General features: G+C 45.7%; 25 protein-coding genes and 3 non-coding genes across 39 annotated transcripts; 10 read left to right on the top strand and 18 right to left on the bottom strand.

Moving 5' to 3' along the window:
- Positions 1-9636: 9636 nt before the first annotated feature.
- On the bottom strand, positions 9637-147570 carry LOC128303123 (titin-like). Its single transcript, XM_053039980.1, has 45 exons — positions 147331-147570; positions 133370-133492; positions 131979-133298; positions 131183-131533; positions 129886-130050; positions 129045-129806; positions 126758-126949; positions 125115-126693; positions 123607-123767; positions 119774-121631; positions 118912-119291; positions 117828-118376; positions 115449-117200; positions 113067-114579; positions 101104-101256; positions 86342-88091; positions 86043-86272; positions 84604-85980; positions 81732-84530; positions 75821-81667; positions 75506-75740; positions 75267-75438; positions 75024-75210; positions 73279-73606; positions 71877-73203; positions 71059-71188; positions 57070-63512; positions 56673-56997; positions 55996-56070; positions 43867-51327; positions 35502-43646; positions 35212-35412; positions 33660-35017; positions 28508-32441; positions 28218-28418; positions 23257-28023; positions 17859-22973; positions 16964-16993; positions 16808-16900; positions 13932-16715; positions 13723-13864; positions 12324-13651; positions 11587-11886; positions 11044-11349; positions 9637-10979 (listed from the first exon to the last, which is right to left on the bottom strand). The coding sequence occupies exons 1-45, from the start codon at positions 147568-147570 to the stop codon at positions 10795-10797; spliced, it is 68673 nt and encodes a 22890-aa protein (XP_052895940.1). The 3' UTR covers positions 9637-10794.
- LOC128305016 (titin-like) lies at positions 52378-55376 on the bottom strand. Its single transcript, XM_053042287.1, has 5 exons — positions 55235-55376; positions 54926-55030; positions 53404-54458; positions 53180-53228; positions 52378-52949 (listed from the first exon to the last, which is right to left on the bottom strand). The coding sequence occupies exons 1-5, from the start codon at positions 55269-55271 to the stop codon at positions 52897-52899; spliced, it is 1299 nt and encodes a 432-aa protein (XP_052898247.1). The 5' UTR covers positions 55272-55376; the 3' UTR covers positions 52378-52896.
- Positions 147571-149132: 1562 nt separating the features above from the next.
- Positions 149133-159092, bottom strand: LOC128305011 (SEC14 domain and spectrin repeat-containing protein 1-B). The gene is made up of 8 exons (XM_053042283.1): positions 158923-159092; positions 158656-158851; positions 154891-155004; positions 153991-154165; positions 151788-152426; positions 150963-151722; positions 150216-150432; positions 149133-150137 (listed from the first exon to the last, which is right to left on the bottom strand). Exons 1-8 carry the CDS (start codon positions 159090-159092, stop codon positions 149427-149429), a joined length of 2982 nt encoding a protein of 993 aa, XP_052898243.1. The 3' UTR covers positions 149133-149426.
- Positions 159093-165412: 6320 nt separating this feature from the next.
- LOC128305024 (protein G12-like) lies at positions 165413-166191 on the bottom strand. Its single transcript, XM_053042300.1, has 2 exons — positions 166074-166191; positions 165413-166009 (listed from the first exon to the last, which is right to left on the bottom strand). Exons 1-2 carry the CDS (start codon positions 166074-166076, stop codon positions 165413-165415), a joined length of 600 nt encoding a protein of 199 aa, XP_052898260.1. The 5' UTR covers positions 166077-166191.
- Positions 166192-166546: 355 nt separating this feature from the next.
- Trnal-aag (transfer RNA leucine (anticodon AAG)) lies at positions 166547-166628 on the top strand. Its single transcript has one exon. It is a non-coding gene; the product is annotated as a tRNA-Leu (tRNA).
- Positions 166629-167443: 815 nt separating this feature from the next.
- On the top strand, positions 167444-168043 carry LOC128305025 (protein G12-like). Its single transcript, XM_053042301.1, has one exon. The coding sequence runs from the start codon at positions 167444-167446 to the stop codon at positions 168041-168043; it is 600 nt and encodes a 199-aa protein (XP_052898261.1).
- A 706-nt stretch (positions 168044-168749) lies between these two features.
- LOC128305009 (uncharacterized) lies at positions 168750-175307 on the top strand. The gene is made up of 4 exons (XM_053042278.1): positions 168750-168875; positions 169283-171031; positions 171908-172132; positions 172428-175307. The coding sequence occupies exons 1-4, from the start codon at positions 168809-168811 to the stop codon at positions 174398-174400; spliced, it is 4014 nt and encodes a 1337-aa protein (XP_052898238.1). The 5' UTR covers positions 168750-168808; the 3' UTR covers positions 174401-175307.
- Positions 175308-175428: 121 nt separating this feature from the next.
- Positions 175429-175500, bottom strand: Trnae-uuc (transfer RNA glutamic acid (anticodon UUC)). The gene has a single exon. It is a non-coding gene; the product is annotated as a tRNA-Glu (tRNA).
- A 336-nt stretch (positions 175501-175836) lies between these two features.
- On the bottom strand, positions 175837-181757 carry LOC128305026 (uncharacterized). The gene is made up of 3 exons (XM_053042303.1): positions 180566-181757; positions 176861-177399; positions 175837-176793 (listed from the first exon to the last, which is right to left on the bottom strand). The coding sequence occupies exons 2-3, from the start codon at positions 176871-176873 to the stop codon at positions 176510-176512; spliced, it is 297 nt and encodes a 98-aa protein (XP_052898263.1). The 5' UTR covers positions 176874-177399; positions 180566-181757; the 3' UTR covers positions 175837-176509.
- On the top strand, positions 178535-178606 carry Trnae-cuc (transfer RNA glutamic acid (anticodon CUC)). Its single transcript has one exon. It is a non-coding gene; the product is annotated as a tRNA-Glu (tRNA).
- Positions 181758-183047: 1290 nt separating the features above from the next.
- LOC128305020 (leucine-rich melanocyte differentiation-associated protein-like) lies at positions 183048-185922 on the bottom strand. 2 transcript variants are annotated; one of them, XM_053042295.1, is made up of 4 exons: positions 185342-185920; positions 184099-184197; positions 183878-184021; positions 183048-183808 (listed from the first exon to the last, which is right to left on the bottom strand). In XM_053042295.1, exons 1-4 carry the CDS (start codon positions 185365-185367, stop codon positions 183226-183228), a joined length of 852 nt encoding a protein of 283 aa, XP_052898255.1. In that variant the 5' UTR covers positions 185368-185920; the 3' UTR covers positions 183048-183225. The 2 variants fall into 2 exon arrangements, with proteins under 2 accessions (XP_052898255.1, XP_052898256.1); XM_053042296.1 differs by lacking the exon at positions 184099-184197 and having other exon boundaries at positions 185342-185922.
- Positions 185923-186601: 679 nt separating this feature from the next.
- On the top strand, positions 186602-224415 carry LOC128305018 (germinal-center associated nuclear protein). Of its 4 annotated transcripts, none has more exons than XM_053042292.1 (4): positions 186602-186787; positions 186860-187039; positions 187107-187857; positions 224309-224415. In XM_053042292.1, the coding sequence occupies exons 1-4, from the start codon at positions 186729-186731 to the stop codon at positions 224315-224317; spliced, it is 999 nt and encodes a 332-aa protein (XP_052898252.1). In that variant the 5' UTR covers positions 186602-186728; the 3' UTR covers positions 224318-224415. The 4 variants fall into 4 exon arrangements, with proteins under 4 accessions (XP_052898252.1, XP_052898250.1, XP_052898251.1 ...); XM_053042290.1 differs by lacking the exon at positions 224309-224415 and adding an exon at positions 187994-188094; XM_053042291.1 differs by lacking the exon at positions 224309-224415 and adding an exon at positions 187994-188094 and having other exon boundaries at positions 186602-186791.
- On the bottom strand, positions 188086-198121 carry LOC128305017 (carbonic anhydrase 7). Its single transcript, XM_053042288.1, has 6 exons — positions 197974-198121; positions 191653-191697; positions 190517-190681; positions 189558-189696; positions 189152-189485; positions 188086-188821 (listed from the first exon to the last, which is right to left on the bottom strand). Exons 1-6 carry the CDS (start codon positions 198119-198121, stop codon positions 188483-188485), a joined length of 1170 nt encoding a protein of 389 aa, XP_052898248.1. The 3' UTR covers positions 188086-188482.
- Positions 214755-221452, bottom strand: LOC128305013 (protein yellow-like). The gene is made up of 3 exons (XM_053042285.1): positions 221234-221452; positions 216213-216612; positions 214755-216150 (listed from the first exon to the last, which is right to left on the bottom strand). Exons 2-3 carry the CDS (start codon positions 216587-216589, stop codon positions 215007-215009), a joined length of 1521 nt encoding a protein of 506 aa, XP_052898245.1. The 5' UTR covers positions 216590-216612; positions 221234-221452; the 3' UTR covers positions 214755-215006.
- Positions 224416-224644: 229 nt separating the features above from the next.
- Positions 224645-251418, top strand: LOC128305012 (opsin-2). Its single transcript, XM_053042284.1, has 5 exons — positions 224645-224840; positions 224908-225064; positions 226572-226757; positions 247525-247655; positions 247729-251418. Exons 1-5 carry the CDS (start codon positions 224645-224647, stop codon positions 248658-248660), a joined length of 1602 nt encoding a protein of 533 aa, XP_052898244.1. The 3' UTR covers positions 248661-251418.
- Positions 237672-241266, bottom strand: LOC128305015 (sarcoplasmic reticulum histidine-rich calcium-binding protein-like). Its single transcript, XM_053042286.1, has one exon. It carries the CDS (start codon positions 239307-239309, stop codon positions 237906-237908), a length of 1404 nt encoding a protein of 467 aa, XP_052898246.1. The 5' UTR covers positions 239310-241266; the 3' UTR covers positions 237672-237905.
- On the bottom strand, positions 243069-243946 carry LOC128305023 (uncharacterized). Its single transcript, XM_053042299.1, has one exon. It carries the CDS (start codon positions 243872-243874, stop codon positions 243143-243145), a length of 732 nt encoding a protein of 243 aa, XP_052898259.1. The 5' UTR covers positions 243875-243946; the 3' UTR covers positions 243069-243142.
- Positions 251419-256389: 4971 nt separating the features above from the next.
- Positions 256390-266974, top strand: LOC128305021 (uncharacterized). Of its 2 annotated transcripts, none has more exons than XM_053042298.1 (5): positions 256390-257408; positions 263108-263332; positions 263408-263682; positions 263891-264061; positions 264142-266974. In XM_053042298.1, the coding sequence occupies exons 2-5, from the start codon at positions 263167-263169 to the stop codon at positions 264328-264330; spliced, it is 801 nt and encodes a 266-aa protein (XP_052898258.1). In that variant the 5' UTR covers positions 256390-257408; positions 263108-263166; the 3' UTR covers positions 264331-266974. The 2 variants fall into 2 exon arrangements, with proteins under 2 accessions (XP_052898258.1, XP_052898257.1); XM_053042297.1 differs by having other exon boundaries at positions 263105-263332.
- Positions 266975-267576: 602 nt separating this feature from the next.
- LOC128305010 (neurexin-4) lies at positions 267577-288230 on the bottom strand. 4 transcript variants are annotated; one of them, XM_053042280.1, is made up of 9 exons: positions 287620-288230; positions 282313-282432; positions 274534-274730; positions 272577-272718; positions 272141-272511; positions 271550-272070; positions 269604-271153; positions 268864-269523; positions 267577-268790 (listed from the first exon to the last, which is right to left on the bottom strand). In XM_053042280.1, exons 1-9 carry the CDS (start codon positions 287696-287698, stop codon positions 268600-268602), a joined length of 3831 nt encoding a protein of 1276 aa, XP_052898240.1. In that variant the 5' UTR covers positions 287699-288230; the 3' UTR covers positions 267577-268599. The 4 variants fall into 4 exon arrangements, with proteins under 4 accessions (XP_052898240.1, XP_052898239.1, XP_052898242.1 ...); XM_053042279.1 differs by lacking the exon at positions 274534-274730 and adding an exon at positions 273319-273515; XM_053042282.1 differs by lacking the exons at positions 274534-274730; positions 287620-288230 and having other exon boundaries at positions 282313-282403.
- LOC128305019 (L-aminoadipate-semialdehyde dehydrogenase-phosphopantetheinyl transferase) lies at positions 277136-282424 on the bottom strand. The gene is made up of 2 exons (XM_053042294.1): positions 282313-282424; positions 277136-278389 (listed from the first exon to the last, which is right to left on the bottom strand). Exon 2 carries the CDS (start codon positions 278210-278212, stop codon positions 277319-277321), a length of 894 nt encoding a protein of 297 aa, XP_052898254.1. The 5' UTR covers positions 278213-278389; positions 282313-282424; the 3' UTR covers positions 277136-277318.
- A 3250-nt stretch (positions 288231-291480) lies between the features above and the next one.
- On the bottom strand, positions 291481-294139 carry LOC128303181 (chromatin assembly factor 1 subunit B). Its single transcript, XM_053040048.1, has 4 exons — positions 293859-294139; positions 293600-293792; positions 293015-293528; positions 291481-292950 (listed from the first exon to the last, which is right to left on the bottom strand). The coding sequence occupies exons 1-4, from the start codon at positions 293991-293993 to the stop codon at positions 291825-291827; spliced, it is 1968 nt and encodes a 655-aa protein (XP_052896008.1). The 5' UTR covers positions 293994-294139; the 3' UTR covers positions 291481-291824.
- A 411-nt stretch (positions 294140-294550) lies between these two features.
- On the bottom strand, positions 294551-298437 carry LOC128300154 (uncharacterized). The gene is made up of 4 exons (XM_053036119.1): positions 297145-298437; positions 295065-295543; positions 294837-295002; positions 294551-294764 (listed from the first exon to the last, which is right to left on the bottom strand). Exons 1-4 carry the CDS (start codon positions 298378-298380, stop codon positions 294714-294716), a joined length of 1932 nt encoding a protein of 643 aa, XP_052892079.1. The 5' UTR covers positions 298381-298437; the 3' UTR covers positions 294551-294713.
- LOC128300155 (vacuolar protein sorting-associated protein VTA1 homolog) lies at positions 295978-297168 on the top strand. Its single transcript, XM_053036120.1, has one exon. The coding sequence runs from the start codon at positions 296090-296092 to the stop codon at positions 297020-297022; it is 933 nt and encodes a 310-aa protein (XP_052892080.1). The 5' UTR covers positions 295978-296089; the 3' UTR covers positions 297023-297168.
- Positions 298438-298624: 187 nt separating the features above from the next.
- On the top strand, positions 298625-304098 carry LOC128305122 (integrator complex subunit 14). Its single transcript, XM_053042428.1, has 2 exons — positions 298625-298867; positions 302278-304098. The coding sequence occupies exons 1-2, from the start codon at positions 298676-298678 to the stop codon at positions 303919-303921; spliced, it is 1836 nt and encodes a 611-aa protein (XP_052898388.1). The 5' UTR covers positions 298625-298675; the 3' UTR covers positions 303922-304098.
- On the top strand, positions 299118-302269 carry LOC128305121 (dnaJ homolog subfamily C member 2). 2 transcript variants are annotated; one of them, XM_053042427.1, is made up of 3 exons: positions 299118-299971; positions 300052-301426; positions 301595-302269. In XM_053042427.1, exons 1-3 carry the CDS (start codon positions 299610-299612, stop codon positions 301889-301891), a joined length of 2034 nt encoding a protein of 677 aa, XP_052898387.1. In that variant the 5' UTR covers positions 299118-299609; the 3' UTR covers positions 301892-302269. The 2 variants fall into 2 exon arrangements, with proteins under 2 accessions (XP_052898387.1, XP_052898386.1); XM_053042426.1 differs by having other exon boundaries at positions 300052-302269.
- LOC128305123 (homeobox protein PKNOX1-like) lies at positions 303745-354051 on the bottom strand. Of its 2 annotated transcripts, none has more exons than XM_053042429.1 (8): positions 354012-354051; positions 312767-313461; positions 310490-310640; positions 310138-310407; positions 309981-310065; positions 309299-309918; positions 309120-309185; positions 303745-309034 (listed from the first exon to the last, which is right to left on the bottom strand). In XM_053042429.1, the coding sequence occupies exons 2-8, from the start codon at positions 313045-313047 to the stop codon at positions 308954-308956; spliced, it is 1554 nt and encodes a 517-aa protein (XP_052898389.1). In that variant the 5' UTR covers positions 313048-313461; positions 354012-354051; the 3' UTR covers positions 303745-308953. The 2 variants fall into 2 exon arrangements, with proteins under 2 accessions (XP_052898389.1, XP_052898390.1); XM_053042430.1 differs by having other exon boundaries at positions 309299-309915.
- A 5822-nt stretch (positions 354052-359873) lies between these two features.
- Positions 359874-381345, bottom strand: LOC128303646 (E3 ubiquitin-protein ligase AMFR-like). Of its 2 annotated transcripts, XR_008287396.1 has the most exons (12): positions 381218-381345; positions 379940-380513; positions 374815-375480; positions 371750-371842; positions 370181-370264; positions 369915-369995; positions 366213-366368; positions 362852-362942; positions 362444-362789; positions 361549-362376; positions 360361-361480; positions 359874-360297 (listed from the first exon to the last, which is right to left on the bottom strand). XR_008287396.1 is itself a non-coding variant. In XM_053040683.1 (11 exons), the coding sequence occupies exons 3-11, from the start codon at positions 375334-375336 to the stop codon at positions 361213-361215; spliced, it is 2469 nt and encodes an 822-aa protein (XP_052896643.1). In that variant the 5' UTR covers positions 375337-375480; positions 379940-380513; positions 381218-381345; the 3' UTR covers positions 359874-361212. The 2 variants fall into 2 exon arrangements, 1 of the variants encoding a protein (XP_052896643.1); XM_053040683.1 differs by having other exon boundaries at positions 359874-361480.
- A 2931-nt stretch (positions 381346-384276) lies between these two features.
- On the bottom strand, positions 384277-398341 carry LOC128305717 (uncharacterized). Its single transcript, XM_053043301.1, has 4 exons — positions 387638-398341; positions 387189-387576; positions 386553-387118; positions 384277-386482 (listed from the first exon to the last, which is right to left on the bottom strand). Exons 1-4 carry the CDS (start codon positions 398339-398341, stop codon positions 386279-386281), a joined length of 11862 nt encoding a protein of 3953 aa, XP_052899261.1. The 3' UTR covers positions 384277-386278.
- Between the last annotated feature and the right edge of the window lie 16523 nt (positions 398342-414864).

The raw sequence follows: 414864 nt of genomic DNA, 5'->3' as shown, positions 1-414864 counted from the left end.
GGTTTCTCGCGTTGCTCTCGCGCAAGTCTTTTGATGTAATACCATTCGCCTGTTGCTGGGTAGCAGGGTGGAGGGAGCGCAGGGCTTTTTATGAGAGGCTTGTTTTGTTGTTGTGGTTTCTGCTCCGTCGAGTTTGTTTCCCACATAAACCAATGGTGGCAATAGTGCATACGGCGGGGGACTATGGTAAGGAATGCTCACATGCACCAAATGTGCAGCCACAGTCACCTTCTATGGCGACTGTCGATGAAAGTGTAAGTGTACAGTAATGGATGTCACATTGGGTGTTTCAAGAAAAGCTTTGGCCGGTTTAGCATACCGCTTTGTAATATTTCGTTTTTTCGTCTTCACTGCTGAATCGAGAGTCTCAGCTATTGGTGAAGTTTTGCGCATACTCGGCCCCTTTTTGCTGCTTTTTTTTTAGCGCAGTCAGTCGGTCGGTAGGTCTCGCTAGCACGTTTAGTCGCCCATTTGGGAGGGACCTACGACACAGTTCGTTGCTGACGCATCAGAGAAGGGGAGCCGGTTAAGTAACATGTGCACTTGTTGCTTGCGGTTTGAGTCCGATCCTTCGGACCGGTCCAATGTCTTTTGGAGGATGGCTCTCCCACCCCTGTGCAGCCCTATGTAGCTTCATAACAGACTCCCTGAAACAAAACGACCTCGACGATGATTGTCAATCGATGACGCTTTTTTTGCTGAAAGTACTTGTGAACTTTCGTGTCTCCGACAACCTGTCTCGAATGCCGTATATGATCTGGATCGAACGAAAGAGAACGAACGATATTGTGTGGAAGGTTGTTGAAAGACACAAGGGAGGCGAATTAGTTGTGAACTCAGAATACAAAACCCTTCTCCATGACCGCGTCCGAGCAATTTGATGCGCTTAACAAGCGTGTTTCGGATGGCTGGAAAGGCAGGTTATCTAACTTCTAGGAAGTATTGGCTAGTGCAGAAATGTCACCCCCTGTTATAGAGGTAAACATCTAATGATAATGAAAGTTTGCTCACATAATCAGATTAGAGGAGTCGATGGATTCAAGATGTATCGTGAAATTATTATTTATTTAATTTATTATATTATTTTTCGATCTCTGGATACCATCCTGCGGAATGATAATGATATCGTTAGGTGCAGGGTCACGAGAGTTGACAAAAATGCTGACAAATTTGTCAAGTGACAAAATCAGTTGGTCAACTGCGAAAAACCTTTGCCGCGTACACAATTGTTTTCCGATTTCCAATACCAGCAGGAGAGCATGTTCTTCAAGAGCTGACACCTGCAGCGCGGTATAAATTTACCCATCACTATTGCATTGCATATAATTTTGTGTAAATTTTAAGTGAGAATGTAGCGTAATTAAGTGAAACTGGTGGTATTATTTGTTGCTTGTTTGTAAACTATCATACGGTTGTTATTAGCTGCCGATAAATTCATTAATGAATGCTGATAATGTCTGTGGTTCTATTCGAAAATCATCCGCTATTTAGTAGTGTTATTAGCCAATAAAACTTGTATTCTTTTACTAGTATTATTAAACACCTAAAAATAATAAAATAAACCTAATTAGCTGATAACAGCTTGTAATAACAACCCTGTAACAGTTCTGCTATAACAGTTCTCCTGTATGTTATTATCGTGTGCGTGCTTATCAGTACATGGAAAACCTTATGGAAAGAAGGCATGTCATCGCTCTCACTTGCACTAGTGATCGTTCTCATGAGTTTGTTGGTATGCGATAGTGGTGGTAGCCAATGTATTAGGAGATCTGCTCTCACGCTCAATGATAACATGCGAGAGCTGAACGGCTGTGTCCACACTGGAGGGGAATTGATGTCACCTCATAAAAACCATGCTCTCTTGGTATCCGAAATCGAAAATCGGTTCGTTTGTATGGGATTTCGGATATGCACTGTTTTCATCTACTGGTGGAGATTTAAACGAATGGGCAAGAAACGAAAATAATATGCGTGGAACGATCGACAAGATGAGGATAGAGTTCTTACAACAGAATGTTCAAAATTAACCACGATTATTAAATAATACACTCCCATTATACTTACATATTGTTTAATCAATAAAAATACTTACGGATGGTGCTTGTTGCGAAACGAAAATCGCCAATTCAAGAATCGAAAGACAATGTTAGTATTTTCGGTTTGATTTCATTTGTTAGTTTGTTCGTTTTTTTATTACACACTTGCCTTTACAACAAAGTAATTTTGTTTTGTTCTTTGTTCGTATATTTGATGAATGTGGTAATTTTTCGCATTCCTCCCCATTTGTGTTGTAGTGGTCAGGGTGTGTTTCGGCATTTATCCTTCCATTTCGACAAAATGTACTTCATTTATCCAACTTGTGATGCTTTGTGATGCTAATTGAGATGCTTTTAAATGATTGCATGACCGTGCGGGAAAACTTCTACTAACGCAGGCGATTTATTTGTTCGGGAGTTGCGTTTCTGTTTCTTCTTGTGTCAGCGCTTCTTCTTATGTTATATGAAAAAAACGTTATTTTTCACAAACAATTATATCGCAACAATTCTTGCTCAAACTAGAACCAAAACAAACCCGCTGTTGATTATCTCAGTCGTCCATACACACGCTACACATAGTCACATAGGGGGATCGTACCGTACAGCAAACAGCACTACTCGCGGGAGCAAAACGTGGGTGTTGTCCAGTGGAGGATCAATCCTTTTGGAGGCCCAGGGCGGAATTATAGTTGGGGCCTCTAATTTTTAAAATGATGAAGGAGGGAGGGGAGGACATATGCGCAGTAATAAGCGGCCTACTCCGCCTACCGTTTGATCCGACGTTGGCCGCCACTAATCATCTTTTTCAAATGGTCCGCCAGGGCCATCATCATCTTCGAAAACAATATCGGAACAAGCTATATCACCACCAACACCAGTTACCACTGTATCTGCACACTGCTAAATAAAGCTACAATCATACGTGCATCTACTTCGAGAAGCTACACGTGGTGGAATTTACAACTACAGCATCCAAGGAGCACTTTGCCATCGAGTTTGGCTCGCTCGCTGTGCTTCCGGGAGATTCGCCATGCAACACTCAGTTATACTTCTTCGTTTTAACTTAACTTAACAAAACACTCAAACACCAGCATTTGGCGGTGAACTTAATCGCTATTGTCTATCCTGCATCCTGGGTATTTATCATACGCAATCCACTAACATGGATGTTCAGTCATACGTATGAACGCATGTCTTTTCGCGATGAGCTGCGCCTTTGTCTCCTTTCACGTATACCAGGTATTGACCAGTGCCGGAACAACGCACCGACTGCAGGTGAGATAGGTCATGTGCAGTGGAGGATCAATCCCCTTGGAGGCCCAGGGCGGAATTTTTCAAGGGGGGCCCATAATTTTGCTACGGCATTATCGGTGTTAGGGAGATGTACTTCAAACATGATGTAACAACACTCGCAAAGCGTAGCCCTGTAAACGGGCCTAGTAAGCTAGTCTCTATATATAAACGTTTGTATGCGCTAAGGAGAACGATAACGCCACTACTTGGATCGCCATTAGCTGGTACGAAATTCCATACAAAACCAGCTGTTTTCAGATTGCCGATACCAGGAGAGCATCCACGGAAGAGGTAGCACCTAGTACAGCAATTTTGCTCGAAAACCGCCGAAAGGTATGCAATGTTTAAACACTAACTTTCCCGTTGGTCGAGAAAAATTTCTTCTAAAACTACCTGTTTCCGAATGTATAATACCAGGAGAGCATGCACGGAAGAGGTAGCACCTAGTACAGCAATTTTGGTCGAAAACCGCCGAAAGGTATGCACTGTTTAAACACTAACTTTCCCGTTGGTCGTGAAAAATTTCTTCGAAAACTACCAGTTTCCGAATTTAAAGTACCAGGAGAGCATGCACGGAAGAGGTAGCTCCTGGTACTGCGCCGTAAGGTATGCAATGTTTATACACTAACTTTGCAACCAACTTGCAAAGCAATGCGCCGTAAGGTATGCAATGTTTATACACTAACTTTGCAACCAACTTGCAGATGGCAACCAACTTGCATCCGAGCAAGATGGCGTGCAAGATGGCGCCCAACTTCGTACTTGCATGCAACAAACTTGCATGCAAACTTGCATGCAAGTTCTTGCAAGCAAATTCTTGCATGCAAACTTGCATGCAAGTTCTTGCATGCAAGTTTGCATGCAAGTTCTTGTATGCAAGTTTGCATGCAAGTTCTTGTATGCAAGTTTGCATGCAAGTTCTTGTATGCAAGTTTGCATGCAAGTTCTTGCATGCAAGTTCTTGCATGCAAACTTGCATACAAGAACTTGCATGCAAACTTGCATACAAGAACTTGCATGCAAACTTGCATACAAGAACTTGCATGCAAGTTTGCATGCAAGAATTTGCTTGCAAGAACTTGCATGCAAGTTTGCATGCAAGCTTGCATGCAAGTACGAAGTTGGGCGCCGTCTTGCTGCAAGTTTCTTGCATGCACTAAACTTGCATTGCAAGTTGGTTGCAAGGTTAGTGTATAAACATTGCATACCTTACGGCGCATTGCGTTGCAAGTTGGTTGCAAAGTTAGTGTATAAACATTGCATACCTTACGGCGCAGTACCAGGAGCTACCTCTTCCGTGCATGCTCTCCTGGTACTTTAAATTCGGAAACTGGTAGTTTTCGAAGAAATTTTTCACGACCAACGGGAAAGTTAGTGTTAAACATTGCATACTTTGAGGCGGTTTTCGAGCAAAATTGCTGTACTAGGTGCTACATCTTCCGTGGATGCTCTCCTGGTATTATACATTCGGAAACAGGTAGTTTTAGAAGAAATTTTTCTCGACCAACGGGAAAATTAGTGTCCTGGTCCTGGTGCAATTTCGTTTATACTTTAAAGTCACAAAGTCGATATTCTTCTCTGCATTTAATTTATCACATAGAAAAAAATGTTTTATACAACCAAGGAAGATATTTTTGATCAATTTTCTACCTTGTAAATTAATTTTTTTTGCTATAATTTAACTTTGTTTTAAAATTTTCAAAAATCGCACAATAGGCACAAATTGTTTGGGGCCCCCAACACGGCGAGGCCCTAGGCGACCGCCTACTCCGCCTACCGTTTGATCCGCCGCTGGCAACACTTAAAAAAATTCTCAAATTGCGCGTTCATTTGGTTTGGTCCATTTGGTAAAACCAAAGTATACATGGAAAAATAAATTGTTGGCTCATAGAGGGGGATCATAGAAGGCATAGCGAAAGAAAGGATTTTAAAGAAGAGATGTGAAATCAAAACGCTCCACGCACAAAAAAAGATCCATGGATGTGGGAAATAATGTTACCATGGAAACGTTATGCGTCGCCTCCAACTAAAATTTGTATAGCGATAGCAATTGTGATGGGCAAATTTGTCCCAAGCTGCAGATGTCACCACTTGAAAACCATGCTCTCCTGGTATCGGAAATCTGAAAACAATTGTGTGCGCGGCAACGGTATAATGGTTTTCACAGTTGACCAGTTGATTTGGCCATTGGACAAATTTGTCAACTCTCGTGGCCCTGCACATATTAATGTGAATTTCGATCGTTCGATTAAATTTCGCTTATTAAATTTGATGCTCCAATTTTAGGTCGGTTGTCCGTGCGTCAAGAAATCCAAGAATTTCTGGGCCGATCTCTTCGCTCATTGTGAAGACACTTGCGATAATTTCGTGCACATTTACTTGCACATTTACATCAGTATGAAACACACTACGTGCTCCTCAGGCACAATTTGATAGTCAGTAGCCAATTATAGGGATACAACACCACAAAGCACTCACTAATTTTTCTCAAACAAACTGAGTTTTCAATGCAAAAAAATGAGACCGCCTTCAGCACGCACGACAATGTTTTAGCAAGACTACTATGATAGGTTCTTCACTTAACACATCGTTTTTATATCAATGCATACTTGATTTCTTCAAGTATCTTTTTTCGTGTTCTTTTTTAATTTAGATCAACGATTTCGCGGCGATAATCTCCAACTGCAGTATTCTACAAGGGGATATGATGAAATATTTGGACAGTGTGGGATGGGTGGACATAAGCTGGACCTACAATCCAACTTCGAATAAGTAATATTCAAGAAAGACAGAAATGGTATTCCAAAAACCATGAGGTATGAAATATCAGACGGAAAAGAGAGTTCTAATGATTGCAATATGATTTTATTCATATTCTATGTCAATGCTAGCTATGTCGTAGTACACTGACAGATTGTGTCGGTTATAACATCATTACCGGCTTGCAAACTTGCAGAAATTATGACAATCGAAATACTAAACACAATACTCCACCACAATACTGTTTCGAATCACGTAGGCTGGACATTTTCACGGTTCAATCGGTGAGAGAAAACAATACCACACCACGAGTATCGCAATGGCAATAGCTGGTAAATATTACGTAAGTGAAAACAAGCATTTCTATTCTAGCAACTAACGGTAGGATCATTCACGAGCAGATGAAAAAATCTCGTTCAAGAAATATAATACATGAATAGGGCATATAAGGGATCACGGGGCGGCCAGATGGTGTATTGGTAGCGCTGTCGGTCTGTACGAGACAGTACCACGGAAAAATTTCATTTGGACCACCAAACCTTCGTACGCAGCACTGACTATCCTACGGGTAAATAAAGTAAAAAAGAAATGGTAGGCTTCAACATCCTGAGGAAGTCGTGCCGATAAAGAAGAAGGAGTTTAAGGAGTCGTGCGCAGCGCACAAATGTTTTATATAACCAAGGATATATAAAATCCAAGGATATTTTCGATATACCAAGGATATTTTTGATCATTTTTTTACGTTCTTAATTAGATTTGGTGCTATAAATTAACTCTGCTGTAAAATTTCCAAAAATCGCACAATCGCCCCCAACGCGACGAGGCCCTAGGCGACCGCCTATTCCGCTTACCGTCTGATCCGCCGCTGGTGTTGTCCACACACACGCAACACAAAACCACACAAGACGATCATACCGAAGAGCAAACAGTTCCTCTCGCCTGAGTAAAATGTGGATACAGATCTCATACACGCTACATATAGCCACAACATGGCGATCGAATCGCTCGAATGGTGTGAGCGAGATCGGCTGCCGTTGCTAAAGCCGAGCTCACTACCGCGCGATTGAGAGAGGCGATTTTCCCCTTAAAGCGATGCAGGGTTGGCGTCGTCTGTATTCACAAGCCGTACTCGGTGTTGTTTTGGTCGGGAACAGCTAAGCTAAGCTATAATATGCGTAGACAAATTCGGTAGAGATATCGAGTGACCGTCAAATGTTGTTGCTGCCAAAAATAACTTGCTGAATGAGTCAATTATATGAGATACCAAATGAGCCAAACAACATCACGCTGAACATGTCGAAAAAGTCCCCAAAAACCCTGCAAAAATATCTAACATAGGGGAAACTCCTCTCTCACGCGCAATGATAACACGCCAGAGCGGCTCAGCTATAGGCACGCTGCAGTGACAACATGTTAGCTCTTGTTTTGGATGCTCTCTTGGTGTCGCAAATCTGAAAACGGCCGGTTTTGTATGGAATTTCGCAGCAGCCGATGAAAAGTTTGGGCGAGGATGCCGTTTCATCCACCTTCCTTACCCTAGCGATCGCTCTCGCGGGTTTGATGGTATGCAATGCATTACGGATGGGCAAATTTATGCCACGCCTAGTTTACACTAGCGATCGCTCTCATGGCTTTGATGGTATGCAATGCAATAGGGATAGGTAAATTTATTCCACGCTGAAGGTGTCATCTCTTGAAAATCATGCTCTCTTGGTATTGGGAAACTGAAAACAATTGTGTGCGCGGCAAAGATTTCTCGCAGTTGACCAGCTGATTTTGTCATTTGACAAATTTGTCAGCATTTTGTCAACTTTCGCGGCCCTGTGACCTATTGGAGGATGATGATGATGATGGGAATGGCATCTGGCTAGTTGATAATACTATAAAAGATTTATTTAACTTACCCACTCTGTTTTAAATAATAAAATGAAAACACAAACCGGTTTGTAACCAAAAAAAAAATGATTTGAGAGCTAAAATGAGCGCAGAAATATCTCGGAGAAACGTAGTTTTTTTGCAGGATTTAGTTACTTTAAAATGTCTTGGAGAAAAAGTGACAATTGTCACCGTCTGATAACACGGTCAGCTAAAATCCAATCCATCTGACCACTCTATGATAAATATTTTCACTTATCGATCGTACAATATTGTGAATATTATTGTGATATCAATGGGATACGGAAAGAGAATATTAGAGGATGATCTTTCATGATAATGTGTGAGTAATGAAACATTTAAATCCTAGTTAGTAGAATGGCAAACGATGCTGCTTTCGTAGTCTCCACTGAAATCTTAAATGATGAAATCGGCTGTTTCTGGAACGAACAATTGATTCGGAAAAATGTGCCAGTGCAAGTTTCATAGCTCACAGAAGCATACAAATGAAGCAATGGTAAACATGTTAAAGCAGCAATTGTTAAATTGTTTTGGGTAACCCCTCACAGTTCGTCCCACTTAAGGGCCGGCGTATCGTCACCTAAACTGTACAACGGTTTTAACAGTGCTGAGAAAGATGGCGAAAGAACGATGAGCAAGTTTAAAGCAAAAACCCACCACAAACGTGTCGAACAAAACATGCATACAATAATAGACCACCTAGCAGACAGCAATGGGCTGGCAGCGACGAACCCTATCAGTTCGCGATTGGTTCGCATTATGACACAGATTATATTGTTGTACAGCTTATGTAAGGATTGGCCGACAAGTCTGAGCTATTTTTCGCCTTTCCAAAACCCTTCGTCTTCGTTTCGATTGATGTGCTTAAAGTTTTGTTTGAGTTTAGTCAAAGTGGGACCGATACATTGCTACTTTTCAACATATCCACCCCAAAACAGACGGTAGACGGCCTCCCGCGTACCCCGCGCATGTGTAGACAGATTAGCCAGAAAGCAACTGTGAGAAACCAAGTGAGGGGATTGGACCGATTAAGAGGGTTGTTGTTTTAATTGAAAATTTTTCGATTAACTCGCCCTAGCCCGTACCCGTGAGTCTACGTGCGCCATGAAACGTGCGCAGCAGCATCAGGCGTGTATGTGTGTACTGGGGCTTTGGCTTACTGCACGCAAAAAGGCGGTCGCGAAGCATTATGCAATAATTGCCACACTATTAGCACGGCACATAACAGCGTCGAGCATGATGCATCGGGAGTGGTAAAGACCGTGCAGGCACACCGCTACTCCCAGCCATGAGGTGATAATGTGCTGTACAAATAGTGCAACAACTCCTATCAATCGGTATCGGTACGCGTGTAGGCGAAGAATTTTGCTCGAATTTCGTGCGTGACATTGAACTTCTTTGATTTGGGTCACACGCCTCTTTGGCGCCTCTGGGGATGGTTGCGCAACAGGGAGAAGCAGCAAAACAGCCACACCACATTGCGGGGCGTTCGATGTGTCGGAGTAGGTTAGTGGTGCGCATCACGTAACTTCACAATTGCCGGTTGAGTTACTTACCATTTGAGGACTGGGTCTGTGGGAAATCCCACAGTCGGAATGACTTTTTCGGTTGGTTGGATGACCTCAGGAAGTTTATTACACCAGGTTTCGAATAATAGCTTTAAAAATTGTATTTTATTCAACACACAGTGTAAAAATTGTTTCAACATGCTAATGCTTTGGATTCTTGAAAGAAAATATAAACATGATAGAATAGAAAACATTCATTTAAAATAAATTATCTCTCTCTCTCTCTCTCTCTCTCTCTCTCTCTCTCTCTTCCGCTCATTTGCTTCATGTGTCTCTCTCTCTCTCTCTCTCTCTTTCTCTTGCTAGTCGTCAAAGAATTCAACAAAGATCATAGATAAATTGATAAAGAAAGTATTTTTTCATCTCGTTTAGTTCGCTTCTCCATGCTGATTCGCTTGTTTGGCATGCCCGGTCCAAAGTCGTACCCGCCCGATGAAGGATAACATTCGCACCAATGTTATCTCCCTTCGGACGTGGTAACTGAATATGTGACGGCCACACCATGTGGCGCGAGTTTCCATCCGGAGTAGCCTAGAAGCAGTACAAATGTTCCAACGCAGCCAGGCAGCAGATAGATCCTGCGGATGCCCTGTCGTATTGCTGCGTGTCGTTGCCGGGATGTACCGGCGAGTTCGGCCGAGTGTTGGGGGTTTCCTCTAGTCATTTACATTTATACGGTTACGTTAAACGCCGCTCAACCCACAGACACAGTGACCCCCTCGGGGGATTGTGGATAGGTGCCACTGTGATGTGTGTCAGTGCGTGTACTTCTTCATCTACTTTCGCTTCATCTCAGAACTCAGCCAAGTGGGCCGTTCTCTCTATGTCGTGCGATAGCACTCTGTCCTCTGTTCTGAGATAAGTTCTACCGATAGGGTTACTGGTGTTGCTAGCTTGCTCTTTTATCACAGTTCCATGAAGATTCTTACAGATTTCCCCGGCCTTTATGGATTGCTTATTGCTGGGGCTGGGACACAGACGGGTAGCACAGGACGTTCGTATATAGACATCTTCGGTTTGAGCAACATTTACACATACACATAGCGTTTCACTCGAACGATCCTACCAGGAGCATGGAACGTGTTGTCCATTTCCAAATGAACAAATTGTTAGAATAATGATTGTATCTCTCTTCAAATATCTTCGTCTAGTTTTAGAAGCAATATACATCTACGTCAGCGTCGTGCACGCGGAAACTGACGCCTGATTTTTCTTTATGGGCACTCGGAGCTACGAGCTTTCTACTTGAACAGATTCTTAGCGTTGACCCATAGCTTGAAGAAGTATTCGCTTCTCCTCAGCAGCTTATGACGGGCGTAGCTGTTGATATCAGCCGTCATGTTGTGTTCTCGTAGCCAGGATGACGTGTTAGTGCCGGTAGGCTCCGAGAAGTCTCTCGTCGTTTCATCGTGCACGTCGTCCGGAGCTGCAATGATCGTCGAGCGGTATTATGAAGTGAAACAGTCGTTAAGCTCACAGTTGCTACTTACCGGCACCAAGCTGCACAGTGTACGGTTCCTCCGATTCCAACGGGTCGCTGATACCGACCTCATTGCGAGCCATGATGCGGATTAGATAGTCTTCGCTTTCCTGCAGATCCTTAATGTTGAACGACTGACAGTCAGCCGCAACCCGACCAACTTCCATCCACATCGTCTTCTTTGCGTTCCGGATGGCGATGTTGTAGCCCTCGATCGGTGCACCACCGTCCGACTCTGGAATGCCCCACTCGACGATGTTAATGTTGGGTCCTAGGTAGCGTACCTCTAATGGGCCAGTTGGTGGAGACGGAACAGCTAGGGTGGGGAAAAAGACAATTCGTGAGTATAACATCGCATACTATTCGGCTACGTGGTAAAATAAATCTAATAAGTCAGAAATGGCAGGCATGACCTAGTAGGTCATTACGCCAAGAAAAGTGAGAGAGAAATGTTTCATTAAGGACAGTAGATAGAGATAAAGAAGATGAGGAAGCACATAGAACATAGAGAAAGTGAAAGATAGTACATATATTGTGGATATTGGTATCTTACTGGCATGTGTCTTCAGCACAATACTCTCCGACACCGTTGGCGAACTCAGTCCGACCGCATTCTCGGCAAATATCCTAAATAACAATTCGGTCTTTTCCTTCATATTGTCCACACAGTATGACAGACAGTTGGACTCGAGCGTCTTGATCTTGGTCCACTGCTGTGCGGTTGTCAGTCGCTTCTCGATGATGTATCCGGTGACGTCTGAGCCGCCATTTGTTTCCGGTTGCTGCCACTCGAGCTTCACGCTCTTGCTGGTGACATTCATGATGCGCAGATTTCGCGGTGCAGATGGTGGTGCTGTTGGTGGTGAAGTTGGTGTGTTGATGGCGCACGACATACACGATGTACATAGATGTGGGACGATTTAGATTGATTGAAAGTGTTCAGAATACATTTATAAACTTGCTAGTTTCACTTGTGTTTAGTCGAGGTAAGTTGTTTTTTGAGTTGTTTTTAGTTGCAGCTTATAGTTGTGGGGTGTTACAGTTTGGGTCAGTTGTTTACATTTGGTTAAGAGTCGACTAGGGAGGTGGTCAGTGGATTTAGATTTTGGGTAGAATGTTTTACGAGATGATTATTTGATGACATATGATCTGATTCTAGGGTGAGTTATTCTAATTATACCAACAGGACAAAGGACAGGACAATTGTTACAACAAAACAAGGTCACTTGAGAAGCATTAGCATAAAGTAGACGCCAAAGTTGGAGGTATTCGCATGTCCACCATACTTACTGATTTCCTTTCCGGCAACGATAGATTCCACCGTCTGGAGTGGTTCACTTGAGCCAACCTTGTTCTTGGCAATAATCTTAAAGTCGTACGCCTTGTTCATGGCTAGGTTTTCGATCAGCAGCGAAGTTTCCGAGGCGCTGGTCGTTCCGGCCACCTTCCAAACCTTCTTCTTCGCTTCCTTAACCTCAACGACGTACTCGGTGATCTTGCTGCCACCATTCGATTCGGATGGTTGCCACATGAGCGTGAACGAGTTGCTTGTCATTCCGGATGTTTCAATTGGACCACGCGGTGGCGATGGTGGCTCGATCGTCTGCTGAATCTTCACCGTAGCACTTTCCAACGGTTCCGAACAACCGACCGGATTCTGGGCAATCACGCGGAAGTGATATTGCGTGCTATCGATCAGCTTCTGGATGCAATACGACTTGATGTTACGCTGCACGTCCGCCACCTTGATCCAGGCGTTCTTGTTCGCATCGTCGCACTTCTCGATGGTGAACTGCGAAATTTCCAGACCACCATCATCGGATGGAGGCTTCCATTCGATAACAACTGCTTCGGGGCTGAGTTCGCGCACTACAATTGGTCCTTCCGGTTTGCTCGGCTTGTCGATCACTTTCAGCGTCAGCTCGACCGTTGCCGAACCGGCGGAATTACGCGCTTCTACCGTATACTTGCCCGTGTGCGCACGATCCAGCGAAGAGATTACAATGGTCGATGATTGACCGACGGTCACAATTGTATGCTCTGCCGTGGAAGTAAGTTTCTCGTCCTCTCGATGCCAGATTAGTTCCGGTGCTGGATAGCCAGTAAATTCGGCGATCACCTTCCATTCATCGCCGACACGCAACTTCTGCACAATCTGCTTCTTTTCAACCGTCAGGGTCGGTTTTTCCTCGATCACAACCTGACAGTTGCTCTCGACACTGCCAACCTCGTTGGTTGCACGGCACGTATACTTTGCGCCACTCTCCACGGTGGTAGATTTGAGCTGATATTTGGCAGAACCGTTCTCGTACGATACGACATCCTGCTTGATAGGCTGTCCATTGCGGAACCAGGCGACATCCGGTACGGGTACTCCAGTCACTATACAGCTCAGCGTGACCGACTGTCCGAGTCCAACGTGCACATCCTTTAGGTGCTCGCTTACCGTCGGAGCTTCCTTCTGAATCGGTGCCACAATCTTGTAGTAGGGCGAGTTCGGTGATGCCGGACCCTTGCCCACCTCGTTAACCGCTGTGGCACGGAATGTGTACTCGGAATTCTTCGTCAGCTTCGTCACTGTCGTGGTCGTTTCGGTGATGCTTGTAATCTCGGTCCACCTGGAAGACGTATAATGAAAACGAACTGTGATTGAGAAAGGAATGGCGCGTAACACCACAATTGTACTTACTTCTGTTGGTTCTTTTCCTGGTATTCAAGCACGTACTGCGTAATGGGACTGTTGCCATCGTCGCTCGGTGCCTTCCAGAACAGTGTGATGGAATCATCCGTAATGAGGGTTGCTTCCGGTGCTTCTGGTGCTCCCGGTTGTTCTGAAAATGTACCACAAACTCCAGTCACGTAACTTTCCACAAAATGCTATTTACAACTAAAACTCACTTTTAATTACGAGCGTAAAGGAAGCACTCGCATCACCACATTCATTGGTGAGCTTCAAGGTGAACTCTCCAGCATCAACTTCAGCAGCACGTTTGATGGTCAAGCTAGCCGTCTCTTCTGCCACAGTCGACACGAACTTTGCCGAAGGGATGATGACTCGCTTGTTGACGCGCCACTCTGCTTCAGGTATTGGTGTGGCGTTAAACTTAACGCTGAATGTAACGTCTTCATCCTTGCGGATAGTGAACGCACGAGGTCCATCCTCGAAGATCGTGGGAGCGACCTTAATAATCTCAACCTTCAGCTTCGAAGAGGTTTTAGCATTTGACACGGTACACGTGTACTCATCCTCATCATCCTCGACGGTGTTTTTGACGATCAGTTTGCGAACGCAGTTTTCGACAACCACTTCGTACTTGCTGGTGGCAGTAATGATCTTGTTGTTACGGTACCATACGACATCGGCTGACTCGGAGAGCTCCACCGTGAATACGGCATCGCTATCTCTCGTAGTCAGAGTAACTTCTGGCAGACGTCGTACAAAATCGACAACCGGTTTCTCCACGGTCAGCCGAGCTTTGGCCCGTTGTTCGCCAACCACGCACGTGTATTCTCCAGCGTCCGAATCGACCGTCTTGTTAATCTTAAGCGTTTGCCGCTTACCATCGATCGTCAGTTGCACGTGTCCATTGAACGACAGTTCATCTTCGTTGCGGTACCAACGAACCAGAGCATCACCCTTGGTCAGCTCTAGCTCAAAGATGGCATCTTCACCCCGGGCCACGGTTACGTCACGTGGAGCATTGATGATCTCTGGTGGAAGCTCAATAATGGACACTTCCGCCGAACACTCCTGATCCGCAAGCGCACAGGTGTACTCGCCTTCGTCATGAACTGAAGTGTTGCGCACAAAAAGCACGCGTGATTTACCCTTCTTGGCGAACTCATACTTGCCAGTGGTTTCGACTAGCTTCCGACCCTCCTTGTACCACGTAACGTCTGCAGTCTCCGAGGTAATCTCAACCTCTAAAACGGCGGGTTCTTTCTCCTTAGTTTCGATATCTTCCAGCTTACGCAGGAACTCAGGCTTAGCTTCGATGACCGTTAAATTACATTCGGTCTGCTGATCCTTGACCGTGCACCGGTACACACCCGTATCGTTGATGGTTGGGTTCTTGATGTTTAGTTTGTGTACCTTACCCTCCTGCACTATCATACGATGATCCATACCACTGAGCTCTTTGCCGTTGTGGAACCATTTGGTGGAGACGGTGTGCGAAGTCTCGCACTCCAGCGTTACTGCTTTGCTTTCCTCGACCGTGATCGTCTTCTTGAGCTTCTTCGTGAAGGTAACCTTGTCTACCTCCACCGTAACACGTGCACCATGCGATGCCTTGCCGATCGTATTGGAAGCGATACACTTATAGTTGCCCGAGTCTTGTTCGGAATCGGCATTGTTGATCAACAGCTCTATGCTTTCGCCGTCGTACGCCTGCTTGACGCGTTTGGAAGGCAGCAACGTGTTGTTGTTGCGCAGCCATAAAATCTCCGGTACCGGATTACCCGTCACCCTTGCCGGAAGCTTGATTGTACCTCCTTGCGGTACACTCTGCTCTTCGAAACGCTCCAAGAACAGCGGTGCCTGTGGGTTACCGACGTTCGACTCATCAACCGTAAGGAAGGCACTTGTTTCGACGCTTCCTGCAGGATTCTTCGCTCGAACGGTGTACTCGCCTGCATTGTCGTGTGTCGGTGCCACTAGCGTCACGGTATAGATGTTACGGTCAGCTTGCGTAGGTACGTCCAAAGCAACGCCATTCTTGAACCACTGTACTTCCGGTGCAGGATTACCGACGATCTGTGTGGACAACATTACCGTCTCACCCTGGCGGATCGTCATACTCTTGAGCGGTTCCAAAATCTGGGGAGGTTCCTGTACACCGGTCTTCACCTTTACCATGATGTCTAGGGACGACTCACCTTCGCGGTTACGAGCTACTACCTGGTACGAACCTTCCTGTACCTTGTCGATACCCTTGATGTGAACCACCGTGCAGTACATGTGCATGTCCGACTCAACGACAACTTGCACATTGTCCTTGCTTTCAATCTCCACCCCATTGTAGTACCAGAGAATGTCCGGTTCCGGCACTGCGACAAGTCGGCACTCAAGCAGTACATCAGAGCCCGCATCGACGTACTGTGCCTTCGGTTTGCGCGAGAAGGTTGGCGGGATGCCTTCGAGAATGTCGGCTAAAGAGGACTCGCGAGACATGCTTTTGCGTGACAGTGTTGCAACGTCCGAACCATGGTCTGAGCTGAACGAGTCCACGACCAGTTCGGTTGCACTTGACGCAAAACCAGCAATGTTCTTCGCGACACACGTGAACGTACCAGCATCCTCTGGGAATACTTCACGAATAATCAGTGTAGCCACGTTGTCATCATCGTAGTATATCTGGAAGTCTTGCGAAGGTTTAATGACAGCCGTTTGACGGAACCAGGTAATGGAGGGTCTTGGGAATCCTTCGACCTTGCACTCGAACTGCACGGTATAGCCATCCTGAGTAGTGATTGGTTGCAGTTTCTCAATTATCTTCGGAGCAAGAGGCTTTTCGCCAGGGCCTGGCCTTTCGAACACCGGCAGCTTGTCGATCTTCTCGTTCAATGTCTTCTGTACGTACTGCGGATAAGTGACCGCATCCATCAGGTATTCTCGACGGACGAAACCGCGCTCTTCACACCAGGAACGTTTCACATACCACCATTCCGAGTTGCTGTGTTCTGTTGAATCGTTCGTACAAGGCCCCACAATGAAGGGTATACGTTAAGAAGAGTTTGAACACTGTTAATCTCAACTACGCCATTATACTTACCGATGACATAGACCTTCTCTCCTTCCACGATGTGTAGTGCCTCTTCATTTTCGGCTTCTACTGCCTGAATACAGTACATATCGTTGGCATCTTCTGCAATAGACAGACAAATAGTAAGTTTCGCAATTCTCGAACAAACCTTCGACGACAATTTACCTTCTCGAACAATTTTCAGCGATGCCGTTTCTAATGCAGATGAAACATGAAGTGAAGATCGGATAAGACGAAAATCATAAAAAATATATCAGTTTTGAAATATACATATTGAATGAATTGAAAAGAAATTCATAGAGAAAAAAACTGTCAGTATCAATGCAAGAAAATCTTGGTTTTAGTGTACAAGTGAAGTAGGAATGGTAGTAGTAATAAAAGTAGTAAAACTGTAAGATAGTGAGCAATCGTTGCAGTCGTTTCTAGTCTACCAGGAACGCTAGGAGAAAATTCAAAACCAATCACCACACGATAGGATTCACTCCGAAGGGATAGAGATAGAGTGGAAAAAACAGATATAGAGTAGGTAATGTATAAAGGAAGAAAAATAGAGTAGCACAAGATCAATAGTTGTGGATGGAACGAGGGTAATATACATTGTTTTTTTTTTGCCTAGAAGGAGTAGCAGTGCAGACGCTTTGTGTGGTTTTGCTTAAGAGTGTTTCGCTGTTTTATTTTTACAAAAAACTCGTGTAACATCCGTGTGCATGTTTTGTTTAATGCTGAAGCTGAAAAGAGTAGAAGTAGAGTTAAGCAGACTAAAGGCAGGGTGGCGTTAACCACCGTGCTGCAATGTGGAAGAAATTCAGATAGAGAATGTAATTGTAATAGAACGTATTTCACGGGGTGGAATGTTCTTTGACCGATAAGAAGCTTGTGAAAATCAGCATAGTAATATGAGCTGGTAGCGATAGAAAAGGTAACAATTTCGCTTCAAACCCATTCGCCAGCAAGGTAAGAAAATGTAAAGTAGAAGAAATAAAAAGAAATAGATAGATAGAGAGAGAGCGAGAAGGAGAAAGTGTCAAACAAAACGAAGTAATAGGAATTTGATAAAAACCTTCTGAGTATGTTGGTAGGACTTTCTTGGGCTGTTTCAGTGTGAATGATTCATCTTCGTGTGTGGTGGTGGTGAACTGTGATCTGTTCCGTTGCGTCAGATCGAGTGAGATTTCTTCCTCGTGGTGCATGATCAAATTCTCGAGTTTTTCGCGTCGTCTGCGCAGCTCGATCACGACATTTTCGGTGTCTTCCTCCTCGAACCGATACTCTTCCTCCACGTCCTGCTCGCTATCGTCGTAGATTACCTCATACACGACCTCATCATCTTCATCCACCTGTTTGATGATCGTGATGTGAGCCTCACCGGTTTCCTCACCGTAACTGTACGGTGTCGGCAGCTTCACCCGGCCGGACATGGAAATTTCCTCGCGCGCGTACGAATCAAGCTGTATCTTGAACTCCTGCTCAATGTCCTCAATGTGTTTGGTGCGCTTCGGACGGAACGTCACATTTTCCGGCTCAATGTCCTTGAAAACTGGACGCGGCTGGCGTACCTTTTTGATTTTCTTGATGCGCACCTCCTCCTCGTCCAGTACCTCGCGACGGAAGGCAGGCTTTGGACGGGGACGCTGTTTGCGCACCACAACGTGCTCGGTGATCTCTTCCTCTGCCGGTACTTCTTCTTCCCTGGTGATCGTGATCGATGCCTCCACGTCTTCGGACTGTTGTGGTATGGAGGGCTTTCGTGCCACCTTAAACGTAGCTTCCGCCTCCTCTGGTTCCACAATAGAAGGTTTCTTCCGGGACAGGGACAGTTTCGTCTCTACCTCTTCCTCCTCTTCGACCGAAGGTTTCGCTTTCGGTTTGCGCTTGACCATCGTAACCTCGTCGATTATTTCCTTTGCTGGTTTCACAATGTCTAAATCGATTTTTTCGTACTTTTCCAATTCAGTTTTCGGCACCTCCATCTCGAGAAGCTTTTTGGTAATCTCGTCAACATCGTCATCCTTCTTTTTCTTCGGAACAACCTTCTTCTTTGGTTTTTCTGGTTTTTTCTCTTCCACCTTTACAGGTTCAACCGGTTGTACCGTTTCTGGTGTAGCGGGTTGTTCTGCTTCACGGATAATCTTAAGCGATGCTTCCGCTTCATCGGTAGTGTATGGTGCTGGTTTTGGTTTCAGCTTAATCGATTCCTCCACATCTTCCACCACTTCCGGTTGGGGAACAGCCGGTTTCAACAGAACCACTTCTTCAGTGGCCGTTTCTTCAACAACTGGAGCAGGCTTCCTAGGTTTCTTCAATGATACTGTTGCTTCCTGTACCGTTTCTTCCGCAACTGGTTGCTTTTTGGGTTTGATCTTAAACTCTACCTCAGTTTCCTCGATCGTTTCCACCTTCGGTTTGCTTTTCTTACGTGGCAATTTCACCTGCGCACTGTCTTCGGGTTCGATCGTCGACTCTACCGCTTGTTGCGGTTGTGGTTGGTCTTCAACCTTTACCTTCTCGCGCTTACGTAGATCCACATCGACGCGTTCATACTGTTCAAGTTCGGTTTTTTCAATCTCTAAATTCAACAATCGCTGCAGCTCTGAATCATCGTCGATGCTTGTCTTCTTTTTCTTCACAACAACCACCTTTTTCTTAGGTTTCTCGGCCGGTTTCTTCTCCTCCGCTTCTGGCTGAGGTTCAACCGGTTTGAGTGAAACCTTTCGCAGTGGTGTCACCGGTTGTGGTTCTTCAACGATGGGTTGTATCGGTACCGAAGCCACCACCGTTGGGAGTTCTTCTGACGGAGCCTCAATGACAGCATCTTCTATGATAGGCTGTACATCGTGTACTTCTTCCACCAAAGGTTGAACCGGTACAATTTCTTCTTCTGGGGCTTCCGTTTCAAGCGGCTCTTCAACCACTGGCTCAACCGTTTCTAAATCTTCCGCAGGCTGTGATTCATCCGCTTCGACCTCTTCAATGGTCGGTACTTCGACCGGCTCCGGTTGCTCTACCTCAATCTTGATGATTCGTTCAACACTTACCGTTTCCTCCGTTTTCAGTGGTGATGGTTTCAGAACGATTTGTTCCTCCACTTCTTGTGGCGCTTCGGGCAACCGTGGCTTCTTCGTGATCTTAAATTCAGCCTCAACTGGTTCCGGTGCTACTGGCTTCTTAACGGTCTTCTTGGGCTTTAGTGTAACATTTACCGGTTCAGATTCTTCAACCTCCGCCACCTGAGCTTTTCTAGACTCTTCAACCGTTTCGACCGTCTTCTCTGGTTTCTTGATGTCCACGTCGATTTTCTCGTACTTTTCAAGCTCGGTCTTTTCAACTTCCATGTTCAGCAGACGCTGCAACTCTTCATCATCCTCAATAGATGCTTTCTTGGGTTTCTTTACTACCTTCTTCTTGACCACCGGTTTCTTCTCTTCAATCGGTGCTGGCTCCACCGGCAATGCGACCGGTTTCGGCTCCACAGGAATGACCTTTGGTTCGTCTGTATGAACAACAACCGCCGGTTCTTGCACAGCGGTAACAATCTCCTCTGGTACTTGTTTCGGCACAGATTCGATTGGTTTCGAAACTTCAGCAGGTGCAATAACACTAATTTCCTGCTGCTCAAGTACTTCTTCGATAATTTGTGCTTTTTCAACGGCTGGTGCAACAACGGCTAGCTTTTCAGCAATCGGTTCCACTATCTTTGCTGGCACTTCGACCGACAGCGAAACAGGGACCGGTGCTTCTCTCGGTTTCGGCTCGAGGTCAATCTTTTCATATGTCTCCAGTTCTGTTTTTTCGACCTCTAAGTTTAACAATCGCTCCAGCTCGGCATCTTCTTCTGGTTTTTTCTTTGGTTTCTTTACAACTTTCTTCTTGATTAGCTTTTCCTTTTGCTCCTGTGCTTCCACCGGGATCTCTTGTTTTACCTCCGGTTGGGGTTCTTGTACAGTTTCGATTGGTTTGTCTTCTGGCACCTGTGGGACAGGAAGAACTTGTGTCTCTTCCACTACCGGTTGTGGAAGTACCACCTCTTTCGGTTGCTCCACTTGTACTTCCTTAGGTTTCTGAACTTCTTTGGTAGGTTCTGGTACGACTTCTTCGACTACAGGAGCAGGTACCTCAAGTGGCACTGGTGCTTCTGGCAGTTGCACAGTCTCTCCAGGTTGAGGCTCTTCCTCCGCAGGCACCTTTGGTTTTTTAATAACCTTTTTAACTATCTTTTTCTTAGTTGTTTCTGTATCTGCATCATTCGGCACGTCCTTCGGAACTGGCAAAGCCATGTCACGATCACCGTCACGCTCTTTAGGCTCTGTGTCGGGTGTTGGTTTTGTGAAAGGTTTCAGCTTGATCTCTTCCTTTTCCTCCTCCGGTTTAGTAGGTACCGGTTTGCGGAACTTGAACTCATCTTCTGGTTCCGGTTCCGGTTTCTTACCCTTACCTAGAACAATCTTATGCTCTGGTTCATCTGGAATCTCCGGTACCTTAGGTTCTTTGGGAACTTTCGGTTTTTCTGGCTCCTGCACCGGTGTTTCTTCCGGCTCAGGTTCCAACTTTATGTACGGTTCCAGCGGTGTTTCATAGTCTGGAATATCGGTTGGAGTGAACTTCGGCTTCTCAACAGTTCGTTTTTTAATGTCCAGATCTTCTTCCTTTGGTTTTTCTTGAGTTTGTTTCTTCGGCTTCACTTCTTCCACAGTTTCCTCCTTAGGTTTGGATGGCGTTTTCTTCAGCTTTACCTCTTCGTGATGTTCTTCGTCCTTCTTTAACTTACCCTTACCCATCTGCAACGTACGCTCTTCCGGTTCATCCTTTGGAGCTTCCTTTGGCTGCCGCTGGTATTGTGACTTTTCTTCGTCCTTGGGCACTTCCTCTTTTGGTTCCTTTTCATATTTTTCAATGTCCAGCGTTTCCAGCTCGGGCTTTTCCTTTTTGATAATCTTTACCTTCTTGATAACCTTCTTCGTACGCTCCACTTCGTCCTCCTCAATGCGCGACAACGTACCCACGCCCGGTCGGGTGTCTAGCTGCACGATCTCAGGCTGCTGTCCCTGCACGGAAAACTCCACATGTTCGATGCGGCTCTTGAGCAGTACTTTCGGTACAGCGACTTCCTTCGCTTCCCGCTTTTCTGGTACAACGGTTTTGCGCAGTTTAACTGTTTGTGGTTCTTGTGTGTCAGTGATTTCGGGTTTAATCGGTTTCTGTTCCTTACGTTCGATTTTAATAGGCTCTAGTTTAACAATCTCACCCTTCTCCGGCTTGACTCTCGGCTTGCCATCCACGTCAACCTTCTCGTACTGCTCCAGTTGCGTTTTCTCAATTTCCAGATTCAGCAAGCGCTGCAGTTCCTCGTCATCATCGATGGACTTCTTAGTTTTCTTCGTTACCTTCGTTACCTTTTTCACCACCTTCTTCGGGGGTTCAGCCGGAGCAGTTTCAACGGCTGCCGCTGGATGAAGCTGAGCTTGTTCCGTCGGTTCGGTACGCTGTTCTTCCACGGGGACAAGCTTTTCCGTCTCCAAGTGGGTCTCCTGCACCGCTGAGGTCTCTTCTAAGGGTTGCTCCAGAAGTGATTCGGATGGGGCTGCTGCAATCGTCGGTTTACTCTGTATGGCAGGTACTTCGGTCGCTCCCACCGTTACGTCCACCGGCGTCAGGTGTTCTTCGTTCAACGTTAGCGATGCGACGGTGTCGGCTTCCTCTACGGACACATCAAACTGATCATCCACGGGGGCCGCTTCCAGCAGAGGCTTTCCTTGCACCGTAGGAATCTCAGTTGCAAGCTCGGATACATCGCTTGGTGCCACCTGAACGGTGTCCAGCGCCAGCGAAGGTACATTGTCTGTCTCTTCAACCTGTGGTTCAAGAACTTCTTCGATTGGAGCTGCTTCAAGAATAGGTTTACTCACGATTGGTGTTTCCGTTACGACTGACGGGATTTCAGATGTAGCCGCCTGCTCTTCCTGTGGCAGTTCAGCCGTTACTACCTCCGTCTGTTCCATTGTTTCGTCCAGTACCTGTTCGATAGGGGCGGATGTAACCTGAGGCTTCAGCGAAACCTCAGGTTTCTCCAGGGCTGCTTCCGGTACGTCGACCGGTTGCACAATATCACCCAATGGTCCAGTTTCGACAAACTCATTCGTTTCGAACGTGTCCTCCTGCAAATCAACAGTGGCTGCACCTACGGTTGTTTAGAAGAATGATAGGTATTAGTGTGTGACAAAACTTCTCGTTCAAGAATATGTACACAAATAAAATCAAAGAAACCATAAACAAATGATCGTTTGTTTAGATAGCTTTTTCAAACATCTCGTTGATGGTTTCCTTTGTCTTGTTTTTAGTTCAATAAAGCTCGCAAAACGTTAAGAATAATAGTAAATTTGAACTACACAAACGGTTAGCCTACATCCAGTATCGATCAACTGCTAGGTGCAGCGTCTTCTCTGGTAAAGTTGAATACTTACTGATCGGCCGTCTGTCTTCAGTGTGTGTGGTATCGAGTGTCTGTTGGGTAGCTTCGTGTCCAATGGCTGGTTCGAGTGGAACTAATGATTCTGTAGGTATTTCTTGTAATGGGGTGACTTGGTGTTGATTCTTTGCTTTGGTCTTAATCTTCGTCTTCTGAGGACCAGAGGGCGATGGAGTTTGCGGCTCAGCTGATTGAAGTACAGGCTCTTCCACAGACTCGTCCTTGGCACGCTTGGTTGGTTCAAACTCTGTCTTTTCGTAAACCTCAAGTTCTGTTTTTGAAATTTCCTGATTGAGCAATCGCTCAATGTCAGCCTCCAGAGTGTCCGGTTTAATCGTTTTCTTGATACGAACTTTCCGCTTCGCACTTTCCGGCTGCGTGCTACTGTCTTCTGGGGTCACTTGTGTTACTGTTACTGTTGCCTCGGGAATATCATCTCCTTTCTGTACGGTAACTATCTCAATGAGCTCTTCCTTGTCATCTTTCTTCTTTTTTATGATGCGCCTCTTGACTGTTTGCTGTTCGACTTCGCCTTTTTCCGTTTTCACTTGCGTCACTTTAACCTCTTCGGGAAGCTGTTCTATTACGAAATCAACCTGTGGTTTTGGTGTTAGGTCCAACTCTTCCGGTTTTTGGAACAAATCATCCGTGATTGTTTTAGGTACGACGGCATGAACGATATCGGGAACATCTTCTGCGACATCAGGCACCGATTGTGGAATTTCTTCTTCAACTGGTTCCTCTGCACGATCTTGACAATCTGGTTTTTGTTTTGGTTTAGTTTTCTTAACAATTTTCTTCAGCGTCTGTGGTCTAGTGGTGTCAACATCAGGTTCTTCGGGTTTTTCAGTGCTAGCTGGTAGCACCATTTCTCTGACAGCTTCCTTATCAGGTTCTTCCTCTTTAGAGGCAGGTTTGGTGAATGGTTTCAGCTTGATGTCTGTTGGTTCTTCGTCTTCCTTTTTACTAACTGGAATTCTAAATTTAACATCATCTTCTGGAGTGTCAGGGCTGGGCTTACCCTTACCCATGACCAAAGACTTTGGTTCGTCTTCCTTTTCATCCAACTTTTTAGGTTTCCTCTTGGGCTTAGGTTTTTTCTTCGTCTCCTCGTCCGGCTCGTCGAGTGTTGGTTCCGGAGCTTCATATTCTTCCATTTCTATATTATAATCTGGTATGTCAGTCGGTTTGTACACTGGCTTTTCAATATGACGCTGTTTATCATCGCTTTCAAGCTCAGTCGGTTTTTGCTTCGATTTAGTAAGGGACTTTTGCTCTTCCGGTTCATCATCTTTTGGTTTCTTTGGTGTTTTCTTTAGTTTAACCTGCTCCAAATCATCATCTTCCTTCTTAAGTTTACCTTTACCAAGCTTAAGCTTTTTCTCTTCTGGTTTATCATCAATCGTTTCTTTAGGTTTTCGTTGATATTTATGAGCCTCCTGGTCAAATTCTTCCTTTTCTGTCTTTTCCTCTTCGTATTCCATGGAGTGTGGTGTTTCCAATTCTAGCTTATTGCCTTTGCTGGTTTTTATTTTCTTCACCTTCTTAAGATTATCAGTTGTTTCTTCTTCTTCTATTCTCGTCATTTGACCAACGGCTTTGACCGGCGTCAGGTCAGTAATGACTGGTATTATCGCTTCTGGTGGGTACTGCACAGCGACAATGCGACTCTTGAGTAAAACCTTGGGCACAACAACTTCTTCAATTTCCTTGCGATCTGGTATCTTTACTTTTCGAAGCCTAACCATTTGGGGTTGCTCTTCTGGCTCTGAAATTAGCATCTTTTGAGGTTTTTGTTCTTTGCGTTCAATTTTTTGCGGCACCAATGTAAGTTTAGGCTTCTCTGGTTTGGGTTTGCCTTCAAGTTCAATTTTTTCGTACTGTTCAAGTTGTGTCTTTTCGACCTCTAAGTTTAACAAGCGCTGCAGTTGTTCATCTTCTTCCGGACGTAGTTCCTTTTTAGGTTTTTTCTTCACCTTCTTTTCCGGCTTCTTAAGTTCGCCTTGTGTCTCTGGAACCGGTTTTGTTTGTTGTTCTTGCAGTTTCTTAAGCGATTTTTCTTCGTATGTTAGGAACGATCTATCAAACTCTTCCACATAGGCTTCTTGTGAATGGGGTTCATCAACTGATATCTCTCGAACGACATCTGTTTCAGTAAGCTCATTGTCAAATATTTCTACCGATTCTGGAACATTGGTTGCTAAGGATGGTTCCTCAGTTGATGAATCGGTCGCGTTTAACGGTTGACCTTTGCGTAAAGATTTTTTAGCTAGTTTCTTTTTAGTGATCATTTCAATCGGCACCGTTTCTTCTTGTTTTATAATCGTATCTTCCGTTAATGTAATTTTCTCCGGTACTACAGTTGCTTCCAATGGTTTAATTGTGAGCGGTGCAAAATCTTCCGGAGTTTCAGCCACTGTTGATGATGTTGGTTTCTTTTTCATAACAGTTTTCTTCGGCTCTTCCGTTACATGCTGCTGTGTGATTGAAGACTTTCGAACAATTTCAGGTTTAGGTGAGTCTATCATTTCTAAAATAGCGAATGCCGCTTCTGGCCTTTCCAAGGTTTCTTCGATCATCGTTTTGTGACGCTTTTTTAATTCGACCTCCACTCGTTCATAACATTCCAGTTCAGTTTTCTTTACCTCGAGGTTCAGTAACCTTTCAATGATGTCATCAACCTCGTCTGTAGTTTTGATAGTTTTAACTTTCTTCTTTTTTAATTTACGAGGCTCTTGCGGTTGAATGATGCGTTCTGTATCTTTTTGCTCAATAATAGATGGGGATTCTGGTTGAACTTCTGATTCAATGATAGTGATGGTTGTTTCGGGCTGTTGGCCTTCTTCTTCAACCGTAACCACTTCTACAAGTTCTTCCTTGTCTCCTATAGTCTTCTTCACAGAACGTTTCTTGGTGGTTTGTTTCTTTACTTTGCCGCCAAGTGACACCACCTCATTTACCATAATTACTTCTGGCAACTCCTCAATAATAGGCAACTGCTCTTGAGGCATCTCATAAGCAAATTCTTCAGCGTGCTCGAATGTTTCATCAGTGTCATGAATTGATTTAAGATGTCCCGCAATATGAACTGCCGGGTGTTGTTCATCCATTGGAACAATTTCAACATTCTCCTGTGGTTGTTTGGATTTTACAGATTTCGTTTTCATTATTTTCTTTACTGCGTTTTGTACAGGCGCATCGGAAAGCTTTGCAAATTCTGGATGATCTTCAATAACAAATTCCTCAGTTTGCTTAGTTCTGCACTTAAACTCAATATCAAGTTTTTCGTATTTTTCAAGCTCAGTTTTCTTCACTTCTAAATTAAGAAGCTTTTGAATAATCTCATCGGTGTCGTCTCCCTTCTTTTTTATAGTTTTTACCTTCTTTTTCTTCGGTTTGACGACCTCAATCATAGGCATCTCGTCCGATGTGCTTTGCATAATCTGAGGAGCTGTTTCTTCTTCAGTCATTGTGACCGTGGTCTCAGGTACTTGATCGTCTTCCTGCACAGTCACAATCTTCACCTCCTCGACCTTGTCGGCCGTCTTCTTCTTGATGATCTTGGTTTTGGTGATCTGCTTCTTGGGCTTTCCTTCCTTGGTGACAGTCTCAACGACCTCAACATGTTCGGGAAGCTCTTCGATAACTGGTTGTTCCAAGGGAGCCTGTGCGAGGATCAATTCGTCAACCTCTTCCTGAGGTACTTGCTCGCTGGTTGCCTCACTTTGCTTGAGCTTTTTCACCTTTTTCTTGATAACCTTGGTACTCTTCGTCTTGAGAGTAGCTTCCATCGGCTTAGGATACACATCCACAATAGCTTCGAGAGGTTTGAGCTCTTCCTCGAAAGGCTCTGTTACCTCGTAAGGTACCTCATGCTCGCTGATCGTGACCGTTGTTTCGGGCTGCTTGCCATCTTCCTGTATGGTAACTTCCTCAGTAATCTCTTCCTTGGGTCCGACACGTTTCTTGATGATCTTCTTCTTGACGACCTTCTGCTTGACTACGCCTGAGTCAGATCTGACCTCTTCGACGACTTCTGGATGCTCCTCGATCGTTGTTTCCTCTACAGGGCGCATACGCTTTTGTAGGTCAACGTCGATTTTCTCGTACTGTTCCAGTTCAGTTTTATGTACCTCAAGATTAAGGAGTCGCTCAATGATATCGTCAGAATCGTCGGTGGTCTTGATGGTCTTGACCTTCTTCTTCTTGGGCTTAGGTTTGTCATCCACTGGCTTGGAATCCGGGACCTCCTCTTCGGTGACAGTAATGGTAGTTTCTGGAGCCATGTCGTCTTGCTCAACAGTGACCACTTCGATGTGTTCCTCCTTCTGGCCGACGCGTTTCTTGATGGTTTTCTTTTTCGTGATCTGCCTTTTCGCTTCTCCCGTTGGTGTAATTATTTCTTGCATGGAAACTTGTTCAGGAAGCTCAGTAACAATAACAGCTTGTTCGGGAGCGGGAATGAGCTGAACTGGTAAAGGCAGCTCCTCATCGTCTTCGACAACAACAGTTTCAGTGACCCCTTGAATAACAGTAACTTTGGACTTTTTGGATTTAGCCTTCTTTGAGACTACTGTACGTATTTCAGCGGTATGTTCTATTTCGTCCGGAATCGGTTGAACTTGCTCAACTGTTACAGTCTTGGATTGTTCGTTTGCTTGTGTTTGTGTTTGTTTCTTCTTGGGTTTATGTTTTGTGGCGACTTCCTGTTCGATTTGAGGTGTTTCTTCGAGTTGTGTGGTGTGGAGTGATGGTGCAGATTCTGTGAGACAAGTACATACATTAGTTTGGGAGGAAAAGAGTTGTTGTAATGTTTCAATTGCAAGTTGTGAAGTATAATATGGAATGTGTACAAAAATACGATATATATTGAAGTAAATGAGCAATGCAGACAATGTTTAACCATACAAAATATAGAATGTAAATTCAGCATGTTTTGCGTGTTGTTATTTTTACCTTCAATTTCCTCAATCAGAACTTCTGACGGCACATGAGAGATAGTTTGAATATCGGCATCATCGAATGTTTCTTCGATTACTGCGCCATGTTCCTTAATGATTTTAATGTTTCGGGACTTTATGAATGTCTGGTTGTTGTCTGTGCATGTTTCAAATGTGGTGATGTATTCTGGAGATGTGTGTTCGTGAGCTTCAGCATCTAGAATAATAGGTAAATTGTTGTAAGATGTTGTGATGGCGTAAAAAGAGTAAAATATGATGCAAGGAAAAGCGTAACTATTCTCTTACCCAGAGGTTGTGGTAGAATACATGATTGTGAAAGTGTGTCTTGTGTGTCAAGCTGTAAAGTGGTTGTGTGTGTCTGCTTCTTGGGTTTGGCTTTTTGTGTTGGTTTGATCGATTTCGGAAGCTCACTATCAGCTGATAAATGTTCTTCAGTCTCCTCGATCAAAGGCTGGTCATACAGTGCCGTTTCAGATACCGAAACGTTTGAATGCAGAAATTCTTTAACTATATCTTCCGTATCAACACCCTTCTTCCGGATGGTCTTCATCTTCTTTTTCTTCGGTTTGACGACCTCAATCATAGGCATCTCGTCCGATGTGCTTTGCATAATCTGAGGAGCTGTTTCTTCTTCAGTCATTGTGACCGTGGTCTCAGGTACTTGATCGTCCTGCTGTACAGTCACAATCTTCACCTCCTCGACCTTGTCGGCCGTCTTCTTCTTGATGATCTTGGTTTTGGTGATCTGCTTCTTGGGCTTACCTTCCTTGGTGACAGTCTCAACGACTTCAACATGTTCGGGGAGCTCTTCGATAACTGGTTGTTCCAAGGGAGCTTCTGCGAGGATCAATTCGTCAACCTCTTCCTGAGGTACTTCCTCGCTGGTTGCCTCACCTTGCTTGAGCTTTTTCACCTTTTTCTTGATAACCTTGGTACTCTTCGTCTTGAGAGTAGCTTCCATAGGCTCGGGATACACATCCACAATAGCTTCGAGAGGTTTGAGCTCTTCCTCGAAAAGCTCTGTTACCTCGTAAGGTACCTCATGCTCGCTGATCGTGACCGTTGTTTCGGGCTGCTTGCCATCTTCCTGTATGGTAACTTCCTCAGTAACCTCTTCCTTGGGTCCGACACGTTTCTTGATGATCTTCTTCTTGACGATCTTCTTCTTGACTACGCCTGAGTCAGATCTGACCTCTTCGACGATTTCTGGATGCTCCTCGATCGTTGTTTCCTCTACAGGGCGCATACGCTTCTGTAGGTCAACGTCGATTTTCTCGTACTGTTCCAGTTCAGTTTTATGTACCTCAAGATTAAGGAGTCGCTCAATGATATCGTCAGAATCGTCGGTGGTCTTGATGGTCTTGACCTTCTTCTTCTTGGGCTTAGGTTTGTCATCCACTGGCTTGGAATCCGGGACCTCCTCTTCGGTGACAGTAATGGTAGTTTCTGGAGCCATGTCGTCTTGTTCAACAGTGACCACTTCGATGTGTTCCTCCTTCTGGCCGACGCGTTTCTTGATGGTTTTCTTTTTCGTGATCTGCTTTTTCGCTTGACCAGTTTTGGTGATAACTTCAGTCACCTTGACCTCTTCGGGAAGCTCTTCGATTTCTAGAGCTTCCACAGCAGATTGAAGCATGATGGGTAGAGTGGGAACATCGTCATCGAGTTGTTGATATTGTTCTGGTTCAGTGCTCTCGACTTCCAAACTGAGGAGCTTCTGGACAATGCGATCAGTATCTTCACCCTTCTTCCGGATGGTCTTCACCTTCTTTTTCTTCGGTTTGACGACCTCAATCATAGGCATCTCGTCCGATGTGCTTTGCATAATCTGAGGAGCTGTTTCTTCTTCAGTCATTGTGACCGTGGTCTCAGGTACTTGATCGTCCTGCTGTACAGTCACAATCTTCACCTCCTCGACCTTGTCGGCCGTCTTCTTCTTGATGATCTTGGTTTTGGTGATCTGCTTCTTGGGCTTACCTTCCTTGGTGACAGTCTCAACGACTTCAACATGTTCGGGAAGCTCTTCGATAACTGGTTGTTCCAAGGGAGCCTGTGCGAGGATCAATTCGTCAACCTCTTCCTGAGGTACTTCCTCGCTGGTTGCCTCACCTTGCTTGAGCTTTTTCACCTTTTTCTTGATAATCTTGGTACTCTTCGTCTTGAGAGTAGCTTCCATAGGCTCGGGATACACATCCACAATAGCTTCGAGAGGTTTGAGCTCTTCCTCGAAAGGCTCTGTAACCTCGTAAGGTACCTCATGCTCGCTGATCGTGACCGTTGTTTCGGGCTGCTTGCCATCTTCCTGTATGGTAACTTCCTCAGTAACCTCTTCCTTGGGTCCGACACGTTTCTTGATAATCTTCTTCTTGACGACCTTCTGCTTGACTACGCCTGAGTCAGATCTGACCTCTTCGACGACTTCTGGATGCTCCTCGATCGTTGTTTCCTCTACAGGGCGCATACGCTTCTGTAGGTCAACGTCGATTTTCTCGTACTGTTCCAGTTCAGTTTTATGTACCTCAAGATTAAGGAGTCGCTCAATGATATCGTCAGAATCGTCGGTGGTCTTGATGGTCTTGACCTTCTTCTTCTTGGGCTTAGGTTTGTCATCCACTGGCTTGGAATCCGGGACCTCCTCTTCGGTGACAGTAATGGTAGTTTCTGGAGCCATGTCGTCTTGTTCAACAGTGACCACTTCGATGTGTTCCTCCTTCTGGCCGACGCGTTTCTTGATGGTTTTCTTTTTCGTGATCTGCTTTTTCGCTTGACCAGTTTTGGTGATAACTTCAGTCACCTTGACCTCTTCGGGAAGCTCTTCGATTTCTAGAGCTTCCACAGCAGATTGAAGCATGATGGGTAGAGTGGGAACATCGTCATCGAGTTGTTGATATTGTTCTGGTTCAGTGCTCTCGACTTCCAAACTGAGGAGCTTCTGGACAATGCGATCAGTATCTTCACCCTTCTTCCGGATGGTCTTCACCTTCTTTTTCTTCGGTTTGACGACCTCAATCATAGGCATCTCGTCCGATGTGCTTTGCACAATCTGAGGAGCTGTTTCTTCTTCAGTCATTGTGACCGTGGTCTCAGGTACTTGATCGTCCTGCTGTACAGTCACAATCTTCACCTCCTCGACCTTGTCGGCCGTCCTCTTCTTGATGATCTTGGTTTTGGTGACCTGCTTCTTGGGCTTACCTTCCTTGGTGACAGTCTCAACGACCTCAACATGTTCGGGAAGCTCTTCGATAACTGGTTGTTCCAAGGGAGCCTGTGCGAGGATCAATTCGTCAACCTCTTCCTGAGGTACTTCCTCGCTGGTTGCCTCACCTTGCTTGAGCTTTTTCACCTTTTTCTTGATAACCTTGGTACTCTTCGTCTTGAGAGTAGCTTCCATAGGCTCGGGATACACATCCACAATAGCTTCGAGAGGTTTGAGCTCTTCCTCGAAAGGCTCTGTAACCTCGTAAGGTACCTCATGCTCGCTGATCGTGATCGTTGTTTCGGGCTGCTTGCCATCTTCCTGTATGGTAACTTCCTCAGTAACCTCTTCCTTGGGTCCGACACGTTTCTTGATGATCTTCTTCTTGACGACCTTCTGCTTGACTACGCCTGAGTCAGATCTGACCTCTTCGACGACTTCTGGATGCTCCTCGATCGTTGTTTCCTCTACAGGGCGCATACGCTTCTGTAGGTCAACGTCAATTTTCTCGTACTGTTCCAGTTCAGTTTTATGTACCTCAAGATTAAGGAGTCGCTCAATGATATCGTCAGAATCGTCGGTGGTCTTGATGGTCTTGACCTTCTTCTTCTTGGGCTTAGGTTTGTCATCCATTGGTTTGGAATCCGGGACCTCCTCTTCAGTGACAGTAATGGTAGTTTCTGGAGCCATGTCGTCTTGCTCAACAGTGACCACTTCGATGTGTTCCTCCTTCTGGCCGACGCGTTTCTTGATGGTTTTCTTTTTCGTGATCTGCTTTTTCGCTTGACCAGTTTTGGTGATAACTTCAGTCACCTTGACCTCTTCGGGAAGCTCTTCGATTTCTAGAGCTTCCACAGCAGATTGAAGCATGATGGGTAGAGTGGGAACATCGTCATCGAGTTGTTGATATTGTTCTGGTTCAGTGCTCTCGACTTCCAAACTGAGGAGCTTCTGGACAATGCGATCAGTATCTTCACCCTTCTTCCGGATGGTCTTCACCTTCTTTTTCTTCGGTTTGACGACCTCAATCATAGGCATCTCGTCCGATGTGCTTTGCACAATCTGAGGAGCTGTTTCTTCTTCAGTCATTATGACCGTGGTCTCAGGTACTTGATCGTCCTGCTGTACAGTCACAATCTTCACCTCCTCGACCTTGTCGGCCGTCCTCTTCTTGATGATCTTGGTTTTGGTGACCTGCTTCTTGGGCTTTCCTTCCTTGGTGACAGTCTGAACGACCTCAACATGTTCGGGAAGCTCTTCGATAACTGGTTGTTCCAAGGGAGCCTGTGCGAGGATCAATTCGTCAACCTCTTCCTGAGGTACTTCCTCGCTGGTTGCCTCACTTTGCTTGAGCTTTTTCACCTTTTTCTTGATAATCTTGGTACTCTTCGTCTTGAGAGTAGCTTCCATCGGCTCGGGATACACATCCACAATAGCTTCGAGAGGTTTGAGCTCTTCCTCGAAAGGCTCTGTAACCTCGTAAGGTACCTCATGCTCGCTGATCGTGACCGTTGTTTCGGGCTGCTTGCCATCTTCCTGTATGGTAACTTCCTCAGTAATCTCTTCCTTGGGTCCGACACGTTTCTTGATGATCTTCTTCTTGACGACCTTCTTCTTGACTACGCCTGAGTCAGATCTGACCTCTTCGACGATTTCTGGATGCTCCTCGATCGTTGTTTCCTCTACAGGGCGCATACGCTTCTGTAGGTCAACGTCGATTTTCTCGTACTGTTCCAGTTCAGTTTCATGTACCTCAAGATTAAGGAGTCGTTCAATGATATCGTCAGAATCGTCGGTGGTCTTGATGGTCTTGACCTTCTTCTTCTTCTTGGGCTTAGGTTTGTCATCCACTGGCTTGGAATCCGGGACCTCCTCTTCGGTGACAGTAATGGTAGTTTCTGGAGCCATGTCGTCTTGCTCAACAGTGACTACTTCGATGTGTTCCTCCTTCTGGCCGACGCGTTTCTTGATGGTTTTCTTTTTCGTGATCTGCTTTTTCGCTTGACCAGTTTTGGTGATAACTTCAGTCACCTTGACTTCTTCGGGAAGCTCTTCGATTTCTAGAGCTTCCACAGCAGATTGAAGCATGATGGGTAGAGTGGGAACATCGTCATCGAGTTGTTGATATTGTTCTGGTTCAGTGCTCTCGACTTCCAAACTGAGGAGCTTCTGGACAATGCGATCAGTATCTTCACCCTTCTTCCGGATGGTCTTCACCTTCTTTTTCTTCGGTTTGACGACCTCAATCATAGGCATCTCGTCCGATGTGCTTTGCATAATCTGAGGAGCAGTTTCTTCTTCAGTCATTGTGACCGTGGTCTCAGGTACTTGATCGTCCTGCTGTACAGTCACAATCTTCACCTCCTCGACCTTGTCGGCCGTCCTCTTCTTGATGATCTTGGTTTTGGTGACCTGCTTCTTGGGCTTACCTTCCTTGGTGACAGTCTCAACGACTTCAACATGTTCGGGAAGCTCTTCGATAACTGGTTGTTCCAAGGGAGCTTGTGCGAGGATCAATTCGTCAACCTCTTCCTGAGGTACTTCCTCGCTGGTTGGCTCACTTTGCTTGAGCTTTTTCACCTTTTTCTTGATAATCTTGGTACTCTTCGTCTTGAGAGTAGCTTCCATAGGCTCGGGATACACATCCACAATAGCTTCGAGAGGTTTGAGCTCTTCCTCGAAAGGCTCTGTAACCTCGTAAGGTACCTCATGCTCGCTGATCGTGACCGTTGTTTCGGGCTGCTTGCCATCTTCCTGTATGGTAACTTCCTCAGTAACCTTTTCCTTGGGTCCGACACGTTTCTTGATGATCTTCTTCTTGACGACCTTCTGCTTGACTACGCCTGAGTCAGATCTGACCTCTTCGACGACTTCTGGATGCTCCTCGATCGTTGTTTCCTCTACAGGGCGCATACGCTTCTGTAGGTCAACGTCAATTTTCTCGTACTGTTCCAGTTCAGTTTTATGTACCTCAAGATTAAGGAGTCGCTCAATGATATCGTCAGAATCGTCGGTGGTCTTGATGGTCTTGACCTTCTTCTTCTTGGGCTTAGGTTTGTCATCCACTGGCTTGGAATCCGGGACCTCCTCTTCGGTGACAGTAATGGTAGTTTCTGGAGCCATGTCGTCTTGCTCAACAGTGACCACTTCGATGTGTTCCTCCTTCTGGCCGACGCGTTTCTTGATGGTTTTCTTTTTCGTGATCTGCCTTTTCGCTTCTCCCGTTGGTGTAATTATTTCTTGCATGGAAACTTGTTCAGGAAGCTCAGTAACAATAACAGCTTGTTCGGGAGCGGGAATGAGCTGAACTGGTAAAGGCAGCTCCTCATCGTCTTCGACAACAACAGTTTCAGTGACCCCTTGAATAACAGTAACTTTGGACTTTTTGGATTTAGCCTTCTTTGAGACTACTGTACGTATTTCAGCGGTATGTTCTATTTCGTCCGGAATCGGTTGAACTTGCTCAACTGTTACAGTCTTGGATTGTTCGTTTGCTTGTGTTTGTGTTTGTTTCTTCTTGGGTTTATGTTTTGTGGCGACTTCCTGTTCGATTTGAGGTGTTTCTTCGAGTTGTGTGGTGTGGAGTGATGGTGCAGATTCTGTGAGACAAGTACATACATTAGTTTGGGAGGAAAAGAGTTGTTGTAATGTTTCAATTGCAAGTTGTGAAGTATAATATGGAATGTGTACAAAAATACGATATATATTGAAGTAAATGAGCAATGCAGACAATGTTTAACCATACAAAATATAAAATGTAAATTCAGCATGTTTTGCGTGTTGTTATTTTTACCTTCAATTTCCTCAATCAGAACTTCTGACGGCACATGAGAGATAGTTTGAATATCGGCATCATCGAATGTTTCTTCGATTACTGCGCCATGTTCCTTAATGATTTTAATGTTTCGGGACTTTATGAATGTCTGGTTGTTGTCTGTGCATGTTTCAAATGTGGTGATGTATTCTGGAGATGTGTGTTCGTGAGCTTCAGCATCTAAAATAATAGGTAAATTGTTGTAAGATGTTGTGATGGCGTAAAAAGAGTAAAATATGATGCAAGGAAAAGCGTAACTATTCTCTTACCCAGAGGTTGTGGTAGAATACATGATTGTGAAAGTGTGTCTTGTGTGTCAAGCTGTGAAGTGGTTGTGTGTGTCTGCTTCTTGGGTTTGGCTTTTTGTGTTGGTTTGATCGATTTCGGAAGCTCACTATCAGCTGATAAATGTTCTTCAGTCTCCTCGATCAAAGGCTGGTCATACAGTGCCGTTTCAGATACCGAAACGTTTGAATGCAGAAATTCTTTAACTATATCTTCCGTATCAACACCCTTCTTCCGGATGGTCTTCACCTTCTTTTTCTTCGGTTTGACGACCTCAATCATAGGCATCTCGTCCGATGTGCTTTGCATAATCTGAGGAGCTGTTTCTTCTTCAGTCATTGTGACCGTGGTCTCAGGTACTTGATCGTCCTGCTGTACAGTCACAATCTTCACCTCCTCGACCTTGTCGGCCGTCCTCTTCTTGATGATCTTGGTTTTGGTGATCTGCTTCTTGGGCTTACCTTCCTTGGTGACAGTCTCAACGACTTCAACATGTTCGGGAAGCTCTTCGATAACTGGTTGTTCCAAGGGAGCCTGTGCGAGGATCAATTCGTCAACCTCTTCCTGAGGTACTTCCTCGCTGGTTGCCTCACCTTGCTTGAGCTTTTTCACCTTTTTCTTGATAATCTTGGTACTCTTCGTCTTGAGAGTAGCTTCCATAGGCTCGGGATACACATCCACAATAGCTTCGAGAGGTTTGAGCTCTTCCTCGAAAAGCTCTGTTACCTCGTAAGGTGCCTCATGCTCGCTGATCGTGACCGTTGTTTCGGGCTGCTTGCCATCTTCCTGTATGGTAACTTCCTCAGTAATCTCTTCCTTGGGTCCGACACGTTTCTTGATGATCTTCTTCTTGACGACCTTCTTCTTGACTACGCCTGAGTCAGATCTGACCTCTTCGACGACTTCTGGATGCTCCTCGATCGTTGTTTCCTCTACAGGGCGCATACGCTTCTGTAGGTCAACGTCAATTTTCTCGTACTGTTCCAGTTCAGTTTTATGTACCTCAAGATTAAGGAGTCGCTCAATGATATCGTCAGAATCGTCGGTGGTCTTGATGGTCTTGACCTTCTTCTTCTTGGGCTTAGGTTTGTCATCCACTGGCTTGGAATCCGGGACCTCCTCTTCGGTGACAGTAATGGTAGTTTCTGGAGCCATGTCGTCTTGTTCAACAGTGACCACTTCGATGTGTTCCTCCTTCTGGCCGACGCGTTTCTTGATGGTTTTCTTTTTCGTGATCTGCTTTTTCGCTTGACCAGTTTTGGTGATAACTTCAGTCACCTTGACCTCTTCGGGAAGCTCTTCGATTTCTAGAGCTTCCACAGCAGATTGAAGCATGATGGGTAGAGTGGGAACATCGTCATCGAGTTGTTGATATTGTTCTGGTTCAGTGCTCTCGACTTCCAAACTGAGGAGCTTCTGGACAATGCGATCAGTATCTTCACCCTTCTTCCGGATGGTCTTCACCTTCTTTTTCTTCGGTTTGACGACCTCAATCATAGGCATCTCGTCCGATGTGCTTTGCACAATCTGAGGAGCTGTTTCTTCTTCAGTCATTATGACCGTGGTCTCAGGTACTTGATCGTCCTGCTGTACAGTCACAATCTTCACCTCCTCGACCTTGTCGGCCGTCCTCTTCTTGATGATCTTGGTTTTGGTGACCTGCTTCTTGGGCTTACCTTCCTTGGTGACAGTCTCAACGACCTCAACATGTTCGGGAAGCTCTTCGATAACTGGTTGTTCCAAGGGAGCTTCTGCGAGGATCAATTCGTCAACCTCTTCCTGAGGTACTTCCTCGCTGGTTGCCTCACCGTGCTTGAGTTTTTTCACCCTTTTCTTGATAATCTTGGTACTCTTCGTCTTGAGAGTAGCTTCCATAGGCTCGGGATACACATCCACAATAGCTTCGAGAGGTTTGAGCTCTTCCTCGAAAAGCTCTGTTACCTCGTAAGGTGCCTCATGCTCGCTGATCGTGACCGTTGTTTCGGGCTGCTTGCCATCTTCCTGTATGGTAACTTCCTCAGTAACCTCTTCCTTGGGTCCGACACGTTTCTTGATAATCTTCTTCTTGACGATCTTCTTCTTGACTACGCCTGAGTCAGATCTGACCTCTTCGACGATTTCTGGATGCTCCTCGATCGTTGTTTCCTCTACAGGGCGCATACGCTTCTGTAGGTCAACGTCGATTTTCTCGTACTGTTCCAGTTCAGTTTTATGTACCTCAAGATTAAGGAGTCGCTCAATGATATCGTCAGAATCGTCGGTGGTCTTGATGGTCTTGACCTTCTTCTTCTTGGGCTTAGGTTTGTCATCCACTGGCTTGGAATCCGGGACCTCCTCTTCGGTGACAGTAATGGTAGTTTCTGGAGCCATGTCGTCTTGCTCAACAGTGACTACTTCGATGAGTTCCTCCTTCTGGCCGACGCGTTTCTTGATGGTTTTCTTTTTCGTGATCTGCTTTTTCGCTTGACCAGTTTTGGTGATAACTTCAGTCACCTTGACCTCTTCGGGAAGCTCTTCGATTTCTAGAGCTTCCACAGCAGATTGAAGCATGATGGGTAGAGTTGGAACATCGTCATCGAGTTGTTGATATTGTTCTGGTTCAGTGCTCTCGACTTCCAAACTGAGGAGCTTCTGGACAATGCGATCAGTATCTTCACCCTTCTTCCGGATGGTCTTCACCTTCTTTTTCTTCGGTTTGACGACCTCAATCATAGGCATCTCGTCCGATGTGCTTTGCATAATCTGAGGAGCTGTTTCTTCTTCAGTCATTGTGACCGTGGTCTCAGGTACTTGATCGTCCTGCTGTACAGTCACAATCTTCACCTCCTCGACCTTGTCGGCCGTCTTCTTCTTGATGATCTTGGTTTTGGTGACCTGCTTCTTGGGCTTACCTTCCTTGGTGACAGTCTCAACGACCTCAACATGTTCGGGAAGCTCTTCGATAACTGGTTGTTCCAAGGGAGCCTGTGCGAGGATCAATTCGTCAACCTCTTCCTGAGGTACTTCCTCGCTGGTTGCCTCACCGTGCTTGAGCTTTTTCACCTTTTTCTTGATAATCTTGGTACTCTTCGTCTTGAGAGTAGCTTCCATAGGCTCGGGATACACATCCACAATAGCTTCGAGAGGTTTGAGCTCTTCCTCGAAAGGCTCTGTAACCTCGTAAGGTACCTCATGCTCGCTGATCGTGACCGTTGTTTCGGGCTGCTTGCCATCTTCCTGTATGGTAACTTCCTCAGTAACCTCTTCCTTGGGTCCGACACGTTTCTTGATGATCTTCTTCTTGACGACCTTCTTCTTGACTACGCCTGAGTCAGATCTGACCTCTTCGACAACTTCTGGATGCTCCTCGATCGTTGTTTCCTCTACAGGGCGCATACGCTTCTGTAGGTCAACGTCGATTTTCTCGTACTGTTCCAGTTCAGTTTTATGTACCTCAAGATTAAGGAGTCGCTCAATGATATCGTCAGAATCGTCGGTGGTCTTGATGGTCTTGACCTTCTTCTTCTTGGGTTTAGGTTTGTCATCCACTGGCTTGGAATCCGGGACCTCCTCTTCGGTGACAGTAATGGTAGTTTCTGGAGCCATGTCGTCTTGTTCAACAGTGACCACTTCGATGTGTTCCTCCTTCTGGCCGACGCGTTTCTTGATGGTTTTCTTTTTCGTGATCTGCTTTTTCGCTTGACCAGTTTTGGTGATAACTTCAGTCACCTTGACCTCTTCGGGAAGCTCTTCGATTTCTAGAGCTTCCACAGCAGATTGAAGCATGATGGGTAGAGTGGGAACATCGTCATCGAGTTGTTGATATTGTTCTGGTTCAGTGCTCTCGACTTCCAAACTGAGGAGCTTCTGGACAATGCGCTCAGTATCTTCACCCTTCTTCCGGATGGTCTTCACCTTCTTTTTCTTCGGTTTGACGACCTCAATCATAGGCATCTCGTCCGATGTGCTTTGCATAATCTGAGGAGCTGTTTCTTCTTCAGTCATTGTGACCGTGGTCTCAGGTACTTGATCGTCCTGCTGTACAGTCACAATCTTCACCTCCTCGACCTTGTCGGCCGTCTTCTTCTTAATGATCTTGGTTTTGGTGACCTGCTTCTTGGGTTTCCCCTCCTTGGTGACAGTCTCAACGACCTCAACATGTTCGGGAAGCTCTTCGATAACTGGTTGTTCCAAGGGAGCCTGTGCGAGGATCAATTCGTCAACCTCTTCCTGAGGTACTTCCTCGCTGGTTGCCTCACTTTGCTTGAGTTTTTTCAATTTTTTCTTGATAATCTTGGTACTCTTCGCCTTGAGAGTAGCTTCCATAGGCTCGGGATACACATCCACAATAGCTTCGAGAGGTTTGAGCTCTTCCTCGAAAGGCTCTGTAACCTCGTAAGGTACCTCATGCTCGCTGATCGTGACCGTTGTTTCGGGCTGCTTGCCATCTTCCTGTATGGTAACTTCCTCAGTAACCTCTTCCTTGGGTCCGACACGTTTCTTGATGATCTTCTTCTTGACGACCTTCTTCTTGACTACGCCTGAGTCAGATCTGACCTCTTCGACGACTTCTGGATGCTCCTCGATCGTTGTTTCCTCTACATGGCGCATACGCTTTTGTAGGTCAACGTCGATTTTCTCGTACTGTTCCAGTTCAGTTTTATGTACCTCAAGATTAAGGAGTCGCTCAATGATATCGTCAGAATCGTCGGTGGTCTTGATAGTCTTGACCTTCTTCTTCTTGGGCTTAGGTTTGTGATCCACTGGTTTGGAATCCGGGACCTCCTCTTCGGTGACAGTAATGGTAGTTTCTGGAGCCATGTCGTCTTGCTCAACAGTGACCACTTCGATGTGTTCCTCCTTCTGGCCGACGCGTTTCTTGATGGTTTTCTTTTTCGTGATCTGCTTTTTCGCTTGACCAGTTTTGGTGATAACTTCAGTCACCTTGACCTCTTCGGGAAGCTCTTCGATTTCTAGAGCTTCCACAGCAGATTGAAGCATGATGGGTAGAGTTGGAGCATCGTCATCGAGTTGTTGATATTGTTCTGGTTCAGTGCTCTCGACTTCCAAACTGAGGAGCTTCTGGACAATGCGCTCAGTATCTTCACCCTTCTTCCGGATGGTCTTCACCTTCTTTTTCTTCGGTTTGACGACCTCAATCATAGGCATCTCGTCCGATGTGCTTTGCATAATCTGAGGAGCTGTTTCTTCTTCAGTCATTGTGACCGTGGTCTCAGGTACTTGATCGTCCTGCTGTACAGTCACAATCTTCACCTCCTCGACCTTGTCGGCCGTCTTCTTCTTGATGATCTTGGTTTTGGTGACCTGCTTCTTGGGCTTACCTTCCTTGGTGACAGTCTCAACGACCTCAACATGTTCGGGAAGCTCTTCGATAACTGGTTGTTCCAAGGGAGCCTGTGCGAGGATCAATTCGTCAACCTCTTCCTGAGGTACTTCTTCGCTGGTTGCCTCACCTTGCTTGAGCTTTTTCACCTTTTTCTTGATAATCTTGGTACTCTTCGTCTTGAGAGTAGCTTCCATCGGCTTAGGATACACATCCACAATAGCTTCGAGAGGTTTGAGCTCTTCCTCGAAAGGCTCTGTTACCTCGTAAGGTACCTCATGCTCGCTGATCGTGACCGTTGTTTCGGGCTGCTTGCCATCTTCCTGTATGGTAACTTCCTCAGTAATCTCTTCCTTGGGTCCGACACGTTTCTTGATGATCTTCTTCTTGACGACCTTCTGCTTGACTACGCCTGAGTCAGATCTGACCTCTTCGACGACTTCTGGATGCTCCTCGATCGTTGTTTTCTCTACAGGACGCATACGCTTTTGTAGGTCAACGTCGATTTTCTCGTACTGTTCCAGTTCAGTTTTATGTACCTCAAGATTAAGGAGTCGCTCAATGATATCGTCAGAATCGTCGGTGGTCTTGATGGTCTTGACCTTCTTCTTCTTGGGCTTAGGTTTGTCATCCACTGGCTTGGAATCCGGGACCTCCTCTTCGGTGACAGTAATGGTAGTTTCTGGAGCCATGTCGTCTTGCTCAACAGTGACCACTTCGATGTGTTCCTCCTTCTGGCCGACGCGTTTCTTGATGGTTTTCTTTTTCGTGATCTGCTTTTTCGTTTGACCAGTTTTGGTGATAACTTCAGTCACCTTGACCTCTTCGGGAAGCTCTTCAATTTCTAGAGCTTCCACAGCAGATTGAAGCATGATGGGTAGAGTTGGAACATCGTCATCGAGTTGTTGATATTGTTCTGGTTCAGTGCTCTCGACTTCCAAACTGAGGAGCTTCTGGACAATGCGATTAGTATCTTCACCCTTCTTCCGGATGGTCTTCACCTTCTTTTTCTTCGGTTTGACGACCTCAATCATAGGCATCTCGTCCGATGTGCTTTGCACAATCTGAGGAGCTGTTTCTTCTTCAGTCATTGTGACCGTGGTCTCAGGTACTTGATCGTCCTGCTGTACAGTCACAATCTTCACCTCCTCGACCTTGTCGGCCGTCCTCTTCTTGATGATCTTGGTTTTGGTGACCTGCTTCTTGGGATTACCTTCCTTGGTGACAGTCTCAACGACCTCAACATGTTCGGGAAGCTCTTCGATAACTGGTTGTTCCAAGGGAGCCTGTGCGAGGATCAATTCGTCAACCTCTTCCTGAGGTACTTCCTCGCTGGTTGCCTCACCTTGCTTGAGCTTTTTCACCTTTTTCTTGATAATCTTGGTACTCTTCGTCTTGAGAGTAGCTTCCATAGGCTCGGGATACACATCCACAATAGCTTCGAGAGGTTTGAGCTCTTCCTCGAAAGGCTCTGTAACCTCGTAAGGTACCTCATGCTCGCTGATCGTGATCGTTGTTTCGGGCTGCTTGCCATCTTCCTGTATGGTAACTTCCTCAGTAACCTCTTCCTTGGGTCCGACACGTTTCTTGATGATCTTCTTCTTGACGACCTTCTGCTTGACTACGCCTGAGTCAGATCTGACCTCTTCGACGACTTCTGGATGCTCCTCGATCGTTGTTTCCTCTACAGGGCGCATACGCTTCTGTAGGTCAACGTCAATTTTCTCGTACTGTTCCAGTTCAGTTTTATGTACCTCAAGATTAAGGAGTCGCTCAATGATATCGTCAGAATCGTCGGTGGTCTTGATGGTCTTGACCTTCTTCTTCTTGGGTTTAGGTTTGTCATCCACTGGCTTGGAATCCGGGACCTCCTCTTCGGTGACAGTAATGGTAGTTTCTGGAGCCATGTCGTCTTGCTCAACAGTGACCACTTCGATGAGTTCCTCCTTCTGGCCGACGCGTTTCTTGATGGTTTTCTTTTTCGTGATCTGCTTTTTCGCTTGACCAGTTTTGGTGATAACTTCAGTCACCTTGACCTCTTCGGGAAGCTGTTCGATTTCTAGAGCTTCCACAGCAGATTGAAGCATGATGGGTAGAGTGGGAACATCGTCATCGAGTTGTTGATATTGTTCTGGTTCAGTGCTCTCGACTTCCAAACTGAGGAGCTTCTGGACAATGCGATCAGTATCTTCACCCTTCTTCCGGATGGTCTTCACCTTCTTTTTCTTCGGTTTGACGACCTCAATCATAGGCATCTCGTCCGATGTGCTTTGCACAATCTGAGGAGCTGTTTCTTCTTCAGTCATTGTGACCGTGGTCTCAGGTACTTGATCGTCCTGCTGTACAGTCACAATCTTCACCTCCTCGACCTTGGCGGCCGTCTTCTTCTTGATGATCTTGGTTTTGGTGACCTGCTTCTTGGGTTTCCCCTCCTTGGTGACAGTCTCAACGACCTCAACATGTTCGGGAAGCTCTTCGATAACTGGTTGTTCCAAGGGAGCCTGTGCGAGGATCAATTCGTCAACCTCTTCCTGAGGTACTTCCTCGCTGGTTGCCTCATCTTGCTTGAGCTGTTGCACATCTAGCTGTTGAAGTTCACGACTACTTGAATCATAGACGGCATCATAAACGACTTGAATGTTTTCTACATCGTCAGGCATTGTAAGTTGTTTTTTCGTGTTTTCGGTAATGAGTATGTTTTGTGTATCCTCAGTGTGTGAGATTTGTTCTTCTTGTTGTGTGGTGGATTGACTTGTGATCTGTTTGCTGTGTGATGTAGTGGTACGTGTTTTGTGGCCAGTGTGATCTGTTGAAATAGTGACAATAGAGTGTTTTGTAAGTTAGACTGGGAACTTGTTTCGACAAAGAATCGTCGTGCCCTGTACAATGCGTTTCGAGAAAGTGCGCTTGTATTTGTTAAGCATTTTGTATACGTGTACGTGTTTGGACATAGATAGATTAGGCTTACAGCTATTATGGAATGATAAATGGTGTGTACGAAAGTAAATTTCCGGCTAAGTACTTACCCTTTGCTATCACAGGACAAGACTCCTCGTACGTAAGCAAAGCAGATTCTGTCAATCTTGCAAACCGTTGTTCTGGCTCTTGAGCAAGCTCAATCCGATCTGTGTACTCGTCGAGAGTCGTTTCGGAAACATTGACCGTTTGGTTAGTGATAAAGGTAACAGATGCTCGTCTGCCAGACGCTACAAAGTCTACGGCGACGTCGCTCTGTTCATTACTAGCTACCTCTAAACATTCAGGTGCCTTCAAACCTTCCTCCAGCGTCGCAGAGGCAAACTTACGTGGCTGCGCGGTCGCCTCGAGGAGCTGTGCCGAATCAGATGTGTATGGTTCGGATTGCAGGGGCGCAACTGTCATGTCGGTAAACTTCATGAACGCAGTTTGGGCCTCCGACTGTAGACTGTAATCAGTTCTTTCTAGCCCTTCACCTAGCACCGTTTCGGTTGTAGACGATACACATAAATTGGATACCTTGCGTTGCGCCTGTTGAGCGGTGGTTTCCTTCGCTGTCGATAGTTTGCCGTATGAGTCTTGACTCACAGTTTCCGTGATGGAAGCCGCAGGAAGCTGTTCCATGAGAATGGGCTTAGCACTAACCGCGGCCTCTTGGATTGGCGCTAAATTACTCAAAGCAACTGATACATCTACAGTGCTTTGAACGGGAAGCTCCAGTCCTTGCATATCGAATACGGGATACTTTTGATCCATAGAGAGCGTTGATGTCAGCTGTTCTATTCCCTCGAATACGGTCATCTGCTCTACGGTAGTCTGCAGCATTTGTTCTGGAGTAAAGGATGCTTCAACTGGTTTAGCACCGTCCAGCATAAACGAGTTCGATTCCTGCAACGTCATTACTTGCTCCACAAGAAGTGACTTCTTGATTTCCTTGTCCGCCAGTGCCTTAGCCGTTTGTTCAGTCAGCTCCAGATTTTGTTTGTACTCGTTTATGTCTTCCAAAACCATCGTCTCAATGATGGTCGTTTCATCGATGGTGTCACTTTTGATTAATGCCTTTGATTTTGGTGTTTGGTCTCTCGGGACATCGGACACACTTTGAAGTGTGTCCACTTGTAGGACTGTGATGGACTTCATAGCATCACTCGGTACAAGTTTTGCCTTTTGACTATCCACTTCCGTTAGATCAACGCCTTCCTTTGCTTTTTGTTCGGTGATCACTTCAGTTATGGTTACTCCAGTTATTGCATCCAAACTCGGTTCTGCTCGATGTTCTACCGGAGCTAGCCGATCTTGCTCCTGTCCTAAATTCTCGTAGACCAACGTTTCACTTACGATTGTTTGTTCGAGATGATCTTTGATTGTGGTCGCCTCCTGCTTTTGGTCAACTTTCGTTGATAGGTTAGGCGTGTCATGACTTGCATGGACTTCTTCTACTACAATCGATCTCATTGGTTCAGCAACGGAAAGGGTTTGTGCATGGACATCTTTAGCGATTGTTTTAACGTCGTAGCCTTCCTTTTCTCTTTGTTCAACAACTACCTCCGTTACCTGCAGTTCAATATTTGGTAGAACGGTTGTTGTGGCAGTCTTTCCCGTAGGACGATCAGCTGGTACTATGTTTGTAATGTCTTCCAGTACCGTAGTTTCTGACCCGCTCATTTCTTGCAAGCTGTCCGTTTGTGAAGTAGCTGTAGCGGTAGGAATACTTGTAGCTAGTTCGGCAAGGTCATCTGATAAGTGTACCTCTTGTATTGCAATGGATTTAAGTAAACCGGCCGTAGTTGGATGAGCTGTGTAATCTTTCGCTATTGCGTGTACATCTAAGCCCTCTCGTTCTTTTTGTTCGATGACTACTTCCGTAACAACCAGTTCTTGCACCGGTTGCACTTCAACGTTTGCTAATATTTGTTCTGGAGTCTGATCTGTTGGTTTCTCTGATAACATTTCGTAAACCATGGTTTCTTGTACCGTTTTCTGCTCATGTTCCGACTCGTTTATCAATGCCCGATTCTCAGTGGGAATTGTGGATTCTGCCTTCATCTCGCCGTGCATCTCGACCGGATGAATCTGTTCCACCGCAAGTGATTTGTGTATGTGTGATGGAACAAGATGCGCCGAATAGCCGCTGGCAATTGCATGCACATCGAAACCTTCCGATTCTTTTTGCTCACTTACTACCTCCGTAACAATCAGTTCTTCACGAGGCTGCATCGAGGTGGATGCCGTTTTGCTCTCTGGAACAGTTTGTAGTTCAAAACGGTCGGTTGCTTCGAGCACTACCTGTTCGGAAATGGACGTTTCTTGATGTTCATCGCTCCGCACTGTGGCCAGCGTGGTGGGTACCGCTTCTTTATCAGTAATATCCTCAGTCGCATTTGAAAGCACTACTTCCTCGACCGTGATTGACTTAAACGGTTCAGTGGTCACCGTTTTCACCGACTGTTGTACTATTATATCTGATAAGTTGTATCCATCCTTCTCCTTCTGCTCCGTGATCACTTCCGTGACCTGTAATTCCGTTTGGCGTGGCAGTACTGTTTCCGCGTATTTTTCCTCCGGTTGTCCTGCTTGTTCAAGTGTGTCAACATTCTCCAGCACAACCGTTTCCGCAATGACACGCTCCTCTATCTCATCCGCCAGTGGTTTGGCATGAGATGCATTTGGTGTTTCGAGGAATTGTTTTACATCATCTATGGCATGTGTTTCTTCTATGAGTGCTGATCGTAATGTGTGGGAAGGAACTTCCTTAGCATTGTAGTTGCTCGCGATCTGCTGAACATCGTACCCTTCCAGTTCTTTCTGTTCGGTAACGACTTCTGTCACGAGTAGCTCACTAATGGGCTCAATGTTAGAAGTAGCAGATTTGTGGGTAGGTTTTTGTTGTTCGTCAAGTTTCTCCAGGCCCTCTAGTACTAATTGTTCCGTGGTGGTTTGTGATTCCAGCTGCTCTTTTCGTACACTTGCTTTGAATAGGACCGAGCGCAGTTCCTCCACATCTTCCACAACGTCCGATGTTTGCACTTCTTCCACGATGATCGACTTAAGGGTATGCGATGGAAGTATTTTGACAATATGCTCTTGTGCGATATCGTGCACCGAGTAGCCTTCCTTTTCCTTCTGTTCCACCACTACTTCCGTCACAAGCAGTTCAGTCATAGGCGTTACGTTTGGTAGCGCTTGCTTTTCCGAAGGAGTGAAGTCCATCGTGTAGTTATCGATGGTCTCTAGCACAAGCGGTTGCCGCACTACAGTCTCCTCCAGTTTGTCGTCTGTACAAGTGGCGGAAGTGGCTTCAGCTGTCTGCTCGTCTTGAAGCTTGTCAACGCGTTCTTCCGTCAGTGTTTCCTGAATAGTAACGGTTTTGAGTGAGTGCGTCGTTACCGATGTTGTTGCCGTGTGGTCACGAGCCAGGTCATCCACATTGTATCCCTCTCTTTCTTTTTGTTCGCTTACGATTTCGGTAACCACCAGCTCAGCGTTGGGTACAAATGTGCGATCGGCAGATTTTGCTGCTGGTATCTCATCCACCGGCAGCTGCTCTGATCCTTCGTAGACGGTTGTTTCCTGTACTGTTGTTTGTTCGTACTGTTCGCTACGCACAGAAGCTGAACTGAGCATTTGCTGTGGCGACTTGAACTGATCAATCGTGTCAGATACTGAGACTTCTTCTATTATGACCGTCTTAAGCGCATGTCCTGCGACTGGTATGGCCGTGTGATCTTGGGCAAGCTCTGCCACACTGAAACCATCACACTCCTTGTGTCCTGTGTTAATTTCCGTTACGATTACTCCGATCTGCGGTTCGTACAGAGATTCGGCTGATTTAGGAGCGGGTTTCGGAGTCGCTTCCAAAATAGGCGTTTCTTCAAAGGCAAATGTTTCAGATACGGTGGTTTGTTCCAGTTCGTCACTCTGGGTCGTTGCTTTCGTTACATTATCAGTCGCGTGCGTCAGTTGGGAGGCATCTTCACTGGCGACAGTTTCCTCCACGAGGACCGATTTGAACGAATGTGCCGGTACCTGTTTCGCAACATAATCCTGAGCGATATCCGCCACACTGAAACCTTCCCGCTCCTTCTGTTCAGGCACGGTTTCACTAACGAGAAGTTCATTGATTGGAATAATCGTCAAATCGGCACGTTTTCCCGTCGGTTTATTCTCTTCAACCATACCGGCAGTGGCTTCGTAAGGAATCGTTTCCGAAACCACCATTTGCTCGAGCTGATCGCTGCGTACGCTTGCCAGGCTTTCGACTGAAATGGGTTGCTGCATGGTATCAAGGCTTTCAGACGCTTCAACCTGTTCTACTGTGACCGTTTTGAGCATGTGTGTTGGCATTGACAGCGCGTGTGCATCCTTGGTCATCATCTCGTCAACCTTTTCTTGTTCTTTCTGCTCGATCATTACTTCCGTTATCGTCAGCTCGGTGTTTGGTTCGAGAGCTGGAACTGCTTGGCGCATGGAGAATGGTTCTTGTTCGTACTGATGAACGCCTTCTAACACAAGTTGTTCACTGACAATCTTCTCTTCTAATTGATCACGCTGCAATGTAGCAAGATACTCTGGTATAACGGGTGCAACTATGTTAGCTACCGAATCGACCGTTTCGGTGGTTTCGACCAGTATAGATTTGAGGGTATGTGTCGGCACGGAACGAGCAGAATAGTCTTTAGCTATTTCGACCACATCAAAACCTTCCCGTTCGCGATCTTCAGCGATTACCTCGGTTATGGTGAGTTCTGAGCGAGGCTGGAGAAGTGCTTCCGCTTGTTTATGCTCGGGTTTAGTATCCTCTTTAAGTTTGTTAACATCTTCTAAGATTAGCAGCTCTTGCACGGTAGTCTGTTCAAGGGAATCTCCAATCATGACGATTGCCCCAAAACTGTGTGCCTCCAAAGCCTCCAGTGTATCGGCATGGCTAGACAGCTGTACTTCTTCGACGAGTATAGATTTGAGTGCTTCGGTTGGTATGGCTTTTGCTGAGCAATCTTTGGCAGGTTGTATTGCGTCTTCCTGTTCGCGCTGCTCCGATACTACCTCTGTCACGGTTAATCCTTCGACAGGACGCTCAACGTTGGCAATGGCAGACTTTTGTGCGGGAGTATCAGGTATCGTGTACTGTACCGTACCTTCCAATACGATCGATTCTGATACAATGGTTTCTTCCAGTTCGTCACCCTTCACACTAACTGTGGTGGCGCCGTATGTCTGCTGAATATCCAAACATTCCACCCCTTCACTGGTAACCGTTTCCTCAACCAGCACCGTTTTGAGCGAGTGAGTTGGGATGGGTTTGAGCGTTTGATCCTTTGCCAACTCATGCAATTTACATTCATCACTCGCTATTTGCCCACTGATAACCTCCGTCACAATCAGTTCATTCGCCAAACTGGGCAGCTGAAGTTCTGCAGTTTTCTCTTTCGGTTTCACTACTTCTTCTTGGGAACGTAGCGTTTCATAGATGGTCGTTTCAGAAACTATCTTCTCCTCGTGTTCACCAGAACGTACGACACGTGCCAGCTGAGATGAGGGAGTGACATGTTGTAAATCACCAGCGGAAACGTTGGCTATCGTTTCCTCTATCAGCACTGACTTCAGACTGTCAGTGGGCGTTGGTTTTAGTACTTGATCGAGTGGCATGGTCTCGGGTTGGAAAGTGTATTCACGTTCAGCTGTTAAATGTTGCACAACTTCGAGTTGATGCTGAAGGTTAATCTGCGTCTCAGCATAGGCCGAGGGCATGAGTGTTTTGGCGGCAAGATCAGCTTCTTTTTCATTCGCTTCCACCATCGCGACGGTGTGCGATTGCACTGGAACAAAGCTGGCTGATGCTTGTTCTGAGCGATCCACAGCTTCCGGTGAGAATCGACCGGCAGTATCGGCTGTCTCTATTTCAGTGACAGCAAGATTCTGTATGGGTTCGAGCAGAGTGGAGGCAATAGCTTCGTTGGGCCGAGGAGCTCCCTGGTGCTGGGTTTCCTTCTCGTGGATAAACTGCAGCATCGATTGACTTACCGGTTTGAGTGCGGTAAGAGTACTCTGTGCCATTGCGGAATCCGCAACTGTAAACGGTGCCAGAGATGCTTCAGCTTCATTGCTCATTACTTTCGACACCGAGATACTCGTACGCTCCAGGAACTCCACATTAGCGCGTTTATGCTCGAATGGCAGAGCCTGCAAGTCTTGCGTGGTGATATTGTCATTAACAAGTTGCGTCGTGAGTTGGTTTTCGAACATTGCGACGGAACCGATTGCTTGGTAGGAGCTTACTGTTGGTGTAGTCGAGAACTCAATCTCAGACTCCTCTACTTGTTGTGCCGTTACGGACAACGGCTCTTTTGTTAACAGTTTCACATCAGCCCATTGCTGCGGAGGTAAACGACCGGGTTGATAGGTGTCCTCCTTTTCCGGAGCGTTCATAACTTCGGTTGTGTAGGATTTCTGTTCGACAATAGCCGGACGAGCACTTTCCGTAGGCACGACTAGTTCAGGGTAGTAGCGGCTTGGTGCGTCCTGTGTGATGGTCTCTTCAGTCAGAATGGACTCAGAAGGAAGTATCTGGTAGTGTGGTTGTACGGTAGGTAATTTCAGATGACCGTCGAATATGTCTTCCTTCTCGATACGACTTACTTCAGTTACTTGTAGTGATTCCTTTGATAGTACGTTGGAGTATGCATGACTGGGTGTTGGACGTTGCAGGACCGATAACTCTTGCTCAGACTGTGACGACACGGTTTCTTGTACAATAGTTGCATCGTGCGTCAGAAGTTGCAACGTAGCGCAGCTGACATTCTCGATTGCTTTCAGCAACACAGCTGTTGAATCTTGCGGCGTAGACTCGCTGACAACAAGCGGTTGCACGGGTACAAAATCGGTAGTGGCTAAGGCCTCCTGCGGCATGGCTATCATACCCTGGTCTAGTGAACTTTCCTGCGGACTCACCTCGGAAACCTGAACCGGCTCATTCAGACCAAAAAGCTTGTAGTGCGGATTTGTCGCTAAACGCGTACTGTTTAATATCACCGTGTCCGATTCTCGTTCGGACAAAAAGATCTCCTCAGTTACTAATGCCGTTTCCGGCACGACCTTCACCGTAGCACTAGTGCCGACGGTAGAATCAGGCTCGACTAGGTTTGACACCTGGCTCAACACGGTCGATTCGCTTGTTACGGACGCTACTTCCAAAGGAAGGCTGTGCGTTTCCCGTACAGGCGAAGTAAGAAAATCGGGGGCCAATTCTTCCACAACCTGCTCCTCGCTGGGCAGCACAGGCCGCAGCGTTTGCAGGGGTTGTCTTCGACGTTGCTGTGATAGCCGTCTGCGTTCCTCGATCGATTCTTCGCTGTCGACAATCTCTGTCTCTTCTTCGTGTTTGTGCTGTTGCCTCCTGTCGGAGCGAAGTTTTTTGTGTTTTTTCTTCGTGACAGTGGTGTTGTTCGTGGTGATGGTGGTAATCGCAGTGTTGCCGCTAGTGCTACGAGCGTCTTCTCTGAGATCGGGTGTTTCTGTGGAATCATGCGAAGGTGGAACAATAGGATTCAGTGGATTTATGCAGCAGAGCCGCACAATGTGTCGGACAATAACAGTGTGGACTATTCTAAACCGTACAGAACTGTAATATAATTCAGTGCAATTATGTGTGTTTGATCTCCGAAAAGTAATATGATGTGTAAGAGTAGAGCTGAACGTGTGTTGGTACAAAACAGAGTGTTCAATTGAAGACTACCGAGAGTAGGAGATGTTATCAATTCGTGAAACGTGAAGTAAAGACAGAGTTTGTTAAAGATAGCTGATTATAGAGACAGAAACGAAAATTGTAGAAAAAGGACGACAGATTGTGAAGAAACGAGAAAATGCTTAATTTCGTGCAGTGCAAGTACCACCACAAAGTTCGTTCCAATTGAGACAGAGATAGTGAAGAGGCTTCGCAACTAACTCATTCACATTATCATTAGACAGGCAAGACAAAACAGCCATTCCGGTGATCCTAATGTATCGGATGCGCAGGCTTACATTGGTTCGTATAGCACGACTAGAAACTAGTGTTTGAAGACTATGGCGAACAGGCGGTTGCTGATTATAGGGAAACCACAGTGTCGTTCCCCAACGAGCATCAGCGTAATGGATTGGCATTTGGGCCACCCTTGCAATGCACCAGCGAGTAGAACAGGCAGAGTATAGACGGTAGCGAAGAACGTAAAACGATAGACGCCGAAACAAACATTCCAAACATTCCATCAACACTATTCTACTTTGCCCGAGGAAAGACAGATCTTAGGGTACGTTGGCATTTCAAACTAGTAGCTTCGACAGAGGTGCAGATGGGTTTTTAACCGAAGGATGCAATCGTTTTTGAAAGGTTTGCTAGTAGAGGTAAATTGTAGCTTGTACTTACACGAAAACGTGTTGTGGTCCAGTTCGACGTGTCACGGGTGTCATGTATCTATCCTTCACACTATAAATGAAGCATTGCATTTAAGGTTAAAGCTAAACATAAATTCAGCAAAACAGCGAAATTGCAAACATTGAAGCAAGTTAAAATTGCAGAAGACGGTATAGACGAGTAGTATTTTATTACATCCATCATAAAGCAGCTCGCTCATGGTGATGAGATCTTTCTACGGTTTGAGAGATACCAGGAACGATCCATTCGTCGTATCTTTATTTTAGGTAAAGAGACGCTTTATTCCTTAGCCGAAGCTGAGCTACGCATATTACAGCTCTTTAAAGCAAATCACACATCGCAATACTTGCAACTACTGGGTAAGTTCTGTATGCATTCTGTTCTAATTGAAATAATCATCTTGCTTTCTAAATAACGATGAAAATATAAAAAAAACGAACGTTCACTACTAATATACTAGCATTCGAAGAGAAATCTCGAAGCAGGAAGAAAAGATGTACAAGAAGTAGATAGACGGAGTTGGAGTAGGCGATGGCCCGGATGGGCCATAAGTTCTGCAAGCAAGCGGGCACAGGCAGGGCGGGCACACGAGTTGGCGGTTGGCAACACACAACACAATACAAGTGAGGAAAGAAGAGTAGGGCGAGCACAGGGGAAGGCGAATGGGACGTTATGATTGCAAACCTTTGATGTCCAGTTCCTTCATCGTTCGGACGGTAGTCTCTGCAGATTGGCCGTAAGAGCGTAAGAGCGGTGACGAAAGTGCCATAAGGGCGTTGTTTGGAAGTTCATGCGACAGTTGCGAGAGCGGGTAGTTAATTTGTTGGCGGGAAATAGAATGGCGCCCGTTGACAAAGTTAGACCAACGGATTTTGAAGAAGAAAAAATAAATAGAAAAACACGTTATTAGCATCGACCGTACTGGAAAGGTTGATGTGGGTATAAACAATTACCAGTCGTGCGCACTTCACTCGACGAAATCAAGCGCGTTTCTTCGTGTTTCTAGAATTGAAAAGATAGTATAAGCATAGCAGATCGCACGATCAGAGTTGTGGGAGGTATTGGGAAAAAATAAGGATCAGGAAGGAATTGGGTAATGCTAGTTTTATGGGAGCTTGAATGAGCAGAGCCGTTGTTAGTAGGTCGGAAGGAATAATATAGGCGTCGACTAGCGCACCTCGAATGCCGATTCCGTTTTCCATTCCTGCACGACAAAGTCGTCCGGGGAGAAGTGAGCGATGATCTCCTCCACACTCGCGTGGTTCACCTCGATCATACGCATGAATGCACGGAAGCCGGCCGTAGCTGCCAGCTGCGTTTCGTCCATATCCGTCTCGGTGAGGATCTCTGTGACGATGTTGGCGTATCCTTCGCGTTCGAGCAGCAGTACCATCGCCGACTGTGATTCTGGCTTCTGCAGAGCTGGGAAGTGGCTTGCCTGATAGAAGCTGGTAATCTCACTGACTGTTACACCGTGCTTCACCATGAAGGCAATCGTGGCAAGTTCACGCAGTGGTGCTTCACCCGGTCCAAACTCACTAGCCTTGAGATTGGTGAGGATTTCCTTAACCTCAACCGAGTTTTTCACACTCTCTACATCGGAAACGTCAAGCTTCTCGTGAATGACCATCCGTTCGATCTCCTGAACCGTTTCGGTGGTCACAATCTCCTCGACCAGTGTTTCCACGTGCTCCTTAAACTTCACCGTCGCACGGTCTTTGGTGAGCTTCACATCCTGCGTCATCTCAGAGGTGGTGCTCGTTGTCAGCGTGGTTGTCGATTCCGAGCTAAATTTGATTTTTTCCTTCAGGGATGCTTCCATCTCCTGCTGGACAATCTCTTCGATCAATTGAGACTCTTTCTGTTTACGCTTTTCCTCGCGCTTCTTGCGCTTTTCAGCCTTCGCACGGCGCTCTTCCTCGGTTTCCTCGACTACCAGCTCGATCTTGTCGTTAACTTTTCCGGTCTTAACGCCAGCACGACTACCCCGTCTCGGACTGCGTGCTGCATCCAGTTCGGCTTTCTCATCGTCCGACAACGTTGGAACAATGCTTTCGATCAGCTTGGCAATAGATTCTGTTGTGCCGGCCTCGTTCATGGCCTTACATTTGTAAAAACCAAAGTCGGATACCTCCACCGGATAGATGGTGAGCGTGGAAGTGTTTTCACTCGTGCGAATCTTTGTTCGATCGTTCGCTATGATGATCTTTCCATTACGGTACCACAGTATATCTAGAATATTAGAAATCAGTGAGTTGTACCTGGAACTCTATTATCCCGTGTATTGACTTTCTATTTTCCTACATATTGTTCGAGTTGTGTTTTCATTCGTCGAAGTGATTTCTATTGTTGATGTTTCATGCTTTCATGTGTCACGGTTTCTTTCTTTGTGATGCAGCATACTTCAAATCATTCGAACTAAAACTTAGAGATTGTTTTTTTAAACAAACCCTCAAAGATTCGTATGATCCTAAGAATACCGGGAGTTTTTTGAACGTGTGACTTGAGTTGACCAGGATGCTTGCACGGTTTCAGAATTTACTGGTGTAAACAGAGATTGTTTCATTTGTTGGATTGAATGTCCTGTTGCGTGCCCAGCTACATGTCTGGCTATATGTAATTGATTCTCATCTGTGTCGATTATGTTGTTATGTTGTATTCATGTCATGGAATGCACAGTGGAAAAACGATTGTCCTACCTGGCTTAGGATTGCCCGCGAAGTGACACTCGAAGAAGCCCTTCTCACTAAGCATGGCGCGTGAATCTTTGATCTCAACCGAGTACGATGGCGTAGAATAAGAGGCTGAAACGTTGTTTGTTACGCAATTTGCATAGCACCAAGGCAAGAAATGCAGAGTAGGAAAGGTATTGATTAATAACTAGAAGCATACATCGATATAAACGTCTTTAGCGTGGCTAAGAAGGAATGCGAAGTTGCTATGATTTTACGGTTGCACCAAGTGTCATAGCTAGTGCGAATGCAAAGTGTACTATGTGCAATACTCACCTGTCAGTGTATGCCTTGATGAGTAGTGTACGCTCATGGTCGAAGAGGATGAACAAGTGTTTTTGTTGGTGGGTAAACTCAAATAATTACGTATACTATTTATACAAGTATTTACATTACAACACTAAATGCGGCATGCATCAACACAGTTAGTAGTGGAACACACGTCGAACAGCAAAGCATGCATCTTTGGCTATTTTTTATCTAGTAGGAGGACTGTCACGACAGTACGCTTCCAACTGCAGAAATTCATCCAACTCTTCGGTGCTACTTTCTGCGTGTGAAAGAAGGTGTAAACGGTGTTAGTAAACAAAAACCATACCAATATTACAAATAGCAACGTTATAAGGTGTTGAACACTTGTAAAGTTTTAGTGAAATTTATAAGGTACATTACAATTTGCACATTACGATTTACGTTTCATTCGACAAAAAATGAGACACAAACATAAACTCGAGAACAACATAAAGAACAGAGTATAAAAGGATTTAACAATAGCTTTCACACCATACACAAAAACAGATGCACATGCACAAAAACAGTCTACTTGAAGCGTAGTTGAAGCATATCGTAATAGATTGTGGTAGCTTCAACTGGTAGATTGTGGTGGTCGTTAACCGATCGATGGTGAACATGAATAAGTGAATTTGAAATTGTGCATGGTTGTGAAGGTGAACTAAATTTTGAGAAACTGATCCAAGTATACTTCGACGTATTGTGCTGATGCGAAATACGTCGGTATCGGTAGGGAGATATTTTACCTTGGAGTGCCTCCTTCAGTTCTTCCATATGCTGTACCCATTCCGGTTTGCGATACGCTTTGGTTCCGACAATTTCTGCAAGCGTACAAGAGATTAAGTATTAGTTCCTTGCAGTGATGTGCTCTGGCGAGTACCCAGTGTATGATACTGTGGAGCTTGACTATCATGAAGTATTGTTTTATTGATCTTGCAATGGTGTGAGTGCGTTTTGGAATGAGTTTTAAAATACTGTCTCTAGAAAATGACGCATGTAGTAGATATAGTAAGTGATAGATATAGTTCGGTAGTGTTTTATTTGATTATGTTGACAGGGAAGGTTTTTCCGGGATTTGTAGGAGAAATAGGAGGAATAAGAAAGAGGATTTTAAATAGAAAAGAAATAAAGAGAGAAAATTGAAAATTAATGCATACAGTTCATTCGTAAATACTACTACAAGCTGTAAAGGAAGAAATAAAGATCGAAGAAAATTAGAGCTCGTTAGAGGAGTGAAAGCAACCTGGAGAATATCAGACATAAGCCAAAACTATTATCTACACAGTCTTCTAGAACCATGAAAAAGAAGAAAGCGATATTAGTGAAGCATATCTACAGTATCCACCAACACCAATAAATAAGGATGGTGGGGTTTTCCTTCAAATGTTTGTCTCAAATGAGAATAGACCCATAAAATAAGTACCTTCCACCACCAGTTCTGCAGTTGTCAGCGCCACTCCGAGTGCGTTATGTGCTTCGAACGTAATTTCTCCTGAGTCATCCGGGTAAATATCGTTGATGATGAGTATGGAGGTTCCATCATCAAAGTTCTCAATTTGAAACTCCTCCGATGGAATAATCTCCTCGCCCATCTTTAGCCAACGAATCTGGGGCTTCGGATGGGCAAGTACTTTCACCTCTAGCTTGGTCAACTCGCGTTCCTGCGTGTGTATGATCGTGGGCAGTTGTTTCACAATCTGCGGCGCATACTCGATCGGTTCCGCATACTCTTCGAGTGTTGAAATAGACTGAAAGACATAGGAAAAGCAAGAGTTAGCATTACAAACGAAAAGTGGCTGATATTCGATACCGGTACCTACCTTATCAGTCAACAAATCTTCTTCTGAACTACGGAACTGCTCCGAGTCGGGCACATACTCGAACGGCTCTACGTTGACAGTAGTGCGACATATGGCCTCGCCGATTTTATTGGTGGCCACGCATGTATACTCACCCTTATCCTCGGGAAACACTTCGCTAATTGTGAGCACACAGCGCCCGGTAGAGTCCTGCTGTACCTGCTTGTCCTTTGTCTCTTGAATCAGCTGCGAATTGTGGTACCAGTGAACCTTTGGTAACGGCAAAGCCACCACCTGACACTCGAGCGTTAACCGCTCTCCATCCATAACACGCGTCGGTTTGATTGTCTCCAAAAACCGCGGTGATATGTATTCGGTAACTTCCTCGGTTTCGATGGTGTCCAACGTTTGGACGGTTGCAGTAGAAGTTACCGAACCGGCTACATTTTCCGCTCGGCACGTATACGCGCCTGTATCCTTGCGGGTGAACGACTCAATGATCAGAATCGAGCGGTTCTCCTTCGTAACGATGCGCTGCTCATTGGTCGACTTAATGGCAGTGCCTTCCTTGAACCACTGGAAGGTTGAGGTGGGATAGCTCTCGACTGATGCTTCTAGAATGCATACCTCGGCTTCGGCGATTAATTTCGGCACTAACGGTTCAATGAACCGCGGTGCTTTGGCTTCGTCAGTGTCAGTAGCATCGGAGATAGCAACGGAGGCAGACGATTTAGCCTGGCCAGCCTCGTTTGTTACATTAATCTCATACTTGCCACCTCTCTGACGGGTCACTCGACGAATTTCCAGTCGGCTGTAGTACTCTTCGTTGGTGATGATGACTTCTTCCTCCTCTTCCACAACCTCTTTGCTATTGCGGAACCATTTAACAGTGGGCTTAGGAACGCCGGTGTACCGACACTCGAACACAAGCGTGCTGCCTGTACGTACAACCTGTGCCTCCAGTGGTTGCACAATCTGTGGAGCAACTGCTGATGGTTTCACCCGTTCCAACATTACCGACTGGATGTACACGTTTGCTTTACCCACAGCCTTTCCGAAATTGTTCTCCGCCAGTACGGTAAACACAACCGGTACGTTCTGCTTCGGCTGCTTCACTGTCAACCGCACATGTCCTGTTTGTTCTACGTAGTATGTTTCGATCTCTTCCTCCTCCTCCTCAATGATCTCTATATCATCACGCAGCCAGCGTACTTTCGGAGTGGGAATACCTGCCACTTGACATGTCACGGTCGCAACCGTTTTCTGTGCGTTCAGGTCGATCTTCAGCGGAACAACAAAGCGTGGTGCTTCACCATGCTCTGGTTTCTCCTGGACGATGATGTTAGCTTTGCTGATAGCCACGCCGGCCTCATTCTTAGCCTCGCAAGTGTAGATTCCGACATGGTAGGGTTGCACGGTAGCGATTTCCAAAGTGGCCACATCCTCCACCACGTTCATGATGTATTCCGAGTTGGCGAACAACATCGTATCGTTAAAGTACCACTGCACCGTTGGGAACGGAATGCCTTCAATGCGACAGCGTAACAGTACCGGTTTGTCAGTTTCGCATATCTGGGGCTGCAATTTCTCTACTATGTTGGGAGGTTGGACTTTGGGTTTACTAATCTTCAACGTTTGCTCTTGGATCTTGGTTTCGGCGATATGCTGTTGAGTCGTTTCCATCAACAGACGGTCCTCGCGAATATCCTCTTCAGCGATCTTATCTGTGACTTCTTGGATGCGCTTCTGGGTAATAATTTCCAGTTCTGGCAGCGGTTGACTATCGTCAATAAACACACGCCGTTGTTTTTCCTTTTTCACCACGTTAGACTGTACTCGCACCTCCATTTCTTTGCGGAACTCAGTCTGTTCCTCAATGTTAACATCTTCAATGGGTGCGGCCATTGGCTTGGTCTCCGGAACGGGACGCGTAAGCGTTATGCTGGATCTAGAAATCTCCTGTACTTGCTCCATTTCTTCCTCGTCCGCTTCATCTTCATCTTCGGGCTCCATCGCAAATGTGCTGAGTTCTTCCTTGAATACAACGTGCTTTTTGTTGCGCGACTTTCGCTTCTTAGCGGTTTCACGCGGTGCCAACTCGGGAATGAGATCCAACACTTCCTCTGGTACAATATCAACGATCGTTTCTGCCACTCGTGCCGGTTCTTCGGATTCTTCAAATGTTATCGATTCTTCCACCTCTGCAATACCCGACTCAGGGAACTTTGGTCTGATGATTTGCTTTTTGATGCGTTTCGTTTTTTTTGTGACCGTCTCTTCAATCTTCACATCACGTACGGGCTGTAGTTCATGTGGCGCGGGCACTTCCTCGATTACCGCCTCTTGCGCAGGAACTGGCTTCAGAATAACTTCTTCCTGAACCATTTGGTCTGGTTCAACGCGTTTTGGGATGGGTTTAAGCGTAACCTCTTCCTTATGGACCTCCTCCATGGGGAGTTCCTTCTTTCCACGACGCCATGGTGCAGGTTTTGACTGTTCCGGTTCTGGAAGCTTAGGTTCCCGCTGTATAATTGTTGGTTCTTCGGTCGGTTTTGGAGTTTCGTCTTTCGACGGTTTAGGTATCGGTTTGAGTACTACTTCCTCTTGTGGAGTTTCCGGCAGAGGTCTTCGTTTTCCTTTCGGCCATTCCTTTGGCTCCTCTACTTCGGGAAGGGGCTTATCCTTCTTTCCACGGCGCCATGGAGTTTGTTCCGGTGATGCTTCCTTTGGTACAGGTTCCGATTGCTTCGGTTGGATTGTAGCCTGCTGTTTTGGTTCTGGTTCGACGTCTTTAGTTGGTTTTGGAATTGGTTTTAACACTACTTCCTCTTCGGGCTCTTCTACTGCAGGACGTCGCTTACCGGTAGGCCATTTCTTTTCTTGCTCTTCCGTTTCAACTGGCTTCGGCTTCTTCGGAGTTCTTCTCCAAGGCGGTTGTTCAGGACCTGATTCCTGTTCTTTAGGCATCTCTTGAGCGGCATATTCCGTCTTTTCCAACTGTACGTCTTCCTGTTCTGGAATCTTCGCATAGACTGGCATTTCCAAAAGTTCAATTTCTTCCTTTCGTTTTGGTTTCTTTACTTTCTTTGGGACGATTTCTTTCACCTCAGCAACTGACACCGTATCGGCCAGAACATCTTCAATCTCCATTTGCTGAGGCACAGGTTTCAAGGATACTTCTTCCATTGTTTCTTGAGGTAATTCTTTAGTCCGCTTCGGTGTGGGTTTTAGTGTGACCGTTTCCAAGACAGCAGGTTCGGGAGCAGGGATTTCTCGCTTCGGGCCTGCTTTCTTTCCCCGCCGCCATGGTGGAAGACTGGTGTCTTCTTCTGGTACAACGGGTTTGTCTAGTTCCTGCTCTGGTTCAGGTTTATCATCGAGTTCTGGGATTGGTTTCGGTTTAATAATGGGTTCTTCTGCTACCTTAGGTTCTACTTCTTTCGTTGGTCGAGGAATTGGCTTGAGGACCACCTCTTCCTTAGGTTCATCTGGAAGAGGACGTCTCTTACCCGTGGGCCATTGTTTTTCCTCCGGAACTTCTTCTTGCGGCTTTGGCTTTTGTTGTCTACGCCAGCTTGGCTTTTCAGCCTCTTGTGCTGGCTCCTTGGGTTTTAATTCGTCCAACTTTTCCGGTAGTTCCATCTTTTCAATCTCGGGTACATCTGTGGGAGTAAATTCCAGTTTCTCCAACGATTCCTGTTGTTGTGGCCCAGATTTTGGCTTTTTCTTCTTAACGATCTTAACCGTTTTCTCTTCGACTTCCTCTTGCTCCACAACAGGAACTTCCTCCACAGTTGCCCTCTTGGGTACTGGTTTCAGCGAAACCTCCTCGATAGTCTCTTTTGGAAGCTCCTTCGTTTGACGTGGTGTCGGTTTAAGCATAATCTGTTCAACCTTTTCTGGCTCTGCTGGAGCAGGAATAGGTTTCTTCTCAACCAGTTTCTTTCCCCGCCGCCATGGTGGAAGACTGGTGTCTTCTTCTGGTACAACGGGTTTGTCTAGTTCCTGTTCTGGTTCAGGTTGATCATCGAGTTCTGGGATTGGTTTCGGTTTAATAATGGGTTCTTCTGCTACCTTAGGTTCTACTTCTTTCGTTGGTCGAGGAATTGGCTTGAGGACCACCTCTTCCTTAGGTTCAACTGGAAGAGGACGTCTCTTACCCGTGGGCCATTGTTTTTCCTCCGGAACTTCTTCTTGCGGCTTTGGCTTTTGTTGTCTACGCCAGCTTGGTTTTTCAGCCTCTTGTTCTGGCTCCTTGGGTTTTAATTCGTCCAACTTTTCCGGTAGTTCCATCTTTCCAATCTCGGGTACATCTGTGGGAGTAAATTCCAGTTTCTCCAACGAATCCTGTTGTTGTGGCCCAGATTTTGGCTTTTTCTTCTTAACGATCTTAACCGTTTTCTCTTCGACTTCCTCTTGCTCCGCAACAGGAACTTCCTCCACAGTTGCCCTCTTGGGTACTGGTTTCAGCGAAACCTCCTCGATAGTCTCTTTTGGAAGCTCCTTCGTTTGACGTGGTGTCGGTTTAAGCATAATCTGTTCAACCTTTTCTGGCTCTGCTGGAGCAGGAATAGGTTTCTTCTCAACCAGTTTCTTTCCCCGCCGCCATGGTGGAAGACTGGTGTCTTCTTCTGGTACAACGGGTTTGTCTAGTTCCTGCTCTGGTTCAGGTTTATCATCGAGTTCTGGGATTGGTTTCGGTTTAATAATGGGTTCTTCTGCTACCTTAGGTTCTACTTCTTTCGTTGGTCGAGGAATTGGCTTGAGGACCACCTCTTCCTTAGGTTCATCTGGAAGAGGACGTCTCTTACCCGTGGGCCATTGTTTTTCCTCCGGAACTTCTTCTTGCGGCTTTGGCTTTTGTTGTCTACGCCAGCTTGGCTTTTCAGCCTCTTGTTCTGGCTCCTTGGGTTTTAATTCGTCCAACTTTTCCGGTAGTTCCATCTTTTCAATCTCGGGTACATCTGTGGGAGTAAATTCCAGTTTCTCCAACGATTTCTGTTGTTGTGGCCCAGATTTTGGCTTTTTCTTCTTAACGATCTTAACCGTTTTCTCTTCGACTTCCTCTTGCTCCACAACAGGAACTTCCTCCACAGTTGCCCTCTTGGGTACTGGTTTCAGCGAAACCTCCTCGATAGTCTCTTTTGGAAGCTCCTTCGATTGACGTGGTGTAGGTTTAAGCATAATCTGTTCAACCTTTTCCGGCTCTGGTGGTTTCGGTATTTCTCGTTTCGGTCCCGGTTTGCGTCCACGCATCCATGGTGGAAGTTGCGTTTCGGGACGCTCTTCTACTTCTGGTTGCAGCTCTTCCGGCGCTGGTTCTGTGGGGATTTTAGGTCCTCTTCGCCAGGCTACCGGTTGTTCGTTGGGTTTCGTATCTTGTACAAGTTCCTGCTCTGTTTGCTCCACAACGAGCTTTGCAGTATCTTCCTGTTCGGTTATTTGCACGGGTGTGATCGAAGCTACTTTCGGCCCTCGGCGCCATGGAGCTGGCTGAAGCTCGGTTTGTTCTTGTGGTTGCTTCCCTTCTTGCTCGATTAAACGATCTAATCTTAGCACAGCAGAGGTTTCTGTCTGCGCATAAGGTTGGCATTCTGGCTCGAGGCGTTTACCTTGTCTCCAAGCTACACCAGCTCCTTGGTCCAAGGTAAGCTTTTGTTGCTCTTGCTCAGTGGTGGTTTCGTCTCTATCCACCTTAAGCATAGTGCTTTCGTCGGTCTCTACAAACTGTTCCCTGCCCATTTGAGCTTGTTCCTTTTTAGCTCCTCCTCTACGCCAGGGAACACCTTCAGCCCTTTGCGAATCCTTACGTGTTAGTTCATCTACTTGCTGTTGGATTTCAAGAATGGATATATCCTCATCATGTCGCAATTTTTGAACATGATAGTCCACATGATCGATGTCTTCCTTCTCGCCGATAATAGCTTGAACCATCTCTTCCATGTGATGCTCGGATATTTCCTGCTGTTCGCGTTTCACCGTCTTCAGTTCGACTTTTTCCAGCTGCTCCCGCTGAATCTGTGGCTTCTGGATTTGGGTTGGTTTTAATTGTACCGTTTCAAGTTTTTCTTTTTCGATTTTTTTTCGATCTTTGGTGGTTTTTTTCAGTTTCACCACCTCTGCAGTCCATGGTTTTATTTCTTCCCGCTTATCGATCGACAACGATCGGTCGCGTGATGTACGGCGATCCTGAGACGCACGTCGCCAGGGAGCAGTAGTAGTGGTGGGACCGCGGGATAAGCTTCGAGAACGTCTCCAGGGAAGACTCTCGTCACCTTGTGGGACGAATTCGGTGTCTACTTCGCTCGTCCCGGTGCTGCTATCATACGATCCATCACTCAGCCCCTGGGCGAGTACTGTCGCCTTAGAGGATGATGAAAATTGTTGCGTCTGTTGCACATCCTGTTGATTTTGGAGCTGTACCTCTTTGGCACCGTGCACCTGTCGCATCTGCTTTCGGCGCTCTAAATAGAAGAGGGAAAGTACGAGAAGGTGTATAATTTAGCAGCCGATCAACGCTGTGATCTGTTCGATCGTATCGAGGCCAACGTTAGTCAATGCTTACATTTCACCAAGCAAAACACACACGCGTCCTCCTGGCACGTGTGTGAGGAATGTAAAACGAATTTAAGAGGGAATCAAAATTTATGAAGCCAACAACTCCAACTCCCGGATGCCAAGGGTGGTTGGAATGCTAAGCGTAAACAGATGGCGTTAGGAGGTTGTATACGGTTGTGTTCACCAGCTTCTATTCTTTGTGGTGTGTCTTACTGCAGTTTGTTATTTTTTTGCATTTTTGCGTAGCGTACGAAGGTGTTGCAAAGGTGAGATGATAGGTTATTTTTAGCGGCAGGAATTTCTGGATTAGCTCATCAAGGGGGTTGGCGTTAAAAGTGGTGTGCAATATGGCCATTTGCAGTGAAGCAGTTTCGTCATGCTTGGTGGAATTTAATGGTACTGTCATTATTGTACCTGCACGAGCAATGAATTCTTGGTCGCAGATATGTATCGTTAAGAAACCCTGTTGGTGTTCGACTCATGTTGTTGTTCTTTAGCGTAATGCATCGTAGTTTGGACATGGTCGAGAAACAGTAACGCGTGGGAAGACTCGTGGTGTCCTACATCAAGAGCTAGTTCTTTTTAAAAAAGTCCTTCAATTAACATTCCATGGCTAGGGAAATGAGTCTAGATCAAGTTGATGGCCACTTTGCAACACAAACGATTAGTCATGGTCCGCAAATGGCGTCCGCCTCGATGACTAGTTTGTGTGTCATCTGTTTTGTTTATCTCGTTGATGAAACAACAACAGCCGCATGATTCACTGTGCTGCGGAAACATCTTCTGAGTAATGTGCAAAGCCGTGACAATTTCGGACACCCGTCGCTAGGACACCTCCAATTTTGATAGGTAACACGGAAGAGACACGTTGTTTCGGTCACGTGTTAGTACCACGTTAGATTGTATAGTCTATTACAACGTCTACTACCTCCCATGTATCGACAGTGTAAATTGTTATCAAGCGTTGTGTAATCAATTTAGGACAAAATCATGAAATACGAGACCATGAATGAACCATTCAATATTTACACTCTCAGGTCATTGTCATGCAACCTTTTCTTCTTCCCACGAGACACACCGTCGGCGGATTGCTACGCTGACAGGGAGCCGTATAAATAATTTTTCATTTCGGCAAATTATCCCCGCTATTCCGCCTACCACTTAGTGAGACTTCCCACCTAGCAGATACTAGAAGGCCGACCTACGTTCACAACATTTTTCCCCACGATTAACGCTAATCTTGTAAATTTTGTTAGACATTTATCACTCGAGCTGAGTGAGCTTCCTGTCTAGTGGAAAATGTCCCAAAATCAACCCAAACAAGAGAAGACACGAGTCGTCTCATATTGCATCAAAAATAAGTTGCGCTCGAGCTTTATCGTTGCGTCTGTGAAGGATCAACGAAGTGAACCAAAAAAAAAATAGGAAAAACCCGTACAACGCTTCTTGTTATCATGCATGCAAAATGAAAGTCAGTGTCGAAAAGTGGTAAGATAGGAGACGAAAAGGTACTTATAACATATATTCCCGCAGGTTGTATGCTTGTTCGTAGCGAGGAGGGAGTGCACTCGAGTCCTCGGTTTCAACTGCGGGAAATGGGGTCATAAATCGCCCCACTGCGGACAATTGTGCGTTGAATGTGTCATGTCGGAAGACGATCCTTCCACTCAGCCCCGCTTAGTAGTGCAAAGGGGGAATACGTACGGCACAAAGTTGACAAGCACTGACAGCATCCGAAATACCCGGGGGTTAAAACCATGAACCGGTTCGTCAAAAAAAAAAAAACAAAAATTGGGGAATTAGCCACAATGGCTGTCGAACCGTTTCGAAAGTGACCAGGGCGAACGTCGCGCGTTTAATTTTAGATACCAGCTCCGGCGTTAGTGTTCGTTCCCGTTCGCGTGTGCGATTCTCTCACCGGAGCAGAACCACCACACCACGATCGTGGGGATGAGCGTGAGTGACCCTTATTAATTATTTTCGGCATTTCTTAAAATATCTCACTGGTGAGTGGTCGACCGGAAGTTGGTGCGCATGCGCCGAGTGGGACGACATTAGGCCCCAAGTGCAGACACTAGGCGCTCTCTTTTCAACCGATCGGTCACTTTAGTCGACATAGAGTGGTTAGCTCGGTTGGACGGTTTGTGAACCGGTTCGGTCCAGGTAGGGCAAGGGCTTCAAAGGCTGGATCGGAACAGTTACCGCGTGGCAGAGGGGACACCAAACAAACTCCGGAAGATAGGGGGATTTGAAAGAGGCATCGAGTGTAGAATTAATTGAGCTCGGGGAGCTTCTAATCGCATGACGTTTCAACTCGTTTCCTGGTGTCATGCGGTGTGGTTGTGAGGTCCATTGTGTGTAGGAGGTGACGCGCATGACATGTTTGTCAACACTGTTGTCCTGCCGAAACGAAAGTGTTTCCTTAATTCACTAAATTTTTGTGTCACCATTGCGGCTTTAGAACTTCAGTTCCCAAGCGATCGGTTCGAGTTAGTGAACAAAGCAGGGAAAGTGGATATAGGTTCGGGATAAATGTCAGAATGGAATCAGAACCATTTTAAATGAAGTGAGCGTGTGATTTTTTTTCTCGTTTTGTTACAAACGTTTTGCTCTTCACTTCGGTTTTTATTGCTTACTTACAAACGTATAAAAACATACATATAATTAGTCTCTGATCGCGCAACATAGTGACAAACTGGGATTGGGAAGGGAAAGGACAAAACCTATTTGTTAATGCGCGTTTAAGTCATCTTAAGTGATACACACTGAGTGTTTTGTTTAATTTGTTAATAAATAAATCTTAACTAAAGCGAAGTAACATGACAAGCTATAACAACGGAAAAAGTGCTGGAAGCGAACGCACCCACGATCGTTCCCTAGTTCATCGATCGCGCTCTACTCTGCTCGCTGTGTACACGAGACTAAGCTTATTAAATCGTCCTGCTCGAGACTTCAACCACCGAACATCAGCGATGAGAATACACATCTATTGAAAGCGTAACACAACAAGTATAACACCGAGTGATCAGTAGTGCATGCGGTAATAGGGGCAGGAGCCTCTAGCTGCATGCAGCTGTCAGGCGATGCAGCAGGGCGTTAATGGCGGCGCAAGATCCTACATGTCTGCCACGAGTTGACAAGATAAGTATACCGTTTCAGAAGCTTGTATTGTTACCAAACAAATTGCTGCAGCGTTAATTTATTGTCACCCTCAGGGTAAACGGTCTCCTTGCAAGAAATCTGTATCGCGTTAAGCACAGAAAGATCTATTACATTTGCCAGATGGGCGCCATCATGATAAAGATTTTGAAAGCGTGTTGCACGCCTTTGACTTTCGTAGAACATTCGGGGTCATTCGCCCGGTTATACGAGCGGTGAAGAAGCAAACAGGCACTGTATCACACTAGCAGAAAAGGAGCGGGTTAAAGGACGACGACATTTTGTCAAAAGAAAAACCACAAACGAAACAAAGGACTATTTTTAGCGATTTTTTAAAAACACACAAGAAATTTGGCATTTTGTGTTGTGGCTTTTTCTGTTTTGATTCGGTTGTTGATGCCATAAACAAGCGGCTTGTACGCATCCAAACTGCAACCATCTTGAGGACGCCTGCAGCAATTCAGTTTTGGGGACGGTTGCTTAAAGTTCATCCTGACTAATGTCTTGAATTTCGTTTCGTTTTTGAACAGGATACATGTGATGGCGAGTTCGCGTCAGTTGGACGGGAGGAGGCCCTATTGAATGGTGATAATTGAAGACTTTTAATTACTACTACCTAATCTACCATGAGGAACCGGCCATTGGAATCAGATATCTCAACGGGGCAAGTGCATACATCGACGGCAATGCAAGTCTACAAACAACGATCCTGAACAACATTTGAGCGACCCGGTTAGGCATCGTCAACAATAGCACACGGCACGTCATCGTCCAAAAACAAGCCTTAGAAACACGACCTCAGTATACGCGTGGGTAGCGTCATTGTGTTCTAACGGAGTGACTCAACCACTGACTCTCGGGATGTGTTTACTAAGTAACGCGATGGTTCAGACTGTCCGACCAGAAACCCGGAGAATATTCTAGAATACCTTGAATATCGGCAAATCTACTACATGTCATGGTTTACCAGCCGATGCCGGAACGGAACAATGCAAACGAGCAAATGCTATAGAGATCGATCGATCCTTCTAAATCTTACAAAAGATCAAGTCGGATGGCTATAGTTCGATACACGCTCCATGCCGTACAGTGTTCATGTTCTATCCATTTCTCTTTTTGTTATGTTCAGTACCAGATTCGAATGATCATTCCTCTCGACCGCTTTTACTTGTTTGCAATGCCCTCCTTGAGCGCGAGGGGTTTTGTGCTAACGAAATCTATTTTAGTAATGAAATCTTTATTGCTAATTATTCAGCTCGAAGAAGCACTAGACGCCACACAAAATTTGAAGCATTTTCTGGGGGGAGGGGTTACATAATTGTTTCCTGCACGCTATCCTGTCTTCATCCTTCTTGAACTTCAACTCAATTTCCAACTTCTGCACACCATTTTCCGTGCCTGCTATTCTTGGTACTAATGCCTATCTCTTGCTCCCTTTTGCCAATCACTCTCTGTATCTTTCACCGTAATGATATCGATCGCTCCAAAGGTAAGTAATAAAAGTAATAAATCTCATGTTGTTCTGGTTTTTATCTTTCATACGCAATAAAGTAAACTACTGAATCTTGAATGTAAACTTCCGAATACACACCAACGAAAAGCAAATCGAGCAGCCTTTAATTACAGTGCGCCTTCACTCATCATCCGAAAATCAATCGAAAGAACTTGTACTATAAAAAAAATACATGCGCGCCCTGCAGTTAAACCAAAAGATTAAAAACTCCCAACCTCAACCCGAAGGTCAACATGATTCATGTTCCAGAGGCGGATCTCTCCGTGTCTTCCGGGAAGCGTGCGGGACGCGATGCTTTTCCGTGTGCAAACACACGATTACCATGTGGTCGACGTAGGTGATGTGGCCGTTAAACAGAACGCCACACGGAGCACACGGCGTCCTATAATTAGAACGATCCGTTTCTTGCCGTGTGAAAAAACTCACGCCTCACGATGGGGTGTGCACCAAACCATCACACGTCAGGCTTGTCATCAGCGTCCGCTCACCTCAGCACAGCATAAACGCACCGGCAATTCGGGAGATGTGGCCTACGAACGGTGTTGCGAAGCGTTGACTCACCCGATGTTGGAATATTCCAAACGTGTGCTCACACCTTTACAACTCACAAACGCTCAAAATCGCATTCGAGCTGCACACGGTACGCAACCGTATGCCCAAGACGAGAGGCCATGTATAATTAGGGTAGGCATCGTTATTATTCCTTCTTTTTTTAGTGGTGCTCTTGATGTCGAGATTCGCCTACCAGAGCGATGCATAACGACACACCGCTCAGGGACGTTGCAAAATTCTTCATCAAAAGTCAGAATGCATCTTCACACGGGACGGCCATGAATGTGACGTCGATGGTCTTCACATAGCCGAATGAATGTTTTCAAGACATTGTGATGGACGCTGGCTATTAATCTTGGTGAGCGTACCGACCGCGTTACGGTGGAAGATACTGAACTGTTTTTTGGTGCATACATTTCGGCCTCCCACCCGCAAAGAAAACGAACGAACGATGGGTCGACGACATGTGAATTATGTATATCCCATGTGGAGGAAGGAGAGGATCAGCATGGGAAATGTGTATGTGTGTACAAGACTTGTGGTGTATCTGTGATTTTTCCGAAGAATAATTCAAATAGAGTGATTAGAAATGGAAATGGGATTGATTATTCAATCCGTACATTGCGCGAATGTACTGTTTTTTTTTCTATAAGCCGAACATTATCATGCCGGACGTTACACTTGATGCCAATCTCACAACGGATGGTGTACAGGGTTGGATTCGTACACTGTCGGGGTAGTTTAATTTTTCACGAATTAACGGAGAAGTTATGAAGACCGGGTTGGAGAAGGCGATCGCGAATGGTTGTCCATCGCGTTGTCCCCCCGGGGGAAGAAGATCAACTCCCGGGAGCACACAACTATTGGAATTTGGAAATGGCCACGGAGTCGAACCGGTGGTGCCGGTTAACACAAAACGATTCCTCGCATGTGTACGCATGTGTGTCATTCGATCTATCTTCATTGCTAAAAATAGCGAAGACACTCGTGGGAAGGAGATCCCCGGTGGATGGGATCTCGTTCCCCGTTCGTATCGTGTGCTCGTGCTAGTGTGCATGTGTTGTACAAGTTCGATCATTGCGGTATCAAGATATTGTGTTGCTGAGGATAGATAGTGGTTTGCCCATCTACCTACGGAACAAATGGTATAATGCTTCTTATCAAAATTCGTTCGTCTGCTTTGCGGAGGATGGAGGATTCATGTGTGGGCCAGTGTGCCGCGTCCCCTACTGGTGACAAAACGCTTTCCTTTCCTTTAGCCTTCCTTTTTTATTGTGTTAACATATCCTCAAGCTATAAAAAACTAAGCTGGCCTAATTATGCGTCGTGTATAATTGTCAGTTAATTCGATCATTAAAATCAGCAAAGCTATATATCATGTAGGTGTACTATTAGACGTATAAAAACAGCATCAAAAACATGGCGCGGTATTATAAATATGTAAATAGATATTCTCTTCATTTTGGCCTCTCACTCTTGCTTTTCCAACTCAACGTGCTTCTACTAATCTGAATGTATCGGTATTGTAACTCTTCTTTTTGCGCAATTATCTTGTGATGTATGCACTTGCACTGTCCCCCTCTGATAGCTCTACTCTTTCTTTAGCTATTAAGAATCGGATGTCATTTTAACATTAGCTAATGAGCTATTGCCCAACCAATATACGCTTGCATCTTGCGTGATAGTCATTGTGGCAAGAAATTAGCATCATCCTGTATCCTTTGCTGTATGCTCGTTACGTCCGCAAGATGGTATCATTTTGCCGCGAGTTTCTGCTTTTGGTACAAGACTTGAACGATGCTTTACTTTTTGGGTTAATAATGGTCTTGTACTAAAGAGCTGCAGCAGCAGAATTTAGAGCGCAAACACCCATCTCGGTAATGGGAAGGGAACAGTAAAGGCTAGACTATAAACAAACAAACAAAGTAGCACAACAGCAAAACAACAATCTGTCCGTCCATGAAAACATCCCGCCGGGTTCGCTGGTGTTTGATTATCGGAAGACGGGATTGACGCTTACCGATCGTGTAGCTAAAGACATTTATGAGTTCGAATAAAATATCCGAGAGGCGTGTATAAAGTAATGGAGAGTAGTTTGAAGGGGGGGCGGGTATAAGGATGTACACAGCTTGCAACGCGTGGCAGGACTAAATTATTTACTGATGGTGTTTTGCTGTTTTGTTTTGCAGGTTGGTTGGTTTTGTTTTGGTTCTACTGAGTATTCTTACTTTTGACTATCAGTTTGGCGGACGTTTCAACCTGCCCCGCGGATGTGGTCACACGGCAGGTGAAGGTACCGGAGTCCTCCTCGTAGGTCGTCCCGATCAGAAGCACGGCATTGTTGCCCTCGTTGATCATCTGTAGATGGCGGTAGAGAAAAGAAGAATGCCAGCATTGGAAAAGCATTAGCAACAAGGTCATTTTAACAGGTAAGCAAATGTAGAAAGAAACCGAGAGACAGAGTTCAATTAGTAATCATGGGTTAAGGTTGTCAAATTTGGATTCAAACCGCCATTGGCAATGTTTGCAATTGGGACGTTTGCCAACACAATTTCGAAACGGTTTCAACGCACATCGAACAAACTTTACACGAGAGCACGCGTAGGAGTGTTGACGGACAAACAAGCCGACCGATGAGAGACAAAATGTCTGCCAAGGCAATTAAATGGCTACTACCTTGGCATGGGCCCATCAGCAGCTGTCCCCGTTTGTCAGCGGAACGGATCGGAAAAGCGTAAAAAATATCCAAATGGAAAGTGAGGTCAAACGGAACGAACATGACTCGCTCAGATCTGGTGGGTGTGACATTTAACAAGATCATCAAACACGTGTGCCAACAATTTTAGATCGATCGTGGCTAGTTCTGTTTGTTCCAGCGCGATGATCCAACGACGTTAATTAAGACACATCGTTCGCGGTCACACTTCTGGCACAGAATCAAACTCCAAACGAACGGCTATTAGATGAGCTGCCGTATGGCACATTTGGGAGATAAATTATTATAATGATCGGTAACTCAATTTCGCAGGGGTGGATTATAGCTTACCTGAAAATCGGGTGACTCCGGAATCAGAAGACCTTCACGCAACCACTGTACGGTCATTTTGGTTGGTTTGCCAACAATCGTTGTCTTGAACTGAGCCGGCGAACCCTCGTCCACGATGCAATCTTTCATCTCACCCAGCTTTGGTCCGGCATCGGGCATTTCTGGGGCGACCACCTTCAACGTGGCAGTGGTGTGGACTTCACCGCCCGGGTTTGACGCGATGCATAGATACTGTCCCTCATCCTCCGGGAACGCTTCGGTAACGATCAGCGTAAACGCATCTCGATCCTTGCCCATTTGGAAGTATTTGGAGGGTTTAATCTGCTTATCGCCCTTGAACCACTGCGCGGTCGGTGTCGGCTTGCCAGTGACTCGAGTACGGAACTCTACCGATTGTCCCTCGGGTACCGTTTTGTCCTTTAGCGGTTCAACCAATGTTGGAGGACGCTCCGTTCCGGGAGTGGCCGGCTTCTCGATGATGGGCGTCACGGGTGTATCCACGGTACAGACCGCATCACAACGTGCCTCCCCGGCACTGTTGATGGCAACACACTCGTACTTCGCACCATCTTCTGCGTACGCCTCAATGATCAACAGCGTGTAGTTGTTATCTTCCTCGAGCATTTTGTATTTGATGTTCGGCGTGAGCTTTTGGCCATTCTTCAGCCAGTACACATCGAGCGGTTTCGTACCGGTTACCTTTGCGTCGAAACGCGCCAGCTGTCCGGCCGTTACCGTCGTGTCGCTAATCGTGCTGACAAAGCTCGGCGGAATCACTCCGCCACGGCCCTGTTGCCGGCGCTGTTCCACCACCAGGTTGGCGCTACACTTAGCAGTACCTCCACGGTTCTCCGCAATCACTGCAAACACGGCCGAATCTTCGAGGAACACCTGTCGAATGATCAGCACCGACTTCGTACCGAACGTGTGGATCTGGAAGTCTGCCGAATTGTTAATTTGGAAGTTCTCGCGGAACCATCGCACTGTCGGCATGGGTTCTCCATCGAACTCAACCTCGAACCGTGCCTGTTCGTTTTCGAATGCACGGCACGGCTGAATCTTACGAGTGAACACTGGTGGCTTGGTCGGCTGTACCGGTCCTTCCACCACGCGTTCTTGCGTCGTACCTTTGTGCTCCATTTCGGTCGTTTCCGTGGCGGTGATTTTACGGATGATTTCTTTGTCATCGTACACCTCCTTCTGTGTTTGCTTCTGTTGCGATACGTGAACTTCCTTGCCCTGGACGGACGTTTCGGTCGGTTCCGGGATCAACTTCTTCTTGGGTGCTTCAATCAGTTCGACGTTTTCGCTCTCTTTTGTTTCCTCCCTGTAATGTGTAAGCATAGGCGCATTGAGTGGTTATGTTATTGAGATTGATTTTCATTGCATATTCTATACTTACAGCGTCTGCTCGTAGGCGCTTGCCATACCCTTGGCAATCGATTGACTAACAACCTTTTCACCAGGGATCGCAAACTGATGTTTATCTTCACGCATCTTCTGCTCTTTAGTGATCTGCTCATTTTCCAGCTCAGCCAACTTGCTGTAATAATCCTCACCCTTCTTCTGTTTGACCGTCTTTTGCCATTCAGTTTCACCTTCCTTCTTGGCCTTCGCCTTCTGTACGACCTTGGTAACGCGCTTCTTCTTCTTCTCTTCCTGCAGCGTCATTTCCAGATCCGTTTCCGTGCGTCCCTTCTGATAGGCGACTAGATCATAGTCGTACCATGCTGTTAATCAGATAATTAGGGTTGGAAAAACGGATGGTGACAACAGATCGCAGTTCATGAACAACCGTACATGGAGGGGAATCCCGTCAGAAGGATCTGTGGGAAAACCCCACCGTGTAACGTTTTCTTCATCGTCCTCCGCTATGATACACTACACAATCACCGAGCCATATGATAGCTGTTTTAAGGTGCGGGAGTAGAAGATCCATTCAGGGAAGATTGCGTGCATGCAAACATGCCGTCAGACTTATGGGGATCAATTCCGTTAAGGTGCATCGCAATTAATGTACGGTTAATAGCAGATTGAGAATAAAATTGAAACAGTTACCAATAAGTTAAGGACCCGGCGGCATTAGACACCAAAAGGCTTTCTTGTCATTGTTCTCGCTTTCTTGTATTAGGCCTTACCTAGCACCAGCATCTACGCGACTGTGCACCATTAAGCGAGAACAACCCAAGCCCCATACATTCCCAAACATAAAGAATCAAATGATCAGTTAATCAAAGCAAGCAAGAAATGGAAGGCGTTTCGAAATTCACAAAAACTATAATACAAGCTGGATGTAGTGGACGATTCCATCAAGGGTGCCAGATATATACAAAACGAGCAGAATAGATAGAGAAAAGTTTAGTTCCATACGGTGATGTACGGCTTGCAGTAGAAAACAAACACAGCATAGTGCAAATACGCGATAGAGGTGCATTCTGAACCCAATCTGATGACGATCTTCTGCACAGAAGTAAACGATAACTGTTTCCACATCCCAGAACAGGAAGCTGCAATGCTAGGTGAGACGAGTTCCATAGAAGATCCCAGGTTCCTTTCTCTCTTCCTCTCATATAAAACAACTGGACCGGGAGCAGCAGTGGCTTATGCTAAATCTGCTTTGATTAGGGGGAAGAATTGTAGGCGACTGTTCTTCGGGAGGAAACTCCCGAAAGAACGGAAGAGCAGGATTGGGGAAGGGGAATTTGAGGGAGTATATTGCTTGAAATGATTTGATTGTTGTTGCTGGTGGATATCATATGTGGTACGGTTCTGTTCGCGAAGTGGCCCGATGGAAGGCTCCGAAGGACGGCAAAGTTTTAACATGAGAAAAAGGGAGCCGTGGATATAGTGAAGCGTGTTCATCACCGCTGTGTTAGTGTAGTAATATGGAGTATACGTGCTAGTCACACTCCATTCAGTAGTGGAGCGAACTCTACCTAAAGCAAAGCACCAGCCTCCAGTGTTGATTTTTCGAGTGGCCAGTGAGTAGTAAAGAGTAAGTGTGTGAGTGGTAAAAGTGGCAGTAATAGTAAGTAGATAGAGTAGCGAGTAGCGATAGGTGTGTCTTTATGGCTGACACTGCCGCGAGTAGGAAGAGTACATTGTTGGTGCAGTGAGATCGATTGATGGCTGTGTCAGTGTACTTACGTCGTGGCGAGTTCTTCAGCACACCGCGGTAGTCATCACGACGAGGAGTAATCTTCAGTTCACAGCTAGCAACGGCCTCACCGACGGAGCTACGGGCGATAACTTCAATTTTGCCGGTGTCATATTGACGCGTCTTCGGAATATCGAAGTGATACATGCCATCATAGGTAAGCTTGTAGCGTTGACCCTGAAAAGAGAGATTGTGTGAGAACCGTATAGTGAATGATTTCCACGAAAACTTACATTAACGACGGTATGTCCATTGATGAGCCACATGACACGGGGTTTTGGATGTCCGGTAACACGACAGCAGAATCGAGCCCATTCACCTTCCTCTACTTCGATGGACTCTGGACGACTGACAAAGGCTGGTTCCTTCTTGGGCTTTTGTGTCTCGTCGATCACCTCGGGGATGCTGCAAGCAAAATAGAATACGATTAAAACATAAAGCTTTTTAAAGTGCGAGTTTTTTTGAAACATACTTCAAGTTCCACAAGGCTTCCATTTCGCGGATCTTCTGGATACTCTTCATGCCCTTTGGCAACTGCGAATCGTAGACGATGCCTGGCTTGCCGGTAGTCTTGATGATTGCACGAGTTTCGTCCATGCCGTACAAGTTCGTGGCACGGCACAGGTACTCGCCACTATCCTCCGGATAGATCCAGCCGAAGTTCATGGCAACGTAACCAAAGTCGTAGATCGGTGTGAAACGGTTCTCTGTGAAGATACAAAATGTTGTTTAAATTGATACCACCCATAAATAGAATACGGGTATCCCCTATCTAGGCGACACTCACTGTATGGCAGTGGTTTGCCGTTGTAGAACCATTCAACCTTCATGTCTGGATCGCCGACTGGTGCCAGTTGGCACTCGAACTTGGTGGCTTGCATCTCGACCAGATTGGTCTGATCCTTGATCTGAACAACGAAACGCGGAGGTTGTTTGCGGTCTGGATCGAACAAGTCGTCCTCCGTAAGGAAGATTTCCTCCGTGTACTTCTTGATTGTTGCTTCCATTTGCATGAGTGTCTCCGACTTCTGCATGCCCTTTGGAATCTGGTTCTGGAGCACAATCGAGGGTAACTTTTTGCAGCTGATGTGGGCCTTGGTTACGTCCTCACCGTGCTCGTTGAAAGCACGGCAAGTGTAGTCACCCGCATCCTCCGTGTACACCGAAAGAATGTCCAAGGACACGAAGCCCATATCGTAGATTGTACGGTATCGGTGACCGCTTGGCAGAGGTTTGCCATTGCGGAACCATTCCACTCGCAGCTTCGGATCTTCCTTCGGTTCGACACGACACTCGAAGCGAATGGTTTCACCCTCATCGATCGTTGCAGACTGGATCTGTGACACAAACTTCGGTGGTCCGAAGGTACGCTCCTCTTGGGTCGCCAACGTTACTTTTCCACGTTCCAGTTCCTTCAGCTTGGAAGCAGTCATACCTTCAGGCAGCTGTGAATCCAGCACGATACCACCGCGAGCCACCACAGTCACCTTGGCGGTGGTTGACGCGGTACCCCACTTGTTGGTGGCTCGGCACTCATACACACCAGAATCTCGGACGTACGCATAGTCCATATCTAGTGCAATGAAACCGAAATCATTCAGCATGTGCACACGGGAACCGGTTGCAAATGGCTTGCCATTGTGATACCAATCGATACGCAGTGACGAGTCTCCCACCGGTTCGACGCGACAGTCGAAGTGGACTGGTCCACCCTCAGGAATGTCCACGTTGTCCTTGATTTCGACAACGAACTTTGGTGGGCGGCCTTCTTCCTCATCAGCCATCAGCTCTTCGCGCTTGTGCAGCTGCTCTTCTAGCTTTTGGATGCTCTCCGTGCCAGTACGGAAGTTCGACGGCAGTTGCGGCTCCATGATAATACCCTGGCGACCACGCACAGTTAGCTTGCATGAAACGGTTGCCTCTCCGTGACGGTTTGTAGCCTTGCACGTGTACAATCCTGAGTCACGCTGGTAGCAACCGGCAATCTCCAGGATCACAAAACCGAAGTCGTTGATCGTCTTGATGCGCGAGCCTGCCCACAAAGCCTTTCCGTTGTGGTACCATTCGACACGCATGCTCGGATCGTTGATTGGCGTTAGGCGACACTCGAAGTGCGCCAACGAGTTTTCGGTCAACGTCATGTCCGAAGGTGTGGTGATGAATTCTGGTGGCTTGCCAGTGTCGTCGTCGGGCGATCCGAGCCCACCGTGTGGAATGCCAAGGCCCTCCAGCTCGGCAATACGTTCAATGGTGCTCTCCATGCCCTTGGGCAGTTGCGACTCAAGAATGATGCTACGCTTGCCCTGCACACGCATGGTCGACGTAGTGACCGCCTCACCGTACTCGTTCGTCGCACGACATGAGTACTCACCCGAGTCCTCGGGATACACTGGCGAGATTTCCAAAATAACGAATCCAAAGTCGCAGAACGTGCGGAATCGTGAACCGGTCTTTAGTGGCTTGCCGTTCCAGAACCATTCCACCTTCAGCTTCGGATCGTCCGTTGGTGTCAACTTGGCTTCGAAGTGAGCGCTTTCGCCTTCCCGCAGTGAATCGATGTTCGATAGTGGTGTCGTAAAGACTGGAGCACGACCGCCCTCGGTGCGTTCACGCTCATCACGGGTACGGATCAATGAATCCTCCAGCGTCTGAATCTTCTCCAATCCACCCTCCATTCCACGGGGCAGCTGTGAGTCCAGGATGAGGTTGGCCTTCGAAATACAGCGCAGCGTAGCCTTGGTGCTGTCCGACCCATACTTGTTCGTAGCTCTGCATTCGAATTCACCCGAATTTTCTTCGTAGCAGTACAGAATATCGAGGATCACAATTCCGAAATCGTGGAACGTACGGTAACGATGGCCATGTGGCAGCTTCTGTCCATTCCAGTACCATTCCACCACCAACTCGGGGTCGTTGATCGGAGTCAGGCGTGCCTCAAAGTGAGCGCTCTGTCCCTCCACTAGCTTCGTTATGTCGCTGATCTTTGTGGTGAAGCGCGGTGCTTCGCCAACCGGCGAACCTGCTGCAGTCTGTTTCACACCCGATTGGCTTTCGAGCTCGCGAATTCTTGCCAGCGAGTCTGGTTGCAGAGACTCCAGATACACGCCACCCTTTCCGAAGCACTTAAGTGTAGCACGGGTCGTGTCTTCACCATATTTGTTCGACGCACGGCATACGTACTCACCCGAGTCGTGACTCTGTACGTACGCAATGTCCAGCAATACGTAACCAAAGTCCGATACCGGCTTGATGCGGTTCGAATGGCGCATTGGTTTGCCGTTGTGGAACCATTCTACCTTCAGGTCCGGATCGTTCACCGGTACAAGAGTACACTCGAAATGAGCCGATTGTCCATCCTTCAAGCCCTCCAGCGATTGCAGCTGAGTGGTGAAACGTGGCTTTTGTCCAGCCGACTTGTCAACACATTCCAGATCGACGCTGATCTCAGCCGATCCAAACCGGTTTGTGGCACGGCACGTGTAGCTGCCTGAGTCCTCGATCTTAGTGCCGAGTATCTCTAGCACAACCATTCCGAAAGCGTACACCGTGCGCACACGGTGGCTTGCTTCAAGCTGCTTGCCATTGTACAACCATTCGATGGTCATGGATTGATCGCCGGTCGGAATGAGCGTAGCATCGAAGTGCGCTATCTCACCCTCGCCGACATTCTTTAGCGTGACGAACTCCGAAGTGAAACGTGGCGCATGTCCGGCATCCGATTCTGCCTGTCCACCTTCTTGACGGCGAAGAGAATCCTCCAGATCTTGGATCTTTTCCAGGCCCTCCGTGCCCTTTGGATGCTGTGTACGCTCGATCAGGCTCTCCTTAGTTGCGCAATACACGGTCGAGGAAGTGAATGCCTCGCCGGCCAAGTTGTACGCCTTGCAAGTGTAAATACCCTGATCGCGTTCATACACCTCCGTAAGGTCAAGCGTGACGAAACCGAAGTCACTTGTCATCTTGAAGCGTGATCCATGCTCCAACACCTTGCCGTTGAAGTACCATTCAATCTTCAGATTAGGATCGTCCTTGGGTTCGACCTGGCCTTCCAAATGAAGTGCTTCTGCCTCGTTCAGCCGGAACTCCGACTGCAGCTGTACCGTCCATTGTGGTTTCGGGAAAGCAGATTCCGGTTTCGATTCCTGACGGCGGTAGCGATTGGCCAAAGCTGCTTCGGTGTCTTGCACTGCCTCGAGTCCAGCCTTGCCCTGTGGATGTTGCGTATCCAAGTACATGGTGCTGGTGCTGGTACAGCGCAACGAACCGGAAGTCGATGCCGATCCCTTGCTGTTGGTTGCTTTGCACGTGTAGATACCCGAATCCTCGGCGTATGCACCAGTCAGATCCAGTGAAACAAAACCGAAGTCATACGTAGTCTTGAAACGAGCACCAGTTGGCAGCGGCTTACCATTGACGAACCATTCGATCTGCATCGTTGGATCCTTGGAAGGTTCCACGCGACATTCGAAGTGTGCATTTTCTCCTTCCTTGATCTCCACATTGTTCAGGTGACTAACGAAGACTGGCGATTCGAACTGATCCTCTGGTACATCGCGCAGGTTCATGCGTGGTGCCTCCAGATCCTGGATCTTCTGCACAGATGATGGATGCATGGTGTCACCGAGCAACCAATGGCTGGCGTCGATCTTGAGCGTAGCTGTAGAGACAGCTTCGCCAAGATTATTCGTAGCCTTGCAGGTGTAGATAGCTGAGTCGTCCGCTCGCAAACCGTTGATCGAGAGAGTAACGAGTCCGAAGTCGAATGTGCTGCGGATACGTGCACCGGTAGTGATGGCGATACCATTCTTGAACCACTCGATACGCAGGTTTGGATCCGCGCGTGGTTCCACCTGGGCCTCCAGATAGACATGCTGACCTTCTTGTAGCTTGTCGTGGCTCTCGAGATGCGTGGTGAATACCGGGGCCTGCTGTGGCGTCGTGTCGACAAACATGTCTGGCACACGGTTCATGGCGGCTTCCTTCAGCTGTATCTTTTCCCAGGCTTCAGGCAGCAGCGGCTCTCCGGCGATCGAAGCCTTCGACTTGATCTTCATCGTGGTCGATGAAACGGCTTCTCCCGCGCGATTGATTGCCTTGCACATGTACACACCTGAATCTTCCGCCACAACCGAATTGATGTCCAGCGTGACAAATCCGAAATCGTTCGTAGTGCGGAATCGAGAACCCATCTTCAATTCAACACCATTTACGTACCACTCATACTTCATGCTAGCATCACCCACCGGCACAACGCGTGCCTCGAAGTGTGCATGCTGACCCTCCCATAGTTCTGACGGTCCGGTCAGTAATTGCGTGAATATAGGTTTCTCGAAAGCTGCCTCATGGTCATCGGAACGCTGCTGGTGCGGTTGCTCTAACGCAATAATCTTCTTCATGCCCTCCGGATGCTGCGAATCCATCTGAATGCTTGCCTTCGTGCGGACACGCATGGAAGCGGTAGTGACGGCTTCACCCAGCGGGTTAATTGCGCGGCACATGTACACACCTTCATCCTCCTCGCGCACATGCTGCAAATCCATCGAGACGAAACCGAAATCGTGCTGCTTTGCAATACGCGAGCTATCCTCCAATGGCTGCTCGTTGCGGAACCATTCTACCCGCAGGTTCGGATCGCCCACCGGGATCAAGCGGCACTCGAAGTGCGCCGTTTGTCCTTCGGCAACATAGTCGATGTTTTGCAGCGGCTGAGTGAACACAGGACGTTGCTTTGTGACAGCGTCTTGTACCTCCGGACGACGGAATGGACTAGCGCCTTCGAGCTGCTTGATCTTATCCAGACCCTCAGGATGCTGGGTGTCGGAAATGATCGCTCCCTTAGCAGTCACCTGCATCTTGATCGACGATTTACACTGGCCCTTAGCGTTGATGGCCTTCACCGTGTATTCGCCCGCATCCTCAGCAACGACGTGCTGGATGTCCAGTGCGACATAACCAAAGTCGAACGTAATATGGAAGCGGGAAGCCGATTGCAGTGGCTTACCGTTGTGGTAGAACTCGATGCGCAAGTTCGGATCGTGGATCGGTTCAACCTGCGCCTCAAAGTGAGCCGTTTGTCCCTCATGAATCTCCGTAGTGCCACGCAGCTCGGTAACGAAACGTGGTGCAGTAACTTCCGGTTCATCCAACTCCAGACGCGATGGTCGGACGTGCGCCTCAAGCTTCTGGATCTTCTCCAATCCATCTGGATGCTGTGAGTCGAAGATGATGTTGCGCTTGTTTGTAACGCGAATGTTGCACGTGCTGACCGCTTCACCGACTTGATTGGTGGCCTTGCACATGTATGTTCCGCTGTCCTCGCCATACACGTACAGAATATCGAGCGCTACGTAACCGAAGTCGTGCGTCGTGCGGAAACGATGTCCGGCGCGGATTGCCTTGCCGTTAATAAACCATTCAATTTTGAGATTTGGATCGTTGATCGGTTCAACGCGGCATTCCAGGTGGGCGTAGTCGCCTTCCTTCAGATTCTCCAAGCTAGTCAGTGGAGTGAGGAAGACTGGTTTCTGCTTGGCCGGTTCAACATCAGGGGTGTGCGGTTTCTGGTAGCTCTCCAGTTCCTTAATCTTTTGCAGCCGCTGTTCATCGAGCGTCTCCAAATATAATCCGGCATTTGCTGAAGGGGTAAACGATAAAGCGTTACTCTCAATGTATACAAACAAATGGTTGATTATGCTCACCTGTGACTTTAACAGCGCATGTCGTAACAGCCTCTCCTATCGCATTCTTAGCCTTACACATGTAAGTTCCCGTGTCCTCAGCGTGCGCATAAAGGATGTCGAGAGCTACGAAACCGAAATCGTATGTCGTTTTGAACCGGTGGCCCTGTTGAATAGGGCGTCCATTGCAGTACCATTCCACCTTCATCGTTGGATCGTTGACCGGCGTCAACGTAGCTTCCAGATGTACTGGCAGTCCTTCGCCGACACTAGCATTCTTGAGCGGTCTGCCAAACTGTGGCTTTTCGGCCACATACATCTCATCTTCTCCCTTACGACCGTAGCGGGCATCACATTCCAGATACTGAATCTTCTCCAGTGCTCCTTCGTGCTGTGTCTCACGTACAATACCAGCCTTCGGTGTTACGTTCAGCGAGATCGAAGATGTTTCCGATCCGAGGTGGTTCGTCGCACGGCACGTGTACTCGCCCGAATCCTCTGCATACACCGTCAGCACATCCAGCGCTGCAAATCCAAAGTCGTATGTCGTGCGGAATCTATGACCAGTAGTAAGAGGTTGACCGTTGTGGAACCATTCTACCTTCAGACTCGAATCCGGATACGGCTCGATGCGACATTCATAGTGAGCACTTTGGCCTTCAACCAGATTCGTAGGGCCGTGCAGCTTCGTGGTGAACTTAGGTGGCTGGGTAACAGCAACATCCTCCTCTTCACGACGCTGGAAGCGGATAGCATCTTCGAGCTGATGGATTTTCTCCAGTGCGCTCTCGTTCTGAGTATCCAGATCCAATGATGCCTTTGACTGGACAACCAACTTCGCGGAAGTAACAGCTTGGCCAAGGTCGTTGGTCGCACGGCATGTGTAAGTGCCCGAGTCCTCAGGGTTAACATACTTCATGTTCAGAGCCACATATCCGAAATCGTGCATCGTCGTGGTACGGTTCGAAGCTTCGATCGGAACACCGTTGCGCAGCCATTCCACGCGCATCTTTGGATCACCGACCGGTACCAGACGAGCTTCAAAATGTACGGCTTGATTCTCCGCCACCTTAACGTCCTTTACAGGCAGCGTAAACACTGGAGCCTGTGTGATAACCTCATCCACATCCGTTTCGCGTTGGTAACGTGAATTATCTTCAAGATACCGTAAGCTAGTCAGAGCATGTTCGTGTTGCGACTCCGAGTAGATACTCTTGCGCGTATGCACGACACAGGTGGCTGAAGTAACTGCTTCGCCTAGGGCATTCACTGCACGACACGTGTAGGTGCCGGAGTCATCTGCCAGACAGCCCATGATATCCAGTGCCACAAAGCCAAAGTTATTAGTTTCGGTGAAACGCGAACCAGTCTTGACTGGAGCCTCGTTGTGGTACCATTCCACGCGCAACGTTGGATCCGACACAGGAATCAAACGACACTCAAAGTGAGCTCGCTGACCTTCCTTAATCTCGATGTGTTTCAGCGATGTTGTGAACGTTGGCGCTTGCGTCGTCATCTCATCAAGATAATCCGACCGCTGTTGACGCGCCTTTTCTTCGAGATACTGGATCTGTTCCAGACCCATTTCGTTCTGGGTGTTGGTAAGAATCTGTTGCGAGCCACGACACGTCAGCTGCACCGCAATTTCGTCAACACCGACCAAGTTCACGGCACGACACATGTAAGTACCGGTGTCTTCCGCAATCAGATCGATAATATCCAGTGCAACGTAGCCAAAGTCATGAATCGGGCGGAAACGGTGGCCCACAGTGATGGGCATGCCGTTCTTGTACCATTCCACCTTCAGGTTCGGATCCGTGACCGGTTCCAGCTTACATTCGAAATGTGCATGGCCACCCTCCTGCGCACGGTCGATATTCTTCGGCTTGGTAAGGAAGCGCGGCTTCACGTTCACGATTTCATCGACGTACTCAGTTTTGCGGTAGCGAGCAATATCCTCTAGATACTGCAACTTCTCCAGCCCGGCTGGGTATTGCGTTTCCAGGATCAAATCCTTCTTCGCCATGATACGAACAGAGCAAGAGTTGACCGCCTCACCAAGCGAGTTACGTGCTTGACAGGTGTAGACACCCGAGTCTGCCGCATACACACCGAGCAGGTCCAAAGCGACGTAATCGAACTCGTACGCCGGTCGGAAGCGATGTCCAATCTTAACCGGCATACCGTTTACGAACCATTCCACTCGCATGGTCGGATCACCGACGGGTTGCAGACGGCACTCTAGATGAATGTTGGTTCCTTCATACGTTTCGATGTTGTGCAATGAGCGAGCGAACTGAGGCGGCGACATCACCGTAATGTCCTCAAGCACATCCCGACGCATACGCGATGCGTCTTCGAGATACTGCATTTGCTCGACGGACATTTCACTCTGAGCCTCGGTGATCACGTCCGAGCGTGTGATAACGCGCACGCACGCAGACGTATGAGCCGACCCGAGCTGGTTCGTAGCACGTACCGTGTATTCGCCCGAGTCAATCGCCGTCGAATGCAGGATGTCCAATGCTACGAAACCAAAATCGTAGTACGTTTTGAAGCGTGAACCCACAGTAATCGGACGTCCATTGTGGTACCATTCTACGCGCATTGTTGGATCACCGAGCGGTTCCAGCTTGCACTCCAAGTGAATGTTACGCCCCTCGCCAACAGGCTGTGGATCGGACAGCGGTTGGGTAAAGATTGGTTTGGACTTGCACAGCTCTTCAACTTGATACTGTGGCTCAACGAACTGTTTCTCCACCTTCTGCTGCGAACGTTCCACTACATGGTGCATGCTTGTTGTGTCGATAGCGGCACGGGCTGAAAAGAGAAAAATAGGGGGCGTTTGTGTAAGGTACTGTTCCAATTTGTACACCGAGATTTTGAATCTTACTTTCCACCACCATTGTAGCTTCAACCTGTGCTTGTCCAGAGCTGTTGGCCGCTACCAAAGTGTACGTTCCGGAGTCTTCCGCACGAACGTCCAAGATATCCAGCGCAACGTAGCCAAAGTCATGGTAGGTCTGGATGCGATTTGCACTCATCAATGGACGACCGTTGTGATACCATTCGACACGCATGGTCAGGTCCGACTGTGGTTCCAGACGCGCTTCAAAGTGTGCACGTTGTCCCTCGACAATTCGGTTCGTACCCTTGAGCGGTCCAAGGAATCGTGGCTGAGGTTGCACTACCTGTTGTTCGACCTGTTCCTGGGTGGTGCGCGTGTAGCGCGACGAATCCTCCAGATACTGGATCTTCTCCATGCCCATGTGGCTTGTTTGAGAATCGACAATGATGTCCTGACGAGTCAGCACCGTCAAGCGAGCAGACACATGCGCTTCACCAAGAGAGTTGTAAGCACGGCACGTGTAGGTACCGACGTCGTGTACGGTAACTTGCTTGATGGTAAGCGCCACATAACCAAAGTTACAGAACGAGGTAATGCGCGAGCTTGCCTCTACCGGATGACCATCCTTAAGCCACTCGACGCGCAGTGTCGCATCACCGACCGGTTCAAGACGGGCCTCGAAGTGTGCAAAGCCACCCTCTCGTACATTGAGCTGATCCGAGATGGGGCTCTTGAATTCCGGCCGCTGCGTACTTTCGGGTGTCTCCTCGTAGAACTTCATGTTCTGGTACTTCTGGTACTGTTCCAGTTCCTCTATCTTCTGGATGTAGTTACGCTGCTCCGAGATGCCCAAGTCTCCGGTAACCGGCGCCTTGCTCACCACGGTGATCTTCGCAGTGCTGATCGCTTCACCAATGCGATTCACTGCCCGCACCGTATAGGTACCAGCATCCTCCGCTCGCAGATGCATAATGTTCAACGAAACATATCCGAAGTTGAAAATGGCAGTAATACGCGAGCTAGCCGTTATTGGGCGTCCATCCTTGTACCACTCGACGCGCATCGTAGGATCGCTGACCGGTGTGATCTGCGCTTCGAAATGAGCATTGCGACCTTCCTCTAGCTCACCCAAATCCTGAAGCGGTCTGGTGAAACCTGGCTTCTGGTTAACCACTTCCTCGATGCTCTCGGTACGCACGTATTTCGAGTAGTCCTCAAGGTGTTGGATCTGATCCAGCGATGACTGGTGCTGAGTCTGCTGCTCAATTGGTGGGCGTGGCTGCACGCTAAGCATGGCACGCGATTCTGCCACACCAGTCGAGCTGGACAAGCGACATAAGTATTCACCGCTATCCTCCATCACAATCGTCAAGAGATCCAAAGCCACGAATCCGAACTGGAACGTCGTATTTGCTCGAGAACCTGCTCAAAGGGAAAAATCGTTTGAAAAAAATGTTTGTTAGCAGCAGCTAAGCAATACTTACTTGCTTGAATCAGATTTCCATTTAAGAACCACTGAACGCGCATCGACGGATCGGAAACGGGTTCAATACGTGCCTCAAAGTGTACCTTTCCACCTTCAACCTGCGCAACGTCGCTCAATGGGACTATGAACTTCGGTGGTGGATAGATGCGATCCTCCTCCTTCGGTGGTGCATGTGGAGCAGCTCGTTCCACATGACGCAAGTAGATGATTTCCGGTTCCGGAACAGCTCTGAAAATAACAAAAGACCATCAGGTTACCATTTCATTCACCCGTTCATCCGCTCGCTTAAATACTTACTCTGGCTGAATGACCTTTGTAGGCCGTGGTAGATTGAGACGTTTTTGCTCCGGCGCCGGTCCCTTCGTAGCTTCGACAAAGAGACGGGCGCGTGTTGCCGTGGTACCGGCCACGTTCTGTGCCGTACACTGATACCACGCGGCATCCGACGCCTTCGCTCTCGGGATGTCAACGGTAGTGCAACCGTTCTCGTCGTTGCAGATTTGCACTTCCGGTCCTGGCACAAGCGGAATGCCATCCTTTTGCCAGGTAATACGCGGCATCGGTGTTCCGATGGCACGTGCAAACAGCCGTACAGGTTCGCCTTCCTTCACGTTAACCGTGGTAAAGCGCTCGACGAACTTCGGCGCAACCACCTGTTCCCGCTCACACACGACCAGTTTAGCCTGAGCAGCTACTTCGCCGCTCTTGTTACGTGCTACGCACGTCACAATACCATGATCGAAACGATTAGTGCTGGTGATCATCAACGCATGATTGCCAGCCTCGTTGACGAGGATCTTGTGCGTTGCATCATCCGTCACCAGGTTGCCGTTGATGTACCAGGCAACCTCCGGATAAGGACGACCGGTTACACGACAGTCGAAACGGACCATCTTACCCTCGGTTGTCTCCGCGTCCTGGATCAATGTCATAAACGACGGAGACAGCGCCTTGGTAGCCTCGGACGAGGTCTCAATGACCTGCTGTTGCTGCTGATGGTACTGCTGTTGTTCCGTGAACGAGGTAGCACGTTCAACAGCAACCTGTTCCTGAGCAGCCTCGACCGCCAAGACAGCCGACGATACCTGGCAACCTTGTGGATTTTCAGCCAGCAGGCTGTAATGTCCGGAGTCGCGCGCATTTACGTTCCTGATGCGCAGCGTTGCCTGCTGGTTTGAGTACCCCATTTCGTACTTATCCGCCGACGGAATAATGCGTTGACCGTCCTTAAACCAGGACAGTCGCGGACGTGGATTAGCTACGACACGCGTGCTGAACACTGCATCCGAACCCTCGGAAAGCTTCGAGTTGCGTGGCTTCTGACCAATCTGCGGTGCCGACGCCGGACCCAGAGCGCGATCTACTGTTGTGATCAACTGGGCGTCCGTTTCCCCGGCATAGCGTCGTGTGATCGATTCCCTGTAGGAAGTCTCGCGCAGCAACCGGTATTCGAAGGTATCTACCTTGAATTCTTCTTCCATGTGGGAGTATCCATTGGTGTATTGCTGCTGCTGCTTAACGCTAGTTTGCTGTTGTTCGCGACGTACCTGCTGGAACTGTGGAGTCGGCATGCCCTCCGGCTGGATGAACACCGAACAGATCGCTTCTCCGACAGCGTTACGTGCCTTACACGTGTACTCTCCCTCATCGCCCGGTCCGATCTGGTTGATCAGCAGCGAGACAGCTCCAGTTGCCGGATTATAGCTCAAGCGATGTTTCGAGGAATCGAGAAGGGGTGCGCCTTTTCGAGTCCACGAAACTTCTGGCTTGGGATTACCCTTCAGCTTGCCCTCGAACAGCGCGTTACCGCCCTGGGCGAAGCGAGAGTTCTTGAAGATTTGTTCAAATACCGGCGGTGAGTAATCACCGGGACCAGCTGAAACCGGAGTTGGAGCCGCCATGCCGTACGTTGGTTGCGACTGCAAGGGTACTTGCTGCTGTGGCTGCTGTTGAAATGGAGCAACTCCAGTTGGTGTCTGGAGACCGGGTGTTATCGATGCCAACGGTGTAGTACTCTGCTGAATATAGCCACCATGCTGCTGTTGCACTGTAATGAAAAAAAAACATTGACCGGTTAGAAATCATTTGAAGAAATCCGACAAGCACTAGACGATATCCCGATAATACATTCGTCTTTCTATTTACGAACGGATTCAAAGAGAGACTGCAGATGGCAAATCTGCTGTCAGTAATATAGCCCTGACTTCTGAGGAGCGCGTGTACGTTATGCGTATATTTTTAGAGCCATATCTGCTAGCACAGGTGTACTATAGTACATGCGGTACAGCAAGGTGTGCCAACTAGGTCGTTCAAGTTCATGTGTACACCTTAAGTTCGACAACCGCTCATGAATGAAAAGGAGCAACGATCACAAAGGGACGGGATCTTGCTGACTTGTCACAGTTTGTGGGTCAAGGTCACACCACCTGTAGAACTTGCTGTCTCGTTTGTTGTTGCAGAATTATTAATTCTTATCGCTGCTCCATTGACTCACGATCTGATGATACCGAATGGTCACACTTTTGCAAGTCTATTGAACCCGGATGTTAACGGTGGGGGGGGAGCCTTCGTCTCACAGTTGAGCACCTCAAAAACAGCTGCAGTCGGATCGCTTTCACATAAATTATACCGTACAACCGGGACCGACCATCTGCGTGATGTAATTTTAGGCGGATCTGGCAACGCGTCGGGAAATAAGATTACGCAATGCGACAACCATTGCCGTTTGACTATTTTTAACCTGCAGCGACCCTTTTTCCTTGGTCGGTTAGTCCGAGTGCGCGACGGTTGCGCTAGCCCGGGTGTGTTGAATCCGTGTCCGTGTTAGCAACAATCCGGACCGATGTTCCCGCTTCAATGGGGTTGTAGTATTCTTTGTGCATGCGTACTAGGAGTATACGCAACGGTGATGTGAGAAGTAGAATTATTTACATTCGAAATAGGAGAGTTGTTTTCTTTTCCGAGCAGGAAGAATAGTTGCTTATTCGTGCTTCCTTCGTTTGGTGAAATGATACCGATTGACACTTCCTGCATACATCCACAAGATCGAGTTGCAAAACACGTTCACGAATGACCTTATTTAATCATCAACACATTGCTTAATAGTGCTCCATTTCTATATACACCTTTTCCCGCTGGTCTTCTCTCTAAACTAAACACAGCTTACGCAATGATATCGCTTATTCATAAGCCCTTGTATCACCTCTTCCTACCGTTCTAACGCGATAAGTTAATTTCTTGCACCGGCAAAGAATACGCAAATATTATTCCGATTCTCAACCACAAGTTCGCAGATAAGCGCCTGCTTTGATGGGGCTACTGGTACGGGAAAAAACGGTGCAAACGGTGCTGGAGCAGACTACAAACTAGCAGTATTCTATCCGTTCTGCTGCTAATGACCGATTACACTTTACTTTGCCGCGCTATGTAGCAAGATCTGCTGCCGATAGCGTGGTCAGACGGATAGATAGCGTGTGAGCACCTAGCGATACAGTTACTGATCTTTATGGTACGAAGATCAGCGCAGCGTGAAATCTGCTACTCCCGTAGAATTCAACGTAGGCTTTCTGGCACTGTCGAAAGGAAAAAAACGAAGCTAAATAAATAAACTTAGCTGTGATGCATCAGCAAGCTCAGCTCTTAACAGACGGGTAAGGTAAGTGCATCTCGGATGTGCATCAGCTCTACAGCTTTCATCCATTCAGTTCAGTCTAAGGCAAGGTGAATTTATTTGTTTATTGCACTGGTACTTTTTTTTGTTCCACGCTACACATGGGCAACCTTTGGGATTTCCATTTCCGGACAATGAACGTCTTTAGCTGGCATCCCTAAGGTCCACTAGTAAATCATTCGTGCGTCACTTACAGCGCGTGCCATCACGAACGGACGTCACTAAATAGAAACTCAAGAGCGCACACTCTTAGTACACGATCCGTTGCGATCGCAAGAAAAAATTTGAACGTACACGATAGTTGAAAAACCATTAAGTCCAGATGAAGCGTAGAACAACAAACGAGTAGTTCTAGTTAGCTAGTTCTAGAACGCTTAAACAGCGGAGAAGCTCCAAATAGGGTCGGCTTGTTTGTTGATGTGTCACGATGGACGAAAATGGTATTACGTACTAGTTCTCTTGCATTCTGTATGAATGTAGACACACCAGATAGGGTAGTGGAAATTTTGCAGTATGTAGCTTTTATGCAGATGTAAACAAGTTTTTTTTTTGTATGAAATGTTGCCGTGGTGACTGAACATTGCTTTCGTTGTGCACTCAATTCAATTAAAAATACAGTGAACAGTATGAAATGGTATTATCATACTACGCATAATGTGATCATATCTCGCACAATCACATCATCGATCATTTGTTTCCACTCGAATGATAAATCAATAACCTCTTCACGTCAGTCGGTTTAATTTTCGCATCGAGCCGATTTCGTTATAATATTCGTTTTCATTTTCATTTCAGACTCGTGTCGAATGGATTAACTTAATGAATTCCTTCCAGGTGCATATTAGCAACCAGCGGAGCGTACTTCGTGGCTACGGTTTACGGATATATACGACCGTTTCCGGTTGTTCTGGGATCGTAGGGAGCCAAAACGCCACTGTTACTCTACCTGCCGGACTAATGGGTATACTATCAGGCAGAGCGCGAGGAAGTGAGGTCATTCGGAAGGGTGCAGTGAGATTCGGTCGCAAATATGCACGCACGCCACAAAAACCTCAATACCTCAACACCTTTCACTGCATGAGTGGGGGGCACACCTCAGTGCCTAGATCGTATCGTACAGTGGCGTACCGTTTTTTGCAACACTTTTCAGTTTGCGGCTAACTGGAAGAAGACGAAGCGGAAGGGTGCACAACATCCGTTAAAGTGTGTATTAATTTTCTACTCGCATGGATGGATGCCGGACCGTGCGAGACCCTGTGCCCTTTGGATGGGGAGGGAAGCACAAGCTCATTATTGCTCTGCTTTCATCCATTTTCTTTGCCTTGTGGCTTTTTAAAATCGATCATCGAGTTGGTTCATTCACTGCATGACTGATAACCGCAAATCGGATTGATGCCGAGGGTATAAAGTTTATTGAATGTCTGCGAAAATGCCTCTCGGTGCATGGATCAAAATGGATGCATGATAAAATTGTAAAAAAAAAATCTAGTAGATTCCACGCAAACCCAGACAAGAATATCTGTCTTTTTAAATAAAAATCAATTGTGGAAACTCCAGAACCGTCATATGGAACACACTCTTAACGAATCAAATTGCCGACTAGAATAAACAATCAATCACATGCCCACAACCCCGATGACCTCTGGTCATCGTGCCATTTGGCATCATATCAATAAGGCGAGAACAGTAATCGGTGCGTCGTATGCACAGCAAAACATGATAAAACATTATCGTTGCAACACGCTGATGTTCGTCAAAGTGATAGTCCCCGCCGGACGCCCTGCACTGTGGTCCTTCTCTGTCCGATAGTCTTCATCAATGACATAGTCCCCGAAACACGCTCTAGGGAGCAATTAAGCTCGGTCCGTGCATCATGCGGGGACGGACGCACGATCCAAACGATCTCTAATCAACAGTTCTAGTAAAACGAGGCCGCTACACTTGCTGAACGCTGCCACCCAACAGGGACGGCATGGGGCGACACGTTTACCGACGGCTGCCAAATATGGCCGAACCGGTCGAGGGCAACGCCTGCGAAGGCAAGCCGCGTCGTAAGAAATTTGATCCCACAGTGCGCCACGGATGGACAAAAGTGAAACAATTTTTTCTACTCGTGTCTCTCTCCCGCCCCGTGGACATCGGTCCCTATACAGGCTTGACCTAGAATGGGGAGGAAAAACTTGGACATCCGCGATCAAGGCTGACGCCATCTCAATGATATCGTTTGGAGTTTTTTTTCTATGGCTTTTTTACTGTTGATGCTATGTGTGATCGATTAGTGCATTGGCAACATGACATACTGGAGGAGTCTAATTTCCCAATGTTAGACAGAGTCGATAATTGGAATTTAATCATACTCTTCGCGAGGGTGGCATTCCAACTGAAGGTAAACGATTTTATTGAGTCATTAATAAGCAGCGCTGACAGATGTTTAGAATGTAAAGCCTAGTATGACGCACATGGTATTGTTGGCGTTGTTACAATTTTAAATCTATGCGCTTTAGTGTTTTTGGTATTCTATTCCTAAATGTGGCGTCATATGTAATCTGTCAAGCAAACTTGGCGTCTAAACAATCCACCGATGTTTGCACGGAAAGGCCATCTTCAAATTGGCGCGTTGGCTTTCGATCAAGTAGTTTCGCTCCAAAACCTGTCATTATAAAACATTTTGGAGGATCACTACAAGGGACCAACCACCCACTCTATGGCAAATGTTCGGTACAGGACGGTATCAAATAAATGGTGACAGCCCCGAGGTTACGGTGTTATTCATCACGCGGAAACGAATTCCACCACGTCCCGCTAGTGTCACGGGGACAGGATGCACATGGTGGAAGGAATCATTTACGCTTGTCTTAAAAATAATCTCTATCATCTTTCGGCTGTGTGAAATAAAAGTGCCTACGGGATGTGATGTGATTTTCTTATTTGGCTTAGCCATTCATTTTCATTCAACGGGCACCATTCTTCTGCCATTCCGCTCAGACCACGCAACGCCCACGTATACTTGCTTCCGAAATACCAGTACGATGGTAGGGCGAAAGAGAGCTACAAGCAGCGCGGATGTTCTGTTGCTGGTGGTGGTAAGACAAATTGTTCAGCTTGGCTGACAGTGGGCAGGCAGCCGAGCAGGACGCAGCGAAATTCCTGATCCTGCGCGTACGTGTACGTGGCGTGAAGATCGGTGGCGATCCACCGTTCACCGAGTGAGCAGTATGTGTGCAGTTTCGTGTGCACTAAAAATAACGTTTTTCAGCGGAGGCATATTTTTAGCACTTTCGCGGCCGTGCAGAAGACCGTGCGCTCGCAGTCTCACTGTCACAGCGCACTGGGCAATATAGTACGAGCTGTGTGCGTGTCAGGCCAAGAACCGGGCCGTGAGGTTGTTCTAGATTTTCCCATCGGCTGTGATCGTGTTCCATCACAACCATTTTGCTCCACATTGGAAACTCTCCTTCAGGCACACCCAGAATCACTGTCGTAAAACGTAAAGAACACCGCCCACCGTCACAGCACAAGACTCCCCAATAATTTGTGAATGAAGGAGATCCTTCCGTTCCACACGCACACGCTTGAGACCGTTTATTCTCGGGCCAATGTAGTAAGCGCGTTATGTAATCTTCGGTGGCAGTGTAAAAGGTCACGTAGTTCCACACACTCGTTCGTTCCCATGGAGGTCCGACGTGAACTAACCTCGCTGCTGAGTGACTTGATGGCTTTGCTGCTGCTGATGCTGCTGCTGCACGGAGTGCTGCTCCGTGCGGCTGCTAACCCGCTGCTGCGAGCTGCTAAATTGCTGCTGCTGCGAAAATTCCTGCCGCTGCACAAACTGCTGCTGCTGCTGGCGCACCGTCGTCGATGACTGTTGCATCATCATCGACGACTGCTGGTGCACCTGCTGCTGCTGCTGCTGCTGATGTTGCTGCATCAGCTGCTGCTGCTGCGGTTGCAGCTGGAACGGTGGTTGGTTCGGATTGGGTCGTTGCATCCTTCAGTAGAGAATGCACGAGTCGCTATCACGCGGCACAATAACGTTGGACGGGTCGAGTTGGTTTGTTTTTTGGGGTTTCTTTTTGTACAAAACACACACACAAAATGTAAGCGAAACAAACTTAACGAAACACGGCGAATAACTCGTAAAACTCAAAACTTATACTACTAAATCCTCTTCGTTTGGTATTGGATTTTGTGTTTTCCTTAAACTACTCCCTCCCCGAGCACTATAGAACCCTTTTTCTTCCTTTGTGGATCTGCGAAAGAGCGCAAGCAATCAATCACATATATCCACCACAATAACAACAACACTTCCTTTTTTCGATTGTGCCTTCACGGATGTTGGCACCACTAGCTTTGGGCTTGAATTGGCTTTTTTCAAGGGTGAGGGAGAGTAAGGTCGGAGGCTTCACTTGTATTGCTCTGCGTACTATTTATCACTAAATTTCGCTTGCCTCCCGGCTTCTTATACGATCAAGACGTGCTCTTGATGATCAGACTCAAGTTATAAGTCCGCTGAATTCCACTGACTCAAACTGCTGCGAAAAACATTGAAGAAATAAATACACAATTGTAACGAAAATTATCATCACATTTTAACACCACCGAAACAATACACTAAATACACCAAAAATCTCAAAAAGAGCTTATTGGAATAAGCTCCTTCAGCATAAAAATTGAACACTTGTTTTAATCCGGTTTCAGAAGGACCAAACCGAGTTTTCACAGAAATTTTATTTGAACATAAAAACTTCTTAAAGAATTCTTTAAATGCCTCATTGTTAGGCACACTTTACACCAAAGCCTTTATGATAACAAGTATAAATTCCATTATTCCATCATGTGTCTTCACAGCGACGGTGACAATATTTCACCAGTAGCTCCACTGTTCACGATTACATGGCCGATGCGAAAATTTCTCTAACACCCGTTAGCAAAGGGGACTTAGAAGAATTTTCACACTCGGCCCACTTTACACACTCGTGCGCGCGCGCCACACAGCACAAACTCCCAACCCGATGGCACGGGGTACGGTGCCGAATGGGGGAAAGATTGCCACCGAACCGTGGGTACGTACGATTTTTCTTTCCCGCACACACTTTTCCACACAGGCGCAGAACCGAGTTGTAGGAAGGAAAACAGTTCAAGTCATCCCCGAGACGAATAACTGAAGACGTCGGTCGTTTTTGAAGAGCGAGCGAAGAGTGAAACTCTGTGCCGCAAAAATCGTCGCCACAGTCCCGGGAAGGATCCGAACGTTTCCGTCGCGGTCGTGGCCGGTGCGTGACCGGCTTTGCGCATGTCCCTCGCGGAACCGACCGTTTTGCGCCGGCGCTGTACCAACGAACCGTCGGTGGATCGATGCCAAAAATAATGACACTTTTCACGAATGTTTTTTTTTTGTTTTTCCTGTTCGGCTTCTTTGCACCGTCCGGTCGGTGTGTTGTTGATGGAAAAACTGACCAGGAATGCCACCAGCGAAAGATGGTCCACAACCCACAGCGCACAAACGGGGTACGGGTTTACTGGTCGTGCAGTTTTTTTTTTCCTTCAACAAACATGTCTTACCCAGTTTTCCAACGTCGTCCCCATCGACGGGTAGGGTCGAACGAGGGAAGGAGGATCGTGCAGAGGGAGGAAGGATGTGTAGAGAAAGAAGTGTTCTATGTGCGCCACACGCCACACCTCAGCGCGCTCGAACGTCGAGCATTGGAATGATGCTGGCTGATGTATTGTGATCGCTCCGTGCTACGCATGCGTATCTCCACTCGGCTCCAAACACCGGAGCAGAAGCGCGAGAGCGACTTGTGACGTGAGCGATGGTAGAAAAATATTCACCACATAGAGAAAAGTAGCCACCCTTTGGAGAAAATACCCCTGAGCCATAGAGCGTGAGAGAGGCAGAGAGGGCTGGTGAAAATTCCTCTATAAGCCTCTCCGAAAGGATGGTCACTTTCCCGGAGAAGCGTAAAAAAACCTAAAAGGCTGGTTTATGTTTTGTGTTTTTTACTTACTCCTCTTTCAAAATGTAACACCATCTTCAGGGTAATGGGAGGTGTGATCAGGTGGAAGGGAGACTTTGAATAATTCATCGCACACATACCGTGCGTGTCCGTACTATGGCCGTTAAACTGAACCGCCCCGTGCAAATGAAAACCAAAAAACACGTCATGAAAAAAAAAGGAAAACAAAAAGCTCCTTATCCTAAAAGCGGCACAAGATGGCCTGTGTTTTTTGTGTTCGCGAGAATCGTTTGTCCAGCGTGGAAGACCAATCACCGATCCGACGAGGGTCCCAGCCGTAGGGTCCGTAGGCCATTTTTTAACACCTACCGAACCGCATAGACACGGTCAATTGATAATGATCTGTTGCTAGTGGGCTGTAAAATGCTGCCTTACGGAAGGATGAGGATGCATTTTAATTCGGAGGCATTGTTGCGGACCGGTTGAGATCAATCGGCGGGTGGGGTCTCTTCCAACCTGATGGAAGAAGCGTACAAACTGTCGTCACAAAAAAATGATACCATGATCAAGAAAACGGACATCCTCACACCTTTCGCTAATGATCGCATATATCACAACGCTCAAATGGTGGAGGAAACGTGATCACTGAGGGATTGGAGAAGATCTTGGGGTTCGTAAAACCAACTATAGACGTGTACCACAACTGGAAAACGTTGAGGTGGCTTTTTCAGATATTTTTGATATTTTTGAGCGCTATTTTTGAGAATAAGTACAGCTCGTCTAAGTATTTTTCTCACATGATTGGAGATAGAAATTCGAAATCCGTAAGCATACCTCAAAGATGCAACTAGAGTACTCAGAAATCATCATCTATATGGTCGGAGGAACTAGCTTGAAACTGACGCCTTGGATGACGTCGGAGATTCAAGAGAGCTAATTGTAAAACAGACCCTTTCTGATAGTAGCGGGTAGTGTAAATGTATAAAGTCTTGATATAGCGGGTAGTATAAATGTATAAAGTTTGATGAAGTTTTGATGAAGTTTGGTTTGATGATCATAACCACAACTTATGGCATATCATCATTATTTTCAATTAGAATATCACATAATTTGATAGACATCACATCAATTCGACAACTGAAAAGTGCAGTAAAACTTGATGTAAACTAACAAAAGACTTATTTAATTCACTAACACACCACATTGGTTTCAATATTTAAGCAACTAACTTCAATTCATCAGATGAAAAATCTCACATGAGCTTGGCGGTGGTGTGAACCTCTCATGGACAACCAATCTCCATCGTAGTACTAACAATATTTCATGTTATTAATAAACGTGACACGACCCCGATGAGATCTGCAGAGTCTTCGTTTGCCACTTTTTGCAAACACAGAGTACACAGAAAATTAGCAGACCAAGCGTGGAAATATTTGGAAGCAAAAATATCTCTACCTTCATCATCGTGCGCATCAGCATTAGAATGGAAGATTTATTCCGGCTCGGTCGAAAATATTCCTTCACCTTTCAGGTGCCGGTGTTGATGATACCTGTTGGCCGTGTGTTGTGAAATTTTCCGCAGCACTCTCACTGAGGAAAACTACTCACACATGTACACGCGTGAACACCACCAAAAGCGCCGTTGCGAATGTGTTGCGCGAATCATTCAAGAACAGGTGAAAATCATCGTGGCCGAGGTTGTTGTTTGCTTTCCCATGTATTGCTTTTGCTTTCCGAGTGCATTCCTGCGAGATGACTTCAGCCACGCCACGAAAGGTCGGATGAATCATGGTCCGATCGCCAGGGAGGATGCTCAAGGAGGATCATGATTCGTGTGCTGTCAAAACACGGTGTCAGCGAGTGGCCCATGTATTTTGCCTCATAGTCGGTACAACGACAACGCTTAGTCAGTCGGCCAGAAGGAACCTGACGGGACGATCAGTGGTGATGGGGCAATATTTTTAGCCAGTTGCATGTCATACACATGCTGACACACTCTGCACTAGAAAACATACGGACGACGATGACGATGGTGAATGCCTTGTACGATGGTAAACTCTAGCGAGCACTGCAATAACCCTGTGGTACGCCTTTCCACCTACGAAGCGTTCCATTTAGAGCAGCGATGAAAATTGGATTTGATCGGTGTCTGTGGGATGAGTCAACCGGATCGGATCCTTCTTTTGGTGTATAAGGGAAATATATTCGAGGAAATACATTCATCGCTAAGCGAAGTGGATGTTTATGGTTCATTAAACCGAGAAGGTTGAGAATATTATTTTGGCAGTGAAGCTCTCGGTAAATGTCAAGAAATTACGTGGTGGTTCTATTATTTAGTCTAATTTACTTCCTTCTTTTTGTTACAATGTCCGTTTACATATTCCTCCAAAATCTCTGATCTGCTTCTCTCTCAGAAACAAGATCAGAGCGGACATTGAAATATGATTCGAAACGAATAAACAACAATCGCTTCTATGTCAATTCTTTGGCTTCTGTCCACGAGCGAATCTCTCAAGGTCTGCCTCCATCGTTTAGGTGGGCGGACAGATGTACTAACCACATCCCAAACCAAACACTAGCACGGAATTTCACAACCGTTGATATTTGGGTATCTCGGTTGTACCACACTAATCCTTTCCAAAACACAACCTCTTGTGCACATTTCCACGTTAGAAGCGTTTTTGGCTCCGTACGCTTCTATGTAGTGTACGTCTGTGCATACAGAGGATTTCATTCCCGATCGTAACGATTCTCCAAGTGTGGCATATTTGTGGTGAAATGATGCCGTTTGCCGTGCATCCTGCCCTTGCCGCTACTAGCCAGATCATTTCATGTTCACGATCGTTTTGCACTGCACGCAAGGCGATCGCGTGAAAATCCAATGGAGGCACACGCTAAGCTTAAAGATTGCCAAAGACCATTTGCCGCAGTTTAACCACACTGATGAATCTTCCTTTAGCGAGTGCTTTTTTCGTATCAGCAAACCCTTTCGACACAATGGTTGAGACTTGCAAACGCTATCATTTCAGCACATCGCACCTACTTGATGGCGGCGTTTAATGGGCAAAACACTGATCGGGGGTGATTCTTAACCAAACAAAACGGTTCACCATTATGTTATCGCTCGAACAGGAAGCACAGGAAGAGCAGGTATGAGATTTAACAGCAGTGCATGTCATCTTGGCATTGATCATCGTCATTGGTTACTTCGTTGTTACAACTATTTCCGCAAGACTGCGAGAAATGTTATGTTCCAGTTTAAGAGATCATTAAAGCAAGAGAGCAGTTGCTTATAGTTTCAGCTTGTTTTATTCCCATGCTGTTGAGAGGATATTTATGCACAAGATGGACTGCTATCGCACCCCTTCCAGCAGCCTAAAAGCAGTATCGAACTCTTAATAGTCCAGAGCAGTTTAACAAAACGGAAAATTATGTTACGCCAATATTACTTCGACAGCTGACACTCCGATCGCAGCATTTAGCACCTGAGTAGAACAGGTGGAATCCACCTGCCGATGTATTTTATGCAGATCATTAAAAGATTGATTTATATCCGAGGAAACATTCTATTGATTCATTCATAAGACAATAATTAAAGCAATAAAGAGTTCGTGGTAGAGAAACGGCTGGAGACATCGAGAATTTTCATTTGAATGTGAAGTGAGATAAGCCGACGTTAGGAATATTCGACGGAAAAAGAAAATAATTTCGCAACCTAGTGATTCATTCTTTAGTTATTCTCCTGACGTACCTAACCCAACTATATTAAAGGATATTGAAAACAGTGATAGAAATATGTGAAATACAACCTGATATGATTATTTTTTCCACATAGCTTTGTCGTACATAGCTTACCTGGTTTGTAGATGAAATCGGTTAACAATAACATCGTTTCTCACATCATATAAATCAATCACACCTCATTTTCCCACACCAATTTATATGAAGTTACACAAAATAAAGGCAACGTTTGATTAGAGCTGGTGCCCCAGTAAACATGTACAGATCATCCAATATCCCGTTCGCTGTTCGGCAAAACTGTGACCATAAAATCAAGCAACCAAAACATGAGCAGCAAACGTCCAGAAGATGCTTACTTTCTTTCGGTGCCCCTCTCGAGAAAGCAAGGCCGACAAACCCCAACCAAAAAAAAAGGGTAACAACTTGCGTGACACAGTTTCGTGCCATAGGCGCTCGTAGAAGTAAAAAAAAAAACAAAACCTCCTGGCCTGCTGATCATGCTCGCACGCCAGAAAATCAACAGGCCGATACGTTGGGTATAAATATTAAACAGGCGCAAATAAAATAACAGGCGGAGAAAGGTATCAGCAAAAAGGCCACCATGATCTGAACACCCCGCGAACGGTGCCATCGGAACAGTGTGTGCCAGCGTGCAGAGTTTTAGGGGTTAAGGTCTAATTGTTGCGGTACTTTATGCTTTAGGGCAGGTGAGTTGATCCGGAAGGAATAAGGTGAAAACTACTTGAGGCTTAATTTATGGCGACACGTTACGGGGCGCTGACTTTTCGGTGGTGGCGTGTGGAAATTAGGCTTGTAAAGATCGAGCTTTAACTTATGGGCAATACTGGGGTAGAGGCGTTTGGAGGGTGCTTTTGCTACAGTTTTCTAAACGCATCTAAACCAATAGTGCTGGTGAAGAGCGGTTTATTATCATCTCACTTGTGCTAGAGGTGTTTATCATCTGTACAATATTACTATGATTTGCGGAAAGTGATACGGTTCGTTCCACCTTTTGCCACTGCAATGAGATACAAGAGAAAAACATTCGTCGTGTGATTTGCAAAACCAACTTCTCTAGGTTCTAATGAACGTGTATGGTGGTTTAAAGATGGCTTCATTTTGGAGGGACAGAAATGACCAGTGAACCAACATGATATGGATGCAATAGACTCGATCATCAGTACAGGACATGCAAAAGACTTGGAAACGAATGAACCATGCAGTTGCAGGAAAGGTTGTTGCGAAGTAGACCCAATGCATGCCCACACACTTTTGAGATCGTCGACGGCCCGAATGTCTCAAGAATCCCATAAAGCGAAGATCACGATGAAAACGAGAACCATTTTCCCACAAATATGCGACAGAAAGAGTGCGATGTGCGAAAAAATGTAAATGAACATCAATTTGAACGTTGGCAAACAGTGCCGTTGATTAAATTGGCCATGGGGCGCGTGTTTTGCTCCATTTTCTGCCACCATGATTAAAATGAATGATTCGCTCGTTGGTGTACAGGAAAACCCACTTCAGAATGCATTAATTTGCTAATGTCAATGTTGCATGAAACGTTAGTGGCGTCCACTTTTTGGCCGTGTTAGTGTACTTCATTACTACCGAAAAATTAGCAGCCCGAACGCTAGTTCAAAAGGTGTATGGTTTTGAAAATTAATTAAAATTCCACTGTCAACGCTTACCTTCGCACGTCTGTATCAAGCAGATAGAACGATACGTCTTCTCGATCGTGTCCGTTTCCTCCAGAATCGTACAAACCGTTCCGTTCGTTCCGCGATGGTTTGGCTCCAGGGTCCCGTTCGGCTTCAGCTCCTTAGAGCAAAGGAATGATGCTTCTACAGACATCGAAATCGAGAAGAAAAAATATCGCAAAAGGATTAGTGAGCGGTAGACTTCTCAACTACAAACATATTTTCGAACATGGGAGGACATTTCGCAACTTCACGAAAACTCTCGACGAAAGCAGAACTCTTTTACACATGCTTGTGATACAAGAGGAGACGGGAGATCGTTGAATTATTTTACTCGAGTAAAAGACACCTCTCCGGAAGATTTTCTCATCCTCGGTGAGGTGGGTTGAAATGTTTCATAGGTAAACAATTATAATGTGATTTTTGAAGGGAATTGTATTCAAGGAGTTTTAAGAACTATTCTTTGTAGTACTTTTAGTGTAATTGATTCCAAACGTTGAAGAATTTCTGATAGTCTTGCTTCGAAAGGAATTCATGAAAAACTATTTAGCTTCTATTTTAACTTGTACTTACATACGAGTAACTTTTTAATCCTGCTTTTGCGGATAATTATACCATAATTGTTAATTCAGAAAAATGTTACAAAACCTTGATGATGTTTTTAATGTATTCTTTTCCTTGTGATTGCTTTTCCATCCACCCATTTGGCGCCCTCAAAAGCAAGGCAGTATTATTACGACCACTTTCGTGCGCATTTCGTGTTGGGGTGTTTCCCCGCATAAAGTGTCAATTTATGGCTCCCTTTGCACGTTCTTTCGTCGTGCGGAGGAAAACTTTACACCGTCAATGGGGCAGCAAAGGGAGGACACAACATTACCGTAGTTCAGTAAACGGATGCGGTGTTGGAAAAACCGTCACTAGAAGCGAACGAAAGAGCTAATTTTAGAAATGTGTTCTCGTGCCGTTTTTCCCGCACGATTTAGGTTTACGGTGGTGGTGTTGGTTTTGCATTTTCCACCGCGTGCGTGGTAGTACAATTTCGATCGTTTACAATAGTCTTTTTGAGCGGAGGAAAACCTGTTTTTGTTTTGCAGCAGAAGTTGGTCGTCTAAAAACTTCTTCTCAAAAACACACAATGCCCACATCCACCGATCGGTTTGTGTAGGGTGCAATTTTGCAATGGCTGGCGTTCAGGCGCTGCTCGACAATGGGTTTCTGGCGACTGAACGACGACAACCGGTGGAAATAAAAATAGAAAAGCCACTCTCTCCATCTCTCGTGATTCGTATTTCGTTTTTTTCTTTGGCTACCGTTGTGTATACGATCAAGCGAGGATTTTATGTTGGTCGATAGCGCATTTGAACGATCAGCGAAGCGGAGAATGCGGAGACATCAATTGTCAAGACACCAATGAACTAATTAAGAGCCATTCCGCTTACAAGCATGCGTGATCAAGTTACGCTTAACAATGTTATGAAATAACCGTTTATCAAGGAAGGTCGATAATTGACATGTGTAAACGAAAAAAAAAGGGACGTGACACATTAGACACTTCTTTTATTTCTTAAAGCAATTTAAGCATCAGATTAAACTAGAACGTCTACTTGCGATTATCTCAAGCATCTTGTGTAATATATTATTCACAGCAGGCAATGATTTGAATGGAAACAGCAACAGGTGGATTGTCGTATGAAATGTAAACACTTCTTTTATAATGTTCTTAATTTAAGCACCTTTCATTGGTGGCCTTGGTGGCCTTTAAACTCTCTTAAAACAGTTAACTGTTTTTAACTGTTAACTGTTAATTCTCAAAAATCTTCAAATGACTTTTGAACATTTTCCTTGACTGTGAGACAAATATTTTGTAAAGCCACTCTCAATAGAGCTGTCAGAACTGTATTATCATAAAAAAAACATTATTAGAACTAGAAAACTATCAAGTTGACGTTTATCTGTGACGCATTTTCTGTAAAAAAAGAGCGTCAATCTGGAAGACACAAAAATCAACGTCAGCGTTATTTGTTCAAACGAACGTCAATTGTATCTTTAAAACCGATCAGCTTCTAACGTGCTGCTTTCCTTTTTTCAAGCTGCCTTTTTTGCAATCAACTCTCATCGATCAAACAGTACCTGGTGCTGTCGGCGATCCCCTGACAGCAATTTGTCAACATGCACATGGCACACATCGACACTTGCTAACGGATCGATTATCAACAACCGACAAAGCAGAACAGTTTGCCACCAAAAGTTACCCCAGAACCTGCAGGCCCGCCAAGGAAAGAGGAAGCACTAAGGCAGGGCTTAAATTCCTTCCCGTAACGACATTTCCTATTGCTCGGCGTGATAATTGCTACCGTGACATAATCGTTCTTTCCGCGCAGTGCGTGTGTGTGTGTCGAGATTTTCATGATCGAGTGTAATTTGAGCTGGCATAGCATGTGAGCGATCTGCATTTTCTTGCTTCTTTTTGTTGTTGTTTGAAACAGACATTACTTTATTTATACGCTGCCTCTGGGCTGAGGATTTCAATAACAAGAATAACCCACCCCGATAGCCACGAAGGAGCAAAAGAGCAAACCGTCCATTGATGTTTGCCATCAAGACTTTTGTCACTTATCGCACCGGTGGGTTAGATGATGGCGTGCTCAAGCAAACGGGGTTATAGCTTTTTACATCTGCTGCCTGGGTGATGGGATGCTCTTACGGTGTTTAATGGGTGAAAAGCAGAGACATGCGAATAATTAATTCACGCAACAGTCCGTCCAAACCACCCAGATCGAAGTCTCTGCGAGTCATGTTTTGTTAGGCTATTGTACTTCCTACTTTTCTTCTAGCCGAGCATCTGTTGCTCTGATGATTCGAAGGATAAAAGTAATCTAAATCATTTTACGATCGCTGGCAAAGAGATTCGTGGGATGGCATAGAGAAACAAGAGAAAAAACAACTTCACGTACGCTTTTCCTACAATCTTAAACGAGAATTGTGAAAGATTTATATTCGGCAAAAAAACTTCTCGTGACGAAATAATTTTCTGCACTGAAGAACGTGTGCTTTGTATAATCACCGGCTAGGGGGCGCCACCTTACGGATATCTTCACCAAGTCTGATCGAAGATACTTTTCACGCACACAGCCATCTCGATCATCACAATAGGTGGCCAATATTTTTAAAAATAACCCCTCTTCCTATCGTTTCTCTCTATCATCAGACTCTACCTTGTAAAGAAGTCACCTACGCGTTTTAACGGCACACACTTTTTAAATGTCCCTGCCAAGAGAGGAATTTGTCAACTTGCCAAATCGAAACAGAAACTAAGATGAAAAAATAGAAACACAAATATATTGTGGCTGTTTAATTGATGTGTTTTTGTTTTACCACCCTGACCTCCAGACCCAGAGGTTTCGACATTTGAGTGGTGGGCCATTTTTCATAATTAACCTATCCGAGGGCGTCACCAGCGTGTGTCGCGATATCGTTAGGTCTTGCATTCGCACTTCCCTTAATTGAACGCCACTCAATTTACACCGGACGGGACGAAACGCAATGAACGCAATGAAGAACTTGCCTCAATCCCGAGTTTCTTCCTCCATCCCATACACATTCCAACTGACTACGGTATGACAGCCAGTTGTCACGTAAAAATTGTGACCAATATTGACCTTAAATTGGTTCAACGCTCTTGCCGTACTCGCTGGGTAAAGGATACGGGACAAACAGGGTGTGCGCTCACCCACATGCATCTTCCAACCCAAACATGAATGAGCAATGGCGCCGGTGCAATCTACCCGGTGGGATTACGGTAATCATTGTAAGATGTCAAGGTAAAGGAGATCGCACAACCGGTTGTGGTACTGCCAGCAATGTGGGACGCGGGTTTACGCATGTGTGTGGTTACACGTTTTCCACGCTGTGACAGAGGAACGGGAAGATGCCATCGGAGGGAATGGAGGAATTAGCCATCGACTAGTGCGCAGGATTACACGAAGTATCTCCGAAGATTCTCGAACATCCGAGTTACAAACTCAACTTTTCACGCTCTCCCGCTCCCGAAATTTCCGAAAGCTACGATGTTTCCCGCAAACTGATGGGATCGGGAAAACAACTTGTTATTGTTGTCATCACAAGAACGTAAACAAATATGGCCGAAGCCGGCCGCCGGAATTTCTGATCTTGTTTGTATACAAGCGGGCGTTCTTCAAACACCGGCTAGACGCTAGACGCATGCGTCAAAAGGCAGTGAATTCTGATTTTGCGCAATAGCCGTTCGTGAAAGATCTTACTAACATTAACATACATGATCGAGATCTCTTTGTAGACATTAAACAGCTGATGCAGTGTCGATCTTTGGACGTTCCGGATATATAATTGCTCTTCTCTCATTTATGCGCCACTAGAAGCGATGACTAACACATCGTGGCTGTTTTTCAACGTTCTTTGCCGAGCGAATTCTTTTTGCACTGTCTTTGAATGTTGATATGTTTTCGTTTTACTTTGGAGAGATTTTCCTGTCCCAGTGCCAAAAATAGCTCCAGTGGAGTTAGGTGAGTGGTATCCGAATACGGCATTTTCACAATGGCTTAAGAGGTTGTAATACGAATGCAACATGTCTGGTTGGTGACTAATGCAGATCGGAATGCGAGTTAGATTGAGTCTGGAGAAGATGCAAACGTGCAATTTATTTCGCAAAAAGAGAAACCTAGGAAAATCTCACTCGAATATATTTAGCATACAACCAAAAAAATCGTTGCTCGAGGCATCTCTTTATCTGGAGAGATCTTCCGAATGCAGACAAATTTCTCTACCAGCAAATCAATTATCGTTTTTAAAACCTGACGAGTTGCTTAGGCACGCTTATCACGATCAACGTCATGGAGGCATATGTTTATGAGACCACTCTTACCCCACTCGTCCTATGATGCATTGACACGCATCACATTACACTTTCCGCAGTCTAATGATACGCATGTTTATTTGCAAGCGCAAAATGTAAATCAATGCACGTTTTTTGCCTTGCCTATTAATTAGAGCGGCTTATCATTGGGCAGACGTTGTACGGTACTGTGTGGGATGGAAAAGCGAATCGGAGTGCATATACCTTTTCAGCACCGCCCGGCTCGTCATAAATCAATCACACGGATGATTCACCTCCGGTTTAGTCGAGCTGGATGCGCATAATGCGAAGACTTCCTTACTTTTAATAGCGCTTTTTTGTATCGTTCAATACCGTAACGGCATAATGATGACGATCGTGCAGGAATGAAGTGTTAAGTTGATTATTCCAAACGAAAGAAGTCGATTTCTTGGAAGAGTCTTCGACTGATCATGCCTTGAGAAGCTAGATTTACGTAGTATTTGCTTGGTGTCTATTTATCAACAGTAATGAGTAATGATCATGAAAACGATGACCTGAAAATGTACCAGTATGTTAGTCAGTATCTCGTGAGTCACAGCTTAATATATCAAAATAGAACATCTAAGCTGTTGATCACTTCTGAAGGTACCAATCAGCCACTGTTGCTATTTCAAGGTATATGCACCAAAGCTCCATCGTAAATAACATATGAATCAAAGGATCATAGATCATGCCATGCGCCAAGTACTAGGATATGCAGGGGTTTTCGATGTTCCCTTCTAAGACCAATAAGTATGCAATAGTTTTATCTTTTCAGATATTTTAATGATGCCCTTCCCAGATACACACTCAGTCTTTGTTCAAAACTCGAATGAACCGTAAGCAACTTCACCAGGACTGACTGCTGTATTTGACAGAACTCGTATGGTTTGTCAGAAATAATTAAAATTTAAACAAATTTTGCAATGAAGAATTTCATTGTACATATTTGCGAGTACCGTGTTCGAATAATTTTAATTATTAATTTTTTTCATGATACAATATTAACATAAAAAAATACAGAAAATATAAACATTGAAAAAATGTTGAAGGAAAAACTTTAATCTGTCCCCAAAGTATGGTCAACAATGCCCATTGTGTCTATTTCACCAGCTAGCGCCCCATGCGGTGAGTAGCAAAACTGATCAGACGCTTTTCCGATCTCATAGTAGCGTACACATGCTGATCTCATGAACAAATGTTTTTGTTGGTTAAAACTTCAAATTTGATGTACAATTCTCCAAAAAATCTTTTAAAATGTAGTATTATAAGTACTGTTCGACTAGTGGTTTGCATTATCTTTATGTGCTGCAAGAATTCTAAATATTTTGCAGCGAACTGAATGCTTTCAGCATTATTGAAGAAAGAGAAAATCAAACCCAACATCTTTTTTCTCACTGCGCTTTGTATGAAACGTAGAAAAGCTGTCGAACAATAGCTTTCACGTTTACTAAGCTCCATACGTAAGCGCCTTGCGACGGAGATGTCGCTAGCATATTCGAGGAGAAACATCATAACGTTGGCGGCGAGATTGATGTTGTGCAACGTGAGATCATAAATCATTCACAGACGTTTTACCAACATCATGTCTGGTTCGCATCAATCCAACCGAGCGTTGTTTATCTGCAGATGGGAATAAATCATCCTTCTATGACGCGTAATACCAAATTTGTTTCTAATTAATCATTTATTTCCTGTTCATTTCGTACATTTGCATTTATTGCGTTGTGTTTCACATCATATTAAAAAAAAAACAACTCGTATTCACTTTCACTTCGTTACATTATATAGTTCTCCAATATGTGACAAATCATTTAGCGGACAGTAAAATGATTGGGGGAAGAGGGATGGGTCGGTTCGATGCAAACAGCAGGATGATGCGGGAGAAGGAATAACAGTGGGAGTCGGTTCGAGTTAAATACAGTTGAAACATAAACATCAAACACGATTTCGATTGCTCAAAGAACAAAAACTGGTACAATAACACCACTCGCATCCAATCGAAACAGAGTTTCGACAATTCGTAATTATTAAACAGTTGCTTCCTTATCTTCTTGAGGCCCACCTTTCCAGCGAACGTCACGTTACGCTGCTTGACAGATCATGCTTGATGTCGGCTCGATATATCGGTCAAGCGGTTCGAGATTATCTTTTCAAACTTTTGCTATTTTTTTAATTGCGTTATCTTCCGGTAAGAAGCACAAAAAAGGCTCAAACATAAACAGAACACAGTGACTCTATGATGCAATGAAGCAGACAGACACAGTCACAAGTTCTCACAGAACAGTTGTGTTCAGTGGGTGTGCTTTGAAGCGGATTCGACATATTTTAAAGCGAAAGGCGTCATAACAAACCGATGAACAGATGAACAGAAAAAAACCCTATACGTATAGATATATAAAGCAAGAGGTGATCAATAAAAGCAACACAGCGTTTACAACTACATGATCGAATATTACACGTCGAGGTCGCGAACGGAAATTTGGCAAATCTTGCTTCCGCTAGCATCATAATTTCAAAAACCAAAATTAAACTTCTTATCATTGAAGCATGCCCATTCGAGTCTAGCTGTTGTGTTCGCGGAGGCGATTCCCTCTCTATTCGACGTGTGGACGTGGAAACTGGACCACATTTACTGCATGATTCTTTTAGAGGGACTAGAATTCTGTCCGATTCCTCTTACTGGTTCGCTCTCCAATCGCTGTTTGCCACCGTCAGCTCGGCACAGGTGGCCGCATAGCCGAGATGGTTCTCGGCCAGGCAGCAGTACCGGCCTGCATCACCTATGGAGACAAATTATACGAAAACACGTTAGTCTTGCGCAGTGGTTCTCGGTGTTAGTCTCCTTTCGACTCGGGCAGCTTCCTAACCTTCATAGGCCACCGGCAGCGATAGACGGCAGACGCCGTTGCGATATTCTGGCATAAACTTGTACCCTTCCTCGATCGGTGCCTCGTTCTTCGTCCAGCGAATCGATGGTGCTGCATCGCATGCTACGATGCACTCGAAACGCGCCGGTTGTCCACTGACAACTGCGATGTCTTTCAATGGCTAAAAAAAGGAATAAACCCACAACGTTGAGAAACACAATACAATTTCAGCTCGATATGCTAACAGGCGAGAGATACTTACAGCGACGAACAAGGGCGTTTTGGTAGGAACTCCTTCTTCCTGATGCTTCACGTTTGGCGTGCTAGTCGTGGATCGATTTAATCCCTGAGCTGCCGGATCTGGATGCACGCAAAAGTGTGGACGTACGAGATTAGCCCATTGCAGTTTTTGGAGTCACAACGTGGAGCGATGTTTTACAGAGCGTACTACATAAACACACGCACACAGCATAGCACAGCATACACACGAATAGCACTCATATGTTAACAGGTGGCGATACGAAAGCAACATGATCATGCGCAAAAAAAATTCGATCGACGGACGATCAGTATGTTCCAGACCAACTCGTATTCAATGCAGATAATTCTGATAATAATTGGTTTTGAGAACTTGGGAATTTGAGAGTTGTTAGAAACTTTGCCGCAGTACGAGTTGGTTTGAACGTTACTGTATAGTTTGACGGTTACTAAAGGCACATTTGACAGTTATAAGCTCAGCACTTACCTTGTCGTCTGCATTGGCTCTTGGCTCAAGTTGGACGATGCAAGCACAAACGGCATAATAAATTCATGTACATAAACATACAGCAGTAAACATGCATGCGAATCCTTGTCTAGATCTAAGAAGGTATCGGTGTGGGAATCTTGAGAATGAATATCGCAATGAGTAGCGCTGGGTAAAGTGGATGGTTTCGCGGAATAGATTCATCATTCCCCATCCGAGAAATACTTCGTCTAGAGGCAAATCTTCTTGTGTGGTTTCAGTTGCAGAAACCATCAACATTTGGGACAATAACAGAAACCCCTACCCAGCAGAGTTGCGCACACATATGTCGTGTAGTTCAGGCGGAAAATGCTCATGTCCCAACAATTGTGCCAATAAATTATCAAGATTTCCCTTGCGTTTGGTTCTGCTAGGGTAGAAGGAGAAGACGATGATGTTGTCGCACCGTTAGTACAGTGTGAGCAGAGCCACTGTTCCCATTTCTCGTCCGGCTCCTTCACCGCGCAGTCGTGCTACTGTGGGGATGGTCGGAACAGGCGAGAATGGGTGGGATAGGGTGCTGAAAATACTTTCCGAACGAATTTCCCGACCCTAGCCAGTAACTATCCGGAGTGTTTTCTAGCGCTGTTGATCGTCGGTGTTGTAGTATTTTCCTCATTGCTTAATGTGCACCGCGTACCATCATATCATGTTTCTACTACCAGCCATTCGTTCGACAAATGATAAAAAAGGAACAAACATGTTGGCGCTGGCAAACAAGTACCGAGCGAATTAGGAATAAAGAAAAGAAATATAAAATCTACACCATCGAGGGGTGCCCTCAGACATCTACAAGAAAACTCTTTTTAATTGTCATTATGTAACTGTAGGCCATCAAGGCATCACACACCCGTACGTCACACAATTTGCGACATAAGACACCGACGGCGACGCATCTGGCGACGACGATCCGATGTGACAATTTGGTCGATTCTCGGCGCCCGTCAGCAAGCTGATTTACGCAAAAGTTCTCCCCGATTTCGTTGCTTTCTCCCCAGTCGCAAAAGGCGTTTGCGCTATTGCTATGCTGTGACCTCTCCCTTCCGGATCCTTCACGGCTGTCGACAGTGTGATTAGTTAAGAGGCCGCCACTTGACAGCCTGCTTCCCGTTCAAAAGAGATAAGAGCCGCGCTTAAAGAGTTGAATGATCTGCTAAAATTTGAATTTGCAATCCACCCTAGCTAGGTGGAAACAGATGCACACGGCTAGTCGCCATGTGTTCTGGGGAAAATTCTTCTTGGACACCTGATGTCTACTGGCAATGATATCACGAGACTGATTGGAAAGTATTAGTTGGACGACATCAAACATGCTGACAATAATAAGCTTTGGAGAAAAAGCAACATTCTCCTCTAAGATTCACATTCCAAGCTAAACCCTCATCTCCAATTCATTTAGACACGACGACAGTAACTGAGGTTTGACATTCAAAGCGCATCACATTTAAGTCACGCCCGTCAAGCTTTCGCTGCTAGTGTGGCTTCAGCAAAGTGCAACATTGTGTGCTGTTATGAATGGCTCAACAGCAACAGCCTCGTAGCGTGCTGGACAATATCGATATCTTGAGATGGAGCGAACTACCTGGTGTGGCACAATAGCTGTTCCTGTTGCTATGGCCGCGTGACGGTGTCGACCGACCGCTTCCTTCTCCACGGAACGCAGACTCAGGCGTAGCAAACGGAACTGGGCCGTACCGCGCGCTAGCGTGCATTTCTGTCGCCGGTACCGAGGCAGACCGTACACCGTACGGAGTCGGTCCAGGCATTAGACCGCCGCGATTACTGGTGCGGTAATAGTCTCTGGTGCGCTCGTGCTGTACCGGCACCTCGATGTCACCTGCGGCGAACTGCGCTGTATTTTGGGTGTACCGCGGATGTTTCCTACCGTTACCACCACCGGCACGTCCGGCCACTATTCGGTGGCCCTCTCCCGGAAATATGATGCCGAACTCGTACCCGAAATCGTACTTGAAGTAGATGATTCCAGTGTCGGGATCGACGTGTTTCGTGCCTGATTATGTATTCGTTCGTATAAAGAAACACAACACAGTTCATCAAACATACCCCACATGTCAGGAATAGGGCGGTATTTAAGTGTATAAGGTAAGTGTGTTACAAATAAACCATATAAACTGCTGGTTATGTAACTTTAAAAGCAGAAATCACAGATATGTTTATGTTAATTGGTAATATGTAAGAGAAAAGATAACAACGACAAATCATAAAAAACAAAAATAAAACTCAAAATCAAAACTCAAACGAGCAAAACAAAGCAATATCATCGTAAAAAAGGTGGTAAAGGCTGAAAAGCAAGTCGTACCAGCTACTAATCGATGAACATTAAGAAAGGAAAAAAATACCAAGCAAGGAACAAAAATAAAAACAACCACAATCACTTCGCAAAGAGCGATTTTGATGATCATCGAAACAGTAGCACCAGCAGTGGGTATAGTAGTAATTGTAGCAGTGGTAGTAGTAGATAGTAAAAAAGACAACAAAATTGAGCAGAGCACTCTGATGTAATGGCTAATGGATGTGGCTATGACAGAAGAGGCTAGGAAGGCAGAATTATATAGCGGTAGTTAAACAGGCGCAAGCAATGGACATCACACCGTTGCGGATGGGTGGATGGGACCCGTGCACCTTCCACCCAAAACTCAACACGCGCGAGGTGAGCGAGGCAAAATATGATTTTTCTCAGCGGGTAAGGCATGTTAAAAATAGATGCTGCCTCTCTCTACACACAGGCTCCCAAACTGGCCGGCTATTCGAACCCGGACGAGAACGAGCAGGAGATGTTCGATTCGGGCGAGGGAAAATGTATGGGAAAACAACACAAATCCCGCGATGTACGCGGTGATCTAGAGCGTAGAAGCGGTGGCGATTTTCTTCATCTCAGCGCTGTCGATCATCCCCTGGGGGAGGCGAACAACAGGACAGAACGGCACGACATGTTTTTATGGGAAGGGAGAACACTCAACCCGTCTGCCATGGTAACCGTCAGCCTCGATTACACGCCGTTGTTCACATTGCGCCATCGGAACACAGTCGTCAGGCGGAACGACTGGGAGAACCGATAGAACAACGATCCACACGGAAGTTGCGAGCAGTGGTTTTTATTATTTCGGTGTGGCTGTTTTATAATCGTTCCTTCATCTGTAAGAATCTGTGGTACGATTATGCAAGCAAGCGAAAATGTCTAGCTTTCACACGGGATTTGACAATTTGCAAAGCGTTTGCCTCGAATCGAACACAACATCCTGCACCGCCTGTCCAAAGGTGAACCGCTGCCCGCAGTCGAGTGTGAACTCGTATTCAGGTTGGTGACCCAATGATCACATGAGGTTCGAAACAATAACGAAGGGGGATAGATATGAAGATAGAAACTTGGTGGGAATGCAGTACTCACCATATTGCGATACTCGTGACTCCTCCCGGTAGACCTGTGGTGGGGCAGCAGTAGCCTGCGGTTGCGCTATCGGCTGTGGCGGCTGTGGCTGAGCCATCGGAGCCCCGTACGCATTCTTCAGGATCGGCTTGATCGGTGTCTTCTTCATGTCGGTCATTACCTCGTTGTTGAAGTGGTAAGCCTTCGTCTTAAACGTCTGTGCCATACCGTCCGCCTGCTTCTGGATGTAGTTGATGGGCGCGACCCGATGCGCCTTGACCGCCATATCGTCGCGCGTGTTCGGCACTGGCGTAGTGGCCAATCGCTTCGATGCGTACCGATCCAGCGTTTGCGTCTTCAGCGTTTCCGTCGTCATCGTAGTGGTTGTCTCGATCTGAGTGCTTTGGCGGGAGAGCGAACTGCTGCGCTGATGCTGACTCGACTCCACACCGGCGGACAGGTCGATCTTGGTTGGCATCTGTACCGGTAGCGTATCGAACTCCATCGGCGTTTGAATGCGTTCGTGCTGACGTGGCAGACTCGCCGAGCGCGATTGCTGGAAGTTTGGACGCACGCTGCGATAGTGCGGCTCATCACTGTCCGACGGATTCGGTGTCCACATTGGACGAATGCGTGTACCATCGCTATCGTAACCATCGCTGTCCCGATACTCTCCCGGTGTAAACCGTCCCGGTTTCTGCATGAACACAGACGATTGTTGGTGCTGTTGTTGGTGCTGCTGCTGTTGCTCCAAGCTGACCACACGCTTCGTCTGCTGCATGTTCACAACCCGGTTGCTGCTCTCCGTCATCTCCTTCATGTGCAGCGAGTTGGACGTCTCTGTGGCGATCGTGTTGTGCACGGGCTGAGCCGTCACCGAGGTGTAGTACTGCGCCGGCATTGATTGCACTGCAGGCGGGAACGACTGCTGCTGTTGCTGCTGCTGCTGCTGATAAGACTGCTGCTGATAAGACTGCTGCTGGAAGGAGGAGGTCTGCTGTTGCTGGTACGACTGGTATTGCTGTTGCTGTTGCTGCTGAACGTAGCTGATTGCTTTTGGCTTCTCAATCTTTGGTGCATCGGTTGGTGCGCTGACTTGGTTCGCTTGAATTTTGTCGATAGGGTCGAATACTGACGGGGGCGGTGCAGCCGGGTCCGACGCGAACTCCTGCTTTGGTGGCGCAAACACCGGATGGACCGATTTGTAACCCGCCAGCGATGGAGCCGCTGCGTCACTTTCATAGTCCGACAGGAATGGCTGTGCCGGACTGGGCGTCGGATATCCATTCTGCTGCACCGGAGTCGGGGCAATCGGATCGGGTTGTTGCAGCTGCGGCTGGAGAGGCTGCTGAGGCTCCACAATGGCAGGTTCAGGAGCGGGTGCCTGCTCGGGCACTGGCTGTACGGCGGCCGGAACTGGAACATGCTTGAGTGTCGGCAGTGGTTCCTCAGTTGGCAGTACCTTCACCGGTTGCAAGTCCTCCGGCAGATCGTTGTTAACCAAGAAGCTGCTCTTGCTCTCCTCAACCGTTTCCTACAGTACAGCGAAAGATAGTCCAAGTCAACGTTACAAAACGTCGAGGAAAGGTTTTGAAGGAATACAGAAGGATACAAAGTAACGATACACAAGTCAAGAGACAGGAAGGACGTTGATAGAGAATAGGCGGACAGGAAAGCAAAAATGTAGAATAAAAATAAAACACAAAAACAGAAAGGGAGAAAAAGAAAGACATAGATTAGCAAATAACAGACACCATTGTACGAGCAAGCCAATTAAAATAACGCTACACAACAGTTCGGAACGAAAGGAATTTCACATTGACACACAAATTTCGCACATCGTCGCGCGCGCAGCACCACCGACGCCATGTCGTTTGGGTCGGTCTTGGCTGTGCGAGGAAGAAGCATCTTGACGTATCGTGTCGCTGTGAGCAACCCCGACAGGCCACTCTTTTGACGGTCGATCGTGAAATCGAGGAACAGAAAAAGAACACAAAGAACGCTAAAATAAACATTGACATAGATCGATTAGTTCGTAGTCACAGTAACAGATTCACGCACCACACGCAACGAATCGAGATACTGCCTGGTTTGCCGCTCTGACGGTCACGGTCCTCTTGGTGGTGGATGGTGGTTTTGAGGGACAAATTTCACGGCGATTCTACCAGCTACACGACCGTGCTAGTTGTTGATTAAGGATTAAGCGAAACGACACTCACGCATATTAAGGCACACCAGAGAGGAACAATGTTAAACAGCGATAGGAACCGGGCTGAACAGCAGCCTCGGAAAAGGTACCTCTGGATTAGACTACGGGTGAGCACCGGTAAATAATCAGTTACGAAATTTTGGGAGGAACTTTCGCACACATACACACACAACACAACATGCGTTTTTGCGAACCTTCTGGACGGTTTCCGACGATGAGATAATCACTTCCTCGGATTGTTGCTGTTGCTCCTGTGGCTGCGCCAGTTCCTCTGTTGCGATCGGCTGTTGAGACATCTCCTGGAACACCTGCTGCTGCTGTTGCTCCTGGCCCATCTGCTGCTGTTCAACCATCGCTACCTGGGCCGACTGTTGCTGGACAACCTCACTGACGACCGACGAGTGAGACTCTACCTTGCTCGAGGTGCTAAAGCTCTCGATCGTCTGCTGCTGCTCGAACGATACGGCTGCCGTCTTCTGCACGACCTCCTCCGTGTCGGCCAGATAGCCGTTCTGGCGCCGGGCTCCGGTACCGTCCAGGTCACTCTCGTACTCGCTCTCGGTGGCGGTGTACGGACTCTTGGTCTTGGCACCCAGGCCCTGCTGCAGCTCTGCCGGCTGCTCGAACGGCGCAGGCGCTCCTCCAGCGGTGTCCGATTGTCCCACCGCCGTCGGTGACGGTTTCGACTTCTTGCGCGGACTGGGCGGGATAATCTTGACACCGCCTGCCGGAACACGCTCCGGTTCCTTGTCCATGCTCTCCAGCAAGGACTGCTCGATCTGCTCCCGGTAGTAGGAGCTCTTGCGCTCGTTCGAGGCCTTCGGAGCGTAGCCCATCGTCGGCTGGGGCCCTGGCTCGAGACCGAGTTCCGCGATCGCACCGTACCCAAAGTCTGGTGGTAACGGCGCTGCCACGGGCAAACGAACGCCCTGGACTATACGCGGTGCCTTCAGTTCGCCGTACGCGGCCTGCTGCTGCAGCAGTGATTCTTCGAAGATTTTCTTCGTCTCCTTCACGGACTTCTTCTTGTAGACCTCTTCCTCCTGCTGCTGCTCCATGTAGAAGTGTTGCTGCTGCTGTTGCTGTTGGTATATCTGTTGCTGCTGCTGCTGCTGCTGCTGATACACCTGCTGCTGGTACATCTGTTGTTGCTGATACAGCTGCTGCTGCTGTTCCACCTGTTGTTGATACTGTTGAGGCGGCTGCTGCTGAGTGGGCTGCTGATAGCCCAGCTGACCAGGATACAGTGGCTCAACGGTAGGTTGAGATGAGAACGAAAGTGGCTCCTGATATGGAGGCAACGAAATCGGACCAGTAGGCTCTGGAGCTGGTGGTGCGTAGGCTTGTGGTGGCGCCTGCGGTGGGGCGTACGCTGCCTGACTAAACGTATCCGGTTGCAGAGCAGCAGCTGGAGTAGAGCCACCTAGAGCACTAGGCGTAATAGTGGGTGGCGGAAGTGGCTTAAACGGTTGCGGCGTCTGGTTGTAGGACGGACCAGCCAGGAAGGCTGGAGTAGCTCCAGCAATCGGAGTCAAAGTGCAGCTTGGCGCAGGTACTGCTGCATTGAATGGCTGAACAGCAGCTGGAACCGGAACAGACACTGGAACCGGTGCTGGTGCCGGTGTTGGAGTGAACATCGCCGGTGCAGCGGAAGGAGCTGGAGTCGGCTTGAAGGGAACCATCTTCGGTGGGAAGCTCTGGGTTGGTGGTGGAGCTGCCTGACTCGGTACGAAGGTCGGCACCGGGGCTGGTGAAGGTGCACGAACAGGTGCCTCCACAGCGAGCGAAGGCTTGAACGGTTGGTACTGCATCGATGACTGCGAGTATTGTTGCTGTGCCAGCGTCGACGACGCTTGGAACTGCTGCGTCGAGGAAAAGGATGAGTACATCTGGGTCGGGGTTGGTGCGTTGGTGGCAGCTGACGGTGCGGGTTGCTGGTATATCGGCTGAAAATCGGATCGAATCGAATCGGAACGAGCTTTAGCGGTGTTGTGCACTTGGTGCGGTTTCGTTTGCTTGCGTGCGAACGGAAGTGTCGAATAGTGGTGTTGTTGTAGTTGTTGTTCTTGCTGTGGTGGTTGCTGTTGTTGAGTGGTGGAAGTAGTAGTATGCTTGGTGAAAGAGGATGAAGATGAAAAGACGGTCGGCGGTGGTCGGTACTGCCGGTACACTTGGGACACTGGCTCTTCAGCCGCCCGCGAACCAAACGACCCGAACGCCTTCGGAGTCGACCACAACCGTTCCATTGCGATCGCGTCAGCCGACGGTCGAGGGGAACTGCTTCGGGCACGTGCCTCCGGCAGGCTCGAAGGTCTCGGTCGGTAGGCCGGTGTGGGGCGGTGTTGGGCCACAGCGATTTTCGGAACCTGCTCGGGATGCGGAAATTTCGGTGGTGCCGATCCGTCCACCTCCGACTGAAACATCGTTCCTATCGGGGGCGTCGGGATCGTTTCCGGCTGTGGCTTCAAAAAGTCCACTCGCTTGCCCTCCACTGCCGGCGGGTAGTTCTGCATACCGTGACCGGCTGGTGGTGGTGGCGGCGGTGGAAGGTTTAAAGACACCTCTGCACCTACCAACTGTGCCGTGAGATCACCGTTGACCGGCGGTGGCGGCTGCTGCAACAGAGGTTCGAATGACTTCGGTCGATCGCGCACAACGGTGGTACTGCTGCTGATGCTGATGCTGCTACTCTCCCGTTTCGATTCGGACTGAGCTGGGAGCCGAACGTTCGCCATCGTCGGTGGCTGAGCCGGTGCCGGTGCGTGTTGCGCCGGTGTTGGTGTGATCGGTACGTCGACCGTCCCCGTCTGCGTTGCGTCCGACCGGGTCGCTACGTGCTCGGTATTGGTGCCCATGCTCTGGTGCGCCGACGGGTCAGCAATCGGACTCGTGCCCTCGGTCACCGTCGGCACCGTGGGCGTTTGCGTGCGTTGCGAGAAACGCACCGGCAGATCGGGGAAGCTGATCTTGTGCTCCATGCGCATCGTCGCCTCGGTCGTGCGGCGCGTTTCCGTGACTATCGTCGACTCCGTCGTCGGTCCGTGCAGTTTCGCCTCGCTCGCGTACTCCTGCCGGGCACTGAAACCACCACCCTCGCCTTCGAACGCCTCATCCGATCGAGGCTATCGGGGCGGTGCAAGGCAGTGGAGGCCGGTGCGACAGCAAGCACGAAGCGAGTGCGACGAACGTGACACGATTGAGCGAGGTGACATTTTGCGATTGCGAAGTGCGTGTTTTATTATTATTATTATTATTATTTTTGGGGCGACCAGTGTGTGTTTTGAGTTGTCGAGATATGTGCAGATGTCGGGGTGGAATGGCGTGATAACGATGAAATTCGATTCACAAAAACATATCGTGAATGAAACGATAGATAGAAAGATCAGAACAGAAAGAAAGAGAAAGAGAATATGTAGATGATCGATTATGAAAGGTGATATTCCGAGTGCTTGTTTCGAGGATTGCTGGGAAGTCTTCATGAATGGCGGACCACTACTTTGCTACTAGATGGCGCTGGAAAAGTGGTGATCAGTCACAATATTGTGACCACTAAGCAAAGCACACACGCACACCTGCTACTGATGCACTAGAAAGCAAACACACGCAAGCACACTCCCACACAGGCCCACCGGCTTGGGCGGCGTGTCTCGTATTTACCTGCTGCTGTTGGACCATGTCCACAAACGAGACATGTTTCTGGGGTGCGGGTTGTGGTGCCGGCTGTGCCGCACTTTCACACTGTAGCACGGCAATGTCGGCCGTGCTTTGCGCTTCTCCGCCGGCATTCGTTGCCACCACCATGTACTTGCCCGTGTCGGCCATTGTGACCTGCTCGAAGACTAGCTTAAAGCAGCAGCCCACCTGCTGCAGTGCGTAACTGCCGGGTGCGAGCGCATCCTGAACCGAGCGGCCATCCTTGAACCAGGTGACGCTTGGTTCGGGTGTGCCGGACACTTCCACGTCCAACACGATCCGATCACCGTTGCGGGCGGTTTGCGCCTGCAGACGTCTGCCAAACACCGGCGGAAAGATGGATTCTGGGGAATCGAGGGGTTGAACACGAAATGTACACCGCAACAAACGAGATGCAGGATGGGAAGGGCGATCACGTGAAACCAGAGAAAGGGGAAATATGTGGTGAATATAGGGAAAGAGAAAACCCCGGGATGGAACCCAGGAAAATAATCAATTCGAGAAGGTAACAATAGATACCGATAAGCTTCCTGTACATTCAAAGGTTTAGCTCCAATTTACGATCCTTCAAAATCCTTTTCAATATTTTCCAAAAATGTTCCCAAAATGAGTTTTGATAAAACTCTTTTTTCCAAAATTTAGACAAAAATATTGGACTCCTACAGTCAATTGTAAAAGGCATTTCTGGATCATTTCTGCCAAGAAATGATTCGTGTCTAAATATCTCAAATGACGGCAAACTAAGCATCGTTATAAATAATCAGGAAGCTTATCAGATTCTCCAGGAATTGAGATTGGTTGGAGTAAAGCAGACAGGAAGGCTTACTTTTGACTACCAGATCCGCCGTAGTGGTAGATGCTCCAGCCGCATTCGAAGCAGTGGCCGTATATCGGCCCGCATCGAGCGGCGATACATTGCGCAGTTCGACGACGATCTTATTGAGCGAATAGGACACCTGGATCCGTTCACCATCCGGCTGCAGCTCAACGTCATTCTTCGTGACGTGCACCTCGGGTGTCGGATACCCATCGACAATGCCCTCGATGATAACGTCAGCACCCTGGTCGACGATCTTGCCGTTGAATGGCGTCACAAACCGTGGCGCCATGTTGCGTCTCGCCGGTTTGCCCGTGCTGATTTGTCCCGAGTTTGCAATGATCGTTTCGAGGTTCGGAGCGACACCGACGTACGAGGACGCCTCGTGTTGTACGGTCGGTGGTTGATCGTTCACTTTATCGTAGCACTGATGTTCTGTCGCTTCAGCGATTTGAGGGGCTTGGTCACCTTCCTGGTGGAACGAGCGGTCCAATTTGGCCGACTCTGCATGAACCTCCGAATGCGTGTGAGCCACACCGTTCTGCTGGACGGTGGCCATCGAGGAGGAGGAATAGGATGACGATGAGCTGGTCGTAACGTGCTTCTGAAGTGTCACACACGAAGAACCGCTCGTGTCAACCTGCTGCATTGATTCGGTCATCGGTAGGTTTAATTCCGGCATTGGAGCAGGACCGATGGAGCCTAACTGTTCGAGAAGCTGTACGATCGCGACACATTGTGCATTGCCTGCTTCGTTCTCTGCGTAGCAGGTGATCTTACCGGTTAGCTCCGGGCGTACCTCGGGTATGGTGAGCACCTGTCGATCGCCGCTGGTCGACACGAGAAAATCATGTCCCTGCACTGGCTGATCATTGAAGAACCAGCGTATCTTCGGCTGTGGTTTGCCGATAACAATACACTCGAACTTGGTCGGCTCGTGCTGACGTACGACACGATCCGCAAACAGCTCACGGAACGTCGGACATACCACACTCTCGGTGAGGAAGGCGGGCGTGCTCACCGCCTCGAATTCGGGCGCGTTGATCGACTTCACGATCAGGTTGGAGAAACACTTTGCCTCACCGGACACGTTGGCGGCCTTCACCGTGTAGACACCCTTATCGTCCGGCAGTACCCGCTCGATGATCAACTTCACTACACCGTCGTCTCGCACCACACAGTGTACGCGCGGTGACACGGTCACATCGGTTGGGATCTCGCGGTTGTTCACGAACCACCGGATAGTTGGCCGCGGGTCCGCACTCACAGCACACTCGAACTGCACCCGTTCCCCTTCGTCCGCGAGGATGTCGCTTAGCAGCCGTTCGAAGCGCGGCGGTGCACCGACCACCGGCAACACTCGCTCGGCCGGCTGACGTACCGCCGGTTCAGCCGTGTTCAGCGGTGTGACCAACACCGAGCATTGGCTCGACGCCTCACCCGCGCTATTAATAGCGACCACCCGGTACTCGCCCGCGTCCTCGAGGAAGGCCTCGCGGATCACCAGCGAGCAGCGATCGCCCTGGAAGAGTAGCTGAAAGTCGGTCGACTCCTTCACTGGCCGCTCGCCATGATACCAGATCACTTCCGGCTCCGGCTGTCCCACAATCACACAGTCCAGCCGCACTGGTTTACCCTCGAACACTGACACATCCCGCAACGGCAGCTGCACCGCGGGCTTCACTGGCTCCATATCGCTTGCTAGTTCCGAGTCGCTGGTTTCGTTCGGTAGCCGACCCTTCACCACCACATTACACGAGCAGCACTTTTCACCGGCGATATTCTTGGCGGTCAGCGTGTAGACACCAGCATCCTTCAGGAATGCCTCGTCTATGACCAATTGCGCTCGGCCGTTTTCGTAGAAGAACTAAAATGAAGAACGGGACACATTCAGTAGCGAACTCTACTCCCCCAGGGCCATCATCAGCGTTGTAGTCGTGGTGAATGGTTTGCCGGTGTAGTAGTCACACCGTTGCGCCTGTCGTCGTAATGCCCGTTGGTGGTCTATCTGCGAAGCATATCCACGTTCAGAAAAACCTCCCAACCCCAGGCCCGGAACCAAGGGGACAAATATTCTCGTCTCACTCTGTACCAGATCGTTACGAGATTGAACCGAGCGTAAACCGAAGGCTAATCCTCCTTCAAGACATATACTGATTTATAGCCTCAACACACGCATACACACACAAAACAAGCGCGTAGAAATTAAATCTCGCATTGGATCTTGTGGAACGAAACGATCTCAACCCTCAACGCAAGTCTATCTGCGGCGGGTGAAAGATGAGCCGGGACATTATGGTGAAAATGAGCGAAAGAGAGAAGACGTTTTTTCGAACCGTTTTTCACATTTCCACCTTTGCCACTGTAGGACACTTGTTTCCATGTTCAGATTTTAAAGACCCGTGGGCCCCTTGCCTGGATAGCTGGACGGAGAGAAGTTCATTCAACCGACCAATCTCCTCTTTCAACGTGTCACTGCTCCGGTTACAGCTTCACATGGGCTGGGTGGAAGTGGCGAGTTTGATATTGTTAATAAATTTGTTTATGCAAACATTTACGACAATAATACGCATGTCAAGAAATGCATGTTGGACGGAAGCAAAATCAAGGACATCGTACGATCGTTCGAAGTGATAGCAATAGCTACAGTTCTTGGAGTTCACGGTACTTTTAGTTCATTCTCAGATTTTACCTCCCTTGTTGGGGGTGCTGTATTTCTCTCTTACGTTCAGGTATTGCAGCTCATGATTGTGCACGGACACACAAACAAACCGTACGTGCAACACCTTTCATCTTCTGGAACTGATCCCATTTTTCACATACGACGGCACGGCTGCGCACAACACCTTTTGAACAACATCAGCCGGTGTCATAACATCGCCCAGTGCTATCATACACCAGCATTTGCTAGTGTTGGTGGCTGCTTTCCTCCCTCATCTGGCACGACAGACTCGACAGTTTGTCACCAGTTCAATCTGCGCCTGTATGCATCGTCTACTAACCAGTAAACCGGAGCATGCGCGAACACCTCTTCACATCGCTCACACCGATAGGATCTGCACGTCTAGTCCGGCCCGACGTCTCCGGCTAGACCGAGAGAGAAAATTATCTATTTTTAACCATTATAATTAAAATCTACAGAATTGGAACATATCGTGGAATAAATAACGATAAACGCTCGTTGTTACGGCACCCAGCAATCGGAAGGAGAGGACGTTGGAGTAGTGCGATACCTTCACATTACCCAACGATCAACAACAATAGTACATTACAAAACAACAATACAAGGGACTTTAGGAAAATCTAGCAAGGGAAACAATCAAACTACAGCAGAGGAGTGTTCGGGACCACTAAAGCTAGGAATAAACGCAATATGTACAGCTAGCCCTAAGTACCACACAGACACACGCACACACAACGCACGCCAGGGATACAAACACAAACAAACAAGGACTATCCAATCCTGCTCGGTGGTATGAGGATGGGACAGAGAAAACTGGCAAACGCGCGGGAAATGTGACGCGAATGCGCTAATTCGTTTGACAACCCGAAACGATGTCCGCACTGGATGACTTAATTGAAGCGCAGGCGGCGAATGCCACCGGAAAAAATGTACGCATCATCAAGAATCATGTAAGGGGAATGACGTTTTGAAGGCTTTTGCTGTGTAATTATGCTATTAAAAAGGCATTGATGTGTTTTCTGCTCTCTGTGTACATGAGAATTCCACAACAGGAGTTGTACTTTTTGCTGAAAGCTATAGCGCTGTTAAAATTCAAACCTACATAAAAAGATTTATTGTGACATTTAATGGGTTCCTCGTGGATCGTCCAGATACTTACTTTAACTTCGCGGTTGGTGAAGTGTTTGCCATCGTGCGTCCACATAAGCTCCGGCTGTGGTGTACCGCTGACTTTCGCTTCTAGCCGTATCTTCTGTCCCACTCGCGCCATTACATTGGAGAGCGGATCCGGGAAGTCGGGAAATTCGGTCGGTTCCAGCGCTGTTAGGAAAGAAATTAAATCGGATTTAGTATCGGGATTAAAGAGCACATTGAGCAGCATTTCATGTGTTTGTCAGTAGCGACTTAGACCGACAGGTGCGAGCAGCTGATCGTTCGTTGTGTTGTATGTGCTAAGCGCCATTCTATCTTTGACACACCACCACCTACAGTAGCTTCGTTTTCGGTGTGTTTGCCCTATCGGTAAATACTAACAACGGACGCGCGCACTTTCAGGTTCTCAAAAATAGCTTCATGTATTTGCGTACCTTCTCTGCCTTCGTTCTACTGCTTAGAAAACCCTCGAGGAGGTTTGTTTTTTTTTTGCTTCTGGTAGACAAAACTCAAGCATCACATATCGCTTTGAAACCCCTTTCTTCTTATCGGAGGAAAATCATATTCCACCATCTCATACATAATCATTAGATGCGATGCATCGCAAGTCGGCGTGGCTTATGGCTAAGCCGCTACAATGTAGCGACCCAACCCATGCAGCCAACACACGCTGACGGTCAGAGGTACAGCGCTCGCACAGATAGGAATGCGATCGAGCGTGTAATTTCAAATGAAACCGAGAAGATCGGTTCGGGCAAGACGTACCGACGCTCGGACGATGCACGATTCTTAAGCACGCACGGCTAAGTAGCTTCCCATTTACCTCATCTGTCTTCTTCAATTGAGTGCAGGGAATTATTGCAAAAGATTAACGCACCGTTAGCTACGATGCGTGTAATTTCTGTGACGGAGCATCGCTAACGAGGCGGGTGGTATGCCCTTTGCCTTCCTGATCGCTGCGAATCATCGGACTTTGTGGTGGATTTAGATTGTAAGTGGATAAACTAGAACCGTCAAGTGCAAAAAGTGTTCCGATACTCCAATTCGTGTAAAGTGTAGTAGCGCATTTCTATTCGTCCCTCTTACGAGACACTCTTGTACCACTTGAAGCATCTAGCTATCGGCAAAGCTATCGGAAATTTGTTAACTTTGCAAGATTATCGCAAAAAAAACTTAATGCCCATTAGACTAATAATGCAAACACATTTCCCTCAAAAACCACTCAATGGAGCCGCATGGTCACTTATACATAAAACACCAGGCGTCTCCATCATGAATTTCACTAACATCACTACCTATCGCAACCATCGAAAATGCAACAATGAACTCAGTTTACGTTCGATACACACGTACTTTCTGGTTCCTTCTTTCGCACTGTTCCAATACATCGCTTAATAGAAGCGAAGCACATTCTCTTGCAACACCAACTACTGCACCGTTATCCACCAGCACACTCGAAACCCGAACGCCAATCTGATCGCTCAATCGGTGAGTCAATCGGCTTTCAATACTTACGCTTGACCGCGAGAAACGTGCTCGTTTCATCCGATCCACAATCGTTCACCGCCCGGCAGGTGTAATGCGTCTGATCCTCTAGGTAGACCTGCTCGATACGCAAGGACGCTACACCCGAAGCAGGATCATACGACTGACGATAGTCGGGCGAACCATCGATGCACTGATCGCTCTTGTACCAATGTACGGTCGGTATCGGTTGACCACTGACAACGCAATCGTACTGGAACGGTTGACCCTCCTGTGCAACACCACCATCTAGAAGACGCATTGTGAACGTCGGTGCCGTACCGACGGGCTTCGGTGGCGGTGGAGCCTCCGTCACGAGCAAACGGGCGGACGTATCAGCAATGCCAGCTTCGTTTGCAATGCGACACAGAATATCAGCACTGTCTGCAGTGACGGTTTCGTCGATCATCAGCGTACACACACCACTGGCCGGATCGAAGCTGGTCCGATAGTCGGGATTTCCCTGGACGCTGATGCCGTTCTTGTACCATTCGATCGTTGGATCCGGTACGCCCGCTACTACACATTGCAGACGCACCCGCTGACCTTCCTGCACGCACACATCGGCCAGGGGTTGAATCACGCGCAAGCTCGTCTCCGGCTGCCTGGTGGTTACGACTTCATGAATTTGCTCGTGCACCTGCTCCTCAACGGTTTGTATGACCAACGGAACTTGTGGTTCCTGAAGGTATTGTTCTTCGTCGATGGTTTGTACATCGAACGACTGTTGCTGGTGCGGTAAACTAGCGTGGGAAGTTGTGGTGGTGATTTTCACATCTTCCACTACAGTTACTTCCTGTTCATTACGCTCCATTCGAAGCTGTTCTTGCTCTTGCTCCCGCTTCAGCTGGTGCAGACGTTGTTGCTCTTGTTCCTGTTCCAGCTTCAACTGCTCCAAACGTTCCTGTTCCTGTTCCTGTTCTCGTTTTAGCAACTCTAGACGATGTTGTTCATCCTCTTGTTGTCTCTTTAATTGCTGCAATCGTTGTTGCTCTTGTTCCTGCTCCTTTTGAAGCTGTGCCAATCGCTCCTGCTCCTGTTGCTGATCCCTCTGTAACTGTTCTAGCCGTTGCTGTTCCTGCTCTTGATCCCTCTGCAACTGCTCCAAACGTTGCTGCTCCTGTTCGCGCTGCAATTGCTCTAAACGTTGCTGTTCCTGTTCAAGCTGCAACTGCTCCAAGCGCTGTTGTTCCTGGTCTCGTTGCAACTGCTCCAAGCGTTGCTGTTCCTGATCACGCTGCAGCTGCTCTTGACGCTGCTGCTCATCGCGTCGTGCCTGCTGCTCTGCTAGCTCCTTCGATCGTTCATACACCTCCGTCTTGATCTTGTAGAACGTTTGGAACAGTATCGTATTTTCCGTGTACAAGGTGACGGTCTTATCGGAACCGTACAACTGTGTCGAAAGGTTGGCGATCTTTTTTAATGCATCCAGCTGCCGCGTCTCATGCGTACGAATCGTATCGTCCACCTGGGTAACCAGATCGTTTGCCACGTCCACGTTGTTTAGTATGGTGAGCTTATTGTTGGCATTAATCAGTTCCGCATTTAGTGTGCGATAATGATCCTCAATCTGTGGAGAAAGACAGTATAGTAGTGTCAACCCCGAACAGGACCTTTAGCACTAAGTAGCTTACCGTGGTTATTAACTCGAAGTATTCGACCGCGATACTGTACAGTTGACGATGTTCCTCCAGTTTGCGTAGCAGGTCGGCCCATTCGTTACGTATCTTGTGCGTTTCCGACTCGATATATGGGCTTGTCTCGGGATACTGACGTACCAGCTCCGTTCCTGTGTTGATAAATGCATCGATTCGACGCTCGAGGTCCTGATGATGAGGATATAAATCATATGCAAAGAGTGAGCATGGTTCAGAGGCGAGATGCACACTAAATCCGATTAAACTATTATCAATCAATTCATTAACATTCATCATACTAGAGCGCTATTAAAAATCCTTACATCAATGCACAACCATCGTCTAATAAGTCATCCAACTGAGCAAATTGACAAATCTTGACTATTCTTCGTCCATTTTGGCAAGTATCTTACTAATCTCCTTCACCCATACCCAATTTCCCCGCGATGCTCTGCTCAATTCAAACACCCGAAACATGACATCCTCCCTTCAAAAGGTGGGCGTAGTAATTAAATGTCACGCATGATCACGCGACGCAAGTGGAAACCGCACGTGGAACCCGCAACAGGTGCGCCAATCGCTAATTGTTAGTGACAGAGAAATGAGCGCTTGATGGCGTGTACCCGAAACCATCGGATGCGACCCCAGACGACTCATTCGTCATTCACAGATCGGCTCGCCGCACCAGAACGTTCGGCTTTCCATCGCTCCGTCTACGTCCAAATGCTCAAGCCGTGGGTCGTCCCAGAACAAACAAATCTTTCGGTTCTATAAATATTTACATAGCTCGGTATACACGTCGCGTACACTGTCCCTTGTCATCGGGCACGATCGCAGCAACCGTTCACCAAGAGCCGCTTGCCGAAACGTTGCACTGCATCTCTGGTTGATGAATCTAAGGATGAATGCTTGTGGTGGCGCGTTTTGTGCGTACGCTACCGTTACGGGTATCCCGAGCGTTTTGGATTTAATTTTGAATCGGAAAACCAAAACATTGTTGTGTCGTATGTAAATGTTGTACGCCCGTGTCTAAATAATACAACACTTCTCCATCAACGAAACGTTTGGAAATTGTTGGTTTCTAATCAAATTTAGCCCTAAGCTGCTGCCAGCTTCCCGGTATAGCGTTGTAAGTGCCAAAGATGTTCGCTTTTAGTGCATGGGAGGGATGTAAAATTGCTTTCCTTCCCTAAACAATGATGAAAGACGCTCGCTCGGTACTGTAAACACTGCACAGCCTCTGCCTTGTACTTTGACCCAACACAACTAAAGCATAACCTCAACCGTCCCAAGCGAAGAAACAAAAACAAACGTTTTCCCGCCCGCCCATTTGCACAACGCCTTTGCCTTCAGTTCATATTGCAAGTGCAATTCTACCTAGTATGTACCACCCTACTGCAGACATAACATTTTGCATCACCCTGTGTGCGTGAAGCGCCAAGCATTTGCTCGATCGCACGTATTTTATTCGTTGCTATCTTTAGCGGAACTGTTTGCGCTTGGCCCACTGAGCTATCGATTGCTTCATCCACGACGATTACTTCGTATCGTGATATTAAAAATAGGCCCCCAACCCTGCGTGTGCCAAGGAAACACCAAACACCGGGTGTGCCCATCAATAATTGGACCAATCAACAGCTGTGCGTTGATCGGGTGGACATCCTTCATCGGACGTGAGCCGCGGTCTCCATCTATTTCTAACTCCACCCGTCCATTCACACCTACGCGCAGGAAGCAAGACGGTGGTAATCCAATTTATGACATCCAAAATGTAACGCCAACAAGCTGAAAGCCGAGAGTCAGAGTTTTGTTTGCTTTGCTTCATTTACGCGATACTCCGTGGGTCGCTTTTTTTTCTACCGAGGTGGAGAAATCAAAAACATTAAAGCTTGGGGTTCAAAACATACCGAAATCGTGACAACCTGCACTCGTAGGACGTTATTTTTTATCGCTTGGTCGGCAATTAGTGTCAGCGGGAGCGCTATTCAAATGCAAATGTGTGGCTTGGCACGATCAAAAGGTAATGATAGAAAAGAAGTGGCAAACACATGAAGATGGCGCCTGTCGTACTTGCAGAATGCAAGCGACGAGATAAATTTGCACGATTAATCGCGGGTAGAAGCGACCTTGTAAATTGCACCGTAGATGACCTTACATTTGTGTTGGTAATATCTTGAATTACGTCAGTAAAATTTGGGCGAAGGATAACTATCGCATCGAAACAATAATATAAGATTTTTCAAATATACAAAATCTAAACATGTAATATTCAAGTCGTACTCACCTGCAGTGCAGTTGCATGCTCCTCAAAAGCAATTCTGGTTCTTTGAGCGTCATTCAAATTTTCACCATACTGGCCCCGTCCACGCTCCAGCCGATCAACTTCCGCACGCAATGCAGCACGCACCTCACTTAACTCACGATCAAATGCCAGCACGCTGTGCTGCTTCTTCAGCTCACAGTTCTCCGATTCAGTCTGCGACTCAAAGTACGTACGCAAGTTTTCCAGCAACGTGATGATCTTGTCCGTATCGAGTTCACGAGCGCCCGGTGGTTCCAGGGCTTTTACACGCTCAATAATCTGTTCACTCTGCTGCAGCAAACCACGGAAATGTTCCATCGTTGCCTGCTTGAACTGTTCGTAGCCTTCTGCGATTGCTTCAACACTACCTGGATCGGTCACCACGTGCTTGGTACCGAAGTACTCCCGGATACTGTCACGGCACTGCATGATCGAGCGCAGGAAGTGTTCGGTCGCATCCGACAGCTCACCAAAGTCGGCTCCAAGCGAGAAGAGCTTCGTCTTGATAGAGTTAAGATTGTTCTTCACCGCCACTATATCCTGCTCGGTGCCGGCATCACCCGCCAGCTCTAGCTGAGCGATCGTATCGAAGCGCTGCGTCAGATCAGCCTCGGCAGCTTTAACATCCTGCTGCAGCTGAGCCCGTTTGCGACCAATAAACTCGATCAGATCGGACGGGTTATCGAGCGCGGTGCTAAAGATTGGATACAGCTGTTCCTCCAGCTTCGACGCCACAGCCAATGTCTGTCGGAAGAGGAGTCGCGACAAATGAACATTTAGCACGGGTTTGCAAGAACTCTTGTGCCATTGTGCATTGACTTACCTCCATGTTGGCAGCCATGATTTCCTTCAATGTTGTCTCCGTGCGTCGTCGACTGTTCCAGCTTTCCCACTCATTACTGACGGCCGACTGACGATCGGCAAATTCGGCGAGTGTCCGCTCGACGCACTGCGCTGCGCGAGTTTTCTGCAAGTATGCGTCGCCGATCTGTGCCGGTACAGTACGGATACAGAAAGAGAGACGGAAACACCGTTAACTATAAGCAAGTTCAATGGAGCGTGAGCAGGAAGGCGAAACTCGCAAACCACCCGAGCAGCCAGGAATAACGATATTATATTCGCTTTCTCTCGTGCGCGTAGCTGTGGCTGACACCCGTTGGAAATAGTGCGGGTGGCGACCGGAATGGTAGACCGCCGAGCAAATGGTCGATAGTATACACCGCTCTCGAAGAAGGAAACCGCGTCACCGTACGATTCGAAGCAGAGTTTCAAATTTTCTGGAGCAAATCATACAGAGCAACAATGCAGCGAAAATGCGAAGATATAGCAGCATCGAAGGGATCGCTTTAAGCAATTAATAAGCTGCTGTGGACTTAATGTCTTGCGAGTTTAATTAATACAACAGCTATTTTTAATCAGTTACTCTCCTACATTCTTAAACCTCACGAAAAGCGCTAAACACGTACAGATCGTTTAACACCTTTTCCTGCGCGAATCTAATGCCAAAGTTCGTGCTAAAACCCTCTCGAAACCAGGAATAGGACTGCGAATATGACACGATACGGGATGCGAGATTTGGTGTGTTACACACTGCCGAAACATGAAACTATCCCACTGACATCGTTCCAATGTCTAACCGATCATATTACAAGCACAAGAGGGTGAGAATAAGCAAAAAACCTGCATGCAAAGAAGCAAACCCCCTTGGACATCAATTTTCTACCACATCCCCTTTCTCCGTCGCGCTTCCATCGTGTGCCCAATGAGAAGGAAAGCATTTAATTTATTTTTACTAACTACTCGGCTGTGATATTTTCCACGACTTTGCCCGCGTTGGCTCATTATTCAACGGCAGTCATCCGTTAAAACCGCAAGACCACCATGACCGTTCAAACCACACAAATCCAAACACGCACACAGCAAACAGCAAGCAGCGAGAAAACCCACACCGAGCTTCTCCAAGCAATCAGGCACAAACAGCAAACATGCTGAAACTCGGTTGGCAGTGTTCCAACTACTCCCATTTTCCTCCTCCCAAAATCGTTATTTAGTATCGTTTTGTCGTCATTATTTTCTATGCTAGATGACAGGTGTTTCTCGGTGTACTACATACAACCTACCTGCTGCAGCTGATCAAGACACTGCCCACCAAGAGGGCGCAGGCTCTCCAGCGTCTGGCGGATGTTCGCGATTGCGGCCAGGATGAGCGAATGATCCGCCGGGTTGTCCTTGAACGTGGCGAACTGGATGGCGTGGGCATCGAACTGGTTGCGCAACGTTTCCGCTTCCTGGTGTAAACGGATGTACAGCTTCAGCAGATCAACCCGCTCGATGACGCAGTTCTTCAACGCGATCCAATGCTGACGGATGAGATCGATCTTTCGTTGCACGTCATCACGCTGCTCGTCGGCAAGATGCTCCAGACTGGGCGTCAACCGTACGAGCAAGTTATTAATAGCGTTGCCTTTGATCTGGAAAAAAGCATGAAGTAAAAGAAATAGGAAAGAAAATGTAACAGAGACTGTATGGGGCGGGCGGATTAATGAACAGTTGTCAAGTTTTCCAATATGCTTCACGTCGCGAAAATTCTCAGTAAATTCAGTTCATTCGTATCCGCAACACGCTCAACATCTGTTACATGATGATTGGTTCCGCCAACAGGACGGTTTTATCTGCCGCTTCTGCTTCCTCTTTCGAACTTAAAAAACGTTGTCATAAGTCTATAAATCACAACACACATGTGAACAATGTTAATCGATTCGTTAATGATCAATGTAACAGACTTTATGCCTTCATGTGTTCATGTTCGACTTGCATGCAACTTGTACGTTGTGTATGCGAGACGATCGCTAACAGAATGTACCCTGTGCTGTTAAACGTATAAAGTCATTACTGAAAAACTATTTCTTCACCCACCTCGAGATCATTTAGAAACTGATGATGAAGCAGCAGACAATCTTTCGCCTCAACCAAATTTTCACCCATATAGTGGATGGCATTGCCACGAACAAGCCGTTCATCGCGCGCTTCCTCGAGCCAGGCGAACAGTTGACCGTATCGTTCCAGGAAGTCGTTCAGTGCTTGTGCCGTTCGAACATTTCGCTCGCTTTCCTCGTTGCAGTAACGTTCGAAGTGAAGCTTCCTTTGCTCGATACGCTCGATCATGGTCTGTACGCCGGCCACCTCCGGTTTGGTTCGTCCAACATCATCTACCAGCGAATATCCCATCTGCAGTACCTCCCCGATCGTCTCACGGATGTCCTGCAACAGTTTCTGATGCGCCGGAAGATCGTTTGGTGATGCCGGTCTTATGGGTGCTCCGGCCACTTCCAGTTCCACCTGATCCAGTCGCTTAAGGATTGCACTCGCCCGGGAAAAGAAGTCACGCGACTGGCCCAACAAGGATTCTCGGTGATCGATCTCTTCCAGATGCTCCGAGCAGGCGTTTAGTACGGAGTACGCTTTGGCGCACGCTTCATCGCCAGCAAAACATCCACTCGTAAGCAGCTCTTCGGTAGTTTTGGTGATCTTCAGCGACTTGTCACGAAGTAAGGCGGCTTCCGACTTGAGATTTTGGTACGTTTCTAGCAGATCACCGGCCTGTTGCGCTGAGTCCCCGAGTGTAAACGAGCTCAGCGTTTGACTGCGTACGCGAGTAAGACATTGCTCAATCTCTTCCAGCTGCTTCGCTAGAATGGCTAACGTAAGGCATTGCTCTAGCTGCGTCTTGCGCGAGATCCACGCTTGTTCCAGCTGGTTTCGTCGGTTCGAGAGGTCTTCCAGCCACGCCTCCACCTGACCGATCGCTTGCACAGCGTCCAGTTTGATGTGGTTCGGGCGGGAATCGAGTGATCCTATGTCGGCCAGCACTCGCAACCGATCCAGCATTTGCTGACCTGCCTTAAGTGTTGTCGCTACTGCACCGAGCATGTCACCGCGCAAATCCCGGAACGACTCCAGGAACTCTCGTACCGCGTCGATTTCGATCGGGATCATCGTATCGTTGCAGGCCACCTCCATCGAGGACATTTTACCGTATGCTTCGCCTAGTCGCTCGAAGAAAGCCACATTCAATACGACGATCTCTCGACGTTCGGCCAGCATCTGCTTGATGTCGTGCCACACGGCATTCAGCGAGGCGGCCATCTCTTCGATTAGTGTCGGGTTGGGTCTCTCGTTGGATGCAATCTTTTCCTGTATTTTTCGGTAGAACTCTTCCAGTGGTGTAGGCATGTTCTAAAATTAATGAAAAACGAAAAAAACAATTAGCATGCGATAAAAACTGCAAGCAATCAATTTATACCAACCTGTATCTGCCGCAACAATTCATCGTGTTGGTTCTGGAGCTTTAGTGCATCATCCAAACTGGGACCGAGAAATGTGAACTTTGGCAGCAGATCTGCCACCTTTATGTACAGTTTTTCTCCACTCTGCAATAAGAAGACGAAAGAAAAAATGAAAATTACTGCATTTACTATTCATATTAATTAACCTGTCCATGACCGTCAATCAAATGGCAGCGATTCTCACATGAGATTAACACTGTCCCACCGTGGAACGAACAGGTTCTTCCTCCGCAAAAAAGAAAGAGGTTAATTAATGCACAACCAACCTTTGCATTCCAATTTCCTTACTTGAAACCGTTTTATTGCACAAAAGCAAACAGTTACGTAACTACCCTAACACGCTAATCCAGCAACGTGAGTCTTTGACGCGCAAAAACGTACATTTGGGGGCCATTTTTGCGATGACATCGATCAGTACACCGTGTAACCCGATCCGGATTGGTCCTATCTTCACATGCATCTCCTTGACCAAACAGCGACGAGCGCCCAAGCGGATGCACCGTGGATAAGGTTGCTAGTTGTGCTTCGCCGTAGGCGACGTTTGACAGCGATTTGTTTGTCACCCGCAGCGTGGCCATAGTGGCGACGGTACTGACACATGATCGCACTCCGGTGTGATCGTATTCCGGCTCACCTGATCAGAGCGCCAAGCACATCCGATCTGCGGAGGGTGAATGAGCGAACTCGACCCAATCGCCCTAGAGCGTTGACATTTGCATTTCCTTCCGAAATATTACAACGCTCTTCACAGTTGGAAAGGTGCTACCGGTTTAGTATAACCATAGCTCATAATCGTTCCCAAATTACTCAGTTATTCATTAACGAAAGGTGAAACAACATTAATGGCCCAAGTTTCGGTTTCCCGACGACAGAGACCTTCACGCAGGGGTAGCTGACATTATGTCGTCGATACCACCGTCATCATCTGCTTCCTTTGCGTTGATAGTTTTCCGCTCTTGAATGCAGGTCAGTACGCACGGAAAAACGAGCGGGATAATTTGTCTCTCCCCACTATATTAATTTTACAGTTCCATTTCACCGATTCGCACCGGTCGATTTCCCCCGGTTCGGTCCGAGCCCTCAAGACTTGTTGTTGACTTTTCGTTGCGGAACGTTGGTCACGCTCAATCAGAGCAAAAGCTGACGCTTTAAAAAGACGACCAATCATTTGACACAAATGTTTCTATGCTAGCTATTTTTTTGTTCATGCCCCGAGCACGGAGGGCATACAAACCGACAAGAAAGTGTGTCCGAGATGTGAAAGCCTAACCGAACGGTTAAACGTTTTCTCCAGCCATGGAGGTTATAATTTCGTAAAACATGTTGTCGTCAATGACTTCGTCATGCACCGTTTAAGAGTCCCGAAAAGCCCCAAGAAAACGAAGCTAAGAAGCGGAGCACAGAACTACCTTAACTAACGCCAGATGGGTCGAATCCCCGTGGAGTTTTCGATGTTTCCTAAACAAGTGGAGCATATTCCGCTGTCAGCTTCAGTAACTCTGACCCCAACAACAATAACAATAACAGCTCACTCACTGTTCTGCGGCCACAGCAAAAGCATATGTTTATAATTATCTGTCTTCAACATGTCCCGCCCACACGCAGTGCTTGTTCATTCACAAAGCAAAGAAAGATAATTCACGCTGAGAACTCGTCTCGATCCCTTTTCCTTCGTTACATTCTTTATCGATTCTTTCACACCGCTTCCTTTCTAAACACGCTTAGAAGCCGTTGAAAGGGTTCGAAATCGTAAAGAAAATGCATATTGATGAAAGATATCAATTCAATAGCGGTGAAACGTCAAAATTGAAAGTCTTTTTTCACTTTCTAAACCTCCATCATGAAGCGCTTCTTCAAAAGTCACCACCACCCAAGACGAGCCAATCAATCTCGACGATCGAAAGACAAAATAAATTCCCAGCCGTACCAACTACGAATGTTATGCAAACCACGTCCGGCTCGGGTTCTGTTTTCATTTAGTTCGAACGGTATTTCTTCGGTAACTCACAAACAGCCCATCCGATGCACGATTAAACGGGCACCGATGGGTTCCGCCGGCCGGTTTCAAACCACCGACTGTGCCCACGGTCACGGTTGATCCCGCTATCCAAACGGAGGAGCTACCCCCGGGGCAGTTAGCGGCAGTTGATAAGGTGTAATGGGGCATTACAAGATGTTTACTTCATAGCTTTTCTGCTGCTTGTTTCTCGCTGCCAATAAGCAACTACCGATTTTCTACCCCACCTCTCCACGTAATGTCTTTGCCGGTTTGCCACACACCGGTCGGGCCCGTTTCCTACAAAATATGTTTCCAGAGCGTCGACCTTAAAAAAACATCTAAGCGAGAAAAAGTGAGTCTAAATTGCGCAATTACAAATACGCGGTGTGTGTTGCGGTTTGGAGCTGTAGTTTATCGGTAAAGTTTAATAATTCAACCAACTCGCTAACGAATCAATTTACTGTTGGTCGAGATCTCTTTACTTGGGCTTTAGTTCCGGTGAGTTTTTGTTTATTTATGCTGGTAGGAACTCACATCCAGAAAACGCTCATCCATGTTCACATAATCTAGAGAACCGCGCTGTTTTCTGCAAGCAGCACTAGCTAGAGTCATATGACAACAAGCCGAGCACCATATAGGACATAGACTCATTAACAAAAACTGGATCCATAAACACAACTCCAAACTTCGGATGTATCACAACCATCCCGCACAGTGTCAGGCCAAATTTATCTGAAATCTTTTACCTCTCATTTCCCCTTTCACAGTACCCCTGGTCAGAGAGACTCCCATCGGTCGATTATTTATGTCCTTCATTTAAGCACCAGTTGTAAGCTGCGAAACGGAATGGACCGAATGGAAATATTTATTGCCCCGATTACATTTCCGATAGGAATTAATGGGATAATTACGGGCTACGAGTAATGGAAAACCGGAAAGCTATCTGGCGAGTAGAAACAGAGACTTACCACATTTCGACCTACCACATTGGCAGTCTTCAACAAACGCCCTCAGAGGAGAACAGCCCAACACACACGGTAAAACCCCGTTGCAAAGGTCGGGACATCTTACGGATCAAATGCCGAGCCACTCGTGGCCTTTTGTAATCCTTGAAATTCTACAGAGCAAAAACCGCAAGCAATTTAGATTTGTAGAACAACACCGCGAAAGAATCTCTCAAGTCAAGCCAAGAATTCTGGCTCCTTCCTCGAGAGTCAAACGCCACCAAGACATCCGACTGCATCCCTACATTCCCTGATGTACACAGATTTTCCCAATTACCGTTAAACATTCTTCCAAGTTGATGCGCGTAGCGCAATTCAACTTACACCAACCGGCTCACATCCGATCGGTGTAGATGAATTAAAATTAGATCCCCTCTGTCCGGAGGGGACAACCGAGAAAAGGGATGGTGGGTACCGATTAGAGTGAGACTCCCGAGATCACTCGCGAAGCGGTAATCCACCCATGCGGGACATCATTCTTATGCTAAGCGCGAATATATCGGAACGATTCATTGGATCTTGCTCGATAGAGAACGCAGCGGGAGAAAGTGTAGAGTTACTGATCACACCGTACCACACAAAGCTGGGGTAGGTAACACGAAGAATGAAGGTTATTTTTACGCCCATACCCTCGCGGTATGGTACGCCTGTTTTCGTCGGTATGGGTGGGGATGAGGATGAAAAATTACATACACGAAAGTGAACAGGGAGAAGCAAACGGAGGGAAGGAATTTTCCAGCATTGGAAATGGAATTCTAGTTGAGGTAGCGTTTTCACCAACATGACTGCTATTGGTAGAGGCTTTCTCACATGAGAAATATTGTACAGCTGACTTGTTTCGGTAAATGCCATGATCTCAGGGAGGATTGCCGCTTAATAGGGCAAGGTCGCACTGCCTTCAGCGCGCGCACAGCGAACCGATTGCAATCCACGTGTTGGGTCGCATTTTCACATCGAAGTTCGTGAAGGTGATGTAATCCGCCATGATAGCGTCATCAAATTGGAAATAATCTAGGCAGTGTGGTGAGGTTTCCAAACAAGAAATTCACTTTTTAGTAACGTTCGTCTAAAGGCAAGGACCACATCAAGCAGGGGGCCGATGAAAAATACGCCATTAAGCTATCACTTCAAACGAGTAGCGATCGCAAAGCAGATCTCGGGAAAGAAAATCGGATCGATTATGATTCATGGGCTTCAAATCTGTCGTGCCCTACCTTCCAAACAGTACCTAAAGCGGCTTCGTTGGAACAGCCTTTGAGTTCCCGTTTGAGTGAATGTACTGCAGGAAAGGTTGATGATTCGCGGTTCGCGGTTACGCCAAATCCATCATGTTCTCTCACCTTCGTCCTGTGTGCTTCACGCCATTTCTACACACCAGCATGAAGCCATTGCCAAACGGGCGGCTTTTTTCTGTCCGTCAACAGCTGCACACGTTTTGTTTGTTGCCACCATTCGCAAGGCAAGTTGTTGTGCTGAGCATTAAAAGTAGAAAGCACCACAAACGCCAATGCCTCTTCGCACATGTTTTTCGCTTACGGCTTGAAGAAAACGAACACTACCGAGGAACTTCGAAAGAAGCGTTGTTTTTATGTTAAAATTGTGAAATGGGATGGTTTCGAGGATTTGATCGGTCAGGGAGCTCGATTCCCGTATGCTTTTTCGAAAGGGAAGGTAGGTGAATATGCAGCAAATCTGGCCGTATGGTAGCAATGTCCCATAATTTTAAGCCACTCTCCATCCTTTCCGTCCCCAACCTCCTACAAAGCGTTCATAACTCATTACGAAAACTTCCACTTCATCCCAGCTGTAGACCCCGCTGCATTGTGGTGCCCTTTTCCACGCGCGATTTACATACGGACACATGCGAACATGAACAATTCCCATCACGAATCTGCTTCCGATCAGCAGCCGGCCACAGCCGCCAGCCAGTTCTCGGCTGTGTGTAAGCCCGACGGAAAACTCGAAGATTAATTTTAGAACATTGCAACATTTGCACGAAGGAAGCATGTAACCCCAAAACGGCCACCATGACGTCATTTGCTAGAGGATACGGTGGCCAAAGCAATGCCGTGGAGTTGCACGCACGATACACGGCACATATGGATATTTTATGGAGCACTCCTCAGAGTGACTTTTGATTGGAACAACTTCCCACCAGAAAGCCCCAATCTGGTCGACGGTTTAAGAACGAGCCAGCTTTAAAACAAACAGAAACCCGGCAAAAATGTACGAGGTCACTCTAGCTACGGAATTGGGACAATTTTCTTTGGTGCTTAACTTTGCATACGACTTGTGACTTGCGAAAGATCTTACCAACACACACGGCTGCAGACTCCACATCAAAAGACGTACACACATATACAGGCACCACCCCCGAAGCCATCTGGGAGCCTCGACTGATTCAGCATAACAGACTTGAGATTGCTTACCCAAATATGGCCATCTCGACGGATGGCGACGAGGCGAAAGACAAAACGAGTCTGTTTACCGAAAACCACGACCTCGGACGTTGATACACTTGGTTTCACTGTACGATATGAATGAACGTGTGGCAGGAACAGCTTCCCCTCTCAGCCCGCTCTCTCCAAGATCAGGTATCATGTCAAGGCGTTAAGACTGGAACCAACCCCACCTGTAAACCTACAACACACAGGGGTGGTCGACGGCCCGCACGTAAGCAAGGGTGAAAGGGTTCGAGAACAGGTTCCACCGATAACGACCTTTGTTTACAAACACACTCTGGCGGATTGCATGCGGCTGACAGTTCAAATGTCATCTGACATCCGCGGCATTTGATGCGCCATCTGCTGTATCTGCGTAGTGGTTTGCAGTGAGTTGCTACAGCCGCATGCTTCAGCTAAGACTCTTCAAAGCTTTGTGACCTTCATCCTTCCTTCGTAACGCGTAACAAGTTTTGATTAATGGACACCTTCAAGCAACACGAAACCGCGGAGCAACGGTTTTACGCTTTCCCGCATCATTGATCGGTGTTGCTTTTCCAATGCGATACGTAAGCTTACGATCATTTCCATATGTCCACGACACGTAACACGCTAACTTCCATTTCTCCTGTCCGCAGTTTTAGTTTTCGCATTCCCATCAAATGTTCCGGCTACGGGAGCAATGGACAAGAGAATGCGCTGTTCCAACTCTCGATGCAGCATAAAGATCATCCAATGCCAAAACGCCATGTAAGGTACGTGGTGACTAACACGAACACTGCACGATTTAACAAGATGCCATTCTCCAGACGAAAGGCCCGTACTACCCTTGGGGTGCTGGTCACTGAAACGCGGGTGGTGTGAATTAACGTGTGTGTGTGTGTTTGTGTTTGTGCAATTCAAGCGCAAGACACGACCGGGCGCAAATGAACCTTACGTTATTTTTTACCTTTTGCTCGTACATGTGACGGCGTTATGTTTGCGATCGCCTGGTACAGCGAGCATTATTTATGAGCTACACGCATTGTGGTGTCTTGCCTGTCGATTATTTATACCCGCTTGCAGGATTTGTGTATGCGCCGAGAAAGAGCGCTCGTACCGACCGGAACAGCGAAATGGTGTACTCACTGCCAATCGTTTATATTTATGAGTCGGGTGCTCTGCATGTCAAACATCCCCCCGACCATTGCGTACAAACAGTGCTACGCTTATTAAATTTTAGTCTCGTAAAGAAGCGTAAATTGACATTCTATTAGCATCGAGGTGATAACCAACTCCTCCGTAGTAACACTCTTTCAGCAGAAAATCCTCTTCCGTACGATAAATTTAAACCTCAAACCACAACGATTGCTCAATGATTGACCTATTCACCAGCCAGCATTAGGCCAACTTAAAATAACAAACACCGCTCGATGATCAATTACACCCACCCATCGTACTGTAACGCATCATTTATCGCATCGCCAAGAAGAGCCAGAGAAGAAATGAAACAAATCCACATGGCCACTTGTTCCTTCTCGTGAAACAGCTCCATTCAAACATGCTCCAGAAGTCGAATTCTGGATCACTCCTGCACCGAGTCGAAATTCGGCATCCAAATCGCAATTGGTTCACCAGTTACCCGAAACCGTTGCCCAACGTCTGGCACATTGCCCCCCGTCTCAGAAACGGTACATTCTCGTAGGCATAATTATAAGCATGCCCGAGAGCATGAGCCAAAGATTGAGCACAAACTTTTTCCTCCTTCTTCTACTGCCGTCCGGAAAACTATTGGAGCACAAACGCACTCCGTTACGGGTATTGGTGCTGCCCGATCAGCCGTCATCGTGATCGGGAATTTGGGACATGCTCAGTGGAAAATCGGCTCAGATTTGCCGAATTTCTTCCAAAGTGGCCTCAAAAAAATGCCCAGAATGCATGGAAATTTTCATCCGGAGTTTCAAGATGTCGAGCGTTGTAGAAATGTGCCTTGGTAATCGCTCAATGGTCGAACGTTTTCGTTTCGTTTTGTTCGGAGCAATTTCCTCCCGTTTATCGTACGACGCTGGCTAACCAGTTCTGCAGTTTAACATTTTAACTGACACACATCTCCCCGGGGCAACACTGTCCAATTGAATATGTTTTTGTTTACTTCCGTCTACAGACCAGCACAAAATAAACACATTTAGTGCGTCCAATGCTGGTTACGCTGGTGTCCGAGTCTAATTCTAACCTAATTTTCTGTTGAGGCAGTTGCGGTTTGAGATGGGAAAATTTTCCCAAACTCCCAGTTGGTTGTTCTGCAGACGCTGTCACGATTTAACAGCTTTTACTGTTCTTTTACTCCCAATTTCAAGGAAAAGGGGACAGATAACTTTATTACCGTTCGCTTCGGGTGGACATGTTTATTTTACAAACTTCTCCACAATGCAACTCGGTACAATTTATTGTGCAATAAAGCAACATTTCTGCAACATATTATTTGTTTCGCGGTTCCCTTTGCTTACCACTGGAAACTTGGGAAATTTAATGAGACCAGAGACCGAACAATTCCTGTGCCGTTTTCCATCACACGCACGAGTTGCGTGTAGAGACAGAAAACCGTCGCGTCTCGTAGGCTATATGGGATTTTATTTTGGGAAAATGGATGCAAAACCACCCGCGGTACACCACCAAGGTGACATCAGCATCGCCCGGATGGTTGGGTGGAAAAATAGCACGATGCTCTTGTGATTGGTTCCTCTGGGGTCTGTTTCGTAGCTGGAAAGTCCGATGTGTTTGTGCAGTTTTTATTTCCACGGCGTAGGAGGAACATACATTGTTCTTTAAATTTGGCTTTTTATTTTTCTACCTAGTACATTTCAAGGTACCGTTTGAAATATTGTAATCTTTTGCATTGCGTAAAAGAAGAAAAAAAAAGCTGCTGGTCCGTTAAACCATCAGCTTGATAAAGCAGTTTGCAAATTTTCTTTACAAATCATCTCCATCATCATCATTACCATCCGGTGCCAAAATCCGGTGGAAAACGATTATGCATAACGACCAGTTATGCATACATTTTCTTGCTCGTGGTTTGTTCTTCCAACAGCTTTTCATCCTCCGCAAACCATTTTCTCTCCGGAAGAATAGCTTCACACCACAGCGGCCAAATGGCAAATCCATTCGGCCAACGCAAGGAAATTAGCAAAACATTTGCTTCGCCACATGCACGCATGATGGCTTCCCGATGTTTGAAAATGGAAAACTGAAGACTGATCGTGCGGACCTCAACTCCAGGGTGTTCCCTGGGACTAGAGACATAAAGAGAAGCATGCACAAATCCTTTGCCATTAATAACAAATAATACCATCGTAGCTAAACATTGCCCGAGGTCTACATTGTTTACGCATCCTTGGCTACGCCTCCGCAGTCTCCTGCTCGACCCCGGTCGAATTCAACAAAGTCCACAGAAATGACGAAGAAAATGTGAAATTTATCGTCACACATCTGGGCGACAATTCAATTCCTCTGGCAACACCGTTTTCCATCCGTTGCCGATGTCTTTGGAATGTGCGATCGTTTGAATAAACTAGGAGCCGTCTGTTGTTGAAATTGTTCACTACAAATATAAATTCAACGAATATTGGAGCACATTCTTTTCCTCCTGTATCCTCATGTCCATTGAAGTAACAAAAAGCCGGATTCAATTTAGTAGCATCTAATCTTTACTCTGCAATTAGTTTGCTTTCTCAAGCAGAAACGTGACAATAGAGCACGGTATTCGGGGTTGGTGATTTAATTAATTTATAACAATAAACAACTATCTTGCACCGAAACGAAAAAACCTTTGAAGCAGAACGCTCTGCTTGTATTTGGGCGGGAAATTGGAGACCCAGTATGAGATGACTATGATTGTTGTATATAATTTTCCAATTTACCTTCTTCTTTTTAATATGCATATTTTCACTGAATTACATTTACATTGAAATTAATATATATTTTCCAACAATGATACAAAGTTTTTAAAGCGTGTTAGGCGTGTCTTTGTGTTTTCTTGTTTGGAGAAATTTGGAAAATACCTACAAGGGAGAGAAAAGATAAGAGAGTTGTTAGCAATATTACCTTTGCATCAATTTTGATTCCTGATTTTGTTAGTTTCATTTTGGATTAACAGCGGAATTGTTTTACGGACAGGACCGTAACTATGATACTCAACTATTCAGATATACAAAATAAAACCTGCAGAGAACCTTTTAGCTATCCAATAATAAGAATTTATGTAACTTTCCGAATAAGAAGCAGCTCAACAGAAATATTTGGAGGGTCACTGCAGAACTTCAAAGCTGATCAAACTTTCTACAGAGAGTTGGTGGTTTACGTTTACTAGCTTTACACAAAGACACCAATTACAGCTGCAAATTATTGTATTAGAAGAAAGAAAAGTAACATTATTCCAATCAGCTTATACAATTAACCATTGTGTTAGAAAACGGTTTCTCCAAATATCAATCACGCGGAGGCGGAAAGGCGGCTTGTGTAAAATTATTTGCTTGCTTGTAAACTACGCAAAACATCCTACCACTGTTTATAAACGCCCCTGGAATTTCCCATCCTTCATAGGTCATTTCTTTTAGGCGCATGGGAAAACTACTATTAGAGATTTCTATTTGATAATTCTGCTCCCTAATGTGTATTTACATCAAACATTTGCCTTGTATTTCGCTCGCAAAAAACCGTGATCCCTTTCTCTTTGCCCTGCTGTATGCTGACGTCAAGCCGGTACTCTATCGGAAGTTGCCGTTCGATTCACTTATGACCTGATTTTTGCATCCGAAAATCGTAACCGCCGTGCGATAATTCCAGAGTCCCTCACTCGAGGCGGCACTGCAGTTGATCATTCTTCTTCACTATCTCTCGACGCAGCAACGAAACGAAATCTGCGCGCAAACTCCTATACTACTCGCGCAGGGCGATCTTGTGGCGAATGGGGCAACATTGTTTACATTCTCTTTCTCCAATTGCCTCTGCGCGTCTCCGCGTGTGTATGCGGCGTTTAAGGGTGGTTTTATGTGGATAAGTAAAATGAACCACGAATCGAACCGAACCAACCGACCCATGCCCAACATTTGCCCAACAGCAGACAGACAACATGGCCATAAATTATGCCCCGCGCGATCGCTTCATGGGAGGATGCAACAATTTTATTCGCGAATCTTTCGCTGTATCTGTTCCGTGTTCCACGCTTTATGTCGGGTTTGCTTTGTGTGGCTTCTAGTAGGGATTGTAGAAGAAGACCAAGTAGTTGGAAAGTTATGATTTCGAAAAACCCCAAAAAGAGATCTTTTTTATGGCATCCCAAGCTTCGCCCAGGTAGCGAGAATTTGTTTTGAAACCCTGTTAACCTCAAACCGGTGCGTTCTGTATTCTTGGTATGTGGTTTTTGGCAAACCACGCTCCGAGCACGACGGTTTCTCACATAAAGGGCCAAACGACGCGCCAATGTGAGAAAAAATGGCCATCGTCAGGCAGCATTATCACAAACTCCCTCGGTAGAACTCATCTTTCCCTTGCAGGGCTCTCCACTCAAACTGTGTCTCCATCCCCGCGCTCTCCTTTCGCGAAACATTAAAATAATAATACCACACGAAAAACCGGCTTCTAGCTGTCCATACTCGTGCGAACACACACACAAATACAGAAATCTTGAAACCCTTCCTCAGATTCGGATTGATTCCGATTGGCGATCATGTGTGTTTGTGTATGCATATTCGCGATTTAAAAAAAAACAACGCGAGAAAAACGAGCCCAGTCGAAGGAACGAGTTCTTTCTCCAGTGCCGCTGGGCTTTTAGCGATTAATGGAGTGTTCATGTTAGCTGCTGAGGTACCTTCTTGCGGTTCGAAGGGTAGACTGTGTGATCGGTGTTATAAACGAACATGTTAAGCCTGCATCTCCATCCAATCCATCCTCGACCAGTGCTTTCCTGGTGAAATCTTCAAATGAAAACATCACACTCGCAGCTATCTCTTAAGGGCACACTTAAGGGTGATTAAGCAGGACTTCATAAACGAAGAAATTAACCGTTCCGGCACAAACTTTTCTTTTGATTGCATCGTAAAATTATAATTTATCGAACAAAGTCTTCGCCTGTCCGGATTTGGCGTGAGGATTGCTTCTAATTAGTCGGAAATGATTCAATGCACCGGTTGGTTAGTGTACCAGGGCAACCCCATTTACACCAATCGACAGCATAAGACATCGACCCCTTTCGAAGGTAGAATTCAGGTACGACGGGTCGAGCATAAACCGGTAAGCCAGGGTAAGGCTTATCGTAAAACTTAACTGTGCCAGGCATGTCCGGTGACGGGTACGGGTGTTCCAATTGAAGCTCCGTATTTTTTTTTCAAACAAAAACGACCATTACTAACACCTCCCATCAGATCCGTCTGCGACATTCGTCTTTCTCAACCAAAATCAAAACCAGAGCACATACAGGGGTGATAAAATGAAAAGTTCTTGCTCTAATTTTAATTACGGTATCTATTTTGTTTTACGAGCGAGGCACCGCTTAATTGTACGCTTTCTAGGGATTGGTACCAGCAGACCCTCATACTCCCCTGTGGTGCGTTATATGGACTATGAAACCTTTCGATTGTGTAAATGGTTGATTTAATACTGGAAAAGTTACGATCGCCTCAACAGCAGAATGTGTCATTTATTAAACTATTTTTTTCGCTCCCGTTGTGCTCAACATGTGCTCCAACATTTCTACGCCTAATGTACACTTTATCTCCACCTCCAGGCATTGGATCATCTTTGATTTTAGACGCCGGCGCCGATGGTTTTACATACCACCCAGTTCTAGTTTCATGTATTCGGACCTCGAGCTCGTGTGTTTCACGATTGCAATTAAAACGTCCGCTTTAATAACAACTCGGCTGCAAATAGCAGAGCGAAGACGACGCATTAGTATGCAACACACTCGCGACGATGAAGTTTGTTCATGCGCACGATTTAATAACTCGTTCACAACTGGTCGCGTCATCCAAGTTTCCGAGAATGTGGACCAGAAGGGCGGGTCGTATAATCGGTCCCCCAGAATGCGAAACGAATTTTCTGCACGCAGCAGAAGGTGCTGCCCCTGCGTACGAAATTCATGTACCATCACAAATATGTTGGCTTCAATGCAAACAATGTGACATATTTCACACCAAAAGTTTGCTTATGTGTACAACATTGAATACTTATGTATTTGAATTGAATCAAACAATCAATTTGTTTTTTACGTTATTGCATGGCGAGTGAAGTGAGTAAAAGTGATAACACTAGCCAATTATTTATATTCAATGATTAATCGAAGGGTTGTTGTGTCTTCATGAAGACGTTGAAAAGGAATATGAATGGTAAAGCCAAGCAGAAACTCTACTACACAATGAGCTATCCCAAATGCCCTAAATAGCTGTAGGGATGATGTCACAGGAAAATCAACCAAAGGTATATTGGTTAAGGTAAAGAATATCTGAACCAAAGGGCTATGATCTAAATACTCTCTTTTTGAGGATATTGATCAGGGGGGTTTTATATTCTAGAAGTGTGTCATGAGATTTGATTGAGATATAAAAGATGTTATTGAATCATTTAGGAACTTATATTACATAAAGTAGTCATTGTCATTCTAAAGTATTTATACTTTCCACATATTATTCTGCGTTTCTTCATCCATTTGACACTGAGGAAAGCCAAACCGTTTATCAAACCCGGTCATTTCATGCGACTGCCTTATGCCGAATGCCACATAAAACCATCCAAACATCAAACGTGGTAGGAATTCGAATACATCCCAAACAAACCAGTTGACGACCTTGACGGAGAGTTCAATTAGCATACTGGGTGAGTGTGTTTGTTGTGAAGACTCCGTCTTCGAAGTCGAAGTTACTTATACAATGTCTGCCAGAGTGAACTGCAGCAGATCCCGAACCGTTGCATGATGAGCAAACATTACACTTTTCCTACATCACACGGTACAGTGCGTACGCACGGATGCGAATCCAGCCGCAATACGCACACGAAAGAACACACAAACCAATTATCAGCGAAAGAATTAATAAATAAGAGCCTCGCCAATCTTCTCATAGATCACTAATTGATTGTAGCTTTGGAACGTATCAAGATTCAAAGAGGAAAACCGAGGAAATCTGATGAAGGTATCAGGCATGTTCTGCATCTCAATGTGAGCCCTGTACGGCACGCGATGCATCCCCGTTCATGATTCTTTATTCCATTTTTCCTCCGGTTCTATCATTCTGCAAGCTAGCTCAACCATGTCTGCAGGTGTATCTTGCTTAGGGTAATTCGCTGGATTCAAAACACCAGTCCAGCAGGAAAGGCAGCTAAGCAACACGACGAATGATTGATGATGCGATCCACTGTGATCTTCGATCTTACGCTCTTTCCCCAACCCAATCCACCCGGTTACGGTGATCTGACCCGGGTCAGAGTTCTATACACACAAAAGCTTACCTTCAGAATCGCCACAACCAGCTGCAGTGGACCACCCTGGAGCACAATGGTGCTGATGGTAGTAGCGATCGTTGCACTCGCTCCAGATGATGATGCTGCTGCTGGTGGTGTGGCCGTAGCGTTCGTATGCTGAGGTGAAGCCAGCGGTCCGAGCGTTTGAGCGAAATCTTCGTTAAGCTGTCGCTGCAGCTCATCGAGCGAGGTGAACTTCCCGTCTCCACCCGGCGGCTTCTGCTCCATGGCTCGTTATCTCCTCGGTAGGCTTCGAAATGCGAGACTACGCTGATGACTACAGTCTCCCAATCTTTCAACACTCAAATCAAAACTCTCGCTTTCGTTTGCTGCTTCGTTTTTTTTCTTTTGCACTGCAGAACAATATAATAATTCCCCCCGAGAAGTGATTCGCACTCACATCGCACCCACTTTAGCACAAACAGCCACAAATACAGTTGATGTAATATATACGATGTAGATTGCTATTATCTAACCTTATCGGTCGGTCGAAAATTAAAATTAATCAAATGCAACTCTGCAAGAAAGCAAAATATTATTATAAATTTAACACTTTTAGATTACAACACAGGCAACATCACACGAATCTCACAAAAAGAAGCACAAAATCGCTTCTTTTTAATTCTCGCTGTACACATCTAAGCTAAAACAACGCACGAATATTCGGATCTGTGACACGGTTGCGCACGCGCATGGTAACGATCCATCAGATCGCACCTCGACTAACGGAACATCCCGGGCGTCTTTTTTCATCGGAACACATTTGCGTTGAGTTGAAAATTGAGAAAACTAATCTTCTTTCCAATTCGTGTGCGTCTGTGTGCTTCAAGCTTTTTTTCTCTTCGAATAACCGGCTAAGCGTTGTCGACGACGCCACAGGCGCTACCACATTTCATTCGCACTGGCCTTCCGTCTTCAAGTTGTACGTAACTCTTCCCTTTAGTATAACAAGCATTCCATGGTGTATGGTGCTGTAGACACTTCGGAAATTAAAGATATCCAAAATGCGTGGTCGAATATTGGTACTACAGAATGATACTCATTCAGCGATAATCCATCCAGCGTCAAGTTTGTACAAAAGAACTGTGCATAGTTCACATCGACTACCGATCAAAATACGCACACACGTTCACTCTAAGATACAATGGACAACATCAACGATACGCGTGTTCATCACTCTGGACAGCTTCAACAACTTTAGAACATCACTTTCACTTGTTCCCACTAGGACCCACGCCGGGTGCACCTTTGTCTTTAGGCTGTATGCTGGTTATACCTTGATCTTCTTGCGTGGCGTTCAGGGCGATCCACACTGGTCGGTTGCATCCGAGAGACTGTGGGTCCCCCTTGTACGGAGAGCGTCTCCTCCTACTGTTTGGAGGGAGTTGTTGCGTGCGATCATATTCAACACATTTTTTCTCTTTCGCGCCAGATCAGTAACGTGGCTCTCCCGACTGTATGGTAGATGGTGCTCTCGCATGGAGTAAAAACAACAATCTGGTGGTCAGCCGTGAACTCTCTCACAGTGATGGTGAATTTAAAATTACCTATGCATTGCATACTTTCAGGCGGTTTCAAAGTATGCTGCTCTACAATGCAGTCTCACAGGCGTATTTGTTAACGCGAATAGGGTTTTCATGAAGCGTTGTAATTGTATTACACGTAAAAATTGTAAAAATACAATGGCTGCATTTAAACACAACGAACAAACCACACACAGCAACATACACTCATTGTCAACACGTGCTACTTCATGCGAAGAAAACTTTTATTTGATTTCACGACCAAAAACACAACAAATCAACATGCTTAACAGAACCAAACATTCAAACTGTTACAATGCTAGTCTACCTTATTTTAATCAAACGCTAAAATGCCACACTTCATCATGCAAGCTTATTTTCTCTATGCCACAGCAAACGTTTGTTTCTTTTACCTTCATAACACTTCTATGCTCAAATTCGTTCAATAAAACCTATCAAGCTAACTAATTCTTGGTTCTCTCTGGCAAGCTACAGTTGTTGCAATACCGGCAAGCTATGGAATGGCTTCTTATATCGAATATTGACGATCGGTTTCCTTCTTCAGAGACAACTCTTCACCGTATGTTTGGTGATGATGTTCTGATAGTAGTACGTTAACCCGGAGATGTCCGAAGGGCCCTTTACCGGCTCGAATCGTGTGGCATCCTCTACATCCAGCTTAACGCTACTGGTACTCACGTTACCGCTATCTTCACTAGTTGGTGTCACCTGGGTGCTCTGGAGTTCCTTCCCCACAATATCCACAGTACTAACCGACGCCAACAGGTTGTTGTTGCGGATATCGTTTTCAATCTGCTCCAGTTCCTCCGGGGTCAGAGAAAGAGCGAGATTTTCCCGTCGGTTGATCGAGTTCAGAGCGGAACTTGAGGCCGAACTGGTTGCTATCGGACTAGTCTGTGAACACACCGTGGGTACTGTATCGTCCGAGTCTGGATGTGAGTCAACCGAACCGTGCGAAATACCCGCGGTTGGAAAACTGTGTTCCGACTCATCGAACGATAGGTTCGCACTCGAAGTTATCACCACACCCGATAGCAGCTTGATCGACGGGAATGCTTCCGGATCAGGATCTTCGGCTGAATCGTTCTCCAACGAGCTTTGACGTTCGATCGACTCTACACCCCACCACGGCGACGCGCGACATTCCGAAGCGGTATGGTAGGATGACGACCTTGACTGTGGTGTACAGATACAATCCGACGCCGTCACAAACGATCCATCATCGGTAGACTTTATGCTCGAGCTCCAATCCTGAATACAACAGTCGAAAAAGGAAAAACATTCATATGAAACTCTCGTAGCTGGCACTACAGGCAAACCATCACTCACATCACTTTGATTTCCACTGTCGTTCCGTTTGCCGGCCACTTCCGGTGCTTCGGCACTTGTCAGTTCTTCTACCTCGTCGTCAAAACCACCCTGCACATCGCTTAGCACACTGTCCAGCGCTTCCGCCACCTGGCCCACCTCCGCCAGACGGCTCGATATTGCTTCACACGCCATTATGTTATCACTTTCGGTAATGATGTTCTCCGGACTGGCCATCCTGATGGAAAGACAATTGAACAATTACGTTAAGCTAATTTCTGTCTAAATATACACGACAAATTGCCCAGCTAGCTAACTTTAAATAGAGAGAAATGGTCGTAAAGATTGACACAAGATCCGTGATAGCGAGACGAACAACAACTGAGCAAGAACATTCAAAACATGTGCCGGTGCTCCCCGGTAAGATGTTGGGTTACATAAAGTTTGGACCATGGCAGGATACAAATGTTAAATTGGCTAAAATTGGTATAAAACACGCCTTTTAGAGATGAACATTTCCAGTGATGTTATACTATCAGATTCGCTTCGAGTTCTATTTTCATTCTGCTGTACTAACTACTTTAGTGAAGTTAACAGGCAATACGTATTCCCAAAAATCGCTAAACTCTACTAGGTAGATATTTCAACCACTATGTCTATGGGTACAAACCCACTGTCCCAGCTCATTAGCTCCCAAGCGCACTCTTCCGTGCTAGGAAAGGTGCGACGTTTTATTAATAAATCACCGTCGCCTTGCACTATACTTACGCATCGAGCCGGTCGTCCAGGAGAAATGGCTCCCTCAGACGCGTCTTGAGCAGACGTCCGAGCCGCACCATCCGACCCACCTCTAGCAACAGACGCTCGCGTGTAGCCAGATACTTGCGCAGCCGTACCCGGCGCCTGCCCTGTTCGGTAATTTCGCCGATTCGCAGTACACACTCGTGCAGTTCACGCAGCTTCACGCACTGCTCCTCGACGCTCCGGTGAAAGACGGCCGATACGCGCAGTCGCGTCATCTGTTCCTGTGCGACGGCCTGGAACGATCGCCAGGTGCGTTGCAGTGATTTGGTCATGGCGATGTTTTGCGACGTTTCGAGCTTGCACGACTGGCGCAGCGCGAGTGAGGCATTCAGCAGCTGACATCCATAGTTGTACGTGCCCTTGGCCGTCTCCTGGAGTGTTTGATGTTCATCTTTTTGGGCTTGAATTTCCCGCACACTCGCACCCACGTGAGCGTGCGATCGTAACATCACCTGATGCAGATCACTCATCCACTTTACGGCGGTACGTGCGTCCTGTTCGTATTTGAAAATGTGCGTGATCTGGTCGAGTGTTAGCTTCTGGAGTTCGACACTGTCAGCGAAAATACGTGACCGGGATCGAGTCGCATCAAGGATATCTCGCACATTACTGATATCCTCACTGTAGTCCACATCAATGTCTCGTCCGACCGCATCCTTCACCGGCATCAGTAGTACATCGCTAAGCTTTTCACCCTCTTTGATGATCTCCTTCTCCAGCATTTCTACAAGAACAGAGAAGGAAAACGTTACTGAATCTGCTCCATTGTTTTTGAACACCCATTCTCACCAAGCATTCGTTGATTTGCATTCAGTTTCTGCAGATTAGTACTAGCCAGTGCGTAGTCCTCGACTCGTTCACCCATAATCAGTGATTGAAAGACCTCACTCGTACGATCGAAGTACTCAGCCACCAGGCGGAAGAATCGCACCGACGTTATCAATACATTCCTACGTCGTTCCAACCGCTGAGCAAAACTACGACACACAAAGTCCATCCACTCACGCTGCGACTGTAGATCCCGATAAGCTGGTGTATCCTTGCGACGTGGAAAGTGGTCGATCTTGTGCAACAGCTCAGCGTAACATCCATAAGTCTGCCAACACTGTAACTCCAAGATCTCATGCTCCAGTCGGAGCTGATCGGCCGTGCTAACATCGTGACCAACGCGTAGCTGGGCATTTAACATAGATTCAGCCGTCGTAAGAATCCAGCTCGTCACGTGTGAGACACCTTCCTCCAGTGTAGCCAGCTCCTGCAACACTTCCACCGTCCGTTCCAGCTCCGTCCACGCTTGGTTGGTGGCCATCTGTTTGCGATCAAGTGTATTCAACAATCGCTCGACCTGCGCCTTCCCGTCGGCGAGGTCCTGTGGTACGGCTGACTTCGCACTATGGAGGTCGCTTAAGTGGGCCAGTAGCTTTTTGCCTACAGATCGCACACGTGTGCGCAGGTGGACAGACGGAAACGAAAAATGGAAAGCGGTATTATTTATTAAAGCCGATGGTTTTAATTCCCCACTCTCAATCTACCACAGGGGTGTATTGCTCGCATCTGATAGATCTATGCTTTATAAATCTCTGGACGGAGTGTTTCCCCTCCCAATAAAGCAAACAGTACAATTAGAAGGCACCACTTACTTTACGCCCAAGCGTGGTGCGTATATATTTATATGATTTATAATTTTATCAGCCACTTTAATGTATTGCTATGCATTCAATTAACGCTTCCACTCGCATCAAATTGCGTCCATTTACTTTAAATTGTTTCTTTTGAATGGGGTGCGATTTATTACAACCATTGTCTAAATTATTGTTAAACCCGGAAGAAAAGAAAACCAATTTTGGGGGCAGCATCTCACACTGGCCAAAAAAAGCATTGCGAGCTGCAAAGTGTTTAGTGGATAAATTTAAATTAGCTACCAAATAAATTCCGTTTTTTTTTGTTTCACGGAAGCAGGAACTCACGGAACTCGAGTTAAATACTTTTACTATTATCGTTCGAAACATTTTCCAAAACAATTTATTTTAAACACTATCTCAACTCACGATCAACCTGTCCACAAAAGACCCATTGTTCATGCTCGCATTACACTGAAACTGACGGTCCTCGCACGCAGGGTCAGATTGACCATTAGCGTACACCCCTCTGTTATGGAAATTCTTCATGCGCGAGCTCCACACGAAACTGACCCAGATCGTGGCACGGTTCGTGGCGGTTGTGTAAACTCAACTCTCCCGAGTTTGTTTTGGGAAGGCAGGTCATTTGCTAAGTGGTCGTTTTATTTGATAGGGAAAGCAGAATTTCATGTGAACCTTTTCTAGAGCTGCGAACGCTTATTGGAACGAAGCTCGGCGGATTATGGCCAGGGCCCGCACCGACCAGGTGTTGGTCGCGTACTGCCGATTAAGCAACCTAGCATTAACGATGTACTAGAGAGACCAACACTCTTCAACATCAGCATTCGAGTTATGTGTTGATGCGAGTGGCACTCCTTACGGAAGCAAAAGATGTCTACACTGTGACATGTATGGCTGGTTGCTAATGAGGGGTGCCAGCTACCACCATGTCGAAACGAGCGGAAATGATAGATCAGTCGATCGATCGCTGCTTTTGCGCACAGCTGCCAACTTCCGGTGGGTACGGCCCCCTGTCATCAGTGACGCGAGAGAAATTAAGCCTTCATCGACGCATCGCGTCGATTGTTCAATTAACCAAACATGGTCGCAGTTACGGAAGATCAGGGAAAGAGAGTCAACAATGCTTTCCCCCAAGTTTGGTAAGCAATATATGGAAGCCCTTTCGTTCCTGAGCATATCAATCTTCTCGGCCGTCTTCTGGAGAAACTTATGCATATATGCGTCGTTATTCCCTCATTCCTGCCCACCGATAAAGCTGCTTACTCATGCCAGCTCCAAACCGGTGATTCCGGTGTGATGGAAGCAGTTGAAGAAGGAAAAAACAGGATCTCCCCAGATCGCTGCACACTTACCGCCGTCCATCACAAGGGAGAGAAATTTTTGCACATCCACGTTAAGCTGCTGGCAAGATTTGAGGGCCGTCGTCGATTCGCTTGCCCGTACGGTTCGGTTGTCTAGCAGGATGAGGTACAGGTTTTCTAGGTCGCCCATGGCTTTGTCGTAGGATTTTCGAAATTCTTCGATACGCTGTCGGTGTGTGCGAGTGGGCGGTCGGAGCAGCATCCAAAGATGAAGAGCATCATATGACCCGTTGGTACGAGATGAAAGTGGAAAAGGAAACAAAAAAAAAACAACAGTTTACAATAGTTAAACCTCATGACAAGAACCATCAAATCGATCGGTCAAGTGGACGATGAAACGAACCATACAAACACACGCACACATATTCTTAAAACCATATAAATATAGCCCCTCGCGATCGTCAATAGAGTGAGAAGCTTTTTTATGATCCCTCGTTTGAAGCCGGATTGAAAATGGGAATTTTATCACCGATCGGGTGTTGGAGATTACGCTGGCCTACAGATGGCTTGGGCGGGGAAGCGAAAGGGTCGTTTGTTGGAGCGTCCGGGAGCGATGTAGAAAGTTCTACGCAAGACGAGACAGGAAGTTGGGAACATAATCTTCACAAAAAACCCCTGCTCAATTAGCATCGGAATGGATATATTAAGGGCATTCGAATCTCTTCTTTAACGTTATTGGTTCTTTAATTATTTGGTAAAAGATACAGCTAGAGTTTGCTTTAAAGACGATCATTTTATGTTAAGAAAAAGAGATTATCAAATTTTAAATATTTTACGATACCGCTCTTAATTTTGTGCTGTACGGTACGAAGTGTAAGAATATTTATTATTCTGACAATGGATTACCGAAGAAGGATCAATCATTGGTAGGTTTGTACTCAATCTACTTACCTCCCGGGACTCTATCCACTGTTCGTGGTTGTACGCAATGATGCCGCCAAGCTCCTCCGGTAGCTCACTCGTGTCGAAATACTTCACCAAACGGGACTTCGAGATTATGGTGGGCTGGGAAGAGAAAACATACAATTAGCTAACGAACAAGCTGTAATCAACAGGAACAATGCCAAATGAAACAACAATACTGCTCTCAATTAGCAAAAGAAAAAGACCAATGGAGTGAAAAAGAACTCGACATAATGAGCATGAGCAGCTAACATGATTCTGTAGATATCCCTAAAGATGATCCTATACATGAAAAAACCATCCACCATTGAACATTAATTATTAGCGATGTCAAAGCGCGATGTCAAAGCGCGAAACACACAAAACCTGTCACTAAGATAAGGATTTGAACCCACACACACAAACACTCGTTATCGTTAGACAACCCAACATACCGGCCTGTATGGAGCATATTTTACGAATGGCCGTGAATAATTGAGCTGCAAGTGGAGTTATGAGCCGACAACGTCTCCACGCAACGTTTACGATGAGCCAAGGTTCGGGCAATTTCGATCAAATTGCACACCTATTCAGTGCATCGATTAGCACACATTAAAATTATCCACTTTTCGCCTCAAACACTCCACACTGCCTTATAGCTCGAACATTGCACAAACGCCCATTGAGATGCGCTAATTTCTCTCAATCGATGAGCAATTATTTCAATTCGATCAAATGCCGCACTGCTGTTTTTGTTTGTGTGTGTGTGCATTTTTTTGTTTATTTGAATCGTGTACAAAGGTAATCGGTTACGAAATTCGCTACAGACGAACGTGCTGCATCTGCTGAGTTGGAAAACCTGGCAAAACACTTTCCGTTTCAGTTTGGCGTCGCTTTAGCATGCGATTTTGCTTTCTCCGCGCACTTGTTTGTTCTTCACTGCCCAAAACGGAAAGCTCGTTGAGACAGGTAAACAGTTCCTTGTTTATTGATTGCCCCGTTACACCAAAACCCAATCCCGAACATAAATGCAAGTGCTCAACCAATTGTGCATGCAGCGACAAGAAACCCGTAAACGATCAATATTAGCGTGCTCTTGGTTGATGTGTACAGTTTCAAGTACCACGGAGCCTGAAAGCCACGAAGGGTCGTTCAAGAGTCCCGCTGGAAACGATAGCAAACGATGTTGCTTTCCCGCAAAGCTTTTGTACGCAGAATGAGAGAAAGTACAACGGATTTTGAGCATTTTTTTTCTATTTATGTTTTGTCGCTTTTGACGTATGTGCGATTTTATGCCAGGCTGAGTGCTGGGCGAGGAAAATCGGCTCACCGGAACCAATTTTCTCGCCGCAGTAAAGACTCGGGAAGCGTTGGAATCACGTCCAGCATTGAAACAGTAATTGGTCTCATGTGGATAATAATGTGTATTGAAAGACAACAAAAATAGACAAAAGCCTATTGACAGTCGGCGAGGTAGCATACAGAAAGGTAATTTATTGCTAGGGGGTAATCTATTCATAAAGCAATGGCCAAAAATGAAAACTTAGCTAGTATTTATTTATATTGTTCCTATTACGGCTCTCGCAATTTTGTGATTTCAACAATACATCTAAAGATTCTTCGAAAATATCGTTACTTAACTAACTGTAACTTCACTGCCAGTGAACTTTTGCTCTAAGATTACAACAAAGTTTAAAGCTCGAACCATGACCTGAATAAGTCAAAACTGTATCACCCACTATATGCAAAAACATGAATACTAATGTGCAGTGCATCATTAATTTATTCACTCTGACAACCATTAAAAACATGAGACCCTTTTTTGCCATGCCTCAAATGCATGACATGCTCGAGATGGCTGAGTTCTATACTCTCATCGTTAAGCTGCAAGGTTAATTTTTTGCAGTCACTGGAGCGCGTAGCTAAACGCAAGCGCCAGGAAAAAAATACGCATAAGAAAATAAAAACATCACCACTGTGCGCTTCACGCATTAGCTACTGTATGTAAATGCTGGAAAGGAAAAGCGATCCGACAGCTTATTATGCGACACTCATGTAAGCCGTCTTAAGAGTAGAACAGCCCCTTGGCGGTGAAAAAAAAATCCCCATATGTACTTCCCCCATTGCGTAGTAACGAAGCTCAGCAATGGAAAGCTGTGACGCCTTCGACACCCTTCCAGTCTGTTAAGAAAGGGAAAAACCATCCCAATCGTCACGTACGAGACTCTGCTCACGCTTCCTCCCGCCGCTATGAACGTGGAAAGAAAAAAAAATACACCCCAGAAGGGAAAATGGAAATTATCTACCACCCCACATCGTACGTGTGTGAGCCTTTGCGTCAATGGCAGACCTAATAGAGGGCTAATTAGACTGACGTTTCTCCTTGTTTGTGGTGCCGTTGAAGTATTCCAGGGGATAATCTGTACGAGACCCTTAGGTAAAAGATAGCCCAAAACGGAAACCAAGGTGTTGAAGACGACTAGCCTAAATCGACACTTCTCAGCGAGCAAGATGATGATGATGATGGCACTGTAACGAGTTCCGTATGCAATGCCTGCAGCACAGTGTTTCTGTAGCACGGCGTTGTGCGTGCTTATCGATGTGCATTGTGCGTCCTTGGGTTTGTGTTGAAAACGTAAATGGTGCACGTGTTGATAGGACTATTCCCAGAACCTGCTGCTAGGCTGATCTGTAATTCGTCATGACCATTATAACATCCCAAATTAACCCCCAATGCAGTAGTATCCCCGGTAGCTCCCGGATTCGATAAGCTATCTCACTCGGAGCATTCGATAAGGAACCGATTGTAACAACCGCTGCAGTAATCTGCACAATCTGACACCCAATTAATTACGAGTCCGCAATTCAAGGTACCTCGGTGGCGTTGGGTGGGCATTGTTCACATTACCGCACACGCAAAAACTCCCAACGAACAATCTGGAAACTGGGTACCGGGAACATCAAATCGACCGGTTCCCTACAACGGAGGAACGGCCACCGTAATTGCGTGTTCGCTAACCTCAGGTCACCGCATCGAACGACCGATAAGAATAGATCTTGTACCGCGATGATCGTGGACGATCGATGAATTCGAAAACATGGCGCACCATGGTATCTGGCTTTCAATCGATAAACAAACAAACCAAACTCCATCGTCCCCACGGACCCTTGGCCGACAGCAGCCCTGATATTATGTCATACGACCGCACGCCCTCTGGGCAAAGTAGTCTCCGCCTAACCTCCACACCCGGACACACCCCGCTTTCGGACCACTGTCACACTGTAGCTTTTGTACAAATGCGTAGAGTTCAATGTCACACATAGCCTAGAGGTTGGGGGACTTGGCCACCTGCACGGAGATGTTCCGAGTGGAGCACACTGTAACAAGCGTGTGCACGAGTGATGATAACATTATCTTTATGATGCTTGCAAAAGATCGCACACCTTTTTGACAACTACACGTCGCAAAATGGGTTTATACTTGCCGACGCCGTGTGTTACCCTCACCTAGATCGCACTGCAACGCATGCAATCAATCACATTCGATCGGTCAAATTGTTATTCTTCAATGTCAACGAAGGCAATACCACCCCGCAATAGAAGATGCAGTGAGGTACGATGTTTTGAAGATTTTCAGATGATGATGATGATGATGATGTTGATGGCGTCCCACCTATTGTTGCTATTGTAGCTGTTGTAAAGATGATTTGCCAGCATCTAGAGATATAGATCATTTTGGGATAGAAATCCCAGCACGAGAGTCGATCTACCTACCTCACCCTTGCGATGCTGTCGGGCACAGTTTTCCACCCGGTTTTTGTCCCAGAACGCATCCGGACGGATGACGAGAAAGCTGTTCATCTGCTCACTTAACAGCTGCTGAACGTGCCGTATGTAGTGACGGGTGGAGCGCCACGAACACTTTTGCGCGTCCAGAATAATCGCCAGCCCACTGCTGACCGTTTCGGCACTAGAAAAGCAAGGCAAACAATCGGTACACTTGTGTACGTTGGAGCATGTCCACCGCTGAAGGATACCTACCTTAAGCTTGTCAGCAGATACTTGACCGTCGTCTCGAGGAACCCCTTCATCCAGGGCAGATTGTCGTAGAACGGCACCGGTATGACGACCAGCGGATGGCCATCGCGATCTCGTCCGCCCGGCATGTACGCCGTCTGCGTGTTGAGCGCGTTCAGTACGTCCGCCTCCATGGTGGCTCCACCTGAAGGATTTCGTAAAGTAACCGCTTTCACCTTATACCCGGGTATACACGCTCACAATGATTCCACTAGCGCACGCGTCCACCGTATTCCAAACACCTAACCAAACACTGTCACTTTCGAGCCCGTGCGCACAAAACAGTCGTAGCCGGAGCCTAATGTTGGACCACCATCATCATAACCCCCACTCGCACATCGTGAAACATGATCGCGTTGCGTTTCTCTTGCTGCATTCTTCGAACTACAAATTCCACTCGATTCTCCTACGCAGCACCACGTTCACGTTCGTTCTCTTCACTCCGGGAGAAGCTTTCAAATCGCAACACAGCCTAGGGTCGCCGCCATTGCAGGAGTGCCTTTGGTCGCGCGGAATCTGAAGGGCAGGCAGGCAGGCAGACAGGCAGGAGTTATGGAGAGATCCGTTATGTTGCAAATCACTGGCACGTTAAAGCTGCCAATGGTTTGTGGTCGTATGCAGATGATTTCACTATGTTGTTGTGTTGTACATGTTGTGGACGGGGTTTTTTCTGTTGTCACTGCTTTTTTATGTTTCTCCCTCACTAGTACTGTGCCGCGATACGGAACAGTTCACGCTATTGTTGTGGGCTCGCTGCACATTCTTGTTTGTCACCATGCTACAGCTATGTCAACACACTGCAAACGAAAACAAACGAGACGCGCTGTGAGTTATGCTGCTTTTTCTCTTGTTAGTTCGGTTGTGTTTGTAGCAAGATAACGTAACCCTGGCAGCCACAACCACCTGACCATTCACTTCCAGCATGCTATACATCTTAACTGATATTCAACAAAACTAGCCCCCTTCTATGTGATCGATTCGGCTTTGCCACCACAGGAGCTTACTTATGGTGTCGACTCGTTTTACAAACACTTCTCAACCTGACCGTGATCGATCGTCGATTTCCAGAGGGACCCCATCCCAACCCCATGGTGGATAGTGTTCCTACCCTTACACTCAGTGGGGATTTCTTTTTTGTCTTCGTTTCACTCGTTTCGTTCGCTTCCTGTTTTTAGGTCATGCATGCAGAAACATTCTGCTTGATTGCTGTACTCTGGCGCGAAGCGAGAGGAAGTCATATGCGGACAGTCGAATTTCCCACCGGGGGCACCGTTGCAAAACCAGAAAATTAAACCCAGCGAAAGGAAGGCAAAATACGTACACATACAAACGCGCGCGCACCGTAAATTCACCCCGTTGTCATGGTAACCGGTGTTGTGAGATGTGGAAAGGGTGCGAGCGTCAGAGGCATTTAATTATAGCTAAATGTGAAAATTCTACCCAACGATGTGGTGGATATGTGTAATTAAGACCTTATCGTTGTCTTGATCTCCCGAACGATAACTTTCTCTTTCAGTGTCCACGCTTATTATTAAACGATTGTACTTATTATCAGTTGCGGTAAATAGTCAAAATTCACAACAAAACCCCATTTCGTAGGATGCGGCCAATAACGCTGCGACAGACAGTTGATAGAAAATTGTTGTTTAATTTATTCCATCATAAAATATAGTCCAACACAGCGAAACCCGTTACAGCGGATGTTTCCGTGACGCGGTTTCCTTCTATCCTCGGTTAACTTCCCGTGGATGTAACCGCTTTTTTGCGTATGGCGAATTCCGCTATGCTTTGCAAAAACACGATCACTTCCAACGTATAACGCGAAGGAAGAACCGTTCGCCGGACGTTAATTCTTAGCTCTCAGCCCAACCCTACATCGACATCGACTTCCGCGGCAAGTGCAATCACATCATGGAACTTATTACCCGCCTTCCCGCGGTTCAAAAGAGACTGGACGCAAGTGCAGGCGGTGCCTGAGGCCCATGCCCATCTGCAACCCTGTCCTATGTCTACAATATCAAGAATTGCATTGTACACTTCTCGCAGATAGAGCCGGTCGGTGAAAGAAACAGGGAGAAATTCATTATTCCTCTTTCACCGAAGGGAAAAGTGTGTCAGCACTCTGTGTGCGCGGACTTCCTGGACATTGCCGGTGTGCAGAGATACTGGAAACCATTGAAAACTTGTCGAGAATTCATAAATCAATCGAATTTTCATGGCAAGATAACGAAGGTACAACATTATCCCTAAAAGTCCCTTGCTCCCTTGCACGAATCCTTTCCCTTCGACGTAGGGAACCCTACTGTGTCCCGATTTTGGAAACACAAATCAAAATTGAGTCCTGCGTGCCCTCAATCTGCCACTTATGGTACGGGAACGATGTACCTTGTCCTGCGCCTTCTGTGCAAATGTATTAATTTATCATACATTAAAAGAATTCATGCGCAGTGGAGTAAAAGGTGTCCTTCCCGGCACACCCCAAGTTGCATGATGACTAGCCCCTTTTTTGGGGAGCGTAAAAGAAATCTTGAAAGTTCATCTCCTCGACCTCGTTCAACGATGCATTCGAAGGGTGCCATCCCCTACCGATGGAATGCTCAGTGACACCGTCATCATCAGCCTCAATAAAACATTCCAATAACGACGATACTCTTCACATTCCGTCGACGGGCCTATTCGCAATTGCACGATTTCTCATATATTTTCAACGGGGTGTCGAGGGGTAAAAATATTCCCCAACAAACAAATCAACCGTTACGAGCCACGCATGCAAATTGTGAATCATACCAACAATAAACATGATAATTCCCAAAAATCCCCAAAAGGGCATGTTCGAGAGGTCTTGTTGTCGAGGACGTAAAGATGATGTGCCTCTTTTTTTCTTTTTTAGCAACAAGGTACCATACCGTTACATACAAGATGCCATCCAAGTCTACAAGATGTCAGATTTCATCCAAACGCTGATGCCTACCTTCCTACGTTGCATTTTATGCAAATGAGCGAACTTGCATTAGAGGTCTCGGACAGCAGCACACACGCATCTTGGAGAAATGGGTGTTTGCTTTCGAAATTGACACCACCCTAGGAAATGGGCAGACAGGCTCTTCGCACCCTTAAGTAATGCTTACACAGCAATCCATTGGTTTTAACGATATACCCGAACCATTCAGGTGCATTTCAGTGTCAGATTACGTGACAACGTGTCCGCTGCAAAGAGATTGTAGCAAAGCCAAGCGTAAAGTGGATACGCCTCGGCGGAAACCGATCGGAACCTGTTGACCGTCGAAAAACATTTCCATTCTAAATGTATCACCTTGATCGATACCTCCGATATACACAATGCACTTATTGATGCTGTCATCGTGTTTAGGATATGTCTAAGCGAACCATAGCACAACAACTTTGCTATCCACAGACGTAGGGCTGCTTTTACAGTGTCCCATTTCCCAAGAACGAAAGAATAGCCAGTTATCTATCTACAAACGAACCCCTGCAAACGTCATTAAAATAAACGAAACCATTTTGGGTGGTGTTTTGCGTTCAACAGTGTTATCAAATTGTTTGGATGTTCTTTTTTTATTCGACTGCTTGCAACGACACCGTTCACACCCGAATGCTAAGTGTCGGGGGGTTCAGTGGGGTTGTTTTATCTCTGTTTTACACCACATTTAGACAAACGATAGACACAAGAATTTAAAGACGCTTCAGTGTCGTTTAAAATTCCGCTTTTTACTTCACCAGAAAAGGCTTATGTTTGGGGGCTTTGTGGGGGCTATGTGCTTTGTGTAGGTTAATTGGGCAGCCAATGGCTAGATATGGTTAAGCTAGAAAGATGTTATGTACGCTAAACGCTAGAAGAGCTATCGAAATATATCTATCATTACATCCAATCAGCTCGTCCTTAACGTGGATTTATGAAACGAGGTTATAATCCTCTTAAAATTCATCATCAACCGCCAAATCAGATTCCAGGGCGGAAACCCATCGCTGACTAGATAACGAAAATGTATCCATCCAATATCAAATGAAGCCATCTAATGCAGCGTCCTTCCAACGTCCAGCAATCTGTATCACTGAACGATCACCCCTCAAGCTATCCTCCTGATAATATATTCCACCCATCGTGCTCATCATCCCAAAAGGAAGTGTCCAGCTGTGGTCAGCGTAATGTGATGAAGAGAACTAGACCACATTTCATTACGCTTCCTCCTATTTTTTGCGCTGCGTAACTGTTCTGCTCTCTTTTGATTCCTGGTTTTGGCCAAACGTCAAATGAGTGTGGACCGGAGCGTGTTCCACATTAAAGAACGGATGGTCGTGGTCAGAAACAGGTTAAACAACCTGATGGCTGGTTATGCGGCATGTTATCTCAATGCTCGGCGGTGACGCTGCTGTTGATGACGCTCCACTTTGATCGTAACTGTAAAAACCTGTACAACTTCTTGACAACGATAGCACGTCGGGTGCACACAAAGCCTGACCAACGCCGTCGAAGCAAGAAGAACAATGCAAACCAAAAGGGCACGTCCAGCACGTTGTTGTGGAAGGAACAGTAATTAATTCTTCATCGTATTTCGGTGTAAGTGTGGCAATACACGCGATCGTGTGAGAGATAGCGGCGGTAAAGGAACTGGAGATTTCTTCAAAAGGTTCCTCAGACATCCTCACAGAGAACCTGCACGAGGACGGAACTGTGATCTCCTCTAGCCAAATACTCATTGATACAGCCAACGACGACGCCAAGAGAATAAATCGTCAATTAATTTTTGTATTTGCGGTTACGATCGTTTGAAAGCCTTCTCAAAGCTCCGATAGAACCACCACAATTTGGCAATCGTTGAGAGATGACAGGCTGCAGGAAATGGGGTTTGTGCGGTTATGCTAAAATTCGATCCACAACGGCGGTCCCGCTGATCGATGGGAAAATCGTGTCTGCACAGTCTACACGCCATCTCGACCAAGCTAATTTTATGCTAAACATAATCATTTCCCTTCAGACCTTTTTTTGTTGTTGTTTCACTACAGTAGCTATGGGAAGATTGCACCGCTCATGATATCTCCATACCTTTTAATCCCCATCGGGATTAGCAGAACCCACTTGTTCTCGGCGATGGCACGCCATTTCTCTCGAACGCATTAATTGTAGAAAGTTTGCGTTCGGTTCCTGCATCTTCAACGTTGACCTCAAACACCACCCAGCCTGGAGAACTCTAACGAGATCGAATTTGCATTCCTGCTTCACGGTACAAACGGCACGCGAAGAACCGTTGGGTGGTGTGGTGACAACCTAACGGTCAATGATCGCGCGCGTTCCGCCACGATAAGACGCTCTCTTTCCTCCGCAACCGGTTTATCAAATTAGCCACGCCTGTCACTGCAGACACCCCCTGCCTGCCAGTTCGCTATCCTGCGTTCGGTCGGTCTATACGATCTCGCGCCACAGATCAGCGATCTTATTTTACGATCGGCGTCGGGAATGCAAAGCCATTAAAAATAAAAAACGAACTTGAACGGCGAAGACTAAGATGCAAGCATAGAAGAAGGGATAAAACTGCAACTTAAATTCTGAAATGGAGCAATCTAAGGCGCACCCGGGCTTGGCGGATCAAGTCACACTGCACAACCACATTTACACAGACACACACGTTAACACACCAGATCACCAGCGTTTGACACGCATCGATCACTTACAGTATGCCACAAGCTGCGGGGCACTCCCTAAAGTGCACAGGAATTTCTTGGATCAAAGTTGAGCTCACGTACCGAGTTTAAGGTTATAAACCGCATCGCGATCGTACAATCTCGAGTCCGCAACTACGCTCAATTTGGCTGCGCAAACACCGTACACCTTTTCCACGCCACACTCGCGAAACTAAGCGGCGCGATCGTGTTAGGAAACTACGATCATCACGGGACACCGCGTCACGCGACCGTCGGAGATCGCGGTTGCCGAGCTTTTGTTTTGAGTGGAGCAATGCGTGCAACTCGCAAGCCAGCGCCACTCGATCTCCAGGTGAAAGAACCTCGACTGCAACGGCTAGTTGTCTCTTGCGCACTGTTGGAACGATCGCGCCCTGTCGTGAGAGTCTTTGGAGTTCTGATGTGTGAGTGCCTGGTTTGGTTTTAACCTAAGCCCAATACCGCTGAAACCTGTTTAACTACTTTCCTGCCTTTCGAATTTTGTTTCTACGCATGGGTAAAGCAGAGAGGAAAACATTGAGCCAGAGAGTACGACCTTGCGGACAGCAAGGATGTCCGGCAGATGACACGTGAACCGGAGTCCGCGTCACGCCGCACCTGCTCAAGGACGTTAACGGTTTTCCGTTGTTGCAACAACTGGCGCAAACAAAAAAAAACCAAGCTGCAACATAGTACAAGGGTACACACAGAACACCTTTCATTTAGGAGGTTTAATCACATAACAACATTTATTCGACAGCCAACGTACGTCGCTTTAGTTCCAGCCGAAGAAGTTTTGGAAGCGGGTAATGATCTGATCAACGTCGACGCCGAAGGCGCGCAGCTGAGCGGAGAAACGGGTGACATCTGGGTTCGTGAGGAGAGCGGTGAAGCCAGAACGACGGGCCTGGGTCATGCGGTACAGCTCACCGAACTCGCTGGCCGGGTTGGCGATGAAAGTGCGGGCCAGAGCCTCGGCGCCCTCCAGGTTGGTGACGGCGCGGATCTCGTCCATCATCGCGTTCCAGGAGCGGGAGGCCGGCGACTTGGCGTTGGCCGAGCGGGTGATCGGGGTCAGACCGAGCATGGCGGCAATGCCGTTCAGGTAGTCGCGGATGCTAACGCCACGGACTTCCGTCCAGGCGCTGATCTCCTGCAGCTCCGGGGTGCTGATCAGCACACGCCAGGCAGCATCGGTCTCACCCGACTGCAGGAAGCTCCAGATCTCGCCGACCTGGGCGTCGGTCTGCACGTAGCGTTGGTAGATCGTGCGCACCTCATCCATGTTCAGGAAGGGGAGCAGCTGATCAACCTCAGCGCGCAGGTTCTGCCCGAAGGCAGCACCGAACAGGGCCAACAGGATGAAGAATTTCTGAGGAAGGATTCCCACTTGTTAGATCTAGCGCACATATATTGCATTGCTTCCTGTTGCTTACCATTTTGTTAGACGAGACTGGAGGACTACTCTGAATGCAAACGCAAATGAAAGGTGGCGATGGAATAGCCGAATCTCCTATTTATACCAGACTCGATCGTGCCCGACCTAAGTGACGCTTGACGATAAGACCTTTTCCGGAGAACGCTACCGTATTGCAATATTGTCGATAACATCATGTTACGATAACCGACGACAAGTGGGCTCGTTATGGCTATTGAATAATAAGAAAAGGGAAGGCGAAAGAAATAAAACAGAATATCAATCGAATAGCGAACAAGATAAATCAATTCGCACTGTTTGGCTAATAACATCACGATGGCTTCGGTTTGACCGTACTAAATTGGTTGTTTGCTGTTGTTCAGCAATCCCACTGTCTTGCACGCATGCACTCAGTTTCGCGATTCGTCTTAATTACGTATTCATTCACATCTAAGCAACGCGCACGCACTTTACACGCACTGTTGCCAACAGGGTAGCGTGGCCGAGCGGTCTAAGGCGCTGGTTTAAGGCACCAGTCACTTCGGTGGCGTGGGTTCGAATCCCACCGCTGCCAGCTTTATATATTTTCCATTCTACTAACAACGACTCCAATATATAATGTTCACGGATGTATTAACTCAGAAATTCGTTATAATAAAATGTACAAAATAATCTGTGCTGGAGCTTTATAAACCAAAAACATTACTACTCGATTTGTAAACGGTGCTAAATTTTCCTAGAAATTTGAGTCTGTGGTCCATTGATGGGGTTGTAAATTTGAAATTAAGTGATGAAGTTGTAACATTGACTTAATGTTATCATTATTTGTAGTATTCAATACTCATTCGGTTGCGTTAAAATTATATGAGAGTAATTACAGAGTAAATACAAACCCACTCTTCGTTAACCTTGGACTTTACAAAACGGGGACTTTACGTCCGAGTTAACTTTGGACTTTACAAGAAACTGATTGCATGTAAGGAAGGGGTGCACTGATATGACGTAGATGCGATCTGCTTAATCCAATAAGAAAATGTACAAATCTACGAACCGATTAAAGACCTCCTCGGAGTTGTCGTCAAAGCAGACGCGATATTATACTACGGCAATGGTTGGTGTTAACAACCAAACCTGCGATAGCGCAACCGATATGATTGATGGGCACCGCAGTAGGATAACCAAAACATCACACGAGCAACATGCCCAACAACACCACCTATGAAGCTCACAAAAGAAAGGATTGATATCGATACATATCAACGTAATCGAAAACAGCGATCGTTGTCGTTACGCTTATCAGTAACCAGAGCGGTAGTATAAAAGCTGCCTCAAGTTCAGCAGTTGCTCAGATTCAGTTGACACTCGAGTTCTACCTGAGACTGTGCGAAAATGAAATTCTTCATCCTGCTGGCCTTGTTCGGTGCTGCCTTCGGGCAGAACCTGCGCGCTGAGGTTGATCAGCTGCTCCCCTTCCTGAACATGGATGAGGTGCGCACGATCTACCAACGCTACGTGCAGACCGACGCCCAGGTCGGCGAGATCTGGAGCTTCCTGCAGTCGGGTGAGACCGATGCTGCCTGGCGTGTGCTGATCAGCACTCCGGAGCTGCAGGAGATCAGCGCCTGGACGGAAGTCCGTGGCGTTAGCATCCGCGACTACCTGAACGGCATTGCCGCCATGCTCGGTCTGACCCCGATCACCCGCTCGGCCAACGCCAAGTCGCCGGCCTCCCGCTCCTGGAACGCGATGATGGACGAGATCCGCGCCGTCACCAACCTGGAGGGCGCCGAGGCTCTGGCCCGCACTTTCATCGCCAACCCGGCCAGCGAGTTCGGTGAGCTGTACCGCATGACCCAGGCCCGTCGTTCTGGCTTCACCGCTCTCCTCACGAACCCAGATGTCACCCGTTTCTCCGCTCAGCTGCGCGCCTTCGGCGTCGACGTTGATCAGATCATCACCCGCTTCCAAAACTTCTTCGGCTGGAACTAAGACACACGATTACCGGACATCTGCTTGGATGAAATAAATTAAAAAGAATTTGATATAAAACTTCTTCCCTTTGCGCCGATCATTGTGATATCTGCCTGTCGCCTTTGGGGGGGTGGAGCGCTCCGTTACGCACATGTAAACAAACAGCGCGCCTTGACAGCTGGTCGTCGTCGGAATCCGGTCCGATGCACAAGTGGTCGTCTCGGAACTGTTCGGATCTATTGGCGGATGCGCAGAATCTGCCACAACGCTAAATCACCAGCGCAAACGTAGGGCGCAGGGTATATTTAGAGTTTCCCTCCCCTTAAGCGAGACGATCGGGAATGAGCTGTTCTTGCCGCAGTATTCGACCAGCTTGCGCTCCGGCGGTATCGAGCGTGGATCCGCGATCAGGTTCGCTTTGTGCCTGGCTGCGTGCGTGTTTGTGTGAGTGTGTGTAATAGAGAGCGCACCCATTCACGGTTGCCGTACAGTAGGGCGACGACAACGACGACGACGAACAAAAATGTGTCCGATGTACAAGTTCTGACGCTTGCAAAAGTGAAAAATTCCTTTCCGATTTCGATAACTCTGCACTCCTCCTCACACATGCACAGTGCTTCGACGAGTTCTGCTCAAAACGAACTAAGTGTTCCAGTGCGTACCCACCCAGAACAAATTGTAGTAAGCGATAGTACTTCGATGTAAATCATTCGATCGTGTGAGTGTGAATAATATACGTCATATAGCTGTCTGTCGATCGAATTTCCCGTTCGCAACTTTAAAATGGGAAATCAGCCTACTAAACACACGACAGCGAAACCCAAGAAAGCGGTGCACTGGAAGTCAGCAGGTAGGTCTTGTCCGAATGAGCCACGGGAGCCTTAGCTTGCTTTGATCCAAGCTTAATCCGTCAGCTCGAACGCAACCGAACGGGGTTTGGATTTTCAGTTGGACGTCTATTTTTAGCCGGTTCGTTCTTCGAGCAACGAGATACGCGCCCATTCATCTGCCTTTCTGTTCCTCTTGTATTCGTGGTCTATCGTCTATGGTTGCGGTTCTTGTTTCTCCCCTGCTAAACCGTTGACCTCACTGCCAGAACGTGTAATTCGAATAATTTGCCTGGTTTTCTCTGCTCATCTCGCGTTTCGCATCATTTCGAATTGTCTCGATCTGCACGTTCGTTTTTTTTTCGCTATTTGTTATTCTTATTTTTAATTCATTTCCCAATGTCTCTTCTTCTCGCACTTCTCACTACAGAACCACCAGCACCACCTGGAAAGCCGGCACTCGTTCCAGGATCACCATCTTCCGCACCTGATATCGTAACCATCCGTTGGAGTCGTCCGACCACTGATGGAGGCTCACCAATTCTCGGGTACGTGGTGGAACAGAGACGGACCGGTTCACCGCACTGGGTCCGAACCTGTCCATCGCTTGTGCAGCAAACAGAAGTGTCATTGAGCGGCCTAGAGCCAGGCTGGCGTTATCAGTTCCGCGTGATGGCAGAAAACATTGTCGGACGATCAGAGAGTAGCGAGTTATCCGACCCGCTAACTGTAACGCTGCAGCGAAATGCCATCTCGGCTCCACGGTTCGTTCACGAGCTCTTCGATGCGACCGCCGTCGAGAACGAAAAGGTAGAGTTTCGTGTGCAGGTGGTTGGCACACCAGCGCCCCAAATCAGTTGGTTTAAGGATGGGTTCGAGATCTACAGCAGTCGGCGGGCGAGAATCATCACCGAGGCAGACGTCAGCGTGCTTGTCATACATCAAACAGCGCTAACAGACGAGGGTGAGATAAAGTGCGCGGCTACGAACCGTGCTGGTCACACCGTAACCCGTTGCCATCTTACAATCGACGCGTTTCCGAAAATACGTCTGCCACGTCAGTACGAAGATGGGCTGCTTATTGAGGCGGAAGAGGTCGTTCGTATGAAGGTGGGCCTAGCAGGACGTCCGCCACCGTCCGTAGAGTGGAGCCACAACGGAGAGCCATTGGAGAATGATAGCCGGCACGAGATCGTGACCACGGATAAGAACTCTACACTCAAGATTAGTAGCACCAAGCGAGCCGATCGTGGAGAATACCACATACGTGCCCTCAACAAGTTGGGCGAAGAAAATGCTTTCTTCCTGGTAACGGTTACAGCTCGACCAGAGCCTCCCGGACGTGTTACGGTAGCCATCTCGTATGGTAAAACCGCCACACTAAGCTGGTCCGCACCGGAAGACGATGGCGGATGCAAGATCGGTAACTACATCGTTGAGTACTATCGCGTTGGCTGGGATGTGTGGCTTAAGGCGGCCACCTGCCGTCAGCTGACAGCCACTTTGAGCGATCTAATCGAAGGCTCCCAATATCGGTTTCGTGTAAAGGCAGAAAATCCGTACGGATTGAGTGACCCAAGTGAAGAATCGGACGTGCTTTTTGTCCCTGATCCGCGACGAGGTATTACCGACGCTACAAAAATGCAACAACAACCATCCACCTTGCCACGCAAACGACGAGATCATTCTCAGTCGCCCCTTCGCGAACCGACCTCCAAGCCCAAGAAAGCTTTCACGCCGGAACCATACGGTCGGGACGAAATCATGCGCGAGATGTCCTACGGCACTCCGCTGGATCTTGGAGTGGGGCATGGTTACACTAGTGGGGCCTCTCCAGTTCCTGCCTTAGTCATCACGGAACCAGCCCCTCTAGCCGAACCAGAATCTGAGTCGGAATCTATCGGTCCCACAGCGAGTGTGGATCGTGCGCCTGTTGCGAATATGCCATCATCCCTCAAGGCAATGCAGAAGTTCTCCAAAGAACCGAGCCCACTATCGTTGAAACTGTCGGATCGGGATCTATCTTCCAACGGTAATAGCTCCGATCCGATGGGGTCTGGCTCTGTAAGCGGCGCCGAGCACCAAACCAACCAACAGCCAAGCCAGAAAGCGGCCATCCACAACAGCTCAGAGTTCATGTTGGTCCTCTACAACGAGCAGGAAGCGAAGAAATCCACACGTAAGTACCTGGCAGCATGGCAGAGCTAGAGACGGTTGTTTATTCTCCCCAGGTGGTTTTGAGTTTGTATTTTGCCGATTCGAAACATTTTCCCTCGGTGCTCGCAATCAATGGATGCTTGTGTTGCATGATTATTGCGCTGCAGTGCTGCGGAAAGATCACCGTGAATGGCCGTGGAAGGGGTCGGTGGGAAAGTAGCAATTGCAACACATTCAAATACAATTGTGTTTGTGATCGTTCCATCTGGTATTGGATTAGACACCGTTCTAATAGCGACATAAATCTAAACGCAAATTTAATTTTTTGCTCGCCTTAACTTATTACAAAAAAATGTCTTTCAATGCTTTTTTAAATGTTTTTTTGGCCAATTCTAAGTAGTGCGTGTGCTAACACCCTTCAAATGTTTGGATGAACGTTTGACGGACGGGCGCTTCACAAAAACGAAAACAATAGAACCGTTTTCGGTTTCATCCGTTCGACAATTTGTTATTAAATGCGATAGTGCGAAATAGAATTAATATTTATTATCCATTCACAAGAAAAATTAACTTACAAAACACCTCCATAAGGTATTTTGTCACCGCCATCATGGTGATTTGATAGTTTCATGGGAAAGAAATTAAAAACGTCACCAACAATGGGGTTTGTGTTGTGGGGTAGGGAATTGTGTTCCGTTTATTGAGTGGCGTTATTACCATAAAATGATCATCACAATCGACACCTCACAATGCCGTTTCTATTGTGCCACTTTTTGGCTTTTTCTATCTAGTTTTCTATCGTCGTTTTGCTTTTTGTTGTTCACCAGTACTCTGCACACCGTCGGTTTTCGTCCCCATCTACAAGCAATACGTTGTACAGCTAATTTATTTGTTACAGCAGGCTGTGCCGATGGGTTAGTACAATCTGGACCAGTACCGTCGGGTGTTGAGAAAACACCTTGGTTTCGCTGGAAATTTCAGAAGGATAGGTACTTCATCGAAAGACTTCTTACGCGACGAGGTTACCCAGGTGCGGTATCACGCATGTCCTTTCGATGCTCCCGGACCGGCTCCGGTAAGGTGTTCGACCCTGCTCGTAGACGAATCTTCAGCATACTGCTAGGTGGTAGAAGATGTTTGATTCCGACATGTTAAGCACGCTGCATGGATTCAATCGTATCACATTAACGAGCTCGCCTTGTCGAACTATGTTCACTATGCCCGTTCCACATTCGAGAGAGACCTGTTCGCTTAGATTTGCCAGTTCTGTAGAATTCCATTGTTTTATGGCTAATTTAAAAGTGCAACGAGTTAGTAACTGTATGCAGCACATTCAATTAACAACATTTTTTAACAACATGAACATAATTTGTAATGCGCATATTATTGATTTCTGACATTTCCTCATCCTATCACAGGTAATTCTACCTTCGACTTTGAGTTGGATGAGCTGGTGGCTCCTCCACCGCCCCTTTCACTATCTGCGCCGGAGCTCAACGTGGAACCTCCACCCGCACCGACCATGCGTGTTGGTGTGAGTTCGACGGAATTGCTGTACGAGCGAGCTATGGCACGCTTCTATCAAGCCGTGGCGTACGAGGAATCGGAAAATCAGCGTAAGGAAGCCGAACAGGAACAGGCCAACCGACGCCGTCAAGCAGTGGCTCAAGAGCAACCACCTGAAGAGAAGAGTAATCTTGTTACCACCACATCAGTCAGCAATCGGCTGGCCGACCGTAGAAGCAGCCTGCGCAAACGACTCTCGGGAGATAAGGAGTCAATCGTGAAGCAGTCCAGCTTCGAACAGGATCAAGTAATGTCACAATCACAAAACCTATCCCAGCAACAACAGCATTCACATTCCACACTAACCGAGGAAACGATCGCCGAAGAACCGTCGCAAGGTGTGGAGCAGATAGAATCCTTTACCTCCCTACCGATTGGATACTCCGAAGGGGAGGAGTCCGTCTCGTCCTCGATGAACTCGATGATTGAGGAGCTCAAAAGACGTGAACAGCAGCAAAAACTTCTCGAACAGCAGGTGCTCGTCTTACCGAAAAGACGCGGCTTTATGGATGACGATGAAACAGACGAAGAACCTTACCATCCTGGTGGAGAGCGTATGCGTTCACCGTACCAGAACCCCGATCCGAGCCAGGCAATAGAAATCCTCACTAAACCGATGCCCTTGCCGGATCCAAACTTTGTACCAAAGCCCATTCTCAAACGCCCATCCACCGAGATACTGGCAAAGGCAGAACAAACTGCTAGTAGACAATCGAACACCAATCTGCAAGTTGTTACACCTCCATCACCAAAGCAACCGACTCCTGAACGGGAGAAATCGCCGGTGAAAATACCTTCTCCACCTCAAAAAACGGAAGAAAAGCAACAACCATTAGAACCACAGGAAGAAACACATCCTGGGGAGTATCCTCTTGCACAGAAACAACCTCCAGAGGGGCAGGAGATCGAGCGTGCGATCGTCTCCGAAGCGGTTCGTCAGCGCCGACTCGAATCTCGTCAGAACTCCATCGAAGAGTCCCGTGCTGTGGCCGACTTCTACAGCGATATGGTGCAGCAGATCGAGAGCTCGAAGAAACCTCGTAAACTGCCGCTTTATATGAGCCCGGACGAGGTACGGCGGTTGAACGAACGTGAGTACTCGCGAAATTCTTCACGAGCTGGCTCACGATCGCCACTACCGCTGGAAGATATGCATCTTCTGCGCGGACGTACTTCCCGGTCACCTTCACTATCTACGGATCATCCGATAGTTGTGCAGCGCGGTAATAAACCAGCCCGGGAAAGCAAAATCTTGCGGCAACGATCAGCTTCCATTGAAAGTGATGCTACCGCTAGACCGCCGTCCGTTGCGAGAGACACTATGGGCAGTCCAGTGCCGCTTCGGGAAGAAGAAAATGGACGGGTTAGTAGACCAGCGGAGAAGAAACGTGGTCCAATATCTGGTTCTGCTGTTAGAAATCGTTCAAGATCGAATTCGGCCATAAGGGCGAGCGCTCAGAGTACGGGAGCTTCGAAAGTGTCATCACCAACAGCTGCTCCTTTGCCGAACACTAACTCCCGCAGCATCGCGCACAAGCAACCGACTCCAGAGCCGGAACCTCCAAAAGCCAAACCTCTCGTGGCCGCCCCAGAACCGATCGAGCCGGAACCAAAGATTGCGGTCGTCCTAGAGCAGGAAGATATTAAGCCTACCGTTTCCTACCTGACAGATGTGGCACTGTTCGTGATTGCTTGTTGGTTATATTTGTTCAAGAACCCGAAGCTAGCAATCCCGGTCATCCTGCTGATCATGTATCGACACATCCGGGAAGCGATCAAGGACAAGATTCCTGCCTGGATGCGACGAACCGAGGTGACCAGCTGAGAGAGCCATAGCGCATCTCCAACATCGCAACAACCTTTCCGATAAAGACATTGTTTCACTTGCCCCCAGACATCGCGTCCTAGGGCATGGGTTTGTTTTTAGTGTTCCGTAGCCAGCACTACCAGTTGGGGACCAGCCAAGTAGTCGTGGGTGACGCTTTACCATGCCGGTTCCGTGTTCAGCACCGTGTTTGCGTTCTTTTGCTGCACCACTTCACTTGGTGTGTATATACTTATTCTGCAGTGCTTCAGCAGAACTGCACTTAATCACATCAACGAGAGCTCCGACATCTCGTCCACGATTAAACATCTCGGCCTCTGTCTGTCTTCACCAGCTCCCTCCAACCATTTGCCCTCTCTCCACGAAAAAAAGAAACATTTACGCTTAAATTAATATTACACGACATTAAATGATGCGCATGCGATGCACAGTCACTGACACGTATATTACATCGGTGTTGTATTGCACTTGGGAGTGGGATAGAACCTCAACCAAAGGATCATGCTTATTCCCGGACGGAACCGGATCAACGTACCGTGCCATCTCAGCAAAGTGCACCGCATGTCCCGAGTGTGCTCGCAATGGCACGCACACACACATACACACACTCCACATAACTATTTTTGTTACCTCAAATTGTTGCACTTTCACATGGTGAATCAGTTTCATTCATTGTGAACCACGGGTTCGTGTTGTTCTCTTCATTTTGTCGGCATTGATTGCTACCATTTCGTTGGGTGGTGGAAATGACGACGTCTTACACAATTCCCGCTACCACCAACTAGTCGTTTACCATATTTGTATTTTATATCGTTTACGTTAAGTATGGATGTGTATGTATATACGTTTTTGAAAAAGCGAATCGATAAAATCGTAAAAATAAACATGATACAAAAAAATCGTTCTTAAAAGCTGACTAATGTTCGTTATATTATTATGCGCCATTAAACAGTGAGTAATGAATGACTTTTCTCTTTATTCAAACGAAAAATCAAACAAATAGCAATAAAAAATGAGGAAAAAGGATTTTCCCATACCGGGAATCGAACCCGGGCCTTCTGGGTGAAAGCCAGATATCCTAGCCACTAGACCATATGGGATACGTACCTTACATCGTATGTGTTTCAATGGGAATACGGAATCTTATAAAACGATCTGTGTATTGCGCAGGACCTGCAAGATGCATAATTGAAAATGCATATCAGTGCAACACTTCCGTGCACTCAGTGCACACTTCAGTGTGCAGTGAACGATTTGAAACTTGCGCCCAAATGTAGGCAATGAAACGAACGCGTAAAGCTTCACTGCGCCTTCTCGGAAAGCTTCTTCATTGTAAGCTTTTGTACGGCATACCTCCCAAGAGCGGACACAAACAAATTCTTACCCAGAAACTGTCGAAGGAAATTAATAAACACAACACCCTTACTTCATATTCTACATATTTGTAAGAATAATACAACCTTTATTTGTTGTAAAATTATTTTCTGTTCCCCTTACACCATCGAACTTATTTGCATTTGTAGGCAACAAAACAATCGCTATTACCCAATGCATGTCGTTTTCGATACGATAAAATGCGCCGTATAGATTTGTAGGGCATTTAGTGACTGTGTGTCTGCATTATTTCATTTTTAACTAAGACTTAATACATTGCCTATTTTCACTCGGTGCGTTTGATCTACCTTAAGTTGCTGGGTAGGGATATGACTTTCCTTCATCACCACCCTGTTTCCTATCGTATCACGGTGAGTCAGCTTCTATTTACACCCCAGCAGGACATTTCACCATATTGAGAGAGTGACAAACAGACCAGTGAAGAAAAAGCAGCTTGGCCATCACCTTCACCGGTCGATCTGTGCAGTGCGATTAGTACGTCGGACACGTCTTACCTTACGGGCTAGTAAAAATTGTTTTTGGGGAAAAAATGTCCCTAACACCTCACGCGCGGCTAGGGACAGCTATCACAATCGGGTTGCTCGGGATGTGTAGATCCAACGAGCGATTCACATCTTCTCATGCGATTCCCACCACCCTCATAACTATGCGCACGATACTTTCTCATCAATGACATAGCGGGTGTGGGATCGTTCAGTTCCAATTCAGCCAGTTCTAAGCCGATCCGATCAGAAACCACGGTAACACCACGGTGACGGCAATGGCCGCAACACACGTCACACACACGACGATCATGTTCGATACGGCCCCCGCTTGCTGCTGCTTCGTCCGATTCATCTCACTGTCGGTGATCAGTAGCTGATCTTCGTACGGATCTTTGGTGAACTCTAGTACCTCCACATCGTACCGGAACTTCACCTTTGATGACTCCCGGCGCCAGAACAGATGGCCCGAGTCCCGCCGGTCCAAACACCAGACGGGTTCTTGTGGTGGAATTGCTGCAAAGCAGAGGGAAATGGCATTCATTACACGGTTCAAGACGACCGGGACGTTAAGTTATCCTACCTGAGATAGTCATGCTTTCCTTACGTCGTACAATACTCGAACTCGAACCTCTCACAGCGAACGTCCAATATTCCACACCACAGCACGCAGTAGCTATCGCGATAGCGATGTTATCGATTCCGGCGATTCCAGCCTAATGACGGTTCGTGTCGGTTCTAGCAGCACACTCGATCGACCTTTGTGCACGCGTTTCGCGAAAATACACAAAAAAATCCACCCCCGTCAATTCACTTGAGCACGGCGGGTGGATTTCCTGCCACTTCAAGCCGTCTGACGTCTGTGACGTTTAGGGGATGGGTGGGTTACGATAAATCCACGCTTGGTAAGGGAGCAGTTTTTGGGCTGCTCAAATTGCAATTTGCTGATAGTGACGATAGTGACGGGGACGGGCCAAATTCCGTACAATGATGGTTGAACCTGTATGCTTCCGAAAAATTCTCCCACAGGGACGGAAAGATAGTGGGGTGCTCCGATCGAGGTCACTCCTTGGGACCGAGACGTACTAGATGACTTTCAACTTCAGGGCCGTTGGTATATATCTGCGGAAAGAAACCATGAAATGAAAGAGGAAAGGCATAAAAACTCACATCAATATACGCCGTAATCTCGATGTTTGGGGTTGTTTTCGTGTTTTTGAGTTTTGTTTTTCCACGAGACGGGTTCCAATTTTCATCAGCATTTTACCCATCACACGGTACAAGTTTGCTGTTGAATGCTCTTGATGCTTCCCCACATTGCATGTCACTGCATGTTTATCAATGAGCGCTTTCGAAAATATTTAGTTCACGAACAGGGTAAAGATCTGTTTACTTTCCTCTCGCCTAGCGTCATTTGCATGCTACTGGAAAATGAAAACTGTGCAAAACTCAAGCTGCGCCCTGTGACTTCGTTTGCGGATCGGGAAAAGTAAACAAATACTCGCAGAGAAGCGTTTCGAAATCCATCAAATTCTACCGAGACGCAGTGTTTATTCAAAGCGTCAAGTTCACTGCTTGATTAATGAGTGTTCTAGCAGAAGTACTCCGTTACAGTTTCATGATGCGTTGGAGATACAATTTAAACTTCTAACAAGCAAAACAGCCCCAACTGTCTGCCCTAAAACCTAAAGACATCTGATCAAATAAACTTGCCTGCGCGTCATCCTGTCTCTCCCCCTTTTCTCAACGACACGCGACGACCACCATCATTCCAGTGGTATTCATGAAAGCACTGGTTGTGTCTCACTTCCGGCATGGCGGTCAACAATGGATGGGCTGAGCAACCGTGCGTGGAAAGTATTACATATGATAATACCGTGCAAATAACCTAACCATTGGCGCATAAATACACTGCGCAGTTCGCAAAGAAAACCGGGAAGCTGAAAAGACGCAATAGACGACCCCGAACCTCGGGGGCGCTACTGCCTTCGCCACTGCTTCCCTAATGTTTCCATGTCAAAGATGAAACGAGTCGGACAACTTTGTAGTTATCGTTATCGAGCTATTAATAGAGAGGAAAATATTATTGGCGCTTGTTATGTGACTCACGAGGGGTAGAGAGAGAAATCTTCGAGCGGTGGAAGGGAGGTTGTAACAATGTCATTTTCAGGTGCGTTTCGGAAGATATTTCAACCTCTTGCAGATGTGAGATGAAGATGAACGATTTTTCAACATGCAGTTAGTTAAGAAATGCAACTCCCGTATTGTCTAGTGGTTAGGATATCCGGCTCTCACCCGGAAGGCCCGGGTTCGATTCCCGGTACGGGAAAAATGCTTTTTTATTAGAGAAAAACACTTGCAAAAAAGACCTTTAGAAGTCTTCGGCAACACCTTTTTAAAAAGTTAAAAATTATACCATTCGGTTGTTTAACCAAAATAATTCCATTTGATCGAGGACGCGCTTGGAAACGAAGGAACAAAAATTGCCACGAAACAACAACTTCAAGTGGGTTACGTTATTTCCCATGTTCAAATCCCCACACACACCCGTTCGCCCATTCCTCTTATCGATACCCAAGAACAGGAATGCACCGCGTACTGCAGCTATTGCATTTTCATTGTCACGACTTATCGCATCGTCTATTGATAAAGAGCTCGATTGCGTTTAGAAGAAGCAGCAAAAAAAAGCACGCAAAGGTACACGAAACGAATTATTGTTATGCATGCCGATTCGAGTTTGTTTCAATTTGTTTTAGGGGCAACGAAACACAGCATGACAATGCTTCTTCGTGACTGCGATTTTGTTTAGAAACGCTTCTCGCTTTCTTTTCCACTGCTTAGTGATGGCTTTTGTAAACGGCGATAAACACAACCCGGCTTGGTGGACGTTCGTCAGGGCAGGTCAGGGTTGAACACGTCGATTCGGTTCATATCATGGATTATTGACCAGGCGGACAGGGTGTCTGCCGTAAATTGGAAACCCTTTCCGGTGTCAAAGAGTTTGGTCTCTTTATATTACGAGGGCAGGTCAAGCGAAGTCATTGAACGCTAAACTAACGTGGCTTTTAGGTGCAACTGTGTGTTTTTTCTGTTTCACTGAGACCCTGTCCGGACGTTCAGCAGGTCACAGGCGGCCGTTGGAAATCGCTTCGCTCGGCGTAATTGAGCTCAATTGGTTCGATGGCCGGCACATGGAACGGCACGTTGCTGGTATGCCCTTCAGGTCGCCGACTACCGGATCGATCAACCACAGCGATACTCGGACGATCGTGGCCGCTTCCGATTAATTGTGCATAGTACGCCACAACTGACCCAGATCCAGCTGAGCTAAGCTGTTATAATACCAGAGCGCAGAGAGCTACGACACCAAACGCCGAATGAGATATGGTGTTTGAATGAGCTTTTACAAATTCAAGCAATCTGGTTTGGAAGCGAGTGTATTGCGCAGCATATCACATTAGCCGCAGGCTCCAAGAAACGCTAGGGAATTACGGTGCCATTTTGCAAAACATCCTTACCACGTGCTGCCATGGCTTACTGAACTGGGTAAGAGGACGGAAAGTAGCCAAACGACTTCTATCCAAACCAACTCGGTACGTACGAGGGCACCGTGATTTACAACCGCACTGTCTATTCGCTCCTCGACCGTATCATCTTTGCCAGCTGTTTATTTAACACTGTGGTCCAGTGGTCATCGAGATCACCTCACTCGCACACAACCTCCAGGCTGGTGGTCCAACGAGCTGATCAATTCCCGTGCCATACCAAACAACACCGACGGACGGACGTTGTTAATTACGAATTGCAAACGCGTGCGTGTGCCGCCGCGGAATGTTGGCTGATAAAAATGTGCATAAACACAAACAACCCCTCCGGTGTGTGTTTGTGTCTGTTTGTTACATAAATACGCACACATCTGTGGTATGCGACGTGATAAGATTGACACACTACACAGTCAGCAGGATCCATTTAATTGCCTAGACATCTCGCGAAGATGTGAGATGTGAGTGTACGTGGGTACTTGTGTGTGGTTCGTTTTATCATTCCAGATGAAGGTCACAAGACCATTCTCACATTCTAACGTATATTCCACAAATGTCAGTGTGAACTGCGACGTAAAGTTCCAGATAACGTTCATTTATACGACTTTTGATCTACAACATAGCGGTCCTACAAAACTCAAACAACATTCCAATTCAAAGTCACTTGTTACATGAATTCTGCTGCGAAATTATATCTTTCTAACACTAACGACCTACAGCACCGCTTCCGACACGTCATTACTTACTTTGTATTCACTGTCGCACCGGAAGTTGAGCCCTTGCCTCTGTAATTCTCCTATACGATCACCTTTCGATCATCCGATTTCAACCACACCGCGATGATCATGCACTCAGACGAGATCACACGCTTCGAAACGGGCGAAGTTTATCAATGACAGCGAAAGCTCCTGAGCTGCACACCTGAACTCAACCAAACCCTCCAGACAGCCGCGCCGAACGACGCGTCGTACACTTTTGCGCGCGGTTTGCCCCACAGCAGGCTTTGTGCGGCCGCGAAAGGGTCGATTCGATTGCGACTCACGCTTACGTCACGCAGCGATATATTGCGTATCACTCACACTAGAAAACGGCTTTATTTACCTTCCTTTTTATTCAGTGCGCGGTCGAGTGAAGGAACAACTTTTCGAATGTGCGTGTGCGTTGGATTTTGTTTGTTTGTTACGTTTGGTGTTTGGCTTTTTGGGGTGTTTATTTTGTTTTTCTCTCCCCCACACTGCTGCTAATGACTGCGGTTCGTCAGCTGGAATGAAACCGATGCGCACAGACAACGCGAGATCACATTACGGGCGGGCACACTACAGCCAACAGAACCTTCCGGAGTCGCGGGTTGCTGAAAACCGGTTTTCCAACCCGCTGCTTCTAAACTCTCACCCTTAATCACAATCTTTGCTGGAGTTTTCTTTCCCACCTTTCTTGCCAGCTTTCGGCGGTTTGCAAACGGTAGGCAACTAAAGGGCAGGTCACGCTGACAAGCCTCGTGCACTAGAACACCTTCTCACAGCAACGGGCACTTGCACGGGGTAAGGGTTGAGTTTCAAATTTGCATTTGCAGACACGCACTTGCACTCCCGGTTCGATAGGTCACAGTGGTTCCGTATTGTCGCTGCTTTCATCACGGTTCAGGGGTGTTTAAAAATCGATTAGTAAATCGACCACGGTGCAACAATTTTCCCGTCCCCACCACGACACCTTTTACCGCGTGACACAAACCCACATTGAACTTTCAAAACTACGCACTTGCAACTTTCGTAGCACTTGAAGATTCTGCATCAACAGTACACCGTTTCGCGTTCACGTCCCAACGGCTTCACAAAGCGAAATGTCCGACCCGGTTACGTCCAACTCGCTGGGAAGCAGTGCTACGATGGAGAGCGTTTCGGCGTGTGTGTCACTGTGAGCGTGCGTATTTTTTCCGCGCATCACAACGTGTTCGTCGTCGAACACGAACGCCAAACACGACCCATGCCTCGCCCTTCGGTCCACTAATGGGGAGGCTGACTCGCAATCATACCACCGCCACGTTGGTGTGGTGATCGTGAGCTACGGTGTTCGACCGATCGATTCACCGCCACACAAAGGGCCGCATGCGAATTGCATCGCATGAAGGGCACGTGCATCGTACACGAAGGGCAATCCGCTACCATCGATCGATGACGATACGATCTGGCCCCGGCGATCGCGGTGATCGAATTTGGAAAGTTGATGCTATCACGCCAATACGATGGAGGGATATGGTCAGACAATCAGGGGTTTACTTTGTTAGTTTAAAATGGCAACACTGCCAAACAGGAGAGTCGTTCAAGTGGTTGAGAGCAATTGACACAGTGGTGGCCATAATTGTTTGCACAGGTAATGGAGAACCAAATGTTCGGCATTCGGGGTTTCGTTGAAGGTCTGGACCTGTCGTTTATCAACCTCTCATTAGCAGTAACACGACAAGTGACGGCACACTTTGGAATGCTTGATCATCCACATTGAAAATCTTGCTAATTTCTCAAACCCCGGCAGAATTCTCATCCCAGCCCGAATGATATCAGTGCCGGGGTGACAATTGCGCACCGATATCAATCGAAATAATCTACTTCCATTCGGACGACACACGCCATAGTAGTAGTCCATACATCACGACCACACGTGAGCACGTCTTGCATAATTGCCATGCGTCGCCGTCAATGCCACGACGTTAGCGAATGCGGAATGAAGCATGCACCAAGTATATGCACATCATGACCTTAAAAATAGCTTTAGCTGGATGGTCTAAGACCCTTCCTAACCTTTCCGCAGCGCCTTAACTGGCGAGCACGTGTCCAACATTCAGTAGCACCTGTGGTTCGATGTAAAGTGTTCCCTCAGGGACACGAGGCTACCCTCAGGAGGAAACGTCTTCGATTACACCATCCAAGGGGACCGGAGCGATGAAATATCAGTCGCCAACTTCTTGCGAACTAAACTCATACGCGTGATCTGTTCCCGGCTGTTCACGACCACATAATCAGTAGCTACGATTGACGTCATTTAATTCAAGAACTTTCTTACAGCACGCAGACAAGAGCGGGACGTTGACCGGCTGCAAATCACTCTAATCGATCAAAACAAAACATTACCATCCCTGATTCAATTCTGGCTGTACGCAAATAGGTCATGCCTTACGTTCGCATTCAAAACAATCTTAAAAATAATCCGCGGAGCGTTAAGCGTGTCTGATGATAGTCAGCATTCCATGCCTGAGGTCCATTCTTTATTACAAAACTTAATTGTTAAATAGAACAGTACATAGCACCTTGAAAATGTGCTGTTACGTTGTCCATGGTTCTTGCGTACCTGTCGTTATGTGCTACGGTAAGATTAAATATTGCAACATGCTTTGTCAGCGAGGTGACATATTTTACGAATTCTCCGACTGTGTGCCGCCGCCACGACGTTTTCGATGCTTCTTCTGTGGATTGGAAATTTGAGGAGCTGGTTTGGTCGTTGTTATAGCCGTTGTGGCCGTTGTCGAAGGTGCTGGGGTTTCCGTTGACGCAGGAGCAAGTGCACCTGGTAGAAGTACTGGCTGCTGGCGACGTCCTACTGTCTCGAAGATGTTGTAAGGTCCTTGATTAAGGTTGTAGCTTTGTTTGAAGTTTTTCGCCTGCGTTCGTTGAGCTGGCGTCACTTCGCTATCGTCCAGGTAGCGTAACTGTGGCAGAATACTGATCACGAACAACCGGTAGTCGTTGTGTTCTAGGGTAGAGTTACCGTTGAAGGAGGAGGTTGCTCCCGGGTTACCCATCAGCGATAGGTACTTCAGCGATGGACAACATTCTCGGATGCGGTAGATCCAGTTCTGTAGGTTATTGATATCACAGTGGTTGAGCCATAGAAGCTCCAGGTTGGGAAGTGTAGGTAATGTCCGCTCGTCCGGCTGTACGTTTTTGTCCAAGATGAGCGTGTTCAGCTGCCGGAAGTGTGTCAAGAAGGATAAGTCCCTGTAATTGCATGAAAGTCGAATTACGTTATATCCAGTGCCCGAATTCTTATCTATAATTTTATCTTACTTGATCTCGTTGTAACTCAAATCCAAGATAGTCGTCGTGCGAGAGAACTTCTCGGCGATTTTGCGCGGGATCTGAGACAATTGTTCATAGGCCAACGAAAGCCGCTCGCCGTTCTGATCAAAATCATTGGATCGACTTGAGTCACTGAAACCGAACCAAAATAAACAACATTTTACATTATCATCAAAACCGTCACCTTCCTCTTCCCCACTGAAACCCACCTTCCGGCGCTTTTAATAGACATTGCGTCTGATGACCAGTCATAGCTCAGATACAGCTCATCGTCCTCGTCCATAGTGGAATAATTGTCGATGAAAAATCTGGAAACAAAACGCACGGAAGGTTTCTATCAGTTTCTATCATCCTAAAGTCGCACACGGGTTTCATGGTTTGCGTGAAACGAATGGGACAATTTGTTTTCTGATAACGGCGATTTCATGCTACACGAATTTGATGCTTCAACGCGCCATTAGGTGCGGGAAACGAGGTTAACCAAATAGGTCATCAGAAATGTTTAAACTTAATACAGCTTGGGTTTAACGATCCCACAGATCTCACAGATCTCACAGATGGAAAATGAGTAACTTTACATCATACTGAAAGTGTGTAGACGATCCTCTCGATGCACTAACGTATGTTCTTTGGGAACACCATCCACACACGGGCTTGGTTCACTGCTGAAATGCGACTGAAGAACTACATCATCATCACGCTTTTCTAGGCAGCCCCTAACGTGACTGGTGAAGATGTCACAAAACAACCATATAAAAATGAGAAAACGACCCTCTTCATGAAGATAACGCTTGGTTTCGTCGTATAGTCGCCCATCTTCAATGATGGCTTAGTGGGTAAGCCGGCACTGCATCCATCGAGTGGGTCGAGTACGGCGAAAAGCGCATGCATCTGTACTTCAAGCCGAAAAAACTTGTGCGTGGTGGCGTTTGAGTTTAATCTAAACGGTGTTCTTAATTTGAAACAAACTGATTAGGATTATTGAAAACATAGTAGAACACTAACGTGATAAGTATGATGGTGAAGGTGAGTAGAAACTGTTCTCATTCAACTTTCTATCACAGGTTCTAGAAGGGTTCTATACACAATTCAATACACTCCATTTGGAAGTACTAAATATATGTGATCCGTGTGATACGATCTTGTTCTAAAACTTCCTCACTACCAACGCACGTAAAGCAGCACTTCAATTATAACTGCGCTATTAACGTAGTACATTTTCTGAACCTTCTAGCCGCTTTATATTCCCCTTCTGCACGGATTATACTGTAACAGATTACAAGGCATGGAAATTTCAAGGAGAAGTACTGATTAAAATTGTGCAAACCATTCGATTATATTCCTTCGCACACCTAGAAGCTGTATAAGTGGCTCGAAAATGGCTTTTCCACCATCGCTTGGTGCATCGCACTTTCACAAAATGACCCCCGAACTTTTAGATCGCACACTTACCGCTCATTGTAACTGATGGCTTGCATTATAGACACTGTGATCGACAGCGATCAACGTATAGATAAGCTTTTTTCCTTCACTAAACAACACAAAAACCTTAGCTGGTCCTTGCAGCCGGTGCGTTACACAGGTTTTCGTCGATCTTCTACAGGAGCACTGCGTTCAACTGAGAAAACGCTCGTTTCTCGTCAGAATGTTTCAGAAATAGTCAAACGATTGTTTCCTATGCTTGCTTGCTGAGTTGTACAGCATAACTTTACAGAACTACCTAACGTTTAATCTGAACGAACAATGTCGAATCGGTTTGTGCCCGAATGGTTACAATAGTTTTGCCGCGATAAGCGCGGGCTTCCTGTCGCGTGCTACCGCTTTGCGTTGCTGCCACAGTCCAAGTGACACAGTCTAGAGTGCGCTGCAGCTCAATCTTTGCATACAGACGATGTTACTACTTGTTTGCGTGAGAGTGTACAAAACAATTCCCATGTTTTACGACCGAAAGGAGCTCCCGAAGGAGGGAGGCACAATCAACACACCGACAACCTTGATCGGTGTTGCTGTGCATGCGTTTCGCATTGTTGACCATTGAATTTTTTGTTGTACTTTAATAAACCGCACCAGAATCCTTAGGAATGCCTGCCGTGTTCGACATTCTCGTTTTTGGTGGTTAACAATTAAAAGGGACACGGTAGCATTAATTTTTAACCTCCAGTTCGTAGTTGAAAGCGTGATAGTTAAGCCAGGTAGCATTTGATCGGGGGTTGGTCTGTTTGACCATCCTGCAGTAAGTGGATTAGAATTGTCATTTTCTATATGGAATCGGTCTCACAAACTGGAAATATTAACACTATGACTAACGATAACGAGTAATTCGCAAACGAACCAATACTCCGAGTAGAACAAAATATTGTTCGTGATGTTAATACTTTATGTTAAAAAAAATTGGCCATAGAAACTATCATCATGTTATTTTGTTTAGAATTCTATTTGCCCTACAGTTGTAACCTTTTTCGCGAATTTTGAAAACATATTCAGAGTACAACTGTAGCCTCATCCATCCACTCTTATTTTTTGAAATATATTTGTCCGGTAAGTCAATCCACTGTGCGTGGTTCAATCTTTTTTTAATCATTGAAGTAACGCATATAAACACAACTTTGACTCTTCCCAATCAGCGCGTTGTGTAGCCGGCGTTGTCCAAACAAAACAACGCCTCGTGCGCCAGGCTTTAACATTTCGCTTTAAATACGGAAATAACTTGTGTAAAATATACTTTGATGCTAGTCACGGCTTTTGTACTGTTCCGTAGTATCTGCGTCTATTGGAAGGAATACTGTTTTATCTTTGGTTTTTGCTATTACCTACGTAATCGGCCCGTTTCGATCGCAACATGAATGAATTCATTCGTGGAACATGTGAAGAAATGTGCCCCAAAGCTGAGATCGACTTGTGGGTATAGTTTGAGAATCACGCAACCTTATTTACCCTTTGTGCTATAATGCAATCGTCTTATCTTTCCAGACGAATCCGGGAGAAAATAGTTCATTTCTTCGAAACCGATATCGCGCGACCAGGTGTTCCGGATCGGGAGCGAATGGTTAAAGAGTTCTCCCGGTCAGCAGCCGATCGAAGACAACCAAAACCATGGGAGATACGAACGCCCAGCATGTTGCTAGAAACTGTTCACTACTTGGTGACAATGTTTGTATTGCGTAGTTTAGTTAATGTAGTTTATTGTGGATATGTAATTGTTTTCTTTCCTTTACAGAGTGCTACCCGATTCCCGGCGTCCGTATTATCAACGATTTGAATTTATCTTTGATCGCATGCGTGCCATCCGACAGGAAATGGTCATACAAAATCTGTCTGCGGGCGAAGTGTTACCGATTCTAGAGCCGATCGTACGATTCCTTTGTTATAGTGCCTACCGTCTTTGTGAATCTCCGATCGCTGAATTCGATCCAAAAATTTGTGCCCAACACTTACAGGAGTGTTTGAAGAAAGTACTTCGTTGCTACGAGGAAATTGACCAAGCAAACACTGCGGTCCCTGATTCAAACCGTTTTGAAATGGAACGTTTGTATCTTTCCTTCAACATTGGCAGTCTAGAAGCAACACAATCGGCCATTACACGATATGGTGCTAGCGAACCGAAGCTACGGCTTCACATTACCACCCAGCTGCAGTGCCACCGCGGAAACTATTTCGGTGCGATGCAAAACATGTTTAAGTTTGCTCCACTAGAAGCTGCCGTCGCATCGTTACAGCTTCCCTGGTTCAGGCGTCAGATTCTGCAACAGTTCTCTATCGCGTACCAAAGCCGCGTGCAAACGGTACCGCTCGAATGGTTGGAAAGCATACTCCATTACGAGGGCAGCGAGCGCACGTGCCTGCTGGACGACTGCCGTCACTATAACCTTCAGCTAGCGCACAGAGACAATGAGCAGCGGTCCGGAGACGGCAACCGTAACTGGACGGTGAAATTCGAGAAGGCTCAGTTCGATGCTCAACGATCCGCGGTAAGTTTTTACGATCATATCTACCTAATCAATTGACTTGATCTCCGCATCGCGCTTTACGCGGAGGCAGTAACGCCGATAGTCGTTTGTGAGATAGCGATCTGTACCGTGTATCCGCTGTGCGTACCTTTTTTAGATCCGAGCACGAAAAGTTTCTCCCATCGAGGATGTATTAGAACGTTGCCGAAATATTTCGAGGATGTTGCTTGACGGGGTTTACGAATAGTTGTATCGGTGCATATTTATAGTGTTTGAGAGTCGCATCGTCAATTTGCTGACGACTGTGATATTTTAATAAAAACATAATATTACTAACCCTCTGCTAGCTTCGGTCCGATGACCATTCAAAAAGGTAGGCATTATTTAAATCTTTAGATAGTTTTATGCCAATTTTTCTAAGCGGTTAATCTATTCTAAAATCCTTATTTGTGATCCGAATATGCTATATTTTGTAGATCTAAAAATTTGCTCAACTTGTGCGCATTTTGTTTATATCACGGTTCTCTAGCAGCTCTGGTAACAGTGTAACGGGTAGTTTTTTTGGTCGGAACTAACACCAGCATTTTTGCCATATGTGTGCTTGACTGTCTATTCACTATATTTACAACATTGGTGATCGGGTCATTCAGCAGCGATCCGAGCAACAAAGCACGGTCCATATCACCGCTAATGCGGCACCTAATACTGACCATTGGGTCATGAATTGCGACGAAGCTGCATTGCGAGGATGTTTCCTAACGCTAGGATCCTTCGGCGAGTGTATCGCTTCGTCCGATTTGGGGGTATCAATTTTGTTTGTGTCAACACCTTCCGGTTCTACGGGATGTTCTTTTTCCAGATCGATCTCCTTGATCAGTTCATCCGTGTTGTAGAGCACCACTCGGTCGCCTAGCGGTTGCACAGGCCGGAAGTTGTGTGTCAATGGATGGCCCTCCTCGTTTTCCAGTGCTCTGAATGCTTGCACCTGCAATTAAGTGATAGATTTTAGAACGCTGTCCTCTCCTCTATATTCTATACTTTTAGTGTCTAAATTGTATCTCGTGGATACCAACCGTCGTTTAATTATTTTGCGGTGTTAACATTGATCGTGACAAAATGATTCGTTGCAGAAGTAAAAATAGGATTAGTGTTAATTGAGGCGTCACAAATACGTCGCTAGCTAGTCTTAGACAAGATCGCCCAAGTGAACCGCCTTGAGTTAGATCTTTTTATAGATAAAAGATTGTTCATAGACTGGGCGTAATTGAATTAACAGCGGGCTACTAAGCAAACTGTTCATCACACTCACACTCACCTGTGCGTGTGACAGCAAAATCGGTTCCTTGAAATCGATCCATGTGACCACCTCACTGCAGGGTGGTGTCGTCAGTGAACCATCGTATGTGTAGTAATGGAGCAGATCCTTCGCGATCAAGTCCTTTAGCGATGGTGGTGTGTCGAAACGCTCGGACAGATGGCTTCCAGTGACATTTCCAAGCAGCTCAATAAACTCCTGATACATGGGATTGTCTTCTGGGGCGATTTCGTAGAAGAACGCCAGCACAGTCAATCCATCGGGATGGTTAAGTGCCGTTCGAGCATTTTTATACTCCTGCTTGTAGAACACAATGTGCAGCTCCATGGGAAAACTAAGCGAAAGGATCATAGGATCAGGATAATGTTGTAGGCAGGTTTGGCATCGTAAAGTTTCTTCCACCTACCGATGGTTATCGATCATGTCCTCGCTGCCGAAGGTATCATTGTCGCCCCAATGGAAATGAAGCTGGGAATATTCGTAGACACCGGAGAGTGGTCCACCGGACACTGTCGGCGTCACTTCCGACTCCATCGTGACTACCACTGCGAACAGAGAAGAGCATAGGGTTGGCTGTTTAGAAATGGTATGGTGATGTGGAAAGCTAATGATGCTAATTCAAAATACATCACGCTAGGCGTGACCGTCACTATGCACAATGGCACGTGGCGCGATCGAAGACGCCATCAAAGATCAGCAAAGGATGTGTGTGCTGTGTGGTCGTAGTTTAACATACTGGTTAGCAGATTCAGGGTTGACAGCTTCATACTTCAATCATACCGTTCGTCATACACCAAATCGAACTTTTGTGCGTTTGGAAGGAAAAAGTGTAACATTGCTATTTCTTCTGCGAATGATCGCAACTCCAAGTGACGATTTTTACAACACTTGCGCAAAAACATGTTTTGCAAGTAGCAAACGAGCTATGATAATTACTGTAAGCAATTTACACACGTCATAAAACGTATTTCTTATCATAAGCTTTTAATGCATAGCCATCATGCCATTGAAAAATGCACTAACAGTTATCGTCTTTACCTAGCGATCGTCCCACTAACCTTCGTTGGTCAATTGGCGGGATACATAACATTTGACGCGTACTAATTAACCTTCACCGTGCTGACGGTTTCCTCGACAAGGCACACCTTATCTATACACCTTTGAAAACGGCCAATTTAGAGTGGGTTCTAATTAGTTTTTTAAGCAACATCGAAGGTAGCTTAAGCCTTTCCGTGCACTATTTCGTCTGTTTCGTCTTCATAAAGTTGTCTTTAATAATCAGAACGCATGCCTAGACCATGTGCAGTTATTAGAAACGAAGAAACCTAAGTCGCTGCGTAACTCTCCATAGGGGCGGCCACTTACCTGTATGACCGTTGTTGGTCAGGTTCGTTTCCCGAGGTGCGACATCGAAACCCTGAAACACTAGCGGTGGTAGGTTGACCTTCTTCACGTCCAAAGAGTTAATATTGATGGGGCTCTGATGTTTGCCGGTACAGGAATTATACTGTTCACCCCAGTGCGATGGTCCTGGGAAAGTTGACAGAAGCAAGAAATGTCTGCTAGAGAAGCGTATTAAATGTTGTGCTACAAAATAGCCGCAACGATCTTTTGTTAGTATGACGCATATCAGAGGAATAGAACGCATCACGTGAAGCACGTGGAACTTCTAAACTGCTTGTTTTCATTAATCGTTTTATCTTCTTTGTAACATTCCTACTGATTCCTACTACACCACAGCGTCTGTTCAGATCACCACAACGATCGCACAAGAGCTAAGTGAACGATCGCAATAGTGACGATGTAACACAGGCTGGAGAGAACAACTCGAATCAATTATTCATAACTCGTACGCGACACAACATCGACAAGTGTACAATTTAATTATCCCACGCAAATGGAGCACATGTGGTTCCAGTTGCGCATCTGGGGGGCCGTCCAGTGTCCGATTGGTCCGATTGTGAAAGCAGTGCAGTGCAGTGCATGTGCTGCAGTCAGGTGCATGACAATGCACTTGGAAGACACGGTGTGGGCAATATTTGTTCTGCCTGCACAATCTCGCATCCCTCTTCCGGTGTTGTGAATCGAATCCATTTATCTGATGATAATTTCACGTGAGCCCTTCGATGTGTGCTGGTGGTGGTGAATAGAAGCACCTGACTTCCCCAACACCAGTCCTGCGGGAATCGTTACATGAAGGCACGCAGCAAAATTTCCCGAGCAGTATAATGGCCATCCGTTCGCTTCCTTCTTCTATCGTGAATCGGTGTTGTCCCTCCACAAATAGTGTTGTGACAACTGGATGGAATTAGATTTTAATGAAATAATTGTGCATGGCATCGGAATTGGTAGCTGTAATGCATTTTTTACACTACCCCCTGTAAATTCTGTATGTGCGTGTTACGATGGAAATAGATTACGATGGTGGTAGGCACAATGTTCGATGATTATCTCACGACGAACGATCAACGGCGTAAGAGAAAACTTTGTATTAACCTCACCCTTATCGCCATCATATCCAAAATCCTGTGCATGGCCGTAATGAACTGTAAAGAAAGGAGGCAGGAAGGAAAAAAGATTGGTTAAAAAGGGCCAAGAAGACGGACAACCAGAAACTAAGAACTATCGACATGAGGGTTGCATACAAAAATTGACCGTAAATTATGACGACTTGGTTAATGGTTGGTGTACATGATCGATGTTTTTTTTTTTTTGATGCTACTATACATAGCACGTTTTGTGACCGACCTACACAAAGGTTTTTTGGTTCCAGCGGTCATGGATTTACGACATGGCCACATCCAATCTACCTTAAAAACCATGACATGGTGTTGGAAGTGCAAAACCACCAATCCCTTGTGGTCGTACACAAAGATATTGCATACTTGGCAGCACTGGAGTGCAATGGGCGCTTGCATAGTTCGCTTCACGTCATAGCGATTCCATGGCCGGCGCAGATGCGAAACATCCGGAGATTTTAACAGTCACTAGCGAAGGTAATGTCCCACAAAAGACATCATCACCGCGTCCACCACGAGAGTCTTACGCTTACGAAGAAACACCGACTACAGTTAAACTTTTCATGGGTTTAGGACAACTATGTCTAGCCCGGCACATCAATTCCTGGGCATGTAGTTAATAGTGAATATTTTCTCCCTCCTTTCCCCGAGTTGGCGTTGCATTACGTCGCCATAAGCCGGGTGGAAATTGTTTGTTTGCCCGACGCGCGCTCTCTGCGCGTATTGGAAAAATCAATTTGGCTTCCTGATTCGTGCCGCTCCCGTCTGGGTCGTGATCGTGGCTCACATGCACCAACTGTTTGTGGTAGCAATTTTCAGGTAGCGAACCTGCAAACCATCACAATCGTTGCGCGGTGCGCTGTGCTGAAAAGCCGCGTGTGATGAAATTGCCACGACATGAGCGCGAGTTTTTGGTACTACCGCGTGCATGACGGCTCGTGATCGCTGGCGTAAACATGCGTGCTGTTGCGCGCTTGGATCTGTACACTAAATCTCGTGTCACTTGACCTCGTCAACGCTGGCCAGAGGTTATTGATTAACCCTGAACCTGTGTGCGGAACATCCCTTCCGATCATTTGCGACGAACCCTTGGGAGCCAGTTGCGTTCTAATGTCTCGGCATAATAAAGTCATCCGGTAAAGTGATAACACACCAGTGTCCAGTGTAGGGCGGTGTGATATTGATCCCCTTATGCACGACGCTCTGCTTGCTGATGATCTTTATTGATTTAATTGAATGTAACCATGAGAAGCTGGGGCACGTTCCGGCAAGTCACTTGATATCCGAAAGGCTTGGGATGAAATCCAAAAACACTGCGGAACCATTCGCGACTGATGACAATCACCGCCACCGTCAGGAGGAGAATGGATCACAGTCACATGCAGAGGATACGTGAGCATTCAAAGCCAATACACACACTGCATAAATGCTTCCCGTAGATATATGGACCGTTCGCTGTCCATTGCAACAGCTGGTGCAACAAGATCAAGTGCAAGTGTGCGATTCTCCCTGGACGCGGCAATCCTACCGCATCCGCGTAATTGACAAGGGACACCCAATCAGACGCTTGTTTTATGGTTGTTTTGATGTACATTACCGTAGGCGTTTGATTCCATTTTGTGACCATTCCGCACAATTCCGCAAGGAAAAGTGACACTTGTGCCGGTGGAGACAAAGTCCGACAATGCGGCTGGGAACCGCCCCCACACGTGTAACAATTGCTTCTAATGACAAATTATTAGCGCAATTGACACTCCATCGTCGGCTTATTGAGTGTGATGCGGGTTGGATCTTAATGACCCGTTAGTGAACGTTTACTTTCTTACGCGGTCTTTCTTTCCTGAGTCATAAATCAACGCGTCGATCGTATCGGAGGAAAGAAGTTTCTGTGGTTGTGAGATTTCCACTGAGCGGGGCAATCCTCTGCGATGTGACGCGTTGATGCCAGTTCGTCTGTTGTCTCATTAATTCGCTTTTTTTTTGTTGCAAAAACAAGAACCCTAGGTAGCGATCAGTTTTGGTGCGGATGTAGGCGTTTTTGTGACGGTCGTTAGGGCTAGAGTCGTTGAGGGCCGTGTTCCAACGCTTATCAATGCAGCTTCGATAATGCATCATTTAGGACACATCCGGGAAGGGCACTCGAGGAAGTTGAATATTTTATTCTAACGATCTGAGGGGTTGTGTATGTGTGATGGGGCACTAATGGTATTTGGTATTCAGATGTAATCAGCAATTTGATATTCAATCTCTTTTGACAAGTCATCGCCAAGTAAGGTGTGATGTGTATAAGGCTGTCTTAATAGATTTGCCATATAGAGTTTTTTTTGATTCTTCTGTTGTACTAGAGTCGAGATTCCAAAATTGTTTGCCATTGAACTATTGGAATAACATTAAACGCACAGTATTAAAACTCACTATGAAACTCATAACCGATAATTAATCAACGATGGAACTTTACGATCATGAACAACAAAAAATATCTGAAAGCTCATTGTTGAAGGTTTTATTTCAAAACTAATGTCAACCGTAATTTCGCCCGGTAATTCTGGGAAAATTGTTTAAAATATGTTTGATGGAAATAGTTCGTAAGCCCCTGGATACCCTTAGTATGTTGGATGATAGTTCCGTGGGACTCTGATAGCTTGTTTTGATAATGCAATTGAGTCAGACCCACTTGAAACATTACTTGCTTTAGTAACGTTATGTCACTGTTTGGTTTTTTGCTAGGCAACTTATTTCTGGGAAGAAATAATATATTTATCTCCATGATGTCACTCTCATCTGAGAGTACCACGTTGAAGCACTTCTTCAACCTTGGCGTAAACCTTAAAGAAGAAGCTACTTGGAACTAGTTTGCATCTTGCAGTGCAATTGGAAAATTGCAGATCTTCTTTAGTTCTCATCCATTCTACAGTTAGCACAATAAATCATAATACGTTCTCAGACAGGTTTGGTGTCCAGCGTGCAGTAGCAACCTCCACCTGTACTTTTATCACACATAAATTTGTCAACAACAGCAATGCTGAGCGTTTATAAAAGTCTTTTCCCCTTCTCAACTACATAAGAGGTGCTGAAGTTTTCCAACATTGGTGCATTTTCCAGTGGGAAAGCTCAATCATGAATGGCATTCGTTACTGTGGCACCTTTTAAAGGGCGTCGGTACAACTTGCCGCTGACAAATGTGACCATCTCGCAAACAATGAAGCGAGGGAAATAGTCAAATGATTTAATGTGGAAAACGTCGCTTAACCTTCCGGCCTCAGGTTCAATGTCAACTAGTCAATCGTTTAACATGCAGGGGAGATATCGTGACGTTATGGGTAAAGAAGCTTGTAAATGATGAAAGTCACGCGGATAGCGATGAAAAATTGCATCAAAGACAACGTCTTCCGAATGATGCGCTCAAATCCGGAAGTTTACAGTACAATCCGGACATCTGAGGTGGCAAGGTAGACAGCTGACTGTTTAACTGATCGGCTATGGGGGTATTATCGCAATCCCTTTTGGCAGTGGAGTACAAGTAATCGCCTACAAATGTGCATCATCAGTCAACATCTCACCGGTGTTTGTATCGTTTTAATGGGTTTTGATTTGGATGATGTTGTTGATATTATTTTTTTGTTTATCTTGTTTTTATTTTTTTTGTGCAGCATCCTTTCACATTAGTACTTCCCCTTCTTAATGAAAGATGGTGAAATATTTCCTTACCGAACCGGTGGCAACTGGTAGAAACTGATAACCTCTTCAAACGTGAACGTTTGTGAAGGTGCCACTTTTTATAGTGTTTTTGGGTCGTCCTACATATTACGATGCGTATATATGTTTTTCAACCTTAAAGTTATTCGACCTACAAATAAGCTGATATTTTTTCACTTTTATCACTTCATTCTTATGAAAGAGGAAGCTCTTCGTGAGCTATAGCATGCACCATTCTTATGTCATTCTGCCAAACCGGTGGTATTGTCTAGGTCTAGGTGTTGAAGTTCAAGTTCATTTTTTGTTTCATTACATTATCGTGTGCTACTCTCTTCCCCCAAAAATATTATGTCACAGTTTGGCACCAGCACAGCAAAAACTAAATCCCATTCATACATATGACGATCGCAGCTCACAGCTGTTTGATCACGGTGTGGACTGTTGCCCAGTCTACGGTAGGGTTTGTTCTAGGTACACTCACAAACGTCACATGCAATGAATATTCACATGAGCAATCGACAGGAAATGAAGTACGATAGAATAAAATGAAAAAAGTTAATTTTTATTCAATGCAACAAGTGCGACAAATTTTGTATAGTGAACAGCTGACGCGATCATGTGCTTGACGCATGATCTGTCTGATTCGTTATGTTATGATAAAATATATTTCGCAACATTTGTGAAAAGTAATACGTATACAAAGTAAAATAACAGTAAATCAACAACTGATATCAGAAGATATTAATGAATTACTTTAGATAATTCAACCATTGTTTAAGTAGACAAATTGGGCTTTTCGTAAATGCAGATCTCCACACACCACCAAATCAATTACTATGAAGTAAGATAAAAATAACAATTACTGCTTCTAGAGCGCACATTTTTCTTCACCGTTGCTCATAGAACAGGAAATTCCGCACCGAACTAGTGAGATATCACTAAATCCCCAAACTAGATCACACAATCTTTACGTTGAATTCTCAAGCTGTCGTGAAATATCACAGTCTTTCGGTGCTATTTGTATATTTTTCAGTCATCGATAATTTTTTCACACACGTGCAATAATTATCAGACCAGAAATTTTAGTTGAGCTTCGATAAAATTTATTGATTTGTATCCAAAATCAACAGTTGGTTTGCAATTGGTGAAGGGAATCCTAGCGTGTGTGATTCATCGTGGAAAACTTGCCTTCAATGCAGTACTAACCCAGTTGATCAAACGCTGTTCAAGTTGCTTGTGAAGAAAATGTACTTTGTAAATTCGAACGGAAACAGTTGATTTTTTACTCTTTTCCAAGGTTTGTGTGCCCCATCGCAAGCACGCACGGTTCACTGGTGTTTTACAACCGTGCCGTCAATTTTCGTGCGGCTCATGTTTCGCATTATTATTTGCAAATCCCTGACTGTTTGCCCACAGCCAAGCAGACGGGGCTAGCATTTGTACAATACCGAAGTGATGGTGCTACAGTAGGCCAAACCTTCACTTTAAGTCTGTTTGACAAACTACCTCATGAAAAAAATTCTCCCAAAATAACAAAAAAAGCATCTCACATTTGGTTCTTGGTGCTTCATTGGGGCAAATTATTTCTGGGTGCGGCACCGTACCGTGCACCGAAGTTCACTACTATTGCGAACCCTATTTATAGCAAAAGTGTCGTAAATAATTAAAGCTGTCAGCATTTGAGACACCAACACACGGATATAAGGGCCGCACCGTCACAGCAGTGTTTTGGTTGGCGCATCGATCAGTGATCGTGATGCGCCTGTCAGCAGGATGTGATTATGCTTAAATACCGCTCAATTTCATTCGGCATCAGCTGATTAGGGTACAAGCGGAACAACAGCAGGGAAGCTGTGCGGAGCGATATTATGTAAAAGCGAGCATCCACCTCCTGTATGCTCCTGAGCTAGTGAACGCGATAGACTGCGCGATCGCATGCGTTGTCAAGAGCGTGTATAATCCCAATGCGTTTATTATCCCAATCGTATTATTTGCAAGCTTCCTCCCAACTGGTCAGACACTCGGACGTGGTGTGACAGTGTGTCAACAAGCTTCAATTGAATGAAATTTTTGCAAGGCCTCCAAATCCGGCCCCATTCTTGTGCCCTGAACTGTCTGTAACTTCTATTTCGGTTACCGTTTCTGGAGCTGCTCATTTAAGGTTAGTTCTTTTTTTGGAACTAAACGACTAGCGGCGTTGAAAGTGCAGTATGTTACTTTCTAAACGGTGAATTTACGTAGGACTAGTACCCGTTCCAGATAGAGAAGATCCTTTCCGGGCGGGAGCAAACAACGAGACGTTACGTCTACTCCCGCATTGCATGATTGTTGGAAGCATGTGGAGCTATTTGTTTTGCATATGGACGACATTTTTCCGGTTCGTTTACTGTATCCTCCACCTAGCCACCGTCCATACAGCGTCCGTCAGAACACTCCCCCATGTGCTCTGCGGGAAACACAATGGACCCGTAAAATAAAAATAAAATTTAAAACTCCAACATCAGATGTTCTTCGCCTCCATCCATGCACCTTGTCGGGGAGGTCCCCTTTTGGGAAGCGCAAAGTCGTGAAGCGTGCGGAGAATGTGGTGTTAAATTGGAAAATTACCTGATAATACCAAAATTGATGCGATTAGCATAACACCGCCACTGCTGGCACTAATGCCTCTTCTTCGGTGGCTTCTACTACAATGGCTGACACTGGTCGTCGCCGTTGTTATTACTGTCGTCTTCGTCGTTGCCGTCGCCGCCGTCATCATGAGATATGATGCTGGTGGTGCAGTTGATTCGGCAGATACGGCTTGAAGTTCTTTAGCCACGGTCTTGACCAATTCTCAGACCCGTGATTACACGCGATCGACACTCGAAACAGATGTAACCTCACTCTGTAATGACAACAGATAACCAATCAAACAAAAAGTACACTCACTCATTGGATGTTCACTTGAGTTTTCCACCCCGGTTCCATTGAAGAAATGTGCATTCTTTTTTAAGTCGTCTCCACCACTATAAATCGATGGCTAAATAGGTGCCTGACGACTATTCGCGAAACGATTAATCAATAAAATCAATTTATTTCAACACACAATCGTCACAACCGATGCACGGACGGTTCCGCACCGAGCTACACGTGGTTCGACTGTGTTGTGTTCGGCTACGTCCGAAAGTCCCTGCAACGACGAAGACACCATACACCCGCTTGCAATCGAAGGAGAATAGATATTATCGCACGCACATCGACACTTTCACCCTCTTCGGAAGTCGATTCGCACAATTTAACGTAACACACACACACACACATGCGCACGATTGCACCAAAACTTTTTACAATTGATCCACACGCACCGATTCTGGAGTGTTGGGAATTTTGGTGGTCAATTTTTAAGCGCTAACAGTTTGCAAAGCGCAATTTCCAACTTCATTATGTATGCCTGGGCCCAATCACCTTCCGACCAGCCGCCGAATGTCCGCCTTTCGCCCGGTTATTATTTCTTCGCCCCACTGCACTGGTTAGGAAGGTGGAAAACTGTTGAATCACACATCATTCCCTTCACCCATGAGAACAATTCTATCTTGCCCACCTGTGGTAGTCGGATGTGTCCGAGCGAGCGAGATCAAACCGATGTTGGAATGTCTTATGTCACGATGTGTCCTAGCCGTACGACGTCCGGTGAAGAACTGAGCCGTGTCTGGTGGAACACCGTCACTGATAAACCCCTGGCGCGGTAGCGGGGGTGCCGTGAAAAAGTGTCGCACGTTTCCCGTTCCCGATCTCGCTCGCCGTTCCAGCGGACGATCTGATTTTTCTCCCGAGACACGTGTACCCCCTCTCTTTTTAGCGCGCCAACAAACGGAACAATACGTTTTGTCGCCCGGATCGAATGATAAATTGTCGCCGCGTACAGGTCTTCAGCTGCTAGCGGGACGATCGTTGGCCGAATGACCGACAGAGTCGGCGGGCGCGTTACCATGCCGGCATGTAATGGATCGACACGAAGCGATTTGAGAAACACTGCAATGGTTCTTATCGCCGGTTGCAGGAAGGAGCATTGAAATCTCCCTCGAACAGCCTAATCATATCGGACATTTTCGACATTATTCACTTCCCGGAACAAGCTCTTCTTATCTATCAAAAAATTGTACCTGCATTTAATGTACCCGGTTTAACTTCCGTTCCATTTATATACAAAAAAGCTTTTTAAAAAATTCTTCTCTGCAAATGTGTCTAAGCTCAGTACTGAGCGGTAATTGAGGAGTGATCGCCTCAAACCAATATGACATCACAGAACATACACAATTTGGTTAGTGGCATTGGGATAGAAGCTAAATGGTACCAGGCACTTCAACACACATGGCCCAAAATGTGGATCGTCCGGCAAACCGCTAATTTATTTGTTGATTGTTGCAATTGCCACGTTTGACGAATTTTCGCGCGAAACGAAAGCATGAGTGTAATATTTTGTTCTTGTTGTTTTTAAAATATGTGACTGTATGTTTAGGCTGAAGGGAAGAAGAATATTTATTAATTACTTCCTCACTTGAAAAAGCTCTAATCATTACTAATTAATCCTGAATGATCCTACAAAAATCAGCCGCAGTTGCTATTTGTTTCATTTGGTAAAACATTTAAATATATAACTAAGTCAGTCTAGGTAAAAAGTGTAATAATTTGTTAAGTTTATGACTTAACTAAAGAATCACACTTGAAATTGCTTATTTACTTCTCCGTCATGTCTCCTCCACATGAGGACCTGCTCCACCGCTATTTCGTTATTTTATGGTGCTAATTTTTGTGACAACAACGATAACTCCAATAGCGATGAAGACATACCCTCGGATGGCTCAATATATTCGGTAAACGACTAATTTCAACACGGATTTCATGTCAAATGTGAAAAACGGTACCTCACGGGTGGATTCGACAAGCGCATTGTTGTAAGTACTGCTTTTACTGAGTGCGTCAGCTGTTGCATTCATTCCTACACTCGTGCCGTTCGCTAAGTGCTTGGTTCCCTCTTCGTGGCCAACGGTGATTTATATTGTTTTCGTTGTATCTCTTTCACCCGCCATCGGTCTTGTTTGGCGTTCGTTTCTACACCCCCAACAAGACACACAGACGCCCCAACAAAGTGCAACATTTGCTCCCTCGACCATAGCTGGGCTTGGGAAACTAACACGAACGCTTCTTCCACCTTTTCGGCGCCATCGTCGTCCATTCTGGCGGGGCTGATTGTTGTGTCCATCGGCACATTAACAACGTCACACAAGCGGAGGAACAAAATCCTCCCTGAAGGGTTGGGAGAAAGAGTTGTTAAAGAGGATTAAAAATGCAGCATGCTTCCTTTCCTCAGCCCGATGAAACCCAATGTTTACGAAGATAGATGAGCGTGCACGTGGAAATGCAAACAGGACGACTTCAGGACATTCCACCGGCCCCACTGCCCTTTGCAACAAAATGTGGAACAGCAATTTATTGCAAGTCCACCGGAAAATTGAATAGGATTGTCCTAAATGAATAAATGAAATCTTTATTCAATCATCGTTTGTCTGTGGCATTGGTAAGGTCAAGGATGTGATTCTACCTGCTGCTAGTTATTGCGCGTTGTATGATTTGAATCACAAATCTACCTATCAGTGAAAATGAAATCACAAGTGGTAATGTAAATGAACTAAAGCTAATGGGCTCTTAGATTCCTTACACAGGATACATTTCACTTGCACCTGACCTAAATCAAGGATTTTCCGTTTGAGTTCGGAAAAATCCTCTTTGGATTGTTTTTTTTTTTTTTTTTTTCAAACCACACTTTATTATTATTTTGTTGATCATTGTATGTTAAAGTCAAAGAATGCTACAAGCCTAGACCTGTTGAGGCTATTGTGCCAATAAAAAAGAAGATAATAGTAGATAGTAATTTTTTAAATCATGATTAAACATGAAAATAAAAATAGCACGTTTTATGACCAACAGTTTACCCACTATGCAACGCTTCAGTATGGCAGGTTGAATGCAAAACTTGTATACGAGAAAATTAGTTCGATGCAGTATGGCGTATGAAAAGTCGAGAGTGGCTTCACTGGGTTAACTGTTTGTTTTTCACATTCAAAAGCTCGTTTTTAATATTTTTTTTAGCTACTGACATTGACGATATATATAAGGCTTCCAAACCGGTAGTATCATCCCACCTTCTCTTTTATTGTATGATTTTCCGTTTGAATTGATTTGCCTCAAATTCATCGGAATCAGATAAGTTCCAACGAATTAGGTGGCCGTAATGTAGATTTTCTTGAATCAACTTCTAGTGTGTAAATTTCACAATCGAGAAAAATCAAACATATTCATTTTTTATGTTCTTTGAAACCATCTTCTGCTTCCTAGCTCGTAGCAACATCAAATGTAGCTGAGAATGAAACCTAACACGGGTACCAACAGAACTGTTTACCATCCGTTCTCGTAGGCAATCCTTAAACAGTTTACTAACGTGTGTCCTTAGCACATTCGACTTCTGAGAAATGTTTCGGAAGGATCGTAAAGCAATAACATTTTTTTGGCATCGCTTATGGTAAACTGGTTTGGTTTTATTTTATTTTTTTTTTTAATTATTCTATTTCAATATTTCATGCCAAAAATGGAAATCTAACCCCTAAAAATCGAAAATTTAGTATCGTTAAAGATGAAAATATCCGTTTGTTGTGTATTTCTCAGAAGCTCCAAAGTGGTGCTTGAAAGCACAACACTACCAATCCAATGAAACAGTGTTTTGCCCCATTAAAATCGTTCAAAACAAACAGTTTAAAGTAGCAGACTACCTTGTACCTGTAAGTGCAATGCAAATCTAAAGCAACAAGCTGGAAGGACCTGAGAAATTGAGCGAGGTTTAAGAAAACTTTATATTTCTTTGAGTCGTGCCGATCGAGATCATTTCATGTCTTTGTTCGATGCTAGCATGTCTGGCGAATGATTGTGCTCTGGGATTCTTGACTGAAATTAATTATCAATAGTGTTTGTCTTTGAATGGTGCAATGGTGGAATGAGGATGTCACAAGAGTAGCCGGGGCAAACTTTTTGTTTTTCCAAATTACTCTCCATATCATTAGTCCTCACCTCCTCCGAGCGACTTCTTATTAACGCTTATCCTCACATCCAATCATCATGATACGATAACTTGATGTTCGATTTGTTGCGTTAAGGAATAAGCCCTATTTCTTGTCCCCTTGCCTTGGGAGAAAAAGTTTCGATGCGTGTCTTCCAGCGGCGGGAACACATCGGAACATTGGTTCAATATCGTCAAACAGGAATGGGAAAAGCTAACGTTGACAATCGCCAGCGTATTGCCCTGGGAATCGGAATGGAAATGATGCGCAACAGCTTGCCATCCGTCGTTCCATCCCGTCTGTCTCACTGCGGGTCAAGAAATCGTCTATTTCCTATACGTTTCCTTGTGTGCGAGGTGTGCTGTTTATGTTTGCGTTTGGCTAGCTAATGGACTTTAAGCTTTCGGGTAGGTTATGTAAGGTTCCTTCACTCAACCAAAGTGTGTAGCGATATTCAACCATGGTGGAAGAAGTTATTGAGTGAATACCTCTCTGGAGACATTGACCCGAAGCACAGAGACGAAGGACACTGGGGAAGGATTCTTTTGATTTACTCGACCACAAATCATCGACGATCAATCGAAAATGATCAAACGTAATATGATTAGACCTAATTGGAAAAGTTAGACGTACTATTGGAAAACGGTTTCTTAAATAACATCACACCAAGTATTCTAGTTATTAAGCTATTGCTGACATTACTGTCTAACATTTTCTACTAAAAACTACACCACAAACTATAACTCTACACCACATGCAAACTAGTGTTACCAAGTTTACCAACCATGTTTACTTGCAACGCAACGCAAACAAGCGCGTTAAATGTTTAATGAACGTTTGTACCACACATTCATCCCACACAGACGTTTCCTTTGCTCATACGTGTGAATAAGCTAAAATCAAATTATCACACATTTTCCACACCAACCATATTCTTTTCTCGCGAAATGTTCCCAACTAAAAGCTCATCCGTACCGTAGATGGTTGAGCATGAAGCGAAATTCTCTTTAACCCTATCTAAGTGTACGCAAGATAAAGGTAGAACATCGGTCTGTTTACATCCGTTCGATCTCGCTTACGTTACGAAAAAGTTTCACGACGCTACCAAGGTAACAGGACGCCAGAACAGGGGATGTTTTCCAAAATGTGATCGATTGGAAAGCGTTAACTTTATTCGCTCAAGAAACTAACTTTTCTTCCACGATTTTTGTACACCCCAATAGAGAGGGAACAAGCATTAGCGCGAGTTTAGTTGTACGAAGTTGTAACTTTGCTGTCTCTTTTGGCCGTTCACGGTTCATTTGTGGATTTATGGTTTTGAAATGATAAGATTCCCTTTTCCCGTGCGCTTTAAACATTTTCGCAATCCATTCTGCCAATTATTATGCTTTTCCCATTTACACTTGTGCTCAATAGCATCATTTGTATTGCCATCTACGCGCCATGATACGTGCTTTGATTTTCTTATCTGCCTGACCTTCGCGTTTTTTTTTCCTTTTTGGATTTACAGATTTGTCTTTCAGTTGATCCTTATTTTCCTTTAGGTTTTGCTTAGCTTCTTATTTAATTTTACCTTTCCCCTATCCATCAGTACATTAGCTTTTGCATTCTGGAAATAATGTTTTAATAAATTAATATGCTTCCCCAACTCCAATTCACCACCCTTTCGGCGGTAGAATCTAATCCAATCTCATTCGAATTCGTTATTTTCTCATCCATCCAATCTCTCTTGCATAGAATACCTCCCATTTCACTGATCACTGATTTCACTGTGGTTTCGGTTGTTACATTTTATTCAATTTCGTCTCATCCATCATAAAGGTGAATTCTTGAATATTCTGCCGTATTCTGCTCGTTTGGTGTCATTTCAAACACCCACACTACCGTACTGAAACAAACAATTTGTTTTCATCTTGAACAACTGTGTTTCACTACATGCGGCGTTGTGTTTTTACTACGAGCCTTCTATTGCTGAAAATGTTTTGGATTTGCTTTTTGCTAAGATTTTCATTCGGTGTTTATCTTGAAGTATGCTAATCAAGAAAGAAGCAACAAGCTAGCATCTCTTACGTTTTCTTAAATACTGCTACAACGACCGTAGTCTTCTCCGGTGTTACGGTTCGTTAATTTCATCACGAGAAAAACGAGATGGAAAAGTCGTCAGTTCAAAGACGCAAGGCAGAATGATACTCACAATCGAAATAGGAGTAACCTTTAACCTCGTTTTTGTTCCAAACAACTGTTGCGGCCGATGGTGATAGGAAGAAAGCTGTGAGGATTAGGATGTAAAAAGTTAGGAAAAGTTAGCTGTCAAGTGAGTCAAAAAGATCGTACAACCTCATACGAATTGTTTGTATATTTCTGTACCACGGTTCAATACGGTTGTCCTAGCCGATAAACTAAAGCATGACATCTTGCCACTGGAGAAACGGTGGTAAGCTCAACGAGGTAAGGTAATGAAATTTGTGTTCAGTCAATGTCAGACGGATCATTGATACGGAGCCTGTTAAACGATTGATCTTTGCTTTCTGTTTTTCTCTTGAATGGTTTTGAGTAGCCAGGATGTCGAATTCTTCAGAAATTTGGCTCTCGGAACTGTTTTTTATCCGCAATTTATAGATGGACGAGAATACCGTAGCACCATCTGTTCACCCAGAGCCGATTATTCAAATTGACGTACCAGAAAAGCGTCTCGGCTATGGACAGTATGCGAAGTCCGTTTGCTCGCGACAACGCTACATGACAGCTCTATTTACAATATTGGAGCATTGAAGCATTGGAATATTGGGATGAAGTAGAATTCGAATCCACGAACCACTGTGCGATACCGCCAGAGCAAGCTTTAACGAACTTCTGCTTGTTGCTTCTTGTCAAACTTGATTGTGTTTCTTTTCTCCACGGCTTCGAGTGACTAGAAGCTCTTGAAACAAGCTAAGCGAAGAACTGAAGCAAGCTAAGCGAAGAATACTTCAGCAACCCCTTCCTAAGGCGGCTGATAGAGCAGATGGATGATGTGGTTTTTGAAATTAGTGACCGGGTTACTTCCGGCTTGCTGTGGTAACTTCTCGCTGGCAGGAGGTTCTGAGGAGCAACTACTGAAGGTTCCTTTATCATCGACAAGTGAGTCTAGAATAAGGGCACTTGGACGATTGATATCGTGTTATCGCGGTGCAGTTTTGCGAGAGAAGAAAAGCGAGAGAACAGCAGAGCTTGCAGTAGAGCATGCGAATGTTGCGAAAAGGGCCACCACAACATACACACAACCGTAGAGATCCTTTGCTGAGCGACCGAAATGGAACAGCATCCACTCTCGCTCGGTTGCTTCAAGCAAGGCACCAAACGAAGGACAGCAGTCGGAGTAATTTTCTCGCGTTCGGTTTCGCTTCCACGCGCGAGAGCACGACTCGGGCAGGTTGGAAAAGCGAGGAAAAAGACACCATGCAGGAAGGGACGACCAACAGCAAGAGTCTGCAAATGCTTGACTATCGCTGCTGTTGCTGGTGGTGCTAGATATTCGCTGACGTTGGACAAATTTCAGTCAGTTCGCAGTCACGCTTTCGCGCGCAAGGATCACACTTGCCTGACACGTCCAAGGATCGCATCACTGTTAGCGACGTTTGTGTCTCGCGTATCGAAGCGCTTCAAATTTGAAACGACATACTGAATCGTGATTCATCTTTGCTGTGGAAAGTTAGTTGGAAACGGATTCCTAACCTTACAAAGAATGTGTTGCAAAATGGAAATTAATATTCCAAATTGTTATAACGGTTGTAAGCTAGTGTGAAGGGTCATACCGACGGATGGTAAGGTGAAATTGGAAGGATAAGTGGCTAACCGCAAAGACGTGAGCTGCTAATGAGCATTGGGCGCTTGTAGATGCTGACACCTCCTCACACGTGGATTTAAACGCTTTGGTGTCACTGGCTGTGCTCTTATTGCGTTCGTGTTTGCCTGTGAAGTGTCAAACGATTGTTCTCAACGTAACCGACTCATCAACGAGGCGAGAAGAATTTCTTCAAGTTGGGTGACACTTAGTGGAGAAGCCACTGTGAAGAACAAGGTGAGATGAGCAACTTTCATTTTTTTTTTGGATGACAAAGCGTGCATGATGAATAAGTCTATCGATGCTGACTAGGGAAATTCCATGGCAGGGTATAATTTTGCTGTGTGATGCAAAAACTTGAACTAAACATTTGAAAAACCGCTTGAACTTTTCTTTCAAGTATGTGTCAACGCAACGCGGCTAGTTCGTTTGCCTTTTCGACACGATTGAAGTGACCTGGTCTGCATGTTCCTACAAAAACCAACAATGCTTCCTTAGACGACGAACACGTGGATTTTGTTGAACTTTCCGGCTTTGCTATGCGATTTCCTGTAGTTGAATATATTTGTCCAACACTCATGATAACGATCGTGCATTTTGTTTACGCTACACAGATTCACTTACAGAGTGTGACACAATTGACAGATATTAGACGGACTCATGTACACCAAAATGTCCGAATCAACGAACCAGCAAAGCCATCACTCGGACCTTCACGTTCAATTTGTCAGCCCTCTCCCAGTTGCACACGTAATTTCCACAGTTGCCCACCAAACGGTTCCCGGTTATGAAATTCTTCCACTGTTCACTGACAAATAGCCTGTATCTGGATCTCGAACAGAACTTACTGCCGCCCCATTCGGACATGAATGCGGAACTTCTGTAACTGTTCTCGACACGCCTCCACATCCTAGGGGGCATTTTTCGTGGAAAATTGGAACAGGGAAATGCTTCGTTCTTCATCTCCGCCACTACTTATCTAACATTTCAAACCCATGCCTTCGAGGGACGCCGTACGGCACTGATCGAGTTTTATGTTTTGCTGATGGACATCCGTTTCGCCCACCAACAAATGAATTCCAGCTAGCTTGCAGCCTGGAGCTAATGCTCCATGATTTATGAAAATCCCCATCGATACTGCTGGTTGAATGTTCATATTTTTTCGTAATTGAAACCTTCAATCGCTGGAGTATGCGGCATTGCGATTTCCACTAGCGCCACTGCCAAACACCGTTCTTACCCTTCCCGGAAGCGGGAAATCCATGTAAAAGCATCAATATTATCGCACGGTTTTTGTTTTCCACGCCGTGTTCCTTGTTGTGTCCAAGCAAGCGTTCTAATGCTGCTAAATTTACTGCGAATAAATAAATAAACCAGAACAAATCCTGGAATGATGGGGGAGACAAAGCGCAAATCCTACAACTTTGCACATAAACGCGTTTAAATCGAACGCTTAATCCGATAGCGTATTGTACTCTGTTTGTGATTCCCATATTTCTGTGTTGCCAAGTTCTGTACGCACAACATAACCTTCAATCAACAGGTCGGGAGTGTGTAGGTAGAAACTGTTCGTGTTGCCATGGGTGATGATCATGTTGTTACATTTTTCTTTACCATCGCTTCTGAGATAGACTCTTTTTCTGCTCTTTAAAGTATTTCTTAGTCGGGTGTGCTTAGTTAGTAGCTTGCCAAACTTTCCCGAGGGCTCGAGTTAGGCGTACGATGTGGCTTTTCCCGTTTGTGTTGCTGTCGTTTGAAGCTAACGAATCTCTTCTTCGTACAAATTAAATCTCATTCAGTACGTCAAAGCATGATGTCGGTTGAGTAGATCCTGTGTAAACAGATGACGGTAAGGGTCCACTTTCGCACCCTCATACTTTAACAGTGTTCAATAATTGTTAGGTTTGGTTGGGCTATGGCGGTGGTTTGATGTGATGTTTGACGCAAGAGGAGTGATTAGTTAGGTGTAGGTGGCTGGCAAATGTCTGTTTTCAGACGTTTCATGAACCTGAAGCAACACTGGGAAACGAGAATCAGTTTCATTCTTCAAACTAACCCATGTTATGCATGTTGACGCTTGATGATGTGTATTCCCAGGCCGCTTGTCAAATAATTCGAACACTTCAAAGCAATGCGTGACGTCTATCGTTACATGGCCCGTGTATTGTATCTTTTAAAATCCTTTTTCAGTTTTTTGATGTGGAAGTATCAGCAAAAAAATGGAAGCAGGAGTTTTGCAAAGAAGACGACCCTCTCGTTATACGTTTAAACATTTGATGTTTTCGCTCTGTGAAAACTATCCACTACAAGAAAAAAGGAAGAAGAAATACACACGATTATTGGAATTTCCTGAAAGACAAATAATGTGCATGAGTATCCACTACTTTCGAAAGCATTTTTTTTTTTTTTTTTTTTTTTTAAAGATTTAAACAAAAACTGTATTTCAATATAAAATATCTTAGTCTAAAATTCTATACTTAATAATTCCTCACTTATGTCTACATCGGAGTTATGATTAACTGCATTTATGTAATTAATAAATTGTTTGAGAATTGCTCTTTTCTTCGTGGTATCAGGGAAAACTAGTTCTTCCCAGCTTTGAGTTTTTGTACAAATTGATTGTTTGGTTAGATTTAGAAAAATTTCCCATTTTTTTTTCATCATGGGACAAGTTGCGTATTTATGTTCTAGCGATTCTATTTCATTGCATTTTTCACATAGTTCGGAGTTTCTAATTTTCATTTTTTTAAGCGTTTCATTGTTGTGTACCTTTCCGTGAACTAAATAGAAGTAAAGGTTTTTCTGGTTGCTTGTCATATTGCTATTGTGTAGATTTCTCCATATTTGCTTCCAATTTTTGGACGGGTATTGTGTACATATTTTCGGTTGTGGTAGTTGTCTTAAATAATGTTCGTAAATGCTCTTACTAGATAATTTTTCTCTAATATTCCTCGGAAGATATGCTGTTTCTTGTATAACGGATTTTATGCAGGGAAGGTTTGAAGCTGAAATATTGGGTGGATTGTCTGTGTTTTGCAATGCAAGCTTGGATATAGTTGTGAATTCTATCGTTTTTGTGTATCTATTTGTCAACAGAGCTTTACTCTTCAGATCTGGCATCTGAAGACCAAGGCCACCTTCTTTAGTTGGTAGCGCTAACGTTTGAGCTGGAATTCTTAGTTTCCCTCTGTCCCAAACAAATCTCATTATTTCTCCCTTAATTTTGCTGATCTGTGAGTTCAGTGGAGAAAACAGTGCGGCAATGTACCATAGCTTGGGTAGAATGTACTGGTTGCAGATTTTGACCTTTTGAAACGAATTCAGAATTCTGTGATTGTGGAGCCATATATGATACGTTATTTTTTTTGACACTTCATCCCAATTCTTTTTGCCCATTAAACGTACATCATTTATAAACGTTACTCCTAATACTTTTATGTTTTGAGTACTATTGAGCCACGATATTGATATCTTGTTGCGATTTGCTGTGTGTCCTACGTCTAATCCTTTGCATTTAGTTACGTTCAACTTGGCCCCAGCTTCCTCTCCAAATTGTGCGATTAGCTCTTTAATTCTGTGAAGTTTACTTGGTGATGACGATATTACAGAAATATCATCAGCATATACTGTGATGCAGTCTTGCTCTCCAGAGCATATTTTCTCCAATTCTCTTATTAGAGGATTTAGGTAGATCACAAATAGAAGCATAGATATGGGATCCCCTTGTCTTACGGAAAGCATGACATTCAAGCGGAGCGAAAATGCACATAAAAAGAGTAATCATGAACTATCACCCAACATGAACCAGAAGCAAAGAGAAGCTAGAGCAAACAATCCTCGATATGAAATGGGAATGCTGAAGTCATTGAATTTTATTACAACGATAAAAAAAACCCAAAACAGCCAAACATTTAAAATTGCGAGCATATGCCTCGAGCAACTCCATTATGCAACTGAACATGCTCTAGTTTTTTGTATTCTGAAACGATCTATCGCAATATTCAGTAATCCCACTCATTACTATTACTCTTCCGCGTACATTTTGTGCTTTGCTTACATTATCCAACTGTAGGAGATATTTCACATCGTTTCCAAAACGAATTTCAAACATTTCTCTAATCGAGTGGATGTCAATTTAACACACACCACCAATTGAACTCACCAGATCGGAGAGTTCTCCGTTGGCATGTGCCCGTAATTTAGCGCTCGTTTTTAGCAGGAACATTTTAAAATGAGATATTTTATCTATTCTTTTTTTCTGGTCTATCTTTTTCAATTTAACACAATATTATAGTATCGTTTGTGCCATTTTCTGTGCTGCTCGCTTTCTTTCTTTTAAACACCAAACGCTCCATCGCAATAAGATTGTTTGAATGTCCTTTTCCGTGTTTCATGTTCTGCGTGTTCGAATCTATTTTTATGACTGTGAAAGTAAAATAAGCGTTTCTTAGATAGGCAGCACTGTGGTGACGATAACTTACCCGTACGTCCCTATTTTTTGTTTATTACGCCCCGAGAAAGGGTTTATGGAATTAATCTTTTCGTCAGTGCAGAACGACGATCTGTCTGTCATTCTTGATGCTTTTGTCTTATTAAATTTCTGCATTTTTGTTTTACATTGCTTCTAAGGGCTTTCTTTTTTATACTGTCATCTTGTCATGATTTGAGAAACCAATTGGCTGGCGCATAACAGAAAGCATCATTTTGATTCTGTTTTCTTCCATTTCATATTTTTCACCCTGTGTTTTATTATATTTTTATGAAATAAACAAAATGAAACATCACAAAGCAAAATCCCGAAGCGAAACCAATCGTCTTGTCATTTACAATGGCAGATTTAATCATTGACGATTGTTCCCAATTCTTCCCACTGCGCTGAGACCTAGCTGGGACAATAATATGACCCTGCGGTGCGGTTAATGTGGTAGTTGGAGAAAATGGCCTGCCTTTCGATGAAATCGGGGGCACATTATGCTACGCATGGCATACAATAGTGTGATCTGAGTTGTGAGGCACGTTCTTCACTTATAACGTTTTATCGTTTTTATCAGGAAAAGAATCATAGAGAATAGCATCGACTAACACCACGATAAGTCTACTCCAAACCGAAGTGCGAGATTTTCCCGCAAGCTGATGTAGTGTCGTAAGTTAAACAGATTCCATATGCTGTACTGCTCCACTGCCTTGGCGGAGCAGCTCCCGAATGCTTTTCTTGGTTCGAAGTGGAAATTTCCTACAACTTTCTCGAATTTTGCTGCTCAATTTCTTCTAGCTGCTAAAATTCAACTCACACACACGAGTGATCAAGACTTTCGTTTGTTTTCCGTCTTTTTCCGTCCGACCAAAAGTCATACCATAAATCATTTCTTAGAGTAGTGCTAAGGAAACCTTGCCCCTAAGCCAACAAAAAAAAACAACTTTCAATAAAACCCACAACTTAGTCTGGGAAAAGCAGAAAGAAGCCGCAATTTCTTATGCACACGAACTTTGTTCCGTCGGTAAGGTAGTCGGAATATCCAAAACACGAGTAGAAAAAGGCTACGCCACTTTGGTTATTTTTCCGTACGTGGTTTTCCTGAGAACATTTACTGGCAGTACTTGCATAGGATTAATTTTCCGTTTACGCCTTGTTGCGCCTACGCAATGACACATCCGTACTTTGCCCGTACTGTAACTTTGATGATAGATTTAAGTCAGTTTGCCTTGCAGCAAAGCTCGTGTGGTTTATGGATTTGCCGGAAGCACGTCTCAAAACCACTGCTCTGTGGGCAGTAGATTTAGTTTGTAAACCCATCCGCTTACCACTAAACCTTGTGTTATAACGGTAAACGGCACCTTGTAAACTTGATACTAGAACGTTTTTGCCAATTTCATCATATTTCACATAATGAATTATTCATTTACAATTCTCCAATACGAGCCCCGTGCCGTACCTCCACATCATCCTTAACCATTCGTGAATGAGAGTCGGTTTTTCTTGATGAATCAATTCAATCTTCTTCCTGGAACAAAGGCACACGCTAACCCTTAAAAATAAGTAGGTATCTCTATAGGTACCCCGCACTTTCCTCCATGAATGTGTTAGCAAATGATCTTTTATGGAATGAGCCACATAGCACCGAAAATAAATCGTAAAGAAACTGCAAGGTTTCTTCCGAGTTCGTCAAATCCCCATTCAAACCCATGATAACAATATTCAGGAAGGCTTTTTCCCTGTTTCTCCTCGTCATCTCATGGAATAAAACTGGTTGATAATGTTACATTTTATCTTCAAAGACAAACATTAACATGAAACATGGGGAGATGTTAAATATGCTTAATTTAATGTGATCTTAATTGAAACCCAATTTTTACAGAATCATTTATCATTTCATGACGCCGTGACCAGGATTGCTCACCGCAAATGTATTACAATTAGTGAGATGTTTTGTTTTTCGTTTTAAAGATAATTACATTCCAGAAAACATTTTCTATCTCATTTGCGACACTCCTCAAAACACTCGATACACTCCTGATGTCCTCCTGTGTTCCTCTGAAACGTTTTTTTTATGGAGCAAAGACTGAAAAGTTCCAGCAAAGACTAGCGAATGACAGATTGCACGGCATGTTAAAACGCCACACTTTTCGAAAATCATTCATTATTTCAGCATCACTCAACGAAGTTGTGACCTGCAATTGTGCGCACGAAACATTCAGTGATCAATTATTGCAATCAAAAATTGATTCCCATTTTGTGGTGATGAACACTGCACTCCATTTGTTTTATCATTATTAAATATACTCTCCAGGCGAAAGTGTTTTAATCGGGACGATAAATGAGACAGGAACCGCAACCAATTGTGGTCCTTATATTACTTTCCGACCACAGATGTTGCTTGCATACGAATCAAATTAAAGTAATTTGTGGAAATGTTGTAAAAGAAGGTTGGTTTAATTGCATAAGTTAGTAATGTCTCCATCAACACACTCAATTTATATATATAACATAACATTTTTAAAGGTAAAACGTATTAATGATTATATCTGCATTACTAATGCAGTAACGCTCATCTGCTAACGAAATGTGTCCTTCATACTCAGCACAGGTAGCAAAGGAATGCGTTGGTAGTTACTCTCTGGTAGCTATTAAACTTGCCCAAAAACTTTGATTGGATGGTATTCATATTACCGGGATATAGTTAATTGCTTTGATGCAATAACTCGCAACGTCGAATTAACAAACTCAACACAATCATCTCTGCTAACGGTTCATCCGTCTCTTCAGTTTATGAACGCTGGCTTGAATCAAAAATGTAAAACAGCTAAAATACTCTGAATGCTGTTGAAAGGAAGATGAATTCAGGAATACAGCCACAAACAGCGCTGCCGCAATCCGTCGTTATGTTGCACGACGTCAACATTGAGTGATGCACTCGAAAAGTATGACAAAGGTAACGAGCTGCATAATGCGCATAAACTGCATAGCCGCAACAAGGTCCGGAATCGTATAACAAAATACTTTCCCATCGAATTTAGTTGTGTATAATTGAATAGGGTGCGAGTGGTAGCAATTTTTTTTCAAGAGTGAAGAGTTTTTTTTATGAAATTTCGAAATTGGAATTTTCTTCAAAATGTGTTCCGTTATTTGTCAGTAACTGAATCAACGTCGCTTAGTCGAATTGGATGAATTCCGCTATTTGAGTGAAATATGCGAAGATAACCTTCACACACGCACACATACACACACGTACACCCACAATCCCATGCAACCAATCATCCATTGATCCAGATGGCAAAAGATAACAATCCATCTCTGTGGAAAGACCATCGGGACGTTGTTTTCTTCCAACTCCAGCAAAAAAAACAACTCTCGGTGAAATGCATGATTTGCTGAGCCAAACCTATCATAACATGTGCAATCCCACTCGCGACCCCATGACCGATACTGAATTGATAGCAACCTGCCCTGTCTTCTTATTTGCGGATTTACTTCCAACCCTCTCGTACAGGTGAAACATCTTTGTCCGTCTGACAGTTTACGGCGCGCAATAATGTCTTCTGGATTGCACTGATGGGAACCGACGTATCGATGGAAAAATGATACGTTTTCCCCTTTGGTACCGTACACATGGACGGCTAACCTATCCGCCGAATTTCACAATTGAAACGATGCAACTCCGCTTGGAGATGATTAACGTTGAGCTATAGCGAGCGAAGAACTTTGGTCCAATGGACTTCTCCAGCAAAAGGAGCAATAAGAAGCACACATTGTTCGTTGCATTCACAAGTCCTGATTAAACCCCGCCTTTTGCGTCTCCGAAGCCTTGTTGTGTCGTTTCCATCCGCATTACACGGAATATATATATATATATCTGCGACCCCTTTGGGAAACTTTGTCATCCATTTCGTCCCATTCATCCCTAGCGGTGGAAATGTTAAAGAATGTTTCGGATTCTATTGACTTGCCCTTTAAGTGAAGGTAGAAGCGTGCCATAAACCTTAGGTAGAGGAATGTATTTCGCCAATGGCTTACCGCGCTCGAAGGTGTTCTGTAGTTCGAACGGGTAGTGCGATAAAGTTTGGAAGTCCCGAAGGTAGATAAATAAGGATCATTTCGGGAATTGGTCCAACTGTCGAAGTAATGGTAGTTTTGGCTTCACACCCGTGTCAGGGAAGCTATTGGGAGCTCTAGTAGTCGGTGGAAGGGAAGGCAAATTGGAACGTGGATCCAGCTCCACGTCCCTTTCTTACAGCTCCAACTCACACTCGAGCTGGGCAGCATCGAAGGCCAAACTTGGCGGTACGCGTGGGTCACACACCGTATTCTCGATAGCTTTCCGGGCGTCCGCCATCAGCACGCGGAAGTTAGTCTGCGTGTAGTCGAGTTTGTCGTACAGGAAGACGGGCAGCTTGTTGCTCATAACCCACAGCGACTGTTGAGGCTCTCGGTCAACCTTCAGGTCGTTCGGGAAGGTTAGTTTCTGTGCGTTCTTCTCCACCACGCCGAGGTTGTTGCGGTTGTACGGTTTGCCAAGGTCCCAACAACCGACACCCGATTGCTGGACGAGTGTGAAGAACTGTACATTGTTCTTTCCGACGCCGGCTGTTGACGATTGTCCGAGGCGACCTCGGGTGCCCACCGGCTGGAACGCCTTCGCCGCCAGTCCGAATCCCTCCCATACAGTTTCATTGCGCAGGATCGAGGCTGGCACCTGGAACTCCATGAAGCTGGACATCGGGTGGAACAGCAGCATTCGATCGCCGGAGCGGTGTACCGGTGCGAGCGACATACCGAACACTCCATCCGACCACTGGAAATTAAGCTCCTGATAGTTGTAGTCACTGGCGAGCGGGTTCGGGTTGTACAGATGGTTCGTCGTGCGCCAGCTCTTGAACTTGCGCATATCAAACACGGTGATACCGTTGCGCCAGACATCGGCAACGTATGCGAACGCATCATCACACTGGCCGTCGCGCACGTCCACCACAATGTTCGTGTGCAGTGAGTCCTCCTTTACCTGTTCCGCTGGCAGTACGTACGTGAACAAAAGTTCATCGTTCTGCAAGTCAAATGCCATAATCTTGGGTGGGCAGACCTGCTGCAGGTTGGTGAGTGTGTCGGTTACACCCGCATCCAACACCCATAATCGATCGCACTCATCCACCTGGATGCGGTACACCGACATCATTTTGGAGCAGTCCGGGTTGCGTGGTGACGTGTGATAACTCCAGTCCGGATACGGCATCAACGGTTGGCTACGATCCTGGGCAGGCAGTGGCAGATAGGACAGAGTGGCCGGTACCCCAGGGTTCCATCGTGGTGTCGTAATGAACAACCGGTCTCGGAATCGATCAACACCGAGCGGAAGATTGTTCTCCGGAATGAATTCGCTGTGGAGTGGTTAGACATATCAGTAGGATCGTGAACAAAATCGCATCCATCATCTTCTTACCGTGTTCTGATGGCATTATTACGCAACTGGAGCGAAGGGTACATGAAGTCGATCATCTTCCAGTGGTATACGGTGTCAAAGACGTTCTTACCGACATCCTCAACGAAGTCATTGGCAGCTCGCTTTCCGTTCGTTTCTAGTCCCACCAGTGGACCTACGTAAGGTATTGCCAATCGTTCCTGTTCGCGTTCCCGCTCGCGCTCTCGCTCACGTTCCCGTACCGTACCACGTTCTCCATTCGCTGCTGACGTTCTAGTGAACGAACCATGTTGTGGTCCCTTCTTGAACGGCGAATGACTACCCACCGGACCGGTAATCACGGCTAGAATCAGCAGTACACCGGCCAGTGCCAACCACAAGCATCTCCCGTCTGACATTCTTCTTCCTTTAGTTGTGAGCGCTGTAGGTGGAAAAAAGAATGCTATTAGTTTGTGACTAGTTTTTTTTCATCCACGGGAAGGAAAGTAATTTGTTTCGAAAGATTTCAAACAACGGAAAGCACACGGCCAGCTGGGAAAACTTTGACCTCTACCGGCTGATAGCCATGAGTTGGAAGTTAAGGTATTGGGACGTGACGTGGGCCACCTGGTGTGATCGGATCAATATCTGGCTTGGTTTGAGATAAATGACAAACCATTTTGTACCTGCTGCCATGTTCAATCGGAAAAGGGGACACCTGTGGGTTGGGCGACATTGCCGCGGGGTTATGTGTTCCTTACAACATCTGTCACATTCAATTATGACTGAAATAGCTACATTCTGCTTACAACCTGCTCTCATTCACGTCCTCCCAAAAGCCTTGCGGAGTGTTTGAAGGTGATCGATTCCACTCAGAAACTTTGGTAAGAGATTTAATAAAATGGAAAATGTTAAATTCCCATCAGCTGCGGGTTAAAGGATCCTTTTTCTGGCTATAAACGATGTAAGGTCTGTGGACATATGACCCAAAAGAATACTAATAAATTGGATTGGATTATTGTTTCTTTACGAAACCCTTAAATTCCCCACGAACAGCACCCACCCTAATATGTTAGCCATACATTGCTCATACACGCGCCATTTCATATGAAGGATGGTGTAGTAGTGCAGCATTCACACCAAATGCCGTGCACGTTTTCACTGGAAGGATTTAATTTTCCACCAAAACCACCCAAGGGTTTATGACTTTCGCTCAAAATCACCGTCATAATACGGGCTCTCTTTTGTTGCGAGTTTTACTACCTTCCGTGTTGCAGACAAAACCAACAGGGTATGAAAGCTAATTACCTTCCAGAAATATGCGATACCTTTTTATCGTCTACCAACTACTGGGACATTTCCCAGCTGCTTCACTAATTCATTCACTGGCCTGTGGTGGTTTTATGTTGCAGCACGCAGTTGACGGGTCGCCAAATTTATCCAGAGTCTGATCTGAAGCGAAGTTCTCGTACAGTGTGGAGCGGCAGCACGTTAATGGTTCCCTTTACAGGAGCGAACAATGTCAATGGACGCTTTGACATCGAGCTAGACCGAGTTATATGAAGCTCTTATTTAGAAAAATCTTCCCCGCTAACAGGTTATGATCCCGCTGATCACATTGGCGGAGGTTTAACATTTAATAAAGCACCACCATTCCCAACGAGAAACAAAAAAAATACATTAGAGGTAACGCGTTATGGCGACTACTAGGAAATCGGATTCCAAGTGTACTGGCTTCAGTCGGTTCCTTGGAAAAGCACTAATAAAGATTCAATTTTGATTAATAATTTGTTTCGGCATAGAAACCATTTTGCCAGCATTTTGAACTTGCTCGCGAAGCGGTCAAAAGCAATGGTGTTGGTTTGTTTGTTCATTTGGTTGGGATCACATCTAGAGCTTTTGTTGTCCAAATTGCTCGGTCTCATATAATATTTTCATTTTCCAAGTCGTTTCGTAGCCAGTCAGATGAAGAGAGAGATATGCGCACAAGTGTTGTTTTATCAAACAAAAGGGAGTTACTGTTGCTGGAGAAAAATGTCAATGACATAAACAGTCTCCGGCAGTCCGGCACAAAGGACTAAACAGATTTTTGCATGTTGAATCACACGATCCCTAACTACGCAAAATCCGGGCAAATAAAAACCCAGAGGAGTCGCAAGTTGCCTTTTTGATATCCAAAATGCAAGTCGTGTTTGTATTATTTTCTTCTCCTGGATTTACTACGAGTTCCTTTCCTTCGTGTCCACTGTACAGAAGAGCGCGCGTTGGATGGAATATTTTCAAGCTAAAACGAGTGCTTGTTTTGCTGGGTAGGAAGCTGCACACAGATATACCGAAGGGAAGCAAAGACATCAAAATCAAGACACACCGTACTACTGTTGGTAAATGTTGATTCGTCCATGCGATGTTCACCATACTGGAAAATTTTCGGAAACATCCTACTTCCATGTCGATGATCCTACGGTAAACACTACAACGACTGTCACTAGGGTTGCCAATGCTCCAACATGGTACGGCAGAGCTCTCCAAAAACTGACTGATAGCGTATTTATTCACCGGAACATGCTCTCTATGGAGCAAAGGAAGTCCGGATGTGCTGGGCGTATGACCTCCAGCCACCATGGATCCCTAATGGGAGTTGCAACCAGGTTGGTTGGACACCGTGGTTGGACATTACCATGGCAGATAGTAAAACCATTTCGACACAACGACCCAGGCTGGTGGAGGAAACTCTATCAGAAATGGGAAACCTTCCGGCGTAGGAATTAAGCATTATGTTGTGCACCATTACTTTAACATAATTACACGGCCTTCACCTGAAAAAGTGGATGGATTCTTGTTTCTTTTTGTCCCAAGCCCAACCTGGTGGTTGCGTTGCCAGTTGGAAGATTACTTACAATTTGGTAGTGTTAAATTTGCGTTCATTAGAGGGCGCTTGTTGCTGCGCTACACAAAGAATCTGTTGGACCGTAACTGCCGATAGCCATTTATCCGACCAAAAAAACGTTATTCTAATGGAGTCTAGCACCGTTTCCGTACCATTTTGAGAAAAGTTTAATTTGAATGTAAAATCTTCCCCGTCACGAATAATTTAAAAAGCAATTTTAAATTGTGTGGATGCTGCTGGGTGTTGGAATTACATATTTTACACTCGAAACCCCCAGACCAAACTTTCCACAACCGGCTGCAACAGCTGCATATTTATTCGTGCAAATTACTGCCAATTCGTGGAGTGCGATTATGCAAACCATTTTTTTGCTGGTTTATTGGTCATTTTTAAATCTTCAATTTGACCTTGCCACGTACAAGACTGGTCGCACAATCCGCCTGATCAAAGGTACACCCTAAACGTAGAAGAAGCAAATGCAGAACGAAACTCTTTAGACTCCTGAGCCAGTCGTGTACCACGCACGAACGCGTTCTATGCTCGCAGTAGTCGAACTCGATGGCCTTGCGCCCAGATATTGGCGGCCGTTTACTGTACCTCCAAACCAACTCCACACCAAGCAGCCACGCGAGAGTTATTCGATGAAGCCGAACCGAAAACAGCCGATGTGCCCGTTGGTAAAAACAGGTCGGCCGCCGTGTGATCCACTTAAAGCGTCAGTCCATCTACTCACAAATGTCTTGAGTAAGGTCGTGACTCTAATATTCGGGCCACATGGAACATGACAGTTCGGATAATGCAGAGTTGATATTGTTTAAGTATGTGCTGTAAATTAAATCATGCTGAGTTTATGAGCTTTCGAAATGGGGTTGTCCATCAATAAGATCCCCCTAAAAACCGTTGTGTCCACCTTTCGCGAACCACCTCACTGTACAGCGAGCTAAACTTCAAAACAACCCGCATGCAATTAATCGTACCGGCTTCCATTTCGCGTCTTTTCGGTGCGGTGCGTTGAAGGTGCGCAATAAAATAAAAGAGGCTTGCGTCGAAATCTAAATCAAACGCACTCCTATTACACACGAAGACCGTTCACTTTGTACGTGTCGCGTGACATAAGTGTGAGTGACAGAGGATAGTGTCAAAATGATACACACCGAAGGCTGCTTCCTCGCAACGGGGTTTCGGTCCAATTAATCCCGAGTGTGGTTGAGCAATTTCGGTTGACAATATGCCACCGGCACAGGCATTGTTTGTGATGCCGCGGGAAAATGCACCCGAGTGGAATTCTACTCGCCTTAGTAATGCTGTGCTGCATGGAAATGAATTGTTGTACGTGTTGAGGGATTGCTTTTAGGGTATGCTTTAACGTAATGCCAGCAATGCGAAAGATGATGCTCCCGCATGACAGCAAGTGTTAGAAATAAAAAGCAGAAGAGAAGTTACGGGAAACCACCGAATAATCACTCAGAGTCACCAAATAAGCAAAAAACCGAACATGCTCGCTTTGCGACCTGCAGCTTCTCGACCTGCAGCATGCATTATTTGCATCGCATCGTTTTTTTTCCTCTTTCTACACTGAGCACTTGATAGTAGGTATATTCTTAATCCGTCCTGTTCACCTGTTTGCCTGTACGCGGGAGTGTGTACCGGATCTAAACACCGAGTACCCTGCACAGGGAGTTGGCATGTTGGCAAGCAGCCAAAACATTATGTCACCCAGATAAGCTTTGGACGGAGCGTTGGCCGTTGGCTTTGCAACAGGAAACCTTCCGATGCAAGTTCGTCCCGGTGTGGGTGAATAATAAATCTTGCACCACTGTTGCGCGCATTCGAATCGTCTGTTTCCTAATGCGAAACCGACAAAACTGGTTTCTGCATACGTAATGTCCGATGCACTATTTCCTGCATTTCATTTTCAGCATCGCGTGCCCAGCTCTGTAGCTGTTAGTTCCGCCTTACTTTACGCCTAACCAGATGTACAAGTGTCGATATTGATATTCGGATAAAATTCAATATTCTTGAAGGATCGATGACAGAAGTAGAAAAAAGTCACTAATCGAAAAACTATCCTTTGCACAAAATGGTGTCTTGTAGGCATTTTTACCAAACCAACTTCATTTTTTTAGGAACACACATACACCCGAAGCGAAAACTTATAAGAATAATGCTCACTTACGCAGATTTGTTTGCTTCTTGTTCCGAATAAGTCGTCAAGTAATTCCGAATGTTGGCTTACTACTTCGCTATGGTCCCACGAAAGTGAGAGCCTTTGCACACATACACGTTCGCACAATGGTACACGGACGCACACACTACAGCTACACGGGCCACAAAAAAACCTGTCGGCGGATCGTTGTGTCCGATCGCGTTCACAACGCACCTCCAAATGATGCCGCCAGACGAGTTGGGCTTCGGTTTTAAGCTCGTTTGACCGAAACGAGTAGCCTCCCTGTGCGTGTACAGATATTCCCGCATGCCTACCACCATGTGCAGAGCGCCGGCTTATGACGCCATCGATCTGCGGAGCCCGTCTGCGCGATCTACTAAACATGAAGCCCGCCGGCCGAATATTGTCGTGTGAGCTCGCTTTTGCTAGGTCAATTATCTACAGTAGGTGCCATAGCAATATGTTTCGCTTAGAAGATTTTTTTCTAGAGAACCTTTTGTTTTACGCATTTTAAAACAAACCTTACGCACGTGAACACTAGCTGTGCGTAAGTACAGATACCATGTTTGTTTAGCCAAAGACGAAAGCCAAAGCAATTGCCCAAGATTACGCGTTGCCCCAATGGTTAACCACAAACAGACTTAATTATTTTTTCAGCGGGCTGTTTTTCGAAGTTTCAAAGTCGAACTTCTGGACAATTATCGCAGGCCTACCGGTGCTAACTGTCGCACCACAACCCACGGCAATCTTTGTGTCAGAGCTACGGGTACGGTCCGCGACTGTCAATCGGTTCTTGTTTGCGGTGCCAATCGCAATTCCTTCCTTTAGGGCAATAATCTGTACCGCAATATATACCTGAAAATTGAGAAACCATTCTTTACACTTACACTTACCAAAATTCGTAACCACTTGCTAATCCGTTGCTTTAAGACAATCTCCAGGCAATTTTGCTTTCGGGGAGAAGCTGTATTAACCGTTCGGTTTGTTAATTTTTCATCCTTTTGAATAGCAGCCCGATTGCGATCTATCTCGAACATTCGAAAGTCCGTCACGAAGGAAACTGGATGTCAGATTCATCAATCACCTCTACTTACTACAGCTAACAGAATTTGGCTAGTTGATGACCTATTGTACCAACTACCCTTGCGTAGTTACACTCCTTCCAGTGCAAAGTTATGACAGCCGCTAGGATGGGTCATGGCTCTCGGTTGAAGAGGTCGGTAGACTAACTTCTGTTTTGACAAGGGGTTAATAAGCTTCCAACTATCCGGTGCGGGTCACGAAAGAATTTAACCACCGTGAAGCAATGATAAATCGTTGCCCTCAAGCTGAAGGCCACAAGTTACAACTAGAACACGGCTTGTTCAACCAGCCGTCCGGTACGCAGACATATCCTCCACAGCCACCTCCGCATGTCTGTGAAGTGTTCTTGTTTCTATTACAAGAAATTTTAATCGTTTTTTCGTAACAAAACACAATGCAAGATGCTTCCTATTAGTTAGGGATGCGCTAACATGAAGTAGGTAATTTTACTTTCTGTCTGTTAAAATTAAAAATCAAAGACTACTTGATTTAATATTGTCCTGCAGCTTGCTAGCTCAGTGAGGTGCACGTGGTGAAGATTTTAATGAGGCGTCTCTGTAATGTATGTCTTTTTCCACAACCACCACGTTGTGATGACCGCAGGTTCATTATACGACTGGCCGAGGAGGAAAGTTTGCTAGGAAATCATACGGCACGCATTTTAATATCGGAGCACCAGCTCCACAGTGTGGGAGGGTGGGTTCCGGTAACCCAGAGCTTTGAGGGAAAGTGGTGTGTGGCTTACGTCAACTAACACCAATCTCCAAAAGCTGTCTCATGCAAAAACTGATTCTTGTGGAGCAACCGATGCAGGCAATGCAACATAATGATGCGGGCAACATAATCCTTCAACTACACTAAACCATCTACCGAACTGAGATGAGTGGAAATTGTAGTTCAAAAAGAATGCGGAAACAGCTTATGTTATTAGTGCCGTCCGGATGTAACTTGTAAAACATCGAGCAAATTGGACGTCAAAGCCCGTACATACAACCGACAAAATAGATAAGTATTAGTAAGCGGAGAATCAACCAAAACTGAACATACCTCCAACTTTTTCGAACAAAATCGTTGGTAGAAAAACCATAAGAGAAAATCAATTCTCTTATCACTCCCACACGGCATTCATTTATGAACTTTTCTGTGTGATTTAAATGTTCTGTTGATGCCGTTTGAACGGTGCCTGTCAAGAGCGTTATCTCAGTACTTCTACCCTTGTGAGCAGTCAAGCTATTATCTTGGTGACTTCGCTGAGCACCAACATAGTTAGTACGACGAATGTGTGGTGCTTACTTTTAGTTGGACCCCTTACTCCATAATGTAATGCCCATCTGAATCTATTGTATAATGTACATGGACAACTGAATGGTTCGGTTCAACTGAATCGGTTTTGTAAAATGAATTGTTAAAAAGATAAATATATATTTACTTCAACAACGTTTTTCGAATTCAAACAACGACAATGTCGGATTATCCTCAAAATGTGTCAAGCTTGCTCATTATAGTGTAATCAACTGAAAATATTTTAAAGGATCATGAAGTAACCTAATCATACTTCTCCAAAGTTAATCATTCTTGCTCTTCACCATAAAACAATAGATTGATGTATCGGACTCACTGATCCTATGAATTTTGTTGCATAACTCCTTCAATACATCCTTCATTTAACCACATATGCGGTTGTAGAAAGTGAAAAAGCTTTGTTTGCTGTTCCGTAAAAAGCACATGAACAAATCCTGAAAAGCAGACAAAATGGGATGTATCGGTGTGTGGTAGCGTGTGCCTTTGTTCTTACAGCATCATCATCGTCCCATTCAATCCCCTGAGAAGCGTTAGCAAATTGAGTGCTTCGTGGATGGTGGCTTCTGCCTATGGGAAACCATGGATTATATATGTTACAAATATGCTAATGATGGTATGACTACCGATTATGTCCTGTTTGAACGTATGCCCGTAATACACTTGCTTACTTTTTTGTTTTTAACTTTTTTAACTTTGCAGGGGCTTTAGAACAAATTCACCACAAACCAGAGGAAGAAGTATGGAACTTCAGCTTCACTAATCCATCCATCGTAAAGACACCCTCTCGAACCCCACTGTATGGAGCGGAGCAGTGTAGAAGCGCTATAACAGGGGCTCATCTATTGACACCTTCACTGTAGTCTTCAGCAAACGACTTAAAAACGTGATAATGCTGGTGTAATTAAAAGTGTGCAATTGTACGTAAAGGTATAACACACGAAGGAAAGCAGGCGCTTGAGAAAAAGTATTAGCAAAGGCTTGTAGCGATTCCACGCCAACAAAAACTCCGGCGTCCATCGCGTACGCGTACGGAAAATGAATAGTCCTCTGTTCAGAATGTCAGCCAACGCATGGATCGTCGTCGTGCTGCTGGTTGTAGGACTTACGGTTGCCAACAGCAGTGCCAGCTACAACATGGTGGACCCTCAACGTGTCCTCAGCAATGCTGGCATTAGTCTCGGTGTGAGCACCGGTAGCGGTATAGCAAGTGGAGGTACACTGAACGAGCTCGGTAAGAACGCTGCAGGATATTCATTCATCACTGCTTTACAACATACGGTCCTATCCTTCTTTGACAGGCGCAATACAACCAAAGCCAACGGAACTGTTCCGAAGCATAGCCGCTGCACCGGCTGTAAGCGTGACTAGTGAAGATACCACTGACCTTACGTCAACAACACCGTCCGTGTACAATGAAACCAGCAGTAACGCCACGGACAACAGCGTCCTTTGGAGGTGAGCTAGACAAAAACCATAACAACAGTAGCAACCAAAACAAAAAGACCTGCTATTTTGTGATTGGAAACAGGGAATTTCTTGGCTATTCACTAATTGAACGGAATACCGCGATGGGCCATGCATTTTCTTCAAATCGTTTAGCGTTTGGATGGATTTTTAATTTTTTTTTGAATCTCAAACAATGATCGATGGGATCGTTAGAGGAACTTCAAAGAGGAACAAAACAAAGTCACAAAGATTCCACTTCCTGACGCTAACAACGCTTCCTCTTACGCGCACGCTAACGCTGCATGCCATGAACTGCGCGGGTTGTGCATCATGAAAAGTTATCCTGTAAAGTGATTCCTTTCTTCAAACCCTCTCAACAATTATGCGTTTATTGGTTTCATTTAGATCCGACGCTTTGAAACTCTAAGAACATGGTAACAACCCGTAAACAATAGTATAAACAAAAACTTTTTTGAAAGATTTCGGTTTTCGTTACTTCCGCGCCCTACCGTCGAGGTGTGCTATTACATTTGATGTGACGCTGCGGATTCCGAGAAAAATCCCGCAGAGAGTTGTATTTTGATAGCGATCGCGAAAAAATTTGTGTGAAACAAATTAACAACTTGCAGATACAGGAGCCTCAATTCTGGCAAGTTTTTCGACCCAAATCGTCACATAGAGAGATGGAGAGGAAAATGGAAGGTTTATATGCAGCGTACAGCACTTTCTACAAGGACGATAAAAGTTTATATACCTGGCAAGGGGGATTGCTATCAGATAGGGAAGACCATCGAAATACAAGGCACCGTAATAACGATGCGAAATACACCAGCTCGGTGCGAAGGGACTGTTGCGAAATTAATGTTTTATGGTAGTTCTTCGGCACAGCAAAATTGCCAGAGCACCAACCGAGTATTGTCATACTCCCGATGCGGTGTACCGTTAACGAATGTCAAACTGCGTGTGGAGGTATTTATTTTTAGATAACATTATCGTTTTTTGGACTAGCGCTGTTTTGTTTCCATTCCATTAATCTCTCGAATATCCTCCCGACACTTGCGAAGGACGCTTGTGATCTCTGGTAGAAGCGTAACCATCCGTACGCGAATTGGATGTTGCGACTGGTTTTGCAATGTCTATAATTTGCCACTATTATCACCGTCGGCTTCACCGTTTGTCCATTTCGTCTGCTTTTGTGTGCCACCAGTAACGATTCGAGACTTCGAACGACGTGTAGGACGAATTCTTGTGAAACTCAATCAACACAACGTTACCAAATCAACGCTGCAAACAACACACGCAGAGGGTGTTTGACGGTGGCCATAGCTTTTTTTGCTACTGGACCCTGACATGCTTGTCGTTCGGCGGGTTGTAATCAAAATTTATCCCTAAACCTAAATTCCGAATCCTTCCGTTTGTCGTCCGTTTGTCTACAATCACGCAACAAGCAGGAAATGCGGAACAATTTGGAACGCGCCATATTTCTCATCATACGCTCTTTTCTCTTCCACCACAGCAAATACATCGTCCGGTCCGGATACGCGCTCCCGGTAGATCCACTGTTTGTGGCCAAAATCAATCCCTTCTGGCTTCAATTCGAACCACCGTCGGCCGGTGAACATTACGGGCTGGCGGTGTTCTACTTCCTGATGATGCTGTTCGGCGTTATCGGAAACGCGCTGGTGGTCTTTATGTTCTACAGGTAAGTGGCCAGTATCCCAACCGTGCATCTATCGTTTCATCTTTGTCAACGCAACAACACCGCCGTCCCTTTTGACGACGTCCATTTCATTGCAATGAAGACAAATTCACTACCGATTGTGAGTTTTTTTTTTGTCTTGGTTTTGGTGGTTATCGCTACACGCTACACTCGTAACGGAAACAGATGCTGTGATGAATATTTATGTAATGGAGAACCACTGAGTAAACATGTTCCATGTTTTCATTACAATTTACCCGTTCGGTGTGTCGATCTGTTTATTCTGCAGGTGTGTGTTTATTTTAAGCGCCTTTAACACGTTGACTGCCAAGCCTTTTTGAGCGAAATTCTTCGTAAGGCCACGGAAATCACTATAGCGCGAGTGCAACTTCCGCATATGCCTTTGTGCGATGCTGATACGATAAGAGCTTTATTCTTAAAAACAAACAATTCAAACATACACAAACGAACATATATTCTTATTATTGTACCGGTCTTATTATGCTTAATTAATGTTTTATTGTCAGGTTTCGTGCCTATGACCGAAACAACAGTAACAAGGTCCGGTCAAAGGATCGTAATAACGTAAAAACTCCGCCACAGATGTGTGAAGGATGCTTCACCATCTTATACCATAAATAATACTCCTAGGTGGACCGAGTACACCCTGGATAAGGTGTTCTTTCACTGTTTGGAGAAGGAAATGTCTTCAAACGAATGTGAATTGTACAATAGATTAAGTTACCGGCAATACAAGCAATACGGCACTGGCCGTTCTTGAAGAAACAAAAAAATATATACTCCTAAGTAACTAAGTATTTACGTTATGATACTAATTTATTTATGTAAAACATACAATTTTACAAAGGTAAAATAGTATGTGCAAATGGAAATGCTATAACATCGTGATTTGTTTTAGAGCGCTGTCCGTATTAGCACGTTCATAGTATTAGTGTCTTTCGTTCGCGGTACGTTTAGCGCTTTTGTCATCACCCAAAAATTGGGTGATGTGGCCCCCTAGGAAATGTTACTATCACCCACGAATAGGTGATGTGGCTGTCAACGTGTTAATTGTATGTGAACAGGAGGTGATATGAGGTTTTGAATAACACTGCTCTAAACATGTTGATCGACTTCAAAACCAATTTTGATTGCAATTGAAACAAAGCTTTGCACTTGCCTGCGTGGCTCCAGAAAAACGAGATATAATTCTACCAAAGTGCTGTGTCGCTGACGGAAGGCGCGGTTCTAGTTTAGTAGGTCAGCATAGCCATCCGCCCGATCGGACGATCGGTACGGTTTGGCTACGTTGCACCTTTAATAAACAAATAAACATCGCAATGGTCACATGCGCGACCAAGAATGATCGGTATGTCGACAACATTGCAAGTTAGCAATAAGAAGTTTAAATTTAAAACATAAATTAAGGTATAAAAGCGTAAGATAGATTTAAATAAAGACAGTGTTAATCAAGACAGCAAGGTGTTCCCTTAATTCGACCTTCCAGTTGCTCCGGAGTTTGCTCCGTGTGCAACATTTTGGTGGCTCCAGAGAGGAACATTCGAACGAAGGCCGAAAAATATACACCTTGCTGATCACTCCGGAGCATACTCCGTGTGTGTAACAGTGACACTCAAAATCATAAAGCAAGTGCGTGGTACTTATCACTAGAAGAGGCCACCCACTTGCAACAAGGTAGGAGCACGCAAGCTCCAACGTAAAACCGGCGGACGACCGGCACCCCGAGCAAAGGGAAGACAAGGCAGCGGAACCCCGCAGCCATCAGTACCACCAACCACGGTGGGACCTAAAACCGTCGATAGAGACGGAACTACCTGGCGGACGGCCAGTACCCCGAGCAAGGGGAGGACAAAGCAGCGGAAACCCGCAGCCATCAGTACCACCAACCACGGTGGGACCAAAAAAGCGTCGATAGAGACGGAACTACCTGGCGGACGGCCAGTACCCCGAACAAGGGGAGGACAAGGCAGCGGAACCTCGCAGCCATCAGTACCATCAACCACGGTGGGAACTAAAACCGTCGATAGAGACGGAACAACCCGGCGGACGGCCGGCACTCCAAACAGCCAGGAACGCGAACCGGCGGACGGTCGGTAACTAGATCCAGAAGAGCAAACCGGCGGACGGTCGGTTGCTCGAACCAGAAAGACGAACCGGCGGACGGTCGGTAAACTCGATCCAGAAGGGCAAACCGGCGGACGGTCGGTAGCTCGATCCAGACTAGCGGACGAACCAGTAAAAAACCGACAGCTCCATCAGCACCAAGTCAAGCCGAGTGCACACCAAGCATCAACAGCGCCAACTGAACTCAGACCTCAGGTGAGTCATGGAGTTTAAATATAAAACTAACCCAAACGGAAATTGTTGGCTGTGTACCAACAGAAACGAATGGGGAAAACTGATAGGGTGTCACATGTGCGATAGGTATTTCCACAAGGAATGCCTAAAACTAAAAACAACTCCAAAGACCCTTACCTGTCCAAAATGCGAGGCTTTAATAGAAAAGCACAAGGAAGAGGTTAAGGCAATTGAGGAAAAAGCCAATAGGGCCGTTCAAGAAAAAGAGCAGCTCGTCCAAATATTAGAAGAAGAGGAAAAGAAAAATTCCGAACAGAAACTCCAAATAGTAGAAAAAGATTCAGGATTTAATTCAGAACAATTAAAAACACAAATTGCAAACTTAGCAGAAGAGAACAAAAAACTCACTTGGCACTTAAATGAACTAATTGAAAAGTCAGCAAAAGATCAGAACGGTCAAGTTCACCAGCCGACGCAAAATGAGGACGCCAGTAAGCTAAAAAGCGAAGTAGATCAATTAAAAAACCAGCTAGAAGAAATGATGGCTAAGGCGAATCAAGCCGCCATACAAATTGCTGAAATGCCAAAAAAAGAGTCAATAGAGCCTCCTCAAGGTAGCTTTGATAAATTAACCGCAACTTTGGAAAAAATGGTTTCGGCCATAAATCTGAAAGGAAACAGCCTAATGGAGTTACCTAATTTTGATGGTAACTACAGGGAATGGCCAAAATTTAAGGCCATATTTGACGAAACGACAGAAAGGGCCGGATTTTCGAATCTGGAAAACCTTAACAGATTGCAAAAATATTTAAAGGGAAATGCACTAAGAGCAGTTAGCTCATTGATGCACGACCAAAATAATGTCACTGCAATAATGGAAAGGCTCGTAAAACGCTACGGGAATCCTGAAGCTGTTTACGATGCCTTGCTCTCAGACTTGGTCAATGCTAAGGATCCTAACTTAGACACCCCTAACACAGTTATCAATTTTGTTAATGCATTGAACAATATGATTTCAAATATGACCATACTAGGTAGAGTGGAATATTTAAACGACCAACGACTCCTTAGGGACCTGGTCGCAAAACTTCCATCCAACATACGCAACAAATGGATAATAGAAAAAGGAAAGAGTTCATCCTTAACACTCTCCAATTTAGCGGAATTTTTAAAGCCGACAGAAGACTTAGCCATTACGCTAGAGTCACGGGATCACGGTACCAAAAAGAATAATACTTACAACTCCCTTCGATCGTATAGTAAACCCTTTTTAAAGGATAAATGTTGTATCTGCAACAATCAACACAAAACCGTTGATTGCAGGCAGCTACGAGAAAGCTCTGTGGACGAAAGATGGTCCATATTGAGAAACAAAAATATTTGTACTAATTGCTGCAAACTTACAAATCATAATGCACATAATTGCCGACTTCCACCGCAATGTACCGCATATGGATGCAGGGAAAGACATCACCCCATCCTCCATAAATCAAGGAATGAAGGCCCGAGAAGGGTTAATTTTCACCAAAATGACACGCAACTCTATTATCAAATTGTTCCAATAACACTCATTAGTGGGCAACAATCCCTAAAAACATATGCCTTCATCGACCCAGGTTCCTCAACCAGCCTGGTACTCGAAGAAGTAAAAGTTTTGTTAAAAGCAGAGGGGCCAGTACACCCTCTAGCGCTGTCCTGGACTAATGGCATTATACAATACGAAGACAGTAGCCAGTCCATTGCTGTCCAAATAAAGGGAGAACAAGGACGCACGTATGATGTAAAAAATCTACGTACAGTGAAGAAGCTCGATCTACCTATCCAATCTGTGGATGCTAAGATGTTGGCAAATAGATACAAACATTTATCTGATATCGACATTGCGAGCTATGCAAACGCAATACCAACGGTACTCCTAGGTCTACCACATGCTTATATTACTAGAGGAACCTCACCTCGCGAAGGCAAACCAGACGAGCCTATTGTTCATAAAACTCGACTGGGTTGGGTGCTGTTTGGAGGAAACACCAAACGAACTGACACGGGAAGGATGTTCACCATAGTAGAGAAGCAAGAGGAAGATGAAAAGGCATTAAAACTAATGATGCGCGAATATTTTTCCACTGAGGAATTTGGAGTAAAGGTAACTAACACGCCCTTGAACCCTAAAAACGATGAATTAGCCCTAAATATCATGCAAAACACACTAAGATACAATGAAGGAAGATATGAGATTGGTCTTCTTTGGAAAGACAAAAGTACCACTCTCCCCGATAGCTATGGGCAGGCCTTGAGAAGACTTAAAACACAAGAACGAAAAATGGAAAAGGACAGTTTGCTGTCCTCATGGTATCAATCGAAAATAAAGGAATACTTGGACAAGGGGTATGCGCGTAAGGCTACACCATATGAACTCCTAAGTATGGATCCAAAAATAAACTACATACCCCATTTTTCTGTCTCCAACCTAAATAAAATAGACCCCAAGCCAAGGTTAGTTTTCGATGCCGCAGCAAAGAATCTAGGAGTATCACTTAACTCCATGCTCTTGTCGGGTCCGGACGCCACCACGTCTCTCTTTGGAGTGCTTATACGATTCAGAGAACATAGTATTGGATGTTCTGCAGATATTCAAGAAATGTTCCATCAGATAAAAATCAGAGAAGAAGACCAATGCGCCCAAAGGTTTTTGTTTAGAAAATCGCCTGAAGAGGATCCCCAGGTGTACGTAATGCAAGTAATGACGTTTGGCGCTACATGCTCACCTGCATGCGCGCAATACGTCAAAAACCAAAACGCGTTGAAATACATTGAAAACTATCCAAAGGCAGTGGACGCAATAATAAGAAACCATTATGTTGACGACTACTTAGATAGCTTCCCCTCACTTGAGTTGGCAACAAAAACTGTGTGCGAAATCAACTTCATCCATGATAAGGCACATTTTTTCATGAGAAACTATATTTCGAATTCAAGGGAGATGATAGGTTCAATCCCCAAAGAACGAAGATCTTCGAGGGATTTGCTGAAAATCTCGGAAAAAGGTCATACCTTTGAAAAGGTACTAGGACTATACTGGGACACCCAGGAGGACGTCTTCAGATATCAGATAAAGGACGAAATCAAAACTGAGTGGAATAAAAGAGATATGCTCTCGTATATCATGAGGATATACGACCCGTTAGGCCTGTTGAGTAATTATCTGATTGAAGGGAAGATAATTATGCAATCATTGTGGAAGTCGGGACTCAACTGGGATGAGAAAATTCCACAAGAAATTAAAAATCAATGGGATAAGTGGATAAAACGAATTCACGTTGCCAGCACACTGGCCTTCCCTAGGTGTTACTCAAGAGGAGAAAAATGCTTAAAAAGGGAGCTCCATATCTTCGTAGACGCATCAGAGCAGGCCTTTGCAGCAGTAGCATATCTACGGACCACCTATGAAACAGAAGTAGATGTCGCCATAATCGCAGCAAAAACTAGAGTGGCTCCCACAAAACCACTATCTATACCCAGATTGGAATTACAGGCGGCAGTGCTAGGTGTACGACTTGCAGACACAATTAAAAGGGAAATGCGTTTGGATTTTCAAGAAGAACACTTCTGGACGGATTCCAAAACTGTTTTAGCCTGGGTAAATTCAGAGGCCAGAAACTATCAACAGTTTGTAGCCCTAAGAATAGGCGAAATCTTGAACAGCAGCAGCTCTTCTCAATGGAAATGGGTAGCTTCAAAGGATAATCCTGCCGATGAAGCTACAAAAATTACAGTAGGAAAATCCCAATGGTTAGAAGGGCCAGCATTTCTCAAGTCTATTATAGTAGAGGTTGCGAAGCCAGATCTGCTGGTTACGTTAGAGGACATACGACCAGTCCTAACAACCAAAATCATAAAGAAAAATGATTGGGGCACGCTTTCCATCGAATGGTGCTCCGATTGGAAAAGACTGAAGCGGGCAGTAGCAATTTCATTAAAGTATATAGACTGGCTAAAATCAAAAGTTAAGAAAACCACATTTTCGCGGGAAATTAGTAAACACGATCTGGACAGAGCAGAACGACTCCTAATAAGGAAGGCTCAATACGAAGGTTACGAACAAGACATTAGCAAGCTGATCATGAAAGTACCCCTCTCAAACCAAAGTCCGATCCGGAATCTTTGTCCTGCTTTGGACGATCAAGCGGTACTAAGATCTAGAGGTAGATTAGAATCAGTCAATTTCCTTCCATATGCAACCAGAAATCCAATCATCTTACCCAAGAAGCACCATTTGACGAATCTGATAGTACAAAACTATCATGTTAAATACAAACATAGCAAGAGTGAATCAGTCATCGCCGCAATAAGACAAAAATACTGGATAGTAGATCTGAGGGCAGTTTTAAAACATGTTATTAACAAGTGCCAATATTGTTCAAATAAAAAAGCAAAGCCAAACCCTCCCGTAATGGCGCCCTTACCAGCCTGTAGAACGGCTATTCATAGCAAGCCATTCACGCACACGGGTGTAGACTATTTTGGCCCTCTGTTCGTCACTATAGGACGACGATCAGAGAAACGTTGGGGAGTGATATTTACGTGTCTTACCACGAGGGCAATACACATAGAGATTGCTTCAGATCTCACCTCGGATGCATTCATCAGATGCCTGAAAAATATGCAGCATCGACGTGGAAAGATAGCAAATTTATATAGTGACAATGGCACGAATTTTATAGGTGCAGACAACGAAATGAAGCGATGTGTGGAGCGATGTGCTTCAGATGGAATCACTTGGAATTTCAACCCGCCAGGAGCCCCACACTTTGGCGGCGCCTGGGAAAGAATGGTAGGAGAAATAAAAAGTTTGCTGCCCTTAACTGACAGTTTTAAAGAGGATGTTTTACGTTCAATTTTAACGGAAATTGAATTTATTACGAACAATCGACCGTTAACACACATTCCTCTAAACCGTGAGGATGAAGAACCACTAACACCCGCTCATTTCCTCCTAGGGTGTTCAGGAGAAGCAGAACCTAACCTAACTGATGTCAACGTAGCCGAGGCCACGCGGGCAGGTTGGAAGAAGGCACAGTTAGTAACACAGCATTATTGGGCCCGGTGGATTCGAGAATACCTACCAAAACTAACGAAAAGGGAAAAGTGGATAAACCCCACCAAACAGATAAAGGTAGGAGACATTGTGACGTTTCCAGAGGAAAATAGGAAAGGGAAGTGGTCGAAGGGAAGAGTGGTGGAAGTCCACAAAGGAAAAGACGGACTTATACGCTCCGCTAGCCTTCAAGTAGGACAAAATATACTAAAGAAACCAACAGTGAAGTTGGCCATTCTAGAAGTAAAGGCTACTAACTTTCTAGCTATCCAGACTGGGGCTACTAGCTTTCCAGAGTGGGGTAGGAAAAGAGTGCTTGACATCAACCTTATAAAGGAAACAGCTGCAAGGTTAACCTCACAGCCTCCAAAGAAATGCAAGCGAATAAGACCAGTACAATGGAAATTGGGAAATTAATTTTTATCATATCCTTGCTGGATTTGGTAACAGGTTTTTCCGTTGCACCAATTAACGAATCCGGACTATTTTTCGACCACAAAGGTACCCTTCTATTAAAAAGAGGAAATTGGGAAACCAAATTTTATACAGGAATAACACCACAAAATGACTCGGACACTCTGAGCAAGCTGGAAGAGAGTCTCGATTTTGCATTTAAGGAAATCAACACTACCGACCGAAAATTGCTCCAGATTAAAACACTATTACAAAGGAATTGTGGTCATGCAATGCGAATGATTCATGAAGCTACCCATTCAAGGACAAAACGATCTAGTGGAGTGTTCGGAATTTTGAAGGACTTCATCTTCGGCGGAGACGACATAGACGAGCAGCTAGCTCTATTCAGGGTTTCTGAAGATGAAAAGATGGCACACATATCTGATTCTCTTAAAAAGACAAATTTACTTCACGAGGAATTAGCAAACGAGGTAGCGGACCGAGTCAAACAAATAAATGCCGGAATAAGGGTTCTAAGAAATCAGTTCAACGAGAACAAAGAAAGGGTGTTAAGCAAGTTCATGGAAGAGACCATCGCAATAGCAAATATGCTAACACAAGGAATAATTAATAAGTATATGGAAATCGAAATAAACCCTCTAAATCCTGAAGAGGAAGGGAAAATCCTCGATAAAATTAAAACCAAACTACCGTTAGGGTACATAGTGTTAGGGAATCCGGTAGTCAAAAATAAGAAAATAATAAAAGGCGAAATAATGATGGAAGTACATCATACCATCGCTTCAATAAAGAGATACGAGATGTTCCACGTTTTCCCTATACCAAATATAAAAGATCATACAACGTTCGGCATATCGCATAACTTGATAGCCGTGAACGAAAACGACTTTTTATACCCCACAGATATAGAAAAAATCAATAGTACGCATAGCATTTCTTCCGATATCTCAACACTCAAGCAATTAGATTGCGTATCATCAGCATTTTTTCATAAGCAGACGAATCAGTCATGTCACCAGGAACAAATACCAACACCGTATACGGAATTCTTCGAATTAAGCAAACCAAATAGCATTCTGTATTATACGTCGGACCCAAGTACAATCCATTTTAAGTGTAACAACACCATAACAAACCCGTACGAATTTGCCGGGATAATAACTCTATCCCAAGATTGTATCATACAAACCGCCCAGGAGGAGATTCATCCAACTCTCGAACTTAAAGACGACACCTTCCGTACCTACTTTAAGCCCATTGGAGACCGCTCCGAAGTAATGGAAAAAGAAAAAATCGACAATGGCATCAATTCCCAAAATAGCTACGCGACGGTTATAGGCCTAAGTGTTGCGATGGTAAGCAATATCGCACTGATGTCTACAATAGTTATTATTCTGGTACGCAACAAACGAAGGGTCATAATTCCCAAACCTCCTCCACTTCCGTCAGACGTAGAGACACCTTTGTAACCCCTCAAGAGGAATTACGGGGGCGGGGATGTCACTGACGGAAGGCGCGGTTCTAGTTTAGTAGGTCAGCATAGCCATCCGCCCGATCGGACGATCGGTACGGTTTGGCTACGTTGCACCTTTAATAAACAAATAAACATCGCAATGGTCACATGCGCGACCAAGAATGATCGGTATGTCGACAACATTGCAAGTTAGCAATAAGAAGTTTAAATTTAAAACATAAATTAAGGTATAAAAGCGTAAGATAGATTTAAATAAAGACAGTGTTAATCAAGACAGCAAGGTGTTCCCTTAATTCGACCTTCCAGTTGCTCCGGAGTTTGCTCCGTGTGCAACATGCTGTCACGTAAGCGTTCCGTGAAATGTAGTCGATTCTAATGTTTCCAATGCTTTATACACTTCCTATATGCTTTCCTATATGCTGTATATACTTTATTCTTAATTTCCTAATACTATATATATAATTAGGTAGAAATAAAGTACGCACATGTGTACACGACAAAGGTTAGGCACAAAGAGACTGGTTCGCTTCACGTTATACGTTGACCTCTCAACGCAGCTGTGCTGCCAACCTGTAGTGTTTATTCCATTCCAGTTTATAAAGTCTCGTTGTATACTAGCGGTGTTGATACTAATGGTGATGATGTTTCATTATAATTATATATTAAGCGTTCAGCTTAATAGCAGTATTTCCTAACGACACACTTGTTAGCTTTTGAGCAAGGAAAAGATAGCTGTTTCCCTAGAAGCACGACGATTTGTTATAAACGCCTCAATGTAGGCAAGTATGTTATGCTGTGATTTATTTCATGGAAAGAATTAAATTCAACGGCGGGCCTACGTTCATAGAAATCAAAACACGTTAAAGCAAGCGTATTGCTAACGATAAACATTTGGCGGTGATATAATTTATTTTTTTCCTCGAACTTCTTCTACTGCATCTCCTAATCTGTTGATCATATTAGTCCCTTGGATTAACTTTCTTTTTTATGGGTTGTCTGGCCGAAGTAGCCATTGGGTTTGATTTGCTTTTTCCGGAACTCCAATAAAAAAAATCCGCGAAAAACTTTCATAAGAAAAAGCATAAATCCCGGAAAAATAAATCTGACGCTCAAAAATAGCCTGCAAAACACGGAAAACATGAGAAACACAGCGTACACACGAAAGCAGTTGATGTTTACGGTCAAGAAAATGAGTGAACTGCTCAATGAAGTGTGGAGAATTGTTCACTTTGTTGTCCTTTTTTGCAAATCTTCAAATTTGTAAACTTTTGCTTAAGTCAACACAGCGAAAACACCCGGAAAAAATGAACAAATTTATTGAACAAGTGATAAAGCGAAAACGTAAAACTTGTTCTGCCAAGCACCCCGAACAAACAACCAATGTCATATTTGTTCCTTGTACACCGAATGCAGATGCAGCCGGAAGATGATCCTTTTTTCCATGTACTTTCCCTATGCCGTCCTTCTCCAAGTACAATTAATCATATCGATTTTTATTTCGGAACGTAAGAAGCGAAGAAGAAAAGCATACTTGTCAACGAAGAAATTTTCTTTCGGTTCGAACATTAAACCTTAATTTCTTTCTATCTGTACATTCCCAATGAAAAGCGTTTCAATTTAAATTGTTTTAAATTTTTTTCTTCTTTTTTCTGTTGTTTTATATTCGCCATCTTTTCTATTTTTTTTTCCTTTTTTTGATACATTTTTGTCACCACTTTTGTTCTTTTTTTGCTGATGGCATGATTAGTATTGTCTAATCTATTATAACAATAACACCGGTGTAATAAAAAGATTTTTGTGGGTTCGATTCATGTGTTGAAACAACTGTAGAATGATCTAGTCCATTTCATTCGATCAACTCGGGATCCGTCGAAGGATCGTTGGGTGACGCTTGTTCCGCTTGTGATGGTGCACTTGGTTCGTCCTGCTGCTTGCGATTTCTGCGACAACCTCGCTTTCCATGTTGATCCTGTTCATCCTCATCTTGCTGATGATGATGGTGGCGACGATAGCGTCGTCCGGGGCCATGTCGTTTGTGGCAGTGTTTGGCAATTTCACGGCGCATAAACTTTTGGAATTGTCTATCACCCTCCTGGTCTGTCGTAACTTCAAACCCCGAGTAGGGAGAGGCGTTGCTGGAATCGCTGCTGCTGCTGGTGCTGGTGCTGCTGCTGCTGCTTGAAGACGAGCTTCGGCGATGATGATGGTTTCGTTTGCGCCATTTTCCGCACGGGCGGCCGTGACGTCCAAAACCTTCCATCATGGCGGGGTAACCAAATGGATGACTTCTTACCTTGTGTCCACCCATCCACGGTCCGGCCGCCGGTCCAAAACAACGTGGCGGCATTTCACGCCCATGGTGGCCACCTGTCCATGGTCCCGGTCCAAAGGTTGGCGGCCCGAAATGACGCCCCGGATGTACCTGATGTCCATGATGTCCATGATGTCCATTATGTCCATGATGATGTCCATGATGTCCATGATGTCCATGATGTTCATGATGATGCCCATGGTGTTCGAGTGGCCTTGGTGAATTTTGATCCGAATGATGATGCCGATGGTGGCGTCCGTGGCGACGATGATGGTCATGTCCACCGTGTCGCCCATGTCCATGATCCCGGCCAAACGGATGCGGATGTTTTCCATGTCGCCGATGTCGTCTACCGTATCGCACATCATCAATAACCAATCCGGCGAAGCCGTGGGCTATTTCCTCGTCTCTATTTTCCTGTCTCAGTTCCGCTTCCTTAGTTGCTGCCAATGTGACCGCACGGTCAATGCTGCGTAGCTGATCAGCTTGCTCCTCGTACAGCCGGTTCTGCACCGGCCCCGGCAACAAACCGACCACAAACCGATCCACCATCAGCGGTTCCAGCACGCTCTCGTCGAACTTGCACTCCATGGACAAAGTCTTCAGCCGGGCGTACCATTCCTTAACGCTTTCGCCACGGTGCTGCTCGGCCCGGTAAAACAGTGCACGGTGCCGGAAGATGGCAATCTCCGGTATGAACTGACGGGCCAACACACCGCACAGCATCTCGTAGGTCATGTCTTTCGGTGCTGCAGGATGGCAGAGACTTCGCAGCGTCGCGTACGTTGTCTTGCCGATCACACTGATCAACACCGGAACTCGATCATTTCCGGCGATACCATTGGCCCGGTAGAACTCGTCCAATATCTCTTGGTACACCTTCCAATCGTCCGTCTCACCGTGGAACTCCGGTAGAATAGTAGGCGCCTGTTTAGCCATGATTCTTCCACTTCAGGCTCTATGATTGTTGTAAGCACTTTGGAGAGCTTCTCTTCGCTAGTAGCACTTGCCGTTGACTGTAGAAAGTTCTTGAATCGCTTGCTAACTTTACTTCACTTTGCGTACGTTTGTATTGGCGACGTTGTTTGTTGCAACAATCGAATGCTTCACGCTTGTTTGATGCATTAGTTGCCCTTCCAGTCGGCTTATATACTCGATGCTACTTTCCCGTTCGCCTATCTTGTTTGTTTTTGTTTTTGTTGCTCTGCCCTACCGGCAAAACGCATACAATCGCACGATCCTCCTCCCAGCTCCACCCACCACCCTGTCACCAGCAGGCGAGGAAATTGTTGATGAGTCATTGTGTCCAATTTCACCACACACACCGAGCGGTTGCGTCAGTGTTGGTGTTTAATCTTATTTCCTGAAATCATCCACCAAAGCGCACACAGCCAAAAAGGGGTAGCTGGGGAGTAGGGGATGCTAGGTGGTGCGTGCTTAGATAATAACCGGCTTCTGGTTTCGTAATGGGGTGGGAAAAAGGGGTGGCATTCTTCATCATGTGTGGAGGTCATAGGGTGATCGTCAAGCAGGGCGGGGTAGGGGTGGTAAATCTTGATCGTTCATGTTTGCTTACAAAGCCACCGGAGTTTATAGGGCAAAAAAATGGGTGAATGTAGCAGTGATGGTAGTGGGAAATAGTTTGCATCACGTTTTTGTGCATCTTGCTAAAGCCTGTCCCAACGTGTTCCAACTTGTCGAATCTCGTACATCAGGCCACTCAAGAATGTCGGGCTTATCATACAAAATTGACGTCATGTGTTCATGCCATTAGCGCATCCTATCGTTTAAATTGTCAACTATCAGTAAGTCTGTGTTTTTTTAAAGCTTAAGCTACTGATTTTATTACATTTGTTTATTAATAATGTACAGAGAAAAATAAAATATTTCCTGCATGACTCATCGCCGTAATTTGCAACGCCCTGCATTGCGTAGCTCGCCAACTACACACGGGCCAAAATTCTTCAGGCGTGAACAATGATACGCGAATTTTCACATAGCCGCACTTACTCAAATGCGACATTCAAAGCGACCAAACAAATGGAACATCATCCATCATTACACTAACAATTTGTGGCCTGTTTTTTTCTGCGTCTATTCTCCGGGCATTTAACCAACAGGCGAAAAGGGGGTTTTTCAGCAAAATTCAACACTTCTGAGCAAATTACATTAGCACATGATTAAAGCACGCTTTAAAATCCGGAACTGTATTCAGGGAATTTGGTTATGGTCGCACCCGTACACAAGTTCACCATACACCCATATATTCGTCAGTGTGGCATCAATTGTTATTCTCACTCTAGTTGCTGCCACGTGTCATTCGATTAACGCGTAAAATTCAGGCACGTGCACATTATTTGTATTGTGGGGGAGGGAAATTAAGGCGTCACTTGTCAATCATAGAACCTTGTGAAGTCATCTCAACACAATTATTTCATAAGGGATGTTCATTAGATTCATCAGGTTTATTCTGCTTCGTTTAAGCTCGTCTACGGACAGAAGTGGAGCAGCAACTCATCCTCCATGGTCTCATAAAACATTAAAATCGCCAGCAACTTCACCAACATTAAGCGCTTACCGCAACACACATTTTCTTTCACCATCTTATCCCCATCGGGATATTCTTAAGTGCCAACTCCATCAATTCCACCTTCTTCATCAGCGGCAGTAATAAGAACACACGCTATTTTTATGGCTTCACTTATTGCCTCCATCTAGCGAGATCGTAGGCTTTTATTAACGTAAATACTTAGGCTACGTTTAAATATCTATTCAATGTATATAAGTATGCTTAGTTTAAGTACGACTCGCTTCACACTTTCCACCGACCACTTCCGCGCATGCATTCACAGAACCATCTCACAGTGGCCTCACCCCGTTTTGCTTAAACCGCTAACATAGCTTAGAATTAGCAAATCCCGGTAGCTCCGGCCACCTCACTCTTCAGGGCACACTCCTTGTTCACGGCCAGCTCCAGTGCCAGCTCGAGCGTAAGGCCCTCGTTCTCCTCGCACAACCTGTCCATGATCATACCGCTACGCAGTCCGGTCACGAACTTGTCCAGCAGTATTGCCTCCAAGTTCTCGCCGAACCGGCAATCAACGGACAGCTTCTTCAACCGCCCGTACCACACAGTCACCGTTTCGCCCTGCTCCTGACGGGCATTGTAGAAGGTGGTTCGCTCGCGGAACACAGCCACCTGCGGGCTGTACTGCTTGCGCAGCAACTCACACAACTCCTCGAACGTACGGTTCTTGGGCAGCACCGGATGGCACAGGTCCCGAAGCGTTTTGTACGAGTCACTGCCAATGACCGAGATGAGCAGTGCCGTGCGCTTCGTGTCCGGAATATCGTTCACCTCAAAGAACTGCTCCAACCGTTCCTGGTACACGTTCCAGTCGTCGATAAAACCGTCAAACTCCGGAATCGAACCGACCATCGCTTGACCGACCATCTTGACTTTCGTAACCTTTTGCCGCGAGGGAAATTGTTCCGAGCCGCTATAGACTGCAAGACCGTGGACGTGTTTTCGAACGAGAAGCGCACTATACGGTTGCGAACCGGGATGTGTAAGACGTTTATAACCGGCTGGTGTGCGGATCCCCACCTAGGTCAAGTGGCGCGGCTGTGTTCGTGGAACCGGCGCCAACCAAGGGTGTACGATACAGTCGGTGGCCAGTGTGAGTGCTGGGCGTGCTGGCGCTGTACACTGTGGGACACACGGCGAATGACATCATCGTCGTCTAATGCGCCGTTGAACTTGAAGCAAAATCGATGGGGATGGATGGCCACACGCACACAGACCAATCCAACCCGGCCGGCGTTCGACGAATGTTGAAAAGGGAAATGACTCACATACAACTCCGTTGCATTGGCTCCGTTGGTTCCCCGGCAAAGGGAATTTTTTAGCTACATTCGTTCCTTTAAGGTACAGTTCTGCATTCAACTGTATCTTATCGAGGTTACTCTGGAAAAGATAGACTCATGGTAGCAGCTAATGCGGTCTTTGTGTCTTTCTTGCTTTTTTATATCTCTTTGGTATTATTGTTCCAAGATTTAGTTGCAAAAATAGCTGCACTTCGTAGTTCCGTCTGATTTCATGCTATAATAGTACACTCTGATGTTATGCAGCGATGCGACCAAACCAATAATGACTCAGCCTACCTGTTGCGCAACAAGGTTTAATTCATTACAAATGTACCCTCTTATCAATTCACATCATGACGTATTTGCTAAACGCAGGTCCCCATTGCCCCCTTCGGTTCAGCTTAGTAACTATGTTTTTTTAATGGTAACTAAATAATTAATAGAAAAGTGATCAGCAAACTCCCACATTGAGATAATTAAAACAATAATTCTCTTTAAATGGCTGGAAGATCCACTCCAGAAGCGTTACTTTCTAAATGTCATGTTGCTTTTTCGGACCGCTCACCGTAAGGGCAGCGCATTTTCAGAAACCGGTTTTAAGCCATGGCTATGAGTTAAACCGATTTGCACTGAAGGCACCCACACTATTTTCGCCTTTGGTGCAGCAAATGTGGTGGTGAACGAAATTTGCAACAACCCCTTTTGGTGAAGAACGCAAAACATCTTCTTTAAAATGGTTTGGTTTTCTTTCGTACTTTCGGTAAATTGAGACCCTTTTTTGTATCATGTTTAAAAATACTTCTCGTACGTTTTTATTAAATACATTTCCTTATTCTTCTTATCCATCTATTCAAAAAGTTGTTTATAGCTTTATCCCTCCCCAGTGTGTGTTCTTCCTCCCCCCCTTAATCTTCCGCCCGGGACTGATTTTCGTCCTCATTCTTGTCGGCATTGCGTCGTGCATTTCGTCGACGGTTCCGATTTCGTCCCTGACCGCGACCCTTAGCCTGTTCACCGCAGTTCGAACCATCCTCGCTCGGTGCGACGCCTCGTCCACCGCAATTACAACGTCCACAGGCACCAGTAGCAGGAGGGTTCGCGACCGGATTTAGATAGGCCGTTTCCCGTACGGCACACTCCTTGTTCACAGCAATATCAAGAGCCTGCTCAAGTCGAATCGTTTCATTCTCCTCACACAACCGATCCAACACCTGGCCCGGTCTCAATCCCGTAATGAATTTATCCAGCAGGATTGCCTCCAGGTTGGAACCGAACTTGCAGTCCACCGAAAGCTTCTTCAGCCGTCCGTACCATTGGGTCACGTTCTCTCCGACGCTCTGTGTGGCGTTGTAAAACAATGTCCGCTCACGGAAGATTGCCACTTGGGGACTGAACTGTTTGCGTAGCAGCTCGCAGAGCTCCTCGAACGGACGGTCCTTGGGCAGCGATGGATGGCACAGATCTCGCAGACTCTTGTATGCATGACTACCGATGCAACTGATCAAGAATGCGCTGCGCTTTTCCGGTACAATTTCATTAACCTCGAAAAACTGCTCCAACCGTTCGTAATACACATTCCAGTCGTCTATATTGACGTAAAACTCCGGTATCGTTCCAATTAACTGTCCCGCTGCCATGGTGAAAATATCGCGCAGAAGACTCTTCTGTTCCCGGTCGACGGTCACTGCGTGTTCACGATTCGACGGAGAGTGAATCGCTACGACCGGATGGTTTTGTTTGCCGGTATATCTTTATACCCGGTCGAGTTGAACTTCTTCGGTGGTGTTTGTTTTGGTCGAGTGTGCGTATGCGAAAAGTATCGCCATGCCAACGCACACCAGCATAGGAGCTCTAAACTACTACAGTAGCACACCGGAAAAAGAACCGGCAAATAGATATTTTGTCACAAAGCACACACACAAAGCTGGCGATGAACTGTCAACTGGCGAAAAAAAGTGGAAAATGAATCATGTTGTATGATGTCATTGGATGCATTTTTAAATAATTGACGCATATTTTTAGGGGGTTGAAATTGAGGGGATGTAATGATGAAGGCAATTTAATGATGCATGAAGGCGCCAAATTGTCTGAGGAAAACATAATCTTATCAGGAGAACCAATTTTGAGTGGTTATGTAAAGCTCGTTACATTCTCTTCATACGCGGCGGATGGATCACTTAACAAAATACCTTTTCTGATGTTGTAATGAAGAGTTACAGAGTACATCTTTCCCTTGTTTGTCTAACAATATCTACGTGACAGATAGTCATGTTAATTGTCATCAGAAATCATACTCCTAATCCCCTTCTCTTCCCCTTTTGGGGTGGGGGAGGATGTATTTATTTATCTTATTATTTATCTCTACGCGTCTCAACATTCGATTAGCCCATTGGCCCACTTAGGCACACATATAGCGACTTCTCCTTCCAACCCCCGAGCGAAAGAGTAGGGTGTTATCATCTTGCTTTCTTTTCTCTTTCTCAACGGGTAGATGGGGATGGGGATGCTTGACCATGGCTACACGCATTTAGTTCTTGAGAACACACCTCCAGTGTAAGGTGTAATTGCACGCGCCTTATTAGCACAAAGAATTGTGGTGTTGTGAAATATACGACTGGATGTTATATATGGCCATGGCATACCCGTCGATTGTGATCAAACTTTGGCGTATATTGCAGGCGGGGGGCTACAACGTACCCATACAGCTGATCGCTTACTTGGCCATTGCCTTAAGGCTGGTGGAGTATCAGGGAGCAACGGATGAAATTTTCCAAAAGCCGCCTGAAAAATAAAGTGTTTGGTACGTTTTTATGGGCAAAAGATATGGAAGTACAGCATCTTTAATAACAATGTCGTATTCTTGCATCATGCAGTTCTTCAGAAAACGTATTATTAGTGACAAACTCCACAAAAGTGCAAAAACTGGAACTGTAGAAGTGACCATTCGTTGGCAGAAGAAACGTGTTCGTTCATGTTTTGCTTGGCAAAGTAGAGGGTGCATTGTGCAGGTGAAAAACATATGGTGAAAAACACGCATACTATTGAACGCTGTGAGGCACCAACACTCGGCCAGTCGGAAGACGGTCAATGCGTGGTGTTGGTGCGCGAAGCAATACAAACACCACCAAAAGGCGATGTATAAAAGTGAGCTCTGTGGCCGTGGACACGTTAGTTCAATCGTTACATTCCACCAGAGCGTTTGGGGCGTACGTCATCGTCTACGGAACCGGGCCCGGGGCCATACACTTGGGCTGCCCTTGGCCCTGGGCCGGTCAACCGAATGCGCGGACAGCAACCGTGTTCGTGCAGTACACTAGTGTGAAACGTAGAACATCCGGGTGGAACCGATATCTTCCCGTTCGTCCTGGCTCCTGACCGCGTACAGGATGATGCACTTCATTCTCTACGTTAAACTGGGGCCTTTGACTGCCGGTAACGCTCGCACCCGTGCCCCACGCCTCGCTTCCATGCCGCTGGAGGTGACCCAGATAATTCCTCCCGGTTTGCGTGGAAGGCCGTGCAGAGAAGAAGACACCAAGCTGAGCCCCGTGACTGAGCGTTGTTGTGCGAGGAAGAAGTTTAAGATGGATCGCGGGATGTCGCCAGCGCGCAGAACCTAGCCCCCCTCAAGTGCGTCGTCATTATGACTCATCCACGTGTCGTGTAGATGGCCGCAAATGCGTCCCTTTGTATGAGTGACAGCCAAACTGGATGCTCGCAGAGTATACGTTGCTGCTTCCATCTTGGCGGCCAGCAATTGTGTGTGTGTTTGTGTGTGTGTTGGAGCTTGTGGATCATCCACAGAGGCGTGACTCGCCCATGTCGATGGAGACTATCTACACAACCCCTACGCACAAACCCCTTTTGTCGTGCCGCAAAGTCATCGATTACAGCTGCTGCGCGAAACAATCGTTCTGGCCCTCGGTTGACCCTGCTTCTATACTCCCCCGCTCGTCCTGTCTGTGAGGTGCCTTAGTTCCGGAATTGTGTCAGGCGAACGTTTTAGGTTGCTTGCATACACATGCAAACAATTCAGGATACGCATAGTTCTTTCAGAACACATGCACTGCGTGCCCCGGGACACGCGTTATAAACTCTCCCTCTGCAACTGAATTTCGCCACTGCTGCGGAATTCACCAACCACTCGCTGACCGAAATGGTTAGCATCACTTTTACATTTGCACCCCCGGGTGCAAATGTGCCAACAAAGAGAAACGCAAATGGCAGCTAATGATGGCGAACGATACGGCTGAAACACAACATCATTCGGACCGCACCACAGGTTCAATTTTCCTCCATGTGTGTGCAGAATGGTTCGACGTCTCGTCAGTGCGGTGCTGCTGCATCCGTCGATGGAACCCGACCTCCGGAGCATGTTAGATACCCTGGTGACGTTGATATTCTGCTGCCGTGATGACTGTGAAAAGGGACTTGGTGGGATACGCCGTCATGGTTGCAAATCGTTTGCCGACGCTGCTTCGATCAGTGGCACAACGCTTGCCGTGGATCCGGATTCCCCTCGCCTTCGGGATGGGTCGAGTCCCCCAATGCAGACGAACTTCAGGGTACCGGCCGGGCGATTCGATCGCCCCTTCGAGGTGAAAAACAAATCTAAAAAAGGATAGAACCGTACCTTTTGGAGTGTGCCTCAGACTGGAGTAGTGTCTACACCTCGGAGTCCACATAAAAAGTCCGGCCTAGCACGATGAAGAAGACGATAGGTCAAGAATTAGAAAAGAGCAAATAAAATGTTCACCAAAAAAATAACTTATTGATGTGCAATTAATATCCTCGGCAATTATAGTTTGATGACAAGAATTTACTTGATATTTATCTGTTTTGATAAAAACGATTTAATGCGACTGTTCGGCTTGTAATTTAAATTTCTTTACATGATCTCTTCACCTTCGAAATATTTTTTTTATTGTTTTAGAGAAAATGCAGCTCACAAACGTGACTTAGCTTTACACTAGGTGTTATTCAATTAAATAAATAATATTATTTCTTACGACTTGAGCTATTTTGTTCCTTTGTAGTTGCCCAGTGTTCAAATTCCACGACGAATGGCGCAACTCGTTGGACCAGAGCTTTTTCCTTTCAAAAAAGCATCCTTTATAGGAGAGTAGCGTTACTATGTAACACTTATATTTCTTGAGGCTTTTGGTCATTACTCCCTGCACATGTGTAAATATCGCCTGTTGCAGTAGAATTGATGATGGAATAAATAGTTAATATTTCTTCAACTGTAAGGTGGTCTATTACACATGTTACCTACTCTCTTCATCAGATATCGCTCACTGCGTACACCAGCCAATTATCTCGTCATGAATCTAGCTGTGGCCGATTTCGTCATCATGATGGAGGCGCCTCTGTTCATCTACAACAGTATCCATCAGGGTCCCGCTCTCGGGTCGATTGGTAGGTATCCTGGATTGTGTAAAAGTTCCCATTGGCAACTTTTTTTAATCGTTTACCCTTTCAACTACATTAGGATGCACGGTTTACGCATTGATGGGAGCACTTGGTGGAACTGTTGCGATCGCTACACTGACAGTCATCTCGATTGACCGTTACAATGTAGTCGTGTACCCACTCAACCCGAACCGATCAACGACCAAACTGAAGTGTTACATCCTGATTGCCTTCACCTGGGCGTATGGATTGTTCTTTTCCAGCTTCCCAGCGTTAGAGATTGGGCTAAGTCGCTATACGGCCGAAGGCTACATGACGGCATGCAGCTTCGACTACCTCGATCGCACTTACAAGGCCCGTGTCTTTATGTTCGTCTATTTTCTGTTCGCCTGGCTGCTACCGTTCGTAATCATCAGCTACTGTTACGCACGGATCCTTATGGCCGTCATCAATGCTAACGCTATCCAGTCCAGCAAGAGCAAGAATAAGACGGAGGTAAAGCTGGCCGGGGTCGTGGTGGGCATCATCGGACTGTGGTTTGCCGCGTGGACACCGTACGCTGTGGTTGCGATGATGGGTGTGTTTGGGTACGAGAAGTATCTAACCCCACTCAACTCGATGATACCTGCCGTGTTTGCTAAAATAGCGGCCACGATTGATCCGTACTTTTACGCCATGAATCACCCACGCTACCGGCAGATGTTGGAGCGCATGTTCTGTAACCGTGGTGCCGACCAGGGTAACTCGCAGTACCAAACCTCACACTATACCCGGGGTGCCTCGCGTGCCGGCGAATCTGATGGTGGTGGCGAAGAATCCGGTGGCGTTGGACGTGTACCGGGCGGTGGTAATACTGCCTCCGTGCGGGGCACCGGAAGAAGTGGACGGCTAATCACGGCCAAGGGAATGGCTGGAATCAGCGGTAATGGTAACGGTGGTGGCGTTAAGGCGCTCAAGAAGCAGATTTCCAACGGCGATGAAACATCGCTCGAGGTATCGCTCGAGATGTAACAGTGCTGCCCGCGAGGAGTTCAGCTCCTTCGCGTAACGGACGACTACGAAAACAGTGCCTTCGTGTAGCCGGCGTAGCGGTAGCAACAGAAACCAACGACGAGCGTGGTAATGGAAGAATTGGCAGAACGGAGAGGTACTGGTGAGCGCCGTAATCATAGAAAATTACCGGAAAACCGCTGGTATCGCTCATTAGAGTGGCGACAAATAAGTGTCTTTCCACGATTAGGGAGGCATAGGAAATTGGGATGAAAGAGTGGAATACATTCTTTGCTTTAAAAAAATACGCGTCCTTTTTATCATAAGGTTTCATGTGTACGTGTCAAACATGGCTTCAAGCCTTTACGGATACAACTTGCAAAAAAAAACTTTGAGGTATAAAAGTGAGAACTCAAGTCTGAACAGAGCAGAATGATTCGTAGAAATATGTAAACAGCAGACAGGAATAACTAAGGATCAGATCGTCTCAAACGCGTTGATAAATCAATATTTTTCTCGCGCATTTGGTTCTTTCAGTTACCGAGAACTTGTTTTTCAAACTATCTATCTCCACAATCACTAAAACCCTTACGCTTTCGATTGGTGCGGAACAAGATAGTCGTAAAATAACACATTGTTTTCGGCGCGTCCTTCCCGTCTGCTTTCCATTTTCCTCGTAAAACTTTCCCAATATAGGAACACTTCAGATTGATTGTTAGTTACTTTTTCATTCTGCGTGGCACTGCTGCCTACGTTTGCGCTTCTTGTGATAGATTCCAAGGATTCGAAGGACCAAACCAGAATAGGATGAAAATCGAAGCAAAAGACACATTGTTAGTATTGATAGCATTTTTTGGGAATCTATTACGTGTGTCTTCTTGTTTCGCTATCCGTTATTTATCGACAGTTGTACAGTTAAGAGCGAAAAAGATTTAAGGACAACCAGGAGAAAAAGGATACATCCAGTAACGAAGAATGTAAAAGAACACCGCGTCCTTAAATAGTACTTTGCGCAGTGTTTGTCGTTCTTGGAAGCTTTACGAAAGGGTAGTCAAGCGAACAGTGGTAACCACTGACCGGGGACAGCCATTGGGGGTGACAAGGGTAAAAACATGATTAAGTGGTTGTTTTTGCCACCGTGCCAGCAGTTATCATGCTAAGTGATATTCTTGTAAAAAGAAGCGTATGTTGGAACTGCGGTACACGTTAAGCTCCTCCTTACCGTGGTTAAGTGTGGCCCAAAGTTCAGCCAAAAATCTGCCCTTTTATTCCTACCTGCCCCCTCTCTCGTACAGTAGTTTCTCTTACTCCACCCACCGTCCGTTGATTAAACCGTTGCACTTATGTCGAAATGGTTACTGCTGCTGTTGCTAAAGGGAAAACAGTTCTTCTCGTACAAGCCAACTGAACCAACAACTGTCTCGCCAATGGTCGTAAATCTTGATGTACCATCGCACTTCTGCTATCCGTGTGTGGATGCCTTTCGGAAGAAACCTGCTGTCAACTAAAGGCCAACTGTTGGATGAATATCCATCCCTTGGAGTTCGTTTATCGATTGAAGGAGACGCCATGTGATCCTCTCGTTGTGCGTCATGAGTGTTCGATGTCAGTTGTTACTTTTCACATCGATATATATATTTATTAAAACACTAGATCACAAAATCCCCAGAAAAGAAAAATATTAAAAACGAAGAAATAGACCGTTAGTGCTGTGGTAATCAAGGTGTGGTAACCCGTCATAGATGTTATATTTTTCCTCACGCCCCACGTTCCATTATAGCCCAGTTCAGGCACATGTAGTAAATGTTCAGAAACATATGAAGCTAATAGGATAACGTGTTACTCAAGATGTCTTTGTTGTTAGAATTTCACCTAACAACCGCACGCCGTCAAAGGAGACGAACTGAGGTGTTCTTCGACAACACTCCACGTAAACTCAAAGTATGACTTGCAATGAAGCTTTAAGCGTACGCTAAAGCTTTCGCTGTTGTGCTTCACACACAGAGATATACTCACACATATATACATTGCAAATGGCGCGCAAGCTTTTATCGGAGAATATTTTGGAGAAAATTTTCAATTTTCTTGAAATATTTAATTCCATTGGGGAAATTGATTCAACGCCCATTTGCAAATAAATACGAATTCGTTTCTAACGAGTCAAAGGACGAAAAGAAATCAGAAACGTTAATGAAAAAATTGTGCCTTAATTTTAACCAATTGGCTGAACCTTTTTAAAAACGCTAGGCTAGAAAAACGACAGATAATGTATAGTTTGAACCGAAAAATCCCCAAAACACATCAACTACGAAACTTCGCCGATATCAATCCTTTGTTTAGCTGCATTACATTCTCAAAATAAATAGACGCTAAGAAGAAGCAAAGAGATGGAAGTGGAATGCTAGGAAGATGAAGAGGATAGTAAACGAGCTTAGTGATGCATGAATGAAAAACGAAAGTATAAAATAAGAGGTAAAAGAAAGTACAAAGCGATGGTTCGTGTGCGTTGTCTGGGCGTCAAAGAAACTGTTTCACATGTTCTATCAATCCACAAATAAGCAAAGTAAAGGATAACGAAATCACTAAATGTTTTCTGTTAGACAAAAGACAAACAAAACTCTTCCATATACACATCTATGACACATAGCAGAGAACAAAATCAAACCGAATCAATAATGTGCAACCGGTGTTGGTTTGTGTTTTGGTAAACGAAGCAAAACAGTTTTTGCGAAACTTTGTTAAAAACAAACGTAAATGTGTTGTTAGTGTTTTAGTACAATTAGCCGTTAAATCAATTATATATTTAACGAAACAAACATGGTTAAACATAGTCAGTCACAAAGCACTAAGCAAATCATGTTAGTCGATATTTTACTGTAATGCCGAAATTTTTCTTAGTTTCTGTATTATGTTGATAAGCTATTGTTTTAATTGTTATTTCGGTTTCTTTGCGCTTTATTAATATTCCTTATTGTAGAATTCCTTGCAGTGGAGGATCAATCCCCTTGGAGGTCCAGGGCAAAATTATAGTTGGGGCTTCTAATTTCAAAAACGATGCAGGAGGGAAGGGGAACATTGAGGGGACTTGAAATGAGACAAGGCGCAAAGCGCGGTAAGAAGGGGCCTACTCCGCCTACCGTTTAATCCGCCGCTGGGCCGTCCCTAATCATCTTCTTCAAATGGTCCGCCAGGGCCACCATCATCTTCGAATACAATATTGGAACTGGCTATATCACCACCAACACCAGTTACCACTGTATCTGAACTCTTCTAAATGCAGCTACAATCATACGTGCGCCAACTTCGAGAGCTGCACGTGATGGAAATTACAACTACAGCATCCAAGGAGCACTTTGCCATCGAATTGGTTCGCTCGCTGTGCTTCCGGGATATTCGCCATGCAACACTCAGTTATACTTCTTAGATCTTAACTTAACAAAACACTCAAACACCAGTAGTTGGTGGTGAACTTTATCGCTATTGTCTATCCTGCAGCGGGTATTTATCACACGCAATCTCCTAACATGGATGTTCAGTCATACGTATGAACGCATGTCTGTTCGCGATGAACTGCGCCTTTGCTCCTTTCACGTATACCAGGACCTAAGACCTTGGTCGTGCGTGCTGAAAGCGGTCTCGTTTTTTTGCATTGAAAACTCAGTTTGTTTGAGAAAAATTAGTGAGTGTTTTGTGGTGTTATAATTATAATTTGCTACTAACTATCAAATTGTGCCTGAGAAGCACATAGTGTGTTTCATACTGAAGTAAATGTGACGAAATGATCGCAAGTGTATTCACAATGACCGAAGAGGTTCATAATCTGCAAGAAACTCAGCCCAGAAATCCGTCCAGAAATTCCTGGATTTCTTGACGCACGGACAACCAACCTAAAATTGGAGCATCAAACTTGATACGTGAAAATCAAGCGAACGTTAGAAATTCACATTAATGTGTGCAGGGCCACGAGAGTTGACAAAATGCTGACAAATTTGTCGAGTGACGAAATCAGCTTGTCAACTGCGAAAACCCCTAAACCGTTGCCGCGCACACAATTGTTTTCAGATTTCCGATACCAGGAGAACATGTTTTTCAAGAGGTGACATCTGCAACTTGGGACAAATTTGCCCATTACTATTGCTATTGCATACTATCAAACACGTGAGAACGATCGCCAGTGCAAATGAGATGGATGAAATGGGAAGTATTCCTCATCTCTCGCTCAAACTTTCCATCGGCTGGTACGAAATTCCATACAAAACCAGCTGTTTTCAGATTTCCGATTCCTGTCCATTCCTGCCCATTCCTGCCCATTCCTGTCCATTCCTGTCCATTCCTGTCCATTCCTGTCCATTCCTGTCCATTCCTGACCATTCCTGCCCATTCCTGCCCATTCCTGCCCATTCCTGTCCATTCCTGCCCATTCCTGCCCATTCCTGTCCATTCCTGCCCATTCCTGTCCATTCCTGCCCATTCCTGCTCATTCCTGTCCATGCCTGCCCATTCCTGTTTATTCCTGTCCATTCCTGTCCATTCTTGTCCATTCCTGTCCATTCCTGCCCATTCCTGCCCATTCCTGTCCATTCCTGTCCATTCCTGTGCATTCCTGTCCATTCCTGCCCATTCCTGTCCATTCCTGAGCATTCCTGTCCATTCCTGTCCATTCCTGCCCATTCCTGTGCATTCCTGTCCATTCCTGCCCATTCCTGTCCAGCCGTCAATTAGCCGACAATTAGCCGTCAATTAGCCGTCGATTAGCCGTCGATTAGCCGTCAATTAGCTGTCAATTAGCCGTCGATTAGCCGTCAATAAGTCATCGATTAGCCGTCAATTAACCAATTTTGCTCGAAAACCGCCGAAAGGTATGCAATTTTTAAACACTAAGTTTCTCGAGTTTCGTGCAAAATTTCTTGGAAAACTACCAGTTTTCGAATGTATAGTACCAGGAGAGCATCCACGGAAGAGGTAGCACCTGGTAATTTTGCCCGCCTAAAGGTATGCAATGTTTAAACACTAACTTTCCATACAAACCAGCTGTTTTCAGATTTCCGATACCAGGAGATCATGTACTTCAAGAGGTGACCCTCAGCCACTCAGGCACCTGAGCCCTTGAGTTACTGAGTTACTGAGTGACCGGCACTCATGAGTGCCGGTCACTCATGAGTGCCGGTCACTCATGAGTGCCGGTCACTCATGAGTTCCGGTCACTCATGAGTGCCGGTCACTCATGAGTGCCGGTCACTCAGTCACTCATGAGTGCCGGTCACTCAGTAACTCAGTAACTCAGGGGCTCAGGTGCCTGAGTGCCTGAGTGGCTGAGGGTCACCTCTTGAAGTACATGCTCTCCTGGTATCGGAAATCTGAAAACAGCTGGTTTGTATGGAAAGTTAGTGTTTAAACATTGCATACCTTTAGGCGGGCAAAAAAACTGGTAGTTTTCCAAGAAATTTTTCACGAAAAACAGGAAACTTAGTGTTTAAAAATTGCATACCTTTCTTCGGTTTTCGAGCAAAATTGCTGTAGAGGTGCTACCTCTTCCGTGGATGTTTTCCTGGTATCGGCAATCTGAAAACAGCTGGTTTTGTATGGAATTTCGTACCAGCCGATTAAAGGTTTAAGCGAAATGAAGGATGCTCTCCTTTTCATCCATCTTCCTTACACTAGCGATCGCTCCCACGGGTTTGATAGTATGCAATGCATAGTGATGGGCAAATTTATTCCACGCTGCAGGTTATTTCACCTGCAGCGCAAATTTATTCCACCTTTTGAAAAACATGCTACCCTGGTATTGAAAATCTGAAAACAATTGTGTGCGCGGCAACGGTTTAGGGGTTTTCGCAGTTGACAAGCTGATTTTTTTTTTTTTTATTATCGTTAGAACGGCCAGGCCGTATATCTTATAGACTACGACTTAATATCTAGTAGTTCACAAATAGGGGGTGGGACATTTCCTTCTCTCACCATTGCGATGCACCTTATCCCGGGTGAACTCGGTAGGAATATCGGTTATTTTGGAGTCCCTCTTGTCCTCCTTTTTCGGTGGGCTTTCGTATTACTCCGACATTCAGACAGGCCGTCTGCGGCGTCCTTTAGTCGGAGGTGAGTTTGATGATCGGCATCGTGACCATCTTGCCAGTCTTTGGAGCCTTTGATTCGCTGTCGTCCGTGTGGGCTGTCGTCTCAGACGTTTTTGGCATACCAGACTGCGTCATGGTAGCGTCTGTCCCAACCTACATAGGTGCGACTGTCCAAGCTTCCCCAATGTATCCTCGACAACAGCAATAGAACATATAACAGTAAGGACAACAGAAACGAGGGACAAACATCTGAAACAAGGACTAAACAAAAGGAAGAACAAATGGTTTCTATTTTAGCATCTAACAGTAGGATCATTTACGAACAGATGAAAATCCCGTTCAAGAAATAGAATACACTGCATACTTCTCTTGCGTAGCCGTGTGACCTGGCCGATATAGCTAATCAAATAGAATCAAATGTTTTATATAACCAAGGATATATAAAACCCAAGGATATTTTCGATATACAAAGAATATTTTCGGTCAATTTTTTACCTTTTTAATTAGATTTTGCGCTATACATTAACTCTGCTGTTGAATTTCCAAAAATCGCACAATCGACACAAATTGTTTGGGGCCCCCAATTCGGCGAGGCCTTAGGCGACCGCTTACTCCGCCTACCATTTGATCCGCCGCTGATTCCTTGTCATGATTAGCATCTAAACTTGTTTGACAGTTTCTACGAGCGACCAGGCGCCTCCATGAATTGTTGCGTTTTGCTTGCGTTTTTAGACGGAGAATTCCGTCACTAGAACCACGCGAGACTCCATCGTAAAATACGATGATAGTCTTTGCCAAGGAATGTGAAACTCACTGTCAAAACATTCCGCCCAATTATCGAAAGCACGCCACCACCAACAACAAAAACCACGAGAGCGCGCGTGGTCAGGTGCAACTTGTAAGCAAAATTATCCACTTCACACCTAAACAGCGCAATGTCGAGAGGCAAAGGAGGATCGTAAACTAAAGCCCTCGGTTGATAAGGCCCTTGCCAACTTCAGTCACGACATGCAACAAGCTAAGAAAGGGGTTAAAATCCCGTACGCTCGAGGCAACCCTAGAGCAAATGTTTGGCGACAACGGGCCCGCAATACAAACAATGAAAAAAAAAACCCACCCATACATATGCCTCTGGGTGAGGGGTGCACGAAATTATTAGCATGCAAAGGACGCGACGTCTGGCGGCACGAATGGCCAAGCGGTGACGTAGTGACGCAGGTCACAGACCGGGACAGTCCTCTTCAAAATTCAACCACTTCTGGTTGTCCTGCTGTGTTTATGAATGCACGTGTATGGGTGTGTGTGGACCGTTGATTTTGACACGTAGGCGCACACACTCGTCACCACCATCTGTTTTTCATTTTGCACAACGAGAGCGCACGCTGTGCATAATTATCATCGTTCAAAAAACAAAAAAGAAGCAAGAGCGAACCGCGAGCTCGCTCACCAAAGATGCGGACGCACACATCTTCGCAAGCTGATGGAATATTTTGACAGTTCAGTGAAACATGGAACAACGGGCGCGTTACTTTCCAGGTAAAACGTAAACAAACAGCTCTTTCGCTCTCTCGCTCGCGCTCTCTCGTCTGCACTGCTTCTCGCAGGAGTCCGCCACTAAGAGCGCCTGTGCTCTTAGTAGAAGTATACACAGTCTCACTCTGTAAACGTCGCGCGATCGAAGAGGACGCCAACGCCAGGGCTGGCACTGCAGCACAGTAGTGCCAGAGTGAAAGCAAACCTTCTTACTTCTGGGATCATACACTTGCACCCGGTGCAGTGTGCTTGAAGTGCTTCCAATTTGCAACCGAAGTTAGCCAAACATCGAGCAGAGTGTGTGCTAAAGCACTTGAAAAAAGTCGTCTACTTCTTGTTGCCTGCAGGCGGTCGTGTGTGTGTGCGTGTGTGCGTGTGTGTTACGAAATGCGACTAATGGCTTGACAGATGCGAGCAGAAGCCTGCCAAGCGCTATCACTTTTTCGGTGCGTCGCCGCGCTACGTCACTTCCGCGTCATCGTTATCGCGTCCGTGCGTAAATCGTGAAGGACGTTTCATTCGAGCGTCCTCACTTTTCATCAGTTTTGTGTAATCAGTCCTCTTCCCTAACCACACTCGCTTTCCTTTTTTTGTTCCATCGACGGTAAACGGGGGTGTGTTTTTGTGTGTGCGAAAAATTTGCCCACTCCTCACTGTGACGGGCGTGTGAACGGTGAGCCTCGAACGCGGCCGTGAGATGTGAGAGCGTGAGATTGAGTCGTATATGTGTGTGCGTGTGTGCCGATGTGGATAATGCAATCACAACGTCAAAGTAATCGTCGCGTCTTCCGAGGGGAGCATATGGTATGATGCTGCGTGCGGGTATCATAGTAACGCGACGCCTTCCTGAGCAGCTTGGCTGTTCGGCTTCCAACTGGCGTTGCTGTCAAGGCGGTGAGGACATGCACCCACGCGAATTCGTATTCAGCAAGTGAGCGTGTAAGTGGCTCCAGTAAAAGGGCAGTGAATCTTGCAGAAAAGGGAGACATCCATTACATCCATCGATCAACAACAGTAAGCTCGTGTGAATGCTTTTGAAGTGTGGCCGCATCGGAGCTAAACACGGGGATGTCCCGTGCTGGAGCGGATAAGGTTGCAAGTGCTGGACCATAGTGTGTATCAACTTGGAGCAAACATCCTCACACAACGACACGACACTCAGGTTAGTGGACAAACCAAAAAAAATCTCTTATTTCTAGAGACACAAAAGCAAGTCACCCACGTTGGCTCGGTCGTTTTGACAATAAATCGTCCGGTGTCACAGCTCTCCGCCCTCCACAATAGTCCTTTCGGCCAATTCGACCAATTCGATATAAAACGTAAAGTTTTGAACAAAAAAAAAACAGGAGGCTCATAGAAACCAGCAAGCTCTTTCCACTGCCAACTAGACCTTTGAAAAACGCCGGCAGACAATTCCGGTGACCTGTTTGCATTTCAATTAGATTCCTTTTGTCGACGCCTCCGGAAGGCCAGCATCGAAAGGCCACACGTTCTACGATTTGGTTCGGAAAAGGCCAAAAGACTTTGTGGCGTCGTTTTTTCTGTTTGTGCCGAAATGGCGTTTTTTATATTTCAACGGCTCAATGGTGGTGGGATATTTCAACGGCTTTGGACGGCATGGCATGCGATGTGATTGTAAAGCCCCTTCGAAAAGGCATACATTTACTGTGTTTTTTCCACTCTCTGGCGAAGGTATCTGGCTGCTAATAGACGATATACATTCTTACAGAACAACATCCTTTTTCCTCTTTAACCGTGGAAAAGGAAATCATATTACAGTTCCACAATCACCCCTAACATGTAATCGATTGATCTATTTAGTTGTGTGTTGGTAAGAGAAACGCCAAGATCGTTTCGCTCTGTTCGCATTTATTGCTAACTACAAGTGGAAACAATACGCCCTATTGAGTCGGGACCTCACTGAGGCGCATGTTGCCTTCCTGCATATTTAAAATTTAATTCAAATCGAACATATCGTATCCTGTGTGGGGGAGTGAAGTTTTGGAACCATAATTTGATTAGTTATGATCAATTTCCTCCCGTCCTGATTGATTGTGTTCTAACTGGATCTTGAACTCTATCCAACGAAACTGTATGAGGAAGCAGAAATTTGATAAAATTCGTCCAAATAGTGCGCCTGGTTTAATACATCAGTCTCCCGAAGTTATTACAAATAGTTGAAGTTGAGTAGAGCAAAACGAGATCAACTCCCATGAATTTCCCGACAGGCGTGTGTGATCGAACGTCGTTCTGCTTATTCTCCCTCAACAACAACAAACTGACCTGCAAACAAACTGTGGGAATATTTACAAAACAGGCGCAATAAACAGTACGGAGCTCGACTGGATCTTCCCATGGTCCACGGGAGGATACAGTCTGCTACAGAAAATTAAGCAATCGCCCACTCCGCCCACCATCATGATGAAGGTAGATTTACATTAGGAAACGTCGGCCAAACCCCGCCGCGTGTCTCAATTCCTTTGCTCCATCCTAAGCTCGCAAACAAACCGCAAACACACCAAAGCAAGGTGCTAGATAAATCTTTCTGATTCTGATAAAAATAAACTCCAAAGCGTACGAGAAAGCGTCCGTTCCACAGTTCCAACCGCCAATTTTGCGGCGCGCTTCACACAACCGGTGCGGTATGGTGGCCATTTCTGGCTGGCTTTATGGGACCCGCATATTGGGTGACTCAGTGCTTGTGCACCCGAACCAAACTCAACTGCCGAACGTATTTTTCATCCATCTGCCAGTTTTATTGCTTGCCGGCTGGTGGGAATTTTTCCTGATACTGAAAAACTGGAACACACCAACTCTGCTGTCTGCGGATGATCGGGCATGATCGTGCCCGGTTGGTGTTTTGCGTTCGGCGCAGCAGTTCGTCATAATTTATCACGCACGTATTAAATGTTTCATCAGGCCTCTGGCATCTGTAGGGCCTGGGGATGGAGTAGTCCATCTTGAAGTCGCCGTTGGGACACAAAGAGGGGATTTCGTTTTTAATTAAAGCCAATTAAAAGATGTCTAATTTGTGTTGATCGAGACATTCTTTCACCAAAGAGACTTTCAGTTGGTTAAAATATTAACTAAATCGACTTAAAATTAAAACTAATTATTTCTTCGGGTGGTCGCCTATTCCAAGGTTATATAAACTTGATACTGCCTTACTTACTAATGTCACAGCCAGCATCTTTCTAACGTACCGGGGTAGGGCAGGTATTTCATTCAAGTTTATGTGATTCACTACACTCTAGAATTAACTGTACTCAACCTACACTTTCACCCCCAACAACATTGTTGTGGCTACGACTTTGTTGTTTAATCGATAGTCGTCGAACCGAACGAGGGCGCCTTCGATTCTGGGTACCTTCTTGCGCTCTCATACCACCCGCCACCCACCAGTTCAAAGAGGGCAACAAAGAGAGCTTTCACACACGCACACGGCACACAGGTGCAGTGGCCCCTCCGATGCCTTGCTGCTGATGCACCTGCAGTGTTCCGCCGGTGGTCGACCTACTCATTGGCAGGCATATGAGCACAAGAGTCGTCACATTTTGTCACATGCGTAATACAACAGAAGCCGTGCGACCATCGCCTGAACTCCGACGGATGAGCGGATAGATGGTTAGCTATAATTAGCCGCTGCCAAAATACCATGACCTATCCCATTCATCGGTCGGGCCTTGATGATGCTGGTGACGTACTTTTACTCTACATTAGCCTTTGCGTCTCGCGGCACAACAAAGTCCAACGGTTCCGTCGACAAGGGGAGGCGGAAAATGTTTCGAAAATAAATCCACTTTAAACCATTTGTCGTAATTAAGTGTCGCACGTAAGAAAAAAAAAGAACGGGCGCGACGCCACAAGATGGGTAGGTAGGGTGAATTATTTGCGCACCATTTGCGTGCCAGCCTGCCTGCCAGGAGAAGTTCAGCAGATTTGCAAGAGATATGTACGGGGAAACCATTGCCAAGGAATTACGCTCCGAAGCTAAAGAAGATTCCTTTGTCAGGGAGATTGTGGTTTTGTTTAAAGGTTGCGATAAGATGGCATACCGTTGGGGAAGCAGTAGTTTAATCATCTCCGCATCATCTGTCCGAAAGGCCGAAAGATTATGTAGACGTGTTTCTTTTTTTGTGACAGAGGAGCCCATCGATCACTGTCATTCGGAAAGCAAACGATTTACAGCGTCAATGTAGTGGTTTGATAATTTCTTTTGGATATAAAGCTAAAGCAGCTAAAGCTGGAGATGGACAATTTTGTCATGCAGGTTGCATAATTCTAGGCGTATTTTATCATGCGTAATTGCCCTATGAGCAATGTTCCTCAAGGTATGCATTTTCAATTTCTGCTGAATAAATTAACAAAAATACCCACCAGGAATATTTAATCCAATGTTAGTAGTGGCTTCCCCATTGGATTATTCATCCAAAACATTATTCCCTCGTGGCTCTATCTATCTATCACTTCCACTTGCTGCAGAAGGTGAGCAATGAAATTTAATTCATTAATGAATTATTAATATTTATCCGCGACACACTGGTAAATCCATTTAGCGAGGAAATTGAATTTCCTCCCGTATTAATGCACACACGTACAGGGTTAATGAAATTTCGGTTACAATTCTGCTTGCACAGAATGCTTTGCTGAACATATGCAACTGCTGCTGCGTACAGTGCCGACAGTGCCCGTGCTGGTCAGTGGAGGAGTGTATGTAGAATTATTATTTTTGGCCAGCCTCATTGATGCGTACAGCTTACCCGAAAAGCACGTCACTACATTTTGTGGCGGCTTGCTTGCTAGCGTTACGTTTTTGGAGCTTTGCAATGGAAAACCCGCAGGCAGGAGGGGGACAGATTAGGGAAAGAGGCAAACGGCTATTTATAAATGCATTCCACGGGTGTTTTGCCGGTTTCGCTTTTCCGAGTTGTAATTACACATGTTTGGAGCGGCGTTCCTGGAAGGGGACGCATTTCCGATACAAAAGGTTGATGTACTGATTACTGTGTAGCTGCTGTTTTGCAGCTGCATTTGCCTAACCGACCGGGGCTGGTGGGGAGTGTTCCATTCAATTTAAGGGATGTCTGCAAGATAATTTAAGATGTATGTGCGCTCCTTGTTTTTCAGTTTTAAACAACATGCCAACACAGCATAATCCACGACCGCTCCTCCTAATGTGAAAAGCACCAGTTGCAATTGCACTTACCGTGATTCCCTCCCCCATGCATGCCAAGTGTGCCATTGGGAACTGCATCATCAGCGATTCGGTTTACGTTCCATTGAACAATTTTGAAACCCTTGTCATCCGTAGTAGTCAGCCACAGACACAATGCATTCCGCTCAGTAAAATGCAGTAAGCGTTTTACCCAGTTCGAGTCCGTACGGTTTGTTAAATGTTGTATCACAGCTTTTGCACATTTTTATGCCATTCTTTGTGTGGTTCATTTGGGGCTGTTTTATTGTTGTTTTTTAACCTAGCCAAGGGCAAATCAAGGGTTTCTTTCAAGGGCCAATGGTTTGTTTTAATCAAGGGTTTCATCGTTGTTTAATGTGTTTATTAAATTCCATTAATTGTTTAAGCGCATAATATATATTCTAACGGTATATATTTATTAATTCTGCGTACAATAATGGGCAAATCACCACAAATGGTTACAACGGGCTTTTCAAAAAACAAAAACAATTGTAGCATTTTTTGATCACATTGGAATATGAATAAATTGTAAAGGTACAAAGGTCGTAATTGTATTATGCACATTTTCTTTTCGCTTTCCCGTGATGCTCGGCAATGTATGGCAGCTTAATATGCACAATGAAGAAAGTGTGTGCAATCATGTTTCCCAAGTCGTGTTAATTTTTCAACGGTATTGTCCATTAGGACTAATGTTGAACGGTGGGTAACCAAAATACACTGTACATTAACAACCTACAACATAATAAACGATTACAAACAGCAAACAGTGTCACTTTCTCAGTACCACAACGAAGATGTTTGAACTTGTTGATAATTAGATTGTGAGTGCGTGGCTTATTACTTTCAGTTTCACACAGGACTAGTACTTTTCGTCTGGTCCTGATGGGCTACCCATGTCTGTGTTAAGTGTTGTGTTATTGTTCCGATCCTGTTAATTTTGGTCCTTGCAAGAGTCTTGCGATCCTTCCTGCCGGTTAATCAGAAACTAGAAGAAGGGCAACCGTAGTATTGTGTTTAATTATAGAGAAATTACTAAGCAATGTGCGTTAGCTACAATACTCGATTACATTGTCCACTGGAAGTTAAGTCTCTGCGTACATAATAATGTTTCCCTCAACCAACACGGATTTATGCCCAAAAAACCAGTTGTGTCTAACCTTATGTACTATGTTCCAAAGTTGTTTTCCCATTTGGATGCTGATCGCCAAGACGATGTTGTACACAGCGACTTTAAGGCCGCATTCGACTGTGTCCCTCTTTGACCAAAATTAGTCATATGGAAATCACACTGTTACCGACGAAAAAATTGTGCGGCTACCTGTATGCCATGTTAAAATGAGCGGGCATGAAATTTCAAGCTGAGCTATATTAGTTTTTTACCGTTTTGGGAGCATTTATGGCAACAAAGGGTATCTTTATAGCATTTCTCATCCGTGCTTACTTTGAAGTGACATGAAGACTGAAAACTCTCAAGTCACGTAGTGTCTCGCTGCAGCTCTTCGGTTTAATTTGATGATTTCTGGCCAGTCTGGTGGGGTAGGTGTGACTAATCTTCATATCCCTAAAACCCTTTAGTACCTTTTCTTTATGAATGAAACCGTCTCAATGGAAACTTCTGCTACATTGCTATGCATTTGTCTAAATCTTTTTCGTGCTCTCATCAGTAGGTACACACCGTCTCGCGTGTAGCGTGTATACAGGCATCCCAAAATCGAAAGGCTTCAACATGAGGATGGACGTGTTTCGATGGCTGCCCGGTGCCTGCGGAAGTCTCGGCCCGGCCCTTATACCACCGGCCCACATTGCCGTGCTGTGGTACTTCTGGCAGAATTACTCCCGGTTCGTCGACAAGCGGTTCTGTTCCTGCTCCTGCTGGGATACGGTATTCAAAGGCATGTCCCTTCCATAATCTTTTGTACGAGTTGTCTTTCATGTTGGCTAATCGTAGCGTTCCATTCCATCCACAGGAACGTATGAGTCGGGCATTGCCTCATACAAACACATGTACTTCAATGCGACCCAGAACACGATGAAGATGTGGCTGCTGATCGTGGTTGGTGTGATCGCACTGTACGAGTGTACGAAACATTTGGTGCAATTACTGCTACAGTGCAAGGTGCGCTACACGATGATCGTGCTGTTCCTGTTGTCAATCTTCTCGCATTACTACGCGTGGTGGGCGTATCTCAATTATTACAACGACGAGTACTACCACCAGTGGAACCATCAGTTATTCTTCACCGTAAGTAGCGACCTTCTCTTCGGGATTTTTATATACTCATACATTGCTATATAAAAGGTTATTGCTGACATCTAGACGCTATTTAAGGAATGTTAAGCCACTAAGCTGAATCAATTGTTGGTTTTGTCTTGATGGTCTTACTGTGTGCATTTGCAGTGTCAGGGAATGTATGTTTTATCGTCTCTATTTCTTGGCTTTTCATCTACAGATCACCGAGCTCATATCAACCAGTGTCGTACTGCATTTAGCCAACGTAGAAAATCAGGTTACCGCCCGTAAAACACTTAGCATTGTCGGCATAGCGTTGCTACACATCCTGGCCAGCGGTGTCGATCAGTTCATATCAAACGTGTTCCGAGGGGAAGGTTATCCACATCAGGTAAGAGGAGGAGGAGGAGGAGGAGGAGTTGTAAAAGTTCCCTTTATTAACAGTTTATCTTCGTTTACTTCTGCTGGCAGGTCGTGCGGGATCTTGGCTTTATGATACCGGACGTGATGCATCTGTTACTTCCACTGTGGTTGCTGCGTCAAACTCGCCTCGAAAGCTTCAGCACGCGACCATTCTACCGTGATCGTAACTTGCGCCGGGACGTCGTGCTGATGTTCTTCGTCGTTACAGTATTATTCACCATCTGTTCATTTCTCTAGAAGGAGGAGTTCCAGGAGGCGGAGGCTAAAGTTGACTAAGTAGCGAAATTTCTTCCCACCATGCGCAGCATTTTATCCTTACCATTTACTCTAAAAAACATACATCACCACCACCACTACCACCACCATATTTATCAACGAACCACCGTCCTCGAGAAAAGGAAACTTTAAGCCAAAATCAAAAGTAACGTAATCGCCTCCCAATAACCTACTCCAGATTGGGAGTAGCCGGAAAACAGGACTGCGAAGTGGAATGTTTTAATGGCTTTCTCTTTTTGCGATCGTCCGCCAAGCTCAATCAACGTGCGCTACATAGCAGCAGTAGCTTCCATATTGGCGAGAGAGAAGGAACGGTTTAGACGGTTTTAACGACAAAACAAGGCTTCCATCGAAAGGGTATCAGCGTGTGTAGGAACAAAACCAGAAGACAGGAACACATATCCAGCAAAGACGCATCAAATCACGCGAGCGCATCAAGTGGAAATTCTTATCAGTAGTAGCATCGTAGTGCGTCATGGGTCGCTTGCGCAGAGGATCGGAACAAGTGGGGTGCAAGTGTTTATCTGCTTCCCGTTTGTCAGAAAACAAGGCTGATTTTTACCACCAGTACGCGACTGGTTCGTGTATGAGCTTTTAATATGTGGATGGGCTGACGAAAAGAAGAGCGGGATAGAATCTTTTCCCAGCCAGTTGCCTGTTGTTGCTCCGTTATATGCCATATCATAGTGTGTTTGCCTGGTTGTTTTAAAGGCATGCAGCAGCAGTCCGTTTGAATGGTCAGCTCGGCGAACAGTTTTGCTGAGATTTGTCAACAAGTAAGACACGTTTGTGTCGTGCGTATTGCAAGCATTTAGAGAGCTTTTTGTGTTATGAATTGTAAACTTCCAGAGTAAGTGCGCAATCGGCAATAGAAACACGCTCACCGATAAGCAATCCGCACCACAATCTTGGCTTATTTTACTTAGCATAACTGTTAACGACGCTGCGTTACCGCGTCCGCTCTTTGTTATCCGCATCGTGTTTTAGAAAAACCCCGTTTACGTTTGCCATTAATTGTAACGTTTGCGATAGTGCGAATAGTGATCAGTTTTAGTGAAAAGGAAAAACAAAACCGATAGCGAAAGTAGTGCAACTCATCTAAGAGAGAGACATCTTAAAAGGAAGGATGGACTAAAACAAGGCGAAAGAATCGTACTAGAATGTAGACAATAAATAAAAACACATGATTAAGTGTAAGTGTAAGAGAAGAAGCCTCCTGCCTCTAAAGGAAACAGACAAGTAAACCACAAACAAACTACTACCGCTTACAGTTAATCGAAGATATAGGATAATAAGCGAAAGCCGGAGGAGCACAGGTATAGGAGTGTAAGAAGGGTAAAATAAATGGTAAAATAAAACCCCAAAAAAGAACCCATGTCATAGATTAGCCCACGAGATCAAGCGAATAAGAGTAATCAAGGGAAACCAAAAACCCCCGAAGATGTATAGAGCCGTATTTATACATATATATATATTTATTATTTATACAACCGTTCACTTCCTGGACAAGTTAAATGAGGCTAAACCGCAGCGGAAAGCATCATCGTTAGACTGCCATACTTTAAAAGTAACGCATAAAAACGAAGCGATGCTAAAAGGGATTAGTAAATTGTCAAGTCTGTAGGCAGAAGTAGGAATTAATTAATAAAACGACCACAAAATGACCACTCCATCACCTTTCCCGTTGGAAGCGCTGGATAGGCTGTTGAAAGCGCGCTAAGCAAGGAGTTTTTTTGTTATAACAATTGCATACTATCGGGCATTTTACCGAGTGATTACAATCATAAGGGCCTACAAGTATGCGACTGGTATAGTATCACGAACCCATTTACGCGGTGCTGTAGAGAGCTTAGCCATTTCTTTTAGCAGGAGAAACAACTGTTCAGCACTGTTTCCCTTCCCATTGTCCCAGTGTGGATGGTTGTTGGGCCGAAAGCGATGGAAACAAAACAAACAAATTAAGATTAAAGAAAAAAACAGCCCGAACTGAACGTTTAAGTACTTCCTTGCTAGCCCATAGAGCAGCCATTTTGTTCCGTTTTATTGGTTTAGTATATAGAGGTTTAGATCAAGGCAGAAAGCGTCGTTCGGTATGTGAAACCTTAACCAAAAACCGAGAAACTGAGCAAAATAGAAAATAAATTGTATGCGAAGAAATGAAAGGGCGAGTGCAGGGATGTGTTTGAATAGTTTGTAGCAAAGATACCTAATACAACGCAAGTTTGTGTAGATCGGATTTTTATTCAGTTACTGGGGACGTATAATACGGCAGTTAGGTATTACGGGACGTTATGCTTTTCTTTACACAGAAATGTGTGGCAGCGTTTGTTAAGTTGTGATTTAATGTATAAAGACCCCCGTTTGTTCATTTGGCTCGAAATCGGCAAAAGAAAAGCGTAGCGAAAGGTAGCTTAAGCTTGGAACCAAACGGCGGATGGGTGTAAAGAAGTAAGGAATGAGGAGGAAAGCGGTGAATTTCTTTCCCTTTTATCGTGATTTTTAAGTATGTATTTATTTTAGTGTAGTACACGGTTAAACATAGTTGCTGTATGAATTTTGTGCAATTCTCGCGAATAAAAACTGCGAAAAGCTCAGTTGATGATAACGAAAGAAAACCCTCAATCCCGCCACCGGGTGTTTTGAATTTCGCATTTTTTACTTGCTCCGAAATGTTTGACCATCAGCGATTTCCATTTTCTGCTGCTTTTCTGGAACGATGAACGTCGTTTTGCGATTTTCTAAAAAAGATGCATAATACTCAGCAGGCAGCTGCAACGCGCACACGAAACGGAACCCGAACGGTAAAAATCACACCAATTTTCGATTCCAATACAACAAGAGAGCATGACGCTCAGCAGGTAGCGCAGCAATATAGCGCGCTCCGGGTTCATGGTATGCGTCTCGCTCTCTCGCAAAACGGAACCCGAACGGTAAAAATCACACCAATTTTCGATTCCAATACAACAAGAGAGCATGACGCTCAGCAGGTAGCGCAGCAATATAGCGCGCTCCGGGTTCATGGTATGCGTCTCGCTCTCTCTCTCTCAATTAAGCCGAATATACACTTTTGCAGGGTTTTTCGGCACATGTTTAAATATTTCTCACATAAAAATTAAATCAAACTTGAACCAGGCAGGGGTTTTCGGAAACGTTTTTAATATTTTTTTTTATTAAAAAAATCGAAATCTATGAAATTTTGCAGGGGTTTTCGGACATGTTTTTAATATTTTTTTCATTAAAAAATTCAAAAACTATGCTTTTTTGCAGGGGTTTTCAGTAGCATTTGGATAATTGGTTGGAAAATTTTCAAAATCAATACAATTTCTTTCAGCAATGCATTTTCTTCCTCATGCACGTGTTTCGTTTTCTTTTATTTTTAAACCTCTTTCATTCTTCTTTCTTGATTGGTTCGTCTTCAACTAACTGATACGCATTCAGTTAGCTGAATTGCTGTTGCACAGAAACGTTCACGATCGTTCTGTCATTCTGTGTACATGTGTGTGTCGTCGTTCGTGTTCACTTTTCGAGCAAAAAAAACGTACAAAAATAAAGTACTAAGGGACGGATTAAATGAAAGGAAATGTTTAAAGAAAACAAAACAGCCGGTACTCTTCCCCCGGGGAAGAAGGAGAAATCGATCTTCTCGATTGGTTGGTGAGATTCTTTTCGCAGGCCACGGGCTCCATCTTCTTTCTCCTGTTTCCTACCCTACGGTTTGGTCGAGCACCTTTCTATTTCGAATTGTTCCTTGTGAAAAAGTCTACAAACTAAAACCTTAACTTTTACGCAAAATAAAACAATTAAAGAAATCCTATCATCCCGCTTATCATTCCGCAACTCCTTTCGCGACTGCTGTTTCCTTGCCTGTTTCATTACCGCTTCGTTTCGAAGTACCTTAATGGACGGGTCTCTGTTTGAGTCAAATTATAAAACGAACTTCCTTAACTTAATACGCATCGTAAACAAAGTGAACAAACGCCGCGCGATTAGCGAAATGCAACCGTAGTACAACATTCGAACACGGAATGGCCTTCTGTATGTTTTCATTATGTTTTCGGTTTTCTTCACTCCAAAACTCTTCTCTTCTGTCTCCCTTACCCCCTCTTGTACGATCTTTTTGTTTGTGGAAGGGGGGCTGGTAATGATGTCGATCCTACCGCGATTTTAACAGTATTTACAGCGGGGCGAACTAACGCTTCAAGGAAATTCCGGTCCGGACGTGGAGTGTGTCTAGATGAAGAATTCCTTTCGCTTCGTAACTTGATGGCCCGTGGTCGACTGCACGACCGCTTCGTCTGGATCGAGTGCCGCCTCGGCTCCCTTGTCCTCCTGGGTCAGATATTCGCCCTTGTGTCGATTCATGTATCGACCGATCAGTATCGCCATCAGTATAATCAGCAGCAAAATAATGGCCAACACACCTAGAAAAGATATGCAGGATATTATGGGTAAAGGAAATTGCTCGTATTTTGATTCACTGTTTCCTACACGTACTTCCAAGAATGGCCGTATCGGGTCCATACGCATCACGCAGCTTATCCTCATCGATCAGAGGCGGTGGTCGGGTTTCGATCTCGAGCGGGGGATGCGTCACTGGCTCCACACCACAAAAATCTTCCGTCAGCGGTGTACCGAGCGATCGGACGTTCGGGGGCGGATTCTCCTGGAACAGGAACTTCAGCGGATAGATATCGTCGAACTCGACGCGCGAAATACATCCCACAAAGCCGTCCTTCATCGATTCGTTCTTCCCGATGTACATGTACTCTACGTTGTTAAACTGTGCGTCCGCCGAACCCTTGATGTCGAAGTTATACTCCTGCGGTTCGTAATTGTCCACCGACAGCACTACGGTAGAACCTTGATTCTTGCGCGAAAAGCGCACATCGTGGTACTGGCCCAGGCCGAAATGTTTCACCGGATAGATCAACTCCTGTCGCTCGAACCCAAAGTCAAACACCACCTTCAGATGGCCCGAGTTGGACACCATGAGCGTGAGATACTCTTGCGTGATGTTGGAGAACAGACCCAGCAGGAAGCCCTTCGGATTAGTGGTGGTGAATCCCACACGGATGTGCTCGGATAGGGTCGATCGAAAGGCACCTTGGAAATCGTACTTAATCATCGACGATGATCGCATATTAACACCGATTTCTGCAAACCGAAAGGGAAAAGGACATTAATAATCAATGTACTTGATTGTGATTAACGCTGAAGGACGTAATGACACTTACCATCGGCACAGATCGGTCCCTTGAACGAACTCCAGCGGCAATCGCACGAGAATCCATCGTAACGCTCGGTACACGTTCCATTATTGAGACACGGGTTCGATTCACACCTTCCGACACATCCAGGAGATACACCGTACAGTCCACGTTCGGCGTACGATCGTAGATCCACAGGATCGCCGTTCAACAGCAACGCTCTGATACAACCGACATAACCATCACGATAATCTAGCCTTGCGCCGATTGTTAGCGTGGAATTGAGATGCAGTGCACGCACCGGACCCGGAGGTTCTCGCACTTCCGCTTTGGTCGAACCATCCACCACGAGCCGTGCCTCCTTTCGGTTGCGTTCCACGCTCACCGAATGCCACCGATCGTCATTCAGCTTATTGCTCATCTCCACGTACACCTTCTGCGTGCCCGTACCGGCCTGATACTCAAACAACAGCTTCGTGCCGGCCACAATATCCAACCGGATAAAGTCGGTCGGTCCGCGGGCATGCAGCATTACCGCATTTTCGATCGTTGTCTTAAACTCGAAGTAAATATCGCCCGAATGGCCCATATCGAACGGTGGCAGATCGATTGTAGCATCCGCAATACGGAATGTCACCTCGTTATTGAACAAACTGTCGCCCGCGCAACGCAGCGGTCCTAGCGTGTACCGTCCGAGCTTCTCATCGACCGGTGTACCCGTGTCGCCGAAGCGCAATCCTCGCACGGGCAAATATTCCTTCTCACGGATATCTCCCCCATCTTCCTGCCAGTCGAGGCTGTTCGAGTCGCAGTTGCACCACTTGGTGGGATCGATGCAGTTACCCACCACTCCGCACTGACACTTGCGCGATCCGGGCAATCCTCCGGCCCAATAATCCATCGGTTGGTTGTGTCGCGATACCCACCACGCGTATGGTCGGAAGTTATCAGGCTCGGATGGAGAGTTAAACAGACGCGAGGAGCGACACGCGTACGTCAGCGTCTGCCAGCACTCCGACGAACGGTTCAGCAGTGCTTCGATTTGCGGCAGCTCCGCCTCATATATGATGTTCTGCTCGAATGAACCAGGTTCCGCGAACCCATCCACACGCGTCGTATGCTCCGAGCTGTGACTTAGCATCGTCACTACCCGACCGTCCGAGTAGAACTCACACGTCACCGGGAAAGGAGCGAGCGGACCACTGCCGTCTACATCGATCTCGATACGCTGCCGCTGTTTCACGTCGTGCACGTTCTTGTACGCCTGGCAAGAAAGGGCATTCATCGGAGTGTGGCAAACGGCTCCGGCATAACCCGTTCCCGCACAGTCGCACGTAAATTCCATCGATGTCTGCTTACAGATGCCGTTGTGTTTGCACGGGTTCGGATTACACCGATCAACCATATGGCAGGCATCGAACAAAATCTCTCCCTTGCAGCAGTACTCTTCATCCTTCCAGTCGGTCGGGATGCGGTAATTACCATCGATTGCAAACGATCGCATACAGCCAACGAATCCGTCCTTGGTCTTTCCACCTCCGATGTAGTACAGCGTTCCCGTCGTTATGTCGATCAATCTGTTGCGGAGTAGGATTCAAAGCACACGGATTTACATTATTACAACGTTCTAAAACAGTGACACTTTACAAAAATGCAGCCCGCCGTATATGCTCAGGATTCTCGCCCTTCTGTGGCTTATACGGTATCAGTTCACGCGTGAAAGCATCAACAAAAACCTCAACTCTTTCAAAACATGCTGTTACCTGGAACTGTCCGTACTATTTGATTCATTTTCGCCATACGACAACCTAAACAGGATAATAATGTGCGTTTCTTATTGACCAAACTTTACTTTAACGCTAAACTGTTATAATCATCAGACACTAAACGATGGCTTGACTGCACTTGCTAATCACGTTGCTCCAACCTTCCACAAGCTGGTTTGAACTGAATAACGTTATCTGAATACTCACTTTGTTGTTTCCATCGGTCGATCATCGATGCTCAGCACAAGACTATTCTTCTTGATCGTCAGCATCATATGGTGCCAGTTGCCATCGTTAAACTGTTCCTCATAGTTGTCCAGTATCGTGCCCGGATTATGCTCGTAGTTGTCCTCCTTTAGGCGTACCTTCACCTTACCATCCTCGAGGAACACCTGCACGGAACCTTGCAGGAAGTCATGGTGCAGCATTAGACCCTTCTCCTCGTACGTCCGGAAGGCGAAGCTAACGTTAAACTGCTTCGAACTGTAGTAACCCTTCAGTTTGGCGTGGGAACCACGCGTCAGAAACGTGACCGGGTTGATCGGTGGTTCGGGGCAGTTGTAAGTAACGTGCGTCATCTTGTAGCGCAAATGTTCACCATCGTAGAACGCATCTTTCATCTCGCGGATGAAATTCGTTGCATTGAAATGCAGATTCTCAATGCAGCCGGTAAAGTTGTGCTGAATCACAAGTCCTTCCTGAAGATTGGGCACACCACCGATATAAAACTAAAAAATACAAAAAAGAGAGTGTGTAACGATGTCTCACTGAGAAGAGGATGCGGAGCTCAGAGCTTACCTCACGGTTCAGATTAAGCTTGTCGAACTCGCCCTTAATGCGCCGCTGCACGATCACACGATCGACACTGAAGATGATATCACGACGATTGCGGGATATTACCACATCGTGCCAGATGTTATCGTCCAGCAGACTGCCCACCGATAGTGAAGTCATAATCTTCGCACCCAAATCCACATTCAACACCATGCGGTTGTCCTTTATCTGGAGCGCGAAGTAATCGCCCTGGGTACCGCGCGAATACAGCAGCACACCATTCGGATGGGCAGTTTTGAACCGGAACCGTATCGATTCGCGTGTTGCCGCTATTGGATCTCGCAGCAGATCGTATCGCACGAGGCCTGTTCCGTTGAAGTAAATGCTTTCCGATTCTAAAACGAAAAAAGTGCGATTGGAGTTAGTACGGAGAATATCTTCGAGGATTTTTAGCACTTACCATAACGGCAACCGTACAGTTCCGCACGCAGGGAAATTCGGTTTTGCCAGCGTGTCGGATTGACACGGACCCACTGTGCGATGATGGGTACCTCGAACGAGTTCATACGGACGGAATCACCGTCTCGATTACCCTTAAATAGCTGGATCGGGGAGAAAAGAATCGTATTAATAGACTATTCCTCTTTCGCAATATTTGGGCAACTTTGGGGAGAAACGAAGAACATTGAACGGCGATTTATCGATAAAGAAATAGACAGTGATGCCTAAACATTGGGGGATTGCAAAAGGTATCTTATAAAGCTTTTACGATACGATGATTACATCCATGTTAATGTTAATGCATTCAGCTAATGTTAGTGACTTCTCATGCTAAGAGAGTTAAAGGATTTGTCGATTATTCTACCAAACTCCTATTTCCACTGTTAGTTACAGTACGGAACGGTCCTACTCGTGGGCTTCAGAGTTAAATTCTACAGCAATTTGCCAAGACGCTACCGTTACTTTACATCCGGCGTCACAGTTTAGTTTAGTTTATTTTGGTCCTCTAGGAAAGGATGAGACATAACTGAATTTCTCAACAGCACATCCTCTAGCTCAGTTTGGCACGACAGAAACACGGAAATACACACGACAAAAAATGGTACACAACATGGCTGGTCGATTAATGCTTCCGGATTGATGCTGCTTGTACCGGCCTGCTCTCTCTCTCTGTTGGTGAGTTCTTCTCCCATGTACTTTACCTGTTCCTCTCCAGTACTGTCGGTGACGGATTTCCACAGTTCACCATCGTCCGAGTATTGGACGATATACTCCGTGACGCACTCGCTCGTTGTCGCACGGCCAGCCGTTGCGATCTTACGAACCATCTTCCGCTCACCCATATCGATGGTCAGAAAGTGGAAGTACGTGTTCTCGATCGGTGTCCATGCCGATCGGCCTGGTTGGTTGTCCAGAAAGGTGGTGGTAATCGGAGAATTAGTAGTCGATGCAACAACAACAACAAAAAGGCCCCGGCAATGGAATTGCGTTTGTGGTTAGAGTGCGTGTGTGTGTGTGTGTGCGTGTATGTTGGAAGTGTGGGTAGGCAGATACCACACACATCAGATATGCCAACCCAGCACAAAATGGGGAGGTAGAGGGTAGGTGTTAGTTGTGGCGCGCAATAGTTTGATCCAGTTGCAAGTGTTGATGTTCGATGAGAAGTGAGGTCCCGCAGCGTCCATTTGCATTCCAGTGTTATATGTCGATGCACCGTAAAACCCCCGATCATCCGATCATTGCCACATCATTCCCATTCGCACAAACAAACGCAGCAGGGTAAGAAATGTAAGAGAAAAATGTTGTCCGATTAGTTAATAGAGTTTTCGTAATGAATCTAGTTGTTAAAATATATCAATCATCTGAAAGTAAGAATGCAAGTTAGGATTAAAATTCGTAAATCATCCATCACACCGTTAAGCACAATAAAAAACTTCAACAACACTGTAAACAGCTATCACCAAACAGCGAACCCAACACCAGTAAAATAGAAGTAGAAAAGCAGAATAGAGCAAAGAAAGCAAAGCGGTTAACGTGGGAAGAATGAGTGTTTTGTCCGATTGATAACCCAACAAAAGGGGCCGGATATGAGTAGCGGAAAGTGTTTTATGCCTAAGAATGGGTTAGAATGTCTACGCAAATTCAAGATCTCAGCGACACACTAGACAGACACCACCACGCGCAAGGCATGCCTACAAACAAGAACGTCCCAATTTGCCCATTAAACCGTGCCGATTGGCGTAAGCTACGCATTAGGTGGGGGGGGATTAGATGGTTCCACACTGGGGACACGTCACTGTGGGATGCATTCACTCTCTGCCTTTCCCATCTCGCTAGAAAGCACAACTCATGGAGATCGCGCACATGTTCTTCGCCCAATATTGCACGGTTTGGGACGCTTGGTCGGCTGGTGTTACCTTGGTGTTGCCACCTGGCTCCCGGTAGTCGATGTAGTCGAGCCCGTTGAAACCATAGCTGATGCTGTACTCGGTTAGGTACTCGTTGCTGTGCGGTCGGCCCTGCGTTTCGATGCGGGTTATGTTGCGTACGTCACCCAGATCAATAATGAACTGCTGGTCGAAGTCGGACTGCTGGGCGGTCCAGGAGTAGCCACCTTTAAAGTTTGTCATGTACAGTGGAGCAAATAGGGGATTTTAGTACGGGACACGACACAGTAACACAAACGGCGAAGATATGGATGGAATGAAAGAGAGATGGTGGGCATGCGGTAAGCAACGATCGAATGAAAAAGTCATGGAATTAGGAACGAAATTTAGCGGATTAACTTTTACGGACACTGCAAAACTACAGAATACTTTCTCACTTTCTCACGCTAAACAGGCAAACTCCTGACGTTGGATTTTATCCAAAACTACAAGCGCCCATAGAAACCGACACGACAGACTTGCGGTCGTCAACAGTATTGAATTTCGTTCCCCTGCTTTTTTTAGGATTTATTTATTTCTACAACCGCAACTCCCTTCACAATTTTCGTCGGCACGGTGTAAAGAATACGGCACGACCTTTAAGGGTGGAGCACTCGCTAGGATCTTTCTTTCTTTTATGATTCAATAACAATAAACCATCCGTAATAAAGCAACGCACTCGTCTGCTATGTCTGAGGCAGCCAGAAGCAACCACTTCCCTAGAAGCCGATCGTCCATGGAAAGCTGTCCAACCCCTTTGAAGGACCCTCGGTACTGGCGACATGCGACAGCTCACCTTTACGTACACTATTATTCGAAAGGGCCCTTAGACATTTCCCAATCGCAAAGCGAGAAGCAAAAGAGGTGTAACAAAGTTCAGTTCATTTTAAACAGAAAAAAATCCTCCAAGAACCCTCCTGAAAAGCTGATCACGTATCGATATCTGAAAGAGGTAGTAAAAGGGGTTCCGCACGGTGTAAATTGAAACATAAGAGCGCTCAACCGTTACAGGAACTAATCGAGGCAAAACTCGGAAGCAAATATAATTTGTGGCGTTTGTGGCGTCAACAACGTTTGGAAACAATTTTCCACCAAGCAAGGGGGGTGAACTGGGAAAACACGAATAATAATGCACCCAGCTTAAGGTTCTTTGGGGGATGTTTACGGTGATGAAAAGATCACTATAAAAGTGCACCTAGAGAACGAGCTTAAATTTATGAACCGCAATAAACGATTCGCACCGGGAATCCCTTTTTCGCTCCCTCACCTCTTCGTCTAGAAAATGTTTCTAATAAAATACTCTCTTAGGGAACGATTTTCACTGTTTTCCAATTTAAAACCGTTTGCCCGAGTTGAAATATAAATTGTGGCCGGTCCTTGTCACGCCTCATCGAATAAACGCCCGGGAGTTCGATTACGGCTGTAAGAGACGTACTTAAAAGGACACTCCAAACTGGGTGTATATCACAAGCTTGATTGGAAACAGCTGCGCCAACATACACACACACGGCGGGAATAATCAATAGGCGCCATCAGACTGAAGATGTCGCTTCGGATGGTATCCCAGCACCAACGGGTGGGCACACTGCCAGATGGTCAATGCTTTAATTTCCGCTATTCCTAGCATATGTAAGGCCTACCTGCGGTGATCAATACGAATGCGGCAAAATGTTTATTCGTCCAATGTTGGACGATGAGTCTAAAACTTCAACTACATACATCTCCGCCCGCATGACGTTAAACAGTAATGTAAGGCACCACACCACTGCAGGCCATACGCGATCGTTCTCACCTGATAAGAACAACCAAATACTCCCGCGTCATGCGTTCTATCCCCATTCAAATGCACATCAGCGGCTCATTTCCCAGGCTGGAAAAGCTTGCCAACGTGCTATGATGCGAGGTGGAGAAGATAGTGATCTCGCACACCTGCCACAGCAAGTAACGAATAGTTGCGGAACCGGTGCAAACCTGATGCAAATATTGTGCGCGCTTCACAGAACGATTTGTTTTATATGAAACTAGTAAACCACCACAATGACAGCCAATTGCGTGACGTATCGAATTAACTTTTGCCTACAGCGGCATGAGTGTTTAGCAAACATTTAGACGGTTCCCCTTTCTCCATCGGATGGCTCTTCGTGTTGGAAGAGTTGAAGCGTAACCACCAAACAGACAGCACAGACGTCGACAGCATGTCATAAAGCTACCTTCGCCACATGATTGAGTTTGGTTGTCATGCGAAAGGTACGCGATTCCATTATGGATCCAACAGAGTCCAAGGCACCAAAACAAAGGAAAAAAGGACCTCGGAATTCCTTACTTTAGACACAAAGATAAAGCACCACCAATGTCCCCGGGGGTGTAGCTGATATCTCGAGGTTGCGATCCAATGCGACGTAGACTTTTTCGTGGCTTACGTTTCCATCCTCGCGTGATGTTACTGTCAGAGACTGGTACAATTTATTGCCAGAATTCCTTTTCCGCCAAACACTTTTTCCTTTCTCACATTCGTTTTACATTTTTCTATTTACTGTAGCTCGAGCAATGGACGATTTCTTTCTGGGTCATGCTTGTTGTCAAGGCGGGAAAGTTCGTTTACCTTCTTATAGGCTAAACTCTTGTATTTTACCATAAAAAATCAATTTCCCTCTGTAATGGCCTCACGAATGTTAAATTTTGTGCTTACACGTATATTTATCGACTAAATACCTTTCATACCCCGCTACCCATCACCACATGCGAAATTAGCGCATAAAATCTGAACCATTTTGCTCTACTTTGACTTCTTATACTCCTTGCTTATAATACCCTCGCAATAATTCTCATCAATTGCCAGCAGCGGTCTGTGACCCTCCACTAGCGCTTTAAAATCGATTAGCTCGAAACAGTTGCCACACAGATCTTGATCCGTGGGAACATTTTCCAATGACACCGCCACACAATGATCCCGATCGATCAGTGACTCCTCGAAGCGCCAATTACTCATCGGTTCCGAGTTTACGCGCAGTGTCGTATCGCATACGACCCGATCCCGTGCCAGTACCTCCGTCTGTATCCGGAAGCTAATTTTCCTCAGATCGACCGTAATGCCCACACCTACATTCTTCACGTAGCTCTCCTTCAGGCACCAGTTACGCATGAACGCTTCCAGCTGTGCATTATTATCTGGACGCCCGCGTATGTACCGCCACTCGTCATCGGAGAAGTTGCGCGTCATCAGGCGGAAAAACTCGTCCAACGGTTTGCCTCCACCGTACTCGATCTTCATAACATCAACACCAATCTTGGGAGTAGGCTTGGTGGTGGAGGCACATGTAACGTTCGACGTAACACTCGTCGCCATTCCGGCCAGCACAGCGTACCGACCCTGATGTGATACGTTGAAATCCACCGCCACGCCTTCGTTTTTTAAGAACGGTTTGCCTTTCGAATCGCGCTCGAACTTGATCTCGTCATACGCCAGATCCGTGGCCAATTGGACGAACCGGCGCATCATCAAACGTCCGATGAGGGATGCATTGAAATCGTCACGAAACACGAACCGCTGCAAAGTGTTCTTTTCCTCGGGCTGTATGCAGGACGTCGCTAGCAGCAGGTCTGCCAAACTAGGTCGCCATCCAGCGAGGTCAAATGCCCAGCGAACGTGACCCCCATTCCGTAGCGACATGCTGCTGCTTGCGGTGAAGAATGGAAGACACACCGTGTAACGCTTCACTAACTCGCTCACAAACAGCCAGAGATTCTCGGATGCACAAGTATTCAGATTCTTACACACAGCCTCCGGATGTGCAGCATCGTTTGCATCTCCGGCTCTGCACTTTTTTATCTGTTTACAGCACAATTTCTAACAACAAAACTCAATCAGTACCGTGTTGTTTTTGTTTATTTTTCTACCTTTCGTTTCGTTAAGCGTCGAGCACGCTTGACGTTTGCCTTCGTTCAACGTTTATGACAGCGATTTCGCCCCGTTTCGCTCAATTTCGCTCGGAACCGTTTCGGTTTGTTTCCATTTTAAAAAATACATTGAATAAATGTAATACAAAAATTTAAAGTGTGTAACAGATTTTAAACTAATTAAAATCGAAATAAAAACGCTCTTGTTACAAATACGGAGCAGGATATCGTTACCATAGTTGTAGTTATAGTTAGTTAGTTATACAGAGTGCGTTTCAAACACTATGAACAATAAATCCTTACTGCCAGCAGATTTTAAAAAGGGAGCTCACACGTGATTCGGCATATTTTACCGTTATTCGTGTGCGTGTTTTTTCACACCCCTCGTTGATAATAATTGCGGCTCATTTAACACTCGTGGTCAAACCATAAAAGTGTGTACATGCGTAGAGACACATATAGGGGTAGCAACAGCATGGTGGAGGGAAATGAAAAAAAGGAAAACCTCCAAACATTATCACCCCTTGACCCCTATTTACAGTTGCTACAGTTTTTCGAAGCGCTCAGGTCCCACAATGGTTGAGGTTAAATTAAAGTAACATCTTAAAGCCACGCCAAGCCTGACCTGACCTTAATCTGATGAGAAGATTTAAGGATAGCAGCACGACGATCGGGGCTTGTTTTCATACAAGCGTTAAACTGCCGCATATTATTACCGGGCGGGAGGATGTCTTTTGTTAATTAATTCACCTACACAAGCTAAGCTTCTCCACCTCCTGGTGTAGGGCATGGCGTAGAAATAGATACACTTGACTGGGGCCCGCAATCAGAGTATAATGATGGCACGCAGCATAACGTCTAGCAGGGCTGTGACTTTCATCCGTCCGTAAGCGATGTATCAGTTTCATCCAACCTCAAACACCACGACCATTCAGCCGTAAAAATGACATTCCAGAAAGGAGAAGGAGGAAGGACATGTTTACGCGGCATACGACTAAACGCAACACCATCCTTCGGTTCGGGAGTACACAGCGTCATTCGCGGAAAACGAGTTCTTCGACGCTACAATGAAAAAAAAGGAACTTTTCCGTCAATTATGACTCATTGCTTGTATCATATTTAAGTCAAATTTACATAATAACCCGCGTCTCGCACGCTCAGCAGACGTTCTTCGCCTTGGAAAAACACCGAACCTCACACATCCTACGAGGTTTGCTGTTTGTTCGGTGGAAAATTGTGCTAATTTAAGGATGAAACCACACCCGACCTACGCGATGGAGACAATGTTTTATCAATTGTAACACGCGCTCCACACACTAACCCACTTTACTCGGGGATTAGTAGTAAAATTCGGTCGTATCCAAAGGTTTCCTTTTGGGTAAACACATAGCAGCGGTAAACGACCCGAAGCAGGTTAGAAGCAAAGGCACGACTAATGTTACATCCGACCCGAGCAAATGGGTGCATTTTCGTGCGATGGTGGTTCTATTTTTGTTTGCCGGTTTGTCACACAAACCCTGAGAACTTCATTCCGCGGGACTTGGTTGCTTATCGAGCGGTGAGTTGGACATATTTGTCATAAAATTGTCATCTCATTTTCTGAGCGATCCAATTCTTCGTATGCCAATACAAAATCTGCTACAATTAGGAGTTCTCCCTACATTAAATCTCCTTCTGTTCATAGTAAAAGTATAACAAACACGTACTTCACTTTATGGGTACATTCAAACATACATAGCTAACGATCAAGATCTAGAGAGATTTCTCTTCCTCTTTTCTAAAAAAAATCATGAATCTTCAAAGATATACACTCGGCCGGATATAGGATAAACTTGCGTACAGATTGAACCCACTTAAGATACAATTTCATATCTAGGATGGATCTCTCAATCTCACCCTAACAAAGTAGATACGCTTTCCTTCCTCCCTACCAAACATCACGCTGATGGCAATTAGATGATCTAATCAAGATCTGTTGAATGAAACGTTTCCAACATCAACTCGTCTTGCCGTCCAGTCCAGAGTTGGCACAAAAAAAACCAGGGCCTCATTAGCATATGGACGTAAAAATTTGGAACGTACGTAGCACGGTAACCACGTCTCTTTTCAACGGAACCGACATCTCGACATGTCTCTTCTCCCTGCACTTTCTGCAGTTACCTATTCGCACCGGTTGGAACACATTGCTCCCTGTCGATGGTGAACTCAACGTATGTGTGTGCCTTATTCCCTGTCCTTCAATGTTCATATTGCAAAGCAGTGGCGCGATGATGAAGCACGGTGACACATCCAATCATTGACGTAGCGTGCCACGCCACGTACGGATCCCTCACGGCACCCCAACGCTTTGTCGCCATTGTGTCCGGATAATTGCAACGCCGGAAAGTGCGCAAAGGGATACAACACCAACAGCATGTCTGGTGGTCATTCCAGCGGAACTAAAAAGCAGATCAAAAACAGAGTGCGCTGCTGCCACTGTTCATGATGTGGGTGATAATGAACTGTCTCTGGTTGTGCAATTGCATTTGAACCAAACACCCCCAAAGAGCACCCCGTTGCAACCGGTGGGTGCGTCCAGCTGTGCGACGACGCTAGTTGCAGTTTTCAACTATAAGAACTGGAGAAAAATACACCACAGGAAAACCATATGGTAGGTTTGAAATGCACCACTTTAGTTTCACGGGGAGGTTGCGTTACAAAATTAAATAACTGCCACAAGATGGGAAGATGATACGTGTAATGGTTGCACTAATTCTTCTGATCACTGCTTCCCCCATCTCCCAGGCAAAGTTTTATGTATTTGCCAACAAATTTACACCCCCCAAAAGACGAGGGAACCATATGGAACGGCACGGATGCGACCAGCAAAGTTGTGCGCGCTTCAATCCGTTTAATGCCGCGACCGAGAAGAGCGATGAAATGGTAATAAAAAGTAATTTGCCGGAAAGAGGAGGTCGTGTTTTACGCAATGAGCGACCGATGGATGAAAACGGCATTTAATTCATTTTCCGAGGGTTTAAAAATAAAATGCGATAAGATTCAAAACTCACTGACTGCCAAGGACGGCCTCCTCCGCCAGCAATGCATAAGAGGGGGCAGCTTATTTTTATTCTTCCTCTGCCCGTGTTTAATGCACGTCACATAAATATTTCCAAACAAAAACACAACACACCGGAAGAAGATAGTAGAGCAAATGGGAAATGGGAGCCAGAACAGTGGCAAATTTTACAAGAAACACACGGAAAATGCAAATAAAAATGTAACACACACAAACACACACACAAAAACATACACACATGTACACATTTGGGAAAATGTAAACTAGGAAATTGGAATAAGATGGAGGGAGTGGGAGGGTTGGGTGGGGAAGGAAAATCGAGATATAACTTCACAAAAGCAAACAACACATAAATCATACGAATATGCAATACACTGCACGGAACTGGGGATGTGTAGAAGATGCCCTCGTATACAAGACATAAACAAGGCGTAAATAGTTCCAATTCCCCCGATTCTAATTTCCTGATATTCATCGGAGGACATCGACAGTGAGAAACTGCCAAGACATCGAGTTTATCACTTCTATTTCATGAAGATGGTGGGAATACGTGCGAATTAAACTAAGTGAACGATGGCGAAGTGAAAGACCCTGGAATTTCGGCAGGAGATGAAAACCCTCCGAAGTGGACTGGAACAAGGGCATGATTTTAAACAATTTTTCACAGAGCAGTGATGATGGATACCGCATCGAATGATGGACAACAACCAGAATGCCGCTTTGATCGATCATATCTGCCGAGCGGTCAGGCATGTCCGAAGATGATCCAGACATTTTTGAACTAATCACCACCTGCACCATCTTCGTCTACTTACCGTTTAATCGAGCATTTTCCGGCCCCCGTTCACGCAGCTGGGAAGTGGCCGAAAGGACGGCGTGCTCCAGTAAAGGTTCATTGCAGTCATACTCGGAATAGGACTCTTTCTGATAATACTCTGTAATGAAGAAATGGACGAATATTTAGACAAAAGAAACGAATCTGAAGCATGCTCTGCAAGAATCTGCTGCCAAGAATCTAGAATTGATGGTGCCACCAAGCGATTGTGAGGTGGACCAATATTGCGGCTATGTAATGTTTATTGTGTTCCCGAAAAATATTGCGTTGTTCCAAAATAGAAAAATTAATAAAACCAATCAAACAAGCTTGCCATTGAGATGGCAATGAGTTCCGAAATAATGTTAAAGTCAAACGAAACAAGACATGACACCACTATCCTCCATACACCGACTTCAAATTTCTATCCATCCAACGGAGATGGAGGTTCAACCATAAGCGACCATACGACTTTCTAGTTGATTCTTTCGGCTAATGTAGTGAACCCGCATTTTCGCTCACTCCACAGCCACCATATCACTTTAGCCTAAACAAATGCATTAACCTTCGTTCGAGCTAATGGACAAACAATAACTTCTAAAAGCCACCTTCTACCCCGGTTGATGCTCAGCTTCCTGTGCCATAATGCGATTTCAGACATCCTTTTAATCGGTTCCGTACTTCCAGCAATGTAGCTTTGTGCTGGTTTAGTGTGATTGGATCGTCGAAAAGATCGATCAACTGCGGATGATAACAAACGACGGAAAAGAAGCCGTTTTGAGCATCGCTCGAACTCATCCGCTCGTCATTCGATTCGTTGTAATTAAAAACAGATTTTCCACCAGATCAACGAGCACGTACTGACGGCGGGAAATTCAATCATCCCTTCCGGCACGATCGTAATCGTAAAGTGAGTTTATTAAACTGCGAGAATTGAAGCGCCAGTAGTAGCAGTGCACATCCTTGGGAGTTGTGGACGGGTCGCTCGGAATAGACACGCACGAGGGATGATAGTTCCTCTGGCCGTATTAGGGGAAAATTGGGGGTTAATAAATTTTACGCTATTGTTTTTCTCCCTTTTCCAAGTGGGTTTTGATGGCTTATCGGTAAAAACTAGCTTACTCCAAGGAAGAAGCGACGAAAAGGAGGAGATAATGTTCAGCATTGCGCTTCGGGGTGTTATCTCGTTTGATGTTGTTGTTTTTTGTTTTGTTCTAAGACAAAGGAAAATCAATCCCTTTGGATGGATCGATTGAAGCCTTGTAAAAACAAAATGCAACCCATTTCGTAGAATAATAGAGAAAATAAAGCATTCACCATATTCCCTGCCCCGAGTTAAGCGTTCTAGGATCGTGTGTTGCTCTAACGGAGCTATAGTACTTGGTCGTCCTTTGTGAGACAATGTGCGAATTGGGCTTTGCTTCTTACAGCTAAAATACCAAACCCCCAGTAGTGAAAGAGAAAAACCCCTCGTTCGAATTTTGACCCTTATATTTTTACCCTCTGCTCTGCGGGAAATATCACACATAAATCACAATACTGCTCTCATCATGGGGTGGACTGGATGCTACCCCACGAAAGCCGTCGGTCACCGGTTATTACGCTGTGTAACTGAAGAACCTTTATACATAGGTGTCGATGCAACCGGGGGCATTGGCAAGAATATGTCCACAGCAAATTCAATCCCATCTGGGGTGGCGTTTTTGCGAGTACTCGTAATGCCCGAGGGCTACTTTTAGTGGCCACAGAAGCGCAAACAGCACGAAAGCGACCGTTACCTTATTTTGGTGCAGCAAAAAAGGGGTTGTCGTAGGGGAATAGCAATAAAAAATGGCCCCTAAATACCAACAACTGCATCGGAAAGAATGTGTAATGAGAGAGAAATGGCCCTCTTGAAGTGGTTTTATTGTCATAGAGGTGATCGTTTTCTTCCAGTCATTTTAAAAGTACTGCAGAAAACCTGAACACACAAGCGCCGTAGCATTTTGAAACTGATCCAATGATTTCCCAAAGAGCATATTTTCATTCTTGGCACGATTCTCGACAATTGTCTTCACTTCACGGTACGATATTACGATTGCAATGAATATTAAATTCTTAGCATATTCTTACATCCGAAAACCATGACCAGACACAACGCAAGTCTGGTTTTTGAGACATTTAGCAACAAATCAAACAGATCAAACTAGGGCACAGCCTTGCGTTGGGTACAAATTCCATGCAGTATCGCCAATGCTGGTCCCTTGCCATCCTCAACTAATGGTGCAACAAAGGGGTTGAACGAGTTCCGATCCCCGCATAAAGTACAACGTTTGCTTTAGAAAAACAAGCAGCCGGAACCAACTAAGCCTGTGCAGAATAAACGAATGTCCCGGGACTGTTTACACATGCACAATGCACTGCAAGGGGAATTCAATCCCTTCCGCGCTTTGGCAGGAGAAATATTGGCCATCGATTTAGGTTAACGGCTTATGTGATACGGCTGTTTGTGAGGTGACAAATTGATTGGAATCTTAATTCTTAAAGCATTTGTTGGCTGACAGGATCTACGACAAATGTGATCATATTCCTTGCCATCCCCTCTGCAGATAAGTTTGTGGGAGAGAAAGGCTTGAATGGTACTTTAAAAAATAAAATCCTAGGGCTATCCTCAGGCACTCAGGCATCCTTAGACTGATTAGGCATTTAACTTGATTGCCAATGTTTTTTCTATTGTTTCGACGAATTGAAAAAAAAACATTCTCAGAGCTTGGTAGGACATTCTTCATTTTCTTCTTGGCGAAATGGATTACCATTTCTGACTTACAAGAGTTATTACTTACATGCTACAGGAGAACGGCCCGGATGGGGATTTGTGTCGGTCCTGTCGTGTGGGACCAAATACTTCTCTTCTCCAGCATTACTAGTGAAACTATCCCCTAACTAACTGCTAGTGAAACTAACCTTTTGGTACCAATTTGGTAAATAATAATTGATTGCTCTCCAAGAAACTGCTGAACTGTCCTGTAGTTGACTAAAGGAGAGAGAATTAGACACACCTATTTGATTATCCTTACAAACCCTGATAACAAAATGCACTTATTGTAAAATTTTGCCACTAACGTGGAAAGCTCATCGCCGTTTCTTATAAAACCAACTTGCCAGATCACTGACGCATCAAATAAATCTTTATTGACAGTTTGGCAAATCGTTACATGATGATTAATCCTCCGTTGGCCAACGACAAACAGCTGTTCCATTTCTCACCAGCCACCGGATCTAGCAAAACCCATCGAAACCTCGATGATGCTATCCTTCTCGATCTGCGCAAGCTGCGGAGAGGTGATTAATATGCGGTCTCATTTGTAAGAACAAACGCTAAACATCATGTTTTTCCGTCAATGCGGATTTCGCGGAATATTTTTTCATTTGCCTCTACGGACGCGTGCCAAACATCGATTTTGGACAGCCTTGTCGTCTTCTTGGCAAGACAACAAGAAAAAAACCTCCGACCTACAACTGCACAAACGTACTTTAGTAAGCAAGCGTGACTATCAGCGGACGTCGCCATGCAGCCTGATACAACGCCGGATCCGACTTTAGAATCCGATAAGGTAATAAAAACAAAACCTCAAACATCGCAAGGGACACGTGCGGGAGATTAATTCCCGTGTGACAGTCCGCACTAACCTCCTGAAGTTGCTTTTTTTTACAAAATATTGTGCCATTTATGTAGCGGCACACGATGAAAGATATTATTGATTTTCCACGTACCGGCAAAATAGGAAAAACTCATCCCGGCGCGAAGGGTGAGAGAATTTTCCCATTTTGCTCTTTTCACCGGAAGACCGGGTGCCGGCCGGATTCTGTTGCCGGTATATTTGTTCTGCTTGTTCCCCCATTTCCGTGGCGTGGAACATGCGCCATTCGAAGTACAGAGCATGAGATGGTGCAACACATAAATGAATGAAGATAGGACCATCACAGCGGCCCTTAGTGCGCAGCATCCGAATCCGAAAGTTTTGACAGCAACCAGACGCCTCTTCCGGGATTCGGGTGAATATTCGAGCTGGCAGTTTAGGGCAAGGTGGGTAACAGGCGCATGAGTCGAGATCACAAACACGTGCTCTGCTTACGAGACCGTGCGTCTGGACGGGGAGTGTTTGATTTAACATCACTCACATCGAATGAGTCAGATGGGTAGATCACAGTACCGGGGGACATGAATGGTGGCCCTGCAGACACTGACAAGTGGCTTTGTCATTTAAAAACAATTAAGAACGCACCGTTCTTGGGTGCGTGTCTGCCTACGTCTGCTACCTTCTGCTACACAAGAAATCATTACGGAACTGGCAACTGAGCTCTTTCTTACCGCCAAGGCGACAACATGTTCAACTCTTTAGACACCACTGCCTCAAAGGGAAACGCAAACATACCCCAAACACACGGGAGACAACATTTGCTATTTTAAGCTTTTCCATTGCAGAGTTGTTTTGTTGTGACCATACCAATTCCCAACCTCGTCCGAACAGCATTCTCATTCGAACACTTGTTTGTACTTTAGATCATTCACAATTAACCAGCATTGTTCCACAAGATATGCCAATGGGATGCTCCCACAATTGAATTAACCTGTTGTCACAGTGTTGCAGACGCCGAGAGATACACGCCCATAAAAGACTCACGACGACTACTACGATCTATGGTCGCGGTACACACGTAACAACACAACCACCGTCGACGCATTCCGTTGACAGTTTGTGAGTCATCCAGCCATTCTCGGTGGATTCATGCGCGCAACTTAAACAATACGCACACCTTGCGCTTGCAGTTTGGTGGAATATGCGTTGCGATAAGATAGGAGAAAGAGCGATAGAAGCGGGAATACGTCCCGAAACTGGTGGTGTCCCGTGGTGGTGCATTATTTACAAACATTACGCGCATTCTAAATCAGATTCCCATCGGATCAAACATATCTAGTTGGCACAGGTTGTAAATAGGGTGCCCATTGGTAAGTACGATGGTGTATTGGTGTGGTCGCGCGCGAGACGACCGTTATTTTGTTGGCGCTCACCTCACGCATACACGCACCACCACGGGCGAAGACACCTCGCATGCCGCAGAGTTCTTTAAAGGCGCAACAGAGTAACTTGAAAGGTAGGTTGGGTGCGGATGGGGCAGAGGAGACATAAAGAAATAGACGCAGTGTTCTGCCAGGTGCGTGGATGTGTGGATAGTGCCTCCACCAACACCACTACATTCGCACCTCACGGACCAACTCCCTAACTTGGTGCTGTGGGCTAGTACAAACAAGCTTGTATTGCCTTACCTGCGGAAGTTATGCTGACAGTGACGAACAGTATGCAGACGATTAGACCAAGCGGCAAGCCGCCCAATGATTTTGTCATGTTTAGCTCGATGCTTCACGTTTCGGGTTTCTTTCTACACCGCAGTCACACACCGAGACATTAGGAATGTGTTAAATGCCACGCGCTGCAGTGCAACAATCGAATTTCTCGGCTTCTTCCTCACTTCGCACAGGAGAAACTACGAACATTCACACACACGCACAACGAATAGCGTTCCCGCTTTGTACGAAAAGCAGCTAGGGAAAACAGTATTTTGCAAGGAAAACCGGGAAATGATACACGCTGGAAAATGCAAGTTAAAACAACCGTACACTCACACACTCACATCCGTACGCACTGCCGAAACGAGTATACAGAGAAAACAACAGTTAGCAATGTTGCACAATGAGGTGAATCACACACACGCACCGACGCAAAACCCCTTTTCTTTGCTAAACACGACACGATTGTAGTTTATTCCTTTGTCCCGTCGTTAATTGTGCACTCCTTCACAAACGAACAAACTTTGCTTCGGGGAAAACGCCACAAAACTGCAGCACGCTAACGCGAGACCTCGTAGTACGCACATCCGCACGCCTCGACGAGTGAGCAAGGAATGATGAAGTTGTGTTGTGCTCACTGCACGCATCCCTTGATTTGGGACGGTGAAGTGACGCTTCTGTTTGACAGGACATTCTATACACGTAAAAAAGGATCTCATTTTTAAAAACAATATTTTAAACAGTCTCCGCTTACGTGGAGATTGCAAAGTTAAATTATTATTTTTATTCAACGGGAAAACATCTAAAATTATTACTGGTGGATATCTCACTGTGCATTACACTGTTGAAGGTTTATCGCTACTTAACGAAACTTTTCGTTAAGTTCATCATTGGACATTGAATCGAACAATTGTATGAAAAGTTAACGTGAAATATTTCATTGCTTGAAAAGAAAGTTCCAGCGTTTTGCAGAAATAAATGAACAATAGCAGCATCCGTATCGAATTTCAGATCCTATTTCAATGTTTCTGTCTTGCTTAACTTCCGATTGTAAATTGTATTAGGTTATCATATTATATCAGCGGCGGATCAAACGGTAGGCGGAGTAGGCGGTCGCCTAGGGCCTAGCCGTGTTGGGGGCCCCAAACAATTTGTGCCGTTTGTGCGAGTTTTGGAAATTTAGCAGCAGAGTTAATTTATAGCACAAAATCTAATTAAAAAGGAAACAATTTGATCGAAAATATCCTTGGATTTATGTATTCTTGGTTATATAAAACATTTGTTTCTATTTGACTAGCTATATCGGCCCGGTTACACGGCTACGCAAGAGAAGTATGCAGTGTACTCAAACTCCTTCTTCTTTATCGGCACGACATCCTCAGGATATTGAAGTCTACCATTTCTGGCTTTTTTTAGACGATTTTATGAGATACCAAACGAGCCAAACATCGTCACGCTGAACATGCCAATATAGTCCCCAAAAACCCTGCAATAATGGCCAACGTATTAGAAACTCTTCTATCACGCGCAATGATAACACGTGAGAGCGGCTCAGCAATATGCATACTGGAGGGGAATTGATGTCAGCTCCTGTTTTGGATGCTCTCTTGGTATCGGAAATCTGAAAACAGCCGGTTTTGTATGGAATTTCGTATCAGCCGACGGTACGCAGCTGATTATCTCAGCTGTGCATACACACGCAACACAAAACCACACAAGGCGATCATACCGAATAGCAAACAGTTCCCCTCGCCTGAGTGAAATGTGGATACAGATCACACACGCTACACATAGCCACACACGGCGATCGTATCGCTCGCTCTCCACGAATGGTGAGAGCGAGCATCGATCCCGCATCGGATGCGAGCACCGCGTGATAAGACTCTCGCGTGATAAGCCAGGTATGCGAATGAGGGAGGGGATTTTTCATCTTGAAGAGAGCGATGGTGTGCGTTGCAGGGTTGGCGTCGTTGGCGTCGTCTGTATTCACAAGCCGTACTCGGTGTTGTTTTGGTCGGGAACAGCTAAGCTAAGCTATAATATGCGTAGACAAATTCGGTAGAGCTATCGAGTGACCGTCAAATGTTGTTGCTGCCAAAAATAACTTGCTGAATGAGTCAATTATATGAGATACCAAACGAGCCAAACAACATCACGCTGAACATGTCAAAAAAGTCCCCAAAAACCCTGCAAAAATATCCAACGTAGGGGAAACTCCTCTCTCACGCGCAATGATAACACGCCAGAGCGGCTCAGCTATAGGCACGCTGCAGTGACAACATGTTACCTCTTGTTTTGGATGCTCTCTTGGTGTCGCAAATCTGAAAACGGCTGGTTTTGTATGGAATTTCGTAGCAGCCGATGAAAAGTTTGGGCGAGGATGCCGTTTCATCCACCTTCCTTACCCTAGCGATCGCTCTCACGGGTTTGATGGTATGCAATGCAATACGGATGGGGAAATTTATGCCACGCCTTGTTTACCCTAGCGATCGCTTCACGGATTTGATAGTATGCGATGCAATAGAGATGGGCAAATTTATTCCACACTGCAGGTGTCACCGCTTGAAATCCATGCTTTCATTCAAAATTAACCACGTTTATTAAATAATACACCCAAATAATTATACTTACATATTGTGTTATCAATAAAAATACTTTCGGATGCTCCTTGTTGCGAAATGAAAATCGCGAATTTAAGAGTCGAAAGACAATAATTAATTTGCATTGCTGTTAGTATTTTCAGTTTTGTATCATTTGTTTTTTTTCGGTTTTTTTATTACACTCTTGCCTTTACAACAAAGTAATTTTGTTTTGTGTTTTGTTCGTATGTTTGATGAATGTGGTAGTTTTTCGCATTCCTTCCTATTTGTGCTATAGTGGACAGGGTGTGTTTCGGCATTTATGCTTCCATTTCAACAAAATGTACTTCATTTATCTAACTTGTGATGCTTTGTGATGCTAATTGTGATGCTTTTAAATGTTTGCATGACCGTGCAAGAAAACTTCTACCAACGCAGGCGCTATATTTGTTCGGGAGTTGCTATTTTGTTTCTTCTTATGTCAACGCTTCTTCTTATCTTATGTTATATGAAAAAAAACGTTATTTTTCACAAACTTTGTAATAATTATATCGCAACCATTCTTGCTTAAACTAAAATCAAAACAAACCCGCTGTTGATTCCCTCAGTTGTCCATACACACGCTACACATAGCCACACATGGGGAACGTACCGTACAGCAAACAGCACTACTCGCGTAAGCAAAACGTGGGTGTTGCCCACACACGCGCAACACAAAACCACACAAGACGATCGTACCGAGGACCACACAGTTCCACTCGCCTGAGTAAAATGTGGATACAGATCTCATACACGCTACCCAAAGCCAAACATGGCGATCGAATCGCTCGAATGGTGTGAGCGAGATCAGCTGTCGGTGCTACATCCAAGCTCACTACCGCGCGAATGAGAGAGGGGATTTTCCCCTTAAAGCGATGCAGGGTTGGCGTCGTCTGTATTGACAAGCCGTACTTGGTGTTGTTTTGGTCGGGAACAGCTAAGCTAAGCTATAATATGCGTAGACAAATTCGGTAGAGCTATCGAGTGACCGTCAAATGTTTTTGCTGCCAAAGATAACTTGCTGAACGAGTCAATTATATGAGATACAAAACGAGCCAAACAACATCACGCTGAACATGTCAAAAAAGTCCCCAAAAACCCTGCAATAATGGCCAACGTAGGGGAAGCTGTTCTATCACGCGCAATGATAACACGCGAGAGCGGTTCAGCTATATGCACGCTGGAGGGGAATAAGTGTTACCTCCTGTTTTGGATGCTCTCTTGGTGTAGGAAATCTGAAAACAGCCCGTTTTGTATGGAATTTCGTATCCGCCGGCCATAAGAGGCCCCTGGCGAAATTTGACCGCGAATTACCCGTGGGATGATTCAAAGTGAGTTCAGGAGCCCCTTCTTACTGCGCCTTTAGCTTTTCCTCATTTCAAGGGTCTCAATGCCCCCCAATTCATCTTTTTTAAAAATAAGAGACCCCATTTATAATTCCGCCCTGGGCCTCCAAGGGGATTGATCCTCCACTGTATTATATCATATTAGCTCACATGCTTAAATTAACTCTAATCCTGGCTATCTTCCACAAGGGAAAGTTGGACAACTACCTCACAGTCACGTTCATAAAAGTTTCTTTTTTGATTTCGGCGTCGATATCGTTCGAAATTCCACTCGTCGCGGTGTTTTCTGTGCTTCGGTGTCCGACTCCTTCGGCGGTTCGTTTGCAGAAGCAGCAACGGGCAACACATCATCCTCCCCATCGGATTCCACCAACAGCACAATGTCTTCCGTTTGGTCCGTTTCCATTGGACAGGGCACTGTAATCGTGTGTTTCTTTGCCCCAATTACGGCTACCGGTTTCGGTTCATCGATGGGCCAAGTGTCGTTAGCATCTTCCTCAGCGGTTGGTTCGATGACCGATTTAGCGACACCGGTCTCCAGTGATCGCGGATATCGACGGACAGCAATAGGTTTTGGAGAATTCTTTCCCACCGACGAAGCAGCTTGAGTTTGCTGTGGGTCACTCGATTTGTCTGCAGGTGTTCTCGGATGTCGTCGTACTGCAATCGGTGTTACGGGTCGATCCTTCTTCGCAGGACTGTCGAACTTTTCTGCGCTACTGATAATTTTGTCCTTTTCAATGACAAATTCCACCGCTTGTAATTCAACGGATTTTGCAGACTTTCCAACTGCTTGCTGCCCCTCGACATCATCACTTCGTTTTGATGTGTTTGCTTCTGGATTTGGCTTTCTTTTGATAGCAATCAATTGGGGCGATTTTTGATCTCTCTTAGCAGCATCAATGTCTTCCGACGAGTCCTTTTGCTTCGCTGAAGGTGACGGTGATCGCATGTTGGCCTTTGATAGTGGCGGAGGCGTACTTGGATTGTCTGCAAGAGATGTTTCAGACGCTGACGCTTCGTATACCGTTCCCAGCTCACCTTCGGCAAAGAAAATCAACGAACAAAAACCATCCGTACTAGAGACGATAAGAATTTTCCCTTCCGATGACCACGACATATCCGTAAGCCGGGTATAGTGGATGTTGGATATCAGTCCAAAGGGTGCAGCCTGTTGTGTGTCGTACAAATAGACAGAACTTTTGGTAGCCACCGCAAACACCATTCTGTACGGGAGCGGTATAAGAGGTGGCTTGCTTTCTGCGTGTGGGCGATGTTGGAAATACACCGGACAGAAGCGAACTGCGACCGTGTACTGATCAGGTGAAGGAAGCGTAAGGCAGGGTCTAAAACAGAACAAACGATTATAGTTGATACAGAATGTCTCATTATCATACGCCTTAAACTTACTGCCGAAGAGAGTTCCGTGCGAAAATGTAGGTAGTGTTCAGTGGCTTTGGAACGCCCTCGATTTCGGCAACTCCGGACGGTGTGACGATCAGATTTCCATCAGGACTGAAGCACAAACGCCGGAAGAATGTCTGCAATGTGTCATCGTGAAACAGCCGAACGGTTTTATCTCGCAGCGGATGCGCCTCCGGTACGGGTAGTACACATTTATTGCACCTGGAAACAACGCGTTTCGTTTGTACGTCGTACACCCGGAATGAGCGATCTGTGCTAAGTGTGGCCAGGTACTTGTTTTGCGGATCCCATGCAACACCTTGTACAAAGCCCTTGTGCTCCTGCAGAATCGCCTGATTTTTTCCACGCTGCACGTCCCACACGATCGCCGTATTGTCGACCGAGCCACTGATGAGAAATTGCGAGTTAGCCGACCACGACAGATCGTACACATCCTCCATGTGTCCACGCAGGATCTTCAGTGTCAACCACGTTTCCTTGTCCTGGTCGTTGGTCGTATCTACAATTCAACGACAACCGATACATGATCATCAGATAATTCCCATTGCCCATAGCAGGTACGTTACTCACCAAGAATGTTCAGCGTCTCCGTTTCTCCCTTCTGCTTCCATATGAAAATTACGCTTTCATCGTCTCCGGAAGCAAGCAGTTCCCCCGAAGGAGACCATCGTACCGCATTAACCGCTCGCTGATGTCTGGTAAGATCGGCCGCAAGTTCCAGATTAATAGTACCACACGTTGGGTTTTGAATCATGTACCAGATCTTGTGACAAATTTAAACAATTACTAGTCTATCGTACAATCAATGCCAGCAGCTCTATCTACTCACCAGCACATGCGAATCAGTCCCACCGGATGCCAACCGATATTGATGATCGCGATCGTTTGCTCCTTTCGGTTGAATATCCACGCTCAACACTGGATCGCGATTGTGCCATGATATTTCCGGAATTTGGCACTTCATTGCTAGCTGTTTCTGGCCGATTAATTTGAAAGGTTTAATCGCTGAAGAACAATTTGTTTGATCACCTTTCCTACAGCTGAAGAAAACAACAAATTGAGCGCGCAAACTTTACAACTGACAAACCAGCGCGTACTGTGTGACAGCCGTATGTCAACAAACATTTCGTTGCCAAGGTTACTACAGGCAATTAATCGATCTACAAATGTTTGGACAAATTCTGTCTCTCAAATTAAATTAGATGAAGAACATGCGGTCATGAATTGATCAAAATTTTATCCAGTCACGCAAATAAGCTGTAAAAGTTGCAAAAAAAACGATTCAGCACATGGTATCGTCTCATTGTAATATGCTCTCGAACAGATTGTTTATCCATCTTTGACCATACCAAAACGAGACGTAGAAATCGATAATTGTTTCGTTTCATCGATAAACTGTGCTTGATTTTTGTATCCCCTCCACTCAGTCTACGTTGTTTTAAAGCAACTTATAATAAATTACGTTCAAAATTTTCACCTGATAAGAAATGTTATTCACAAAAACGTTTATCTATTGTACAGAATTTAAGTAAAATCTTTATTCAATGTGAACTTCATTTCTGGGAGATACTTTTCTGTACACTTAATCCACAGAGCCGATCTCTTTCGTTGGCAACTTACGAGCTTGTAAATGTCTAGCATTTTGAAAATAACATCCAATCTGTATAAATTGTACCCCTCGTCGTCAATGATTTTTCTCGAAATACTTAATTTTTGCTTCTGGGTTCGGTACGATCTGGAAAAATGCATTACAACAGGTTAGAATACGTTGAATAATCGAAACTATTGTTTTACTCCAAAGGTTTACCGTATCCTGGCCTGGTTTCCATCCGGCAGGGCAAACTTCTCCGTGCTTATCCGTGTATTGGAATGCTTGCACTAATCGTAGCGTCTCATCGACTGACCGACCGACCGGTAAATCATTCATGGTAATCTGCCTCAAGATACCGCGATCGTCGATGATGAACAATCCACTGGAATTTCCAATAATGATGTTAACTGTAACCTTAACTATTTCCAAACAGAATATGCTTACCGCAAGGTGTGGCCCAGATCATCCAAAAACACTCCGTAATCCTTGGATATGGTGTGCGTAATGTCGCTTACCAGTGGAATGTTGATCGTACCGAGACCACCCTCCTTTCGCGGTGTGTTGATCCAGGCGAGATGGGTAAAATGAGAATCAATGCTGGCCGCAATTACTTCCGTGTTTAGCTTCTTGAACTCATTCACCCGGTCGGAAAAGGCAAGAATTTCTGTCGGACACACAAAGGTGAAATCGAGTGGATAGAAGAAGAACACCAAGTATTTGCCACGGTAGTCCGAAAGTTTTATCTTCTTGAAGGCACCATCCACCACGGCTGTAGCTTCAAACTCCGGTGCTGGACGCGAGATGACGGCTTTCGTGTACTGGAGCTTGTGGTCGACAAATCGGGGCGCTTCCTGTGGGTAGACATGTCCACCACCGAACGAGTGGCACGATCCTTGATCTTCCGGCACGGCTGCATCGCTTCCCTGTACAATAATGGCGAACGAAACCAATAAGCAACAGGCGGCAATGCCGGTTGTAATGATAGCCGGGAAATGTTTCTGCATCGTAAGATTTGCTATTTTGCTGTAAAACCGTGTTCGTCGAGCTTCCACGGCTTCTGGGGAAAACCTTTTTTAGATGTCACGATTAGCCACGCGTACAAGTTTCCCTATCAACCGCTGCAATCGCAGCAGGCGTCGACACTTTAGATCCCGCTTTTCGATTCTATTTCTTCTTGCGCTGGTGTACTATCGCTTATCATTCGCACGAAACAACAATAGCGCTGTTGCTGATTCACTCCCCCATACGCTTCTTTACGGTAGTAAACGCGCTCTGCAAGCAAAAACGAGAAAGCACATACCGACTATCGACGGTAAACAAAGCAAAAATACAACTGTCAAACTTATTTTCAGAAACGTCAACTCGAAGCATCATTACTCATCGCTACGAGTGGGCTATTATTGGCTTCAATTTTGTGTTGTGTTGTGTCTGATTTGCGTATTGACGGAGGAGGACGAACGAAACCTACAATGGCCGCAAATTTTCCACCCGTTCCACCCGTGCTAAAGCCCATTCAGCATTATCTCAAGACGGCTCAGGAGCATGATAACCGTGATCCAATCGTCGCCTACTGGTGCCGCCTGTACGGACTGCAGCTTGGCCTTAAGGTATCAAACCAGGGAATAGACGAACGAAAACTGCTGCTGGCATTGATGGATTGGCTGGAATCGACCAAGGCACAGATGGCAGACAATGAATCTATCACGAATGATGTGGCCGCTCAGGCATACTTGGAAAACTACGCCCTCAAGTTGTTCCTGTACGCCGACAAGCAGGACCGTGCGAGCAACTTCGGAAAGAACGTTGTTAAAGCGTTTTACACCACCGGTATGATCTACGATGTGTGTCAGATATTCGGTGAGCTGACGGAAGAAGTAACACAGAACCGAAAGTATGCCAAATGGAAAGCATCCTACATTCACAACTGCCTGAAAAATGGCGAAACACCTGTCGCGGGTCCTCTGCCTACCGAGGATGACAAAGAATTCGACCAGGATGCCTTTCTGCCGAACGTGGATCCTCAGCCCGGACCGAGCAATACTCCTGCCGCATTGCCGCGACCTCCGGCATCACCGCAGCCGCCACCGGTTGGCCCAACAAATTTTACTACTACAGACCCGTTCAGCAACGTAAAAGCACCGACCCCACCGAGCGAACCGGAAAAACCACCGGGAGGATTCCAACCTTACACGGGTGGACCTGTGGCAGGTGTGGCCGGCACACCGGTGGAAACGAATCGGATGATAACACCAGCGGGCGTGCAACTCCGACCGGAACAAATCACTAAAGCGCAGAAGTACTGCCGATGGGCGGAAAGTGCACTCAACTACGAGGATTTGAATACGTCGATCGATAATCTCCAGAAGGCGCTACGTCTGCTGCAAACCGGACAGGACGGCTAGACCAGTGGGGCAGCCGGATCTTTCTTTTGTTGTTTTAATGCTTAACCTAAACCGCTTGCATCTGTATTATGTACTCAGAGAACTAATCAACATTTTGCTTAATAAATTAAAACTGCACTTACCTGTGCAGGGGTATTTCGAAGAGACGTCGACGTTGCTACGCGGTGCTTTGCTTGCTGTGATGTCTTAATGATGGTCACCGACTTTTGCAGCAGTGGAATTGAATTTTCATCTCGCTTTTCTTTTGGCGATGCAGCCTGACTTTTCCGAGGAGGAGATTTTGTTGCGTCTTGTTCCTTCTTCACCACAACTGTTTGCTTCGGTGTGCTGGCCACGGCCAAACGCGTCCTGAATGTATTCATTTGTTCTTCGCTCAATCTTGGCTGATTCTTTTGAGGTACAACTCGCAGTGTTGTAGGTTTTGCGGATTGCTTGGCCGTTTGATTTTCTCGCACTTCTGTGGCTCGTTGTTTCGTTACATTTACGGCTTTAACGGGTGGCGAGCTTTCCAGAACGTTTCGTTTCTGTACCGTGTAGTATCCTTCTTTAATGCTAACAAACTGAATTTCGCTTTTCTTGCCATCGTCTTCAAGCTCTTCTTCGCTTTGATTTTCGTCATCTTCCAAATCCAACAAAATTTCATCGTCCGAAGCAGGTTTCGTCAACGGTACATCATCCGGTTGGTCTTCCGACATTTGTTCTGCACCTTCCTCTGCATAGAACGGGACTGGCTCCACCTGATCAATGTAATCGACAGAGTTGATCACCACCTCCTCAACTACTGCCCCATCAGAATGTTCCAACGAACTGCTTGACACCACCTGCAACCCTTTACTATCACCATCATCCACATTAACGATGCAGTACGTGTCATACTGCAAATCATCCGAGTGCTCCTGCTTCAGGAAGCTTTGTCTGACCTCGGGCGGCACATAGTGGCACATCTGCAGGATGTGATAACGCATACGCGTCAGGTTCAAGATCGTGGTCCATTTGCAGAACACACACTGCCGCTTCCGATCGTTGTCCACCGATTTGAAAAAATCATGCACAACCTTTTTGTTGTGCGACGTGAAAAAGGACTGCAGTTGACGCTCTTCCGCATCCACTACCGATGCCGATATCTCGTCCCGCGCTTCCGACGTCGCATCATTACACCGCTGCACGATGTGCTGCACCATTCGTGTGGCATTTTCACGAGTTTCCCAGCCGCAGAAGGTGCACTTTTGCTTGGTAGGGCCAGCGGACTGAAAATACTTGCGCACCTGGTGCGCATTTTTACGCTTTTGCTTTACTTTCAAGCCTATGTCCGGCTTCTCGTCAATGATTTCCTCTTTGGGGATTTTTAATTTCGGCATCTCGTTGAGGGAATCACAAATGAGCTGAAATATTTCAATTTAAAATACCCTCGCGGTACGCTTCTTGTTTGGAACTACTGATGAAAAACAACAAACAGCGCGTGAAAAATGGCGGAGACAGGATCTTGACGTTGTATCAGCGCTTTGACAGCTATTGTTTGACACATGCAAAAGCAATATCGCGCATATAAACATTGATTCACACCTCAAATTCAGAGGTTTTATGTGGTTTGCAAGTGTTTTTAAATGTTGGGTATAATTGTCTAGCGTGCAGTAGAATCCTCCGATCACCAGCATGCCTACAATCATCGCGTTGGATGTGTCGCTTTCGATGTCGCGCCCCATCCCAAACCAACCATCAAGCACCGGTGGATCTGGTAGTGTGGAATCGGATAATGTGCTGACCTATCATCACCTGGCCGTGCAGGGCATCAATTACGTGCTGGATTATCTCACCAAGCATGCCCGTTTGGAATACGTATCGTTGGTAAGTGCATAAATAGAAAGGTTTGGTAGATGTTCAGGGCATTGTTTACATTGCTTTGTTTGCGTGAGCGAGCGAGAAAGAAAGTACCGCACTACACGAAAGGAAAAAAGGGAGATAGACTCATTTCGAAAATGTCTGAGAAAAGATACCCCATGTTCGAACGCATGTTCGAAACCGTGTCGTTTGCAAGCTTCAACCTGCACCTCTAAACGCACGTGTGTGCACCAGTTTTACGGACCGAGCCGCGCTACCTATGTGTGAAGGTTTTCCGCGCTATGTCAAGTAAATTCTGTCTGTGAAAAATTCCTTCGCTCTTCGCACCCAAAAGCCCGGGGATTTGTGTGTTCCTGATTAACTGAAACGCGTCGAAAGAAGGTGGGTCTAACCGTCGCCCGTGCAGCGCGCACCATTAAAAGAGAGGAAATGTGCAGCAAACAACCCGATCCGTCGCCGTAGTTGCAGCTGTCTGGTGTGTCGTTTACATCGGTGCGATCACCCCACGTGTTTGAGGTTAGGTATCGGTACTGCAGCCCGTTTGTGGGATTGCGGCTGTGAAAAAGTGAGACGAACATTCGTAACTGTCTTATTGGTCGTCGTTGCTCAAGACAAAAAAGAACCGCTGCCAGAAGCCGACCCTACGATCCCCCCGACGGACTAGTTGTCGGGTGTTACATAAAAGACGGGAGAGAAAAGAAAGACGCATATTACACAGTGCGCTTCCTCGTACATCGTCAGCACCACCATGGCAGCTGCTAGTGACAAAAGCATACGGGCTTCTTCGGCCGTGCTAACCGTTGCACTGAGAACTAATTACGATCTGCGACGCTGTTCAGCGGGCACCGAATGGAACGAAGGTTTAGAATATCTACAATACCTTCACGAAACGAAACCAATCGTACCGAAATGCCCACCGACACGGGATGAACTGATCGCTTCCGGCGTGCTGCCGGCAGATGCGGCACAAGACATGACAACCAGCGCTGTCGATCCGGAAGCCCTGTTTGATGAGCTGTTCGAAGTTGACATCGACTATCTGAAGAGTTTGGACCCCAAGGATTGGAAAAATCAGGACCATTACGCAGTGCTTGGACTGAAAAAGATGAGGTAAGCATACATCACCATTCCTGCACGATGTGTACACGATTGCCTTTGTAACGCGTTTTTCTCTCCTCCATATTGTGCAGATTTGAGGCGACCGATGACGACATCAAACGGGCGTACCGCAAGATAGTGTTGAAGCACCATCCAGACAAACGAAAAGCGCTGGGCGAAAATGTAAAGCAGGACGATGATTATTTTCATTGCATCACGATGGCGTACGAAACGCTTGGCACCCTGAAGAACCGTCGTGCCTTCGACTCTATCGATCCCGAATTTGATGATGCGCTTCCGTCCCAGTCCGAGGTGGAAAAGGATTTCTTCGGCTCGCTCCGGGACGTGTTCAGACGCAATGCACGTTGGAACGAATCACGGAAATCAGCACCCCAGCTGGGCGACGATAATACGTCCCGCGAGGCGGTGGAACACTTTTACGACTTTTGGTATAACTTCCAGAGCTGGCGTGAGTTCAGCTATCTCGATGAGGAGGATAAGGAGAAGGGTCAGGATCGGGAGGAACGCCGTTGGATCGAGAAACAGAACAAAGCCATCCGGTTGAAGCGCAAGAAGGAAGAATCCGCTCGGATCCGTTCGCTGGTGGATTTAGCGTACAATAACGATCCACGCGTTGTCCGATTCAAGCGAGAGGAAAAGGAACGCAAACTGGCCGCTAAGCGGGCAAAACAGACCGCCTACCAGGTGCAAAAGGCGGAGGAGGAACGTGCGGCTAAGGAAGCGGCAGAAGCAAAACAGCGTGCCGACGAGGCAGAACAGAAGCGCATCGAGCAGATACAGATCGAGCGTGAGCGGACAAAGCGTATACTGAAGAAGGAGCGCAAACTGTTCCGCGATACAGCCAAGGGCAAGGATTATTTTGCGACGAACGAGAAGGAACGGTTGAAGCATCTGGAAGGCGTGGAGAAGCTGATCGATTCGTTCAAGCTGCTCGAGCTGCAAGATTTCAACAAGGAGCTAGCGACGGGCGGACGGGACGTTTTTGTTAAAGCGCTCAACGAGCTGGAGGCTAAGCGTGAGCAGGAACGAGTCGTCGCCCAGCAGACGGCACAGATACCGAACAATGCAGGACTGAAAGTGGTCAATCGGAAGGCCATGTGGACACACGATAACGTGCAGTTGCTGATAAAGGCCGTGAATATATTCCCGGCCGGAACGATTTCCCGTTGGGAGGTGATAGCGAACTATCTGAACCAGCACGGCACGGAACTGGGCGATATGCGGTTCTACGCGAAGGACGCCCTGAACAAGGCAAAGGAACTGCAGGCAGGTGATTTCTCCAAGAGTGACCTTAAGACGGTGGTTAACCAACAGGCGTACGAATCGTTCGAACGCAGCAAAAAGGATCTCAAGATAATCGACAATTCGGAGATCAGCATGAAGGAGGCAACCGAGGCAGCAGCGGCCAAGGAGAAGGGACAACATGAAAGTAAACCTAAGCCGGCGGTAGAGAAGAAATCGGTCGCCGCTTCACCGATGGTAAATGGCGGACCGAAGGGCCATGTAGCGGTGGAAGAAAATGGTGCCGCTGCCGAGGGCAAGGAAAATCGCAACAAGCAACCGAAGCAGGCTGTGAAACAGGATCAACCGCTGGTGAACGGAACGACGACGGAGGATAGCAATAATAAACTTAATAGTACTGCCCCGGTGACTGGTGAAGGGAAAACGAAACCCGCCGGCGGTGGTACGGCCGCCAAAAAGGAGAAGGATGCGAATCGGGTCTGGAGCAAGGAGGAACAGGCCCTGCTTGAGCAAGCCATCAAGACGTACCCGGTGTCGTGCGGTCCGGATCGCTGGGACAGGATAGCGGAGTGTATACCGAATCGGACGAAAAAGGATTGCATGCGGCGAGTGAAGGAGCTGGTCGATCTGGTCAACGCCAAGCGTGAGGCGCAGCAGAGTGTAAAGTAGAGGTGGGACCGGCGAGCTGGATGAGGCTTGTATAACATCTTCCCGCATCCTGCACCGTGTCGGACAACACCTGTGTACATAATGCTACCTTTTGGAACTTATTATAGCAGAACTAACACACATCCACATATGTACCAGAGCACACACACCCCGCCAGACAAAAATACAACTATTCTTTATTACAATACAATTGCGACCAACAGAACGCCTCAAGAAATTTGCAGACAATGATCGATTAAAATACGAGAACAAATCTCCAAAACTTTTTTTTCTACAGTCGTGTAGTGAGGAGTTGCTTTCGAAGGAAATGGCAGGGAGGGAAAGCTAGGGCGGAACGTATAACCTTTTTCTTGTTATTTGCTGAACCTTGTACTTCTTTCCGACAGATAATCTATTCGTCGTTGTACGAGGTGGTGGTGGATTTTACGCGCGATTACGACTCCATCCGGAATGCATTGCACAAGATCGAGCATTACGACAAGACGTGTCTGGAGAATGTGCTGGTAGCGGTGAACAATGCGTTTAAGGCGCACTGGGGCAGTCAGAACTACTGCCAGATCATCTTCATCACTGACTGTGGAGTGGGAATGGGTCCGAGTTCGCTCAAGAATACGATTATCAACTTACAGACATACAAGGCGACATGTGCGGCTGCTGCAGCAGTTGCCGCAACGACCGATGGGTCAAAGACAACGGTGACGGTCGGAAGCAACAGTGCCGCCATTCCGCCACCGGGCGAAAACCAGTGGGTTGGTTTCTCCTACCCAAGCAAACTATCGTTTATGTGCCTCGGGAGTCTGTCTACAGATTCCGCCTTTCGATGTGGCACGAAGCTTTACATGCAGCTGTTGGAAGTGAGCGGCCAGAAGGGACAATTGTTTATACCACGCATGAAGATAAAGCATGAAGAATCGGGTGGAGATGATGCGTCACCGATCACCGGAGATGATGGTGAGGACATTGTGAGGCAGCTGACGCGAGCGTCTGCGTTGGAATGCTTTGGAACAATGTGCGATATCAACTATCGACAGTTCGAAGCAACACTGCGCTGTGGAGGATACTTCCGGCTGGAAGAACCCGTTACCGTGTGGCCAGCTCCACTTCCTTACATCGCACGTGATGTGTTGGGTGCAGAGACAACCAAGCTGATGTCACGTCGGCTGGAAGTGTGCGGGTTTCTCCGAATGTCCGACATTGGTTCTCCAATGTCCGTTAGCAGACACTTGATACTACCACGCAGCGTTGCCGGGACGGTTGGAGCTTCGGACCAGAACGAAAGTGGAAAGCAGTCAACTAATGGTGGATTGAAGAACGGGCACGGCCATTCATCCGCCGAAGAACGTCTCGAAGCCGACATTAAGGCATTCTACGCCAAATCGGACGCAGCAGAACATCATCAGCACGAAGATCACGGACTGGACGGTACGGACGTGAACAAGGAATCGGTCTGCGTGCTGTTGCATGGCGCTCTAAAGGTAGAAAACATGGCCGCCTTGGTTTTGGTGGGAGATAATTGGTACGGGTTCATCTACTCGTACGCAGATGGTAAGAAAAAGTGGAACCTCATGCTGAATGTGCTCCCGCCCGGCAGTGACGTAGTACCGTGGTTGGGAGATCTTCGCTACCTCGGCACGCTGGAGGACGCTTTCCAGGGCGAAAACCCATCGTTCCCCATCAAGGCAGACAAGCGCAGCTACTCGCAAACTATTGTCGTTTGGATTCGGCACGCAAGTCTACAGTCCGACATACAGAAGGTATTGCGACATGCGAAGAAATTGCCCGAAAAGACTCAACACTTCTACAAGGAGCTGAACCGTATCCGACGGGCCGCATTATCGCTCGGGTTTGTCGAATTGCTCGAAGGGCTGGCACACATTTTTGAGCGTGAAATCAGCACCCTTCCGCTAAACGCTTCACCCGACTGTTCAATGCAGCTCACGCATGCCGCCATTGAACTTCGCAAAACGAACAATCGCGATCTGAAGTCCGTTATCCACGCACTCCCAACACAATACAATCAGCTGGCATAAAAAGCAACTAAGGTTTTGTCAAAATACGCACGACTGCAAAAGAAATAGATAAGTTATTTTCTACCAACAAACAATAACCAATTTCTTTCATTTCCGTCGTCGGTTCGTTGTGGTTTCTTTCCGCTTAGATTTCAAATAGTTTTATTCTCAGCTGTCATTTCTGGGTTTAAATGAGGCAACTTCTGTTCGGTTCCGCTTTTCTTGCGCTAGGTTTGCTTGCGTTTGCGCACACGAAGGGGATTTTCTTCTTCGCGCATTCACTTGAGTTTTGTAATGATCAATTAATAATATAATAGTATACATTTTCTTTTCGTTTGTTTGTTTTTGTGGGGTAACCATTTCCTTCCGGCATTAGTCAGCATTGCCGATGCCATCTTTCTTTGTAATTTTTTTCTTTTTACACCGATGTTTTCTTCTTTCCTTCACCCGCCCAGTTACTATTATTTTTCTTTTGAGTTTCGTCTTTCTTTTTCGTGTTTGTTACTCTCTCTTTGCTTTAGTTTATTTTGTCGAAATAGTGTAAGCTAAACAGGGTGTTGTGTACCGATTTTCTAAATTTTACGTTTAAATTTTTCTTTCTTTTTTGCAAACAAAGTAATCGTGTAGTGTGTTGGTATTGGGTTTCCCTTTACATGTACATTTTCATAAAGCGCAAACAAATAGCAAAAAACAAGCATAAACGCTCCCCCAAAGCGGAAGAAAGTGCGCGTTGCTCTAGGTTCGTTCCCATGGTAGGTATTTTGTTATGCGGTATACATTTTGTTGTCTCTAGATCTAAAGTTATGTTTTACGTACTTTTTAACTGAAGGTAGTTCTGTGTTGTCACCGTCAAGCAGCAATCTTGCCTCTCATCGCTATTCTACACTAGTTTTTTCATCTCTTAATTATCATATCCCCTTTTACTTCTCTCTTAATGGCACGGACGTTAAGTTATGTGTTTGCGTTTGCATGGCCTTCAAAATGCATTCATCCTTCTACAAAAAACAACATCTGGATCAGTGTGTTGGCTGTGATATTTGAAATCAACAAATAAACAATTCCTTCCTGATGTGAATTATTCTTTGGATTTATGTATGGATCTTTCGAAAAGAAATCTTATGAGAAGGAAACCGTTCTACCAAACAGTCAGTTTCGCTCTTCACTTCTATGGCCTTTATGGAAATAAGATTTAAAAGGACTCATCGTCCATCCGTTCACCTTCCTCTCTTCGATGAGACTATGGTACATTTAAATTAAAAGTGGTACTTTGAACAGGGAAGGAACGTGCAAATGATTATCCTTCATCCCCAAACGCACACCACCGACAAACACAACAAGCTTTCTACACACGTGGTTCGTGGGACCTACAGGCTAACGTAACATGGTAACATCTTTGTTTCTCGATTCTGGAAGAATGACCACGGGTGTTGAATGGGAGTTGTGTTGTGGAAAAAAAGTTTGTTTGGAAGAATGCTTCGGTGTGACGGGTTTCTTCCACAACTTTACACCGTTTAGCTTATTTTTTTGGACGGTGCCTGTTTAATGAGTTTCACCATTTACTATTTAGCTAACAATGGTTGCATTTTTGTTTGTTTGTTTTTTTTTAGTATACGTTAGTTAGTGTTCTGAGTGTGGCCATTGGAAAAAGAAAATAGTAAATTGTTAGCTCGAGAAAAGAAACGTTAAAATAAGTTGACGGTTCGATTCGAGACAGGGAAATTAGTGTACCTTTCGTTTTCCTTCTTTTCCATTGCTTTCCGCGCACAGTTTGTCGCTTTCTCTTCCATTCTCTTAACTGTATTAGGAAATGTTAATAAAAACCTTACACTACTAGGAATATATTCATGTATGTATATATATATATATATATATATATAGATATATGTTAATGTTAGAAAATAATAACGTAAATTTGTTATCTTCTATTATTTCGTTTGCCTCACTCACAATATGAATTCTTTGTTCTTTTGTTTCCTATTACGTATACAAGGTTCGCAGCAGAGACGATGGTATTTTGTAGTTTCACATTCTTCCTTCTTCAGCAAATTGCATCGTTTCCTCGCCGTTTGTTGAGTTTTGTTGTTTGCACTAGATACACTAAACAACGAAAGTTTTGTTTCGCTAATTTTCCAACACAAAAGCTTTACACACTTGGCATTCTTGGTTTACTTTCTTCTTTTGTGTTACGTCTTTTGTAGTTCACTGTTTTGTATTACTTTTGCTCTTGCTCTTTCTTCCTTCTTCGGTATACTGGGTCACTGGCCGTTGCGTTTCTGCTTATTTCAAATATGGTATACTTCAGTTACTTCGATGACTGGTTGGTTTTTGTTTTCGTTCCATTCTTCACACCTCGAGCTTGTCTTCTCTTTGTTTTAAGCTTAAAGATTCCTTTCGGAACATTCTATCGTTTAAGAGTGTGTGTACTAGTACTGGCATTTTCACTTCTTTTTACAACGGACACTTCATTTGGACTGTCCCAAATCGGTAACGGCAGCAGGTTTGTGTGGAGATGGGAAAATTGATAATCCAATAATGCAGTGCATCAAACAAAATGGTGATTTTTTGTTTCAAACTCAAGAACACTACTATTCCAACTGTATGGGGTGCTTTCTCTTCTTACGCCATTGCACCCTTCGATTGGAGCGTATTGGTACTGGTTTCTGATGCTGATTGCTGACGGGACCGCTTTCTGTTTCAACATTCCTTTTCTCGCTTTCGTTTCTTTTCATGGCGATATGGAAATCAAATAAATCTATTATCACAGACTTCACTCGTCCTTCCTTGCTCGTGGTATCAGCGTGTTGTTAATTTCCGAATCGCTGTTTTTCATTCACACCCATTCGCTATGGATCGCCAATTCGATTGTGAAAGAACCGGCCAGAGTATATTTCTCCTTGTGCATTTTCTAATTGTCCTTATTCACCGCTACTGAAACGCCGATTCCGATAGATTCATACTTACTACATAGTTTAACTTGCTTAGTTTTTGTTGTTTTGTTTCATTTTTCCTTTCCTGCTCTTAGTATACTAGTGTACGTATATCTGTTGCTTTGTTTCATTCTTTCACAGTAGTTTCATGTCACCAATTTAAACTTAGAAAACGGAACCTAATATGACACTTAAAAGTAACTTTCTTTTGCTTATCTCGTAGTGTATGCAAACGATCGTTTGCATCGATATATATTAAATAGAATATCTTTCCATTTCGATTTCCATTTTCTTCTAGCAGGATTGAGTGTTTGTTTCATTTACGTATACTTGGCTTGTTTGTTTTGTATGAGTTATCTTCGTCCTTGCCCTGCTGAGTATCTCCACGTGCTCGTTTGGAAGTACTATTTTCCACATTTGGGATGAAAAACTTCGTAGGAAGCAATTTAAGTGCTCTTTTTTCTTTCAATTATGCACCGCCTTAAAGGAAACAGTTTGAAATCTTTATCGGGCTACCTTTTTTAAGTGCATCATTCGTAATCATGCGGTTATCATCGTTGAGGGATTTTAATCTAACAGTCCACTCTGTGCAGGTTGTCGAGTTTGGGAGCTTACAAGCGTGCCTCAAAATGTATGCAAATGATATTTATTTATGTAATCGTCATCCGATTACATCGTCCGCTGGTCGCGATGCTGCTACCGGTAAGGTATAATCGAAGCATTCAACCAACCCCGAAACGCACAAATCCATTTCAATTCCGGCTTCTTCCCAACGGCGTTCGAACATTACACGAAACCACCTTCCGTTCACGCATTGCCGGTTCCAGATTTCGGAATACCCGGTACCATTTCCTCCATCCTCGATAATTGAGTTACCCTTATGCCGGGTGTTTGAAGACTTCTCAACACCCCAGTGCCAGGGAGGGGAGAAACCCGAAAAATAAAACCCACAGGTCTCCTGTTCCGTCGTCCTTTGCACCACGAACGGGGGTGGAGGCTCATTACGAAGGTAATAAATATTAATCAATTCAGACCTCATCATAGCGCACCGGCACGCACGAATAGTATCCTCGCTGGGCACACTGTCGTGACTTTTTTTTCGCTCGCTCACACATTCACCTTCACCATTAATAGCATTAACCGATGAAAGGATAGCGAAGCAGCTTGCAGTCGGGTTAATTAATAACCCACTTCACCCGGTTACGGAAGGAACTGGGCGGGCCTTTTCTCTGGAATCTGTGCTGTGACCGAAATTCGACCGTGGGTAACGATTGTCGCTTCCCGTGCGCTTGTGCGGGGTAATTCTGATTGGGATGAATTTGTTTGTAAATTGCATTTCTATTCAAATCGGATGGCACGGTACCACTGGTACAAACGGCCCAACACCAGCTGGCATGGCACTGTTTACCCACATTGATTGGAGCAATTACTCGACCACTGGCTCGCTTTCTACTGCTTGAATTCCATGTTGTTTTTTTTAAACAGTGAACGAAGGAAGGATTTTTTGTTTGCTCGACAGTCAAGCTGACAAGTTGATTAGAACACTCCTACCACGAAGGGATGTGAAAAAATCCCTCAAGGAAATGGGATAAAATCACGCCAATTTTTCCCCCTATTAATACTTCATCTAAAAATAGAAATCAAATTGAAACAGTTCAACACGGTCGAGTAATTACGCGAGTGGTTGTTGTTGTTGCGCATTCCTAACGCCCCTCAATTAATCGTAAAACATCGATTACGGTGACACTTGTTTGTGAAACATAATCTCGCGTACAATACGATGCTTCAGTATAAATCTAGTAAACAATGATTAGGCGCCCCTTGGTGACTTGATGACGAACAAAGGAGAAGGATTGTTTTCTAAAACACATACTTCGGTGCGCCTTAATAGACCATCCGTGTCGATCGGTAACGTAGAGCTTAGGACTTGATTGTTAGGCTATTTTTAACAGATGATGGCATGTTGCAAACAGTATTGCGGATTGGGTACATATTTCCTTCCAGTTTTCCATGTTGAAGATTTTTTTTTGTAGTTCGCCGTTTAAACCTGAGGTTGACACTCCATTCTGTAGTGGGTCTTTGGTGGACTAGGGTTGGCATTCAGCAAGATTTGGAGTTACACAATCTTACTCCCCAGAGTTGTCGGAGGCATTCTCCAGCATTGGTAGCAAGATACGTCGACGGGCATTAATGAACCAATTGTTTACCTGCAAACCACCCAGAACAAACATAAATGTCCATGACAAATTTCAAGCAAGTTCCAGCATTTCGAATTATCATTTCTGAGAGTACCTGCAGCAAGGTGAGATTGGTTTGGGCTGCTATCGCACGCTTTTCGTCCTCAGTAGGATAGGGATGCTGATAGATAAGGCCATGCGGTAAGACAGCACCAGGAGAAAAGAGGAGGAACAAAGAGAAAAAGATCAAAATTAGTTGAAAACATTGCAACGGCACGTTGGATTCATACTAACGACTAGATGCTGAAATAACCAAGCGCGCATTACGCTGGTAGCATGCTTCGGCAAGATGCCACGCTTCTGCCGTTTGCTCGAACTCGAATCACCGTCCCCGAGTGAGTCAAGCTCGGAATCTAGCTCATCGGAGCTCCCACACGGTGACAGCTGACCGGCGTATATGTCTAACGGTGAGGTAAGCGCAATTGCCGGTGGACATCTGACCGTGCTGAGAGGCATCGTATCGGTGTTAGGATGGATGGGTAAGTGGAACTGTTGCTGCTGGAATGCCACAGCGGCGGCGGTTGCTGCTGCGGTCAGATCAGTAGGTAGCAGAGTTCCAGTGGTACCGTCATGCAATGAAGACAATCCGGCAAGTCCGGGCATTCCAGCACCTCCTCCTAGTGGGAGCGAGTTTCCCGTGTGTGACAAGTCTTCAAGCGTCGAATTCTCCAGTATGATGGCACTGTTTGGTGACTGTATTGCTGACGATGTCTGCACTTGCTGGTGATGATGAAGTGAGTGCTGATCTTGCTGCTGCTGCTGCAACGCTGGATGGGGTAGCGAATGTTGTGGATTCGATGTCTGAATACCCGGACCACACGGACTACTGCAGCTCAGTAAGCCTCCCTTACCTCCTTGGAAGATTATAAACCCAATAGAACCAGTGTCTGGCTTGTGACCTCTACTAATAACCTACCTTGCATGTTACTGTATTCGCTTGTGTCACTTCCTTGCAGGTAATCCGTGTTCTGGTAATAGCCCTGGGCACTCCCGGAAAGATCCTAAAAGGCATTGTCAGAAGGAGTGCCTTGATTAATGCTGTCCTAAAAATGTCTTGGAAATCTTGGACCAACCTGTTCCGGACTGTTGATTGGACTGTTGGAGTTGGACAGATTGTTGTTGTGCTCGAGAGCATAGTCCGATCGTAGCAAGTTCTCCGACTGCATCTTACTACGCAGGCAGGCAATGTAGCGTGTGCAAAAATCTCGACACAGCTCCTGTACCTTCTCCAGTTCGAGCAGGTGTATTCGTAACACTTGCAGTGCCTTGATCATTAGTCCATCCAGCTCACTATTGTTCGTTAACAGGGGACGCTTTTCTTTCTCCAGCAGTTGTACGAAGGCCTACGGTTCGGGGGCATGGAGCAAACAAGGCATAGCGTTTTAAACCAAGTTAGGTTGATGCTCGCTGAGACCTACGATTTACCTGAATATCGCGGGAGAAACTATCTCCATCACTGGTGCCATTGTTGGATGACCCGTTTGGACTAGACGCGGAAGACGAGGAAGGAATGTAGCCCTGGGTGGCTTGTTCACATTTTTCTAACAGCAATGCCAGCAGGGAAAACAGAGGATGTCTGAAAGGGGTCGTACGAATGATGTTAAGCTGTTAGTAATTATATTAGTACATCGAATCCTGAAAAAAATGGATACGAAGTTAAAGCGTTACTCTGTCTTGGTTAGTCTCTGTCTCTGTTACTTGGTTTAGCTGTCAAGCTTATACTAAAGTCGTAATTTTTACAAGGATAGCCTACACCGTCCCTTATCGCACTCCAGAGATATTGAGGGAGATTTTCCTTCATGTAATAAAGCCATTACTATCGCATAACGCAGCGTAGATGCTATATACTTTACAATTTTCCTCCAAGTTCGTGACAATGACTGACAAGGTGATGCTGGCGACAACCGCCCGAGGAACCGGAACGAAAGGCGATTATCCTTCCTTTCGTCCTTGCGCTTTACGGCAAGGCGATGGCGGAAAACGTCAAAGATCCATTTCCAACTGACAACAAGCCATTTGCAGTCGTTGCAGTTCGTTTTTCTCTTTCGTGTTTTGTTTTGCATTGGAAATTTCTTTATCGTTTCAATTCCGCTCCCAGGACTCCTTCCCCCGTCCTTGTCCCCTCCCCCCTTGTCCCATTATGCGTCGATGCACTTTTGCTTATTATATATGCCGTAAAATCGTTCTTCTTGCCACTCCCTTTCTTCGCTATCTTCGAGAAAACTTGCCTGCTGTGCCCACCGTGTGCCGGACAAGAGAGGAAAACTCTGTCATCGTGTCATTTGTGGCCATTTTCCGTTCGATGAAGTGATGCAAAACGAGCAGCGACCGGGACCGGGACAATTTTACAATGTGCATAATACATTGTAGGAGCGAAGGCGGGTGAACCTCTCAAACATTTCCACCCATCCCGGTCAATCGTATCCGTATGCAAATCGTGCCACTTCGAAAGGGCTGCATTCAAATGCCAGTTCGTTCCCGGATCGAACGGTGGGAATGTATCCGAGAGTATGGCCCAAACACCGGAGCGTCATCTCCGAGCGGATATGCGCGGTAGTGATGGAGGAGGTGTTATGGTAAAATGTGTTCTTTTCCTCCGGATTTGACTCTCAAGTGCCGGTCATCGGATCGCTCACGTAGCAACGGTGGTCGATCACGTCTTTGAGATGCATTTTCACAAAACCATATGTGTGTAACAGCTCGGTTAGCGTTGGACCGTAGACGAAAGCGGTCGATTGCAGGTTGGTGGAAACCGTCGCCACAGACGACCCCGATTGTCTTGCTCCTATTAGCATTTCCATCTGTGTACGACTTTTTCCAACCGTGTAGTTTCATTCTTGTTCGAGGGGTTTCAGCATTTGTTTCGCGTTAGCTGCATTTGATTATTTTTAGTATATTGACGAATATTGCAGTGCCGGCGGTGGTCGCTGTAAGTTATACTTCGCCACGCTAATGTTTGGCCTTTGTTAGTTTCGCTGCTTCAAATTCCAAAGCATTGTATCATTCGCCATTGAGGAGCACATCTCGCATTCGTTAGCTGAAGAACGTCTGTTCAAGAGGCTATACACTTTAACGTGCCGTTATCGGAGTTATATTCATCATAAGAACTAATAGCGATACGAAATTTCAAATGATTAAAGAAAGAAAGTAAACCATAATCAGTACAATAAATTTGGTTTGGTTTGGTCGACTATCTTTTTTGAAGTCTTTGATGTTGTACAGGCCGGCGTTTGATGCTTTGATCTCCTGAAGATTTACCAACTATTGCATAAAAACTTTAGACTGATTTAAGGAATAGTTTGAGTTATGACGCTTAGCAGCATTTCGTCCGTCCGTCCGTCCGTCCGTCCATCCGTCCAATAGTGCCAGAAGTCTTCACATTAAAATTATAGTCAGTTTGAGAATTATCCCGAGAATATCTTCATGAAAGAAATTGCTTTTAATCAAATCATCCTTTCTATTCGATTCAGAGGGTGGGCAAGAAGCTATTGTTAATATATTTCATATTATAAGGAAATAAACTGTTGCTGCCTTGCATTCTTTCTGTTTTCGTCTCGCTGATGTCCTGAAGATGACATCATTCCAATTTAATGCCAAGATGCAGTAGACATGCAAGTGTTCAAAAGCATGGTCTTTCCCAAAGTCAAAGTCGTCCCACCACACAAACACAATAGAAACGGCAATAGCAATAGTTCTACTCACTTGTAGACCGCCCGCTTGTCAGCCTCGAATTGTGCCTGATCGATGTCGCTGAGGCCGTGTGGTGAGATGGTCGAACTGCCGGAGCCTGTGGAGGCCGTGATTGGCCCACTGCCAGCACCGTTGTTGCTCGTACTGCCGGTACTGCCATTGCTGTTGCTGCCACTGTTCACTGTGTTTCCGACCACGCCAGCACCGGTGCTTCCGGCACTGGTGCCGATTGTGCCCAATCCGGATGCCGTCACCGCCGACACCGGAACCGCCGTTACGCTATTTTCTTGCATTGTGCAGTTAGGTGCGCTGTATTGAAGCTTGACGAGGAAGGAAATATTGCGCCACCTCCACACGTACGAATCAGAATTTGAATATCCTTTTTTTAATACGTTTATCACAATATAGTATTTTACTGCAGGTGTGTGATTGTGTCGCTGTGTGTATTTTTCTTCTAATATTCCTGGATGCGATGTTTCGGGACTCAGCTGCAGTTTTTATCACCAGAATCAGCTTGTTTTGGATGACTTCACAAACTCATCTCGTAGCACAGTGTTTAGCCATTTTTCCTTCAAGTTATTTCAATTCCTTATCGAATGAGTTCTCTCTATGCCAACTACATTGACGTCAACTTGCAAATCGTCCAGCGATTGTTAAGACATTACTACCACCTGGTGAACAGTGCAGCAACAAGCATTAAACAGAATCTGCAATGAAATGGGGGAAAAATGTCAGAAATTAGTTTACGTTGATAAACCTGGCAATAAAGTTGATTATTAAACACAAAACAGGCACAAGGCATCTCATCTCCATTTGATTATTCATTCAAATTGACCCATTTTGCAATAGATCCCGTATCGCATTGCGCATCTCGTTTTATTGTTTATTTCTAATCTATTGATCTCTCTAAACAAGCACCGCATGTCTATTTAATATCCCGTTTTGTGATCGTTCATCCCTGCTGGAACCGTCACTTTGGGGACGCTCGCATATCGCTCTCTGTACAGCAGTCAGTCAGTGCTATCTGCGCGATTGAAACAAATTATGTACTACTCGTTGGAGACCACAAATCCAAACATAAAGGGTCATGACATGATGTCCTCCCAAAAAGTAGACTTCCCCCATTGTCCCCCGTCCCATAACCGTGAAGCAAATCAACCGAAATAAATTGTTATCGATGCACCAAAGCATGTGGTTTTTCGCTAACGAATACAAACAAAAAACAACCAGTCCCCAACTCAATTCCACGGCCGCCGAACAACCGTCGATAAATCTAATCCTAAAATCAGCGACCTGAAAAAAAAAGAAGCACACAGTTCGTCCCACAGTTCCCAACCCCACCCAGAGTGATAAACGATTCCCCACAAATCGAGAACCACCGGCGCTGGGTGAGTGAGTTCGCGGTTCGGAACCAATCAACAAACGCTAAAAGTAAAAATCCTAGGCACGCACACGAGCGCCAGTAAATCATTCCGAAATTCATCCCCATTCGCGAGGGGCGAGGAAGAATACCAAACAGGACAGGGGGTGGAACCGGAAGAACTTCACATGGGAGAGGGGGGGGGGGGGGATGTCTCATAAATAAACACTGTACAAGCTATCAAATTCAAATCAATATCGGGCCATGATTTTGGGGGCAGTGACGTTTGGAGGTCCTCGAGAATGCCGCATCGTGGAGCATTCCAATTTTTTTCCATTCTTTTTGGCTATTTGGAATGTTATTTCTTGCAAACTGTGTATGACTGCAACTGAAAGGACAGTTTTCCTTTCCCGCCCATGCATTTCCCTATCTTATATGGCAAACAGATTGTTGACTCGTTGCTTCGTCAACTACGCCTTTCTCAGTTCGTCCAACCGGAACCGTATGAGGGAAATCGGAACGAATCAAACTTGCACAACAAAAACGTAACGAAACGAAATTTCGCCTATAAATCCTTACCGAGCCTCTACATTTAAAGCAACAAAAAAAAGCCCTAAACATCATTCGCGATCATTGTGTGTTATCGGCCATGCTTCCACCAGAGTGGAATGACACACAGCACAGGAGTGGAATGAAGTTAAAGTTTATTGTTTTCGGGGGCGAACTACGGGCGATACACATTCTAACTCTCAGCTCTTCAATCGCAGCAACATGCGCCCTTCATTTCACTGGCATGGAGCAAATCGAAATGGTGGGTTTTTGAAATTTTATTCGATCAAGAATTACTTCCCATTTCGCATGAGGGAGGACTCGTCCTCCAAGGCATTTACGAACTTAAAACACGATTTACGACCTAGTGAAAGTCGCCAGTTTTGGCAGCGAAATTGGATTGCATGGGTCGAAGCTTTTAATGCGCCGTCAGGATGAAGTTTGGCAATTGTTTATTCGCTTTCACTCTCTCACTCTCGCTCCCACCGTCTGTTGGGATGGCTGTCCGATGTTTAGACCGATTGTTTCTCCACCGAATGCCCAAAAACACAATTACCCACAGATTGGAGTGGAGGGATACGGCAAATCCGTTTATGCTTTGTCAACCTCCCGCGCTCAGTGCAGTGCAGCAATAAACAATAATCGTTGTTATTATGACAAATGCAACAGTGAACCGGGGGAGGAACCCGCAAGATAGTAAAGGGTTCGTAATGACCGAAGGGTTTTTTGTGTGAGTGTGTGTGGGTATCCTGCGATTTGATTCAGTGCTGGTTCGATATAAATTGTCGTTGCCGCCGATCGTTCGATGGTGCACCTAATCCTTTCGAACAATCGCCGGGAAAATATTAACCCTTCAATGACCCAAGCATTTGATGTCCTTTTGGGGGGGAATTCTTCAGCAGAGAAATATATGTCAATGTTCATTATTTTTGTGTTGGATGGTCTAGGACTGAGCCGTCCGATTTTATTATCGTGAGAATAAATCATCGAAACCAGAACGTAGAACTCGTAATTCTCGTCAATGTTGGCCTTGTCCAATTTCCAATACTTAAAATTCGAACTATTGAAACCTGTAAATCCGTTATATCAAACAGCCCATATTATTCAAACTTGTCGAGCACTCTGTGGACCAGCAGGAAACGCGCTATAAAAAGGATAGCTTTTATTTGGATGTACAAACCGTACACAATTATCGAAGAACCCACGAACTTTCCACCTAGTTAGTGTTAAGCACACTCCCAAAGTCACATTGGGCTATTGACCCGCAAGGGTTAAATCACCAACCACTAGAGCCAGCGCAATTTGGCACAACCAACCGAAAATGGTGCCTCAAAAAACACATCCAAACGACACATTCGCTCCACCGCAGAGGCGGCCACGTATCGTGATGGTTAGTGGGTGGCATCGTACACTCCGCCACCCACCATCCTCGCCCTAATTCGTCATCTCGCGTCATGTCCTATCCCCGGTTACCCAAGCGGTACCACACACACGCACCGACCATGGCGCGCAACAATTTGAAGAGGTTGATTGTGATTTGAATAATTTTGGCTAAATTATGATTCCACATTGCCCGGGCCAGCGCGGATCATTCATCATTGAACCGCACACACCGCTCACACAAATACCGAACCGTTCGATGGGCGATCCGTTGGCAGCCGAGCAACGGATACGGTGCGACAGCATTTCATCAGATAATATTTTAGCGAACGCGCTTCGCAAATGCGAGGATAATGGTGTGTGCCTTTACAACTGTACTTGATGGAGCACATTTTGCTTTAATTATCCTTTATTACTTATCGTAAATCACCGATCGGTCCGGATCGGAGTACTTGTGTGACACGGGATTTTTGCATTGCTTTACCGCTTACCGAACGGACAACAGATCGGATAAGCGCCTTTATCAGAATGCCATTTCGGTCTGTGGTTTTATCGTTTCATTATCAACTGTAGTACTACAAGCTGTAGCTGGCAGTTATTTTGGGAGATGCTTTTGTATTACAGCCGCACCGAACTAATAAGGAGCAAAAATTAATTTACAGATACAGCTCCAGTTCAGTTGTATCGTTATGTACCGTTTCGCATTAATTCGAACCGTCCATTCCGTCGACAAATCGCTTCCATTTGCAATGAGCTACTTCACGTTCAAAACATACAATCAATTCAGCAAACCAAACACTGACGGTCGAAAAATCGTCCACCCGAAACCGACTTACCGACGTGAGGCTCTCTATCTACAAACGTTAGCTGAAGCGAAAAAATAAATAAATACATCAAATCGCCACCAACGTAGCATTAATGGACGCCACTTAGACCTGATGTTGCCTTTCCCCGCAGGACGTCTGCACCTCGCAATCGGACCGATAATTGTATCTATTAAATCAATGCTCACCGTACAAATTATCTCACTCCGTTTGGGAGGTTTTATTTATGGCCAATCAAAACGCCGTCGTAAAGTAAGGTTAGGGTCAGCCAACCGACTCCTCCTGGGGGCAAAAAGTTTTTGCCTAATGGATCTTCGATAGTGAACAGCCAGGGTTTTGCTTTTTTAGTTCGAATTTGAAGTTCGCGGGAAGGCAGGGGTACAGGGGGAGAAAGCGCTGGATGGAAGGTATTTTTGGGGCGTGTGGCATGTTGATAGTGCAAATGGTGCATAGTTAATTTAATGACGTACAATTCACTACCCTGTTCGCGTGCTCGACGTCTAAGTAGACTTCTCTCGGTTAAGCATTTCCTTTTCTCTCCTTCTCACTACGCACTAACTACTAAACAGTCATGTTGTGCGGAGGATATGCCACCGGTTGCTTTCCCTTTTTGCACAAACTCGCTTCAAGGAAGAGCTACAAGATCATGCCTTGTTCTAAGCCAATTTTGAACTTTGCGCCCCTATCGGAATGTTGGCCCCAATGGCATCATCCCGGCCCGGCGGCGATCGAGTCGGGGGTGATTTATTTAACATTTATTTCACGGCCTAGTTAACCAACCGCCCAGTGGTGCCTTTTTCGATCGAGTAAACAAGACTGCGCGCTCTTATCATCCGGCCAAATTCGACGGTGTGGTCCGTGTCCTCGAGTCCCTGACCTTAGCATTTGAACGTCACTGTTGAGTTCCGAGAACCGGATTAATCGATCATTCGCGGTGTGCCTCTTCAGGAGCTTCTTATCAAAAAATGCCCATGGGAATGAATTTCGAATGATCCCTGGAGTGCACAAATGTGGACGGTACAATCAATTTGGCCGTGTGTAATGAGAGTTCATTATCAGCCACAGTTATTGCTGTCCATACTCTCTGCACGCTGCACATCCTTACTTGTTTTACCATGGTGCGAACATATTTGTCTGTCGAAATTCAATTCCAGCTCTGTTTATTTTTCGCCAGTCCTAGCACAGTCAGGAGGCGAGAGAGATTAATTTCTAGCATGCAAAATACCACAAGCTTGCATAATCTGTCCAGCAAGACCCGGCACCCAGAAACCCGTCATAATGTAGCACCATCTGCTGCGGGAGCATGATTAAAGAAAAGCCAAATTTAATGCTGTCGCACTCGCTCTTCCACGGGAACCGGGCGCATATCAAGTGTTTGTTTCTGCTGACATCTGCAACACATTTCGTACATTCGTACGTATGTATGTTTTTCAATTAAGAGTAAATGTGTTGAGCACATCTATAAAATGTCCTACATTAAGAAGAGCGAAGAATTATGGCACAGCTCAACTTAATATATTCTTACGCAGACAAACCACCCACGCAGAAGTGTGCACAGTGTTTCTGCAAACAAAGTTGGGTCTTCGCAGATGCATCCTGCACATGAAGTAGTAGGTACGTATTTAAAATTCTAAGTTCTCTAAAAGGCACCTCTCCAAAGCACCTCAAAATAACTCTCATCGCCACCTTGTTACTGTCTTCTTGTCTGGCAATGTTCCTCGAGCTGCAAGCGTTGATGTAATCTTTTTTTTTGTCATCTTGAAGCTGCTTTTACCATTATCTTGAACGAGAACAAACTCTGCTTTTCTAAGCGCTCATGGGAAATTCAATCGAGTTCAGCGTCCGTAAACAAACCCCCACAAAATGCACAGCGCTTCCAGGGCATAATTCCCTGCGTCGAACGGCAAAGAGCAGACCTTGCTACAGCAACAAAATAAGCTGCAAAAGCGTGTAATTTATGCTAAAATTTTAGCGCCAAAAACTTTTGCACCGACGCCGCTCCTCCCGAGGAACCGACGACGGGCCAGGATGGCTAGAATTGGGAAAACTTGCATCGTTCCACTCTGTCATGGTGCTAAATTTATCGGCACCGCAAAGCCGCAAAGGACGACATATGTCTGTTTAAAAAAGACGCCGTCCAGGGGAAGGAGTGTACGGGATGGGCGGTTTATGGAACAGGCGGGCACATGTGGTATTTATTGGAAGTGAAAGCATTTAACAGAGGCATGTGTTGCTTAAATGAATTTCGGAGGCAATGCTTAGTGCTCGCCCGTTAGCCGTCGGGTGGCTGAAGGCTCATCATACTGGGTTGATCAATTTGGTACGTAAACATTGGCGTTTAGGTGTTTGCTATTGAATACTTGCCCTTAAAGGGTACTCTAGCAATTCTTTTAATCCATTGCTGGGCAACCCATCTGGTAGAGAAACAAGTATTCAGTCACCCTATTTTGACTCATGTGTTCCACCAAAAACATACTTTTTTTTAAACATCGTCAGAGTATAACAAGTGTATCAAAGCGTGGGGGTTTTCAGCGTGCTCAATTCTTTAACCCCGATGAACTTCGGTTTAACGGCAGTGAAATCAGAAATATAACACCAATTAAAAGGACATTCGATGGCCCATCAATGTCACTGGAACGGGACGCACACGAACCATTGTTGCGGTACACAGCTCGTAGTTTATTGATAAGCACATTCCATTCCATATTGCCACCATCGAGCGGCGGGAAGTGTGGTCGCATTATACCAACCAGTAACCTTTTCGCGAGGGCACGAGGAGATTGTGTCGCGCAACGCGATCTAAATACAATAAAACTTGCCCGTGCGCCTTTTTTTTGTTGCCTTGCGCGAGCACGAGAGCCCCCATTTGCTTGCGGCGGTGTGTGCGCTTTGAAGTTTACATCGTTCTCGGTTATCTTGGAGACGCAATGTTCCGGCGAAGTACGCGACCGAGAGAGTGAGTAACGTTACAGTTTAAACTGCAACGCTTCGGGTTTCCCTTGTGGGACCACAACAAGTCGGGCAATGCGTCGAGTAATCTCTTCTTAAATAAACGGTCACTTTGAGTGGAGCCGCATCCGAGTCACCGTGCTGCCAGAAGTTGCCACACATAATCCCTCCGTCAACAACCGCGGCCGGTCACGGGCAGAACTTCCCGTTTGAGATACACCGCCACAATTAGGCTCAATTAAACTCGCCAAACCCGTGGGTTGTGTATTTGAATATTTTATCGCGCATAAGTACGTCGCATCTTGGGAACGCGCTGAGAAGATATGGTACCATAAAGGGCACGCTGCTCAATACTGCCACCATACCATGTCGGCAGCCTTCAGTTTCGGCTGCAATAAATCGCTCCTTTTGCGGAAGAGTATGTTGAGCAAACTATTATCACTGTAATGCAGTTTTAAATTGTTATCTTGTGCTCCAAACCAGCGATATGATAAATAACCTATTCGTTTTCTAATTTACGCAACACAACGGCAACATACGGTCTGTTTATGGGAACAAACATCTCCAACACTAAAGCTGACATAAAAGACACAATTCACAAGGCGTTTATATCTCGAATGACGAAAGATTACCCCGGGCAGTCGAAAGCAGTCCAATAAACAGTAGCACAACACCAATAAACCTTAACCGAATCGCACTGGAACGCCAGCATCGTGCTGGTAATTCCGGACAAAACACGGTGCCCAGTAAAGATAACAACGCGTGTTGGTATCGGGTGAGAAAAAAAGGTGTTTACTATTTCTTTGCACTTTGTACTTACGCGATCGTAAAGTGACGGTGGCGAATCTGGTAGACGGTAATTATCGGGACCAGCTCATAAAGCGTCTGTCCTTCCTTTTATATGAGCGATTATAACACTATGAAGTGGCATTTATTACACTATAGAAATTACAGGGCATTCGGAGGAAAAAGACACTCGTTCAAGGGAAACATAACACGTCGGATTATGAATTTGTGAATTATGAATTATGTGATTATGAATTACTGTTCTGACCACAATTTCTAATCAATAAATTAATCGATAATATTATTTCCTAAGGTCAGGCGCAGGCTTATATCATTTAAAAGTCGTTGTCTAAGTTGTTTGTTTTCGAACACTGTTGAGAAAGCAGTAAATGACACCCCCACCTGTACTCTAGTCTCTCCGGTTTCTTCAGCAAAAACTCACAAACCAAAATCAGATGAAACGAGTCAGCGTGCTGCAAAAGTGACCCACCAAGTAAGATGACTCCCGCACGCTGGGACTCCATGTGTTCTCACTGTATTTATTTCTTCGTACTATAGAGCACGGAAGAAGCAGCTGAAACGACTCCCAGGGTTGCATAGAAATGGGGCGAAAAGCGCTTCCTTGCCGCACATCCTAAATTTCCATTCGAATTTTCTACTCCATGCAGGGAACGTGAATGACGTTGCCGCTTCATCCCTTTCCGTCCCGATACAATGTTCGGTAATGTGTGAGTATGCGGCGCTCATACATAATACATTCAGCGCTAGGAAGAGGGAGATTTCCAAAGCAAACCGCGTCAAACATTCGACATTTGCTTCCATTCGCCTTGGCCAAGCTCTGCGCTCAGGTTCCTTTCCAACAGTGGGTTCCTTTCATCTAGCTTATTGCAACTATTCCTGAAATTTTGCATTTTACACCCTTTCTTTGGGAGACTTTTATAATTTACGTCAAGTTTAAGATGAATATTTATTCATTGACTCACCCTGACTTGCCATTAAAAGAAAATGCATTTCTTCATTTCGCTTCCTCCTTCTGCCCATTTTACCCACATTCAAGTCATACATTTTCCTTTCCGTGTCTGCAAAGCAGAAGCTTATCATTATGCCCCATCATCCCAAACACGCTCCTTCGTCCGCAAACAAACAAACAAACAAACAAACAAAAATCGCCAGATCACCAGCCACCAAAACCACAAATAACAATGCTCCGAAAGCGAAAGATAACATTGAGAGGTGCGGAATCATAATGCAAGCAACCACCACATGCTCCTCCGGCATCATGTCCTCCGCCCGTATTCGCATGAAAGAACGTGATGGCGTCCACGTACCCACACGCTTGCCAAGAAGCGCCATGTCGGTAACGTTTTTGATGAAAGAACTTCCAGCGCCGGCAGAGCTGCAGCTGAGCGAAGATGACAGCAGGGAAAAAATGGTATCCGCATCCTTCCCTTGGCGCAAGAAGCGCAGGGCAGGATTCAAAACCTTCGCAAGCATAGCAGTGTGCACCACTGTTAGCTACGAATTGGCGATGATGCGCACGGAGAAAAAGCGAGAGCGGAAACAACGACGGTTTGGCCACTGTGTCCAGAATGAAAAGCAGGATTCACCCCCGATCGCATGGAACGGTGAGAATCCGGTCGATGGTGACTTCCCCAGTCGAGGTACGGTTGCGCGATTGAAGAAAGGAGACAGCCGAAAACGCTGTTGCGGGCAAAAACCCAAGAAAAACTGCAATAAAACGCAAATGTTACCTTTAATATAGAAAATATTCCCGCCACCGCCACGGAAAATGGAAAACGGATTTGATAGAGGAGCAGCGCAACGGATGAAACAGTTCACGTGAGGTTGAGCCAGAAGAAGAGCGACATGATGGTGAGTGATTTCCTAACCGAGGCTTTGTTCAAGCACTGACTGATCGTACACGGTCGGTTTCGATCGGTAGCCATGAAATATTATTAAAATACTACAAGTTGCCACTACTCAGCCACTGCTTGAGGAAGCTCTAACATTCGACACGATTTTTTGCCAAACACTCAATCACACTACACCACGGAGTTGGGTAACAAAATTTCGAACCACACAAAGCTAGTTAAATTAACCTCCAACGCAATCGGCACCAGGCATGATCCGCAAAAACTCGCTCCGCTTCGATCTCCCCATCCCATCTCTGTCGGCCTAATGAGCTGAAATCTCTTTATGCAAACGTTAAAGGCAAAAGGGCACTAACTAAGCACGAAATATACAGCAAAACAAAAACAATCAACCTTCCCAAACAACTTGCGATCCTGGCCGTGCGGTTTAACAGCCCCCCGAAAAACGATCCCCTTTTCAGTGTGTTTTCCCAATGTGTAACAACCTGGCGTAGAACTTCGTCACGCAATCGAAACTAGCAACGAACCGAAAATTGGCTCCAAACGTAGGCGAAAAGCTAACCGGAGCAGGAAAAACTATTTTCTCTGCTCACGCAAAAATACAATCTCATTATCCTCAAACCCATTGGCCGCACCGGCTAGTGGTAGACGCTTTCTTCCCTCCTAGTATTTTTTTTATTTTGGTTTGTGTTTAGTACACCCCGAAATATGGGACGGAGTGACCAAATTATCGTAACCGACCAACCACCATCACACACAAAAAACAACAACAAGAGAAATCGGAATATTCAATTATTTATAAAGATTCAGATTATCCAATTAAGGGCTGGTTCTCGCATCGACGAATAGGTCCTGCTCCTTACTACGGTCTATGCGTCTGCCAATAACTGATACACGGGAACGACCCTGCTCGTTTGGATGCGTGCGGTATCCGAGCGTCTGTTCGGTTCAAACGGTAACCGTAAGCATATTTTACACATTTACAAGAAAAAACAATGGCCAATAAAGTAGAGTACGGGTGCTTTATATTTTTATTGCAATTTTCAAAACATTTTTGCTGAAATAAACAGCTATCAACGACAATTTGAATGCGTGTACAAAAGGCACAGCAACACGAAACCCCGTACACAATCACTACAATTCTGGTCAAACGTGGAAGCGACATTACTTCGTACAAATAGGCACGACACTTCCCTCTCCTGGTAAAGAGGAAATTTATGTTACATCCCCCAAAGAATGGAGGCAAATTAAGCGAAGCCTATCAAACGAAAACTCACCCGTCGGTCAGAAAATAGACCGATCTGAAACAGTTTTGACCACCAGATCTCATTCGGTAAGCGGTCTGTTGGAGCACAGAGAACGACCGAGGGGTTTGTACCTTCACTAGGCATGGGGATTAAACTACACCTAAAACTCTTTAGTATTTAGCGTACCCCTTACCCCGAATCCTGCATGATCGGACGAGCCAAACCTCAGGAAAGAGATATTTTTTCTCCGCATAACAACTTCTATTCCGTAAGCGAGGGCGAGATAAGGGAGTCGTTGGGTTGGGTAAGGTGATTGTTGATGAGCTTCTTAGCCAGTGGAAGACTATTGGTAGAGATTACCAACCGTCTTAACCACCTCCATGAGACCAGGGCAACCCCCAGAGCACACGGGGTGTGCAAGTAACTGACACCGGTAATAACAAGCACTATATACTCACAGTGGACGGGTAAATTGAATGACTACAAATGAAATGAAGCCCAAATCCCTGAAAGCATGTCACATTCACCCTTCCCCCATCGGACAAGGGACTACGGATGATCCCGTACCAATACTCTGGAGATGCTCCAGAGCTCGGAGTTTTTGCTGTTAATGCCCAACGCAATTTCCACCATCGCCAGTGTCCCAAAAATACGGTGTGTGTGGACTAGAACTCATTGCAACCATATCGTCCGTAGGTGATCTTGATTCTCGTCCAAAGTGAACATTCACGGGGCATGGGGTGTACAGGCCTATGCAGCGAGGGTGGGTGGATGGAGATGATATTGAAAGTCCTGATAATCCTTGACCCAACTCCGTCCCCCGAGGCGCCGAATCTGACGATGCTCGTTCATAACTAAATAGGAGGATCGAATTTTATCGAACAGCAGCAACAGTACGAAGAATGAGATTTCGTGTCCCTAAGTCTCCTGCCCCTCCGGAACACCCCCTCGAGAAGAACCTAATGCCCATTACAAGGTTTTTACCCTTTTTGTGGCTCCCGTGTCCCCGCTAGCCATCCGACCATCCTCTCGCCGTTAATGCCCCTGGGTTTCCCAAGGATCAGAGCGGGTTTTAGTGTGGCACGTTAAAAAAAAAGAATCAAACTACGATGATGACACAACAATGTGGTAGCTTTTTGGGAGAACGCTTTCCTACCAGCAACTCGGTCCTGCCCGTTCCCTTGATGCTGCCCACTGGATGCTTTTAGCGGTGCGGAGCGGTGGATGGAGCGACCGAGAGTCCAATTGATTATGGAAAGTTTTGGCAGCCGTTTTCCAGCGCACGAGAGATTGTTCAAAGTGGACTACTTTGCATATAAATGACGGTGAAGTTTTTTGGGCCGAGCGTGTGTCCTGCGAGATGGAGAGCGAGTGGGAATTTTTGTGTGAAATTAATGTAAAAAATACGAAACCAACAATTTTGTATCCTTCCACTCCTCGGTTCGGTTTTAATCAACGCAAACTAACGTTAAATACGCCCCGCTCTGGTACTGGGTGCGAGCTTTTATTAGTTCGAAAATCAAACAGTTTATGTGAGGCAACCCTTTCTGCATCGCAACCGGCAGTTCAGGGTAATGAAGGCATCCCGAGGCCTGGAAACGAAGACGCTATGCTTCATTACGCGGAGAAAAGGGAAGGATGAAGTAGCAAGTAGCAAGTCCTTCCTTCCCGTTCAATTGGCGAAAATGAATTCTGGTTCTGCCGGAAGTCATCAGATTATTAAAACCTCACAACTCCTAAAAGTGTTCCCGCCTTCGATATAAACTAATTAACGCGGTACGAGATGGGAAAAAATTAAATCCACTCAGTAGTAAAACCGAGAACAAAGTGAATTTCTGTGTTGCTACAACGAAACGATACTACGGTAGGACGATTGTTTTGGGACTGGGAAGGCAGATGGTTCTTGTACTGGCACATGTTTTACATTAAAATTTGGCCAAAAGTACTCGTCGACGTAGTTGTGCTAGGACACGTTGCAGCGATGTTTGCTTAATGGATGGATACATCCAGAAGAGAATTCGCGGAATACTGTGCCTATGTAATGCAATGAAATTAATATTCAAAATATTATTCCACATTCCGGTGCCTTAAACATAGCCCTCTCATTTAACACTAAAAAGATACTACAACTGTCCGCTAGTGGCTTTTAGCAGTACTATAAAATCATAAATAATGTTATGTGGGATTTGACAATTAAATAGATCGAGATGACTCAAGGTGGCTATCTAAATATCTAAAAATATGTATAAAATCTTTATTTTTTCGATTTACGCTATGTAACTTTTACACGCGAAGGAAAATAACCAACCAGAATTAAACCAAAACCCACAGTTACACTACTTTACATTAAAATAAATACGCCAACTCTGCGCTCATTCCACACCACATCCCAACGATACTTAATATGACGGCGTAACCTTCCACCCGAAAACAAGCCACAGCAAACACAGGAAGGGTGTTAGATATGATTTATGTACCAATAACCCACCAATTGACATCGAAATCACCCTGTTGGTGTCGTCCTGTCGAATGCCAACGGCTAGATTCCCTGCCGCATCCAAACCATGTCCCCAGTTGGAGAGGATATGATACCCTTTCTCCCAAGGAAAGGTCATTAAATACATCAAACCATCGTGTCGTCGGGATGACGGAAGTGGAAACATTTTTCCATGTCCAGCACAATTAAGCCTTAAATGTTCAGTGGCACCAAGCAGGGGGGAAAAGGAGGTCACAAAAAGGGAGCTGGAGAACAAGCTTCTTCGCTCTTTTTCTTCGCTAGTACGATTGTGCTGATGGGACGAATGTGGTTCCATGTGTAAATTATGAGCGCCAGCCAAAACGAGGAACCAACCATCAACCGGCACAAAAACAACCCCGAAACGTCGTGTACTTCAAGGTTGACCATTAGTTTTAGTCCGGTTCACAAGTTCGGAAAAATGAAAGATCTTGGATTCGAGGCGAAGCTACAGTGGAATGTGAACCGGAAGAAGTTCAGACAAGCCACAAAGAATTCGACGCTGCTCGTGCAAGAAGTCCTGCCAAATGAAGAAAGTACTGCAAGGGATAAGTCAAAGGGACGACTCGGTGCTGCCTCGGGAGAAGCGACCGTGCAAGGGGGACGGATGAAAAGAAAGTTGTACAAGTGCCAGTAAATCATATTTTTGTGTAAAAATCACATTAAAACCACATGCTACTCATACTGCACGTCGCTGCTTGTGGGACTCGATTGCCGCAGCGCGCGCGCCATCATCAGCCGCCATCACAACATCGTTCATATATTAGTGTGATGCCGTCGGTTTTATTGCTTTTGCGCTTCCGCCCACTCTTTGGTGGCCCCTGCGGTTGATCTCTCCGCGCCTCGGGTGGAAAAACTTCTCCGAAAGGATCTCCACACGCTCGAAGGGGTGAATGAAGGCGAATCGAGTATGTTCACATTTCTGCTTGATGTACCCTGAATTCCTCGCCCCAGCCGCACTAAGGACAGTGGTGGCCAAAAGAGAACGCGGAGGGAAAACCGCATTTTATTCACCCCAAAACAAAACGAAACCCCATCGGTAAATGTGTCGCACGGAAAAATCGTCATTTAAATGTTGCGAACCAAACTTTTCCTCCGACCCAAGGGCCATCACACCGTGGTCTCGGGCCTTGTGGCTCCACAGTATAGAGCGCACAGAAAAAGCACATAAATATATGCTTGACTGTGGTATGGAGGGATAGAACATTAGAACATTTCTTTCCAGTTAAAACCCCTTACTGGACAGATTACACGTCGATTCAAAACCGGGCCAGATCACAACCCAGATGGAACGGCGAACAATAGTATGCAAACGTGTGTTACGCTATATCACCCTTTTTGATGCCCGATCTTTGGTGGTCTTGGTCAGCGGCCAAAAACCACCCCGAAAGCACAACAAAACCGAAATGTTAACCAAACTTATGTTACCATTATTTACGGGTGTACGTGTGCATTTGACGCATGAGGGAAAAACTTTGTTCTTTGGGCCTGGAATACGGAGATACTGAAATTGTACTTTTGAAACTCTACTTCGTCCAAGATAGATAGATCTCAGATAGTATTCCAAGTTAACAAAAAGTTTTAACAAAAGCGATCAAATGATGTTCAAAATGGAGTACTCTTATAATGTTGGTTGAATTGTCTTCATATGTATGCATGATCTGATAGAAATGTACTTCCCGACTTTTATGCTTTAGTGAACCGAGGTGTTCCTAGTCTTATCTCTGAGTATTAAAAATAATGTTTTGTACTAATTCTCCTTCCAGGTCTTTGGCATGAAGGATTGCAGACCATGATGGAGCTGATAAGTCTGCAACTCGCAGATGACTCTTCTATCGTCTCACTAAACATTAAACACACAAATCCTTCTAAATAACGGATCGCTGTCAAACCTAGAATGTTCCAGGTTTATCTTCAGGTGATCGACATCCAATTGTCAAGGAATCGTGAACACGGAAAATATATTATTAATATTCTAACTACTTTTAAATTGTAATACCAACGCCAATGGTCAAGTTTTCAACGTTCAATAAACGAATGACAACTAATTTACTACCTCTGAGGAAATTTTGTTGCCAAAGCATTGTTGGTTGATTCTTTTAAAATAACTGCATTAGCATTTATCTTATCAGCTTAACATCGAAATTCATTCTCACTGTAACTTTAGCTAAACGCCGAAAGCTTATCATCAAAGCAAGAGCATAACAGTGCGAGGGAAAAATCTTAATTAATTAAAATTAAGTCATAACAAAGTCCCGCTTCATGAGCATCCTCTACATTCCGAGGACTTTGACTTCAGCAGCGAACAGATTCCTAAAATGGACACGTCGCGAGACGCAAGAACAAAATGGGATTTGTCTGGTCAATCGACTTCAAAGATAAACCCCCACGAGCTCCATTATATCTCGCTGGCGTAGCGCACGGACTCACGGGTGTTAGAAAATGACAATAATCCAATGGAAACTCGCAATGGAAATGGAATCAACGCGCGATCTGCCACGTTTGTGCCAGCGCCACATTACCGCTCGTGGTGAGCGCATTTTCTCATGCTTTGCTTTAAAAAATGCTTTAATTAATGTTGCAAAATGTGCCCTTGGCAAAAGGGTTTGCTCCACCACGAGCAGGACGAAACCGTACCAAACACAATGGGGAGGAAAAATCCTTTCAGCGAAAGATCCTTAATCGCCCAGCGCTGTGCCGTGCTGATTTTGTGGAAGAATAAAAGTAGAACGAACAAGGCGAGTAAAGTGAGTTAATCTAACATCAGGCACCGCTGCATTGCAAAGTGGCAGAATTCTATCACGTCCGGAATGTGTTTTTTTGTCCAAAAAATAATTAACTTAATTACGGAGTGGCTGAGGAGCAAGCGCGCCCAACCTGCAAACACAACATGCAAACTATGTACGAGGGAAGGCAAAAGTAAAACCTCAAAAAAGGAAATCACAGAAGGAGTAAACCATACACTGCACGAATATGGTTTCTACTAAATATCGCCCTCACAGCGCTTGATTCCCTCCCAGAAAGGCGTTTGAAAACTTCGCAAGAGTGAGATTCTATCGCCACCTTTAAGCGGTCGTCAGAAAAGTTGAAGGGCTCTTCAGACTTACCACTCAATTAAATTTGACAAATTCCATATTCCATCGGCAAAGGTGTGCGACTCAGACACGGCGGATCAAGGGGTTGCAGTGTACGGGACACTTCCTACAGAGAAGAAAACGGAAAGAAAATGTGTCTTTATTGTAAGAGGTTACGAGTTTTTGCAACATGGGCAGAAGAGTTCATTAACTCGCAAGTAAAGCACGGTTCGACTGAAGCCTGATGTAAGATGGGTTAGAGAAGAGGAGCCCATTTGAATTATTAACAAGCATGTTGTCATGACGACCCTTGAAGATGACGTTTCAAGTGACTGTTGTGAAACATTTTAAGAATAATCAATCGAATGACGAGGTTTGGAGCAACTTAAAAGCAATGTCCGTGGCGGAACGAACACTATGCAGAAAAAGTGTCCAAATAATGTCCAAAGAACTAACTTGCCTTTCCGTCCACCAGAAGAAAACACTCGGCACATGAGTAATGGTGTTTCATTTTGCACTTTTTCCGATCAAAAGCGAACCAAAAACACGCCGAAGTATGCGCGTCTTGTGGAACAAAGTAATAATCATAAACCAATAGCCCCACACACAGCCCCAGCACAGCACAGCAGTTCCTCAAGTCCTCCACCAACCATCCGCAACACACTGTGGAACCAGACCAGGCCCAGGCCCTTCAGATAAGAAAAGAAATGCAACTCAAAATGACGTTAGCCCATGGTCGTTTTCTGTTTGTTTCCTCAATCATTTTGTTCTCCCCACTGTTTCACTTTAATATTGCCCTCCAACAAGATGAACTGTCAAAACGATGGTTTTGTACGCCGCTCCGCTCGTTATCTCCCGCTGGGTCTGGTCGGTGCCGGTGTCTGATCTTCGCTCTATTTAAAGCAAATAAATAAATGCAGCAAAAACGCGCAACGTCAAAACGCACGGAATTGCAGGGCAGAAAGGAGAAAAAAGAAATGGCCACAAAAATTGGCTCTGACTCAGATCGATCCACGGCGCGTGGACGTTCTTTTCGTTTTCGGTTTGGTTTAAGAATTATTAAGTTGCCTCCAAACGAAAGCTTGTTAAATCTCTTCTCCCCTTTCCTCGCTTCCCTTTACCGCGATACAAATCCATCCCAGAATCGCTTTAGTCCAACGCGCGGGCGATGGAAATTCGTGATGCCATGACGTGCATTTTTAATCGACACCAGCACCGAGACTGTGGAATAGGCGAGGCTTCAAAAGTTGAAACGTTTATTAAAGTGTCCGAAGTTGTACCGCGTACAGTCAAGACGTTGAGGTGGAGTCCATCTTTTAGGCATTGTACAATTCACCATTGTTTTCTTTGACGGCTTATTGTTGCAACCCCAAGCTGTATCCGTTCGAGGAGAGGCTTACACAACTGTATCTCAAACAAGTGTCAGAATAAAAGCATTATGCCCACTCAAGGGTTAAATGTCTATGCGGTGTGGTGCATTGCGCTGTGGCTCTGCAAAGGAAGAACACTACAGCTCAGAGTTCTCCCACGCCAACTCCACACGCAAGTCCTCCAAACCATGGACGTTCTACAGAAGCCAACCGCGTTTTTGGGTTATTGTCAATAGGTTTTTTCCACCGCTCGAGAGGGTTTTATGGAGAGGTTTTGTGGATTGCAACGCGTACCCTTCAAGAATCGTCATAATCATCGGACGCGACATGGGCAGGTTGGCAGGCAGGTCGGACTCGAGTTCTCGGGTCCCGGGCCTTGGTGGATTGTTTCACTCCCAGGGAGCGAAACGTCGCGAGGCGATGGCGCTAAAACGGTTTTCGAAAAACTATTAACGGTAGTAAACATTCCGGACACGTTTTACATGGATTTCGTTCGCTTCTCGCGGCGGTTCCTACTCTTGCTGCCATCCATCTCCTGGGCATGGAAGGCGGAGAAGCCTTACAAATCTCTCTCCCGGGCGTACGTTGGATTCCGACGTTCGTAATAAGGGGTATTTTGGTGTACGCCGCTATCCTCGTTCAACAACTCATCTTTCCCAGCAGCTGAACCGGTCCCCACGTAGGCTGGCGGATCGGTGAAGGACACATATATCCCACGTTGGATATCTTCCTAAGCGCTACGCTACAGACCCATCAAAAGATTTCCGCGAGGATCGGATGTGGAACTAAATTACGAACGCAACGAGCGATGCCTTTCTCCGGCAGCGACGCCTCTCTGATGCGTACCGTACGTTAGTCATACTGGCGACATAATTTCCAGTTTCGCCTTTCTCTGAGGTTTGTTCGGGCGGACAGGACCGCAAGGGGGGAATGGGGGGATGATAATTTGACGAAATGAGACACTGTCCGTTCGCTCGTTTGCATATCTAAACGCAGCGCTGTTCGTAGCTGGCAATGGTGTTGAAGATATGGACGTGTCTGCGAAACGAATCACGAAAGACCTACCACTCATTGGAGTGAAATAATTAGTTTAACTCGTCCCAGCAACAGGGTGCAATAGAACAAGGGAACTGGGAACAAAGCGTGGCTGCTTTGTGGCGAACACTGGTTTGACATTTTCGGTTTGACTATTTTTCGATTGAGATAAGTTCAATGCAAAGCGGAATCTCGCGCGCAATCTAAAGATTATCCTTACGTTCTTTAACCAAAAATAAACTCATCGTACATTCTGACAAAACCTGTTAACACCTTGCTAGTCTTGTGGAAACTGTGGATGTGATGGGATGGGATGCCGAATTACTGTACACTGTCAAACAATTTACTGCCAGTTTAAACAAATCATTATCCGTTCAGGAAAAAAAACCATCCACAACATGTGGCTATCCACATCCTATACCCAAAAATACCTGTTCGAAACATTTACACAAACAATTACCATCTGGTGCGTCCTCGTACCCAAAATGCCCGGTAGCAGCTTCCCATGGCAAATTCGACACTGTTTAACAACACATTAAACGAGGCGCTAACCAGCAGCGCAATCGAACGGTTAAGCAGCACGATTGGTGGCTCTGGCAGCTTTCTTAACATTGACATCCCTGACAGCCCGCAGTGCCGTACGTTTTTGAGTGAGACGTTTTTTATCCAATCCACAAAACGGAAAACATCCCAATTAGTACCAGACTTTACCTATTTTCGGGCACTGCAAACACATGGGTGGAGTTGATATTTTTAGAGAAGTTTCTCGCAATCCATTTCTCTCGTTACTCTCGCGACCGATAAGCATCGGAAGTTTGTGTTGACAGTTGCATTTATCGAGCAACATTATGGGTCTAACTCGTTCAGCTGCTGAGTTTTTTTTCCTCGCCTACTGTTCAACTCAATCTTCCACGTGCAAGAAAATATTTAAGAAATAAAAATAGAAAAAATGAAAAACCTTACTCATTAAAACAACAAAGTCGCATAAATAGAAGCAAAGTTTTAAGGACAGGCCACAACAACAAAACATCCTTTTCTTGTTCCAAAAAACTGTACTGCATCGATAAAACTAAACGAAACAAACTTCAGCTTCGTTAAGATCACGTAATCTAGGTGCAACAAAAAAATAAGAAATGAAATAAAAACAGCACAACAACAGCCAACTTGTCGATAGTGTCTAGCTAAACCAAATTTAAATTATAATAAGAAGATGCGAAAAATGGCTAAATGGAAAGAAAATCACGAGCAAAAACCACTCTCTCAACAGCACAAAGCAGTGAAAAAAGTGTTGAGATTTCGCCCATCATCTTCCCTTTTTGGGTTGGGTGTTTGTGTGGTATTGGCACCGTAGCAGAACCACACACTGTGAGCTCCGTTGGGTTGCGTTTCCAAAAAGTCATCAAGATGCCGATGCCGGATAAACATCTTATCTTCCGAGGGCATCCAGCAGCACCGGATGATACGGGGACGATAGTACGTTTCTTTTAACTTAAATAATTTCACACAGCATTCTCGAAGAATGCTGGTGCCGTGACCAGGATATTCGCAAGCCTAAAATATTAAGAATGTTGTTGTTTTAGCAATTGAAACAATTGTCTATGTCTTTCCCCTCTTTTCCACATCCAGAAGTGAGCATCCGCAGTCAAGATTGTCCCATATATACATACATGGACACCGTGCATTTATGCGTTCACATGTGTTTGCATTTTCCGAGCTGCGAATTTCGTTTTTGGAATACGCATACTCGCCTTTTCTTCATCGTCTTGGCCGACAAACCATTCGGATGTGTTCATTTTCACAATTCATAAATTTTTCCCAAAACCAAACCCTATAAAATAACCTCACTGCTGTGCGGAAAGATTTTTCGTTCCATTGCGACCCGGCGTGTTCTTAGCTGTGTATTTTGCCTTTTGCTTTCCCTTTTTTCGTGTATTTATCGGGCGTGTAGAAGAAAATTGTCTCAGCACAATATTCCTCCCTCTCTTTTCCCTTTCGATAGAGAATACAGAGAATTTTTTCAACCAAATTCGAGCCACCAAGCGCAAACGGAAAATGATCTCCACAACCACCTGCATTTTCACAAAACCCTCTGTGCGGGGCTGTGAAAATTAGGAAAATGGGAAAAACAGAAATACAAACACAAACACATACACAGTTGATGTGTACGAAACAAAAAACAACCTCCAAAAACACAATGTCGGGATCGCGATGACTGCGGTACGGGTGGCTGGTCGCAAAGAAACTCATAATGGCCAATCGGAGAGATAAGGATGGGGCCGGCCAGCCTGCCGGCCGGTCGGCGGGCGGGTGCCACGATAAAACCCAACACTCCGAAGCGTCGAACGCGAAAGAGTAGGCCACGGTGTGAAGGGAAAGAAAAGAAATCATCGGTTCCGTCACCAAAGGCAGTGTTGGTGAATGTGACATTGCTCCACACGAGCACACCAGAAGGGACGACGACGAAAGGACATCGACGTTGTTGTTCCAACTTTCGGTTCCGTTGCAGAAAGAAATTCAAATTCAAATCGTTCGTAAATAATTAAATAAGAACAGTTTCGGGCACGGCCAAGCAGCAGCAGAAGACGGGCACGGAAAAGTGGACGAAAAATCTCATCTTTTTCGCCTTCTTTTGCTGGTTTTTACTTCCCTTTAAGAAAACTCTATGAGGCATTTTCTTGCTGGTGGTGGCCACTTTTCCCCCCTCCACGAGGGGAATGTTTGCTCAACTGGCACGAGATGGTTCCGTGTTGGGTTTCTTTTTTCAGAGTTCATACCCGTCCAAAGCAAACATCGAACGAGGCGAGACTTTGGGGATCGGAATTTTCCCAAGTGAGACACAAAAGTAGGATAAACAAAAACAGACACACGGAAACGACACCGGCCAGCCCAACGGAACCGGTGGAGCCTTTCCGGGTGGATTGTGAAGGCGTTGCAGGCCATTGCCGGAGGCTTTCACAGTCCTCATCGCCCTTCGATGGATGCTTTCGAAGGGGGCACAGATGATAATACTGCCTGCGTTCTTCGGCAGAATGCAGATATCACCGTGTACGGAACACGGGTGAACGATTGCGGTTCTCGTTTGCGTTCGGGAACCCATTTGTTCTGGGCCCGTGCTCCTTTTCGAGGGAGCTCTGTGTTACGCCTTCAATGAAATGTTTCATTGCTCCGGTTCGTCGCTTTGCCAAACTACATTCCTACATTCCTGGCGGTGACTACTTTACAAAGCTTTTCAAAGTCTTATTGCGATTGTTGTTTTTCTCCTCATTTTCAATTATACAGCGTTCAACTGTAGAGTTTTATCCTATTCGCGTTCGCTAACAAACTATTTTGAAACATTTCATCATTTATTGGTGCCGTGACCAGGAGCCTGCATTAAAGTAAGTCTTGGGAAGATTATTTTTTTCCGCTCTCTTCGTGTCGGCACAATAGCGCGAAGAACGCAGCTCAACTATTCACACTTCAAAACTCGGTTCCAAACATTCCAGACACTTCCGAGTTCGACAACGATCCGGCGAAATGTTTGTTTATTTTCCTTTTTCTACGTCCTTCTGGAGCTTGGTGAAGGAGCCAGTGAGCCCAAAATGGTTGAGAATTCCCAGGGGATCTATTTTGCCTTCCGTGCCCACCGAGCCTTCCCGACAACCTGCGCCTCATCCATTCGACATCCGGTTGCTGGTCTTTGGTGGAGTCCTTTGCCGGGAGCACATGATGTCCCAAAACCGAGCCACACAGACGCACCGAACCAATAGTGTGTTTGCGTTCTCGTTTTGTTTGGCATGGGAAGGAAGCAGATGAAACATGGCCGGCCGGCTGGTGAGGTGGCTCATGCTCTCTCTGTGCGTATCTTGTGACCAGAATTTGGTTTGAAGAAATTACTAGCCAAGAAAACGCAAACTAATAAAAAGACAACCCGAATTTTAACGACTTCCGGACGCCATTCCGCCAAGCCAAGGCGTCCATATTGCGACACAGCAAAACAGCTCTAGAAGGAATAAATAAACACGGTTACACTGCTAGAAATGTGGCAACAACAAATGGCCAACAGCAATGTGAAAATGTAAAAGATTTTGGTGACGAAAGAAGGGAACAAACCAAACAGTTTGTGTTCTTTTCTATTCTTCTGTCTCGTTGCGTTATCTGAGCGCACTCAAGTGGAAAAATGTTATGGAAATTCTTGCGCTGCGTTTCTTTTCTAGGTCGCCGATGGTGATGTTCGTTGAAGGAAAATCGAACCAAGTTTACTGGTGGCTATGAAAGTTTCTTTTCAAGCAAGAGAATTGAGACAATTCTTTACCAAACCAACAATTTATACGAAACGCGACGATACAAAATATATTGCGAACTGAAGTCTATCCCCCACTTCCCATCGCAAGTCGGTCAATCAACGCGAACGCTTCTAATAAATCCCATTAAATTATCATGCTTTTGCACGTCATCGCATCAGGCAGAGGATGCGGTTCCGCCGTCCTATGTCGTTTCCCAAGGACCAATATTCCCCCGTGCGCAACCGTTTAAAACATTATCGACACAAAAGCCATCGTCCGCTAAATCTGCCCAGCTCAGCAGCAACCTAATGACATCCTTCATTGCTCGCCTCGCCCCGCGTTTGCCGCGTCCGTCGCACAATGATTAACCGAAAAACAGTCAGTTTTCTTCTGCCGTCGAACAGTTCGCGTCGAACCGCGAATTGAAGGAAAATGTTCACGAAAGGAAGAAAAACACAGAAGGAACGACTTCCGGCAGCACGCTTGGTACGAGACCCGATAGGGTACTGTTGCAATGTCTCAGTAGTTTAAAAGAACGTCATTAAGCATCGAGGCTCAAGGTACGATCGGACGTGGGGAATGAAGGCTATCGTTGGACATTAGCGCCACTGGATAGGGAAGCCTTTCCTTCTGCCTTTCTTGCTGGAGTAGCTGAATTTTCCTAACATTCATGAGCTGAGCTGTTTCGTACAGTAAAATGGTTTATTGCACAATGTCCCCGGATTTCGAACAACAGAGATACAATCTCGCTCTCCCTCTCTACGAGGGCTTAAACTCATTTTTGTTGGCGAAAAATAATTAAGAATTTTTAAGATGCTCAACAAACAAATGGGGACACCTCGGCACACACTTTTACTTTGGGATTGATTTTTTGTATCACTCTGTCGATTCCGCTTCCATATTGCTCCCGAGCAGCCGTTACGGTGCAAAATTGCGCCAAACGAAGCACTGAGGAAAAATATAATTAAAACAACACGTTTCTGATTCCCAGATACGGCCCAGCGCGCTGGCATGCCTTTCGTGCTCGGTTGGGAAAATAATGCCCACCTCAACTAACGCCTTGCCGCCCGCAAAAGCCCGGCTTTTCCTTGGCTACCGTGTCTCAAGAACCGCTTCCCTCAAAAATCGAGCCGATTTTGCATTTTCCCGGAGCGGGTGAAATAAAATTGGAATTAATTTCTGTACCAACACATCGAGAGCTGGCGAAACTCACGCGTTACCGTTGCCTTGCTGTGTCACTGTGCCTGAGAGCGCGAGGAAAATTGATAAAGAATGGCAAACGAACGGTGGGTTTTAATTTGTCGTGAAGAAACGTCGGTATGACTGGTTCAACGAGAAGCTCCACGGGCCCAAGAATCGTTTTGTGCGATGAAAATTGTATCGACGAAATGGAAATTGTTTGGCATAGAAAATAAATGAGTTTGACTGTGCCTTCGCAACAGAAACTGGGACCAATAAGAGAGAGAGAGAGTGACAGAGACCGAGAAGAGGACAAGTATTAATTTTGTTCTTTGGATGGTGCGATGCGACCGAGCAGCCAGAAGAACTCTACATTAAGGGACTAAAATACAATCGGCACAATATAAAGGATTCTTATAATATCATTCCTCAAACAAAGAAACATTCAACTGTTTGTTTGTGTTTCGAATAGTATTAAATTTAATTACCCAATATGATCTTTAACAATGATCCGATCTGATCTTGATCAGCTCACTTGGCCCCTTGTCGTGTAATCAGATATCCATTTTTTGCCTATAACCAACTCGATAATATGATACATGACAGGTTCCAAAGGTTCTACATTTGACAGGGTTTGGAACTAATTGTCCATTTGGGTGAGTGTTGGTTTGATGAATGAAATTAACAAACTAACTCCACAAGAAAAAAAAACATAGAATGATGAACTCGCGCACTAAGGTTTTGGGACAAAATTTACTTATCAATGTTATCAATGTTTTCTTCCATCTTTCCTTATCCGTTCATCTATGCATTTGCAAAACAGAGAGAAAAACAAACTACACGCGAAGAATATCGTATCAATGTGGAATATTTTAAAGGTTCAATCGAACCACTCCAAAAGATGGAAGAAGCTGAATGTCGGAAGTTGTCGGAAGATCGCGTCCACGTCCACAAACTCCAACCCGCGCGAGAAGCAGGTTTTCCACGTTGCCATACATTTGCATAACAACAACGCATATCAGCCACGATAAACTAACCTTCTTGCCATGCTTTCCCCTCCAGACCCTCTTCCTTTCCTTACTGCTCTCCCTTACGCACCGCCAAATTGCGCTTCCTCCCGAAAAGGGAGCATGGAAATGGTCTTTAATCTACCCGAACCGAGGAAGGGCCGGCCGATACGCGCTGATGCTGCCTTTTCCGGCCCCGGCCCCTTTCGTGGCGTACTGTGGAGTGGATTTTGCTGTTCGATGCCGACGCTACTAGCTTCGTCCCTCCCAGATGGGGCGCCCACGAGCGGGCGAGGACACACAGCAAGCGAAATGAGCTGGGCGGAGTGTGGTGTGCCGGCTCCGGGAGATGCGAGAAAATGATTTTTCCAACCCAAAGAGGGGACGACGACGGACGGGGCATTCGAGCGAGTTTCACCAAACTCGACGGATTCGAAGGCGTTTTGCCAGGGCCTTCTTTTTGCCTTCGGTTGGCTCGATTATCGAGTGGGATGATTTTCAAAACCTCTCGCCCTCCCTTCGCTGCCCTGTGTATCGTAACGTACCCGGCGGTACCGACCCAGAGATTACACCGAGGGAATGTAACGTCTCGCTAGGGGAATGCTCTTTGCTCGTTGTACAAGGGGGATAAGTTAATTTAGTTGTGGGAAAACTCTCGCCCTCTCAAGGTTGACGCAGAATAAGGGGAGAAGGCGAGAGAAGGCGCACGTGGGGGAACCAAATTTGTTTATCAACCAGCGTCCAAGCATGCGAGCCACGTACGAAAGCCAAGTCGTCGTCCAGCTGGGACGCAAAACTAAATGCTACAAATTTATGTTCCTCTTCGGTAAACCGAGAGTGTGATGGCATGTAATAGGCAGCCGAGTGATGAAGGAAAATCCAATTAAATCAAATATTATCGATGAAAGGATATCGTACGGTGAGCGAACCTTCCAAAAGATGCAAGGGGTTTCGTCAACTTGGGCGACGAGTGTGGGATCTCATAATTATAAAGGGAGATAACATTTTGACACTGATTGGCTGCAAGGCTGTCATTCATATTGAACCAAAATGTACCAAACAACCGGAGAGTTAAACAAATAACACTCAAGCTGTTTCAAAAAGAAAGACCGAACACAGAACTGAAATATGTTTAACTTATCGAAATCTTCCCGAAAGATTCTTCAGACATACTCTGACATTGAACTACAGTTCTTAAATCCCCGTTTGCTTCTGACTCGTTATCTTCGCCTGGAAGTATTTTAAAACAATGCATAACAACAAGATTGCTAAAACCTTACACAAACACAAAGCAGGCGAGTGGTGCTAGAACGTACACAATCATATAAACTTTTTACTAAAATGGGCTAAACTTTTGAATCCAATAATCCTTCCTACAACTCTTGCACTTTAACTCCACGGTGTGCGCTTCACGACAATATCGCTCTCACAATGAGTTTCCCCGTGCTCGTACACTTCATCGAGCACGATGGCATCGAGACGAAGACACGGTAAATTCTGCTCAGAAGTCGTCACGAACGGTCCCGGACGAGCTGGCAGAAAAGGGCAGAAGAAGGAGCAACATAAAAATGGATTAAAAATTAAAATTCTATGTTATTCAAAACAATTCCCCGGACGAACGGAAAAAGCCAACCGGTATATTCTTTGGTGGCCGGGTTTAAGGTGGCCTTGGGGAAAGTTTTCAGCGGAAGGAAGATGCCACGATGCTGCAGGACGAATAAGAGGTTTTCTTAAGGTGAAACTTTGTTGTATTCGGAACTTTCTTACTGTTACCCAACTACACAACAATTGGGAAAATATTGAAACTCTCTGATCGATGTATTTGCACAACTTCACGCCTATGAGATGACGATTAGCACCTTGAAGAGTGTAGCGGACTATCGGAACCGTGCAATAGAATCGCATATCATGACGAGTGGCCAACCCGAGTACAAACCGGGAAGTGCTCAACACCGGACGCAAGAGTGTCCACTTTCATTATCGAGTTGCCCGTCCCCCCGATCAGCAGCCCGGCACACTCCGAGGCTTGGACGAAAAAGGACACCTCCCATTCCCACCCGAAACCGATTGATCGCTGGTGCTTCTCCGATAAGTAGCACTCACTGCACCTATTGAGCACGTCTCGTACGCGCGGCGTTCCATCATTACCCCGGGGTTGGACTGTTTATGAATGTAAATAAACAACGTCCAGTGCGAGACGCATTCCACCGGTTCCGTTCCAGGCGTATGCGAACAATCGTCGTGTCCAGAGTTTCCACTCGAAAAACCATCGTCCGATGCGGCCGGGTCTAACAGCAGGGGCTGGCACCATTCACGATCTCGAAGGATCTCGTCTTTCCACTTGTGTCTCCCCACAGGATGCCCTTATTTATTCTGCCACTAGTATCTCTCCGGTCGCTCCCGACGCCCCGGATAGGCGTCATTCTCCGTCCACGTCAGCCAATCTTCAATAACAACAAAAAGGCGGTGACGGTGGTGGACGAGCACATTCGGTCGAGATGAAAGGACGACACCCACTCTTACTACTGCCCATCACCCATCCCTCCTGCACCACGGTCTCCTCCTCGATTCGACTCATCATCAGTACCGCCGTACCGTCGGTGTCCTCCGTGTTTTGTTTCGTGCCGGTTTTACCAAGCGCAGGGAGAATTTTATTTCTGTTATCTGCTTTACTCTCGTTGCTGTTTTAAGCTTCTTTTATAACATATTTATGCAAATTTGTTTGTTTTTACCACCACTTCAACCCAGCATCCCTCCCGCCATCCCGCACGACGTCTCATTTTGTCCTTTCTTCTCCATCGTGATGGAAATGAGTGCACAGAAAGAAGTTCCCATTCAACCGAGAGCAGCCATCATGCCGAAAAGGATACAGTGTGGAAGTGTGGAGCAAAAAAATATGGTCGACCGTTTGTGAGGCATCCCTGCTTCGAAGGAAGGGATGTGGTGTCACTGTTTCAAGTGTCGAAATGAAATCCTCCTCCAAGTGAGGAGAAAGCATGAGCATCACGCCACAGTTGCCAGACGGAAAGCCCTGCCGGAGCTAAAGGCGAATATCAAGGACCTTTCTCGTTACCCCATCCGTTCTACAATAGTGCGCCACGATTTCTACACTCAGACAGAAGACCGGCCCCGCAGGGTGGAAAACAAAACACAGGCCCTTGTGAAAAATTCTTCAGCAGTGTCGGGACACTTTCTGAGCTAATTTAAATTTTTGTTTAATTTAGGACCGAACGCCTTCTGTTTTGCTGAAGCCTTGCGTAGGAGGAGACTGTTGCTCGACTCGACGTACTGAAGCTTTTGGACGTATTCGTGTGGCACAACTAATCGATTCTTATCCCCATGTGCCTTGAGAGCACGAAAGGTGGATGAGTGTCCAGGGCGGGAAAAGAATCAATTACTAGATGCTGGGCTTAGATTTGGTTTAAATTTGAGCATTCTTTTTCCGGGTACGGCTGCGTTACCTGATTAGGTTCTCTAATTAATCCCATTTCAATCCAGTATGGTGAATCTGTTAATTCAAATAAGAGAACTGTTGTCGTTTGCTGATACAATTGGATTCCGTAACGCAATGCTTAGCGCTAAAGAAAAAAAGTTTATTATCTCCAACTTTTGAAATTAATTACAGTTTAAGAAAAATGGTCTATGTACATAAAAGGAGTCACAAAACAAGGACAATTCAAACCGTTCTAGTATTAAGTGAGTTCTCGTTCATACAAACTTTTACAAAATATTTCTTCTCAGCTAATCTGAAATGTTCGTAACCAAACTCAGTCATCCATTTTAACTGACACTACGCTTCCCCAAGACCAACTTCCGGGGCACGGGCTAGCGTCGGAAAATGATGTCCAACTATCAAGTATTCTCATGGCCAGAATCTCAGTTTTCAGGGCCAACAACAGGGTTCGAGGACGGATAGTTGACAACGCTCCACTAGAATGAGTGAGCAGGATGGTTCAAAATTCGGTTCCACTTACGGGACACCGTGTGACATTTCTCGTGGAAGCTGGAAAACCGAGTGCTGTACGAGAGATGTCTCGTGGAGGAGGCAAGATAATCATGGTTTCAATTCACGCCTTTAAGACACAATTTTCCAACTCAACATCGCTTCGAACCACACACTGATTGGATGACGTCTAATGTAATGACACACGCGTTTTTTTTGCTTTTCGCTCTGCTCCATTTCGAATAAAAAGCGAAGAAACAAAACCGTCCAACGCAAGAGGGTAGGATTAGCGATTAAATTGGGAATCGTGTATGTGCTTTACTCGCTGTTCCGAAACTTTTCCCAAAAATCTATGGATAGCTATCCATCCTGCACGGCGGAACCTTGTCGGGGAGAGTGCACGTTTCGCCAGGACACGGTGGTATCCATTGCCTCGCACACCGGGAAGTCCCACGGAAAACCGAACCCTGTCCCCGTGTGCCAGTGTACATGGTCGTCACGAAGCGAAACTAACACGTATCTTATCTGCTATTCGATGTTAATGACACTGTTCAAAGGAGGAGCACACATAGACACACACGGATGTCAAAGACTGTACACGTCGCAATACGTCGCACAGGAAAACGCCGGCTAACGTGTCGCTGATCCAATGTCCATTTCCGTTCCCGCGGGTCTTCCTGCTTCAGACACACACACCAGACGTCACCCCCACAATGCCGTCCGTGTTGAAGGAAATGCCATTTTCCTACAGCACACTAGTGGCGCTTTGAAAAGATCTCGTTTTTCATCGTTTACCAACCGTCCGGACATTCTTTTTTATTTTCTGTTCTCGATTGGAGCTTACATGCGCTCCATCTCGGTAGATGAAACCATCAAAGGGAATCAAGAGGATTTCTCGCTTTTGATGAGTTGTCGAGCTTGTATGGCACTGTTGAAGCAAAAGGAAATGATTGAAGTTGCATAGATAAATAGAATAAAAGATTTTACTGTAAGTTTCCCATACATACAGTACTTGCATTTCCCGAAAAATGCCATCCGAAATTCCAACCCGATAGTGATGACTGTTACTCAACCAAATAGCGGCACAAACTGAGTTTAATTTACCGACACCCTTCGGGCAAATGAGATCCTGCTTCAAACCGTTCTGACTTTCCGCATTGACGGATGACTTGACCCCTTTATCCTGCGTTCGTGTGATAGACGACAAACCGATCGTATGTCCGGTGCTTGCGATGGGACCGTGGTCTGCTACCACAACTGTGCTGCATCCGCTTCCGCAGTACGCGTTGATGGATGGATCAAAACTAAGGTAGATAAATCTCCCTCGCAAACGGAGCGTACAGCGCGGTATTTGTGTTCAAACAGACATGGATTCAGGTTTCAGACACCGCTCGAACGCCCATCAAATAACTGGCCCCTTCCCTTACAGTGCGCCACAAAAACGACTCCCGTACGCCTCCTTTTGTCCTCCCAGCGGCCGCAGCACGTGAAGAACGGTGACACCCGATTAAAAACGATACTCGAACGGACCTCGCACGAGTCGTTTCACTGAGAACGTTTTCAGCTGTGCAAATACAACCTTTGACCTGTCGCCATGTTTGCAATCACTTGCCGTGGTTTAACTGATACCTAAACCCGGGACCCTGGACAGGACTTCTTCAACGTGCCACCCGATTGATTGATGTTTTGGTGTTGTTTTCAACACCGCTTTGCAAGTGTTCCAGCACAACATAACAGCCTGTCCCCGTTGCGTTAGTAACCGGCTACTAGACTAGCAAGACCGTCATATGCAACGTACTGCACTCCTGCTCGATGCGGATCAAATTTATGACCTACCATTTAGCGAGGTCGGTGGTTCACGTTCGACGTTCGAGTGCCGTCATGACCTGCACAAATACGCAAAAGAAGTCCCGGTTTATAACGCCGTGTTATGTGCTCCACTCACTTCTCACCAGGGAGCTTGTCAGTATTCAACATTGTTTCCCAGGCACACAACAACCAATTGATTTTCATCTACTTCCAATTTGTCATCCACTGTTCCACATGTGCGTCAAACGCACACCTGTGTTGGGGGGGAAAAAACACACGTCCACTAAACGATTGACCCATTACTCAAACTAAACACCTCAATGTAGGCTAGTAAGCTAGCTAACAGCAGCTCGGGGTAATGCAATTTTCACACATACCGGACACAGCTTAATGTTGATTAAACTTTGCTCTCCACAGCAACAAGGAAGCAGAATCCTTTTCCTCCCCACGTGGGCGATAAAAACTGATTTTTGTCCCATCAATTACACATCCATAACTGCTGCCGTGTTCCCCCGGTTTGGTTATTAATTTGTTAGTACGGTTATTCCAAATTTGAAATTGAAATGTAAACTACCCGAGATCCGGATGAGGCCAATGTGGACACACAAGGTCCTGGCCATCTAACGACGATGGGTGACGTTAAAATTCAATCAACAAACAATAACTGAATAATTTAGCGCACTTCCCTACGCTTGTACCGTTTGCCGTGTTGGCGAACACACACACAATCGCTTCGTAGTGCTGCTCGTAGTGGACAAAAGACGAAGAAAACCCCCGCCCGTGTGGGAGGTGGTATTGCCACAGCCATGGTGAGCGATAAGAAGGATAATAAATGTCACACGCTTGATCTGTAAATAGCCCTCTCTAACCCATCTCCACCGACTCCTTACGGACATCCTTTTTTGGGATGATCTCATCTACACGATCTCAATCTACTCTCACGCGTTGAGGATAGACTTGTAAAAGAAGGCAACTTACCCTGAGAAGAAAAAAAAGGAATTTCTGAGACATGTTTTCCCCAATTTCCTTTCGTACAAGGTTAACCACCCTCATCAACTATGTCGCTCTTTTCGGTTGTTTGTATAGGCATGCTGATGGTACACACACTCGCTTACACGTGGCCGTGGTCTCTTTAACGCCTAATGATGATGGGAGTGAGCCAAAATCGGTCCCTCATTGCGCGCCGGCGGTTCGATACCCGCGATATTATCGCATCGCAGTTCCGGCCCGATTCTCCAACCAAACAACCGATTCCATGTTCCATTCCATGCTGGAATCTTCTTATCACGCGCCAGGCGAAGTTTGCATTCGTGCGCGGTTCGAGTAGAAGACAAAATATGTAAGAACAGAATTCTTCCTCACTCTTTCTCTCTCTCCCTCTCTTTCTTTTTCGCACTGTGTAAAGAATTCCCTTCGGGACATTCCTAGAACCTTGCGCGCACTTCACGCAAAAATCAAACCATTGGAATGGTGTCTCTGTGCTGTACCTTTCGTCGTCGTCCATTTCCAGTTCGACAGCAAAGCAGCCCGCTTTATCGATGAGGGACAAAAATGGAAGCACCTGATAACGTTCGCTGTTGCCTTGGTTTGCCCCCTAGCCCTCTAAAAAGGGTGCATTCAATAGCGCAAGAATTGATCCCAATTTTGCGCCCTTCATGTAATCGTCTTTGGCGTGATAGGGAGCGGGAAAACCCATCAAGAATGGAAGCGAATGCGCCGTGGTACCACACCGAGGCATCATAAACAAATACCCTACGGGGGAGGGCGAACAAAAAAAGTGCCAACAGTATGAACGCATTCCAAATCAAAAAGTCGAACCAAGCGTGCGGGCGGATCGCTTATGCGGTTTCTGGCCATGCTGGAGTGCTCCGTAGCGCAAGAAAAAGGGATGAAATTTTCGGTCCTTTCCCTCATCAGAAAATACACACTTAACCCACTCGGGTTCGAAGACGCCACAACAAAAAAGGGGCTTGTTGCGAAGTGGAAAAGAAAATTTCGAAGGCGACGAAAAGTCAATTTGCTGCAAGAGCGTCACCCTTCCGAAGGCAACACCCAGCCTTGGGTTCACGGCGCAAAACAGCCGGAACGAGATACGTAAACTCTATCTATCTGTCGTCGAGTTTCGGCTCTCGATTACTCCAGATAATAAGCGAAATGAAAATCTTCCTCCTTTTCATGAACCTCAAAGGCACGGAAACACACGCAGCACACGTGGCCGATGCTTGTGATGGCCGTCCCCCTACAAGGATAATTCAAACTTTCCGACCGCTGCCAAACACTCTCTGGCACACAGCGCAGAAGGGGTTGATTCGATTAGAATGCACCCGGGACCGGGGCCTCGGGATGTCTATCGGCGGAAGGGAGAAATTGACATCATTTAACACACGAGCTGAAATACGGAAGGATTATTTTCATCGCCAGAGACGCCATTCCACCGGTTCTGGAGGATCATATTCTAACCCCTGCCAGGATGCGGCTCTTGCTGCGGCACAGGAAATGAAGTTCCCCCCTCTGCTGGCCTGCTGGCTGTCGGGCCCCATCCTGGAGGCAGGAGATTAACAAATTCTTTTCACACGTGTGGCACACGCAAGACATCATCTCTCGGAGACATTCATAAATTCATTTTTAAATTACTTGCCGCGCACTAATCCCCTGCTGGATGGGGTTCGGACACATATGGTTAACACACTGCCACTGGCTGTGCTATGTGGAAGAATGTCTCGATTCCATGGATATAAACGCGAATTTATGTAGCAAAAAAACAAACCCGACTTGGTACTTTACCAAAACGGTGCTTCCCAAGATGAGGGATGATTTGAACGTTTAAGCATGGCGCATCTTGTTGTAATAAAGCAGGATAATGGGAGTTCTTAAGCATAAGGACACGCTCACAGAGCGGCTCATGCGGACGCATATTTTAAGTCTGTTTCGTGTTCCTTTCGTCCTTCACTAATTTCTTTTCCACTGCTAATCCGGCAAGGAACGGTGCGGTACATGAGCAACTTGCCAGATCTTATGCAATTCATTCCTCATCTCATCGGGAGAATGCGCGTCCCCTTTTCCAGCTCACGTGTCGGGGGGATTGTTATGGCGCAATTCGCGTACGCCATAAACCGATCATTGACATCATCGCTTGCCCGGATCCGGATCCGGTTGCGGACCAGACCACGCAAAACCGGAGGTCTCTCCGGTCTCGTTGGTGCTGCAGCATTGAACTACCGGCCGCCACAACGAACCTCGAAGCCAATAGGATAACGAGAGGTAACCGTTGGCTTCTATGTCTTGCCATGTCGAAAAGGACAACATCGAGACTTGAGCAACTTGGGGCTTTCAAGACGTTGGTCCCGATGATGATGATGATGATGATGATTAATTTCCCCCGAGGCAAACTACCCGAGCACAAGGAGGGCACATTAGGCGAACCAACATGACAAGCGAAGCCAAGCACGATACCACAGCCAACTTGCTCGGTGCGTTCTTGTTCGATACACTTCCCAAGAAAGGTGTTTCAGCTCCATCGAACGACCAGTTCACCATTAGAATATTCGCATCGGCATCCTGGTCGACGTCGTCTCCATTTGCCAATACCTAAACGGAAAACCCAAGATTGACACAGACACAAGCGGGAAACTGTTGTAGCCTTGTCGCGTAAAAGGCCACACAAACGCACACAAACTGCACCACACACGTGTTGTGTTTGCTGCGTGTCTCCCATTTGCGTGTCGAATGTATTTACGCGCATCATTTTACGCCTCGAAGGGTGAGCAATTTTCGCCCTCCGTCGATGCGATTCTGACCATACTTACTGCTTCGGAGCACTTTGAGACTTTGGGAGCGTGATACATGGTGGCACTTCTGAAATTCATCCACAACGGATATACGAAATAAATAATTATTGTTTGACGCTATAGACACAACGGGAGTTTCACTATCGTCCGCAATATTACGCTCAAACACTGCGCAGTGAAGCTTTTTACATTTTCATTTAAAAAATAAAACGCATTCCAAGGCACGATAAGAAGAACGCGATGACAACAACCCACCCACCTAATCATCCACAAACAATATCCAGCATGAGGCTCGCCTTGGCTAAGCCCACCTTATTTCCGCTTATTTTCTGAGGTTTTGAACCAAACTTCACAGCGAAACCAGCTGCCACCAGGCAAATGTTTAAATTTAATCAGATTTTTATCTTGACTTCCCATCAGTGCCCCAGCGCTCTCGCTTTTCCCTAGCACCGAACTTCATCTTTTCTGCACCGTCCCCAAACTTGGTCTCATTTTTCTAGTGGTGGAGAATTTGCTGCTGCCCGAAAAAAAAATCTCCACACGTAGATGCGGCGTGTTCACATATTAAATTAAAATGTTGTTCCCTTACGAGGATGGAGATTTTGAGGACAACATTCTACTCCAGCACACCATTGGGGGTGGAAGATGAGCAGCAGCAGCAGCAGCAGCCATGTCGATTAAATTTACCTCCTCCAAAGCACGAGAAATGTCTTTTCCTTCTTACTCGGGAAAAACTGAAACAAGCTATATCTTTTGTGCACACGATCCTTTTTTTTGGGAAGGTTGGAATATTCAACTCAAAACGTTCCTTACGTGAAAAAGTTACTATCTTCGATACTAATTTGATTACGGTATTCTTCGTTGGCTTACGCCAGAACCCTCACATCGAATCACATTTACAGATGATGCCAGCCACACATTTGGTGCAGATTCTTGACGATGGATCAACACTCAACAAGGAGCACGAAATATTCGTCACAAAAGCTTCCGCAAGCGACTTCATTTCGATACCTAAAAAGAGCAAACAGTGAATCTAATCTTATGCATAAGAATGACATCATTATCTGTCCACTTAAAGACGGAATGAAAGACGGAGTTGTGACATACGCAAAAGTTGCTGTGCTAATAATGCCTGATAAATTATATTTTATGTGTTGATTATTTCTTACTTTCGTTTACTTTTTCCGTAGCACGACTAAAGTCATGTGCCGTGAACTCTATTTGAACTTATTTAGCTTGTTACGACAGTTCTAGAAACCTGATTTTAACTTCTGATACAGCAATATAAAGTGCGTTTAACAACGTATGTCTGATACAGCAATATAAGTGCACATAACAACGTAACAAGTTATGTGCTACATTCACAACACTATCCAGTAATATGATGTTGCTTACCTCACAGCAGGAGCACGGGACATTGGAACATCTGCAGGGAAAGAAAATTAAGACAATAAATTGTGTTAATAATAGTGATTATTAACGTTCAGCTTACAAATAGAACGTAGAAAAAAAATGTTCAGACTGTACTAAATCAAAGATAGCGATTCGAATGTTACAGTTACCCCAACAATGGTACAACAACGAACACGTAATATAATATTGGATAATTTCTGCCAAATAAGCACTCCTGCTTTAGCATTTCCCAAAGCGAAACGAAAAAAAAGGTCAGTCCCATACCCGAAATAAATAAAGTTTCATCTGTTATATTCAGCATCGCGCTATGGAAGGATATTCGCAGACGCAAAAAGGACGTCCGAATGCAAGTAAATCACAAATCACACTCTCGCTTGGTGGTGTTTGCTTGACATGACATGACGAGTCCGTCCGAACGGGCCAAAGGTTTAACATCGAATTCGAAAAAGGAGTGTTTCTGTCGGGGAGAAATGGACAAATCAATATACGTATGGGGAAAAAAATCTGCAAGCATGGCCATTTATTACACACGGAACGGAACGAACAGCCAGGCCGGAACAGATAAGAAGATGAATGCTGAGTCTGAAAAATGTGTGCACTCAAATACTGTCCGTGCTGACCATACACGAGTGTGTGTGTGCAGCAAACATGAGCTCAAGAAAGCAGGAATTGCACGGAAATCTGTTCACACAGATCTTTCATCTTCATCCTATCCACAGCTCAAACGTTCGCGCTGACGTTAGCCCTTTTCTCCGGAGGTTTTTGGCGTTTTTGGCTGACTAGGGGTGGAGAAGAAAAATGTTCCATCGTTTGGATACGACGGGAAAGAGAGAGAGAGAGAGTACGGCGATCATTGTTTACCGATGATTGTCAATCAGGAGCGGAACCGAACGGACAGACTACTGATCAGGCTCTGAACCGAATCTGAACCGGGGAACGGACGGATTCCTGGTCGCAATCGATCGAAACTGCAGCACATTCACCCACACACACACGGACAACGACACAGGACACTGAAAACGTGAGGAACCGTCCAATCTTTCGCTTCGTCCAATCCTTCAGAATATCCTCCATTCTACGGACACTCTGCGGACGAGACACAACGCAAACGAACGCGGATTGGGATTGGGTGGAAAAATTAAAAATCTCCAGAATCGACATCCGGCCTGCAGTGGGGAGCACTCGTTCGGTCCTCACTGGCAAAGCAATTTTTTCGCCCATCCTCAACACAAAACCAATTCACAAACCGATGCAATCAGACATTCTTTCCGATCGGTTCTTTTCACCCGATGCGATGCCGTGTGCCGTTTGGAAGGGTCAAAAGTTGAGTTTGTCAAAAGATTTGTAGAATACGGACAATCGACTATGCTGACTTTCAGAGCAGTAGACTTCTTTTATTTTTGGTGTATGAGAATCGAAGATTATTCTTTACGAAGACGAAGAATTTGATGAGAAAGGAAGAACTAAAGATCAGAACTCACTTATATAAATTAAATAATGCCATCTCCCATTGAAAACAATGAAATCTTATGTCCCCTCGGCTTCAAAGCTTAACAAAACCAGAACATTGCTTAAATGTTTAAGGTTAATACGTAGAGTTATACGTTCATACGTTAGACCAAACCTCAGCAACCGATCCATTCCATTAGAAGCCCCAAAAACCTCTTTTAGATAAACGTGAAAATTGCACGGTCGCTTATCAACAGTTCGGCCCGGCCAACGAGAAGAATCAAAATGCACAGCGTCACTTGTGTTGTGAAATCGAAACGCGAAACCCACGTGCCATGACGACAAACGCGCGTCTGGGCCCGGCGACGCACGGATGTGTCATTCGCTATCATCACCCTTGCATAGTGGGCCGTGTGGTTCGGCGTAGACAACCTGACCGGCATTCAGCACGCATTCGTACGTTATCTTAGGGACCGAACCCTAGCCCTCTAATTTACAACCTGCAACAATCACCGAAAATAAAGCGATTGCGAGCCGACAGCGCGTACTAAACGCGGCGCATACATGGCCAAAAAAGTAACGACGCTGTTGTATATCGGAGAGGAATAAAGTAGACCTAATTTACATCTACTGCGAACGACAAGAGAGGTCCCCTTTGTTTCTAGCTCGTCCTCAGTGATCCTTTGCGTGGACGTGGACGCTCACGGCGGAAAACCCACGGCCACATAAACACAGCGGAAACTCGCCCACCGAATGGTCAACTAATTTATGCTCCAACCATTTGTGTGTGTGTGTGTCCTTTCAATCACTAGCTGAAATGCGCACTGCCTACCTTTTAGGCGCAGTGATTTTAAACATACACCGCGGACAAATGATGAATGTGTGTGTGGTTGGAGATTAGCGAAGGAAAACATTGGGACAATCGTAGGGCCAGAATCAGAAGACAGAAGACACACGGTTGAAACCATGGGAAAGAGCGGCATAATTAACCTTCCGTCCACAAAAACAACAACAACAAAAACAAGAGGACTTAACAGGAGAAAACGATGTGCTGAATCTGCGACTCCCTTCGTTAAACCCGGCACTCGGCCAATCGGCAGTTAAAACCACGACGGCCCTTTGAACCGCACCAGACAGTGTGAGCATGTGCCAGCGAACTGAAACATTTTGATTGATTTCGTTGAATATGGACCGTAACGAAAGTGTATCGCACTCATCACCATGATCACACGTCCCAGAGGGCGGTTAGTGTGTGCTGACGTGCACAATGTCACAGAAATGAAAGGCACTCTGGCACCGTAATGATGGTAATAGTTTCGCGGGAAATCTTTGGGATGGACCTCCCAAAAAACCAAACCGCACACTGCACCAAGCATCAAACGAATCTTGCCGCCATCTAAACGGGAACTGATGCGCCAGATGACGAACATGATGTTGATGATGATGTACATCTCTCCACCGAAGCAAAACAGTCTCGTTGTTTTTAACCGCTCCACGCACGGCAAAGTTCTCCCGCCCGGAGATCCTCAGAATGGTTTGGCTGTTTGCTGTTTATCCACCGTCCCAGCGGCTAGGCCTACCGCAACGTTTTCCTTGCTGTCTTGAGTACCGCAAACCCCCAAGATACAAATCAAAGTAAAAGCGTTCGGAAAAGGTAAACGTCTCGAGAGGGAAGGGAGGATGATGCGGAAAATGAGGCTTTCCCAGGAAGATTTATTATCTTGCGGGAGCATTCGACCTTCGTCTGACCGGCCACGACGCAATGTCTGGCAGTTGATGGCTGTGGCCTGCGGGAACGGCAACAAGTACACACCCTTCAAGAGAACGTTCCACCTCCCGCCAACTTGCGTCTGGAGACAGACGGAGGGAGTTCCCTTTTCATTAAATCAACCACCCGTCAAAAGGTGCGGAGGGTATCAACGTAGGGAAATGGTTCTTCAAGATCTTAAAGACTTCCCTGTGCGTATTTCTTGGAATTTCGTTTTACGCTACTATACGCGACGACGTAGAGGTGAGAGGAAAAAGACTTCGAATAAAAGGAATTCACGCAATAAACCATTCATGGAAATGCGAAGTCTCACTCAGGACTTATAACACATCCTAGAATTGTCTGAAGATCTCCGAAATTTGGACATAAGACATCCACAAAACTTGTGAGGATATTCCTCTGTGTGATTTTCATGTTTGTAAATGCCATTTTGCAAACATTGCCCCGTCTATAGGCCACATTAAACGTCACGTTTTGGTGAAACTTTTCTGCATTCCCGCACCTCCCCGTGCGGTACATCCCAGCGATCTCGTCGATCCTCAGTTCTAAAGTCGCATTAACTTTCCTATCGAAATTTACCGAGGGACACACCACTACCACCCATATCACCATCGAAACAGCAACACACAAAAAAAAATCATTTACCGTACAACTTCGAGGGCGTCGAGTTGGCCATTGAGACAAACGATTCCGACAAACTGTCATCAAACTGTGCGTCCCTTTGGGGATACTCCGCGCACTGCTGCAACCATTTGCCTCGACCTATGGCACACGGTCGCTCCCCTACCGCCCGTCCAGTCGGTTCCCGTTTTCCATTTGCGCTGTGTTGAAAGAAAATACCGGCGAAACAACGTCAAGGTTTGGATAGAAGGTAAAACTTTTCCTCCCAGGTCCGTCCGTACTGCTGGTGCAAACTCAATAACCGAACCTCGGCACGAGAACGGGGGCCCCCGGAAGCGTCACGTCAGCAAATCGCTGGACGAAAATGATGATTGGCTTTGCTAACGAACGTTGACGGCGATGGAGACGCTGGCGACGACGACGAGTTGCGAATGGATATATACCCCGGGACCCTTTTTTGCCATCGGCATCAACACAATTTTAGAATTAACCCCTTTTTTCGGTTCTCAGAGTGGAGGCGTAGGGAAGAGCATGTGAGCATGCATTCTTAAAGATCGGCTTTCATTTAAAGCGTACGAGGCATGGGTTTTTTTGTTGCTGTTGTTGTTATAAATAATTCCACGCTGAACTCCACCTTCAACCGCATCATGGCTGGTGCCCTGCCTTGTACTTCGGAGTCGGGGCGAGAAATGACCAAAACAACCAACACACGGGGCGTGCTGTTCGATGATGGAAATACTGGCGCACGATGCGATAATGTGAAACATGTGGCGCTCAATGCTCATATGGTTTGCTTTGGAGTGCTTTGGATCACCCACCCTGCGGCGTGGCAAAAGCAAAACAGAATAAATGAAACCAGCAAAAATTATCACCAAAATTGTGGTTTTTTTGTTTGTGACTCTCCAAATCGGTATAGAAAGCGTAATCAATTGCAAAAAAAACCTCCCCATGTTTTGTGTATTTTTTAGGAACTCCTTCCTTTTCCTTAATTGATAACAAAAATTCAATTAGTGCTAAATAATGAACCACAAATACAGCATTGGAAAATCACTTACTTGAACTCCTGATCTTTCTCTCTCTCTCTCTCTCTCTCTCTCTCTCGGTCTCCGTTTGTTTCGAACTCAACACATGATCACTTGTACTTTTGGACGATCCACGAACTACGACGAGCATACGAATGCCCGCACACCACCGATTACACTTTCACGCATACGAAATTTTCGCATCAATTTTCACACACCATTCGATCCACCAACGTCTCGCATTTTATAAAAAACTTAAATTTCACAAGTGCCGACACTGTTCCCGGAGCAAAGCATTCCTTGCCAAGCGATACAGCACAGGCTCACTGTTTACTACCTACGAGTGACAACTCGCCACTCTTCCACTATTATCCATCGTACACAGTGAAAGTCCACGGCCTGTTTGTGTCAAAATTTGCGGCTTGTCATACCAAGCATATGAACAGTGGGGGACGATGATACCCTAACAACGGTTATCTGCTCCTTTTTTAATGGTCTCGGACGCGTCCGTTCTGTAGCAGGGCCAGTAGCGCACCAATACAAATACGCACCACCAAACGTACACTCTCTTCCGGACGCACCGAACCGGGTCGGGCTACTTTTTCCGGTTAGCTTTAAACACAACTGCGTGGCCTTCACTACATGCACGCACACACACGCTGTGTGGAAGGACTCGGTTAAAGGTGTTTTCGGTGGCGCTTATCAGCGGTGATCAATCGCTTGCCGGAAGTAATAGAAGGTGTAGCAGAGCTAGTCGTCGTGTTCCGACCACTTCGAGCCGAAATGTCCAGCACAAGCCACTCCTTGGGGTTTGTTCCGTGGCGTGTCGTCTAAAAAGAGAGATGGAGGGAAGAAGTAATCAGTCATAAATTCAAGGATATTCTGAATGGCGTGTGTAGCACGAGGGCCGGATCGTGCATAAAGGTAAACAAACGAGAAGTGCCGTCAATGAAACCTCACGGCTAATGAGTTGTGTGGGAATTTGGAGGTGATTTTAATGGAGCTTGGAGTTCCGCAAATGGTGACGACGGATGTGATTGTTGACACACAAACACAATCGAGAAAGGGAAGGATTCTTTCACACTAACTCACCTTTAATGACGGAAGAGAATCGTCAAGATGGGGACACTATCAACCTGAACCAACACTAAGTTCTCGAGAAGCCGAAGATTACTGCATGCTAGACTTCTGTTTTCTCTCGTATACGTTTTTTTAGGAGTTTGCAAGTAATGCTTTAGTTACTAACAGATTGTAGAATAAGTATACTTTTGTGCCAATTGATAGCCACGCACGGAAGACGATGCTCCACCATCACACTTTGTTCAACTTCGACACCTGCCACACACAGAAGTGTAAGTTTCCGGCTGTGCGGAGATGAATTGTGCTGCTGTTCTTGCTGCTGCTGCTGCTGCTGCTGGTGATGTTGTGTTGTTGAGACACGGCTGATAGCGTGGTATTCGTCCGGCGGACCAAACACAACACTCTCCACGAGTTCGACCCATCTGGCACGAGAGCGGCCATCTCTCTCTCGAGAAGCCATCGTTAGGCGGAGGGAGGGAAAATTTCCCATTCACCACAACCACACACACCAACCCGCAGATAACGAACGACATGTTGACACGATGGAGACGCCGTATCCTCGACGCCTTTTCCTTGGCAACGGCAAACGCTGGCAGCACTGCGTGCGAGCGGGACAGCAATAGCGTGCACGGAAAATCCCCGAACCCATTTTCGTGCGCTCGGAAGCGCGCGCATTCGCTCTGGTGTGTGATATATGTGTGTGCATGGGGTGGCTGGGATGTGGTTTGGGGTGGTGTTTTTTCTTCACCCATTATTTATGTGTATGCGTGCCGGGTGGAAATCTCGCGAGAGTAAATCCGAAATCTCGCCATCTCGCAGAGAAATACGCGTACACAAATCTTATTCGCTCTCTTCGCGCCCCTTCCTGGCACGATGACAAGTTGCGTCACACACATACCCGCAGCAATAGTATCCCTTTGGAGGGTGAACGAAGAAGATAATAAATGTGGGAGACTGGGAGAGAAAAATAGCCGAGAAAAGAAATGGCAATGTGGTGCGCGTTGCGAGAGCAAAACGGACGGTTTGTTTATGGATTTCCCATTAAGCGGAACGTTTCCGCTGCATCGTTGCCTTCCCATTTCCATTTCCCGCCGCCATTCATCCATCAATCTTGCGTCAACGCATACACGTGCACGACGAGCAACGGTGAAAAGAAAATTCCAAAACTGCAAGGAAATACGCAACGGAATTTTGCAACAGCGAAAACATCGTAAGTAAGTGACGTAAAATCATTTCTGCTTTAACTTAGTCAATATACCCTTTTTAAAGTCAATCCAATTTGTTTTTATTGCTAAAACAACTGATAGCAAGCAAATGGGAATATAGTGTCGATCACATCGTAGTAGGTTAATTTTGTCATGCCAATTGCATTCTTTAAGCAGTTGTTCTTTAATTTTGCATTCTGTCATAAAACGAGAATAATCAAGGATGAAAAACATTTCTGTTCATCGTGCAAGTATTCAAGCAGGAGCAGGAAAATTCAAACATTTCATTCTACATCGTTCATACACCACTCTCAACCCAGGTCGACCTTGCTGCCGCCATCAGGATCTCTCGGAGGATGCTTTTTAACAACTCATCCGCATTCCCACATTGCCGTGCGGCGGCTTCCTTGTCTATTATGCATTCTACATCCTAAAAGGTCGCTTTTCCATTTTCCACGTGGGACATGGAAAAAAGAGAATCACTAGAATTAGCCCTGGGAAGCTGTCGCGGGAGCACAATCGTGCTATTCGTTTAATTAAGATTTATCAAGCCGAGCGAGACCAATGATGTGGAATTTCTGATGACAACTGATCCTTCTTTTTCCTCAGTTTCCTTGGTCTCTCCAGTGCGACCAGACACGAAGTTTCTAGGATGTTTTGAGTATCAATCTGACGTGTCTTTGAAGGACACTTTTTTCTCTGCCAATGCCTCAAATTACACCATCAGACGGGGTGGATCCGTTACGACACGTTTCGGTATGGGCTGTGTTAATTTCGCTAAAACCCTTTCTCCAGTGAAATTGGATTGTTGTTGCGCTGTGAAATCTTCACTGGCGGCGAAACACGTAAAAAACGCGGTGTGAAAGGAAGTGTGTCCCCGGGAATATTCTATGAATGTCACGACGTTGACTCCGACGAACCGTTTTTGAGAAAACCGTGTCATAAGCTGTTGAATTATTTAATTTCCAATTTCCAACCGCGTTAACTATTCAACCGGCGAATGGAAGTGAGGTTCATTCTTTTTTTTGTCGGGTTTGCCTTCCCTTTAGTTAGTTGTCCCATTCTGTCTCCTCTTTTCCGTTTAGAGGAAAGCGAAAGATTTTCCGTACACCCTCTTCTTCACTCAGCGTCTCTAAAGGGATAATCGCGAATCTTGGCGAATGAAATTTCGTGTTCCACCTGAGCAAAAACTGGCAAAAGATGACAGTACTCTTTTCGCGAGTTACGAATGCTTTTTTCTTCACGGGATCTCTCCTGGAGAAGGGAGTGAGAAGTCATCGACACATGTTATCAGCAGGGCGGCCGGGTAATAAATTTATTATTTACGACCTCTTAGACTCACTTGTATCCCTTTTTTTTATTTTGGCTGGAGCTTAACTGACTTTTCCACGGTATCATTGTTTCGACACCCGCAATCCGGTGAGATGAGACACCCGCTGGAGAAGGTGGATTAATGAGACGGAGCAAATTATTCCCCGTGGAGCCGTTGACGCTAATCAATATTTGAATAATCATTCTCCGTCACAACCGTCCGCGAGAAGAAACGGTTGGAAAGAAACACGCGTTCTGTGTTAACCATGAAAGTCATGCCATTCTGAATTATCTCTTACCCCAAAACGATCGTGATGTAGCAGACATCTTCCACTTGATCGAGACGCTAGTATCTTCGGCCCATAGTGTACACCATCCAACACCTCTCTGTTGTTGCAGAAGATTCGGAAACTCGTAGAACCGGCTCCAAGAGCCATCGACCGAAGCGACGGTGCCGACGAATGGACAGCACGGACAACTCTATCGCCAAGTGGAGGCCCACCCAGAACACAACGCACAGCGGGAGACTCATTTCCGTTAAGATCAAGTTCCTTGTCGTCTTGAGTACGGCAACGAGAACCCATCAACAGATATCCATCAAACTCTGTCTGCATTTGGTACGTTCTGAGTTTTTTCCCCTTCTTCGATCTGCAAGAACCCTTCGTACATTTGAAAACTTTCGCCGTCGAGAGCACTTTTTCGAGAGCTGAAGAGATTGAAAACACAATCCCGAGTAGCTGTGTCTGGCATGAAGAAACTCTTGAAGGAGTCACTCTGAACACTCTTTACGTTTACCAGAACCTCTTTAAGAACCGCTTGAAGGTAAAGGAAACATAGAATATACCAAAGTCACGATCGTGCGTCGTCGGTATCTGTGATGGTTTCTACGGTAACTACTGGAAAGGTGCAGATGAAACACAAATGGTTGAATTAATCATTCTAGCCACGTGCCTATGGTAACGATCACCGGTGTCCATAATGATCCCGAGCACATTCAAAACTAAATCGATCTATTTTGTTACCTTTTTCTATGGCTTATAGGAGGAGCGAAAGGGGAATTCGTTTTTAGACGTATAAATCAATAAATTCGTCTTAATAATATGGTAAAATTCATTCCCGTTCCATTGCTCATCCAGCTGGCGAAATAGCCAGTCTGGATGGGTCAAAGAAACTGGGATTTGTCGATACAACACCCTTTTTGTTAATTGGCACGGTCGAATTCCGGTGCTTTGTTTCAGTTTGAAATGTGACAGGATGCCGGTGATGGAGGAAGTTGTAGACGTAAAGCACACGGAAATGAGAGTGATTAGTCCTACCAAAAAAGAGTTTTGAAAAGAACTACAATGCCTTTTTGCAACGAGTACATGTTTCTAACATATTCCACCATCCAGAACACATCCCATCACTGATAATCTTATTTTGGTGGTTGGACACACGCACTCTTCATACGGGATTGAAAACGCAGCGCGTTTGTTTATTTACCTACCTGTTCTTCCTATCTCACTATTTCTCTCTCTGTCTCTCACACACACTCACTCAAACGCACTTGCATCGATTCGCAGAAAAGCAGGTACCATTTTCTTCAGCCTCGTGGAACATTCCCCTGCAATGCTTCTCCGGCAAGGGGATTTGACAGATTTTCACCGGCTTTCCCGGCTACCCGGCGTCTTTCTCGAACTTTGCGGCACCGATTATTGCCTAAACTACCGATAGAATGTCATTTAATCACAACCTTGTTTCGGTATACGCACTACCGAACGCAAAACTGACCAGGAAAGGCACGCGCGCGACTTGCCTCCTGCTTTGTGCAACGAAAACAAACGCATATGTTCTCGTTCTGCTCTCTTGTACCTGATTTTTTTTTTACCGATTTTGATTGATGCAGGGCTTGTCAACCGTTTAATATGATCGTATAATTGTAGTGGCGATTATTTTGAGCACAATTATGCTGTTACGAGGCAACAATCAATTATTCAAATTTTAAACAACATTACAATTCTCTGCACATTTGACAACAAGGAGAAAAAACGCATATCTATATATAAATATTTTAAATTTAATTTTACTTTTTCGTTCAGTTACCCTGTACCAAACTGAGGTGCTGGTTTATGACTGCAGGTTGAAAGATTATTCTGGTTCCTGTTCAGCAGTTCGAATAGCGCTATTGTTTCAAATTTCAAATATGGTTGTTTTCTAGGATATGAAACCAGCATGTTTCAGATTTTTAAATATATTATTCGGATTATTATCATCAAACGGGCGCAAACGTGCGACGCCTCTTAAAACGAAATAACAACGAACATTACTTTATTGTTTGCTTTTGCTTATTATTCTGTTTTGTTTTTGTTTTCCAGTTTTAGTTGCTAAGTGTTGATTTTACTTGCAAATATTGACTACTGCACACCGCCGTACACACGCATACCCCGGCCGGAACCGGCGCTGGACAGCGCACGAAATCCTTCTTCATATCATTTTTCGCATTATTTAACTGTTTCACACACTACGCTTACACACAATCGATCGAACGCCACTACCATCAACGCACAACAAACGATCCTCGGTTCCGGAGAAAATCCTTTCCAGTTTGGAGCACGTTCCAAACATGGCGCGCATAAATTGCGTAGCGTTTGCGAAAAGAATCCACCTGCACCTACCAGACTGATTTGTGTGTCACTTCTTTGATTTTTTTTTCTAAATCGATTGATTGGTTTGTTTGTTTGTTCCTAGAAAATAAATATCATCACAACTGTGTTTTTTAGGTTCATTTGTTTTCTACATCTGCTTACTTTCTTCAAGCAGCTGGGAAAATTCTGCTGGAGGTAAAGTCCATGGCGTAACCTTATCGCATCTTTCGATCAGCGGCATTAAATCACTTTCTCTTCTGCTTCTTTTGGCGAATTATCTAAGCTCATCATTGATGATTTTCTGTTCTATTTTAGTTTGGCTAAATATCAACTCCTTTTTCCATCTCTTTTCCTGACAATAATCGAAATCAAATTCAATACTACATTAACACGTTCAGCGCCGCATCACCCATTTTTGGGTGATGCCAATGGTTACCACCTGGACCTATCACTCAAAAATTGGTGATGTGCTATACAAAAAGCCAAGTAAGCGTTGGCAGCGGCCCCACGATTGTTGCGATTTTTGACACGGTGCTGAACGTGTTAACCCCAAACAATCACACAAGATCTGCATGCCGATCTATTATTTTTGTCCTTAATTTTGTATCCATTTTTCATTTATCATATTTTTCTTGACTTGAAGATAACAGATAGTGCTGCGTACGACGACTGACAACTGAAACTAACGAACTAAAATTATATATGATAGATTTAAGCTAAAAGATAAGATGCGCGAGAAAATCATCTAATTAGGATATAAAAATTCATAATTGATACTTAAAACTTCACAGCACCGCCGCCACAAGGAACAGTTCTTTTCATTTTTCTCACAGGTGTTTTGTTTTATGTGAAGAGCATTGGCAGTTCCGAAATACTTCGGTACCCCACAATACAACCATACACTAACACACCCTCCAGGGAGATACTTGTGTTGGTCACAACTGAACATTGTTGTGTCTTTATCACGCCTTCCGTAAGATTTCAAGGATGGATGGGTTTTTGCTCTGGTTAGATTTAAAAACTGCTATCTGAATGTTGCTCCTGCTGCTGCACTTGATCCAGCTGTTCCGTCGATTGCCGCGGTTGATGATGGCTCGAAGCTAAGGACAGGTTCAGTGTTGACGGGTTGCTTCCACTGCCGCTAGGACTTTCCCTGCTAGTGCTCGTAGTCGTTTCCATACAGCTTTTGTTTCGATGTCTAACACCGCTGGACGAAGACGAACAACCACTCGCGGATGTGGACGGTTGATGATTTAGCTCGGATTTATTCTTCTCCAAGTATCTAAAAGTAAAAAGCGAATAGTTTTTGTAGCACCACTTTGTTTTAATTTAACACTTCGAATAAAATACCTTCTTCGAGCGAGTGCAAGTAGTTGCTCCTTGCGACGCTGTAAAATTTTTTCTCGCTCTTCAGGGCTTTTGGAGAAACGATCCCCAAGCGGGATGGTCGTTGTCGGTGTTGTCTCCTCTATAGTATCATCACGCAGGAGAGTATCGTAACTGCCGAAAATATTGGTGCCACGTTCCACCTCGTATCCGGGAGGAGAGGACAATGATGATAAGGACGATCCTGAAGATGAATTTGGAAGTGATCGATGCGAGAGCTCCCCAGACAATTCATCATCATCATTGTCCTCGTCGATCGTACTACTCATGCTAATGGAACCCGTACCACCAACACCGCTTCCCACCCCTAACGTCTCCTCGTCATCATCTTCAGGAGTGTTCGCCGGAACCTGCAGGCGTCCCTCGAGGATATTGTCGATCGTTACCTCGATCGAGCGCGAAATCTGTAGATCACCAATCAGCACGGATAGCGGATATCGCGGGAACATCTCCTGTACGTGACGCGCCATGTTTCGCACCTGTGACGTATGATTACCCACAGCGGCTGCCGCGATCGGAAGCGTTTCCGACGGACGCAGCATATTGTTGATGTGTGTCACCTCGACGGAGAAGTTCGGCAACCAGGACACGTAACGTGAGCCGTTGAAGTGGAAGAAGTGATTGTTGGCCGTGCGACCACCACCTCCACCGACTGCTCCGTCCTGATCATCGATACGGATATCATCCGGTATCAGTGGACTGCCCCGTGGACCACCGTTTTGATGAACGCTCAGTCCCAAACGACACGTAGGACAGGAGGTGTCCTGTTCCAGCCAGGACTGTAGACAGGAGCTAAAATTATAAAACAAATGGTAAGTCTCTTACAACACCACACTCCACACGAAGGTTCATCTCATACTTATGGAACAGATGGGCACAAGGTAGCTTTCTTGCTGTTTCCATCTTCTCCCAACAGATAGCACAGTTATCCGAGTTCTGCTTCAAATCGTCGCTCGTTGCCAGTGGGTAACTCTTCTCCATGTGGTTCAACACCCACAGATAGTTACGATGCTTCTTGATCTTGCGCTGGATTTCATTGAGCAGGTAGCGCAGCTGCATCAGTATCACCAGACTTGCCATCGACAGAAAAATGTTGCTCCACAGCATCATGTGCAGATAATGCACCAACTCCACGATCAAGGCAGCCACCTCGAACGAGAGCTCAATGTAATACGCTACTGGACCGCGTTTATCCCACGAGATGGCTACAAGTAGACAGAAACGATCAGTAATAATTATATACTGGAAGGTGTCAATACCAACTTACATTCATTCGCGATTCCACCCTGACGCATATCATGCAAAAACATGCCGTACCGTATCAATACGTGCAGCGTGCGTATTCCCAGTAAGATGCACTGAAAAAAACAAGGAAATGAACCGAATATTATAAGCTATTCTTATAAGGAACATATTATAGGCTATTTTCTGAGCAACTCTTCAGTTTTATAAGTCTCTAGTTGGCGGAAATCACATCACAAAAGGAACAACTTACGTTGCAGCAGCCCTTTTCTGAAACCGTTGTATTTATGTTTAATAAATAAATATTGTCCCTTGCAGTAACTAAACCCACCATTCCAATAAACAAAACCAAATGGATTTTTTGACATTGCAACTCAACCCCTATCGAACGTAAACAAACTAATCAGCGTACACATTGCGTACAATTAACGGCACAATAAGGCGAGTGTGTTGTTTATGCGTATGACCACGTCACTGTCGTCAAAAAGCGACCAAAACAGTTCGATAGCACAAATGCACTACGCAATTGATACAGCCAGTGTGCCATTCATTGTCATCCAGGTCCATCAATACCGCACACTACTACCGTCCAACCGAACGTGTCCAATTTTTGTTTTTTGAATGGTCAGCAACGTTGTAGGCGGAATGGGTGGACATACAGAGCAAGTTGGAAGCACATTGTTTCTTGCGTTTGGCACAGACCGATGGCCTTGCACATCACGCTCAACATTTGTGCGCGGGACGGTTTGTTCGGTATTGAATATTTTTTTTCAAAAACAACACGCACACAAAAACGTGTGTTGTCCCAAAGGGTAGACGTTATACGATCCGAAGAACAGTCGCGTGAGAAGATTTTTTTTTTCGCGTTTCACGACATTGCAAATGTGTGCCCCGGTCAGTCAGTATGCATCGGGTGCCTTATTACAGGGCAAAAAGGGGTGCGCGCATCCGATGGCAGACACGTGAGTGCAAAAAACCGTGGAAGCGATACGATTCGACTGTCGGAAGGGCAACACACAATTAAAAAACCTTTGTGCGGGAGGTAATTCACATTGCAACAACCTCATGAGTATTACAGGCACAGGTTAAGTAAAAACATTACCATCTAATTCAATCGTTCGTTTAAATGTTTCATCGATCGCTTTAATTGCCGCCGGATATTGCACTTTAGAACTGATCGTACATTAAACGCAACCGAACGGAACATCGTCGAGAGGCGAAATAACTTCAGAAAGTAAGTTATTAAATTTGATATCCGGTGCACGGGTATCGGGTGATGTCAATCGCATGATCTGCTCAATAAAAGAAACAATAGAAAACACTTCGTTAAGCAGGACCCATAACTATGGCCATTCACTAATGTTCAAGTGCAATCGTCCTTAATCGATTGATTCATCAAACTGCCAAACTAATCCATATGCATTTGGACAAGCGTTACCTATCCTCTCCAACACACGCAACCTTCCCTTCTTCGAGTATGTTTTCGTATTGATTTTGCAAACAAAGTTTACAACTCGCCGAGCAAGGTAATAAACAGGGGGCGCGTGCGTAGAGCCATACCGTTCCGTTCCGTTCCGTTTGACCGAGAACTATATAGAATTTTTATTCTTTTCTAACCTTTAGGCCACGTTCTAATTGCATACTGGAGCACACTGTGCAAATGGCGATGGCATGATAACCGTACACACAGCCCCGAACACGCACCGGAGCTCGCGTATATCGACGAAGGTAGACAACTGGAGAACTTGAGCTATTTTTAGTCGTCTACCGCGCGCGCCATGGCAACCTTTCGCAGCCTTCCCTTCGCAAGTCCGCGATCGCACATCGATCATGATGTAGTGGCGGGTGGTGCCCTCGAAAGGACCCCGTTTTAGACGAGCCGGACGACTCCTTCACCGTGTGTCGATCGCATCAACCGTGATTCACGCGACATCCGCCGGTGGTTAAGTTAAGCCGGGTGGTGTGTTGGGCACAAACGATAGACGCAGCGCAACAAACAAACCACCACGCGCAATCGGAATAAATTGAACAATTTGATTCGTGGATAATCGAATGTAATGCGGCAACGTTGAATCGTAAGACGGACACACACGTCCTCGGTTGCGTGGTTAGGTGGTGTGTATGTGTAGTTACCCTTTGGCCCATGGGAATCGTTGCCAGTGGTGGACAAAGTAAGTGTCAGATTTGGTAAATATTATGCCTGACGAATTCATTTTCCACCCTTGGAACAAGGGGCAGGGGAGGTCGAGGAACTATCACTTCTGATCATGTTTCGGGCAATTCCTACACCTTGCATGAAAAGGTCCCAGGTTTGCATTACCGTTTTTTTGTATTGCTGTTTCAATTCCCTGGTGTGTCACATTGTAAAGGGCCTTCAATTAGTGCATCGTGCTTTAGCGACAAATGCACCATTCGCGTTCAAGGTCGTCCCCAACTTATTGGTATGCTTCTGTCCTTCTGCTTTCTGTCACTGTTTCTCACACCGTACGTACGACAGACTTACGGCAGACGCCACAAATCACAAGACGCACCAATCCCCAAATGCTAGCATTCCGCAAGGGTTCACCCACAAAAGCCGGCAAAATGAAACGGAAAGCAAATCTTGAATGTATAATTTCTGCACCAACTGGGCGAATGTTGCATTGTCAACGTCACCCTGCAGTGAACGATGGCCACCCTCCATTAACGGTGAGAAGTGTAAAGAGCGGTTTCATCCATTTTCATGGGAATCTCTTCAATTGCATGGTGGTTTGTAGCAGGTGTATCACTAAAAAAAGATAAATGTTCTCAGATATTAACATATATCTCTAAAATTATCTTGCAGAAATCGTTTTAGTAACAAGGTTCTTAAGTAAACAAACTTTGGGTGGATATGGGAAAAGAAAAATCCCACCCGATTCTAATCGTTATCGTTGATCTACAACTACGCTTTATGTGAATTCGTCTCGTCCTCTTTACGCATAAGAAAGAGTTGATCGTGATCGATAGCTTCAGTACGAGGTTGGCTCCCATTGGGGTCATGAGAAACGGTAAGGCGAGTCTTGCGACAAGGTGTGAATGCATAATATCTACACCACATTCAACTTTGTGTACGAAGTGTCTGTGTGTCTGGAGCAGCATCTTGTCTCGTCTGAAGGTTCCGTCTTCTTCATACACTGTCATAAAACTTCCGCATGCAAACACACAAATCACCCTGACAGCGCACTGTGCATGGCAAACCATTGTTTGTCAGCTACGCTCCAGTAACCCAGTAACCTATCTGTACTGTCCGGTTGCTCCGACCAAAGCCTTCAACATTTTCGCCGTAAACCATTATCGAGAGACGTCTGAGTAAAAAGGTTTTACCTTCTGGTTCAAGGTACAGGTTGTGCTGCAATTTAACTTACCTCCGCCGCCATGAACGCGAACGTATTGAAGCCACCGAAGAATACACCGACACCGATCGAGATCATCACCATCAGTCCGGACAGGGTGAGGATGGCAACGAGCAGCGAGATCAACCGGAAGTGTGACCATCCTGGAGTTGTTGGCGAGAAGGACAGCTGACAGGGAATAAAAGAAAGGCAGGAAAACAAAGAAACAATTAATAAATTGCAGGGCCTGACTGAACTCCATTCCGGCCATAAAGGCCATCGAGCTGATCCGGACGGTTGGATGAACGCTTCCGAGCTGTGGCTGTGCTAAACTGGATTCGTGCAGAGAAGCAACGATTGGAACACGGGAAAAGTTCAATGGTCGGCTTCATGTTCAAGTGCAGCGTACAAGGTCAACGACTCCCGGGAAAACGTTGTACCGAGAGGTACTCCAAGAAGCGCTAAACTTGATGTGTCGCTCAAGTCAAGACATTCTACCCAGAGCGGAAACGAAAGGCCAACCAACGGAATGGAACGAGAGGATATGACCATCTACGTGTTCACGCACACGTTCTGGGTGACTGGATCGCTTCTACTACTCAGCAACTCCTAGTAGCTGGTGTCTAGAACCCACCAACGAACTCTCATACCCTTTCTCTCTTGAGCCAGAACCGCATTATTCGTAGCACAAAAAAAGGCAAACGATTTCCCTTCCGATGGCTGTGTAACTCGAGCTTGAAAACTAGTTACTTGCTGCATTGCGAAACCGGTATTGAGTAGCTACATTAACGTCACCGTGGCTTCGACTAGAGATACGCATGTCGTGGTTCGATACGTAAATTGTAATTAATGCTTCGATGGGATTTGTATTCCTTACAATCACCCTAGCTTAACCTTTCAAAAGCGTCCAATTGATCCTTCCTTTATGTGAGATGCTTCAGATGTTTAGCACGTAGTTTCTATAATTTTCTCTAAATGCCCTTCTCAAAGTGTAGGATTGCTAAGTAATTCTATGCCCATCTTCTAGTGTTAGAGATCGGCGACAGTGATCTATCGATCTTAACACTCTCCTGGAGCTGAGATGCTAAATTAGCTACGTCATAAATGCTGGTTCAATATTTATCACGCCTGTACAATACTTCCATCTAACGAACCATTCGATGATAACTTGACGTCGTTAAGGTGCGCTTTAGAACGCGCTAGCCTCGCTCCAAGGCTAACGATGACGGAGTACACACTGAGCAGCGACTCAACAACGAAGATACACATCAGCGTGCCACCGTTCCACCGGACAAGTATTAGTTCTAATCGATAAGCCACTCTTGCAACGAAACGCCCCCTACAGTCAATATATGTACATCGTGCTGTCCAGACCAGTCACTGCCATGACCCCACCATTACCACCGCCGCCTACAATGTCAAATACGATATTGAGCTTGTTATGTCACACAGCAGAACCTTTCCTATCATATCGTTGATCGATTCTCCAGGCGAAGGTTCCTCATTTTTCTATTCTCGAACCGCATCCACACTTAATCGCCTTTCTAACTACGAAGGTTCTCAGTCAGCTAGTCAATCGTGTTACGACACTGCTATGGCAGTGGGAAATGCCATTACTCACAACAACGAGAGAAGCTACCTGTTACACTGATGCTATCATACCTGTCTGTTTTGATGGCAGATTGGTGAGCAATGTGATGCACATTTTCCGAAACAACAAACAGTTCAATGTCCTTCGGTTCACCATCGATGCATATTTATATTTAGAATGTAGTCTGATGGTGGAGTTGTTATCGCCATGGTGGTAAACCTACCGTAATTGAAACCGGTACTTCCAAAAACGGAGCCTACAGGAAAACAGCACCTTGCCCATGGCGCACTGTGCCTGTTTCTGTAATCAACCGGAAAGGTAGACACGCATTTCATGTCCACACCAGCACACTCCGTCAATCAAATAAATGACGTTCATCAAATTCAATTAGACAAAAATAATTCCATTTCCCATGCGAGGCACTGGCAGTTGGACGTAAGAACACGTTCTTGCATCAGCATACGTACGTCACAGAACCACGACATCTCTAAGAAACTATTTGTCACGGTTTGTGTGTGTATGTTAACATCACCAGTTCCACCAGTGTGATCAACACACCCCCACTTAATAAGCTTCCAACAATTCCACACAAAATTAAACGATTAACCTTACCATGTTCCAACATTCTTTTGTTGCCATTTCCATTTCAATTTTCAAACCCTCCTACCCGCGTATGTACGCACTTTATTAGACTAAGATGCAACTGTGCAAATGCTTCGTACGCCTGTAGGCATTGTTTCAGCAGTGTCAAGACATTAATGGGGTGGACGGAATTGTGCACTATTGTATGCTAATGTTGCAACTCGCAGACCACCCAGTTTCACACGATTCGCACGTCATCAGCCACGATGTCGATGGGGCGCGTATGAGTTAAGTTCTAATGGCCACGTCGCAAATTGTTCCTGGTATGCTCCATGTCAACTACGTGCAATGCCGGAACGGAACTCAATTTCTCAAAACGACGTTGCAATACGCCGATGTTTTTTAACGCTTTTCCATATGTCTTTTTAAAAAAGGAAAGTGATGGCTTTACGGCACGCTAACCTCAACCTCCAGGATATTAAGCACCTTCGTATTTTACTCAAGTACGAGATGAAAGTGAAAGTGTCCCCCGCTATTCAATGTGTTGCTTCTGCAAAGGATATAAAAAAACGACCAATAACAACGTGAGTTATATGTAAAAACAAGGCTCTTGAAATCCGTGTACTCTGTGCGCAACGGAGATAAAAACACACACGCAAGCACTTATTTCCTTAAGCAACAACAAAAAAAAGCACCATCAACAACGTCCATCGTCACAGCTATCTCCAATCAGCGTGATCGCGCACGCCAGCGAGAAAAAGATTACTTAACACTAATAATACGGCTCTTCACCAGCGCGAAAGTACACTTCGATCCTTCCAGAAACGCTGACGCCAACTAGTACGGGTCGAGTCAAGTACGCGATCAACTTTGCGCACTCCGCACTTTCTTCTGACGATGCGTACACATAGTGGTCCCGGGTCCTGCTGCGAGCTTGCCCCTGCACGGTGATTACGTCTGGGACCGTTGCTCTGCTCTGCTTCTTCGTTAAGTGAGCGTTATTTAATGTGCGCAATTGAAGTACCACGACGGTTTTACCGGATTACAGCCTCACCGGCACTTTCTAAACCGGCTTCTTTAAAGTTCGTTTAAAATTTCATCATCTCATGCAATTTCTAATTTTGTCGGTAAGCAAAAACGCTCATCACGAGCATGTAGCTTATACATCAATTTGTTACAACAATACAAACCCACCATTATTGATGGAATCAGGAAGTTGTGCTGTTTATACTCAACAAGACGCAAACCTTGATACGAATGTTTATCGAAAAAACAAACAGCTAATTTCCCTCCAACTAGTCAGCCCTTATTTTGTTTATGAAAAAAGGCACCAAAAGAGGAGGAAACGTCTGCCACATTCATCCTTTATAATTAAATATTTAGGAAGCGATTCTTATCGCCCCCGCAACGCCACTTCACATGGCACCGTTGAGGGCTTTGTCGCGGTGATTAATGTGAAACGCGAATGAAGCGCGACGCGTCATTCGATATTGTGTTGAAGCCTCGGTCCATTCGTCTATTCTTCACTAACGTCTGCCGTCTACCACTTGAGGGATACTTACATACTCGAACCGATCTTTGCTGAGCTGGGACAGCAGGTGTAGGAATCCAAGAGCCGAGAACCACGACACCCACAGTATGACCTGGCAATACAAATGGTGAGAATGGAGAGTTTAAATTAGCAAGTGTATTATACTGCTTCAAGTGACTACAGGGTCAATACTAAGTTCATATGTCAGGGACTTAAGGGTGCAGCCTTGTGTTGTCGGTAATGTATCTTGAGTCGAGAAGACTTCTTCCACGTCATGTTGCGTTGGTGATTACTTACCTCGTACAAATACTGCACATTAACGACGCCAAACACAAAGATGAATTTGTAAAAGATGAAGTTCCAAAATTTGTCTTTCATGTGCTGCAATGAAGTAAAAAAAAAACAGAAAATAAATAAATGAATCATACCGTAAGAATTCTCTGGAGCCTGAACGAGCGTTACCGCCGTGCCGCGTCTGCTTGTTCAATCCAAAACACCCGTTTTGTCAATGAAAGCGAGATTTTAACGACAAAAACAAACTGTCCGTCTGCCTTCGAAAATGGCCCAAAACCCAATCCTCCTTTAGACGAACACGACATTAAAACAAAACTACGAAAAAGGCAATCCATTCGTGGTTTACGATGCCCAAACGGGAATGGATAGAGTGCCAGTTAAAGCTTTCCGGAGCGCCAGTGCCATTTGATATTCAAACAAACAAACTTTTTTCGGGCATCTAAGAAATTTATACGCTTAAATTGATAGCAAATTAAGATACCGGACATAAATATCAAACCAGTTCGCAACACCCATATCAAATACGTAATCTTTAGCACAAATCGGAATAATTATGGTTATAATGAACTCTAGCCAGAAGTAGCAGGGCAATCCACACATTGATTGATACATTTCCCTGCCAGTTTCAGGATCTTTGGTAACCTTTCCAATACCAATGCCCCGATTTTGGCAAAGCCATTAGTCTATTCTTGCACCACATTAATCTTACAGTAACTTAAACACGGATGCCGTAATCGTCACTAAACTTCCAAACTTCATCCTGTTTTTTCTTTCTTCTATCGTACATACAAATACGATCACAGAACCGGTTTAGAGCCATCACAACTCGATCAGATTAACAAATGGAAATCCTCATTTCCGTTCGAAGCCACCTACTCTGGGGACTTACTCTGCAACTTATAACAAAAAAAAACCATTAACGTAGGCTGCAGAATGTAGACACTTCCTAAAGCCACCAAAGAATCGACGCCACCGGCATGCCCAAGCGAAAGCGATCGCTTTTAAGTTACAGGGCTTTGTCAATCACCGTCACTGATGGAGTGCCTGCCGGCCCGACTCCACCACAAGGTCAATCTGAAAGAATGTTCACCTTTACGTCTAAGAATTTTAGAAGAAAAAAACCTAACACCTCCGTCCCGTAAGTCTCGGGGTGGAGATAATTTTAAACCGAACCGAGCAAGCCCGATTGCATTATCCTTCATTGGTGGTTGGTTCTCTGTATCATGCTTGCTAAAAAAAAGAACGGTTAATCTAGGCTAATGGTAGGTCTTGTGCACAGTATCCGCTCACCGAACGGAGCGAAGAACTACCCAGAGCTAGCCCACGTTTGATAGCACAGAAATACACCCGCCGTGCGTCTCCACAGGAGTCTTAAGCCATTACCGAAGACCGATCGCACACGAAACACACCGTTGTTGTCGGGGTCTCCGTCTATGCGGTCTCTGCACTCCGAATCATAATTCGCATAATTATGCTCCTCCGTTACCGAACGAATCGAAGGTCGCGTGTGTAAGCAAACATCCTTCCACAGTGCCGCCCCGTCGGTAATTCCCCCGCCGGTGAGTCGCTTACCTGCTGTTCGGATATCCGCAGCTCACCGAAGACGAACTTCTGTATCGATTTGCCGAGCAGTATCAGGCAGCAGTATGCGGTGTTGATTAATGTCTGCCAGAGTGATTCGGTCCGGTCCAAATCCAGTTCCGCCGATGGCGCCCGATGAAGCGTGAAAGAGAAACGCAAGAAAGAGAGAATATTAGAACAATTATATGCTGAAACGTAATCAACGCGATCAACGTAGCAAGAAAACGAAGCATACAGCGTACTTAAATCGTTCAGAGCGCTAACAGTATCCGTTGCACGACAAAGTCAAAGTCGCAGTTTACAGCCTCCACAGTCGACGTCAACAAGAAAGTGAAAGCCGTTGCGAAAGTTTCAAATTCATCCCTCCAAAACGAAAAAAAAACGGTATAAACATATTGTGGACGCTATAGGTTTGCTAATTTGTTGTGGCCTTTTTTTCTTGATCCGCTTTCCACGATTTGTCTCCTGCCTTTCACCAGGAAGAGATATCGATGGGGATATCATCGGAAAGAAGCCCGGCTAAATATATGCAGTGGACCTGGCGGAGTAGTACCACATCCATCGGTGCGAAATGATCGAAAGGTGGTATGCATAAGAATATCTCCATCCTGCTGGGGAAATGACTTCCGCGACATCGCAGACGTTGCCATCGTTGTAGTGCTTTACCGAAAGCGGAACATCACGTAACACACTCCAGAGGAATCGAATCCAGTTCTCTTGTATGAGCGTGAATAATTTGACCGATTGCATAAACCTCATCGGGTGTGAGTATACATCGGACGATGAACTTCGGGAACCTGTATAGTTATTGCTAATGCGGGACACAACACCGCTGTACGCATCACATTGCCTGCGATGGTGGATCTCTAGCGGATTTTCTGAAGCGGAAATAAAATCATTTAAGCGATGAAATGTACTCGCGCATAACACTCTTCTACTCTGGGCGCTAAAGAAATTCTGCACTGCTGAAATAATTGCCTGTGTGAGGCGTATAACTTCTGCAGTAATTGCAGCTTTTCTTAAATGAATAATACATTGATTTCGCTTGCCAAAAAGCAGATAATCATACATTTTCTGACGTTTAGCATGATTACAGTTCCAGAACTATCATATTTACAACTAATAATTGCTCTTCACAAACAGACTGTTCGTTAAAATTCCAGAATCGACACTGCGCTGTGCTCAATAAAAACACAAACACACAAGGCCAACGGTACTAGTCATTCAATGCGAACAGCAAACAAACCCAAAACACCCCGAGCGCCAAGACACGCTCTAATGCTCCCGTGCGTCCGCTAACACACTCTAACGCAACGATGGCGCACCAAACCCGCCTAATGACAGGAATGGAACATCGTACAGTGCGCAAGCTAACGAACGCCACCGTTTGAAGCTCCACCTTCATCGTGCCTAGACAATAATTCACATTCAGACACGCTCGGGCGATAAATAAGCTCCAAATTCCAGCGGTTCTCCCTAACACACTTTCGGCCAGATCGTTTCCAGTGTCGATCTCTGTGTCAAGGCTGAGGTCTGTTTGCTGTATTGTGCGGTAAGGTGATGAAATCTGACCGCAACATAAGAACAACGGATTGTTTGAGTAGTTTTTTTCGCGGTCGATCATGATCAAAGGTATATCTGCGGTTGTGGAACAATCAGAGAGCTCTACGTAAAGCAGGCGACAAGTCGTGCTAGATTTGGGAAGCTGTACAGATCACTGCTATCAGACCCGTTAATCTTGTCTCGGGCTACAAAATTTATGAAGAACTCAAAGGTAGTCCACAGTCATCCAGGAAGGGATTTATTTTCAGCTTATTTTTAATGGCAGTAGTTTTTGATAATAATCTCCTCGAGTAACAAAGTCCCAGAAAGCGTTCAGTTAAGTTACTTGCAAAGCCACCATTGGACATAATATACTGCTCAACCGGTTGTAGTAGTGTTAGTGCACGAAATGACTTATCCAAAAGCCACGAAAATATGCTTAAAACATTTGACCAGCAAAATTCGCATCTCGTCCAGCGGTCTCAAAATGTCACGAGCAAAATCTATCTCTCACTCTCACATTCTCTCTCTTTGTCTGTTTCGCGCTCAAACGATCAGGTGGAATGTTTTTCACCGAAACCGCCCGGAGATTACTAAGGCCTTGAGATCATCTGCACGATGGCCGCTGTTCATTTGGAGACGCCCACCAAGACGTATTGGTTGAACTTGACAGTGAAATGTTAGTTTACCCACAATGCAGATAGCACTTTCAATGTGCTTTTTACGAAACATCCCCATCGGGCGTCGGTCGATTTTTGTGGACGAACCTTGGTTACTACTGAGTTCGTTGTGTAGCGTGATAGGAAGTTCTTGCAGTGATCCAATTACCTATCCCTGTTCGCTGGCATATGGCGTCCATTCAGGGTAAAACTGTAAACCCTGGCTGTCTTCATCCTCTCCATTGTCCACACTGTTCAGCAACTTAGCCGAAAGCAACTTAACCTTTCAGTACTTTTTGTTTGGTTGACTTAAACGTTGCAAAACATTCGAAAGCCGTCCACGATCGAACTCTCCAAGGAACTTAAGCAAGCAAGCATCCGGCTAAATCTTTCTATTCTTCTACTCGTGTTAGTGGAATATTTTTTAACCTCACTCGGACTGCTCGAAAATATACTCTCGAGCTCCAAACGGACTCCTCTTCTACCTCGCGAACGAGGTATATCACACCGCGCTTCAAGGCCACTGAAACTACTTCACTTTTTGCTGGCACTTTGTAAAATCCCCTTCGCAAGCAAACACACGCCGAAAAATAAACTCGTTTGTCCATGGATTGCGGAAATCGGATTCCGATTCGGGCGGTCCCCACGCTCGGGTCTGCTTGTATGCCAAAGTTAAACACGCCAACCGGAGGACCTGAGAGCACTGTTGCCTCAGGCGTGTGTCATCGTAGAACAAAGTCATTCCTGCAATGCAGCGTGTGCCCGATGCTGTATCGCTCGTCGTTAACGGATACTCTACAAATAAGCTCACAACAGCGGTTAGTAAATACATGGACGGGGTCTGGTTTTACTCACCCAAATGCAGAATGGTTCTGTCGCCATGAACGATACCGTATCCTTCAGGTACGCACCGAGCGTTCGCGTATCGTTGCCCACAACCAACCACCGTTCGTCGTCACCTTCCTCCTGCGGGTCGTCCTCTTCGGTCGCATCGGTTCCCCGCAGCATTTGCCGCAGATCGGACAGGTCCGCAGCGGCTAGGATTTTTTCCTCGAGCGTGTCGATTTCCTTCACCGACAGCAAGGATGCACCGGTGCCGGCACCCACCTCCAGCTTGCCACCAGCACCCTCGACCGCGCCGTCCAGCACACCGGCCGGTCCTCCGGGTGATGGTACACCAGTCGGTGTGTTGGTGGCTGCTGTTGCTGCTGCTGTGGTCGTCCCCGTCGTGCTCGTCATGTTCGTGTGTTGCCTCCAGTTGGGGTCACTGGTCATGATGAGTGCGTAATAGAGGCAGGCCGACATCAGCAGCACCGTGACGCTGGTGTAGACGCGCACCGAGGGCAACGGCACGGATCCGTTCAATGCAACTGGCATTTTGCTGTACGTTGAGATTGGGTCGATCGTTTATAATGTTCTAGACCCCCTATCAGTTCGTTCGTCTTCACTTTCCCTTCTGTTCAGTCCATTTACACACGATCTTCTCCAACTCGCTGGTCGCTTAATCGTCGTTTTGCAGAGCTAAAAATACCAAAAAAAGATTAAGGGGAAACTATTAGTGAACCGCTCACATTAAATTGTTACGCTGGAAAAAGGATAGAGATCCGTTAAGGAAAATGAGCACCCAATCATTAGAAATACGATGGCACTGATTGACAGGTGGCGCCTGAGGGATAGTGGACATTGATTTATTGGAAATTGGACAGCCAGGCGGGATGTGATTGCGATTGACAATCGCATTGACAAATCGTCTCGTTCCCGAAGAAGGTCGCGTCCGGTGGCACAAGGACACACAACGGTAACGGTGGTCTTCTCTTCACGACGTTTTGGGTGGCATTTCGGTATTGGATACAACCGGTTTAGGATTTGCCGGCCGAAAAAAAACAATAAGAAGGTTTGTTTTAATAATAGCAATTTATCAATGTGTCATGCCACACTTTTATCCCACAAGAAACTATCAAGGGCAAGAATTTTTAACAAGAAAGTGTCCCACAACCCATTGTAATGTGATTTATGAATATTGATTTTGCAAATGAAGAAGTTGCGCGTATTTGCATGCCCTTTCTTACCGGCAACTTTTTGAGGTCAAACTTTGTTGCTTTCCGTTGAAGAAAAGCCAATTTTTTTTCAACACACTCAAATAAAATGTGTGTCCCTGATTCGGACATGTTTTTGGTACAATAAAACCAATTCCTAATGGTGAAGGTCAGCCTTTTAAGGCACACGATAGCAACAAAATGTGAAAGTATCAAAGGCGTCAAAGACAATACCTTCCATCCTTTATTTATGGCAAGTTCTACCCTCGACCTTCTCACCCACACCTAACGGGTAAGGGTATGATGAAGGGTGGAGTTCCTTTAGTTTAAGTAAATGGGCCCAAATAGGATGAAGGACCCCGATAGCTTATCGTCCATCGTCTAATGATCTGTTTGGTAAGGGGTTCGCCTTAGCGATATTAAATGCCGTTTGCATCAACACTCGTTCGTTATTTCATTAATTTATTCCTTTTTGTAAGCATTCCTAAGTCGTATTAAACTGGTTGATTAGAGATAGATTTGTTTGTTTAATTTGCGAAGAATTAGCAGCACATCCGTGGTCTGCCAAATGCAATTGCTGGACAGGATTGGGAGAAGAAATTATTTTTCTTACTACACTCCAACAATTTTATTTACCAATGATTCTACTGCCTTTTTGGCGACTTTACTACTTAATAATAGCTAATAGCTCTTCACGCCGGCATCAACAACATATGTACATCACCAGATTAGGAGCGATAGGAGCCACGACCACTGTAAAGCAAATACGCACAATAACGCACGTTAATGCCGGAAGATTAGAAGCTTTTTGCTACGTAATTCTTGAAGAAAAAGAAATAAATCAACACCCATTGACAAAACAAAACACATCGCCTCGTGTATTATCGCGGATCAATCACAATCATCGAACGGATTGCAGCGTCGATGATTTGTGGTTCCATCGATTGCAAAGTAAATATTTTCGAACAACATACGCACGAATCCCCATTCCGTTGGCTTTACTACGTCGTTACGGGGGCGGATTGTACGATGTTATGGTTGGATATTGGCCCCGACCGTTCGATTCCTGTTTACAGAATCATCCCTCTCATTGAACACGTTGCGAGAGAGATGCTAGCATATGCAGCAGCAAATCGGCCGCAAGCCCCGTGATGGTTTAAGTTTACTCGATTTGAAAACCCATTAGCTGCGTCGTGTCTCGCTATTGATTCTATAAACAAACCCGCTTGGTACAGTATCGTCTGTCCAGTGCGCACGTATAGTGTATGTCTTCCCACACGACCGTTCGATTTCAATACTAGAACGTGCTAATTACTTCGCCGAATGCAGTTCTTGGCTATTTCTCTTCCTCTCCTGGAGATGTAGGTATACTTGAGCCACGGTTTTAGAAAAATGGGACACGTGGGTAAATTACTTTGCCATTGTTTTCGGGTTGCACAAGCCCGTTTTAGTACAGGTTTCACAACATCAAACACACCATCATCGTCAAACCCCTTCCAAATCAACAACACAAATAACCTAGGAATGAAGGGATGTTTTTCTGAAGTGAATTTCTCTTCCCAGCGGCACGATCTTGTGCGATCGCAGAGGTGAATGAAATTTGACAAAAAAAAAACACACACACAAAAAAGAACGTTCCGTTCGCTACTCCCTCTTGCTGTTTCTCGCTGTTGCGCTAACTAAATTTAGCACATCTGTGTCGTGAGCTAGAGATACGCGAGCAAAAATTGCGCATAATTTTTACCCATTTACCCGGCCGCAGGGTGAAAGCAAACAAAGCACGGACACAGATAGGGATGAAGGTAAGACACCTGCCCATTCGAGAGAATGATACTTTTGCGTAAGTTGTTTACCAAACAAATATACAGAATGATTATACGAACCCTTTAAAATAATGCGTATATTTCCAAAAAATCGTACAACAAGGAAGGAACAAGGAAGAACCACTCATTAAGCAAGAAATTTCTCATTCAAATTTCTCGTCTTTTACTCATTAAGTAAGAAATTTTAAAATTTGATTTTTTTGTTAGTTTAACTAGCTCCAAGAACCGCCAAATCCCAAAGGAAATAGAATCATCTTTTCACATAACAGCAAAAAAGCCTTTCTCGCTCACTAAATGCGGACGGAAGGTCAGGTTCAGTGATTCGTAAATGTGATTCGTCGTCACACAGCGCAGCGGTGGTTGGCCGCACATTGGCTTGAAGGTTCCAAACAAAACTGTGACATAATTGTAACCAGCACACACCACCATAATCCGGCGTTTTGATCTGCTTAAGTTCGCATTTTCCGCACGCTCGCACACGCGTGCCAGCCGGGAAAGCAAAAAAAACGAAAAACGAAGGAAAAACAATTGGAATCAAAACACAAACAGTACCCCGGGGGCGGATTTTGTTCGGTGGGACAGGTGAAGATGTGTGTTATAGTAAAAACAATCGACACAGGTGCCATTGTAAAGCGATTTGGTGTGTGTGGCAACGTGACACAATTCGATGCGAAAGTGTTGAAACATATGCTCAATTACTTGATGGAAGAATTACCCATTGCAATTGGGTGTACCCAAATGGGACCCGTGTAGAGTTGTGGCAAACACTTTAGAAAATCAGGACAAATTAAGCTCCATTTTCTCACTCTTCGCGGTGGCGTAGAGAAAGGGAAAGAGAAGGCACCTTGTAGGATGGTCACGTAACTCCCGGCGGCCCTCGAGTGTTGACTTTCTTCCGGGATTAGAGACATGAGTCGGATGGCTGTGAATACCCGAAACAGGCAGACAGACTGAAAGGCAATAGGACAGATAATTGCGTGGCCCTTCGTATGCCAATCGCGGTACGCGACAACCGGTTTTAGTAACGGGAAGAAGGTGGTCTTATACATGTTTACACCAACACCAATCTTTTGATGACCTTTTCCTACAGTTTGGTCCCTAACAATCGGAGGTATCCAAGCGCCATGAGTCGTAAAATGAGATCTCCATGGCAAGAAGCTCAACAGCCCTTAAACACCACCTAACCGAGATAAGATAAATTCAACCAGGTCAATTAGAAACTCCTCCACCCCCATAGGCAAGTTGTTTCCACCCTCCTTCACACAGCTCTAACCGCGGGAACGTGTAAACAACACTGCTTATCATCCCCTTCTCGAACTCCGCGCTGATAAGACGCGATCGTTTGTTGCGCATAAACAACGCACGGTCACGGAAAGGTTTCTTCGGCACTTCTTACGTGAAACAACCGAAGATAAGAAACCGAAGGGTTGCGAACCCGAAGGCAGCAGGTGGCGGGTGACAGGTTGCGGATGTCTTTTAAATGTCCCCGTAGTATTCGCGGAAATGTTTTTCCACCCTGCCGATAGTGAAAGGACCCTGCTATTGGAGGAGGCTGAGGGGGGACGAGAGTTTACCTGCCCGGACGTGCTAAAATGTGAAACAGACACTGTTCAACTGGTAAGTGGACATAGTTGCAAACATGTGTACCACACTTCCTTGTACAAACAAGAAGTGGAAATGTAAATGATTGTATTTCCGATCGTTTTTCTTTGCTCAAGATGTTCTTCGAAAGGAAAGAATCAAATGCTGGGTATTTCCATGCTAATCCGCTATGTCAACTGTTTGATGCAATCACTGTTATGCAATCGGGTAATTCTGCCGTATCTGCTATTGACAACAATTGTCCTAATACCCAATACCATCGTTTTAGGTCAAGAAGTTGCAACGATGGTCCATAAACAGGCCAGACCACCTGCGTGTTCGAATCTCGATTGGACCTCGGCCAAAATACCATACTATAAATGAAACTAAGGAACGGAACTTTAATAGTTTTAAACAAAATTAACACTGTAAACTCCCACCCACCACCATCCATCCTCCCGGCCACTTATCAATTACGGTCAACAGCTGATGACCGATAAGAATTTGCTTTCATATTGCAACTGTTACTACTACACCTACCTCTGCAGTAAGACGTCCGGTATTTGTTGAGATCGGCTTTCTCGGATCCCCCCAATAACAAAGACGACAGGTGCAAATCGACGTTATTAATCACAATGCTCTCGGAGTCCCAACTCCGACGGCGGAATAACCTACTTTTTTTCGATCAAGCATACACTTTCTTGCCGGCGTACTTGGATGCCGTAATGCCGAGATTGGGGATAGCGTAAAAAAACGTTCGCCGATCTCTTCTCTGTTTTCCACCGTTTTGACAGTTATATAGGTTACACCTGCTCCTATCTTCACTGCACCTTAATTACTGAGAACCTTAGCAGGCTGGCGTAACTTCGAAGTGGCGTATTTCATTCAACCCGTAGTTCCGGGCGATGTTTCAACGACCCTTTTCGAGGATGTTGCTTCGTTCTTTTCTTTCCCTTGCTATCAATTCTAACTTTCACTGCACTGCGCACCGCAGTAGTTGTAGTTGGCGTTGTTGATGACACAATGATGCACCCATTCTCATCTGCGCCCCCTGTTGTAAGTCGGCGACAAACACTAGCAACAAACACACACTCGCACACAATGACGGAGGAGGCTGTAATTGAAAAGCGATTAATAAACGGAACACACTCATGCTTCTTCACATGCTCACACTTTCAACATCATTCCCATTCGAGCGACACTTTTTATCGCGATCGATCTTTTTTACATTGAACTGATTTTGATGCACCACCCACACAATAGCCCATTCGTTTCATTCATGCCTTTTTATACCGCATTTTTGTTTTCGACAAGCACAATCGATATCGAATCACACGTACACACAACACACACACACATTCCCAACTGCGTATCACAATAGATGAAGCAAGATGAAACGAACGGTCAAGAAAGAACAGTTGAAAAGGCATTTCGTCCTCGAACCAGAAATAGAACCTCGACGAGATTATGCTACCGCGCGAATGCTACACTTTTGCAGCTTTACGTCAGCTTACGGGCGGAAAACATTTGCACAGATGGAACCGAGGTTATCCCTAACAGAGAAAAGCGGCACCGTTTTACCTGCGCCCAATCGATTGAACATAGGCACCGCAGGAAGGTGAAAGAACGTATCATGAAAACGCACCCACATCACTCGGAACACTGCACAGACGACGTGGTGCTGCTGCTGCTGCAAGTTTTATTTCCAATCCTTCCACAGTCGAGAGCTGATTGCGCTACTTGGTGGTGGGCAACAAATAAAGATCATCTGACTCCCGCTGCAAACCCGCGTACACGAATGCCTCACACAATACTCACTTTAGACGCACCAGCGGGAAAGCAGCTGTGTAAATACGTGCCTAAACTGCACACCACAGAACACTTCTTCACCTTTCTTTTTTTATCGCAGTGCAATAAACGCACAGAGCCGGGTGTACCAAGATGTGGAAAAGTATATCGCGCGTCGCGAACTGTTCCGCGGAAACAATCACAACAATGCGCGAGTCGCGAACGAAAAGGTAACGGTATCTGAAGTGTTCGCAGGGCCAGGCTGGATCAAGAGTGGGCAATTTGACACTCGTCTGACAGTTGCGGAACAGTGACAGACCAGCTTTATATTTTACAATTCAGGCAATAGTTTTGAGGCGTAAATTATCCACACAAATTGCAAAGATCGTGCAATAACGCATAAAGCAGGAAAATTTCTCCCGGGCCGTGGGCTAATCGGTGACCAGGGTTTATTTTGATATTATTTAGCAACATTACTCCGTTTATACGCTACGATTCAGCATTCAGACACAGCGCTGATTGATAAGTTGCTTTGTTCTGTTCCGTAGAAAAATTAGTTACTTTTTGAAATTACAACAGTTTACAACATAGATAAAATGAATAAGGAACACTCGGACAGCCTTCTTCATTTCCAAAATGAAATGAAATGATTAAAATTTAAATAAAACCATACAAATAGAACCACAGATATTATCAGCATTCATTAATGAATTTATCGGCAACTAATAACAACCGCATGATAGTTTACAAACATGCATCAAATAATACCATTAGTTTCACTTAATTACGCTACATTCTCACTTAAAATTCACACAAAATTATAATGCAACAATTTTAATATCGTTGTGCTAACATTTGTTTTCAACAACCCTGTAGTCATCCGGTTAAATATCACCTCCAGATTTGGATGGGCTCTTGTTACATGAAACGTAGCTTTGGTGCAATTTTTGTACGCGTGATTTTCAAAGTCCCCGTCGGCTGATGCGAAAACGAGCCGATTTTCGATTTCTGACACCAAGAGAGCATCCAAAACAAGAGCTAACATCAATTCCCCTCCAGTGTGGACACAGCTGATCAGCTCTCGCATGTGATCATTGAGCGTGAGAGCAGATCTTCCAATACGTTGGCTATCGTTATCGCATACCAACAAACTCGTGAGAACGATCGCTAGTGCAAGTGAGATAGATGACATGCATTGGAACGCATGGAACATAAGGTTCTCCATGTACTGATAAGCACGCACACGATAATAACATATAGAAAAAGTACCGTTATAGCAGAACTGTTACAGGGTTGTTATTACAATCCGTTATCAGCTAACTATTTTATTATCTTTACATTTTTAATAATACTAGTAAAAGAATACAAGTTTTATTGGCTAATAACACCACTAAAGAGCGGATGATTTTTTATCCTCAACAATGTAGACCCCACATGATCGTGATCTTTCTTACTTATATTGAATGTTTAGTAATAAAAATAAAACAAAGATATGTTAAAAAATAACAAATCTTCGATTGCACGGTTTTTCGGTCCATTCATTGTTGAGACAATTTTCAAAACAGTGCATAATCTTCAAATTTCAATAAAATCACTCGAATAGAACCACAGATATTATCAGCATTGAATTTATTTATGAATTTATCGGCAACTAATAATAAACTCATGATAGTTTACAAAATTATAATGCAACATTTTTAATATCGTTGTGCTAACATTTGTTTTCAGCAACCCTGTAGCAGATGATCATCCGGTTAGATATCATCTCCTGATTTGGATGGACTCTTGTTACATGAAACGTAGCTTTGGTGCAATTTTTGTACGCGTGATTCTCAAAGTCCCCGTCGGCGAATGCGAAAACGAGCCGATTTTCGATTTCTGACACCAAGAGAGCATCCAAAACAACAGGTAACATCAATTCCCCTCCAGTGTGGACACAGCTGATCAGCTCTCGCATGTGATCATTGAGCGTGAGAGCAGATCTTCCAATACGTTGGCTATCATTATCGCATACCAACAAACTCGTGAGAACGATCGTTAGTGCAAGTGAGATAGATGACATGCATTGGAACGCATGGAACATAAGGTTCTCCATGTACTGATAAGCACGCACACGATAATAACATATAGAAAAAGTACCGTTATAGCAGAACTGTTACAGGGTTGTTATTACAATCCGTTATCAGCTAACTATTTTATTATCTTTACATTTTTAATAATACTAGTAAAAGAATACAAGTTTTATTGGCTAATAACACCACTAAAGAGCGGATGATTTTTTATCCTCAACAATGTAGACCCCACATGATCGTGATCTTTCTTACTTATATTGAATGTTTAGTAATAAAAATAAAACAAAGATATGTTAAAAAATAACAAATCTTCGATTGCACGGTTTTTCAGTCCATTCATTGTTGAGACAATTTTCAAAACAGTGCATAATCTTCAAATTTCAATAAAATCACTCGAATAGAACCACAGATATTATCAGCATTGAATTTATTTATGAATTTATCGGCAACTAATAATAAACTCATGATAGTTTACAAAATTATAATGCAACATTTTTAATATCGTTGTGCTAACATTTGTTTTCAGCAACCCTGTAGCAGATGATCATCCGGTTAGATATCATCTCCTGATTTGGATGGACTCTTGTTAGATGAAACGTAGCTTTGGTGCAATTTTTGTACGCGTGATTCTCAAAGTCCCCGTCGGCGAATGCGAAAACGAGCCGATTTTCGATTTCTGACACCAAGAGAGCATCCAAATCAAGAGGTAACATCAATTCCCCTCCAGTGAGCACACAGCTGTTCAGCTCTCGCATGTCATCATTGAGCGTGAGAGCAGATCTTCCAATACATTGGCTACCACCACCAGCGCATACTATCAAACTCGCGAGAACGATCGCTAGTGCAAGTGAGATAGATGAAATGGGAAGTATCCTTCTCCTCTCTCTCAAACTCCCCGCTGACGAATACGGAATTGCATACAAACGAACCGATTTTCGATTCCTCGGCGTTGAAATCATTTCAATCATCATCATTTCAATAGTACAGGAACACATCCACACCGCACCTTTACGACGCATTTGTTACGAGTACATTTTATTATCCTTTTTAACATATGAATGTTTCTCCCACATGATTGCACCACCTTTGTCGCCACAATTCTCGAATTCCACTCGAAACGTACAAATTTGTCGATGTTTTACATAGTACCATTACATATAATAATTGTTGTATAATATTATTCTGTTTCTCTATCCATTACCATCTTTCTTTCTGCCAACTTCTTTCGATCAAGCATCCGCATCGTTTCTTATTTGTAAACTTTTCCATTTTGTTTTACTTTTCTTTTATCGTTTCGAAAATCATCACATGTTTTGCTTGCCACCCTGATTTACACCCTCCTACACGCGCACGTGTGCGCCGTTGCAAAGATGACAAATCTGCTTCTAATTGTATATACTTTTACGAAACATTCCTCTTTATAAAACGTAACGCTGCATTAATGCACTTCACTCTTTTCTTTTCGCCTAAAAGACATCCCGATTCCGTTTTCCAACTCTCTTTTTCTTTGCTAGCTACACGTCAGTATCTCTCTCTCTCTCTCTCGCTCTGTGTGTGGGTTCGTTTGTGTTAAAAATTTGCAAATCTATGATTGCACTTGAAAAATTCAAAAACTCAACAAACCTAACCGGGTCACAGTGAACACACGGCGGTGCCATCCAATCCCTTCGTGTTCGACACACACATGCACATATGAAACCTTCAAATTGTCGTTTTCCTTATCATTAGCCTTGACTTTCGTTTAGAACCATTTAGATAGTTTTGCTAGGCACCTTCAAATACCTAATCTCACGACCATTCATAATCCTCAATTTAGGCTCGCGTTCGCTACTATTGTTACAAAGTGTAATAGTACACAATCAGTCAATGTGTTTCCCTTCTACGTTTCGGTTCATCACTTTGCACTTGCCTTTGCTCTCTCAACACAACACAACGCGATTATATTCGAGTATCTCATCTACTGTCCTACTTCAATCGATTGAGTACCGAGTTAACTACGCCACACGTGCTTTACACCATTGGTTTTTGGAGTCATTTTATGGAAGAATTTCCATCCTGATGAGCATCAACACACTATAAAACATACTTCCCACCAAACAACAAGAAAGTCTAGTACCTTATACGCAACAAACATTTATCTAAGTCAACGAAATTGGTTAAAAAAGAACATACTCCACACACACCACGGTTACACATATCTCGAACGAACGTAATGCGCAAACAAACGAGACTACAGGGTCTAAGGGACAATTATACTACAAACAAGATAAACATAAACTGAACAAAAGCTAACATAATTAAGCTACACTAAAACGCTTGCACATCGGTTTAAAATTATACAATCGTCAGCTTCTACACGCAACAGAACGCTTAGCCCAAAAACAAAACGGAACGAGGAGTATACAAGTAACGATGAGTAACGGGTGTACCGTTTTTTGAGCGTGATAGCTAGTTGAATAAATATATATATATATTCCTATACGTATGTATCGCATAGCTATCGTCTCTAGTGCATACTAACTAAACTCGCGATGCTACCTAAAATTGTTGCTACAACTAGCCTTCATCCACCGTCCAGTCACAATGGTTTAGGCAACTTCCTTCCTAACGAGCGCATGTGCTCTTGCTAAATACACCTCCCGGAAAGTTGCGATCTGCTCCATTTCCCATTTTGCTAAACATATTTTCTATATTCACAATCACACACACAACACACATACAGACACACATAGAAGAAATAAAGACTACACAAACTAATAAAGAAGGAAAATAAGATAGAATATAACAAGATGTACAATAAAATAGCTACCCCTTAAAACTATTTCGATATCGAACGGTGCGTGATCGAACCATTAGAAGGTTCTGCTTTAATGATGATTCTTCTGTAGCGCGGAACTCTACAGTCCGGTCGTGATGCTTATCGCGATTATTCAGTACTAGTGTCCGTGTTGAACGCAGTCAGTCTTGCACAGAAAATGACCTCACTTTTCCTACGGTGCATCGACCGCTTCCTAGTGGTCTAGATGCGTGTTATGAAGCTCTGTACTTGCAGCAGGCTCTTGACACTGTCGTTATACTTCACCAGCACTACCTTCGAAGAAGTCATCTTGAGCTTCTCCCCAGCACACAACAGCTGCAAACAGCTGGCCCGGGTCAGAAACTCTTCGAACTTCATCTCTCGTATCAGTTCACGATGACTGTTGGCCGAATTGTTTGGACATATCTAAAAACAAGCGAAAGAGATTAGTAAATAAGTTCTTTGGACTTTTATCATGTCTCAAACTGGCCTCTACCTGTCTCAGCACGGCTTCTTTCGATTTGTACTTGAGAAAGCTGCAGAGATCATTCATCAAAATCCAGCGCTCGTTGTACTCATCCTTCAGCTCGTACAATGGTGGCAATGAATGGTGCTGATCTGCTTCCTCATACTCGAAGATCACCTCCTCATCGTCCTCGCCGTCGTCGCTACCTGCGTCATGCAAATCCAGATCTTGCTGTTCCGCATCTGTTCGATCCCCGCCGTTGAATAGCATCGTACGCGGAACAACTCCATTCGCCGGACGCACTTCCTGGCTCGGAAGTTCGCGCTTAATTTTGCCGTTTCTCAACCCGACCGGAGGATTTTCAGTGCATATGCCGTTACGTTTACGTGTCGATTCGCACGTACCAACCGACGAGTTGGAAGTAACACTTTCACCCACTTCGTAGTGCATTATGTTCGAGTTAGAATCGCATCGCTTGCTGGAGGCGGACGATATCGCACCACTACTGGTACCGCTGGAATTCAGCGATGTTAGACCATCGCTTTCCTCGAATCCCGGGATGCCCGAGAATATATTGCAACCACTTTCTTCTGGATCTGTAAGATAGTAAATAACAATGATTAATGATTTGACCCCAACGAAGTTCGAGCGTGCCATCGAACCAACCATGAATCTTCCAAGGTCCGTCAAACTTCCAACCAATCTTGTTGGGCGCCATACTCTGCACATCGCTGAGGTGGTGCTCGAGGAACCGCGTCATGTCATCGCTTTCCGATAGCTGCATCGGTGTCATGCCAGCGTATGTCGCCAACATAGGATCGGCACCGAACGCCAGCAGCAGCCGGACGATCTCTAAGAACGAGTTCTCTACTGCCTCGTGTAGTGGGCGCATCCCAGACGGTGCAGGTTCCGAGTGACTGGCTCCATACTGAAGCAGGTAGTTGGCAATATCCAGATGTCCTTTGGCACACGCTTCATGCAGTGGCGTATAACCAGCGTTATCCTTCAGGTCTGGATCCATGTCCAACCGTTCCAGGCAGTACACGATGACGTCCTGAAAATATGAAACAATGTTAGGTAAATCCGTGCTTGCTTTCCTTCCCACCAAAACTTACCGTATAGCCCAAGCGAGCCGCCTTATGCATGACGCTCTCACCAACACCTTTGTTCAGCACCCAGCTACGGATCTCCTTACTGATGTGGGTCTCATCCTTTCCCTCCATGTTCTCGAATGCCGTCACCTTTCGAACACCTATCGCACAATTCAGACCATTGCCACCTGACGCCCCGTGCTGATGTTGATGGCTGCCATGATGTTGCTGTTGCGAGGGTTTCTTCTTCTTACGAATGTAGTCAAACCCCGAACTACCCTTGCGTCGTGATGTGCGATGACCACGGCCACGCTTCTTGGGTGCGGCTGGTACGGTCAGCTGGCCACTGGTCGATGCGGACACATTCGCGTTCAGGATCGCCGCTCCACCGTGAAAGGACAGAGGCGTACCGGGAAGATCACGTTCGCCTCTCTCGGAAGCAATCGATGGGGTATCACGCTCGGAATCTTTCATCCGTACACTCCCATCTTGCGTGTCATCATCCTCCTCCTCGTCTTCCGCTTCCTCCTCTTCTTCGTCGTCTTCATCTTCGAGAGGTTCCTGCTTGACGGCTGCCGCCGCAGCTCCACCATCTAGCTCATCGACGATCCGATCGTGGTTACGCATCAATTCATTGTACCTTTCGTCGAATGTCACATTCTGTAGTCCCTCCTCGAACAGTGGAGCTTTGGCCGTCCCACAGCTTAGCGGCGGTGCAGATTGAGGACGCTCATCATCCCCTCCAAACACTTCCCGTATCATCTCTTTGCTCTGCATCGCTTTTTGTTCGGTGCGCGTGCGTGACTTCAAGATGGCCGTATCAAAGAGAGATTTTTTCTTCTTGCTGTTCTTGCTGAAGAGTGACTCCGATTCGGCACCCGGTGTCGGTAACAGTTCGAACTCTTGCTTGGGTTTAGCTGCCTCATTGTTGACCGTACTGCTGCTGGTGCCCTTTGATGCACTTTTCGCTCCCTTTCCTCGACTACTGCTAGATGTTGGCATAGGTTTTGCTCCCTGAGCCGCAATGCACCGACGATGCAGTAGTTCTATGATCGATCTGAACTTTTTATCGTCGTCAATCTTCTTGCGCTCCTGTCGGTTATGTTCCTCCTCCTTCACGATCACAGTGCCTGACGAAGAGGACGTTCCGGGCTGGGGTTGCTGCTGCTGTTGCTTGGCCGCAGCCTTCGTTTTGAATCGTTTCGGTGGTACTGATCCAACCTCGCGCTGGTTAAGTTTCTTTCTGATCTCCGTGAACGTTTCCGAACCATCACTGTGATGCGGAGAATCCAGATCCGGAAGCGAAGTCGAAATCCGGTGCATGTATAGCCCACCATCGATCGTGATCAACTCGGGCGGTACCTTGAGCGATCGCTTATATTCGTACAGCTCCTTTTCCCAGCCGGGATAAAAATGGTCCGGCGGTTCCGTCTGATTCAACTCTTTTAAGGATTTCTTCACTCCGGCCAATGCAGAGGTGGAGGATGGACCAGCACTGTTTCCCTTCTTCTTGCTGGATGATTCACTCCCTTTCGCCGAGGTAGTACTTTCTCGACGGGAGCCACTTTTCATGGAAGTTGAAGTGGGTTGCTTTCGACCTGGCTCATCCGTCGCTCGTTTGGCGACTTTGCGAGAGCGCAAACGCTCGGACAGATCCATCCGGCCGTCATTCTCACTCGAACTGTCCGCCGACTCGCCTGAACCAGCCGACGAATTTGGCGCGTTTTTTGAAGCCTGCCGTGTACGTTTACGAGGAACAGCGTTACCAACTCCCGCTTTCGAACCATCCGAATCCGAATCTACCACTCGCGACTTCGATCGTTTAGGCGTTGGTTCGCCTATCGCTAGTTTGCGCGCTTTGGTCTTCTTCGTTGGTGTCCGTTCGCTGTCAGCACGGTTTCGAGCGTTGACACGTTGACTTTGGGACGGATTCGGGCAATTCTCTACGATCTTATCGTTGCGCAGCACTTTACTGTTCGATCTTCGACGTTCAGCTTCCCGTTTGCTGCGTGAGCGAGTCATAGTCTCTTCCGCTTCCTCCTCTTCCTCTTCAGACGATGACGTACTGGCTGATGACGAAGCCGATGACGAATCTGCCTTCGAGCGTGAGTTGGTGCGTGCTTTCGTGAGCTTTTTCTTAGCCCCAACGGAGGTGATCTTGTCCTTCTGCTCATCGTTGCACGTTGATCCTTCGTTCACCTTACTTCCATGCTGTGCTTTGCCTCCCGCGCCATTGCCACTTCCGGAAGATCCCCCCGTATTACTGACGGCTGCTCCTCCTTCACGCTTCTTAGCGGAGTCACTATTGCCGGCTGTGCCAGATCCATTCTTATGCGGTGTACGTATCGCGCGAGATTCTTCATCCGAACTGAGATCACTGTTTTCATTCGGTTCCTGCTTGATCGTACCCGTTTGACATCGGCTGTGGGTCGATTGTTGGCCACGCTTAACACCAGCTCCCGTGCCCTTTGGGCGGCCACGTTTTCTTGGCATCTCATTCTCGGGCTTTTTTAGCGCCGGTGCATTACTTTCGGAAGATGACGAGGACGACGCAGAAGACGACCGTGAAGCTGGCCCTCGGATACGCTTCCGTTTCGCACTGTTCGCTAACGAATGTGGCACACGCTTCTGCGCCTGCTTACCACCTTCATCCTCGCCACCGTCCGCTGTCACGTCACCATCACCATCGGAAGACTTAAGCGACAGGGCCGGTACGACGCTCGACCGATGACGTAGCTTACGAACGCGTGCTTTCGCGCGCTGCGCAGCAGCCGATGCAACCCGTGCCGTTTCACTGTCTGTGCTACTTGAACGGCCCAGTTTAGCTTCGTGCTTCTGCTGCAATTCGAGCCTTTGCTTTTCGCGATGGTTACGCGCCGCCTTCTCCGTTTGAACCATTTCAACGTGCGCTTTGCCATCCACCTGTCCCTGCTCATGATCTTTTTGCTGTTGCTGGGACTGTTGGCGAAGTAGCAGCAGTGGCTTGTCTTCGTCGCTCGAGCTTTCGCTTCCATCCCGAGCTCCTTTCAGACGATGCGGTGAACGAGCGGAATTGAGCACTTCCTTCGGAATGGCCGACAAATCGGTCGTAGAACCATCGGCCACCGGAATAGTCGTTTCGATCGAATCGATTGCAGGCCAACTGCGACCGCCAACCGATCCAGCGGCTGTTAACGTAACTGCTGCCGTTCGTTTCCGTCGTCCACGCTTTTTACCCGTCTGCAATTGTTCGACGAATTCATTGCAGGTGCTGCCCCAGTCCAATATATCCAGCGCCGACGCTCCATCCATATCGAGCGGTGGAACAATTGATTGCTTCGTTTCTTCATCGTCTGCTTTGGCCTCTTCACCGGCACGTTCTTCTCGTTTTAAGGACAGTGGAGGAGATTCATTGATGGACCGGTGCGGTTTGGTGACCACACTTGGAATCGGTAGTGGGGTATACCCTTTGAGCTCACCCTTAGTACGAAAGCGCGACGACGGTGAGGGAGCATCATGCAGCGAAGGCATAATACTAGTCGCCACTGGAGATGCAGGTGGCATGGCTGCTTTCTGGACGCGGTCTTCATCGCCTAGTTCCATACCCGGCTGCTTACGAAGTTGATTGATACGTTGCTTTTCGTACTCCTTAAGTTCGAGACTAGTTCGCAGCTTCGAAATCACCGACTGATCCGCTCCACGATGATGTTGTGGTGGTCCGTAGTTAGGATGAACGTTTGCAGAATATTGAGAGACTGCCATCGTTTCGGCCGCCGATTGTGGAGAGTGATTCTGCGACTGAGGATGTTGTTGATGTTGATATTGATGAGAAGCTCCTAGACCAACTTTTGGGACAGCTCCTACATTACCACCCGTGTAGTGAATATGAGACTGCATATGATGTACGGTCGTATGCTCTGGAGGTGCTTTCAAAGAATCGCCATAACGAAATGGCGGTGCTCCGGGAGGCACCTTTTGATACATCATCGATTCCGAATGGTGCTGAGGGTATGGTGAATGAACATTAGGTTCGTCTTTCGAATATCCATACGTATGTGGCGCGTACGATACCGCATTGCCACCTCTTAAATGAGGTTGATGGTACACGGGAATTATGTGATCATCTCGAGATTTTACTGGAGCGGAAGGATGGTGTTGATAGTACCGAGCATCTGTGGCATACTGCTGCTGTAACACGGCTGGCGGATGATGATGATAGTTGGTTGTTATCACGGATGGGTGTACAGTCGGACCATTGGGCATCTCGGGGGTTGATGCACGTTTGCTGGAGCTTGTATAATGAATGCCCGCTTGACTTGCACCATGAGCGTAGTTTGCATACGCTGCTTCTCGTGGAGGTGGTCCTTGGGAATGGTTTGGGTACCGTCCATCCAATATCGGTGCTCCTTGAGGAGACATTTGAGGATGTCCTTGTAGTGGTACTTGCGCTGGTCCTCCTTGGCCACGGGTTGCTGTAGGATCTTCATATTTGGCCACCTTTGCCGGTGTTGGAACTGTTGGAGAAGATACGCCGGGTTGAATGACGGGTACCTTTGTCATGGCTGCTTCAGCTGCAGCTACTGCTGCTGCGGCCGCTGCAGCTCGCTTTTTCGGAACCATATTCTGTGGAATACGCGTCGGAAACTTTCCAGCTTGAAGGTCGGCCATTACATCTGAAGAGGGTGACGTTTTCTTCTTTAACATGCTTTCTACAAACTTGCGATCCTCGATGCGGGGATCGTCTAGACGCGGTTGAGCGCTGACAGCTTGCGAGTGTGAAGAGTGTCCAGTCGACGGTGTGCCCTGAGAGGATGAGTTGGAACGTGCGTTCGTTGCTCCGGGTGCCGTTGCTGCTTGCCCAGTTACAATGCTTCCCGAACCAGATTTACCAGCGGGACGTCCATATTCTAGTCCCGTAGGCGGATAGTATACGCTTTTGCTACTTGCCGAACCCATTGAAGACGATGAAGCCGGTGCTGTTGCCGGCGAACCGTCATAACCTCCTCCTACTGGGCCTGGCCCTAACCGCGTTGAAGCACCAGGGTACTGATATGCCGGTGATACCAAGGGTCCACCAACCGCACGGTAGTTCGCCGACATGTAAGCGTCCGTTTTCTTATCGTACCCGGGAGGTATTGCAGGACTGATGACAGAAACGTGGCGCGTTGGCGAAGGTATCGGTTGATTTTGTGGTTCCGGCTGTCTGACATCTGCTGCTGGTGGGTTAACGCCAGATGCACCACTGGAGCCAGGATTTCTCGGGGGAATGTGTTTCTGAAAGTTTGGACTAAAGTCCACTTTTGGCACCACTTCGCGGGGTCGACCACTTCCACCATTACTACTGCTGCTGCTACTGCTGCTGATACTACTGTTACTAGCACTCATAGTGTAATCATCACAACCGGTTGAATCGGCCTTCGTTTTGACGGTTTTGACGGAAAGATCAAGAGGAGATTCTCGTTTGGCAGGAGCGATAATTACTGGCGTCGTTGCTGCAACAGTGTTCATCTCACGCTGACTACCATTTTCCTCTCCTGCTGACGCCAACACTGGCTGCGACGAAGCTACAACAACAGATGAAGAAGATGCATTGGACTGTGCCAAGGATCGAGGCGTTCCTTGTGGTTGTACTGGAGGCACGGTAGTAGGTAGAGATGCAGCATTCGTAGAGGAAGCAGCTGCCGGTGGTGCTGTAGCGATAACTCGGACAGGTATGTTTTTGCTTCCCGTTAGCGGAGGATGGATTACTGGCGATTGAACAACCACCGGAACTGGAGTTGGTTGCAAAGGCGGAGGTCCTTGGAGTCTACCTGCTGCGGGGTACGGAAGTGATGATTTCGAGTGGTGTGTTTGTTGTTGCTGTTGTCCCCCAGGAACGGGTTGGGACGATCCACTGGTAGCATATGGATGAACATACCGATCATACGGATTACCGCTTATCACAGACTGTTGTGCTGGATTAGCATGATGGGGGCTCATAACAGCTCCGTGTGAGTTATGCGGACGGCTTGAGTACGTAGCAGTTGCACTGGAATAGGACGACGATGACGACGACGGCTGATTTTGATAGTATGACGCAGGGGGCATGGGTTGTTGTGAGGTTCCTTGCTCGTTTGGTTTTGGAGCGACGGGATGCGCGTACATCGCTGAAGGACCTCCAGAAGCTAAGTGGTACGAAGTTTCGCTTGATCCATACCGATTATGTAGATGTTGTTGCTGTGGTTGCTGTCCCAGTGGCGAAGGGTCTCTCGATGGTGGACCACTATACTTTCTATGGTGTGGAGAAGGCACTGGTGATGGCGTGGACGTTGGAGAAGGTGTCGCTTGCGAGTGTTGGTAGTACGGATGGTACTGCTCATATCCCGCCGAACTATAAGGAGCCGGTCCCTTCGATGATGTCCCGGGTGTTGATGAAATACCTGGACTACCACTAGCAGTACCAGGTACTGGGCGAGACCCATGCCTAACAGAGCTGGATGCTGCTGCTTCTGCAGCTGCCTGCTTTTCCTTCGCTTGATGGGCTTGATAAACTTCCGCAAACTTTTGCTCCATATTGTAGTCCAATCCTTTGTAGTTACCTGAGCCTACGCCACGCTCTAATACTTCATGTCTTCGATCTGAAGCACCAGTTCCACTAGGGTAAGGCTGTTGGGGTGGATATTTACCACCAGTTCCTTGCGGCTGAGCAGGGGAAGAGTTAGTTCCGTACGTCGAACCCGATGCGGGACTGGGAGCATTTTTGTACTGCCCATAATAAGGAGCTTGATGAGGATGGGGAGGATGGTGATAATGGTGCTGACTGTTCGGTGGCGGTGCAGGAGATGACACCGGACTAGCTCCGTTGCCCGGTGGACTGGTGCGTGCACCTGGTCCAACTGCCCCCCTCAGCATTTGGTGTGATGGAAGGTGTTGCCCTGGTCCGGGCCAGTTTGGCGGAGGTGGATGCATCAACCCTCCACCTTGAGGAGGAATTACAGGAGGTCGGTGATGGTTCATTGTTTGTGCATAGTACGCAGCTGGATCGTACGGCGATCGACGATCTATTGGACTCTGCGAGGGTCCTGCTGGACGGCTATTGCTAGTGACCGGTCCTACGGAACTAGTTGGCTTTTTATGTTGCTTATAATCGCGATATAAGATATCTTGCGAATTTTGCATCATCTGTGCCTCGCGCCTCTCAGCGGACGGTGATCTGGTTGTAGTTGGAGGAGGAAGCTGACCCCTGCCTGTTGAGTGATTTGAATGAGCTTGTTTAACCGTCACGATAGTACCCTCCTGCAGTAACAGCTGCTCTCTATTTTGATCCAAGCGAAACTCAGGATCCTTCACTTTCGGCAACGAAGGGTACGACGCGGGAGTCTGGGAAACCGTTCCGGAATGTGGCAGCGATGCAGATGCAGGCGGGACAGAAGCCTCAGGATAATAGGTTCGCACATTATTTACGATGATTCTCTCCGTTCCGGCAACTGACGTTGGTACAGCATGGGGGGATTTGCCGGTATAGTTAACTAACCCACCAGGATGCTGTCCGTACGATGGTTGATGCGGTGAGGAAGACGACGGCGCAGGAGAAGGATCGCGGGATGAAGGGGATGTAGAGGATGGTCCAGCTCCGTTGGTACCCCCAGGTCGACTATTGCTAGCGGAACTTTGAGTAAAGTGTTTACTACTAAACTCGGGAGGATTCCAAGTTTTCGGTGCATGATATACCCCGACGGGTTGCGAGGCCGGCGGTGGTTGTGCTGAAGAACTTTCTGCATTCTTGTGTATCACATGAGCCTTCGGTTCCGGTTCCATTCCGTTCTCAATTGACGAAGTTCTACGGTACTGATTGATAGGAGTGGAAGCACCATGTCCATAAGTTGCAGGACCTCCAGACGTCGTTGATGTGGTGTCTACCACAACTACCCTCGAAGGCGGATAATCGTTTTGTAATCCAGCGCCTTTGACAACCGTTGGCGCATCAGATGAGCCTTGATTTTGCGTCGGAGGAGGGTTCTTTAACTGCAAATCCGCAATGTAGTTTCGCTCCTTTATGAGCTTACTAAACGTGTCCTGCGTAACGTACGGAGAGCTGCTGGCTGGATTTTCTGGTTGCTGCTGATCGTGAGCATGTTGATTGTTGCCTTGCACCGAACTATAGTGTGAATTTTGTGTGGCAAACCCTTTCGTGAAGTCCGGGTTTGAGATTTTAAGCTCACTCGTTGTCCGCGTGTTCGTAGAAGTGATGGTAGACAGTGCAGAATTCGTCGTCGTGGAGGACGGCGACGTTTGACTGGACGGTACAGTATCACACACTAGACGACTAAAATCAGGCGTTTTCATGTGTAACTGAGCGAGACTTTTCGCGGCCGTTGTCGTCGAGGTTGACACGGTAGGCAAGGGTGCAGCCGAGGAAAATTGTTGCTTCGAAAAATCAGGAATACTAGCGTAGTACTGCGGTTTGCGCGCTTTCATGGGTAGATGCTCATTATTGTGCGGTACTACAGCGGCTACTGGTTCCCGTGCGGAACAGCTCCGGCTTGACGACGCCTCTAAGCTAGAAACAGGCGAGGCAGTTTCCTGAACCTGTACCGTTGGTGACCTTTCCTCCTCTCGAAAATCTAACGAACTGTTGCTACTGCTACGAACTCCTGCATCCAATTCCCCAGAGGGACTACTGCTTACTGTAGTATCACTTGAGTGGCGAATTCTTCCTCCACTCTGCACAGTTGGACAATTTGGAGAGTCTGCTATCTCCTTCGTACTGCTCGCTATTTCCGTAACAGCAACCTGAGCTCCCTCGACATTTCCTGATACACCCCCATTGGCCACTAAAGCGGGTGGCGTGGTTTTATGTTCCTCCATCAACCGCAACCCTGCAGCCGCACTCTTTGCTTTGCTCAGCGAGGAAGTTGTTGCTAGTGTCGCCTCGCTATTTCCACCCTCGCCGATGCTAGCGCCGGCTCCGGAAATAATCAGACTACTCTTTGCCAATCGTTTTCCACTGTCTTGCAGTCCCTTTAAGAGCGACAGCTTAATGACACGATCCAGCAGATGACCACCGTCTACTTTTAGCTCAACCTCGTCGTTAGCTACCTCCGTGAACTGCAGTGGATTTCGAGCCGAAACTGGAGGCGTTTGTTGCTGCTGATGATAATCACTTCGACTAGCAAGTCCAGTGCTAAGGGTGTTCATCGTTCGACTATTGTTGCTTCCGTTAATCATCTCGTTTTGTGATGACTCAGCTTCCATGTTTTTTGTGGTTTGCACCGTATTGTACTGAGCCTCCCCCGAAGTGACACTTTTGGTTGTATCATTCTCTTTCAGATTTTTACAACTTTCAGCACTTTTGGAATCAACCAGGCGAAACTGTTCTTCAACAGGTGGGCCTGGATCGGGTTCCGGTGGAACCGCTGAAGATTCGCGATGTTCAAGTAAGTTCGCTTCACGTTTCTCTTGTCCGTTCACTTTATTTGCGCTGCTTTCAACAGATAACGTTTCATTACTCCTTTGATCGACGGGAGGATCACAACCACTCTCTCTATTTGGCCGGTTTAAGATTGCATCATTCGTTTCAGCATGGTTTTCTAGAGCCTTGTTTTCGTCAAGCCTTTCCTGGGATTCATCCGGTCGTGTTAACGATTCCGGCGGTTGTTTCTCGTCTTTGTCGGCTTCCTGTCGCAATATCACAGGTCCACTCGGGGTTGAGTCCACACTACTTGCCGATGTCTCCTTCTCTATCACAGCATTCATAGCCACCTCGACCGTCAACGGCGGAACGACCTCAGTAGATAGTGATCGCGTTCGATCACTCGGATCCGTTGTTGTCGTATTCGGGTTGAGACTCGTGGATCCATTTTCTCTCGCAGGCATGTGAGATTCTGCCTCTTTGCTGTGCCGAATGCTACTACTACTGCTGCAGTCATTATTAATACTATTTACATTATCACTACTATTACTGCTAGACCCTTCGACGGTTTCAACAATTTTGTCTTCAGTTTTATCACCACTACTGCTACTATCCACCGTGGATGTCGTTATTTGTATAGGTCCATCCAATGGAGCAGAAGAATCATCAGCAGCAACTGTGACAGACTTTTCCGGAGAGGCTGTGGAAGACTCCACCACTGGCGGAGGCGTTCTTGCAGGGGAAACTCTATTCGAACCTTTCGTTTCCTCAACAGTACTGCTGCTGTCCATGGAAGGATTTCCACTAGGCGAAGATGTCGACGTTGGAGTAGACTCGGAAACTTCCGCAGATTTATCCACAGGCTTGCTGTCATCATTTGCAACCGCAGGTTGAGCGGATGTGGTCGGTTTTAGAACTTGTTCAGACGTTGCCTCACTGTTCGAAGCACCTGCCAACGAATCTTCCTCTACTGTTGGTTCGGTACCTTTTATCGTACTCGCCAGCCCTTCCAACGGTTGCTCCGGTTCGTTGGAAGTTGTACTAATTTCTGGTGTCTCTTCTGACACTGCCAGCGGATCAACAAGCTCCTGCATGTCCACCGGATTTGGCGGACTTTGTGGTTCCATATCCGCCGGGGTCACTTGTTCGATTTTTGGCTCTGTATCGTCTGCTGCGGTACAATCGGTCGTTACCGCGGTGGGAATTACTTTATCATGCTCCGGTGTGGAGGTCACAGGAGTTACTGTCTCGTCCGAACTAACAGTCGCTGGCGGAGTGCCTGTGGTAGTAGTGGTCGTTCCTGACGCATTAGCTACCGTTGTAGTTGGCGGTACAGTGGCTACCTTTGATGACTCCATCGTTCATTGGTTTGTTGCTAAAAATAGAGAAAATAAAAGAAACGTTTTAATATCGTGTCTGTGTGGTTGTTTTTTCAGATAGGTAAAGGTAAATATAACAAACTTGCTCGTGTGGTACGCAGAGATGATTCCTCAAGTGCAAATTAACGAAGTGCTAATTTTGCTGAACGGACTACATCGGCCAACACTAACCGTTACTAACCTTCTTTCGCGCAGATTGTAATTAAATATATGACCGATGTGCATTCGTTAGTAAATGATTCGACCAACTCCTCGTCCCGCGCGTTGTTGATAACAGGCTGATCACACAGGCGTATAATATCGAGGTTCACAATTCAATTACTTTCGCTGCAGCTCCATGCGTTTGCGATAATGAAATTTTGAGGTCTGCGTGCATAGCAACATAAACACACCCAGAGACATACACACATGACACAGATCCAGCAGAAGGTAGGTTATGTGATTATCAATGTTATCGGAGCAGACAGGCGTAAGGCGTTGGTTGAAGTAAAGGTGTCTAAAGGGAAGTACCCCTTCGGGAAAACAACTAAATTATTGTAACTTTTTCACAGAGTTGTATGGGATACTTGTTAGCGATGGATAAGAAGATCTATGAATAGATAAGAGGAAAAAAGGGAATTCAAACTGGTATATTAACCACGGGACACATCACTGCGTTATTGCGTATAAACCTATGCCATTAGCTATGACCCGGTACCCGGTACAAATCAAATCATCTTTCGGTTGATTTAATTTTCCTTAGCTCCTCTGTTTCTGTTTGTGATATGACGAGAAATTAAACTACTGGACATCCACTTTTCTCATGGCGCACGATTTTGGAACGTGCAGTAACAGCAAGTCACAGTGCAGTATATGCGTAGATCCTGAAACCAACAATCGTTTGTGGCTGCGAGGAGGGACGACGACGACATTGGGGCCAAACCTAACCATCACGAATGGTGACCGCGTGGAGGCGCCCGGTTAAACAACGGAGCGATTATTAACGACCGTGCGAAGAAGGTTGCGGAACACTGTGTGGACGATGATGGAATGCAAATTTTATGCTACCGTGATCGCTTCTCGCCTCAATGGCGGGACGCGGACCGTCTTTCACTTTGCTGTGCCTCTTTTATTGCTTGTCGCTTTCTCACACTTTCTCGCTCGCCGCACAGACGGGTATAAAGTGGCATGTGTGCGCAAGAGATATCAACCGGCACAGATTGTACATTACACTGTGCTGGACGGGAAGATGTTCTTTCTCTCTCGCTATAACCCATCCCACCCCACGGCCTGTTGTTATGTTCTGGCATGTTTTCCTCTACCAGCTGCGCTCCACCGAAACCGGTTCCCGTAACACAAAAAAGTGCATCCTCGCCAGAGAAAGAAGAGAAGAAAGTTGCAGCGAGCAATAAAATGCTGTGCCCCGACCTGCAACAAACGGCTGGCGAAAATGTAAGACGCACACGCAAAGCGACCGCGACCGAAGAGACTGAAGCGACATATGCAGACAGACGACAACAACAATGTGTGTCTATGTGTGTCGTGCCGCCGTTCTTTTTCTGACCGTGAGCGTTATGAGCGTGTCTTTCCAACCCCAAACCTGGGCCCGGGTGGCCAACGCCAAGGGCGCACACGAACGAGACGAGGCTTTGGTTGGAATCTTTTTCTTGCGCAAATTGAGCGCATCAACAAATTGGCGTGTGTATAAACAACGGAATGAAAATAACGAGCAAAGGCGCACAACACGCCACCCAGCCCCAAATCCCGGCGGACGGCCGTTGTTGGGATACACCGGCATATTTAGGTCAACGACCTTGACAGTTCGATGTGGTACTTTATTTTGTCTGTCCCACCAGAAGAGAACATGGGGTGGGAATTATTTATGATAATAACCCCCTCCCCCCTGCCCCCTTCCTGCCCTGCTCAATGAATAATTAAGCATGGATGATATTGGCATGGTTTGCATACAAAGTTTACCACGAAATGTTGATGTTGATTAATTGAACAATTTCAGGATCGGTCTGGATCGGTCAAATCGGTTCAAAAACAAGCCCCAAACTGGGTTCAAATCCTGATTGAAGCGTGTATGTCGAATACTCAACAGGACGAATTAATCAACAAAAGTTTATACAACTTAACAAAGCCAGAGATGAGTGATGAATTGCCAAAAAAAGACTCTTTTAGTTGCTAATGGCACAACAAAAACGGTTATTTTCCGAACAACATTATTGCAATCAGAACAATTTATTTTTGTTTGTTTATACTCATCAGAGGCATCCGATCATCCCTCATAAAACTTCTACATTAACAACATTCTCAACAAGACTTAATTTTTGCCTTAAATTAATTACATTTTAATGGACTCGCACTCGCGCGCAAGCTCATGCCTACCACCCCCCCAAAGATCCTTGGATGCAGTCCGATTGGCCGAAAGGTAAAGGTTGCATCGGACGGCGGTTCGGTACGTGTTTGGGGGGACTGCATCTGGCCAAACCGATGCCAAATGGCGAAGGCCAAACAGCCGGCGCACGCCAATCGGACCATAAAAAATTACCACCTCCATCGCTCCACGCCACATCCCATCCGACGTTTTTGCACGATAATCATACAACAAATAGTGCAAGCGGTACAAGCAACCCTTCTCATCCACAGAATCGACTCAAACTGCAGCAACAAACTCGAAACCCTGCGCAAGGAGAGACGGTGGTGGGTGGTGGGTTGGTGGTGGAGCCGAAAGGGAAGGTATGATTATTTTTATGACTACCATCGCCGCCGCGAGTTACGAGGGCATGAACGCGCAACCACGCACAAAGCAGGGTGGGTTGGGTGAGAGGCCAGCCCCACTGAGGGGGGAGGCGCAAAAGAACAACACACAGCAGCGAGAGCAGAACGAACGGCGAAGCTGCAAAACCAGGTGTGTGGTTTTGGGTCGTTGGGCGGCCCCACTCCTTCCCACCCCCCACCCCACGATTGGTGTGCACAATTTGCATTGCAAATGACGGAACTGATATCGGACCGTGTGCTTCACCTCCCCCTTTGGCATGGCACACCAGGGCGGAAATGGATGCACGGTGTTGTGGCAGGAGTGCATTTTAGCCGAGCAGACGCGCGATCGATTGTGGATTTGTTTTGCTTCTTTTGCTGTTTTGTCTCCATCTCGTCCGGCTTGCCCTGCGGTACGTGACTCCGTTCATTCAGCAAGACTTCGGTTTTACTTCACAAGGAATAGGTGGCAATGAGGGAAGATAATAAACCCCCTTTAGCCCCATTCAAGATTCGCTTCCCCCCAGCCGGAGGAGAAGGACCAATGTGTTGTGTGCGAATTGGCTCAGGCAGGCTGTGTGTGAGTGTTTGGGTGTTCCGTTTATAGGGTGCTGTTTTGTTCGTCGTGAGGAATTTAATGACACTTGACACTCTTTGCCATCAATCAATCGCTCATCATTGTTTGGCCTACCGTTTCGTTTCTTTGTTTTGTTTTCTCCACCACTCGAGATGCTTCATTTCGCTGCTCGTGATGTGTACTGTTAGCTCACGAGGAGAAACAACAAGCCACAAAAGTTTTGTTTTAAACCAAAACAACCGAGACAAAACGCAGAAAATCGTTACAAAATGTTATGCGCACATACTGATCTCTATTGCCGTGCATTGTCTGTCGTTGTGTGTCGGCCCAACAGGAAAAAAGGGAATCGATCTGACAGGAAACGCACCCAAAGCAGTTCACGTGCACACTATAAACGTTTATGCAAATATGTCCTTTGCGCGTCAAGGGTGTCCAACGACTTCTAGTCGTGTCTTAACATGATCATACTTCAAATTTATTTCTTTAAATCCACCAGCTATCGTAAGTCGTATCGCGTATTGGGGATGTCAAAAGGATCGAATCGATTCGGAGCTATTAAAATTAATCGTGATCTTGTATTGCATGCTTTAGCTACAATAATCCCCATTTTACGTTGTCGGGTTACACAAAAGTTACCAAATCGTATTCATTTATTTGATGTTTAGTGTGATCTTCTTAAGATTTCCGACGCAACTGTTGCTCGAAAGAAAGGGAACCACACATGTGTGTTTAGACACTTTTATGGGGAAGCAAAACATCACGCAAAAACTTTAGCTGTCTTCAATTCGCAGACAATGTGAGAGTACTCCTCAAGCGGCCCAACCTCTTTGCTGGGGGTTTCCACCGATCACAAACTTTCTTCATCCAGCTCCGTGTGGTTGTTCCCGCCGCAGTTCACCTGTTGCAAACGAAACCATCCCCCCATCTCCTCATCATCCGCGTCCACAGCGAAACATTTCCGTTCCCCGCGCATCATCTCATTACAACTTTAAAAAAAGAACCACATCCAACTGCGGTTGTGCTCCGTTTCATTATATTTATTTCACTTCGTTCCCTTGCCGCACGTGCGAGTTCCCATGGTTTCCTCGATGGGTAAGCCCTCCGCTCCGGGTCCGCGGTCCCACCGAAGCGGACAGATACGCACGCAGGGAAACACCCAAAGGCACACAAAAAATGAACGGTACATCGGCTTTTTTTTTCCTGTGGCCAAGCGTTACAGTTTCTTCAGTGTTGTTAGCACCGAGACAACGACGCAGCAAAAACAAGACGGAGGACGATGAATGGGGAGTAGAAAAAAAAACACAGGCAAAACACCGTTTCTTCCACTTTCTTAGACGGTCGGGAGTTTACGTTTTGGAAGATGAAGTACGTTTCTGTTTTGCCATTCCGTTGCTGCAAAGGTGTCGAACTGATCGATACGACGCCGTACAGTAAATAGCGGTCAAATGAACTTCTGTATGATTGCATATAAAATTCAATATAATTATGTTACAACCCTTAAGGTACATCCAATCTTAAACAAATATCGATTCAAGATTAATTCAGAAGGAAGTCATTCCCTCACAAACGACGTTTGACTAGTTCGACTCCCTTGATGGGTAGTTCGTGTGACTAAGTGACTGAGTAAGGTGTTTTCTAGTTTGATTTATTGATGTTCGTTTCTTTGTGCCGCGCACACACACACACACTCAGCAACTCGAGCAAGTTTACCACCACCAACATCGCGAACTTTTATGGTAACTTTGAGCAAGAACTAAAGAACAACTTCCCTCAAACTCCTTTCCTGTTAAATCACCTTCTGCTTCAACCGTAGAGTCGTGTTGTGTTTAAGCTTATTACATGATTACACGCGCTAATGCTTTTTAGAAGAACGATTTAAATTTTCCCATGCGTACTACGCGCTATCACTACTACTAAAGAAGCAGATGAGTGAGCGGTAGTGCTGCCATCTGGTGGAAACTAACTGTATTTACCTCGTGATCACACAATTTTCCTCATCTTTCACTCTTCCTGCTTTCGTAGCTGGATGCAGATGAGGCAACACGTGGTCATTCGCATTGCTCGGAGGTTCACGTCGATTTCTCTTCATGAAAATCATACGCAGTACCGCAAAAAGAAAGAATTAAAGCTACATTTCATTACAAACAGATTGCAGACATTGCACCACTGGGAAGAGATTGTCTCCAAGCGAGCCAAATTTCAAGGGACAGATCCAGCCAACACGTGGTACCACGACGGACACAGTACAGCAAATTGCGATGGCATAAAAATACAGCTGGTTCATTATTCCAACCGCTCGATGATGCGGCCTCGCTGTGTTTAGGCAGTTCACACTCCTCTCATCAGGAGGCATGAGCAATGGGGGTTGGTAAAAACATGCGAACAGATGTTCCAACGATCCAATACGGTTTCACATTTTGTACACAATTACACGCTTCGGAACAAACAGAAAAAAAAACTCTATCCCACATCTTTGCCGGCGACTGTTTCTGTACGCGCTTCTTCCCGCGCGAGTACCAAACTGACTCCTTCTTCCCCCAAACCAAGCTATTACGTGTAAGCGTCACTGATTGTATGCTAATGCAGACGCAACATAATGATCTTCGCTAGAGCACGACGCTCATCACCGACATGAATCATATCGAAGCGTGGGCCTCTCTCAGTGTGTGCCTTTAAAAAGAATTCTTCCCGGTAGGAGAGTTCATTTTGGGGTAGCAAACTTCTTCCTTGCGATTATGCCATGACCTCGTTTCATTTTACGGGGGCTGAAGGTCTGAACGAAATATTTGTAGATATAGCAATACGCCCAGTAATGGAACAGTCTTTATGAATAATTATAATAATAAAAATCGAGAAGCATCAAACCTCGAATCATTCATCCGTCATCGTTCACCTCAAGCTGTACATGATCCTTACAGAGCGTCGATCGTCGACGGACAGGAACTACCATCTCCTGCTTCCAACGCACAAACCCCCGTTTTGATGCTTTAGGAAAGGAGTTTCTACTCACCATACAGAACATAACCCGTTTCGCATCCACCTCTTAAACCTTCATCTTCTGCTCCTTCATCGTCAATCAGCAAAAAAGCCCACGCAGCCATCAAAAAATGCTGCCAAACGTGTAAAGTTTCCTATTATTTTGTTCACCAAGCAAAGCCCAGGGTTTCGCTCACGGCGTTTCAATTATGGTCGGCCTTACCGGCAACAAGTACGAGATACAGTTTCAAATTCTCGTCTCGTCGTCAAATATTCGATTGCTTGATTTCCCCCTTGGTGGATTCATCGTGACCTCAAGGAAACGGTTGCGCAATCAAAGAAGAGGCAAATAATTTGTGGGACTTAAATATCGCAAATGTCGGCGTTGGTGTCTGTGGCTCAAGAATTAGAGAAAAAAAATCTTCCAGAAACCCCAGGTGGTCTACGGAGTTTGTGATGTACCAATAATATGATCTACTATTTTTCAAACTGTTTAAACACCATCCCTTTAATCGTATCCATCAACTGGATGCCCAAACATCAGATTCTTTTCATCCAACAGGCGCAACCACCCTGTCTGTTTGGCCCTAATGGCACTACCAAAAATCGATGCAGTACCGACATGAAAGTAGGTCAATCAGCCGCCAAGAGCACAGCCAGCTGATAACATTTACACTACTCACACCCCACTACCAGCACCAACACCGCAAATTGGGTCGAACTGGTACGCTCGAACGCGACCGCTCGTGCCGTGATTCGCGATTTGGCCGTTCGAAACGGAAAGTTGAAGTTTTTGCTAATGCCCGAGAGGTGGAAAAACATCAACTCAAAACTGGTTGCCTGTGGCGGAGAAGCGAGAAGAAGGGTATGTGGAATGCTACCGATTTGAATAACGAATCGTCGACACGCGATAAGGAGCAGCATCAAGACGCTGCCAGAAGATAAAGAAATACTACAGCATTGTTGCTCCAGAGGGCGAGTGCAAACGCTAGCGTGTGAAATATTTGGTAAATAATGTTTAAGAAGCACTTAGCAAAGAATTATTCAATTATCCAATGGTGAAATTATAAGGACATAACATAATAAACAATTTCCGGCGTTGTGGTCGCTAACCACAAACTAAAAGCAAGGAAGTTGTACCTACAGCACCCCAGGGTTGAAAAGGAGTTTAAACGAAAAATGGAGTGCAAATATACACATGCTAAAATGCGTGTGTGCCCAGCACCATTAGTCTCTTCCCAATATATTTATCAAGATCATTGCTTTAGATAACAACTTCCAACTTAGCTGCCTTGCGACTAGCGCCATTGACTTCGGAATCATCAGGCATCAGACACTCGCCGTAAGGATTTCTTTGTTCCCGTCAACCCAACGACAGTTCCAAGACAGGAGGCGTCCCCGCCGGTTGGTTATGGTTGGGGTGGTCCCGAGCGCAGCATGACAGCGGGCGGTGTGATCACTGAAGCACAGCACATAAAATCACCCATCACAACGACGGCTCGGATGGTGGTGCAGTGAAGCTTAAAAAGCTTACCAACGCGCTCAACAACCCCCAACTGGCTAGACGCAGCGACTAGCAGACGCGAGAAGACGAAAGATTGCCTAAAGCGGCATCCAATGAAGGAACGATGAACAGAATGAAACCGGAGCGGGGCGCAGGAAGTGGTCCAGGGGGGAAGGGACGAAACGATGGGTTTCGATTTCGCCCAGTCAACAGTTCATCCTCTTCCACAGCGCGCGTAGAACCAAACCAACTTTTTGACGACCTTGACCCTACCACCCATCCTCCCACCCCCGCGTCCGCGTACCGGCCCCTGATAACCTTTGTTGGTTTCGTTCCACCCCCACATTCCGCTCCTCATTCTGCTTCATTGCCAACAACAGCTTCAGAGCTCTGTCACTTTATTTTGCAACACCCAGAAGCTCCGACAAACTCCGGCGAACAGCGAGACAGACCAGACACAAACGTAAACAACATCACCATAAGCGCAAGGATAAAATGAATAAAGCCTTCCACGCGCCCTTCTTCTGCCGCCGCCGTTCGCCCCGTCGGTGATCCTTTACTGGGAACAAAGAAAGCCACGACTAGATGACGTCTGCGAAATGCGAAAACCGGGGAATTTATGTCGCTAATTGGAGGACGGTGTTTGATGTCATGTTTTGCCGTTTTAAAGACACTTTTGGGACACTTTGTGCGCGAGATGGACATGGTTCGAACGAAACGTAAATAAAATTATGGCAGGAACATGATAGCGACCACGCTCAATCCTTGTATCTCTTAGAGCTCCAAGAAATACTTGGAAGGTCCTTACGCTTGTTACGCTACAAATGCGTTTCAATTGTTACCCAATATTCCTTTTCCGACAAAGAAATGGGATTCATCTTGCCGTAAAGCTTCTTCAAATGAGGACAGTCCCAACCCAAGGTCTCCGTGTCCTTCTGTCCATCCTCGTGTCCGTAACCTCGCCATCTACAAAAAAGGAAGCACTTCTGCCATGAGAAATGGTTCCAAGGCAACTATTGAGCACAAGAACGGTGGCGATGGTTTAAAATTAGTATCAATTTTAACTTGCCGGTTGTTTTTCAATTTTCTTCCCACTCCGACGAACTGGTTCCTCAACATCAACATCTCTTATCTCTTTGTACTTTAATTTTAGGCCCCAAAATGTGGCCTCTTATCTTCACCGAACGATGATACACAACCCCTAATGGTCGGTTGGTAACGTTTTCGCCTCTTCTTACCGTTTTGTGTTCGATCTTGCACAGAGTGCGAAATAAAACCGTAATCGGGTGCGAATTTCCTCACGCTCCGTGATGGGACCAAGGCACCAGGGACCAAAAACGCTGCCAGCGATCGCAGCGGGAGGTCGTCGACCGTCCACAATGTCCGCCTCCCACGGGACGGGTGGTAAATCAACAACTCCTCCCCCCCACCCCCGAAAACCCGTCGCTGTGCTCGTGCAGACATATTTCGGCCTATGGATGGATAGGAATTTGTGATCCCAAATGTGAAACAGCCGAACAGAACCGCGAGACCGCTGAGTTCAACAGCTTCCACAACACAGCGAATCCAATCGACCGCATAAGTAGGGCTCGATCACACACACACACACACACACACACACACACACACACACACACACACACACACACACACACACACACACACACACACACACACACACACACACACACACACACACACACACACACACACACACACACACACACACACACACACACACACACACACACACACACACACACACACACACACACACACACACACACACACACACACACACACACACACACACACACACACACACACACACACACACACACACACACACACACACACACACACACACACACACACACACACACACACACACACACACACACACACACACACACACACACACACACACACACACACACACACACACACACACACACACACACACACACACACACACACACACACACACACACACACACACACACACACACACACACACACACACACACACACACACACACACACACACACACACACACACACACACACACACACACACACACACACACACACACACACACACACACACACACACACACACACACACACACACACACACACACACACACACACACACACACACACACACACACACACACACACACACACACACACACACACACACACACACACACACACACACACACACACACACACACACACACACACACACACACACACACACACACACACACACACACACACACACACACACCATCCGAAAGAGACGAAAAATAAATAAATAAATCAAGCACACATCTGTGACCGTATCCCCCCAACACCAGTGTTGGGATACTTGCAGCACGAACGATCTGTCATTCGAAAAAATTGCACCCCATTGGCATGCACTTTCGATTTGTTTTGTTTTCATGCCAATTCTTGTGGGACGATTTGATGCAGGCTAATGCTCGCCACGGCGCGGCTCGTCGTGAAAATGTTGCAAATGTTACTAATTCTCTCCCGAAATGCGCTGTCTTGCATTGGCCGTGATAAACATAGCCCACACTACAAGTCAGCGCAGCCGAGATTCACCCGTGAGGCGGAATGCGACCAAACAAGACCACGAAGCGAAGAATCTGTCCGTCAGTCTGTCTGAGTCTCGGATCGATCGCACAGCCCGTCCCGGGGTTGGGTGTGCTTCTCGCGTGTGTCCTTTTGATTACTTAATTTCTTGAAGTTCAACCAACCGCATCCGCCGCGGCCACCAACTAATCACGCTCTCGTCTGCAGCAGTAGCGAATTTGGAGCTATTTTTGAGTACACTTTGCCAGTCAAACACCATGGCGTCATTTCGTTTGCACAGCATCCACACATTATACAACAACATGCCTGCGCGAGCGCGAGATGTCACGGCAGTATAGCCGCTTCGCTTCTGCAAAGCGGGGCATCGTCGTGTGTATGTGTAATGCGTGTAATTTATTCACATCAATGAAGTAGAGCGAGTGGTTCCGTCGCCAATTTCAAACCAAATGCGCAAACAAAAACCATTCCCATTGAACGGAACACCCGAAAAAAGGCACAATTTGTGGATGTAAACATAAACAAATCAGAACGAATGATTGTCAGAACTTGGGCGCAAAGCGTTGGAGGATCACGCCACGCCACGCACACCCCACCTGTCACCGTGTCCGGCAGTAGCAGCAAATACACTCGTCGTCAGTTTACTACAATTCAATTCCTCTCAACAAAACAACTGTTACGTATCAGGGCACCGATTATCAATTACTGATGCCGATAGATGGAGCGCAATAGTTGCAACACGTTGTTTTGATTCCCTGCGTCGACGTCCCTAGCGTACATCATTAGCACCTACTCTGGACAGAAATTGACATCATGCGAGAACTTGTAATGGCTTAGCTGAACGATTGTTTCCACATTTACCAAACATCGAGGCTGGCTATGTAACGGTGCTAATAGATGACGAGAAATTTCGCAAAATGAGAAAAATGAGAAATCGTGAGCTGTCAAAATTGTAGTTTCTCACAAATTTCGCGGGTTTTTAGCCTTCTCACCGTCTAATTGCTGAGAAGTAGTTTAGCATACACAGCCGAGCTGTCAAAACAACTATCTGCATCGAGTTGCATTTGTTTACGTTTGGAAGTGGAAGTGAACAGAACTGCTGAACACTTTGTGAACAAATAAATGCATTAAGACTTACCCATTTCTCTTTATTAAACTTTTCAAAACACTTTTTTTGAATACAGTTTTGAGCACTTTACCGCATGCACCGCGTGTTGACGAATGATTGTTTACATAACCGCGTTTCTCAAAAGCGAGAAACTCCTTGTTTGTCAAATTTCGACAAACGCTCATTTCTCAGATTTGCGAAATTTCCCGTACTAAAAAGCTGGATTGTACTAAAATAACATTTCTCATTTTTCTCATTGTGCGAAATTTCTCGTCATCTATTAGCACCGTAATGTTTTAACGTTTACTAAGAACTCAACTGATCAGCATAGACGTGATTGTTTGGGTCCGTCATAGCTATGTGATTCGTTGTCATTAAGCGTGCCACAAGTGACATATCAACTGGCTTAATTCATTATAAAATCATGTTTGATGATGTCATTAAATCCGCGAGAAGTAATTCGCTTTGCAAAGTTACCCAATTACTTTAATAAATTATACACACAACTCGCGATCCTGGCGTGCCGATCACTCCCGGGGATTTCGTGCACTGTCAATCACTCTCACTTCTCTATACGTCGGGGATTAATAAAAATACAATTTTGAGCAAAACGAATCTGCTGCTGCTTATCACTGCTGAACATGGCGTTCGAAGCTTCTTCGTTCGGTTGCGCCAACAAATTGCACTCACACAACCACGGAAATGCGCACTTTACATGATAACATCCCAAAAAGCAACGTAACGCAGGGTGGGAAACACAAGAAATGTAAACAAATGCCTCCACTTACAAGCGCACTCGATAGAGGATTTCTCACAACCGTCTAATCTTATCGTACGCGAACGCAAACGTGAAGAAGTGAGCTGTGGCCGTTATTTGTATGCCGGTCTACTCCCAGTTCTGACCCTCGTGCCCCCCGTGGCCCCCCAAAAAGACACGTCTTCGTCACACTGTAAATCTTCTGTTGGGCCGGTGGGGCTCCCTGTTGCACGAGGTGCAAAATATGAGAAACGCTCGGTTTATTATCATTCGACTTGGTGCCCGTTCCATCAACACCACTCACTACATCACACGTTCACGCGGAAGTGTAGATTTACTCCCAAGATGGGGCTGTTGCTACTTCTTGTGACACGTGTTATTTTGTGTGGTTTTTTGCTAAACAAGATACCACCACCACCAAAAAAATCCAAATGGTTATCCTGGAAGTAATTCCAAGCCAGAGTTACATAATCGTACATGAGAGTAAGACATCGCTATGAGCCGTTAGTATCAGTCTATGGCAAGGGTTTATATTACGTTTGCCAACATCTCGATCATAACTTCCAATGAAAATGATTTGTAACGAATAGATTCCAAGAATTTCCTCCCATTTTTGGCAACAGTTTAAACATAAGAATGAAGCTCCAAATAATGGAGAAAAATTGAACATGAAATGGCACAATCGAAACATTACACAAAGGGCTATGTAAATAAATCCCTTCCTTTTCCTCTAGCGCACTACAGTGCGTCCGCTACCGTTGCGTCTGCTACACTAATTTGTAACGTGGATCAACATTATGCTCGAGAAAAGAGCCATTAATCTTCATTTGCACTACCGAAACCCAACACATACGGGACGAAGAGTTTACCGTCGGGCCGGTCGGGGGTTTTTCCCACACTGGCATCATTTCGGTACGGCTCGGTTCCACGCTCGGTGAGGTTGATTTGCAACCCTTTAGATTCAACCAGTGCGCCACAATAGCACGCCACCCGGCGGGTAACTTTATAACCACCTTTATAATGGTAAACCTATTCGTTGTCTTCGCTTAACGAGCATGTTTGACAGGAGCACCATTGCACAGCGTTACTTGCCTGCACGAATCATGATCGGTTTATAATTCTCGTACTCACATATACCGAGGATTCGCATCCTACAGGATTCTAGCGTCCTCCTGATGTAGATCAGACATGTTGCCGAAATAGAAAAAAAAAACCACACGAACTTCAACTACCGAACGATACGGAGTACGTACTACGAAAACGAGCTGTCTATCATGGAAATGGGTGGAAAATTAATGGCACACGGATACGTCCAGTTCCACCAGTGTTGGTCTCTTTGTCTATGGCTCTGGTAGAATCAGCTAAAAAAGCACAATCCCGTACAAATGGAGGACAAACGTTTATTCGATATTTTCCGACTGATTACGACTTCCTGCTCTGTGGAATGCTGTATGGGTTAATCAAGTAGCAACGATAGAGTAAGGAGCAATTGCAGCCCGGCAGGAAGTATAAATAACATTTTGTTTCTTCTTGCAGTAGTACGAAAAAACAGCACTGACAGTTAACAAAGTTAAATAAACACACCAAAATGTTCCGCTGCAGCGGCTGCAAATGAATGTTGCTCAGATATTGCAAGGACCTCGTGTAATATGGCTGAAACTTCCAAAGCTCCACCACGGACGATATCGATCAATCATTCGGTGCCGCCCCATTGGAAGCTCCGAATGCACGCTGAAGTCAAACATGATGATGTAACGCACGGGGTCATGTTGTCACCGAGAGTTGAATGACTCACAAAACCCAAGCGCTACCGTACGAAGTGCTTCTTTTCGATCCCGGCATGTTTCGAAACCGAACTCCAACAATCGGAATCCCCATGAAATCCTGTGTGTTTGTGTGGCTAAGAGCAAAAAAAATCAATATTCGTTCCGAATTTTGCACTTGACCTACGGGAAGCGAAAACGAAGAAACTCCACCTGTTCGGGGCTCACACTCCCGACGGTCTCCCCCCATTACTGCGCTGGGCACGATGACGGTCGCCACGGGTGAGTATTTGCGTTTTCGGTTGGAAAGAAAGGCCAAAACCAAAGGCAATCCCAAACAGACGGCCACCGTACCATATCACCCGGAACGCGAACGTGACTAGACAACCTTGTGCCTATCCGTAGCCAACAAAAAAACGACCAAACGACCTACCATCTTCTTCATCTTCTTCTTCGTACCAAACGCCATGGAGGCGGCTCTGGAGGCTCGATAATGCTTGTGTGTGCAAACGATTATTGCACTAATCTTCTTTGCTTTATGTCTCTATTTTTGAGATGTGTAGTGTTGGTTTGTTTGCAAAAAACCCCTCTAGGTGGATAATGAGATCATAAGGGTTGTTTTGAATGATTTCTTTAATTCATTTTTAAGATAACAAACAAATGACAATTAATGCCAAGTACCTGACCGGATCTAAAGAAGAGAAATTATCGCTCGTAAGGTTCGTAAATAAAACATTTACTAATAAAGGTGCTTAGTAATAATTTTAGCTTGTTCTCATCGAATATTAATTCTACTTTCATAGTACAATATAATAGCACAATATCGTCTAATGCTCGCTCTTTAAATGTAACTACATTATGACTCCCTCATAGCTCCCTCATCTCATCATTCAACTTTGATTGCTTTTGTGACTACAAGCACATGTTCCACTCCAAACAAGAACCCGGAAGAACACCATTCCTTTTGGCCCTCCCGGGGAAAAGGGGTAGACCCCCTTTCAGAAAAGGCAAGGCAAGAGAGGCGAACGTCCAACATATCAACACGATTTGCATGACTAACGTTCGAAACACACCTGTGTGTGCGGCAAAAAAAACAGGCTGCAAGTTTTTCGTTCCCGAAGCGCAAGGTGAATAACATCAACGCGCTCTAGGGGCCGTGTTGTTTCCCTTTTCTCCCCGTATCATGCAACCACCCCAAAACCCTCACGCGCGTAACCGTGCACGATGAATGGTCATGTGCGCCACACATATTTCCCAGCAAAATCCGAGCACACTGACCTTTCCCTTTTTTCCGTGGGTTTTTCACAAGTACAGTGTTGGTTGTTTTTTTTTTAATTTCTACCTTCGGTACTCTCTTCTTGTTTGCCGCACTGCACACGCTCCATTGGGTTTGATGCTTCAGGTTAATACCATTAAAGTGCAGCGCAAGTGTTGCACTGGTATTTGTGCGTTTTTATTTCCCTTGTTTGCCCCCAACATGCATAATCCACGAGGAGTGCTTGAAATAAAGTAGATGCCCGCGATCGATAATCATTCGGGCTCTATTGATCGCGATCGAGAAGGAAGCGAAAGAATGTTTAAAACACTAATGTGAGGAGGCGTACAATGGAGAAATTAAAACAAACAATCTTCGTCGGCGATGTCGGGGATGTGGATGGAAGAAGGAAAATGATATGATTGATTTTTCTCGCACAAATGGAAATAAGTTCAGGAGCAACTGGTGCAGTGTTGTGTTGTGAATCGAGAGTGCCTCCTCGGTCAACAGAATGGCTTCCCGTTTCTACCCAATGATTTTTGCACGGCTTCAGATAATATTAAATCAATCGTGTTCCATCATTCTGCTTTATGGCCGTGTACGCGAAACCCCACGCGAAGCAATTCGTCCAAAAGCAGGTCGATCATCATGAAACACCAGTGGAAATAGCTATCAACACAAAACGGCACAGCTTCCGCGCGCCGTCCGTTGCGTTATCTTCTGCAAACGTTCAACCGATGGAGCGAATGCACTATTTTTATCATGATGGAACGCTTCTTCCACTTTCATCCGGGATGCCCGCCTATAAATAGTGCCTTCCTTTTACCGAAGCACACACTACTAACCGGCGCCGTTCGTTCTGCCCTGTTTCATCCGCCGTGCCATTGCAAAGGTCCCAAACGAATAATGCAACCGATCGGATGTAGAGGAAGTGAGGCTGTTTTTGTAAACATTGATTCCACGTTAAGAGCAAACCGATCAGTCACAATGTTCAGCATTCATAGGGCCATTTTTGAATTTTAATACAAACCTGCAACGAAAAGAGAATTAAAAAAAAAACAATGTTAGTCAACATACTCAACAAGTAGTGATTGATTTTAAAAACAAAATCGAAAGTAAGAATTTGCTGGGACAATTGCGTCAGTAGAATGTTGTAAGCTTGTGCAACATGTCAAACGATCACTACCAGCTTACTGATATCAGTCGGTATCGTTAAACTTAT

The sequence above is a fragment of the Anopheles moucheti genome, chromosome 3 (assembly GCF_943734755.1).
Source record: "Anopheles moucheti chromosome 3, idAnoMoucSN_F20_07, whole genome shotgun sequence".
In the NCBI taxonomy this organism is placed as follows: Eukaryota; Metazoa; Arthropoda; class Insecta; order Diptera; family Culicidae; genus Anopheles; species Anopheles moucheti.
This window is presented reverse-complemented; position numbering and strand designations above follow the sequence as displayed.

What these genes read in the sequence shown, in the direction of transcription:
- LOC128303181 (XM_053040048.1), bottom strand. Translation starts at nt 293,993, where the DNA reads ATGAAGTGCCAAATTCCGGAAATATCATGGCACAATCGCGATCCAGTG. An exon ending in GGACTGATTCGCATGTGCTG is followed by an intron (nt 293,793 to 293,858) that starts GTGAGTAGATAG and finishes ATTTGTCACAAG; the next exon opens with ATCTGGTACATGATTCAAAA. An exon ending in GCACGGAACTCTCTTCGGCA is followed by an intron (nt 292,951 to 293,014) that starts GTAAGTTTAAGG and finishes GTTCTGTTTTAG; the next exon opens with ACCCTGCCTTACGCTTCCTT.
- LOC128305012 (XM_053042284.1), top strand. Translation starts at nt 224,645, where the DNA reads ATGAATAGTCCTCTGTTCAGAATGTCAGCCAACGCATGGATCGTCGTC. An exon ending in AGGTACACTGAACGAGCTCG is followed by an intron (nt 224,841 to 224,907) that starts GTAAGAACGCTG and finishes CTTCTTTGACAG; the next exon opens with GCGCAATACAACCAAAGCCA. An exon ending in GACAACAGCGTCCTTTGGAG is followed by an intron (nt 225,065 to 226,571) that starts GTGAGCTAGACA and finishes CTTCCACCACAG; the next exon opens with CAAATACATCGTCCGGTCCG.
- LOC128305018 (XM_053042290.1), top strand. Translation starts at nt 186,729, where the DNA reads ATGAATGAATTCATTCGTGGAACATGTGAAGAAATGTGCCCCAAAGCT. An exon ending in CCCAAAGCTGAGATCGACTT is followed by an intron (nt 186,788 to 186,859) that starts GTGGGTATAGTT and finishes TTATCTTTCCAG; the next exon opens with ACGAATCCGGGAGAAAATAG. An exon ending in TCGATGCTCAACGATCCGCG is followed by an intron (nt 187,858 to 187,993) that starts GTAAGTTTTTAC and finishes TACCTTTTTTAG; the next exon opens with ATCCGAGCACGAAAAGTTTC.
- LOC128303123 (XM_053039980.1), bottom strand. Translation starts at nt 147,570, where the DNA reads ATGGAGCAGAAGCCGCCGGGTGGAGACGGGAAGTTCACCTCGCTCGAT. An exon ending in GTGATCTCACGGCACAGTTG is followed by an intron (nt 117,201 to 117,827) that starts GTAGGTGCAGAG and finishes TCCGATTTTCAG; the next exon opens with CCGATATACCAGCAACCCGC. An exon ending in TATTCTACCACAACCTCTGG is followed by an intron (nt 35,413 to 35,501) that starts GTAAGAGAATAG and finishes CTATTATTTTAG; the next exon opens with ATGCTGAAGCTCACGAACAC.
- LOC128305121 (XM_053042426.1), top strand. Translation starts at nt 299,610, where the DNA reads ATGGCAGCTGCTAGTGACAAAAGCATACGGGCTTCTTCGGCCGTGCTA. An exon ending in CTTGGACTGAAAAAGATGAG is followed by an intron (nt 299,972 to 300,051) that starts GTAAGCATACAT and finishes CATATTGTGCAG; the next exon opens with ATTTGAGGCGACCGATGACG.
- LOC128305717 (XM_053043301.1), bottom strand. Translation starts at nt 398,341, where the DNA reads ATGGAGTCATCAAAGGTAGCCACTGTACCGCCAACTACAACGGTAGCT. An exon ending in CGGACCTTGGAAGATTCATG is followed by an intron (nt 387,119 to 387,188) that starts GTTGGTTCGATG and finishes ACTATCTTACAG; the next exon opens with ATCCAGAAGAAAGTGGTTGC. An exon ending in AAGAAGCCGTGCTGAGACAG is followed by an intron (nt 386,483 to 386,552) that starts GTAGAGGCCAGT and finishes GCTTGTTTTTAG; the next exon opens with ATATGTCCAAACAATTCGGC.
- LOC128305025 (XM_053042301.1), top strand. Translation starts at nt 167,444, where the DNA reads ATGAAATTCTTCATCCTGCTGGCCTTGTTCGGTGCTGCCTTCGGGCAG.
- LOC128305021 (XM_053042298.1), top strand. Translation starts at nt 263,167, where the DNA reads ATGAGGATGGACGTGTTTCGATGGCTGCCCGGTGCCTGCGGAAGTCTC. An exon ending in CTGGGATACGGTATTCAAAG is followed by an intron (nt 263,333 to 263,407) that starts GCATGTCCCTTC and finishes TTCCATCCACAG; the next exon opens with GAACGTATGAGTCGGGCATT. An exon ending in ACCATCAGTTATTCTTCACC is followed by an intron (nt 263,683 to 263,890) that starts GTAAGTAGCGAC and finishes TTTCATCTACAG; the next exon opens with ATCACCGAGCTCATATCAAC.
- LOC128305020 (XM_053042295.1), bottom strand. Translation starts at nt 185,367, where the DNA reads ATGCAAGCCATCAGTTACAATGAGCG. An exon ending in GCCATCAGTTACAATGAGCG is followed by an intron (nt 184,198 to 185,341) that starts GTAAGTGTGCGA and finishes TTTTGTTTCCAG; the next exon opens with ATTTTTCATCGACAATTATT. An exon ending in TTGAGTTACAACGAGATCAA is followed by an intron (nt 183,809 to 183,877) that starts GTAAGATAAAAT and finishes ATGCAATTACAG; the next exon opens with GGACTTATCCTTCTTGACAC.
- LOC128305013 (XM_053042285.1), bottom strand. Translation starts at nt 216,589, where the DNA reads ATGTCAGACGGGAGATGCTTGTGGTTGGCACTGGCCGGTGTACTGCTG. An exon ending in AATAATGCCATCAGAACACG is followed by an intron (nt 216,151 to 216,212) that starts GTAAGAAGATGA and finishes ACCACTCCACAG; the next exon opens with CGAATTCATTCCGGAGAACA.
- LOC128305017 (XM_053042288.1), bottom strand. Translation starts at nt 198,121, where the DNA reads ATGACGGCGGCGACGGCAACGACGAAGACGACAGTAATAACAACGGCG. An exon ending in ATCAATTTTGGTATTATCAG is followed by an intron (nt 191,698 to 197,973) that starts GTAATTTTCCAA and finishes CTTTCTTTACAG; the next exon opens with TTCATTACGGCCATGCACAG. An exon ending in TGGATATGATGGCGATAAGG is followed by an intron (nt 190,682 to 191,652) that starts GTGAGGTTAATA and finishes CAACTTTCCCAG; the next exon opens with GACCATCGCACTGGGGTGAA.
- LOC128305019 (XM_053042294.1), bottom strand. Translation starts at nt 278,212, where the DNA reads ATGTCGCTACGGAATGGGGGTCACGTTCGCTGGGCATTTGACCTCGCT.
- LOC128305015 (XM_053042286.1), bottom strand. Translation starts at nt 239,309, where the DNA reads ATGGCTAAACAGGCGCCTACTATTCTACCGGAGTTCCACGGTGAGACG.
- LOC128305011 (XM_053042283.1), bottom strand. Translation starts at nt 159,092, where the DNA reads ATGGAGGCGGACGTACTGAACGCGCTCAACACGCAGACGGCGTACATG. An exon ending in AGTGGATAGAGTCCCGGGAG is followed by an intron (nt 154,166 to 154,890) that starts GTAAGTAGATTG and finishes ACACACCGACAG; the next exon opens with CGTATCGAAGAATTTCGAAA. An exon ending in TGCAAATCAACGAATGCTTG is followed by an intron (nt 151,723 to 151,787) that starts GTGAGAATGGGT and finishes CTGTTCTTGTAG; the next exon opens with AAATGCTGGAGAAGGAGATC.
- LOC128300154 (XM_053036119.1), bottom strand. Translation starts at nt 298,380, where the DNA reads ATGCCGAAATTAAAAATCCCCAAAGAGGAAATCATTGACGAGAAGCCG. An exon ending in GATCTGGGCCACACCTTGCG is followed by an intron (nt 295,003 to 295,064) that starts GTAAGCATATTC and finishes TGGAAATTCCAG; the next exon opens with TGGATTGTTCATCATCGACG. An exon ending in GGAAACCAGGCCAGGATACG is followed by an intron (nt 294,765 to 294,836) that starts GTAAACCTTTGG and finishes GCATTTTTCCAG; the next exon opens with ATCGTACCGAACCCAGAAGC.
- LOC128300155 (XM_053036120.1), top strand. Translation starts at nt 296,090, where the DNA reads ATGGCCGCAAATTTTCCACCCGTTCCACCCGTGCTAAAGCCCATTCAG.
- LOC128305122 (XM_053042428.1), top strand. Translation starts at nt 298,676, where the DNA reads ATGCCTACAATCATCGCGTTGGATGTGTCGCTTTCGATGTCGCGCCCC. An exon ending in GTTTGGAATACGTATCGTTG is followed by an intron (nt 298,868 to 302,277) that starts GTAAGTGCATAA and finishes TCTTTCCGACAG; the next exon opens with ATAATCTATTCGTCGTTGTA.
- LOC128305009 (XM_053042278.1), top strand. Translation starts at nt 168,809, where the DNA reads ATGGGAAATCAGCCTACTAAACACACGACAGCGAAACCCAAGAAAGCG. An exon ending in GGAAGCGAAGAAATCCACAC is followed by an intron (nt 171,032 to 171,907) that starts GTAAGTACCTGG and finishes TATTTGTTACAG; the next exon opens with CAGGCTGTGCCGATGGGTTA. An exon ending in AATCTTCAGCATACTGCTAG is followed by an intron (nt 172,133 to 172,427) that starts GTGGTAGAAGAT and finishes ATCCTATCACAG; the next exon opens with GTAATTCTACCTTCGACTTT.
- LOC128305016 (XM_053042287.1), bottom strand. Translation starts at nt 55,271, where the DNA reads ATGAGCGTACACTACTCATCAAGGCATACACTGACAG. An exon ending in AAACGGAATCGGCATTCGAG is followed by an intron (nt 53,229 to 53,403) that starts GTGCGCTAGTCG and finishes TTTCAATTCTAG; the next exon opens with AAACACGAAGAAACGCGCTT. An exon ending in GAGTGAAGTGCGCACGACTG is followed by an intron (nt 52,950 to 53,179) that starts GTAATTGTTTAT and finishes GCCAATCTGCAG; the next exon opens with AGACTACCGTCCGAACGATG.
- LOC128305010 (XM_053042280.1), bottom strand. Translation starts at nt 287,698, where the DNA reads ATGACAAAATCATTGGGCGGCTTGCCGCTTGGTCTAATCGTCTGCATA. An exon ending in ACTGTACGGTTGCCGTTATG is followed by an intron (nt 272,512 to 272,576) that starts GTAAGTGCTAAA and finishes TTTTCGTTTTAG; the next exon opens with AATCGGAAAGCATTTACTTC. An exon ending in AGCTTAATCTGAACCGTGAG is followed by an intron (nt 272,071 to 272,140) that starts GTAAGCTCTGAG and finishes TGTATTTTTTAG; the next exon opens with TTTTATATCGGTGGTGTGCC.
- LOC128305123 (XM_053042429.1), bottom strand. Translation starts at nt 313,047, where the DNA reads ATGCAAGAAAATAGCGTAACGGCGGTTCCGGTGTCGGCGGTGACGGCA. An exon ending in GACAAGCGGGCGGTCTACAA is followed by an intron (nt 310,641 to 312,766) that starts GTGAGTAGAACT and finishes GACCCCTTTCAG; the next exon opens with ACATCCTCTGTTTTCCCTGC. An exon ending in GGTTATTTCAGCATCTAGTC is followed by an intron (nt 309,186 to 309,298) that starts GTTAGTATGAAT and finishes CTTATCTATCAG; the next exon opens with CATCCCTATCCTACTGAGGA.
- LOC128305023 (XM_053042299.1), bottom strand. Translation starts at nt 243,874, where the DNA reads ATGGCAGCGGGACAGTTAATTGGAACGATACCGGAGTTTTACGTCAAT.
- LOC128303646 (XM_053040683.1), bottom strand. Translation starts at nt 375,336, where the DNA reads ATGCCAGTTGCATTGAACGGATCCGTGCCGTTGCCCTCGGTGCGCGTC. An exon ending in ATGTGCAGTATTTGTACGAG is followed by an intron (nt 369,996 to 370,180) that starts GTAAGTAATCAC and finishes TTGTATTGCCAG; the next exon opens with GTCATACTGTGGGTGTCGTG. An exon ending in CTTGCACTCGCTCGAAGAAG is followed by an intron (nt 361,481 to 361,548) that starts GTATTTTATTCG and finishes TTTTACTTTTAG; the next exon opens with ATACTTGGAGAAGAATAAAT.